This window comes from Sceloporus occidentalis, unplaced genomic scaffold (assembly GCF_023333645.1).
Source record: "Sceloporus occidentalis isolate IW3139 unplaced genomic scaffold, rSceOcc1.0.p SCAF_5, whole genome shotgun sequence".
NCBI lineage: Eukaryota > Metazoa > Chordata > Lepidosauria > Squamata > Phrynosomatidae > Sceloporus > Sceloporus occidentalis.
The window spans coordinates 106,259,374-106,738,066 of NW_028316985.1; the positions used below are offsets into that span (position 1 = coordinate 106,259,374).

The 478,693-nt window shown below is 40.0% G+C and overlaps 2 protein-coding genes across 4 annotated transcripts; one reads left to right on the forward strand and one right to left on the reverse strand.

Moving 5' to 3' along the window:
* The first annotated feature begins 215,473 nt into the window (after window positions 1–215,473).
* On the forward strand, window positions 215,474–350,176 carry LOC149312622 (metabotropic glutamate receptor 3). Of its 3 annotated transcripts, XM_089525019.1 has the most exons (7): window positions 215,475–216,023; window positions 285,673–285,750; window positions 293,476–294,087; window positions 306,289–307,144; window positions 341,541–342,607; window positions 344,396–344,570; window positions 349,680–350,176. In XM_089525019.1, exons 3-7 carry the CDS (start codon window positions 293,578–293,580, stop codon window positions 349,751–349,753), a joined length of 2,682 nt encoding a protein of 893 aa, XP_089381145.1. In that variant the 5' UTR covers window positions 215,475–216,023; window positions 285,673–285,750; window positions 293,476–293,577; the 3' UTR covers window positions 349,754–350,176. The 3 variants fall into 3 exon arrangements, with proteins under 3 accessions (XP_089381146.1, XP_089381145.1, XP_089381144.1); XM_089525020.1 differs by lacking the exons at window positions 285,673–285,750; window positions 349,680–350,176 and adding an exon at window positions 347,705–347,844 and having other exon boundaries at window positions 215,474–216,023; XM_089525018.1 differs by lacking the exon at window positions 285,673–285,750.
* A 5,478-nt stretch (window positions 350,177–355,654) lies between these two features.
* Window positions 355,655–456,779, reverse strand: LOC149312623 (endosome/lysosome-associated apoptosis and autophagy regulator family member 2-like). Its single transcript, XM_089525021.1, has 22 exons — window positions 456,364–456,779; window positions 406,709–406,829; window positions 396,083–396,278; window positions 395,239–395,386; window positions 388,226–388,312; window positions 387,015–387,120; window positions 385,472–385,624; window positions 383,423–383,511; window positions 378,274–378,454; window positions 377,197–377,325; window positions 375,980–376,070; window positions 374,669–374,771; window positions 374,058–374,195; window positions 373,166–373,429; window positions 371,587–371,760; window positions 370,247–370,436; window positions 369,015–369,111; window positions 368,077–368,178; window positions 365,168–365,294; window positions 364,330–364,508; window positions 362,579–362,744; window positions 355,655–361,847 (listed from the first exon to the last, which is right to left on the reverse strand). Exons 1-22 carry the CDS (start codon window positions 456,514–456,516, stop codon window positions 361,788–361,790), a joined length of 3,054 nt encoding a protein of 1,017 aa, XP_089381147.1. The 5' UTR covers window positions 456,517–456,779; the 3' UTR covers window positions 355,655–361,787.
* Window positions 456,780–478,693: the final 21,914 nt, after the last annotated feature.

Sequence of the window (478,693 nt, forward strand, 5' to 3'; positions counted from 1 at the left end):
CATAGAGTAGGCTTAATATTTTTGTTCTAAATGATATGCCCTGGAGAGGTGAATCATGAAATACAACCTAAAATGATGCAGTGCAAAGCATTGTGTAATCACAGCTCCATTCCATCATTTTGTTTTCATTTTGGGCAGCAGTCTAAGGTGAATCAGGAACAAAGAGTCATCATGTGAGGTTAGTAGTCATGGCTGAAGGCTAATTGCACCAGCATTTGCCTGATCCTGCTGACACTAATTTATTATAGTTGGCAGGAGGAAAGAAGGAAACTTGATATGTATCTGACATTTTTGGTGGAGGATGGAAGAGGCCAACTAAAGCAATTTTGTTGGACATGACAGTCTTGAGGAAATAGTATCTTATACCCCCTGTGATTTGATTCAAAAAATATACACCTTGCTTGTATGTTTGCACCCTTAAAAGGTTTATAGTGTGTTTCCAAGAAGAAAAAGTGCATTTTTAAATAATATGAATGACTACACTGTACATATTTGAAGAAGAGTATGAAGAAACACCCTGCCAGATGCTAACATTAATTTATTGTCACATCACTATGACCCATCTCCCTTCAAAATGCCGAGGAAAGGACAGTAAAGAGCCCGAACAGATGGGTCAAAATACAGCTGCTTCCGGTCACTTTGGAGGTAAGCTGTTTAAATGATGGATGCGTCCTAAGAGCCAGAAGCTGCACCAAAGCCATGCTCCGGTCCTAAGGAGTGGCCTCTTAAGATGCATGTGTCATTTAAACAGCATACCTCCAAAGTGACCTGAAGCAGCTGTATTTTGGCCTGCCTGTTCGGGCCCTAAAGATTGCTGTCTCTGCTGATGTTTCAATCACACTTTGTACACATGAATAGAAATGGAATTTTACCATACCATCAGTGCTCTGTGCAGCGTATCTTGGAAAAATTAGACAGCAAATTCTTCCCCTTCTCCCAAAAGTGATATAACCAATAATAGTTATGTGGTGAATAGGACATGTCTTTCCACTTTGTCTTGCCAATATACTTAAGTTATTATTGGCACTTCGTTCAGCAATTGTCAGTTGGACCTTTACTGAGCAGCTTTGGCTTGTAAATCTTATTTGCCAGGGTGGGAAGGATTTTGTAGTGATTTGAGATTGAAATCCTGCTGGGGAATGAACCAAATACTGGGTGGTGTGATTTTGAAAGAAGTGGATGCTACTTCACAGTCAATTCAGATCTGACAGTTTGTTTTTCTCTTCACATCCTCCTCTCCATTATAATTTGAAAATTTAATTAGTGCTTGGATGCTGTGTTTTGTTTTTGAAGGAGAAGGCCAATTATAAAGAAAGCAATCACCTTTCTTTTGGGAACTGGTTCTACTACACTTCTTGCCCAAATGGAACCAAGGAAAAGTACAGTTGCATTCTTTTTCCACTGTTGTGGGAAATGTCTGCCTGCATTCCTACTTAGGAAAGGTCTACAATGACACAGAAGAAAGGAAAGAAATGCCATTAACTCAGAAAGAATGCATAAAATCCCAGGCAAAGGGTAGTCATGACTGCTATCTCTTTTGAGAAATGGCAGAGTGATAGCTAACGTGGTGACTACAGGGCAAAAATACAGGGATATTTGCCTACATTAGGGCTGTCAGCCTCTATGGCATTTTGTAAACTGGTTGAGTGCACACTTATAATTACTGCATCAATTAATTGCTTGTAAATAATCAAAAATGTGACAGCTTTGATGAAGGTGCTTACAGTGGTATCTGAAAAAATGGGGAAAGTTACCTTTAAACAGAATTTTAATTCAATGCTTGCCTGCTCACTTATAACATGTTTACTCCATGGGACAAGGCAGGAGGAATGTCACCAAAAGTAATGAACTGTTCTTTTTCTGTTAGATCACAAAATACTAACAAAAGTATGAGTGAGTGAGGTAGTGCCTGAAAGTTATTATTTCCATATTTGCTGTTATATTGAGAGAGAAAAACTTAACAGTTAATAAATAAAAGCTACTACTTCTTGTACAAACAAATTGAGAATGCAGCATACTCAGCAGGATAAGATGACTTAGGAACAACTAAACAAGTTCAAGACTAAGCACTATTATTGAAAGCTAAATTCAGAAGACACAGAGCTCAATCAGACGGTATTGAATTATCAATAATTAATAATTATGGATTTTTGTTTTGATTGTAAAAATATTGTACAATTCCTGTGTCTTGTACAAACATACGTACAAACCCTGTGTGTTCATGGGTTTGAACCCAGACCTCTCTCTTGAATCGTGCTGCATTTCCTTCCCTCCTTCACTTGTGTTCTTCCCCCCTCCTCCCACAGCATTTCAGAAATTGATTTTCACCAATTTCAACAAAGCTGCTTCTTCCTCTTCCTCCTCCCTTTCCGCCTCTTCTTCTTCTTAAGGAGGTATAAAGTGCTAAAGTGTTTTAGCAGTATATTACTATGTAAGCATTAGCATCATTTTGTTTTATTGTTGACATTCCACTTCCATGCTCTTGATCTTTGTTTTCTGCATTCTGAAAACAATACCCATGAAAACATACAACAAGTAAGTATAAATTTCATTTCTGAAACTACTGAATTAATTTAAACTGACCTGGAGAGTGGGAATAAAATGTCTTTAGTAATGCGGAAAGCTCCCAGGAAATACATGTACTTCTGGATGAGGAAAGCATCACATAGATCTCAAAAATAAAATTAGTTTGTTCTGGAACAAACCTGGGATTTCCAGAGAATTTTTCCCCCATTCTGGAGGCAGATTCAGTCTTTTTAAAAAAATTAACAACAACAGGAGGAGCAGCAGCAACAACAACCACTACCATCTGCATTGTGCAGTTCTTATTACAACACACAATGCAGGAACTGTTACCTCTAAAATTGCTGTTTTTTCAGCTGTAGTGTTGTGCATAAAAATAGAAACTCAGTCCAGAATGAACTAGTGCACCATGGAGGAAGTTAGACTATAAGTCTTTTCAGGGTGCATCTACACTGCAGAATTAATGTAGTTTTACACCGCTCTAACAGCCATGGTTCAATTTGGGATTTGTAGTTCTGTGAGAAATTTAGCTTTCTCAGTCAGAAAGGTCTGGTACCACAACAAATTATACATCCAGTATTCTATAGGAGGAAGGATTTTCAGTGAGAGATAAACCACCTCACTGAACAGTTCAAACAACTGTGTGTGCTTTTTCCCCTTTTTGGAGAGTCATTGAACAGAGGCAAACACATTGACCCAGGTTCTGTTCATTATTTGGCAAGAAAATGGTGCCAATATGATTGGATACAAGTGCCATGACATGTCTTAAAAACTACTGTCACCTATATCCTACCTTTTCTGACATTGCTCCAAGCAGAAAGAGAACTGTAGAAGATATTGTCTGCTGAAGAGAGCAGTGATGCATTTCAAGGTTGCCAAGCAGCACCTGTCAGATTAGCCTTTAAAAGCACACATTTCAAAGAGTGTGACATGACAGGGCTCACTGCAGAGAGGAGCATATTAGCGGGTGGTTTGGCTTCTCAGCCATTGTTATATGTGATTTAGCAGGTGGATTTGGTCCTATTGCCTCTCAGGAAGAAGGAGCTTCAGTATTAGGAAAAGAATTCATGAATATCAGAGGCAAGAAAGCTCTGCCGTTACAATGGTTGAATATGTTATGTTGCTTTTTCCCTCATATGTATGTGACTTTCCAGCTGGGGAACAAGACAATTAATAAAAGTTACTTTGATTTGTACTGGCATTCAGGATTGATTTTTAAATTTAATTTCTCTTTAAGTGATCCCCGTCAATCAAGAAAAATGTGTTGAATTTAATGATGCCACATGTCTATGTAAACAATCAGATTTAGATGTGTGACATTGTTAAATACTCTGCATACTAGCTCCATGAACAATTGTAGTCCATCAGGGAGTCATTTTAAGAGTCAAAGAGTTCTGATTCTCCATCCCTTAGCAATGATCTCCAGAAATATTTCCAATGGTGAAAAGACATTTGATTCTTCTGGAAATTTTTGTGAGGCTGGCCTCTGCCATTTTGACTCAACATTATTCCATACTGTATACATACACTGAAATAAGGAAGCAAAATGACTTTAGGTTTAAACTAGGGTGATAACTTTATTAAACAGCATTAGCAGATCTGTAATGAAATAAGGTCATTAACTATTAGCCATGCTGCCCACTGTACATATAAACACCTGACCTGATAATCATAATTCTCTGAAAAATATTTATAGTTCCTCAACCACACATAATAGGTCTTGGCAGAAAAGGCAAGACATATTAGCCCTGAAAATTGGTCTAGGGATGTCCTTTCCACCTTTGATACCTCAAAGTGTTACCAAACCTCCCCTTTTCTCAGTACTCTGTTAATTTCTTGGTTCCTGCCACCTGTAAACAAGTAATATATGTCTTTACCACACTTATCCTGTGTTGTAATGCCATAACCTAAACCCTACAACACCAGTGATGGAGACTTGTGAACACCCATAATCCTTCACCACAAGCCAGGCTGGTTGGACCTGATGGGAACTGACATCAAACAACATCTGGTGGACCACAAGTTTCCTAGCCCTGCCCTAAAGGGCAGAATGGAAAAGGGAATGGTCCAAGACTACTGTGGGATGAAGCTAAAAATGCATTGCACTGCAGATAGGTCTTTTCTACCTATTTCATCAGTTAGTGCAGATAGGTCTTTTCTACCTATTTCAGCAGTCAGAAGAATATGCACCAAGGTCAAAGCTTCAGTAAGCGACATTAAGATATCAGATATGGAGTTCATGTATTATTAGCTGTCATAAAACCTAAGAAATATGTACCAAATATTTTCACACTGAGAGTGATGGTGGAAAGAAGCAGTTCACTAGATATGGGAATAGATTATATTGTTTGTGGACCTCTGTTTCCAGAATTCCAATTTATGATGTCTATAACTCCACTGGGGGGGAAATGAACAGCTGGAGGTTAGGGCACTTTCAACAAGAGTGAAACTCTGGAAAGGAAATATATGTCATATGTATATGTGTATGTATGTATGCATTGTATTGGAGGTATACCCTTGCCCCTCAGTCAAAAAGGCTTCCAGAATGGTTTACAGGTAAATAATTTGATAGCTCTATGACCTCAGGCTTACAATAGAAAAAGACATGTCACATAAAGAAAAGAGAATGACAGATGCCAAAGTAAGGGCAATTGGTGGGAGAGGCTACCATCAGCTGCTGGGCCAAGACATAATGTAGCTATGTCTGGCTGCTCTTCTCTCTCTCAGAGACCTGAGCAATGGAATCTGGAATGGAGAGAGGGCCTCTCACCAGCCACTGAGCCAAGATATGATGGAGTTGTGCTTGGTGGATCTTCTCCCCCTCAGAACTACTTCTCGATAAAATGAAATGCTTTAGCTAACCATTTCATTGGGCAATTAAAGATTAGTTGAAATTGTTAGAGGCTGAATGCTATTTTGATATATGTTTTGCCAAATGTAATCCCCTGAAGCCTGAATATTAGAGACATAAACATTTTCTTTACAGAATTAAAAGCTAGATGTCTGCATAAGAAATACCAGTTTAGCAGCTACTTCTAGGCAAGTGGCCACCTAAAATAAAATAAAGGAGATATGAGAGAGAAAAGTCTGATGAAGTCTAGAAAAAAATAAAAAAGTGACCAGAGTTTAGAGAAGAAATTGCACAGATAAAAATCATACTGAAGCAGACTGTTTGACTCATACCTGATGCTGCTGGCCTAAAATTACTTGGAAGTTCATTTCTTACATAATACTTGGGCAGAACAGTATCTCCACATTTAACTTTTCCTCTTTGTTTCTAAAAAGGCAGGTTTTGACTGTAAAAAAAATAAGATCTGGCAACTTGGACCAACTAATATGCCAAGGAGGCAGACAATATCACGTCTAGTATTTCCATACAATGGTCAACTGATCATTGTTGGAAAATGAGAAATGTACTCCAATGTTGTTGTGGACAAAATGTTGTTAACCTGTGCTGTTTGATTCAATTTTAGAAACTCCGGTCACAGAAAGAGAAGAGTCTTCCCAAACCATGTCAGCAGGATTTAAAAAAAGGCATAGTTTAACAACAGCATAGTTTAACAGCATTTTGTCCACAACACCAGAGTATATCTCTCATTTTCCAGAAAATCTAAACATTTTTTGCAATTTCTTTTGTGAGACATAGGAGGGTTACATAACTGGGGTGTATGCCTTAATAAGGGAATAAGGGAGAACTACTGCTACTCATACTTTCACGTGGCTAAAAGACTTTTTGACAGTACCTTTTGAATAAAAATGCATACTTGCATTACCCACAGCCATAAATGTTTTCAAATTAAACTTGCAACCAAAATAAATTAAAATAAATGATATTCAGTTATACCTAACAGGCTCATTATGAAACAACTGTATTTACATTTGCATAAAGTTTAGGATGTATTCCAGCTCCCTGTGGAGCACTATTACCATTGCCTCCAATGAACTGAGAGTGTGACCAAATCGCATTTCCCATTGCTGCAAATTGCAAGGGATGAGCATTTTTGAGAGGGAGCACCAAATGGCACCTGCACCCACCCAAATCAGGATATATTATACTGAAAGCTAGGCTCATTTCAGGGCCCTGAGGTGGGCATTCCAACAAGCAACTCTCCATACCCCTGTCAGTAAAATACAATAATAATAAACTCTTTGGTGCTCCTTTATAGCAAGCCAAAATCTGCTGCTGGGGTGGGGTGGGGTTGGGGATGGGGATGGGGGGCTATCTTAACTCTGTCTGATGATAGGAACATCTATGGTTATGGAAAAATTAGTAGTGCCAGATAAGCTGTCTTTCTGAGAAAAATATCTTCACTTAGTTCCAAACACTGCATAAATAATCTAGTTTGAAACTGCTTCAACTGCCCTAGCTGTGTGTTAGGGAATCCTGAGAACTGTAGTTTATTGTGGCACCAGAGCCCTCTGACAGAGAATGCTAAACGTCTCACAAAACTACAATTTCCAGAATTCCCTTAGCCTTGAGCCAGGGCAGTTAAACTGGTCTCTAACTGGATTATTTCTGCAGTGTGTTTTGGACCTTACTGACCAAGAAATATTGCTCAGTTTCCCCATATTCCAGAACATAATTTGAAAACAACACTAGTCCATGTATACATATGTCTACTTTTTGCTTCATACATAAATATGAAAATAAATTACAAAATGCAGAATTGATACCTGTATATATGCACTATTTAACACCTCCGGAATGAGGCACAAAGCGGCAGACCCTTAACTGGACAAGGAGAACCATTAGTCCTCATAATTCAAGATGAGAGATTATTTGACAGAACCAATTGAGTAAAAACATGTACCTGTGCAAGCCATAGCCCAACATTTCACTAGAACCAAGCTTGCACACTAGAATTTTTTTTATAAAGTTTCACTTAACATAACTATTATTTTTAAAAACCTGATATTACATTTGTATAAAGTTTTAAGATGTTTTGCAGTACCACCCAATTACCATTTACAACAATGGACAGAAAGACTGGAATGTTGGAGTTGTAGAAATACTTGTCACAGGAGACATTGCCAGTTACCATAATTCTTTGCCTAACTTAAAGTAGCATGATTATTCTCCAGTACAGCAAATTTTTCCCAACGTTTAGGGGAGGGGAAATAACGATTTCAAGAAAGAATCTTGCATTGTAAATAATGGCCAGGTTATCTGGAACATAAACTAAATATTTTAGGAATGTCTCAAACCATTCAAATTTGGTCCATTTACCCATAAAAGTATCTATACGTGGCAATCAACAAGCAGGCAGATTTCATTTTTCATTTTTCTACTATACATTAAGACATATGACACCCCAAAATATAAATAACAATTTGTTCATAGTAGATTACTGTTTTTCCCTCAGAGAACTCCTTTTTAGGTTTACAAATTAATAAACCGAAGAAGAATGCAAAGCCAGATGGAGGAGTCACATATCCTATTGCTCATATATTCACCAACCACATTTTTAGCCACAACCACATTTTTAGAATGTGAATAAAGATCCTACATGTGTTACAACATACACTTATCATTAGTCACTCTTTTTTCCAGTCCTCCGAAGAATATCTTTGGGAAGGGGGAGGAGATAATGGACAGAAAAGAGGTCTTTCTCCAGATTGAAGTAGCCCACTTCAGCCTCCATCATTTGTTCCCTTCTTCCTCATTTCTCAATAGTAATATTTAAGGGAAGTAAATAATATTTAAAATATTCAGAAAAATGGAAGGGAAATGTCTTATGTTGAGAAACCCTAATGGGAAGAATCCTGGACTAACAAGAACCTTCATAGGACTTAATCTGCGCAAAATTCACATGTGGCTGTTATGCTCAGAAAATAGCATTGTCTTCATGGGGAACAACATTTTCTGCATGGGAAATAATATTTCAACTCATATATATTAATTTCTGTGTAGAAAATACTGTAATTGGGGATTTATTCTGCATAGAATTTGCACATGATTTGCATACAAAACAGCATTTTCTTTACAGAAAGCAACATTTTCTGCATAGAAATTAATATTTTTGCATTGAAATATTTTCCATGCAGAAAATGCTGTTCTCTGCACAGAAAAGGCTGCAATCGGGGATTATCCTGTTTAAAATTGGCACTTGGTTGATTTACAAAGAAAATGGCATTATCTGTGCAGGAATTAATATTTCTGCATTGAAATGCAGAAATTTGGTACAGAAAATGCTGTTTTCTGCACAAAACAACCACATGTGAATTTTTCACAGACTAAGTCCCAAATTGTGAATCACCTTTGAAAACTATGGCTTTCAAATATTTTCTTGCAGCGGGAAAAAATGTTGAAATTATTCATCACTATCTTTGAAAAGAAAGTAAGTGAAGAATTCTATCTCTATAATTTTTCTGTTTTTACGTTGGAAGGAGTGGGTGCTTCCTCCATACTATTTTTCCTAAGCTATCTCAGGAGGGAAATTAACATAATAACTTTGATTGCGGACATATCTTGCTTTGTTCTTCTAGCATACTGTGATAAAGAAAAGCTTAGGGGAAGATGTATAGTTTCCAAATGTGCCTACCCATCACTAAAGCAGAACAAAGCCTTAACAGATATAGTAAATATTCTGTTAGACTTTTATTTCATGCAAGGACTGATAGCATATGCTACCATCAATGACAGCTGCAAAATCAGCACCACCACCACCACCAACAACAACAACATGTTTTTAACTATTCTCAATGACAGTATGAACTTTATTAGCCTATGGGAGGCACAGCAATTTTTTCATACATTCTGAGAGATGTCAGTCATAGAAGCAAAAATAGCATTGCAAACAAGCTTGTAAAATGTGGGTTAGACAAGGTAACTGTTACATGGATTTGTAATTGGTTGACCGGCTGAACCCAAAGGGTGCTCAACAATGGCTCTTTTTCATCCTGGAGAGAAATGACCAGTAGGGTCCCACAGGGCTCTGTCCTGGGGCCAGTGTTATTCAACATCTTTATCGACTTGGATGACAGAATTGGGGGCATACTCATCAAATTTGCATATGACACCAAATTAGGAGGAGAAGCTAAGACCCCAGAGGACAGGATCAAAATTCAAAATGACCTGAATAGATTAGAAAGCTGGGCCAAAGCTAACAAAATGAAATTCAACACAAAGAAATGTAAGATACTGCACTTAGGGCGAAAAAATAAAATGCACAGATATAGGATGGGGAACACCTGGCTGAATGAGACTACATGTGAAAGGGATCTGGGATTCCAAGTAGACCACAAATTGAACATGAATAAACAGTGTGATGCGGCAGCTAAAAAGGCCAATGCAATTTTAGGCTGCATCAATAAAAATAATAGTGTCTAGATCAAGAGAAGTAATAGTCCCACTATATTCTGCTTTGGTCAGGCCCCACCTAGAATATTGTATCCAGTTCTGGGCACCACAATTCAAAAAGGACATTGAGAAACTGGAGTGTGTCCAAAGGAGGGCGACTAAAATGGTGAAAGGTCTGGAAACCATGCCCTATGAGGAACGACTTAGGGAGCTGGGGATGTTTAGCCTGGAGAAAAGAAGGTTAAGAGGTGACATGATAGCCCTGTTTAAATATTTGAAGGGATGTCATATTGAGGAGGGAGCAAGCTTGTTTTCTGCTGTTCCAGAGAACAGGACCCAGAACAATGGATGCAAGCTACAGGAAAAGAGATTCCACCTCAACATTAGGAGGAACTTCCTGACAGTAAGGGCTGTTCGACAGTGGAACAAACTCCCTCGGAGTGTGGTGGAGTCTCCTTTTTTGGAGGAGGCTGGATGGCAATCTGTCAGGGATGCTTTGATTGAGAGTTCCTGCATGGCATGGATGGACTGGATGGCCCTTGTGGTATCTTCCAACTCTACAATTCTATGATTCTATGATTTCTGATATATGAAGCCAATTTTAAAAAGAATCCCAGTTCCTGAAGCCTGTCACAAATCTAGATGAAAAATATGATTCTGCCAGATGTTTCTCAAGCAGAAACCACTGGCTCTGACCCTTTAGAATCAAAATTAAATGCAAGGGAGAGGGTGGATATCCATATTTTTGGAGAAATCATATTATCAGCAGTTGTCCTACTAATGTCTCTAATACAGAACTGTATTCTTTCTTCAAATGTTCCCTGGAAATACAGTTCTATCATTTCTTCTTGTTTTGAAATTGAAAACATTACTACCAAAGACTTCAAGGAAAACTCTCCCCCCCCCCCCCCCACTTTATGTTTATGACTGTGATAATGAATGATCCATCTTAGAAATCTTTAGGTCTAGAATACAGTGAAGGAAAATTATCTTAACAGAAAAGGAGCCTTGGTGAACAGTGCATGAAATGTCCATCTCCAAATCCTCTAATTATAGTGGAAAATTTCCGGTTTAGCTGTGGATCTCATTTTAATGATATTTAATACAGGAGAAAGAATCTTAAAAGTTAGGGCCCAGAATTCTCAGTTAATATACCTAAGGTTAGGGGATTGCAGAGGTGCACAGTCTACGACATCTGGAAGGCCAAATATTTCTGACACTTGATTTAATATATTGTTGACAGAAGCTGTGGATTTGGACCCTAGTCTTTCTCCTCCTCATCTCTGCACCCATTGCTACCTCCATTCACCCACATGAGCTAACAATATTGGTTTATACAGCATTAACAGAGCTATATTTCTGTTATAAAATGGAGACATTTTATAAAAGTTTTCTTTGCTCTGCCACTCATATTGGAGAATTATGCTTTGCTTCTGGGGAGCTTATTGCATGAGGAAAAAAGGAGGAGTTCAGCAACATAGTAGTGCCTTTCTTTGTCCCATGTGACACCAAATTGTCATTCTTCAGTTCTCTTCCCAGGAGATGGTTGTAAACATGAGTCTTTTTCTTTTGCTAGTTGGAAAAAATCTATTCAATAAAAGACTCACTTTTACAATCATCTCCTGCAAGAAGTGAACAGAAGAATTAAGATGTCCTGCGGTAAGGCACATAGAAAGGCACTACTTTCCAGCTGACCTTCTGCTTTCTTTCCTTGTGTGATAAGCTCCTCAGTGAGATATTTCTCTGATTTTTCCATCTGCAAAAATTGTAGAATTTGAAGTCCATTTTTAGTCAGTCTTCATCTGGCACATGGGACAGTTAAGAGGATTCTTCCTTCATGTTCTTTCACTCTTAAGATTTGTAACTAGAATAAAGCTGAAATGCAATCACCATTTCCCTCTTTTGTTCTTTTTACAAGCAGCCATCTCCAAATGTATATTACTTGCTCAGTACTGAGCAAATACTAATCTAATTTTATGTAACAGGGAATACTTATCATCTTCTTTTTTAAAACAACAACAACAAGAAGAAATGATGTCCAACATTTTGGCAGCCAGACTGCATGTGGAAGCCTGCCATTTGTTTGTGATAAAATTTGTTTATTATGTACTGGAGTATTCCATCTAATCTCCTTCCATTCTTACCAGTAATAATCCTTCTATTGCTTTCATTGGCATGAGAAATAAATGGAGATCCATTTTTTCATTCATTTCCCCTCCATGCCCATACAATTCATGTCTGTAAAATTATTTTGTACCATACTCATACTTCAACTCTTTATTGATTTTTTTAAAGAACCCAAACCCTAATCTTTACTATTGTATTATAGAGAAAATGCTTAGCTACTTTCATAGACAATATTTAAGCCTTAGAAAGTGAAATAATAAATGCTTTCTTTTTAAATATATGGAGCTGCCTTTGTTGTATTTTGAGCCACTTCTGAAAACGTAGGCATTGTTCTCACTGAACTGGTAAACCTACACTTGGATTGACCCATTTCAGACTGTAAGTGGGAGCTCAGTGAATGGTCCTCCACTTGATAAAGAAATCCCAAGAAAAATCAATCCCAAACAAACAAACAAACAAACATCAAAAAAGGCTAGCATTCTATCTCTCATCCAGATTTCTGGTTCAAAGCAATATTTTCATTTGGAAGAGCATTTAGTTATACAAACCCATACCTAGGCTGCATCCACACTGCAGAAATAATCCAGTTTGACACCTCCTTAGCTGCCATGGCTCAATGCTATGATATTCCAAGAACTGTAGTTTTGTTACCCTTCTCAAACAGAGAGCTCTGGTGCCACACAACAAGCTAGAGTTCCTAGAATTCCATAGCTTTGAACCATGGCAGTTAAAGTGGTGTCAAACTGGATTATTTCTGCAGTATGGAAGCAGGCTCAGAGTCTAATATGTCACAACCTATTCACTTATTCATGTCCATCTCACCATGTGATAAAAAGGATTTATATTGTCAGCCACTTGATGGATTTGGGGGCCATCATGCTTATTGAGTTAGGGTTATCAGGGGCATTAAAATGTGTGATATGTATAATGTTTACATAGGCCAAGAAGAAATTTTAATCCTCCATGCAATGGAGAGGATTTGGTAAAATAGTAGAAGGATGTTAGCTACAACTGCTGCTGATGTGGCAGCTTCCTTGATCAGAGCAATGATAGCGCATATGCCAACTTCCAGAGTATGCTGGCCAGCCAGCCACTGGCAATTTCTGGCTGAAGTGTTCTGGGAGCTGTAGTTCAAAAAGTAACTTTTCCAGACTCTGCAGCTGGTGGAGACTATTCAATAAATGACATCTCCTCCTCCCTTAATTTAGCTGCCCATAAAATGGATAGAGGATTTTGGGAGTCCACTCAACTCTAAAATTCACATGTTTGAGTGTGTGTGTGTGTGTGTGTGTGTGTGTGCTTAAAAATCCCAGAGTGCAGCATAGAGATGTGTGGACATATGAAAAAGTGACAATGTAAAAAAAGAGATAAACTAATTCACTCATCCATGGCAGCTATGACATTTCTTCTGGTTCTTTCAAAGCCACTTCATTTTTTCAGCATTACATTAATGAGGATTTTATAGATTCTAGGACTGAAAAGGAAGAAATGAATAACTTCTCCTAACTATAATGGATAGCTTTTATATATGAAATTGTAAATTATCTCATGCACGAAAGAAACAATAAACTTCCTCTCCAGTACCCACTAAACCAGTCAGATGTGCATGCATATAGATACAGGTATAGATCTCTGCTGTTGGTAGTTGCAATGAGATTTTTCAGATAATTTCATAGTGGTGGGATTACACAGAATTTAGCATAATGATTAATCCATTCTGATCTTTATATAGACTGAATGTATGCCACCATTCTGTTTTCAAGTTTTGTTTCAGCAATAAAGTGCACCATTCTTCCTTACAGAACAGACTAAATGAGACCTGGGTTGACATTGGCAGGAGGTCCATTCACATTACACAAGTACAATGTCCAATTTTATGTTAACTACCAACATCTTATGGAAAAGTGTGAGGACATGGGGACCTGTGGGGAAGAGAAAGATTCCCACCCTCACCAATCACAGACTAAAGTAATGCCCTCAGTGGAATGACTTAACTACATTTCATCACCCATGTATTGTGGTGATTTTTTTAAACAAAAAACTATCACCTGATTTCTTCACTGGTACTAGTGACATAAAATTGACATTAAACTCCTCATATTTATCTTGTCTGATTTACTTGTACTGAAGCTATCCACAAAATGAAATCAGCTACACTCCTAACAGTTTCTCCTGGTGAAAAAGAGTTGCTACACTGGACATTGCAAGAGTTTGAAATGCAGCTTTCTTATTTCACAGTGATCAAAGTGTGGGGTGTGTGTGGGGGGGGGGTTAGTGTTCAAAATATGAATGTCTAATTCAAGCATGTGGGGATTGGGGAGAGGGGGAAATACTTATGCAAAGACAACTAAGGGCAGTGTTAGAGATCAATTGAATGGATACAATCTGATAGGACAAAAAAGTAATGCTTTTAGAAGAAAGGGGAAATTGCATTTATCAAAGATGCCAGGAATTATTCAGATTTAACAAAAGAGAGAATAAAGGAAAGGCAGTGTAATGTATTCATGATTTCTAAAGCGCTTTGATAAAAACTCTATTAGAGAGACTGGGTAACCATAGAGTGAGAAGTAAGGTCTTGTCAAATTAAAATCCCATCAAGAAGTAAAGCATTAAGAAAGGATAATATCCACCTCCCAGTGATGGTGAAGGCCCACAGTAGAGTGCTCTTCAAGGCTGTTCAGGGTAAGACATCACCTCTGGCTCAACCGTATGCAAGCATCCCTGAAATCAGTTGGTAGTCTTGGAATCAAATCATTAGAAGTCAATCTTAGAAAAATTTGAATAAAGCAGGGAAGTTCTTCTCCTATCTTAGATTCATTCATTTTTGATCTACCAAAGTGAATGCTAGCAAGCTGGTTCCACTTTGCAACCAAAACAATAACCCATGGCCAGTGTAGGAAAAGGTGTGCTTTTAACTTAAAGATTTTCCTCTCCATCTTTTACTTAGAATAGTGATACTCGGAACATTTTAATTTATTGATTTATGAATCACATCCCTTGCTTAACAGATACAATGTACATTTTTAATAGCATAAACACTTACCATAAATGCAAGAAAACAAGGCCCAAAAGCCATTGTTGTTGTTGTGTACCTTCAAGTCATTTCTGTCTTATGGCAACTCTAAGGTGAATATATCATGGGCTTTTCCTGGCAACATTTGTTCAGAGGAGATTTGTCAGTGCCCTCCTCTGAGGCTGAGAGGGTGTGACTCATCCAAGGTTCATTCCCAAGTGGGTTTCACTCTCAAGTGGGAATTTAACCCTGACCTCCAGAGCCACAGTCCAACACTCAAACCACTATGCCATGTATATGATAAAGCCATACCATATGATAAAATCTGAGAACAATTGGACATTGAAAATGAAGAGGGACTTAAAACATTACATAGCATTCAATGCCTGGCAGAAAAGAACCTATCCAAAACAAAATCAGGGGCAGCCAATCTTACTTCACTCAGGCTAGAGCTCCACAGTCAGGCTTTTGTTATTGGGCTTTTTAAAAAAAGTAATGTCCAGAAGGGACAAAGTTTGTCTAGATGAGACAAATTTGCCTTTGCCTTCTTCTGAGGCTAATAGAATGTGATTTGCCCAAGGTCACCCATGGCTGAATTGGAATTCAAACCTTGGTCCCAGCATGCAAACCATTATGCCATACTGGCTTCCTTTTCTCATGTACTCTCTAGCAATAATGGAAGACAGGAAAACAGCACCAAGTCATCAGGAAAAAGAGGACAGGCATCCAGTGTTGAATTAAATTGATTAGAGCCCCACACTGGCTCTCTCTTCCAAGTCTTGCAAAAAAAGAAAAAGAAAGAAATTTTAAAAATAAACCTTGTCTGTAAAAAAATATAGCAAAGAAAGTGCCAGTCTAACCACTTTCAGAAAGAAGTTCCAGAGCCTGAAGAAGGCTCTCTCTAACCATACCTGTGAGGGTGGTGAAACAGAGAGAAGGGCCTCTGCAATGTTTCTCAGAACACAGGCAGGCTCATATGGGAGAATACTTCAGATAACCTGGACCTGAGCCACATAGTGCTTTAAAGATCAGTCCCAGTCCTGGGAAAAGAGCGGGATACAAATAAACAAACAAACAAACAAACAAATAAATAAATAATCAGTACTTTGAACTGTGTCCAGAAATTAACCAGCAGCCAGTAAAGCTGTTGCAACAAGGGAGTTATATGTTCCCTATAGACAGCCCCAGTTTACAATCCGACAGTAGCTTTTTGGACCAACTGAAGTTTCCAAACATTTTTCAAAGGCAGACCCACTTTTTAAACCAGTAATATCACAATTCTCCCACCCCTAGTCATGATGGAACTCTGTCTTGTTTTGGTGTGGGGTTGACCATTTCCTCTACACATTTAGCCAGTCCTTCTCTGGGTTATTAATAAACCAAGGAAGGGAAATGATCTAACATGCATATGGTGGCTCTCCACCCTCCCTGAATCCTGTCCACATCCTTGAGCTATATAAACAGAAAAACATGCATTAACACTGGACAAGCAGGGAACCAAAGTTATATCTACTGGATCTGTATTAGTTATAACATGAAAGTCAGAGCAGATCTGATCAATTTTATCTGCAAAATGCCAGGCAAATTGTTCACAGCAGGCTGTGAATAGAGCTAGATTCTCCTATGGTCCCTTGTGTCAAAGACCACTGACGACACAAAAGAGCTCTGCTGGCTGGCTCTTTGCAGATGCAATGGTGGCACAATGGATATATACAGCCTTGGTATAGGCTATTAAGTAAGCTTTATACTATGTTTTATTGGATTCACTTTGAGACTCCTTCTAACATTGCTCTAGTTGCAATCTCACTTGTTTCCTTGCTGCTAGCTCCCTGGAAAAACACAGGGTTGTTTTGACTCCACTCCATAACAAGAGATCCTCAGAAGAGATCATGTCCACTGCCCTGGCCATTTCCCCATTCCATGTGTTGATCAAGACTTTGACAAAATCACCTGCCAAGGCATCAGGAAACACTGTAAGCACATCAGGAATCCAGATGGATTTATAACCCACCCCTGCAGAGGTTCTGAAACCCAGCAAGTCTGAACTCCACCATGTTGTCCATGACAACAGAATTATAGAGACTGCCTCTAAACTGCTCCCTCCCAGATCACCATAAGCCCATCCTGCCCAGTGGGGAGGTTCCTATGCGATTTTATTACCATGGGACTGAGAACTGAGAGCTGGGGGGGGGGGGGGTCAAAAGTTGTGAATGTGTAAAGTACAGAGCTAAGAAAGGAGCCAATGTAAGGAAGGCTGAGGGTAACAAGATACTGAATGAAGTAAAAAAAAAATCAAATGATTCTGTCTTTTTTATTTTTAATCTCTCTCATTTTCCTGTACAAACAAGAGATTAACTAGATGGAAGTTGAACCTCAGTCCTCAAAGGCATCATGACTCTCTGGGCACCACAGTCATCCTCTCTGCTGTGCATCCTGTTCCTATGACAGCTTATCTGCCATGATGCTATTTAGCTTGTATTTGTGCTTAAGAAAGATCAAAGTGCTTAAGAGAAAAAAAATTACTCAGTGTCCACCTTTTGTCATTCAGTCTGTATCTCACTTTCTTTCCTTTTCTTGTACGTTCACTGATAAGGGACTTTGGTGACTGAAATATAGATCAAAGTGGTGGCCTCAGGCTGATCAGAAGAAAAGAAAGTTTGGTAACAACGAAACAAAAAGACCCCAGTGTCTTTAAACTCAAGGGAGACTCTATCCTTTTTATTTTTTGCTTTAGTTGGAAGAAAGTTTCTTTACATACTGCCTGCTTAAAAAGGGATACTGAAAAGTGAGAAATGGAAAATGAAATTTCAACCAACACAACAGTAGACTGGTTGAGATCATAAATTCTAAACCAGAATTATTATAAATCCACACCTAAAAATTGGAAAAATTACTATTCTGAAAAAATAAAATTCCCTGAATCCTCCACATAGGAGTTTATCATACCTGAGGGCTCCTGCCATGCTCCTATTGCCCCAGTGTCATCCATCCACGATGAGAGCCTCCTGGTGGGATCGCTCCTGGTGCTTTTAAAGGGGAACGCTTCCATTTTCATCATGGAGGCATTCTTGTAATTGTTTTTAAAAGGGGGCTTTTTAAATAATGGATTAAATCAATATTTAAAAAGCCCCCTCTTTTAAACAATTACGAGAACACTTCCATGATGAAAACGGAAGTGTTCACCTTTAATAGCACCAGGAGTGATCCCACCAGGAAGCTCCCGTCGCTGTTTGGTGACATTTGGATAACGGGAGCATGGCAGGACCCCTCAGGTATGAACAAATCCATAGATGTTGTAATCAAAAAGATAACTTTTTACCAAGCTTTGGTCTAAGGTTAGAAGTAATATTTTAAAAATATTCAAAAAATTGTCAGAAAAAATATGTTTCTCAAATATTAGGAAACACTGATGGAGAGAATCCTGGACTAATGGAATTTTTTCATAATTCAGGACTTGTTATGTGCAAAATTTGTTTACTGTTTAATGCAGAAACACTATTTAATGTAGAAAACCAAACTGAATTAGAAGCTGCTGTCTTCTGGGACAGGTAAGATGAATTTTAATCAGATTGAGTTCCAACTACAGGTTTTTTTACACAGAAAACAAGTTTTCTCTACAGAAAATATTATTGATGTGCAAAAATAGTATTTTCTGCCAGAGAATGCTGCTTACTGTGCAAAAAATGTGGTTTCTTGTACCAAACTATAACATGCAAATTTTGAATAGAATGGATCCTGAATGGCGAACACTCTTCAGAAACTACAGCTGTCAAAGTCTTTCATGCAGTAAGAAGAAAATTACTAAAATTATTCATTCTTTCCTTCCAGAATAACATTAGTAAAGAATTACATCTCTACTGGTCTCACCAAAGTAAACTGAGAAATTACTGGGTGACCTTATACATATTCAGATTCAATGATGATTTGCTTCCATAGAGCTGCAATTAGCTCTCTTCAGGAGCAGCTGATAGATCCACAACCATTGCCATCAGCAAATCCACTCTTGTGTTTATTGGTGTTCTTTCTGCAGCTGCTCCAGGTTGAACAGGAATGGTGCCAGTGACAAACATCTCATGGAGTAGAATACTACACCAGAATCCATGAGCTATCTCTGGCTTTCTCTTTTTCTTTTTCTTTTTTCATAGTCAACTGAATGTTGTCAACATAGCCAGGTTAGACGTGATGTACCATCACTGGCCGAAACGTCTAGTTTTTTTTAGAAAGCTTCTCAAGTTGCAATAAAAGAAAAGGATATAGCAACAGAACAGTGGCAACCATGGATTGGGAAGAAAGAAAGCTAAGGCTGAATGTCAGAAGACTCCCTAGCTTGATTGCTGAGACTAAAAGTGCTGGCTTTACTATTTGGCAAAGATACTGAGATATGGTGGGGTAACGCATGTTGAGGGTGAATCAGGAGTGGCAACAAAGTGTTATAAGAGCAGTATAAACTACATGTTCTCCACAGTACCCAATGAACTAATCTGCTCCCCACAGGAAGACACTGTGCAATCGCTAGCATCACTAGTTTTTCAGGTTTTTTCGGGCTATGTGGCCATGTTCTGGAAGAGTTTATTCCTGACATTTTGCCAGCATCTTGGATGGCATCTTCAGAGAATGCTGGTATGGAATACTCTCTTCCATGTTAGCATTCTCTGAAGATGCCAACCACAGATGCTGGCAAAACATCAAGAACAAACTCTTCCAGAACATAGTCACATAGCCCAAAAAATCCACAAAAAACTATGGATGCCAGCCGTGAAAGCCTTCAACTTCACACTTGCTTCACTGTCAGCTTCTGGGTGTGTTATCTTGGCCTATTCTTCAGGCAGGAAAGTATTTTGAGGGTCACATGTGGGTACTGGCCAATGAAGGTCAGGGGACACCAATGACAAAAGGGTTCTTTTCCCATCTATCTCGAACTGATGCAGGAATAACACATTCTTGGGCCTCTCCAAATGTTCTCCACTGTGACATTTATTAGACAGAACTATGTTGGCCAGCCAAATGTTGAAATTGTTTCTTACACCAATATCTCTTCAGACAGACATAACCAAGGAGTACTGGAGTAGGCCATATCAAAGCAACTCCTGCAAGTGTCCTTCAAATATAACACAATCCAAGGATATGGACAAGCTGGAACATGTCTGGAGAAAAACAACCAAAATGGTGAAAGATAAAGAAATCATCTCCTGTGAGGAGCATCTTAAGGAGCTGAGTGTGTTTAACCTGGGGAAGAGAAAGTTGACATGATAGCCATGTTTCAATATTTGAAAGGCACTCAGATATCTAGCTGCAGATGAACTCATTGTATTTTAAAACTACTTTGTGCTGTGTCTCCCTCTCTCTTTCTCCCTCTCTTTTCATATGAATCAGAGTTGCATTTGCTCTTTCAAAATATGCATAAAAGAAGCCAATTAAGGTCTGGTAAAGTGGGTACAAAGGCAAGATCAAAGAACTGATTTTTTAAAAAGTAAATTTATCTGATTTTTCCTCTTTTACAAAAAGCAATGGTTTCACAGATTTGCCACTTCGCATTCTTTTTATGTATATTTCAATACAGTTCTTTCATATAGTTAAGTTCAAACTTGATCTCTTAACTCTTTGGACTTATAGGAAGTGAGTAGAAGAGATGAAATCTAAGAAAGTTAGAAGTATATTATTCACCTCATTTTGACTGCAATAAAAAAAGCCACCAGAAGAACTGCTGAGCTATGGTTTAATACACAATCATCAGTGCGCCACAGAGCAGCAACAAAGCAGAACAAGCTTCATCAACTTTTTGCATTGACATCACGACCTGTCTGTGCCTCCCCAACCCAGGGTCTTCCAGGTGTTGTTGAATTGCAGCTCCTATCAACCTTAGCCAGCATAGTTAGTTTGAGTCTCTAAGTTGGGGGAAAGGTGCGATATAAATGACATCACTATCACTATCTGGGAGCAATTCCAAATGGACTGAAGAAAACATCTGAATGAAATCACCATAGAATGAATGAATGAAACCACCATAGAAAATGGTATTAATTGAAGCACTCCACATTACCATATGATATCTCAATGATCCCTGGATTTTTGGACAGAATCCAAATCAGTGTTGGTCCAAAACTCCTATCAGTAACATCTGGTTGACTATAAAACCAAAAGACAATGGGAATGATGATGGTGGTGGTGTGATGGTGAGAAGTGGTGAGGAATGCTGTGATTTGCAGATCCAGGACATCCAGGGGGCTTCACTTTGCCCATTCCTGCTTTCATGGGTTTGCAATTTTCCATCAGTGTTGCCAATGCATCACTAGGGGGGTGCAGACTGCACCAGGTGACACCCTAAAAGGGGTTGACACCACTGCTCCACAAACATCTGCCTCTGGACAGAAAGGGGCTGTGGCATTCACCTGTATCCCTTTAAAATGCTGAAGAGATAGTGTAATTGGGGTGAGGCTCGGTGGAAGGAGAAAAGAGAGGCCCAATTAAATTTCAAATTTTAAAAAAACTTTAAAAAATAAAGAATTAAGAACATCATATTTTACCAAATTTTCATTTTAAACACATGAAATGTACAGTGTACAGTTGGCCCTTCTGATGTTTTATACACAGATTTAAGCATACACAGTTTGAAAATGTTCAAAAAAGTATAAATTTCAAATATCAAACCTTGATTTTCCATTTTTTTTATAAGGGACACCATTTTCCTATGTCATTATATTTAAACCGACTTGAGCATACACAGATTATGTTATACGCGGGAGATCCTGGAACCAAACCCCAGCGTATAACAAGGGCCCACTGTATCTGTAAAGTGGACCCTTGTTATCCACTGGGGTTTGGTTGCAGGAACCCCCATGGATAACATGATCAGTGGATGCTCCAGTCCCATTAAATACAATGGCATAGAAAAATGGTATCACTCAATGTAAAATGGAAAATGTTTGCTATTTGTTATTTATACTTTTTTGAATATTTTCAAACTATAATAATAATAATAATAATATTTATTTGTATACCGCCCTCTGGCAAACCAATCCGGGCGGTTAACAACAGTAAAATATAAAATATCACAATTAAAAACACTTTATCCCTCCCCCCCTTAAGACAGTATTAAATAGTATAACATATTAAAAATACAATATCAAGGATAAAAACAGCAATTAAAACTAAAAACCCTGATATCCCTCTGTTGATCCTCAACCATCACTAAGATGGGGCCACGGGAGGAATGAGGGAATCAGGGAACCTGGGCCGGGATGGTTAATCTGGAAAGGCCTGCCGGAAGAGATCCGTCTTGACCGCTTTTTTAAAGCTGTCTAATGATGTTATCTGACGGATCTCATCCGGCAGGTCGTTCCAGAGTTTGGGGGCGACAGCAGAGAACGCCCTCTGGGAGGTTGCCGCAAGCCTAGATTTTAGAGGCTGCAGTAAGTTCCTCCCAGAGGACCGGAGAGCGCGGGGAGGATTGTACGGGAGGAGGCGGTCTCTAAGATAGTTTGGACCCAAGCCATTTAGGGCTTTAAAGGTGATAACCAACACCTTGTACTGGGCCCGGAAACTGATAGGCAGCCAGTGGAGGGACCTCAAAACCGGAGTAATGTGGTCCCTCCTAGATGTACCTGACACAAGCCTGGCTGCCATGTTTTGAACCAGCTGTAATTTCCGAGTCAAGCACAGGGGTAGCCCCATGTAGAGTGCATTACAGAAGTCAAGGCGTGAGGTTACCAGTGCGTGCACAACCGTCTCGAGATCCCTTACTTCCAGAAAAGGGCGCAGCTGGCGTATCAGCCGAAGCTGATAACAGGCACTCCTGACCATCGCATTTACCTGATTTGTCATCAGGAGCGACGAGTCAAGGAGCACCCCCAGACTGCGAACACAGTCGCTGGAGGAGAGTGTGACCCCATCCAGGACTGGAGGTTGCAACCCAATTCTTGGTTTCGGGGCCGCTACCATGAGCACCTCCGTCTTGTCTGGATGCTTGGATGCATAGATTAAAAAATCCATAGAGAAGGAGGGCTGACTGTGAATATATTTAGGCTATGTTTATGATATTGTAATTTAAAAGTATAATTTTAATTGTACAAGTTGTTTACATCACAACTATTAAAATCATTGATATATGGGAATTATTAGAAAAAACATTCTCTATGGTTTGGTATAGGAGAAGATCATTTGGGGGAGATACTGCATGTCAACAACTCTGGGTATGCCACTGAGTGTTGTTAAAAATGAAATGCCAGCCTGTGTCCTTGAGTTTAAAATACACCTAATCAGAACAGATAACAACATCATTTGGTTTGTGTTCTGATATGAATTTCCAAAAAATTCCAAATTTCTTTTGCAAATATCTTGGGAGGATATTTTGGTTGCGGGGTATTTTTTTTAACAGAATGGTGATGTAGGTAAAATAAAGAGATTTAAATAGCCAGCAAGATGGCCTTGAATAATGATGTGACTATTCGTCATGGATCACTAAAAAAAAGAATTGCTGATGCCCCTTTAATTGTTTTACCTACGAGCCAGGAAATTTGCCACATGATCACATAGGTATGAGAATTTTCACATGGTTCAATGTGAAATGAAGTAAGTAAAGGGACAGGAAATTTTAAGTTCATTGGTCCAAAATGTTTTATTGTTTTATTGCATCATTGCCATAAATGCTAGAGTGTCACTAGAGTTTTCAGACTCAAGTCACATACAAAGCAGCCTTGCCAATGTTGTTTTTGCAATGACTGGATTCCCATTTGTCAAAGGTGAAACAGAAAATGTCACACAAAGGGAGTAAGGTCTGGTTTCTGAGAGAGAGAAAGGAGCTGCACAAACAGCCCTAAAAGGGTAGCCTCCAGCCACCCCTTTTTCAGCCAGATCAGGGCCATGGGAAGCATATGCCATGGCCCTGATCCAACCTTTCCAGAGCATGAAAAGGATCTGCTGCAGCTCCTTTCTGCACCCTGAAAAGGGCGCAATAGCCGTGGTGCCACAGCTATACAGTGCTCCTTTGGTTCTGCATCGTGTGGATGCAGCGTTGGAAGAGCACCATGATGGCACATCCTGGGGGTGGAGTCAGAGCATGCATCATGTGGACGTAGTGCCCTGACTATGCCCCCATCCTGGCCTTAATGGCTGGTCTGAAGAGTCCCAAAGTAAAGAAGACAAGCTGGGATCGGTTTTGACAACAAGTCCTATAGCTGAAAGGAGGGTTATGGAAGCCATAGTCCAAAGTAATTTTGCCAAACTAATTTTCTTTCTGTACCCTGTTCTCTTCAGCACATACACTGAACTGAACTGAGTTGTGGAGTCTAATTATTGTTAGACTGCAAGGTCCAGCTGTCCCTGGTTGGGGTAGTCAATGCTGAGGAATGCTGGGAGCTTCAGTCCAACAACATCTGGAGCTTGGAAGCTATGCAGAGTCAATCTGCCCTGGTTAGTATTCGGATGGGAGACTGCCAGGGATAACAGTAGGTGTTGTAGGCTAGCTTTCAGAGGAAGGAACGGTCAAAATCACCTTGGAGGATTCCTCACTTAAGAAAACCCTAGGAAATTCACAGGCTCCCCATACATTCGTGGGCTTCTTGAAGGCACATGTGTGTGTGCACATGCACACACTATTATCTCTGCAGCCCCTGTAGCCAGCTATCTGGACCTGTAGCTCCAGAGGGGAAAGGGATGAGTCCTAGAGAGCACTGCTTGCATTTACATAGAATCCTAGAGTTGGAAGTTATCCCCAAGGGCCATCCAATCCAACCGTCTTCTGCCATGCAGAAATACATAGAATCCTACAGTTGGAAGGGATTCCCCAAAGACCATCCAGCATATGTGTGTGGTGTCCGCTCATGCACCTTCAACTACCAAAGTTTCCATGATCCAGATATTGTTGGACTGTAACTCCCAGCATTTCTCAGCATTGGCTACACCAGCTAGGACTTGCAATCTAACAATACCTGGGGAGTACGTGTTGCAATAAGGTCTGTAGCTTCTATTTCCACCCAAATGATACCCATGACTCCTTCCCAAGAATTCTGGTTAAAGTGGCTGCTTTGATTCTGTGTTCCTGCATGATGGGGTGTGTGGACTGGATGGCCCTTGGGGTCTCTTCCAAATCTAGGATTCTATGAAATATACAAATGGATCATTTAGTAAGCAACTCCAAAGCCAATGTTAGTCTTTGGAGCAGAGTTACTTCCAACACAAGCTATTTCTGTGGCACCCATCATCTAACCTTCTTCATATTTTTGGCAAAAAAGTGAAAAGTTGCATCTCCACCAAGGGCTGGAATGTTCTCATAAAACAAGGTCTCTCTCTCTCTCTCTCTCTCCTTCTCATTCACTCACTCATTCATAGAGAAATGTCCCTCCTCCATTCCTTTGTCCAAGGCATCAGTGAAAAGACGACATACCGAGAACAGATGTCTCAGTTCTATGAAGCATCCCAAGGTACTCTTTCTAAATGAATACCAAATTGTTATTTCTCTGATATAAGTGCAGCTTGCATACATAATGTGTGGTACCTGTTTCTTCTAATGCTCATATCTTCAGTTTTCTTGTAAATATGTATATTAAAAGATTTGGGGTTTTTATTTTTTATTTTAAAAAAAAAACACTCACTCACTCACACACATCCTAAATTGGCCAATAAGATTTTTAAAAACCTATTTGGGAAACTGGAAATGACTTTTTCATTGGAAAGGGTAGTCTGGGCAACATGGTCCAGCAGGCTTGAAAACAACTCTTAGTAGTTGCCCATCCTATTTAAACCCCCATCAGTTCCCTCAAAGGCATAAATCTAGCTATTCGAGCTTCTCTCAGTCAGCTGAAAACACTGAGATGTCTATCCCATACATTCTCAACAGAGATGTGATGAAATTCTGCTATTTCCCAAGGTTCTAGATGAGTGGATTGCTTGACATGGCATGACAGCATTTTGAGGATTCTCAACCCCCTAAAATTTAGTCCTCATTTTGTTTTCTACAGCTGTGCAAAAGTCTACTTCACATAAGACCCCCATCTCTGTCCCAAGCTAGTGTTTTTCCTGTCCTAAAAGCTAAGCAAACACACATGGCAAACACAGCAGGGCAGGCTAATTGACCACAAAGACACAACGACACATCAAATGCTACTTCTTTTACTAGGGGCAATAATTATCACATTTTCCCGGTACATTTTTATAGAAATATGTAAAGAGCACTCATGAAAAGGAACAAATTTTATCCAAGACAACCACTAAAAAAACACTTCATTTACCACATGAGGGGGAAACAAATCAGGATTGACATTCCTAAGTGGCAACAATCCTTCTTTTCAGCTACCATCCAATCAAGGGAGGTATATCACAGATCAGTTGAGGTAGTAGCTATTAGTCAACAGTGCCATTAAAGAGATATCTGTAGCTAATAATTATACCGAAATTTAGAAATCATAAGCACCTCAGGAAATAACATTTTAACAGTGTAATATTCACAACTAGATTAGTATTAATGTCTGCAAAATTAATCCTTCCATTATGCCAGAGTTTGACACATTTTAATAAATATATCCATGGTTGATAATGGTACATTTCTCTACTGATTGCCAAATTTTGTTACTAGAATAAAGAACATGACTAGAACAAAGGCCATTAGGCCTTTAGCCTTCTAAGACTCAATTATCACATGCTGTGTTCCTTTAGCCTTTATAAAGAGAACAGAACTATTGGTTTTTCTTCTCTTGGGATATTTATGGAAGCCGTGGATCCAATAATCGCTTTGAACTCATGGAGAATTGGATCTGTATCACAGACAAATATTTCTGATTAACACAATGCTTATGCTTTACTGACCTCAACACAAGATCATAGTTCCTTGCTGTTGTGCCTACAGGAATTCATAATCTGGTGTGGTGATGTGTGAATCCACTACAATTCCTCGTCACTAAGTTTTCCAGGAGGATTCTTCCCCCATTCTCAGCTCTCCATCTGTCTCCTGACATTATCCCAGGCTTGAAACTGTCTCTTTCCTTTTCATTTCCCCATACCCATTTGAACTAAAGTCTGCACAGTCTGCCTGTTGGCTAGCACTGGAATGATGGTTGAAGGAATCCACTCAGTTGTAAGCTACTATGTGGTGCCCCTGCTACCTCAGACTAAGGCAGAGCCATCTGTGTGCAGCCTATGGGTGTATACAGGATCCTTGGAGAGGTGAGAGCCATCACATGCGTACTAGATCCTTCCTGGCTCATTAAACAGAGCAGAGGAGGACTGACTGAGTAGAAGAGAATAGTCAATGCAAGGAGGCACAGGTTTTTTTAGGCCATTGTTGAAAAAGCCACCCCTGAATCCCTCTATAATGCAAATTATTAGCCAGTGTTTAACATACCATTCTTGGATATGGTATTGGAGTGCATGGTAGCCTCCTAGCTCCAGGTCAAAGGCAATCTGCATGACCTAGGCAGGGCTGTTGATGATAAAGTGACTTGGAGGTCTTCCATTCATAGAGTTGCCATACACTGAAGCTGACTTTATGGCAGTTAACAACTACAAACTTGCTCATACCAAGAATTCCATCTTCATTTGCTTCACAAACTAAGGCACGGTACAGACCGCCAAAAAATGGTACCTGTTTTGACGCTGGAGAGAAGCCGCAGCAAACCGCGCGCTTCCCTCCAACGGAAAAAGAACCTGCGAAAAACAGGTTCTTTTTACACTGCAAGGGCAGCGTAACATGTGCACCACTGGTGCAGTCATTATGTAAGTACCGCACGGTGCCATGTGGATGCTGCACGGTGCTTACGTAACAATGGCGGCGTCCATGTATACATTATTATGTCCTCGTCATGTGCTAGAGTTGCAGGGCATGTGGGCACTCCGCCTTGAGGCAACCGTAGCACATAATGAGGGGGTCACTGCGGGCCCATCTGTACCAGGCCCAAGACAGACATCTGCAGTATTATGGTCATAATAGTTAGCTGGCTGCTCCTCTCACATTAATGAAGTACTAGAGATTCCCCCTAGTGATTTAAAGTTCAAATGTTATAACCATCATAAAGTGTATCAATTGACTGTGAATCTTCTACTTTAGATAGTTCTTATACTTCTCCCAGTATGCTTACCCAGATCATGTTGCTAAATGACAACTGTTAGGCCACAGAAACAATTTGGGGTAAGTAGCAGATTCATGTACATGAAGAGTAAAATTTCATGAAGACTTCTTGAATTCCTTGAGCAAATAGAAAAGGCTCAGTGGAGATATGGAACACATGCACAAACCTGATGCACGTGTTCATTGCATCACTCAATCACTTACTGCATCAAAGATGAGGGATGTATGGCCCTCCAAATATTGTTGGACTGAAGTTCTTCACAGAACTAGCCACCACAGCCAATGGAAAGGGATAATGGGAGTTAAAGGCCAACAAATGATACAGGTACTTTAGCTCAAATCTGAGGTACAATCATTCAAGGTTTCTTGAGGTGAGATGTATATATGTAATTCTTCATCAAGTTTATTTTTGAAGGAAGAAATGAACAACTTTAGCAATTTTCTTCCTGCAGTGAGAAAGTGTTTGAAAACCACACAGGAATTATTCTGTGAAAAATTCACACAGGGGTTGTTTTGCACAGAAAACAGCATTTTCTGTACAGAAATATTATATTCTCTCCTGAAAAAAATGTTTCCAGCATATAAAATGCTATTTTATTTGCAGATCAACCATGTGTAAACTTTCTAGAGAATAAGTCTCTAGTTACACAATTTTCAGGGCCTACTTCTTCTCTCTGAGAGCAGAGCATTGTCATTTGGAGTGGCGTGAAGGTCCTTCATTTGCTTGTGGGCCTAGGTTTGGTGAAACTATGCCTACTACTTCTTCTCTCCCTCCAAGTCCAAGGCAGTGGCAGTTGGGATGGAGAGCCAACCATTTGTTTGCTTCTGGGGCTAGGTATGGTGGAGCTGTGCCTACTTCTTATCTTCCTCTGAGGCCAGGGAGTGGCAATTGGGATGGAGGAAGGGTCTTTCATCTGCTTCTGGGCCTGGAGATGTTGGAGGTGTGCCTACTATATCTTCTCTCCCTCTGTGGCCAGGGCAGTAGAAATTGGGGTGGATATATGCATGTATGTATGTATGTATACATGTATGTAAATCTTTTTAGTAAAATCAATGGAAATTCAAAATAATAATTATTGAATCATCCTGAAATCTCTTTAAGCTTCCCATAGTATGCTGCATTGAGGGGCTGAGCCCCAAATTCCAGAACAATTTCTTTCCATCTAGATTTGCAATTGTAGAGAAATGAGCAGTTGCTGGGCATCTGCCAAGCTAGGAACAGACCCTAAATGGCAGTAGTTTTGACAATAAGGGCAGTAGTATGATGGTTAGCTCATTTGCAGGCAGTAATTGGTGTTGTCACTCATGAATGGTTGACAGCTGCTCTTTCGCAAATATGGCTCCCTTTATTTCTTCCTTTTTCATGACTGACTGTGAAATGTCTGTCTTTCACATTTAAAGGTTTATGTGCAATGTTAATGAGACAAATCTGGCAGAAGCAAAACCGGGATACTCTCTCTTCTTATTTTTTAATACAGAGTTACAAAGTCACCTTTGAAAACAATAAGCAAGCTGCATTTGTGGCAATGAAACCCTTGATACTGATTGGCTGAGTCATGTAGAATGGCGTGGAAACTTCTGTTACTCAGGAAGCTATATTTATTTTTAACTCTTCTTTATACACAACTGACAAGGACTAGTTTTTATGTTCTCCCAGTGAGGAGCATACTTCTCAAAGGTGAAGGCTAAGAACATTCCTTTCTGACAATTACTTTGGCCTGCATCAGTGGCTGTCATTGAGTACTCGGACACTGCTTCATGACTTGGCTAGGATGGGCAAAACATGTATTTGCTTTGCTCTTTAATAAAAACTTTCCAAAACTGGCAAATTTTAGAAAGATAGAAAGCCGTGATTTTTTTTCTATTTTTTTAAAAAAAGAATGTGGCATTAACATTGGCCCAGTACAGACCATGGAAATGGGGCGGTCCACGCCAGGGAGAAAGGGGACATGGAGGATTGGGGCCAGGGCAGCCATACCGACAGCCCAGAGCCCCCAATTTGGCACTTTTCCAGGCCATGGAGAACCAGCAAAATGCCGCTTCCCCATGGCCTGGATAAGGATTGTCCTTGAGGCTTCATGTCCCTGGACACCCCGGGAGCCAGTGCCATGGGAGAAAGAGGCTACACAGACCCTTTCTCCCTGGCATCATTCCTACAGCCATTTTGTGGCCAAGGGAACGAGGCGTGCACCCAGAAGGAGCTCCGTTTCAAAGCATGCGTGACATCATAATGGCAGCGCCCATGTACACAGGGCGTGGCCATTATCACGCTGCCAGCATGTATTAGGGTTAGGGAGCATGTACATGGTGTGTGCTCCCTAACCCTAATACCAGTGCTGGTACGCCGCTTGTTGGCAGTCTGTACTGCTCCAATGTTACCCATTTTCCTATCCCTAGTCTTGGCAGATGATGTCATACTTATTTGTTTTACAAATTAGTCCTGTGCATAGGACTTCAAGTTGGTTTGGAGTCATTTGGATCTGGGTCCAGTTCAGATTGGATTGATTGGGACCCCGTCAATTCCAATTCAGATGCAAAATCCATATCAAGGTTTCAAGGTTTGGGAATATAGACTGCCCGATTGACTTGCATTTGAAAACCTAAATGACTATAACTCTCTCTCTCTCTCTCTCTCTCTCTCTCTCTCTCTCTCTCTCTCTCTCACACACACACACACACACACACACACACACACACACACACCTTCATAAAATAAGGTGTCATGACAGACCCCAAAGAGAAAATTAACCTGTTCTGATTTCAGACAGGTAATTCTGGAAGTTTCCTTGCTAGGCACCTGTAAAGGTTCTTGGGGTTTTTAAACATGATCTTACAGAATTTTTTCATTCACTACATGTGCTGTTGTTTAAATTTAGGTTTATGAGACTACAAAATCTTCCCCATCTCTGATAAGTTTGTATGCACAAACTCCAATGACATGCAAGTCACCATACATCCCTGTGCCAAACAAGATCCATGTGCAGATTAAATTTCAGAGCTCTCCAATGGCATGCAAGCCACCAAACACCTCTATGTTGAACAACATGCCATCTGCTACCATTTCTCCTGTGTCAAAGTATCTAAGTAACTTTGTACCTGCTACAGCAAAGCAGTTTTTTTTATTAAACACACATACAAGAGGAATGTGTAAGTATATCTCCAGATGCTTTAGTGTTTGTTTCCAGGTGCCTAGAACATATCACATACTACAGCCTCCACTTTTTCTAGTAGGGGTTTTGTGCTTTCTGGGCCATATTGGAATCAAAATTTGAACTGATTGCTTTCCTGGACAACAACTCCACAGATCATCCTGCCATCGGCCATGTCTACTCATGGCCTGCAGTCCAAAGAAAAGCTTTGTAAACTCCAGTTGATGTTTTAGCTGCCAAGGCTGTAAGAAAGAACAATCTGCAACCCTAACGAACAAACTGAAAATGGGAAGGGATTTTAAACTCTGGCAGAGTAAAATGATGGATTCTGGAGGAACTGTACTTTGTACTACAGTGTACCCATTTCAGTTCTTAAATGTATCACTCATTTATAATGCTTTAACTAAAAGTGAATACCCCACTGGAAATATACTGCAAAGGAATTACAAAACAGAACTGAATAAACTCCATGTTTTCTGGTTGTCCATGAAGCTGAACAGGCTTCCTTTGGGTGGTGGATAAAAATTGCTTTGCAAAGGGTTGCACCTTTGCAGATTTATCATTATCAGCATGTAGCAATGTAGCTTCTAGCTACACACACACACACACACAAATGGAATTTTACACTGCTTGCTTTGGGGCCTGAATATAAAACTGCTCTTTTAGCAGCTTCCCAGTCCTTTGGAATGCAATCACCAAAACTTTCCATTTTCTTACATCCTCTTATTGATTTTCCCGACTCTATGCTGGATGCAGCAGATAGATAGATAGATAGATAGATAGATAGATAGATAGATAGATAGATTTGGAAGAGAACAGGCCTCCAATATCTTTAATAGAAGGAATTTCAGCAGGATAGTTTGTCCCTGCAGAAATCCCTTTTTGTTCAGAATGTGAAGGAGCCTTGTTCTCTTTTTTCATCTGACCAACCTACAATATAGTGAAAAAATACTGCCCATTCACTGAGATCAGAGCCAAGGGAATTGCTTCAACTGCTGATGTGAAATTTTGAGGAAATCCTGAGCTAACAAAATAGGAAAAGACAGATCATTTGACCTTCTCCATGAACTGGACTCATACCAGCATAGCAAAATGATGAGCCATCTGAAAGAAACGAAAACTGCCATTAGAAATGGGTCATGATTACACTGTGGGACGTTATTTTATTTTATTTGCATTTCAATCCGTATTTCAGATCATGTAGCATATTTCATATTGTGTGGCAGAGCTGCATGATTCTGTGATCCACCAAGCTGAATGTAACTCACTATGCAGGTGGTTTGACACTCTGCTCTGGCTGTCCATTTGAACTTCACACATGAAAGCAGGTCTGTTTGCAAGCACTTGAACAGCTAGAAAGAATGGACTAGGTGGACTGCATCCAGGTTGGCGGGCCGTACAAACCTATACTATGGGCAAGTTCATGGATGGTGTAACTGTCCTTGCAAAGACTTTAGTGAATGCTACTGATTCACAATAGTTTTTCCTACTAGTTGAGATGTAAAGAATACTCACAGATTTACTCATTCTTACATATTTTTTCCCTATGCAAAAAGGTTTCTGTACAACTGATTATTTTTTTACAAAAACCCTCCTAAAATGTGAAATTGTAAAAGAAAGTGCAAAACTTTTCTAATCTCATGAAGCAAGAAGAAAATTTATGAAATTAAAAATATTTCTATATCTGCTAACACCTTCACCTTCAAAATATGGGATCAAGTATTCATACAAATGTTAATGCATACACACAATTCCCAGTTACAAATCTTTCCTTGTTGGTTGTCTAAATGCAACTGTTACTTACCATTGGCAAGTGGGTACTTTATATGTGTGATAATTGTAGCTATATCCTTTTCTGTGGAATCTGAGTGAATCCATTTTGCATCACACTATGAAGCAATTCAGTTGTCTACCAAGGCTTGCCAGTATCCTTAGGATTGAAATATCACCATTAAATTGTCTCTGGATAAGAAACCTGAAACTCTACAGCCTAACACCATGGGAATGTGATATTTTTTGTTATGTGGATGATGATGATGATGATGATGATGATGATGATGATGATGATGATGATGATGTTTTTTGCATTACCTCTGCTGGAATGAATGAGGGTTTTTTTAGATCTCGCCAAGTCTTGTTGATTTTCTTACCATTTTTCTTGGCCTCCAAGGTTAAATGTAAATGGTGTGATAGGATAGCCTGAAACTTGAGCTAACAAAAGGGGCAAAAGAGAAGTAATCAAGAATAGGCTTGTACATAGAACAGAACCCAGAGCAAGAGATTCAAACTACAGGAAAAGAGTTTCCACCTAAACATTAGAAAGAACTTTCTGTCAGTAAGAGCTGTTCTACAGTGGAACATGCTCCCTCAGAGTGTGGTGGATTCTCCTTCTTTGGAGGTTTTTAAATAGAGGCTGGATGGCCATCTCTCAGGGGTGCTTTGATTGTGAGTTCCTGCATGGCAGGTGGCTAGACTGGATGGCTCTTGGGGACTCTTCCAACTCTATGATTCTAAGAAACGAAGAAGACAAGAAACAGTCTGTTAGATTATCTTCAGAGCAAGTCATGGTTTGACCAGCAAACCAGAGTTAAAGCATATTGTGTGTTACAATGAATCGCAAACCAGAAACCTCATTGGGTGACTTTGGACCAACCACCATCTAACTTACTTCACACGGATTTTGTGGAGAGGGGTACATATGCCCAACTCCAGAATGTAAATAAATGCAAATACATACATTAAAATATTTTAAAGTGGGGCTGCATTTGCTTTTGCTTTTTAAGATGCAAAATTGTATGTGCCTCTTGGAGATGAATCAACAAAAGAGTTGGAATGAAACTTTCAAGAGCCTAGATCAGCTCTTTCATGCCTCTTAATTTCAAACTGGGCAGAACTGCCAGAATTCAGTGCACAGCAGTCTTAGACAAAGATATCTGCAGAGAAACAATAACTGTTTGAGATGCTATCATTTGGATTAATGCACTCAATTTTAAACTGTGCTGATGGCAGAAAAAGAAAGAAAAGGAAAGAAAGAAAGAGAGAGAGAAAAGAATGAACAAACTCCTGTGGAAAATGTATGACTGATTAGCTAAAAGTGCTCAATAGAGCCCCACACACCTGAATATTCTTATCTAGAACTCATGCTTGTACAAACTCCTTGGTAGTTTGTTTAATCTAGAATCCCAGCATGATGATTTTACTACATGTGCAGTGCAGTCCTAAACACTTACTCTTTTCACATCCAATGACTTGCAAAAAGCAAATATGCAGACTAGCACACCACCAGAGAGAGACTTGTGACCTCTTAAAAACTAACAAAGATATCATGTACAAAACTTTTGGGGGAGTACAGTTTACTTCATTAGATACAGAAAGTGTTATGCCCAATCTGCATACTGACAGATAGATGAGGGAGATTGTCACATTGAATTTAAAGCAACTTATCCCCAATGGGATAAAGTTGCATTTAATTTTAAAAGCAGGTATTATTACATGCAGCTGTGGTCGGGCAAGTGCGTTCTGTCTTCAACCCAAATCCCAGCCATGCTTATCCAGTGGCTTTTCAAAAATGGCAAACTCCCTAATTTTGAAAAGTTACTGGACAAGCACAGCTGGGATCTGGGCAGCATATGGGTTGCATTCACTTGGCCACATCTGTGTGCAATAACATCTACTTTTAAAATTAAATGTGACTGAATCCCGTTGGGGATAAGTCAGTTTAAATACAATGCAATAAGCTCTGAAGGTTGGGGGAGACAGGTTTTGCTACAATAAGAATTCTTCTAGAAGTCATCCTTCACTCTTCCAAATACTGGCTAATGGCAAGTACATTATCTACCATTTATCTGTTCTATAAAATTATGCGGGTCTATAAAATGATGAGGTCTATTGGACTGAAATTAATATAGGTTTTTTCTTGCTTCCTGGAGTGAAACTCATATATTCAAAGTCACAGAAAATATATAAGTATAAAGTGGATATAGAGCTAGTACTTCCCCAGATTGCAAGTGGATATGGAGGTGGTTCTTCTATAAAAGGACAAAACAACTTGAAAATGGTAAAGTACAACATCCAAAATCCATAAAAAAGTTATACCTTTATTTGGCCAATCAAAATGCATTTGAAGCTTTCAATATATATTTTATGCATTTTGGTTGGCTCAATAAAGGTATCACTGTTTTGTGGATTTTGGATGTTACTGCATTGGCCAGCATGGCTACCCATGTATTTTTTTGGAAAATAGTATGAAACTCAATATATTTTGACAGCACTTGGGACATTTCTCAGATAGATATTTCATATCCTGCTCAGCAATCCCTAGGTGGGTGTACACTCACGTGTTCCTCACTGCAGAAGTATTTATGAAAATCAAACCTCATTTCCTTTCCTTTAGTAATTTTTGGCTAAGCTTGTAGCCTAGCCCAAAGCAAAGCTCTTTTGCTGCATAAGCTCATATAGTGCTTTGGCTCATAAGACACTGCTCTTAGCTGGAATCTCTCAAGCACAACTATATTGCTAATATTAGCATACCAACAAACTTGACAGAGCAAACAGAACATTCCACAGACCTTATAAAATGTATGAGAAACAAGGAAGGGTGAAAAATAAATTTCACACCTCAGTGAATTGCTCTTGTATAACTATTTCACAGTTAAAGATGAAAAGCACTGATGTCCTGGGTAGCAGTTGACATTGTGGATTCCACTGAAGATAAAAAGACAAGTAAAACTAGTGAGCTATCTACCTATGGCTTGGGACAGACAGTCCGGAAGTGATGTGCCGTTGCTGATTCTAGGGTTAGGGACCGCACAACGGGCGCCTGCAGACCACCAGATGTGACCAGACTTTGAGAAATTACTGTTAAAAAAACAATTAGTTGTACTTGCAGGACCAAGGACCAAAAAAAAAAAAAATAGTTAACATTATAATTATAATTTCTAGGACAATTCTCCTGCTTCTCAAAATTAAGTAAAATGTTCCATTTTAGTTATTTCAGACTGGATACAGGCTGCCCAAAAAGGGCAGTCTGCCGACACCTCCTTTTCCACCGGCGGGAAGCCGCAGCGGATAAACCATGCAGTTTCCCACCAGCAAAAGAAGAACCCGCAAAAGTGGGTTCTCTTTCTAGCGCACTTGTGACACCCAAGTGCGCCAATGGCTCACTCGGGACGTCACAAGTGCGCCGTGACGTGCAGACACTAAGCGTCCATCATGTCAAAATGGCGGGCCCCGTGTGTACAGAGCACTGCCATTTTGACATACGAAATATGTACTATGGTTGCGGGGCTTCTCTAAGCGACACCCCGAGGCAACCCTAGCACATATTCCTTATGTGCTAAAAGGCCCATCTGTACTGGGCCTTAGAAAAGCAAACACAACAAGCATAAGCCAGACCTCAGATCCTGTGACATTCCTTCTTAACCACAGAAGTCAGACCCCATAACTATAAAAGGAACTAAAAGTTATAATTTGACTCCAAATGAATTTATAATCTATTTAGCAGTGTAACTATTATACCTTTGGTGTGGTACACATGGCACTAAGGTGCCGTGCTTATGCTGTGCTAGGGTTATGGGATCATGTGGCAACCGCCGGGTCCCTAACCCTAGCACGTAATGGTGGTGTGATAATGGCAGCACCCTGTGCACACAGGCGCCGCTATTATGATGTCATGGCCGTGCTGCGTCCAAGTGGTATGAGTGCTGGACTATGGCCCTTAACAGACCGGCAAAAAGTGTGCACATTCAGACGGTTCACACCATGATGACGCTTCTTTGGCGCAGTGCCCAAACAGTGCTGCACCAAAGGGGCATCATCAAGCCGCATGGTGGTGGCTGTGGCACCCCTTCGAGGGCATAAAAAGGAGCCGTTTTCCCAGCTCCTTTTTGTGCTCTATGGCGGCTGGATCAGTGCTGCAGCATGCGGTTGCCACTGCACCAATCCACGGCAGAAAGGGCAGCATCTCAGCGCCCCTTCCTCTCCATCTGTAGAGCCCCTAAGTATCTAGAGACTAGGGTTTGAATCTCTGCTTGGCCATGGAAACCCACTGGGTGACCTGGAGCAAGTCACACTTTCTCCTCAGAGGAGGGTAAAAACAAACTCCCGTTGAGCGTATCTTGCCAAGGAAATCCTGTGATGGAGTTACCTTAGAGTCTTGAAGGCACATAACAACAACATGGTTGTGTATAAGTAATTATTACCAAACCCTAACTGTGGCTAGTCTCACCATCCCCCAGGGTGGCTAATATCTACACATATAAACATTAGCGTATAAACCTGAATTGCACAATTGATGCTCCAAAAAGAGTATAGAGATTATGCATTTCATTTTACATCCCAGGTCCCTTTGGACATACACTGTCCAAAACCTGAACATCACAAAAACAGCAGGGCTGTCAGGGTTGATTGAAGCCTCTATCCTCTGTGTGAACATAAAAATGTCAGCACTGCGCTTTGTGAGCATGAGCATCAACATGATACAGAAGGACTCTGAGAAGGGGGGAAAGATCTTTTCTCAATCTTCTGCCTGTATCTTCCCTCTTTTTGCATCAATGACAAATTTAAATAAGCAAGTTTCCATCCCTGATTCGCAGTAAGTGCTGGTTCTTCAAGAGACTAGAAAAACTACTTAGTCCATGCCTAAGACTTGGTAAGAGATCCCGGACTGGTCATCCCATTACATTACACAGTTTATGAGCAGTCAATGTCTTTCATGTGGAATTGTTTTCAAATAAACAACAACAAAAACCCTGTGCCATCATGTACATTCTGAAATGACACAATCTTGGGTTGGATGAACTGTACCATCTGCCTGCCTGGGATCATTTCAATGTCCGACTTTGGAAAAATTCTATTTCCTTCTAGTACCTTTTAATATTTTAATGCGTCTCCAAATACAAACAGTTGGAGGCGCATTGCCTGATGGGAGTTATAGTCTGGTACATCTGAAAAGTACCATGTTGCAGAATGTTAGTATAAATTGATAACTCCATGTCCATTCATACTGTGCCTTGCCATGATCAATGAAGCTGTTTAAAAGATGCCAGGCAAGATTTATGGCATTTCAGTATATCTTCTCACCTTTATGAAACAGTGCAATGCCTTGAGAGAGTATAGGATATTATAAACTTGGCAGAGGTCAAAGCTTGCAAAGATTTATTTTCAGGGAGAGGGAAGTACAGTATAATGTTTCTCAAAATCTCTTTCTGCCAGACTTAATTAAACACACAGGTTACTTTCATGAAAATGTTCTCATCAAGATTACAGATCATGTTTGATTAAAACACCTTGCCTGGACAAATTGCCAATAAAAATAAAAATGAATGTCTTTGGGAGTATATTTCTAATATGCTTAATGTAGAATTTCATGCAATTCCACAGTAGTGTACTATAACAACAACAACAACAACAACAACAACAACAGTGGTGGCGGCATTTACACTATTTAAATAACTTATTATTATTATTATTATTATTATTACCATTATCATTATTATTATTATTATTATTATTATTATTAGAAACACCTTTTCCCTATCTTGTCACATAATTTTTTTATGAATGTAATATCTGCTTGAAGGGGAAAAAAACACACACATGGTAATTTTTGATGGCATCAAGTGCTTATATAAGTTCTTTTATGCATTCAGCTCCAGCACCTTCTGCCAAAAAATTTTTTAGAAAAATATCTGTCATGTTATATCTCCATAAAAAGAAAGTACAATGGATGCTCCATATCAGTTGGCCTATATCTGCCCTATGGCATACATCCACAGCTCAGTAGTCACTTGAGCAGTGAGCACAAGAGTAAGGTTAAAGCAATCATGTTACAACTCTCTAGTCAACCTGTATTTCTGGTAGGATCCTGCCAAATTTGTGTTGAATAATTAATCATGTCACATTTATCTCCATGCCAGGAATGGTCGCTGACCCTCTTGTCCTTGAAGCTATGGGAAAAGAATCCATGTGTTTGAAACAAAGTCCAAATGTAAAACATCCCCTTCCCACCACATTTTTTAATACTAGTCTATTATTGTCCAACATAGAAATAAACTCAGTGGAGGTACATCAATGGAAAATTGCTGTGAAATGTGGATCTGTCTCCATTTTTAAAATATTGCATCTGAAGGACTATGATTTCTCCAGTTACGATGCCTGATATAACACTTTTACACATGACTTTTTAAGCCCTATTAATGGTGGTACATTGTTAGTAAACAAGCAGAAGTAGTGGGAAGCTGCTTTTAATATTTTAGTTGTGTTTTAATATTATAATTTTTAAAGCCTGTTATAATAATATAAATTATTGTGGAAAGTTGTATCTTTTTTTAAAATCATGTTGTGAGCTGTTCTATGAGTCCCAGCTTTTGGAAAGTGTTGGAACATCAATCAAATCAGTAAATCTCTCTTGTTCAGACTCAGAACTGGACAGGTGCCAGGAATGTAATTCTTCACTAATTTCTTTCTCAACGGAAACAATGATGTTTATCACACTATACTCTTAAAGTGCCACAATTCCAGTTTGACTCCTCTAGCTGCCTCCTGTTGCATTCTGGGATTGGCAGTTTTAAGGAGGGGTATTTAGAATTCTCAGGCAGAGAAGGTCTCTGCCTGAGAATTCTAAATACCCCTCCTTAAAACTGCAAATCCCAGAATGCAACAGGAGGCAGCTAGAGGAGTCAAACTGGAATTGTGGCACTTTAAGGGTATAGTGTGATAAACATCCCAGTGTAATTTGAACAACTTTTTTTTCCTGCTGTGAAAATGTCTTTGAAAGTGGTGCAGTTTTCAAATACTATTCACACTTTGTGATTTATTCTGCACAAAATTCACATTGGAATAAGTTCATAATTTATTTTCATCATGAAGCTTTTGCATAGAAAGCAGTATTTTTGTGAGAGAAATATTCTCTCCAGCCCTGAAAATGCTATTTTCTGCATGGAAGCCCGTGTGCAAATTTTGTGAGAAGTTCTGAACTGCAAAGTTCCAAACTACAAAGATTCTCACTGTCCAGAGTTCTTCTTATCAAGGTTCCCCAACACTCAAAACACATATTTTTGACCATCTTTTGAATATCGTCAAATATTCTTTCCATCTCAAGCTAGTAGAGAATACTTGAGTTTATTCCAAACTAATCCTAAATCAGATTAGATCTTGTCACATCCCAAATGATAGGAGTGCAACAGGTTACCATTCGTCTCACAGTTCACTTCCAGCTCAATCAAGCCAAACAACTTGCTTCACTATGGTTCTCCTTACTACCAAATGATTGGCCTGGCTCGCTATTCTAGGGGCATTTGGAGCAGAGGGACAAAGAAAAACCTTTCCAATTCTACTTTTTTCAACTGGCAGCAGATATTCTGCTGTGGCTGCAAGAATGGCACTGGGAAAACTGTCAAATGGGCTTTTCTCTGTTGGAGTGACAGGTCTCTTAGTATTCCTACTGACTAGCTAAACATATAGAAGCATATGATGGACAAGAGCTGGAGAGGAGGGACAGGCTTCCTCCTTTTCTTCCATTTCACCAATGTCACAGTAGCAAGGAACACACACACACACACACACACACACACATATATATATATATATAGAGAGAGAGAGAGGTGTAGTAGGTTGAGAATTTCTGGTTCGGGCAAAGGGTGCAAGGTGGAGAAGAAAATTTTGATATGCTTCAATGCTCTCCTTGAGGCAAGGATTATGAACAGCTGAGTTTCAAACTTTTAGTTGTTGCTAGGATATTTTAAAATGAAATTGCTTTGGGAAGCTGTACTCAAAAGCCGAGAGTCAGCAGTTGAGGGGAAATGCTTAATTTTTACTGTCATTGCCATTTTAGTACCCCATCCTTCTCAAACACTTTTGTATCCACCAGGGAGGGAAATAGAGCCCAGTTTCTTATTCCTGAAAGATCAAGAAGCAGAGATGGGAAGGAATTTTGCATAGTGGATAAAGGGTTAAGCAGATCTCACCACTGCCATTCCTCCAATCAAATTTAAGCCTCTGGTGGCTGCTCTGGTGGAAAATTAGATTCAGTGAAGGATGAACTCTGAGTTCTATTTAGTAGTAGCTGGCAAAGTACAAGCATTATTTAGAGAATTCTGATAGAAAAATCTCAAAATCAACCTCCCACCACCTCCAGTTTTAAATGGATTTGCAATGTTGGTTACATTTAATTGGGCTGATTTAACTATTCTTTCTTTCTTTCTTTCTTTCTTTCCTTCCTTCCTTCCTTTCTTCTTCTTCTTCTTTTGGTGCACAGTCCTGAGTATTTATCTCAACTGGAAAACAGCTAAGCCAACACTCCAGAGATTAGGGGTTCTGAATTTCTCTGACATATGTAAGGATATGACTATAGGAACTATACATACATACATACATACATGGCACCAGGCAAGCAAATGCTGTCCATCATATGTACCCTACTAATTGCTTTTGGCAACAATTAGATTTACTGAATGACTTGGAAAGAAACTGGACATTTCTATTTGCATTTAAGAGCAGGGATGAAATAGTGCCTGCAAAAAGACTCAGGGAGATCAAAGACCACCGTCACTACCTTGGTGTAATTTCAATTTACTTTTGGAGGAGAAAGGGAGAGATTACAATGAAAGGCTTTCTAAAGGTGCCATTTGTAACACATTGAATTTCTGTGAATGTCCTCTTTTCCCTGCCACATTCATTCTGGGCCTTGTTAAGGAAAGAAATGTTCTTTCCCCTTTCCCCATTTTTAAAATTCAGCATTTGTCTTCAAAATCCCTTCCTGGTACACTCCTAATGAGAATGAGCCCTGTCCTTGTCAGGAGTTACTGATGATTTCCTAAGAGATGTGCACCAATAGCATGGAATTAGTGTTTGGGGGGTATTGCTTCTAAGCCATAATGTTGGCAGGCTCTCCCAAGACAACATAATAAGGACTGCAACTTTGGACCACCCACAGAAGGGCTGGATGTCTATGCTCCAAAACTTGCCTCTAATCACATCTAGAATTAAATTAGGATTGGTTTACTTGCCACACCAGAAATTCATAATATTTGCCATAAACTAACTTGAACCCAATAAATAAAAGAAAACACTGAAGTATTGAATATCCATTTATTAATTTTAAATATTTATGATCTTCCAATCTGCCTGACTATAATCTGAAAATGAAAATATTAGACTTAATAAGATTCTTTGCAGAAGCTATGCTGGTTTATAAAAGCTTTGTGGGGGCAATAATAGTAAATGGCTACTTCGGTGGTTGCTCTTTAATGGCACTATAGCAGACAAATGCCCTCTACCTCTGCTGTTCTACAACTGGGGTGTTCTTATCCTCTAAATTCGGAGTGGGGAACCTGTGTTTCCAGATGTTTGGAAGTACAACGCACATCCTCTTCACCATGCGCAAAACTGCCAGGGACAGAGAAGAAACAGAGTTTGACAACTAGGTGGTACACAAAATCCATAGTTCTGTTCTTGGTGGTATATCACTGTCCTCAAGTGATGGCTTAAGGGGAAAAGCGGGATATAAATAAAATATTGCTGCCACCACCATCATCGTTGTCATTGACCCTGAAATACATGTGTGAGATTTTCTGGCACTTAACTCCACCAATATTTTTCCATCCTAAATCTGAAGTGATGCTTATGTATAGAACTGCAAATGTATAGTTGGTAGGGGAAAGATATTTCAGCAAACAGTTTGCATGTAGAAATGATAGGTATATAAACTCATTCCCAGGTGCCACTTGATCACCTACCTTCTCTTCTTCCCCCATTTCTCTCTTTCTCCCTCTCTTATCATATACATATGATAAGATTTTCTTTTCCCCCAGAGATGAGAAAATATTTCAAAACAAATGTCTCCAGTTCAAAAGTCCAAGAGCCAATGCCAGTCAAACCCAATCTCCTATTTTACCTCAGTGTGATGAACTCATGAACTCAAACCAATATGTGGTCATACTGCATCCATATATTAATCTATAGTTTACACCTCTGGCTATATATTTGCTGTATCTTTTGGACACCCTATTTTTAGAACCCAAGTAGGCACAGAATAGGTTAGATATATACAAATTATATCTTCACCACAAAATCACAGGCATGGGTTTTTGCATTTGTCCCATCCTTTGCCAGCCTTTTCCTCTGCCAGTTTCTCTCCCCTTTCTCACACTTTTGCAAACTTACCCAATTGTAAGGTGGTGGTGAGATGAGGAGAGAAAACAGCTGCCAAGGGTCTTTTCAACAGTTCCTGTACTGCTGACCTGACCTCTGGAAAACACAGGTTGTTGTTTTTTTCCCCTTCCTGACACATTGACTAGGATGAATTTAAATAACAAACACAACCACACATCTCAGAGGCATATTCAGATTCTGCCTTGACATCTCTGGGAAAAGTAGTACTAAAAACTTCTCTTAAACTAACTTATTTGGAAATGTGTTGTTTGCTGTTGTGGTTGTGGTTGTTTTTCAAGTTTCTGAATTCTTATCTATGAGGAAGTATGTTCAGAAGCCTTTGATGCAAAAATGTAGATGTCTTTTATGATTTTTCCCTCCCCACCCACTCCATATTTTACTGTAATTTTTCTAAGAATTGGTTTTTTTTAAAAAAGACATGGAAAACTCCATCCAAATCATATCAAAGCATAGACTACAGCACAGTCCCCAGTAAATATCTTCTATTGCCTCAGTCCCTTAAAAATAGTTATAATTCCCCCTGCATAACACCAATCATACAACTCTTTTTTAAAACAAAGAAAAACAAAACAATTGGCACAAAGCACTGGTGATATGGAGTTTAAGGTAAATAACAACATGGACATTTATATATTATATTTATTTGTATCCCGCTCTTTTCCCAGGACTGGGACTCAGAGCGGCTAATGTATGTAACACTGAATCTATACATGAAACAGAATAAGTAAGAGTTCTGCAATTACAGGGAAGACTAAAAATGCACATGATTTTCATTATAGTTCACTAATCTGCTATGGTACAAGTACTAACACAAGAATTGAGATTCATTCCATTTAGTTCATTTTTCATAAGAATTTACCATGTTCTTTTTGTGCCACACCAACTTCATCATAGTCAAGGGGGTAAAACCCTTGAGATTTTTTTAAAAGTCAAATCTGAAAGAAAGTGTGTACCCAAGCAGATGTGTAGATCCAGAAGTCATTCTTAGCTTCAGAGAAAGTGTCTAAAATAGCATGAAACTGATCTATATAATACAGTGTGCCCATGCCAAGCAAGGGCTTGCCATCTGCAGTTTGAGCGTCCATGGATGGCAAGCCCCGGCTTTCTGAATGGGTGTGTGCACACGCAGCAGTCCAAGTGGAAGTGCACACCCATTGAGAAGAACAGGAATTAAGGGCCCATATTTCTTATTATCCATGGGGGTATCCGGAATGGATCCCCTGCAGATAGCAAAGGTGCACAGTATTCATCTTTAGGATCGCTGAAGGGGTGATCTTAAACTTGGGTCCCCAAATATTATTGGACTTCATCACCCAGAATTAGCCATTGGCTGTGCTGGGTGGAGCTTTTCTAAGCCCAACAACATTAGTGGGATCCAGGTTTGGGAATCACTGGTACAGAGGAAAGATCACATGGTTGTGTTGAATGCAGAAATGTCCTCCTTTGGATCAACCAAGGTATACATTTAGCAATCATGCTTTCAGAGCATGTTCTTGGAAGGAATTATTTAAATACTTGCCCATACTGTATACTGCATTAGTTTCCAGCATGCAGTTACCAGTCACTTGCTGTGATTCAGAATTCAGAGCCTCATCACTGCTATAGACAGTGTGGCATGCAACATAATCCTACTTTATTTATGCACAAGTGTTGGTCATGATATTTGATAGTAATTTAGTGGAGCTCAGCAATATGGATATTTTGCTTTTATTCATTCATGACATAATTCCCTAAATGGCCAATTACCTAATTCTGAAAAGAAGCAACAAAACCCTTTGTTTTTGCAACTTGGCATTAAAAGTGGCTACCAGCAACCAGCAAATTAAATCACAGAGTGTGTTGAGAGATTTCAGTTTGAGGTTTCTTAAACCTAGGAGGTCCCTCCACTCATTTGTTTCTGTGATAGCTATTGGCTTTATGTAAACAAATCCAAGTAAAGGCAAGGAAGAGTTTTAGGAAGATTAAGAAACACAGAGATTGTTTTTGGCTGTAGGACTGCTACCTGCAGATTCTTAATGTAGGTTTTAAAAGCTAAGCACTCTGTCAGAGACTCAGGTCCCATGGATTTTCCTGCCTATTCTATTCCCAACCCTTTTCTTCACTTCCTTCTCCTGACTGTTGTAACAACAGGCACTCCAGATGTGCTGAACAGCAAACAGAAGGCTGGCTAATTGTAGATTTCAAGCTATGATGAGAATCAGCAGGCTGCAAGCAGACAGATGGAGCTAAATCCCAAACCAGGACAACAGCTTCATGGAGTTGCCTCTAAACCGAGTTACAACTGGACCTACTCCTTTAGAACCATTCCACCTTCATACTTCCATACATGATCCTTCCCTGACTCATCCCACACTTCTAGAGCTTGAAAGTGGAAAGTTATAGCAAATATCATACATGTTATCAGGCAGTGACAGGAATATAATTTAAATTTTAAAAGTAACATTATGAATTGAAATGGTGCTACTGAACTATACTGTTAGTCAGTAATGTCTCTAGTTCTTTTTAAAAGTTACCTCCAAATGACATTATCAGCCATTCTTTAAATGTTCTTTAGGAGGAATGTTCCAAGATGTGTGCCCTTCTCTTATCAATCCCTCCCTTCAAAAAATGTAATGAAAGCCAATGCAGAAGTCAGGAGCAATGCCATAAGCAGTATATAAATGCAATTTTCAAAATACTGCAATCAGTAACAGCTGTGAATTATTTTTTAAACTAGGGAAGTATCTACACTGTAGAAATAATCCAGTGCTGTGACTCCATGCTATGGAAACCTAGGATCTGTAATTTTATCCTTCTCTGCTCAAGAGGGCTGGTGCATCACAAAACTAGAAATCCCACGATTCTGTAGGATGGATCCATGGCTGGTAAAGTGGTGTCATACTGAATTATTTCTACAATGTAGATGAACCCATTGTCATAAGCAACAAAGATGAATTACTTTCTGGAACTGATTTCCCCAGTTCTGCCCCTTTGTGAAACAAGGGCATAGGGTAATATTGATCACTTCAGTAAGCCCTTATTTGTATACAAATGCTCAATGTTTAATGGCATGTATAGATGCTGGAAGTCACCAGGACAGGGCTGTGATCAGTGACAGGAGTCTGCCATGAAGCTTTCCTACTGCCTGCTCTCTTTCAGTAAAAGGAGAAAGGGGAAAGCTGGGGTTGTTTTGATCTTGCAGTGAGGGCCCAAGCTATTCTGGATTTGGGTGACTTTTTAAAATCAATTTTTAAAACAACTTCCAATTTATTTTCAGAACATAAAGGAAAGAGAGTAAGTATGATGTCCATCACTACCTTCCATGCAGCATAGTGAAATTACAAATCAACCCTCATCAAATCATCCTCCATCATCTAATCATTATTTTATCTCTAAAAATTGCATGCCAGGGTCATTTGTAACATTATGTTGGGAACTCCAAAAGCTCTGGCAGGTGCCTAAGGGGAAGACTTTTTTTGCATTCTTGGAGACAGGACCTGGTTCTCTTGATACCTCTACATCCTAGCTAGGCTTTCCTTTCATCCTTCCCAGAACAGCAATACACACTTTGCATCAGGTCTAGCTCTGATTTCTGGTACTTGTTATATTATTACAAAATCCATAACACTTATAAGCAATCGTACAGACTCAGTTCAGCATTGGATCAATTTATATACATAATCTTTCACAGGCTGCATGTGCACTGCAGAATTAATACAATTTGACATTGCTTTGACTGCCATGCCTCAATGCTAAGGGATTGTGGGATTTGTAGTTTATTGTGGCATCAGAACTCACTGATGGAGAAAGCTAAATAGCTCACCAAACTAGAAATCCCAGAATTCCATAGCATTGAGCCATGACAGTTAAAACGGCATCAAACCGCATTATTTCTGCATTGTAGCTGCAGTCTTAGTGAGTTGTAGGGAGGAGTGTTTGTCTTCTAATTTCTCCAGAAGCATCTTTGCTGGAGGAACTGCCTCCATTAGCATATTGCATCCTGGGAAATAGAGTTTTGTTCCACTTGTACAGCATCAATCCCACAGAAGAGCCATAGTAGAGTGCTATCTGAAAAACCAGTAGTGGCAGGACAGGAGCTCAGTGGAACAGCATGTGCTTTGGGGATATGTCCCAAGTTCAGTTGCTGGCATGAGAAGCTCCCTCTCCCAACCTGGATGGATGAAAACACACCACTAATAGCATTAGCAAAATATGGTCTACAGAATTGACTCATATAGAGAAAAAGATACTTGCAGAACAACAGTGAGAATTGTTAAAAGATAATTACCCACCAATCATCTCTGTACTAGGAATGCCATGAATTGATGTTCTAACCAAAATGTGAACTTTAAAAGTGAGAACAAAAATATTCATACTACAAGGCTATTTGTTCCCCAAATCAGTTCATTTCTTCTGTTCAGTTTGTATTGCACATCTAAAACAGACTGTGGTTTCATTTTTTTAAAATGACAGATCTAGATTTTATCTCTGCAAATCTTTATGATGAAGAACACTATCACAAAAGAAAACAGATACCCTAGTGATAAAGAGCTTCACATTTGCCACCCATCAAGCATAACTTGCCTCAGACCAAAAATAAGAGATCAAATACCTAGGTTGCTTTGAAATGTGTGCATACCCATTTTTACTGTGGCATAGGTTTGGTCCAAAGCCAAACTGACTAGTCATCATTCTCATTTGTAGCATTTAAAGGGTCAAAGATTTATACAATCTGAAGAGAAACCAGAGTATATAAAAAAGAGCAGTAGAATACTATAGGTAAAAGAGATTGAAGTCACCTGTAGTGTAGTCATTTCTAAAACTTGAAAAGGCTCCAAAGCTATGTACATCCATGTTTTACATCAAAGGGATTTCTACACTGTTGAAAGAGAATGGGCTTATATTAGCCTGCAACTGTGTTAGTAAAAACTTTTGAGTATTTCCATCTTGTGCATTTGTAGCATTTTTAACTAAGTTCCAGAAAGTAATCTAAAATTATGCATATAGTGTTCATCATTGTTCCAAGCAGGAATTCAGACTTTTACTTTTCAGGGTGATTTCTTCAAACTCCTCTTCAGTGGTTGTTCTTGTTGTTGTTGCTCTTGTTGTTCAGTGTTCCATGAGCAAATAATTCCATGGGGTTTGCCCATCTTCTAATCTGACAATTTTCAGAAATTAGGTCTGACCTACAACAGCTCAAAGCCTAACTTTAACATCAGTTTAGCTGAGATTAATTGTTTTAAGTATTTCTTTAGGTTATTTGGACTATGAAATCTCATACTCACCTGCTTTAAGTCAAATTCCATCAGCTCAAACTGAAATAAAATAAGGGCTTAAGCTGATTTGCTGTGATGAAAAACACTCAGTATGCAACCCAGTTATTATAAGTGTAGGTAAAGAAAGTGCAACTTTTGAATGTAAGAAATAGAGATGTAAAGAATAGTCACAATTTTTCTTGTCCTCAACAAGAAAGGGTGTCTCAACACATCAAAACACCCTTCAAAAACTGTCAACTGCCAAGAGATTTTTTCACCCACGCACGAGAGCAAAAAGACCAGAGTTTTTCTTGTAAGCAGCAGCAACTCCAAAATAGCAAATGTATAGAAATGCAAAAATTGTCTCAAAAATGTGCAAAAGCTCTCATGATCCTTTGAGGAGGAAACATTTCAAATGTTTACTCTTGTGTACTGGAAGGAAATAAGCAAAATTGTATATCCTTACAAAGAAATCACTGTAGGTTCTGAATATTTTGCCAGTAAAAGCCTGTGCTGTGTCAGTACTAAAATGTACAATAACAGAAATCATGTAGGGAGAAGTCTCTCTCTCTCTCTCTCTCATTCTCTCTCTGTTTGTACATGTCTGTGTGTATTTACTTAACCTCTATAAATTGGATAGAGAATCTTTCAAGTATATTATTCCTAATGGTATAGTGAAGTTCAATAAACGCTTCCCCATTTGATCCTATAGATTGCCAGGTATATTAATGATAGAGACATGTAAATATCATCAGAAGGAGTAGGTATGAATTGGGCTTCCTTGGGTGTCAGTCTAGCCCTCTAAGCTTCCCCAGTGATGTTTCCTAATTTGTAGGAATCCCAGCTTCTGTAGAGGATTTTCCCCAGTCTATAAAGGATTGAACCTCTAAGGTATTGACAGTAAAAAATTTAAGCTAAAATATGATGGTGTTTTAGTCTCTCCCTTCTGCTTGTCCACAAATGAAACATTCCAAGAACTTCTCTGAAATTGAACTCATCCCTTGAGCTGGAAGAGGTTCCCCACCCATCATGTACTTCATGATTATGGAAAGTTCTGCCAATAGATATTAGCAAGCAGGTCCAAGTCTGTCCAGATCCCTCTTGTTTTTCTTGCTGTTGCTTGACCATTCAATCATGCTTTCTGTCCATCACAGTGGTGGAAAAGGAACGGTGAATGGTAGTCCAAGCAAGGAGAAGCAAGAGCAGGAACAGAAGAAACCAACACTGCTACATACTTGTTCCTCTTTTCCCTCCCTGGGGCACAAAGAGAGTGATTCGATATACAGAGTGCTTTACCTTCTGTGCACTCTGTCAGAGAATGGGTGCACAAAAAATCACACATGACAAAAAGCAGTAGCAGCAGCTACTGACTCCCCACCAGAATCAGTGTACGTAAAGAGTTGATTGCTTCTCTTTTTATTCTGTGTGAGCGTGTGTACGTACAATACTACGAGCAAAAGGCTGGGAGTGAAATGGCAAGCAATTCTAATGAGAAGGATTTGAGGGGGGAAATTCTAGTTAGTTGAAGCTCTGCTCCAATAGTAGACAATACAATGAAAGAATTATGGATTTCATGGCCAGCATCCATACTTTTTTCTGGTTTTGTGGGGGCTATGAGGCTGTGTCCTAAGGAGTTTATTCCTGTTGTTTTGCCAGCAGCTATGGCTGGCATCTTCAGAGAATGCTGGCATGGAAGAGAGTGAGGTAGAAAAAGAAGGAACATGGCCATTCTTGGATGTCCTGGTCATCCGCAAACTGAACCAACTGTTGGGCCACACAGTATACAGAAAACCTACACACAGAGACAGATACCTACATAAGAACTTCAACCATCACCCAGGACAAAATAGAAGCACAATAAAAACACTGGTAGACCAGTCAAAAAGGATCTGTGAACCCCGCTTCCTGGAAGATGAATTGAAGCACCTAGACTGGGCTCTACAGGCTAATATTTACTCCAGCTCAGACATCAGAAGGGTTGCCAGACCCAGAAAAACCCAGAGGAGTGAAGACAAACAACCACCCAAAGGGAAAATATTTTTACCATACATCAAAGGAGTTACAGAAAGAAGAGGAAAACAAATGCTGAACTCAGCAGGACAGGAGATACCCTCTCACAGCCACAGGAGTTTACCTGTGGGCCTCATAGCCAGAAAAAAATTCAAAATGAAAAAAATTTGTCATACATTTCAGTAAACCGCTTCCAATCCACCAACCCAACTATTGTTTCTTGACATACAAATAAGATCTAGTACACTGCTAGAATTAGATACATGATATGTATCAGGATATATACATATAATATTCTCATCTCTGCCTCCCAGGACTTGGAGATTGCATTTAAATATCAGAGATATCAATGACAATCTGACACTGTTACTTTTGCTATGTCTAGAGTGCCATGGTGGATGGTTATCAATGAATTGGTCTGGCAAATTATTCTTTTTAGCAAAATCATAAAGAGATGGACCTAGTTTAGCATTAAAGTTACCCAGTAAAATTATTGTGGAATGAGGATACAGAATTATTAATTCTTCCATTTGAGCTTCAAGAAAAGTCCACAAATTGTTGTTATAGAAAGGGGATGAAATGGGAGGGATATATACAACTACTATTATAACTATAAAATCTTTATGTGTAAATGGCATAACTAAAAAATGGGAGTATTTATCCCCATTATATAATTTCTCCCCATGCCAATGCAATTGGTGTTTGATAAGGCCATCAGAAGCTTTCCCTTTATTTTTTAATTTTGGGGCAAGGGTATCCCAGCATTGGATGCCTGTGAGTTTTAGTGGCTCATCCTCACAAGTTAGCCAAGTTTCTTGGATGGTAACAACATCAAATTTAGAGAGAAACCCCACTATATCAGTATTCACTACATCCTTCCACACAGCAACATTCCATGTGACTATTTGGATACTTTCCCCGATGACAGATTGATCTGGATTTGACAAAGGAGTAGGCTATGACAGTACAGTCAGTCAGCTAGTGTCTATATTTGCAACAATATCATCAGTGCAACCCAAATAAACACAATTATTGTTTGGGTGAACGCCTTTTGGCGACGAAGGAAGAGGTCTTTGTTATTGTTGTACTTTTCTTTCAATCAAACCATGATTCCCTAATATCTTGTCCAGTGAAGAGGCCTGATGTATTACTGCCATCTCTTCTATAACTAAAGGGTACTTGGTGGAGGACTGTTTCTGTTCTTCAAGCCGTTATTCAGGGCTAACATTTTTCAGCTGGTTTAGACCCAATAATGTTATTCTTGAAGATCTATGCGGTGTAGCAACTACAGAGTGTTTCTGTTTTTGCTTCAGAGACAATGCACTAGGGCTGACCCCCTCCTCACACATAGGCATTGGTGCTTGTTCATCCATTACTTGACACACTGGGGACTGCATCTCAATTTCAGGAGCCTCTAGTGGTCCAAAAGGATCACTTCCACTACTTTTTGGAAGTTCATATACTGATGTTCCCTTCATCGGTGTGAGCAGGCCAGCACAGTCTGTATTTAAAGAAAAAAGATCAATTAATGGCTCTGTTGGTGCAATTGTATTCCTTAAGGACCACTTAAGTTTTTCCAGCTTATGTAAAATATTCTCTTGCTCTTCTTTTGGAAGTAAACCAAAGGCATCGACAAAACTATCCTCCATCTGGAGTAGGCTAGATTGACTCTCACGGTCAAGTTTCTTCTGAATCAAAGCAGGAGGGGTTACCACTTTAGAGACTCTTGAATCAGCAAATAAAGGATTGATTCTTTCTTCACAAAGGACTCTGATGGGAAAGATTTGTTACTGGACTAAATAAGCCTTCAACTTAAATAGCATCAATGGGATGGTATCAACAGGATACACATTTGGTTTGGATACCCTGGGAGCCATTGTACAGAGTCTATATCTATCTGCCCTTGTTGACAGTGAAGAAGCTTTCTCAAGGAGATTTTGATTGCTTTTTTGGAGATCCAGCAACCATAATTAAATCTGTTTTTATGTATACTCAAGGCAATCTGTTCTGGTTGAAGTAAACAGCCATGTTTCAGAGAAGTTGGTTTGATAGTTTTTGTGGCATCCTTAGTATAAACACGATCTTCTTGTATTACCTTTCCAGATATTGATTGCATAGTATCTTGGGGCTGCTGACAGGAGGGGCTACTAAGAGGTCTTGTAAATTAGTTTTTTCTCAAAAATCTCCATTTCTCCACTTAACCTATCCAACTTATGTTTTAATTCTGATAACTGTTCAAAAATCAAAATTGCAGTTTGTGCAGTAACCAAGCAATATTTAGTCATAAGTTCTGTTGGGACTTATGTTTGTTGTTCCACTTTCAGGTCCTTATTATGTTTATTGGTTGTCCTACTAATATTAGCCTTTATTTCCGAATCCCTATCAGTGATATCAGGGCTAATAACCTGAACTGACAGTCTATGTGGAGAATATTGATCTTGGTCTCCACCCACCTCTAAACTATAGGGTAGGGAAGAATCCAGGATCTGCTCTGCGCCTATCGCTGGCTGAGAACCAACTCCCAAAGTTTCAAGTCCATTAACAATATGAGTAGGATTTGATTTGCTTGCATTCTGATTTCCTACAAAACACTCATCAATTCTGGACTATTTAGAGTGTTTTGAATGAGGGAGTGAGTTTGGACTCCCACCCAACTGTTTCCTTCGTTTTCTCTTTCCCATGGCTTAGTTTAGGAATTTTCCATAGAATTCAAGAGTTTAAATCAGATATTTATGTTAGGAGTAAATTTTCTGAGCTATTTAGCACTAACAAGAAAGTGAATGATACTAGGGCAACACAGATGGTGATAGAGGTGTTGAAAGGGCAGGGCTTTATAGCCCTCCAGGCAAATTTCCGCATTTGGTTCCGATGCCGGGGGGGGGGGGTTGGAGTGGGGTTGGGCAAGGCCTCAAGCCTTCAATATCTCTCTCCCTCTGCTGCCTTTGCCTCTGGAAGGATGGTGGAGGGGGGGGGTTTATGCTCCAAAGTCACTCTGTCTCTCAGGTGGGCATGAGAGATGCTAGTGCTGCAGCAGCCACTGCTGGAGTGAGCTCCCAAACTTCTTTCCTCCTAGTCCCTTTCGTATTTCTGTGAATTGTCCTTTGCTATTAATCTGGCATTGAATCTCTCCTTCTGCATCTGACTTTGAAGACATTTGCATCCTACAGCCTTCTACCTATTGGCAGTTTTGTGAGTATACTTTGAGGCTGCCAATACTGGATTACTTTACAAAATAGTAGAGATTTAAAGCTAGTGGGACATGGATTAATACTAGGATGGCATGGCTACATGTGGTATAGAAAAGTGAAAGTAAATGCAGAATTTAAAAAGCATATTACAAGGAACTCTCTCACATGAATATGGTAAAAGTATAAAAAGAGACTATGCCCTAAAATCCCAGGGTGGTTATAACCATAAGAGGTATTCTGCAAATGGAAGCTAAGAGATAATAATTGGGTAAGTTAGAGTTTGACACTGCTTTAACTGTAATGGCTCAGTGCTACTTCTTCTTTTATGAGATATTTAGCTTTGCCACAGCAAAGTACAAATTTCAGTATTTCATAGGATAAGCCATGACAGTCAAATCAATGTCAAACTGCATCAGTTCTGAAGTGTGGCAGCAGCTTATGTTGCATTATGGATGTGACTTATCAAGATAGTACTTCACTTCCTCTGTGGTGCAAGTTTAAATATTTAGTAGCATTTTTAGTTACAGGAAAGTGGCCATTGTAGATGGTGGAGTAACAATATCACATAGTTCTAGTGCTGCACTCCATGCTCTATCATATGGGCTGAATAAATGGCGAAGTAGATGAGAAAGAATGGTGTTTTTCCTCCCGTCTATCTCACCACTGACTTGTAGTGTGCAGATTTTTAAAACAGTAATCTTAATTTTAAAAGCAACTATTATCTTTGAGGAATAAGAAAGTCATTAGTGGCTATTTAAAATTCAATGTGACAATAACTAACAATTTTTCTGGGACTAGCACTATTACTGTAATGAATTTCTATTTAAAAGTAACTTCCCCAGTTCTCTGAGTCATAGTTTATTTTTCCTTTTATAGCTGAGAAAAGAGTGCTAGACATGTGCTTGGAACATCTTGTTTTAATCCCTGTTCAGGCAGTAGATAAGCTTAGGCAAATCTCCGTAAAACCTACCTGATAGGTTGTTATGAGGACAAAATGGGATTATCCCCTTTGTAAACATAAGATTTTTGGATTGAAGGGCAGGATGCTGGTGTGATTAACCAATGAACTTCCACTCACATTCTGAGGGCAGAATATGCATTGCTACAGCCCTCTTCTTGATAGTAATGTTGATACTTTCCTCTGCATAATTGCTGCATATCTGATGAAACTGGGTAAATCAAGCAAGCAAAAATCAGATCCAACCTTTATCAAAATATTGCATTTCCTGGGGTGAAATGCTATGATCTAAAGTGTTGCCACTATCCCAAGTGGGATGATTAACATAAATTTGAGTTACATATCTCAAATGAAATAAAATCCTAAATAGGTGGGCAATACCTTTATTAGGATAAAATACAGTTACACAATAATATTGAAGGAAGCTTTTGAATTTGCCACAACACTTCACCAAGCTAGGACAGCATTAGGCCATTGCAGCAAGGGTTTTTCCATACTACAGTGCGACCTTGCTATTCACGGACGATCTGTTCTGAAGCCTCCCCTTACGGATAGCAAAAAACAAGGGACCATAAGTCCCATTCTTTTCAGTGGCTGCACACTCCCGACTGTCGAGCTGAATGCATGCGTGTCCATTGAAAAGTTGGGGCTTGCCATCTGCAGAAGCTCAAACCGCGGATGGCAATCCTGCAGTTGGTCCAGGAGTACTGTACACAGTTATAACCCTGTGATTCCACTCTAACTACCATGGTTTCATCCTCTGGAATCATGGGATTGGGAGTTTAAGGAGAGACATTTAGAATTCTCAGCCAGAGAACTCCTCTAGTGCCTTACGAAACTACAAACCCTGGAATTTCATAGGATGCAACCATGACAAATGAAATGGAAATATGGTGTTATAACTGTGTAATGTGAAAGGGTCCCAGGTCTGAGAAACAATTTCTGCCTAGGAATCTGCTGGGGGCTCTGGAGACATTCTCTCAATGGTGAGGAGGGGGATTTGAAAGTGTCTAGAAGTCCATTTTTGGATTTGTTAAATAGGTAGATTTTTTTTTAAAAAAAAAATAAGAAGTTCAGTGATCCTGCAGTATATTTCAAAGGTAAATTGCCACTGCTGTAGGCATCCAGGGGAGAAATTCATCCTCTTTTAAGCCAAAAATGTCAGCTCAGAGAGAGAGAAAGAAAGAAAGAAAGAAAGAAAGAAAGAAAGAAAGAAAGGCAAGCCCCAACTGAAGTAAAGTGGGACCTCATGCATTATGCCCTTGCACTAAGTAGGAATGTACACTACATTAAATGGGAGGGTGGGAAGAAACACAGAGAAGTTTAAACCTTCAGCAAGATCTTTGCTCCATGAGGTCCACAGTTAAAAGTGCCTAGATGGAGAATGTGGGCTTGGTGGATCACTGGTATCAGACTGCACAATAAAAATAAATTTTATTGAACTCAACAGTCTAGATGAAGGTAGCATTTTGCACCCAGTTTGCACTCCCAAAAAGTGCAAGGAGGAGTGACCTTGCCTCAGGCTTTCACAGAGCTGCCAGGCATACAGAGTATTTCTGACAAATAATGACTGGGTTTTTACGTTGTGTCAGTATAATGTAAATATATCTGCTGCTACATTACGGCTATGCAATTCCCTATACTGAATATCACCACAGTGCAGCATGCAAGAAATGGTGATGGCATATAACTGTCATCTCATTCTGCAATGTTCAATACATTAAAAGTATGCAATGCACAAACACAATGAATATTGTCATACTACTGTAGATGCATTATTTCACATCTGCTGTGATTCTGTATGCAGAACTCTATTCCTGCCCCTATCATCTGGATATGTTCATTCCAGATTGTCCAAAAATCACTTTGCTTGCAGAGCAAAAACTTACACCCGAGTATCTCATTAAAAGAATTCTGGTCACAATGTGCACAAAAGAATACTCATATTTTGAAATGTGGAAAGTTAAAATGTGCATAACTGAAAAATAATGCACATGCCATGCCATACAGCCATGAGCACTTTCCCACTATATTTTCCCTCTGCAGAGTCTGTGCTGTCATAATGGGGGGAAATGACCACAGTTAATTTGAAATCTCCATTAACCAAAGAGGAATAGATAGATGTGAATTCTGTTGATTTAAGTCAGCAAGCAAAACACAGTCTAAAACAGTATTCATTGTACTTTTTCTGTGTTAGCTTGCACTTGGTTGTTATTAATATTATTTTTAATTGTGTGGATCTAACTATGTCTCATAGGATAGACAAATGTCATTTTAGTTGGTCTGCCATAATAAACAAGTCTTATGCAAATTTGTTACATTTGCCAATTCACATCACCAGACATTTATTCAAATTTCTGGTTTCTATCTTTATATTCTAACATCTGTAGAAATGCCCCTGTACATTCACACCACTCTTAGTCAGTGAACAGAGTGTAGAATGCCCTAATGAACTAACTCTGTCACAAAATGAATTATTGCCATCACAAAACCTCCCAGAAGTTTGCAAAGGACCCAGGAAAGAATCTGTAACTTTTCTGACACTCACCATTGTGATAATCAGAAATTAACAGATAAAGCTTTTTGTAACTTGAAAATAAACATTATGCCTGCTGATGCCTACAGACAAAGTTACTGTGACTGGAACACCAGTAGATGTTATCAACCTGAGAATGTAAATACAAAAGGCTGGCCTTTGGTAATGGCACTATAATTTCCCATCCCCTGGTGCAGTTGGACAAAGGGCAGGCATGAGTTCCCTACCAATTCCTCTCTCATTGTTGTTACTCACTGTCTTCTCTGTCTACTAATATGACAAGGACTCGACATGTGTCACACAAGATGCACAAAAGAGGGATGGATGACAAAACTAGGAGAAATGTGGGCAGCAGCAGTAATGACTTTAGGATGCTTGACTTCAAAAGGGGATTAGACAAATTGGTGGTTATGCCAACAATTATTACTCATCCCTGCTGTCACTGATCATCAGTACCTTGAGAAGAAGACGATGAGTCTTTTACTGAATTCAAGTTCCATTTGTGAGCTTTCAACAGGCTTCAGGTTTGGCCAGTGTAAGAATTAAATGATGGATAGGCCTTTGGTCTGATCCAACATGTTTCTTCTTGCTATGGCAGCTGATTGTTTCATGTTACTGAGATGGTGAATTTTAGTCCATATTTTAAGACAGTTATCCAAGGTGTTGAGAGCCAGAGTGGTGTTGTGATTTGAGTGTTGGATTACAACTCTGGAGACCAGGGTTTGAATACTCGCTTAGCCATGGAAATCCACTGTGACCTTGAGCACATCACACACTCTCAGCCTCAGAGGAAAGCAAAAGCAAACCTGCAGCTGCTCCTTTTCGCACTAGATTGAGGCTAGGGCAGCCTCACCGGCAGCCCTGCGGCCCCAATCTGGCATTTTTCCAGGCCACGGAGAAGCAGCGAAATGCCACTTCTCCATGGCCCGAAAAAGAGATGTCCTTGGGGCTTCATACCTCTGGACACCCCGGCCCTACAGACTCCTGACTCCTGGTTGGCTGTCACTACCCTGGCCTAAATTTGCCTCTTCATCATAGGGGCACACAACAACAAACAAAGAATCACACATATCCTGTCCCTGGTTAGGTGGTATGCACCATGTGCCATGCTCTACTTTATGCCCTCCAACCACAATCAGAGGGATTCACATTTCTTTAGGCCATAGTCATGGTTATGTCATAACTATATTTTTGCACTGAACAGATTGATCATTTCACATTCATATGTGTAGAAGAATGCTGTCCATTCCTCAGGATGTGATTTAATGCAGTTCCGGCTGGGGAGTTTCTGATCCTTTAAAAGCTCCAAGGGGGACAGAAATCCTATGGGGTAGTCACAAGGTTGGAATGGATGAAACTGAACCTGTTGAATTTTACACTGTTTTTACACTGTTGGAGTGTGTATGTGAGAGAGGAGGGGTTGAAAAGGTCTATTTTAGAATATGATCCTTACAGGTATGAGTGAAATATAAAATCAATGTACTATGAAATATTATTTAAAGGGATACAAGATATGCTTTGTGCAAATAGGAATATTCTTTTATGCCCCCCCCTCAGGGGTTCCAAGAGAGCTATCAACACCCTGACAGATATATGAAAGGAGAAATCTGTCATTTTGCAAAGATATATTGATCCAGCACAGATCATAGCAAATGAAGCCTGTTTCAGAGGACTAGAGGCATTGCTATGCATGAATAATTTGTACCTTTTGATTTCCTGCCAGACTGAAGAAATGCACAAATAAGAATTCCAATATCTGCAGATCCATACATGTGCCAAAAGTGCACTATGTAATTTATCTTCTCCTCCCACCTATATTAGATGACACAGATTGTAGTTTAAATGTTTAACCATGTTTAATCAGAAGCAAAGCCCATTGATTTCAGTGGAGTTTCTCCCCTACCACAAACAAATTTATAGACTTGGTTCCATGGTCTAGGCATTCCATATAGATGGGAAAGGTGATTTTTTTTTTTATTTGATGGTGTTTGAAAGCAATACAGAAGACCTCGTAAGGGCAATACTTCACTCCGCAAAGTGAAGTTTTCTCCTAGTAAGCTTTCTGTGGTTATAACAGAAACATGTGCACCCACAGAAAAGAGTACTAAACATCTTTTTTTAAATATACAAAGGGCTTGCATAAGGGGAAATACTTTCAGCTTCACATAGCTGCTAGGCAATATTCATCACCTTTGTGACTTCTCACAGCAATCAAGGCTCTCTGAAGATATCCAAAGCAATTAATTAGCTTAACACTCTAAATGGTCTGTGCAATTGCACCTACTGGCAGCTTAAAGCATCCTCAGGGACAAATGCATGGAAGAATCCATACCGTAGGATTGCTATAAGACAGGGGTGAGAGACATGTGGTCCTCCAAATGTTATTGGACTGCAATTTCCAGCATTCCTCACTATTGGATATGCTGGCCTTTGCTAATGGGAGTTGTAGTCCAGCATCATCTGGAGGGCCTCATGACTCTTACTTCTGTTCCAAGGCATTTCAAAGTACTTTTGCATATGTTTCTTGAAATATTAATTTCTCCGTATCTCAAATCAGCAAGGCCAAGACAAAGAGGGATTTACTTCATGCCTTCTGGTGCATGCACAGCTCATGCACGATTTAGACAAAGCCATTACCAGCTCAGTCACCATGCCAGTGGATAGGAACCCCTTTTTTCCCCATCAGGGCACTAAATTCTAACATTCTTGTTGTGGGCAGAGGTAAACACAGTGAGAGATATACTTGAAGCACAGTGCATTGGTCCAGATGTCATTCTTACCAACTGACCATTTTTCCATGTCTAACTCCAGTGTAAAAGTTTATTGGGTTGCATGCAAAAGGTAACGTCCATAGAACTCAGTTCCCTGTCATCTCCAGACTGGATTTTCACCAACCAATTGCTGCATGGCAACTGTAAGCCAGTGCTAAAACACAATCATGTGTATCTTCTTGACTATTCCATCTGCACTTTCAATAAAAGAGGCATTCTCTGGGTGGCTATTCCCCAGCTAAAGGACTCTGGATCTGTAAGCAGCCAAGCATTCATAGTTCTCTGGATGGGACTGGTCACTTTCAATAATATCAGTTATTGAACTACAGTAGGTTTCATTTTAAAACCATGACTTTTTTTGGTGAGTTCTTATGTGAGGATTTGTTTGGACATTATTTGTAGGGTACTAGAAGGGCTGCAAACATTTGTGATGGTTAGATAACTTAAATAAATACACTTAATAACACAAGAATATCTTGTACAAATAATTCTTTAGAACTCCATTATGTGGGAACAGTCTCTTTCTAAAAAGGCTACTATTCATGTCAGCAAAAATGAAGTAATAAGCCCTATTATCATTTAATAGCTGGTAATTTAATGAATTACTACTTGCCATTCGTGACATAATTGCACTAATTTGTTTAGCTGGTGTAAATATTCAACAAGAAAATAGGCTTTTGAAGGTGAGGTGAAGAATGTACTTATCACTTTAGGTCAACATCTCATACATTCAGCAGAATTATTTTGAGTAGGTGGGAATGTGGGATGGTTCATAAAACAGGATTTATGACAATAAATGAAATGTTACAGAATCAGCTACCATTGCACCATTTAAAGATGAATCCCATAGTGCTGGGCATGATATTCTATAAAGAAGAAGATATCCTTTCTAAGGACTTAGAAAAAGTGTCATTGGGGATAGGGAGGTTATCAGATATGAGATGCCCATTTGTGGCTTCCTCACTGATCTTGGGGCAGAAGAAAAAAAAATAATGTTGAGATTGTGGCAAGATGGAGGGAGGAATAAGATTGGCAGCTCCGGCAATATGTAGAGTGAGGGCATGGATCCACTAGATATGTTGTTGTTGTTGTTGTTGTTGTTGTTGTTGTTGTGTGCCTTCAAACAGTTTCCAATGTATGGAAACCCTGAACAAATAAACCACAAATCTATCATGGGGTTTTTATGGCAAGATTTGTTCAGTGGGGTTTTGCTTTTGCCTTCCCCTGAGGCTGGGAAAGTGTGACTCACCCAAGGTCACCCAATGGACATCTATGGCTGAGTGGGGATGCGAATCCTGGTCTCCATGCTCAAACCACTGCACCACATAGGCTATGCATTGGATATACAGCCCTTATATCTCACAAGAGGGGAGCTTTAGGCCAGCCATGGATTGGGTCTAAATGAATTCTCTTCCACTTCAAACAGTGGCAGAGGGCTGCCCTCTGTGTGTGCGCGCGTTTAAGAAAGCTTCACCACCTTCTTCATCAGGCAAAGATTTTTAAAATCAAAAACAGAAGAAAAGTCATAATTTTGAGAATTACATATTCAATGAGATGTTACTCTTGTTGTTAGTTAAGATGGTCTGGAGGGATATCAGTCTAGGCAGAGGCCACTCCTCTTCTTGGCCATATGAGGACTGGGGACAAAGGGCAATAAAATGTCAAATCCATTAGCAGCAGCAAAGTAGCTGCCATTTAGATCCAGGCAAATTCTGTCTCGTGTGAACCTAACTACCCTTCTGTGACACTGCTGGATGCAATGATTAAGACATTTGGAGTAGGTAGCATCAGTATGTTGATGATACTTGTCTATACATATGAATTAGGAGAAGCCATATATGACCTGGCATAGTGCCTGGATGCTGTGATGCAGTGCACCCTAGTAAATTGAAGCTGAATTTTGATATGACAATGGGTGAACATTCCTGAATCCAGAAATGTGCAGAACTGTATAGGGTTGCAGATCTCTGTATAGGGTTGCAGAACTCTAGAAGGAACAGGTTTGCAGTCTGGGATTATTATATCACTGGGTCTACCACTGTTATTGGAAGCCTAAGTGGCCTTTGTAACTAGAAATTCTTACTGTCAGTTTAGATCACTACAACAATAGTACATATTTCTGGAAAGGTACAGCCCACCTACAATGGTACACCCATAATAACAAGACTGGATTAGTGCAATGCCCTCTGCGTGGAGCTGTCCTTAAGGCTGATTCACAAAACAGCAGGTAGTGCAGAATGCATTGGCTAGGGTATTTCTGCTAAGGGATCTACACTAGCTGCTACTTGGCTAGTCATAGAATCATAGAATAAAAGAATCATATAGATGGAAGAGACCTTAAGGGCCATCCAGTCCAACCCCTTGCCATGCAGAAACACAGAATCAAAGCATCTCTGACAGATGACCATCCAGCCGCTGTTTAAAAACTTGCAGAGAAGAAAACTCCAACACACTCCAAGGTATAAAGCCATATATGGCTTGGGCCCAAGTTACTTGAGGGAACGCTTCTCCCTACACAATCCGCCCCACACTCTCAGAACATCAAGGAAGTACATACTTGAGTACCCCAAGGTGAGACTGGAAACAACTCACCAAAGAACATTTACAGCGGTAGCTCCGACATGTTGGAATAAACTTCCGGAAGAGATCCGACTTAGTCCTACTTTAAATGTTTTTAGGAAATCGCTGAAAACCTATCTCTTCCATCTTGCATACCCACCTGACTCTTTTTAGAGAAATCATCCCTTAACAGAAGTTACCTCAAGATGTTTGACCTGTGATTAAGATATTTAAGATTGTTTCTTATGATGTTTTTAAAATGTTTTATACGAATTGTATTTGAGATTTGTAATGCCATTTGATATGTTGTAAACCGCTTTGATCATGTTGGAAGAGCGGTATATAAATAAAGTTTTTATATTATTATTATTATTATTATTATTTTAACAAAATTTGGGTGAAGACAATTCTCAGTATTGTATAGAGATGGAAAGAATATTTCAAAATATTTTTTAAAAATGTAAAGCATGTTTGTTGAGTATTAGGAGATTTTGGTTAGAAGTATCTTGGACTGATGAGAATGTACACAGTTCTGGATTAAACCTATGAAAAATTTGCCTGTGTGTGTGTGTGTGCGTGTGCGTGTGCATCCATGCATGCATATGCACAGATTATAATAAAATATTTCTGCATGTCATATTATTTTGTGTACAGAAAATGCTGTTTCCTACACAAAAAGTGCTGGTCTCTCTGTCTCTCTCTTTATCTCTTCTCCACACTCTTTCTGTGTTTTAAATCAATTTTGTGCAGAATAAATCCCCAACTACAGCATTTTCTGTGCAGGAAACTGCATGATATTCATAGAAGAAAATGTTGTTTCATATGCAAAGGTAATCTTTTCTGCATGAAAATACTATATGCAAATTTTACACAGAATAAGTCCCAAACTGCAAATAATTTTCAAAGAGAGAGGGGAGGATTTCAAAAATTACTTATTGCTGCTTTCAAGAATGAAATTAGCAAAGTATTGCATGCTTTGTATCCGTTCCTTGCTTACTCTTTATTTCTAAACTTAGGCAATAAAATCTTCATCACTAGAACAAACTCAACCGGATTTCTCTCGGTGTTTCTTCTATATATCATTATCCCAATGATACCTCAATATGTTAACCCCTTCTTATCACTGAATCAAAACAAGTTATATGAAATACATTATCATATAAATTTCAACACAATACAGTATTAGATTGTACTAAAAGACAATGGTCAGACATCAAACTACCAGCCTGCAAGCATAACAGGACATGTCACACATTGCTTGTATTGAACAGCTGGCTGCCAAGTGCTAAAAACTGCCTGTTTCCCTTGGTTCAGGAAGGGCTGGAACAGACGGCCTGTTAAAGACACCTTCCAGCTAGGGCTGCTGCACGGGCCAGGAAAGCTGAATCTTTTCCAGTTCAAATAGGAACTGGTCTTTTCCAATCCTACTTGGGCTGGGTTCAAGGCAGATTAGGGAACCCAATCCTAATTCAGCAGGGGCGGCTTCAAGACACCCCTTCTTGCTGATCTGCTCCAGCCCTAAATCAGTCCTCTGTGTCTTTCCTAATGCTGACTAGTCCTTTTTAAGGTAGACATGAGCAAAGCATTACAGATAATGTTGGTGTTGTAGTCGCCTCTTGATTTCAATGCAAATGTTCATCACTGAAAATCTATTAATATATTTCAAGCTTAACTTCCTTGCCCCAGAAATGGTGTTCTGACTGTAACTGAAATTGAACTCATTATGCGTTTTTGTGACTTCTTGTGTGTAGTCTCCTCACATTTACTCCAATGGAAAGGCATCCAAATTACATAATGTAGATGCCCATTATGTACTTTAGAAAAGCAAGCCCTATGAAATGTGACTGTTCAGAAAGTGAAAAGTTGTCTTAGGAGGTGTGGGCCTGGTGAACCATTTCTTGCAAAGTACAACCTAGCTAACTGATTTACAATCTACCCAGGTTGCCACACCTACACCCTGTCTCTTAATTCCTACATGTACAAGGATGTACATAATTCATTGCTGTAATTTAGCTCTGCTTATACCCAGGGAGCACTGGGAAGGAAGGACAGGAGCCACTTCATAGCAACAAGCAGTTTCTCTCTGGTGGCAACTGTCTGGTGTTACCCCTCCTACTATTACTAGCTATCTCTCACTCAGGCCAGTGGTGCAATTTTTGAATGCAGGACTAGGAAACGTGCAGTTCTCCAGATGTTGTTCGACTGCCATGTCCAGAATTCTTATGCTGGTTGGAGCTCTTGGGAGATGTGGTTGAACAACATCTGGAGGGCCACAGGAATTTCATTTTTTCCCAAAAGGCCATTTCACACCATGCAGGTACAGATGTATGATTCCACTTTAACTACTATAGTTCCATCCTATGGAATCCTGGAATTTGTTGTTCAGATAGGATTACTTAGGGCCCTAACAGACAGGCTAAAATAAAGTTGCTTTGGGTCACTTTTGAGGTATGCTGTTTAAATGATGCATGCGTCCTAAGAGGCTAGAACCTGCGTCAAAGCCACGCTCCAGTCCTAAGGACTGGAGCACAGCTTTGGTACAACTTCTGGCCTCTTAAGATGTGTGTGACATATAAACAGCATACCTTCAAAGAAACCCAAAGCAGCTTTATTTTGGCCTGTCTGTTTCAGCTCTTAGAACCATTAGCCATCATATGTTTTCAATGTGGTCCCTAGTGCATCTTCCTTTGCTGGATCCCACTTGCACCTCTGTGATTTCTCTCTCCATATATGAGTGGCGTATGTACTCCATAATTTGGAGCATAATTTTGCTTGCATGGGATATTAGTGCTATAGTCCTTTTGTGTCTTCTTTTTTGTGGATGGAGATATATATCATAGAAACATAGAGTTGAAAGAGACCACAAGGGCTATCCAGTCCAAACCCCCTGCCATGCAGGAACTCTCAATCAAAGCTTACCTAACAGATGACCATCTAACCTCTGTTTAAAGACCTCCAAGGAGGGAGACTCTACCACTCAGCCCTCTCTGTCAGGAACTATACTGATAGTTGTTGGCTCTCTTCTATCCTGTTTGAGATACAGTAACAAAAAATTAAACTCTAGGCGCACCAGAGATGTCGACTTTCAGCAATGTCTGAGGTAATAATCCTCAACAGTAGCTAGCAGTAGCAGAGTGCAGAAGCATCAGCTCAGTTTTCAGTATTTCACAATGCACTGACCACACTTGAATAACTCACAGACACAGTTGATTTCTTCCAAGTCCTTGGAGGCTCTTTACTTCCAATAGTTGCAGTATATATAAGATATTTACAAACACTCCTCTTGATTCTCATTAACTTACTTCTGCTGTACTTCAACAAACCACCAATACTCTTCAACCATTCCACCAACATCAACCCACTATCTTCAACCCACACATGCATTGGTATTAATGCAGTTATATAGAATGCATTTACTAAGAGTTGTCACCTGGTGCTACTTAACATGATGCAATTCCTATTATAAGCCTTTGCATCATTTAAAGTGCTATGACTTAACAATCTCAGCCATTTCAGCCATACAAAATATTTTTATACCCATCTTAAAGGGTATAAAACTATTCCAATAATAGTTTCCAATCTGTTGGTCACCATTTTGTTTTCCATATTTGTTGGCATATTTTAGTTATCATTAGTGTTGATTCTGTCTGTGTGGATTGCAACAATTCTATTGGAATATCATCTCCCCAATATCTCTTATTTCAGCTTCAACTTTGCTCTCTGGGATTTGAGGTTCTTCATTCACTTGATTGGTGGACTTTAAATACGGTTGGTTTCTTATTAAGAACATGGACATCTCTTCTTATTGAGAAACACACTTTCCTATCCTCAAGGTCTATACAGCCATGAACAAGTCGCTTGTGTCATGCTTTCCTGAGTTTGTCTCTATTTCTGTGCCAGCTGGTACACATTCATTTCTCTTTATTTGTCTGCCCATAGCTCTTCTAGTTCTCTGCAAAAGAAAATGAAAGGCAGGCTGTTTCAGAGGGCAACTCTATTCCACATTGACTGGTTCACCCTCACCAAGCTGGATGCTGCTTTTGTTTAACAGAGGGACTTTCTTTAACATTGCCCCCATCAATCATGTTGTGTGTTTTTTTCTAGAATTTCTGCCAGGGGCTGAGCAATGCTGGTGCCTGTTAACTAACACACTCATTCTCAGTTACTGTCTTCCTAAACCCACAGACTGAAACTAGAGGCAAGGAAGTGGCAGAATGTACATTGTTTTATTTTATTTTAGTCACAAATCATCAGTTTTCCAGCTAAATAGAAGAGGGGATGGGGAGAAGAGATCACTTTCCAGAAATAACCCCCTACCTCAGCAGTGTTCATCTGACAACTAGTAAATAGCTGAGCTGCCCCTGAGACTAGCGTAACATTCTTTTTAATTCTAAAAGCATTCTCTTTCCCCATCATATGCTGGGTTCAGTCATTCCTCAACACTACAAGAACAAAAGCCTTCACAAATTCAAAAGAATATTTAAAAAATGCAGGTAGAAAGGAGTGGCTTTGTATGCTGTGGAGTTCAAAGTCCCCCTCCATTGGTGCCTTGCATCCAATCTCTTGGTTAAGTTACTTTCTCCTGCCTTAGTTTGTCATTCTGTGAAATGGCCAAATTATGAGCTCAAATGGTTTTATATTATATATATTATATAATATATTGAGCATATATTTATATTTATATATTGAGCATTAAGACCTGTGCCTGCCTTGCAATAGCTGCTTTGTTCACTTCTCCAAATATGGCTCTACCTATTATTAGTTGCCCTGTATGTTTTGCATAAACAGAATTGAGTGATGTCAGCACAAGGTGGGGTACTACTGGAAAGAAATTCCTGCCCGTCTTCTGCTTAAGTGTGTAAAAGAAAGTGTTCTTCAGTATATTTATCACAATGCTGATCAATCTCATATTGCTTCACTAAGGCGGGTTACAGGCCGCCGCTTTGCAGCGGTCTGCCGCCGCCGCCATTTGCTCCGTGCGGGAGCTGCAGCAGCCACACCGCGCGGCTCCCGCACGGACCGAAAAAGAAGCTCCAAAATGGTCCGTGTGGAACGGCTGCCACCATATTGTACATACAGAATACGTACTAGGGTTAGGGGAGTGCGGAAGCACCGCCCCTTCCTAACCCTAGTACGTATTCATTATGTACTAAATGGCAGTGTGTAACCCGCCCAAGTCTGACCGTGCCAAATGCTAAATCTCATCATTGCAGGCCATTTATGTATGCATGTGTGCGTTTGATGTTATGATCCATTTTCTCATTATATGTGTATAGCCCTCATCACAATGGAGTTCCCCAGTTTATTTCTGAGGCCTCCAAACTACACTGCAGTTTGATGATGATGATGATGAGGAGGAGGAGGAGGAGGAGGAGAAAGGGTGCTCCACAAATCCCAGGGGAACCTCATTATTTTGCAGGATGAGTCAAGAGCAAACTTTTTCTCATATTCTGTTCCCAAACCATTGTATCCTCCACTGTGCAGTGTTCTGAAGCTGCTCAACAATTCATTAGGCGCAATGCTAAATGTTGGAAATGCCTGATGGGATTAACCTTCAAAAACTAATTACTGAAAAGATCAGCCAAAAAAAAAAAAAAAGCAGCCCGCATCACTCCAGCAACGCAACATGTCGTGTCTTGGTGCCATTAGCAGAGGGAGCTTGGAATGAAAGATTTCAACACATAACACCATGTGCATAAATCATGTTATAGTGACACCTGACATGGAACTGAAGGCCTGTTTATTGGAATGAAAACATATTCCCTATAGAGAAAGTTGTTCAAGAAAACTCATTAGCTGGTCACTGGGAATACATGGTATGAAGCAACAAGATATGTAGTGGCTCCTTATAGCTTTATCAATAGAATAACATTGCTCAATACAATAACATTTGACCCTTAGACAACTTGGTCTCTAAACATCTTAGCATAATAGTGAAGGGTGGGGCAATAGAATTCCTCTGTGTTTTATTCTGAACTTTAAGGAGATATACATGGTGCTGAACTTTATGCCCTAAATGACTTCAGAACCTTGGATAGCTCCCTCTGACTAAAATCTGGATTGGGTTAACTGCCAAAGTGACTTGGGGACACCCCCCCTCCACCACCCTCTAGTTTGGAAGTTGTCTTTCTAATGCTGCATCATCATTTCTAAATTGCATTTCCTGAGCCTTTGATTGTCCAAGGAAGGAGACATTGGGACATGGTTGAATGCATAGGATGCTGAAGCTGAAAAGATCTATAGAAATTCTGGAATGCTCCAGTATGGATGGACCAGGAAATGACAACCCCAACCCAAGGTGCTTAAGATTCAAAGCCAACCTGTCATTGTGATACATGAGGCAGACAATTCCAGAAGCAGCTAATAAAAATAAAATAATGGGGAGGGGGGATGAAATAAAAAGGGATAATTTGTTGCCTTTTCGTGGCATCTATGACATGCTTCCTGAAAGAGTGGGTTTAGCCCTGTCAAAATAGGTGTCTCATCCCCAATATAAAGTTCACAATCCTTCGCAGATGGTGATATTGATAGTCATAAGCTTATCAATAACTATCTAAGCTGTTGTGAATCTACAGATATAAAACCTTTATAAATTTTATTCTGTCAGGCAGGAATGAATATTTTTATTCATGCTACAAGATAGTAGTCCAAAATGGTTCAGTCATTCTTTTTATAGAAAAAAATATTTTCTGTACAGAAAACATTGCTGTGCAAAACATGGGGTTTCTGTACATAAAATATAATTTTCTGTGAAGATTTTCCCACAAATCTTCACAGGCATTTTGTGTATAGAGTATATCATGAACTGCAAACATTCTTTCTATCTAAGAGTTTCCTCACCTAGGTTTGCTGACACTTGGGAAACCTATTTTTTCAACATTTTTTTTTTTGGCATACTTGTTTTTGTTTTTTTTTTAAATAATTTTTATTAAATTTTGCCATACAGAAAAAGCAAGTTTGTTCCTGAATACATAGTTACGATGACGTATATTGTCTATACAATTCAGGTTTCAAAATAACAAAGCTTTAATTCCAGCAAATATTCTACTTCCTAGCTTTAAATTCCCCTCTTATGAAGTTTCCTTACTCCTTACACAGTTAGAATGGGAAAAGGTGGTGTCCTTGTTGAACAAAAGGTGGAAATTGGAGGATAATCTGTTCGAAGCTTTCTCATAATGGTTAACCACCAGAAACTCTTCAAAAATAACATCGTTGTGGAAATAAGGTTAATTCTGAACGTCCAGTTCACTTTTCTTTGAACGTTTATATTAGCTAGGGTTGCAATATTTTGGGTATTAAATAATGTTGGAGAAAAACTTATAAATACACCATGGGAAATTTTTTGGCATACTTGTAAACAATTTTTCCATACCTAGGTGGATCTCTACTCATGACGTGCATTTTATTTTAACTGAAATTTCACGTTCCCATAGGCACCCTGGTCAGTTTTCTGCCTTTTTATGTGCCTCCTTTACAAAAGAAAAGAAAAGAAAGGAGATGTCAGTTGTAAGGTGAGTACTATTTGATACCGTCAGACAGGCCCTAAAGGACTGTTCTAAATGATAATGATGATGTAGATAATCAGTGACATAGTGCATTTCATGTGATTGCCACACATTATGTTACTTTCCTTTAACTCTCTTGTTGATAAGGCAGCTACAGTGCCTCCTCATCCTTTTCCTGACTTTCTTTTTTAAAAAAAAAAAATCATCCTCCTTTGCTGCGTTTCAGACCTGATCCCATTTCCAAAATTGCTTCCAAATGTTAACATGCAGAAGTGGAGGGGATTATGTGACCAATGCCCCACTTCAGGTAGTCCTGCACCCTCCAGGCCCTCACTGCATTAAGTGGAAGTTCTACAATGTGCATCTCATAATACACAGAAGCACTTTCCAGTTTACACATGGAAGTCTAGGGTCAGTGTTCCCTCCAACATTTCACAGATTAAAAACTGGGACACATGTGGCCAAGCAACATCATAGTGTGGTCAAGATGGCAAACATTATTAGTGGAGAAGAACCTGTAAGCTAGTAGAGACTGCATTGGTTTGCTTTTGCCTGAGCCTACTGGGAAGGACACAGTTATGCACTCTCCTCTCCTCTCCCCCTGCTTAGGCTGCATCAAGAGGACTGTCGTTCCCCATTCTTGTTTTAGACACTAGGCTCCAAAGATTATCAGCTTTACTGATTTCTCTCTCTTCTCCCCCACTTCTGCTTAAAAAGCAATGGTGGAAGGGGAGAGATAGGGAAAAGGCTCAACATTGATTGAATCAGACTGAAAGCATTTCACTGAAGTTGACCCATGAGCCTCAGTGATAAAAAGTATGGCTGTACAACTTATTGAACTAAATTCTGAAGATGAAGTGAGTTAGGCTGGTTTATACCAGCTCTAGATAGGCTGTCTAACACCACTTTGAAGTGGAAATAGATCCCTGGATTGTCTCTGCCTTCACTGTAGGGAGAAAATAATCAGGGCTAAATTGTCAGGACATTATAGCCCCAATAGCCTGCTCAAACATCATGAGAAAGAAGTGGTCTTGCTCAGAACAGAGACCGAAAAATACCAATGGTCATGCAGTAGGGGAAACGGCTGAAACAAAAGGCAGAAACAAAGTGTGATGAATTTCATGGTGGAGGAAGCAGCTTCAATCTCATCTCCTCCAAAAGAGGCTTGGGCAAGCAACTATCAAAGCTATGGAATAGAGGAAGTATGGATCCTGAGAGAGCTGTTTCTGATACTAGCCAAGATGGGGCCACAAATGATTTCTGTTTTTTACTCTATTTTGGGTAATATTGGTTACTCCACCAATATTCTAGTTGACTCTGTTGATGAACACAGCTTCAAACTACTTATGATATTCTCATGAGGGAACTCTAGTTCTCAGTTCATTTTTCTTACTTGCTGAAATCTATTTGTCTTTTCCCCACTGATTTCCCCACTGTTCCCCAACAGTAAGATCAAGTCCACTGTGAACAGTGTGTGATCTGCTGACTACCTCTAAAATCAAGCATATTGGTTCATATTAGAATCTCCATTTCACAAAGTTCTTTACAACTAAAATGCTGCCAAGCTAGTTTTTGAAGTCTCACAGAATGCTGTGCCCCTTAACACTTACAAAATGGAGGCGAGGGTGACATTTCAATCAAAGTCTCCAGACATTTTAATACAGGACCAGCCATACTATAATACATATGGTGACTGATGGTGGTTTTCTAGCCATTTGTAATGATCACCTGTACTGCCTCCCTCTACTTTGTAAACAAGTAATTTATTTGTCGCAAGGGCACTGGCTGCCAACATAGAAACGACATTTTACAGGAAGACTTTAATATGTTTCAACTTCATAAAAGGAGAAGGGAAAGAACCAACTGAACAGCTAGTCAGAGGGTTATCAATTTCCCCCCACAGCCTAGCTCAACCTCATGGCCATTGATGGGAGGGGTTCAGGTGGAAACAAGAATAGAAAAGGATTTTTCAGACAAGTCTAGGAAGATTATCGCACTGCGTTCTGAGAACGTTCCTATCATCACGTGATGAGAACGTTCCTGGAGCAGATATTACTGCATTAGTAAACTAGAACGTGATCAGAACGTGATCAGAACTGCATTTTACCGCACAGCGATTCCTTTTTCTTGAAACCGTTCTCAGAACGGTTTGCTGTATTACGTTTTGTGGGCTGTGTTCTGATGACGTCGCCACTCAGAGGTTGGACGGCTCGGGAGAGGCGCTGCTCCCAGGAAAGAGGAAAAAGGGAGGCTTGGCTTACTGAAATCCCTCACCTCCCTTCCCCATAGGAATCAATCCAAAAACGGAGGTTAAAAAAGAGCAGAGAGCCCTATGGGTCTTCATCTGAGGAGGCAGAGGTTGCTTGGCTATGGGGATGTCCTGCCATCTCTCCCTCTCCCCTCTTTCCCCATAGAAATCAATCCAAAAACGGAGCTTAAAGAGCAGAGAGCCCTATGGGTCTTCATCTGAGGAGGCAGAGGTTGCTTGGCTATGGGGATGTCCTGCCATCTCTCCCTCTCCCCTCTTTCCCCATAGAAATCAATCCAAAAACGGAGCTTAAAGAGCAGAGAGCCCTATGGGTCTTCATCTGGGGAGGCAGAGCTTGCTTGGCTATGGGGATGTCCTGCCATCTCTCCCTCTCCCCTCTTTCCCCATAGAAATCAATCCAAAAACGGAGCTTAAAGAGCAGAGAGCCCTATGGGTCTTCATCTGGGGAGGCAGAGCTTGCTTGGCTATGGGGATGTCCTGCCATCTCTCCCTCTCCCCTCTTTCCCCATAGAAATCAATCCAAAAACGGAGCTTAAAGAGCAGTGAGCCCTATGGGTCTTCATCTGAGGAGGCAGAGCTTGCTTGGCTATGGGGATGTCCTGCCATCTCTCCCTCTCCCCTCTTTCCCCATAGAAATCAATCCAAAAACGGAGCTTAAAGAGCAGAGAGCCCTATGGGTCTTCATCTGGGGAGGCAGAGCTTGCTTGGCTATGGGGATGTCCTGCCATCTCTCCCTCTCCCCTCTTTCCCCATAGAAATCAATCCAAAAACGGAGCTTAAAGAGCAGAGAGCCCTATGGGTCTTCATCTGGGGAGGCAGAGCTTGCTTGGCTATGGGGATGTCCTGCCATCTCTCCCTCTCCCCTCTTTCCCCATAGAAATCAATCCAAAAACGGAGCTTAAAGAGCAGTGAGCCCTATGGGTCTTCATCTGGGGAGGCAGAGCTTGCTTGGCTATGGGGATGTCCTGCCATCTCTCCCTCTCCCCTCTTTCCCCATAGAAATCAATCCAAAAACGGAGCTTAAAGAGCAGAGAGCCCTATGGGTCTTCATCTGGAGAGGCAGAGGTTGCTTGGCTATGGGGATGTCGTGCCATCTCTCCCTCTCCCCTCTTTCCCCATAGAAATCAATCCAAAAACGGAGCTTAAAGAGCAGAGAGCCCTATGGGTCTTCATCTGGGGAGGCAGAGCTTGCTTGGCTATGGGGATGTCCTGCCATCTCTCCCTCTCCCCTCTTTCCCCATAGAAATCAATCCAAAAACGGAGCTTAAAGAGCAGAGAGCCCTATGGGTCTTCATCTGGAGAGGCAGAGCTTGCTTGGCTATGGGGATGTCCTGCCATCTCTCCCTCTCCCCTCTTTCCCCATAGAAATCAATCCAAAAACGGAGCTTAAAGAGCAGAGAGCCCTATGGGTCTTCATCTGAGGAGGCAGAGGTTGCTTGGCTATGGGGATGTCGTGCCATCTCTCCCTCTCCCCTCTTTCCCCATAGAAATCAATCCAAAAACGGAGCTTAAAGAGCAGAGAGCCCTATGGGTCTTCATCTGAGGAGGCAGAGCTTGCTTGGCTATGGGGATGTCCTGCCATCTCTCCCTCTCCCCTCTTTCCCCATAGAAATCAATCCAAAAACGGAGCTTAAAGAGCAGTGAGCCCTATGGGTCTTCATCTGGGGAGGCAGAGCTTGCTTGGCTATGGGGATGTCCTGCCATCTCTCCCTCTCCCCTCTTTCCCCATAGAAATCAATCCAAAAACGGAGTTTAAAATCTCTCCCAGATGCAGACCCAAAGGGCTTGCCTCTGCTCCTTTTAAACTCAGTTTTTGGATTGATTTCTATGGGGAAGGGAGGTGGGGGATTTCAGTAAGCCTAGGGACTCTGGCCGGGAGAGTGCTTCTCAGCCTCACTGAGAAGTCTTCCCTCCGAAGATTCCCTTGGGAGGGAAGGAAGGCAAGCCCCCCTCCCCAGCTTGTCTTCCCTCCGAAGGGAGTCCGAGGATTCTCTTGGGAGGGAAGGAAGGCAAGCCCCTATAAAACGCTGGGGCTTCATATGCTGGCATATGTTTGAAGAAAATAGGATAAAACTTACGTAACTTGATGGGCCAAGGGCAGAGTCCCCTCCTTGGCAGCCTGGGCTTTAAGGGAGCTCCACGGAGGTCCCTTCAAGCGGAGGGAAAGGGAGGGGACTGGACCAAGGGGAGAGCCCCTGCAGCCATTGCAGCTCTTTAAACCGGTTAGAAAAGAAGAGTCCTCTGCTGTCATCCCATTTCCTCCTGTGTGTGTGCATGTAATGTGTGCCTTCAGGTTGTGAGCTTCCCTCCCCACTTTAACTCTTGTCTGGCTCTTTGCTATGGAATTCTGGGAGTTGTTTGCTTGCTTTTCTGTGGTGCTCCAAACAGAGGAGCTTTTGTGGGTTCCCTCCTGGAGGGAAGGAGGAGAAGGTCCTGGGCATCCCTGCCTCCTGCATTGTGACAGCACAGGAGCCCCACTGGACATGACACTAGAGGCCCCCCGCAGAAGCAGCCAGACCCTCTCCCTCTTGCTCTCTGCTCTGGTCTCTTCTTTCCCTCTCTCTTTCTCTCTCTTTCTCTCTCTTTCCCTGCTTTCCTCTTCTCTTCCTTGTCCCACCTTTCCTCCCTTTTTCCTTCCTTCCCTCCCTCCTTCTTCCCCCCCTCTCTCTCTCTCTCTCTCACACACACACACACCTTCCCTCACTGCAGTCGCTCGCCTGCCTGCCTCCCTGTCTCCCTGCCTGTCATTCTTTCAGCCAATCAGGAAACGGGGGAATGAGAGAACGGATTTGAGAACGGATATGAATACCGCACACACTTCTGTTGGAACGTTCTCATCACGTTTCAGCTCTCTGGGAACACATTCAATCTGTACCCTCCTGGAACACATTTGGAACACATTTAAACGTTCTGAGAACCCGATTGGAACACTTACGTGCGGTATACTCAAATGCGTTCCGTTCTCATCACGTGATGAGAACGTTCTCAGAACCCAGTGTGATAATCTCCTAGGTGATTTCTGCCTCTTCTGAAGATTTATTTATTACATTTATATTCAGCTGTTTTTCTACAAAAATCTGAAAATATCCACTGCGGCTGTGCCTTTAATAGCAGATTGAGCTACAGATCACAACCTTCACACTGGGAAAAGTTTACCCTGCCAGTTTGTACTTTAAATTGATTTTAAAGTTAGAAGTGCAGTTGAAGAGCCATTTAAAAAACTATTTTGTGCTCCAAAGTCTTTCCCTTGGCACAGCAACACAGGAGTCCTGTCACAAAAAAGCTGTGCAACTCTATGCAAGGATAAACTCTGTGAACCACAGTTTTCTATTGCCACAGGAGGTTCTAAATGGGGTCAGACTGTGCATTGCCAGCAGTCCCCAAATATGTATGATTTTTTATTCTCCTTCCCACAGCTTAAGCACTGCCATTAAATTCTGTCTGTGGTGCAGAGGTGTTAAGTCATATCCCAGGGAATGTGTAATAATGTTTAAATGCAGCGGTGGCTGGTACCATTATGGCTGATGTCATTTAGGGCTAAATTTGCAGCAATTAATGGTTAAATTGTTCCTAGAAGCAACACAGATGGCGTGCACACACACACCTTGGCTGACTTCCTGCTATACTGCCATTTGTCAATGTTCCTCATTCTGAGTTGAATCCTAAATTCCAGTTTTGGCTGCCTATTTGGGGACTGCCCCCAACTCAACACCAATACCATTTTACAAATGATAATACAACCCTTTCACACCTGAAGTTGTAGTTCAGCAATTGTATGTGAAAATATGTGGATTGGGGTTGTAATTCCACACTGGGATCACAAGAAGCAATGGAAGAGAGTATGCCTGAGACCTCATAAAAGACATTCACAGATTAACATAAGGGAGAAAAAGCATGAGAGCAGCTCTTTCTGATCTCAGCTGATTATAGTTTGAATGGAGCAGCAAGTATGACTTTACCTCCCAGCATGGATGAATGAGTATTCAAATTATTCATCCAAGTGTCTTGGGTTGCAACATCTTCCTCCCTCCTTTTCTCTGGAAATATGTACCACTTCCAGATGTTGGTTTGCCCTTTTTAAGCCCAAAGGACATTGGAAGGTTGCATGTTCTAGAGCAGCCATGATAGACTAAGATAGATGTCTGCTGTGGGAAACATCCAGCTCTGTGTAAGCTGACATTCTGCTGAATCTTTGTAACACAGCTTTGGCATTTCAGAGACAGAACCTTGACATTTTATTAGATAATGAATAGTTGATAATTCACTTCAACTAATGCCTAGTTATAAACAGGCCTTTGTCCCAAACCATTAAGAGTTTTAAAGGTCGGTATCAAAGACTTGAACTGATGCTGAAGTAAAAAGACAGCAAGCACAGATGATACAAAACTAGTATAACAAAATCTGAAGGTTTTGCACCATTAACATCTATGCTCCAGCATTGTGCATGAGCTGAAACTCTTAAACCAACATACCAATTCATGAAACCCACCAAGTCCATGCTAGTTCTCTATATTCAATTTTTTAGGCAAATTCTTTTCTTAGACCTAGTTGTATCTTGTAAGTGAAAATGTGTAGTAAGCAGCCTGAGGGCTGTCAGTTCAATCAAAAGCTGCTTTTCATCCCCAGGGGAAAAAGCTTTTGGAGAGATGAATTGTCAGCCAAGTATCCTCAAGCTGATGAGATCAAAGTCAAGGCCCTGGAGACTAGATGGGCTGTAGCTCTTACGGATAAGAAAATTAAAGGTGTATACTTTCCACTCAACAGTGTACAGAAGAGGTAAAAAGTCTGAGGGGACTGATGCCAATACCAGAAGCCTTTGTCACACTTAGTCCATAGATGGAATGATAAGAATGTGAGAAAATATGTCCACATTACCAGTGCTGCATAATTTATAAACTAAAAGATGCACAGGGGAATCAGATTGGCATGCTAGTCATATACACTTTCCTGAAAGTGAAAGGCATATACTTGGGGCCTGAATCCTATTTTAGTCCTGATTCTCTGAATCCATTACATTTACCTAAGTATTAGCTCACCATTCAACAACTAAGTAAATATGTCTACTATAGATGGGAATGACCAAAAAAATTCCAGCCACTGAGCGTTTACCATTATTACAAGTTCATGTGTTTCATGAGCCACAGATAGATTACTGGATCCAAGCAAAGCCTGGTCAAATGAAGCCATGGTTGAGGAACATGTGGCCTTTCTGATATGACTAGACTTTAGCTTCCATCAGTTCTAGACAGCACAGCCAATGGTCAGACATCACAGAAGTTGTACTTCAGTAACACCTGGAAGGTCAGTGGTTCCAATCTGTGAATTAATCCTTTGTCTTAGCATAAATGCTATGAGGAAATATACCTGTAACCTACCAAAACACTTTTCTCTTCCTTTGCATCAACTTTCATTATCCCTATGCTGACCTCAACTAAACTGTCTAAGCTGGTAATAGTTATTTAAAAGGCAGCCTGTCACTCATTTAAAGGTGCTCTTGACTTCAGCGAATATTTGATTACAGTCAAATCATGGCCTTTCAATTAGTGACATATAATGAGCCACTTGACCGGGGCAGCAAACCTTGAATTAGCCTCTACAAAGATTTAAACGCCTACAGAAGAAAAGCATTAAAATGATGGCTCAGGCCCTTTTGATGACAGGTTTTGATAACACTCACCCTGATATATATTTAACATTCAAAAACTTTTATGCATGGTACAGCACTCGAGGGCATTCAAAAGAGCATGGCAATTAAACCCAATAAATCTTATAATTATCATTCTATGACACCCATGCATTCCAAAACCATTCAGTGTTCCAGGGTGGGTGGGTCTGGTGGCTTTATTGGACAAGGAAAGAGGAGGAGTCTAGATGCCAGATTATTTGTTAATTTATTTTTCCATCCAATAAAGAAGGATGAATAAATAGCTGGGTCACTTATGTCTCACAACTGATTTTCCCAGTTATTTAGCATTTTTCACCATTTGTATTTCCAATGAATTATCTGTACTTTTAATTTAATTGGTTGTAAGAGGCACTAGATTCCCACTGATCTTGAAACCTAAGCAGGGTCAGTTCTGACTAGCTGTTGGATAGGAGGTTGCCAATGAATATCAGATGCTGTGGGCTATATTTCAGAGGAAGGAACTGGCAAAACCACTTCTGAGTATTCCTTGCCAAAGGAAAACCTATGAAATTCATGGGCCGCCAAAAATTGACAAGTGACTTGAAGGCACACTAACAACCAAGATACCTTGAATCCTGTGCTGGGAGAAAGGCAGGATAACAAACAAACAAATGTTTTCAATTAAATGCATCCTTCTCAAAAACTTTTCATCTGGTGTTAATTGAATTTTATACACTTCCACTGTGTTATCTTTTTTTTTTACTGTTTCCATTATAGTATATGGATTTATTATTATCTGTTATGTCTTCAGTTTAGTTGATTAAAAAGGACAGTTCCCCATCCCCCCACCCATGACGCAGGCATCTTAAGAGGCCAGAAGCTGTGCCAAACCCACACTCCAGTCCTTAGTACTGGAGCGTGGCTTTGGCATGGCTTCCAGCTTCTTAGGACATATGTGTCATTTAAACAGCATATCTCCAAAGTGACCCGAAGCAGCTTTATTTTGGCCTGTCTGTTGGGGCTCACAGTCTGTTTGGTATGGGTTTTACAAAAGCTGTCACTTTGAGGTCACTTTTAACCCACACTTAAAATTCTAATTTTTACCAACATAAATAAAAATTCAAGCTACCTCAGATGGTCCCCAGGATGGGACCATTGCTCTTCTTTGAACAGCAAGCCCCCATTTTTAGAACCCTGAATACTTACTTCACTGGGTTCAAAAGCCTGATATGTGACACTGAAGGTGCATTTACACTGTAGAAATAATGCAGCTTGACACCACTTTAAGCATTGCAACACCATCCTGGGATTTGCAGTTTTACAAGATTTTTAGCCTTCCCCACCAAACAATGCTGGCGCATCACAAAATGACAAATCCCAGAATTCTGTAGGACAGCGGCCCTGACACAGTTGCGGAAGTATCAAACTGCCTTATTTCTACATTGTAGATGCACCCAAAAGAATGATGTTCAAGGGACACAAAAACAGGGTCACCACTTTTAAAAATTGCCAAAACAAAAAGGAGCAGAAAAGAGCATATAAACGTGTGTGATTTGACATTGAAACGGAAAACTATAGAAAAAATTACTATAATGTAAATGCAAACAGAAGACATCTCACCACAATGTGGGTGGGTGACTGACTGCCCGATCAGTGCTGTCCAGTCCTTCAGTGTTGATGGGCTGCTTACAAGGCCACTCTCTCCATTCATCAGATTTTCATTTTAATGAAAATGCATTCAGGAAAGCTGCCTGGATAATGAAATTTATTGTATTCATATCAGATTTTATGTTATGTAGAACTATGAAGGATTTATTTTCACAATTCCCATTCCATTCTTTCCTACCACCTGGAAGGAGGTCCATTTGGACCAAAGCTGATTCCCCTAGGCCTGTTACAGACTGCTAAAATAAAGTTGCTTCGGGTCTCTTTGGAGGTATGCTATTTAAATGATGTATGGGTCCTAAGAGTCCGGAGGTCACACCAAAGCCACACTCCATTCCTAAGCACTGGAGTGCAGCTTTGGTGCAGCTTCCGGATTTTTAGGATGCATGCATCATTTAAACAGCATACCTCCAAAGAGACCCAAAGCAGCTTTATTTTGGCAGTCTGTAACAGGCCCTAGTCTAGTTGCTGCCAAACTCCCAGCAACCCATGCAACAAGAAGTAGCTTCTAACCATTTGGCCAGTGAGTATTTGAGAACAAGTTTTACTTTATATATTATTTTCAATTTTTGTGTCCTCAGTGCAAAGAGTAAAGTGAAGTGTGGATTGTATTTCTGTACTACTGTAAATAAGATGTCGCATCATTTTATGCTAGATAATTTCCTGAACAGTCCAGAAGTGTTAGATGTAACCACTTCATTTCTAATTTTCCTCCTATATATCTCCCAATGAATATTCTTCTCAAGAGTCTGCCTCCATTAGCTACTATACTGTATGACTTTGGTAAATGAACATATCATTCAGTCTTTCACATCCTGAAAACCAATTTTGTCGTAGTCAAAAAGATCAATAAAAGAGATTAGGGCAATGATTAATTGTGAAGAGGGTAACAATCCTATCAGGTAAGCTACTTTTCTTCTCTGTTTCCTTTCTTGACTAGCAGGTTCTGTTTGTTGGTTCTGCTATAAAAGGAAAGGACTTTGATGACATCTTTTTAGAAACCCGGTGTCATCATTTCACATTTCTTTTCTAATGTTTTGCCTGATGTCATTCAGAGCTTGCCCTTTCAGGTTTGTTTTTCTACCATGTTTTTCTTTTTTCTGGTGAGGTGCCTCATACATAATAATCCCCTGCAGTGACTTTCATATAGTAGATGAAGAAGGACACTGTCATAATCTGTAATATAAATAACATTGTAAGTTGTTATTATGTGTCATAGGTTAAATGCTCAACACAAATATTCATTTGTATGTAAGACATGGTTTTACTAGGACATTAGGCATGACTTTCTCCAAATTTTCTGGTTAAACCAGTCACTATCCACTTCTCCTGCCTTTCAGACCCAATTGTGGCCAGTGGATTCCAGGACAGTGGGACTGTAAATCTGCTCTGAGTTCCAGTCCAAACTTTAAAAGGGCTGTACAAGTTGTTGAATCTGACCAGCAAAACAGGTTCATACTCTTAGATAGTTCTGTTAGAAGTTTGGATTAAATCCAAAGCAGATCCATTGCCTCACTAACATGGGGACCACAGGTTGTATATCAGTAATCTCTGCGGAAAAAAGGAAAAATGTAAACTAATTCTAATTCCCTGCTCCCAAAAAATTGCTGTGTGATATTCAAAGAAAACTAGATGGTCTTTGGTGTTATCCATTGAATTAGTTCTTGTGGCTTTTGTTATAAAGTTTTTCAATGCAAGACTGTGAGTTTAAAAGATAGGATCTGTCATGCAAAATCTTCAGTGTCACCTGTTGTTGTTGTTGCTGCTGCTGCTATTTTCATTGTTGTTGTCACCAGTTCTTTCCTATCACAGACACATGGGTTAGAACAATCTAAAATGTCTCAAGTAATGAGCAAATCTTTGAAGTTTCAGATTCTGCACAGACATAACTTCAAATAGTATTTATCCAACTTGGGATATCATGACAAAAACATTTTTTAAAAAAAAAACATCACTGCAGCCCATTCAGAGCTAACATGTGAGCATTTGTATAGCTCCTCTATGTTGTTCCATTGTCTGAAAAGCATGGCAGCATGGTAAATGGTTCTTCAAGCAGCAGAGGAATGAGAAAAGGAAGAATGTGGCAATTGCAAAGGCTGATCAATGGGAGGCTGGGTATACTGTGTATGAAAAGGCAGCCTGAGCCTCAGTGCAAATGTTTTCCAGAGTATGGCACCCACCTCTCATTAACTGTATTTAGTGCAGGATTTGTTGGTTCTATTTAGACAATTGTTTCAAGCTTCTGAAACACTTAATTATTTATATTTGCAAGCCCAAGTTGTTTCCTCCTCATACACATCTCAATATTACAGCTCCCTCTAACAATTTTGAGGTGCACCTGGCCCTCCATATCCACAGATTCTGCATCTATGGATTCTACCACCCATGTCTTTAAAATATTCCAAAAACCAACAAAAATCCAAAAATCAAGCTTGATTTTGACATTTTTAAATGAGGGACACCATTTCACTATGCAATTGTATAGGAGTACAATGTACAGCATTGTATAGGTAAGGCATCCTGGAACCAAATCACAGCAGATACCAAGGGTCCACTGTATTCCTGTCAGATCCTAGGCCAAATTGTCTCCTGTTTTTCTTGCTGCCATGTCTCTCCAGATTGATTCCTGCACTTATTTGGTTGGACTCTGTATCTGTGAGCCTTCCATGAGCCATCGTGGAAAAATAGTCTGGTTGTCTTGATCCAGGTTGTTGCTTCCTCCACCTCTCCATCTAATTCCACTGACTCTTTCATACACATCTGCCTCTTCTGTTTCCCCTTCCTTGTTAATTGGAGAGAGGGCTCTATCCCTCCATGGTATGGCTTATTAAGCACAGTTTAAAACCAAAGTCAAAATATCTATGCCATAATATTTCCAGCTTCTATATATGGTTGTGATAGCTAGACTGTGGAGAAAGCTGATGGGAAGACATTCAACTCATTTGAGTGCTGGAGGAGAGTTCTGCAGCTACCATGATCTATCAAAAAGACAAATGAATATGGCTTATTGTGAATCAAACCTTAACTCTCATAAGAAGCCAACATATACAAACTGACTATTGTACTTTGAACATATCAAAGGTTACGTGACTCACTAGAAAAGATGATGATGCAGTGAAAGGCAAGACAAAAAGAGAGACCACAGCGTGAAACAGACCGCCCCTTTGGAGCAGTGGTCTCCTGCCCCTTTCACTGCCAAACTGAAGCCATGGCAAGCACACACCGATCTCGCATTTTTCTGGCCCCTATAAAAGCACCTTTTGGAGCCAGGAAAAGTGTGCCCTTGCCTCTGCGCAAGCACTTTCCAGTGCTCCTTGTGGTGTTCGTCATCTGGATGCCACACCAAGGGAATGCAGTGATGCCGCATGCCATGTGGGTGGGCGGGTGGGTGGAGTGATGGCAGCTTGGGAGTGGAGTTGGAGCATGCATTGCCCCCACCACAACACCAGCCCTTTTGGCCAGTCTGGTTAGTCCCCACATGGAGCTCTTTCATTCATGGGGTCACCAAAAGTCAAAGCTGATTTGCCAGCAAATAATAACAGCATCCTTGTGTTTTTACCAATTAGCCTTTTCCCACAGATGCTCTCCATTCCTTTTTCTCAGGCCTCTTGCTCAACTAACTGCTCTGGATCTTGCCTTGCCTCACTCTTGAATATGAATATGCAAAGGCATCTTGTAGCACCTTTGTGTGAAAGAAGTTATAACGTAAGCTTTCATAGACAAGGGCCCAAAACACACTGCAGAAATAATGCAGTTTGAGACCGCTTTAATGGGTCAGTGCTAGGGAATCCTGGGAATTGTAGTTTATTGTGGAGCCAGAGCTCTCTGACAGGGAAGGCTAAATGTCTCACAAAACTACAGTTCCCATAATTCCCTAGCGTTGAGCAAGTGCAGTTAAAGCTATCTCAAACTGGATTATTTCTGCAGTGTATTTTGGACCTGGGTCTACTTTCTCCTGCAGGAAAGAGTTCCTCTTGCAGCCATGCTAGTGAATGTGCTATAATTTAACTATGGAAGAAATACTTTAACCAGTCAACAGTCAACTACCACTAGTCTTTATTATATGACCCCAGATTCTAATATTATGAGCAGGGAAGAAAGATTTCCCCCTTTTAGCTCCAGTTCCCAATCTTTTTAAAAAATAAGTCAATGAACAAAGGCAACTGGTACTGCATCATATTTAGTTTCCTCTCTCCAAAACTATTTACATGCTCTTGTTTTTACTCACATAATGTCTATAGGAAACCTTTCCCAAAAGTGGATACCTTTGATATAATTAATTATTGCTTCATTTGACACTGTTGCTTGTTTTCCTTCTGTCTCTTTAATTAACACCTTCCCCCATCCCACTCCATCCCCAGTGCATCACAGAAACTGTTATATTATGCAAGAGTGCCGATGAATAATTATATGTAGCATGCAGGTGCTATCTGAGCTGTGAATAAGCCAGTTATATTATGCTTACAGGTGTGGAAAGTAGTAGAATGCAGTGGAACACCAGAAGAAATGGGGACATGTACAGAAACGCAGTTGCACACATTCAAGTATGGAGAAGCTAATGTGCTTAAAAATATAACAGTGCAGAAATAAAACATAGCAGAGGGAGAGAGAGAGAACCTAATGATGATTCAGAATGCACCGATTTGATGAAGGGAATGGGACACCATTGGCAACTGAACACCAATGTGACAAATCTATCCTTCTGTGAGGTATCTGTTGGTCCAACTGTTTCCAAGCCAGAAGGGGAAATATGAAAGGAAGCAAAGAAAAAAGGATAGGGCCCTGACGCATGCCAGTAGCCTTCTCTGAGGAATAGCTAAGGGCTAAAGATGTAAATCCCTGCTGATCTTTTCTTTGCAAAGGAAAATGAAAAAAGTTGTTATTTTTTCCTTATTCTCCCAGTGAGATTGTGAGAGATCTTCGTGTATCATTGCAGAAGCATTTGTATTCACAAAGCACGGGATGAGTTACAACTATATGTGCTGGGTGAGTTGCTTCTACTTTTACATCAAAACCCCTATTTGGTTGTATCCTCTCATCTCCCCTTCCTCTCTCAGGGCATATGCAAACAGAGCTATATGCTTGTTCTAATTGCAAATGGCTAAGCAACTTATGATGGGGGGGGGGCATGTGTTTTCATGTTAAATCAATGCAGCTATTCACATTACTTTTTAAAAAAAAGATCCCCCTTTTGACCTCTTCTTCACACATTCTTTGTACTGGTTCTATTAAAGTGGGAGTGGTTAGAGAGATGACGATGATATGGGCATGCCAGAATCTCTGACATAAGATAAATCTACACTGTAGAAATAATGCAGTTTGACACCACTTTAACTGTCATGACTCCATCCCACAAAAACCTGGGATTTGTAATTTTGTGAGGCACCAACACGCTTTGGCAGAGAAGGCTAAAGACCTTGTAAAACTACAAATCCCAGGATTACATAGGATGGAACTACAGCATTTAAAGTGGTGTCAAACTTCAGTGTAGATGCACATTATCTTTCTTATTTAGAATAAAATCTGTCTTCTCGCCATTTCCCTGTTATAGTTCTATCCCCTTGAACTTCTGTTATTCAAGAAATGGCTGGTCTGCAAATGCATTGACAACGGGGGAGAAGTGGGACACCTCAATGACGATTAAGTAGTGCAACCCGCTATCCCACCTTCGAGTGTCAGGAACACTTCAGGAAGCTTTTGCTGACATTTTAGCAATAGTAAGTGCCTCCGTGTAAAAGAGTCCCTAGCCTATTAAAGCTTTATGTAATACAATCTAGTATGGGTCTACTCAGAAGTCAGCCACATTGATTTCAGTACAATGTTCTCTCTCCTGCCCTCAGAAGATATCACCTGCATCTTGTGTAGGTACATTCCTATTTTAGCACCAAGCACAAAGCCTAATCGCAATAGTTGATCTGGGAGAAAGAGTGGGTGAGGAGGTGACAATGAGAATTTATTGCTTCTGCTTGATGGCTCCATGGAGCAAGCACCCTTTTTTGGCTAATAGTGTGGCCAGCAGAATGAAAGTAAGCTAGGTCTTGTGGATGAGGCAGGATATTACAAATATGGGCAGGCAGCAAAAAGGAGTGAGGGATTTTGGGATCCCAGAAACCATGCCCCAAAAGAAGCAACTTTAATGTAGTGGATCTTTTTTTTAAAAAAGTCACTAAGAAAAAGATACTGATGCCGATACTAGAGCATGTGGAAGATTGTTTGCATCATATGAATTGCAAATTTAAACCCAAGAACATGAGGCATAGATTTTGTAATTTATGCCCAATTTGGATTCATGTTCTCTCTGTGTATGCTTTATTCGACAAAAGGGAAAGATACTAGTTTGCACAGAGAGATCTCAGTGTCTCAACTGCCGAGACAACCTTTCCTGTTGAAGGCCTTCCTTCCTTTCTTTTTCTTTTTAGCAAATATTATTTACATCCCTGATCTGGATTCTGGACACATCTGAATTAATATGTGGACACCGTTATTCTTCAGACACTTTGCCAAGTTTTGCAGTGTCCCAGAATTTCTTCCTACAGTGTGAAAAATAAGAAATTTGCCTGACAACAACAAAAAAGAATATACTAAGAAATGTTGTATACAAAAATGAGTCCTAAAGCAAACCTGGTGTGCTAACTGATCCAACCAATGAAGAAAATGCAGGATTTTTGACAGAAATAAAACTGATTTTAAAGAATACACTATTTTTTCATCCACATCCTATCAACAAGATAGTTTACCACTATGAGATTTTTCATGATTTTAGACTTTAATGTGAAAATCTTGTTTCTGCATGGAACTGTTGAACAAAACCCATCATATTTGCACAGACAGCAGTGTATTCTGTGCATGGTTTGCCTCCAAAACATTTTGTGTATTTGTGTTAAAGTTGTTTTCATTAATTATTTTTCATGAAAAAATCCTGAAGTACAAAAAAACTGAGAACTGTACAAAAGCTCTTTGATGCCACTTAAACTGCTATGGCCCAGTTCTATAGAATTTGGGGGTTTATAGTTTTGCATAAAGTTTTAGCCTTCATAGTCAAGGAGTTCTGATGTCACAACAAACTACAAATCAAAGAATTCCTTAGCATTGAGCCATGGCAGTTAAAATGCTGTCTAACTGCATTATTTCTGCAGTGCAGATTAGATGGAAGGAGAGGACTTGTAAAAATACTTTGCTCTTAATCATCCTTGCCTTCAAGTATGAACTAGGCTTGAACTTGTTTAGTTTTTGAAATCAGATAAAATGGAAGGTATTGTGGTTATCAAGTTTCCATTTACAGCCCACTTTCCATGGTTTCTCAGCCTTACCCACCAATGCCAGTGTCTCTGGTCCGCCTTGCAAGGTAGTCATAAGCATTATAGAAAAAATGAGAAGTGATTTGAGAAGTTTTCCTAGAAAAGCATTACAAAGATTGAGAGATAAATGCTAACAGTCAGCATGGCGTTTCAGCATTGTACTACAACTCTGGAAACCAGGGTTCATTTCCCCTGGTAACTCGCTGGATGACTTGGGCAGATCACAGACTTTCAGCCCTAGAAAACCCCCATGATAGATTTGCCTATGGGTTACCATAAGTCAGAAATGACTTGAAAACACACCACAACAACAACAACAACAACAAATATTAATCAAATTATCTTTTAAAGGAAAAATAGGCTTCTAGATTATTGACATTTACGTTATTGATTTCACACATTTCCACAACATCTGAGAATGTGAAAAGGTGAGATGATGAAATTTCACTTTCCAAAGTCACTTGGTAGAAAGCTCATTTTGCTTCCAGAAAAGATGAGCATTTTTCTTGTACCATTGCTATGAAATCCAACTCTTTCTTCCATTTAATGCTCTCGCTGGGCCATAGCACCTGATCAGCGTAAGGCCCACAGATGGTCGCCAGATTTATCTGCAAATTTCTTCTGCAGCTGCCAAATCGGCAACTGATCTTGTGGGCTGAAATTCAATCTGCATCATTATCACTGGAAAAACAAAATTGTCTGTACTGATTCCTCATAGCCAGCTGGGCATCTCATTTTCTGATATAGTTCATCTTTATAACCATATGTTTTATCAGCTATCCCAGGCTCAAATAATGACAACAACAAAGAAGAAATCTAAAAATAAAACTTTATGCCATGGAAGATTTTCCATGTACCATCACCAAGAACTATTCTTACCTACTAGATGAATATATGTATTGTCTTCACAACAGAGTCACAAAATTCATAATGCAATCCACAGGAATAGAGGTTTGCTATCTTTATTGTTGCAGTTCTTTTCATTGCAAATTTAATTATTGCTGTCTCATATATATATATATAGCCTACCAATTCACCAAACAGATCAACTTAGTACTGATGGGAAGAGTAGTATTTTTTTCTTCTCACAGCTATATCATTCCTTGGTATTTCCAGTTTCAAAGGAAAACAGAAACAAGTAACACAGAAAAGGGAACCTTAGTTTTCCTGATGTTTTGCAATTCCCAGCATACACCAGACAGCATGTCCAATAGTGACTTTGGAAATTATAGTCCGAAACCAATGAGTGCACAGCAGTTCTGTCCTTCTGAGAAAGCAAGTAATGTCAGCTACTAACAGCCACAAGACACAAAAAACAACAATAGAATAGATGAGGGGAACATTATCTGTTGATGGGAATAAGACCAAGAGAATGCGTCTATAAAAGCATCAGCTATGGTTACTATCATGACCTAAATCCCTTCAATTTGATGTAAGACTTCTTGAAACCAGAGAGTAAATATAGGTATGATTGAGCTATATAAAGATGCTTGCTTGTCAAACACTTTGTGTTAAGCTGGAGAAGACCATAAAATACTGTTGATAAGCACAAGATCAGGTCACAGTAGGCCATACATCCAATTGTTAGTCCCAACAAGAGTAAACTCATTGAATCCTAGAATCTGGTAAGTTAACACTTGCCACTATCTAAATTTGGTTGATTCAATGGATCTGGTCTAGTTGGGACAAACAACTAGATTTAGGGCCAAACAGTGAAAATCCCAAATTGATCTTGATTTATGCCTATTATTATTGATTTTATTGTATGTTATTAACCACCTTAGGCCATTTGTTTTAGGACAGGCAGTGCAATACAATCTCTATGATAAAAATCTATAACATATTGAATATTGCCCTTGCCAGGGAAATTTTTATGGGGATGTATTTAACATTGATCAGAGTGGAGACTCCAATTAAGAAATCAGAAGAAGACTAGGACTGGGAAGGGCAGTGATGAAAGTGCAAAGACATAACACTGAATGCTACAGTTAGGATCATCCAAATCATTATATTCCCCCATCACTATGCATGGCTGTGAGACCAGGACAGTAAAGAAATTTGAGATGTGCTGCTGGAGAAGAGTGCTGAGGATACTGTGGTCAGCCAAAAAGACAAACAAATGGGTTGTAGAACAGATAAAGCCCAAACTCTCCCTGGAAGCCAGGACGATTAAACTGAGATTTTGTACTTTGGACACAACATGTAAAGGAAACACTCATTAGAAAAGACAACGATGCTAGGAAAAGTAGAAGGCAGCAAAAGAGAAGAAGATGGAAAGCCAGATGGCTAGACTCAATCAGGGAGACCACATGCCTAAGCCTGCAGGACCTGAGCAGAGAATGAGATAATAGGGAATCTTGGGAGCTTATCGCACAGGGTTCCAGAAACACTATTGGCACGGGCTGAAAGGGGGCATAATGGGAATGGAATGGGGCTATCATCCATTTTATCGCATGCCAGAATGCCACCACTTCCGCTGCTGGAAATCCCCATTCCATTCCAAATCCGTCCCCTAGAGGCCAATTTTCAGGAACTGTTCAGAACAGTTCCTGAAAATTGGCCTCTCTGGCATGGATTTGGAACAGAACAGGGATTTCCGGGGGGGGGGGGGATTCAGGCATGCAGTAAAATGGATGATAGCCCCATTCTGTTGTTGTTGTAATGTATGAGCTCATACATTACAACAACAACAGAATGGGGCTATCATCCATTTTACTGCACGCCTGAATCCCCCCCCCCCCCGGAAATTCCTATAAAGTCTAAGCCCTTTCTTTTTGTACAAATATGACCAGTCTGCTTTCCATGACCTTTTCAGCACATAATTCTCTCTCCATGCCCAGCTTTCTAGTCTGTTCAGGTCATTTTGAATTTTGATCCTGTCTTAGCTACTCCTCCTAATTTGGTGTCATCTGCAAATCTGATAAGTATACCCCCAATTCAGTCATCCAAGTCATTGATAAAGATGTTGAATAGCATTGAGCCCAGGACAGAATCCTGTGGGACCCCATTGGTCACTTCTCTCCAGGATGAAAAGGAGCCATTGTTGAGCACCCTTTGGGTTTGGCCGGTCAACCAATTACAAATCCATGTAACAGTTACCTTGTCTAGCCCACATTTTACAAGCTTGTTTGCAAGAATGTCATGGGAAATCTTGTCAAAGGCCTTACTGAAATCAAGATATACTATAGCCACAGCATTCCCTTCATCTACCAAGCTGGTAATTTTATCAAAAAAAGAGATCAGATTTGTCTGAAACTCATGTTGACTTTTGTGATTATGACATTGCTTTCTAGATGTCCACAGACTCTCTGTTTAATGATCTGCTCTAGAATATTTCCTGGTATTGATGTCATACTAACTGGATAATAATTGTTCAGATCGTCTTTTTGTCCCTTTTTGAAGATAGGGACAACATTTGCCTTCCTCCAATCTGCTGGGACTTCTGTTCTCTAGGAGTTCTCAAAGTTTATTGCCAATGGCTTCAATATTACATTTGCCAGTTCTTTTAATACCCTTGGATGTAGTTCATCTGGTCCTGGAGACTTATATTCATTTAGATTAACCAAGTATTCCTGTACTATCTCCTTAAAAAGTGAGATTTAAGACAGCAGTAATTCTGGAAGACAGAACATCAGGATTTAAATGGTTGAGCTCACAAGATCTTTTAAGTTCTGATTTTTTAAAAGTGGAGGAAAAACCTGAAAGAAATTGATCTGGATTTTGTATAGCACTGAAATCAGCTAGATCTATGTGTAGGAGAAATATTTTGTGCCAAATCAATGACCACAGTGTTGCTGAACAACTCTGAGACCTTTTCAGTGAATTGGTAAACATTTTCAGGGCTTGTACAATGCCTTAGAACATTTCATTAAAATTTAACTCTAGTTTAAACTCTGCCATTTTTCAATGTTGTGGAATAATGTGCATAGGTCATATATTAGCATATAGTAGGATTTGTATCTGCAGCTCACAAAGCAGCTGCAACATTTAACTTGGTTTTCCTTTGAGAATCATTATCTGCATCTCACTTGCCACAAGTACCGTCTTGGGATTTGCTGGCTTGCAAACTTGGGACAATGAGTCTGCTGACTTCTTTCCTACTTCTCATGAGTGCTTGTCTGTAGGGAAGGAGAAGAGAATGCATGCTTATTGTTTACTTAATTACCTCACTTCTATCCCAGTCTTCCATTAGAGAGCTCAGAGTGGCTTATGGGGAGTTCTCAGTGACATGTGTCAATCAGGCCCATGCCAATTTATCCCCCCTAATGCCACTATAAATGTCAATGTGGCACAGAGAAAAGAGCAGGGATGGGAAATATGTGGCCCTCTAGGTGTTAGTAAGCTTCAACCTCTGTAATCCATCAACACTGGAACAACAGCTGGGGGATCTACAAGTTGTCAACCCCAGAAAAGAATGTATGCTTCAGTTGGGGAGACCTGGGTCCAAATCATCATTTTGATTTGAAACCTACTAGGTTATTCAAAGCTAATCATTCTCTCTCAGCTGAATCTCCTTCACCAGGTTGATGTATGGATGTAAGGAGGCTTGTAACACTAACTGGTTCAATTGATGAGTGAAAAAATAACAAAAAAAAACCCTGATTGAATCACTTTAGCCACTTAGAAAGCTAACCACTGGCATGGCAGTGGGTTGGGTGAGATGGCCCTTGGTCCAGCCATGGGTGTATAGCTGCTGAGGAATGAAGAGTTGCAAGAAAAATCAAAAGTTTCTCACATTTTGAATGTCCATGTTGATATGACTAAGGAGAAGGTACAGAGCATGAAAGAGAAAAGAAACATGGACAGTAAGATATACAGGACCAGCCCTACTATAAGACAGAGTGAGGCAGCTGCCTCAGACAGAAAATTTTGGCATGTCAAAAAATGACAATAAATGGTCAGTTGGTTATTTTATTATTCTGTTTTTACAGGGATGAGGAAAGATGTTTATTGGATTTTCCACCCCATGTATCAAAATAAATAGGTCTGGGCACTATATACTAATAGTCTTAGGCTCAGAGAAGAATAAAAAACTGGATAGATAATAAATATCAATTGTTCTCAGCATGAGCAAATACTCAAACATCTTTCCATTGCTCCTTGTGAATTTGTTGTGAAGAGCACAGAGCAGCTGATATGAAATGCCCAAATTAATGTGGTTTATTAAAACAAGCAAGTAATTTACACAATATCAAAGCAAGACTTTCCACATTTGAGGGAAAGGCTTAGAGAACAGTGAATCTGAGGATTATGCGGCCCTCCATATGTTATTAAATATCAACTTCCATCCACCTTAGCTAGCATAGCCAAAAGGTCAGCTATCCTGGAAAATTTAGTTCATCAATATCTGTAGGGGCAATGATTTGCTCTCCTTGGGACAGAGCAAGCCTTGTTGTTGTTATGTGCCTTTAAGTCATTTCACTTATGGCAACTCTAAGGTGAAACCTATTGTGAAGTTTTCTTGGAAAGTTTTTGGTGGGTTTTTCGGGCTATGTGGCCATGTTCTAGAAGAGTTTCTTCCTGACATTTCACACAGATGCTGGCGAAATGTCAGGAAGAAACTCTTCCAGAACACGGTCACATAGCCCGAAAAACCCACAAAAAACTATGGATGCCGGCCATGAAAGCCTTCGACTTTTCTTGGAAAGATTTGTTCAAAGGGGGTTTCCCTTTGCCTTCTTCTGAGAGGGAAAGAATGTGACCCGTCCAAGGTCACCACCCTTCCAGCTTCTGGAAACACACTCAGCTCACCAACTGAGTGGTCAGTCTTTCCATCACCAATTCTAAAGTCTTCCATCCCCTAGTCTTTCCTTCCCTTGATCTTTTTTCTCTCGTTGCTTAAAGAAAACGAGCTTAAGTGACAGATCTCGCTTTTTGATAAGGGAAGTGTGATCATGAAGCTTAGAGTTGCTGGCAGCTATCTTGGAGGAAGGGAAGCGATATGACAAAGAAGATTATCTGCCTTATGCAGTAGTAGTGATAAGAAACAAGCTGTCTTTGAATGTGAAAATACTTTAATTGGTTGAAATTTGAGATTTAAAAACACCCTCACTCCAACAGCTATTCTTTGGTGGTTTAAACTGGGTGTTTCTAGATTATGATGTTCATAGAATCAAGGCAATGAAAAACAATATGAACTTGGCAGTAAAGACTGGGAAAGAGGGAGGAGGCCCTCTAGAGAGGAAGGAGTAAAGAGAAAGAAATATGGGAGAGAGATGGAAGGGGAGCAAACTACAGAAGCTGAATAAAGACACCTGTACTATGGCGCTTTACAGACTGCTCAAAAATGGTGCTCTGCCGGTGCCGCTGGTTGCTGTGTCAGGGAACCGCAGCGGACAAACCACATGATTCCCGAATGCAACAAAACAGAAGCTTCTTCTTGCAGCGCAGAAATGGCGACGCAAGTCACCAATTGCGCACTCGCGGCATCATTTCTGCCGTGTGATGTCAAAATGGCAGCGCCCATGTAGAACGAGCATTGCCATTTTGTACGCGACAAGCGTGTACTAGGGTTAGGGGCATCTGGAAAGGATGCCCCTTTCTAACCCTAGTACGTGCGCGGTGTGTACTTTCCTCCCGTGCGGAACGGGCCTATGTTTCCTAGGATAAGTCCACCTAAAGCAGTGAGATAGCCAGTATTTTTCAAGCTTTCTGAGAAAATTATTGGGGGAAAGGACAGAAAGAGATATCAGGTTATGGAGTATTAAGACTCTGACTCTTCATTCTCATCACTGGACTGTAACTTTAGCTCTACTGCCACTTCAAACATGATTTGTTAGAAGAAACCCTACAGTATAACAATCCAGGTGGAGGCAACTGATCTCTGGCTTGAAACAAATCTGCTCTGCAGAAAGGGAGATCTAACCTGAAGAGGTGTATATTGACCTTGGCCTTTTCATCTGGGAAAGGGAATCACTGTTATCTCCAATCAATGCCTGGAAATAATGGAGACTTTCTTTCTTGTACTCAGCCAGCACATTCCTCTGCCCTTTTACTTTCATAGTAAAGAGGACAGAGGACAGAAGACTGATCACTTCTTGCCCAGAAGTGTCAAGTAAGAGCCAAAAATGAAATTCTCATACAGAGAAACAGTTTCTGTCCCAAGTGCCATGTGAAAAAACGTCATCCACTACTGGCCAGGAAACCAGTGATTTCAAGGAACATGGCCTTTTTGCTGATGTCTCTTTCCCATAAAAAGGTGTAGGTGTTTGGAATCTAAATTTAGGGCTGAGGCAGACTCCTGTCTGAAAACTGAGTTAGGTGAAGCAATTATCTGGCTGAGAATAAGACAGCTGTTTCTATTCCTTCCTATGCTATGCTGTTATTAGAGTAAGCATTTTTCTGCCTCTTCCTCCTCTACCAAAATCTAGATACACAATAACTGGTAATTCCTTCTATGCCAGGATGCAAAGTACTTGGCATTGGATGTTAGGAAAGGAGTGCAATTCCACAAAGAATTGCAATTTCTTGCCATAGCCCCATACTTTTTCATATCCTGTGAATATATCAGTCGCACTTTCTCCAAATTCTCATCCCCCACTCCTGAAATCACAAGCCCTTCTAATCAGATGTATGAAGAAATTTGTGTATTTTGAACTTTATTAAAAACAAGACAAAGAAATAGTTTTTGTGGGGTTTTTGGGCTATGTGGCCATGTTCTAGCAGAGTTTATTTCTGATGTTTCGCCAGCATCTGTGGCTGGCATCTTCAGATGCTGGTGAAATGTCAGAAATAAACACTGCTAGAACATGGCCATATAGCCCAAAAAACCCACAAAAAACTATGGATGCCGGCCATGAAAGCCTTCGACGAGACAAAGAAAATTCTCAGCTTCATGACAGTCCATATCCAGTACACCAGTTTCCAATGTACAAATGTTGCACTTGTCTGAGCTATAACAGCTAAAGATGATAAACCTATCTGAAAAAAGAGATGCCAGTCACTCTACCCAACTAATTTGGCTGAATAAAAAGACATTTAAAACTCATTAGTGTAATGATGCAATGTATGCACCTTCAAATTACCTGTTTACTTATGGTGAACCTATGAATTTCACAGGGTTTTCTTAGGCAAACTCAGAAACTGGGCCTCAATAGGCTTAGCTTCTAAGATAAGGATGGATCTGATGCCTTTCGCATATTTAGGCATATGTAAATCACATTGAAACAATCCAGCATGGTAATAATGGTTTGACTGTTAGACTATGATTCTGGAAAACAGGGTTTGATTACCAGCTCAGTCCTGCAAACCACTAGGTGGGTTTCACTCTCTTCCACAATTCCAAGTGTGAAAAAATGCAAGCTATTCCTTTGATTACATGAAGTGTGTTTGTGCATTTTGGGAAAAAGTGCTTATCAAGAATTAATCAAATAAAATTCTTATTCATCCCTACTTATTGCACCTTCCAATGGGAGGGAGGATTATTCCAGAAAGGACTGATGGATCATCTGAAAGGAGAAGAAAGACTACTCTTTAGAACTATCAGCTCAATTTGTGAACATGCTTCCTCCATCTCTGAAGGTATATTCTGCTTATTCTTCCCATTGTTATGTGCCTTCAAGTCAACTCCAATTTATGGTGGTCCAATCATGGGTTTTTCTTAGCAAGATTGACTCAGAGATGGTTTGCCATTGCACTCTTGTACTGAGAGACACCACAAAGGATGTGCTACCATGATAAACTGTCTGAAAAACTCTTTCTGGGCATTATATCAGGGTTACCCAATGTACTTCGGTGGCTGAGGTGGAATTTGAATCCTGGTATAATGCCTTGAGTTCAACTAAATGAACACATTTTATGGAGGAAACCAGAAAGAATTTATCAGAAAGATTACCACAGGAGCACATTCTTTGCCAGATCTATCACTTCTATGCACTCTCTAGATTCACCTCTCACTTCCATCACATTTCATTATTGAAAAGCCAAGTACTACATGACCTTGATTCCCACACATTTTCCTGCAGTTGCTTACTTGCCTCCCCTTACACCCAAACCCCAACATGGTTACTGCATGGCTAATCAGGCCTAACTTTGACATGGCAAAGGGGGCCATAATTGGTGATTATGATTTGTCTACAAGAATCATAGGCCTGAATCTGACCAGTCAAATGGAGCTGTTTCCAGCCACTTCATGGGCATGGCGTTTATACAATGCATGCCTATAAAGTGTCCAGAAGTTGCTCTGAGACTGGTCTGAAGCCACTAGCAAAAGAAGATTATATCTGCTCCTGCCAGTGGCCCATTCGGGACTGTGATGGGGACCCACTTCAATAGCATGCCATCTGGTCATTGTGGTTCTGGGCCAATCAAGGCTGGAGCATCCAGAAGCCACTTCTTTGGCCCATAGTCTAACATGCCAATTCTCTGTTCTTCCTACCTATCAGCAATCACAAGGATGGCAATGACAAGCTTTTTTATTATGTTTGGCTTTGGATCTTATCTTTTTTCACAAGCTATACCAGAGCTGGAAGCCTGTTGTTATATCTATCATTTGCAGAGTAGCTCATCCCACTGTTTAAATATTAACCTGTTAGTAGGCAACATTTATTTTGTGGTGAAGTTCGTTATCTTTTAGTAAGCAGAAAAGCAGCTGCCTTCTTTCCACCAGCAACTTAAACTTTATTTTTAACATTTCCATCAACTGTAAAACTGATAAACGGCACAGAACTCTATAGAAATACAATGTACATCTCTCTCTGTGTGTGCACACATGTTTTATCTCAGAGCCCTAATGTCCCATCATAGGATATTCATAAAAAGGGAAAAGATCCTTTTAGAGATGGTAGGAGGATTTCAGATGCCAAATGTACAAGTTCACTATTACCCAAGTAGCAATCATTAAAAAAAAATACTAGGGGACAGGGGAATGTACATATAAATATTTATATTTTATTAAAATATTTATTTAAAAATTAAATTTAGCATGGATAGAAGCTTGTTTGTAAGACAAAGTTGAAAGATGAGTATGGCTAGAACAATGCTATGGAAATGTTTTTCTTTCACAGACAGAATGCCTTCTCTCTGAAGTTCAGAAGCAGTCCAATCATTAGATAAGAGTATAATGGCTGACTTGGGCAATACTTTAATGTACTGTGGAAGGTAGAGATGTGAAGAATATTCAAAAATACTTAAAAAGTGTTTATTGGATGTTGAAGAGACTTTTATAAGAAGAAGCCTGGACTGAGAATAAACAGTTCAGGATTTTTTTTCTGCACAAAATTCACGTGCAGTTTTTGATGGAGAAAATTATTTTCTGTTTTTTAAAAATGTGATTTTTGCACAGAATAAGTCCCCAGTTGTGAACAGGTTTTAAAATCTTTGCAGTTTTCAAAAAACTATCTTACAGTTGGAAGAAAATGGCTAAAATTATTCATTGTTTCCACTGAAAAGAAAATTCGAGAGGAATTAAAAGAAAGGGCAGAAATTTATCTTCTACTTTATTATGGCAAATTTATTGCCAGGGATGGGACAAAGTCCCTGCATGGTTTTCTGCTTCCTATGCCAAAATAGCTTGGCCAGTTCTCAGTTCTGTACACCTGGACTTGGATAAGGAGAGTTAATATTTGCTCCTATATGTCTGTGGCTCAATGCCTTGGGCAGGCCTTGCTAGGGAGGATAAAGACTAATGGAGGTAAAGAACCAGAACATAGCTGCCTAGTTCATATAGTCAGTGTGGCTGACACCATTATAGTATAGTAGGAGGAACAGACCTCTCAGTCTCCCTGTCATCATGCTGATAATGCTTTGTATGAGCCTGTGCTTCCAATCACTTGGAAGTCTATATCTCTTTGTTTTCTATATGAATGGTGATTCCTGTGTTCCTAGATTGTTCTGTAACATTTTTAAAACTTTGATGAAATAGACATTTGTTTTTTTAAAATAGAAGTATCTGAACCAGGCCTTCAGGCAGTTAAGAGAACACCTTTGTCTTATGTGAGATATTACCTGTGTGGTGGAGGGAAGGATGGGAGAGCTACCTGAGGATGATGTGACCTCTAGCAAAAGGGGCAGTTAGGGTGTTGGATGATGACTCTGGAGGCCAGGATTCAATTCCCAGCTCAGCCATAAAACCCACTGGTTGATCTCGGGCAAGTCACATGCTCTCAGCCTCAGGGGAAGGCAATGAAAAACCTCCTTTGAACAAATCTTGCCAAGAAATAATAATAATAATAATAATAATTTTATTTGTATACCATTTTTCCAAAGATCAAAACGGTTTACAGGCTACTAAAACTGTTACAGACCATCTTTATAAAAAATAGATAAAATCCAGTAATACAATTATACAAAACACAATCATTCACAGGGTAAGGCAGAGAATCGAAAGAAAGAAAACCCATGATAGGTTCACCATAAGCCAGAAATGACTTGAAGGCACACAACAACAACAACAGAGAAGTGCAAAGCTACTTCCTTGTTTCTGTGGATATTTCTGCCTTCTCCATGCTGATAATCCATGCTGACACTCTGTGAAAAAGCCCAAATCCTTCTATATGTTTAAACAGAAGCCTAACTAAATTCAATAAAATCAGAGCTTGGAAAAGTGGTTTTTGGAGACAACATCTTGAATCTCCCAGCCAGCATGGCCAGTTGTAGTCCAAGTAATTTTTCCAAGCTCACAGTAGGATTTAATTGAGATGGGTAGAATTTATCTGTAAGTGAAGCAAGGATGTGGAAAAACAAAAGCAAAATGATAAGGAAGGAGGATGGAGTATAACAAAAATGGATGAATGGCAAACTCATAATGAAACCATAATTTAAAAGTTCTCAGTTTGAATGGATCAAAGCTCACAAGCTAAGAAATGCATCAATTGTTAGACTTGTCCCTTGAGACTGAAACAGCTGCTATATTAGTTGACATTTTTCTAAATGGCATGCCATGTACTCTGGAGCTGCTACTTGTGCAGTTTGGAAATAGCACAGAGTTTCAAATATTTTATGACTTTATGTCTGGGTTTCTTTTCTTATTTTAGCCCTGGTGACGTAATTGTTAAATATCTATAGTACAGCCATTCACTCACAAACCATAAAATGGTGAGTTCCATACCAGCCAGGGCTCAGGTTCGACTCAAGCTTGCATCCTTCCAAGGTCACTAAAATGAGTACCCAGCTTGTTGAGGGCAATTAGCTTACAGTTGTAAACTACTTAGAGACTGCTCAGGTGGTTTGAAGCAGTATATAAATGAAGCTGCTATTGCTGCTTTTTGAAGTCAAACAAAATAAAACATTTTTTTAATCTTAATGCAAAAGTAAGCAACCTAAAATGGATGGAATGGAATGGAATGAAACGGAACAGGAGGAAAACATGTGTTACCACATGGGAGAATGCTGAAAATGCTGCCAGGAGTCCCCAAGCCGTTAACCAGCCATTACATGGCAGCCAATTTTGAAGGATGATCTTGAACTGTTCTTCAAAATCGGCTGCCAGGAACAGATGGGGAATGGCTTGGGGACTCCCGGCGGAATCAATGGCGTTCTCCCATGCAGTAACACACGTTTCCCTCCCATTCCATTCCCTTCCATTCCATTCCCATTCCTCCAAGTGCTGTGTGATAAGCTTATCAGTGTCTTCCTCATAAGTGTGTTTAGTATTGCATCTCTGAAGGACGTTTATAATGATGCTATCAGTAGATCTAAACCAATTATCATACTTTCAATTTTCATGTAAAACTGGCATATTAAAATTATGCAAAAATTAGCATATTAAGCAGCTCATTTTGTGAGCCCAAAAATTGAGGGTATTTATATACTTTTCCCTCATCTAAGTTCTAGATATTGATCATAATCCAAACATAGCTGTGCAAAAGCCCCTAGAACATTACAAAACTGTGTAATACCTCAGTGATTCCACAATTCCATAGAGATTAAAGAAGAAGGAAAAAGAACTATCAGTGGCAGCTTTTTTCAGAGGCACAGACACTCTCTGTTTTTCCAGGATGATTGATGGAGTTCTGTTTCTTCCTTCCAAAGATAGAATCCACATGTCAGTTACAAACATAAGACTAAAACCAGAACTGCTCTTGAAATTCTCACATGAGAATTTTTTGCCCTACTTGGGGCTGCTCTACTTGGGCCTACTTATCATTGCAGTGGATTTTTTAAAAAAATCTTTCTTCTTTTAAAACATTGCTACAGCTGTTGGCTACCATCTCTTCCACTCCCCCAGTGACCAAGAAGAATAGCACTTCAGAAGGTAGCATTCATTGTCAGGGAGTTTTTTTGGAAACGACAGCTCCACCATGGGAGGTGGCCCATTTTGAGGGGAAATTCTGCTTTCCCCCCCCCCCCCCCGCATCCTAACCTGAAATTACACTATCAGGAAACCATGCCCTACAAGGAGCCAAGTATGTTTCACCTGGAGAAGAGAGGGTTATGGGGTGATATGACAGCCATGTCTTAATATTTGGAGGGATGGCATATTGAGGATGGAGCAAGTTTGTTTGCTGCTACTCCAGAGAATAGGGCAGAGCTACAGGAAAAGAAAATCCATCTAAACATTAGGAAGATCTTCATGACAATAAGAGCTGTTCAAAGTGGAGCATGCTTCCTCAGAGTGTAGTGGAGTCTCCTTAGAAAGTTTCTAAACCGAGGCTGGATGGCCATCTATTGGGAGTGCTTTGACTGTGTCCTCCTGCATGGCATATGGTTGGACTGGAGGGCCTTGTGGTCTCTTCCAACTCTAGGGTTCTATGATTCTATGACTGTAGGACCTACGATATGGCACAAAAGGTTATTTAGGAATGGAGGGAAGGACGAACAAACTTTGGTTTCAGCAGATATAGAGCCGTGAACCTTTTGGTAAAATTCACAGCTCTCCAAAGAAAGTGAGCAAAATTTGGCTCACAGGTTGCATGCAGCTCTTGAGACCCCAAAATGAAGCTCCTCGTGCCCCCTTAGACAAAGTTCTTAGACAAAAGAAAAATCGTATCAATTACTGGACAATCTTTCATCTGAAAAGCATACCCCAACACCTCAAACTGGCCACAAATGCACCACCCCACAGTTCCCAACCTTCTTAAAAAACAAAAATAATCTGTCAAAATGGACCCAAATGATGGGATATTACATCACTCTCAGCATACCAAAACATGGATGTGCAGCCTACTAAGAGGAATAAGGATGGCATGGCCCCTATTCCCTTTGCAGATATGTGTTCCTGGTTTGGTGGGGCAGTAGAGCATTTTGACACTGAAAGCTAACTATCTCCAAAAAAACCTACAAATCCCAGAATTCATAGCATTGAGTCATGGCAGTTAAAGTGGTGTTAAACTGTTTTATTTTTGCAGTGTGGCAGCAACCAAAACAATATCTCCAAGGTGCTGTTTTGCCCCATTGGAAAATATAAACTGAGCATGGTACCTCAATCAATATGGCTAGTTAGAGAAAATTTAGGACACATGGAAGAAGAGAAATCAACTTGGAAGCAATCGGTCTTCAAGGAGGAAGCTACTGTAGACAGTAGAAAGAGGAAGGGGGGGATTCTGCAGGAAACTCTGCAGACTCTATTGCTCCTGAGTGGCATACAATCACTTGTGTGAGTGTGGTTGCACTTTCTTCACTTCTGAAAAACGACAGGGGCAAAATTACTCTCCAAAAATACAAATAGTTGACCTTGATATGCTTTCAGCCTACTGGCACTGTGATACTTTCCTGAACATTAAAGTCTCTTTCGCACTACACAGTTAGGACACTTTAATGCTACTTTTGTAACCTAAGGAATTCTTAGATTTGTGATTCTTAAGGCATTTAGAACTATCTTCCAGCATTTTAGACCAGCTGAAGTTTCTGAACAGTTTCTAAAGGCAGCCCCACATAGAGCATGTTACAGGTGTCCAGAGGGGATGTAATCAAGGTATTTGTCACCGTAGCCAGATCTAACTCTGGCAGAGAGCTCTTTGTGTGGATGCTGGAGTCCCCCAGTACAACTAGCTGAGGAGACTTCAATATGAAAGCTAAGATCAACTCTGGCAGCTGAGGTAGAGAGATTGTTGAGCAGTTGGATGGGCAATATGCCAACAAAATTCTGCCCCAGCCACCTTTAAATATACACATTCCTTTATATATATATATTTAATCTTTATTAAAGTTTACCATACATATATATAAAAAACATATATGACTACATAAAATATTCATAACAATACCAATATAATTCAATACATACATTCAACATTGACCCCCCCCCTCTAAACAAACCCACCACTACAGATACAATAACAACATTACTACAAGAGACGTCGTTATTGGTTTTTTGAGAAAATATTCTAGGGACCTTCTATTGAAAAGGCATAATGAAACCCCCTTAGAAGCGGACGCATAGATTCTTCAAATTTTCAAGGATGTGCCAGCTAAGGTGCTGAGACAAAGAAAGGAATACCAATTTTTGACCTTACAACTCAGGAAAATTAACATCCCATACAGGTGGACGTTTCCAGAAGGCTTAATTTTTTGGTTTAAGAAAAAACGTTTCGAGGTAAAAACAGTAGAGGACGCAAGAAAGTTGATGCATACTCTCTTTAAAAGTCAGAAAAAGGACTCAAATCAAGAAACATCGGGGACAGATCTTGGAAGGAAAGAGCTGGGAGAATACAATCTGCGATATAATACATGAAAAATCATAGTTGATCATTATAAAAATTTGGCGACAGTAGAGGGTTTGCGAGAAAGCTTTTCTTTGGCTCCTTTAGAATGTGCTTCCGAAGGAGGTGCGTCGCTGGAAGGAAGAATCGATCCTGACCCGAACGAAAAGGAGCCATAAATGGACAAAGATAATGAGGAGAGGAATGATTTGGATTTGTTAAATTTGGAGGGAGTGGATCAATTGGTGGATAATGTTGAGCTAGGAGACAAAGATAACCTTACAAAACCTCATGAGTAAGAGATTAAAAAAAATTTCTTGGAATGTGCAGGGAATTAATAGAGTTGTTAAACGTAAGAAAGTATTTCAATTTGTGTCAAAATCCAAATATGATGTATTATGCTTTCAGGAAACTCTCATAAAGAAGGATGAGATTAATTACTCAAAAAATTATAAATTAGGTCAGCATTTTGCTTCGGCTAATTCGAAAAGGAAAAGAGGAGTAGTCCTCTATATAAATAATAATTGGGATGCAACAGAAATTCTGAATGATACAGAGGGGCACTATGTTGGAGTTATAGTCAATATACAGGATCAAAAAATGTTAATTTTGGGGATTTATTCACCTATTGTTAACAAAGAAGGATTCTATCAAAAGTTGCTAAATAAGATTAAAAAATATTAGTTTTGATGCGGCCATTCTCATGGGAGATTGGAATGCAGTATGTGAACCTCAAATAGATAGGGCCTCTACTCGGGCAATTAAGCCCAAGCAAGGAAAATTACCCAAAGGTTTTTTTGATTTAATGGATTTTTGTGGACTGGTAGATATTTGGAGATTAAGAAACCCTGAGGTTAAAGACTTTACCTTTTATTCCCATGTACACACTTCATGGGCAAGGCTAGATATGTTTATGATTTCATCTAATCTCAGCTCCAAAGTTAAGGAGGTAAACATGTCATCTAATTTTACCTCAGACCATAAGTCAATAAATATGGAATTATCCTTGGGGGTGTGTAAATATAATTGGAGATTAAACAGAAACTTGATTCAGGATGAGAGAATTGTTAAAGAGGCAAAACGTGAGCTTGATTATTATTTTCGAGAAAATGTAGATGGCGAAACAGCAATAGATATCGTTTGGGACGCTTCGAAAGCAGTGTTAAGAGGTTTCTTTATTTAAAAAGGTGCGGAATATAAAAAAACTAGAGACAAGGAATTGTCTGACCTTCAAATGCAATTGCAAATTAAGGAGAAGGAATTGATGAGGGATAAAGGTAACAAATGCATTATAGATGAATTGAAAATAATACGCAAACAGATCTCTATATTACTAACAGAACAAGTTAACAGAAAAATTAGATTTGATAAGCAAAAATTTTTCTACTCAGCGAATAAACCTGGAAAATTCTTAGCGTATAAACTGAGAATGGTACAACGAAGAAGACAAATATTAAAGATAAGATATAAGGATATTGTTTGTACCAAACAAAAAGAGATAGTAAATATACACATTCCAACACACCTTTAAGGACACACATTCAATCCCAGAAAACTGTAAGATGGGGCACCTGATGTGTGAGATGGAACCTCGGTCGACAAAGGGAACTATGCCTCCCCACTCCCACTCCCAGGCCTTGCCTCACAGAAAAACAAGGTAGAAGTTAACCCAGCCAGCTGGGTCTCTGCAACAAAAGCCGCATCAGCAGTCAGAACGAAGATCAAGCCCTGGATCAAAAATGTATTTCCATTTACCAACCTGCATTAAACAGCAGCAGTTTCAGCCCAAGACTATCCAGACTATTTGAGGTGTGGGACAGTTTAGGGGCAACCAGCATTCAGAGATATAAGAAATAAGTGGAACTGTGTTTCAGATGAGTTTTGATAAGAACTGCCTAAAATTAGCACTTTTTTTCTATCTCTCTCTGCATGTTTGAAAGTCATAAAAATGAAAACTAACAGGTTTGTTCATCCAGACCCAGGGCTATGAATTGCATTGCTCTCCTTAATGGGGTTTATGCAACCCTGTTAGTGCTGATTTAGGCATGCCATTTTTTCACAGATCTGAGGCAAGGAAGTGAAGCATAATTTTGGTAGCCAGACTTTGTTTACTTTCAGGGTTTCTTCTTACCTGTAGAAGGTGTCCAGGTGTTTGTGGATTTCAATGGCCTCCCTGTACATTCTAACTTGATAGTTGTTGGCAGCAGCAGAAGAATACCAAACTCTCCAGCAAAACTACTGCTAAGCTATCCACCAGTGCTAAAAGGATTCAGAAGGAGCTAGCCGAAATCACCCTGGATCCAGAATTTCAGTGTTTTCATAAATAGCATAAAACTCTATTCAAAAGTTTAAAAAAAATGTTTGGCTACCAATCCTGAAAAACACTAAAATCAAGACTTCAACACACATGCAAATGAACACCACCCAGGGTCAGGGGGTTTTCCCATAGACAATGGATTGCTAATTAAATAGACACACATATCCTCCCACATATTGTTCCACCCTGAGGCCTTGCCATTCAAAAACAAACCAACACACAGATTAAGATATAAATCACTTCCTCCCAAACAAGGATCACACAGTATGTATACTCCACACACTTCAGTGTCACCACTCTCTGAAGATGCCAGCCACAGATGCGTGTGAAACATCAAGGAGAAATTCTTCCAGAACATGGCCACATAGCCTGAAAAACCCACAAAAAACTAGGAAACATGTCTTCTCTTAAAACCAATGGATGACCAATATTCCAAAAGGGATAGAATTTAGCTTTGTCCAAGTACTCTCTATCTGGGTACAATAAACATGCGAAGCGAGATGGGCAAACTACCCTTGTTCTCCTTGGAATTCCAAATTGTATGGAGAGTCTTGCAGACAAAGGAGACTCTCCTCTTCAGAAATAATCTGCTAAAATTGACCTAAATGGTGGGATATTAAAAGTCATACTCCACTTGTAGAGGGCAATGGAAATGAATACCTAGGAAGATGCAGATAGCACGCTGCTGCTCCTCATGCATTTATTTTTCTCTACTTTCAGACTCCCTGAATAGGGTTTTTCTGTCTGACCAGTAAAAGAGTCTGAACAAGATAGCTTTTTCAGAAGGTCAGTGTTTTTAATCAGAGAATCAACATTACAGAGAAAACATTATGTGTCACAAAATAAATATGCATATGGTGATTTCCATGCATAATAATTTGCATTTACGGTACCTACTATTCTTCATGTTGAGGTTTTGTTTTTGTTTTTTTAATTTTCCTTGATGGACGTGAGGTCGCTTACAGTACTTTTTCATTTTAAATGTCATGTTTGAAGTGAAAAATGTGTTTCAGAAAGAGGATATGCCCACAAAAGTACAGATATGTTCAGTTCTTATATACAGTTGGCCATATGTATCCATGGATTCTGTATTCACGGATTTAACAAACCACAGTTCAAAAATATATCCCCCCCCCCTGAAAAAAATCCAAATAGCAAACCTGGAATACCAGTTTGCTGTGCTGTTGTATATAATGGGACCTCAGCACCCATTGATTTTGGTATCCATGGGAGGCGGTGTCCTGGAACCAAACTCCAGTGGATTCCAAGAGTCCACATTATATGGAGTAAGAGCAAGGTTTAATATATTGCTATATTGAATGAAACATCAATGGTGAACCTTATAATTGTCTACTCAGAATCCCCACTGAATTCCAGGAGAATTACTTCCAGGGTACCATAGGATAATAGCTTAAATGCATTTGGAACATGGTGGCAATTTGCTGACTATCACTGGGGGCAGTGATCACTGGTGTAGTGGAGCCATGGCTCATGAGGCTGGAGGCCAATGGCTACTTATGAGCAGGGATTAGGCTGACATAATTAGGCTTCTCTGTTCTCCCTAAGTTTAGATGTAATCCTCAAAGCAGCATGAGGGCAAACAGATTTTTCCCAGCAATTACATACTTTTTTCAGCTATCTCTTTTATAAAGAAAGGGCTGCATGTGACTCACTTCTACTATACAGATGCTGTTTGGGCTAGTCTTTGTGTGTGTGTGTATGTGCCTGTCAACTTATAGGGACCCCATGCATTTCACATAGTTTTCTTAGGCAAGGAATACTCAGAGGTGGTTTTGCCAGTTTGTTCCTCTGAGATACACCTACAGCCTCTGGTAATAATACTAATACTAATACTACTAATAATATATTGCATTTAATCTCAGGGAATTCAAACGGATTACAGGAGTAAAATATGGTACACTTAAAAGAGATAGATTAAAAATTCCAAAATCCCCTACCCTTCCCCCTCACATAAAAACATAATCAACTGAAAAAAGAGTTAAAATATTAATATATAATACACTAAAATTAGATTAAAATTTAAAGGTGTCTAAGGTGCTCCAGGTAGATAAAGATAAGAGATGGAAGATGAAAGGGGAAAGGGGGAAAGGCAGGTTAGCAAGGTTGTTCTAGTCTGGAAAGGCCTGCTGGAAGAGATCTATCTTAATAGCCTTCTTGAAGGTATCGAAGGTGGTGATCTGACAGATCTCGTTCCAGAGTCTAGGAGCTGCTGATGAAAAGGATCTCTGGGTCACTGCAGTAAGTCCAGTCCTCTTAGGTTGGAGCAGATTCTTCCCAATGGAATGAAGAGTGAGGGGTGGATTATATAGGGAGAAGGTGCTCCCACAAGGAGTCAGGACCCAAGCCATGTAGGGCTTTAAAGGTTAAAACTAACACCTTGTATCTTGCCCGGAAGCTAATAGGCAGCCAGTGAAGGGATTTTAAAACTGGTGTGATATGGGCAGATCTACATGTCCCAATAACCAACCTGGCTGCCATATTCTGTACCAGTTGAAGTTTCCAAATTTGACACAAGGGTAGCCCCATGTAGAGTGCATTACAAAAGTCGAGCCAAGAGGTTACCAGCGCATGTACCGTTTCAAGGTCTTCCTGCTTCAGGAAAGGGTGCAGCTGGCATATCAGCCAAAGCTGATGCTGAGCAAGTGTTCCTGACTGTCACATCCACGTGAGCCATCAGATGAAGGGACGAGTCTAGGAGCAGTCCCAGACTGCAAACAGAGTCCTTCAGGGGAAGTGTGACCCCATCCAGAACTGGCTGGCATAACTCCATTCCTGGATTGGGAGTCCCTATTACAAGAACCTCCATCTTACCTCGATTCAACTTGAGTTTGTTTTCCCTCATCCAATCCATTACCGCATTAAGACAGGCATTCAGAGGAGAGATGCTATCCTTAGTCACTCCATCAGTCTATGACACAGAGAAATATATTTGGGTGTCATCAGCGTACTAATAACACCCCACCCCATGTCTCCAGATGATCTCACCCAGTGGCTTCGTATAAATGTTAAACAGCATTGGGGACAGAATCGCGCCTTGAGGGACACCTGACCTAAACTCCCTCTTGGTCAAATAACTGTCCACAATCGACATCATCTGGAATCTACCCAAGAGGTAGGATCAGAACCACTGCAATGCAGTGCCCCCAATTCCCGACTCTCTCAGGCGTTCCAGAAGGATACCATGGTCAATGGTATTGAAGGTATTCATTGGCTGTTTCCAGTGCAAGTACTAACAAGAAATGACCATGCTTAGCTTTCATGATCAGACAGGAGCTGGCATCTTTAGGGTATTTGAATCCTTTTGGTTGTTGTTGTTGTTGTTGTTGTTGTTGCTGCTGCTGCTGCTGCTGTGTGCTTTCGGGTCATTTCCACCTTATACCAATCCTAAGGCAAACCTATCATGGGGTTTTCTTGGCAAGATTTCTTTGGAGGAGGTTTACCATTGTCTTCCTCTGAGGCTGAGAGACCATGACTTGCCCAAGGTCACCCAATGGGTTTTATGGCTGATCTGGGAATCAAACCCTGGTCTCCAGAATCATAGCCCAACACTCAAACCACTACATCATGCTGGTTCTCCTTTAATTACCCTTGTGGTAATGGAGCAGCTGCCATGTAGCAAGGCATTGCTCATCCCCCCCCCCCCCCAATCCTTATTTAATATTTGGTTGCAATTTCCCCTTCCTTACCTGTTACCATATAAGAAGAAGTAAAGTGCAATCTCCTTACATATCCACCAACATTATTCAGATGGAAGAACGTTTCCTCTATTCACTTCTAATTGGAGCTAATATATTCAATGTATTCAGGAGAAAGAGCAACATCCGGAGAACTTTAGCACTCTATATAAAAGCATAGCAAATTCAAATATTGCCTGTCTGGATGGAGCTCCACAAATAGCAGCAACTTTATTATATCTTACCCTTCCAGCTTACAGGATATGCTACGCATATTTCAAGTTATTGAAATGTTTGAAATTTGTTTCCAAAAAATACCTTGAAGAGTTTCAGAACCCACACCAATGCCATTCTCCTCTTCCTCCTGCTGCTTCTTTTTACCAAAGTAGAATAACTTTTACTGCTGGAGCCTTCAAGGAAAAAGGAAACATGAATCATATCAAGTGAAAAACTTCTATTTGCATTTTTAAAAATGTCCTCCTTTGTATACTTCCCACACTAAATGGCCAGAGTAACATCAAAGCAGTGTTCATGTTCCAGCGGCCCTGTAACATCCAGGTAGGGCATAGGTAGTCAACTTTCTTAAGCCTGTGGTCCTATTTATTTATTTATTTTGAAGTGAAAAGGCATTACTGCTTGTTTTATGTAATTAATTAAGAAGAGAGAAAATGTTGAAGTACATGTCTTGTTTTCTCTTCTGTGTTTCCTAATCTATGTAACTCAAGCTCTTCCGCTTCCTGCCTACAAAAACCACTTCTCCCTTCTCTCCAAAAAGTTAGTATTATTATGATCCTTTGTCTGAGAAGGAAGCATCCCTGAGCCTTCTGCCTCAGGATGGCTCTTACAATCTCACAGGAAAGTCAGCATCAGGGAGTCTTTTACCAATGTATTGATAACTTTTGTTTTGTCTATCTACTTACCTATCTCTGATGGATTTCTTGCAACAATAAATTTAAGATTTACTTTTTAACATTACTAAAGCATCCTGCATGTTTTGATCCTGTTTTATACCAGAAGCCCATGTAGTATTGGGGAATGCGACACTCTATGTAATATAAATATCAGTATTTCCCACAATTTTCATTCCCAGCACCTGCTTGTTGGGGGAGGGTTTCTTGGGAGGGACAAGAAACCTTGTAAAGTGGATCACACAAGCACATGTCATTATTTTTCTTCATCACCTAAGTATCTGAAAATTAGTTGCACGGTAAAAGGATCTTGGGGAGGAGGAGTCCATCTAAGGCTTAGGGTTTGTTGTTGTTGTTGTTGTTTTAAAAATGAAGTAATCAATTTTATTTAGAGCTGACTGTAGGCTGCAGAGCTGCACTGGATCATTAGAAGACTCAATGGTTTTGGTACAGCTAGAACCAAAACTGTTGTTGTTGTTGTTGTTGTTGTTATATTTGTGTCCCACTATTCCCCAAAATTGGGATTTAGATAATTGGGACAATGTCAAAGAACAATGAATTTTAAAAATGCAATTTAAAAACATACAAAAATGTGAATCTTAAAATATAATTTATTTACAGTGTTAAAACAATTCAGCCTCATATTAAAAGAATAAAATAATAAGCTCTCAAAAACCATTCAGTTTAAACTATACAGCACTTTCTAGCCCATTCATTTAAAATGTTATATTTTAAAAGCCTGTCTGAATAAAAATATTTTAGCCTGCCAATAGAAGGAAAGCAAGGAAGGGGTCATTCTGGCCTCCCTAGGATGGGGAATCTAGGGACAGCCATTGAGAAGGCTCTGTCTTGCATATCCACCAACCATGCTTGTGATGGTGAAAAGACTGAGAAAGGGGTTTCTTCTTATGAGCCTGGGCAGGCTCATAAAGGGAGATACAGTCTGCCACGATGCCTGGACCTGAGTCAAGCTCAGACCAAGGAACTACTTTAATTCTTTGTAGCTTGGTGTGGCATTTAGAGGGTACCACGATAGCCTGAGTAGAGAGGGATTGAGAATAAATTACGTTAATTCATTAATGAGGAAGGTCACCCAGATTACTTTGGAAATTGTGGTTCATAGGATTGGAGTAGTGCTCACAAATTCTAAGTACTCCAAGTAACTACCAGTCTCAGGATTTCCTTACAACAGAGCCATGACAGTTAAAGTGGTAGGAAACTGATATAACTGGAAGTCAAAATATGATGGAAAATATGTCCTCACTATTATGCCCATAATTCTTTACAAGAAGCAAACCTGCTTCAGTTCTTTGTCCCTTGATTGTAATGACTGCTGTGACTGACATCAAGTTTTGGAGCCTTAAAAACGGGATCATCGTTTTATTTTTTGCATTATAGACATGGACATTGTATGTAGCTACACTGAATGACATTGCTCTTAAAGGATTAAAGTGACAGCCCTCAATGGTGGAAAGTAGAAGGGGATTGCTGGGGGCATACAGCTGGCTCCATGTTTTGAGATATGGCATGGTCCAGCCTTATATGGAAATCATTTACTGATAGCAGGGCTGACCCAAAATATTTTACAGCTTGAGATAAAGGACAAGACGGTAATATTCTAAGCAGAGACTGGATTGCCATCTGTCATGTATGCTTTGATTGAGAGTTCCTGGATGGCAGGGGGTTGGACTGGATGGCCCTTGTGGAATTTTCCGACTCTGTGATTCTATGATGATTCTATGATTCTAACATTGATGCATACAGAGCAAACTGAATTGATAGTTGAACTTGAGTCTCACTTGCTCAACACTCATATGGGAGCAATGGATTAGTTTAGAGGGCACAAACTAACAGCTCTGCTTCCTGGATGGCAGGGGGTTGGACCCCACCCCACAGATGGCTGAGGGCCTCAGGAGGAATGGCCAGGTCCCTCCTGATAATTATGATGGCTACATGCTAGCTTCAGGATAAGAGACAGCATGCCTCTGAATACCTGAAGCTGGAAATGGGCTATTTTATTTATGTCCTGGTTGTGAAGTTCTCAACGTCTTGTGGTTGACCACCATGACAGACAAGGTTAAATAGACTTCTGGTGGGATCCATCGTAGCTCTTAGTATGTTCTTTAGGGCTGTTATCTGTTAACTCAATTTCTGAATGAATTTCAGAAAGGCAAGGCAAACACTAATAGTGTTTAGATTCACAGACTTTAGGAGAAATATTAGTTTACAACTGGTGACATTCCTCCAGAATTAACCTAGGTCCATTGACTTCAAATTGTTCTTTTTAGTCCTCCTACCTCCCACCTCCTATTTATTCAAAGACGTAACATTCCACTGTCTGATTTCTTTGCTCCACTTTTCAACATTTGGGGCTTCAAGAATCCACAGCTGACCTCATTTTTCACTACTGTCTCTTGTTATTTCATTAGTGCGAAAATTCATTAGAGTTTTAAGCATTTTTTATTTTATTTTTGCTCAGAGGCAAGGCAGCATTACATTAGCCTGGTTACCATAGTAACTGAATTCTTATTCTCAGACTGTGCTGTGCATGTCTCAGACGCTGGGGGTTTGCATTTTTTCAATTTACATGTGGTGATTGTACAAAATACCTGCATTTTATGCCATCCAGTATATTATTGCTTAAATGGATCTTAGAAGTTCTCGCTTGAAATGGAAATCAATGAAAAGAGTTCTTTGTAATCTTACATCTGTTTTCTTAGTTTCTGGAATATTTTTCTTGCCTATTACATTCCAGCTATGCCCATGATGCCTTAGACCTCATTGATCATACCCTTAGGAGCTCCAATACTTACTGCTACTGCTTCTTTCTGAGAATTCTTGATTAAGAGTGCATCTACGCTGTAGAAACAATGCAGTTTGACACCAGTTCTAGCACTATCTTATAAAATCTTGGGATCTGTAACTTTACATGGACTTTAGTTCTCTCTGCCAAAGAGTCCTGGTGCTTCACAAGCTACAAACCTAGGATTCTGTAAGATGAATCCATTACAGTTGAAGTGGTGTCAAACTGCACCTGAAGTCCAATAGGACCTGTTATTCACCACTTTAATAAGTCCCACTCATTTCAATAGTCCAGAACTAGTTCAGACTAAGTCTAAAATTAGGAATCTTTATTATAGAGGTATAAGCATGACATAGCCTAGTATACCTGCCTGTTGTTTGTCTGCCCATCCCAAGGGGTTAACTGCTCTGGCAGCTAGAGCAGCAGAAGTGGAATAGCAGCACTATAAGAGTTCAGTGCAGTAATGTAGTCAGTTGTTTAAAGTGGGATGCAGTTGCTTAGTGGTGAAGATGCCAATTCTGACTGTCAGAAGTTCAGAAGGTTGGTAGTTCAAGACCCAAGGATTGCGTGATAAGGTAAGCTCCCATCACTAGTCCCAGCTTCTGCAAACCTAGCAGTTCAAAATCATGTAAAGATGCAAGTAGATAAATAAGTACCACTTTGGTTGGAAGCTAATAGCATTCTGTTTAGTCATGCTTGCCACATAACCATCGGAGTTGCCTTTGGTCATCGCTGCTTCTTCGGTTTAGTAATGGAGATTAGCACCACCCCCTACAGTAGGTTACAACTAGACATTCATATCAATGGGAAACCTTTACCTTCTTTAAAAAATCTTCCTTCCTGGTCCACATCAAAAAATTAAAACTCCAAGTTCCCATAGTGATTCTCAGTAGTTGCTCCTCAGGTTTGAAATTGTTTTGCTTGAGAGAAGATGGTGCATTGAACGATGAAACAGCATACAATCTCAAAGCTCTTGAGAGAAGGTGAGTAAGGTGAGTCAGGAATTTAGGGCTCCATAGGTCATTTCAACTGATCTGCTAGAAAGTGAAGATTGATAATATACCAGCGTTAAGAGATGCTCCCTTCATTCCTTTCCCATCAAAGATGAACTCCACCTTCAGTATTATGTAGTGGTGTTGCCAAGTATAGTCAAGAAGTGACACAGTTGTTGCCTACTCTTTATTTTCATGAATGGGCATTTGATAGTGAATGAGCTGGTTCATTAGTACTTCAGTCATCTCCTTTCCTACTACTTCACTGAGTACTCTTGCCTAGTGTGTCCAATGGATGCATCTCTGGTCGGGGTAGGGTATTCTTGATTTTCTTCTTCCTAATGGAAGAACATGTCATTGAGGGTTAGACCAATAAAGGCCTAGGATTCAGCCCCTTGGTCATCCAGCATAGGTGAACTCCCCCAGTAATATGCACCTTAGCCCCCTATGCCTATCTAAGGTGAAACCGATCCAAAGGTTCACCAAACTACTCCCCAGAGAGTAAACTACCCAGAACAGAGGATCTATCAAAATTCATATCTCATTTATCTCAGGAAAACAGGACTGAGGTGAAATGCCAAAGAGAAAGAGGAGGGGATTACAGTGATAATAACATGTGTCTTGTCTTTGCAGTAGAGATTCAACAGCAAAAAAAACAAGTGTTCACTGGCAGCTTCCATGTCAGTGGGAGAAATGAATCTATTTCAGGTTTCTTTCTGAACACTGAAGGTGCTACAATATCCAAGACATTGAACCCTATCCACAATACAGATTCAGGACCTTGGATAGTTCCTTTGATTTGAGATTTAAAAGTCATGCAGTTTCACCAGCACAGCTTTGACAATGGCAGGCCCCAGCAAGCATTACATTTTCTGACCACTGAACCCTTGTCAATTTATAACATAGTTCCAGATGAGGTCTGTAAGTAAAGGATCTTGTCTGTATTTATATTTCATTTGTTCCAGCAAAACTTCCCTAGCTTTGCCTTAGTACTCTGATCAGTTCTGAACATGACAGTCGAAGATGATAAATGTGAATTATTATAAGTATAGAGCTGTGTGCTGTTTTACTCAATTTTTTCTTGATGGTTTTCTTGCATTGCAGTTTTTTGGGCCAGCACGAGTATGTTCTGTTTACATTTTGTTGGGTTTTTATTTGGGGCACTGGCTTGTTCGGGAGTGTTTGCTGCTTCTCCAAACAAAAGATAAAGAAAAAAAGACAAAAGACTATCTTTCTACCTTAAATTTCAACTGGCCCCAGCTTCTTTTGCTCCTAACACCACAAGCTTAACTTACAAGTAATTTTTATCCTCATTTCTCTTTTTGCTATTTTAAACATATTCTTTGGGCATGCTTGGATGATTACTTGGTGAAAGGGAAAAAGCTTACATTCCACCCTTTGATGGGAAGGATAACCCTCTAGGGTTTTTATTTGTAGACTGCAAATATTCAATACAGATTAGCTTTCAATTTATGTTAACACTGGTAAGACTGATACCACTTTTCTTGTGACTTCCCTGTTTAATTTCATGAGATACCAAATGCAGTTATTTTACATATGATTGCCATATGCTGGGTATGAAAGCTTCGTTAAATAAAATGTCAACCAGCAAACCAAATTGTCCTCATTATTTTTATTTGGAAATAATTTGAGTTATAATGATTATGCATTCAGGCTTTCAACAGTTTACAAAGCAAAGTTCTTTGTAATTCCAGAATTTTTTTAAAAAATAATCAACTTCCAGTTTCTGTTCCTTACAGACTCCTCACCTGTATGAAGCTGCACTACTAGTAAGTGGCCTATGCATTACCAGTCAGTGGGCCCCACTTCAGAAGATGAAGTTATTACACAATCAAATGGAATAGTGTGTTGAAAGGAATTCAACTGGCAACAAACCACATTTAAAAATATAAGGAACAACAGCAGCATATCTCTGACAGCAGAGATGCTGGTGCTATCTGTAATTAAGCCATTGATTCACTTGTTGAATTCTTGAATCAATAATTTGGAACTGAATGCTGATCTCTTGCTGATTACAAACACTTTGCTATGTTGCAGTCTTCAGTAAACCTGGAAGCAGTTCATAAATTCATGAATTGCTAGGTATAGCAAGATGACATTGTACCATTTGGTCAGTTTTCTTACAGTATCTAAAGAATACAGAAATGCAACAACTCTCATAGCATGTATTCCAACAGCTAAAATTCATTATATTGTTGGTGCTGAACACCTCATCAGCACAAATGCCAGATTGGTGTTCATAACCAGAAATAGACTCTCAGCAGATTCAGAAAATTAATGCCTCTACATTTGCCACCACTGACTGAATGGGATCCAAGATCATCACTGTTTTCCTGTATGAATAAACAATAGCACAGAGCCAAAGACCCAGAAAAAGCAAAACAGCAGGCATGATTTACAGCAGAAATGGGCAATTGTGGAAGACTAGAGGTCACAAATGCTTTCTAGAAAACATGGGAGAATGTTGATCATGTTTTGGGGTCTTCTTGGGCCATTTATATCCAAGACCGACTTTTATTAGCAACAGGATGTGAGGAGAAGTCATTTTGTTTCAAATATAAATCAATATTCCAAATTCCTATTTCAAAAAGGCTTATCCAGAGCATAAATCAGCTCAGGGAGGCAAAATGTAGTGTAAATGCCCCCCCAACACACACACACACACACACACACACACACACACACACTAGAAGGCACATTTGGGCAAAATAATATTCTTTTTAAAAATGAAAAAAAAAAAACCAAGAACTTTTTTTTGCCCCAGGGGGTACACACATGTGGTAAAATACCTTCTATGCCCCATATAAGTCATTTTAGAGCAAATTCAAATTTAATTTAACTCTTGTTTAAATCTGATTTTCCTGCGAGATCTCACTAGTGTGATAAAGCTCATAGTACAATTATGCAGTTTTCTTTTTTGTGTTGTTACAGCTATATAACTGTTTTATGTATAAAACTTTTATTTACAGGATTCAATATAAGGTAGTAAAGGTTTTTTGACTAGCCAGGAGGCTGATCCCAATAATATACAGTCAGTATGCGTTGTAAATACTGAAAGGTGACAGAAGTCATGTTAATTTTCAGCTTTTTAATTTTCCCCCCTTTATTTATTTGTTTTAGGAAGCACCCTTGTGCCTGTTGACTTCCACATTGTGTGGTACAGCACGTGTTATTGTCCTACTGCACAAAATGTGTCCAGCTGCATGTTAGAATAATCCCTGATTTTATGGTTGTCACCATCCAAAGAGTGGTGCTTACTTTATTTTCTGTGTCGCGGTGGTGAGTGAGAAAGTAGTATAATCAGAAATGAGGGTAGGAACTGAGAAGTACTTACTGATTAATAATAGCATGCCTGAAAATTGGGACTACTATCATTAACAAATGAATCTGTACATTCAATCAAAAACACTGGCGGGGAGGTGGTTCAAACACAAAAATTTTAAAATATTTATATAATAATAATATAATATAATATAATATAATATAATATAATATAATAATTCTGTGAAGTATAGCAGAAACAGAACAACAAAAGCCTATAGTCAATACAGTTGACCCTCTATGTCAATGCATTCTGTATTCACAGATTCAACCAACCATAGTTTAAAAATACCCATGGGGGGAGGGGGGGGGAGTCCAGAAACCTATTTGATTTTGCCATTTTATAAAAAGGACATAATTTTTCTACAACACTGTATATAAGGACACTTGAATATCCATGGATTTTAGTATCTATCTGTATAATATAACTGATACCAAACCATACAGTAAAATACGAAATAATACAAAACAGTATAAATGTATGTATGCTATAAGGACAGCTAATGTAATGGACACAAACTAACTGAGGCCAACTGGCAATACGGCATAGCTGAATATAGCAATAGCATTTAGATTTCTATACCGCTTCATAGTGAACTAAGCACACTCTAAGTGGTTTACAGTCCGTAAGCCAATTGCCCCCAACAAGCTGGGTACTCATTTTACTGACCTACAAAAGGATGGAAGGCCGAGTCAACCTGAGCCCTCTGGGATCGAACTCACAATGTTGTGGCTGCAGTACCAGCATTTAACCACTGCACCACCAGTTTATCATTTATAACACAACTCAATATTGTACCATACAGTATAAATGTATATGTGAAACAAGGGAAGCTGCAGTATAGAAAAGCAGTTCAAAACCAAATTTGGAAGTCCATAATGAACAATGGAGTCACTATTTATTGATTGATTTAATATAATTACAAATATTCTGGTTATTTAATTAACATAATTACCAATCTTCTGGTTGAGTTTGAGACATGAAAAGTAAAGAATTGATTTTTAAAATGTGTAACTACATCAGTAACTAACTGTTTTGGAAGAAGGGAGGGGGAAAGGAATGCAGCAGCACCTTTAAGACTAACCTGTTTTTATTTTCGCATGACCTTTCATGGATGTAAACCCACTTCTTCAAATGCTGTACAGCTACCCTTCCCCTTCCTTATTATATAATTACAGTGGAGTTGCGCCTTATGCGAAGGCACACACACCATTCAAATAATAGCAGTGCGGCTTCCTCGTAAACCAGAAGCCACATATGGCGTGCCTGCTTATGGAGCGGGTGCACTGTACTATATTGCTATATTCTTTTAAAACCAAATTTACATTTGAAATCAACTTTTCAAACTCTTGGCTGAAGAACCATGGCTATGGACCCCTGATTGTGAAATGCCCTCCCCTTGGAGGCCCAACTTTCTTTCCACAGCCAGATCAAGACATGCCTTTTTAACTCTTTTATCTTTTGGGGTTCTTTTAATTTGTTTGATTTTTAAAATACATCTCATCAATATTTTCATAAATAAATAAATTCTGGCTGTCCAGGCCTTTGTACAGTATACCCTTTCCTTTTCTTGTACCCTCCTTCCACACCTACATTCCTGGGAACCTTAAATAATAATCCCTCATGACAGTCCTGGTTTACAGTGGAGATATACATTTGTTTCAGAATGTTTTAAAAAATGGCATCCTATTCCGTTTTTATTTGTTGCAAAACAAACTGAAAGAGTAATGAATGGCTACAAATTTGGCTTCCTGCCTCCTGGCAAGTGCCATTTCATTTTGTCTTCTTTATATATTGCATCCTTTTAGGGCTTTATCAGGGAAAATATGCCATTCACCACATAAGAAAACATTTACTTCTCTCAGAAAGGCACCACATTAGAAATATCTCTAGGGGCACAGCTCCAATCAATACCAGAAACAACCAACCAATAAAAGAAGAAATGAACAAGAAAGAATGTTAATAACTAAAGTCATGCAAATACACCAAATAAATCATTAAATTATTGTGATTTTAGCAAATAATTATAGGGCAGCAGAATTAATTATATGCTTCAACTACAAAAGAGTGATGCAAAAATGCTTTTCATGTAAATTTTTAAAAAACTCATAAAAAAGAATATTCTAATCCAATCAAATTGTGTTAGATTTTCTACTTGCTGAAGAAGCACAATGTATTCAGCCATCTCATAATCCGTCATTGCATTCTCATCCTATTCTGTTGCATGTAAGAGTAGAAGCCCTTTCACACTATACAATTATAGCACTGTGATTCCACTTTTACTGCCATGGCAATATCTTATTGACTCCTAGGATTTGTAGTTTCTTATTGTGTGCCTTTACATCAACTCTGACTTATGGAACATTTCAAACATTTAGTTTGGCAAGATATATTCAGAGGAGGTTTGCTATAGCCTCCCCTTAAGGTTGAGAAAGGATGACTTGCTCAAATCCAATGGGTTTCAAAGGCTGAGCACAAATTTGAATCCTGGTCTCCCAGAGTCCTCGTTCAATGTTCAGACTATTACACCATGCTGTCTCTGTTATTTGCAATTTAGGGAAGAGTATTTAGAATTCTTTGCCATAGAGCTCTAGTGCTCATCAAACTACAAACCCTAGGATTTTGTGGCAGTTACATTGGGACCATAGTACTATAAATATGTAGTGTGAAAGGGCTCCAGGACATCCTTTCTAGAGCTTCTGAGAAGGATCCAGAGGTAATGGCTGAAACTACTGAACTCTATTTTACTTATCTTAGGGCCCAAACAGACAGGCTAAAATAAAACTGCTTCAGGTCACTTTGGAGGTATGCTGTTCAAATGACACATGCATCTTAAGAGACCAGAAGCTGCACCAAAGCTGCGCTCTTGTCTTTAGGACTGGAGCATGGCTTTGGCGCAGCTTCCGGCCTCTTAGGACACCTGCAACATTTAAACAGCATATCTTTAAAGTGACCCGAATCAGCTTTATTTTGGCCTGTCTGTTCGGGCCCTTACTTAGCAAATGACCAGCCAACACATTCTATTTGACTATTCTCAACTGTGAATCAATGAAATGAAAGGTATGGAAGATGTTGTGGCAAAATTGTGCAGAGGCCTTCTATGCTGTCCTGCACAATAAACCTGGTATTCATGGCTTACTGTTCATGCAAACCTGAGTGAAACCAAGCACCTATAACAAAGGATTGCTGGAATATGATTAATTAAAGTGCCTTATCTTCAACATAGGGAAATAGCTGCTGGAAGAAAAACAATAGAAGAAAGAGCCACCTTTAAAAAAACAAATTAGGTTGAGGAAATCCATTTAAAAGACTCTAATGTGCATGCTAGATAAAACCATTTAAGAGATATGGGAGTTAGACAAAAGAAGAATGATTATTTTATTTCCCCTTTGTTTTGAAATCACTTGTTAAATAGTCTGTTTGACTTCAAATTGACTTTCATGTTTTAATAAGCCCTAGGTGTGTCTTAATGTCTGAGTTCTCTCCCCCTTGCCCCGGCTACCACCAGAGTTTCAAAGCTGGTAACAGCTGCGCAGTACAAACTGCCAACAAGCAGTGTACAGGGACCAGCATTAGGGTTAGGGAGCATGCACCATGTCCATACTCCCTAACCCTAATACGTCATGGTGACATAACAATGGTGGCACCTTTTATACATGGGTGCCGCAATTGTTATGTAAGCGATGCGCAGCATCTTCACGGTGCCCTGCAGCATTTACATAACCAGTGCACCAGTGGCACACTTGTTACACTACCACCGCAGCATAAAAAGAACCCGCTTTTTGTCTGTTCTTTTTCTGCCAGCAGGAAGCCACATGGTTTGACGGCTGCGGCTTCCCTCCGGTGAAAAAACCACCACCACCAGCCCAGACCTTCAAGAAGGTATGTACCGGGCCAGTATCTCCTTTTTGCTTTTCCACAGCCTTGCCAGGTTGGTAAAGTAATACCTTACATCTCATCCAAGGTTACTTTGCATGATTAAAATTGTTTCACATCTCTTTATTGACTGCACTGGAATATCCTGGAGAGAAATGGTAACAATATAACCTATGTGGCAAAAGGAATCTTTATCCTGAATTGATCACATTGCAATCAGTGGAATAGAAGTGAGGAAACTTTAACTGACTTTTGACGTTTTGAATTTTGGTTCCCAGAAATACCAGACAGACTTCAGTTCCCAAAAACCCCAGACAGCATGCCCAATAGTAATGAACTGTGAGACTTGCAATACAAAACATCTGGGCAATTTCCCACACTCTTGCTGCCATTATTAAAATTATTTGTGGGGTTTGGTGGCTATGTGGCTGTGGTCAGGAAGAGTTTATTCCTCATGTTTCACCAGCATCTGTAGCTGGTATCTTCTCTGAAAATGCCATCCACAGATGCTGGTGAAACATCAGAAATAAGCTCTTCCAGACCACAGGCACATAGCCTGAAAACTCCACAAAAAAACTATGGACACCAGCTGTGAAAGCCTTCGACTTCACATTATTATAATTGTTTTGTTGTTGTTATCTGTGCAAAAATGTAAAAGAGAGAACACCAGAATCTACTCTACTGTATATCTGTAATGAATATAAAGTCTAAACCCCAATAAGAATTAAATCATTACATATATTTATATATAAACAAGGGATTACAAAAATTCAAGCTTTTCCTGTTTATTACTGTAATTCCTTATAAATACTTAAAGATAAATAATTGATACGATACAGTGTTATATACACATGTACTGATTTAGTTGCTACTAAGGTTTAGCTCTTATATTCATTACAGATCTGTGCAAAAATACAAATAATATGCACGGAATAAGGAGATTATTGCACAAAGCTTCTTTTCCAATATAATTGCGTATTTTAAATTACCAAAACAGCAACACCTCTTTTCGCATAACTATGTAATTGCAAATTGATAACAGGTCAGCAATGAATTTTGTTTCACACTTGTCCTTTTCATTATTGCATTGGGATTCACTCGTCAGCTATCCAAGATTGAATTCGCTTGCGTATGCATAGTTTTGCTTGACATGAAATCCAGCAAACCATTTTTTTTCTAGTGCTCCATTTTCTCCATTGAAAAAAAGCTTCCCCTAGTGAGGTAAATTAATTTTTTAAAGAAAGATTCTTGTTTTGCTTCCCTAGACGGCTTAAATATTTTTCACGTCACAGAAATGCATTTTGGTAGTTTGTTAACATTGTGAAATTGTGGCTTTTAAAGAATCAAAAAGAAAAGGAGGCTTAGGAAAGCTGCCTCTCTGAGAAATGGAGAATACATCTTAGCACTGGAAGTAGAATGGATATGGATGTTCAGGAACAGAGAGGGAGAGGGGGGGAGTAATTCCAACTCACACCACATGCAATCATCACTCTCTGAATTACCCCAGAATGACCTATTTCACACTTCCTCAATAACAGGTTAAATACACAATTGACAGCTATTCATAGGATTTTCCTGTTCATTAAAACTTGTGGCAGAATTGCATATTGGCTACAGGATATCTACTGTCTAGTTATGAGGCTGTGCAGTAGGATCCCACCATTAGAGTGAACATCACCCTTCTATTCTACTATTAAAGAACAGTGCGATAATCTGCTAAGTCTCAAACTACATGGGTTTTGAAGCTGGGACTTCATGGTCAAGCAGGAATCTGAGCCCTTGAACTTTATCACACAGGGCTTCAGGCAGGTACAAGAACAGGACAAAAGGAGCCTGAAAGGGAACGGAACGAGTGGGGGACGCATTTTACTGCACACAAAGAAGTCCATCACTCATTCTGTTCCCTGCCCTTCTGTTCCTAATCCGTCCCCAGAGCAGTTCTCAAAAATCGCCCCCTCTGGAACGGATGCGGAACAGATGGGGAATGGAACGGAACGAGTGAGAGACTTTGAAGATTATCGCATGGGGCTTAAACCGTTCCCCAGCGCGTTCTAACGGGGGTGCGCGGGGCGTGCACGAAACGTGATGTGCACGGGATGGGGCCCAGAACGCGACTTTACCACAGAGGGGAACGCCACCGCTGCCGCCGCTCGTTCCCATCGCATTCCAATTCGGTTCCAGAGGGCGCTTTTTCTGGGAACTGTTTCAAAGCGTCCCCAGAAATGGTGCCCTCTGGAACCGAATTGGAACGCGATGGGAACGCGTGGCAGCGGCGTTCCCCGTGAGGTAAAGTTGCATTCTGGGCCCCATCCCGTGCCCATCACGTTCCGTGCGTGCCCCCACACGCCCCCGTTAGAACGCGCTGGGGAACGGTTTAAGCCCCATGCGATAATCTTCTTTGTGTGCAGTAAAATGTGTCCCCCACTCATTCCACACTCGTTCCTGGCCCCTTCCATTCCATTTTCCTTCCATTCCCAGGAGCCCCTGTGTGATAAAGTTCCTTGTCTCCCAGTGGCCTGGTCCAAGGTATCTTTGCTTTATGAAAGAAGGACAGTAAGGAGGAAGCCATTCTTTCCTGCTTAAATAAGATGTTTGAAAGCTTAAGGGCATTCATTGAGAAGACTCTAGCTTGTTTTCCCACCAGTCATGCCTGTGAAAGTTGTGAGTCTGAGGGGCAAAACAGACCGTCCCTTTGGGCTAGCTTCCACATGGATTAAGAGAGCAGCATTTTGATGCTGCATGCGCTGCAGCTGCCCAGAAGCTGGTGTTACACTGCCTACCCATCCACATGTGGTTCCAACTTCAGGGCACTCCAGTAGGGCAGCATTTACATGTCACAATCCATAGAGTGCTGTAAAGTCATGGTGGCAAGGGAAAAGCTGGCTTTTTGCCAGTTCAAAAAGGAGTGGCAATTTGCCACTTCTTTTTGGGCCAGCAAAAAGCCAGACCCAGCTCTATCAGAGGAGGCTTCAACCCGTCATTTCAGGGTGGTCTGTTTTGCTCTGAGGCTGCATCTACACTGGAAAATTAATGTATACTGACAGTACTTTAACTGCTATGGCTCAATGGTATGGGATGTGTAGTTTTGTGAGATATTTAGACCTCTCTGTCAGATCCCTCTTGTGCCACAACAAACTACAAATTCCAGGATTCTATAGGATGGAGCAATGACAGTTAAAACAATGTCAAATTGCATTCTGCAGTGTGGCAGCAGGCTGACAGAATGGCCCAAGAGGGCCCACATGCAGATGTAGGATCTGTCAGATAGTTTGAACATAAGCCTTATAGGTTCTTATAAGTCATAGCCAGCCCTTTGAATTGTATCTGGAAATAGACTTTTTATTATTATTATTATTATTATTATTATTATTATTATTATTATTTTGTTTTATTTATATTCTGCCTCCCTCACTCTCAAATGGGATTTAAGGGAGCTCACAATGAGATTTTTGAAAAGACACAAATAATAAAGTAACAAAAATTTATAATATTAAAACACCATTTATAAATCATCATATTAAAAACAACACAACTAAAGCTCATTGCTCACGTAACTAGAGCATATATTCATTAAAAAATCAAAAACAGCAGGGATGTCTGCAACCCATGCTTACTTAAAGATTTGATTCTATTTATAGCCTGCCTTTCATCAAAATCCCAGGGTGAGTCACAACCATGTTAAAACAACTATAAAATAATCAAATAAAGTAACTGAGCATGTAATAACAACCAATAAACAATCAAACACTCTGCAGCAGTAATCGATGGTAGCAGCAGCTAATCATTTAGAAATGCCTCATGGCATGATCTCAATAAAGTGGAGGCTAGGCAAACTTCTTGAGAAAAGACATTCCAGTATTATGATGATGCTAATGGTGTAAGGAATATTATTAATATTTGTCATACTCAAACAGAGACTAGTTGAGACAGCCTGATGAAAAATCCCAAGGGTAAATAAGAGTTCTCATCCCAGGTACAAAGCCATCATAGCCTAAATCTAACTGTGAGTCCCAAACTTAGTAGACCAATTTTATCAGTGGAACTAATTGGACCAACAATTGGATTTAGATCAAGGAGTGCTTCACTTTCCATAGATGTTGCAAAATTCGTGTAAAAAGCATCTCTGAGTAAGACTGTAGTATCTTTGTATTTTCCTTTTGAGGAGCAAAGTTCAGGATGATTGTGCAAAAAGGCACAAACAACTGTACAGAGACATCTAATTTTTAAAAAGTTGATTCAACGAGGCATTAGCTATCATGCTGTAGCTATCAGAGATGCACAGTTCATGCCACTTGTGCAAAATCATTCTTGCAAATGCAAAACCTATCTTGAAACTAACAGAAAACATGTAAGTTGTCTTACATGGTGATAAGAAAAGGTAAGCCCTTGGTTTCTCATTTTAACATGTGACAATGAAACAAGAAGGAATTATATTCCCAAGCGCTACCATAGAAAAGGCTCTACATTGTACTAACTGATGTGCACCCTGTAATGCTGAGACAGTAAGATGGGCCTTACTCATGAATCCAAGAATGCTGGCAACTGGGTGAGGAAAGAGATCTACAGATGCCTGTGTCCTAAATAATTTTAAAATCAACGCCATTACTGAAATTGGGAATAAAGGAGGTTTACAAATTAAAATAAAGGAAACATACAAAACATGCAATTTCATCTGAAAATGGACAGGCAACCAATAGAACTCTTGCAAGGCTAATGTTACATGTTCCCTGTTGGCTCACCTGGCAGCTGCATTCTACACCTTTTAATATTTCCTGATTATTAGCAAGGGCAGCCCTACAAAAAAGTCCATTGCTACAATGCAAACAAGAAATTACCAGAACATGAGTTGCTGTGGTTCTGTTCATGAACTAAGTTACTGGCACGTCAGTGAAATCTGTGCAAAAGCATTACAAACCACTGAGTCTGCCAGGGCCATCAATAGCAAAGCTGGATCAAGAAATACCTCTTGACTACACATCTCTTCTTTTTTCCCCCCTGTATTGTAATTAATTACAAAGTCTTTTAAAATATATAAAACAAATGTTTTACAACAAAGACATGTATAACTAAATACTCTAAACATACATTCATACAGCTACCTAACATAAAACCTAAAACAAAAGACATACAAATTTTACTTCCTCTCTTATCTGTAATTTCGTATGCCTAGTATAAACTATTTTTGAAATTCTCAAAATATCATTAGCATATGTTATACCATATCAGAGATTATGATTCTTTTTGACCAATAAATCCAGTGTTTACATAAAGCTATACATCTCTAACTCTGTCTTTGATTCCATAATTTCATTATTTGACATATGCATCTATGATGACTCTCTATATAATATGAACAAGTAGCTTATTAAAATGCTTCTGTATTGAAGATTTGTATACATATCTCTTCTTTTTGACAGAGTGTAACACCAGCTAGCGACCAGTTCCCTTATCCCACCTAGCTAGGGGATCTCCATCTTGCTGAGATATAATACCAAACCCAAACCAAAATTAGTCAAGTTCCTGCAAGTGATCCTGGAGTTGCTAGGCCATCACTTGTTGAGAAATATGTCCAAGAAAGGAATACTGCCAATAAAGCTTGTCCTTCTGACACACCTCGAGACACCAGGATATTGTGAGAGGATTCACCAGTCTTTTCACAGCTATTTGTACAACCTCTTTCCTCAAAGGTGTATTAACCATTTCCTAGACCCTGCCAGTCAATTCATCTCCCACCCCTTTTGATATCCACAAACCACAAGAGGCATCATGCCTTGTGATTATGCCTGATCTATCTAACACAAGCAAAAGAACAAAGCTTTATATCATTCTTTCCCCAAGTTTTACATTCCAGCTATGTTGGATCACAACTCATATCAACCTCAGCTAGTTGAGCTACTGAAGTTGATGTTATAGTTCAACTCATCTGAAGGATACCAAATTGAGAAAGGCTGTCCCATATTATATCATTATGAACTCACAAGCCACAGGTTCTATGATCAAGAGTTTATTATCAATTTAATTATTTTATTAATGTGCGTGTGTATCCCACCTTTCTCCCAGCACAAGATGCAAGGCAATGAGATCATACTGATACCAAGGTCATACTGACTCTCAAAGTCCCCTTTGGTTGTTTTAAAGACTCTGTGTATTTCCTCCCCTGTAATGTGAATACAAATATTCTCCTGGTGTCTCTGACATACAATTATTACTTTTTTTCTTAAGTTTTCAAAGTCACTCCTTCAGTTCCTACTATTCTGCTAATGTATGTAAAGCAGCATACCAGTTATATCCCACTGAGCACAATAGGAAATGATAAGCAAATAACTCATTATGCTTAAGGAACCAGTCAGAATAGAATGTGCAGAACACGTTTGAAGCAAAACAGTTTTTAAGCAAACACACACAGGATCACAACAAACCCCATTAGAGTGAAAACAATGCAGATGTTAATAGTACATGGATGACACTGTTTTAAACAACAGACTGTACAATATCAGAAGGTTACTTGTCTCAACACAGTTGTTGGTTTAAGGAGAGTGAATCACTTGAAAGCATCTCTTTGTCAAAGGAAGGGAATTCTGAGAGCTTTCATAAAGATAGCATTGTTACCAAACTGATTTCACCCTCTTATCTACCTGTGTGACCTTTTTTCCTCAGTTTTTCTCTGTCAAACAAGAATAATTTCCTGCAACAAGAAATATCTAATAAACACATATAAACAATATTCAAGTATAAAGAAACATTTCACTATGTGGAAGAGATGTGTTTCACAGTTCAATCCTGAGGAGATCTACTCAGAACTAAGTTCCAAGGAGTGCAATGAGTATTTGTCTTTGGCCTGCATACAACTTGTAGGAGAAAGTCTTTGGCCTGCATACAACTTGTAGGAGCAAGTTTGAACTACAGAATTACATAATTCAATGTATTTCTCAATACAGTTATTTAAATTTAGCTGACTTTTCTGTGTAGCACATTTCATCTCACAAATGGAAAGAAAAAGAAATCCAGAGATCCATATTTTACACTTGAAGCCAAAGATATAGAGGAGCTGCATATGTGAGAGGTGCAACAAAAATATGTGTGACTATTGAAGTTACAAAGTGATGAACAGCCAACAATGCACACTATTTATGGGAGTCTATATGCTCTTCAATGACAAGGGGATATATGTGCCTTTGTTGATGGCTTCCTGTGATAACAAAATTAATGACATAGGCCGTATCTAGGATATTTTGCTGCCTGGAGTGAAAAACAAGATATCCACCATAACCTCCTCCTTTCAGTTGTAGAAGCCAACTGGTTTGGCTGTTGTATCTTATATCAATGTCAGTGATAAGGCAGCACCTTATATATCAGCAGTGGGGAACCAACTACTGTAAGGCATGCAAGGCAGGTTGTTTGGGATGAACAACTTTACCCACCACCAGAGGTAAATCAGAGCAAGGGATGTCCCATTTAAAAAGAAACTAATTCTTTTACTCATTATCCTGATTACCCAGCAAGTCATTACTTGTTATTGAAGTTCAGAAAGGAACATTGCTAAGATACCCATACCTTACCATTATTGTTACTGTTGGGCCCTTGAAAAATACAGCAATATGTTCTTTGGTTCTCTCAAGTGGACAATTCTGATATTGCACCTTGGAAAGTTTGGGAAGAAGGCAAAAGATATCAGAAATCAGTTCTTCACAGTTGCTGCACAAGAAAATCACCCATGTGACCCTTCCTGCTCTTTTTCTCATTATTCAAACTGATGCTGTCATCCAATTAGACACATATTCATGTGTACATCAAGCTATACATGGAGGCCAAAAGAGTCACTATTACACAATGGATGTATCCTGCTGAAGGAGAGTTGCTAGATAGCATGTTCCTCTATCCCTTATCTTTACAAGTTGTGACTGCACATTGTGCAGTGTGTGTTGAAGTTGCACATTGTGCATTGCAACTGTCCACTCTATGTTATACATTCGGGTTATGAATCTTATATTGTGCACTGCAGTTGTGCATTGTCTTTTGTACCTATGCATTGCACAATGGCATCTAGTTGTTAACATGTGTTGGGCAATGTTGCTATTCTTCATAGGGATTGCATAGTGCTAATGTAACATATCTCTGCAAGTGAATATTTATGCTGAGAAGATGTTGGACTGTAGCCTCAGTCAGTATATGCAACCAATAATGAGTCATAGGAAAACAAGCTGTTCCTCTTCTATTAAAAAACAGTGAATTACAACCATGACCATTATAAGGTTGTAATCTTACTCCATTCTAGCATATTACTTCAAAAAGTAACTGCTTGCCAATTATCTCTATACAATATACTGTTTTTCTACTTAAATTGTTAGAAAAAAAGTTACATTCTAAGTCTGAGGTAACTAGAGAGCACTTGCTGAACCCTCCCTGCTGCCTAACAATTGTCATCTGAGGCAACTGACTCAGTCTACTTAATGGTAGGGCCATTGTATAGAGATACGTAGCTTTGAGGATGCTGAATTCCCCCGCCTTTAAAAATATGGTTATTACATGATGGGAACATTGCAGATTTATGGGGCTCCGTCCAATAATCCATGGGCAGATTTGCTCAATGAGATTTCTTCTTCTTCCCATTTTTTTTTACTGCAACTCTGGAACAGATCTGTGGGGAGTAATATGTCAGTGGAAGGGAAGTGGAAATCCAGTCTGCCAGTGGTGTTCCTTTTGCTGGTAAATGAACACAACTGAAGAAAGCATGCAATGTACATGAAGCTGACATCACGTGTGATATGATAAAGCTCATTCTAAATCTGAGAGTTGCCTGGCCTATATTTGTATGAGTTGGTTAATTAAGCTATTAGCATGCTGAACTTTCACGGCATCATCTTGAAAAGAAATGCGAGGGATCTGAAGTTTGACGTATGTCTACTGTACTTACCACAATGATGGTACTAAAGTGTTTCACAGGAAAGGATTTGGGCAGTAAAATAACAACTAAATTTTCTAGAGATTAATCCTTCTTTGATAGTGTGACAGGAACAGGATTATTGTATTTCCTCCCTGCTTCTCTGAATCAAAAATATTTCTGGGAAGAGAATATAATCATGCAAAGAAAACTAAAGTGCAAGACCCTTTCATGTGACAATATATGATCACTATCCCTACGGCAGAAAAACTGTGTGAGCTTGAAAATAAATAGAGGTAACCATTATGATTGGGATGAGTAGACTGGGGCCATTCTGGTAGATTTTCTTTCTTGATCCTCTTGGCTTTACTTCTCTCTCAGAGGACAGATCTGTGGGAGAGACATATTTTGTCCCTAAAGTGGTCTCCTTCCATCAGTTCTGGTAGAAGTCATTTATTGCCAACAATGAAGTGTGTATCATTAGCTTTTGCTCATGGAATAGAAAGGGGTGCCATCTGGTTCTTCATCATGGGCAACAAAATGTCTTGGGTTGACCCTATCCGATCACACATGGCCCATTACACAAGTTGGTTTTATTGACCATTCTGTGGATGATAAGGACTGGTGTCCAAAACATCTGGAGAGTCTCATGTTGAGGGAAGCATATCTAGAGACAGGTATGCTAAATCAAGAGACTTGTATGAACCTTATCTAAGAGGCCATAGTCTTACCTTGTGCAACTTAAAGAAGGTTGCAAAGACTACTGAAGCATGCTATAAGAATGGTTTCTCAGATCACTAGCAATAGCAGCCAGAAAACCTGGGTAGCTAGGGAAGAGAACGTATCATCCTCACTAAGCATTTCTCTCTTACTGATTCCAGAATAGATAAGGAGATAGCAACCTGTGAACTATCTTGCCTGGTGACATGACTTCTTTATCTCAGACTGCTGTGTCCCCTTAAAATGTGGCAAAGCTAGAGCTATTAATCTGGACTATCTTTATTTTTCCCTACTTGATTTTTGCTGTGTGTGTTTGTTTGTTTGTTTTGTGCATCAAGTCTAATTTATCCAATTTCTATATTGAAAATTGTGTCTGAGTTTATTGAATAATGGATTTTTACTTATTTGAATGTAATGAAAATTAAAATTAAAATGCCATGTATTTTGATGGATTAATGCTTATTGTGAACCAATTTGAGCACATTTCACAAATGGGAGAAGGGATATATAAATAAACTTAATTCGAAACTTATATTCGACAGCATAAAAATGGGAAAAACTGGGCCAGAATCTGTTAACAACGTATGCATGCATAAGTGTGGTTTACACATGTGTATGACTAGTTTTGAATAGAATACAAGGTACTATTTTGTAGTTCTTTGCAAAATATTAAGCACTCACTCCTGCAGCTGTCAAGCAATGTATTCCCTAAGAGAGGGATAGGAAGGTGCACTCCATCTTTAAATGTTGTCCTATTTCCTTTGCCCCCACAACTAGGTTAACTGGGACACAGTCATACTACACAATTATAGTGATTTCTCATAACTCCTTCCCAGCCAGCAGACACTACTTTCCAAAATTCCCTCCACCATTCATAGTCACCCTGGCCTTAGGCGACATCTTTCCACCCGCCTTTGTCCCTCAACAGCCATAGTTAAAACTGAACTTGTCACCTCATCACCATAACTGCACATTTTGCATTTCTACAGCTATTTATATAGTCTGACTATAAAGGTTATTCCTGGGCAATAATTCACTCCATGCATCTGAGGAAGCACACCAATTCTATGAAAACTTGTGCTACAGTATTTTCTTGTACAGTTAGGATTTTACTGCATGAGAAAAAAAAGTCAAAACTGATTGAGAGCATAGTGGTTTTCTTTGTGTCATTCTTTATGCCATCACAGCACTTCTTCTTCCCAAGGGGAGACAGTCATCAAAGCATGCCTTTTGCTGAATGGGAAAAATCCATTTAGGCCCGTTACACACGGGCTTAAAAGTACGCACAGAGCGTGTACTAGGGTTAAGACGGGGCGGTGCTTTTGCACCGCCCTAACCCTAGTGCGCGCTGCGCGCACACAAAATGGCGGCGGCCGTTCCACACGGCCGCCGTTATCAATACGTCACGGCCGCGCCGGCTCCAAACGAGGCGGCGCGGTTGTGACGTATTGGGGTCGCGGCAGGGCGCCTAGGGCGCCCTTTCCGCGACCCCGGAAGGAGCTCCGTTTCGGAGCTCCTTCCTGGTTTGGTCCGCTGGGCGCAGCCTTTAGACCGCTGTGCCCAGCAGACCAAAGGAGAAAGGGGCCAATTGCCTGCCTTTTCTCCTGCCGCCAATTGCCACCGGGGCCTTTGGGGGGCAATTGTCTATAGAAGCCTCAGAAACATGCATTTATATTAACATTTTTTTAAAAATCAGCAAATTTTTTCGCGTGTCCTCCATTTTTTTAAAAAAAAGTGTCTTCTATTTGAAAATGTTGTCCTACATTTGTCCTGGTTTATTTATATATTTAATTTTTTAAAAAATTATTTAATTATTCATTTTTTGGCTTCGGCCCCCCAGTTGTCTGAGGGACAGCAACCCGGCCCCCGGCTCAAAAAGGTTGCCTACCCCTGCCCTTGTGCATCATTTTGAAAGAGTTATACACCAAAGGGGTTGGGCATGGAACAGTGTAGGTGCAGCTTTATGCTCCCACCTGCTTGGTGTAAGATTTCATCCACTGTCTCCAATATTTCCTAGTACCCAAAGCAAAGCATTATGGGAATCTGACTGGCCACTCATTTGTGCAGCCCCCTCCATTTAAAAACAAACAAACAAACATTTCTTGGGGTATATCTTCATCTTAAGGCTGAAATCAGTCAAATTCTCTGTCAAATTAGGTTTAACAAATGGTAATTCCTGAACAAAAACTAGAGGAATACACACATGGCCAAAAGAGACATGCTTTTTAAAAAAAAAAAAAAGAGGTGCAAACCCCACCCCCCATCCCTTAGAACTGATTAGTAGTTTGTAATATTTTGGTCGAAAAATATTCATTTTGTAAGCAGCATTATTTTTCTTGAGAGCAGAGCCTACTGAAACTAATGCATCTTACTCAATAGGTATGAATAGGATTGTATGGTTCACCATACTTACCCTTCCCTAGCAAGTACTGAGGTCATCTCAAGTGACACCTTGCAAGTCACAATTGCTGTGGGAGCCCTCTGTTGCATCCAGCAATCAGAGAGCAGAAAACTAGTCCTTTTCAAAAAACCCACTGGGAAGCAGAAGTGGAGTCAGAAGGGGAAGGTGGCCTTCATCTTGATTTCCTAGCAATTCCTAGAGCCTTTTCAGGCTCACATTAGCAAAACTGGCCCTACCATAAGGCAGAGTGAGTGAGCTGCTTCATGTGGTAGGTAAGGGGGGGTGCAGCAGCAAGTTGTTGGATAAGAGAACTGTTCCTCATATGGCCTATGCTACATCTCTTGGAAAAGTAACATTTCCACTGGCTGAGGGATCCTGGAAATTGTCCTTCCCCTCGTTCCTAAATAAAAATCCAAACACTTTTCCAGGCTCTTGGAAAAAACGAACTTGCTACTTTCAGGTGTAGTGAAGGGTCTTGTTCCCTTACATGGCAGTGAAGCTCAGAGCAAAAATATTGCTAAGGCACCAGTGGACACTGAACATTCTGTCAAATATATCCAGTACTACTGCCCAGGGCTGGTGCTGAGGTGAGTGATAGATTTCAGGAGCGATGGGCATTGTGAGGAATATAAGCAGCCATTTCAAAGAAAATGTCTTTAGGCAAGGTTACCTTGTCTTTAGGCAAGGTTAAGTTGTGGACACTGAACTGCTGCTTCCATCTTTGATTTTCTTAAAATAATAAATAAATTGGAGTGGTGAAATCTGGAGTTTTAGTATGTATGATAACACTTAAGTCCATCTGTGTTTGATTCAGATTTCTGGAAAGCCTTCAGATAATTCCATTTTGGAAACTTACCTTGGTATGTAAAGATTTAGTATGAGAAGATGGTGTTGCCAATGTTCCAATTCCTTTTTAATTCAGGCTACCTTTGCACTTTCAATAGATGTGGCAACACTGTGACTTCCATGGTGAACCTAGTCATAAATTGTCAGCGAAACACAAGGGGACCTTTTCTAATGTAAATAAGATACAGCTTGGCTATTTAAAAAAAAAAAAAGCATTAAGAAAACAGAGGCAAGTTTGTATTGGAGTTTTCATCTCAGTTTACTAGGAAAGTGCCTGTGGTTCCCCCTCATTCATGCATATACATTTTTATATCCATATGAATATGCATATCCCTGCTTATTCACTTCACTTGAACAATCACAATTTTCATGAAGTGTGCCATTCAGAGATGGCATTTCCATGGAAGACTGCAAAGTTAAGCACAGTACCACAAGGAAGCCATACTGGCAAGCAAAGGTATTTAACTGCTTGAACAGACTGGCAAGAAAAGCCTTGTGTGGCAACTACACAAAGGCAGCTTTTTGCCATTCTAAAAAAGAGTGGCATTCTGCTGCTTCTTTTTAGAGTGGCAAACTGCTGGATTGGGGCCGTGGTGTGTGGTTGCTCTGGCCCTGATCCAGCACTGAAAGGAGCGGCAGAATGCCGCTCTATCGGGGTGGTCTGTTCAGCCCCTAAATCTGCAACCTGTCTAATCTGTTGAGGCTAGACATGATTTCATGCAACACATAGCTAGGGAGCTTATCTTTTTCTTCCTGAGAGTAATCTGCTTTAAAATAGGTAGTTTATTTTACTGGCTGCAACTATGTTTGAGTATTTCTACTGTTCACCATTTAATGGGATCTCCATGTACATTCTGGCCAAAGTGAAGTATTTCTAAGATTGATTGCTTTCAACAGAAGAGTTAAGAATTCACTTAAGGCTGCAGTCCTTAAAAACAGTGTGACAAGCTCTTTTCAGTGGTGGTGACACTAAGCCCATGGAACAAGGCTTCTCGTTTTGAGCCTTCTTTCTCAGTAATTAGGTATCAAGTGAAAGCAGTCAATTCTATGTAAGTTCATATGCTTTGAACTTTATTTTTTCTTTCACTGTTGTGGCTGATTTTTCTTTAAATGTTTTAAATTATTTTAATTTTTATTTGAAAAAAATTAAGTGATCTGCATTGTGCCCCAATATGGGTTACAAACATGCAGCGTGGAACTGCTTTTGGATCAAGAGATTGTCGTAAAGGGTTTGAGGGCAATCTGGGTAAATAATTGTTGAATTTGGGCAAAAATTCAGTTAACCGGATAAAAAATCCAACTGGAGGTGGGGGACAAAGCATTTCTTCAGTGACTGACTGAATAGCAAAATGCACACAACAGCTGTAGTACCTACTGCCATTCTTGCTAGGACTCACAGCCCAAACAAACAGAAAACAAGGGTGTTTTTCTAGGCCTCATGCTGTGTCTGCTGTTATAGAAGGCTCATTCCCAGTCCTTTGGCTTGCTCACCCCACAGCCATGCCAGTCCCATCAGGTGTACCACTCCACCAGATGTACACCTAGGTGTCACCCAGTACAGTCCATACTTCTTGCATCCCCCTCATGACTGGGTGGACAGCAAAATGTACCTAAGAGTTGTAGAATTTGCTGTCATTCCTGCTAGGACTTGTATCCCAAGAGGATTTACTTTCAACAAACAAGGGAGTTTTTCCAGGCCTCATGCTCCTGGTCTTGTAGAAGGCTGATTCCCAACCTTTGGGAGGTTTTCCCCCACACAGATGCTGTTGTGGTACTGCCAGGGCTTGTGCAAAAAGAAGGCTTCTGAATTGCAATACTGGTGCTCCTCTTTCTACTTTGGTTCCCAGATCTCATGGCCTGGCTCTGAATCTCAAGGCAGTCTCCAGTCCTTAGGGCAGTGGGGAACAATCTCAGTGTGTGTGTGTGTGTGTGTGTGTGTATGAAGGTACACAACAACATCTTCACTGTGCCAAGAAATTTTGTGCCTTGTTTTTCAGATAAGAGCAAATTGTACATGTGGAAAGCAAGGCTGAAATTAATTAATAATTCATAATTATTCATTACCAGGACAAAAATGTGCTTCCCATATATCAGAAAAACTAGTCAGGGAATATAATAGACCAGAGAGAATTTTGCACAATTATCTCCTGGGCTAAGAGTTGTGGAGAAGTTATTCCATGGAGAAAAATATATATCTTTGTACAACCTTACTTTTCTCACTAGAAAATGTATTTGATGCACAGAAAACATTGTTTCCCAAATTTTAAAAAATGCTTTCTGTGCCTAGGATTATGTGCAAAAATGCATGGTTAAGAGTCTGCACTAGAGGCTATGATGTGTAACTTTACAATGACAGAGGTAGGTTGCTAACATGCTATGGAAACATACTATTGAACTGCAGCATTGTATAATGGGACACCATGCAGGATGTCCCTTTGAGCATTGGTGACTCTCATTGTAGAACAGGACAGAATCTGCACTGGGACATGTGGGGCATCAGGATCCATTGCACAACAGCCATGCTGCTAGTTCTACTAAGACAATGTTCCCAAGAGCATAGCTGCATCTCTGCTCCCCTCTTGAAAACAGGACACAATTCATCTTTATGCAATTATAAGTCATGACATAACTCACCAACTTTATGCAGTTATAAGTTACAATGATATAACTTTCCAAAAGAATGCCAGCCAGTGTTTTTCTCTGAATGAATTTTCCATGACACTTGAGAGATTTGGATATGGAGTGAATACCAAAGGGGAATATTCATATTCTGCCACAGTAAGGATAAAATAGTTGAGGATTTACATCCCTTATGCAAAAATACTTGGGTATTCTTTGCTAGCTCTTTGAGTCTCAGAGAATTTTCCTCCCTGAAACTTCACCATAATTCTAGGCAAAAATGACTGCTGTAGAAGAGCCAAGGTACTTCTGCTTTGAGAAGTGAGATGCTCTTTCTTATCTTGAAGGCAAGGATGGATTTGTATGTGGGAACTTATTAATGCTTATCACTCTTCAGATCTAGGCAGTTCAATGACAATTTCAAAAGGATGAACTGATAAATTATTTTCTGGTAGTTTCACACAGTATTCAGTGGCTCCAATAAGCCTCTTTTCAACAAGGAACACAGAGTGTCTTTGGAAGTCTGAATAGATGAATGACAGTCTTAAGCTCCAAAATGCATACTTTTTCCTCTAGCCTTTTATCGACATTCTACCAATCGAACTAATGCTTGAGCTGCTGTCTAAGCAATTTCCTTGTTAATAGAAATGTGTGACTTTTTAAAAAAAAAAAGTGTGCAGATGTGTGATGTTTCATTTTAGATCACCAGTGGTCTTCGAGAATTGGGGGTTCAATTGGCTCAATCTGCCGTAGATTTCATACATTGTCGTGAATGAATTAGGTAGTAGTTGAAAGTCAGCTCCATTTAATTCAATGAATCAGAGTAGACATGTTTAGGATTTTGTTGTTATGTGAGTAAAAGCTGTGGCCTCAGGTTACATAAGATTATAGTTGGAAAGTATTTGACAATTATTGCAATTATTGACAATTATTGCATAGAGCTTTCCTGATTTGCAAACCGCTTCAGTAGGATAATGTGGACGTGACATATTTTCATCCTATGAACAAAGATCACTGTGTATGGCAGGGCTGTACACTGCCATGTGGTGTGGGTATGTAATTTCGAATATTGGGAAACATGTTGCTTTCTGCTCTACTGAGAAGGATTCTATCTATCTATCTATCTATCTATCTATCTCCCTCCCTCCCTCCAGGATTTATATCCTGCTTTTCTCCCACAATGGGATTCAAGGTGGGTTTACAATAGGTTAAAAAGACAAAGCTAAAGCATTCATTAGAAAAGTTAAAAACATTAATTAAATATTACTAACATTAAAACACAAATCAAAACAGCATTGTTTAAAACACCAGTCTGGGAACAGCGACTGAGAAAGTTCTCTCGTGAGTCCTCACCAACTGCACTTATGAAGGTGGTGGGATTGAGAGAAAGCTCTCAGGCTGGCTTTTTCCTTTTCCTACAGAGCATTTATGCAATCAAAGCCTGGAAGAGAGTGCAGTAAAACCTTAGAGGAAAGTAGAACAGCTAGCTTGTATTGAACCACATTGTCATGTCTCAGCAGTTAGCCAGTGCAAGGAATTCCATAGAGAAATAAAGCTACCTTACAAAAGCTTCCAGCTCAGTATTCAAGGGTCTCAGGGTCAAATCCTGCAGTCTGAGTCTGCAGGGGAAGGCAATCATCCTGGGTGTCAAATACAAATCGGTAACAAGGTCAGTCCAAGAAGCAGAGTTCAAAGACCTTGGAATCACACAAGCTGAGAGTCAAGAGCAAAGCATGTTGCAACTTTTAGAAAGGTTGGTTTCAGCAATAACTGCTTACTGAATGAAAACTCTTCCTAGGGTATCCCATTTTTACAAAAATAAAAATTGGGAACAATAGCATGTAATAATTGTGTATATACATCAGGACATCCCTACCAATAGCCAGAGTGAGATGGGCAACTGTGAGAGAGGCAAGTACAGTGGTCTCTTCTTTTACACGGGGGATATATCCCCCCGCCGCATAAAAGAAATTCCGTGTATGCTTGAGCCCCATTAGAAGTAATGGAGCTCATACTCGCAGTGGCGCGCAAACACCACGGGTAAGTGCACCATTATTCCTTCCTGCACACTGTAAAAGGGGTGACAAAATGTCATGGAAAGTGCACTAATTTCACTTATTGCAATTATATTCAGTAGCTGTGTAAGGCATTAATTGCCTAAATAATAATGACACGAAGGTTCATTGTGTACCCTTACTCTGTAGCTAGACAGAAGATGAGACTGCAGACAGTCTGGGAAGCAAATGTGAAGCCCTTTGAGTTCATAGAAAGAGGAGTAGAGCCTATTCATAGGGCTTAGAAAATGCTATTTTTGTACTTCAGTTCTGCTGGCCATGCTGGCTGGGGGATTTTAGGAACTCTAATACAAAATAAAATAAAATAAAATTCTCAAGCCCTGTCTTTAAACCTTCTAGTATTCTCTCCTGCATGATGCATGGAATTCAGAACTAGAAACCATTCCAAATAAATGGCTGTCAAAGATCACAACCAGATGATTCTACAAATGATTTTAGGTCCATACTAACACATTGGTTATGAATTAATTCCAGATGTTAATTAGGGTGGCCCCAGTGTTACTGAAATTGTAGGGGGTCTGGAAGGGGCACCCACTAAGTGTATTCAATGAGAAATTAGTTTAACACAATGAGAGCAGCAAGAAGGCTTTAGGTAACAGAAAGCAGGGACCTTGCCTATGTGTAATGGTTCCAAATCCAGAGAACTCCAGAGGAAATGTTCCAAATTAATATAGTTTATTAAACCAAGGGAGTATACACACACAAACACACACACATTCAACACACACATGCACACAAGAACTAATGAAGCAAAGGTGCAAGGTAATAGTGGGTTATAAGGTTGCTAAGAGTTGATTACTGATCCTGAAGCGTAGCTCTGATTTTGGGACAGCTGGTTTGGAATTGGCTCAGTAGCTGTCGACGGAATGTGGGATGGCTAGGTACTGAGATGCCCAGCTAAAACCGAACAGAGTGTCTGTCTGGTCATAAACTAGACCACTTTACTGGTGCCAAGGCACTTAGATTTATATCCCAATCCAGCTGTATAACCATAGAATCATAGAGTTGGAAGAGACAAGGGCCATCCAGTCCAACCCCCTGCCATGCAGGAAATCTAAATCAAAGCATCCCTGACAGATGTCTGTCACCTTTCCACAGTCTATGGATTATGTTGAGTCTGATCCTGAAAAATCCCATCATGGCTGAGTGCCTTGGGCTTCTCCCATTCTGAGCTATCTGTTTCAACCTGGTAAAACTAGTTTCCTGTGGTGGAGAGCCCCCATTTGGGCTACGTGCGTAAAACAACCCTTTTTGGTATTGATTAGATATCAGGGTCACAGAGAGGTAAAGTTGGGCTGCTTCTTGGGCTACAGTTTACCTAGCAAATTGGGTAACGCTGGTTAATACTTGGATGGTAAACCAGTTAGTAAGATCAAGGATTTCCACATAGGGCTGGAAATAAATCCTACCTACAACAAGATTCCCCTCATACTGAATGTCATGAAGACCAGTTCCAGCTGTGACCTACTACCAGACCAACATTGTTAATACAGCAGTGCCTACTTCCAATGTGGAGCATGGTTTAGCCCGTTAAATAGACTGATGGTCAATTAGACATCATTTTAGGCTGTGCTCACTGTACTGTAAAAAAAATCAGTGAGGGACTAGAATGAGAATGGGCCATGTATTTTGGAAATACCTAATAAAATAAACATTTTCCTGTGCACACATCCCAGTGTGTTTATGGGAAGAGTACTAATTAGCACATTAATGCAAGGCATCACATGTCTTTTTTTTGGCTAAATTGCTTGTGCCACACGTAATGGCATTAGGCAGCCCTATCTGCTATCTATTGCAATGCATCATAAAACTAATGAAGTGTTGTACTTTTATGAGATGCTTCATGGACAATAAGGCTAACCAGGGAAAGGAAGCATTTTAAAAGGTCATCTTTTTCCTATCAAACTATGAAGGACAATTATCAAACTGAGCAATACACTCTTCGTTGCCAACAGTTTCCAACAGTTTGTTAGCCTTCTTAGCTAATGATGTGTGAAATGGTACTTCATACATTAGACTCAAGAAAGACTAGGGGTGGCCAATATTTATTATACCTCTAACTACATCTTTGCTATCAGCAGTTTCATTCTGAAATACATTCATAACTGTTTGGAAATATTGGCCCTGGTCATTTATTCAAAAAGACCAAAAATTTCCTCAGACTGCCATGAAAATGAGGATGTTTTAGATCGTTTTTTCTTCCACAAACCCCAATTCCTCCAAACTCAGGAAGAATTTTTATTCTTGGAGGGAGATCCAGTTTGGGGCTGAAAATTAAAATTGTAAGTGATAAGACATCACTTCCAGTTGCTCCTAATGTATTATTATGCTTACAAAAAATGGATTGGCCTCCACCTCGAGCAAAGTTCCCCACCTGTTGTTTAGATACTGCCCCACAGTATCTAGGAAGCAGGCAACTTTTTCATTCTGTGGCTTCTGCAGTTTCAAACAGCAATGGCTAAGCTAAGATTCAGCTGTGGCATCCCAATCATGAGTTTTCCTATGCATAGGGAGTTTTTGTGCAGGAAAGCATTCCAGTAATTTTCTCCCTTGCAAACATGCCTGCACCTACACACCTATAGTTATCATTGATGTAGTTTAGCAACAGCAGAACCATGTGATTTTATTGCAAGGGTAACTAGGCTATTAGTCTCACTGCGTATATTTTATAAGTTTTGTGAATTTCATTTCTGGGATCCTTAGGTATAAGTTTAATACCTAAGAAGAAATCAAGAAATCAAAGCCTACTTACACAGAGGAAGCAAAAAGAAAAGAGCATTCTTGGAGCATGGACTTCAGTTTTCAACAAAGTACATCTTTTCTGCAGGTTCCCTTGAAAGTGAAACATTCCCTCCTGATTTGTTTTCTCTTTTGTGCCTCTTTCTTACAGTTGATAGAGCAACAATAAAAAACAGTAGCAGTTACTTTAGAAAGAAATTGAAGAAAATGTGTTCCTCTTTCTAAGATGCTTTTACAAGGAAAAAGCAATTAATATCTATAGCAAACCTATATCCCTCCATGAAAAAAAGCTAATGGAACAAAGAAAATGTTTAAAAATGCTCTAAGAGCTGTGAAAATGGAAGGTAGAATTCATGCAAGGTAAAAGTCCTATGCCATAGGTAACTATTGGTCATTTATCCCTTTCATTGAAAGGAATGGCAAAATGTGGCCCCTTAAATGTTTGACATCAGTTTCTGTTATTCCTGGCTAGAACAGCCAGTGGTGAAGGCTGATGGGAATTATTGAATGAGGATAACAGGAGGACCATGTTTCCTCCATACCTTTTATATGTTGATATTAAAAATAGCTCATTGGTTAACACACCTTTTATAGAAAGAGCACATTTCAATCACATCAGCATGGTTTCCACCCCTGTGTCCATGTCCATGTGCCCATTTGTTTGTATTTGTAACCACTAAGTGATATCTATTTCAAAGGAGAAGACTTTCACCATGGCTCAGCCACCCAATTGCTGGACATATCAATTTTTTCAGAAGACATCAGAAGAACCGACAAAAAGGGTTATGCGGGGTAACAATAGATTAGTACTCTAAAAAGTAAATAAAGACTCCCCCCCCAAAAAAAAAAATCTCTTTGTTTTGGTCTACTCATTGGCATACCTACTGAAGTCATGCTTAGGGGTTTATGGTGGCAACAGCGTAGAGATGTAAAGTGGTCCACAAATGGCAAAAGACTGACATGTAAGGTGGGTCTGGCACACCACAAATGAAAGTTGTGCATTGCCAGCTGGGAAAACATTTTTGGACTAGTAGTATTTGGAAACTGGTTTAAAAGATGTGATTCAATATGTTCTTGTGGTCTTCATCTTCATAGGGTAAATCTAACTTATTGTCACTACTTTTGCCAATAGCATTCTGTACAAGGTGACTAGCTGGGGAAAAATACCTGTAGTATTTCCATTGTGTGTTCTGATCTCTTGATGGGAATTTTAAGGGAGCAGTTGCCTTGACAACAACAACAGACTAAAGGGCAGGTGGTTTTCCAGGTGCTTCTCTATCACATGTCAGAACTGCATTCGAAGGCATAACAGGAGAGGCTTAAGAAATTGCTCTGTCTAAATTTCTCCCTGGCCTTACGCCAAATTATCTTATCTTCTTTGCCGAGTTGCACCAATATGTTAGAAAACCCAAACTCTTTTGTTTTTGATATCTGGTGTAAACTCCAAGTGTGCTTTCCCAGTTTTCAGTTAGCACCCCCCACCCACAACATGCAGGTTAGCAAGCCATACAAGCTCATATGCACACTGATGAAATCATAGTATAAAATAGAACTTTGGTGCAATTATGTTGTATGTATGAGCTGATACTTCATTCGTAAAATTATTGGGGAGGTGACAGAAAAGGATATATCTATAACTTACTGGATAGTTTGCTTATTTGATAGTTTGAGAACAGATCCCCACTGTAGACCCGCCTCAATAAATAGGCTTCTGAAAGGAAAATAAGCTATGAGGTGAGGAGCTCAGAACTTAGGGGAAGAAAGGCATGCTGTAATATCATTAGGAGAAGAATAAGGTTCAAACTTAAGTTAATTAGGTCCTGTTTTTGAAACCATATAATTTTACCTACTTAATTCCACACTGGTTTGGGGAGATTAATATATGGTCTATAGGAATCACACAAAGTAAAACAGAACTAAGATGCACATCAGTAATTTTAACAAGTGTTCTCGTGGCTAGATTGTTATGTATTTGGAATTGGAAGATGAATACTATTCTATCAGATAAAGATTGGATTATCGAAGTCTTTGAGTTGTCAGAGATGAACAAATGTTTGGCATTACTGAAGAAGAAATAATTGGTCAACTTTCTAAAAGACTGGGAACCTTTTTTGATTTGCCTGAAGAACAGTAGTAATGAAAGTAGACAGAAGGTGTTGGAGAAGAGTTCTGAAGATACCATGGACAACCAAAAAGACAAACAAATGGGTTCTTGAACAGATCAAGCCATCTCCTTGGAATCAAATGTGAAGGCATGGACCACTAGAAAATACAATAAATAATAATAATAATTATTATTATTATTATTATTATTATTTCCATTCTATCAAGGTGTGCGCTCCTCTTTAATTTACCCAATTTTACACAAATCCCCAGGATGAACAGCTGATTACTACTTGACATTACTGCTTGAAGATGTAGACTCACAAATAACTGAGAACATGGCTCAGTTCTGTGCAGCTGCCATTGCTACACATAGACAAATCACTAAGGACCAGAATTACTGTTAAAAGTTGAAATGAGATGCTAGAAGATAGGTCCCCCCATCCTGGTGTGAGGTGCTACCTGTCTGTATTCACATTTGTATTTTAACCTATTTTATGTAGGTGTACTGGTATATTTGTAAGTTTACTTTTACTGGTTAATTTGTATTTTTGAGATACTTTGATCAAAGATTGATTAAAATTGATTAATTTATTATTATTATTATTATTATTATTATTATTATTATTATTATGCTTTATATAATAATGCTAGGAAAGATGGAGGGTAATAGAAAGAAAGGAAGACTGCATGCCAGATGGATGACCTCAATAAGGAAGGTCATGGGCTTGAATTTGCAGAGCAGTGGAGGATAGGAAATCATGTCTCATCCACAGGGCTGTCATAAGTCAGGGTCGATTTGATGGCAGTAAACAACAACAACAACTATAACAGGCACATTGATAGTGGAAGAAGGTGGAAGTTGTAAAGATATATATCTATATATCTATATCTATAGATAACTTTACAACTTCCACCTTCTTCCACTATCAATGTGCTTGTTGTTGTTGTTATATATAAAAATCATGGCAACATCAAGGAAACTGCAGGAAAAGACCATTACAGAATCAACAGCCAAAAAAGAGGCAGTTCTTAAATTCATTCTTCTCCAATCCTCCCAAATCTAGCTGTTTTCTACTTTTCCCCTTACTTTTCATTCAGGTTTGTATTCTACTTTATTTTATTTGGAGAATTAGATCTGTATGAGTTTAACTTTAGTAAGAGTGTAACCGAAATGTCAGTACAGAATGTGTTACTTAAACACTGAATGGAAAATAGAACTTAAGAGGAAGGACTCAGGCTTGAAGTACTTCTTCAGTTCAAGTGCTCTCCAGATATGTTTTGTGTCGAAAGATTTCAGAGGATTAGGCCATAAACGTGGAGGCAATTTAATCCAGATAGTATGAAAATATGGCATTATTTTAATCAAATGGAATGAAAACTGACCTGGGCATCTTAAATTGAGATATTTCATGCATGTGGATCAGTCATCACCATGGAATAAAATGCCATTATGAAAGTAATTACATGAGAGAAGAGAAAGATTGCAGTAGAAGAGAATTTTTGCACAATAACAGCCAAAGCCTGGAGCAACATTTATTTAACATCCAATTGTAATCTGTCATAGATCAGTGGAATGCAGCAGAGCTGAATTAAGTGAACACTCATTTAATTCCAGAACTCTGAAAAACAGAAGACAAAGCATAATGGCAGCTTGGAAAAATCTGCAGTCTCACAGATGACCAAGGAACAATAACATCAGCATCACTACGGTAGCACATGCTTTATGATGTCTGTTTGTGTTGCTTTATTTTAAGGTGTTTTTATGCACAGCCAGAGTCTATTCACAATAATAATGCAATCATATGCATATCTACTGAGATGTAAGCAAGCCCCAATGAGTTGAGCACGACTTACTCTTTGCTCTACTTCCTCAGATGCATCTGAGGAAGTAGGCCAACAGCCTTGACAGACCAGCCATAAATGCTGGTATCAGGGTGGAGTGGGGACACCCTGACTCCTCCCCCATGCCTCGTACCCTACCACATGACAGGCAGCATCACGCTCCTCTGGCGCTGTGTCCTGTTTACATGAAGTCAGCTACTAACTTTCTTCATGACACCTGCATCTGATTTGGGGTTTCATCTCTCTAACCTGCATTTAAATAATTCATCTTTTGCTCCAGGTTTTCTGCTTTCTTAACAGGACCAACAAGAGCTGTCTTCACTGGTGATCTCAATGTTACAAATCTATGTAAAAACAGGAAAATTCTAAGAATTGAATTCTTTTAAAAAAAACAAAATATAAGCACTGCATGGTCTAAGCAATTCAGTTTCTACAAAAAACAGTGTTTGCAGTGAGAACTTCTCTATTGAAGATACATACAGTCCTGAGTGACTATCTCCACAAGCCTGATCAGGTCACTTTTATTCAGTGTAGCCCAAGTTTTGATGTTAGCTTTCCTTTTAAAAAAGCAAACTCCCTTCTTTATATCTCTCGACCCCTGAAGAAAATGCCTTAGTTCGAAATGCACCGGGATTCAATATTTTCATTAAACAGGCTTTTTCTGTTTGAGGGCTGGAGAAAATCTAGTTTCAAGAGAGTGAGTCATCTGAATTGCTTGCTCTGTAATGACTTTTTGGTAGTGCACCTGCTCACTGACAACCAAGCCAGACATGAGATGGGAGGGCATGATCTAATTGCCCAGGGGCATAGCGCTGAAACAAAGCACATGCTTTATAGTGATAGAGTTGTGAAAGAGTTCCTAGAGAGTTAAACCTTTCATATAGGATAGCTGTTGTTTCTATTTCTCCCTTCTTCCACACATGCAACTTAATGTTGGGAATAGTCATCGTGGTGGAGACACTTGAGTGTTGGACGAGGACTCTGGTTCAAATTTCTGCTCAGCTGTAAAAGCCCGCTGAGTGGCCTTCAGCAAATCACACTCTCTCACCCTAAGAAGGAGATAATAGCAAACCTTCTCTGAACAAATCTTGCAAAGAAAACCTATGATAGGATGGTCATAATTCCCAGTTGACTTGAATGGTGCTTGGAATTGCCATTATAACATGTCATCATCCCTGTTAATATTACCCTTGCCTTCTCCCATCTCTAAAGTTGTTGCAGAAGACAAAAGGCAAGTGCAATGAGTATGAGTTGATTGCACTTAGGTCCACTGAAAATCTTAGTCATGCCTACCATGGATCAGAATACAGACCAATATGAAAAAAACTGTCATTTCATCACATGGCACTAAGAATAACTTTGGGAAGGAAGGTAATGGGGAAATAGAAGTGGGTACCACAGCCCCTCAGCTAGGATTGTAGTACTTTTGAATCACAAAGCTAGGCAGCTAACTTTAATTGTAAGTTTCAAACTATTGTAGTCATGCATATTATTTATTTGCAATCAAATTGTGCAAATTTGCCACATTAATAATTGCAATATTTTTCTGTTGCAATGTATCAGCTTTGGTACCATTTTTGAAAAGAATAATAACTACTCTTCTGAGTGAACTAATACAGAGTAATGTCTAAAATGCTGGCCCTTTTTTCATCACAGAACTTATCACATGACTCTGAGCCATAACTGCTTCTCAGCAAATGTATCTTACAGGGTTGTTGTGAGGAACATCAAGCCAGTAAAATAACCATTCCAGTGGTGGTGGTGGTAACAACAACATTTCATTGTACACATTGCCTGCTGTATTGTCATTGGATCACTACAATATTTTTCCTACCTCCCCCTTATGTAAAACATAAGATCCATGAAAATGCCACAGAAAGCTCCTGAGAAGGCCTCCCATCTGATTCAATGATGAAGAAATACAGAGGAAAGCAAGGACAAACATGCAAACCACATCTCCTTCCCTTGTGCCTTGCCTTGAATCTTCTGCTCTTGCTTGCATTGACTATAAACTGTTCTGCTGGTTTCTGCTGCCATCTTTTTATGTCTTTTAAATAAAGATATAATTCTTCTGCTGCAAAATCAGATTGTCCTTCTACCTCATGTTTACTTGGAGCCATTTTGGTTAATTGTCCATTTTTAAACTTTAAGACTCCAAGAGCTTTCACACCAAAAATGAGCGCACTGCTCTTACTATCTGTCCCTTCCAGCTAACTTCTCCCCTCTCCCTTCACACCTGCTGCTGCATGTCTATCCCTAAGGAGCTTTGCACTGAGATCAAGAGAGTAGACAGGTAAAGGCAGTGGTATCAACACTGCAAGAAAAAGTGTAGAAGGAAAGGGAATTAAAATAAGGTGAGGATGGTAGCAGGAGTGGGAGGGGGGGGAATGAGGTGGTTATAATGAGGATGGCTCTTCCTCCCACATCAAGCAATGGGACAACTCTAACTCTCATAAAATGGAACTTGATTTCCTCCTGCTCCTGATAGTGTACTAAAAGCACATAATAATAGTACATCAAGCAAGCCATAGAAAATAATAGACTCTATGGGACCTTCAATACCAGTCATTGTATTCCACCTTTTACTCTGCTGTTTCATCACTTCTCCTTCACTCCAACAGCTCAGTTGCTTTCTGTGTTATCTTTGCAATGAGCTCTGTAAACAGACTTCCCTTTCCTTTGAAAGCCAGGGTTTCATGTACAGTTCTAACAATGACCCTGAAAATTGGAAACTGGAATTGAGAGAGGATGGCTCACTCATGTCAGGCATATCTATGAGTCTTCACAAAAAACCCGGGATAGACTGGCTTGTTCTAAAAAAAAAAAAAAAATTGCAGTGAGGAGTAACTGCACATTTTGTCCCATATCTCCTCTCCTACAAGAGCTAGCAATGTGATCCTTTAAAAAAAATCTTGGAATCTTGATCACTTAATGATCTGAATGGGCACCAAGTAGCATGCCTAAAAACTTGATTAAGGGTCTGTGCAGACAACTGTTAAGGGGCAGCCTTCAGCCACCATTTTTGCAGCCAGATCAGGGCCGTGGCAGCCACATGCCACAGCCCTGATCTGGCCTTTGCAGGGTGCAACAAGAAGTCACAAAAAGTAGCTCCTTTTTGCACCCTGCAAAGGGCACAATAGCCATGGTGCCACAGCTTTATGGCATTCCTTCAGGGCTGCATTGTATGGATACAGCACCAGAGGAGCACCGTCATGCCACACACTGTGTGGAGCAGTGCACAATATCACGCTGGCCTGGGGGTGGAGCCGGGGCATTCATCATATGGATGCTATGTCCCAACTCCGCCCCTGGGCTGGCTTTTCTTGCTGGTCTGTACAGCCTCTAAGTCTGGTCATCTTGACAGAATGGCTGCCTTATTCACCACCCTGATTCAACCCATCCCCTTTTGCAGTTTTCAGGCAAAGAATTCTAAAAGTGTAGTGGAAAAAGTGATCCAGCTATGGGTTTCCCATGTCTAACTGCTTATTATTATTCAACACTTTTAAATCTTGTTAAAATTTCAATGGGGTAATTGAATTCTTAAATTCTCTTCCATTTAAAGGAAGGATGAGTAAGCTCCAGGAGTTAAGGGGCCAATATTCTCTCCTAGGATTCACTGTGAACAGCATTCCCAAATCCTAAATCTTAATTGTCTGAAATTAAACTTCTGGTGTTATATAAACCTTTTTGGGTACAAAACAAGGCATGAGGGGCTTTACCTTGTTTCAAAGGAGAATCACTGGCCCGGGAAGTTTTAATGAGAATCATTCCCTCCATTTTTTATACTCAGAGAGGGGCCCCATAGGGGCCCAGGCCCCAAAAATAGGCAAAGACTGCCTGCTGTCTGCCATCTGCATATCACCCTCCCATTACAGATCAAGAAGACTGAAGTGTACTTAATTCGGGTTAGATCTTATTCCTCAGTTATTAGTCATTTCAATTGATTAGTCAGTGCTATGTTGCTTTTCACTCCCTCCCTCCACCCCATGGGTCAACTCACATTGAAAAACAGGGCTGTTGCTGCATGAATGAATGCTTTTCAAAGGCCAGTTCCCATCCTTTTTCTTTTTAGTTTGCTTGAATCACTGTCTCATGAGACACTTATAAGAGGGGGAGAGGGGGAGATGGTTCACAATTTGGGAGATAACCTTTGTGTAGCCAATACAAACTTTGAGAGCAATCCTTTTGTAGATATTCCTTTGCCTCTCATTGTTTCTCTATGCCTGCAAGGAAAAGAGGAATGATGAGCCTCAAAGCATTCAGTTCTAGAGTTATCTCAGTTTCTCTCTGGTTTCTTGTCTCAGTGTTTTGACAGGTTTAAACTCCTAAAGCATAGCAACCAATATATGTATGGAGATGCACTGGAAGTCTCTTTGTCTCCCATTGTGGGGGATGACAGATGTCACCTTTCTTTAACTGTTTTGCCATCCAGGTCTTTTTTAAAAATTGAGATTTTTTTAAATCATTTTTATTAAAATTCTACAAACGGTAAAATTTGAATATATCAGACAAAAAAACACATGCTAAACTACATTAAATCAAAATATAAATACAAGAAAGACAGCAGACGTAAAAAGTAACACAAACTATACTACAATACATACTAGAAGAAAAAGAAAATAAGAAAAATTTAAATTCCAGCTATATTTTCTGTGGGGATGAGGTAATTCCTAAACTTCAACCTTCCCTTTTTGTAACCAAAACATTTACACTTCATCTATATATTGAATTCCTATAAATAATCAAAACCATTTTAACACCTTCATTCTTTCTCAAAAAGTCAATTAAGGGTTTCTATTTTTTCAAACAAGAAAAAAAATGGAGTAGTTTTAACTTCCAATGCAATATTCCTCCCATTGCTTTCCTTCAGATGTAAAATGAATTGGAAGGGAAACATTGCAAATAAACCATCCTTATGTTTTTACTTTACCAATCCCTGTATTAGTAGGTTGTGGTGGGATTGTAGGGGTGGAAAAGAATTTAGATGGAGTTGGCTGCAGAAATAATGCAGTACGACACCCTTTTAACTGCCACCACTCCACGGATCCATGGAGTTTCTAAAGTGTTCCTGAAAATCACCTTCTCTGGGACGCATCCGGAACTCGATGGGAACTTCTGGCGGCAGCAGCAGCAGCAGCATTCTCCTGTGGTAAACAGTGTTCTATGCCTCCTTCCATTTCTATCACTTTTGTAATGCGCCAGGCCTGTTCCAGAGGCCTGTGCGATAAAGCCCAATGCTGTGTAAATCTAGGCATTGTAGTTTGCTGTGGCACCAAAGTGAAGCATTATTTCTGTGGCAAGGATGCAGCCTCAGGGAGAGTGTGGCTACCCAACTCACCAGGCCAGCCAATTTGATGCTCGGGGGAGTGCTCGGAGGCTGCTGCAGCTCCCAGCTTCAGCACCCAGCCTGGCACCTTCCCAATAGCCTGCAGAATCATGGATTCCCACCACTGCCAAAGTCACCTTCTGTATCCCACCTGCCTAAATTTGGTGTTGGATTTTTTAATATTTTATTTTAATGTCCCTATAGAGCACCATCAAGCTTTGAGGAGGTGGCTACTACTGGCTACTTTCACCTTTGTGTGTGTGTGTGTGTGTGTGTTTTAAGTAGTTTCACTGTTTTTAGGCCTGTGCAGGGTTTTTTTAAGAACTAGGAAATAATTATACAACTGATCACTTCCGGTTTTGAAAGAAGGCTTGTGCTGGGCGAATAAAGGTTTCTACAGGTTTTAAAACAGTGGAGGGTGGGAAATATGCAAAGACATAGAGCAAGAGTGGGCAACTATGGAGGTAGTGGGAGAAACAGGGTGGGAGCCATTTTCTCTCACCCCACACCCACCTAGCAGCCTGTCCTGTTGCATTTTGTTCACACTGGTTGTGACAAAATGTCACTTTTAAGTGCCATTTTGGCTGATTATCAGATGATGTTTTTTTCTTGTTGTAGTTTGGGGATCTCTGAGGGGTTTAAGTAAACCACATTTTTGGGGCAGTTTGGGGGACTATGGGGTGATTTCCAGGTCACACTTTGGCCAAATATCAGCCTGAAGAAATAAAAAAAAATGGGGCTTTATGGGCTTTGGAGGAGCATAGGGGTTCCCAAGGGACATAAGTAACCCACAGGCTGCATGTACACCATGAAGTGCAGTTTTCCCATTCCTGTCCTAAAGGCTTCAATGGGACTACTGGCAATTTTGATGTAAAAATATCCTCCCCATTTCTGCAAGGGTGGAGGCATGAAGACTCTTGGGGCTGCAAAAATAACTTGTAGGTCCACATGCAGTTCAAGTAACTTGGTCTAGAGCTGTGTTGATGAACCTGTGGGACGTGTGCCCTTTGGCACGCAAAACCATGTCAGAGGACATGTGGTAAGGGAGGCTCGGGCCACAGCAAGGAGGGACAGGGAAGCACACATGGACAGCCCGGCTCCTTGCCATGCCCCAGTTCTTTCCTGTAAAACTGACATGGATGGGCAGTGCACGGTCCTTCTAGGTGGAAGCCCCACCCCTTCTGGCCAGAGGTGCCAGCTCTTCTGGCCAGAAGTCCTGGCCCTTCCAGCTGGATGACCTGGCCCCCCACACTGGGTGACACCAAACCCAGGTATGCCATTGCCTGCAGAGCTTCTTCCAATCCCTCTCCAGGGACATTTGGAAGGAGCTCCGCCCCCTGGCCAAATGCCTAGTTTTTCCAACCTGTCTTTGGCCAGGAGCATCCTCCTCCTCCTGTTGCCCTTCCTCAGGTTCTCCCTCACCGCTGGAGACTTCTCCCAGGAAGGGCAGCAGAAGGGCTGCTCCAAGCCATGGCCAGGAAAAGCCACCACACTCTTATAAGACATGGGACTGGGGTTAGGGTTGTGTGCCTTCAAGTCCTTTGTGACTAGGAGATCCTAAGGTGAACTTATCATGAGTTGGTTTTGACAAGTTTCTTCATAGAGTCTTTGCTATTGCTTTCCCCTGAGGCTGAAAGTGTGTGATTTTCCCTAGGTCTCCCAGTGGATTTCATGGCAAAGCTGGGATTTGAATGAATGAATGAATGAATAAAAGTTTATTTCTAGACCGCTGTTCCTTAGAGATCATAGCGGTTTACAAATTTTAACATCAAAAGACAATACAAAGTGAAAGCCCATAACCCGACAATAAAAAACCCACACGTACTACTTAAAAACAATACAACAATTCTAAAAACATTCTAAATGATCATTCAATATAAAAACCAATTAAAATCCATTAAAACACATATAACAAATTAGCTGGATCAATTAAAATGCATAGAGAGAAAGGGATAACATCAAAGCACATGGGGGAAGGCTTGACGGAAGAAAAAGGTCTTCAGATTCTTCCTAAAAAGATCTAGAGAGGTTGCTGAGCGGAGCTCGTCGGGCAAAGAGTTCCAGGTCTGCAGAGCCACAATGGAGAGCCCTGGTCTGCAGAGTTGTACGCTCAAACTGCTGGCTCTCTTTGTTCTTGTTATTGTGCTGTGCTTGTTGTTGTTGTTTTTGTTGATGTTGTGTGCTTCCAAGTCATTTCCAACTTATGGGCTCAGAGCACCCTCCTTCCCTTCTGAGGTCTGGTTCCTGGAGGTCCTAAGGTGAAACTATCATGGGGCAAGCTTCGTTAGAGGGGGATTTTGATTGCCATCCTCTGGGGCTAAGACAGCATGACGCCTTCAAGCCATTTCTGTGTGTGAGGCTTTCAAGCTATTTCTGACTTATGGCGACCCTAAGATGAAACTATCATAAAGTTTTCTTGGCACATTTGCTAGCCTGAAGCTGAGAGAATGTGCCTTGGATTTCCTCCCAGAAGTCCTGCCCCCAGATGTCCCTCCCCCATAAATCCTATCCCCGGAAGGCAGAAGTCCCCCCAGAGGTCCAGCCCCCTGGCACCAAGTGGCACACGGTGCAGGAACACGACTGAGTTTGGGTACTCAGTCTCTAAAAGGTTTGCCATTACTGGTCTAAAGTAAGATGAAGGTGAATGGCTGAACAGAAAAGAAAATTATTTATTTATGGAAAGGACTGGGAAGATGGATTAAGGAAGACTGACTAGAAAGATAAGGAGTGAGGAAAGACTAAACACAAAAGCCAGCCACAAACAATTGCTCTTCAACATGTTACTGCTGTCAGCTGAGACAAAAATAGCAAAACCAGGCAAGAGCAGCCTTAAGCAAAGGATTTTGTCAGATTGAATTCCTCGCTAGCATATTGATTACAAAGCCTCAGGTAAACTATTCCCTGTTATTATTTCAGATAAGTGTCTAGTGTTCAGAGTTTATATATAACTATTTCATTAATTTATTAATTTGATGGATTTTTCCACAGCAACTTATCCAGAATCTAACTCACCAGATTCCACAATTAACACTGAAATTAAAAATATGCTTTCTAATTTCATAGGGTGACTGTCTCTCCTTCTATCATACTGAAGATTCCTTCAGATGGGGAAAATGTGACTGGAGGTTGTCATGTTTCTTCCTGTAGTTCACGGTGTGTTGTTCTTTAAAGAAAACCTTCCCAGCAAGATTTGTATTTTCTCAGACTATTTTCTGGCAATTCCTGGCATCAACTGCAACATTTTATTCCCATCCTCAAATAGGTTTCTTTATTATTTATTTCTGCTTTTGTATAATTATTTTATTATTATTATGTTTGTTGTGCTACAATTGGTGGGGAGGCTATTTTTTTTGTATTTGATACCTTTCTTTTGTAATTTGTGTTGATTCTGTGAGAAAAAAATGAATATAAATAAATAATTTATTATTATTATTATTATTATTATTATTTTAATTATAAGACATATTTGAACAACAAGAACAAAATATCCTTCCCTTTTCTTCCTTTGTCACTTTTTTAAAGAAGCTATAGCACATCAGTAGATCAGTGAAATGGCACTTTTGAACTATAGTGCTATAATGTTAAAAACAAATCTAAGAGGAGAACAATTGCCCTTCAGATTTTAGGATAGGCTCAGCAGCCTATGCCCCTATTTTAAAAACCTTTTGAAAAGTCCTAGTGCAGATTTTTAAAATGCTACAAAGTGTTTTCCAAAAGAACATAAGAAATGGATTTGGAGGTGACAAAAGCCACCAAAACCTGGCAAAATCTAAAGAGCTACATGTGAGAACTCAAGCTTCTTTAGTCCAGTATGAAAGAGCTCTCAGTAAAACATGAAAATCTGTTACCTCAGGAGAAATATTAGGATTGTGGAAAATATATCATGTGGCTCTGTTCTTAGGCAGGCTAATCTGAAGGGCAGGAGGAATGAATGAATGAATGAATGAATGAATGAATGAATGAATGAATGAATTTTCTGGGGCTTGGGTCAAAGCAGGAAGAAAGACAAGGAATGGCAATGATAAAAATATAATTTCTGTGCAAAACATCACATGCAAATTTTGTACATAACAGACCCCTACTGTGGCATTTTTTGCACAGCAATACTAATTTTTGTGTTGAAAATGCTGTTTGGCATCCTATTATATAGTTATCAGGGTGTAAGCCAAGCTTGCAACCTCATATCTATTTCATGTCCATGCTTATGATTGTGGCGCCATTGCCATGTACAGAGAAACTCCCAACACCCCCTGCCTTTAAAATCCAGGCAGCCTTACAGGGGGATGCCGGTTATTGAATAGTGGTGCACTGGGAAGAAGCAGGGACCCCTATGAGTCCCTTCCTCATCGCACGACTGCTCACTGATGGAAAGAGTGCAAATAAGTAATCTTTCAGTGCCCCATTCAGCAGTCCTGCACAGTTTCATCCCTCTTTACACAACCTGGATTTTGGGTTTCGGAGTCAGGTTGTGAGATGCAGCATAATCACGACATCATATGTCCATGTCTAGTGCAGAATCTTGGCCACTGTTTCCAGTGTAGTTTTCTTAACACATTACCACATGCAAATTTTATCATAAACTGTGAAGATTCTCATCAGTTCAAGATTCTTCACAGGGTTTCCCAACACTTGAGAAGCATTTTTTAACACACACACACACACACACACACGAACATTATTTCTGTCCTTAAACAATAGTCATTATTTTCATCATTATTATCAACAGCAACAGGTCAAATTTACTCTCAGCAGTTAACATGTTATTTTAAACAGAAACTTGTTAGTTGTTATTACTTGGCTGTTTTTTTTAAAGAGTAATATATCTTATACCTACAACATGTTACTCACAAGTAATGTTGGTCTTCACCACTGAAAAGCCATAATAAATGTGCAAATAGTCACAAACAGGCTGTGCAGACCGCCCCTAAGGGGGGGGCAGCAGCCGCTTCCAGCTGCGCCAGATCAGGGCTGTGCCAACTGGATGCTGTGGCCTCGAGCTGGCCTTTACAGGGCACAAAAAGGACCTGCAAAAAGTGGATCCTTTTTGTACCCTGAAAAGGGTGCAAGAGCTACAGTGCTTCAGCTTTAAGGTGCTCCTCTGGTGTTGTGTCATGTAAACACAGCACTAGAGCAGTACCATGATGCAGCACACTGTGTGGAGTGGTGCACAGCATCATACCGCCATGGGGGGCAGAGTTGAGGCATGCATCGTATGGTCACCATGCCCCAACTCTGCCCCCAGGCCAGCCTTAATGACTGGCTGCACAGCCCCATAGATATAAACCAGTGGTGGGGAACAACTCAAGGAAGAGCAATTCCCCCCTTTGCTACTCCAGCAGACCACATCAGCATATCTCTAACAACTTAGAAGTAATGGGAAATCACTCCCATTTTCATTTTGGAGCTTTTTGGGGGAGGGGGAGTGCATTGTTACATTTGGCATAATTGGTACTTTTTAAAATTTATGACATTTTAATGTGATAGCTTGTTTAATAGTGTTCTTTTTTTTGTCATCAGGGTTTTGTTACCTTGTTGTAAGCTACCATAAGTCCCTATCTGTCAACTGGAGAAAAGTATAATATTAATTAATTAATTAATTAATTAATTAAATGTTAAGTCGAAGGCTTTCATGGCCGACATCCATAGTTTTTTGTGGGTTTTTTGGGCCATGTGGCCATGTTCTAGCAGAGTTTCTTCCTGACGTTTCACCAGCATCTGTGGCCAGCAATCAGCACAGAACAATACACATGCAAATCACTCCTGCATTCCCAGGCTCACACAGTATGTGTGTGTGTGTGTGTGTGTGTGTGTGTGTGTGTGTGTGTATACACACACCCAATTTTTCCAGGCAAAGCATTCTCTGAGGATTCCAGCCACAGATGCTGGCGAAACATCAGGAAGAAACTCTCCTAGAACGTGGCCACATAGCTCGAAAAACCCACAAAAAACTATGATTAAATGTTGTCAACCATTAGCCATTTTGAGTGAGGTTATGTGCGTGGGACTTGGGATGTCTAGGACCAAAACTAAACAAACCAGTATTAGTCTGCAGCAATTTGGCCTCTTTGGAGATGACTTTTTTTCTGAGAAATAAATTGAAACTGGGCAAGGAGTCAGACACCTTTATGAGTGATTAGGAGATTTGGGAAGCCACAAAAGTGGGGGGGGGGGGGGATGAGGATTGCATGAAATATGTAGCCTGCATTTTCTCCACTCCTGATGTTGAAAAAGCCAAAAGTACAAGGCAGAGGCACTGAATCCAGGAAATGATTAAGGGAAAAACAGTTTTGTTGCTGGAGTCCTGTCACTACAGTATCATTTTTTTCTGAAACACATCATGCCATAATGTTTGTTGTTCTGTGCCTTTATGTCATTTCTTACCTGGTGATCCTAAGGTGAACCTATCACAGGGTTTTCTGGGGCTGAGAGTGTGTGACTTGCCCAAGATCATCCAGTGGGTTTCCATGAAGAAATCAAACCCTGGTCTCCAGGTCCATCATGCTGTCCATAATACATGCAGAAAATTTTAAGAACCATTTCTTCCTTGATCATTTGCCATACACCTGTTGAAACGATCTTGGCAGCAAACTTTCAGTTTTTTATCACACACACATATATGCATATATATGTCTTCCTTCAATGGGCAAATCTAGAATGGAGGAAATGTAAAGCCTCTGTTTATTTTCCCCAGACACACGAAGAAGCCCAGCCTGATTATTGTTTTGTTGAACCCTTGTTTTATGCTAGCATAGATCCAAGGAGATTTTCAGCAACAAGATGTTTTATTTTTCTAGAAAGAAACAGAGACACAACTTGCCCTTAATGTGAAGTATTACAGTAACACTGGACAGGTGCAAAGTTATTTACTACTTGTATAAGATTCTGTACATTTCTCTCACGACTAAAAAGTATTTCAGAGTGAAAGCTTCTGGAATAAATTGTCTCTCTGATCTTTTAAAAAAACCATTTTAAACCAGCAACAATCAGTTTCCAACTGATTAAAATCTAACATGATACTACAGCTTCTCTTCCCTGTCATCCCAAGTAATTAAAGTGAATTGCATTAGAGTAGTAACCTCCAGCGTCTGTATAGCATTTCTTCAATAAAACTTGGAAATTGAGTGGCAGAAATCTGAAGCATAAAACCTCCCTTGATGTTGGTTTTTAAACCCAAGCTGTTTACTCTGCTTTTTTTTCAGATTCAAATGAGATGTAACCAATCTAATTGTCACTTGTTGAGTGATGATTTCAAATAGGATACAAGCCCTGAGGAGCAGAACATCATCAAGGATCATTTGTGTTACTAAAGGCTGTCCCAGTTGGACATAATCCTTCAACATAGTCTTCCAGATATCTAAGCAGATAGCCTCAGATTCGTACAAACATGCCTATACAAAACATACTTCATTATATCAGTTCAGAAACTAAGCTGTGGTGTCAAAAGTGATATTACCTGAGTACGATGAGACACATACACCCTTCTGGTCAGGCCACTGCTGGTATTAACAGTTCAATTTCTGTTCACTTCTTGACCTGGCTGAGATGAAGACTAAAGGTGCATCTGCACTAAATTATTATAATTTATCCATACCATTTTTATTGTCCTAAGGCAGCGATGTCCAAACTCTGGTCCTCCAAGTGTTTTGGACTTCAGTTCCCAGAAGCTTCAGCTACCTTGGCCAATGGACTGGGATGCTGGGAGGTGAAGTCCAAAACACCTGGAAGGCCACAGTTTGGGCATCACTGTCCTAAGGCATGCTGGGATTTATAGCTTAGAAGAGAGCCAGTGTGGTGTGGTGGAGACCAGGGTTCAAGCCCCCTCTCAGCCATGGAAGCCTATTGTGTGACACTGCGCAAGTCACACTCTTTCAGACAAAGGCAATGGCAAACCTCTGAATAAATCTTATGCAGAAAACACCATGAGAGGGTCACCATAACTCAGAGTTTATTTTAAGGCACATAACAAGAACAATAAGGTGCTCAGAAGGTACCGAGATACCCTGAGAAGAGAGACTGGAGATTCAATCATATTAATTTTATAGTGTAAGTTTAAGTCTGATGAACACTTAATAATTAAATGTAAGTGGTTCTTTTCAAAATATTTCTGCTACTTCTTATGTGTGTGCTTATGTATGAGCCCTGGTAGTGCAGTGGTTAAATGCCTGTACTGCAGCCACTCACTCAAAACCATAAGGTTGTGAGTTCAGTACTAGCCAGGGCTCAAGCTCGACTCAGGCTTGCATCCTTGCGAAGGTCACTAAAATGAGTACCCAGCTTGTTGGGGGCAATTTGCGTACAGTTGTAAACCACTTAGACTATTCTAGTTCAGTATGAAGTAGTATATAAATGAAGCTGTTTGTTTGTTTGCTTGACTTGCATTACATTCTAATCTAGCACTTTTCCCCACTAAAAAGTTTGGTAGTGGTATGCAGAGCAAAGTATCAAAAAATTACTTCAGTAATATATACATTTCAGGGTAGGGAGGGTATAAACCTTAGTGCATACCAAAAAATGTGAAATGCAAATGCAACAAGGGGGAGGGTTGCCAGGTCAGGAGTATCCCATGCCAGGAATGATCCCATGTGATATCACAAGAGGTGGTGGGCCTTATTGATGTTACAAAAAGTAATGTTAAAAGAGAAAACCTTCGATAAGATAAACAAGCATGATGCACTGAGAATCAACCACAGTCGCATAAAATATGCAATTCAAATGAAAAGCATCAGGTCCAACAAATGAGTCATGCACACATATACACTCACAAACACACACACACTTTTTAAACAATACTCTTATCCTGAAATTCTTCATCCTTTTGTAGAAGAGTGGTGCAGTTCTACTTTCTGAGTCTAGATTCTTAGATCTTTTAACCCCAACATGGTGGTGTAAAAGAAATGAAAACATGAGAGCAGTTTCTTTTTCTTTGGGAAACACATCAGCTTCTGAGCTTGGACACATAATATTTTTGGACTCTAGCTCTCAACAGATCTCAATCTGCATAACCAACAGGTATGTGCAGACCAAACCCAGACCAGCTGCAGCTTCCTTAGTTATGTCCATATGAGGAATACTATATTTGAACACAAAAACAATTTTTCTCCTAAACTAGAGTTGTCTGGAACTGTTGGACTGCACATCCATGGTTGGGTATGACTGGAGTTATCATCGTACATAGTCAGAAGTACCAAGTTGGAAAAGGGAGCCCATTTATCCAAAGATGAAAGAATGTAGTCTCCTTAAATTAGAGGAAGGATGCATAATATCCATTTAAGTGGAACAATTACAAAGGGAATGGATAGGGGGAAAGGAGTTTAGGGGAAGCTTGTCAAATAGACACATTTCATAACACAAAATGAAAAAGGGGAAAGGTTAATTCCATAATAACAGATCACACTGCTTGACAAGTAGTAATAACTGTTGCTGAAACTGTTATCTATAAATAGTATTAAGTATGAATGGATACAATTAAAATATATCCTCAAAATGTGAACCAATTAAATCACCTCATTAAATGCAAAAGTTGTCATCACGGGTAAGAAGGTGACATGCTTCTGAGGTTCTCTTTTCAAAAAATTATCTTCTCAATTCCAAATCCCCTAAAGCCCACAGAATTATTTCTTTGGATTTTAACTCTATCCATCCTCCATGTAGCTCAGGTCACTGTATAACATCAGTTGCTTTGTCTTCACAACAACCTTGTGAGGTACATGACTCTAAGATTTGTTCTGTGTTACCCAGGAGGGTTTTTGCTCTAGCTCAGGATCATCCAAGACCCTGACGTTTCAGGGAGAAATTCGGAAACATAACTCCTGGTGATGTCCCAGAGGATGGGCCCTTGTGATGCCATGAAGCACAATATATTAAGGATCAACTACAGTTGCTCAAATAGAAAATGCAAATAACATTTAAATGAAAAAATGAAGAAGAAAAAAGAGGGACTTGTTCTCTGGCTGTTAATTAAGTTGTCCAAGCTCTGCTTTCTGTTGGTGGCACAGTGGTTAAATGTTGGCACTGTAGCCAAAACATTGTGAGTGATCATGCAGGGCTCTAGGTTGACTCAGCCTTCCATCCACTCGTAGATTGGTAAAATGAGTATCCAGCTTGTTGGGGCAATTGGCTAACACATTGTAAACCACTTAGAGAGTGCTTAGCACTATAAGGCAGTATAGAAATGTAAATGATATTGCTATTGCTGTTTCCTCAGCTCTCTTGGTAACCCCACTGCATGCACTGGCCTTAACAATGCAAGGGAATTGTAGTCCACCTAAGAAAAGTTTTGCAACCCTGTCCTTGGTCAGAAAACCCAGGGTCTGTTTTAAACAACTTGAGAAGCACTGGTTTTAATACATGGAAGTTTTCTAAGCACACTCTGCTGCCTGTGAATTGGCTGCATTAGTCAGTACCCTCACTGGCCACATTCCCTGTTTTGCTGTCAGGGAAAGTTTTACTGTGGAATCCTACAGTTAGATATGCTGAAATTCTAACATTTTATATGGTTGATTGTGACATCAAATTTTATTTCCCAGTGTATTATTTTCTGATTGTCTGGACTCAGGGGACCTAAGCCCTTTAGAGATTCAGGCTCTGTAGATTTTGCTCCCCACACTCTCCTCAGCTTCCCCCATGGATAGACTAAAGCAGCAACTCTGAAGCAGCCTGCAGTTTGAGGAGGGGGCAGTGTAAGAAATCCTTTCTTACTGGATCTGCTCTAACACAGGGATCCTCCATTCAGTCTCAGGCCTAAGACACAGGGGCTAGGCCCTGAGATCTGGGAGCCCTATTACCTAGTGTCTGGCTAGTCATGTGAACCTCAGTTGCCTCCAGTTATACTCAGTGACACTCTAACCAAGAGAACACATTGCTGGTGGATACCCCATCTGGTATTTGCAAATAGCCCAGGTATTTCTTGTCACATTATGAATATTTATAGAGATGGTTGCAAATGAAATGTGCAAACAGGTGCTACAGTCCAGACAGAGAGAGCCTTACAGCAAAACACTCTAGTCCTTGTGCATCAAGAGAATTACAGATGCACATCTGATTGCACAGGCTGCAGTACTGATGAGGAGTCCTTTCACATTCTACAATTGTAGCACATGGTTCCATCCTAATGAATCCTGGGATTTGGAGTTTAGGTTATTTAGAATTCTTAGCCAGAGAACTCCTCCAGTGTCTCACCACACTCCAGGATTTCATATGGATTCAATCATGGCAGTTAATGTGGGACGTTAGTGCTATCACTGTGTAGTATGAAAGGTCCTCAAGTCTAAATGAACTTGCTAAACATGTGGTTTGGTACATGGAGCAGGGGGACACATAATCCTTTCCTAAGCTACTAGTTCCACAGGACTAAAGTTGGCTTAGGACCAGAACAAAGCAAGAGGGAAGGAGACCACTGCTTTCATTGATAGCAAAGTTGATTAAATCACATTCTTTAAAAACTCCTATAATATATTAGAGAAACACATTAGAAAAGGTAACATCTTTCCCTCTCTTTCCTTAGGCCAGTGCTTGCATAAAATCTATCAGTGGGTTTAAATGAGCTTTTCATGAATATTTACCACATGGTGAGGGTTTTTTTTTTCCATACAGAAAGAAGAGAAGAAACAGAAAGGTGCTAGGTTGTGTCATGTAGAAGAAACTAATAATTAGCTTCCAAACACACACACACACACACACACACACACACACACACACATATTCTAATGAAGATAAATTCTTCAAAGTTAGGCATTTTCCATTTGCACTAACACTTCACATTCTAATTCATCAGCTGTGACAGTATGATGAATGCATTTCACATTAATGGCCTGTTCTTCACCATTTGAAGAATATCTAGTGACAGGAGAACTACATGGATTCTAGTCCCACAACCTGGTACCAATACAAAATATGTAAATAAGTATGGTTTCCTAACACCAATCAATCACACTTCTCATTTTCTGTTTATTACTTTGGAGGCCATATGGTGACTGATTAATATTTGTGTTTCCATCAGAGTACAGAGAAATGGGCTAACACATTTTTGTTTTGTTCTAATCCATAGAGTCAACTTTGATCAGCAAAGTTAATTATGGTGGTAATTCAGCTAGTAATTTGATGCACTCTTAATCAGTTCGCCAGCAAGGTTATTCCTAGTACAAGGTCTCATCCCAATTGAGACTTCATCCCCTAATGGGATTCCTCAAAAACTGGCTGAGCTGAGGAACTATCTGCAAAAAGGAGTAACTTCACCAATCAGTTCTTCACCTGTGACAGATCTTGGAAATTTATCTTTAAGAAGAAGAATGTAAAATAGAAAATGGAACCATGGGAATGGCACCTCTGAGTATGTGATCCTTTCTCAAACTGACAAATGTATATGGAAGCCAGTAATGTAACTAGCAAACGTCTACATTGGATAAGCACTCTATTGGTCAGGGACTGAATGTGGTGTAACAAGAAATACAATCCCCAGCAGCCTGCAGACCCTTCCCATTCCTGAGACCTTCTCATAGCCATTTAAAGGATACTTCAGTGGTTTCCTGGGGGTGGACAGTTGTGTCATTCTGGAAAACTTGGGGGCAGTACACATGGGCTGCAAAACAGCGCCCCACTTTGCTGCACTGCATTGTCACAGCAACCAAACAGGGCGGCAATGCTACACAGCAAAAAAGGAGCTGCCTAGAGCGGCTCCTTTTTACGGTGCAATAAGGGCTCCTTGTGGTGCTGCTTCCACCCAGAGGCATGTGGGTACCCCAGTGTTCTTACATCACGAGGTTGCACCTTGTATGGACAGGGCTGCAGCCTTGTGACATAATAGCACCAATATTAGGGCTCAGCACATATAGATGCTGCACCATAGCAAGCCCTAATTTTGGCATCAGGGCATCATAAAGTGCCCATGTGTACCGCCCCTTGGACATCAATTTAAAGCCTGTTTTCCTAAATATTATCATTAATATATTTACAACTGCTTTTTAAAAAAATGTTTTATTTTAGTAAATTGGAATTACAGCACAACTTGTTTTAGCCCTGAATAACCTTTTATACAAAGCATGAATTGACCTGTTGTTTTTATTTAAAAATGGGGCAAATGCAGCATGCCAAGACTTTTGAGGGATGAAAATAGGTTAGATACACCCAAGGATTCAACAGCTGCCCACCTCAGTGTAATTTACTGGTATGTGGATAGAAGTAAGGATCCGTGGACATTCGTCATAATTTTTTTCTTCTGTATGATTTTTAACACCTTTGTCTATTGAAGAATCTGGTGGAGCTTCAAAAGCTTGCAACATGTATTTTGTGCATTTAGATCAGCCCAATAAAAGTATCATTGTTTTGTGGAGTTTGGATGTCATTGTACATGATTATTCAATTCACTGGGGGGACAATATTATTATTTTGGCTCCCTGCAGTACAAACATTTGTTATACCAAATATTTTGTCCAAAAATAATTAGAGCCACTTTAAATCCAACTTATTAAAACAAATCAAAAAATTTAAAAGCAGTTTTAAATATATTAATGATAATATTTAGGAAAATATGCTTTATCTTGCTGTCCAAGTTGGCCAGAATTACACAATTGTCCACTCCCAGGTAGTCCCATTCAAGGTCATGAGTCACAAAGCCTCTGATAAAGATTTACAGCTCTTTCCTACAGTTGACTTAGCTTACTGAATTAATGAGATATATATCTGAATTCTCAGTTGTGCAAGTGGGCTTGTATGAGTTTGAATTAATTAGAGTTACCATTAAATTATGCCTACTGAAATTTCAGGTAGTGTTGGATAGCTGTGCTTATGCTATAATCTGCATTTTTTAAAGGAAGGAGGGGCAATTCGGAGAAGCCCAACAAACTGAGGCTTTCTGGGGAGATGACATTGCATATATTCTCCAGGCCAAAATGTGCCTGTGAATTGTGTGCACCCACCATAATTTCCCCCTATTCAGATTGGTCGTTGCACAAATAGAAACACATCCCAGTTTGCTATGAGAATAAGGCACATGGAAGTTGCACTCCTTATTTTAAAGCAGACTCCAGCAAGTCTCCCAGAAATGAATGATCCCTAAGACAAAATGCAAGGTCCTTACAAATCCTATTTTGAAAGGAAATTGTGGTGCTTTTTCTACCATTGTGCTGCTGAAATTCAGCAGCAGAAGAAGGTCGTAGATCCCAGGGGATTGGTGGTGTAATCTGTCTCCCCATCATCAACCACAGGCAGGGAGAGTGAAGAGCAAAATTCAATCTGAAAAATATCTCTAGGCAAATAAAAGAACAGCAATATATTTTGCAAATTTTCTCATAAAAATAGCTCTTAAATAGAATTCTTCTTCTAGCAACATGGAAACAGACCAGCAATTTCATATTAAGCCAGACCTCACTTTCACTTCAAAAGTGAAGTGCTTAATATTTGCTGATATCTCCAGCTATTATATTTGGCCTTATGTCAAATATGAAACCAGATAGGCTATCAGCTGTGAAACATGAAATACCACTGCATGTTATTAAGCAAATTGGAAATTACAGAGCATTTGTTGCAATCTGCCAAACACTATCAAACACCAAACACCAAAACAATGGTGGGTTACAGACCACTGCTTTGCGGCGGTCTGCCACCGCCACCGCTTGCTCCGTGAGGGAGCCGCAGCAGCCACACCGTGCAGCTCCCTCGCGGAGCAAAAAAGAAGCTCCAAAATGGAGCTTCTTCCTGCGGCGCTCTTATGACGCCGCGAGGAGCCAATGGAGCACTCGCGATGTCATAACCGCCGTGCGATGTGCGGACGCACAGCGTCTGATACGTCAATATGGCGGCCCCCATGTGGAAGGGGCACTGCCATATTGTACGTATTCCATACGTACTAGGGTTAGGGGGGTGCGGAAGCACCGCCCCTTCCTAACCCTAATACGTATGGAATACGTATTTTTTGGCGGTGTGTAACCCATCAATGTAAGAATTAAGATACTAAATATACAGATGTCAAATGTTAAGTGAGTATTTGGTAATTATAACAGCAATAGAAAATAAAATAGAAAATATGTCCCACCACCACCACCACAAACATGGAGAGAACTATAGTTTTTGGTAGGTTTTTCAGGCTATGTGTCCATGTTCTAGAAGTGTTTATTCCTGATATTTTGTCAGCATCTGTGGCTGGGATCCAGTCACAGATGCCAGCAAAACATCAGGAATAAACTCTTCTAGAACATGGCCACATAGCCCAAAAAACCCACAAAAAACTATGGATGTCGGCCATGAAAGCCTTCGACTTCACAATGGAGAGAACTGTTTGCACAGACAGGCCTGGAGAGTGCCCAACCCTGCCAAACCATGCAGGACTGGGTCAAGCATTGCAAGCCTTATGGAAGCTGAAATTTCTGGTCTGTGCAGGAGACCAAGGAGTTGTGGCTTACTAATATGACCCATACAACAGGATCTAGACCAGTGGTTCCCAACCTTCCTAATGCCGCAACCCTTTAATACAGCTCCTCATGTTGTGGTGACCCAAACCCATGAAATTATTTCTGTTGCTACTTCATAACTGTAATTAAATAGGTGTTTTCCAATGGTCTTAGGCGACCCCCATGAAAGGGTCATTCAACCCCCAAAGGGGTCCCGACCCACAGGTTGGGAACCACTGATCTAGACTCTCTATGTCAGGACAAGTTTCCATATGGAGAGAAGATAGCCAGTAGACGGATGATAGTAGATAGATAGTATTCATATACACACAGAGACACAAACATACACACACACACATCTGATATGTATTATGCTTATTTTTAAAATCAGATATGTATTTTGTTGATAATCATCTACTTATTTTAGAGTATTGTAAGTATGTGTATCACATACTTACATATAGGCTTTTTCAGAAAAATATCCTGTAAGTAGTCAATAATAAATCTGGAGAAGAAAATTCTTGGGCAAATTCACTACATTGTTGCTTGATTAATTCTTTGTATTCCTATTATTCAGGAAAGCTCCACATCACTGACTTAATCTTTCATCACCTGAATCATCTTAGCTGATTAGTGTCAACTGATATTTACCAGTTTGCATCCTACATTGATGGAATTAAAGATATGAAAATGTAAGATGTGCTATATATATTTTTCCCATTCTTGAGGCCTCATTCTTCTAACATTTTTGTTAAAGTTTTGGAATAGTTAGTTAATAAAAGGGAGAAAGTGGGAGGTCCTCACAATGTGAAAAAATATTTGTTTTCCTTTTTAATCATAACAAATTTCAAATTCAAATTGGTAAGGGATTATCCTACATCACCTAGCACTGACAGGCTGTGAGTGTAAACAGTGATTTCAGTACAGTGCTTTGTTTGTGGAGAGTCACAAGTGGAAACAATTAAAGATTGTTTATTGTTCAAGACAATTGTTTTCAATGCCCCCTTTGTAGTACAAACACACATCGCCGTCATCGCCGTTATCATCATCAAGGGAGCACAATTTCTAAATTTACTGGAATCACCAGGGAACTGAATATCCAAGAATATCTGCCACTGCCAACAAAGTTAACAATGATAGCTGTAACTGTGGAATATTATTTGATATATACCCTGCATGTCCAACAGCTCCCTTTTCAGGATAAATTTAACACAGCACAAGCTGTTGCAGCTTACATACCACTTGTCCAAATTCAAGAAGCAGGAAGTGCCATCAGAAAGGAATGCAAAATACATGTACTCCATAAAGATGGTACAGTGTTGATAAAGTAGTAAAATGAGCATTGGGTAGTGGCACTGAAAATGGAACAGCTGCTGTGGTTGCTCCTCATCTTTGTTGTATACTTCAGACATCCTGTTTGGGACTCAGATAAGTGAAGCTTATGCACATATATGGTTGCAGAGGGCTATTGTCTTTTCATTGCCCTGCACCCAAAAATCTCCATGCCTTTCAGCTATCAATTCCTAAGATGGGGTGATGCTGCTGTTTCTTATCAGAAGGGGGGCATAGGGGTTAGCAATTGAGATAATGTAGATCTGGCTGTTCTGAGCTCTTAGGGGAAGGAAATGGCTGATAGGCCATCTGACAGTACATCCTCATTCCCCTCACCATCATGCTGAAACCAGCTGCTTCTCCAAGTTCTGAATTTCCTCCCTGCTCCCTTTCCCTTAAATGGGCAACAGTGGCGGAAAGCACCAATTTCAGCCAAGCCTACAGTAGGGGCAAAAGTCCAAATGCACTCTCCAATTTGTTCTGCTCCAAATCCACCTAGAGTCACACCACTACCAGTATTTCCACAGGGACATTGAGTAGATGTCTACATATATCCAGATACTGCTTTGGTCTGCCGCCAGGGCCTTTCCTCGTAGTTCCCTAACAGAGTCAGGACAGATCATTGCTTTGTAAATACCCCTTAAGGGGCCGTCTGTAAAGCCCCTAAGTGAGATTTTGCAGGATATGCTGATGTGAGCAGGAATTGGTACAGTTCCTTTTGATAATCAGAAATGCACTGCTGCCTCCCTTAGCAGGGACAGATATGACAGAGTCAGGGAGTCATTTGAGAAGGGTCTTTATACCAGCTTTCTCCAAGACATACTGTTGCTTTTGTTCTTTCAGTGTTGCAAATTTGAAACTGCTATTTATTACATTTATACCACACCTTTCCACTTAAAGCTCAAACCTTTCCACTTAAAGCTCATCATGCTGGCTCCTAATGCTACTAATACTGATATTGTGTAACAATGCTCAGTTATGTCACAAGAATAATAGTTAGCCTGCTTATCCTTATCCAGACAATTATACTTAACAACAACTGTTCTATTCATTTCCAAAATTAAAAGTTTCAGGATAGCTGTGGCATCCTTTGGTACCATCTATTCTTCAGAGGGCCCAGATGGAATACAAAAGCAATGACATATGACTTTTCAGGAGCAATGACATATGACTTTTGACCTTTAAAAAGGAAGCAATGTAGCACTTTGACATGAGTCAGATGCTTCCAGGGAAGAAAATATAATAAAGGTTAAGTTCTCCTTCCAAACACAATGCCTGCAACACAACATCAAAGGTTATGGGGAGCGTGGTTGGGGGTGAGAATTAACCAGTTTTATTCTTTGAAAAGTGACACAAAGCTGCATTGCCCATTCATCAGCTATTTTCTCATTCCAGGCGACAGTGTTTTCTTTGATCAGTTGCATCCATTTGAAACAGGCAACGACATATGCCGGGGATACCCAGATATAGTTCCTATATTTACAATTTTCCAGTCTTCAAAGCAGTTTCATTTTGATCATCTCACTAAAGTAATCCTCCATCATGTGGATTTTTTTCTATTTCAATTTCATTATTATGCATTTAGATCTACCTATCTTAAATTCTTTTTTTAACGTTATGCTATTATTGTTATTCATATGCATTTCTAACATTTGCAAGCGGCACAACTTAACACACACACACACATCGTCTCTCTCTCTCTCTCTCCCTGCTTATTTTCACACAAAATGGGAAACGTTGGTATTAACACTACAACAAAAGGCTCTTCTGTGAAGCTGTCATAACCCTGAATGGACCTGTACAATTGATAAAGAGAACCGAGGGCCCCATTTGCATAATACTGAGCCAGCTCTATTGAGTTCTGTCAGTTTGGGATATAATTCACATTAGCCTAAACATTTTCTGAATGGATAATTGAGGGGAACGGAGGCAGACTAAATGAAATAATATCAAAGCTTTGTAAAAGACCTTTCTCTGGAAAGCTGAATGATCAGCAGCCATGCATGACAATTCTCAAGGCAAGTTGTACATGAGAAGAAAGAAGGGCAAAGTCATCAAATTCTAACCAAATTCAAACAGGTATGGAGTAACTTTCCACCAATTTTGCCTTTCCCTATTAAGAAATGCTATGCCATTCTACAACAAATGTGGTACACTGGATAATGCTAGGTACAGGTCTAGGTTAAATCCGTTCTTGGCTCTGAAGCTCATGACATATGATGAAGTTCCTTATTACTTTTTTTTCTCATCACATGCTGAAGGTAACACTTGACCCAAGAGACAGTGTACTGGTACTGTAGTATACTTGTGGCTGAGAAAATAGCAGCTCCTTTTTGCACCCTCCAAAGGGTGCCATAACTGTGGCAGCACAGGTGTATAGTAACCCTTCAGCGCTGCATCATCTGGATACAACACTGGAGTTATTCCATGTTGCCACATGCCATCTTAAATGGCACATGGCATCATGACACCCTGGGGCAGAGTCAGAGTGTCCAGCATCAGGACACTCTGTACAAGCCCTGAAGAAACAAAAAATGTTTGCTGTCCAAGTTCTGTGGGGGAAGAGAAACTAGTCAGTTTGACTGAGACGGAGACTTCATACAGGTTCCAGGGAAATAATGCTTGGTGAGTATCCCACATCCTCTTGTATGTGAGTCAGAAGCTCACCTCTCCTTATTTTCCAAGGCCTTGGATGACTTTATTTGAAGCTATAATAAGAACAACAACAACAACAACAATTTAAAAAACAGCAGTTTCCTTTAAGGGTTTTCTTTTTAAATTTAGGCAGAATTATATGAAATCTGAAGGCATACTAGGTCCATCTGTAGAGGGGAAGCATGACTAGGAGGTATATGAGTAAAGATGTGTGAATTAACAGACTTTTAAAGGCATATGGAGCAGCTGGATGAGATGCAACCCTTTATTGAAATATATGATAGTAAATATTAACAGAGGTTGTTGCACACAAAAATGGGTTGGATCAAGGTTTAAAAATGCTTATAGTAAACCCCCTTAGATGGCCTAACAATGGTCACTGATTACAGAAATAATGCAGTCTTACACCACTTAAACTTCCATAGGCTCAGTGCTATGGAATGCTGGAATTTGTAGGTTTTTTAGATATTTAGCCTTCTCTGTCAGAGAACTCTGATACCACAATAAACTACAAATCCCCAGATTCCATAGCATTAAGCCATGACAGTTGGAGTAGTGTTGACCTGCATTAATTCCGCAGAGTAGATTATATCAGTGATGCAGCCCTTCAGGTGTTGTTGGGCTACAATTCCCCCCAGCCTAAACCAGCATAGAATATAGTTAGGAATTCTAGATGCTGCAGTCCAGCAGCATCTGGAAGTCCATATGACTCCCACCCATACTTTAGATTAGATTAGTCAACAGGTTACTAAACTTTAAAATATCACTAATAAGACGGTTTATAATGTTTGGAACTTTTTCAGTTTATAAAATTTGGTAATAACTTCAAGAGTTTGGAAGTGCCTTCAGTGGACATCTTAAGAACCAACTTTCATTTCTGATTTGTAGAGTTGCAGAAAAATAGATGATAGGATGGAATTATTTTTATTAAAGCTTCAGAGCAGAATTTTGAAATGGCCTTAATGTGTTACCCATAGGGAGAAAGGGTAGAGGTTTCAGTGCATCACAATATATTTTCTTGGAAATGGTAGAAGATGGATGGCGAGAGTTGGGGAAAATGGATGATTTTGAGAGGGGGTGGATTGAATGATTGATGAAAACCAACAGAGTATTTTACATGCTGCTGACTAAGACTGAAAACTTCAAATAAATCCCTCATTGTTTTTTTCTTCTTTGCCATCATACTGCTGACTAAAAACTCAGAGTTCCAAGCCTTTCTGTCCTAAGTGTTTGCCTGATTTCTTGACTAAAGTTTATTATGGTTACCTCAAGGGTTATACTGAGTTGAAGCCAAATAAGTACTTGAGAAATTAATAGGTATATAATCTGAAAGAAACACTATCTTGTCTCTTAATAACAAAGATACTATTTTTACATGAAACATTCTGAACTAGAGATGGAAAATGTTTTTTAAAATATCTGGAAAATGGTTGAAAAATATGTTTCTTGAGTATTGGGAAACCCTGACAAATATATATAATGGAGAAAAAAATACTTCCTCTAGAGAAAATGATTTCCATGCAAAAAAATATTAATTTCACTCACAAAGTGCCATCTACTATGCATTAAATACTGTTTTCTGTGCAACAAAGAACTCACTTATGAATTTTGTTTAGTTGCAAATCCCCAACTACAGTATTTGATATGCAGAAAATAGTGTGTGCAGAAATATTATCATCAGTGCAAAAATGCTGTTTTCCATATAGAACATACCTCCCCCTCCCCACACACATGAAATTGTCTTTCAATCCTCAAATTTAAGCATTGCAGTAAGTCAAAACTTTAGTTGAACATTTAGAAAGCCAATCAAAAATCCACCAAACAGTGATAACGTTTATTGGCCAACCATTTATTGATTGGCCAATAGATGTATCACTGTTTGGTGGACTTTTAATTGGATTTGCTAAAAGTCCGATTCGGCTACCCCTGGATGTTATTTAGAAATAGAATTTAAGTGTCAAAAGACAAGAGCATAGAAAGTCACCAAGAGAATGTAAACACAGAAAATATAAGAGTTCTACGTGTGAACAGTTTTTAATGTCTCACTCTATGCAATGCTAAAAATTTGGAGTCTGAAGTAAAATTTCATTGGGGGGGATGAAATTCTTATTTGGAGCATTAATGCCCTCATTTTGCCCACCTCCCTGTAGCTACATTGGCCTGTCCCTGAGATTTGGGAGCCACACAAATCAAAGAGCTGGATCTACATATACTATACCTTGAGTCAGTCATTCTCCTTCCATCTGGACCTACTAACAGGGTTCATGTGAAGATAAAGAACAAGGGAGATGGATCATGCATGTTTCATTAGAGGAAAGACAGACTACAAATATAAACACCACCAACAACAATAATAACAACTAATACTAATATTAATTGTATTTAATCTATGTTTTTTATTTACTTATTATCATCCCACCCTATATCCAAAGATCTCGGGATGGAGATAACTTTGTTATTGTTATAATGATACTTTCAGGGCAGAAAAGAAAGTTGTAAACTATCATGTGAAAGTATAGCTTATCCTCTCTCACATACTAACGGTGTGTGTGTGTGTGTGTGTGTCTTTAGGTATAGATATACATAGAGATATGCAGTCCTATTCATATAAGGAGGTTGTTTTGATCCTTTCATATTTTTTTCATGGCCAGTGCACAAATTGCTTAGCAAAGAAGAAATCTGAAGGACCTTAGAGAAGTCACATCGCTGTTGTTGTGTGTCTTCAAGACATTTCTGACCTACGGTGACGCTAAGATGAACCAATTATGGGCTTTTCTTGGCAGGTTTCTTCAGAGGGAAGTTGTCATTGCCACTCTCTGAGGCTAATAGAGTATAACTATCCCAGGGTGTACATGGCTGAGCTGGGATTCAAACCCTGGACTCCATACTCATAGCCCAATGCGTAAACCCCTACAACACTGCCAGATCTGAATCACACAGAACTCCAGAGGCAAATTCAAATATTTTTATTAGAGAAAATAATCAACACATGCAAGCACACATACACTCATGCACACACACAAGAGCTAGGGAAGCAAAGGTGGAAGAAGTGGAATAGGTTTAAGGCCTTACTAATGTTAATACATTACTGACATAGATCTTGATTCCAATTGATGGGAGTCCAAAACATAGAAGATTCAATAGCTTTGGCAAAGGGGAATTAGCTGGCATATTGAGTAGCATAGTCTAGCCAAACTGCCTGCTTGCAAGCTAGACCAAAGAATGGTTGTTTTACTAGTTGTATATATACCACAAATTGTGTCTTGGGAGCAGAAATCAAGGATTGAAAGGATTACAAGCTGGTTTTCTTAGGTGAAAAAGGTCAGCTGTCCATGGTGAGATCAGTGCTAGGTAACCACAGCTTCCTATTTAGTATTATTTCATTTAATATAATAAAAAACAGAAACAGACTACCCATATAACCATTTAAAAAAAAACCTGGTGGCCTATCTTACTCTAGAATTCTTTGCTTTAATCCAGGAGTGGGCAATTTCTGGCCCTTCAGGTGTAGTTGATCTCTCATTAACCTTCATCATCATGTGTGCTAGCAAGAGAGAATGGGATTTGCAGTCCCACATTATCATGAAGGACACTTGTTTCTGCTTACCTAATGCCATATTACATTAGGGATGGAGAACATGTATCCCTCCAGATGTTGTTGGATTTTAATATTGAAATCTCCCATCATTGGCTATGCAGCCCAACAACATCTGGAGGATCACAACATTCCCCACCATGGCCTTAGTTAAAAGATGGTTGCACTATTGCAGTACAATACAATTAGTCAAGACACCGCCAATCTGGTCATTAGCATCATGCATCTCTGATTTTCTAAGGAGCCCTTTCTCTGGACAGGAAAACATGGCCCTGGCCCACAATTTGACTCTTATCTAGCTCTCTTCAAGGCTAGCAGCTGAGGCAGATACTCTTAGCTGCCTGCCCTGTCATTTCTACAGGCATACTGATATTAAGTGACATTTTTTTTTCCTCCATCTTCTGTAGTGGTTAGACACAGAAGTTGCTCCCAATACTAGCAGATCCAAGAGAGCACTGGTCACAAGCAGCCATTGGTCACAAGCGGCCAAAAGCTGAATTTACTTCACACACTGCTAGGTTCTTGTTCAAAGTCCAGCTGGACAGGAGAAAGCTCTGCTCCCCTTCAGCTTTTCACCTTGCAGAGACAAAAGAAGTGGTGAAGAAGAGTCAATACCAACACAAATAAAGTATTATCTACTAAGCCAGGGCAAAATTTGTAGACTCTTGTGAGTAATACTCTGACAGGTACATTCACAGCAAAAGTGAAATGGAGCACTCAGCGAAGTAGCTGGTCATTTGTTTCTGGCAAAGAAAGAGAGGGGCCAGCCCTAGAAATCATGTAGAGGCTGGAATGTTCAGAATCCTCTAGCCAGTGGGAAATCTTGGGAGCTGTAAACCAAAACAAAACTTTTCCAGATTCTGAACCAGAATCATAAAATTCATTGCTTTTATACATCCTTCCTCTTCGTGTCTAATTCCTGACCCTACCACTCAACAGGTCTAAGACTCATTGAGACCTACCACTCAATTCACTATGACCTACCACTCAACAGTATCTGGCTCACTGTGGCTGGTAAAAACATTATTGGTTTTGTATAATGATCTGGATTTACTTGTTACATTTTACTTTTAGAAGGCTAAAATGCTTTTGGAGCAGTATATTGCCCTTATAATGCTGGGAGACCAAGGTTTAATTCTCTGCTCAGCCACATAAAACTCACTGGATGAACTGGACAGGTCACATTTTCTAAAGCTCAGTGGGAAGCAATGGCAAACCTCCTTTGAAAAAAAATCTTGCCAAGGCAATCCTATGATAGGATCATCATAAACTGTACTTGAAGGCTTGTTTCAACAACAACAAAATGCTTGGGGAGGAATCTTAAGGAGGTTTTCATCCAGTTTTAGATCATTGTTTTGGGTTTTTAGATGGATCCCCCCATGCAAGAGAACTAAATAGTAACCAAAAAGTACAGAGTAATGGAAGAATGCAATGATTTATTTAAAAATGAAGCTGTATTGTTAATAATGTCTATGGCCCTGGACAGATGAATGGCAAAATGCCACCCCTCTTTGCTGCGTAGCATTGCCGCAGCAACCAAACGGGGTGGCAATGCTGCACAGCAGAAAAGGAGCCACCTAGAGCAGCTCCTTTTCTGTGCTGTCATAAGGACTGTAATGCAGCCCCTGCCACACACATGCATGTGGGCACTCAGGCTCCTGCATGTCATGGATGCGTGCCCCATGTGGGCGGGGCCACGCAATCATGGCAGCACCCACACGTCATAGGGATCAGGAGTGTGCAGTTGGTGCACGCTCCCGAGCCCTACTATCGCTGCCAGGATTCTGCTTTCTGGTGGTGTGTAATGGCCCATTGTTTTGTAGGAGTTTTGTAATTTGCTGCTTAACTTTTAAAATTCTGACCACTTCACACTTAGGTGATGGATCATATTCCTTTCTTCCATCAGAACAAAACCAAACAGCTCTTCTTTTAAGAAGAAAGCAAGGAATACACTAGAGCAGGCCAGACTACCAAGTATTTTATGACGGTGCTAAATTTTTGGTCCTGTTTGCCAGCGGTGCAGTTTAAATTGGTGAGCATGAAAAATGCATGCTCACTTTCATTCTGAAGTCTATGCAACCACCTAACTCTGCACCAGCTTGATAAAAACTTTATCCCTAAGCTCGCCCTCTTCAGATAAATGAGGGATGTATACCAGCCCAGTGTTATCTTGGAGATCATTAGCTCCTACTGCTATCAGCAAGAAACAAGGAAATAGCAACTTGTAAGTTCAATTCCCCACCAAAAAAATAAAATGAGCCAAGAGAAAGTACAAACTCTTTTCTGTCTGCAAGATCAGTGTAAATGCATTGCCAGAGAATGAAATCAAGATTATAACCAGTCCAACATTTCTTTCCTTATCAGGAGAAACAAATTATAGCTGGCTGGACTATATCCACATTAATCACCTTGCCATATTGCCCTGTAAATTAATGTTTTATCATTCCAGCTGGAGAGAAAGTTAGATAAATGATACTTTTCCTGTTCAGAGACTATATAACTTGCTCACTGTTTGAGGGCTGAGAAATGATACGAGAGGGAGTCAAAACATGAAGCAAGAATGGGAAGTCAGCATAATGCTGGCAAATAATTTGCAATTCTTTCTTGTCTGCCATGTTAAATTTCTGAAGTTCATTCCATTGGTGTAAATACAGTGCTTCCATAGTGGTTGGCTGGAAAGAAAAAGCTGTTCCTGGCTTCTTCTTTCCTCCGGGCCTGAGAAGGGCCAGCTCTACCATTAGGTAACCATCACAAGCAGAAGAGGTTATGGGTGGGTAGCAGAGGCATAGAACCAAAAGTGTGTGCCCACAACTTATTCAGTGCCCTTTTTGCTATCTTGGGTGCAGTAGAGGCTTATGTATTGAAGACAGATTCATCTACTCCAAATGACTTCTGCACATGGAACTTGAGGGCACTATCTTGTCCTTTAACTCAAACAGCAAACTTGGGCCCAACCTTGCCCAGAGCAATTTAATGCAGATTTGACAGCAAATTTAATATTGAAATTGGCCCCATAACCTGTACTTTTCTGTGGATGCATCTCTCATAAACAACAAAACTATTTCATTGCCTGAAACTAAATAGGTTGCTTAGGACAACACTAGGTCTGCCAGACCAGGTCTGTGCTAGGCATATTTGTTCAGGTTCATGTGAGTTTCTTTTAAAAGTACCATTCTCTCCCTCTGAATATGTTTCAAGATTACACCATGTAGCCAAATCAAAATGCAGGCACTGCTTCCTACCCTCAGAAGAAGTGCTAAGGAGAAACGGGTGGGGAGAAAGGAGAATGCTACTGACCAACAGTGGAAGGCACGGCTGCACTATCACAGCAAGTATGAAAAACAGCAAAGAAGGAGTAATGAAAATGAACAAGATGAGAGCTCTTACAGAACTTCAACTCACTGACTCATACACATATGCCGAGTTTCTTCTGAATGGAAACCTTTTCATTTAGAACTATCAGCTCTGGCCTAGGTAAAATTATAACAACAAGGCAAGACCTAAAGTGGTAATAATTGTCCTGGTTTTGCCAGTTTCAATAAAGCTGAGATTAGCCCAGTGTTCAGATTCCCATTTAGTTAAAGCTACCAGAGCAGGAACCTTGTTTGTCATACTGCATCACCTCCAATCTGCACCAGCAACCAATAATTCAAAGCATAAATGCATTATCAGTTAGCTCTTTAAGGATTAGGTAACAGCTCCCTGTTGGAAAGAGCACAGTTGAATTTTTAATGTCTCTATCTATAGATGTCCAAAATGAGCAACAAATTGGCATTACGAAGAGAAGCATGTGTCCTTTTACATTTGTGTGCACACAGAGAGATGTAGATACAAAGAGGTGCCAGAGTCAACCTGAAGCCTTGCTACTTCCATCTTCCTCCTCCACTATAGATAAAGCAATTCAAGTGAGTGAGTGCTTGTTGTTAAGCAAATGCACCCTGTATTTGCCTATAGGCATTTGCCTTCCTATTTCTAGAGCTGAACATTCTTGAACATAATGAAAGAGGATCTGGAGTAGAAGTTGGTGGTAATTATGGTAATACAGTCCGCCCTTCCCATATGTGGAGGATCTGTTTCGGACCCACCCTCCCACCCCTTGTATGGGGAAAAGAGCATATGCTCAAGCCCCATAGAAAATAATGGTGTGTGTGCTTGCAGCAGCACACAGGGCATGAGGCACAAGTAGGCACCCCATTACTTCTGCCGGGACTTGCCTTCCTTGTAAGCTCAAAGCCACGGAAAGCAAGCCCACCTATGGGGAGGGCCTCCTGTAATAATATCTATTCATTGCTGAGGGACTGTGTTGTTGCCTTCTCAGGAACTGCCATCATTCTCCAGCAAATGATAACATTTCTCATAAATCATTCCCTAGGAATAACTGATAAAGCATAAGGGTAGAACTGCATGATGTCAACAAACTGTTGACACTTCACCTGATATCTCAAACTTAGTGGCCTTGCTCACTGGTTCCCTATCAACATTAGACAGCAAGGGACAGAAGGTGGGGCTTTGTGGCCAAAGAGCAGCTTACTATACACTAATCAATCAAGCAACCAACAATTAATATTCACAGGGAAGGTCCAACAAAATGACAAATTGATTATATTCCATCTTGATTGCTAGTAAGGAAAGGTTATGTTTGAATGGTTCTTTGTGTCAATAATACTATAGAAAGCTAGCATATCAGATGGCTTTATTCTAGCTACAATCATGGGTGGGTTATAGACCGCCCATTTGGGGCGGTCTGCACCCGCCCCTTTCCCCGGAGTATCGGGGCCTCAGCGTGCAGAGCAGCAGCCGCTGAGGCCCCGATCCGCCGCTTTTAGGCTGCGGGGAAGCAACAAAACGCCGCTTCCCCGCAGCCTGAAAAGGGGTGTCCCTGGCCCTTCAAGCCCCAAGGACACCCCGCGGCAGCGGGGAGAAGAGAAAGGGGCCTCTTGGCCCCTTTCTCTTTTAGTCCACTGGGCGCAGTCGTCTGAAGGCTGCGCCCAGCAGACTAAACCAGGAAGGAGCTCCGAAACGGAGCTCCTTCCTGCTCCGTGTTCAGGGCGCACTAAGAGCCCTGGCGCGGAGCAAGGACATCACGTCCTCGCCGCCCCGTCTAGAGGCGGCACGGCCGTGACGTTCTCACGGCGGTGGCCATATGGAAGGGCCGCTGCCGTTTAGTGCGTGACGAGCATACACTAGGGTTAGGGCGGTGCGGAAGCACCACCCTTTTGTAACCCTAGTGCGTGCTCGTCACGCACTAAAGTGCCGGTCTGTAACCGGCCATAGAGATGCTTTGTTACTTTTCTGGACTGCAGCTACCAGAATCTTACAGCATGGCCACAGTCTATGCTGTCTAGGGCATTCTGAATGTTGTCCTCTACCTAAATAAGTTTGGCCAAGCTCTGGTAGTTTTCAAATATGGAGCCTGTAATATAGTTGGCCCTCCATACTCTCAGATTCTGCATCCACAAATTCAACCTCCCAAAGCTTGAAAATAATTTTTAAAAAATCCAAAAAGCAAACCTTGATTTTGCCATTTTATATAAAGGACACCATTTATTTATCTAGATGCACTGCAGCAGGCACCTTCAGGGACCTGTGGAAATCTTTGGGACATCCCTGCAGATGATAGTCTTTCAGTGTGTCCAGCTAATGGAAAATAGCTGGCTATGTTGCTGATCTCCCCATTTTCTAAGAACCTAGAAATTGCCATGTTGGAGGAGGCATAAGAAGCTTCCAAGGTGGGGTTTGGTCATGACATTGTCTGAACAGAATTCTGACCTAGATAATGACTAAAAATTAAATTGTTATGGCATGAGTCTGATTTGGGCTATCATAACTTAAGAGCTGTACATACAGCCCCTAAGGGGCGACGGGATGCTGCCCCTTTCCTAGTCGTATCAGGGCTGTGGCAGCCTCATGCCGCAGCCCCCATCTGGTCTTTCAAGGGCGCAAAAAGGTGCGCCAAAAAGCAGCTCCTTTTTGCACCCCTGAAAGGGCACCATAGCCACATTGCCGGGGCTATATGGCACTCCTTCGGCACTGCGTCATATGGACACAGCACCAAAAGAGCGCCATGATGCCACGCACCGTATGGAGGAGCATGCAGCATCAGGGTTCCCTGGAGGGCAGAGTCAGGCATGCATTGTGAGGATGCTATGCCCCAGCTCCACCTCCATGCCGGCCTTAACGGCTGGTGTTTACAGGGCCTTACTAACAGGAACTCAATTCTTATTTTCCTCTTCCTGCCTCCCTTCAGTCATATTGGCTGAACTGCTTACAACATTCCAGTAAATTCCATTGGCTAGAACCTAGAAAGGGGTAGACTTCAATCTTCACACTTCTACTTTTTACCTTCTTGAGCCTCTTTGTTTTCTCTCCCATGCTCCCCCCCCCCACAAGACATTTATTTTAGGGGGGGGGAATCAAACCACAGATGATACTGGATTCTCTGTTTGCATGGGTCTGTTTGTGGTCAGTAATATGTGAACAGCAGAATGCCAGAAAAGTGTGACAAGATACACACACATACATGTGCATCTCAAATTATGAAGAAACTATATTTCTTTATCAGCAGGTGCCCCTTTTAAGCTGCATGTTTAACATTAGCATTCAAATCTCCATAGTTCCTTATCTGCTTTACCTTTGGCTTTTTAGTTCCATAGAAACATGTACCTTTCTAAGGCACAAAAATGCCAGTATGTATAGTTCCCTCAGAAAAAAGGTAAAGCCCCCTGTCAGGCTTTAAAAACATTCAAGTAGCCTTGTGCCAGTACCAATCCTGAATAAGGGTGTGCCTTCCCATTCATGAATTTGGTTGGTTCCATGGCATTAAGGTTAACAGCCATAGGGCAGATAAGGTAAGATACATCTTCCCCAATTTGTGACATGTATCTGAAAGCCACTTGGAACAAATTAGCACATTTGGCTTCTAAGGGCCTGGACAGACTGGCACTTTGTGCTGGCCTTGGCCCGAACTAGGGCTGCAGTTGAGTGGAGCATTCACATGCTCCCAAACTCTACAACACAGTACATGAGGGACATCATAATGCCGCACCATGGCAGTTATGGTGCCCATTTTGTGGCGTAAAAAGAATTGCCTTTTGGGGGCTTCTTTCTGAGCTGCCACAGCCTGATTCCAGGGCAGAATAGGGCGACGTCTTGTGGCCCCTTTCTGCCAAACCTTCCAGCCCCTAAGTCACAGTAAAACATTTCAACATTCAAATGTTACTTCAGCATTAGTCTTGGAAATCACTCCGATGACTGCTGCTCAGGAACTGTGTGGTGGTACCACTGGAGCAGGACTTTGGACCAGAATTCCAAAATGAATATAAAGGCTATTCAGTGTATCACGGCTTGCTTTTGAGTTGAAGTCATACCACTACCCACTGCGATATAAAGAGAGCATTGTGTCCAGCATCTAAACAGGAGTGGGCAAATTGTGGCCCTACAGATGTTGTTGCACTGCAATTCCCATCATCCATCACCTTTACTATGCTTGCTGGGGCTGATGAGAGTTGCAGTCCAACAACATCTGGAGGTCCATAGGTTGCCAGCACCTAATCTAAAATAACCCAACTCTACAACTGAACACATGGCCATCTTCCAACAGACCACACAGAACTTGTTAGTTGCCAAGTGTCTTTCAGAAAATGGTAGACTGGGTAGACTTCAGATACAGCCACAAGGCACTGCTTCTATTGTTAAAGAGAAGTGCATATTCAGAATCACTTAACACGTGTGGCTAATAAGATATATATATATATATTCAAACACATTGATGAAGCATACGGTTCCAATAGCTGAGCATGCAAGACTCAAGTCTGCTTGATCTGCCTCTAGAGAAAAGAGAATGAATGCTTTCTGGATGTCATATTGGTGTTGCTTACTGCTACTCTTCTAAATCATTTGTAACAAATACCTCCTGAAGCTTGCAGCTTTAAGGGATTTCTCCCCTCCTCCCCCTATATATCAGCTTTAATTAGGAAGTCAGGAGTGGTGTCAAGCTTATTTTGGCAAAATAAAGGGAATCATTCAGCTGTTCAACATGATCCCCAAGACTTGGAGGAACAGCAATTAAAAGGGGCTATTATAAAGTAGAACATCTTGAGCTATATGATTTACATAGTTTCTTGGGAATTTTAGCAGTGTGGGGTTTTCCTTGCGCAAAGACTGATTGCGATTGATGGCAGACAGCAGAAGACAGCAGCCAGTTCATTACTTGCTTAAGCCACTTGCTGTAACAGGAAAATAAGAGCTGAAAATAAAGCAGCTGAGAATTCACACACACCACTACTCAGAAGAGTAAGAAGTTCAGAAAGCATCTACCTAGGCCTGCCTGCCTCAGCATGTTTAAAGAGGTCACTAGAGGCATCTTGACAGTCTAGAGTATTAGCATTTATTTACAGACGTACAAATTGTACTTAAATGGAGACACATAGCTAAACCCTCCAACAGGTTGACTGCTCCCACATTCATTTTCTAGAGCAAGGAAGTTAAAGCTGTGCCTACTTAGATTAGTTGGACAACAACTTCCATCAAACCTAGCCCAAATCTGTACTTCTCTGGCACTTTTTGAAAAAATGGGAAACTCCCGTTCTTTCAAAAAGTAACAGAGAAGCATGGATCAGGGATGAGATGCCAAGATTGGGTATGAGATGCCTCCAGACTGGGCATGGAAAAGTGTGAACACACCCATTAAAAAAAATCAAAATTTTCAACCTGCGCTGAGGCTGGGAGGAAAGAAAATGTGCTAATCTGCCAAGACTACAGCTCTTCCTTAAAAGCTGGGATTCCTTCTTTGTCATACAGATGCATTGTTTTTCTAATCAACAGATACTTACCAGAGCAAAGAGATTCCTGCTTTGGATAGACAGCTATTGTTGCTGCTGTAGAGGATGAGTTGGGATGGAGCAGAACTGGTCATCCCTTTGTTTTGTGCCTCTCTGAGTATAAAGGAAGAATCTAGAGGAGTAACACAAAGGAAAAGAAGGCAATGAAGATGGTATCATGTTAACAAAACAAACAAACAAACAAAAATCCCCAAAGCCTCTCTTGCATCAAATCATCAGGATTGGCTTCTAGACTTTCAGCAAGCAGCAAGGACTCTTTTCCATGCATTTGAAGGTACTGCATATATTCCTTTATTATTAGTTACCTTAACTAGGGAACCCCTCCTTCCTTACATTCTTCAAACTGTAAATCCAGGTTGCTACCAGGGATTGAGACAAGATTGTAAGCCTGAGGGCAGGGAACCGTCCAATTAAAAAGATTGTATGTACAGCGCTGTGTAAATTTACAGCGCTTTATAAAGGTTAATAATAATAATAATAAGAGAATGGCTGAATCCCCAGTCACTGTGGGCCAAAACAGACAGCCCTAAAGGGGTGGCATGATTAGCACTGGATTGGGGCCATGGCAGAAAAATCCTGCTCTTTTTTGAGCTGGCAAAAGGGTGCCCTTTCCACCACCGCCACAGCTTTGCAGTGCTCCTGTAGCATCCTGCATATAAATGCCATGCTGCCAGAGCACCACAACACTGCCTGCTGTCTGGTCGGGTGGGCAGTGTGACACCAGTTTAGGGACAGGATTGGTGTCTGCGTCATCTAAACACCATGCCCTCATGCCACCCCCAAGCCAGCGCTTACTGCTAGTCTGTTCTGGTCTTTTATTGGCTACAGACTGAATCCTGAGTGTTCTCTTGCACTGGTATAGCTAGGAATGAGTCAGAATGTCAGCAGCTGATTGGTGGGATTAAACCCTTTTGTGGGTACAGTTTCATCTGCTTCGTACACATTTCAGTTCAGGGTACTGTGCAGTTAATATCTGCTTACTTACAAATATGAGAGCCCAGCATAGTGGAAGCAAGCATACTCCTGTGCAACACAATCCCTAATCCTGCCCACATAGTCTGTACTGTAACATTTAAGAAAAAATAAGTAGTCATTTGTCCCTGAAGAAATATCACCCATTCATACCTGAATAACAACAACAACAACAACAACAACAATAAGGCACTTAAGACGGATCTCTTCCGGCGCGCCTATCCATCGTATCTTCTATAGCTGATTCTAAAGTATACTCCCACTTCTGACTTTGATAGCATGGAAAACAGATGACAATTTGATAGTTTTAATGGTTGGTAGCACTATTGCTGTCAGTTTTTTTATTGTATTTTAGATAATTGTATTTGTAACTTGCACTGTTGATTTTATTTCTGTTGTAATCCCACCTTGATCCGAAGGGAGAGGTGGGAAATATAAATAATATTTATTATTATTATTATTATTATTATTATTAATTTAACTTAACACCCAATAGTCATTATAATAATCTCTTTACATTATTTTTTAAAATAATCTCTTTGCATTAAAATGGATGTTGAAAATCACCTTTACGTGAATGCAACTTGTATAATTATTTTATTGACAAGAAAACTGCAAAAAATATATTCTTTGCTAGGTTTCTTAAAATCACTATTCCTTTTGCAGTGTGAAATAAATAGACTATTTTTCTGCTGTCAGAATTGCTACTCTTACTCCATCTCAGGTAATAAGATTATCTGTCAGTTTACCCATCCTGGCATTTCTGAGTGCTTTAATCAGCTACTATTTCACTTATCAGTACAGTTGTCAGTTTCCAGAGCTGAGCACAAATGACCCACTATCAACAAATTTAAAGAAAGCAATTTGATGGAAAGGTGGCAATTATCCCCAACAAAATTTAACAAGGCACATAATGTTGGTTGACAATGCTTGTAATTTGAGTACGGGAGACCAGAAGTCAGGACCAATAGAATCAGGCTCACCATAGATGGAAACAAATATCACATTTTGTAAAACACACCTAGCACTCAAATCTGGAGCATGATGTATGAAGCATTTTATTTAATTAGTTGTTCACAATTTATTTTACTTTGAGGCATGCTGTTTTTTATCTTATAGACTTCCTTGGAGATTATACACTGAATACAGGTATAACAAGTCAATAAATATTCAAGCACATCAAATAATCTAGCTGGAGTAAAAGAATAATGAAGGAACATCTCTTGGTGATGGCGCTCTTCTGAAATAATTAATAATGGCCAAGGTCAAATGATACGATAAGCCAAGGAATTCATTCCCCTTTGCCTTGTTACCTGGATGCAGTTACAAAGCTCCTGTCACATGGAATCCCGATAATATTGGGTTTCTGTCTATGAGAGTGTGTAACCACATTTATCTGAATATGGCTACAAAACCTTCTTCAGATCATTGCACGCAACATGAGAAAGTCTGGCATATGTCTGGATGCTCAAGGACATTACAGATAGGGTCTTCCCTGGCACCTCACATCCCTGTCCTGCTTCACCTCTACATATTTTCAGCTTAGGTTTGTGGCCATCACCACATCCTATGCTGTAATTTAATTATGTGATGTGTGAAGAAGTCTTTCACAGTGTATCTGTAAAGTGGAAAATACTTGCTGGAGTGCAAATCTCCTGGAGGACTAAAAGTTGGGAACCACTGTTCTAATGATAGAGCGAGGGAGAGACAAAAATAAAACTTCCACTGTCTTCTCAGACTTGAATCAATGTCTTATTACAGATTGCCTCCCTGAGCTGCTGGACTAGACCACAAGGCTGTAGAACCATATTTTATTCTCTGGTTCTGTGCCTTTGCCTACCCACAGGTTCACCTACTTTCTTTCTGTCAACCAAATATCTTTTGATGCCATTCATCATGTGCGATAGGAGTAGGATGCACTGTTCTACAGTGGTTCCACTCCTACCTGGACTGGTACTGAGGAATTCCTGTTCAGCCACATGGTGATAAAGCTGCAGGGTGCCATGAGGTTCCACCCTATCCTAGGAAGTGAAATAGTGTTTACTTTAGAATACAAGACCCAAAGCTGGTGTTATAGAGACAATTATTTTCATGGACTTCTATTTGGCAATTTGGCAATTTGGCCAAGTACTGTTTGTCAGTAATTCATTTTTGCAAAACATTCCTTGTTACTTTCTGTATATGATTACATAATTGTTAGCTATTTTCTGGATTTGTTTTTGTTTTTGTTTTTTGGGTTGTGTAATTTTAGGTGCGGGACAGACCGCCCAAAAAAGATGGCCTGCTAGCATCCTAATTCCTTCCGAAGGGAAGCAGCAGCCGCCAAACCATGCAGCTTCTCTATAGAGGAAAAAGAACCCAGAAAAATTGTGTTCTTTTTGAGCCGCAGGGCCACTGGCACAGCAACTTGACATCTGACTGGAATGTCATATAGACAGTATGAAATGCCAGTCTTCAGTGAATTGTGTTGGCTGTCAATATGTTTCTAGTCTTAATTCAAGGTGCTTGTGGTGACATTACTTCTCCCGACCCATTGGTCTTGGAAGAAAGCTTTGTTGGCCTCTCATTGGAGAGACCAGAAATTTAAAGAAAAGCGGTGCACTCTGATTGGCCATTAGACAGGGAGGGGGCAGAGCTAAGCCTATTTAAAGCTCACCTGCCCTTAACTCCCTGCCAGTTGAAAAATGCTGGCCCACCCTCCTGCCTCAACAACAGTGTGAGATTAATTCTGGTCACCTTGGGGCCAGATAGGAATTTTCTCCCGTTTTTTAGAAGGGTTTTTTTGCCTACCCTGCACTGTTAATTGGGAATCAGACAATTGGCTTTGGGTGTGGTCATAAATAGGTTTCATGGCATAGGCGGGGTTTCGGTGAACACCTCGGCACCCTCTTAAAGGGTGAAGGTGGGTCTCTGGATCTGAGGTTTACGTCTGATAACAAAGGAAAAGAGATTTGCCTTGGGGCTGGCCTGTGTCTGGTCTCATTATTCAATGAGTTGGTCAGGAAATAAAGCCCTCTCCCTATATGTGCCTGCCCAAAGATTAAGATGTGCTAGGATGTGGCTCCCGTGTCCCAGCATTGAGGTCAATATACCACTGGAACATTGGAGAAAGCCTTCTCAAATCTTGGCACTTAATTATGGAATGCTTTCCTCCTGGAGGTCTGATGGTGCCAACACTCTTATCATTTTGGTGCCAAGCTAAAACGTGGCATTTTACCAAATTTACCATTTTCTTTGGGCCTTATTAATTCAACCCAAAGACTATTGCATGTAGATTTAAAACTTTTACATTTTAAAATTTTGTTTGACCTATTATATAGTTTAATATTTACATTATCTCACTAACCTGTTCAACCTGTTTTAATGCTATTTGTAAGCTGTTTTGAGATCTAAGGCGAGGGATAAATATTTTAATAAATGAATGAATATCTCATCCACATTTTTTGCCCCTTAGCTCAGCTCCTCATTTTCATTCATTTCCTTTATTCATCTGCTTGTAGGGAAGGGGTCCACCCCTCCACTTTTAAAACAGGATGTTTCCCTTATTTATGAATATTCCAATAGAGAAGCATCCAGGCTGCCAGGAATCAGTTTTGCTAACCAGCTGGACTGCTATATTGAAGCTAAGATCTTCCCCAGTTCTTGTTGTTATTGTCTTGCTTTGGGAGTGTGTAGGTAGGCTAAAAAATGAAAGCTATTATCTTGCTATTTGAATACCAAGATGAGTGCCATTTCTTTCTTATGTTATTCATTTCTTTGAGATCTCACTGGTCTTTTATAGCATTCTCTCTCTCTCTCTCTCTCTCTCTCTCTCTCTCTGTACACACACAGAGAGAGAGAGAGAGAGAGAGAGATGTTCACTTTGGAATTTGACAAATGCATTTTGGATGACTAAATATGAGTTTACAGTTACTGTGTATATCTTCTGATGCTCCCTCCTCCTAAAAAGTGTTTTCATGGATAATTTTATGATGATATGAAGTAATTTATTGCCCACAAAAACACAACAAGGACATGTTTCTCTAAGCAAAGGGTTTTTCCCCCTTCATTTTAATATTCTTCCTTTTTTCATTTCTTCAGAACTCCCCCAAAATACCACAGTGTCTGGTTTTATTTTATTATTTAATCAAAGAAAGAAAACAGAATTTTCTGAGAAAATATATTCTGCATCCATTGGCTTACGCTTTTTCCAGACCACCTGCAATATAATAAGCCATGCTGCTTACAATTGTTCTGGACACATCTCTACAAACTATGATCACAATGAAACACAAGTGAGGTTTCCCCCCAGCATATAGAACCCCTATTATTTCTTTTTCTTTTTTTTACACTTTTCCACACAGAACAAACATTGTTTCACACTTCACTTTTCTCCCATCACAACCCCTATTATTCTATGCAGATTCACAAATGAACGATCTCTCTTGTTGGCCTCTGTCCCATCTTCATCAAACTTCTCTTTTAAAAATGAATCTGGGAAAAGGTATTTTATTACAGAAGCCATCTTTTGACATTAATGAAACAGGAGCAGCTAATCTCTACTTGTTCATTATGTCCAGTAGGAAAGTAATTCTGCACTAATTTCATTATCAAAGGAAGAAATAAGCATAGTTTTTTCTGGGTTTTTCAGGCTATGTGGCTGTGTTCTGGAAGAATTTATGCCTAATGTTTCCCCTGTATCTGTGGCTGGCATCTTCAGAGAAATTAGCATTTTGTCGATTTTCTTCCCATGGGGGGAAAAAAGTATATGAAAACTGTAATTTTTGAAAAATATAAGCAGTACAGGACTTATGCAATACAAAATTTACGTATGATATTTTTCTATACAAAGCAGAATTTTCTGCATAGGAGACAACTATGTCTGTGCAAACATATATATTATTTCTGTCTGAATGTATTATGTTACACATAGAAACTGTTGCAGCTGGGGACTTATTCTCTGCAGAATTATTTTTTGTACACGGGGGGGGGGGAGCATCTTATGTATAGGATATAGTATTTCCATGCAGGAATGTTATTTTCTGCCCCGAAATATGTACATTTCTTACAGAATAAATCTCAAATTGTAAAGCTTCTCATTAGTCCAATATCTTCCTTCTTCAGGTTTCTGCACCCTCAAAAAATGTTTTTCAACATTTTTTAAAAATCAAATATTAATTCTATCCTTAATGTTCCATGGCAGTGAACAGGTTTATTCTTTCATTTGTTTCTTTTAAAATATATATTCCACATTTTTCTTTCTGAACAACTAAAAAAAGCTATCCTGACAAAATGGTTAACACTAGGTAGAGGGAACTTTTTGCCCTGCAGTTGATTTGATCTGCAGTTCCTATCAACCCAGCCAATGATAAGATATGCTGGGAGTTGTAAGTCAAAGCATCTGAAAGGCCAAATGTTTCCCAGTTCTGATTTACATAACAACTGAGTTATAATAAGATCAGCAAATCATATTGAAACGGCCCGTTTTCATAGCTTGGAAACCCTTCATTCCTAAGTACATCTAGTGAAAAGGGGTCATCACAGAGTTCAATGAGACTTACTCCTAGATGGGTGAATATAATGTTGCAATTTTGAACTTCTGTTTTGTGCTAGGTGTGGAAGTGAACTTCACTGGAGTTGAAATTCTTGATAGAAGGATCCATTGCCTACCTTCTGAAATTCATGTCAGTCCAGAGCTCCTTACTGCAGCTACAGATTTTTCAGCATCTGTCTTTCAGAAAAATGACACACACACAAAACTATGGATACATTTGAAAAATGTGAATGGCTAACAATTGAAAAAGACACAGATTAGCAAAATGCATGCCAATGTCTATACTGTAGGACAAAACAAAGTCTTTCACCCTGATATGAAGAAAGAATGGGGAAAGAATGTGAGTGATACATGGAGAAATGCAGTGAAATTAAGATTGAGACTTCTCTGTTTCACATCTCTGTTCTATATAGATTTACCTGTGAGTAAGACATATTGGAATCAGTGGGGCTTTCGGTTGAGTAGACATGTATAACTGAGTAGAGTCGGCATGTATTTCTAGTCACACTGATTCAGCAGCCCAGTATACACACAGTAGAAAGGATTGGCTCCATTATCATCAATGCTGTCAACCAGTTAAAGCTCTTTAGTAGTCTTGCTTTTAAGAAATTAGCTAACCAATAAAATTAATATTTCAGCCTCTCTCAATATGGGCAACATTTGGGGGATGTTTTGTGATGATAACGCACATTCTTGCCTAAATCAACCAGTCATATTTTTATACTTTGGAAGGTCGCCTGAAACGCATTGCCTGAATCAACAGAGATACATAAATGGCTTAGGATAATGCATTCCATACTAAATAGTATTTAGTCTTTTAGGGGTCAAAAAAGTGTATCTGTTTCAAACACACCCATAACATTCTAGCAATTACATTTCTTTGAGTTGCTTCGCTATGCATCTAATTGCCATTTGGGATGCTGATTTCAGACCTCAGTGAGGTTCTGAAAGGATGTGGCTTTGCTAGAATATCTGCTGCAAGGCACATTCATGCAGCCAGCATACCGGATCATATTATTATTTGGTGTTTTATGAATTGAATTGGTCATACTTATGTGGGTTCATCAAGTAAGGAGGAGCCCTAGCACCAAAGTCTCAAAGTCTTATGATTCTATGAGAAAACAAAGTAAGTGTGAATCATTTATTTATTTCACTTACACATCACTTAATTTATAAAGCCCAAACAAGTGCACAGCAAACAGAGATAAATCTCAGGAGGATAATTCAAGAGATGAATCCCAGGGGAGAAAATTTCATAAGAATTTACCATTCCTACAGTCCTATTAGAGGAAATAAACCTGAGCAAGAGACAGCTATGAACAAATATTTAGGATAAATCCAAATTTTCAAAGATTCTAAACAGGTCACTTTCCATATGTGCTGGATATTCACCACCACTAACCAATGCAGACACATAGGCATTGTAGTCCAGAACATCTGGGAAGAACCAGTTTGGTAAAGGCTGAAACCTCTAGATTGACAACAACCGCAATACAGGTTAAGGATGCATCTACAGTGTAGAAATAATGCAATTTGACACCACTTTAAGTCCTATTGATTCCTGGGATTTGACATTTTACAAGGTCTTTAGTCTTCTTTGCCAAAGAATGCTGGCACCTCACAAAACTATAAATCCCAGAATTCTGTAGGATGGAGCCATGGCAGTTAAATTGGTGTCAAAGTGCATTATTTCTACACTATAGATGTACCCCAGGTTAGTGGGGAATCCTGCTTAGAAAGAAAAAGTAGCCTTCATCTGCAGTTTAGGCTCAGTATAAACTCACTCTGTAGATCTTTGACTGTAAAGAATAAGGGTAATTTTTTAGCCTTAAACTGATGGTGGCTCATAGTGAATCAGCTGCTTGCATTCCCATAAGATTTCAGACTACCTCCTCTCCTGAAACTAGACTAACTACATGAAAAAAAAAATAGTCCCCCTGTACCTCCTGGGTGCAAGAGGGAATTTCAGCAGATAAAGCAAGACAAAACCTGACTCCCACTTTCCCTCATACCCCTTTCAGTCATCTTCCATTTCTTCCCCTGTAAAAATCACCATTTACAGAGGTTCAACTGGGCTGGCTTGCCATTTTTCAAAAAGCTGCTGAGAAGTAACCACCCTTGTTTTTCCAGTGAGTTCTTACAATCTCATTTGTTATGGGAAGTTACTAACTGGCTATTAATTACTTGTGGCAAGTAACCCTGGCCTGTGGCAGTGAGACAGGCTTGTGAGGGAATATGATATGAAAAGGAATAAGGAATAGGCCCATCAGTGAAGTCTCTTGGCTCCAGCACTGAATTGAAAGTAAAGAATTAAAGGTGTCTTTAAGAGAACAGTAGTGATAGAGTTAATGAGTGTTTCAGTGACCTAAAATCTCTTCATGTCTTATCTATCTATCCTATTCACTCTTAGGGCCCAAACAGACTGGTCAGAAAAGCCAGCTTCCGGGTGATTTCGGGATGTGGCGTTTTGATGACACATGTCCCCAGCAGCCCAGAAACCACCCAACCAATCAGTCAGGGGTGGTTTTGACAGCGCATTCAGAAGCCTCCCAGGGGTTGAGCTGGGGCAGCTAAGGAGGCCCAAAACCAGCCCAAAAAGGTGCTGATCTTTTCTGCTCCTATTTGGACCAGCAGTGGAGGGTGCCTTCAGGACTGTGGTGTGTGTTTGCCATGATCCTAAAGGTGTTTTCAGAAGGGGCAGCTCCAAATTACCCCCTTCATGGCTGTCTGTTTTGGCCCTTAGACACATTTGACTCTTAGAGATCACTTCACCTCTTCTGTCTGCCTTCTTTTTTGTTTTGTCATTGATCCAAAAGTGAAAACTAATTTAGGGCTGAATCAAACTGGCCCAAAGGGGCGGCATGACACCACCCTTGAAAGAACTGGTTGGGCACCACAGCAACCGCACACCACAGCAGCACTCTGGCATTTTGCCACTGCAAAAAATAAGCACAAATTGCCATTCCTTTTTGCAGTGGCCCTTTCCACCCCTGCCATGGCTTCTCAGTATTCCTGCAGTGCGGTGAATGTAAATGCTGCACTGCTGGAATGCTGTGATGCCAGTGTACGTGTGGTCAGCCACATGGCTTCCCGGCAGAATGAGGGCATATGCCATCTGAACGCCACACCCCCACACCACTGGGAAGCCAGCTGTTACTATCCATCTGTTTCGGCCCTTAATGTTCTTTCTGTTCTAGTTTAGCTTAGCCTAGCACCCTTAGAAAGTTTTCCTATCTCTTATGGAATCTCTATAATAATAAGTTTATTTTTACATGCAGAGACTATCTACTATGACTGAGGTGCCAATGATCCTCAATCATTGTAGAAAGTCTCTGCATGTAAAAAGAAAGGAATTACAAGTTTATCAAGTTTAATTTAAATGTATGTGGAAAATTGCCAGGTCCAGTGGAGTGACATTTGACTCTGCAAAATGAATGAGCAGACTGAAAGGCAGTTGAAAGGGAAAGTCAAGAGAGTGAAATCTTTCCCAAATACTTGGGGGTCACCAACTTGGTTAACAAGTTGTGTCAAGGACGTTATTAGTGAAAAGAGGGCTTACTTCAACAAAGAAATCTTAAAATTTATTGGAATCAGGAAACCAGCTAGTTAGGCAGTTGGATCACTGTACAATAGCCAACATAATGTAAGGAGTACTTAATGGGGAAGAGAAAGTTACAGAGAAGCTGAATAAACTTTTCACACTGGAGAAGATGAAAGGCACGTACTCATTCAGAAGCTTTTATTTTAAGAGAGGAATTCTGAGGAGATGAAACAAATAGTGACGACAAGAGAGGATGTTATAAACAAATTGCAAACAAACAAACCAACTAGATCCAAATGGTACCCTTTCAAGTTCTGATCAAATATGAAAGTGCTGGTCTTCAAAGAAAAATATATAGCATGGCCCTAATCTACACCAAATGACTGGAAAGAGACAGTTTTACAAAGGGTGACCAAGGACCGAAACAGACAGGCCAAAAGCACCACTTTTGGCCTGATCTGGGGGCATGGTGTTCAGATGACACACACACCTAGATTGGGTCAAAGCCATGGCCTCCTAAGGCAGCCCAAATCCAACACAAAAAGGAGCACAAAAAGGAGCACAAAAAGGCGCTCCTTGCTGGCAGTCCATTGCAGATAGCGGTTGTCACCAGCCTCAGGACCATGACATCCAATTTCCACAGTTCCATGCAGAATAGGAAGCAAAAGGGGTGGGAGCAGCTTCTCGTTGCTCCCTTTGCCGCATCCACTCAAAGCCCAGGAAACCATTTAGGAAATTAAAGATCAGTCATTGCAATATTTACTGGACTGTCAGTGTTTCACTTCATATTCCTGGGCAAACATCACACTCATGGGATAAAGAGGACAGGACCTCTTATGGAGTACTAACTACTTGAAAATAGATTAGGAACATAGTTTTTTGTGGGGTCTTTTGGGCTATGAGGCTGTATTCTAGAAGAGTTTATTCCTGACATTTTGCCATCAGCTTGGCTGACATCTTCAGAGAAAGCTGATATGCAAGAGAGTGGAGTATATGTACTGTTGGTTGAGAGGAAGCAATCTGTATTGTTCTGTTGTTGAATGGCAAGGCCTCAGGGTGTCTATTTAATTAATGATCCATTAACTGCTGGGAACACACACACACACACACACCGATCCTAGGTGGTTTTCATTTGCATTTGCTGGGTCTTTATTCTGCTGTTTTTCACGACTGGTAGCCAAACTTTGTTTACTTTAAGGGTTACTTCTTTCCTGCTGAAGTAGTCCAGGTGTTTATGGATTTTAATGGCTTCTCTGTACATTCTGATCTGATAGTTGTTGGCGTGGTCCAGAATTTTAGTGTTTTCAAGCAGCATTTTATGCCCAGGATGATTTATAATGCGTTCTGGTACTGCTGATTTTTCTGGCTGACCCAGTCTGCAGTGTCTCTCCTGTTCCTCGATTCATGTTTGGACATTGTGTTTGGTGATCCCTATGTAGACTTGTCTACAGTTGCATGGTATGCGGTTAACTCCTGAGGCTGTGAGAGGGTCTCTCCTGTCCTTTGCTGAGTGCAGCATTTGCTGGATTTTCTTGGTAAGTTTATAGATGATTTGGGGGTTGTGTTTCCTCACCAATTTCCCTATTCTGTTTGTGACTCCTTTGATGTATGGTAAAAATTAAGAACAAACAATTAACTTGGAAAGTGGAGGTATGTAAACACTGAGGTCCTTGAAGGACCAGTGATATATTAAAGTGTTCATTAATGATCAGGTGTCTAGAAATAAGCAATGAGATAGCCTGGTTTATTGATAACCTTAAATTATTTAAAGTGGTTAAACAAAAACTTTTTGTGAACAGCTACTAAAGGGTATCTCCAGACTGTTGGAATGGGAATTGTAATGTCAAATGGCAATCATGTAAATCTAATGTGCATGCACACTTGGAACACTTCATATAGTTAAACACTGCAGTCCATAAATTTTGTGACTGAGTTAACACCCAGTGGCTGGCATCCTGCTAAGGACATAAATACACACAATTTTCCCTTCTGCATATGTCTTTTTTGAGGTCGTGTGAAATTTGGTATCCTCTTTCTCCCTCTGCAACACCCAAACCTCCCCTGGAGTGTCCCTAGCCATTATGTATCTTGTGGGGAGAAGACAATTCACGGAAGCAACTAGTTATGTACCCTTAGCCATACAGAAAATTATGTGATCACTCTGAGATCTGCAGGGGTCGTCCAGAGGTTTCAGGCCTGCTATAATAATTTCATTTCATGTCTAACTAAAGGATATAGCCAAATGCTTCTTCAGTCCTACCTGCTCCCTTTGATGCATGCTGGGCTGGGGAGAGGGTTCAGAATCAGTTCAGTGAAGAATGGTATACAACTCAGCCTAATGCAGGTGGGCTCAATACACTGCATATAGGATTGCCATACAGGATTGCCGCCATAGGGTCCCATTTGGGAGAAAGGTGGGATGTAAAACAAACAAATAAATATGATCTGATTCAGGTTCAAGAACTGCAGATATGACAAGTGGCAAACTGAATCAATTTGAATCTTCATGTTCCCTGGTTCTGCATGTTCTCACCAATTAGGTTGACAGCCCCATTAGGTTGTCAAGATCCTGGGTGGGTCACAGTATATGCCATGTGGGTTTAGTGGGTCAGGCATTCTACAAAACATTGATGTACAGTGTGCCCGCGTCACACGTGGATGCACCATACGTGGCTTTCAGCATATGCAAGGGGCGGTGTGTCCCATTAAGAGTGCCACATCCTGTGCCATGCCAAAACCCCATTATTTTCAATGGGGCTCGAGCATACACTTTTTTTTACACAGGGGAGGCATCCGGAATGGATCCCCCACGTAAAAAATGGGTGCACTGTATATGCATTAGAAATGTAAATAATATTTGAAAATATTTGAAAAATAGTCAAAAGTTGTGTGTGTCAAGAGAAGTCCTGATGTGAAGAATCCTGGAATTATGAGAATCTTCATAGTTCAGGGCTCATTCTGCACAAAACAGACACATTTGAGAGACAGAAAACAGCTTTTCCTGCACAGAAAAAAGTGTGGATTTTGCACAAAATAAATCCTGTTCTACAAATAGTCTTTGGAAACTGAATCATTTTTTAAGAGTTTTTATTTCAGCAGGAAGACACTTGCTAAAATGACTTATTGCTTCTTTCAAGAATGTAATTAGCAAAGAATTGTATTCCTAATACATATACATTGCACACATACATTGATGTTTTGTTTTATTTTTTTTAATTTCCCTACTGGATTTTTAAAATATTACTACAAAGAAAATAAAAGGGGAAAAAAGAGCAAAGGAGAAAAGGAATTACATAGGCTCTTAGCAAATACTGGGTATATACACTATTGTAAGTTGGCCATTCTTTCCAAAATGCATTGTGTCTCCAAAATACACATGCACATGTGTTGAGTCCATCTGCTTCTTCAGACATTTTATGAATGGGAAAGATGATGCTGTGAATATGCGACTGCCACGCACTCATTCCTTTCCAATTTGGAAAGGGCTCCTCTCTATACAATTTCCTTTTTTGGGATTCTAATAATAGAGAGTTCCACATACTTTGTTATGAAAATGTTAAGGTTCACTATTCACAGTTTCACCCCACTCACATACACACACACTCACGGCTCCCCATTATCACACATTGTATGAAAGGGGCTTCAATTTTTTGGAGCAGGAGCAAACAAATATATTGCAAGAACACGACAGTAATTGGGATGGGTTCAATAGATTGCTTCACAGTGGCAGGGTTGCCTAATGCAGTAGAGTCTGTTATACTGGCATGAAATATTATGACGACACCAGTCTTGACAGAATTCCGATGAACTGTCAGTGAACCCATCCCTCAAGGAGCAGAAATGAATCGAAAACAGCCCCATCAGGATTCACCGTGCCTCTAAGACTGATGCCTACAGTTTCACAATGATTAAGACAAAGGTCCTTCATGAGAATCTCTATGAAATATTTATTTCTGAAACAGTTAGATATTTGTGATGGTTATCGGGTTGGAGCAGCCCGCAAGGCAAATGCCTCATAAAACACACCTTAGCACATGGAAGGCTGCACCAAGGTTATCACTACAAGAATGTGCAAGGGTCATAAATACAAGCTTAAAAGATCGATAACATGAACAATGCCCTATTTTCTCAGATTTCTCTCACTTGTTATGTCTTGGTTAGTGAAAAGATTATTTTAGTAGGAAGTTACTGCATATTCCAGAATTTTCCGTTTTAGGTTTCATCCTGCTTGTTTGTTATTCCTCTTTTCCTAACCCCCAACACACAGTGCCCTAAACTAATCCATTTTCTTTTGCTTGAACATTGTGGGAAGCCACAGCTGCCCGCTGGTAAATCTGATTACTTTCTGTGTATATGCACCTACAAGTCACCTGTCAACATATGGCAACTCCATGAATTTCATGGGGTTGTCTTAGGCAAGCAGAACTCAGACCAATGCTAAAAATCATTCAATTACAACTTTTTTTTTTCATGGCCAGTCCTGTGAAAGAGATCAATTTAGATTAAAGGTGGGCAGCATCTGTATCTTCAGGGAGCACATAATTCTTCAGTGCAACAGGAGCCAGATGTTTGTTTGTTTGTTTGTTATGTACAATGATTCTACCTCCCCACAGATGGTCAAATTCTTTAATAAAGCTTCTGCCATCTAGCAATACTCATTTCAAAAGTGTACAGCTTTAAATATTGGATCTCCCTCAGTAATCCAGGAATAAAGAGGAGGAGTGAGAAAGTGGAGAAGTAGCTGATGTGCCAAGCCTCCAGTGGTCCAGGCTCTGAGATTTCATGCCTGAGAGCTAGGGATTGTGCCTGGGGTAGGGTGCAAAACAACAAATTTCAACCATATTTGTTCAGAGTATGTCATTCAAATAAAAATAAAGTCTGACAAAGGTAGCAATGGAATACAGGCAGTCTCCATCAATGGGAGTCAGACACACACAGCTGTTCATTTCAGAGCGGTACTCTCACCTTAAGATACTTTTCTTTGTTCTGAGCTCTGGAGAAGTGGCATCAACCTCTGAGATGGGAAACCTGGTTGTCATTTCAAGTTTTAGAATCAAAGAGATCAGAATAGCATAGAAATTTAAAGGTGTGTGTGTGCGCGCGCACGCATGCGTGTGTGTGTGTGTGTGAGAGAGAGAGAGAGAGAGAAATTTTATGTAAGGTAATTTAAAAGTTTATTAACTTCTGAACATCCATGGACAATGTAGCAAAGATATAATTACAACACTATAAAAATACAAAATAATACAAATAAGTTAAAGTTCATTAAAAGTACAATAAGAGGTTATAATTACAATGTAAGAAAGAGAAATTTCAGATATGCAATCAGGTAGAAAGTTCAATACATCTGAAAGGAAACTGATCAAAATATAATTGCAGTACAAGTTTTTGGTAGTGCTAAGAGATTTATTTGACTGATAAACAATGTAAAATAGTGACATACAGTCGGCCCTTCTAACACAGAGATTTTTTATACACGGATTCAAGCATCTACGGTTTGAAAATGTTCAAAAAAGCATAAATTTCAAATATCAAACCTTGATTTTCCATTTTTTTAAAATAAGGGACACCATTTTGCTATGTCATTATATTTAATGATACTTGAGCATCCACGGATTTTGTTATACACGGGAGATCTGGGAACCAAACCCCAGCATATAACAAGGCTCCACTGTACATAAGTGGTTTATGATTGTAATTATGCTTTATCAATTTACTGTTATAATACCAATAAAGATGAATAGAATATATATTTTAATCCAATAGTAAAAAAATTCAAAAAAATTGACTAGCTACCGTTCAGAGATTAAAGAACAAGACAGTTCCTATCCACAGGTTTACCAACTAATAACTGCAATACAAAAGGGAAAAGGCTTGGGCAGTAATAAATTTTTGTACATGAAATGCCTTCTTTTATAAAATCAATATTTGGACAGTAACATTAGAGTAGGAAGCTCACAGACTTTCACTGTCAAGTGATTAGATGCTAAATTTAGAATCAGATCCAACAGCATATGGGTAGTCTAAAGCTAAGCTGACCAGCAGGTGTACTATTAGCACTGACTTAGAAGTTTATCAGAACTGGAAAAATGCCAGTGGCCTGAGCTGGTGTTAAACTATTAACCATATTTTTGTTTTTAAATATATTTATGATGGTGATCGTCATCACCATTATTCCTGGAGAAGAATATTCTATGCATCAGTTACAAGTCACACCTAAAAATACTTCTTTTAATGAATATTTTGAGTGCCCAGGTACAAAAGAGGAGAGTGTTCTTGCCACTTTAATGGTTCTGCAAAATATGGGAGTTCATCCTATCTTCTTCAACACATCTATTTTTGGCAGGAGAAATTCATTGTTATAACCCCAAAATAAGTAATGAGTTAAAAGGAGCTCATACATCACTACTTCTTATCAAGAAAAAAGAAGGGAGGACCAAGCCTATGCAACCCAATCACTATAAAACTATGGTCACACTATTGTTATTAAACATGATTACTGCTTAAATATGAAAGATCCTCTTTGGAAAATATGTCTCTGTAACCATCATAATCATCTTAAAAGTTCAGGTAATCAGTTTATGTTAATATAGCCCTATTTTGTGGTTAAAACAGAGTAACCCCTTTCATTTTATCAGTAACAATGATTACATCAGAAAGAATTTTTTTAAATTATTTGTTCATGGTTGCCTTTATGCAAATCAATGGTGCCAGAACCATCACTTTTAATACCACAAGAGAAGCTCCAAGAATGTAACCACACACCCAAACTCTGTGAAGAAAGATGACTTCTTTTTTGTTATTGTTGTTTCCTCTTTCTTCTTACAGCTGGTTATGGAATGGCAATAACCCCTGTTGCTTGATGCACTAGGAGCAATAAACAGCTTCTGCAACAGATTAGTGTCTCAACTTTGGTTCTGCATTTGATCAGCTGGAGCAGCTGTTTGTTATTGGTGTATTACGAGGCGGCAGAGATTATCACTTAAACAGACATTAAAACTCATGGGGTGATCATGTCACATGTTTTAAAAAACAGATTTATTTTTGCTCTTGAGGGGAAAAAGAAGGGAAAGTGTTTCACTTGTGAGTCAGCTGCTGCTGGATTTAAATATGCCATGAAAGTTACAGCTCTCTCACCTTGGATTTCCTTAGTCGGAAAGGGAGAGAGGCAACAAATGGAGCAACCTGATTTCCACCAAGAGGTGGTAGCTATTGCTTTAATAGAGGCAATTCAAATACCTAGATCAGCCTCCTCTAAGTTGTCAGTTTGCCCTTCATATGTGTTGGATGATATAACTGGCCCTGCCAATGGTGGCTGGAAGAGATGTTTTCCACCAGGTCTGGAAGGCATCAATTTGGAGACAATGGACCATGCCAAATTCATGCTTTTTCCAATTTGGGATGGTGTAGGTGTCTCTCTCTTTGTCCACTATGCAAATAATAACAACCCTATAACAGACATTTCTTTTTGATTCCCTATTCCACTTCCCCCCCCCCTTTTTTTTTTTTTATTACTGGTGAATTTTGCCAAATGATTGGCTTCTGTAGTAGTGTTTTTCACACATCATTATGCACATTTCCATCATAGGTTGGCAAACTGAAACTTGTATTTTGTTGAAAATTGGTACAGAGCTGTTCCTTGAGCTAGTATCCCATTTTTGTAACCACACAGTTGACATTCATCAGATCAGGATGTGAGGACACTAGCCACTATTGATGCATGCCTAGATTTTGAATTGCATGAATTGCTTACTTGGACTCTATGAGAAATTCTGCATCATGTTAGATAACTACAGCTGAATATAGTCCCCACCACTGAAAAGAAAACACCACCTCTATGATCTCTGGGTTTAGCATGAAGAATTATTATTTACTGGATTCAGGCTTTGCTTCTTTGTGAAGAGAAGGACAGTAAAAGAGGCATGGAGCTGAAGCACACTCTTGATTAATGGCAACAACTGCCTATTGTCTGGCACAAGAGACCTAGAAGATTGCCAGTGCACTAGACTTGCTGAGATGACCTTTCTACCCCATTCCAACCACCAGTCAGAAAATGGGCCATCAAGACCCATGTCCACAGCACACAACGTTTTAAGGAATGCAGTGATACCCGCCTGTTCTGCCCATCAGTTCCCAAGTAGCAGTGCAAGATCACTCATGTGCCAAAAGAGTATGAATCAGTTTTGACTTTTCAGGTACCTGGAAAAACTCGTTGTCAGCATCATAAAATATATTTTGAGCTGAAGTGAACTTATCCATTGCTACAAAATATGTTTTGAGCTGAAGTGAACTTGTACATTTCTCATCATGGAAAAGGAGGAGGGATTCAAGCCCCTGCTATCTATTCACCATATGCAACTTATTTCTAACATGGTATTTCACACAATAACTATTAAACAGACACATCAATAGATCTTACTGTATTTTTAAAACATAAAGAATTAGTTTTAGGTGTGATTTTTCCAGTGGTGGTGGTAATGTAATAATGATGATGATGGTGATTATCCAGCCTAACAAAGGCACAGTACAGAGCACCAGAAAGAGGTGACCGGGAGCCGCCTCTCTTTCTCCCGTAGCCGCACCACAGCAACCAAATTGCACAGCGTGGCTATGCTAAAGAAAAAGGAGTGCTAAAACACAAATAGGTGGTGGTGGTGCGAGCATGTTGCTGCTGCACAGCTCCATCTGGACACTGCACAGCAGTGACCTCATCGCTGCATGCACCGTGTATATGGTGCCGCACAGTAATGACATCCTGGTGACCTGCTAGGGTTGCAGGGCCTCTGGACTGGGCCAAAGTTGCAGAACGTCAGTGCATAAAAGCTGCAAACGTTAACATATATTTCTATATGTTCATCCAGAAATTAGTAGTGTTTTTCACTGTAGAGGACAAGCATTTGTGACCTGTGTGCCTGCCCATCCTGCTTCCAGGTGCTCACTATTAGTGGGCACCTTCAAGCCTCATCCCCAAACTGCTCTCCTTTCTTAGTGTGTCTTATTTTAAAACTTGACTTGGGCCTTACAGCTTTTCAAATAGAGGACTGTCCTCTAAATAATAAGTCATACTGTTTGAAACATGCCACAATGTATTAAATATCTACCACATATCATGAAATGTGTACAGTGGGGGCTGGGGTAGCCCATTCATCCAACAAAAAAACCACCATATTCCCAGAAATACACACACACTCACACACACACTGAGGTTCCCAGAGTAAGAACACATCAAAAGTAAAGCTACACAGGAAATGGGTTTGATGTACTTCCATTCTTCATTTTGTATTGTGTCACTTCCAATTTTAAAAAAGCACATTATAACTGTGGGGAGGTAATTGCACCCACCCACAAAATCACACAGAATAGGCTGGTATCTCCTTTTGAGCCTAAAACACATTACAAATGATAGTGTTTTTATTCATGAGGGATTGGTAAATGAAAATGATAAATCCTTCAGGAAATCTCCCCCCCACACACACACACACTTTTTTTTGTAAGCCCACAATATATCTCTGAGAAGATTTTCATGCTGCAGTTCTTGTCAGCACTATTTCACTGACATTCCCCGAACTGAATGCATTCCTCCCCCCATTTCTGTTTGAGCAAGCCCTGCAGAACCTGGAAACATTTGCTTTCATGGCTCAGTAGTGGACAGTGAAAACTTAAGTTTCTTTCTTTAGCTATCATTTGTACAACGTCCCCATCCAAGTCTGTGAGCTTCTGTTTTATTTGGAGAAAATGCTTCCAACCTTTTAAAATTTCCCCAGTACATTTCCTGAAAGGGAATAAAACAGAATCTCTTTCATCCTCTCTCATACGCACACACACATAGACGTCAAGTTATTAAATTTGGATATTCATAGCTGTGTAAGGTCTTCCTTGGGGTGTGCCAGTCTGGAAATCCATCTGTGCTTTATAGATGGCAACAAAGCCCTTGATTGTGTAGATCATGAAAAACTGTGGATCACTCAAAAAGAAGCTGGAGTGTCACAACATTTGATTGTCTCGTTCCAGTATTTTCTACACATTGGCAGCCTCCAGACAGCTAACATACAGTTCTCTTGGTGTAGCAAAGCCTTGTCAGGCCAAACTGCTTCATGACTCTTTGGAAGCCATCAAATCCCAAATGTCTTGCCCTGAAATTTTATCTGGAGTAAGGCATTATGGGTAGAACAGGTGAGGAGATTATCTGTGCCTTGGCAATACAGTTGGTCTATGTGACCATGCATTCTAAGGAAGCATCCCTCAGAACAAGGCATTTGAGCAAAGGGAGCAGGCTGGAGGAAGAACAAGGAAGGTAGAAGCCATGGCACAGTTGACAGGATGGAGAACCAAGGTAGTCAACAGCCATAGCCCATATACTTCTGCCTGAAGTGACCAGATGCTTTGAAGTATTCCTGCTAAATACATCTCATGCACTCATGCTTATAGTTTCCACAATGCCTTGCACTCCAACTTGAAGAAAGAAATGTAACTCAATTAATCATCTGGATTTCTGACAGTTAATCTGGTTTTGAAGCAAGAGGCTTATTTTCTCAGTTTTAAAACGGAACACATGTGTTGTTGCAGGTATCACCTTAGAAGAGGCACATCTTTATGGGTGTGAAAGAAGGGAGGATGCCTTTCTTTACAGTAGTGTTTGCACTTGTGCAGTTTTCATAAACCCTTCTATTTAAAACAAATGATATATTTTCCTTTTTAAAATGTGCAGTTCAATCAATTATCAGGGTCCATTTGTATTTGATTTTCCAATTAATCATTTAAATGTGGCAACTCTACAAGAAAAAAGCACCAAAGCTGCCACCTAGTAGGTGAACTTTAAAGTAAAGCAGCAGCAGCACACCTCCTCTGCACTAAAATCCACCCACCCACACATACACATATACACATCTTATTGCAAACAGGGAAATAAAAGCCTCTCTACCAACTCCAGAGTAGTCTGCCCTGCATGGCTTGAGGCAAACTCTTATTTTTTAAAGAACTTTCCAGTCTTTTAACATAATGTTTCTGTTGGATGGTAGTTGTACAGATTTTTAAAAACTGCTCCATCTCAGAACATTCAGCAGTGTTGACTACCTAGCAGAAATTCACCCTAAGAATTGTATGTGTGGTTTCCTTATTAGTTTGTGCTGGATTTTTTATACCATTTATCAGAAATCCAACCTTTTCCCTACTCCTTCCTAGAACAAGTCTTCAAACAAAAGACACATCTGCAGCATGGTTGGACAAATTGAGGGCCCTGAACCCCATTTTTGAAGCCTTTAATCTCTCCACTAGTTTTTCAAAGTCCCTCAACCCCATTTTTAAAAAAATCATAATGATTTGTGGAGACTTTTGCCCTCCAAACATTGCAGTAAGTTCCCTAAATGTATGAAAGCATATTAAAATACAGGAGCAGAAGGGGTGCTTATCAAATTTGCAGATGACACCAAGTTAGCAGGAGTAGCTAATACTCCAGAAGATAGGATCAAAGTTCAAAATGACCTTAATAGATTAGAAAGCTGGGCCAAAACTAACAAAATGAATTTCAACAGGGAGAAATGTAAGATACTACACTTAAGGTGAAAAAATGAAATGCACAGATATAGATGGGGAAAAATTGGCTTAACTACAGTACATGAAAAAGGATTCCATGAGTCCTGGTAGACAACAAACTGAACATGAGTCAACAGTGTGATGCAGGAGGCAGCTAAAAAGGGCAATGCAATTCTAGGCTGCATCAATAGAAGTGTAGTGTCTAAATCAAAGGAAGTATAGTACCACTCTATTCTGCTTTGGTCAGGCCTACCTGGACTACTGTGTCCAGTTCTGGGCACCACAATTCAAAAAGGATGTTGACAAGCTGGAGCATGTCCAGAGGAGGAAGACTAAAATAGTGAAATGTCTGGAAACCATGCCTTTTGAAGAAAGACTTAGGGAGCTGGGTGTCTTTAGTATAGAAAACAGAAGGTTAAGAGGTATGATAGCCCTGTTTAAATATATGAAAGGATGTCATGTTGAGGATGGAGCAAACTTGTTTTATGCTGCTCCATAGAATCAGATACAGAGCAATGGATGCAAGCTACAGGAAAAGAGATTCTGCTGCCTTGGGTCCCACTTTGGCAGAAAGACAGGATAAAAATAAAAATAAAAATAAAAATAAAAATAAAAATAAAAATAAAAATAAAAATAAAAATAAAAATAAATAAATAAATAAATAAATAAATAAATAAAAATCGTGTTCTTTATTAATTCCATTATTTATAAAGTTATTGTTTTATTTTTAATCCCAGTGCTTCCTCCATGGCATTCAGCAAATTAAAACCTCAATGCCATTAAATATGACACAAAACCTATCAAGCCAAAGATTGCAAACATAAAACAGCAGATATGTAGCAGGCAAAAGTGCTACTGGCCAGAGAAAAACAACCAGGTATGGAGACATCTGTACTTTGCAGAGAAAGATATTTCACAAAATTGGTGCAGCCACTGAAAAGGCCCTTTTCTCTTGTTACAGTGTGGCCTTGGTATCTACTGGGCTTTGGTTCCAGATTCACCCAGCCCCCAGTCACTGTGGATACCAAAATCCATGGACACTTAAGTCCCAGACTCCCGCAAGCAGTATGGCAACTGGCTCTATATCCATCCTAGATGAAACACAGAATAGAAGTTCCTTTTGATCTTAGGGTTATGATGGTACCGTTAAAAAATACTTAACTATGTGATACTTTGCATTGCTGTGGGATACTTTTCAGGTGTCAGATTTAACATGAATAAGTATAAAAATACACGGGGTAGATATATATTTATGATTAGTCTGGTCAGGAACTCTGTGTTAGCCATTAATCATAGAGGCTAGTGTTGTACAGATTAATCTAAAGAAAATAGCAAAGTTTCTTTTTCATAAATGGACCCTTTCATTTTTTGCCTGGGGGAGGGAAGAGGATGGTGACTGGCAGATAGGGGAGGGAAGACATCTGCAGGATGTTTAGACAGTGGTATACAAACAGATGGATTCTCAGTGTGTGAGGAAACTGAAATACATTTGCAGACAAAATAAAAACAGGCTCAAATGGAGTTTTTAGACTTGCAAAAGATGTTGCCTGTAGGCTGCAGATGTTCTTATTTTTGCACACACCCTGGTGTTGCACATTAATAGGGAAACATCACTCTTTTGCCTTGCTTAGCATGTGGTGGGTTACAGATATGATGGAATTACTGAGGAAATGGATCCATGTGTCACTGCCCATGACAACAATCCCCTGAACTTTATGGCATTTTTCTTGCTTTAGGAATCACAAACAGGCCTTGAAATCTAGACTGCCGATGGCTGTTAAGTGGCTCACAGCTTGATAATGTTGCATAACCCCAATAAGCAAAACAGCCTTGTCAATGAATCCGAAAGGAACTTAACAAAAATATGTAAACTAGGTCATCCGTATGGGATGTTTGAGAGACTAGGAAGGGAAAGATGTATAACCAGCTTGCTGTCTGTGTTTATGAGAGAAAGAATGAGAGAATGAAAGAGAAAAGAGAAAGAGAGACAGTCAAAATTCTCACAAAATATCAGTCTACAGCAGCAACCCAAAGCTGACTATAGCCCAAAGCAAAATAGATTGGATGGTATTGGCAATGTAATTATTTAGGAAGAAATTTATAATCCCCATGAGAGCATGAGCAAAGCACTTGCCAAGTTTTGAATGAAACATTTCATAACAGAAACCTGGAGTGTACACTAACTGCAGTCACTAGGTGCAACCAGTAGAGGGAGAGTTTGGATATGTGTGTTCATGTGTACACACTTGTGTATCACTGTTGAACCAGACAGAGTCCGAGGTGAAAATAGGCTTCAGGTAATATGTAAGGAAGAAAATAGACAGAATTAGAGGGTCTTAATATTTTGGCGGGGAGCAGAGCTTATTACGATATGGGTTGTTAATAATTATTTTATTTTATTTTATTGTTTTTATTTTTATTTTTATTATTTTTATGCTGCCTTTCTCCCAGAAATGGACCTAAGGTGGCTCACAATATAAAAACACATGGAAACAAATTTTTAAAAGGCAATTAAAATAACCTAATTAAAACACTAAAAAGTTAAAATTTAAAACATACGAAAGTTTTTTTAAAAAAAATAATCTAAAACAACACCCTTAAATAAAGTCACCTTTGCATGATTTTTAAAAGCCTGCCTGCATAAAAATGTTTTTACCTGTCAGCAAAAGGACAGCAGGGAGAGGGGCAGCCTAGCCTCCCATGGAACGGAGTTCCATAGGGTGGGAGTAGCCACCAAGAAGGCTCTCTCTTGTGTCCTCACAAAGCGAGCCTGGGATGGTGGTGCGACCAAAAGAAATCCTCCTCCTGGGGATCTAAAGGCTCTGGCTAGTTCATATGGGGAGATACAGTCTGGACCTAAGCCATGTAGGGCTTTATAGGTCATGATCAGCACTTTGTATTGTGCGCGGAAACAAACCAGTAGCCTGTGAAGCTGCTTCTATAAGGGAGCTATATGCTCCCGATATATGGCTCCGGTCCATGACAATGTGTTACCATGAGAACGTGTTGGTAGACCAAATCCTCTAACTTGTCCCAGTTTGAGAAGAACTGCCCCAGCTAATCCTATGCCATCCCACTTTCCCAACTACCTTCACAGAGGAAGTGGATATAAACACTGAGTTCATACAGTGAATCTGAGAGAAAGCTGTAATTTTTAATAGGTCTGACGAATATATTTTGATTTTCTTGTAGTCCAGCTCTGATCTTGTCACAGACACTCCTGCTCCCCTGATTCGACCGAGGAATGTAGGGAGGGGACAGCTGAAAATAGAGTTTGGAAGGGTGAAGAAAGACAAGTACCTTCATCCCACTTGACAGAGATTTATAGTACCTTGTTCTGCTCCAAGGTATGTTAAGGATTAAAGTTACAGGAGCCCTACCTATCCTCCATCCAATTTGACAACCCTAAGTTATTAATGGCTTCTACATTGCTCCTTCTAGTCCAATTCATTGCTATGTCATGCATGGAAAGAAGAACAAGGCTGTCCCTTTCAGTCCCCACTAAGTGTCAAGCCAATGCTTCAGAAAGAAAGTATATATGTGTGTGTATGCACTGTAGGAATTCTGATTTCCATGGATTGCTAATTGTAATAAGAGAGCCTAGGGAACATGTCTGCATATAGATTTATTAGTGCCTTACAGATGGATAGAGGAAGTCAGAAGAAGGGACAAGGGGCTTGGTCTTTCCTTATGCCAAGTCCACCACATGTGTACACCAGTATGTAAAAAAAGGCTTCTCAAAGTTTTGTATGCTAAATTGTTTCATTGCACAAACCATACCCCAGGCCCCTTTCACACTACAGAATTAGAACACTATGAGAGCTAGTGTGGCATAGTAATTTGATGTTGGATTATGACTCTGGAGACCGGGGTTCAATTCCCTGCTCAGACATGAAACCCACTGGGTGGCCCTGGGTAGGTCACATGCTCTCACCTCAGGTGAAGGCAATGGCCAACTTTCTCTGAACAAATTTTGCCAAGAAAACCCCTTGATAGGTTCACCTTAAGGGCGCTATATGTCAGAAATGACTTGTAGACACACAGCGATAACAACAAAATGCCACTTGAACTGCCATGGCTGCATCCTATGGAATCCTGGGAACTGCAATGTTAGGAGGGGAATTTAGAATTGTCAGCAAACACCTCACTAAACCACAAACCCCAGGTTTCCATAGGATCTTTTCAAGGCAGTTAAAGGGGAGTCATACTGCTATAACTGTATAATGTGATATGGTCCTATGTTGTTATATAGGGAGGCAAGACAGATGATAAACTGATTTGCTGAAGAAGATCTTGAGATGATACAGCAAGATGTGATACTCTCATAAATGTTAGTCAAATCTGTCCGCCAATTCTGACAGGACGATTACTGGCCAATGGCTCAGTGGCCATGGAAAGGTCTCTTGATAGGAGCCAGTGTTCAGCAAATAGATGGAACATCTTTGATTAACAACTAAAAAAGCATTTTAACACAGATATGGGGATAGAGGAGAATACTGAGTTTTGGAGGACACCTTTTGGAGTGTCTGAGCTGCCCATTTGAAAATACAATGCGTGCAACAGTAGATTTGCTGCTAGAAGATATGTTCATTTTAACACCTCGATCTTTGCATTGCTGGCATGTTTTAAGTAAACTGAAATATTACACAAGTTCCTTAAGTCTCCAATGATCTTTCATTCCAAAGAGAATCAAAATCAAGAAAAACTTGTCCCTGGAGCTTCTGACTGATTCAGGAAACAATAAATTGTTTTCTGGTCTTCACTTTCCCATGTAACAGGACGTTCTGCTGAAGCACGTTATAGACAATTTCATTATAGCTGACTTCCTTCCTTGTGAATTCTTGTCAACATACATGTTGAGCAGCTGGAAAGCAGGCTGGCAGTACTTAATGCAAAATAAAATTATTTTCCTTCTGCCCTCCTTCTTCCAAACGAAACAAAAACAAACAAAAAAGGATTCCTGATATTTCTTACCAGCCCCAACTGAATAATGCCAATTCCTTTCCTCTTCTCTGGTCAAATGCAAAATGACTCTTCCCTTTCCTTCTCCTTGACATATTCTGTCCCCAGACAGAATATAGGTGCCAACGGTCATCCTTACAGATAAGTTCAGCCTGTACTGCTAGCTTGCCATGACTGTCTGTTGATTGGTGTATATTGTTAATGCAAAACAAAAAGCAAGACTTGAATGCAAAAGTTTCGCTCTGAGCAATATCAAGTTTCGGACACAGAACCACTTTAGAAGCCCAAGACCCACAGGAGAGTGGATCTGGGTAAGTTTCCCTTTGGACTACAACTCCCAGAATCACCCAGTCAACATGGACATAGGGATTATAGGAACTGCAGTCCAAAAAGGTAACATTCCCAGGTTCTGTAAAAACATGGTGCAGTAGGGGAAAAAACCCACCCTGCCAAAAGTCTCCTTACCCACTCACCCCATGAAAAAAGTATATGAAGCACTTCTTCACACAACACATATGTTATTTATGGAATGTTCAGGTAGAATTGCCATAGTTAATTGCTGTGTTTGGGCACATGTGTGTTAATACAGGATGATGGGTTGTGTTATCAAATGGTGTTGCTGGGAAAAGAAAAGATTGTGCATCAATTGTGGCCTGGGATAATAAGTAAATGTGTAGAGAGGAAGTATGCACTATAAAGTCCTTCTTATGGGAATGTTGGTGCTCAGCAAAAGGGAAAAAGAAGGTGGAGTGAGACCTGGGAAACCAATATGATTTAAGTGGCTGACAAGCGGAGTAGAAAAGTATTGGATTGTGCTGCTTGGGTATACACTTTACTAGGAAAAAAGTCCCACTGGATTCCATGCACAGTTGGGGGGACATACCTCTAATCGTGGAACAGGGTGAGTGACTTTAGAACTGATTTATATGGTACAAGAGAAAGGAGAATGCATTTCACCAGCACTTATCTATTCTATGCATGAATGGAATCTGTTCAGCTCAGTGGCAATTGATTCTGTTCCAAATAGATATGCATAAGATTATGCTTCAAGGAAGTTAAAGGGTAATTGTAACTAGTACACTATATTTAATTGTGAATATGATGAACTTTTCTTGAAATCTTGATCTAACTTTCTTAAGGATGAGTCACTACACTGTGAGATTACAGTTATTGATTTTGCTCCAGTGGCATGGGAAATTCTATCACTCCACCCACAAACATATATCAGTGGCACAGATCTGAAATGGAAGCATTATAGATGTAATGTACAACACTGATTGGCCATTTCTCTCATTTCACTAACTTGTTTGCAAGCAATAATCCACACTTTAAGAGCTAAAGCAGACATATGAAAGCCTTCTTTTCTATCATGTTCTGTTCTTTAATGAAAAGCAGTAATGAGAGCACCTGTACCAGGAGGAGATGAAAGGTAATGGGTTGGAGTTGCTTAAACATTTTAATTTTTCCTTCTCCTTTTTACTATTACTATCCCTGAATTTCTATCCATGAAAGAAGGCAGATAGACATGCACTTGATTCTGCTGATTGTATTGTTATGGACTGTACACTCTGTGCACGTCGAGAGCTTGAAAAAGTTACATTTGGACTGCAGTTCCCAGAATCCACAGCCAGTGAGGCCAGTTGGAGCCCTGCTGGCTGTGAGAATCTGAGAGTCATAGTTCAAAAAGTCATTTATTCCAAGTTCCACATAGGTTTACCCTCTCCCTCTGTAATTTAAGATTTCAATATGTCAATCAATATCAATAAGATAATAATAATAATAATAATAATAATAATAATAATGTTTTATTTATATGCTGCCTTTCCAATAGGATCAAGGTGGCTCACAGCATTAGATAAAACACAACATACAGTTAAAATATATCCCATTAGTTACCTCCTCCACCCCCCAACATTATCCCACTAAAATATTATTAAACAGTCAACAACTAAAACTGACACAATTAAACATTTAAAATAGATTAATAGACAGTCAGTTAGCGACAAAGACAAAGGGATGGACAGTTTGGGTATTCTTTTGTGATGATTTGTATTCAAGGAAGACCGAGTGGATCATGCAGGGAAGGCCTGTCAGAAGAGATCCATCTTGACAGCCCATTTGAAACTGTCAAGATTTGTGATGTTCCAGATCTCTTCCAACAGCCATTCTATAATTTGGGAGCAGCCGATAAGAAGGTCCTCTGGGAAACCGTCATCAACCTGGTCTTAATTGGTTGAAGAAGGTTTTTCCCAGAGGATCTCAGTGTGCGGGGTGGATTGTATGGAAGGAGGCAATCCTGCAAATAGGTTGGATCCAAGCCATGTAGGGCTTTAAAGGTCATAACCAACACTTTCTACTGTACCCAGAAACTAATTGGTAGCCAGTGCAAAGATTTTAAAATAGGGGTAATGTGGTCACCTCAAGCTGCCAAATTTTGAACAAGTTGAATTTTCCAGACTAGGCACAAGGGTAGCCCCATGTAGAGAGAATTACAGAAATCAAGACGTGAGGTTACAAGCGCATATACTATTGTTTCTAGGTCCCTCTGTTCCAGGAAAGGATGTAGATGGCGTATCAGCCGAAGCTGATAGCAAGCACTCCTGACTGTCGCATTTACCTATTTTGACATCAGAAGCGACGAGTCTTGGAGCACACCCAAACTGCGAACACAGTCCTTTAAGGGGAGTGTGACCCCGGCTTGGACCGGTTGACCTATCCTTATACCTGGGTTAGTGGCTCAACAGCGAGTACCTCCGTCTTATCCGGATTCAGCTTCAGTCTATTTTTCCTCATTCAGTCCATAATGAGTGTCTTAAAGCGGTAGAGTAGAGAGTAGAGATACTGTCTTTGGTCTGAACCGCAGTCCGAGGCATGCAGAAATATATTTGGATGTCATCAGCATACGGATAACACCACGCCCCATGTCTCCGAATGATCTCTTCCAGCAGCTTCATATAGATGTGGAATAGCATTGGGGACAGGATGGCGCCTTGAGGGTCACCAAATTTGAGCTCTCAGTTTGAAGAGCAACTGTTCCCAAGCATCACCCTCTGGAATCTACCTCTCCCAGGTGCTCCAAAAGGATGTCACAATCAACAGTATCAAATGCTGCTGAGAGGTCTAAAAGCACTAGCAAGGTAACACTCTCCGTCAATAGCTATATGAAGATCATCACGACCAACACCAAAAGTACTATGCCACACTAGGTCTCATAATGGTTTAATTCTGTAATGTGAAAGAAAACTGGTGTAAGGTCCCACACTCAAACCACTTCACCATGCTGGCTCCTAGAACTATCAAACACGTCCTGTTCAAAGAAGCTTGGCACACTCACTTAACATGTTGTTGTTGCTGCTGTTGTTGTTTCTGTTGTTGTTGTTGTGTGCCTTTAAACAATGGTGTCATTAGGGTTGGTGTCACCCAGTGCAGTAACTCATGGTGTCATCACCCCCCAACTTCTTCCCATTTCGCACAATACAGAATCCTTAGTAAAAAAAAGAATTGCACTAATGTTACTCGTTAATTGTAATTCCCATATACCACTGAATGTAATGCAAATAGTTGTGATATAAACAACTAGCAAAATTAAAATTATACATTTAAATTACAATATTATATGCACAATCTAAATGTATTTGGGTTAAAATGTGATTTTTTAAAAAAAGAAATGTTTTTAGAATAAAACTTTTTTAAAATTTCAACTGAAAATAATATGATCACAGTGACCACATTCTCACATTTAGTTGTCCATCGTGAAATCACAATTCTTAATTTCAAACAACCATCAGAGTCAGATCAGACCAAAGGCAACCTAGTTCTCACAGTGGCCAGCCAATATCTACATGAAGTATATAATAATCCTGTTACCTCTCCAGCAATAAGAATCCAAAGCCATACTCCATGACCTAGAAGGAATAGGCTGCTGATTCGACTCTGCATTTGTCTAATAGTTGCCAGTACCCCACTGTCTAAAACAAATAGCTATCACTGTTCCCTGTGGACCATATTATACCTTTGTTTCTCTTTCTGCCACTGTCTTAAAATGGACCCTATCGCACATTAAAGACCTGTGGAAAAAAGATCTTAATATTCTTCGCATGGACTTCTTTCAAACCACATGCATAGAACTGAAACAACTTACTTCCTCCCTATGCCCAATGTAACAGCCTGGATTTCTAATCCCAATTGCTTTTGTGATATGTGAAAGCTCTGGGACCATCACTACCAGAATGTGCTGCAAGGGACTGAGCATGTAAATAGCAGAATACCTAGCCTCTGCCTTGGGTACAAGACTATCAGTGTTTGGATTAAGCTTCTTGAAAGACTTGCCTTTTCTATTATATATAGTTTATGCAGCACCAAATAATTTTAAACAGCTTGATAGTAGCTGAGCTTGGAGTTCTACTATATATATATATATATATATATATATATATATATATATATCAGTTTGCTGAGGTTTGTTTTACAGTTCTAGCTGCATAGTGTTTGCAATAAGAGTATCTCCTTATATTTGTATTCCTTTATAGGCATACTTTTTATATATTTAAATTTATATATTTAGATTATCCATGCTTAGAATATGTTACCTACTTCCTATTCCAATAAAAGTTATCTTAAAGAAATAAAAATAAAACAACGCTAATGATGTTAGAATATCACTTTCTGTTCCTTTACTCTTTGAATATATTTTGCTTGTCCAGATTTTTTAAAAATAAAAATAATATGGTCTAATTGTATTGTTAGTCTATAGTAGAGCTATTAAAACATTTACATTTGCCTATTTGTAGACTCACCATTCAACAACTGAATCAGTAGGTCTATTCTAGTTGGAGAGAACCAGTGTGATGTAGGGGTTTGTGTGTTGGACTGCAATTCTGGAGACCAAGTTTCAGTTCCCCACTCAACTATGAGACCCACATGCTCTCAGCCTCAGGATAAGGCAATGGCAAACCTCCTCTGAACAAACCTTGCCAAGAAAATCCCATGATAGGTTCACCTTAGGGTTGCCATAAATCGGTATTGACTTGAAGGCACACAACAAAAACAAATTCTAGCTGGAACCAACCAACAAGATTCCAGCTCTTATGCATGCATTTTATCAACATTGTGTCAAAAAATTAAAAAGCAGTAATAATCAAAGACACCACTACATACCGGTGAGATCTATTATTGTTGTTGTGTGCCTTCAAGCCATTTCTGACTTATGGCAACCCTATCATGAGGCACTCTTGGCAAGTTCTTCAGAGGGGGTTTGCCATTGCCATCCTCTGAGGCTGAAAGTGTGTGACTTGCCCAAGGTCACCCTGTGGGTTTCATGGCCCAGTCGAGATTCAAAACCTGGTCTCCAGAGTAATAGTACAATGCTGAAACCAGTAATGTTTCCCAACTTTGATCCTCCAAGTGTTCGGGACTTCAACTCCCAGAAGCCCCAGCTAGCCTTGCCAACAGTCAGGAATTGTGCCTTATAAGGAAACACTAATGAATCTGGGTATGTTCAGTTTGGAGAAAAGAAGATTAAGAGAAGATATGGTAGCCCAGTTTAAATATTTGACTGGGTGTCATATTGAGGAGGGAGCAAGTTTATTTTCTGCACTTCCATTTAACCCGTATCTTTTTGGGGCTGATTTTTTTCTGCTTTTTTGATAAATCGATTCTGCACCAGTGTGAACCACAAGCGGATTGGGAATTGATTCCAATTTCCCCTTCGGCCGGCTGGAGCTGAATCATTTTTAATCCATTCATTTGTGAACGGGAACCACGAGTGGGTTCTTTTGATGCCAGAATATGCAATCAGGGCAAGTGTAGTGCGAACCATGATCCCATGGTCAAATCGGATCACACTGATTCGGATCGCATGTCGATTTTTCTGTAAGTGGGAATGAGGGCTGGGATTCTAGATTTGGAATGGAAGTCCAAAATATTTGGAGGACACTGCACCACAGGGAATAGTTTGAGAAGGGGCTGCTTATTCAAAGGGAGAGAAGGAGGGAACCTGACAGTCAACCACTCTGGAACGAGGGAGGGAGGGAAAGAGAGAGAGAGAGAGAGAGAAGGAGGGAGGGAGGGAAAGAGAAAGAGAGAGAAAGAGAGATGGGGAGGGAAGGAGCGAGGGAGAGAGAGAGAGAGAGAGAGAAGGGAGAAAGAGAGGGGGAGGGAAGGAGAGAGAAAGAGAGAGGGAGGGAAAGAAAGAGAGAGAGAAGGGAGAAAGAGAGAGGGGGAGGGAGGGAGAATGAAAGGGAGAGGGAGGGGGAGGGAGGGAGGGAGAGAAAGAGAGAGAAAGAGAGAGAGAAGGGAGAAAGAGAGAGGGGAGGGAGGGAGTATGAAAGGGAGAGGGAGGGGGAGGGAGGGAGGGAGAGAAAGAGAGAGAAAGAGAGAGAGAAGGGAGAAAGAGAGAGGGGAGGGAGGGAGAATGAAAGGGAGAGGGAGGGGGAGGGAGGGAGGGAGAGAAAGAGAGTGAGAAGGGAGAAAGAGAGAGGGGAGGGAGGGAGTATGAAAGGGAGAGGGAGGGGGAGGGAGGGAGGGAGGGAGAGAAAGAGAGAGAAAGAGAGAGAGAAGGGAGAAAGAGAGAGGGGGGAGGGAGAATGAAAGGGAGAGGGAGGGGGAGGGGGAGGGAGAGAAAGAGAGGGAAAGAGAGAGAGAAGGGAGAAAGAGAGAGGGGGAGGGAAGGAGGGAGAGAAAGAGAGAGGGAGGGAGAGAAAGAGAGAGAGAGAAGGGAGAAAGAGAGAGGGGGAGGGAGGGAGGGAGAAAGAGAGAGGGAGGGCGAGAGAGAGAGAGAAAGAAAGAAAGAGATAAAAGAGAGAGAGAAGGAAGGAAGGAAGGAAGGAAGGAGGCAAGAGAGGGCGCTGGATCCAAAATTTCTCCCCGGCTGCCCCCCAAAGCCTGGGGGCTCCTGCTTGGAAGTCTGCAAAGCAAAGGCAGCGCTGGGCAGCTTTGGAGGAGTGTGGGGAGGGCGTGGCTCCGACCTCCGCCGCGTCCAATCGGAGCAGCAGCCCGGGAAGATTGACGCGGGGTTGCTAGGAGACCGCATGCTCTCCCTCCTCCCGGAGGGACCAGCGGGCGAAGGGATGCTCTTGCCTGGTCCCTGAGCGGACTTCTCCGCATCCCCAGAGCATCCCAAGGAGTTGGGAGGAAGGGGCGGGCGAAGGGGGTCCTCCTCCTGCCAGCCTTCCCTTGCCAGGTCCCCTTTTTTAGTCGGGGAGGAGAGATCACAGAGAGGGGGCTCCAACTTACAGAAGGAGGGTTCTGCTTTAGCTATGTCCCCGGGAGGAAGAAGGGAAGGTGGAGGAGAAAGGGATCAGCCCAAAGGAGGGGAGCCTGGCTTGGAGGGGAGAGTAAACTTCCAATAGGCCCCCAGCAGAAGCATCCTCCCAGGAGCCAGGAGGAGGAGGAGAGCTTGGGAGGCTCAGTTCCTCTGTCCCCTTCCTCTGCCTCTTGCCCAGCCTGGCACCCCTGGCATTGATGTGCTGCCCCTGGGACCCCCTCCAGAGGGTCAGGGGGCAGGAGGAGGAGAGGGCCATCGTCCCAAAAGGAGGGGCAGCCAATCCCTTTTGGATCTTTCAAGCGCCCAGCCCACATCGTCGAGGGACTGGCAGAGGGCAAGGATGCCCCTCGGAGCAGGAGCCTGGCAGTGCCCACCACGCCAACCCACGGTAAGGACAGCAAGAAGGGAGAAGGTCCTGAGGAGGAAGAAGAGGATGATGATGGTGGTGGTGGTGGTGGTGATGGTGGTGGTGGTGATGATGGTGGTGGTGGTGGTGGTGGTGGTGGTGATGATGATGATGATGATGGAGTTCTCTGTGATGAAGGAAGGGATGATGCCTAGGCATGCCCATCATCATCATCATCAACACCATCATCATCACCATCACCATCATCATCATCATCATCATCATCATCAGATCCAAAGGTAGTCTTGGCAGGGGGGGGGGGAACAAAACCAAAACTCTTGTGATCTGGATCCCTTCTTCTCCTTCAGTCTTTTAGGTTGAATATGGTTATCTGTGTGTGTGTGTCTCCCGTTCTCTTTCTCTTGGGGCATTTTGGAGGAAATAAGCGTACCTCTAGGGAAAGGCCAATTTTTTGTGTGTGTGTTTGTTGTTATTGATGATGTTTCTATATGGAAATGTTTTTGGGGGATGACCCTCTCAAGTCCCTTTCATTCCTCTGTGGTGGGCTGAAGGGCTGGGAGGATGTTTCTGCTGGAGGAGTGTTGGAAGTTTCATTGGCAAGAGTTGTGCTTGTACGGTGGCATGGCAAAATAGTGATAAATCCAATCCTGCCAGTAAAAGAAAGAAAGGAAAGGAAAGGAAAGAAACTTCAGTTCAAGCGCTGGCCAGTGGCAAAGGAGTCAGACTTAGCAGGTATCTGGAGGGAGATGGGACTCCTGCAGCAAGTAGATGTGGGACCCAAGAAAAAGTGGAGTGTAGACTAGGAAGGGATGGGAGTTTGAAAGCCTAGCACTATTATTATTATTATTATTATTATTATTATTATTATTATTGGCTTTGGCCAAACTGCTGCTGCTGCTGCTCTTTGCACAGGAGTACATTCAGTTCTTTCAAAGTGTGTCCCTCCTGTTTCTGTCACCTCTCTGTAGATGTTCAAAGAAAAGGGAGATGGGGTTAGGAAGCTAGGACTGTGATGCATCCTGCACTTGAAAGGGTTTTACATGTTCTTGCTGTTGTTGTTTGTGTGCGGTTCGGACCTCAAATCTGACGGCTGGTAGGAGGAATGTGTGCCTTCTTCACATGATGCACACAGAAACACACACATGAAATTTGAGAGTTGTGATAGCATTGAGATGATCAAACAGGTCGGTCTAATGTGAATATTGGGGGATGCTTCCTATATGCCCAATTGATCATGGCCTTGTTATTTCTGCATTTTAACACACTGGGCCCAATCCCCCCCAAGAAGTTCTCTCAGGGAAGGCCCAGTGCTTTCATGCTGTAAGCATTCACTTCCATGGGACTTTTCCAGGAGCACCTCCAACTACATCAGAGTTCGCAATAGATCCACCCAGTTTAATATCAGATAAGGAGCTAAAACAGATGGGCCCTTGTTCCCATTGTGTTTCCATGAGAAAAAAAGGTTCTAGAAAAACCTAAGCTGCCTCCTTTTGGTTACATGATTAAAAAACCAGCTGTCTTGTACGAGGCATTTCCAGTTTTATGTTCATTACTGTATGTGTTTTGGATATATGCATATGTCAGCAGACATGTCTGCATATAGAACATATACCTGACTTTGTAATGGGAGAGAGAGAGAGAAAATGGGAGGAAGGGAAAGAAGGAGGGAGGGAGGGAGGGAGGGAGGGAGGGAGGGAGGGAGGGAGGGAGATTTACATATATAAATTTAGGACTTGTACATTGTTTTCCATCTTTTTTATTGTAATTTTTAAATCTCTGTTTCAATATTTCAGATTGTATGTATAAATCAGGATAGAAGTGGAAAACCTAGGTCATAGCTTTACAATGTGTTTGCCTAAGGAAAAAACCTATGTTTCTTGATCTTTAGGAAATGTGATGAATTGGTGCACAACTGGTGTGTGTGCATGCATGTCAAATTTTACTTTTCAAGTATCTGCCTTGGCTGGATGGCAAGTCAAACAGCCCGAGGGCACTGCTTCCTTAGCCCAAATTTCCAGTCACACAGATACACTCCCCTGTTTGGTTAAATATTCATGATAACAATTTGCAAGGTGTAGAAATCACCTGATCAAATGCACTGTCAGAGAACAATGGGAACACCTTCCAAATACATGTCTCTGCCTTCTGCATGAATTATATTGCCACCTGAAGGATTTGATCCAAGCAATTACAGTGCTATTTACTGTAGAAAAATTAGATGGCAAAAAAAATGTTTTTTAAAAGATCTAGGCAAATTGGATTCCTCGAAGCAAATTCTTCATGTTTGGGGGCACATGTGAGAATATGGATGTAAAAAGAAATCTTTCTTAACTATTCGATTAGTGAGCAAAACCACACAATTAGTGTGAGATAAGGTGAAATAGTGCAGTCTTTTCTACTCCTTTGTCAAAATATCTTCTAGTACACTGACATCTACTGAACCAATTATCCAGAAACTATGTGATGAAATGTTGCACACAAAGAATAACATATATTATTGTTTTTCAAACACTGTATAATGGAGATTAAAATAACTTTACATTATAAAGTTAAGAATAATCAATAATGTGATACCAAAATCCTATACATCTTTATCTGAAAATGAGACCCATTAAGCATAATGGAACCCATTTCCTTGTTGAAAAGCATAGGATTGCACTGTATGTATATTAAATAAATTGGGCATTTTAAGGCACTGTTGTATGCAAGCATAAATTCAGGACATGAAATGCATAATGCATACATAGATACAGAATATATACATAAATTCCAGATTCTTTTATAAGTGTTTGAGGGGGGAAAGTGTATTCCTTAACATTTATCAATGGTTCATACATACATTTAGGTCAGTTGGTTGCATTGGCGATTAGCAGTTAAATATATGAGGAAACATTAATGTTGTAAACTGTTCTAGATCTGCAGTTGCGAATCATTACTAGATGAAGAACTCAACACAAGATGAGCAAACACATTTGTAGAAGACTTGTGAGATATCCTCTGCTTTTTTATTTTAAGACCCACCAGTCAAAGTCTGGTTCCAAAGTTACATAACATACAGAAATGGAATTAAAGACTGCACTTGTTGAGCTGGGAATCAGTTTTGTGTCTCAGAACTTAAATGAACTCACAAACCTTTCATACAAAATGCTATTCCTTTTTGCTGTATATCAGCAGTCTAGTTTCAGATAGTTGGAAGTTGGTTTTTCTGCTATTGGGAAATTCTTTATTATCTTCTATAAATGTATGAGTAGAGTACAATGTACTTTGACCTATCCCTGCTCTGTGGAGAAGTATGAAGCCATTGTGGCTTTGGATGGATCCAATGCAAACTTACATATGTGGACACAGAAGTAAGTCTCACTGCACTTGTATGCCTCTGACTGAAGCTCAGGTTATATGTGTGGTGTCCAGTCCTATTCCCTGTTTGTTTAAAAGTAAATTGTACTATGTTTGGTGGCTAGGCTGTGTATCGATTTGCCATCTTAGTGGCATGAGGAGAAACTGATGTTTCGGGTGCCAACTTTTCAGCTGGCTTCTGTGGATGTACCATTCATAGCATGTTGATCTGCCGAACTGGCATTGGTGAGGAGTAATATTTATTGCCACACTGTGAAACACTTCACCTGCAGGTTTCTCATCAAGCATCAGTGCAAGAGCAGCAGGCCAAGCTGGTTTTGTTCTGCATTCTCTGGTCAGTTCTCTGGTCCCTAACTGGGAGTATAATGTGAAGTCAGACTCTGCTGATCTTTCCATTTCCAACAGGAGTTACAGACAGTGTGAGAGTAAAAGGGAGAACTGAGCTGTGAACCAGTTCTGCACCAATGAATTTGATTAATCAGCTTTATAAATAATCTACATCTTTTTCCTCTGAAAAGCCTCCAGTAATTAGGAAGAGGGTCCATATCAGCTGCTGAAAATCTTAGGCATAAAGTCGCCACAATTCTTTGCTCAGCAAAAGACTCTGTTAAGTCTTGAATGGAGGCACAATTCACAGCAGCTCAACAAGTGCAGTCTTTTTCTGGTATGGGATTCGGCAACAGAGAAATCTGCACCTAGTGCATTTCTGACTGCTGCTGTGCAGAAGCCAAAACATAAGCACTTTCTATGAAGAGAAAGGAAAGTAAGCACTGGAGAACACAATATCTATCTGAAAACACAAAAATGATGACAAGAAGACAATCAATGTCTGCTGAGGAAGAACTGGAAACTTGCATAAGGGCAATTACAATATGGAATGCAACCTTTAATAGAAGAGAGGGAAGCCAATACTGGATGCTGGGAATCTGCTGTTTTCCCTGTTTAAGCAAATTTCTATTCCTTATGATTGTTTATTTCCTCCCCTCAACTCCCATCTATGCAAGATTCCTACCACACCTTACACTCAAACACTGAACACTGGTGGAGAGCATCGTCTAAGCAATAGAGTGTCAGAAGAATATACATTATCTGTAACACATTCCGCAGTCACTCTTCCTATAGTTATTATTTGCTTCCTTATATCTCATGAGTTGCCATTTTCCAAATCAGTAACAAAATTATTAAAACCATAATCATTAATAGTGCAAAATGAAATCTTCCAGAACCAGCTAAGCAACCAAAAAGCTTTTCACATTTCTCTGATTTCAGAAATGTATTACAGTCACAACATTTATGTATGCATTATTAATTGCGGGAAAGTTTTTGAAACAGTTACTGGTAAGTCTGGAGGCTGCCTTCTGTTCAAAATAAAAACTAGTACTGAGCACAAACTAGCCCTTGGGTGATCTAAGTAGCTCCATAGATCCTGACCTCTCTTTGTATTATCAACATAGAAAGAATATCTATCAATTTTATTCTCTTGAAATGCTCCAAGTCATTTTTAGATCCATGTTCTGGTCTCCCCAGGATTTATTCATATCATTTGTTCAACGGCAGATCAATACTGAATGTAACACAATTTGATTGACTCATATATCGGTTGTCATTATGCCCCATTCCTGAGACATGTGGCACCAATTCATTAGTCATTACAGAAGATGCACCAGCAGCTATGCTAGTGTGGTATTTCATAACAGGACATGGCGTGACAGCAATTTTAAGCACAATGGTGCTTGGAAAGCAGAAAGAAAGCAAGAAAGTAAGCAAGAAAGCAAGCAAGCAAGCAAGATAATAATAATAATAATAATTTATTTTTATCTTGCCTCTCCCACAGGATCAAGGCAGCTTACAACAACAATAAAGTACAACAATACAACAATACAAACTAAACCCCATTGTCCCTTCCTCCAAAAACAACAACATTATAATTCACACATAATAATATTAAAATATCATCTAAGTTATTAAAACATCAGACAGCGATGGAGAGAAAGATTTAGAAATCATGGTATTTTCCCCCAAGGCACTATGCTGAAAAATTGATGCAGGTTCTTAATGGGAAAAACATATATGGATAGATTATAGTGAAGACATAGACATAATATAAAGGGAGATCTTACAAGCGCAACAAGATGAACCGAGATACTTCATTGACCATGAAAAGTAGCAGGTGCACTCAGATCATAATGAGGGTGCATCCAGAGTACCACCACTCCTCTCAAAATGTTATGCCATTCATCCAGAATAACCTACCACTACTTACTCTAAACAAACCCCACTTGTAATCACCAGCATCAAAGAACACAGAAATTCTCCTTTCTCAGTTCATATTTTATCATGTACTCTTCATTATTACTCCATTCCTTCTTATGATATTTCAAATTTTCCATCAAGATGCTGCAAGTCTTATCTGCTACCACTACATACATCCAACAAAAACAAATACCAGTCTCAGTTTGCTTAATGTTACATTGGCCACCTTTCAAAATATGAAAGTCTTTGTTGCAGACACACCCAGCTGTCTGTAGTTTCAAAATAAATATTTTCCCCATCCTGATGGCCCAAACACAGAGAAAGCACAAAACACATTCCCTCCTACTGAACTCTGAAAAACTAGGGGTGTGGGGGCAGGAAGATTCAGCTTTAAGCAGAAATCTTACGGATTCAAAGACATGCAAATAGACCACATGTACTTCCCACAGACTACAAAATGCCCATTTGTGGCCTAGTGGAAATATCCCATCACATGTATGGTCCACATGCAAGATATAGTCCTCTAGCTATTGGACTACAATTCAGTCCTAACCAGCATAGGCAAGGTGGTGGATGATAAGAGTTGCAGTCCAATCCCATCCTAGATATTTTTTGATTGGCAGTTTATGCGCTGCAGTGCCCAGTTGAGTAACACAGGAATATGTTCTCTTTATATATTCCCTTAGAGCCATAGTGGCGAACCTGTGGCACACGTGCTCTCTGTGGCACACCAAGCCATCTCAGAGGGCATGTGGTGGGGGAGGCCTAGGTGAGGAAGCTGGAGATGGCTGAGCCCTTCTTCTTCATCTGTGGATGCTTACTGTATATCCTCATGTATAAGTTTAGAAATTTTAGTCAAAAGAGTGACCCCAAAAACCAAGATCAACTTATCCATGGGTCAATGTAAATACTATACTTTAACTCTTACTAAAAAGGGAACCATCCCCTGGTGAAAGGCAAGAGTGTCCTGGAAGCACTGACCTCCCTCTGCTCTCTCTTCCATCCAGCCTTTAGTGTGAGCCAAAAACGTTATGCCTGCCAGAATTTTGTAGGTTCTTTGGCATTGTTTTCCTTTGCTTCATCATTTAGCTCCTTTGATACACGTCCCTAAGTTTTACCCTTGACTTATCCAAGGATGATATCAAAATCTACAATTTTGGCCCCCAAACCTGCCCTTGACTTATACATGAGGTCAACTTATAGTCAAGTATATATGGTAAGTCTGTTGTCCCCAATGGCGGCGTGTCCCTGAGGCTGCACCATCATTAGAGACAAAGGGATGGGTGGGTGAGCTGTGGAGGGGAACACCTCTCTGCTCCTTTCCAGGTGACGGGGAACCCTGGAAGCCACTTCCTTGCTCCTCCTCACTCTCTGATGGCAGATACCTCCTGGGTCCCCCTCCCGGCAGAGGGCTCCTTGGAAGAGAGGAGGGAAGAAGAAAGGATGTCAGCGCTGCTTGCCATCCTCGCCACTGCCACTGCCACCTCCCTGAGCAACCCCCTTCTCCACCTCCTCCCAATTTGCAACTGTTTTTTTCAGCTGTGCTTCCATTTGCTATGCTTCTAATATAATATCCTGCAAAGATTCACAAGCTGGATGAGTATCCAAAGCGTGTAACTATTTCCTGTGCAAATTCTTCCCTTCAGACAATATAACAAGAGGTCAAACACTTGCAAGCATCAGACTACTGAACAGTTGAGGTAGCTTGTATGCACCAGCATATCAGAAACCATGCCCTGCCTCCATTCACAGGTTTACAAAGGGGCAGGAGGATTTTACTCAAAGCAAAATGTACCCTGCAATTGATTTATTTAAATGAGTTTTAAATGGAAAGTTTGTCCAGTGGGACAATTCCAGGAATAGCAATCAAAAGAGTTACTTTATATCAAATCATAATTTAAGCTGCCTCATTACTGACCTGAAATCCCCACAAACTGAACAAGACATGTCCCAGTAACATTTTATTTACTCTGCCCCTGTTCTGCCCAGAAGTGATCTCCAATTAGTTGTTCAGTTAAACTGAACTTTGCATTCTTGTGAAAAAAATTGAGACAGACTGGGGAATTTGTAAACTCAAATGCAATTGCAGCAATTTTTAAAACTCAGATGGGGGTCAGGGGGAGATGTATCATCTTTTATTCTCTGGGCAAACAAGAGGAGGAGGGAATCAGAAGAAACATAATCCACTGAATATACAGAAAGGTGATTTTAGATTTATTTAAAGTTTCTTTGTGGGGCTATTTAAATGAAATTTGCACTATCAAGACAACTGTTTAGAAGAGGAAACAAAGCCATGGTTTATTGTTTTCTCTTACAGCAGAATTTTACACAGTTCACTGAGAAGGAGGTTGTGTTGTATTCAGTGGGCTTACTCCTGAATAGTTATCATTAGGACTATTGCCTAATTCAATGAAACAGGCTGAATCTGCACTGCAGAAATAATGCTGCTTGACTCTGCTTTAACTGCAGTGACATTTTAGGTTTTGGGGTTTTGTGAGATATTTAGCCTTCTTTCTCAGAGAGGTCTGGTGCCACAACAAACTATAATTCCCAGAATTCCATAGCATGGAGCCATGGCATTTAAAGCAGCATCAAACTGGATTATTTCTGCAGCACACCAGTGGCATCCCTAGGGTTGGTGTCACCTGGTGTGGTAACCGCCCACCCATTGACCTCTTCCTATTTCACACCATACAGAATCCTTAGCAATGCTTTTTTGCACAAATGTTACTTGTAAATCATAATTCCCATATACCACTGAGTGTAATGCAAATAATTGTGACATAAACAACTAGCAAAATTAAAACTATACCTTCAAATTACAATATCATATGCACAACCTAAATGTATTTACATAAGCATAGAGAAGAGCTGGTTAAAATGTGATGTTTTTAAAGAAAATTTAAAAACAATAAAAAATTAAAAATTTCAATATAAATTCTTTAAAACATTACAATTTTGACATTTTAATTTTTAAAAAAGATCCTGGGGCCTCTGCTTTCTCCTCCCAATGAGGTTCACCCCACCCCTACAATCTTTCACATAGCCTTTCATGCTTACTGCTTAAACCAAATCTGTTAATTAAAGAATATACCTCAGCTCCGTCTTCTGTTGTCAGCTAGATCTGCTGAGAAAATCAATATAAGAGAGCAAGCATGGAGAACTAATCTCTGTTTCACTAATTACCCATAATTACCTGTTTCCAAGTCCTATAGATTATCAGATGGGGGGGGACCAGGAGTAAAAGGCATACTCCCGGCAAAGTAGCACAATCATGCTGAAGATTTTCAGATACATTGTGCTTATCCAAGACTAAACCTATGAAGAACCAGCAATGCTCCAGCAACAAACATACATGGGACTTGCCAGTGAATGATTTGTTGCTGGAGCATTGCTGGTTCTTCATGGGCTAAGTCCTGGATAAGCATTCCGGAATCTGAAAATCTTCAGCGTGATCGTGTTACTTTTCCATAACTATGCCCCGCTCCCAATTTCACCCCACCTGGTATTCTCCATAGATTTGTCTCAGTCACGCTCCCATTTTGAATCTAGTGTGGGCAGTTGGAAGATACTGGCCATACTAGATGTGAAGCAAAAGAGAAATGGGGATCTCTTCTAACATCTCACAGTCATTTGTAGCAGATTTTCAAGGGTTTCTGATTCCAAATAATATGAAAAAAAATTCCTTGTATTACACACTGCTTTCTCAGCTTCCATGATCCATATCTGTAAAAGATGTTAACTGGGATTTTGTACATCTCTGTTATCCAATTGTAGAGTTTTGTGCTAGGATCCCATGTCTGTAGTGACTTAAATGTAGATGTGTATTTGTACATACAACTGCAGGGGGTAGCAGTAGATATTTGGTTTTATCTCTCAGTGTTTATTTTGCAAATAGCTCCCTCCCTTCTTCCACTGTTCTCCATTTATCTCTGATTGATGGACTATGATTTCGTTGCGCAGAGGGGCAGGATTATTATAATTATAATTATTATTATTATTATTATTATTATTATTATTATTATTATCCTGCCCCTCTGCGCAACGCAATCATAGTCCATCAATCAGAGATAAATGGAGAACAGTGGAAGAAGGGAGGGAGCCCCATAAGACAATGTGCAAGAGCTATTTAATTTGCTTTACCTTTCTCCACCTTTTACTTGCTTCCCACTTGTGGTATATTGTGATTTGGCTTGTGTAGACCAGAGACAAGCAGACAGAAGTCTTGTGAGATGAGTTTGTTTGTTTGCTTAACTGGGCTAATAATAAATTATTATCATTATCATTATTATTATTATTATTATTTATTAGCCCAGTTAAGCAAACTCATCTCACAAGACTTCTGTCTGCTTGTCCCTGGTCTACACAAGCCAAATCACAATATACTACAAGTGGGAAGCAAGTAAAAGGTGGAGAAAGATAAAGTAAATTAAGTAGCTCTTGCACATTGTCTTATGGGGCTTGTCTACAACTGTGGCAAACCCTGTATTCACCCCATCGTGGCTGCGCCCCAGCACATGATGCTCCTTAGGATTCGCATGGAATGTGGGGCTTTTTTCAAAAAATCCAGAGGATTTTTCCTTTTACCCTGCATTTGCCTGGAAATTTTGGAATAGTGGTGAGGATATGGCCATAGGGCCAGAGGTACTCTGCATTATAGGACATGTAAAAAACATAAGACTGCCCTTTTCTTCTGGATCATTCCATTCCTGCCATGGTGAGTGTGGCATTATAAGAGTCACTACTAACCAGGAAATTGTCGGTATGGCTACAGGGTAAGTACAGGAATGGCCACAAGAAGATCAGGTGGAAAAAAACCCTAGATGTTCTTACATTTCTGAAAACCTTCAGCCCAAGATAGTGACTACATTAAACATAAAATAGGATAAAATAGAGGAGTTTTGCACATTGTGCTATTACATAAGCATACTCTTACCATCTAAAATACAGTTGCAGTTTTACTTCCTCCTAGGAACCACCTTTTTCATGCAGCTCTAATTATAAACTGACCTCCAGGTTAGTTTACACAATCATAGCCAGCACAGTTTCTTTTATCAAAATTGTGCTGAGTCTTGGGGTATTTTTGTATTCAAACCTCCCTGGCCAAAAGTCCTTCCAACCATACTTTTGAGCAGACATTTTGCATTAATCATCTTTGTTTACCTTGTCTTGGCTATTTGGTTGTTCAAAGGCAATGCAGTCTCATCCCACAGAACTGGGGGTGTTTATCTTTTTCTCAGCCACAAGGGATAAATAGTTTTAAAGAATGTCTCCTTATTCTGGAATCTAGCATATTCTGGATTCTTTTTTCATCCCCACCCCCTCTCTCTGACATTAGCTTTTCTCTCTGTATTTACCTCTTTCTGTGTTCCTCTCTCTGTCATCCCTTTTCTCACATGTCTTCTTTTTAAAAAAAAATCTTTATTGGAAATGTGTCATACATCATCTATACAAATTGCTTTGCTTTACAGACAACATCACTCATTGTGTTTAACACGTCAATTGATTCCTCTATCTATATACTGTACATAATGTAGTTAAAGTAAAATAAGGGGAACACGGAATAAGCAAGCAACAAAAGTTTTTCCGTTTCACATGCATGTCTTTTTGCCACTCAATCTCCTTTCTTCTCATCTCATCTTTGGAGATTATTGCACTTCATTTTTTGCCCGATCCAGGCACGGGCTGGAATGAGCTTAAACAGCTGAAAACAGGTGTTATCTCACAGCAAAATGCTATTGATGCCACCAGGAGATTACAAGCCATCCTCCAGCCATGCTTAGTCCACTGATTTTGAAATACAGAAGTACGGAAAGCTTCTCTACTTCAAAATCAGTGGGCTAAGCATGACTGGGGGATGGCTTGTAGTCTACTGGTGGTGTTTTGCTGTGTGATAGCACCCACTTTCACCTGTTCAAGCCCATTCCCAACCTGTGCCCAGATTGGGCAAAAAATGAAATGCAATAACCTCCTTTGTTTCTGTCTCATCACTTCCATATCTCCCCTCCGGTTAAATGAGAATGGAAGCACACATGGGGTAGTTGGAACATTGTAGGGTGGGGTACATTATGTCACTGTGCAAGTGGATCTGAATATTGGGAATGAGTTCAAGGGGGGAGGGGACCCTATGCTCCCATGTGAAGGACAGGACAGAAACTAGAATGTGACTAAACACACATTATGATTGGTTAATGATCTTATAAAGTTACATGCAGCTATGCCAAATTTCATTGTGCTGAGAAGGAAAGAATATATTAATTCTGAAGAAACTCTCAGGAGTGCTGAATGTGGGCCTGGAAATGCTTTTGCTGAGCTGTGCAACCACACTATCCATGGGATGGATACTGAATTCTTGCAGTACTAATTGTGTCATGCTCACTGTGAGTGTTGGCAGGCTGTTTCAAGCATTCATCATGAACAGAAATCTGTGATTAAGCATATTCCCTCCAAAGTTACTAATCTAATTTTTTGGGTGAATATAAGGAGTAGTAATAGATGAACTACTTTTGGCATACTTAAAAACTGGGCTCTGTAAACTGAGCAATCATCCAAAAAACATGAGAGTATACTTTTTTTTCTAGCACTCATTCCCAATATTCAGATCCTCTTGCACAGTGTCTTAATGTACCCCACCCTACAATGTCTCAACCACTCCATGTGTACTTCCATTCCCACTTACTGAGGCCCTTTTCAACTGCGCAATTATAGTGTTATGATTCCACTTCAACTGCCATGGCAACAGCCTATGGGATATTGGAATTTGCAGTGTAGGAAGGGGTGTGTAGGATTTTCAGCTAGAGAGATCTAGTGCTTCGCCAAACTACAAACTACAAATTATTACAATTTGTGCTGTAATTGTGCAGTTTGGAAGGTCCCTTGGTGGTGATGGCAAAAAGAAAAAGGGAAAAAAACGGTCTTACTGGAAGCCTCTTTAAGAAATCTCCACTCCATGCCCTTAGTATTGGAAATGCTGCAGTGGTCATGTTTCTGATTCCATTGATCTGGTAAATATATTTCCCCTTGGTACCTGTATTCTTAATAATTCATTCCCAGGTACCTAACATACTTCCATTGGTACCTTCAGGTACCTAATATACTTCCATTGGTTTTGTTGATGAGTAAATTTGATTTATTTAATGAATATCCTCCCCACCCCTACACATATTTCCTTTAGGATACATGGTCCAACTGTTCCATTTTATCCTCACAACTGCCCTGTGAGGCCATTTAGGCAGGTTAGAGTATCCTTGTTTATAACCATTGAGACTTCTGTGAACCAGCACAATAATCCACCAAACTGTTACATCAAAAATAAGGAGCCCCCCTCATGGTAGAATCAGAGCATTGCTGCCATCTACTGCTATTAACTATCTTACGGTGTTGTCCTCTGCTTCTGGGTTCCTGAGTCGACATTCTTACAGGGTCTGCAACCTGAGATCTTTTAAGCCTGTGGAAACCATTACCCTCCAACTCCAACACATTTTTGACTCCAACTCTCACAAACCCCAGCCAGCAAAAGATCATCGTGGATGATGGAAACTATAGTTTAACAACATATGGAAGACTACAGCTTCCTTTAAGCAGCAGCTCCATGGAACATAGATGAAGCATACAGGAAAAGTCTAGGCCTTTCTACTAATTACTATGACACCTTTCTCTATCACATGATAAAAAATATACGATTTGGATTCATAAGAAAGGAAGCTACTTTAGACCACAATCCTAAACACATTTTATGGAGAGTACACCAAAGGAATTGTTCCATAGGGATTGCTTACAAGCATGGTTGATGGTGTTGGAGAATGGCACATACAGTCCAAAACATCTGGAGTCCACAAGCATGATTCTTGTCCTGCACTATGGATTGCACTACAAACCTGCAACCATCACAACTAACACTCTCCAGGATCTCAGGCAAGCTGTGACACTAAATATCCTGTAAAGTAGTATAGACATAAGTGCTGCACACCTTTGTTATATGAGACAGGAAACATAGTTGGAAAAGTCCAGTAATAAACAATTTGTACCTATCCACACATGTGAAATGAAACTTCTCTCACCCCTCAGCAATGGCAATGTCAGACAGAGCTGATGAGAATGCAGTTAACCACATCTTGTAGGAAGAAAAAAGTTGGCTATCTCTGCTTTAGTCATTCTTATTTAAAGTATAAGGAATTAGGGGCTGGAGAGAAGCATAGAGTGAAAGCCAGACAGCATAGTTGAGGATATTAACTTATTCAAGAGGATATCTCACTTTCTTGCTGTCAGAAGTAAAACATTGAGTGATGGAGGAGAGTGACTTATTTAATGAACGGAGATTGCTGGGTTAGGAAAGTACTTAAATGCCTTTTATTTACATCACAGGGGGGATCATAGCATGGGACTAGTGATTCATGGTTTATAAAAAGGCTTTAAGTTCTTTGGAACGAAAGGAAAGCAGGAAATAGGTCAGATCTTGAAGTCCATTCCCTTCATTGCCATCACTGACATCTTGCCTGAGTAAGGGATTGGCTAAGGAATTAAAACTTGAATTACAGGTATATTCTTTAATTAACATACAGATTTGGTTTAAGCAGCATGCACGAAAGGCCATTGGCAGCAGTGATAAGGGACAGCAATGGATGAAAAAATTAAACGGATTAGCACATTTAGCAGGCATTAGGTTGTCTAATGAATTATTAGCATACTATGTAATCCTCCTCTATCCATATCTCCCTCTTTCCCCAGTACTTATTATACTCCCAAGATAAACAAGGTTGATTCCAGTAGGTTTTTGTTTTCAAGTGGACTGATTCTGTCTTGCAGAAACCTGTGGCCAAAAAAGCTAATGATAAGCAACACAAGCGATATACAAAAGGAAGCTAGGTGCTTTTCTTTTAATGGTGTAGTGGAAGAGTCTTCAGGCTTGTGGGATATATTGTATGCCCCTCTTTTACTAGAACACTCTTTACTAAGAACCATTAGCTAGAACTCTGTGCAAATGACATAGATTCAGAATTCAAAATTCTGATTAAAATCCTATTGCTAGCCCCAAACAAGTAGACCCAATGCATTTACAAGAACTAATATGTATTGACTCAGCATTCAGTAACTGATACAGTGGGTGTACTCTAGTTGAGATTATCAATGGGACACAGGTCTCTATGTCTAGAAGTTTGTTCTGAATGCCAGAGATAAACAGAGGTCACAATACTTCTGTGCAAAAGTCCATTCTTGGTTCTCTCAATCATTCTTCATTTCAGCAGAATAACTGAGGGCAGGAGAAGAGCCATTTTGTTGTTGCTATCATGAAGAAATTCCATATCAGAATTCTCCACCATTCTACTGAGAATTGCCTAGAGATCTGCAAGTGGTCCTGACCTACCTTCTATCTATTCAGATTTTGGAAATGCCCCCAGAGGAATATGGAGTTGCAGTTCAAAAGTAATATGTTTATTTATTTATTTGAGTTATATCCTACTTTTCTTCAAATAATGGACTTTCCCAAACTCTCTTCCCTCACTTCTTCCATGATGGTCTGCCATGGAACTGGATAGTAAATATGGATCGCTTTCTTCAATTTATGGCGATTAATAGCAGCAAAAATAGTGTTTGCTCAAATGTAGAAATGGACTGAAGCGTCAACAATGGAAGAATGGATTGTTAAGGTTGTTGTTTTAGCCCAAATGACCAAATAAAGATGAATACTAAAGGATAAGCCAATTGAAGATTTGTTGAAATAATGGCATCTGTTCATCGAATTATTGCTCCTTAAGGAATCTAACAATGTAATAATCTGTAGCTATGGTTATTAGTAATTGTAGCAGGTTTATTGTTTGTTTTCACTACAGTTAAGAATGGGGGTCAGAGCCCAACTGTGTATTAGGTGTATGTCTTCACCACTTTTTCTTCCATTGTCTCTTTATCCAGTAAATCTCTTATTTTCAAAACTCCTCCCAACCCATAAAAATTGTTGTGTCTCTGAAGTTTTAATTCCTGATGAAAAATCAGATAGATAGGTGTAGAGAGATGATTTATATAACAGCAAGATATGAGCAAGATATAAACAGCAAAAATATGAAATGCTCCAGGTACATTTTATTGCTCATGCATTGCTAAAAACTCCAGATGTTGAAATGAATCTCCAGTCATTCCTGACCACTTGCTCTGCTGATTTGGGCTAATGGAAGTTACAATCCAATGACATTAATGGAATACTACATGTTGCCCAATCCTGGTTTACAAAGTACTTGTGATGTTATACAAGACAGATGACATCTGAAATTATTGTGAGCACTTACTTGATATGAGCAAAGGCGTAATATGTAGTGTTAATTACTGGAATGCGTTGGAGTATCTTATTTTGTTTTGTTTTTTTAAAATAAAAGCATAAGATGATACTGCAATTCAGACCATTCCTCTGGGGCTCTAAATGCTCATGTAAAATGCAAAGCAATTCAGTATTAAGAGATTGTAGAGATTAAGGGGGGAAATTGGTATATAGTTTTTTTTTCTTTTTTGCTTTTAAAAGACAGTGCCTTTTAGTTATTATTACACTAAAAAAGCGAGATGTTTTATTCATGTGTGTGATAACAAAAACAATGGAGGTGAAGTGTTTTGTTACTCCTCCATTATCAAGCTTTTGTCTCTGGGCATAAATCTTGATTTTATTACCACAGGAATTTCAGTACAAAAGACAATCATGAAGATGTTTTATAATACGTCAGATCATTGTCCCACTGTCCATTACCAGATATTCTGAATGGCAGCAGTTCTCCTTGTTCTCTGCCAGAAATTCATTATTAGCCCTGTTGCTTATGAGTCCTTAGCTGGAAAAACCAGGCAGTGACTTTAAAATTGCTGTGACCCACTTTGAACTGGATAGTCCCCTATGTGAAGGGCTATCAGAGAAGTATCCTATGAATGTAACCTCTACATCAGAGATGAAAACTATGCAGTTGTCCAACCATTCCTCCCCACTGACTACAGTGGCCAGTTCTCACCATCCCTCATCATTGGCTACACTGGCTCAAACTGATGGGCACTGCAGTCCAACAGCATCTGTAGAGTTATATATTCCCATATATGTTATATGTTTGGCAAAAGAATTCAGCATCTTGGAGAGATCCTATACAACCTCAATGAAACCCATGATTTATCCCCCTACTGACATGAAGGCCACCAGCTGCTACTGGTCCAGCCAAAGCCTGGTTTAAATGCAGAGAATCATAAGAAGGGAGAGCAAGGTAAATGAAGTTTCCACCAACAGTTAGTGCTTGGACATTAGACTAGAGCAGCAGGTCACAGGGCACTTGAACATAGTCTTCCCCACTATGTTAAGAATGTAAAGTGCTTTGTTTGCATGTATAAATGTAAAGTGTTTTTAAAATATTTTAAAAAAGCTTTCTACATTTCTATATATATATATATATATATATATATATATATATACACATAGGAAAGGCAATCTGTAGGCCTATCAGGGTCCTCTTGTTGACAGTGTATTTCCATTTCTTTCTGTAATGTATAAACAGCCACCCTAACTGACCTGGAAACCTCCTGCATGTAGAATTGTGTTTGGAGTATTATGGGTCAAAAAGGGGGGGTCTTATAAAATCTCCCATCCTCAATCCTCAGCAATCTCCAATTTTCATCATTATATGTCCATGGACTTCTAAAAATAACTGCTACGAAGATCATCACTAAGGAGAAAGAGAGTCCCCCTCTGCCCACCTTGTCATTCAAGCACAACAAAGCAAATATGCCAGTGAGATATGGGACTCTGGAGAACCCATATTACTCTTTTGAAGGCTAGATTGAAGAATATTGATGCAAAAAAGAAGGTGGTTCCAACCTATGGATTTGAGGTTAAGAAGAAACTCTTACTCATTATTCAGCTCTTGCTTGTTTTCCACTGCAAGAAGTGGCAATGGTGGCTGGTGTTGCTGCTGTGGCTAAACAGAGCAGATATGACACATGGCAGGATTGCCTGCTCACAATTATTTTGCTATAACTGACTAGCAACCAGTAGTGAGGATTATAAAGCCAGTATTAAAAAGTGACTATCAGGCAGAGCAAGATAGCCATCTATGAATTTGCTTGCTTTTAGACCTTGAATATGACATCTGCCTATGTTCCTACATCTTATCCCTATGTAATGTGCTCCACTTGCAAAAATGCTATTTTTGATACAACTTTAAGAAGTATACAGCCTTTCCACCCTTCCATCTGGCCACCCCAAAAGAGAGATGTGGGTGGTTGTGGTTGTGGTTGTAAAGCAAGGAATCAGCCTCAGAAGGGCAATTGGACTGGAAGCAAAGGAAAAGTGTTGTGAGACAATTGAAAGTCAATGGCACCTGTCTCACTTGGATAGAAGAGGATGGGTAGAGCTGCTGAAAATTTTTGCCAGCTCCTGCATGAAGTGACCTAATCTCCTCCTTCCAGACTCAAGTTGAGATCAGATGTTATCCACAGCTTTCACACTTCCTGAATGTTCCAACACAATTCTCGCCTCAAAAAAATGTATCAAAATGCATTTAAAGGTGCAAATGTTGTGATAAAATATGCTTAGAAATATCTGCTTTTAGAGAAAATATGTGTTCAGATACTCTATTTATTCTCTTAATTTTGATTTGATTAGTATCCCACCAATCTTCTCATAAGCCAAGAGCTGCTTTTAAAAACTTCCACAAAACACAGTTAAATTATAAATCTTAAATCAGAAATCACAAATAACTGATACAGTATATTCCAGGATGGGACATTTCCCTTCATGGACACATCAAGTGGAAACATGGGAGAGGGCCTTTTCAGAGGATGTTCCCAAGGTCTGGAACTCACTCGCTAAGAAAGGAAGGATGGCTCTTTGTTGTCTTTGCTTTAGCAAGTGGAAACTTTTTTCATTCCAACAGGCTTTCATGACAGGTTTTTATCCAAATATCTTCAGCAACTACCCATCCTCTTCTATAACTGACTGCAAGAACTTTTAATAGGGTTCTGTTTTATTGGCTTTTATTTTTTTCACATATCAATGGATATGTCAGCACCACAAATCAATGGATTATTAATCCATGGATTCAATCACCCACAGCTTGAAAAAATTATATATATATTGCAAAAAGCAAAGCTTGATTTTGCCATTTTATATAAGGGACACCATTATACTATGCCAATGTATTAAATGGGGCTTGAGTATACACTGATTTTGGTATCCACAGGGGTTCCTGGAACTCAACCTCACTGGATACCAAGGGCCATGTATATTTTTTTAAGTGGCTTTGTTTTGAATCCATTATATTATATGGATAATAATTTTGCATCTTTTTATTTATGTTTTTTGTCTACACTTATTTTAAATTTTTAAGACAACTTGAGTCCCCATCTCCAGGAAAATGTAGGGTATGAATGCATGTATCATCTCCAAATTCATATTTTGTTGCTGAACATGCACAAGATTAGGCCTACAAGGCAGACATTCTGTGACATATGCATAGTTATAAACCAGACTTTTTTTCAAAGTCTTGGTGCATGATGATTAAATAGAAATTTTCTGTGGATTTTAAAATACAGTGGGCTCTTGTTATACGCTGGGGTTTGGTTCCAAGATCCCCCATGGATAACAAAATCCGTGGATGCTCAAGTCCCATTAAATATAATGGCATAACAAAATGGTGTCCCTTTTTAAAAATGGAAAATCAAGGTTTGATATTTGAATTGTATACTTTTTAAAATATTTTCAAATCATGGATACTTGAATCCATGTATAAAAAATCTGTGTATAAGAAGGGTTGACAGTATGTACAGTGTGCCCGCATAATACACGGGCGCGCTAAATGAGGGTTTGAGCATACGCTCAAACCTGTGGAGAACTGTGCGGGAGTGATCGGGGCACAAGGGGCGGCGCATCCTATTTGAATGAATGTGGCATGCACCCATGGCGTGCTCCGCCACCACACTGCCACGTGCACGAGCCCCATTCAAGTGAATGGGGCTTGAGCATACACAGTTTTTGGCTTACGCGGGGGGGACCAGTATGGATCCCCCGCGTAAGCCAAGGGCACACTGTATATTTAATAGAAGAATGTGTTAGAGCAGGCTTATGGGAGAGAACACAAGTGAAACTAACTCAGGCTAGAATAGACTGATTTGTCCTTCTGTAAGTATAGGAAGGGGTGGAGTTCAAATCTGTGACCATTATTTGAAAAAGAATGAGTCTTAAGGACAGCTACAAAGAGCTGGAGCAACTGCTATTTATTTGTTGTGGGATGGGTTGGCAAGACATAATATAAGGCATTGATTAATTTCTTCAATGAATGGAATAATTTAATTCATTAATCAAATTAATTAGCAGGCATCTCTCTTTTGGAGCAGAATTTTTTTAAAAATAATCTGAAATGAAGCATTCATATTTTTAGACACAATACTGCTGTGATAATAAATATCTTAGAAGGAATATTGCTGAAAAATAATAGTAGTATAGAAAGGCATTTTGCAATGAGGGCTCCTCGTTTTGTCAGTCCCCACAACTGTGTTCCCAGGAAAGGTCCAAAATGCAGGCAGTGGGAATAGAAAGAATATTTGAAAATATTCTCCAAAATCACCAAAAGCATGTTTTTCAAGTGTCATGAAACTCTGATGAGGAGAATTCTGGACTAACAAAAATCTTCACGCTTCAGGACTTACTCTGCACAAAACGTGTATTGCTTCTTTGCACAGGAAACAATATTTTCTGCTGCATTTTTGAACAGAAAGATTGGCTGGCATCTTGTTGGTGAATTATGCTGGATTTAATAATACAACTCACTTTTAGATCATTGAGGAGGTCAGAATTCTGTTCCTATTGTACAACAACCAAAATTGCCTGAAAATCTACCTCATAAGCAGTAAAGGTACCCCAACACAGCCATTTCCATGTTGTTGGAGAATGGGGGCATCAGCAGAGATACATCCACCAGAAGATAAAGATGTTCTACAAGGAAGCCATCAGCACCTCCTGAGGATCCCCAGAGATTCCCTCAGACGTCTGTCACAGTGCATCCAGTACAGAAATGGCTATGTTGGGAGGAACCTGTGCTGTTTACAAGGTGAGTTTTGGATGGTAGCATTTAGAGATGTAGCTACAAAGACATACATCTTCCAATACAAGAGCTTGATTCAAATTTTATTTGCAGAAAATGCTGTTTCCTGCATTGAAGATTCTGATTTCCATGCAAAAGAACCATATGCAAATTTTGGACAGAATAAGTCCTGAACTGTGAATAGTCTTTGAAAATTACATTGTTTTGAAATACTGTCTCATGGTGGGAACTAAAATACTATAATTACTTGCTTCTTCCTTCAAGAATTGAAATAGTAAAGAATTACATCTCTGAATTATACTGATGAAGATTAAACAAACCATTTTTAGCAGTTTTTGTCTCTATCAGGAGATGGACTTTTGCAGCACTTTGTTGTTATGTGCCTTCCAGTCATTTCTGACTTATGGTGACCCTAAGGTGAACCTATCACAGGGTTTTCTGAGGCTGAGCATATGCAACTTGCCCAAGGTCACCCATCCAATGGGTTTCCATGGCTAAGAAGAAACTTGAACCCTTGTTTCTGGAGTCATAGTCCAGTGCTCAAACCACTACACCATGCTGGCTCTCCTTTGCAACACAAGTGGATCTTTATTGTCCTCAAGACTAAACTACCCCCAAATACTTAGCATTACAACATGAGTTATTTAAAACAAGATGCTGTTGCAGAGAAAATCCGTCTACCACAGCTTCCATGAGAATTTCCACTAAGCAGGAAAGCCAGGAGTAAATGTTGGCACACCATCATTACAGCTGACTGAAACATCCCAGTACCTTAACTCTGCAAATCCAGGATCCACTACACCACTGAAACAAATTCCATGATTTGCTAAAGTGAAAGAAGGGTCACAGTGTGGAAAAAGCCATAGAAGGAGTAGCAAAATGATATTTACTTTAGTTGTTATTATTTACTTTTTATTTTTAGTGCTAGGGATGGGGAGAGGTGCTGATGGAAGTTCTTGCCTCATTTGTAAAAAAAATACCTTCAGTGGTCTTAGGTGCTTGAAGTCTACCTTGCAAACTGTAATGGGTTACCTCAGTGAATTGGCTAGAATATGTCAATGAACATAGCTAACTGCAGTTCATCAAAGGATCAGCGTAATTGCATTCCCAGCTTTTCACATCCTAACACTTCTCCCAGTCGCCCTCGGAGAATTGACTGAAAGCTTCATTAGTCATCATCCAAAGTGATGAAACTACCAAAGAAAGTGTGCCTTCTGTAAGGCCTTTTTAGTATAGGAAATTTTTAAAATCCCTTCAGACTTATATCACCACTGGACTCAATAGAACAAATCTGCCTTTTGTCTGGCTAATAACTTGGGAAGATTCCTTTGTATTTATGGCAGCTGTGGATTACAAATAAACATCCTATGTTCATGTTACATTCTCAGATTCTGGCAAACTCTCTACAAGTCCCAGCATCTCCCTGCCAACATACATGGGGATTTTGGAAGTTGTGACCCAAAAAACCTTTCAAACTCTGTAAATTCTACTGCATTGCAAACTGTTGTTTTTCTAGCCCCAGTATAAAGAGATCTTGCTTGTGCAATGCATACACTGAACACATTGCTTCCCAAACACTATTTAGGAACTGATCAAAAAGGTTGCTGCATTTTCACATCTGTCTCTATGTAGTAGTGACTAATTTATGATGGCTCATCCATGTGTTCAAGGATTGCTTTGATGCCATAGAGAATGAATGTAAGGAAATGTGAGGAATTCAAGTTCTGTTTGAGGTTTCACAGGTTTTTCTTGGTCTGAACTGTCTAGAAAGAAGAATACAATTTTGACTTTGGAATCCTCACTTTGGCAGACATCTGTGAACATGCCTGGAAAAAAATATGCATTCAGCAGTGAATATAAAGCAATGTGCATGGTTCAAATGTACACACAGGCAAACATTTTTTAAACGTTGTAATGAGTGGGGATATATTCAAGCAATATATACATGTTAAAGCTGCCACATAACAGACAGCATATTGCAGGGATGGGAATAAGCAAAGGGAGGGAGGGAGGGATAACAGTTAATAAAATTAGGAAAGTATTATTAGATAGAGACTTGATATGGGAGGATATAAACAGATGCAGATTTTTATCAATATCTTGTTGTATGTCCTCAAGTCATTTCTGACTTACGGCAACCCTGATGCAAATCTATCATGGAGTTTTCTGGGACTGAGAGTGTGTGACTTGACCAACGTCACCCAATGGGCTTCCATGGCCAAACAAGGAATCAAACCCTGATCTCCAGACTCATAGTCCAATGCTCAACCACTACACAATGCTGGCTCATATACATGTTCATATGTGCATGTCCTTTATATATTGTTTTTATTATTTTCAAGCTGTGGATGCTTGAACCCATGGATAAAAAAATCTATGGATACTGATGGCCAGTTGTAGCAACTGTCAGGTTTTTCTGAGGTTTAATCCATGACATCTTCAAGTGGCCTGACAAAGACTGCTGTGTGAAACCTGGCAGCACTGCTTGTCAGTCAGCATAGCCAATACTTAGCTGGATAGAAAACTGGTGTGATCCAGAACAAAGGAGCCTCTTCAGTTTTCTTTGCAAGTATTCAGTCACCTTTGTTGTACTCAGCAGGGAGGGGTGGACCATTTATCCCACAGTTACTTTCAACCATAAAGCCTAAACCAGTTTATAGAACATGTCTCCCTTTATTTCACTTCCCAATTAGATCCTCTATATCACTCAACTTCCCAAATTCTGTATCAGTCACACTTTTCCAATAATAAAAACAATATTAAGTATGACTCTGAGAATGTATGTTGTGTGTTTCCTTCACCACAAATTTACCAACAGCTGAATTTCCACACAAAGCCAACCCTACCATTGGACAGAATGTGATAATCACTGGAAGCAGCAGGTGCTACATGTCATAAAAGGACACGAACTCATATTTACTTTGTTGTTATTGTATTTTGACTGCCGAGAAAGGGAGGAAGTGTTCAAGAAGGATGCTCTGCCTCTTGTGCTAAAATAAATTGGTTGTTTTCAGGCATCTAACTTGACTTGGGTGTGCATTGCCATTTGTACAAGTGGCAAAATATTTTGGGCAGGCTCTACACTCACATATGGTAATGAGAGTAGGGAACTACTGCTGGCATCCTGTTAGCAAGGTTGATGTTGGATGCTTTCAAGTTGTTTCCGACTTAAGGTGAATCTATCACTGAGTTTTCTTGGCAAAATGTATTCAGACAGGATATGTCTTTGCCTTACTCTGAGGCTGAGAGAGTGGACACCCAGGGGGTTTCCATTACCAAGCAGAGATTCAAACCTTGTTCTTCAGAATTACAATCCAGTACTCAAATAACTACACCATGCTGGCTCTGGTGCAGTAGTGTTAGTCCAACTTATACTATCATAACTCCTTTTTTTTTTGGTTGTCACAGAGGTCAGAATTCTAGATCAGCTCCTCAGTGACCCAAATTTTCCCAAAACCCACCTTTTAAACTCCCATGCCCCGGCCATTTCTGTATAACTGGAGAGTGGATAGAAATCTGTACAGCTATTCTTCTGAATACACTGCAAAGAGAACCTCCTGAGAGCCTACAAAGGTCCCTGTAAATGCCTGTTGTGACATGTCCAGGTAGAGGAAAATAGCTAGAGGCATCCCCTTACCCCCATCCCCAGCTTCTGGAATCTTCTAGATTTTATAAAGAAATGTTTGGCTACAATAATATGGATTAGGATGTAGCTATGGGGGGGAGAGAGAGAGATGAGGGCATTGGCTTCTCAACAAGAATTCTGCTCTCCCAATGAATTTTTCCTTTATTCTCCAAATGTAAATTGCAGTAATTGAGAACTTCAGGTGAGAATTTAGAAACAGAGTCTAGGCATCCAAGGTAAAGGTACAGGGAAATTTAACAATGAAATGTAAACACAGCAAATAAAAGAATTCCAGGTGTGAACAGTTTTCAATATCTCTATCCATCTATCTATCCATCTATCCATCTATCCATCTATCTATCTATCTTCACAAATAATAACTAAATTATGCTGGTATTCCAACATGTTAATTAATTTAGTGCAAAATAAGTACAAGTAGTTGGATTTTTCATTTTAAAAAAATCCATTGCTAACTTAATTAATTTTAACTAGTTGCTTCCTATCTCTTGCCCAAATTAACTAGATGATACTTTCCTTGATAAGCAAGTAAAGAATGAGAAAAATTTCCCTGATTGGATAGTTGCTTTTTACACAGGAAAAGAGGAGGAAAGAACCTGGCAACATTTGTCATGAGCATGGCACAATACAGAACCAGGAGAGGTATTTTTAACACAGCTGTTAAAAATATCAGCTTCTGCATGTCCCTAAACATAAGCCAGCAGAGATATGAAGGGGCCATTGTATTTATTGTATACATATATTGGCAAATATCATTTCAAAGATATATGCAGTGTACTGTACAGTACTGAAATGCTAATGGTGAAACTAGCAATAATATCGGTACCAATGAAATCAGTAAAAAGACACAGAACATTGAAATGATAATTGCAGAGTCTTAATTGAAAATAACCACACACACATGCATATACAAAACAGCTAAAGGCTAAGCAATTGGACTCATGGGTTGCTGATGAGTTCTGTTTTAGTTCTAAGATTTGAAACAGCCATTTCCAGCGTGGCACCCTTCAGATATGTTGTGACATGTCTTCCATTATCCAGTTCACATATTGATGTGCTGGCTAAGAATTAAGGAACTTGTTGCTTAACCCATCTGGAGCATGCCAGAGCAGGGAAAGCTAATCTTTACCCATTCCAATACTCTACCAAAGAAGACATCACAGAAACCTGATGATGAATAAGTGTTGGTTTTCTCTCCAAACTTTGTTCTTTTACCCAAAATTTAAATATCAATAAACCTAATCCATTCCTCCTTCTCTTGCTGTCTGTCATTGAGAACAGCTCAAAAGGTCATGGTATTTGTCAAATTAATAGCTGGTTTTCATAACCATTAGTTTCTCTGTATTAGTGACCAATGCTCTCTTCTGCTTGCTTGCTTGCTTGCTTGCTTGCTTGCTTGCTTGCTTGCTTGCTTGCTTGCTTGCTTGCTTGCTCTCATTTCACTCCCTGTATCTTGAGAAAATGTTGTTTTCAGTCTGGAAACAGCAGCAAATCTTGTGCCTATTAATCATTCCTTGTTCTCCGATCCACTTGATGGATTTTTTTGCCAGAGAGCCATCATCCATCCATGTGCAAAATGCTCTTTACAGACACAAATATTGTGCTTCACATATATAAAATATACATGGGGGCTAGGAAGTGACACACATCTCTAATTTGAATCAAACTTGTTTTTCACACTTGACAAATTATTTTTGGTTCATGGGCTGTTTTTCCTTAACTTAAATCAGGTAGAACAAGATGCACTTTGCAAATTTAGCTACATAAGGAGACAGATTGGTTAACATTTCTGTTTGCTTGCAACACCTTTGTATTGTATGCCTGTTGAAGAGGCCGACAGATCCTTATGCAACCAAAACTGATCTAAAGTAGGATTCCAGATGTAGAAGTTTCAAAATTTATGCAGAGCATGGAGAAACTGCTTTTTGGGGCAACAGTTCCCAGAATCCCCTATCCAGACAAGCTAGGCTAGAGAATTCTGGGAGCTGTCCAAAAAGGCAACTTTTCACAGCTTTTTATAGTATAAATACCCACCTCACACAAATTTGCAACTATGGCATATAGATACTAGTGTGAAGATAAGGGGACAAGAAAAGGCTAGCTATCTCATTCCCTATTGTCTTTGTCAATGTTGCTGTTGTTGTTGTTAATAATAATAATACTACCATACATATTTTTCAGCTCTGGGACTCAGGTTGGCTTACAAAAATTAAAACAGATACAAATTGAGTCTGTCTTCTCCAGAATGCAAAAATCCAAAATAATCCAAAATCCAAAATTGTCCACATGGACATATGAAATAGTGATATCTTTGTTTTGTGGTAGTTCAATACACAGGAACTTCATTTCATTCAAAAAATATTTTTAAAATTTTATGTATAAAATTATCTTCAGGTTTGGTGTATGATGTGTATATGAAACCTAAATGAATTTCATGTTTAGACTTGGATCCTATCTCCAGGTTAACACATGTATATGGAAATATTCCAGAATTCCAAAAATCCCTCCAAAATGCTGAATAGTTCTAGTCCCAAACATTTCAGTTAAGGAAGACTTAATTTTACAAGTAAAAATTCACATCACTAAAACACACATAAAGATATCTTGTGTGATTAAAATATTTTTTAAAATAGATCCATAAAAAGCAAAATAAAAAATAAAAAAATCCAGACAATGTAGCACATTAGGTCACAAAGACCTGTTGAAACATCAACAACAAAAACCCTCTTCATCTGCTGCTGAAAGGACTACAAGACAGAAGCCAGTCTAGCTTTTCTAAAAAGAGAGTTGCAGAGCAGCCACCAACAAAGGCCCTTCCTGTGTTTCCACCAGGTGAACCTATGAGAGCAAGGGGACAAAGGCCTGTTACAGACTGCCAAAATAAAACTGCTTCGGGTCTCTTTGGAGGTATGCTGTTTAAATGATGCATGCATCAGAAGAATCCGGAAGCTGAACCAAAGCTGTTCTCCAGTGATTAGGAATGGAGTGTGGCTTTGGTGCGACCTCCGGACTCTTAGGACCCATGCATCATTTAAATAGCATACCTCCAAAGAGACCCGAAGCAGCTTTATTTTGGCAGTCTGTAACAGGCCAAAGAGAAGTTAATTGTTATCTGTTCAGTAAGATGATATTTATTGTACATTAACAGCTCATATAACTCAAAACTGAAAAATAAATTGTTAATAAGAGTCTGCCATGATCAAAAGTTCTTTGGCTTGCAGTGACCATTGTGGGAGGAAAATACAGAGTCTATTAACATGATTCTACTTACCCTTGAGATATTAATCCTGGAATACTGTCTGATTCAACTTCTGTTTTGCTGAACAGATACAAAAATCACCACTATCAATGGCTTTTTGGTTCCATAGTCATTAAACAACTTGTCCTTTCCATGTAAAAATGGGGTGAACTCAGGCTGTTAATACAGAGAAATGAGTTGGGTGTTGATGTGTGAAATCCATATGGTCTGCTTGAAGAATGTTAAATATTTTTGCTTCAGAAAAGTTTATGAGAGAAAAACAACTTAGTCGGTTGCATATCTGTTAAGAACCTGATCACTGAGAATTGGTATTGAATGAATTGTGTAAAAGTCTAAATGTTTCAGGAGTAGAATTTCCAGGAGTTTCCAGGACAATATGTGTGTCTGTGTGTCCCACATTTTTAGCTTCTTTATTTTCATTCTCCTCCTCCTACCATTTTATCTCGTGTTCTCAGTTTACATCAGTTGCTGCAAAATGAGTTCCAAGTGCACAAGTTGTTTCCTCTTTGGAGCTTATCCCATTAACAAATAAGCCTGTTTAACCTCTTATGGCTTGTACACTATTCAGGATCCGGGAAGCCCTGGGATGTTATCATACCTAAATCACTGCCTATCTAGCCAGGTGCCACTGCCTCACTCAGCTAGCACTTTTTTGAATTTGGGGACTTCAAAAATTGGTTGGCTGAGCAAGGCTTTGACCAAGGATGCATCCCACAGTGGCATCCCAGCTAGATAGGCAGCGATTTAGATATAACATCTGGGGATACCCTGGATCCTCAATTCAAGTCAGAAGAGGTAAGTTGGTTTATTTGTTAATGCAGTAACCTCCTCTATTAGCTCAGCAAGAGGGAAAGGAAGGGAGAGCTGGATATCTTGCCTTTCCCAGTACGCTCAGGCAAATGTGAACTACTGCAGCTTCTCTTAGCTTGTCTGTCCTTCCTCATTAATAACCTTTGCCATCTTGACCACACTTTGACATTGCTTGACCACATGTGTCATGGTTTTAATCTGTGAAATGTGAGCAGGTATGAAACAACCTGGGGGTTGCATGAAGCCCCCAGGGCAATGAATGTATGGTTCTCCAGATGGAATGCAAGCTATAACCACCTTCTCCACTGGTTATACTAGCCAAGGCTGACAGGAGCATCAGTCCAATAACATCTGGAAAGCCACACTTTCCCCATTCCTATACTAAAGCATGTTGAAACTCAAGGCCTTCTTGATTTTTCTGGAAATTCAACAGGACCTCAAGACTATGGGCACCCTGCGCTGTCAATCCTTTGCCCTTTCATGTTCAATTTAGGATGGTTGCATATACTTCATGATGGCGGGAGGTTACATAAGTTGTAGGCTGTTAGAGAAATACACCCTGTTTGAAGACTTCTTCTTCAAGAGAGAGAGAGGAACAGGGGCCATCAACAGTAGGGATGGGGAAAATATTCAAAAATATTCAAAAATGGTCAAAAACAAGTTTCTTGGGTGCTAAGTAGTCTTGGTCAGAAAAATACTGAACTGACAAGAATCTTACTTGCATATTGTTGTTTTGCACAGAAAACATTTTTTTATTGGGGGGGTTGCATGGGATGTAGCATATTCTGCATAGACAATATTAGTCATGCAGAGAAAATATAATCTTCTGTATAAAACAACCATGTGCAAATTGTGTGCAAAACAAGACCTGAACTACAAAAAACATTCAAAGAGAAAAAATGGATAAAATTATTTGTTCCTTCCTTTGACACCAAAATTAATAAAGAATAACATCCCTGCTTGACAGCAGTCTGAGCAATCTGGTCACTGGCCTACCCACCATAATGAGAAATATTCATTTCTATAGGCCATCCCAACCACAGCGGCCACTTATGTGTATTATACACATGTGTATCACACACCTATATGTATTGTACACTTCTTGACATTCACTGATGCTTAACAATACTTATTAGAATTCAGAAGAGACCTCAGAGATGTTTAGACATATATATGGTGCAACCTGAGTGGCAGGGCATCAAGAAAATCAAAATTTCCTTGATGTTCAGTATTACACAGAGGAATGACCCAGTTCTCCTGAAACCTTTCTGGAATATATCTTATTCTCTTTCTTCTATTGCCTACCTTTAACATAAATAGCATACACAATAGTAAGTCTTTGATATCTGTCAGTATGGAGGATCCAATGTGTATGGAGCCTCTAGGGCCTAAGCCATGGATAGACAACTTGTAACTGTTCCAGTACTGTTGGCTATAACTTCCATAAGCCTTCACACAGAGTGTCAAGGATGAAAGATGATGGGAATTATGGTCAAAAACATTTGGAGAACTACTTGTTTCCCAGTCCTACTGTAGGTCTTTCTACACATCCAGTAACTTCATTGTGAATCTTCCACAACTCAGAGGTATCCCAGTGATACAAATTCCCCTGGCTTCAAGTTGCCACAAGCTGTTCACCCTGCAGTCAGTCACTGAGGATGGATTTTGCTTGAGTATATTTCCAATATCATTCCACTCCAAAAATGACACACACCCAGATTCACTCTACTACTGCCCTAAGAGAGAAAAACATTTGTCAGTAATGAGAAGAGAATGTTCAATAAATATTTGGAAGTTTGGTTTAAATCTGAAGTTATAAAGTCAAAGAAAAGAAACTCATATGAGAAGCTTTAAGGCAAGGCAAGGCCCAACCTTGATAGTGATAATCAGATACATTTTTAAGATCAACTCCCATCACAATATATACTGAAGTTTGGTGTTTAAGCCAGAGTCAACACTGGTACAATCACATCAAAGCTCCTCTCCTGGCACTGAGCACTATCGTCAACAACAGTTTCAGTTCCTGCCTCTCTTCTGTTTTCCTTGGAGGTCTTCCATCCATGCCCTGACCAAATACAAGCTTTTCAAAATATGACATGATCACAGTACAAGGCAATAAATCACAGTGGCAAGAGGACAATGTGCTGTTGAGTTATTAGTTTAAACAGGGACACTGCCAGATACAGCTATAACCTTCTACAGAGCATTTAATAAGCAGAGTATCCCTAAATGCTCAAATATTACTCCTCATCCACAGCACACTTTTCTAAAGAAGGGAGAAAAACTATGGGAGGAGCTGCCAACTTTTTAGAACCCATTGCTCCTTTTCCTTAACAACAGCTGGATATGCTTAGTCTGAATTAAAGTAGATCCAATGAAACATTTGTTGACTGGTGAGTCGATTCATAGATAAATATCAAGGATACTATGGGTGTACTGTACTCAGTGGTATTTACTTGTGTATTGACTCACCATTAAACAAGGTGAAATATGTGGGTGTTGTTGTGTGGCTTCAAGTTATTTCCAAACTATAGCAACCCTAAGATGAACCTATTATGGGGTTTTCTGGGCAAGATTTGTTCAGATGAGGCTCAGAGGGAGCCCTGTGGCACAGTGTTTAAATGCCAGTACTGCCGCCACAAGGTTGTGAGTTCGATCCTAGGTCTCCAAGGTTGACTAAGCCTTCCATCCTTTTGTAGGTCAGTAAAATGATTACTCTAGCTTGTTGGGGCAATTAGGTCAGTAAAATGAGTAACCAGCTTTTTGAGAGCAATTGGCTTACAGAATGTAAACTGCTTAGTCTGAGTTCACTATTAAGTGGTATAGAAATGTAAATGCTATTGCTGTTGCTGTTGACTTTCTTTGAGGCTGAGAGCATTTGACACCCAACCATGAAATAAAGAGACCAGACACATAAGTCGGATTAATAAATGGCCATTTATTGGACCTATAACCTATTTAACAATAAATTCTTAAACTTCAGAAACTCTTGAGAGAAATCAAGTAAAGGAGAAATTATGGTGCAGGTCCAGCTAAAGCCAGGTGTCAGTCCAAGACTGCCTCTTTAGCCGAGGTAAATCTGATAAGTTGGATTATATCCTCCACCAGTCCTTGGGAGGAAGACATAAGGCACTCTCCCCCAAACTCCCAGGAGTTTATAAGGTTTGAGTAAAAAACCCCATATCTCCCACAAAGGCAGGTTCCTTTACAGTACATAGCCCAGGTCCCTTGACCTGTCAAGGCTATTCCAGAGCCTAAGCTTTCATCACAAGGGGGTGCAAAGGTGTACAACAAACTTTTATTTACCCCCCCCCCCCCATTCCAACCAGTGAAGCCTATTTAGTGATCACCTTAAGCCAATTGCCTCTCCCTACATACACTGTGGGATAGGCAAATAAAAAACTGGAAAAGGAGAGAAAATTCCTACCCTGCCCCATAGTGACCAACAAAGTTCACATTGTGGTTTAGGGCAGGAGGGTGGGCCACATCCGTTGAAAAGAGGAAGGACGGGGAGTGGCCAGGCTTAAAATATCTGTGCTCTCTCCCCCTCTTGGCCAAATGGCCACATTTAGTTTTTCAAACTGGTCTCATTCATGGAGGGCATCAAAATCACACCCTCCCTTAAAGTGGCATTTGCCACTTTGTGTGGTTATTTACAAGGTCACCCATGGCTGAGCAGGGAATCAAACTCTGGTCTCCAGGGTTGGAGACTAAGAAAAGGATATGGGCTAGAAGCAGCTGATAGTGACCATGGCATGAAAACCATCACTTCCAGCTTTTTCTGTAGAACCTGTTGTTTAAGGCACATGATTGCATTTTTTGGGTCAGCTGCTGGGCCATCTCTATTCATAGGCGTTTATCACACTGGGGCTAATTTCATCATTAAAGAGAGGTTAAAGAGCATTCAAAGCATACTGCAAATAAAGTGAAAATGGTAATTTTACGAATGATTATCACATGCAATTACACAAATAAAGAGATATCGGAAATGCATTGTCGCTGAAATCCTGAAAGTAAAAAGATGTGCATTAATGCTTCTTTGTGACCATTTTAATGGCAGGTTTTGTGAGATGTTATGTGAAATCATTTCACATAATCCTGATCTCCTTCATGTGATAAAGTCCTTAGACAGGTAGCAGGGGTTGGGAATTAGCAGTAGCAGCTCCCTGGGTGTTTCTCCTGAGTCTCCTGGTCTTTTCCTTCCTTGTGGGGCCATGCAGATGGAGGACTGCTGTTTTCAGGATCATAGTTCCTGCTGTGCTTGCTCGCCATATATTTTGATATGCAATGCAGGATGATGGAATGTGCTACACAACTGGTGATGCTAGGTGGAAGCATTGTTTATCATTCATGATGCTGGCTAATTAAGCTGAGAAAAATTAAGCTGTGAGCTATCAAGGTCAGCTCTGTGAGAATGCCTGGCACTTAGGGAACAAGGAAGGGTAATCCTGGGGAAAGGAATGTTTTTGTTTGTAGACAAATAGGATGTGACCACGTGAAAAGTCCTTTTTAATATATTGTGTAACCAAAAATGCTTCAGTCCTGACATTGCTCTTCTGTGATCAGCTCAGTATTCTGAATAAAGTTTTCAAACTCTGCTGAGGCTTTGAAGTTATCCATGATGATTATGACTCAGAAGCCATTGCAAAGCATCTTCCTTCTTCTTAAAGAATGTTCTGAGTGAAGAAAAGCAAGAGAAGAAGCAGAGAGAACTATCAGTAGAAGACAATATAGGCCCTGTAAAGCTCAGCAGTTTACGCCAACCAGTATGTGGACTAGGGTTCGGCGACCACATGGCCGAGAACCCTAGTCCACTGCCTGGGCATCATCATGGCACATGCCCATTTACATGAGGTGCACCATGATGATGCACAAACAGTGCTGGCCAGAAGGGGCATCATCATGGCATGCAAGCACACCAATGGCGCCCCTTCCAAGAAGCTGCTCAAAGCAGCTTCTTTGGAGCACGGGATGGTGCCACAGTGTGCTGCTGCTGCAGCACCGATCCGGGGCATACAGGGGTGGCATTTAGCGACCTGTCTATCAAGCCCCATAGTCTGTACCCCTCTTATAATAATAATAATAATTTGTTTTATTTATATACCTCTATTCCAAAGATCATAGCGGTGAACAGCAAGTAAGCTAATTAGCAAGTAAGCTAATTTGCCCCCAACAGTCTGGGTACTCATTTTAGCGACCTCGGAAGGATGCAAGCCTGAGTCGAGCTTGGGCCCTTTTGCTGGTCTTGAACTCGCAACCTTGTGGTCTTGAGTAAATGGCTGCAGTACAGGCATTTAACCACTGCACCACCAGGGCTCCATGAATGAGGCCAAACTACATCTGAACGTTTTAAACTAGCCTGGTATCCTCAAGTGTGGCACAGCAACATGCCGGTGTTGTCCTGAGGTTCATTGTTCAATCCAGCTAGCTCCTGTCCATGAAACTGAAACATTATGTTTGTCCTTTGCCTCAGGCAGCAAAATGTCTCAGGCCAGCCCTAGTGAGTTGGAAACTCTGGCTCTGAATAGAATTGTCACCTTTTTTTAAACTGTCCTACTTAGGCACCTTTAACAGAATCTTACAACACATAATTCAGGTGTGTGACATCCCCCCCACACACACACACACACACACAAACTTAAGGAAAGTTGATAGTTAAACTTTACCAGCTTGATTTCTACTTGATTTCAATTTAATTGCAAGCTGTGGCAGAAACTGGACTAGTAAAAATGGTTGCAATCCTACACTGTTCTATGGTATGGATATTTGCAGGTGTAATGTCTATCCCTGCCTGCTCTTTCAAGATAACTAAAAATGTAGAAGCTATTCGTGAAAGCAAATGATAATAACCTTGAAGAGCTCTCATCTTGTAAGTGGTTAAACATAAGGGAGATTTTTAAAAAAAAAATTGTTCCTTTAAAAAAAGGCATAATAGAAAGTTCCTAATAGGTATGAAAATATAATTCCAGGCCAAGTAGAACAACATAAGAAGGGGAATGCATGTTCAAAGGAAATTTGAAACAGCAAATTTTATAATTTCATGGCATTATCTCTGACTTCTAACTCAGTTTAAAGTGCAATTCATATGGTTAGCTGAATAGAATTGAGGCTATGCACAGTTATATGCCTTTCTGTCCATAAATGTAAGTCAAGGAATGGACATGTGTTTAACATACAAGGAGCCCACTAGGTGTCTGTTTTCTGACCTTCAAACAACAGGGTAAAGCAGAAATAACATTAGTGTCTGCCACTAGACAGTTCAGTGTCCAGATAAGGTAGGAGCACAAAGAGATGACCTTGCAAAACAGCAAAATGAAGAGGTGCACTGAAGTGGACTGGAAATCCAATGGTACAGTAGAGCATTATAGGATTGCCTCTATTCTTACTGCCCTAAGTTCTTTGCCTTAAAACCCAGACTGACATGAAGACATCAGGCTGGTAAATGACTATAAATTGGCCCTCTGTATTCATATTTATTTATTTATGTATTGGATTTGTACCTTGCCTTTCTCCCAGGATGGGATCCAAGGCAGTTTCATTTTCAGAATCAGCAGGATTATGAGCTGTAGTACTAATGCCCCTGATCAAAATTCAACTAGGGGTGGTTAGATCTGCCAGTTTCGCTCTACATCTTTTTTGTTAATATTGGTAATTCCTGATCATTCCCACCCATGATCAGTCCTCATTCTATTTCCTTCCTATAACCAGCAGCTTAAAAGGTCATAGAACCCGTGAGAGTCTCTGATCAATCCCCCCCCCCCAAAAAAAAAAGATGGTGTGAGGAATCAGCTATAAGGACATGAACAAATGTTTGACACCAAGTGTGCATCTACACTGGCCAGAATACTCCAGGCTTCTCCATGAGTATTCTGCTCCCAAAGCTGCCTCAGATTGGCCCTGTTATCTCTGTGCTCTGTAGCAATACTGGTCATACAACCTCTTTGTGACATTAGAGGGAGCAACTTGTGCCAGCAGCAGCAGTAGCAGGCAGCAAAGTGGGACACATGTGTAGACAGCCACCTGGCATTGCTCCAGTGTGCTCCAAGTTTTCCTGCAAAATACAGAGCAAAAAGTAATTCTTTCCAATAAAGTTTAAGGCAGGAATGGCCTGGTCTTGATTTGGAACTGGCCTTCCATCATGAAGGCACTTTGCACTCAAATCAGAGCTTTGGCCTGCATCATGAAGACAGAGCACTGTGAGGGTGGGGAGAAACTGGTTTAAATGGCTTGGTGGGCATGTCCTGAGTGAGGGCAAGGAGGATTCTGCTTATTCCATTCCTCAAGCACCCACTACTACTATCAATACCATTCATGTCATTCCTCTGGTATGGTTCTACCATTATTTACAGTGCAGTGGCCACCTCAAGCAAGCAATTTTTGAATGTCATGAAAGTGCAGTGGATTGATTCTTTATTATTATTATTATTATTATTATTATTATTTATGTGACACAGTGAGAAAGGCTCTTGTGGGATTTTCTGCCTCAGGTTCTTTCAGTACTGTACCTTGGGGATGGGGGTGCCATTTTTTCTTATGTAGCACATGCTTTAGTTGGCTGTGTCCCTCTAATGCCCACGTCAGGCCCCACGTCATTTCTCTGGACAGGATAAGTGCTGGCTGTGCACAGTTGCCACAGATGATGTTTAAGGAGTGTGTTTCTACATTCAGGAGAAACTATGACCACTTGTCACAGTAACCCTTGTGCAGGAAAGGGAGGGGAGAGATAGCATTGCTTCACCCGCCCACCCGCCCTGCCAATACATGGAGATCACATTTACTAAAACTGTTTCTTTCTGAATTTTTTCCACCTCATTTGCTGCAGTTACACCTTGCTTCAAAGGCTGGACTGCTTGTTTCTTTATAATTATTATACATTATCTTCTTGCTGCCACTGTTCTTCCTGCCAGTCAAATAAACTGTTGTAGGCAGGAGGGAAAATGACAAGCCAGTAGTAAATTGCATAAGCTCTCTTCAACATCTCTCCTTGCCCTCTGACTTTAATTATGTTGCATGCTGTTTATTATAATGGGCATGCTATACCTGATGACTACTTATGGCTCACACGACCCATTTCCCATATCAGTCACAAATAATATGTCCGTTCAAATTTGCCAGGTACAGCTGCAAGCTTTGCTGCCTGCTTGGCTGACCTTGTACTCAGCAGGACCCCAAAGTAGAGACCTCTGATTTTGTTACAATGAGTAGTACCATCTCAAGATATTTTGATATTTTGTTGTTACCTATTACATTATTGTGGAATTAAGGTAGGACTATACAGTAATATTGAACATAAGAATGTGTAGCTTCAGAAATAGCTATGCTGTGTTGAAAGGAAGTCAACGTGTTTATGTTAGATTTATTTTAAGGGAAAAGAGAGAAAGGAGGGGGGTGTTAGCTAGTTAGCTAGATAGTTATATTTGTTAGTCGTTGGCAATGTGAATAGATGGAGGTTTTGTGTGAGGAATCAAAACAAAAATTAAAAAGAGATATTTTGTTGCCTAAAGGAACATGCAAGATGGCGATCTCCCCTCCATCTCTTGTCCAGAAACTCACTGTCAGAAGCAAGCCAGTTTAGAGATGCAGACAAGCTGTTTGATACACACATAGCTCCATCATCTAAGAAAGAATGAAGAGCTGGAAGGCTCAAGAGGAACCGCTGGGTGGCTACTAGAGATGCCTCCCCGCACACCACCTACCACCTGACACAGTTGCATGCATACTCCTTCATGGAAGCACCAGTCTTGACACTGAACCTCTTGAGGATGATAAAAGAATTATCCACTAGGGAATGAACCAGCTTAAGGTGGCTTTAAGAAAGGACAAAATAAATTTATGAAGCATAAGTGAATGGTTACCAGGACAGCTATATGCCTAAAGGAAGGAATGTGTCTCTCAGTACTTTGTGTTAAGGACTGAAGAACAATTACTACCATGCCTTTCCTAGAGGTAAATTGACTGCTCTGTGCTAGAAACAGAATGATTGCAAAGACAGTTATTGCATCCCTAAAAAAAAAAATTAAAGTTTCAACTGTTCTAAGAAAGATCATGGTAATACAGATAACTAAACCATTATCAGTCAAAGCTATTTTAAAAACCGAACCTATTGGACCTAGGAAAAAAATGACATTCTCAGAACACATAATATGGTAATACAGCCACACTGTTTACCACATTGATTCACCTACAGTGAACAGCAGTTATTTTTGGTGAGCATCCAGATAGGAAGCAGAATCTGCCACATAGCAATGAACACAGTTTCCCTGTCAGGGAAGACCAGAAAAACATTACTGTGAGGTGGCATTCAATGACAAGAAAAGAAGACATGGATGTGCAGGTGCTACTTCTGCAGCAAGGTGTAGCTTCTGTACTTTGCCTTGCATTCTATTTCATTTGACATACAATTGCACCATTGCTCATTTCTCTCTGTATTTTTGGTTTTGGGAAGTATTTGAAGGCACAAGAAAATTTCAGGAATGGACAGATTCATAGTGGAATATCCATACTAAGATATAAAGATTAGACTGGTGAAGACGGAGGGAAATGTTGGTGGATTTGTTCTGTTTCTTTTTTTAATATTTCACACAACAGCCACATTAATACCACACTTTTGCCAAAGCAAGTACTTTGTGAAGCTTAGAAAGTTATTTTTGAAAAGTAACTTGTTGCTAGTTCTAAGGCCAAAAATGTAGCTCATTAGCACTACAGCTACATTTTTTTTAAAGGTAACATTTTGCGTCCCTGATTCTTAAAGGTAATTAAAATATAGTTACTTCTTCATGAACTTGGGAATGTTCTGACTACTACAAGCCATTGGTACAGCTTCTTCTCATCCCAATCATCATCTCAACACCAACAACACAGCATAAGGCAACAACATGAGGAGGCACTTGACCCATGTGATATTCCTCCTCCACCCTTTAGAGAGACCACATTCCTGTAACTTAAAAAATAACTGAAAAGTTACATACACTGCAAAAGGAATGAAACTATCACTTGTCAAGTTACAATAGCAATGTAGCATAGTAATATCTTAGTTATTACAGAAAGGAATTTCTTATAGCTAGCCACTTCCAATAACCAATGGTTAATAAGTGTGTAACTAGTTGCTTCACACCTTCAATGCTTTTGGTAACCTTGCCCAAATTGGCTACATTAACCTAATTAATTTTTGTGACAATATTCACTCAACAAGTCCCTAAGAAAGAACCATGCAAAACTCCACAGTCAAAGGACTAAGATATGGAAAAATCTCAGTATAGTCAACACAAACATGACATGCTGGCCATTCACACTCACAAGATATGTTTTAAAACCCTAAAATATACAACTGCATAGCTGCCATTCTGTTCATGGTCCACAGCCCAACCTTTTCCTATTCTGCAATCTTCTGGCATCGTCATCATGATGGCAAGAACTGCTTTAGCCTAACCATTTGTTCCTGCAATATATTTTCGGTAGAGTGTTCTTGGTCCTCAGCAGGAGAGGAGATGAAAGCTATGAACACAGAATGAAATTCCATTCCCCTACAAAATAATTTCCCACAAGCTGTGTCAACTATCTCTAATCAAACAAATGCTCTCAAAGATCAACATTTTCCTGTTTGTAAGGAGGAAAAGCAAAACCAGTCACCTGTGGCTTTTCTGTCTTGGGAATCTTAGCCATGAGTCAAAGGAAATGAGTTCTGATCTGTTGTTAACATTACAAGAATGTCCCCAAAACAGGAAAACACCCACACCCTTCACTCTTTCATATATTTGCTCTGGGCTGATAAACTGATGGATGACATTGTGTTTTTCAGCTATGTGGATGGTTCTTTCACTTTGTGGTTCAAACATGTTGGTTAACTATTTTGTACTTGGCCATTGGTGCATAGGTTTGGAAAACAGATTCATGACCTACCCATTATCCTCTCCAAATAACACCCTTGGCCACCCTCATTGCAGGAGGTTGGGAGTGCCACAGTTCCTAGCCTTGTAAACAACCAGATATCTAGTTCAGAAACAGAAGCAGCACTGAGAATAGATTTCTAAGAAAAAGAACAAAAGTTGCATGACAAATAGAGCATAGACCCCAGTGTTCCCTACAGGCTTACTCCAGAGTAAAAAGAATGATGGGTTATTATCCCAGAATGCAGTCCTGAACCTCTCATTTATTCAGTTTCAATAGAACTGAGATGGATTTGCAAGCCTAAAGATCAATACGACTCCAGAATGCCTTTAAACAATACAATCTTCAAATGTCATTCCTAATTTTACAGTAATTTTACAGTGTCCCATTGACCTACAAAACTCTTCCGTCTGCAAAACCCTGGAAAAATATTTCCCTGTAGGCACAAGCCAGGAGCTATTGGAGTGATGCTGACACATAATCACTGAGCAAGAGATCAAAAGTGAGCTTGACAGCTTTACCTCATTGTATTGCTTTCCTCTGACTTCTCTTTTTAAAATGCTGCCTGGTATTTAGGGCATGTTGATTCCAACCCCAGAACTACTTGACTTTGACTTCAGTAGTACTAGTCTCCTGCAATATAAATGAATAATTAATGGGACTGAACCATGGCCAGTGTATAAAATCTACCGGAGTGATAAGTTTTCTCTAGAAATGTAACACTTTAAGCTACAAGTAAGATATCCCTTGTTATGTGTCTGGATGCCATCTCTTAATCTCTTCCCCCTCTCATATACACATCCATCTCTCTCTCTCTCTCTCTCTCTCTCTCTCACACACACACACACACACACACACACCCCTCCCAACTCTGCATACAGTGGAGCCAGTCTTCAAGGGATCAAAATGTTAGAACTTTGTATTAAACAGGGGTGAAGATGTTATCTGTCATCCTCTCTTCTCTCTGAGCTTAACTTGAATATTGAGAGGAAAGTGGATTTTCCCATTCATAATTAATATTATTTATTGTATTTATACCCCACCCTTCAGCCCTAATATATTACTGGAAAAAATCTTCTACTTGTAACCCAGTATAGTTTGGGATGACTTGAGCTTGAATAAGCAATTAAGAGCCCTTGACTTTCCAAAAGACCTGCTCCTGGCAAAAATAGAAGCTTGTTAGTACTGGTTTGTGGCTATGGATCAACGTAGTTGTCTGCATTTTTGGATTTCCTTGGGACATGGCTGTCATGATGAACATCTTCACTGCAAAACTGATCTGCATTACTGCCCTGAACACAAAAAACTAACATATCAGAAGAAGTGGTCATTGTCAGCTGTTCCTACCTGCTCTGCCTGTGTTCATGGATTCTTCCTGAAGAGAAATGAGGTTAACTAAACATCTACTTTCTCACCCACAGCCTGACATGTCATAATCTGGGCAAAGCTTCACAACTTGACTGAGCTGGTTGAATACAAGAGGACTGCTACTGTTTTAAATGGACAGAGTTTTCCAAGGACTCCTGCAGTAATGATGGGAAGTGCTGGGTTAAATATTTATTTGTCTTTAGAGAGTTATTTTTGTGGCACTCTGCTTACCTTGTCAAATAGAATTCACAAAAGGGAGAACCATGCCACTTAGTAAAGATTTGAAGCCAGACCCTTGCCAGCTATGATTCACTGCCAGTGCAATGCACTCCTAGAAATAGGTTTGCATTTGTTGAGGTGAGAAATATGTGAATCCAAATGTGCACATGTTTATTTATTCACCCAAAAGCAAGGGAGCATGGCAAGCACAATTTTCCTCATTTTCTGTCTTGCAGTATGTCTGATGTAGCTCCTTCAGCATTTGAATTTTGGGGAGCTGGTCCCTCTCCTTGCATATAAATGATGCAGTGGATTTGACATCAAACATTTGGAAAGGACTTTGGGAATGGAGGATTGCAGACATACCAAAGGGAAATTGGTGATTTACTCCGCTTTAATCAGTTTAATACAGTTTCATGAATTTTACACCTAAAGGACTGTGATTGCTGTACCAGTTACCTGTGAATAAAAATTTGCTACCGGCAAGTGATAATTAATTCTAAAATCTGAGAAGGCTTTGAGCTTCAGAGACCCCGAGTGCATTTGTATGAAGATTAGACATTGTTTCCTCCCTCCCATTTCCCTTTGATGTCTATTCTTCAAAGATTTCCAGCTCACTGCTCAGACTGCATCCCACCAGTGTTGACACAGGCTGCTTCTTTGCTGTGTGCTCACGCAAGCTTCAGGCATTCAGTCCTTACTTAGCAAGAGCATATATCAGAGCAGCCCCAGCAGAGAGCAAGGAAATCTTCTCGTGCAGCTGGCACAAGGAGGAGACAGGATCATGCCCCGTTGGGTATCTGCTGATGAATTTGCAAAGGCAGAAACATGTGCTCACCATTTAAAAGAGGGTGTTATTGTTAATATTATTCAACTGGATGGATGTGGTTTTATTTTTCATCTTCCCCCACACCCCATCATACAAACATATTTAGTCTAAAAGGAACAGAGAAAGATACCTTATAGAGTCTGAGAGCCTATTTGATGTGGCTTTATTTTGTATCTTCACCATCCAATCATACAATCATATTTGATCTAAAAGGAATACAGAAAGATGCTTTATCTAGTCTGAGAGCCTATTTGATTGATGGAAGAGGTCTGGAAGGATGACTGCTGTCAAGTGGGCAACAGCATTAAGATGCCCTTCAAGAGTATCTCCTTGACCAATCAAAGGCCATTTGGAGCCAGAGAAATGCCGATTTGGCATCCAGCAGCTGTTGTACAAGGAGGTACTGGACAGCTTTGTACAGCATTGGGGGAAAGTACTTATCCTTTTAACCTGCAGTACCACTAATGTAACTCATAAGCCATCAAGATGATTTGAACCCATTGGTCCATCTAGCTCACTGCTGTCAAACCTGGTTGGCAACAGGCTGGTGCTGTCCAAGAGTTCAGGAAAGATTCTTTCTATTGTGCAACACTGATATTCCTTGGTGGCCTGCCATGAGCCTGACCCTCCTTACAGTTGGGGCATTCTGTAGCATTACCATTGTCCAGCCCCTCAAATCTTGGCATGTATCTTCCATATTATACAGATATATATTTTATTATGCATATTGTTAATTTTTATTCTAATTATGCAAATTCAACATATCAATCATTCTACCCCTATCTTTCAGACTAAGAGCCATTTTTATAGTAACTACTCTTCTGAAATAACTAATAGAATAATTTTTAAAATGTGAGAATTTGTACAGAGAGGCTCAAATTGGAATCCTTGTTTGGAAAGCCAACTTTTAAAACTACGTAGATGCAACAAGTCATTTTTAAAAATCTACAGAAACTATCTTCTTGTATCCAGTCCAGGCAAAACATCCATATTCTGGGAAATAGGAATGCCAACTTACAATTCACTTGTCATGCAAAATTAGAAGGCAGTGATAGGGCAAAACTCAAAAATTCTACAGAAGCCATCTTCTTGCACCTGTTCTGGGCAAAGCAGCCATATTGCAGAAAATGGTCCACAAGAACAAATTTCCAAGGATCTACACCCACCCAAATCAGCAGTTACACATGACTAGATGGGAGTGATGCAAAAAGCCACAATTATTCCACAGGAACCACCTCCTAGTGCCTGCTCCAGACGTGGTTCTTTAGAAAGTTGGCAGTCCAGGCCATTTTCCAAAATATACAAATAGGGCAAACAGGCCAGTTCCTGGGCTCTTTCACATGGGGAAGGCAAGCATAATTAAATTGTTATTAAATTGTGCTAAAAGGATGATTGGGGTAAGATTATCCCACCCCCGCGAACTTCTCCCATTTGTGTCCCGTGCGTAAACAGTAAATGAGACATTAGGAATGTGAATACACATTATGTGGACATAACTCAGACATTAGGAATGTGAATACACAAAACCCAGTGGCAGAACATGTTAATCTTCCTGGGCATTTCATCTAAGACCTCAGAAAAGTGGTCCTTGAATAAAAGAACTACAAAAGTAGACTGAAAAGAGAAAAAGCAGAATTAAAATTCATCCATAAACTACAGTCCCTCAGCAATGGATTGAACAAGGATAATGGTTTACTGGCTCACTACACACATTTCACACTATCTGACCCCATCCTCAGGGGGGCATCCTGCACTCAACTATTCTCTTTGCCTACAGGCTAGTTTCCAATGCCAAACTGGCCTCTCTTCTTCATTTCCATACACAAAGGATTTTGAATTTGAATTGACATTCTCACATACCAATGGCATATATATACACACACACACACACACACACACACACACCAGTCTCTGGTTTCCATGCCACTATATGCATCTGAGGAACTAGACTGAAGCTACGAAAGCTCGTGCTGCCAACTTCTTTCAGTTAGTCTCAAAGGTGCTACAAGATCTCTCTACATACTGATTCTACGGCTATATCTTTGAATTCCAACAGTGGAACAGACTGGCTTAGGGTGATGTAGACCCTCCTTCTTTATAGGTCTTTAAACAGAGGGTAGATGGGAATCTTTCAAGAGTGTTTTTTCTATGTATTCCTGCATGGTGGAGGTTGGACTAGATTGGCCTTGTGGTCCCTTACAGTTCTGTGATTCTATGAAAGCAGCCATTATTTGAGGTTTCTTTGAAAGGGCAGCTTGCCAGCTGGAAGGGAGCCACTGGGAAGTTTGTATGTGTGAACATTTTTAAACAACAAGAAACAATGCCAAGAAGAAGAGGAGGAGGAGGAATAATAATAATAATAACAATATCAGAGAGAATGAAGAGAGAGAGAGAAAAAAGAAAAGACAAAGTGCAAATTGAGGGCCTGTTGCCTTTGATTAAGTGGAAATAGGCCCTTGCTGGTTTTTATAAAAGAAACCTGCAGTTAACAAGAACAGCAAGAAAATTAGCATGTTTGGCAGCTACAGACCTGGCACCATTAGAAAGCCCCCCCTCCCCGCTTCTGCCCATCACCTCACTTCATTTCCTTCAGAGGCTGATTCATATGTTTAAACACATTTTCATTAACCACTCAGTAGAACCTGTTGAATGGGCTGTGAAGATGAATGGGATGCATAAATTGCAATGAGACTGAGAAAAATACCTCTAGAGTGCTTTGTTTGGAGTTGTTTCTTTTTAACAAGCAACGTATTAAGAGAACGAGGCACAGCCAAATGAATGGGAGAACGAGCTTCTGCAGTTTTCCACTGAGAAATGTACAGAAAGAAGCTAGAGAGCCTCCCTTTATTTCCCCTTCCTTTCTCTTCAGACTGAGATCTGCCTTTGAACATATCCAGGAAAGCCCACAGAAAAGTCCTTCCTCACAAAACACGCAGTATGTGTAATGGCACTAAATGTGTGCCTCCGAGCTCAGGAAGACAAACCTCAGGGTACATGATACTTGCCTCAAATACAAAGCAACAACTGCAATCCCCAAATTGTTTTTTGAATTTGAATTCAAGGCAAAAAAGAATTCCCTTTTTATTTCCCTTCTAACTAAAGTAATTTGCTGATTTTCCCTCCCACCTACCCCTCTTCCTTCCCATGCATGGCATGCTGTTATGTAGCACAGCAGCTTATAGAATGGGGTTTTAATGTGGGTTTTAATTGTATTTTTATTGAATTTGTAATTGTTGATATGTTGTGCACCGCCCTGATTGTAAGAAGGGCGGTATAAAAATAAAACTATTATTATTATTATTATTATTATTATTATTATTATTATTATTATTGGGAGTCCCCAGGTAATAGTTTTCTCAAATGCTACTGTAATGTCAAGACTTGACAACCACTACACAGAGGGGCAGAAGATACTGTTTGAAAAGAGGCTGGACAGCTGGGGATGCTCTAGCTGGAGAGCCTGCATTAAGCAGGGTATTGGACCTGATGTCCCAAAGGTTCCCTTCCAGCTCGATAATTCTATGAAACTGTTTCCCTCCTACTACTCTTTGCTGCCTATGGCTGAGCACCACTGAGCCACTACCATGCCAGCTTGGCCTGTAAAATGACAGAAGAAGGAGGTTGTAGACTAAGGAATGCAAAGTGACTCAGAAATAAGCAGAACTGTTTCCTACTTTGGAAGCAATAGACTGACCTGTTTCTAAGTGAACATGATGTAAGTTAAAGGAGCTCACCCTTCACTAATGGATGTTAATTGTTCACTAATGGGTGTTAATGTCACAAGCAACAGTGCAGTAGCCATGAGTATATATAGTCGGCCCTTCTTATACATGTTTTTTTTGTACACGGATTAAAGCATACACGATTTGAAAATGTTCAAAATAAGTATAAATTTCAAATCTCAAACCTTGATTTTCAATTTTTTATAAGGGACACCATTTTGCTATGTCGTTATATTTAATGGGACTTGAGCATCCACGGATTTTGTTATACACGGAGGATCTTGGAACCAAACCCCAGCATATAACAAGGGTCCACTGTATCTTTTTTTTTTTAAGTATTGTGCAGATCCATTCTCTCAATGGCTGATAACCATGCCAGCTAAGCAGAATATTTCCTTAGTAGTGGCATTATCACTTGGCTATTAGGAGGTTCCACTATTCGGCTTTCTTCCTCACTGGGACAATAAGGTCCTGGATTACATCCTCACTTTTCTGCCTTTCTAAAATGGCTTTCACATTTGCTATTCCGCTTCAGGCAGGGCTGTAGGATCTCCTGATATTGACTCCGGGGTATCAAATGAGAGGACCCAGTGCAATACTTGGAATCCTTGTGGCACTCCTTAAATTATTGACCAGTAGTCAAACTTAGATTCTTAGCAACAGTTGCCCCTCACTCCTCTAACCACTGCAAATAAAAAACACACGGTATCACGGGCTGTGCCCCGTAAGGGAGAATACAGAATATAATGAGATGTCTTGGTACAGTGACAGAAATTAATGTCCATAGAGATGCTTACCTTCAGTAATTAAAACCTAGGAAACTGTCTCTCAGACAACTTTTGAGTTCAGCATTTGGCACTCCAGCCCTCTGAGTTTGACCTGCTCTATTATATATGCTGTTATATTTTCAGAGGATCCTAACAATTTTTTACTATATAATTTCCATCCAAAGATGAGAGATCTCCTGTTAGGTTGACATCACTGTCAAGAGAGTGTAAGAACATACACAGTCTTCTTAATGGGGAAGACAGTTTCAACTGCTCTTTTTTTCATCATCAGATAATGAGGTTTAGTGTTGGGCTCCAGCCTTCATTTCCCCATCACTGTTGATTCCTATATCCGGATCATTGTGCATGTCTATCTATTTCACATTGTTTTTACAAGTAAAAATAATGGCAAGAGTATTTATTCAGGATTAACAAAAGAAAGAGCCCATTGCCATCCTCTGGGGCTAAGAAAGGAAGAAAAGAGAGAAATTCATTTGGAAAAATAGGCACAAATGCTGAAATATAGCCACAAATGGAAAACGAAAATAAAAAGTTAAGTTGAATTAGTACAACCTAAATCCATGTCTGCACTGGACATGTGTATGGGGTTATTTTAATATATATGCAAATATGAGTCAAAAAGCTCCTTCTTAATTAATTCAAGACTTGAAATGAACACCATAACAATACCCAGGCACCACATCTATTTCTGCATATGTAATCTCACTCTCATGTAATCTCAGTCAAGACCTACAGTCAGACATGAGTTGACAAGCTTGTCAAAGGGGAAACCTTTACCTTTAATCTCAGTAAAAAAAAAATGGGGGAATTATATCATTTTAACATATGATCATACACACTAGGGCTATATTCATGTAGAAAAATGTATAATTTCTGAAGTTCTCCTCATGGATGGACGGGCAGACAGACGATAGATAGATAGATAGATAGATAGATAGATAGATAGATAGATAGATAGATAGATAGATAGATAGATATTGTTGCTGTGTGACTTCAAGTGCTTCCTGACTTACGGCAATCCTAAGGCAAACCGATCATGGTGTTTTCTTGATGCGTTTCTGCAGAGGGGGTGTGCCATTGCCATCTTCTGAGGCTGAGAGCATGTGACTTGCCCAATTCCACCTAATGGGTTTCATGGCCAAGCCAAGATTCAAAACTCTCCAGAGTCATAGTTGCAGTACCGCCCCAAAAGGGCAGACTGGAGGCATCCGTTTTAACTCTGGAGGGATGCCGCAGCAGGGAAACCGCACAGCATCCCTCCACAATAAAAAGAACCTGGAAAGAACAGATTCTTTTTAAGGCACCAGGCACTCATCATGAGTGTGCCATTGGCGCACCGGTGATGTAAGTGACGCACAGCGACTTCTGTATGCTGGACTTTGTTTACATCATCATGTTGACACCCATGTGGATGGGACAAAAAACAATACAACATAACAGTCAAAGATAATTATCAGTTAACATTTCTTTTTTAAAAAGGCTAAAAAATAATCATGTATCTCTGGAGTCCATATGTTCTTTTAGATTTCATGACAAAATTAACAAAATGCAAAAGATAATCTGTGGGCTCAGGACTATCAAATCAATTTCTGTCTGCACTAAGTCAATGGCCATTGCAATTTGTACAGTAATAGTACATGACAAAGGGACACAACCAACATAAATATATACTAGTGCTTGCATGGAAACAATGATATATCAAAAATGCTTCCCCTATACAGATGCAGATATAGACAGATAACCAAAATGCCTGCCAAGTGGTTTTAAAAGTTTTAAGTTTTAAGGATAAAATCAGGATTATGTAGATATCATCATGCTAAGCAATGATACACATAAACCTGGAAGTAAAACAGGATGTTTCCTATTGAAGAGATGCCTGTTTTTACAGATCCATATTTGGAGGGAAATTATTGACAAATAGTGTTCGGTATTATGAATTTTTGCTTTTTTTCATACATTCTGGGCTGATTTCTCATTCCCAATGGCTTACGTAACCTCACTCAAGATTGAACTACATGCAACACTAAAGACATAGGGAACAGTTCAAAGTTTGCTCACTTGCAAGTAGGCATGGTGTGAGGGAATACTTTGGAGAGGCTTAAACATTTCCTCATATGAAAAGCAACCACTTGAGAAGTTCCACCAGGACTTTAACAACTTCTGCCCTTCCATCAACCTGAGCCTGAAACAATCCACACAATAAATTCACTTTCTTCAAAGCACCATAGTCTATAGAAAACCCACTGCTCGCTATACATACTTACGTGCCTCCAGTGTCTACCTAGAACACAGTACCAAATCTATTGCTCTCAGATACAACCACATCAGCTTCACAAGACCCACAAGAAAGAGACTCACAACTCTTGAATTTACAACAGACATTTCTGATACTACAAAACCCACCTAAGCTTGCTGTTGTGTGCTTTCAAATGGTTGCTGACTTGCGGTGACCTAGTCTGGAGTTTTATTGGCAACAATTGTTCAGAGGTTTGCCATGGCCTTCCCCTGAGGCTGAGAGAGTGTGACTTGCCCAAGCTGGGAACTGAACCTTGCCCTCCAGAGTCCTAGTTCAGCACTCAAACCAATAATAATAACAATATAATTATTATTATTATTATTATTATTTATGTTTCCCCGCCTCTCCCAGTGGATCGAAGCGGGGTTACAGACTATTACACCATGCTAGCTCTTAGATCTACGTAAGGGGGTGAAGGAATGGTGGTGGGACAGAATGAAGGGCCTCTCCTGAGGTTCTCAGAGCCTGGGCCAGCTCATACAGGGAGATATTTTCTGCCAAATAGCCTAGACCTGAGCCATATAGGGCTTTATAGGTCATAATCAGCACTTTGAATTGTGCCTGGAAACAAACTGGCAGCCAGTGGAGCTGTTTCATCAGGGACTTTGTGTGGTCTCTGTAACCTGCCCCTGTTAACAGCCTGGATGCAGCTCTTTGAACCAGCTGATATTTCCAAACACTCCTCAAAGGCAAACCCAAGTAGAGTGTGTTACAGTAGTCGAAACAGGGTGTAACCAAGGCATGTATCACTGTGCCCATATCCAACATTTCAAGGAATGAGCGCAGTTGGCACACAAGCTTTAAATGTGCAAAAACACTCCTGGTCACTGCAGAGACCTGAGCCTCCAGGTTCAAAGCTCAGTCCAAGAGTACCCCCAAACTGTGCACCTGCATTTTCAGGGGGAGTGTAACCCCATTAACATGATCTGAATTCCCATTCCCTGATCTGCCTTCTGACTGACCAGGAGCACCTCTGTCTTGCTTGGATTAAATTTCAATTTGTTTGCCCTCATCCAGTTCATTGCTAATGACAGACACTGGTTTGGGACCAGGACAGCCTTCTTGGATTGAGGTGGAAATGAGTAGTAGAGTTGAGTGTCATCTGTATATTGATGGCACCACACCTAAAACTCTGGACAACCTCTCCCAGTGGTTTCATGTAAATGTTAAATAGCATAGGGAACAGCACGGAACCCTTAGGGACCCCACAGGCCAATGGCTAGAGTGTTGAGCAGGGGTTCCCCAGCACCTCCTTCTGAGTTCACCCCTTCAGGAAGGAATAGAGTCACTGTAAAACAGTACCTCCAAGTCTCATCCCAGAGTGGTGGAAATGAAAATGGTGGAAAAGAAATGAGTCCCAGCTTTGGGGAACAAGTGGGGTGAGAATAAAATTATATTACAATGAAATACGGTATGCATTTCAAAAGTTGAATCCTGTTCTGCCTGTTGCTCCTACTAACTTGTGCACTTTTGTGAGTTCAGCCAATAGCAAAGTAGACAGGACGAGAGTATGCTTTGTACCACTGGCCTGTCCCATGTGGCATTTTTAAAAAAGGTACTTTCTGACCAATGGAAAAATAAAGTTGCCAGAATCCTGTTGGTGAATTACAATGGTGTAGGTCAGACTTTATACTATTGCAACTTACTTTTTGGCTATTGCGGTGATCAGAATATGTACTGTGATATTAATGACTATTAATTACTTAGCAAGCTGAGAACTGTATGGGGCATCTACACTGTAGAAATAATGCAGTCTGACACTACGATAATTGCCTTGGCTCTATCCTACAGAATCCTGGGATTTGTAATTTGGTGAGGCTAAATGGCCTTTACAAAGAAGGCTAAAGAACTTGTAAAACTACAAATGTCAGGATTCCATAGGATGGAGCTACAACACATGAACACATGACAACACATGAAGTGGTATCAAACTGCATTATTCGGATAGTGTAGGTGCACCCTACTAATTTAATTGCTGGCTATTATCAATTATAGTGCTTCCTTCTCCTTCTCTGCTGCCAGGCTCCCATCAGTGTTTATAACACACATTCTGAGACATTGGGGTGTTCACAAACATTCTACAGCACCTTAGAGAACAGCACCATTGAGCTTGCAATTCACTGTAGATTTCTACCCCACTAACCTCTCAAGGTATTACAAAAGCATTACTGGACAAAGTTAACCTCATATTGTAATGCCAAACACACTAACTGGAACTAAGTTCCTTAGTTGTCAGTGGTACTTTTGAGTAAAAAATGAAGCATATGGGATTAGACTCAAAATACAAGACTATTTTTAAATGAGATATATTCTCAAAGCAAGCCATCTTTATTGCATCAAAGTGGGTGACTAAGCGATAGCTTGCATATGTCTAGTTCCATTTATTTTGGCAAGTTTATACAAGTGAAAGAAATCATGAAAACAGTCCCTAGAAAATCCCCAGTGAAATCAGACCCAACAAACTGCAGCTCCTGTCTCTCAGTGTATGAATAACTGGCTTTATCTGCATTCACAGTGTGCCATTTGCTATCTATCCACACAGAGATAATAAATATATAGCAGAATAATGATCGGTGAGTGGGGACCAAGTGATTGTTATATTATCTGTGCCAGACTTTATCATCACTGGCAACAAAGAGGCAGCATTTGTGCTGAATTTTGCATATAAATGTGCAACTGATCGTGCATGCATATGAAGTTTTCCATTTTTCTATCCAGAATAATTTCTGATATTCAAGGGGCTGGGATTGAGGACCCAGGTATCAATGTTCACAGATGGGGAGTAGTATGTTAGGCTACAGTGAATGGGAAAGAATAGAAGCTGTATCAAATCCACACTCTGTTATAAAGCTCATTCATAATAGATAAACTTGTTATCTCTAAACCTGCCCTACCTCACAACTTTGTTGTGGCACAAAGGCACATCTCTCAATTCCTTGAAGGATGGATAAATGTCCAAAATGTCAGAAATAGGATCAAAAATGAACCATTAATTTACTGTAACATTAAAATATTATCAGATTGCTTTTATAGCATTAGCAAATAACAAAATCTGTTCATAAACCACTTTGGCATATTGTGATGATTAGAGTTCATCACCAGAGTTTGGAAAAACAGTTCCTGAACTACAATTCCCAGAATCCCCCAGCCATCTTGGGCAGTAGCCATTGGAATTTCTGGGAGTTATACCACCAATACCACCAACAACATCTAAAGTTCCCTAACTTTACACCGAAGTCAAATTATACCTTTGGAGCACATGGGGAAACACTCCTTGTGACAAAAAAATGTTTCCAAAGTAATACTGTGGGTTTCTGTTTCACTGTTTTTAATTACTTAGAAGGGGATAGAAACAAGAACCACAAAAAATGTTCACTGCAGCACAACCCTTGTTCCACTCTCTCTTTTGATATGCGTCTCCTTTTTCAAATTGCTTCTTTTAAAAAAAAATGCTGAGCACATCTCAGAAGGAAGCCACACTGAGTTAAAGTGTGTATGATGCAGCTTTAGTACAGCAGTTAGTACTTTAAAGGAAGGAATTCACAACAATCTCACCCTATTATTTTGAAACAGTGCTTGCCAAGAGAAATGGAGGGGTGATCTCATATGTTATACTAAAGTGTGGCTTCTCTTTCGGCAGACACCATGGTCCTGCTAAAAATGGCTATTTACATCCTGAAAATCAAATCACTCACTCACATACAATACTGCATTACTTCAAGTCTCTGTAATACAAATCCTCCACTATTAAGACAGCTTCATTCTGAATATGCAGACTGAAAGTATAACCAAGACAACTGGGACCCATCTTTATCCGCTTGACTCTTATTCTAAACTTCAAAGTTGCTGTTTGAAGTAATGTGTGTGAAGGGGGTGTAGTTCAATACCTTGGATAGCTCCCTTAAAAATCAAAATCCAACAGGAATTCACTGCACTACTAACATGGAAACAACTGGCTGCCCCTGATTTGTCCAAAATCAGCTTCTAATAATGCAGAGTGTGGAGAGAGAAAACGGAAGAAGGGTTGCATTTCAATGATTGAATGGATATTTTACATTCAGAAAGTCCTAGTTCAATCCCTGGCATTTTCAGGTATGGATGAAGGAATTAAAAAACAATAAAAAATAATGGTTGCAAAACCCTGATAAGGAGAAACGTAAAATGATAAGAATCTTTGCAATTCAAGACTTATTCTTTGCAAAAGTAAAATATGGGTTTGTTTGTTCGTTCATTTATTGCACAGAGAACAGCACTTTCTGTGCAGGATATCACGTTTTCTACACACACAAAAATGCTGTTTTCCACACAAAAAGCCCACATGTAAATTTTGTACCAAATAAGTACTGAACTATGTCTTAGAAAGTACACAGAAGACATTCTGAGAACTAGAAGAAATTTCTAAAATTTCTATGCTTCATTGAAGTATAAAATTAGGAAAGACTTATATCTCTATTTCCAGTCATAGCTAGAAAGGATTCCTCCCTCAGAGTGTGGTGGAGTCTCTTCGGAGGTCTTTCAACAGAGCCTGGATATGTTGGGGATGCTTTGATTGTGAGTCCCTGCATGGCAGAAGGGGGTTGGACTGGATGGCCCTTGAGGTCTCTTCCAATTCTGAGAATCTATGTTTCTATGTTTCTGTCTAAATACCCCAAAGTTGCAGTAAGTCACTAATGAGTTTGTCTAAGAAATGCTGAACTAGACGTAACCAGGGATATGTAATTGCACCCAGTATATTAAGTTCTGCTAGAAAGTCAAACTATCTGAAACACTAGAATATTGTGTGATTTATTGTTGCTCCTCAGTCTGTTTGGGATACATTAAGCTAGCTTTCCCTCCCTCCCAAATAAAAGCTGGATTTCGCTAGCAAGGATATTCCTTGTGTATACTTGTGTATACTTATTAGCTTGATTGTTTGCCCGGACCACACTTGTTTGCTCTGAACTTCCAGCTGTAATTGAAGCCTGTTGAATGTATCCAAGCATGAGAAATCTATCCGAGGGTGGGATGTGAACACTAGCATGTTCTTTGATGCTGTTTCTCATATTTTGAGACTGGGAAATTATTTCTGGAGGCAAGTAGTTCAAAAAGAAGTATATATCTGCCACAATTTGATTTCCTGATCATCTTGAAATCTGTATGCAAGCCTGCTTTTTTTAGCACAATGTTATACAATGAGCATGAATCTACCATTTCAATTTATTTTCACTATGGACAATACTGTGACCAGCCAAGCATAGAAATAAATAAATAGGAGACATTTAAACTGATTGGGTTTATTTATGTTTTGATGCCCTTACTTTGCACAAGTAATTCCTGAGGTCTAGTCATTCTTTATTTCAGGAGAATGAGCATTCCATCTGTGTTAACTGGCTGGTGTCCATGAAATATAGAAATCAAGGCTGGACCTTAGGGTTCAAGTCCATTGGGCTCCACAAACACAGCAAGTTCTTTTTTAAAACACAAAATATAGGCTGGCGTCCTGTTGGTGAATTACAATAATTCAGATGTACCTCATTGCAACTCAATTTTGTAGTCATTGGAGAGGTCAAAATTCTGTTCTAATCACGAAAGGACCAAAATCCTCCCCAAAATCTACCTTGTAAGCAGTGCAGCTCCCCCCTCCCAAACACAGACATATTGTCAAAGGACCCCCCCCCCACACACACACACACCCTTAGAGGTCTCTGCAAATAACTATCACAGCACATCCATATGCAGAAAAATAGTTTGAACCTCCCTACTGATCCCCTCACTCTCTTACAACCCAGAAATAACCATGCAGGAGGGCTGTGCTGCTTACAACATGGGTTTTGCAAACTAGCATGTGAAGGTGTAGCTATATGATATACATGCTTCTCCCAGTGCAGGATCTTGGCCAGTACTTTTACAATAGGTTTTAAAGAAAAAGTTGAGTGCTACCTAGGATGGGCAATGTACAGAACTGAACAGTCTTGGAGTAGAAGTTAGCCTGTGCAAAGGCATATATTGCATGATCAAGAGGATCAGTTCTGATGTGAAATCTCGAAAGTGATTAGCTTCAGCATAAGATAATGCTACTTCAGATAAATCCAGTGAATTTCTGAAAAGGAGAAAGGCGAGATATAAATAAACAGAATGATGACAATGACAATGATGATGAACACATAAAATTGTGAAGAGCCAATAAAGAATGAATGGAGGAACTGCAGGTCAGTCTAGGTGAGACGGTGGTGTTGATGGCCCCATTGTCTTAAGAAGGGATGATCTGACTGCTCCAAATATGGGATATTATTTCTGCTTAAGAAAGAAATTTCGAGTTTATGGATCAAGCAAGTATCATCTATGTATAGGAAAGCCTTTCTGCAATTGTAGTTGCATGGTCAGGTGAGAAAACTAGATAAAAATGGAGATCTGGCTACTGTCACACACTTGCCTATGTAGCCTTTTTGGATAACTGTAACCAAAGTGTGGACCATGGAGCATTGGTATGAAGCACAGAGAAACCCAATAGAAGGACCGGCTATTGCAGTACTCTGCGTGTGGAGAGACGTGTGTGAGGCGAGGGGGTTGAATCAGCCAGATTCTTTAGGGAATAAAGGCATCAAACATATCTGGAGCTTTGCTTCAAAAAACACTTTGACAACAGGTTGATGTTTTTAAAAAAGAAGAGCAGCACCAAGTTGCATGATGGCCAATGCTGCTGTCCAGGGCTGCTCAGATTGCCTGTCACTGCTGCCCAGTTAGTGGGTTGGGAAAGGGTTAGTGGGTTGGGAAAGGGGTCAACAAGGGAAGAGAACAAACATGTCAATTCCCCTTTCTTTTCTTTTTTTCAAGAGGTACAGAGGTTGTTCAACATGTGCCGGAGCTTTGAACAGACTACCTCTGTTTTAAAAAGTGTGGGAAAAGAAAGGGGAGGGGGAGAAGGCTTGTTTTCCTTTTAGTTAGAGCTTGGAAAATCTTTTGGGGTTTTTGTTTATTTGTACTATTTTACAGAGCCTCACAGGCAGTGTGGCCAGTAGCCATACTGGCTGGAGAAGTGTGGGAGTTAATGTCCAAAACATCAAACAGACACACATACACAAAAGGGGAAATATGTTTCCTGCTTCCTGAGGAGAATAAGGAATGGGTGACAAGGATGTCAAGAGGGGAGAGGGAAAGCAAGGCAATGGTGGAAGGAACCAAGAGCATGTGGGAAAGCTCCCGACAGGAATTTTCTCAGGGCCCCTGCAGGATTCAAAAATGCCACTAACTGTCATTTGTTCTACACCGAGCTGCCTTTGAAAGCCACTCAAAAACTTCAGTAGGAGCAAAACGCAGGAAAATTGCTCTTAATCTACAGAAGCCACAGAGAAGGTTTCACGGCAGCACTTCAGTACCTTCAGTGGCTCCCAGTTACAGTTTCAAAGTACAACTCAAAGTAGTAACTCTGTGTAGGGATAGGAAAGGGTTCGTTTCACTTAATTTTTTTATCAGAATGGACTCAAGTTTGCAAAATTCAAATGTGGAAAAAAGTGAAGCTGACAGCTAAACGTGAGGGGAAGCTATGGATCAGTGTTTAAATCAGGAGGAAAGTAATGTTTGAAGCAGAGGAGACCTAAAGAGAAAAGACAGAATCATAGAATCATAGAATCATAGAATTGGAAGAGACCACAGCGGCCATCTAGTCCAACCCCATGCCATGCAGGAACTCTCAGTCAAAGCATCCCTGACAGATGACCATCCAGCCTCTGCTTAAAGACCTCCAAGGAAGGAGACTCCACTACACTCTGAGGGAGTGTGTTCCACTATCGAGCAGTCCTTACTGTCAGGAAGTTCCTCCTAATGTTGAGGTGGAGTCTCTTTTCCTGGAGCTTGCATCCATTGTTCCGGGCCCTGTTCTCTGTAGCAGCAGAAAACAAGCTTCCTCCCTCCTCAATATGACATTCCTTCTAATATTTAAACAGGGCTATCATGTCACCTCTTAACCATCTCTTCTCCAGGCTAAACATAACCAGCTCCCTAAGTCGTTCCTCATAGGGCATGGTTTCCAGACCTTTCACCATTTTAGTCACCCTCCTTTGGACATGCTCCAGTTTCTCAACATCCTGACAGACAGATCTCCTGAGCTAGACTTCTACCTGCCTTGGAAAGGAAGGAAGGAAGGAAGGAAAATATCTACCATTATCATGCTTATTGACATAAGCACTAAAGCACAACTAATATCCTATCCTAATGGCTTTCCAGGATGCTAAATGTAACCAATATGGTAGCTCAGTCTTCCACAGACAGTGCACATGTCAGCTATCCTGCTGTTCATACTGGGCTTCCATTGCACTGTTCTTGCTTGTCTTTATTATAACTCAGCATGTCAAGGGTGGGGACATATCCATGAAATTCAGTCTTGCACCAGCTCAACAACAACACAGGACACAGGGAAAAATCAACTTCCTTCATGAATGTATGCATTCAGAAAGATTGATAGCTTGGCTGACCCCTGAAACTATTATAGGTCCATCTAATCCATCACAGCTACCATTAGATAGACCATATTTACTATCATTTTAATGACTGCACAGGGCATTTCAGCTTCCACAGCACTGTAATGATGTTTGTGAGGTGAATACACTTGGCATCTTTATGAGAAGCATTTTAGGTTTTTTTCCAAATCAGTAGGTCACAAAATGTGCCTCTCCAGCAACTCTCTTGCCCCTCGCTCCTCTGCACATTATGGAAAGAGTTGAAGGAGAAATAAAGTAAAATACTATGTGTCACCATTAGCTATAGGAGAGAGAGAGGAAAATCATATAGAAGTGCAACTTTGGGACAATGTTATTTCTGGCTGGAAGTGGAGTGGGGGATAAATAAATTTCCTCAAATCCATCTTCAAGGTGAGAAGCCAGTAAGAAACTGAAAGTTGAGCAAACGATCCATAAAAAGAAAGAGTAAATGTTAGAAGTGCCAGTGATTTGCTATAGCTCATACATTAACAACTCTGGTTGAGGAGAATAAATAATAACAAAAGTTCACACCTCACCTGTAATTGTAAACTCTGTTGACAATGTATAGGAAATGTTTGTGAAGCAAATTCAATAATGTTAACTTTGGACCCCATCAACTTCTGTTTCTCTTATTGAAAGAGCAGGGATAGCCACTTATAGTCCACAGTCTGTAATGAATTATTTCTAAAGCCCATGCAGGCTCCAGTCTTTATAGGTCTTCACATTATTCTCTACCAATAGTATTCAGTGGTGGAATATGGTTTACTGGATAAGACTGCAGGCACAAAGCCAGTAAGAAACTGAAATGGTGCCAATTTGCCTGACATGCCGACTTCATTAAGCCTCTGAACAAACAGGCTCTTCATTTGTTATCATGAAAACTGATGGGGAGAGAGCCGTATAATTTATTATTGTAATTATCAAAATATTACATGATTTTGGGCAGGTAATTTGCACCCTTGACTACATGGAACCAACAAGTGATCCTACTACCCTCCCCCTTCTATTTCATCTTTTATTTTCCTGTTTTAAAACTGAAAAAGCAATGGGTGTGATCCCAAGATAGCCATGCGACACAGGATTATGAAAAGTACACTTTACTGTTCACTCTTTGCCCCAGTGGCTCTTACGGTCCTCCAATGCACTTGTGCAAAGTGTTCATGCAGGAGGAGCATCCACCACACACACAAGCAGTAGCCCTTGTGCTAACCTCTTCGTTAGGGTTCCTCAGTCCTTAGGAACAGATTTTCAGGGGCTGCCAGGACTGCAATGAGGAGAAAGCAAATTGGCAGCCCTTTCCTGTAAGAACAGAAGTGGTTTCTACATGGACAATGCTACTCCTGGACATAACCTGTGGCCTAGGATCCTACCACTGGGGCAGCCTGTGGGGCAGTTTCTCTTAATTTAATGCAATCTAGGAAGAACAGGTTCCTATATCCTCCTGTCCCCACAAGAAGAAGGAGCAGGGAACTCTATTTCATATTTTACAGGATCTACAGTTTTTCAAGCACAAGTTTGGTTCATTCCATTTCCTGCATTGGTCTGCAGTTTAAAAAAATGTTTGCACAAAAATACATACAAATCTTTGTACAGTTTACCTTCATGTATGGACATCTTGTGAGCAGTTTCTCTTAATGTGTTACTTTTGTTTTCCCTAACATGGGTTCAAAGCACACTGCAGAAATAATCCATCCTGGCATGCACCCATGCGCATCCTGGGCACCATCCTGGCATGCACCCATACAGACGGCAAGTGACATGATGACATCGCTCATGCACAGCACTTACATGGCACTGTGCATGAGGGGCATCATAAGGCTGTGCTGCAGGAAGAGGAACCGTGCTTCATGTCTCCTTTTTTGAGCAGGTTGGGGGTGTGGCATCTGGTTGCCACATCCCCAACCCCGCACTTCCTGGGGCAGCACAGCCATCTGTCGAGCCCCAAAGTTACCAGAAGAAAATTTGCCTCCCCCTCCAACTTCCTGCCCCCTTGAATCTCCCAGATACGATCTCACATTGCTGGAGGGTATCTTTCTCTGCCATTAGAAGGAATTTGGGGAAAGAACACAGGTTGCTGCATGGGGAAGAATAATTTCTTCTATTATACATCTTCTAAGTTAAGTTTTCTGGGCATCCAGGACTTTTATTTCATTTGTAAGATGATTTGTACTGCAGAAATAAAAGATCGGTAAGGAACTGCATCCTCAGGTTATACAGCCATTTCTGTTTAACATGGCCCAGAAGAACCTTGATGGGACTGACTAGGATCCCAACTTTAGACAAATTCTTCCAAAGAACCAAACTATTCCAGTCAATGATAATTTAAGAAGGGTTTTTTTTTAACGAATCATAGTATGTGAGTTTCAAACTTGTCAACCTATTATCTGTCATCAGTTCTGTATCAATGCGTCTGATCTGGCTTTATGATAAATGTAATTGCTATGGTTATGTTTTGCTGCTATTGCAGCCCACAGGCTAGAAATCCTAATATATTTAATTTGATTTTCCACATCTCTGTGTCATTGTAAAAATGTGCAGTCTGTTGACTGCTCTTTTCCTTTCGCTTTCCAGAAATAAGTCTTTTCCTTCTTTACAATTTGAATAAAACCCCGAGGAAAAAACATCTGAACCCAAATTTTAATACAAACTGAGCAAAATGGTCCTATGGATAATTGAGGCATAGACATGAAGAGATACTTACCCATTTCCCCATACATCAACAAAAGAGAAAGAAGAAGAGAAAGAAGATCCTCTCTAAATATTCTAGTTCTGCACTAAAAGCAATATATTATGTCCATAGAATACAAGGGGTGCCATTCAGACTAGCTTCTATCCCCACAGATATGGGACTCAACAGGAAAAGTGTTCATGGCCCTTCATGTAATTGCACCTTATCTAATGTCTGAAGCAGCTATAATATATGTAGGAATATTGATCTGGAGTTCAAATAGGACTGCCTGTTTTACTTGTTATACACCACCAGTTAAGCAACAAAAGCCTCTTTTCTCACTGCTTTTAGATACAATTCATACATTGCTTGGAGAAGTCTGAAGATCTTGGGCTAGCATCCTAGAAATCAGTGCTAAAATCCAACATATTAATTCTGCAATTAGAGTTTGGGTAACATGTGCTGTTTGATTCCATAGCAAACAGTTGAGGACTAGAAGGACCTGGAAATGAGATTTGGAAACAGTAATGGGCCATGGGGATGATTTTATAATTGCATTTGAAAAGGAAATGAGATGGTAGAATCCTAAGGTGGGGAAATGGAGTATACCACTGAGACTAAAAATGAGGACACATTGGTGCCTGATCCACTGTAGTGATAGTGATGATGATTTACTTGTAGCTAGAAAACTAGTGTAGCACAATACTGGCCTGGAACTTTTTTCTTTATGTGCTTTTATTTTTCGTCTTACTGGAAGTTATTTTTTCCACATGGAATGTATTGAAAACTAAAACCCCTCATCTGCGAATTATCTGCAAATCTAAAACCCTTTATCTTCATTCCATCACCTAGGGTACTTACGGACTGCCTCCTCCTTGGCTAGTTTTAAATCTGAACTGAAGGCATTCCTATTTGCTAAAGCATTTGGACAATTTGTTTATAATTATTCTATAGTTTATATTTTATATTTTATCCTTAGATTGCACACCTTTGACAGGATTTAATGTTGGTTTGTTTGTTTGTTTGTTTGTTTGTTTGTTTGTTTTTCTATTGGGCATTGTATAATATTGTACTTTTTAATATTGTTTTATGCTGGTCATCTACCATAATAAAAATTCATTTGAATGTTTTGAACTGATTGTTTCTGTAAAGGGCCATGCAAATTTATGGCCCAATACAAATAAATGATGATGATGATGATGATGATGATGATGATGATGATGATGATGATGATGATAACAACAACAATAATAATAGCTACACTGTGGAAATAATGCAGTTCCACACCACTTTAACTGCTATGGCACCATCCTACAGAATCCTGGGATTTGTTCTTTTTTGAGGCACCAGCATCCTTTGGTGGAGATGGTTAAAGACCTTGCAAAACTACAGATCCCAGTATTCCATAGGATGGATTTACAGCACTTAAAATGGTCCCAAATTGCATTATTTCTACAGTGTATATGCACTCCTTATTCTCCCCAGTATATCCTCAGATATAGTGGAACCATGTTTCACAAAGTTGGAGCGCTGGGACTTTATGATTACCAGGAAACAATGTCATCTTCCTTTGAAGATGTGCTCAGGATGAGTTTAACTGCATTCTTCACGGTAGTTATTGGGTAAGAACAGATGAGGGCAATTTTACCAACAACAATATATTTTAAGGTGGCTTGGTCCTGAATGGGTTTTAACAACAATGAGAAAATGATATAGAGCCATATTGAAGGAAACAGTTTGTTTAGTAAATATTGTAGTGATTTCAAGTTGTTTACACGGGGCGCGCCATGATGATGTGCCTCATGTGCCATGACCAAATGGTGTGACGCATGAGGGATGCCATAGTGCCACACAAGGGTGCTTAAGGCACCTCTGTAGTGGTGGGAAAAGGAGCCGCATTTAGCGGCTCCTTTTTCAAGTGGATTGTTGCCACAATGTGCAGTTGCCACAGCAATGATCCAGGGTAGAAAGGGGCAGCCTCTGTACAGCTCCAAAGTTTTAAGGCTCAGAGTCTAGTCAAAAGTCTTATGTGAAACTGTAACATAGAGACCATTTATAGAATCTAATAAGATAAAATAACAAAATAACATACAATTAAAGAAATACAATTAAAACCCCAAAACCCCATCCCTCCTCCCAATTATAAAAGTATTAATCAACCCCTAAAATGCTATTAAACAACAAGAAATTTTAAAACATTCCAACACAAATACAGTAAAAAAAAAATTCGGGCAGATTCAGGCAAGAAATGGGTCGTTTTCTGAAGGGAGGGGGAGAGCAAAATCTCTTCTGCGGAGATTTTGAAATTAATGTGGGTCAGAATCCTGGGAGGGTCTCAGTATTTTCATAAGTGAACTTATATCTGGAGAATTAGCTATGTAACATCTGTATCCAATAGAGGTTTTCCACTACATTATTCCGTAGCAAAGCCGCCGAAAGTGATCTATGTGCAATGGGACCAATGCACAATGGGATTAATATACAATGGAGTGGGCATCACATTGGTCCTAATGCACATCAGGCACCAAGGCACATCGGGTACAGTTGCTGCTGTCCTGTTATACATTTTTGCAATTCAGTAAAGGAGTTTATTAGCATGTCTGCGACATACCTAAGTATACATAGAGTTACATAATGTACAGGTGATGTACGATTCTGGCGGAAATGTGTAACTAGCTCATCAGATATTTTTGGACTGCAACTCCACCAGACTTAGGAGTTTATCACATGGGACAGATTCTGTGCAGAAACTGAATTAAAACTAGAAAAAAAATCCACAAAATGGTTTCTTTGACACCATTTAAGCTCTAGTGCACTTCAGTTATAGAGAATGACATTACTTTGTCTTTTAATGGGGGGTAGTAATGCCCAGTTAAGTTATGAACCTAGATTACATCTTTGTCAACATCTCCCAAATGATGCCTGTATTGGAATTTTTGCATTTTACTTAATGAATTAATTTAAAAGCAAGTAATTTTAATATGGAGACAACCATCTGTCTTATGCAAGACCACACATGGTGAAATGTCAATTGCCATATCTATAATTTCTTGGCTTCCCTCAAGGTTCTTTAGATGTTTTGCCTGAGGAGGATCCTTCAAATTTGCTTTGAAGTTCACTTTAGGCAAAATTTCAAAGATATCTCTAATACTTGTTCATGCCTACATTTCATCTGCATACAGAAAAGCAAAGAGTGTAATGCAAGTGACATGAGGCTCAACCACAGGTCTGAAATCAACCAAGAAACTGCTGTGTATGGAACTGACCTTTTCTTGCTTGTCTATCTGCATGATATTGGTAGGGAATAAAATGCAAAATAAAAGCTGTCCATAAAGGCTGAAGCCTTCTGAGTAAGCAACTCCCTGCACAACACAGAAAATGTAGCCTGCAGTGGAGTATTTTCCTTTCACTTTTATGAACCTTGAAGTCTGTTTTTTTGACATTCTGATGGATAGGAAGGTGTTGTTCTTCTGAGTTTATAGACATTCAGTTCTTCTCTGTCAAATATTCCTTCATTTCCCTTACAAACAAAGGCAATCTGAAAATTCATTGTGAGTTTCAAATGTGGTTACTTTGAAACTCTTCTAGAACATGAACACTTTTAGAGTCAATAGAACTATATCATAAAACTTTAGCATAGCCCATTCTGGATGCTCATACCCCTGCCAAATTCCTCTGCACAGATGGAGAGAGAGGTGAGTAGGGGTGTGAGTATGGGTATGTGAAAGATGAGGAGGCTATACTTTTATTTTGGGGAAGGATATGCCAGATTCAGCTGCATACACTTCTCGCCCATGTTCTGTCTACTACTAACCCTGGATATGGCCACCATCATTTGACTTCCAAGCTTCCAACCCCAATCCTACTGTTGCATGCACCCCTATTCAAAGAAAAAGTTTTGGGGGTTTTTTAGCATGGAATTACTATAAATCATCCCAGAATCTTCAAGATCAGAGACAATATGCCTCTGAATACCAATGATAGCAAAGCAAGCTGCCTGGTTTTGTTGGAAATAAGATCATAGGCAAGATTGGAGGCTAGAAAGAGTTTCTTTTTTGGACTATGGTTTTCAGAAAATCTCAGCCAGCATGGCCACCATGCTGGTTGGAATAGTTTTGATAGTTGTAGTATTAAAAAGTAAAAAAATTAATAGTCAAGGCTCAGTTGGACCTGTAATCTGATCAAGCAAGTCTGGATGGCATAAGCACCAGACAATGACAAGTGCCTTTTTTTCAATAAAGTTGCAAAGGTGACATAGCTAATATCAATTTTGTAAAGTCATTCATTTATCCTAATAAATTAATATAATAGGCATTAATTTAAAAAGTGTAATTTGTATCGGTAATGAATAGCTTAGGACTCTACATATGCTGTGTTTCCTCTTTTTCCTACTGGGTTGATTGCTCTCATTGTAGAATGCAAGAGGGAATGTCCCAATTTCTTATCCTCCTCAAATGGACCAAATGGCTTATGAGTTTTGGAGTTTTTCTGTGCTCTTGATTGCCTTATTCTAAGTAAAGTGCTTCTGAGTTACACTCAGTTACTTCAGCACATGCTCAGGCATAGACATAAAAGGAAGGATTTTTTTTAAGTATTCAAACATGTCACCTTTGGAAAATATTCAAGGAGCAGGTTATTAATGCTATTTCAGATGGGAAACATGATGGTAATTGCAAAATTGGGAGTGGATTCTGTAATTTGGGCCTTCATACAATTACCAGACTCTAACAAAATCCATCACAGACTGTAACCTGGGTTAATTTAACATTGGTCCAGGACTGCATTTGCCCAGGAGCTGAAAGGAAAACTTGAAAGTCTTAAATTTTTGGATTCCAACTCCTAGAAATCCCCAGCCAGCCTCTGGGTTTGCTGAGTGGGAATTCTGGGAGTTATGATCCAACAGGTAACTTTTCCAAGCTTTGGGGGAGAGTGTGCAGAACTTGAGAAACTGGCCTGATCAGATGCTGAATTCTCTGTAACTGGGGAAAAAAATCTATAGGATGATTTGTAGCTGAGGGCAATTTTTGTTGCCAGCCAGTTTCTGTGACATTAACAATTAAAACATACAAGCAACTGTGATCCACAATCAATTATGCTTTATTAATTTTTTGTTTAATACGTGCCACAATCCAGCTATCATCAGGCTGTTTCTCTACACAGCTGTGACAAAAATCAAGCTAATAGCATGCTGTAATTTGCCGCAGCTTCTGCTCACTTGCAAAACACTTGCTCTGCTAATTGTGATTTCACACACCACTGACCACTGTGGCCTGAAGGTAACATTCATGCACCGGAACAGTTACCATTCAGCAGTGCCTCAGTATATGTGTTAACTTTTAAGACAGGCTGCTGAAGTTAATGCTCTCAAGCTCTGCAGATTTTTTTTAAAAACCAATTCAGTCAACTAGTAAAAACTTTCACTCTTTGATTAAAGCAGCCATGTTATATTCCTGCATGTGGAAGTTAAGCCTACTGGATTCACAGGGTCCTTACTTTTAAGCAAAGAATTGCATGACACTTCTTTTGTTTTGAGCAAAATTCTCCTTCTATTTTTATACCTGTCCACAGATGGCTCACACTGATGGGAGCTGCAGTGAAATAATATTTGTTGGGCCACATGGTTCCTGCAATATTTGTAGCCACTACATATACTTACTTTCCATCCAGCTTTCCTGACCTTCTAGCAGGTGAGGCAGAGATATATTCTACCCATATAAAATTACAGGATAGCTAAGGAAATCATTCATAGCATCCTGAGCATCACTGTTACTGCACTGGCAGTTAATGGCTCTCTTGTCACTGGGGTGATAATACATGCTTTTCTTTAGGAGCTATCCATGGTGCTGAACATATTTGGGACATTGGCTCACGACTTCTGGCAGCTCCTTTAAAGAGCAGAGTGGATTCACCACTCTATCAGTATCAAAGCCACCAGACACCACTCTATTGCTGCCAAGTCCTGAATTATAAGGAATGTTATGATATCTCCCTTCAAGCACAGCACTGTCCACTGAATTCCTGGCTCATTTCATAACAGGAAGAGGAGGTTTTTTAGCACCTTGTTAAACAGTGCTTTGATATTTTCATTTATTTTTATTGGGATTTGTGACTCTACCCCTTTTGAATTGGGAATTCATATAAAATACTTTCAGCATACTGACAGCTTACAGAAAAAGCCATCAAAGGTATAAATCACAGCCTTTGCCTGCCAAAGCATAAAATACAACTGTAACCTTTCCCAGTCATTGCTCGTAGGTCTTTTGCAGACAAAAGTGACAACATATGTTCATGAGGGGCATATAACCTTTTCAACTGCAAGGCTGGGGAGTGCCCTACATACACACACAAACATGCAGCAATGGTGTGGAAGGCACTCCCAGCTTCTCCTGGGACAGAATGTAACTTGGATGACCTGCTATATATCCAGCTAGCTTGGCAGAGTTGTAAGGAAACCTGTCATGTTCCACAATTGCTCTTTGAACAGTGCTATGAATATGCAATGTTCCTTGTCTGTGGAAATTTCACAGCCAAGGTACAGAGCTCCAGGACAGGGCAGATGTTTTTGAGATATTGTCTTTAAGAAAATGGAAACACCTCAGAAATATAATAAAGACTGAATTGTTCAATTTATAAAAGTGTTTGGTGCAGGCATGGTTTCCCACCAATATCTCTTTTATCTGAAGGATTGAGAATTCTTTGTCATTTTGTCAGTTAGCCAATATCTATCTGCAGTTTCCTATTATTCAATCTTCTAGTCACCGACACTTCCAGCATATGAACAACAATACTTCTCAAACAGGCAGGCTTACATCAACTCTCCATTGAATCACCTCTTAAACATCAGAATTCATGGAAATTTTAAGATAGGCGGATAAGTATGTAATTTTGTAGGTGTTTAGGCCATCTTATTTAGATAACCAATTTCAAATATGCAATACTCCACTCTGCATGGGAGCATTATATATAACATAGACATTGTCTAGGCATATAAATATAATCACCTTCTTCACCTCAGTCTTTTCTCAAAAGGAAAGGGGTGTTCACTCTGAAAAAAATGGAGCAGAGGGTGCAGTAGGGGAAATGCAAAATAAATGAATTATTTCCAGGAACTACATCCAAGGATATTAAAAGAACTGTTCAAAAAGGGAACAAAAGAAGACCCAAACAATTACCTTCCTGTTAGCCTGATATCAGTACCATGAGAGATTCTAGAGCATATCATTAAACAGATAGTCTGTACGCATTTAGAAAGAAATGGCATAATCACAAAAAGTCAACAGAGAACAGGATCAAAATTCAAAAAATTACTTGAATAGATTAGAAAGCTGGGCCAAAACTAACAAAATGAAATTTTATAGGGAGAAATTAAACTTGCTGAGTGATCAGACAAACTTTGAACATAATTCTTCTCTATAAAATCAACTATCAGAACCCTACAGTTGCATATCTTCTTGACTAGTATACATATCCAGTTTCATAATTTGCTTCCAATAACACACTTCAAGACCTTAAATTTTGCAGAGTGTGTGTGTGTGTGTGTGTGTGTGTGTGTGTGTGTGTGTGTGTAAAATAATGTCTGTCTTATATCAAGAGATGTAATGACTTAAGATCCCACCTTGTCTGCTAAGAAATTGCCCTTCTCCTCATGAATCCCCACCTCCCCTACAAGAAGCAAACATTTTCCTTTTGGTCAAGGTTTCTGCAATTTCTGCTGGAATGTCAATGTGAAATACTACCATCTTTCCTCTCTGTGAAGCAATGTATGCACACACATGAAAACACACAGACGGCAAGCACAAAAGGATTGGCTGATTGCTTAAAATGATAACAAACAGCTCATCCAGTGCTTCTGATCTGTAAAAATTGATGTAACAAGACCACGGTTATCATAGTTTAGCAATGCAATTTGCTCATTTCATTCAGTCTGTGCAAATATCATTTCCAGAAATACAAAAACATTCTGGAGACTAACAAAAAATCTTGCCCGTCTTGTCTGGCCTTTGTTTAAGTGTTGCCTTCTTTTTACCAGTAGTCTTTAATCTTCTATCAGTGGAAAGATCCATACCAAATGGACCTTCACGTTTATTGAAACATTAGTGTTACGGAACAGTATAGGTTATGTATTTGGTCTAGATTAATGACTGCTTATGTGAATTTACTAGAAACTGAACTTTTTAGTTTATTGATGTTGCGCACACACAAATTTTACTTATTCCTGACTCAGTTGGTAATTATCAAAGCCCCCATGGCACAAACCTTATGAAGTGCTTTTCAACTGCCAGGCCACTGTGCTCACTAATCACAGGATGAGGAACAAGTAGCATACATTCATCATGTGTGAACTAGCTCCAATTGTGATTCACATGTGGTGAAGTTGAGGGGGTTAGAGAAAGAAGTACATTGTGAATGGTGCTATCAAACTTTTAGTGGTGTCAAGGGACTTTATCTCACTGCCCTTTCCCATCCTTTCCTCCCAAGCTAGGTATGGAATGAAAACTTTTAAATATGGATTTTATCACCTGCCTCTGTGCCCAGGCAAGAGGCACCCTGTAACCAATCCAGACTTCTCCTGCACCTTGCAAAGAATGGAAAAAGTGCCAGAGAGGTCTGGATTGGGTACGGGAAGCCTCCTTCCTGGGCATGGAGGTTTATGATAAAATCTGCATGTTGGATTTTTCATCCCACGCCTAGCTCAGGAGGAAAGGATGGGAAAAGGCAGTGTGATAAACTCCAAGAATTATATAAATGAACAGGTTATATTATATTGTCACAAAGCCTATGATCCTCGTGATCTTCAAAACATGTGCACAGTTTAGGGTTATGAAGGGGGGTTATCCCACTGGAAACAAAGAGCAGATTATAGGTTGAACAATGTGTGTGTGCATGCATGCTTGTGTGCCTTCAAGTCATTTCGGATTTATGGCAACCCTAAGGTAAATCTATCACAAGGTTTTTTTGGCAAGATTTGTTCAAAGGAGGTTTATCATTGCCTTCCCTTGAGACTGAGAGCATGTGACTTGCCCAAGGTCACCCAATGGGTTTCATGGCCAAGCAGGGAATCGGACCTTGGTGTCCAGAGTCACAGTCCTACATTCAAACCACTGTAACACATGTGACCTACAAATAGGTGCTAATTTGAGGAACCATTTCTTCAGTCTGTATGAAATTTGGTCTCATGACAAGTTGGAAACCTGGGAGGGGGCGTTACAGGCTACAGAATAGTAGTCAAGTCCCCCACTGAAATCAACAATAACACATGAAAACACAGAAATGAATAGAGAAAATGAAAAGAATGTGCTCTTTCTAGTAAATAGAAAATACAACAAGTGAAAATGTTAGAAATGAAAAGAAATGAAGGAATGAAATTATTTTTTTCTTTTCTTGTACACTTCTATAAATCTGTCCTTTATATAATGCATACCACAATAAATAGGCTCTTTTGGGACAATCTCTCATCAAACAGGTCTTCAGACAATCAATGGCAACTTTGTGGTTTCCATGTCAGTGGGGTGGATAATCTGCCCCAGATTTTAGTCCTATTTTAAAGGACTAAATTCAAACCCTGAACTCTGTCCCACAAGCAGGTTGGCACCTTGCATAGCTCCATTAAAGTCTGGACCAAAATCTGGAATTCATTCACTGCTCCATTTGACATGTAAGCCACAGCAGATAATAAAGGCATTTTAAAACTTCAGGAAGAGAATTCCTCCCACACATGTAAAAACAATTCTCCCTAGCCATCTTGCTAAAGTGCTGGTTTTCTACATGCAGCAATTTATTTTCCATGTGGGAGCATTCAAGATGCATTTCCTTGCCTGCAGTGTCAAAAGCTACAGGCTAGGAATATTACCATCCAAGGAGCACTTTATCTTGAAAGACTGTAAACCCACAGTTTTAAAAATACTGACAATAAGTAGCATTGTTTGCTCTTTAAGGCCACGTTGAACATTTAACATGTAATAATACCTTTCCCTGCAGAAACTAGGTCTGCCATACTGGACTTTTACGTGACCTATCTTTTGCTATGTTTGTTTTCTTTCATGTGTTCTTATTGAACAGCTGTGCCATGATATTGGGCAGAACAAGCTGATCAACTGAAATAGAAACATTCTGGATTGTGCAGTCTTCTCATTACGGGTGTGTCCTATTTTTAAATATTCCTCCATGTAAAATAATTTCCTATGGTAAAGCATCTGGGAAAGAACTATGCTAACTGTATCATCCCCTCCTTCTAGTGTACTTCAGATGGGAAAAGGTTGTTTTAAAAATAAAAATCACACAACCTGGTCTATGTATCCAGAGAAAGCCATGTTGGCCATATAGCAAAGTACAATAACATCCAAAATTCATAGAACAATGATACCTTTCATCAGCCAACTCAAATATACAGTATACATGTTGCAAGCTTTTGAAGCTCCACTGGCTTCTTCATCAGGCAAAGGTATTAAAAATCCTACAAGAGGGGTGAAATGACGATATTAGTCAAGACATTGTTGCTGTTGTTCTTAGTTAAGATGACATGGGGAGGTATCCATGCAGGCGGGCACCTCCTCCTTCTGGCTATGTGGATATTAGGAAGTCCAGGAAATAAATTTTAAATTCCATTAGCAACAAAAAAATATACAGACTAGTCTGCATTTTAATTCTCAACGGCTAGGAGGAATAGTTTCATTCCTTACATTTCATTTAGTACTGGCGCTGAGCAACGAAATGAGGCCATTTTGAGGACACTTTGAGGTGTGGTAAAATGCATTTTTTCTCAGATTCGAGCGGCCCCTTCCCATGCCCATAACAGGGGGAAATGGGTGCAATAAGGTTCTGGGAGACCACAGTTCAGATCTTGGTTCTGAGTCATTATCTCAGCCTTAGGCAATGACAAACATCCTCTAAAGAAATCTTGCCAATGATACTCTCACCATAAGTTGACGTTGACCTGAAAGCACATAAAACAAAATAAATGTCCAGCTTATGTCTGCATATGCCTCTTTTCTTTTCTCTTTTCTTTTCTTCTTTTCTTTTCTTTTGTCACAGAGGCCAGGATTATCTATAGTTATTTATGGTTATTGGTTGTTTGGTTATTGTCAAACACACTATATTCTGACAGCACAGAGATACACTGTGTTCTGGGAGACATTTTTCTAAACTGCAATACACTGGCATTTTCCCTGCAACTGGCAAATACCCCATGTACAAACAGTACATTTGTTGTTAACCGCCCTCAAGTTGACCTCGACTCATGGTGACCCTATGGATGAGATATCTCCAAGACCCTCTGTCCTCCACTGCTCTGCTTATTTCCTACAACCCCATTAAACTTGTGACCTTCTTAAAAGAGTCCATCCATTTGGCATGTGACCTTCCTCTCTTCCTACTTCCCTCTATCTTTCCCAGCATAATTGTCTTTTCCAATGAGTCTTTCCTTCTCATGATGTGTCTGAAGTACGACAACCTCAGTTTGGTCATCTTGGCTTCCAGAGAGTTTTCTGGCTTGATCTGTTCTAGGACCCATTTGTTTGTCCTTTTGGCTGTTCATGGGATCCTCAACACTCTTCTCCAGCACCACATATCAAATGAATGTATTGTCTTCCTATCATCTCTCTTAACTGTCTAGTTCTCACATCCATACATGGTAATAGGAAATATGCTTGTATGATTTTCATTTTCTTTTTCCTTTCTTTCTTTTTCTTTTTTGTCCTAGTGCTTGAGTTAAATTATATTTCAGGTATTTCATCACTTAGCCTACTGCTTTATCCTGCAAGGGAAGTCCCTTTCCTCGGCAGTTTCTCAAGTGATCTGGATGTCTTGCATAGAGTTTCCCATCTCCTGCTGCTGCACTTCTATCATTTTACTTCAGGCTTTTATACTTCAAAGTCTGTCAAATCAGTAATAATTAGATCCTAGGAGAGCAAGTCATGCTGCAAATGGATAGAAATGGCTCCAGATCAACTGCAAAATCAATTTCCAGCACTGATGAGGCTATCCCAGCAGCAAGGCAAGGAAAGCTCCTGCTGAAAACAGGAAACCTCCTTTCCTAGGTTTGAAAGTGAGCACTTAGTCAAGAGTATATGGAAACATCTAGGTTTATGAGATTGTGGGAAGAATTATTTGAACAATACACAGTGTTTTCATGTTTCTTTTTTTTAAAAAAAATATAGTGCAAAATAAATATATGGAAGTGAGCAATTTGTATAAATCATTCCAGCTATGGAGTGTTGTTGCATAAGCCCAGTACATGGATTTCACACCCTATTCCCATTTTTCCATTCTCATCTCCCTTCCCATTTCACTCCCCTTCCTCATTCTATCTGGAAGCAACCAAAGACACATTTTCTAACCCAATGTAACTGCCATGGCTCAGTGCTACTGGATCATGGGAACTGTAGTTTGTTGCGGCACAAGAGCTCTCTGTCAGAGAAGGCTAAATGTCTCACAAAACTACTATTCCCAGAATTCCATAGCATGGACCTATGGCAGTTAAGGTGATGTCAACCTGAATTATTTCTACTGTGTTGAAGCAGCCCAGGATGACTATTGTTGTTATCATTTATTTATTTATTTAGTGCCATCAGTACATGACACTTCACAAAATAAAACAATAAAAGTGACAGACAGCCCTGCCAAAAGCATATAATCTATTTTTAAATGAACTTTTTCACCCCAATTTACAGCCCTCCCTTACTTTCCTAGTTTCTTCCAGGTTTTTACCCAAGACAAACTATTCAGGAAAACAGACAGGAATAGCTTCACAATGCCTTATAAATCTGAATGGTAGAAGCCCTCTGTCTGGAAGCAACCAAAGGCATATCTACTACAGAGTAACTCCCACTGAAATCAATGAGCACAAAGCTAAAGATCACACTCACAATTACAAAGATTCTGTTCATTTCAATGTAGGAGTTTAGTACGGCACTGGACTGTAATCTTTTTTTTCACATTATTTAGAGTTGCAGCACAGTCCAAATTTAACACTTTTAATTCCCACAAATTTCTCAGAATTTAAATATAACAGTTATATTTAGAGCAGTGTTTGGTTGTAAATATGGAATTGCTAGCTCTCTATTTGCATCAACGTAGAAAGTGCTAGGAAAAAAGACTGAGCAAGACATAGGATTTTTAATCACAGATGGCCCTGCTATTAGGCAGAGTGAAACATCTGTTGGATCTAAGGAGAGGTGCCTTTAAGGTTCTGTGGTCTAATCTGCACTGCACAAATAATCCAGGTTGGCACCACTTCAACTGCCATGGCTCCATCATGATATAGCAGTCTAGGATTTGTAGTTTTGTGAGCCTTCTCTGTCAGAGCACCATGGTGCCACAACAAATTACAAATCCCAGGATTCCATAGAATTAAGCCATGGCTGTTAAAGTGGTATCAAACTGATTTTTTTCCCTGCAGTGCAGATCTGACTTCTCACTTATGTGCCAGGCTATTCTGGTAGCCTGGCACATGACTTTAAGCATTATGATCCTTGAGCAGGAGCTGTTCTGTCTCAGGCAGCAAAATGCTTAACCTGCTCCTTTCCAGACTCCAGCCAGTTTTTGCTAGTGGTAACAGACCTGTCTCCCCCATTGATGCTTCTTCCCTGTAAATCCAACCCTCTCATTGCCTCTAACAAAGTTTCAAGAATCTTTACACTGTATGGCAAGCAAACACAAAAGGGATGGGCTGTTAAACTCTTAGGCATTAGTGTTCACACCAAACTATTGTATAGCCTAGGGGAAAACTGTTTTAGGCAGTAGACATATTGGCTGGAGGGTTCTAGGAACTGTAGACACAAATGTAGATTTTTCAGACTCTGAATTAGGTGAAGAGGACAGAAAGGGACAGAGTCTTGCCATTCCCAGTAATCTCAGGGAAGAGCACACTGCTACAGACTCTCCATGCTTATCTGTTCTTCTTCTCTAATAACTTTTGCTCTGATGTTGCACATGTCTTAGTTTTGGTCTGTGAAATGATGGAGGGTACACAGTACTCATCTGTTTTTGTGATGAGCCCTTGAAATGTATATCCATACCCAGCTGTCTGGATCTCACATCTCATACAGGTGTGCCCAAGCTGGTGCCTTCCAAGCATTCATAAACTACAACTCCAACATGACCAACAAACATACTGCCTGAGCTTTGTAGGCAAAACACATCTGTAGGGTGTCAGCTTGTAGAAGGCTGCCTTAGAAATTGGAGTTCTCATTCACCTGGGGGTTGTTTACTTGAAGTGTGGTTAAATAATCAAACAAATGCATTGGATCAGCAAAATAGATTGCCTGTAAAGAGGAGTAAAGATGATGTAGTGATGCTGTTTGCAGCCGAGGTATCATTTACCATTCATGAAGACAAGACTCTGACTGCTTAGATGAGTTGCATTTGAGGCTGTTCATCAACATTTCTATGTTTTAAGCATCTGAGTTCTTGACAGGGGTTTCTGCCAATTTAAAACCTGCAGATCATTCTCCAAGGTTTCCTAATTGCGTGGGCATGGGATACAGGTGTTGAGGAGAAAGCTACAGAAGCAAACAACCTTGTTTCTCCTCCTTTTGGTGTTAAATTTTAATTTTCTCTCCTTTAAATTTCTTAGCACTCTCTTTTAAATAATGCTAAGTGTTTCTAAATTATACATAGGCCTGCAAGCTTCATCATTATAAATTCTGCTTTAAGGAGAAAAGGTAAGTACAGTCATAAATTATTGAAGTGCTCTATATAAATATTACCATACTTGATTTACTTTGAGGGCTAAGACTCCAAATGTACAATTTAAAGAAACAGGATCAAGGACAAAACTAAAAAACCAAAACATGACCTGGAATTATGATCACATCAACAAGGAGAAACTTTCCATTAGATTTGCTCTAGTTCAATGTATTCAAGGGGCATGATGATGCTGTGTGAGTCTATGGGGTGGCTATCAGGGCAGCTATATGCTGAGGAAATGACATCACTGTCTACCTGATAGGAAGAGAATGAGTAACATTGAAAATTAACATATGAGAAAATACAATCTGGATCAGCTCCAATGTTCAACTAATGTAATAGCCTGTTTCCAACTGTTAGCCAGATACTCCAAGAAAATTACAGATGAATCCAGAGCTTGGAAAAGGCTATTACAGTCAGCCCTCAGTTTTCACGGGGAATCCATTCTGGAACACACACCCCCGGTGAAAATGGAGACTCACAGATATTCAAGCCCCATAGGCTTAAATGGGGTGCATGTCCGCAAGCGCGCATGAGGCATGAGCCATGGGAGGGGGTTCCCCATTGAAAATAACAGAGGTCGCCCCTCCATGAATATTCAAGACCGCGGATCTCAAGTCCACGAGAAAGGAGGGGCAACCGTAGTTACATTGGTTGGAAGATTTGGGGGAATTGTAGTCCTAGACAAGTAACTTTCCCAACCTCTTAACAAGACACGAAGGCAATCATTCCCATTCTTTGTCGCCATCACCTGATATTCAGAAGTATATTGTATCTGTAGACCCACGTTGCTACTGTGCCTTATTGACATTGATATTCACTTATCTTGCATGGAATTGACCTATCTTGCATGGAATTTTGTAAGCTTTTCCCATTCTCAAAGATAGCTGGTAGCTATCACCATATCCCAGGGCCAGGGATTCCCAAGACATTTGTTGCCTGAAGCAGAGCAGCAAATGGTGCACCTCACCTCTGAAAGAAAAGTACCCATACCTCAAGAAGTTACTTTGGCACCTGTGGCAAAATCCCACAGCCACCTTTCTCCTTCCAACTCAGCAAAAATTCAGCAACAGTAAATGAAATAACTAATAATCCAATGACCAGGGCTAGCCCAGGATATTTGCTGCCTGAAGTGAAGCAGCTGGACTGCAGCTGCTCCTAACAAGGAATTCACCTTAAATGATATGTGGTATGAACCAATATTTTCTCCTTCCTGTTCTGAATCTGTTACTGATCAACTTTATGAAACAACTCCAACTTTGAGTATTATCAGAAACAGAGATTTTAAAAGATCATTCTATTTTTCCATATTATTAGGAATTGTATAGATGTCCCTGCATCATCATATTTTTAAAAAAAACTCAAAAGGTCCCAATGCAGTGCTCAGAGGTGAGCTGGGCAAAAGATATTTAGACCATTAGCCTTTTAAGAAAATTCCTTTGGCTACTAATTTAGAATGCTCTGGGAGCAACATGATCTGAATCAGACTAATGAAAAGATCAGGAGCTTGACTCTTGTCCATCTTGGCTAGTAAAATCCAGAAGAGAAGTAGGCAACATTTTTCCTCTCTGTACCTGCCCAGAGGCATTGTTGTTAACTACCCTCAAGTCAACCCTGACTCATGGTGATCCTGTGGATGAGACATCTGCACCAACACATTTCAGGATTCCCAAAGTGAAGTGACATCACTTCCGATCACCATTTAGGGCATTCTTTTTTCTTGTCTTGTCTTTTTTTTCCAGTTCTTTGGAAGGCATGTTTTGGGGAGGTTTGGGGGGCTTTGGGGGGCAGGGGAGCATATCTGCTGCAATTTTAGGGGAGGTGGGTTATTTTGGCCACATCAGGAGCAAAAGTTACCCCAAAATTGGAGTGAATTTTTAAAAAGTGGCAGGGGGATCTTGGGTTTTGGGAGTGCCTCTGAGGTCCCAAGGACAGCATGTGATGTCTGCAGGCCACACTTTGTCGAGTCCTGAATGAACTCTGTCAGGGTAAAGTGCCTAGTGCTTCCAAAGAGGGTCTCTCTGGGCACAGAGATATGTAAGAACTAGCACCCTATTGCTAATAGGGTGCTTAAGTACAAGATGGCTAGGCAACTTCAGACCTATTTCCATGTGATTTCAGGTTACAGGATTTCAGGTTAAGGCATAGTTCTGAAACAAGCTGATCAAAACCTACTCCAGCAGAAAAACGGGGGTTCTTCCATTTGATCTCCCTGGAGTTCTTAGTAGCTTTAATTGCAATTGGACTTGGTACTCTATTGAACTAGTTCTGAATGATAGGAGTAGGATGCATATTTTAATGGGGTCCTTCTCCTGTTTATAAGACTTATTCCAAAGAGGAACATGGCTATTAAGCTGTGGGGTGCCACAGGGCTCTATCTTGTCTCCTATGCTGTTTAATATTTATATAAGAAGCTGCTGAGTAAAGCCATTAAGAGTTTGGGGTGAGTGCCATCAGTGTGCTGTTTGAAGGAACAAGTGCACAGCTTTGCTTAATGACACTATTTTGGGAAGCCCAGGTGGACTCCATAGTTTGGAAATGCTTCAGTCTTTCCTTTACAGGTACAAGCAGGATACTGGATATAACTTCCTAGTTAGACTACTACAATGCACTTTATGTGGGGCTGCCCTGAACATCACATGGAAGCTACAGCTAGTGCAACACACAGCAGACACAATATCTGGTAGAAACTACAGAGATTGTTGCACCCAGAAATCCTGCTGGTATAGATGTGGAATTGAAAAGTCAAAGCCAGGTGTTATCTCATGCAGCCGCAACCAGGCGAGTGCAACCCATCTGCAGCCCAGACCACAGCAGCTTTTCAAAAATGGCAAGCTCCTGTTTTTGAAAGCCACTGGATAAATGCGCTGGGGTCTTGGCTGCATATGGGTTGAACTCATCCACCACAGCTACATGAGATAACACCTGGTTTTAATTTTTAAATTCCATGTCTATCCCTCCAGGATGTGACAATCTCCTACATGATATTGGTTTTAAAGGAATTACACTGGCTGACACCAATAAACTTCAACAATATACCAATTCAGTGTATAGGTAATAGCATTTGGAGACCTGAATTGCCTAGGATCTCAATCCCCAACTCACTATGTTTTGAATGAAGAAAAAGATATACTATGTTTTGTTTCAGCCTTTTTCTTATCCTTTTCATCTTTTTAGGTACTTGACTAACAGGTCTGGACAGCTTTTTCTTCTCTTGTTGGTGGGATGGCACTTCCCACTGTGAGATGGTAGGCTAGAAGGAATGAAGGCCTCTAGCAGATGTTCCTACAAATGTTCCTTCAAGCTGCCAGAAGAGGACCAGTGAAGATGTTTGCAAAGCTCCAGGTGCTTGTGCTGGCTTTGTTTTCCAAAGGAGTCTTCCTTACTCTTGGTGACCATAACTTTATAAGGAAAGAAGTTAAATTTGAAGGAGACCTGGTTTTTGGTGGTCTGTTCCCAATTAAGGAAAAGGGCAGTGGCACAGATGAATGTGGAAGGATCAATGAAGACCGAGGCATTCAGCGTCTGGAGGCAATGTTGTTTGCAATTGATGAGATCAACAAAGACAGCTACTTGCTCCCAGGAATTAAACTTGGAGTACACATTTTGGATACTTGCTCACGGGACACATATGCATTAGAGCAGTCACTGGAGTTTGTCAAGGCTTCTTTGACTAAAGTAGATGAAGCAGAGTACATGTGTCCTGATGGGTCATATGCAATTCAAGAAAACATCCCATTACTCATCGTAGGTGTTATTGGAGGTTCTTATAGCAGTGTCTCCATACAGGTGAGAAATTTTAGTTCTTAAAAAACCAAAATGCTACCAGAAATCTATTTACGAAATATGACAAACAAAATCTCTGACAAGCAATGTAAAACAATACTATATTTAATAACAACTGACACTTATAGCACAAAAATAGAAAACAAAGGAAATACCACAAATAGATGAATGGTTATTAAAGTCTCTAGATAACATAGAACTAGATAGAATTACGAGTATGATAGAAAATAGATCACTAAGATCATTCAATGCAGACTGGGAAATTCTATTAAAGTTCTGTAAAAAAAAAAAAATGATGGACATGACTCACCAGGTACAGTTCAAATTAGTATAAAGCTTTTGGATAAGTTGAAGTGGGAAAAAATATATACAATATGTGTGTGAGTGTATATGTATGTTTTTGTGTGTGTACACACACAGAGAGATATATACAGTAAAAGGGGACTCTGTATGCTGTTATTAACACTTGACTAACCACGTAGATCGAGAGGAAATTACAATGGAAAGATAAAGGATTTTGATAAACTTTAATTTGCTATCAATTATAAAAATGAAACAACAAAACAAAATGTAATAATTTACATTCTTGAAATATGATTTTTCCCTCTTTTATCTGTATTTAGTATTGTATTTGAACTTCATAAACTTTAATTTAAAAAAAAGACATCGGCCCTTGTAGGAGAAGAAGGCACATGAACTTGTGAGGCCCTCATAGAAGAACCACAAGAAAGCATATCCACCTGTAGTTTAAACCAAAAAGTGATGAAGAGTATGCACCCCTGGTTGTGTGTGTGTGTGTGTGTGTGTGTGTGTGTGTGTGTGGAAACAACCAAAAAAGAGAAAGAGCGAGTGAGAATAGTCAGTGTTAACCAAGAGGGAAGAAGAAGGGTAAATTATGCTTCATATTCCTCACTTGTCCTTTAGATGGACTGAGAGCACTCTCAGCTAAGAACCCAATTCCATTGGATTAATATAGGCCACCTTCAGTCACAATGAGTTTGAGAAATGAAGGCTGCTTATAGAATACCAGAATTGAATTGTGGCATAGCTCACTAGTGGAACTAATTAAAAAAAACAGCTTAGAAACTATGTAATTGCAGTAAGGAATGAAAAATTGAGGTCAAGGATTTAATTTACCTTCTCCCATAATAGGAATTTTATGACCAATGCACCGTCTAGTAGGTTGTCCACTCTTAAATTCGTAGACTTTCCTTCAAGACTGGAAATCTGAGATGTACTAATAATGCATTTTGTCCCTGTTGCCTGTGTTTACAAGTGTCTTACTTAGTGCTTACTTAGCCGGGGAAGGGGAGCAGAAGAGAGATCTGAATCAATGAATTCCCAATTCTCAAAGTCTTTTGGGCACTGTTCTACAATATTGCTCTCATTTACACAGTTCTCTGAAAAGTGAGCTATCAATAGATTATGCATCTTAAATGTACTCTTCCAAATTAAGACTGATGCTTACCATATGTGCAAAATATCATTAAAGCATTGATTCAAGGGAGGGGAGCTGTGCCAATCTCTTGCAACAGTAACAACAGCAAAGGTTCTTGGATAACCTTAAGGACTATCTTTGGCACAATTTCTGTGAAGTCCACTTCTCTTGGGAAATGTAAGAAGTACTAGTGGATCTCTAAGCAGAACAATTGATTGGAAGGCAGGAGAACAATGATCAGTTTAGTAGATAAATAAAATAATCCTTGTCTTCTTTGTAAAATATATAAAAATAGCTTAACTCACTTGAGGATAGGGTCAATATAGGTCCGCTTTCTTAAAGGAAATTGTAAAAAAGTAAAGTTGCTACATGGAAAGCATGGAGCATCTCATATGGAGGAGCGAGAGAAAGAAAAAATGTGAAGGGAGAACTGAAGCTCAGAGAAGAAAGGAAACCTCCATGATGCAGGGAGAGAGTATGTATGGATAAATAGGCAACAGGAATTTATCCTAGATAATATGCTGTGCCTAATCTCCTATAGACTAACATGCATATAGTATATAAAAGGTGCCAAGCATCAATACCTTTATCAGATGCAACTGAATTAGTGACACTGGAAACACAGCTGAAAGTAAATTTGAAACTAGATGCACAACAAAAAACAAAAAATATCAGCCAGAATCCTCTAACAATTTCAAATACATAATCTACAGTTAAGCACTTGCACTATTATGTATTTATTCACAATCCCTACATACCCACTAATTCAGGGGCAATATAGGGACTGTGAAAATCCCCAGGTCCCAGTTGCCAAACAACAACTGCTACGATTGACAGGGGTCTGTTCACTTGCCAATTGTGAAGCAGCTGATTTCGGTTCTTACTCCATCACACAAGTAAATTCCACCCCCAGGGAAAATTGGGAAAGAAATCACTCATGCAAGGGATGAAAATGGCAGTCAGCTTCTTCCTGAGTGATAGGGGAGTAGACCCACTCCCAATTGTTTGCAGTGTCTCCCTCCCAATAAGTGGAGACAGGGACAGGTCAGTTAGGATTTACTACATAGCACTATAACTACATTGCTTACATAGATGTAAAAGTCTCTATTGCCTTCCTTTAAAGCATAAAATATGCTACAAAATATTAAAGCAAGAATCCTGCCAGTTCAAACAGCATTCTCTTTACTGTGACTGCTGTATTGTAGTTATGCCAAACAGATGAAATAGTAATATCCACCTTCATTATTATGCAACTAATCATTAGTGTGGGAATTTGATGGCTAAGTAGTTAAGACACCAACTCTGATGATCGGAAGATCAGAAGGTTGGCAGTTGAAGACCCGAGCGCTGCATGATAGGGTGAGCTCCTGTCACTAGTCCTGGCTTCTGCCAACCTAACAGTTCAAAAGCATGCAATATTGTGGTTAATATAATTAACTGAGGCAAACAGTGTCTTCTAATTTTTCCCCTGACTCTTATTTATGTACTAGCTGTAATCACATTTTACTTACAGTATTTATATTTACAAATCCCAGTGGATAATGCCTTGATGATCGTTAGGTTAGATTCCTATATGGGATGCAATGATTTAGTGGTTAAGACACCAATTCTGATGATCAGGAGATCGGAAGGTTGGCAGTTTGAGTCCTGAGTGCTGCATGATGGGGTGAGCTCCTGTCACTAGTTTCAGCTTCTGCCAACCTAGCAGTTCAAAAGCATGCAAATGCAAGTAGATAAATAGATACAATTTTGGTGGAAAGGTAACAGCATTCAGGGCAGTCATGCAGGTCACATGACCACCAGAGCAGTCCTCAGACAACGCTAGCTCTTTGGCTTAGAAACAAAGATAACAAATCTAGGTTCACCTGGTCCAGTCCATTACTGACACTAGACACTGGTTTAGAACCTTAAAAGCTTCATCAGATTTAGGAAAAATCCAGAAATATTTGGGTGTCATCAGCATATTGGTAGCACCACTCCTCAAATCTCTGGATGGCCTTTTCCAGTAAGGGACACCAAAAGCCAGTGGACAGGGGGTCAGGCATGAACCTATCCTTCCATAAGGACCCAAATCACTGTAGTAAAGTGCCTCCAGGTCCTATCTCAAAGACAATTCAGGGAGCTGTAATCCAAAAAAGCAAAAACTTCAAAATTCTAGGTATAGGAGAAAAAAACTTATCACATTGAAAGCTTCCAACGGCTGGGTCAGACCAATAGTTTATCAAGCCTGGCATTCTACTGACTACAGTAGCCTTGCACATTATAAAGCCAAAAGAGACTTTTCCCATTCATTCTAAAATTCTTTAGCTCCAGATACAGGCACTGAAACTTGGATCTTATGCATGCAAAATATGTACTCTAGCGTTAAATAGTTGATTGTCTCCGCATGTTTTCCTAAACATGCAGATATACTCTGAGGGACCCTGCTTTCACAAATTACTGGAGCCAGCAAAGAATGTGCACTGTTGATTGTTATCACTGTTGTCTTCAAGATGACTGTCAAAGGGAATTAAGGGCATAAGTAGCATCGCATCATTCTTCAAATATGGGAAGTGCATTTGAAACCATCACAGAGCTTGGCAAATTTAATTTCTTAGACTATGCTTTCTAGAATCCCTCACCAGGATGGGGAATAGAAGCTTTGACAATCAACAGAATAATCCCCCTGAAAATTCATAAGAAAATTCACAGTATTAAGACTCACAGCTGATACTCACTGCACACACGATTTCCAGTTTCATTGTAAATATTCTCTGTAAAAGCCAAGATATAATTTGGAGTAAACTGGGTGTTTAAAATTGTATTAATCTGAGATATACCCCACCTTTCTCCCAAGAATAAGACTCAACATGGTTTGTTGAAATTTGCAGCAATACTGTATTTACAATATCCTGTGGCTTCTATCTGGACAGCTGTTAGTATGATCAGTATGGTTATTTCTTCGTGCTTTCAGATGCAAAGTCTTCTTCCCATCTCCCATCCCGAAAGAAAATGAGCAATAAACATTACCTTTCTCTCACAGAGAGAGAGAGAGAGAGTCAATGAAGAAATCCACAGAGAAGAACCTAGTCTCTGTGCAATTAAAATCATGTAAATCTAACATGTTCATTGCAGACTTGCGGGGGGGTTATCAGCAACAACTTGCACTAGTTGGGAAAAAGCAACTATGTGCACTTAGCACTGTTGGAAAATGAGGATTTTTTAAAAAAAATCTTATGATTTATTAGTTGCAAACTGTATCCCACTTTGAAGGTGGTGTATATGACTCTTATCCTCCTTGTTCATCCCCATAACAATCTCCTGAGATAGATCAGGTTGAGATTTGCCAAAGGTCCAATGAATTTCATGGTTCAGTGTGGCCTTGAATATGAATCTCCTAAATCATAAGCTAAAATTCTAAGCATTGTAACCAATACTCCACTCTAATGCTGCTTATTTATCATGTACTGTTTATTTATCTAAATTAATTTATACTTCGCCACATCACCTGATAAAGGCAAGCAACATGGGTAATAATCCATGATTTTTAAAAAAAATAAAAACACCATACTTATTCATAGTGAACTTGCATCTCTGAATTCCAGTGGTTATTTAGCCAAACCAGAAATATCCACTCACAAGGAGGGGGAGTGTCAGCATGGGAAATCATAAGATTTGTAGAAGCACTTGGTGGGAGGCTAGAAAATACCTTGGACTGTCCAGAAAAAAGCCAGTCAGTACTGTGTATACTCCGTGGGAACAGAATATTAGCTGACAGCTGAGTCAGGAAATAGAAATACAAGGAAGGGAAATATGGAATTGGATGGTTAGAAATCTGAAGACGTAAGACTTTAATGTGCCAGCATTTTGTTTCAGAGCTAGCTTGGAGTCAGCTACACTGAATCTAATAAAACCAACAAAATCATGACACAGAGAAGCAATGTAGAAATAAGCCACAGCAGAATAAAATTTGCAACTCTCATTTCTTTTAAGAGCTCTCTAGATCAGGGACTTTAAAAATCAATTTCTTCTGAAGGAAGTGGTAGCAAACAAATGACTTTGAGAAAGGAGTTCCAACCAAGGGGCTACCACTGAAAATGACCTATTCTTGATTAATATTAACCTGGCCTCAGAAGGGGTCAGCACAAAGAGTCCTCAGTTGGTGACCTCAGTGAGTCCAGGCCACAGATCATTTCAGGAATAGATGGTTCACTAAATGCTATTGAAATGCTGCTCTCACCAGTCTTGGTCCATAATGCCAATGGTGAAAGACAATGGAAATAAGAGTCCTGCAACATTTAGAGGGCTACAACATCCTTGTTCCTTTGAAGGTCAAGACCAGAACCTTTTAAAATGCCCAGAAAAAGAACTAGGAACCAATAAGACTAAGATTATATGCATATTTTCCTAGAAGTAACTCCCATTAAATTGAGTGAATCTGAAAAGACTGTTACAAGATTGGGATTAACCTAAGGGTTGGTGGGCAGCAGTCAGCATCTTTTGGATGAACAGTAGTTTCCAAAAGGCTATCGGGGCAGTCACTTATAAAGCACATTAAAGGTAAAAGATGAAGGTAGTCCCTTGACTCAGTCATAACTGACTGTACTGGGCAGTGTTCATCTCTGTTACTAAGCCAAAGAGCCAGCATTGTCCGGAGACTGCTCTGGTGGTCATGTGGGCAGCATGACTACATTGAACATTGTTACCTGCCCACTGAAGTGGTACCTATGTATCTACTTGCATTTGCATGCTTTCGAACTGCTAGTTTGGCAGATGCTGGGACTAGTGACAGGAGCTCGCCCCATCATGCAGCACTCAGGCCTCAAACTGCCCACCTTCCAGTCTTCTTATCATCAGAATTGGCATTTAAACCACTAAACCATTGCATCCCATATAGGAATCTAATCTAACAGTCACCAATGCATTATCCACTGGGAGTTGTAAATATAAATACTCTAAGCAAATGTGATTACAGCTAGTACATAAATAAGAGTCAGGGGAAAAATTAGAAGACACAGTTTTCCTCAGTTAATTATATTGCTCACAACTTCTACAAAAAGCACCACAGATGTTTAAGGTGTGTGTAAGGATAGTGTGTGATTTTTACATGTTTTGGGGAAGATCTTCCAGAAGATTATCAGAACAAGAAGTAAGCAAAATGATACCTTTTATAAATAGTATTTTTAAATACTGGGACAGTGTTTTAACTGCAAGGTATTGATGTACTTGATTATCTACATGGTTGAGTAGATTTCGCTGATACTCAGTTAAAATGAAATATATTATTTAGGTAATGTTTAAAAACTGGGATAGATGAGGAGTGAAACCAAATCAATATTCAAATTTGAAATAAGAGAGCAGGGCTGGGGAGCCGTGGGGGGTGTATCTGCATCAGCTAGAGTGGTGTAATGGTCTCCTTGTTGGACTTTCATTCTAGGAGACCATTTGCTCTGGGTTGGGGGCAGGGCAGCCTCACCGGCAGCCCTGTGGCCCCAATCCAGAGTTTTTCTGGACCACAGAGAAGCAGCAAAGTGCCACTTCTCCATGGCATGGAAAAGGGGTGTCCTTGGGGCCTCATGCCCCTGGACACTCTGGGAGCCAGAGGCATAGGAAAAAAGGGCCTCTTGGCCCCTTTCTACCCGGCGTCGTTCCATCAGATGTTTGGTGGCTGCGGGACCAAGGCACACACCCAGAAGGAGCTCCGTTTCAGAGCTTCTTCTCGCACCATAGCCAGGCCACCATAAATGTGTGTGATGTCATCATGGCGGCCCCTATGTGGACGGGAGGACCGCCACATAGTAGGGTTGCGGGGCATGTGGTCACTACAGCCCTGGGCAACCCTACTATGGGTCCAGGCCGGCTAAAACCACTGGTTTCGATCATGCCCTTGCTACACACATGCACATACAAACAGGTTGAGGTTAATAGTACCAAAAAATGTTCACATTACTTTGGCATGTAAGGAAGAAACCTCAATAAATGCCACCCTCTGGAAGTTAAAACAATGGCAAGAGGCATTGTTGGGGGATGGTGGCATTTATTCAGTAGTCATGTTAAATCAGACTGACAGTGATAAAAAGGTGATGTAAACTGGATAAAGATCTGTTTCTTCTTTTTGAAAGAAAGTGCCTGAACTCCCACTGTTCTGCTTTGCTAATGAAGTCATAAGGCTCTTTAAGGTATTGCCTTCCTAGGGAGTTATGATAGCAGATAATGAATATTTAGCAAGATTTTTACAGTTTAATTTCCAAGATGGCTGGCAGGCAATAACTTTAAATGGGCACTGTTTCATTTTTCATGGCTATTTTTTTCTTAATCATTTTCCCTGTGGGCACAAATGTTGTTAGAGAATATGTGTTAAGGGAACACAATAAAATCTTCATATAACATCCTACTGATGCAATTAAAGGATTTAATACTCTCAAATTCCACTGTACTTATCTGAATATCTATGAATCCTGGCCAGGTAAATAATGGAGTGATTTCTCAATCTAGCATCTTGCGCATCTTCATGAATAAAATGTCGTTGTCATCATCATTCAAAACATTAAAATGCAATAATATCTAATGTCCACAAAATAGTGATACTTTTATTGGGCCAACCAAAAATCATGCAAGCTTTTGAAATTCCACTGGCTTCTTCATCAGAAAGGGGTATTAAAATACAGGAGGAGATGAAATGATTTTGTAAAAGTCATGGCCCTACAGTTTGTCAAGATGTTGTTAGTTGAGATGGTCTCTAGAGGTATATCAGTATATCAGTACAGGCAGAGGATGCTCCTCTCTTTGGCCATGTCGGCCCTGAGAAACATGTAAAATCCAGGAAATAAAATTTAAGCTCTATTGTTTTTAACCACCTTTGAGTTGATCCAGACTCATGGTAATCATGTGGATAAGACAACTCCAAACTGCTTAGGTACTGCAAATTCATCCCCGTAACCTCCTTAATACAGTCCATCCATCTAGTATGTGGTCTTCCTCTCTTTCTACATCCTGCGACCTTTCCTAGCATTATTGTATTTTCCAAGGCGGCATGCCTTCTCATGAAGTGGCGAAATACAACAACTTGAACTTTGTCATCTTGTCTTCCAGAGAGATTTCAGTTGTGATCTGTTCTAGGACTCATTTGTTTATCTTTATAACTGTCCAAAGTATACCCAGCACTCTTTTCCAGCACCACATTTCAAAAGAATTAGTTTTCCTCTTATCTGCTTTTCTCACTGTCTAGCGCTCACATCGATACATGGCAATGGAGAATACAATGGCTTGTACAATACTAACTTTCAGGCTGAGTTGTATATTTTTATACGTCAGAATCTTTTCTAGTTCTTTCATTGCTGCTTTTCCCATTCCCAATCTTCTGATTTCCCGACTGTAGTCCCCATTCTGATCAATGTTAGATCCAAGGTATGGGAACTTTTTCCTATTTCGATTTCCTTATTGTCTAGGTTGAATTTGTGTAGATCCTCCATGGTCATTATTTTTGTTTTCTTTATGTTGAGCAGAAAGCCTGCCTTTAACTTTCTACTTCAACCTTCCTTAGTAGTTGTTCTAGGTCTGTGATGTTTTCTGCTAGTAGTATGGTGTCGTCTGCATATCTTAGCTTGTTGATATTAATTCATCCTTTCTTCATTCCTCCGTATTCTGCATCCAAGTCTGCTCTTCATATGATATTTTCTGCCTACCCATTGAACAGGTAGGGTAGAATGCATCCTTGCCTGACTTTTTTGCCAATTGGGAACCATTCTATTTCTCCATATTCTGTTCTAACAGTAGCCTCTTGTCCTAAGTATTGATTTCTCATCAGAACTATCAGAGGTCATGGCATTCCCATTTCTTTGAGAACATTCCATAGCTTTGCTCCTTTAGATCCATTAGCAACAGAAAAAAACAACTTCCCTTAAGATCCAGGCTGTTTCTACCCACCCTTTTCTTAGGCAGAGAACACTAAATTTCTCAAGACGTCAAGGCACTGGAAATTAACTCTTTGTGGTGTCTGTCTCAAACAAAAGCAAAGCTTTTTTTGCTGGGACTGCATTTGGCAGGTTTTACCTATACAGCACCCAAACGTTTTTCCAGATGCAACAGTACAGAAGCTTTGATTATTATTTGGTTCATTAGTATTGGTTGAGAGCAACAAATCTGGCATCCCAGTCTGAATATAATACTAAAGTTTATGTTCCTGTTGAATTCCTGGTTATTTATTGTACCTGTTCCGGATAAGGAAATAATGTAGTGGGCGCACTTGTGAATGATGTAATACAGAACACTGTAATTTTGCTTGATCATGTTGGGCAGATAGTACCTAAAAATGGTTGACACTCACACATATATTTAGATGTTTGTTGCCTACCATAGCTAAACATTCCACACTATTTATTTATTTATTTTAAATATATGAACTGGCATATTTTAATTACTCACTTCATGTACACTGGACTATGAAATTTCTTTTAGTTTTCAGCAATGACAAGTTTAGACAGTCTGTCTGAAACCATTCTCCAGTGTGTTCGATGTGTATTTTCATTATTCATTTTAAATGTACTATTTTTAGCTCCACTGATAATTCCTATCTGGCAATCATTTTTTGTATGTCTCTTTTAATATGAATCTAAGTACCTCCACATATATAAATAATCTGCTTCTGCTAATCCATGGTCTCAGCATGCTTCTTATAGAATTGATGTATTTTCCTCAGATATACATTTGGTTTTTCTTTTCTAAATAAATATAAAAACCAGCTGTAAAGTTAAAATTGTCTGCAACCTTGGTGAAGCACACTGATTTTTTTATTGCTGTAAAAAGAGAAAGAAATTAAGCAGTGATTATATTAACAGAGCTGGAGATAATGAAAATAATTTTGAGATTATAGCTGGTCTCTTTCCCAACTGATCAAGGCTCTGAAGAAACAGTCTTGCTTTCTCTTCCTTTCTTCTTTTTCGTTATTTATCACCTTTGTTCAGACAAGAAATCACTAGAACTGAACTTGCAGCAGGGTATGAACTGGTGGCCTTAGACATGTTAAATTTAAATTTACATACTACCATCCAGCTCAGCTAAACCAGTGATTCCCAAATCTCAACCTTTTCTATGCCCCACAACCTTAGGAAATGTTTGATTAATGTTTGCAACCCCTTTAAAAAAGTAGTGTAACATTTGAAGAGGAAGAAGTTTAATTTTGAATTTTTGAATCACAAACTGAACCACATGCAATACTGCAGGTGAACAAATTGAACTTAAAAAATAAGCTTTTAGCTTAGTGCATAAAATGCAATCTCAATTGAGCAATTAGATTCTAATTTATTCAGAAAAAAATGTGTGATTCATTGCTCATGAACACAAGCCACTCTTTGTTGCACCCTCTGAAACTCCACCTTGCATCCCTTGGAAGTGCAAGAACCCCTGGACTAAATAAGAGAATAGCAGCAGGCCCAGACACAGGCTAGAGCCATTCAAGTGATACCTTCTCTGTAAGAGATAATGAATCAGACATAATATTAATCTAGATTATATCTATATCACATTTTGCATCTCAAGTAGTGAAACACTTCTAGTGAAAGATGTCTGTTTGTCATAGAATATGATTTCCTTCACCTCCTCATTTTGCATTCAGTGTGCACTATTTTGTGAGGTCGAAAGGTAAGCATGAACTTCATTTGCAGGTCTATTCACTGAAGTACATATCTCTGAGGGAATCTCATTATAGAAGGGGGAACAGATTATTTTAGTAAACAGACATTTTACTTCATATCCAGTTGGGTCTTCAGTCAAACCAGGGCAACCAGGAGGCCACTTCCTACTGACATCTCCTGCATCTGTCCTAAAATTAATCTTGTATTTCCATGGTGCCTAAGAATGGGGCTTAATTCAGTTGTGATTAACAACTTCCAATTTTTTTAATAGATCTGCTCTAGATAGATGAAGTTTCAATTTAATCCATAGTTTACAAGTGTTCTATTTTGGTCTTTTCTAACCTTTTCTAACCTGAAGGTACACATGCATCTTCATTAAAAGTTGCAGGTATCGTATATCTATTGTAAAAGTTACAGGTATCCCATATTATTGTAGTACACAAATTGGGGCAGTGATGGCCAGACTGATATATCATTACATAGATATCATTACATACATAAGCTACTCACCTTCCTTTCCAGTCAGTTACATTACATTTTAGTGGAGAATGGATGAAGATGGAATAATGTGCTTCAGATACTCAGAAAACCAAGATTTGGGTTACAGATACATCGGCGGGTTACATACCGCCATTTGGGACATCCCCAGGATGTCCCAGTTTAAAAAAGGGGCGTCTCTTTTAGACGCCCCTACTCCTGTTACGGACTCTGTCCATAACAAATGGCCGCCGCCATCTTGACGTAGTGGACGCTGTGCATCCACACGTCACGCGGTGCTTATGACGTCGTGAGTGCACCATTGGCGCCTCGCGGCGTCATAACCGCCCCGCAGGAAGAAGCTCCATTTTGGAGCTTCTTTTTTGCTCTGCGAGGGAGTCGCACGGTTTGGCTGCAGCGGCTCCCTCGCTGAGCAAACAGCAGCACCGGCAGGTCTGTAACGCTCCATCATGAACATGATGATACACATCATTTGAGCCATTGTAGGAAACTTTATTAACTCTTAGCCCACTATGTTCTCTTGCCACCAGCAAGTATATTTGCCTTATATGTTCACTTTATATTTCCAGGGCAGACCATTGTAAAACAGCCATGACACATTTGGTTCCAGGTCACCATTGGTTTATATAAATAGCTATTTATCTTCTTCTTTTTTAGGTTGCAAATTTGCTTAGACTCTTCCAAATTCCTCAGATAAGTTATGCCTCCACCAGCGCCAAGCTGAGTGACAAGTCTCGGTATGACTATTTTGCACGGACTGTGCCACCAGACTTCTATCAAGCAAAAGCAATGGCTGAAATCCTGCGGTTCTTTAACTGGACCTATGTGTCAACTGTCGCCTCAGAAGGAGACTATGGAGAAACAGGGATTGAAGCCTTTGAACAAGAGGCTCGTCTCCGGAACATATGCATTGCCACCTCTGAGAAAGTTGGCCGTTCCAATATTCGAAAATCTTATGATAGTGTTATCAAAGAGCTACTCCAGAAACCCAACGCAAAAGTTGTTGTCCTCTTCATGCGCAGTGATGACTCTCGGGAGCTCATTGCTGCAGCCAACCGGTTTAATGTTTCATTTACATGGGTTGCCAGTGATGGGTGGGGGGCCCAGGAGAGTGTTGTGAAGGGCAATGAGCATGTGGCATATGGGGCCATAACCCTAGAACTTGCTTCCCATCCAGTGAAAGAATTTGACCGATATTTCCAAAGCCTCACCCCAGATACTAACCATCGCAATCCCTGGTTCAAGGATTTTTGGGAGCAGAAATTTCAGTGCAGCCTTCCAAGCAGAAAATCCCACAGAAAACTTTGTGACAAAAGCTTATCTATTGACAGCTCCAACTATGAACAAGAGTCTAAGATCATGTTTGTTGTGAATGCAGTATACGCAATGGCCCATGCCTTGCATAAAATGCAAAGGACAATGTGCCCAAACACTACTAAACTCTGTGATGCCATGAAGCATTTGGATGGCAAGAAGCTCTACAAAGACTACCTACTGAAAGTCAACTTTACAGGTAAAATCATTATATTTTCTTTGTATGCCTGCACTATAACAATTTGCTTCAGTGAGAAAGCCTTTTTCTTGTTGCCTGAAGTGGAAAACTTAGCAGAGCAAAGGGAAATCCAAGAGGAAGTGGAGGGTAGAAGGAACGCCATTTTGGGTCATAGACATTAAATGAAAAGTTTATGTTCTATGATTAACCTGTTTTTCTTCACACAATGCAATTTCCTCAGAAGTACATCGGGGAGGAAAGGGATTCTGAGCCTTTTAATCAAAAAAAGTAATTTTTGCAAGCCCTGGTATCTATTTAATGTCTTGTTTGGACACCCTATTCCCATACCATCACGTTTGCACACAATGTACCATGTGATATAGCTTCCAACTGAAATAACCAACTTACATTAATGCCTTTTTTACTGTCCTCAAGCCAGGAAATCGTGGGCTGCATCTACATTGCAGAATTAATGCAGTTTGACACCATATTAACTGCCATATCTCAAGGCAATTAAATTATGAGATTTGTTGTTTTGTGAGATATTTAGCTTTCTCTGTCAGAGAGTTCTGGTGCCACAACAAACTACAGATTCCAGGACTGCTTAAAATGGAGCCATGGCAGTTAAAGTGGTGTCAAACTGCATTAATTCTACAGTGTGGTAGCAGCTCCTGACACTCTTTCTTTCTTCTCCTTCAGAAATCAGTCTCTACCTAACATTAATGAAAAACATGTGGAGGGAGATCAGGTCATATACTTTGGTCCCATCCCCATGTCACTACCCAGTGGCACCAGCAGGGAGTGCTGGGGATGTGGCCTGCACCAGGTGACACCTAAGAAGAACAGTGAGACATGATCAGGCCCTCCTCCCATTGTGAGTAAGAAGGGGCAAGTATGGCCTCCACCGCCGCCACCCCCCAGCTTCACTACAGTGGCACCTCCTTCTGAGGATGAAGCCATCTTCACAGCAAAAGAGGACCCCCTTCAGCAACCCCCACACAGTGGGTGACACCAGGCTTGGGGAAGACACTGTCACCACCCCTTCTGGTTTTACCCCAAACCTCTACAGATGTGACAGATGTTGGAAGGGGAAACCTATGTATATTCAGCGGAGCATTTGTAAGCTCTTCCATGCAACCACAAGCTTTGCCTGATCAGGGCTTTTTATATAATGTAGGAGCCTGTGCATATTCGGCCAGTTTGCTAAGCCCCATGACACATACTGCTCAAACTCATGCAGCCTAATTTTTGAGGAACTTGTCTTCTTTCTAGGTCCCATGATTGTGACAGCCACTCCTAGAATTCAATGCTTTATGAAGACAGCAAACACTGATATCATAGCACTGGCAATTTAGAGAATTAGTTTTGCCATTCTCTCATGACAATGTATTTTAAGTGTTCCTTTGAGGTTAAAGGTCTTTAGGAAGTATTGAATCCATTGTCTTTGCCTAGAAGAAGTACCTCTTCTAGCCACTGGTCCACAAATCCACATTCCAGCTCACCATTGATGTACTGGGTTAAAAAAATTGCAAGGATTTTTTATTATTTATTTATTTACAAAAATGTAATGACAACTTGAGACCATCTCTGGTGATGGAGAGCAACAGGGACTCTCCTTGGTGACCTCATACTAACTTCAAAAAGGAGTAGAAAGTAGCTAGCCATCTCACTCCTCACTAAGCCTCCCTCAGGCTCACTGAAAAAGAAGTAAGTCCCTGCCTCATGTTCAACTAGGATTTTATCACACAGGGGAAAAATCTGGGGTTTAACAAGGCATTCTCCCAGGACAGTTGTGTGATCGTGACAAAGATTTTCCCACACATCATGCTTAGAGAGGTCTTATCCTGGGAAGAACCACGAATGCTCCAACAACAAATCATTAATAGTATTTCCCTATGAATGATTTGTTGCTGAAGCATTCCTGGTTCTTCCCAATATAAGTCCTCTCTAATTACATCATCATGGGAAACTCTTTGCCACAATCGCACAACTGTCCCAGGAAAATGCCTTGTTAAATCCCCAATTTCCCCTATGTGATAAAAAGCGGTTGCCCGACTCGGCGGGCTGACCGCTTTGCCGCTAGACGCAGCGAACGACTACAAGCCCCAGAGTGCTCTGGGGCTTGCCCCAGCTCCCTATTGGTGCGCAGGGTGAAAGGGAGTCCCTTCCGCCCCGCGACGCTCTGGGAGCTGGGCTCGGTGATCGGGAGTTCCGGTCCTCCAGGGCAGATGATTGGTTCAGCTGCCCTGGAGGAGGAGTCTCCTGGTCAGGTGGTACTGAGGGCGGGGCTTAGGCCTATATAGGCCGTGCTGCCAGCCCCGGCCCTCAGTCGGCGCTTGGCTCCGGATGGTTAGGAGCCAAGCAGGAAGGGAGGAGGAGCTGAGCCTTCTCCCACCCACCCACCGCTTGGGTTTGGGTTTTTTGTCACAACTTTGGGGCGGCAGCATAGGCCAGGATCTGCACGGTGTGGTACCAGGGCTACGGAGCTCTGGTTTGGGAGTCAGTCGGGACCCGGGGGCGAATAGGGCAGGCGTATGGCCATTGCGGGGGCCATAACGCGAGAGCGCCTCCCGGTGACTAGGGGCTTAGCAAATATGTGAACGCATGGCAGAGATGCGGTCATACGGTGTTCATTAGCCCCTAGGTCATCCCAATGCCTGGTGGGTGCCAGGTTGTGGTTAATCAGACAAACGTGGGGTTGTTTGATTTCGCAGATCCTGACCTCATGCTTTGTGCCAACCCTACCAATGGTTTGCTTAATAAAGTTGTGGCCTTTCCTCCAACACGGTCTCCTGTGGTTATTCGGCAGCAGCATCTGAGGCAAAGTCCATAGGGGCAGCCAGACGTCTGCAGCACTCTCCAGTCCACACTATGATGTCACCCAGAGGCCCTTTCACACTACACAGTTATAGTGCTATGATTCAACTTTAACTCTTAGGGCAACATCTTTTGGAATTCTGGGGGTTTTAGTTTTACATACCTTCCAGCTGTCCCAATTGGCAAGGACAAACCTGATATTAATCCTCTGTAGTACTGGTTTTCATCTGCTTTTAAAGTTCTCCTCCTCCCACTTTCCTCCTTTGTCTACAGTTTACTTCAGTCACTGCACACTAATTGACTCAGCAAGGAGGAGAGCAGAGGGAGAGGCAAAACCTTGCCCCTGCCAGTAGGCTCAGGCAAAAGCAAACTAACATGGCCTCTTTTAGCTTGTGGGTTCTTTCCCATTAATAACTTTCACCATCTTGATCGCACTCTGATGTTGCTTGGCCACATGTGTTTCACCAGTCAATGTTGGAGGGTATGAAACAGCCTCGGAACTGCATGAGACCCCAGGATGACATTTTGCCCACCCTGGAAAGCTTAGTCCAATACAGCACCTAAAAACTAAAGACCTTCCTTAACAGGAAGGTTTGAAGTCTGTGACAATTGCATTACTCCTGAAACTTCTCTACATGGCTTCTCTAGCTCCCCAATCCAAGTGCAATGCATGTTTCTCTTTCTTATTGCTTGGTTTTATTATTCTGCCCACAAATTGTATAGCTGGTCTATGGCTGTCTAGTGTCTCACTGGGGAGCAATTTTGTTGTCCTGGCAAATGAGAGTAATGAATTATTCAACAAAATAGGTCCCAACAAATCTGCATAATAGGGGGATTCAGGTGTTGGATTAACTAGCTTGGACAATTTATTACAGATCATTTTTGCCACTTGATTCGGTGTTGCTAAGGTAATCAATATTTCACAACACAGGGCAACCTGCAGGGCAGACTGCAATGATGAGTTCTATTGATTCACTCTGCTGACAACATTTGACATTATCTTTACTTTTGATGATGAATTGGTTCTAGTCAGTTCTATGACCTAATCCTGCTCCCTGTTACACATGCAGAAGTTCCATCAGTCTTAAAGAATCTTACATATTCTTTGAGTACATGTGTATATACCATTTCCATAGAAGTATACATACTTGGTACAGGAAGGCAATTTTCTATGGCAATGTTATCTTTCCATACTGTAGTATAAAATATACATGAAATATAGCATGGATGTCTCTGGATTTCTCACTAGCAATATAATCACAATCCAATCTTGTAAAATATATACTGCTTGTAAATGACAACACTTCTGTACTGAGCAAAAACAATTTCCAAGCAGTCAGATCATAAAGCATTACTCAAGATGGCTGATTTTAACCACAAATAAACAACCAAGGTATGTGTTGTCCTATTTTCTATGTGCTATTTTCCTTCATATTTTGTAAGGACCACTAGATTAAAGTCAAGGCCTACTATATGCACAAGAATTTCAATGAACCTAATATTCAGAAGACTGTTGTTGTCTATACCATGCCTTTCATAACTCAGAAATGACTCATATGTTTTTGGTCAATAGCCAGCCAGGGACAGTCTTTGACCAGCAATTTATGTGGATATTCTTAAACCATTCTTACTATATTTAATGTTTGTACATGAAAAGGTAAAGTCAGAACAATAAAGGGTTGATTATGAAATATTAATGCATTGGACTATGACTCTAGAGACCAGGGCCTGAATCCCTCCTCAGCCAGGAAAACCTGCCGGATGACCTTGGGCAAATTTCACTCTCAGTCTCAGAGGACGAAAAAGGCAAAACCCTCCCTGAACAATTTTTGCCAAGAAAACCACAGGTTTAGGGTTGGCTTAGGGTCACCATAAGTTGGAAATGTCTTGAAGGCACACAACAACAACAACAACAACAACAACAATAACAACAACAACAACAATTTAACAGCAGCAGCAACATAACATCTTAATGATTTTTATTATGCATAGGTTTAGACTATGATAAGAAGTGGAAACTTGCAACAAGATATTGCCATCTAGCAAGAACATTTTTAAAGATGGGGGAATGAGTCATTTTCTAGTCCATGTCAGTTTCACATGCATTCAGTCTTAAGTTCCATTTCATTACTGCTTCAGACAGATAGTCAATTTATTTTGGTATGCAGTTTCTCCAAAAGTACTTGTATTTGAATGCAGTTCCCCCCAAAACACATATGTTGTACATTTTCCCCTGAAAAGTCTGCATTTCCAAGGGAAAAATTGTAAGCATCTATTTGGAATTGCACAGTTCAGGGAGAAATGTGCAATCAAAAGTTTCCAATTCCAATCATTATTTACTCCAAGAAAAGCAGTTTAAGAGTCCACTTTAACTTCCTTGGCTTGGTCCCAGGGACCTCTATCAAAAAGCTCTGGTGCCACAATAAACTACGGTGCGTTACAGACGGCCCAGAAGGGGCAGTCTCGCGCCGCTGCTGGTTGCTGAGTCTGGGAACCGCAGCATCCAAACTGCGCGGTTCCTGGACACAGCAAAGAAAGAGCGCAAAAATTGCGCTCCTTCCTGGGCCCCAGAAGAGACACCGCGAGGCGCTAGTCGCGCACTCGCTGTGTCACTTCCACTGCGCGACGTGTGGACGCAGAGCGTCCGCTACGTCAAAATGGCGGCGGCGGCATTTTGATGTAGTCATTTCGCGCGAGGGGCAAGGCGCGTCAGGAAGCGCCGCCCCTCGTGCATAATGACGGCGCCTCATGGGCCCGTCTGTAACGTGCCTACATTTCCCAGGATTCCCTAGTACTGAGCCAGGGCAGTTAAAGCAGTCTCAAACTGGATTATTTCTGCAGTTTGTTTTGGACATAAGTTACTTTCCCTTAAAACGTATCACAAATAAAATTCTCCCTCTTCTCCAGAAGCTCCCTGCATTTTAGTCACAGGACATCCAGCCCTTGAATAAAAGCCTCCCCTCCTAGATAGTAGGGATGGGATGGGGATTCTTCAGCTTCTCAGTGGGGGTCAAATTTGAAGTCCCTACCCCATTTAGAAACTTTTATTGGAAGAAAAATAGTGTTTTGAAAGTTCCCACAACTTTGCAGGAACTTTTGTTTTTGTTCCCTGCATCACAGAAACTGTTCAGTTTTTGAAAACTGCTTAGGCCTTTGAGAAGCTATACAGCTTTATAGTAAATACCTATGTTCACAGTCTTATCACTATGCACAGAAAACTGGGCAGCTTTCTGAGAAGGAATAACCCACCTGCTTACATTGTTTTTTGTTTGTTTGTTTTCAAACAGCAAAACTAAATTGCACACTATATCTCTATATAAACAATGTGGTGAGTGGTTCAACATCATGGCTGCAGCCTTTGCTGGTTTGAATGTTGCACGACCCAAACGTGTGTGTGTGTGTGTGTGTGTGTGTGTGTGTGTGTACACAGAGAGAGATAAAATGGTCACAGACCAGCATAAGAACAACAAAATACAGCATAGAACATACTATACACAATTAAAAAAACTCATAAAAGAAGTAGAAATGCATTAAATGTTTCTAAAAAATAGAAATACAGATAATCATCCGTCAGAAGACAGAGTCCAGCTAATTCTGTCAAAGTCCAACTAGAAGTTCAATTACTAATTCATAGTCTGAGTCTTCACCCGATGCATTTTAATTGCTGCTGCACAAAATTTAGCAGCTTTGTGTAGGATTGGTGTCTGAAAGCAACAAGGACACAAAATACTATTCTGAACATCCTGGATGTTTGTGGAGTATTAGCAAAATAAGCTCAGTACACAGATCTCTATAGTACAGACACTGAAAAAGCATATGTTCCACTGATTTTATTTGACCAGAATCACAAGGGCAGTGTCTTTCCAGATATGGGATCTTCCTATAGTGTCCTTCAAGGACAGCTGAAGGAAAAACATGGCATGAAGCCAAGATGAAGGCATTACAGTGTTTGGACACTTCTAGATTATTTATATATGCTATAGGAACTGTAAGGTATCTACTGTTCTCATTGGCAATAAAGGAAGGAGACCTAGGCACTCATCTATGTGACTAGGCATCCATGTGGCACTCTGTATCAGTGATACATTGTTTAATATCTATTTTAGCCTGATCATATCCCTTGCTAAGCAGAAAGTTGGGAGAGAGGCCCAAGGATAGAATTTTAGCTTATCACACAGCTTTAAAAAGCATCTTCCCATTGCTGAATTGAATTTTAATTTGAGTTGCATCCAGATACTATCACACACATTTTTGCCACCGACACTGCCAGGCGGGTGCATCCCAGGTACCTTCCAGCTAGAATATGAGTTCAGCCAGCTGATTTGCAAAGAAGGGAGCTTCCCGGCTTTGCAAATCAGCTGGCTAAACTCAGATTCTAGGTGGAAGTTACCTGGGAAGTACCTGGCCAGCAGCAGTAACGGCAAAGACACATGTGATAGTGTCCAGATGCAGCCCAAATTAGAATTCAATTCAACAGTGGTAAGATGCTTTTTTAAGCTGTGCAATGAGCTCCTTTGTTATAACTACCGTACTTGATTCCATTCACAAACTAGGTGTTACGTGGTAGGAAAAGAAACTTGGGCTGACTGAAGCTGCAGCCTTTGTCAGTTTGCATGTTTTACAATTCTATTTTCATGCTTAAAGGTGTAAAGTTTTCGGGAGGAAGTTACATGGTTGCTGAAAAACTAATGTTTTCTGGGCAAGCTGCATAGCTTTTTTTTTTATGAAATCTGCACTTCATTGCAGGACGGAGGAGTGTGTGTGTTCCAAGTGTCCTGAAGCTGTAGAAAGAAAAACTGTTTCATTGTTCTCAACATCTGTTAGAAATTAGAAAAACTGATATTTATCATCCCTACAAGAAAGCAGAAAGGGGTTACATAGGCCTTCCCCATTTTAGATTGTTTTGTATAGTGACTCTGTCTCTTATTGTTCATAACCTAGCCTCCATACCTGGGAAAACCTCCAAGCCTAAAAAACTACTGTCTTATCTGGGAATAACTGCATTTTTCTGCCCAGTTGATTTCAGTTCTTGCATTCTGAAAGAAATTATTCTTTTGTTTGTTTGTTTGTTTGCATACTGATATGCCCACATCATTCCATTACATGCCAGTGTGAGGAAGTAGCAGAACCCAGGATGGAAGGATACCAATAGAAAGTAGCTTATTTTCAGCAGCTGCACACAGTCATTGGACACAGAAGACAAGCATCTCTTCCTCCATTAGCAATGGAGGCTGATGGCTCCCACATCAATGGGGCAGTGAAACTGCACTTTTAACTCTGAAGGAACTGCCCCAGGGGCACCTTGAATAACTCCATGAAATTTCTGACTAAATCCCAGAGTGGATTGACAATCCCATTGATGTAGAAGATACTAGCAGCCACTGCCCTCCACCAGTAATTAAACTGAATGTGCCTCTTTATTTTCTTACTTTAGAGAGGCAATGGTTATCATTCATTTCTATGGTTCTATTGATGCAGAAAGAGCAGAGTCTGAACTAAAATGCCTGGTATCCTCAACCAGCATGACTAAGGGACATGTGGCTGAGGATTATGAGTCCTACACATCCGGAGAGTACCAAGTTTCTGAATGTTGCTGTATACTGTGTACGAGCCAATGTAGCATAGTGATCCAAGTGAGGAGTCCCAGGTTTAAAAATCTATTCACCCATAAACCTCAGTGGGGCAATCTTGTAGCACTCACTTGTTCTTTCTCTTAACTACCTCCCAGGTTTTTGGAAAGAGCTCTGATGGCACAGTGGTTAAATGCCAGTACTGCAGCCAGTATTGCAGCTACAAGGTTGTGAGTTTGATTCCAGGGCTCCAAGGTTGACTCGGCCTTGCATCCTCAAACATTGTCTCATTAGTTTCACTACCAGGATAGACTCCAGATAGATCTTATCGTGTTCACCCATTGCCAGGCAGTATGCAGCCCATATGCAACCCAGGCTTCTCTCACAGCTTTTCAAGTACAGGATTTTCCCATTCTTAAAAAGATGCTGGACAAGCTGGGAGAAACCTGGGTTGTGGTAACATCTGGCTTAAGAAAGTTACATCCTGGGTCTATCCCGGCAGCAAAGCTAATGCAATAATCTCCCTTATTCAGGTCAGTAAAATGAGTACCCAGCATGATGGAGGCAATTAGTTTACAGATTGTAAACTGCTTAGAAACTACTTAGTTCAGTATGAAGTGGGATAGAAATGCAAATGCTATTGCTATATGTGGCCCTGTATTCCTTAGAAGAAATCAAATATATAGCTGTGTTAGTCTGTAGAATCACTATGTAGAGAGATCTTGTAGCACTTTTGAGACTAACTGAAAGAAAGAAGTTGGCAGCATGAGTTTTTGTAGACTTCAGTCTACTTCGTCAGATGCAAAAAGCTCATGCTGCCAACTTCTTTCTTTCAGTTAGTTTCAAAGGTGCTACAAGATCTCTACATCCATAAAAGAAAGACGGGTTATGAAGGTAATAGTGCTTATCTATTTTTTTTAAAAAAAAAGTTTGCAGTCTAAACTCCATATGATTTATTGACAACATTTTCTGTAACAGTTGATAACTCAGCTTGAAGCATCTTGATAGCAAGGCATGTTCTACTCCCCATGTTTTTCTGAGTATGGATCACATTCATAAAATGCTGCAGAAGGCATGGATCTAGAGTAGTTTAATATAACTCCCACCAAATGCACCCTAGCAAGATGAACAATAATGTAGCGCACATAAGACATCATTTTCCCTGACCTCTGGGCCTCTACTGACAGAGATGAAGTTGCTTTCAAGTTCTGCATGTCTCTCAGCATCCTTTCTGTTCAGAATCAGGTGAGAGAGGAAAGAAAGGTGACACACAAACCCCACAGGCACAGAGCAATGCTGAATATTTCAAAGCTGTGAGAGAGAATGCTACCTTGCCATCTGTGTAGAGAGAGGGGAGGACAGATGGACAAGGCTGGCAAGAAAAGAATAGCATGGCAATTATCTTTGTTTGCTGCTATACCTGTCAATGCTCAAGTGAGTACTGTTATGTGCCAAAACCTCCAGGTGAATCTCAGTCTTAGTGGAAAGAAGGAACCTTACAAAATTTGACCAGTATTCCCAGGATCATGCCTTTTCTCATTTCTAAACAAAACAACGTCTTCCCACACAGAGAGACAGAGAGGAAAAAGAAAACATTCACTATTATCTCTTTGATGGCTCACAGTTCTACCTGTCCTTTCTAATGTTGACTGCTTCATGGCTAGCCAACATCTGAGTTTGTTTTCCTGACATTTCCTTGGATTTTAGTTGCACTTCTGGTTGTCTCTTGATTTATATTGCTAGATTTAAAACGAGCACCAAAGGCATTTGCAGTTATTTGTCTTTGTAACTCTGTCAACAGAGATGGTTAGCTTAACCCAGGATGTTCAATCATCAAGACACTACTCTTCTGCACTGGGATGCTTTTTTATTTTCTCATATATATATATATATATATACATATATATACACACACACACACACACACACACACACACACACACGGGTTTGTTTTGGGTTGTTGTTAAAACAGGTCATTAATTATTTAACTTCTTAAGTGCAAAAATCTGTTAACAAGTGACTATATTAAAACTATTTCCAGAAAATTATTCAGAGTAGAAGAAAGAACTTATAAAACACAGTTTTTGTGGGGGGTTTGGGCTATGTGGCCATGTTCTGGAAGAGTTTATTCCTGATGTTTCATCAGCATCTGTGGCTGGCATCTGTGGCTGTGCACCGCCCTGATTGGAAGAAGGGCGGTATACAAATAAAGCATTTATTATTATTTATTATTCTAGAACATGGTCACATGGCCCAAAAAACTCACAAAAAACCTATAAAACAACTTTATGAATGCAAACAGATTTCAGTTTGTCAAAATATACACAGAACCAGCTATTGTTTCTACATTTCCTGAACCAGGATCAGAGCTGTTGCCCAACCTATTAAAAAATAGCATCTGACAGCCTGTTCCGTAGATACAAGATCATAAGCCAGATATACCATTCTATAACTGATGGCATTCATGTTTGCAGTCATTAACAACGGAAATTGATCCCAAAAGCCTAACTTTTCAGACAGGGTGTTTCAAAGAAAGAGTTTATGAAGCACTGCAGGCTGGAGCACTGGGAAATAATATCCACAGTGGTTGCAGGTCACATTGAGAGAAGCAGTTGTGGGAGGATGCCAAGGATCTCTCCAGTTCTTTCCCAATGCCCTGCAACAAGAATAACCCCAATCTGCAATACCTCAGAAACCTTTTGGGTAGGGCCATGCCTGCCTGAAAAGATAGGATTTGTAGAGATGGATCATCATTAGATTTAACTACAATGACATTATCTCGTATACTGCAGGATCTAAAGTAGCAGGTTACCAGTGAGTTCAAGGATCACTTTTGGGCACCATGTTTGCCTCTTTCAAAAGAGCTGTGCCCACTGCAAGAAGAGCTGATCTGCAGCATAATTGTTTCCTCTCTTTCCAAGTGGATTGCAAAGACAGACAGAGGCATCATGCTAAGGGTTTATACTGCAGAGGGCCTTCTTTGAAATGGGAGTTCTGAAATGAGAGATAATTTTTCTAAAGAGAGAAAAATATTACCTATTACTGACATGGTACCTGAAAAGTCACTGTGGCCTCAAATGGTTCCCCACTCAGCCCCAACTGCCTCATGGGTGATCAGCTTCTTCAAAACAGGGTGGCTGTTGACACATGTAATGTTCCCTCCTGCTGTCTTATATCTGATGCAGCTAGGCTTTGAGCTGCATGTTTGCACTCATTAATAATCCCTTCAATAGCGATATGTTTGCCAGTGAGAATAAAGTGTTTTGAAAGACAGTCAGTAGTGAGTTAAATCCACCTTATATGGCTCTTTTAAAAAAGTTTTTAATATCAACTTGTGGCATGTTTTTCTTTCTCTGTGCATACACTGCCCATACTCTGCTTTTTTAAAAACAAAACAAAACCGCCTTCCCTTCCACTGGTGAGATTTGTTGGACTTCAAGAGGTGAAGAAACATGCCTTGAGAGCCCATATCCATGGTAACCAGGTTAGAAAGCAAATAGAAGTCAGTGGCATGTAAGACATATCACTCTTCCCTTGCTTCTGAGTACACTGAAAAACTTTCTTTGCCATCTACACAAGTTTACTTCTGCTGAATTTGCACTAGGCATTTTTGGGATTTTTGGTAATACATTACCAGAAAAAGCAAAGTGTGAAACAAAATTAAGGACTAAACCACAAAACACACAAGATGCCACCTGACTTCTGGCTCTACGCTGGAGCATTGTGCAACCAGCAAAGTTACTTAGCCACAAAACACATAATCTTCCTCTTAAAGGTGTGTTAAAACAGTGCTACCCAAAGTGGTGGTCAATAGACCAGTGCTGGTCTGCAAGCTATTGACTGCCATTCTACAGCAAGGTTCCAGGAAAGAAAGAAACAGATGTAGCCAATGGGCACAAATATAGTACAGGCCCCCAGCACATTGGAGGGAAATCCCTACTGGTCAGATAGTTTAAGAAGCACCATATCATGGCATGCGTTTTGCATACAGAATATCCCAGGTTCATTACCTGCATGCTTAAACTCTGGACAGTGCTGCTACTTTGATGTAGACCAGAGAGAAGAGTACAATAGAGCAGTGGGTTAAACAACTGGGAGGGAAAGTTCAAGTTTTGCCCCTGCAACACAGTTCTGCAGGCCTCATCAATGTGCCCACGCCCCAGTTTTGTCACTACTGTTTGCAATTTTTGATCAATTTCTGGGCCTTTTTTCTTCTTTTTTGAAAGGGTGGGGTTTCCAAGAATGGGTGAGGTAAAGTGTTGTCTGGGGGTAGGGATCTAAATCCTCAACATTACAAATTACAGTAATTTCCACACCACTGTATGGGGGGGGGGGGGGATGAATATTCCTCTGCACTATTCTCCTCATATTCAAATGTGTTTTCTGTGATTGAAACCCATTTGCTGTGCAGAAAATTCTCATTGGTCTATTATTCTTCCCAATGGGATTTTCTGATAGTCTGTAGACAACTTTGTTTTCTTTTTTTTAAAAAAGAATCGTGATTAATAATTATGAGTATCCTTTCCATCCTCATCTGGAGGCATTTGTGGACCCCCCCAAAAAAACTTTCAAGGGGGATAGTTGATTCCAGGAGTCTCCAGGGGTTTTAGAAGTGGAGTTTGTGCAGCATGTGTGGCCCACAAGCACCATTTTTCCCATTCCTGATGTAGAGAATGTTGGCCTAATTGGGCTGGTGTCACATGCTTTGCCTCCTGAATTGCTTTAACATGCTAATTCCATTGATTGATTGATTGATTGATTGATTGATTGATTGATTGAAAGAGGGATGTAGCATAAAACAGGCTTGGCATGAAAAATATCCCAAGTTCTATCCCTGACATCTCCAGGGAGATCTGGGAAATTTAAACAACACCAACCTAGATGGATCAATGGCCTGATGCAAGTTAAAGCAGCTTCGTATGTCTGTATTTGCATGAACATCCTTAAATATGGGTAGTTGCTGTGGGAGAGAGATCTAGGACAGGACAGATTTCCAAATGGTATGGAGAGATTTGTCCATGGTGAGCTAGGGATGGAAAGAATATTTAGAAATATTTGGAAAATTGTTAAAAACAAACAAATTTTTCAAACATTTAGAAATCCTGATGTGAAGAATACGAAACTTACAATAATTTTGTTGGAACTTATTTTGCGCACAATTTGCACACTGTTGTTCTGTCTTCTGAACTAAAAATACTGCTTTGTGTACAAAACAACCATGGGTGTATTTTGTACAGAATAAATCCCAAACTACAAACAGGCATCAAATATGGTGTAGTTTTCAAAGACTTGTTCAGAGTAGGAAAAAAAAACTGCTAAAATTACTCATTGCTTCATTAGAGATGAAAATTAGTGGCGAAGTCCAACCCTGGAGTGACCTTTCTGGGGACAGTTGAAAACTTATGGTACCTAAGTGCCTTTTGAGCTCAAAGTGTGACAAACTCACAGAGAGGCCTTTGTTCTTTCACAGCTCACATTCAATAATGTTCTTGTGTGTAAATGTGTGTGTTCATGTGTCACAGAGAGAGACAGAAGCAGACAGACCTTCAAAATTTTTTTGCTGTTTTTCATCCAAGTCTAGGTCACAAAACCCTCAAAAGAGCATTGCAGAAATTCCAAGCCTCAAGGAATTCATTTTTTAAAAAGGCCCATCTGATCGTCTGCATCAAAGGAGGATAAAACATAACAAAAACAGTGGATGTGTGATTTGCATATCTACTTGACAAAACAATTCTCATCTGCTGAATAGCATCAGTGTGGTTCAAACAGAAAAACAAATAAGTATTGTTCCTCAGAAATCAGAGGTTCACTGTCAAATGGGGAGATTTCAGTATGAAATGTTCCAAAATCCAGTTTAGAAATGCAAATCTTAGATCCAGAGGTACCAGTAAAATGCATAATCTCACAAACGGCCCATAAACTCTAGCAATATTGGTTGGAAAAAATGAAAAATTCTGACCTATCTTCTGCCCTGTGGAAATCTGGGAAGATTATAGACAGTGGTTGTTGAGTTGTTCAGTCCCACTGCTGCCACTCCACTCCCTGCCCAAGGTTAAGACTGCTGTTGGCAGTGTGAAAATATTGTTGTGACCCTTTGTAAACGTAAAAGTTTGAGTACAACCCATGGGAAGTATGGGAATCTTGGGACATTTGGCTCAGCAACCCCAAAGCAACACGTTTTGTTCTAATCCTGGACCCAAAAAGAGCAAGTGGATAATTCCACACACATTTACAACATGAAGAGGAATGTTGGAAAAAGACATTGAAAACATTTCATTTTAGAGGTCCTAGGCCCTGTCTACACAGGACAAATAAAATGGTCTTCCTCGCATTCTCTTGGCAAGGACACTAGATGACGCATGGCCCAAACCCTGATTCTGGTGTGAACAAAGCAGACAATGACTAGCCCATTCAGCACCAGAACTGGGCTATACCATGGCTCTTAAAATTAATCCCCAGTTGCCTCAGATTTTCTTGGAAGATCTGGAACCCTCCATTGTGGTGTGGAGTGTTTGAAACATGTCCTACTGAGGTGCCCAACACATCCACCACTGCTGCCGGTCACTCAAGGTCAGAACAAGGTGCTCAGCCATCTGAACAACACTGGATACCTAATTCTGACATCAGAGGAAAGCAATCTGCAGCAGCAGTGGATGCAACCAGCCTGGCATTGGAACAGAGGGCCTTTACAATGGTGGTGGGAGCAGGTACAGGGCCCAGATACTATGGGGTGCCCTGCACCAGTGCAAACAGATGCCCAGCCATACCCAGCCATGCTAAGTCTAGCTGAAACAAAAAATCCACATAGAGTAAACATAAACAGAATCTGTATCAGTTTACTTTTACTTACATAGGCTGGCATCCTGTTGATAGTCACAACTAAAGTAGACATGTTCAATCAATCGCTGAATGGTGAGTCAGCATGTAGGTAATCCTATAGATTCAATGGGTCTACTCTAGTTAGGATTAACAACAGAATTTATTGTTTAGAATTTTATTTTGGAAAACAGTTGGAAAGACAGGTAACAGAAAAGTAAGAATGCCACATAACAACACAAAAGGGAGACTAATGAAGAAGGAAAAGGAACATAAAGTGCAACTACAACTCAGAAGAAAGCATCACTGGCTTCAGGTGGCTTATTTTGAGATAAGTATGTATAGAATTGCAGCCTTATAAGTTAACTTTGTAGGACAATTAAGCAGCCTATTAAGAAATTCACTAAGAAGGTTTGGATGTGCAGGTTAAGTAGGTGAATCATGGTCAGAAAAAAATATGTCCCTCTCAGTTTGACTGGAGTGTAATCAAAAGCCTGAAAGGTGTCTACAAATTAGGTACATGGAAATCATGATATCATAATTTTAAACAAAACAAAACAAGAGTCTGTGGCTGAAAGTTACCACAGTAGGAATGGGAAGTGGTACAGTACCATTTTTCAGAACTGAATTATTCTTAGTACAAATGACAGTAAATGTGAGCCTAGGGTCAGTGTTTCCACTCATGAAACAAGCATGTATCCAATTTGATTTTGCAGGTTGGAGAGCTCAGCCTACTTTAAGTATTACTATTCTTTGTTAAGTTGAAGCTTTCATGGCCAGAATCCATAGTTTTTTGTGGGTGTTCTTCTTGTCGTCGTCATCATCATCATCATCATCATCATCATCATCATCATTCTTATTCTTATTATTGTCTCCTGCACTGTTAGTATCAGAGGTTTTAGAAGCTGGATGTTATGTCTACAATATTTACTACTGAATAATATTCCTTTGGATGGCTGCCAAGTGAATAGCATATAAAGGTATCATATTACGTTGTATAAATGTTGTAGCATTTTCTCTCTCTCTCTCTCTCTCTCTCTTTTTTTTTTTTTTTTTTTTTAAATTTTCAATGGGCAGACTTGTGCCAGAGATTGCAGCAAAGTCTCTAGACTGCAGATCCTCATTGGACTGGAAATGGCCTCTGGGCCCACATAGGCATCGTTCAGATCTTGTTGAGGAACAGCACTGCAGTGAAGTACAGCAGCATCACAGGAGCAAGTTCTATAGCAAACTGTTCGATAGTAATAAAATTTAACAGCAGAGCTCCCTTTTACTGTTATTTTAGGCAGGGAGTCAACCTGATCCAAAACCAGAGCCATGCCTTCATTTATTTATTCCTGTAAAAACAACACAGTCTGAAACAAAATTTGAAACTCTCCACTATCAATCAATGAGAACTACCCATTCCCTTCAAATGTTTAAATGCAATTTAAAGCTAATATCTGGCAAGGTACTGAACAATGTGGGATTTAGCTTGGCTTCTGTCTTAAAAGAGCTAGGAAGCAAGAAAGTAATCTACTGCAGTCAGGAGCCCAGGAAAGTGCCATCCCAGGCCAGCCCTACCAGCAGGCCAGCCATCTCAGGTAGCAAGAGCTCCAGAATGCAGAATGGATAGAGATATGTATACTAAAGGACCTGCTCTGAACACTCAAACCTCCCTCACTGTCCTCAGGTGTAGTGAAGGATCCTGTCCTGCTGCTTGCCAGGGAATAAGATTCACTCAGCAATCCTAGTAAACTTTGGTACATGGAGGGGACCCATTGGGAGAGGAATCAGCTTCAGGCAGCAAAATGTTGGGGGTGGTCCTGCTGCCATAGACCATTGAGATGTCTAGTTTAGGATTTAACTTTTTAAAAATATTTTACAAACTTAATATTCAGGTTGCACACCTACATTAGTTTTCTTGGGAGTAAAACAATATCCTCAATGAAATTCTATTTTGAGAAGACATGTATTCAGACTACAGAGTAAGGGGCTGTACAGGCCACCCATTTTAGTTCCAGATCAGGCACTGATCTGTACAGCACCAAAGACTCGAGCTAAGGCCTGAGACAGATGGGCTGAAAGGGCATGGTGGCAGTGATACTAGGGTTAGGGACCACGCACCAACCGCACAGTCCATAACCTTAGCATGGCATGGTGACGCCCTGATGGCATGGTGAAGCCCATACAGGTGCCACCATCTTGACATAAGCGACACACAGCATATACACATTGCCGCGTGTCACTTATATCACAAGTGTTCCATTGGCACCATAAGAAGTTTTTCCAGGTTCTTTTTACTCCGGAGGGACACCAGGTAGTTTGACGGCTGCGGCATCACTCCAGAAGGAAACAGGTCACCGTCAGCCTGTCCTTTTGGGGCAGTATGTCCTGGGCCTAAGGTAAATAAATCAGTCAGTCATAAAGTTTCCACAAGGATCCTTTATTGTTTATTTATTTAAATTCACAGGAAGTTTTTATTATTGCTAAAAAATGTTTTTAAAATGTAACCTCCAACACTTGCTTTTAAAGTGATTACAAACTAAAATTTAGTCAGTTCCTGAGGCAACATTGGCATGATGGCAAAGCATAAAATGAAGTCAGGTTTCTTTGGGGCTTTATTGCAAGGGCTTCTACATGTCTACCAAAAAATAAAAAGGGGGCTGTATCTGCACTGTAGAATTAATGGGTTTGACACCACTTATCTACCATGTCCAATGCTATAAAATTCTGGGATTTGTATTTTTGTGAGATATTTAGCCACCTCTTGCAGAGAGCTCTGGTGACACAATAAACTAGAAATCCTAGGATTCCATAAGATGGAGCCAGGACAGTTAAAGTGGTGTCAAACTGCATTAATTCTGGCAGCAAATTTAATTCCTGCAGTTCCAGGAAACCAGCTTAATTTACAGATGTGTAGACTGCCATGGGTATTCTCTGGGCTCTCCATGAGTCTTTTTGATAGCTGAACAGTCATCCCAGGTTTCACATTAGAGCAGTTCAAGAGACCCAAGACTCTCCAGTATATTACTAGTTTTCTATGACTTCCGTAGTGCTTGTTTTATTATTGCATTTATGTTGTAATCATCTCATCATATCATCTTTTTGTTTCGCTGTCAAATGTAGTTTCAAGTGCAAACATAATCCAAAGCCACAGACAGAAAGAGTTTCCCAAATTGCACTTTAATTAAGGTTTTGAACTGTGCTCTTGGCCATGCACTGAAAAATGCCACAGGTTGGGGGGGAGGGAATGAGAGCAATATATTCAATGAATTTTAAGCTGGTGTCACTATTGACCTTTTTTTTGGGGGGGGGGTGGAATTTCTGCAGCTGATTTTCACCTTCACTTTGTCCTTGGGTCTGTTCTCCTGCTTTTAAGCAAAGAAATTATACACCAACAGTACTTTTCTTTCTCCTTCTGAGGTAGCATGATTGTTCCTGAACTGATTCAGTGGAGCAATGTATTGGGAAGAAAAATAATGTGCTGCAGTGGTCCTTGACCTCTCTCCTTGAAGGCAAAGGGATTTGCAAGTGTGTGAGAGGGCATATAGTTGAAATGCTGTAGTACAGGAGTAAGCCAGTATCAAGCCTGTATGATCTGTTTTTGTTTTATAGGCAAACCCCAAGAGGTCCACCAAGTGGCTACAGTTGCCAAATGCTGGCTCACTCAGCTCAATGTATGCTAAGAGTCACAGAACAGCATCTCTCTAAGCTCATGCTGAACCCAGAAAATAATCATCACCACCAGAACCAAGCTCAAAACTATTTTACACAGACAACAACATAAGGCACTCCTATATGTGCCCCAAACATTCACTTTTAGTAACCAAAGACATCCCCGCCCCCTGTGGTTTTAATATAATTGCTACTGTTAGGATCAAATGCAATAATACAGGGCTCGAACAGACAGGCCAAAATAAAACTGCTTTGGGTCACTTTGGAGGTATGTGTTCAAATGACATACGCATCTTAAGAGGCCAGAAGCTTCTCCAAAGCATAGCTTTGGCACAGTTTCTGGCCTCTTAGGGCACATGCATCATACCTCCAAAGTGACCCGAAGCAGCTTTATTTTGGCTTGTCTGTTCAGGTCCACACTTAGCACATTTTAGAAGAAGTGCTCCTTCAGGTGATGAAAGTTGTCATAATGTTCCTTTCCTGACCTATGTATCTTGCATTTAACATGCTTTGTTTTGTCACTGCTCATCAGAACATAAGCATGGGCTTAATTTGCAAATTTGATTGCTGAAGCATGCATCTCTAAACAAATCTTTTTGCTAGAGGGAGAACAGATAATCCTTGAAGTTATATAACTAGCTAGATAACTAAAAGTCAGAATTTTTTGCCAACCTATTGCAAATTACCTATTTACTGGTAGATATCTATTAATCCACCTACCTTCTCTTGGAGCTGGGGAAAAGTTTGGTCTGTTTTCGTTTTAAAATAATAAATTCAATTGGCGCATCTTGAATCAATAATGTAATAATTCTTCAAGAATCACACTTCTCAGAATTTTGCAAAGCAATTCTTCCACTAAAAAGTGCACACACAAATGTGTATCTGTGGGTGGGGGGGGGGGGGGACAAAAACATGTATATTAGTGAAAAGTTATACAAAGGAGCTTTGTCAGAGAAAACTGCTTTCAAAAATTGTTCATATTGAGAGAAATGTATACAAAATGTATATATTAGGAGAAATGTTGCCCATGAACATGTGCAGAGGATTGGGGGGAAATGAGAAATTGTATTGTTTAGATCCAGGCAGCATCTGAGAAGCACATTGAGCAGTGAATTTTGGGCAGCAATTGTGGCAGCAGTGGAAAACTTGGCTGCCACCACAAAATCTCAAGAAACACAAGGGGCAACTTGATAGAAATGAATCCTTAGTTGGATCCAGGGAAATCCAATGTATATGTTTAATCCCAGGAAGTTGCACATCCCTATTTTAAAACTGGAGGCCTCTCTTTGGGATGGCCTGCCTCACATAGAATTTGCTAATGACTGAGGATATCCATAGCATATCACATCAGTCATTACACCTTGACTTTAAGTCCTGTGTCCTCCAGGCAAAGGTGCAGAGAGAAGAGAAAATGAGTATGTGAAAGTGTATTTGAGCCTCTTCCTGTACATGAACCCATGTTCTGGCTGAGGAAGTGAGGAATGGAGGTGGTTACTGTCAAATCTTATGCCGGTCCTCATAAACAGCTAACTCACAGGCTCCATGTCTAGACTATGCCTTAGGAAAAAGTCAAATATTCCTTTGAATGTGGGGAAAGAAAGTTGTGTTGTCATTCACTAATCTTGCTGCCATACCTCCAAAATGTGTCTTTAATACTTACACAGCAGTTCATGCAGCAATCACACTGCTACTTTCCCAGGTAGAAAACATTGTGTTATGGATGATCAAAATGAGTACTAGCCGAACAACAGCAATGACATTTCTGGAGGAGGCTTTGTTGTTTCTGGCCCTTGTTTCCTTACATGACTTCTGTTTAGAAGAAGCATAATAAGTGGGATAAAGGCCACTGCTTCTGAAGTCACCCAGAAGTGCCTTTAGTGTGAAGATGTAATTGGACAAATGAACCATGTGCACACCACATTTACATTCCCCCAGTGAATTTGATGAGCAACTTGAAAGCAGTGTTTAAGTGTGCTGTACAAAATGCAAAGTTGGTTCAAATGTCGTCTCACCTCAGCCATGAAGTTCACAAATTCACTAGGCAAATCTCAGGCAGACAGCAAGATTTCTTACAAATCTGATCAATTTACCATAAATCAGTGAGGATTCTTGACTTCTAACAACGGCAAGGCAAAATTATTCCCTTATCTTCATTCTAAAATATACTGCTCAGGTGAAGAAGGCTTGGAAAAACCAGGAATAGTGTGTGTGTGTGTGTGTGTGTGTGTGTGTGTGTGTGGAAGAACAAGGAGGTTAATTTAGTTCAGAGCATATTCAGGCCCCTGATGGTGTAGTAGTTAAATGCTAGTACTGCAGCCACAACATTGTAAGTTTAATCCTAGAGGAGGGCTCCAAGGTCAGCTTTCCACATTGTAAACCACTTAGGGACTGCTAGTTCACTGATAAGCGGTATAGAAATGTACTTCCTATTGCTATTGCTATATTCTTGGGCTCAGGATTCTTTCATTCCTAACCCTGTTTTAGCAGACTCCTCAGTTATGCTGGAGAGATCTACACACATTCAGGCCAACTTGATCAGAACTCTCTTTCAGACCTTGCTGTTCAGTAAGGTCTGAACTGAAGAGGGAAGAGACAGCACACAGATAGACAGAGGAGACTATCACATGGAGGAGGCAAGTGACCTCCTCCCGTCATTAAATTGTCATTAAATCCTGTTAATTGTGCGATCAGGGGGAAGATTATCACATACCCCAGGTGCTTCTCTATTCTTGTCCTGTCTGTAAAGAGTAATGGAGGCATCATTTGGTATTAATGGAAAATTAATTTTCCATTACTCTTTACAGTCCATAGAGGGTGGGCACATGCACAGGCCCCACAACTTACAACAATATCACACTACACTGTTATAGCATTATTGTTCCACTTTAACTGCTATGGCTGCCTCCTTTGGAACATGGGGTTTGCCGCTGAGGGAGGAACATTTAGAATTCTCAGTCAGAGTGCTCTTAGTGACCTCACTATACTGCAAATCCCAGAATTCCACAGAAGGCAGCCATAGCAGTCAAAGTGGAATAATAGCACTATAACAGTGTAGTGTGATGTTGACCTTAGTCATATGCAAAGGATGCATCTGGACAGTAGTTCTTAGCCTTTCTTTCTCCAGATGTTCTGGACTTTGGGTCCCAAAAATTCCAGCCACCGTTCCTAATGGTGAGGGACTCTGAGAGTTCATGTCCAAAACTCACAAAGACCAAAGGTTGCAAACCATTTCTCTAGTGGATGGAGCTTGTAATTCTAATAGAAAACAAACTAGATGCTGAAAGCCTGAAGTTTGACCACCCTTTGTGTAAGGGATTACCAAAATAACTGAAGAAAAGGCAGGATATACTGTAAATTTGTCAGATACATAAATAAATAAGACATGCAAAGTGCTTGCTTTGAAAGTGCCAACTGCAGATTTGATCGTTTTTAAGAATAAAGTACCTCTTCTCTCAGTGAATACATGAGATATTAGTTTCTTTATGCTTCACCAACTTTCATCAAGTGGAAGTAAAACAATTATACATTGGCCGGGTACATACCTGGGGTTTTGTCTGGGCTGGCGGCAGCCTTTTTTCCGCCAGCAGGAAGCCACAGCCACCAAAACATGTGGCTCCCCGCCGGCAGGAAAAGAACCTGCAAAAAGCATACTGGGCCATTGTTTCACATATATACCTGAGATGTTGAAATGTAACATGCAAGTGTCTCATCTGTACATTGCACAACTCTGTTTGTCACTACTGTTGAGCTGTGGTCTTAGTGGGAGGTGAGACCTCAGCCCAAAGTGACAGGCTGAGGTATCCCAGTTCTCAGACCACAATCTCCCTGTTAGGTATGCACCTGGTGGGAAACCTAAAGTAGACTCTATAATACAAAGAGATGGCCTTACAATAAAAAGGGATCTGGATGAGGAGCACCCCATCAGAATTATCTTTTTAAATTCTATCATTTGTACTAAATACCATGTTCAAATAAGACCCAGTTGGACCAGATTTTATCTAGACAGACTATCATTAAACTAGAAACTGGAACACAGGTTTAAAGCTGTTTAGTGGGAAGGCTTTTATTTTGGGGTTAGCTCCCTAATTTAAAGTAGAACTTAGTGGGGAGAAATTGTAGACACATTACTTTCTTCCAACCCAACCTGCTATAGACAGAATGCTCAAAAACACTGAATCCAATGAGTAAAGCCATTAATCAATGATAATTTAGTAAGTCAACACCTATTCAAGTGTTATTGATTTAACAGATCTACTCTAGTTCAGACTAACAATTGGATTAAGGCATGAATTCAGTTCCCTTCAGCACAGAGTTTGAGATGAGTACTTTTCTTCCCTTGCTCTGAGGCTTGTCTTGTCAACATGTGACGCTGTAGTGTATGAAGTGGATCTTTAAACATTCCTCAGTTCAAGAAACTTCCTTTTTAGAAGAGAAGGGGTCTGAACAGATAGGCCAAAATAAAGTGGCTAAGAGGCCAGAAGCTGCGCCAAAGCTGTGCTCCAGTCCTTAGGTGCGGCTTCCAGCCTCTTAAGATGCATGTGTCATTTAAACAGCATACCTCCAAAGTGACCCAAAGCAGTTTTATTTTGACCTGTTTGTTTGGGCCCAAGAAGAGCAAGATTGAACTTTGCCAAAATACAGACTAAATATTGTCCTGCTTATTCTCCCTATGGGGTATTAAATGTGTGTACGTGTGTGTATGCACACACATAGATGTATGTAGTGTTGACAACCAAAAGGTAAAGAAATAAACAAACTGGTTGAAGTAGAATCATTATGTTTTCAGATCCTTCCAAGACAGGAGTGAGCAAACAGTAAAGCTTGAATAATTCACCAAGTCCCTTTTCAGTTCCCACAATAACTCCTGAGTCTTGTTTTAATGTTTGTTAGAGAGCATAGATTGATCTTCTCTATATTATTTGGTGCCACCTTCAGGCTTGATAGAGATTTACATTCACAGTTTTTCAAATTCACTTGTTGCAGTTTCTGTCCAAAGGAGTAGTCCAGGCAGACTACTTTGTGTCTTCTGACATACGTTCCTTGGGACTTTCTGTCCTAACTCAGTTGTTCATCTGTATGGTTATATCCTCATAATTCCTTATCAGAAGAGCTCTGTTGGATCAGACTGTGGCTCCATTTTTGTTCAGCCAGATGCCTCCAAGATCCCACAAGCTGTGCAAGAGGGCTGTTACTTGTCTCTAGCACTGGTATTAAGAAAAGCATATTGTCTCTAGAGATGAAAGCTGCACTGAACTGTCATACCTAACAGCAGTTGATAGACCTTTCTTCCATCAGATTATCAATCATCTTCTTAAAAAACATTCTGTGTACCAAAGGTAAGCACCATTATAATCAGACAGCATAGCTATTGCTCAAGGAATGTGAGTGTTGTTCAAACCATTTGGAGGCTACTAGCTCCCCTATTCCTATTTGGCCCTAACTAAAGTTAATGCTACAACCTCTTTTGCTCTGTTAGTCTCAAAGTTGTTACAAGATCCCTTTGCATTGTGGTAGCAATGTCACTAACATTTCTCACCTCTGTGCTGACTGCCAGAAAGGTGATAGGACTGCAGATAGGAGAGTCCGATTAGACACTGAGGTGAATGCATTGAGGTGAATAGAGATTGATGCATTGAGATCAACTGGACTCAGGGTCCAATTGAGTGGAATGCATATTCCATGCTATTTTCTCCTCTCAAAACAGGGGTTCCTCATTGATATATGCATCCACAATAAGATTCTCAAATTTGTTTACCATCAATTATAAAACAAAGCATAGTAAATACAAGATGTGTAGGCGAGGAAACTCCTATGCCATGACAAATAGGTATCTTTCTCCATTTAAGGGAACACTTCTAAAAATGTGCTGAACATACCATTTAGTTTTGCCTTGCAGTCCAGGTCAGGGATGGAATTCAGATTGGGCTCAAACTACTTAGTCATCATCTTGGAGTCTATTCAACCTACAAAAATCTTCACCCTGCTGGCAAAATCCAGGCACCCAAATTTCATTCCCTTCCTCACCTTGGGCTTTGCTTTCCCTGAAAGAAAGTATTTTCAAGAAAGGGAGATTGCCTGGAAGACAGAATCAATTTGTTAATAATTTTTTATTATGTTTGTTAACATTCAGTTCTGTCTAGAGGTTGGAATTATTACAGATGTGGGAATCAGGAATTCCACATCCCATTATCTGAGGATATATCCACTCTGCAGAAATAAAGCAATTTGATACCATTTCAACTGCTATGACTCTATCCTACAGAATCCTGGGATTTGTAGTTTGGTGCGATATTCAGTCTGATCTGTCAGAAAGTTCTGATGCCTCATCAAACTACAAATCCCAAGATTCTGTAGGATACAGTCATGGCAGTTGAAATGGTATCATACTGATTCATTTCTTTGGTATGGATACAGCCTGAGCCTCTTCTATTTTCCCAGCATGCTCACCTTTGGAATAGAAGGATTGGAAAAGCAAATGGGACCTAGGAGGAAAATGGCTTTGGGTCTAGGAGATTTGTTTCTCTTATGTACTTTCCAGTTGCGGGTTAGAAGGCTTCAGTCAAGGGAGCCTGAAATTAGTCACAAGTAGATTTAAAACATTTTTAAAAGCCACCAAAGACTTGATGGAAGGTCTAGTTATAAAGAATGGGAGAGTGGGAGGCCTGAAATTCTTGTAAAGCAACAATATTAGGACTGATTATGGATCACATCAGATACTTTTATAAAGATTCACATTTACTTTCCTATCTGCATGGATTTGCCTCCTCATCACCATAAAACACTTTCTTGCATTTTAAAATCACTCTTGGCATGAGTGTTTCCACAGTAGTGTTTCTGGAGGCAAAATTGTTCAGGAAATGAATAGCTTGGGCATGTTCAATAGGTCCTGATAATCCTGCCTCTGGATTTTTCTTGCTTAATTCCTTGGCCAAATACACATGTGAAATTAAAGTTTAGCTCGGGGCTTCTTGGTTGACTCTACTTGACTGATCAGCTGCTCTATTTGTGTTTTACCTTAGTTCTCTTTCCACAAGTCAATCGGTTCTCTGTGGACAAAATTTGTATTCTCACTAGGTAAGGTACTCCATCTGTGAAAAGGTAATTCATTTTCTATGATAGCTTAGAATTTTTTTTCTGATTTGATAAAGACTTAGGGGCTGTGCAGACTGCCCATAAGGGGCATCCTGCAGCTGCCTTCAGGTGCACCAGATCAGGGCCATGGCAACTGTATGCCATGGCCCCGATCCAGCCTTTTCAGGGTGCAAAAAGGAGCTGCAAAAAGCAGCTCCTTTTTGCGCGATCTAGAGAGCACAATAGCCATGGCACTGTGGCTTTAAAGCACTCCTTTGGCATTGTGTCGTGTGGACACAGCACCAGAGGAGCACTGTGATGTCGCGCACTGTGTGGAGCGGTGTGTGTAATCACAGCACCCTGGGGGTAGAGTCAGGGCATGCATCCTGTGGACACCATGGCCCGACTCCACCCCCAGGCCAGCCTTAATGGTCGGACTGCACAGGGCCTTAATGTCTCAGTAGAGTGCTGCATATAGGAACATGATGTGTTTTGTGACTTAATGGGTAGTTTGTGGATGTAACCTTGTGCTTGAGTTATTGGCACTATACATCATTTTAGTCCTTCTGTTGTGTTTGTACCCAATTTTGTCCCAATTTACTAATTAAATTTATATATTTATATCATTCCAGGGAGGTGAAGACAGCTTGCACAGCTCTTCTCCATATATTATCCTCACAACAACCTAGTAGAGTAGAGGAGACTGAGGCCCCATTCACACTACAAAAATAAGCCAGGGTGAACCCGGGTTATTTTCTTGGTGTTCACACTTCCCCACTTTGGGGGGGGAGGGGGGGGTACCCAAAAATCCACTTAACTCGGGATATTGATATATATATATATATATTGTTTCGTTTTGTTTGTTTCTGCATCTTCGACAGTATGAATATGCTACTGAATTGATCCAGATAGCCCAGCCAAACCCACTCTGCCCCAAGCCCCTCTGAGCCTTTTCCAGGGGGAAAGGAGGAGGAAGGGGAGGAGGACTGGAAAGGTCCCCCAAAGCTGCCAGTCGCTCTCTGGCCAGGATGGGTCAGAAGATACTGGCAATTGCCATGGCAAGGGGGGGGGGGGCTGCCCAGGCATGTGTGAATAACACACAGAGTTCAAATGCCTTGGAGAGATTCACAAATCCAAAATGTAATGGGAACAACAATCTGGTATTGCATCAGCGCAGCAATCCAAATCTACTCGGGGCAAAAAAGTGAGTCTGGGTTTACCCTAAGAGAAAATGATGGGCCAAAGATCATCTACTGAGTTTCTTTACACCAGGTAGACTTGCATTTGGATCTCCAAAGCTCCATTTTGAATTCTGTTCTAACCACTACACCACACTAGACTGCGGTAACCACAAAATCTTGTGAGACTAACCTCCTCCTCCAGTTAGAATTCCACCCAAAACTCATCTCACAGCCTGCAAACAAATACAGCTGCCATGCCTTCTTGATGTGGATTACCCAAATCCACATGGAATACTCTTCTGAATTGTGACTTTTTTTTTGGGGGGGGGGGGCAGGGGGGAGGAACTGACATAAAATGATATTGTTTTGTCCAATACTGTCCTCAAAGGAGAAAATGACAAATAAATATATGCAAAAACAAGGACAAATTTGTTAACAGGCTGTGTTTCTTATCCCTTTCTCTGGGTTGTCTTAGTCCAAATCTTAATGTATTTAAAGTACTAAGCCTGACTTGGAAAAAAGAAATAAGAATGTTACAGACTATAATTTTCTCTGATAGCAAAACTGTAGTTGACTGATCAACTGTCATTTAAACAAATTAATTAAATTAAACATATCTGTTTGAAAACTCTGCAATAATGGGGGGGGGGGCGGGAGTGATGACAAATGGGGACTGGTCTGCAATATGACTTTCATTGTTTAATTTTTCAGATTGGCAGCTCAGTATGTGAACTGATGAGACCATGGTTTTGAAGGAAACATATTTAGTGAAAGTTCTATCTATAGCATTAGACATTGTCTGCCTTAATAATCGGTAGTATACCCAAGAGGCAGATCAGACATTTGGATTAGCAGTAATATTCATGGTGTGGAGAAGGGGCCTAGGAAATGCATATAGATCCCTTAAAATGATGGCTGAACGACAGAGTTCCACATGCTAATGTATGTGCAACGCACTTGATGACCATGATCTTTCTACCCTATCTGGCAATGGGGAATATTTGTTGGTAATGTTCATTAATAATAGGTGAGAATGTCCAGCTCATGGAGAGCATCCTTCATATTGTTCATATGCTGGGTGCATATGCATGTTCAAATTGGGCCGGAGATGTGTGTGGAGTTTCAGCACCTTGGAAAATTTCCATAGTCTCAGAAGCTCTCAGCTGCCACTGTTCTCCACTACACAAAAAATGTTACTGTGAAGAGAAAGGACCAAACCAACTCCAGGTTTCAGCCAGCCAATAGACATTTCTCAGACCATAGACAAAAACACATGGTGAAAGGGAAGTGAAACCACACGTGCATTTCTCAGAGTTTTAACACCTATGGGCTGAGTGGTGGCAGGCACTTTAGCAATGCCATACATGAATCTTCACAATGGAACCATGTTTTCATGCCATTGAAGTTTGCCCCTCTAAACATATCAGTAAGCCTGTGCACTCCATCTGCTTAAATAGCATGTGCATTAGAGGAACTTTTTAAGAATCACCTTTTGATGATTCTAAAAGGCCCAAAGGTGGAGTGAGGCTGTGGGAGTGGGGACTTTTAATTTTCTTTCTAATTAGAATTTGATTGCTAGTATAAATTAGTTTGCAATGCTTGCTGCCTTTCATGCAAACTATTTCCCAAAGTGAATAACTTGAAATTAAATGACTCTTATCAACCCCAAGGCATCAGTGCTTAAAATCTCAGTGTAAGTTCTTGGGACTTGGGAATTATAAATTAAACAGAATTATATTTCTTTAAAAAAAACTCAGTTAAGTTTTTATTTCTGTTTTTAACTTTTTAATTATATTGTTCAGTGGGAGGGAGAGATGTGTGAAGGAAATGGAAATAAATGACAATGAGATACAAATTTAAGGTTACCTGACTTGTCAGGATTATATTGCATTGATCAGAATTGAAGATGTTTGTGTTACAGGGGAAAGTGTTAGCCCAGATCCTATACACTTTGAACATAATGTAAATGTCCACTAACCTGATTGTGCTGCATTCCACAGCTCTACGATAGGAGCCTTGAGCTCACCTGTTGCGCATTACTTACCCACACATCTACATAATTATAATGCTATTATTCCATTTTAACTACTTTGGCTGCATGCCATTGAATTCTGAAGTTTGTAAAGCAATAAAACTCTCTGTGGTAATGGCAGGAGCAGACCAAACAAACAGGACAGAATTTTAATAGTAAAGGTGGAATTATTGCACTATAATTCTGCAATGTGAATTGGCCCCTGAGGTTTGTAGGCACTAAAAGATTCCATGGCTGAGATTCCTAAACAACCTACCCGCAAATCCCAGAATTCCATAGGGTGGCACCATGGCACCCATTATTGTAAATCTGTGTGGCATGAAAGGGCTCCAAGTCAAGAGAGGGCTGTATTGATTTCTGCCTGCAGGTTTGGTTGCTCTAGGAGCTGCACTTACACAAACTCTGAGCAATCTCAACTGTTTGTGCAATTATTTTTATGCTAGTATAGTGCTCCAACAGGATTCTGAATATAATGTGACATGTTACACTCACATATAACACATATAAATGCTAGAATCATGGGAAATCCAAGACATGCAAGTATGTACACTCACCCCCTATGTAGAAAGCAAGAGCAACCCATTGTGGGCAATGGATCTACCCAGCAGCCCTTAAACTAAGCATGGAGGGGCATATCATGGGGGGGTGTCTTATGCCACAGTGGTGGGCTCTCTTTCTGCCAGGACTACAATCCCCTGGAACACCCGTATTTTCTCTCATTTGGAATGTTTATCAAGTCATATGTGCAGTAAAGGTAAAAGGTAAAGGTACTCTCTTGACATGAATTTCTAGTTGGAACCGACTGTAGGGTGTGTGTGTGTGTGTGTGCTCATCTCTGTTACTAAGCCGAAGAGCCAGCCTTGTCCAAGGACTGCTCTGGTGGTCATGTGGCCAGCATGACTGCAGCTAACACTGTTACTTTCCCACTGAAATGGTACCTATTTTTCTACTTGCATTTGCATGCTTTCAAACTGCTAGGTTGGCAGAAGCTGGGACTAATGACAGGAGCTCACCCCATCATGCAACACCTGGGCCTCTAACTGCCAACCTTCTGATCTTCCAGTCATCAGAATTGGCATCTTAACCACTAAGCCACTGCATCCCTATCTGCGGTAGTGATCTATGTATAAGAATCCTGGCAAAATCCACCATGGAATCTGATGGATCCTGAATTTCTCCTTGTTCCAAAGAAGGAGCACCCCCAGAATGCCAAATTCCTTTAATCCAATAGAATCTGTTGCCATGCAGGAAGGATCCCTAGCTCTCAAAATGTGTGGAGATATTTATGAATATGCCTTTGGAAAATGCTGGGTTTTTTTTAATTTAAAAAACCTGATGGATGATGATGAAAGAGATTCAAATGAAAAAGGAGGGAGAAGAAGCACATTTTTAGCATACAAATGTGTACAAATGGCTTTATATTAGCATACCTTTTAGAAAAATAATTACTGTGGGCCCTTGGTATACACTGGGGTTTGGTTCAAGACCCCCCCCCCCCAGGAATACCACATCTGTTGATGCTCAAGTCCCATTATATACAATAGCATAATAAAATGGCACCCCTTATATTAAATGGCAAAATGACATGTAGCACTGAGGCAATTTTTGTTTTTAATTTAATGGTGTACCCCTGGATGAAGCAATCATTAACACTTTCTCTATGGAAGCTTTTCTCTCCATATGAGAAAAGTGGGACAGCCAATAACTGGAGAGGGAAAATGAAGAATGTGAAGTGAGTTGCCAAGCCAGTCAATGACTATACAAGGAATGGAGGAGGGACCATTTTTTTCAGTTGCTTCAAGCAGCAAAATGACTTGGCTCTACTCTGAGGCTTCCTGTGATACATCATTGTCCTTGAATACATAGAAGATGTCAAAGGCAGTAAACACAAGCAGAGCATGGAAACTTCAGCATTAGTCCCAATGTGTTAACACTGAAATACTGGAGAAAAAATGATTAAGATTAATTGGTAGTCTTAATTATTAAGGCAACTGTTGGTCATTAAAAACTGCTGTTTTTGTGGTGTGCCTTCAAATTGTTTCTGACTTGTGATGATCCTAAAGAGAACCTATCAGGGCAAATTGTTCAGAGGATGTTTGCTTTTGCTTTTGCCTTTGCCTTCTTCTGAGGCTTAGAGAATGTGACTTGCCCATGGTCACCCAGTGGGCTTCCATAGTCGAGTGAGGATTTAAACCCTGGTCTACAGAGTCATAGCCCAATGCTCAAATCACTACATATAAATCAAAATCAATTCTAGCTCTGTATTTCTGTTCGGAGCTGTTTGCAAAAAAATGAAAAGCATGCTGATTATACAATACATACAATATTGTTATTGCTGTTGTTATTGACGTGCAACCTTAATTTGTTTCTGACTTTATGACAATCTTAATTCCAATTTAATGGAACTTTCTTGACAAGATTTGTTCAAAGTGGGTTTGTCATTGCCTTCCTCTCAAGCTGAGAAAGTGTGATTTGCCCAAGGTCACCCAGTGGGTTTCCATGTCCAAACAAGTATTTGCTCCCCTAGAGCCCTAGTCAAGCATTCAAACCACTACACCATATTGGTTGATTCGGATTTTTATATCATTGTGTTAATGAAGAAATTATTTTTAGAAAATAAATAAAAGAGATGATCAAGAATGGACATAAATAGCCCCAAGCACTCAAATTATCTTACCCAAAATATCAAATTGAAATACATTAATAATTACTGAAAAATTTAATTCTGTTATATTTAGCCATTAAAACTAAAAATAGATTTATTGTTTAAAATAAATCTATGAATATAATGTTAAAATTATTGTCAAAATAAGTTACTTCCATGCTCTGGACCTGTGTCACTATTCTTCCTTGGCAGTGTTTTGATTGTATGATGCTTTCAATTTCTAAAAAAGCACTTTGCTTTGCTTTTGAAAGAAGCAGTTCCAGACTAGAGCAAAGAAGGAATAGACAGAGCAGGTTCCAAGGAAGGAATATCCTTCCCAACCTAACAATAGTAAATGCCTGTTTCTTTCCTGATATTTTAATAGTGACCTCCATTTGTGTTTCAGGGTTACAGAAATAACCCCGCATGGTCCTGCATGACAAACACAATGATGTATTTCTTTTCGCAATAGGCTGCAACAAATTGCTATCATATGCAAAACTAAAGGCAGGGAATTAATGAGGTGACTGAGGAATGATTGATTGTGACAGAAACAACCTTGAGAGGACACTGCTAAAACTGTTACTCCATTCCTCCAAATAACTCTTACAGTCAACAGGTTGGCCAGCTACTTGAAGAAAGAGATTTTATTGTGCGATTACCCTGCCTCATTACAAAATTTGACCAACGGTAAGGGTAGGGAGGTCCAGAAAATGCCATCATCTGTGTCCACCACTTTTTACATATCTTTTTTTTTTAAATATAAAATCACAAGCATTATATAAAAAAAGGAAAGACAGACCAGGTGCATGAGCCTTTTTGACTGATAGCACTAGGAATCATCTATTTGAAAGCACTGTTACACTGGATCTCACTGAAGTATTCTATTTTTGTCTGTCTTGTATTAGAACCAGATGTCTGGAAAAAGCAAATGCTATCCATTCAAAGCTCCCAGCCTTAAGACAACCCCCTACCCTTCTCCACGCACCGTTAATCAAAAAGCACCTCTCATTGAACTGACTACTGTCAGCCCTTGTTCAAACCTGACATTACATTTAGATGTTTTCTTGATATCTTTGTGGCATGAAACCATCTTTCATAGATGCAGTGCTTATAACTTTGGAAACAGGAACGGTGAAGGGCAAAGGCAATGACATTAGTATTCCCCTTGCTGGGGCTACCTGGTGGCTATTATAGAGAATTGGAGACTTATTACCTGTTTCTGGAGCATGCTTTAGAGAGCATGGCCTTGCATGCTACCGTTTTCCTTCTTGAGGAAATACTTTTTTCCCCCCATATGCTGAAACCATACTTATACACATATACCTGCCCTCCCTACATATGTCAGAAAACAAACAATTTTGTAGCAGTGAAATTTGTATGGATCATGGCTCAGACATTTGTTGGATGGCATCTATAGAGCATTCTCTGAGAGGCCTCCATTGGAGTTATAAATTTATTCATTGACAGATAAATGTACCAGATCTGCCACTGGTAAAAGAACAGAGTTTGGGGGAGTTACTTTGTTGTACTACAGCTCACAGAATCCCCCAGCCAGTATGATTTCTTCAGTAGTCCAAAAAAGTAACTTCTTCAAGCTCTTTAAAGGTGAGCTCTGTTCTTTCTCAAGTATGTCTTTATTGTCACAAAGAATGCATCGTGGAAAGCATAGACTGTGGGAATACTGTAGTAGTGACTGGTGTCTCCCATATCTCTCAACCTCAGAGGAAGGCAAACCTCTCTGGAAAATCTTAACAAGAAAAACCCTGGATAGGGACAGCTATTAGTGTCAGAAAATTCTTCCTAATGTTGAGGTGGAATCTCTTTTCCTCTAGTGTGAATTCATTGCTCCAGGTCCTAGTCTCTGGGGCAGCAGAAAACAAGCTTGCTCCATCCTCAATATGACACCCCTTCAAATATTTAAACAAGGCTATCATATCATCTTTTAACCTCCTCTTCTCCAGACGAAACATACCCAGCTCCCTAAGCCTCTCTTCATAGGTAATGGTGTTCAGACCCTTTATCATTTTGGCATCCTCCTCTGGACACACTTGAGCTTCCTATGTTCCCAATAACATGATTAAGGATGTGACAGTCATTGGCATTACTCCTATTGCTACAGCCTCCACATCTTCCACACTCCAATTTGAGCAAAGTCACCCAGCCTTTTCCCCAAAAGGGGGACTCTAAGCACCTTGCAAAAGACAAAGAGATATCAGTAAAAGCAGATAGCTAAAATGTACAAAAGATTATATAAAAACAGGCTTCCATGCCAATGTGGCAGTGTATCTGCTCCTGATTTTAATCTGAACTTTAAAGCAGCTATCCAAAGTGCTTGACTCCTGTCCCCCAGATAGGTTTGGCACTTTGGACAGTCCCTTTAAAGTTCAGGCTAAACCCAGGAATGAGTTCACCAACCTAGGAAAACAGGAGCTACCATTTGTAGAAACAAATGCTACCATGAGCATACCAAACAACATCACAGGTGCTAGGACTCTTTGGGCATGCTTTCCAGGTTGATGGATATCTCTACCGTTTCCTGTTTTTATGTTTATTGAAATTAATATGATTGTCTATGCAAAAGAAGTGCATTTACATAGAATCATTATTTCTTTCTTATTTCTGACAGCTCCATTCAGTTCTTCCAAATCAGCAGACAACACTGTCAAATTTGATGTTTATGGAGATGGAATAGGCCGCTACAATGTCTTCAATTTCCAACACAATGGAGGCAAATTCTCCTACTTGAAAGTAGGCCAATGGGCAGAAACTTTGACCCTCGATGTAGATGCCATTCACTGGTCCCGAGGCCTTATCCCCATTGCCCAGTGCAGTGATCCCTGTGCACCCAACGAGATGAAGAACATGCAACCAGGAGATGTCTGCTGTTGGATCTGCATTCCCTGCGAGTCATATGAGTACTTAGCTGATGAGTTCACCTGTACAGACTGTGGGCCTGGGAGATGGCCCACCGCTGATCTTTCTAACTGTTATGACCTACCTGAAGATTACATCAAGTGGGAAGATGCTTGGGCAATAGGTCCAGTGACCATTGCATGTTTGGGATTCATTTGTACTTTCCTAGTTGTGGGGGTCTTTGTAAAGCATAACAACACTCCCTTGGTCAAAGCCTCAAGTCGAGAGCTGTGCTATATCCTCCTCTTTGGAGTCTTCCTCTCTTACAGCATGACATTCTGTTTCATTGCCAAGCCCTCGCCCATCATTTGCACCATCCGTCGTCTAGGCCTAGGCACCTCCTTTGCCATTTGTTATTCTGCCCTCCTGACAAAAACAAACTGTATTGCCAGAATATTTAATGGCGTGAAAAATGGGGCTCAGAAGCCTAAATTTATTAGCCCACGTTCTCAGGTTCTCATCTGCCTGAGCCTCATCATGGTGCAGATTGTGATGGTGTCCGTGTGGCTCATTTTGGAGGCTCCGGGCACACGTCGGTATACCCTTCCAGAGAAAAGGCAGACTGTCATACTTAAGTGCAATGTCAAGGATTCCAGTATGTTGATCTCTTTAACATATGATGTCATCCTTGTAGTTTTATGCACTGTGTATGCCTTCAAAACAAGGAAGTGCCCAGAAAACTTCAACGAAGCCAAATTTATTGGTTTTACAATGTATACAACGTGCATTATTTGGCTGGCTTTCCTGCCAATCTTTTATGTGACATCGAGTGACTACAGGGTAAGTGTTCCACCACCATTTCAAGCAGGTTCCTTGTGAAATTACATAGTCTTTGGGTTTTTTTAAAAAAGGAGGGTGGGGGATTATTTTTACCAGTGCACCCTGCTTTAGAAGGCACAGCAAACTATTGAAAAGTAAGGAAATGCAGCATAATTTCTATACAGCATCCAATGAAGGACCTTCAGCCCTGTGAAGTGCAAGGTGGTTAATCTTGTTGATACTGGCAGTTTGCATTTGCATAGTAGAAAATGGTGGGGAGAGTGACAGACCAATGGATCATAGAGTGGGTGGAGCCAAACCCTCAAACTTTGTGGAACATGCCTTCTCCCACAAACACTATTCATATACACATAAGCATGTTTATACACCACACTTTCTACCATTCACTCTCCCATTCATTCTCCTTCTCACACACATCTTCTACCTACCCTTTCACACAAAAATTCACATACACAGGCACACCCTCTACTGTCTTATCTCCTCCCTAGTGCTGGCACTCTGCACTCTCAGTTACTCTGCCTAGACTGTTTCTGTACCCTCACCCCCTTTGCACTTGTGCTTTCATTGCAATGCAAAACAGAAAAGTCCGCTCTATATGCATGCACTGTGGCTAGGACATAGGCAGCTAGGCAGGCATACAAGCAAAACACAGAGTGTGGTCACTTAGAATGCCATAGGAATGGCACTTCAGGCACCACACTCTGTGGTGATGTCACACTTCCTTTCTGGCTCTTCTGTTTCTTCTCATAGCAGTATAAAGGTACTGGGAGATGATGGAAGGAGAAGAAGGTCAAGATTTATATGTGGTACATACATAAGTCATCCACCAGTGATGTACTGGAAAAGACGACTACTAGATTGCACATGACTTGTAATGTTTCTCTTCAAAGTTTGGACTTTGGGGTCAGACAGACAATTTAACTGTTCTGTCTTCTCATCTGCTGTGGTCTTGAAATCATCACCAAAGGAGGTGGTTTCCTTTCCATGCTCACACCAGCACTGGGGAACAATTTTTGTTAGGATTTTAATAAATGGAAAAGGCTTGAATTTCCTGTACCCACAGTTTGCAGCTTGATCAAGCACTCCTGCAGTGCTAACATTTTAAAAACATCAAGAGAGGTTGAGCCCATAGCAAGAGTAGGAGACTCACGTATGGTTTTTTTTCCCTGAGAAGTGCTGGAGGGTATGAATTGAATATTTGAGGTGTTATCTCTGTAGAGGGATGAGTTTGGGAAAAGATTGCTTTGGAGAGCTTCAACTCCCAGAATTATCCTGCCGCCAAATCAAGTGTAGTTCAAAAAGTAGTTTTTCCAAGGTCTAGCAAGGTATACATCAGTGCTTAAGCAAACACCTGAATGATGCCATTCATGTGCAGAAACAGCATGTCTCTGACTATCAGAGGGCCATGGCCTCCAGAAGACAAGGCATGAAGACTTCTGCTTGGCTGTAGCTGGAAACATGATCCTGGGCTAAATGGATCATATCATGGAAATAAATCATGACTAGGAGGGTTTTCCTTTTAAGGACTCTATATTATAACAAGAGCACATGGCCTTCCAGCTGTAATTGGACTCCAAACCCTGTGAGCTGCAGCATAACAACAGTTGCAACATGATGGGGTTTGTAGTCTAAAAGCATCTGAAGGGTGATATCTTCTCCATCCTAGTTTCTTTCCCTGTTAGAAGTTCTTCTTTTTGTTGATACTTTGCAGCTTCTGAAATAGGAGGGATGGGGACAGGGGGCCTCTTGAATTTCTCCACTGATTTTGCAGCAGTTTTCTCCATTCAGGTTCAGACCACGACCATGTGCATCTCCGTAAGTCTGAGTGGCTTCGTTGTCTTGGGATGTTTGTTTGCCCCCAAAGTGCATATAGTCCTCTTCCAGCCACAGAAGAATGTTGTCACACACAGGCTGCATCTCAACAGGTTCAGCGTCAGTGGAACAGGAACCACTTATTCCCAAGGTAATAAATAAAGAGCATGCTTCCCTTTTCTCCTAAGAGAGTCAGTCCTGCACCCCTCATCCCTCCACTGATCCTTTCTCTATCATGTTTCAATGAGATGGGCATGCTCCAGAGCTCAGGTGGCAGTACCACCCGATTTTGGCCAGCTCTGAAGGGGAAAATTGTGATGCTGTTTCTACAAAGCAATTTACAACAGCAATAAAACATGACAATTATCACTTAATATAAGTGTTTTTTTTCCAGTTAGTTATGAAATGAAGCACAGTATTTTTAAAAAGTGACAATTAATATAACCAGTACTGGAAGCAAACAATAAAAATCAAACAAAATACATTAAAGACCAAGGCAAACCCTCAGATATATCTAAATACTAAAAATGCTAAGAGTTCCAGGGTAAATTTTTAAAAAACAGAGAAAGAGAGAAAGCTAGAAAAGGGCAATTGCTCATAGGCAGAAATACAAGGGGTGTTGTTTCGCTCAGGCATTGATATGAACCATTGTGGGAAAACTTGCTGAATTTCTGCCTGCCCTGCAGCTGTTAACAGCACCAGAAACATCAGATAGTTATTTCAGTGGAAAGATATATGGATCATACGAGAGCAAAGAAGGATGTTCAATGTTTCCTCTCTTTTTTCCCCCTTTTAATCTTCAAATATGATGAATGCAACACAACTTAATAAAAACACTTCTTAATCATTTTTAATGTTCAGAATCAAAGCCAGCATGATCCAACAGGTAAAATACAAGTTGTAGAATTAATTGCTTGGACTTCTAATCGCTATTCCTCCAAGAACACAGAATGCCTTCAGGCAAGCTTTAGTCTCAGTTTATATCTGTGAAAGCTGGGTCTGCAAAGGTTACATTAGCAGAGCATCAATTCAAGTGTTAGTTGATTGAAGGTGAAATATTATACACAATTACAAGAGTCAGCCAGACTAAAGCTTAAAAGGAACTACAGGTTGAGTTTCCCTGGTTCAAAATGCTTGGGACCAGGAATATTTTGGATTTTGGACTTTTGCAGAATTTGGGATAATTGCACATATCGAGTGAGATATCTTGGCAATGTGATCCAATATCCCCTCCTAACTCATGGATCTGAGATCTGTGACTTCGATTATGCATGGGCATCCATTATTTCTAATGGTGTGTACACATTGGGGTGCGCAAGCCTCTGATTTTTTTTTGGGGGGGGGGCGGGGGGGGGGTCTGGATTCCCATGCAAATGGAGGGCTAACTGTACACAATATTTTTAATAATTTTTGTGCACACTGAACAATCATAAAACAAAGGTCACTATTCCAGCCACCCATGTGAACAATTATGTATTTTGGAACATTTCAAATTTTGGCATTCTGGATAAGGGAGCCTCAACCTGTAGCTATTGTTTATAAACAACTAGTTCCTTTTGGTTGAATCCTTTTCCCAGTAAAAAAGGCTGAGCTGCTTTATGTTATTATTGTAACTTAACAAAGGATAACTTAGCTCCTTTTGCAGTGTAAGTAAAACTTTTTAGTTTCTTCTATAGCAGCAGAGGAACTGATTCATTAAACAGTGGAGAAGAGCTATTACACAGTTCAAGTGCTGTTACTGTCTTATGAGTGCTGTAAGCCAACAGCAAAGAGGGATGGGAAGAGTGTGTGTCTTATGCCACAGGTGAGCAGCTTTTAGCATGCAGATAGCAGTTTTTTAGGTAACCAAAAATTCTGCTGCCACACTGCAGAAATAAAGCAGTTTGACATCACTTTAACGTTCATAGCTCATTGCTGTGGAAGTCTGGGGTGTTTAATGTGGTGGGGCACCTGAGCTCTCTGAGAGGGAAGACTAAATATCTCACAAAACTACACATCTCAGAATTCCAAAGTACTGAGTCGTAGCAGTTAGCGTCAAACTGCTTTATTTCTGCAAACCCTATGAAAGTCTTCTGAGTTTAAAGATCTTCAGGAGAAGGTTGCCTCCTGGTCCTCCCACCATCACAGGTATGTTTGGTGAAGGAGCTGCTTTTTCCACTAAAAGCAAAATGCTGAAGTAGTTTAAAAGACATTTCAACATTATAAAAAAGAGAAAAGCCTAGCACGTCCCATTAAAAGACCCTTCTGCCACAAAGGCCTGAATGAATAAAAGGATCTTTGCCTGCCATCAGAAGGAAAGCAGAGATGGAAGGAGAACCAAATCTCCCATGTGAGAAAGTTCCAAAGCCTGGGAGCAGCCATTGAGAAGGCTTTCTCCCATATGCTCAACAAGTAGGTGGTGATGGCCCTCCCCCAAAACTAATCAGACTCATATAGGGAAATAGGACCTTTTACTCTCAGCCTAAGTCAGGCAGCACTTTAAAGGTCACCAATGGCACTTTGAATTCTGCCCAGAAACAGGTCAGTATCCAGTGAAGCTGTTCCAACTAACAGTCCTGACCAGCAGCCTGGCTGCAGGATTTTGGTCCTGCTAAAATTTCTAAATAGTTTCCAAAGGCAGCCCCACACAGAGTGCATTGCAGAAATAAAAGTAGGATGTAATCAAAGCATGTGCCACTATAGCCAGGACATCTCCAGGAACAGGTAGAGTTGGAGCACCAGCTTCAGCTGTGTAAGTGCATTCCTAGCCACCGCCACCAAAGCCTGAGCCAGAAAAACACCCAGGAGGTCTAGTAGTTTTGAAAACAGTTTAAACTTGTACCCAAGTTGTACCATGTGTTTCTACTTCATTGTCTAATTGTAAGATATTCAGTTTTATTCCTCATGATTTCAAGGCAAAGAAAAACACATCCATGTGTAACTGAGGACATTATCACACCAGTCTTGTGTCTCGTGGCAATCACATTATGAATGAAAACATGAACGTACCACTTTGAAAATATTCCTTATCACGCCTCTTTTCTTTTGGGCAATGGCACTGCTGTGAATGTCATCCCCCCGGGTGCGATAAGTCTCTTCACTGCAATTCCAGCATTACAGCCATCAGTGCCCTGAGGAGAACTGATTCTTCTCCTCTTCACCTCCTCCCACTTACTATTCTAAAGCAGACTAACTCCAAGCCTGCTGGTTTATTTATTCTTAATTTTGCTGTGTTTGCATAATTCTGGCAAAAATGAATAAAAATGATTAAAATTATTTTTTTTATTATTATTATTTTGTCGTAAGTATGGAAAGTGCAAAGGTAGACTTAATGCTGAACATAAAGAAAACAAAAAATAATGACCACAGAGGACCTACATACATTCAGCCTAGACAATGAAGAAATTGGAATTGTAAAAGCATTCCCATACTTTGGCTCAAACACTTATCAGGTAGGAGACTGCAGTCAAGAAATCAGAAGACTAGGAATGGGAAGGGCAACTATGGTGGTGATGGCCACTATACCATCTTTTCTTATGTGTCCCAAACCTAAAAGACTTTTCTTAATGTTGGTAGCATTTTAAAGTACTTATGAAATCACTCCAGACAGCTGCTTGTTGAAACAAAATAATAGATTTATTTGCAAGTCATGCTGAATACAGTATCCCTTTTAGTGGATGGTGTTCACAATATATACCATGTTTAAATGCTTTATTAGATAGTTTGACAGTTTCCTTATTTTGTTTTTGTAATTGTTTCTTTATAACTTTATTTATGTTCCCTTACAAACTAAGGGGCAAAACAGACCACCCCATAGGAGCAGCTCCATGCCACCCCTTTTAGCACTGGATCAGGGAAGCAGCAACTGTACACCACAGCCCTGATCTGGTGCTTTGCTGGCTCTAAAAGAAACAGCAAAATGCAGCTCCTTTTAGAGCCAGCAAATTTCCGACACTCCTTTTGGAGTACTTCATCTAAACACCACATGAAAGAAATGTTGTGACATTGCCCACCATGTGGGTGGGCAGGCAGCATGATGCCAGTGTGGAGGAGGCATCAGGGAATGTGTTATCCAAATCCCATGGCCACATGCTGGCCCGCACCAGCACTTCAAGCTGGTCTGTTAAGCCCCTAAGCCTCTCAGAACCTTTATTAATCTTTGGTTTCTTTTAACCCTTCCAGTGAACTGTGACTTCAATAGTCACCAAGCACTATATCTCCCACAGGACACTATAATAACTTTATTAAGGACACTCTTTGTCCCTTTCCTGGGTGTCCAAAACTCTTCCTAATTGCTCCTCACAGCAGCCTATCCTAGGCTCAATGGCTCTTCGCTGCTCAGGGCACACTAAATTTTAAAACCTCAACCCTAACCAACCCAAACACTGCTCTGTCCTTCTTTTTATACTCACTCCTGGGAGCAGCCCCCACCTTTGCTCCCATTGGCTGCCTCCAAGGCTCTGTTGTCTCCACAGCAGCTATGAAATAACTGGACAAGATCCTAAGGAGCAAAGCTGGGCACTAAAGTCAGAATAGTACAAACCATAGTATTCTCCAACAGATGCAAGATTAGATAGTGAAGAAATCTGATGAGAAGAAAATTAACTCATTTGAGATGTGGTGCTGGAGAAAAGTGCTGAGGATACCCTGGACAGCCAAAAAGACAAACAAATGGGTCAGTGAACAGATTAAGCCTGAACTCTCCCTGGAGGTCAAGATGATCAAATTGAAACTGTCATACTTTGGCCACATCATGAGAAGGAAAAAGACTAGGAAAGGTGGTGGGAAGTAGAAAGAGAGGAAGATTGCATGCCAGATAGAGGTTATAGGTATGAATTTATAAGGCCTAAGCGGAGCAGTGCAGGACACAAAGTCTTGGAGATGTCTCATCCACAGGGTGACCATGAGTCGGGGTCAACTCAACAAATGCAAATACAGAAAAGAAAAAAAAACTTACAGACATGGAGTTAGACTGCTTTGGAATAATAAGTGTGAGGGGGAAAGAGGGGGAGAATATGGCCCCATGCTGCCACGTGTCTGTTGTAATGCCAGAATTGAAGTAAAAAAGGCTTTTCACACCCATGCAGCTGTTCTATAATAGCGACATTTACAACCTATTGATGGGGTTTGCCCATTGACAAAAAGATGCACTACAGTAACAAATGGAAAGCAAGGTGACAGCAGGACTGACATGATTTCATATGTTAACTGCCAGCCAAAAATGTTTTTATCCTTCTAAAATTCCACTTTTTTTGTAATAATGCCTTTTTGCTTCTTTCAGCCTCAGCCAATGTATATGTTCCAACCGTCTGCAATGGAAGAGAAGTTGTGGATTCCACCACTTCATCTCTGTGATCATCCAGCCGGTTCTCATATTCCTAGACTGTTAGGAAGTATTGCACATTTCCTGTGCACTCTGGAAAAAGAACATTTTAAAAGGACTAGCTTTTTTTTTCTAGAAATGGTGTAATAAATTATTTTTGAGGACTGTACAGTACATAGTGATGTTCTTATTAGGACAGCTTTAAGACCCCTCTGTGATTAACAGTTCTAAGGGATGTGTAAACAACCACCACTTCCAGTGCCATCATGTTGACTCAGCAGCAAGGGAAGGATCAGTTGCCATGTTAGGTGGCTTTCTTACTAATGAGATTTTTTTGTAATTTCTTGTTGTAATTTACTTAGATTGCATTTCTATGTTGTATATTATGGTTACATTCTGTGCAACAGATGGTTTTCACAGCAGTATTAATTAAAGTAAAGATGTCAGTAATAAAATCTGAAAACTTTTCCATCAAGTTTGCCCTTTTCTTTTCTTTTTCTTCGGGATTCAAATTCTCCAGAGATCAAGGACTGGAAACGATAGTCAAACTGTCAAAGAGGGAACAAGGCAAATAGTATAAGGAACAAAAAGTGGGAGGGAAATACTTTACACAAGCTGCCGGGGAGGAGGATCCATGGTTTTCGATGTCTTTACACCAATGCACAGAGCATGGGAAATAAACAAGATCTATTTGAACTCCTGGCACAACAAAAGAAATATAATAGGCATCACTGAAACCTGATGGGATGAGTCTCATGATTGGTATGTAGGAATAGAGGGGTATAACATTTTTAAGAGAAACAGGCTAAACAGGAAAGGAGGAATAGCATTATATGCCAGGGGTATACCTGTGAAGACATCCAGGACTTTAATCCTGGAAGCCAGGGGGAGAGCATCTGGATAAAAAAATTAAATGGGAGGGAAACAACAGGGATATATATACCAACTCTCTTCCATGATTTTAATAAACTTAGGGAAATACTGGGGGTAATCCCATTTTCAGGAATACAAAAAGAGAAGGGAGTTCAGGACAGATAGAAGTTTCTCAAAAGGGAGATACTGAAGGCACAATTTCAAACAGTTCCAATGAGGATGAGAAAATGGGAGGTGTCTCAAGAAACCAGGATGGATGACTAAAGACCTTTCAGCTGAGCTAAGTTTTAAATGGAACATGCATAAGAAATGGAACAAAAGGGGAAATATCAAAGAGGAATTCAAACAAATAGCTAGCAGATGTTGGTGTAAAGTCAGAAAAGCAAAAGTGCAGAATGAGCTCTGGCTTGCTAGAGAGGTTAATAACAATAAGAAGGGTTGTTGTTTTGTTACTATGTCCATAGCAAAAGGAAGAGGGAAATGGAGAAGATGGCAAAATGCTAACAGAGGACAGGGAAAAGGCAGAACTAATCAACATCTTTTTTTTTGCCCCTGTCTTCTCACAAAAGGAAAAGGGTGCTTGAGCTGAAGAAAATGGAGCAGAGGACACAACAGAAGAAATGCAGCACAGAATAAGTAAAGAGAAAGTACAGGAATACCTGGTTAATCTAATGAATTTAAGTCTCCAGTATTAGATGAACTACATCCAAGAGTATTAAAAGAACTGGCAAAGGAAATCTCAGAGCCATTGCCAATAATCTTTGAAAACTCCTGCTTTGGTGCATCTGACAACACATCAGTTATGGAACACAAACAATCAGAAAAGGGAAAGAGCTGAGCGATATGTTAGGTTCATAAATTCTGTAAAAAAAAACAACGCAAAAAAAAAACCCCGAGCAGTAGTTTAAAGGCTCCACTGGTGGGAAATTGGAAATCTCTCTGCCAGCAACTAGGACAAGCACAAAAAATGGTGCTTGTCATCTGGGGACCTTCAATAAAAGTGAAAATAATTTCTTCACCGGGGTACCTTTGGGGCCCGAGAAAGTTATCTCCAGCCCTAGTACATTCGGAAACTGTCAAAAATATCCAAATCAAGGGTCACTCCCAGAATGGTGAAAAAATTCCCATACCCAGGTACCTTTGGGAACAGTAAAAAAAAAACCTCCATTTTCTCACCGGGGTACCTTCGGGACCCGGGAAAGTAATTCCCAGCCCTAGTAAATTCTATCAAAAATATCCAAATCGAGGGTCGCTTCCAGAACGGTAAAAAAAATTCCCAAACCCACGGACCTTCGGTAAAAGTGAAAAAATTCCCATATCCAGGGACCTTTGGGAAAGGTGAAAATGATTTCCTCACCGGGGTACCTTTGGGACCTGGGAAACTTTCCCAAATTCCCCAAATACGGGAATTTTTTCAGTTTTCCCAATGGTCACCGGGCATGGGAATTTTTTCACCTTTATGGCAGCAATCCTCGATTTGGATATTTTTGACAGTTTCCGAATGTAGTAGGACTGGGGATTACGTTAATGGGTCCAAAGGGTACCTCAGTGAGGAAGTTATTTTCACTTTTTCCAAAGTCCCCAGGTATGGGATTTTTTTTTTACTTTTCCTGAAGATCCCCAGGTATGGGAATCTTTCACCGTTCCAGATGGAACCCTGGATATGGACATTTTTGACAGTTTCTGAATGTCCTAGGGCTGGGGATTACTTTCCTGCTTCCTAAAGATACCTCAGTGAGAAAATTATTTTCACCGTTCCCTAATGTTCCCAGGTATGGGAATTTTTTCACTTTTCCCAAAGGTCACTGTGTATGGGAATTTTTGCACCATTACCATAGCAACCCTCGATTTGGATATTTTTGAGTTTCCAAATGTACTCGGGCTGGGAATTAACTTTCCCGGGTACCAAGTGAATCCTGGTGAAGAAGTTATTTTCACCTTTCCCGAAGGTCCCTGGTTATGGGAATTTTTTCACTTTTCCTGAAGGTCATTCACTCCACACCCTACGATGGGATGGGCACATTTTACCCCTCTCCTCACCCTATGTGCATTAATCCCTTCTCTTCAGGATGCCCCAAATGGGAATCGGGAGCAAGTTCCCATTGGGGCTGGAAGACCTAATAAAACCCGGGTCAGGGAAAAACCGGTATCGGGAAAAGCCATGCTATTGGGGATTTGACACAGGCCCTCCCCTAATCAGGTCAGGAAAACCCAATTTAAGTGTAATGAACTCATGTTTAAACCAGTTTGCAAACGGATGATCCTCTTTTAAACCAGTTTGCAACCTGGGTTATAACGTAGTAGTGTGAACAACACCCTTATGAGGAAAGACTTTGGGAGCTGGGAATGTTTAGCCTGTGTCCTGCTTTACCTTATCTAGCTGACTGAAAAAGGCAGGAATCCAGAGTCAGTGACCAGACTGCAAAGCCTTGGCAAGTATCAATTAAACAACAAAAAGGATTAAGCATAAACATAGCCTAAAGTCATTTCTGAGAGTCCAGAGTCCAATTCAGGGTATCAAAGATCAGAGCAACGATGAAACCTTCAGGACGGGTTGTCAGTCACAAGGGAGTGAGGCATCTAGCTCCTTTTAAAGAGCTTCAACATGCCTCAGTTGTTGCCTATTAGCTCTCCTCTTGGCCTCCAGCTTGGGAGGAGCATCTTAATGATTCTTTGGCTTGTAGTCCCTCAGAGATTTCTTGGATTGGCATGGTAGGATCTGTTGCTTCCTCTTCAGAGTCCTGCTTGTCCTGGTTGACTGCAGGGAGGTCCCCCAGCCCAAGGACTGTCTCTGCTTCAGATTCAGAGTCCTCAGAGTTCCTCCCCTCCTCAGACCCAGGACAGCCCATGACAGCCTAGAGAAGAGACACTTCAGAGGTGATATGATAGCCCTGTTTAAATATTTGAAGGTATGTCATATTGAGGATGGAGCAGAGGATCAAGCAAGCTTTTTTTCTGCTGCTCCAGTGAATAGGAATGGAACAATGGATGCAAGCTACAGAAAATGAGATTCCACCTCAACATTAGGAGGAACTTCCTGACAGTAACAGCTGTTTGCTAGTGGAACACACTCCCTCAGAAAGTGGTGGAGTCTCCTTCTTTGGAGGTCTTTAAGCAGAGGCTGGATGGCCACCTGTTGGGGATGCTTTGATTGAGAGTTCCTGCATGGCAGGGGGTTGAACTGGACAGCCCTTTGGTCTCTTCTGTTTCTATGATTCTACGATTCTTTGGGATGGAGCGCTAGAGCAGCAGATGCCATGCTAGATGGGTCCGTTGTTATCTTTTAAATTTTACTCATTTGAGTGGTCCCACTACAGGTAGATTTAATATCTATGTTAAGCAGAGAGCAGCAGGGCCAGTGCAATGTAGGGTTGTGGTAGAGACAGCAGTAAACTGCTTAGGAAAAAAGAAAATTTATGTTTATTGTCTCAGAAAATCCGTTTTAGGAAAGGAAACATAGTGGCTATCCAGACTGGCCTGAAAGACTGGCTTGTGGTGGAGTCAGGGTGCAGCATCCTGATGGTGCAAGCCCTAACTCTGCCTCAGGGCACCGTGATGGTGCACACCACTCCAGACGGGGTGTGCCATCATGACGCACCTCCAGTGTTGCATCCAGATGACGCAGCACCGAAAGGGCACCATTGAGCCACGCCGCCACGACTATGAAGGGTGCAAAAAGGAGCTCCTTTTTGTAGCTCCTTTTTGTGCCCATCACAGGCCGAATTGGGGCTACAGTGTGAGGTTGCCACAGCCCCAATCTGGCCAGGAAAGGGGCAGTTGCAGGCTGCCCTTTTGGGATAGTCTGTATAGCCCCATAGACAAAAAATTGACTTACCTAGGTTGTGTCTCCCTTATCTGAAATGCATGGAACCAAAAGTGGTTTGAATTTTCTATTTTTGTTTGGATTTTGGAATATTTGTATGTACATAATGAGATATCTTGGAGACGGGATCCAAGTTTAAACATTAAATTCATTTATGTTTCTTATACAATGTATACAGATAGCATGGTGATAATTGTATATATAGTATTTTTTAATAATTTTGTACATGAAACAAAGTTTGTGTACATTGAACCACCAGAAACCAAAATGTCACTACCTCAGACACCCATCTGGACAATTTTGGATTTTCCAGTATTTTGAATTTTGGAATTCTAAATAAGGGACATTTGGTTACAAAACTCCCTCAAAGCTGTCATGTGTGGGTGTAAGCTAGTAGCTATCACTGGGGTTGCAGTCTCATGGATGGTCCCAGTCAAAGGGAACAAAGTGACTAATTAACTTCCTGAAATTGGGGGAAGGTAAGAATCAAGCAAAGAGCCAAAGAAAGCTACAGAGAGCTGAAATACAGACTTGGAAGTGTTTCATTCATAGGCTCACCATGAGCCAAAGTCAACTTGATGGCAGTTAAGTGGAACCTGTTAGGGAGAACTGGGCCTGCATGCCTGTTAAGAGACCTTGTGGGTGAAGGCCTCTGGGAATATACCTAGCCTGATGTCTTGTCAGTAGGCAGTGGCTTGGGTACATACCTATCATTCCATGAATGGGCATGTGATAGGAATATTTGCATCAGTCAGCAGGCAGATACTTCTCAGGACACTTGCCATTACAACATTCCGGGCAATATGCAATTTTGTTATAGGTCCCTACAATTTCCAGTACCACCCTGAAGTTCCTTTGGACTGGAAATCAAAAACACAATTATTATCAATACTATTTATATTTGGGCATCAATGTGCAAGACATTTTACAGAGTAACATAAGCCAAGGGCAGGTGACTCCCCCAACACATATGCAGTGTACAAATTCAATTTTCACTTTTCCAAAGTTGGGTATCACATCTGTAAATGTTGAAGGTGACATGGGTTGGTCCACTATGTATACATAATAATAATAATAATAATAGTAATAATAATAATAATAATAATAATAATAATAATAATATATCCCACCCCTCTACAAGATGCAAAGATTCCAAAACATGCAATCCAAATCCCTCAACCCCCCCCCTTGCGAGACTAATAGGAGCTGATTAGAAAAATCACACGATTTCAGGTAAATTTGCTTAATAAAGACATTTATTAGTTAAAATAAAGAGTTTTTACACTTCCATTCCCAAATAAACTAAAACAGTAGCAGCAGTTTAATAACCAATATGGCTACACATAAACAATAGAGATTCCAGCTTGTGCAATCAAAAGGAAGTTTGGAAGCATGTCAGACTAAACTTTTGGAGAAACTTCTAAGTGAGTGTTCTGAAACCACTCCAAAGACAAGAGCAAGTTTATCACCAGGTTCTTAGAATTTGCCCTTTCATGCTCACAATTTCACCAGCTGCAATATGAAGGTAGGTGTTTCTTTCTTCATGTGAGAGAGTGGTATGTAAATGTGCTCTACATTTCACCTAATAAAATGAATAAAATTTGTTCTCTGATAGTGTTACAGTGGGAACAGCCTATGGTAGCCTGAAGATTCTGTCTACCCTTGACATCGATCCACCTCTAAAATATCCTTCCCAAAAACTTCTTCAAAAAATATAAGCAATTTATTTCTCTCTCTTATCTGAAATTTCAGGGAAGCATTGTTGTTCTTATGTGCCTTTAAGTCAACATTGTGGTGACTCTGTTCCCAGTGTTCTGTTGGCAAGATTTATTCAAGGGAGAGTTGTTGTTGCCATTGCCTTCCTCTTGAGGCTGATATTTCCCATAATTTTAGACCAGCGCTCAAACCACTACACCATGATGGTTCTCTACTGATTAGACATGTATAGCTGGAATTCTCTTGGTAACGCCTACCGGCATAAGAAGGGTCTAAGATTATGGGAGATCAGGGTACTTTAAAGCAATTGTGCAAGGAAGCTTCTAGTATTTTTCCTCCAGCTGTGTAAAAGCAAGTATAAGGCATCTGGGTGCAGGTCTGTCACCCACCCCCCTGCCACTGACTGATTGCAGGTATGCACCCAAGACCACCTGACTTGTCTTATGGGAAAAGCAACAAAAAGAGGACAAAGGCTGCCCTTTTCCACAGCTGTGCAATGAAAGCCAGATGGCACATGGGTCCCATTGGGGGTAAAAAAAAAAAAAGAGTCAACACACAAACGTTAGTGATGCCAACCTTTTCATGCTTCTGTTGAGAATTAGTTCCTAACCAAGACACCATGCATATTTTTCTGTTTCGCAAAACTGTAATAGAGGTGACAATAACTCTTATCAAACTTTAAAACATTTTTAATAATTGAAAGATTAAATTGGCTGTCCCAAATGTGAAAGAAAATCAATAGAAATGCAAGAGTCAGGTGATGCAATTTCTTATATAAAAGACTGTTGCACATTACTATGTACTGTGGCAGGGGGGTGCACAGGAGATAGACCTGTGAATCCTAAATAAGGCATAGCTGGAAAATTGGAACACTGCACATATATCACAGTGTAATATAATGTTGCAACTCTCCCCTTATTCACTTCTAAGAGGGAAAAATTAGAGAAAATCCCACTGTGGATGGGAACAGCACTGAATCATGGTGCAGGAGACTGAACATGTAGCTTGTTTTGGAATGTGAAAGGGGGCCCTTTATGGATCAAGCTAACCTGGAGGAAGGTGGTAAATACAATGAAAAGTCAAAGTAAGAACAGTGACATTTTTGGGGTTCTGACCCTTTTGTTGGTCACAGGATCTTTACAAAGGCCCAGTCTAGCTGCCCTCCAAAAATGTCTCTAACAGCTCCTTGGTAACGGTGGAGCACACAGTAAAATCAGATTACAGTATTTCATAAGGTTACTGTGCATTTGCTCATGGGGAAAATATTACAATACAACAACCCACTGGGGCAGCCATGAAGTACTGCTTTGAAAAAAAAACCTATTCTTTCAAATTCAAGGCACTGGGACACATCAGGGCTGTTAATCCAGTAGAGGAAGGAAAGAACTGTCTTTCAGTAACATCCCAGGCATGAGGAATGTTTGGGAAAGTAATGGCAAATTGATGGTCTATGTTGTATGTTGAAAATTACCAGATCTTTACCAAACATCATCTCAAATAAAATATGGCATCTAGAAAACAAAAGCAAAAGACTAATAGACACATATTTCTGTGGAATGCAGTTATTTCTGTATCTTCATTCATCATTCAAGAAGAGTCCCAAATTCTACTGCTTCAAGAAAGGAAGAATATTTGTAAATGCATATTAGGGTGACAGATAAGACAATGTTTTTAAAATGAAGATTTACACATTAAGTTCCAAGAGCTGCAGTAAAGTTGAGTTCCAGAGGGCATGACTTGCAAACAAGATCCCAATTTCCATCACCAGTACCTCAGTAATATGGGTTGGGATAGATGCCAGGCTGAGATCTTGATGAGTTACAATCTGAGGAATAGAAAATACTGGGCTAGAGTACATGCCCCTCTGGGCTGACTCAGTATGAGAATAGTGCATGTTTTCATACAGAAAATAGGCCTTGCCCAATGCGTCAAGTACAGCCTTCTCCTATCTAGGGTCCTACTAGCACCTACAAGTCTTGACAATTAACATGGCCAATGATGAGAGATGAAGTTGTAGGCAGCAGCTCTAAGGACCCACATTGAAGAAGACTGATTTAAAACTCTGGTGAACCTCTGGACCCAAAGCCAAATATGACCCATCAATGCTCCATTTTCTTTGCTCTGCCTACTTGTTTTTAACCTTACCCATCAACTGTAAAATGTCACTGCCTCACATTGAAATTTGGTCCTTAGGTTGACAGAAGCAATTGCAATTACCAGCAATGATTTCCAAGAAGACAGTAATCATTTCAGCTGATGCTGTCATGGAAAGACCACCAAAACAGTTTGCACAGTTCACACTGTTTCCCATATTAATTTTGCCCTCTATATATTCTGCATAGAAATAATAGTGACTGTGGTCAGGGGTACTGACTATAACAATTCATATATAGTGAGGAGAAACAACTGCTAAAAATAACCATAGCATATACAATGTGCAAATCATGAAGAGCAATAATACAAAATGTACAAAAAAGGACACAGTTCCAATCCTGTGCATGGTTACTGGGGAGTAAGGCCCATTGAAATAAGTGCAATTTACTACTGAGTAAAAATGCAAAGGATTATGTCATTAGACATTCAGTTGTAGAAAAGTGTGCTGTGAACACCCAAAAACCTCTTTTATATATATGTTTCAATAACAAAACAAAATAAAAAGCCCTGCATGCACTCTCTGAAATACTTGTAAGATACACTAACAAAACAGGGGGTGATCTATTCATTCTGCAACTGAAGGTGCATCTTTCATTACTATAGGAATAAAGCCATTTGACACCACTTTAAGTGCTGGAGCTCCATCCTGTGGAATCCTGGAATTTGTACTATTGCAATGTCTTTAGACTTCTCTGCCAAAGAGTACTGGTGCCTTACAAAACTACAAATCCAAGGATTGTGTAGGTTGGAATTATGACAGTTTAAGTGGTGTCGAACTGCATTATTTCTACCATGTAGATGTACCCTGAGTAAAGGAAGCCAGATGAAATAGCCTACTCAGATAAAAGTGAGGAAAATTAACCAATTTTTCCTTTGCCTATATTTGGACTATAACATACTGTAATTACTCAAAATGCAAGTGGTTTTTGATTTGGTTTCATTTAAAAGGCAGGTTATTAGTCAAAATATTTCTCTAAAATTACATCCATTCAATATTTTGTACTAAAAGCATCGCTACTGCCACCAAATAACCTTAAGTGCTCTGTAATGTAGAACCATACTCTCATATTTTAAATGTACCATAAAAATACTTTCCAATATACATTACCTTTCATAACTTAGGTAAATATTTGTTTCTAAAACAAAAAAATTCTCATCAAGAGTATTTATCCCAACATCTTTATCATCAGTAAGTATTTATTTCCCTCAGATAAAGCTTAACTCATTTAAAAAATCTGGGAAATCTAAAGTCATGAGACATTCTTATGGCTGATTCCTCATCTTAGTTACTACAGAATACAAGGCCCAATGGACAATTGGGCCTGCCAAAACTTCTCCACTCCAACATGCACAGACCTGTGCAACTATTCTGTGGCCAGTCATCTGGCAGGCAAGTAATCCTGGGGAAGAAGAAAGTTTTTATGAAGACAACAATCTATAGCACCTTGCCCTACTGCAGGTCATTTCTCTTAGGATTATTTTGTTACACAACACATGTGCTGGTACAAGAAGTTCCTCATGGTGGTTATGGCTCAGTTGGGGGGCTCATCTGCTTCAAAACTGCAGACTGATCTGAATGGAAATGTCCCCTTGCATCAGTTCCTGCATCTTAAACCCCCCAGAAAATCATGCAGAGGACAGTAATTGTGAAAATGTAATGATTATGCAAGTACAAAGGGGCAATCACAATCTCTCTCTGAGAATGAACTGCTACACATTTGCATGGATAGCATTCCCCTCTTCAGGAAGGACTTACAGAAGTACTCTTTATTGTACAAGTATACCATGAGAAATGGCTGGCCTCTTACATTTTTAATATCCAAATATTAAGGTTTCATTAAAGGCCAATTCTTTTATGTAGGTAAGGATATTCAAAAATATTTGGGAAATGGTTACAAATATGTTTCTTCAGTGCGAGGAACCCCTGGTTTATTTGTACTTTATTTCTTGACAGATGAGAATCTTTGCCATTTGGGACTTATTTTGCACCAAGTTTGTACATAGTTGCATGTGTGTGTTCACATGTACAGAAAACAAATCATTCTGTGCAGAAAACAGCATTTGCTTCGTAGAAAATGGTATTTCTGTCCAGAAAATGCAGAAGTACTAAATTTGTAGAAATGCAATTTTCCATAAAGAAAATGCTGTTTCCGGCACAGAACAATCTGTTTTCTGTAAAATAATAAAAAAGAACAATCTGTTTTCTGGACTGGAAAAAAAAACCATGTGAAATTTGTGCAGAATAAGCTCAGAACTGCAAATAATCTCTGAAAACTGCATAGTTTTCAAAGCCCTTCTCACAGCAGCAAGAAAATTGCTTATTGTTCCCTTTGAGAATAAAAATAACAAAGAATTCCATCTCCACATGCAAGTCATTGTGTGGTTGCCGTTTGATCTGTGACAACACTGTATTGAGGCAGTGCCTTTTGACCATCCCATCTGTGATTGCGGCATAAGTCTGCCATAACTTTGAGAAGGTATGCTTTATTTGAAAGGGTTTGCGTGGCAAGTTGCCCCTATGTGACTGCAATCAGATGGGTGGCACAGTTTGTATGGGTCCAGTAGGCAGAACAAAATTCTTAGGGCTTAGGCTGTCATGCTAAATACACAGACTAGGAGGCAAGCCCCACCTGAAAGCAGTAGGACTTACTCCGCAGTAAACTCATATCGGTCAACATTTTTAGCCTTCAGATGATATGCTCAGGTCAGTTTTAGGTCTTTGCACCTAAAGAAGCTGATTGTGCAGGTGCAAAACTGGATCCTCAATATTAGACAGAATACCCCAGATTTTCATGGCAAGCATTCTCCTTTCTGAAGATTTTTGTTTAAATCCATAGTTCCTCAGTTTAAAATATTGCCTGCTGTTTGATTTCAAGAGAAACTCGTCTCTGCAACTTCAGCACATCTTCCGGTTCCTATAGTGGCTTTCAGAGAATCTCCTATTATTTCTAAAAGCCTGGCTGTGACAGGAAAGATGAGAGCTAAAGAAGTACAAATAAATTAATCATTTGATATGCCAAAACCACACAGAGATCAATGTAAACCTCATATCAGATGCACCCTCTCTCAGTATAGAGAGAAACAGCCCACCTCACAAAGACAACATCTGAGCAGAGAGCATTAAAGGGCAGCACAACTGTCAAATTATTTAATTCCTTGCTATCTTTTTACTATTCCAGGAGGTGCTGTTGAGATTACCAGCCTCAGACAGCTCAACATCCTAGACAATCTCTGCTCATGCTTCCTTTGTCCCTGAGTTGAACATCCATCCTTGGTTTACAACACAGTCTGCTTGATTTCTCTCTTTTTTTGGCAAATTACTCAGTCACAGATAAGGCAAATTCCCCTCTTGCTCTTCTCTGCTGTTTTCTTTTTTCCTCTTAGGTTGTTCAGTTCTCCTCACAGGAGACCACCCTTCAGAAGTATGTCAGAACATGTTGAAAATGAAGTCCTCTATAAATAGAAATTATGTTCACTGGTCCATAGGTGGAGTTAAGACTTCATATATTTTGAGATCTTGAGGATTTCAGTTGAACAGATTCAAATCGGGCTTCCTTTTCCTGCATTCCAAAGCATAATAGTTAGATAACAAAAACACATATAGGCTGGTCTCTAGTGACACGGTAGACCAAACTTACCAGTGCCCCAATGTCTATTTAGCAATTCTAAGTATTTCCCTCAAATCTCCAAAGCCACCAGAATGCAGACTTTTGGAGAGAAATACTCCAACCCAACCCAACTTCTTAGTTAGTCTTCTAAAATCCACTCCCCCCACCCCCAATGCCACAAAACTATCACCCCTAATGAACTAGCTGAAAACCAGCCACAGACCCAGAAAGTGCAAAACAGAAGGAGAGTTCTGGTAATCCCTGGGTTACTACAGACATGCAAGAGTGAAAAACTGGCCACTACAGTTGTCCACCCTTGGTGTTCTATGTGTAAAGACCTTAAAATAGCATATATTTTTATGACTCAGGATCCATGTGTGCCGCAGACTATTGGGTTTTTTTGCATGACAAGTGCAGTCCCGAGAATAAAGAGTTGGACTTGAATTTCACATTGCACTTCCACAAGAGCATATGGAATGTAATAGACAGATGGACAGTTTCTCTCCAGCTCCTGTTTTCTCTCTCTCTCAACCATACATGCACATGCATGCCCATACACATACACAAAGCAATGTTTTGAGAGTAAAACCAAAAAACATATATATTACCAAAAGGTCTTAAACATTTTCCAAAATACTCTCTAACAGACATACAGTGGCAATCATACTAACAGCAGTACTCACCTTTGTTGCTAATGATTTGAGTTTTCCTAATAATGACTGTTTATTTGAATATACTATTTCCTCTTCATTATCCTCCCCTTCCATGATAGCACAGCTGTCAGCAGCTGGAAGCTCACATTCCTTTGAATTTGCTGTCATCACCAATTTGGAATATTTATACTCTAGCCTAAAGGAATAAATCAAGATAGTGGCAACTTTTTGCCAACATGTACATACAATAACTAACACATCAAAAACTGTGATAAAACTTGTTATAATGAGCCATTGTATTCCCCATTACCAAGTACAGATGTGAGAGCTGGGCAGTGAAAAAACTGATAGGAAGAAAATTAATTCATTTGAGATGTGGCGTTGGAGAAGTGCTGAGGATACCATGGATGGCCAAAAAGACAAACAACTGGGTGCTAAAACAATAAAGCCTGAACTCTCCCTGGAATCCAAGATCACCAAATTGAGGCTGTTGGACTTTGGCCACATCATGAGAAGGCACTACTCCTTAAAAAAGAAAATGATGCTGGCAAAGGTAGGGGCAGTAGAAAGAGAGAAAGACCACATCCAACATGGATAGATTCAGGGAGGCCACAGATTTGAGCCTACAGAACCTGAGCAGAGAGGGAAAGGATAGGGGGGCTTATAGATGTCTCATTTATAGGATTTACATGAATCAAAGTTGGAAGCTAACAACAATAAACAACAATGAGCTATTATTTTCAATTTATTGTATTTATCGTTATTATAGATTTGAAAGCTACAGTTTTGAACTATGGAATAAACTAACACAAGTATAACCACATATCAGGAGCTGCTATGGCTTGAACTGGAAACCCATGACTCTGTTTGTAGCTACATGGTGTAGGAAGCCACAAGAGCTGTAGCTTGGAGCATTTATTGGCCAATGAAATATTCCAAATCAATTTCAACCACCCATGCAGGAGAGGGTATGAACATCTTCCCAGAGCTTGCAAATATTAGTGTTAAAATTAAGATGTTTTTGTTAGTGATTAGTTGCATAAAAATTCATTAAGTTTCTCAATTTTAGTGAAGGGTATAAAATTAATCTATGATCTTGTAAGTGATGTGTTTGCTTTTTTAGCTGTCACATCACATTGTTGTCTCATGTTCAACCTGTGGTTCACTAGGACTCCTAGATCCCTTTCATATGTAGTCTTGCTAAGCCAAATGTCTCCCATCCTGTATCTATGCATTTCATTTTTTTTCCTGCCTACGTGCAGTACCTTACATTTCTCCCTGCTGAAATTCATTTTGTTAATTTTGGCCCAGCTTTCTAATCTATTAAGGTCATTTTTAATTTCAATCCTGTCCTCTGGGGTATTAGCTACTCCTCCTAATTTGGTGTCATCTGCAAATTTGATAAGCATACCTTCTTTCATCCAAGTCACTCATAAAGATATTGAATAGCACTGGACAGAACCCTATGGCACCTCAGTGGTCACCTCTCTCCATGATGAAGATGAAGTCTCACAAAATTAATAGTTACTCATAGTTAAACCTGTTATCATTCAAAAATGTTAAAACAATGACTACTTGAATTGTTTAAGAATTATAAAAAATTATGGGCAACATATTATGGGTCTCTGCACTTGGTCTGGAATTTTGCATGAGCAAGAATGGTCTTCCTGGATCTGGGGTCTTTCAACTTGATGCTATGGCTCTGACTTCCTAGTGCAACCTCTGTCTCCCCTGTGACAGTCCTAGTCAAGTAGCCACACAGATAATGTCGGAATACTTACTTCTGATTCTTCTTCCAGAAATAGCAGGTTAAAGCAATCAGCAAGACACCCGTGAAAGCACCCACACCTGCTCCAACTTTCAGCCAGAAATCTACTGTTTCACAGATGACGATCTTTTTTTCCGGCAAAGAAACTCCTTTTATACACAGTTTTGGTTCATTCCATACATATAAGGTTTCCTAAGATGCAGACAATCAAAATAAATATATTTTATTTTATTTTATATCCTGCCCTGTGACTCATCCAGTGTGGGAGCATAAGACAGTGTCCCACTGAAATATATTATATTTACTATATCCAACCCTATCCTATTATCAGAGCACCTGATAGTCAACAGCATTCATCTGTATTCCCAGAAGTTTCAGTTCACATGATACCAGCCTACATTATATGTAGTTAGTGGGTGGCAAAGTACCTCCTATTTTCCCCTTAAGCTATATAGTTTTCATGCAAGAAATTTTGAAGGAAGGTAGTTTAAGTGCATGGTGATATTGTCCTCATGTTCTGCCTGTTTGCTGTCATAGGCACCTAATTGGTTAAAGGGGGGAAAGAATGCTAGACAAAAGGATCCTTTGGTCTGATCCAAGGCAGCTTTCTCCTCTCCTCTCCTCCTCTGGCCCCAGTGTTGCAAACAGGCTAAAGTAGATTCTGATGAGTTATATAAATAAAAACCAAAGTGGATTTTTGCCAGGGAGACATCTTAGAAATAACATAAGGATGATACTCAACACCATCAAATACTATCACTTAAATAAGAACAAAAAGGCAGCTATAATATTGTTGGACGCCAATCTGATGTTTTTCAGCCCATAGTATTAGTGTGCAACAAGTTCATTACCTGATGTCCTTTTTTACAAGCTCCTTCAATTTCATGGTAGTCCTGCTCTGTACACATGGGACAGGCGTCTGCACTTTCCCACAAGAAGTAGAAGTTACATCCATCACAGGTACCTGCAGAGCAAGAACTGTAAAAACGTTTTTTTTTTATAAAAAGCTGAATGGGTTCCTGTTATGAATTCAAAACAACGTAGCTGAATTCACTCTGAAATAATGATTTCCAAAAATGGGATGACATTCTGCAGCAATGCACATGGATATATATACACACACTACACAGCGTTAGTTTGATATTTCAGTAGATTCTGTGGATGCAAATGAATGAATGAATGAAATCAGAAGCTTGAGAAAAAGTTATTTGACCATGCTGATCAGTGGATGCTGAATGTTACAATTTAAAAAATGTAACTTTTCCATGCTTTGGTCTAACCACATGCAGATCAATGCACCAGAAAACTTCACCAGAGTAGAACAACCAGGAAATGTCATCATTTGGAAGTTGAATCCTCTCATAACTTATTATATACAGGTCTTATTTAGACAGACAGTTTCTTGTATTGCAGTGTTCAACTTTACAACATTGGACTTAACAGTTAAATGTGTGAATTGTTTCCTCAAAAACAATGTATGAGATGGCAGTATGTGATGGCAATATGAATATCTGGGGGCATTTGATCTGTGTTTAAAAGCTTCACGCTTGCAAGCCATTGCTCAGTGTTGTGGTCATAAAAACAATGCTGGCTAAAATAATGTTAGAGGGGTTTTTGGATTATATGTGTCAATTGTTCCATCCTGCTGACCACTTTGCTATTATTTCTCAGAACCCTATGAAACATTGGCCTCAGCTAAATGTAAGCTTATATTATTTTGGATCTTACTTATAGTTATCTTAACATTAAGGTTGGTACATCCTTGAAGGAAAGGGAGATATCAGTACCAGCTATTTTTGTAGCAATCACCATAGAAAGTTGATGATTAGGGCAGCTACTGTGAAGTCGAAGGCTTTCATGGTTGGCATCCATAGTTTTCTGTGAGTTTTCCAGCTGTGTCTTAGACGAATTTATTCTTGATGTTTCATCTGCATCTGTGGCTGGCATCTTCAGAGAGTGGTGGCATGGAAGCATGTGGGGTGTATATATTATGTGACTCTTGGTTGGGAGGAAGTGATTTACATGTTTGAATGGCAAGGCCTCAGCATGGGAGGATATGTGGGAAGATATGTATGTCTATATAATTAGCAATCCATTGTCTGTGGGGAAACCCCGCCCCTGGTTTGTGTTCATTTGCATGTATTGAGTCTTGATTTTGGTGTTTTTCACGTCCTGTAGCCAAACTTTGTTTACTTTCAGTGTTTCTTCTTTCCATTAAATACAGCATTCAAACATGAATCAAAGAACATGGGAGAAACTGCAGACTGAGCCCACCAAAAAATTGGCAGTAGCAGAACATGTCCTAAACCAACTTGGGTATAGAATGCTATTTGAAAATACTGAAAATCTTGACCAAACCAACATCTACTAGATCAGAATACATAGGGAGGTGACTGAAATCCACAAACATCTGGACAACTTCAACAGTACAGAAGAAACACTGAAAGTAACTGAAATTTGGCTACCAGTCCTGAAAAACACCAAAAGCAAGACTCAATACATGCAAATGAACATCGCTCAGGGCCAGGGAGTCTTGTAACAGAGATTTTGTCTGCTACATTAATAAAGTTGTTAAAATGTCATCACTGGCATTTTCACTGTCTCTCTATCAAAAATAATTGTGTGCTCTTGGCAAAACATATGTATATGTATGAAAGGCTTCACAGACTTCATTTCACAACACTGGTTTAACCAATAGGTGGGTTGTGAGCCTGTATTTTTTGTAACAAGGCTAGCTGCATCAACTATTGGGGCTCCAGAGTCATGGAGCCATCCCTAACTTTTTGCAGGAGACTTTTTCTCTCTTGGCAAGACAGAAAAACTTGAGCAACCTTTAAGAGCCTTAAAGTATGAGGGCCGATACATCTGATAGGCATTAAGTTGGATACAGTTATTGTATCATGAAAGCTGTCATTCCTTCTGTCATCTTTTTTTGTCTCTGGCGTAACAACTAGGAGAATGCAAGCAGCAAACACTCAGAGAATCCACGTTTCACTTGGAGACTGCCAATTGCCTTATTTTTCTCCTTTAGCTTTGCAGATATATTAAGAGAAAAATGACGTGAAGTGAAAAAGGTGCATTTCAATTTGAGAAATTCTGCAGTAAACAGTCAATGTCAACTACTGGTTGACACTTATTACCATAGCCAAAACTTCACTGAAAGTGAAAACTAAAATTCAGTGATTCCCTCCAGGCAAAAACATTTCTGTGAGGAAGTCCAAATGGTGGTGATACTTCACTCTGTGAGATTGCTGGTCATGGGACAATACATTTTACTACAAGGTGATCCAAATGACATGCATGATGTCCTGTAGTGCCCTGGTATATTTCCCACTTTTTCCTGGATTATTTTACTCCAGATATAATCCTGCAAGAAGGTCTGTTGCAGGATAGTCCAATTCCCCATTTTCAGATATGGATTTACTACCTGCTAGGTTTCACTGTGTTGCACTGCTGACTGTATGTGTGGTGATCTCTGTAATGACAGCAAAGCTGTGGGGATATCCTCAAATAACTGTGCCGTATTCCTCCTGACGTTCTAGCACTAAATCTTCATATCAGTTCCCCCAGACAGCAAAGAGAGTTTGGATTCTATCTGTTTTATTGACCAGATGTCCTCACAGGATTGTTCTCTCTATATTCACCATGTCAGCAATATATATATATATATATATATATATATGCACACGCATTTAGCAAAATTTCTCAGAAGAGGAGAATGTCACACATCATTGTTTACATGACTATTTGTAACACATACCTGGGAACTGAAATTTCTCCTTGGTCAGGTTTTGCAGGGTTACACCGCATTGTCACCACAGAAGCACGCCCATTTTCACAAATTGCTGTAGCTCCTGAAGACCTACATAGAAATGAGAACATATATGCAACAAGGTTATGACCCTCACCATTATTTCTATGCTTAAGAGCATGTCTTAGAGTACATCAAAACTTTCACCTTCCCAGGCATATATGGGGCCTTCTTATGCCATCACATCTTTTGTCTCCTTGTCCTACAGTTTTCTGATTTTCTCAGTTGCAAGTGTAGTTTCTACTGATATTTTAAAATAGTTTTTAATGTTTGTCTTTACATTTACTGTGAGTAAACAGCCTGGGGTTTCAGCAATAAGGCAGGCTATAAATATGGATATAAACAGAAATAAAATTGGAACCTCAAAGAAAGCTGAAGAATAGGATGTCCTAGGTATATTTTACTCTATCTGTCAGTCACCTCAGTACTAGGATGTCATTCATGTGACATTTGTGTTCCTTAATCAACTTACAGACATTCATGAGGGATAACTAGATATTAGAGTAGCTGAGTGGTCACAACAGCTAATTTTGACTGACAAAAAACAAGAGACAGAGGTTATCATCACCATTTTTACAGTGATTTTCAATGTTCAAAGTACTACATGTATATTATCTGTACATATATAATATGGGAAGGTAGAGAATAAATCAAACAAATAAATAAGCATCTACTAACCACCACCACCACCACCCCAAAAAAAAAAGCTCCATTGCTGTATACATTTGCCTAGGAGTAACTCTCACTGAATTCAATAATGCTTACTTCTGGATGGACAGAAATATGAAGAATACTTTCAGGATACAGGTGAGAGTACTAGATTATTAGTTTGTGGCAGGATGTGCTATAGGGAGAAAGTATAACCTTTCTAAAAACCATCTACCTACTTGTAATAAAAATGCACATCAGGGATCTTGTTTTCAGGTTGCTCAAACATTTCTGACTTAACGGTTATATACCCCAGTTTTGTTTCAATTGTAGCTCCTGAAATGAAAAAAAAGACTAATTATAACCCAAAAGAATCAACACTAACATTTTTGTGGGCATTCTTATTGAGTATAAATAAAAAAGGCAATCAGACAATGTTTGATTTGCGACCAAATATTCTGCCCTGTGTTGTACAAAGACATTTCAAGTATATACGAAACTTCTAGTTTCCTGGGAAATTCAAATGATTACATATTTTCTCCATATAATATTATGTACTGTTTGTTTTTCTATTCATGTTCATTGAAAGAATGAAAAAATGTCATGACACTGAAATTGAACAAACACAAAACTAAATGTAATATTTTGGGGATAGTGGTATTGTGTGTTTGCCAAAAACATGGATGGGTAACTGTGGGAAGCAAGGACCAATTTCTCCCAGATGCCCTAGTGGGCATACAAGATATTTATATCTCACAAAATCAAGTGCACTGTGTTTTCTTTCCTTCTAAAAATCATAACCCCCCAAAAGGCATAAGACTTTTAAGAAAGCCAAAGGAATTATTTTTGAGATCCTATTTCTTTGTGTGTGGACTGGTCAGAATACCTACAACCATGAACTATCAGGTATTGCTTACTTGTAACACAAAGAAACCATCACAAAATATTATGGTCAGCAGATGGGCCCAGTCCTGTCACAAGATGATCCGTTGTGTAAAAGGAGAAGTCTGCAAATTTGTTGTCATATTGGTCTAGTTGACAACTCTGATGAGACTGTCAGGAGTCCATGACATTTCAATGGGCACCAAGGTTTTAAAAAGACTGGGTAATGCTATCCTACCAAGCCCTGTCTTGAGGTAGCTTCCCAATCCTGTCTGCCTAACTAGCTTCAATCGCACATGGCGATAATAGGTTGGTCCCTCTTCTGTTGTGTCTTAAGAAACAGCATGTGATGGAAGCCATGTCACTCGCCCTGCCAAAGAACCTATTCTACACAAAGTTTAAAATTGTTTGTGTTTGACAGACATAATGCCAAAAGAAGAATCATGACAGAACGTTCAGGACTTTGTTGTTAGAAAAACAGATCCCCAAAAATATCCACATCAGCCCCCCCCCCCCCCCTATAGCAACTGTGAAGTTTTCAAAATGAAGTCACTGGATTAGGCCATGTCATCATCTTCATCTCACTTACCAAGAAAAGTGTCAGCAAGGCTGTTGGACTGAAGTGCCAGAGCAGTTCGGAATCCCTTGCTGTCAGGTGGTATGATAGTTGACTGGCAAACAAAAGCTCTCACAACATTGGAATAATCTTCTGATTCAGCTACCATATCCTTTAGTGTAATATCTGTTATGTTGTCTGCACAAATTGCTACCTTTTCCCCCTGTGGATGTCAAATTGAAAGAAAGTAAAGTAAAGGTATGGATATTATGAAGGATGTCCTAACATCTGGCAAAAAAGAGGTCATTTGCTGCTTGCCATGATCTAAAGGTATTAATGGTAATTTAATATCAAATTAAGACAACGATCTACAAAAGATGTAGTGTACTGCCATGCAAGAACTATTTGTTTAAAAAAAACCTTTACAAATGATCAGTCACCCCAAATCCCTACCCCATGTTTAATGAGAACTGGTTCTGGAAAACAGAACTTTATTTTAAAAAAACTATCAAGGAACCATGCAGCATTCTTGCACAGTATAATAAATTAGCTTGTAACTTGAATGTATTTAGGCCTTTAGTTAATTATACCCTACCTCACTTAAAAGTTAATGCAAGAACTGGGAGATTGAAAGGAGTGCTTGCAATGTACAGCACTGAAAGAATGGGTGGCATAGTTCAACATGTAAGGTGTTTAATTATAATCCTCATTAGTATTCCAAATATATGGGTGTGAAAATCCATGTTCTGTCTCTTACTCAAGTATGACAAAAGCTTAATCCAGTTTGCAGATACCCAGTTGAGATGTAGCATTTCATAACAGTGACAATACAATTTAATGCAACTCTAATGAGGCTGCAAAGAATATTCTCCATGGTTGGTTTTCAAGTTGAAAATATTGTGATCAGGTAAATATAATTCCCCCTTCAAAACAGTCTGTAAAAATAATCACATTTTAAAATACTTTTTGGTGCTGTTTCTTCCTATTTTTTTAACCAGCTTCCATCTCCTATCCACCACTCTGCATTATTCATCTCAGACCATATATCTTGTGGCACAAGAGATCACACAATGAAAGACATTATTGTGCTACAAAGCCAGTTGGAGCTGACTGACAATGTTGAAGATGAACAAGAACAATTTAAAATAGATGCAGTTCTTCCAGCGTCTGTCATATGGGTGATTCCAACTGATGAGCAACAGCTACCAATTTTCAGCGCAAGTAGGGAAACTAACATGATGATATGTTATAAGTGATCCTAACTGTGACAAAGAAGCTTGCAACTTGAATTGCAACAGGAGATGCCACATTTTGGTGGCAGCCTCATATCACGCACCATATTTAACTCTGGATTTAAATGGGCAAGAATCTACCTGGTTTCCACAGAGGCTGATATTGAAGAAATGGAAGAATTTTGTTCCTCTTGCTGTAAAGCTAGGTCCATTCATTAATGAGCCTACTCTACTGAGGCTGCTAAAATCATAGCTCAGGCTCTGATTATCCTTGGTGTAGGCAAACAGGCAATCACTAAAGCAAGCAGAATGGTCCTTTGAGAGAAAAGCAAAACAGATGTGAATTGTTAGAAGTAATGAAATTATCATCAAGGTTCAGGGAAAGCTAAGAAAGAAAAACACATAAATGTGACCTGGGTTAGAAGTGTCCAAATATCAGAACCATCATCAAGTCCATTGCATGTGCAGTGAAAGAAAGGATTCACCTAAGCTCTGGCATGAAGCTGTTCAAAGCATCTGGATGGAACTAATACTCCACCAAATTTTTTTCTTTCCATTTAATTTCAAGCATTCATTGGGACACATATGAAAAAGGAATTTCACTCAACAATTGTGAGGAAGGGTGAGATTTTTCTGAGAACCTTCTCAGAGTGCAAGGTTGTTGGGGCTTCTGCCCCTTATTGTAACAAGGTGTGTTTGTCGGCTCTTTATTTTGCAATTCCTGTGCTTTGTCCAGGAGGACTTCACCTTATGATCCTCAGAGCGTTCCAATGCTGCCACCTGTTGATTACCTGAAAATTAGGTGAGGGTCTTGTTATTTATGGGTGTTAACATGACTTTTTGGTGGTCTTTGTTATTATTTTTAGCACCAGTTGCAACAACTGTTCAGCAAGAAGCAAAACTGAAAAGCCCCAAGAAAAAAGCCATAGTGAGTCCTTTAGGGTACAGCTGCTCAAAGTAGAGGTCCATAGAGAGGTGCCAATTCCAGAGACACTGGCTGCCAAATCATTGTAAGCTTCCAGGAAAGGAAAACAGTAATAGCCAATTGGCACAAATATGGCAACAGCCCATGGTACTGGGGCAGGGGGACTGCTGCTCCCTTACATCAGATAGCTTGAGACACACTGCTATGCCGGGCTTTCTGCAATGCATAAGTGAATTGGAAGGCTGCTAAACACAGAGATATGCTGCAAAGTTTTTTAAAATAAAGAGCACAGTTTCGTCAGCCAACTTTTTTAGGTAAGATAAGCACTGAAGCCCTGGAGTGACACATTCAGTTTCTCTGAAAGTCTCAGCTTGCTTTAAAAACAGGTATAAATGGAATGCCAAGAGCTTGGGAAAAGTCATGTAGTGTTTTTGGCACACTACCAGAGGGAAGCAGACTTTGAGGCACTGTACATAAGAGATATTTTATTCTAAATGCCTGTCTAAGGTTTTGCTCTGGCAAGCAAAAACACACTTCATTGGTTGAGGTAGTTGTGACATCAGCAGTATTCAACTCTCTATTCTCTCCTGGTGTATATAAATAAGAATGACTGGTTTTAAGCCTAGTATATAGCTTGTTATGTGCTGATTTCATTAACATTACTGCTTATGTGTTTCCTGTGAGAGTGTGATGGGACACTTTTGGAAGATGAGTGTTGGATTCAATGGATCATTAATATGTCCAGACCAGTCGTATGCTTATTTGTTTTCAAACCTCAAGATGGATTTTCCCTACCTTGGTGCTTTGGCTGCCAGGGCCACAAGGGATACATGCTTCTTGACCATACCCTTGATGAATGGACAGGTATGTATTGGGAGGACATTCCCTGCACTGGTTGGTTTCCTTTTCTATATAGTGCCCAGCTGGACAGGGAATGCAGGAGGAACCAGACTGTTCAGAACCAACAGCACAGGCCCGACAAGATGAGGCAGCACCATCAACTGCATTGGTTACAGTGATTGAATAGATCTTTGCCACATCATTGATGAGCTTCCTGCTCTGTAAAGAAACAAGAGGGAAAACAACTTTTGTCACATGCTCCAAACACTTCATCAAAGTCATAGATCTTACTCCTTATTGTTGAACCTAGCTTTTCAAATCAGTATGGACTATCTATTAGGCATAGTGGAAAGCAAGGCTAGAAAAGCAGCTTCTGGGAAGTAAAGTAGAATGAATCCAATATCATTAGGCATCCAAAAATAATCGGCGTAAGGCCCATTAAACAATTTTGAGGGTTCACAAACTAATCTATAATATTGGATTTTTAACCCTAAAACCTCTAGCACCGATTGGTTGAGCTGATGGTGGATGGCAAGGAATTTCAATTGCCTAGAAAATATAGCTGCCAGCACATTTATAGTTCCGATTCTGTTAGAGAATGAACAATTGTCAGTTTAGCATCACATAGGTCCCAAGCATAAACATAGCTGAAGTAAACGTAGAGGTAACAAATAGAGGGTATACTGTACATTTTGCTTTCATCCAAGCAATGAATGTCTGAGTTGCAGAATATTAATATTCTGTCAGCAACAGCACATCTGTCCCCTGTGGTTTCAGGGTTGTTGTTGTTGTTTTTTAAAGGTTTATATGGGATATTTATTTGCACTGAAATACTTGCAATACTCACATCTTGGCCTTGACTTGTTCTCTGGAAAGCCCACGTAAATGTAAAAGAAGCATTTTTTGTTATTATATGTGTATACGATTGCTTTTCCTTAATTCCACTCCATGATTCTACTACATTTGTGTTCTTTTTATTAATGTCCTGGAAACAAATAACATTGAATAGATAATATTAGTTTGCTGAACTGAGGTTGTCAAACAACGCAGGCATATAAATTTTCCTCTTTAAGAGGAAAAAGAGGCACAGACGTCCCAGGTGTGGCCACTACTTTGGTCACATAAAGAAGCATCTGTAAGTGGTACCCTGTTACTTATTGACTCAAGCCTGAGAACAGTTTTTGAACTTATATTTCAATAGCTAATTGCAAAATCAGAGGACATGAGATTTACTCCCAAGCAAGGCAAGAGAAGGTACACATGAGAATGTACTGCTGCGGGAGCTCTATTCCTTCTGTACATCCTCATACGTGTACACAGGGGTGGGAAGTAATTGCTTCTTTGTCCTCAGATTTGCTGTACCTAAGTTTGCAGAATGAAGACTAGGCTACAAGTGAGTGTAGATCTAGGAAAGTCAAACATATTTGTTTTATCAGCCTTGACTGTGATGTTGCTTACCGCCATGAAATACAGCACACAATCTGCTGAACAGATGGTCTCAAACACAAAAGTGATCCGTCCAAGTTCTGAACCAGTCACCCCAGTTACTGATGTTGGAGGCCTATCCAAGAGAGGAAATTAATTACAAGATACTTCAAAATATATATGTTACTCAGTGACATCAGTATTTCAGTTAATACAACTGTGCAAAAAAAATTGAAAGAAAAAATCTACCAAATTGTTTTCCAGTATTACCATTTTATTTGAAAACTGTTTAGTGCATTTCCTACAGAAATAGATGATAGATCTCAGCCTTGTGTATCCTGTTATTTTTATTTTTTATTAAATTTCCTATGGTCTACTAATGTTTTTAAAAATCAGGAAACAGGAGGCCACACTTAAAAATTAAGGCATAACTATTCTGTGTAAGGAAATTTTGTTTAAGAACAGAAGTAGCGCCCTGAAAAATCAAATCAACGTCTATATAAATCTAGTGTTTCAGTCAAGATCCCAGTAATCATCAGGACATTAAGTACAAAGTTGGGAACCCTTAGCATTTCCAGTTCCACTAGTCCAGAAACAGACTACTGGAGTCTATTCAGATCCAGTGGGGCTATTGGAACCAAAAGAGTGATGGGCTCCATTTTAATCAGTCTAGGTCAACAATCTGGCCATAGCTTTTTGGTTCATCTTAAATTTCCAAACACTTTCCAGAGGAAATCCATCTTAGAGCATTGTTACAATAATCTAAATAGGATGTAAAAGAAGAATGTATTGCCATAGTCAGATCAGACATCTGCAGGAATTGGCACAGTTAGTTCATTTCCAGCCACTACAGGAGCCTGAGCATCCAGAACCAGGGTTGAAAAAGGTTGATCCAAACTACAGTCTTCAGAGTCTGCATCTTCAGAGATGGTTGTAGCCCCATCGAGCACAGGCTCAATCTCTCTTCTTTAATCTGTCTTTTGACTTGTATTTTCTTATAGATAAATGTCAGTAAAATACTGCAGAGGGAGGCACATTGGATTATATCCTACATGAAATTAAAAGTCTTGCATTTGAGTAAGACATTAAGAGTGCATTTTAGTAAGACATTAAGAGTGCATTTGAGTAAGGTATCAACATTTATCCGTAACTGCGAATAGCAGTTTCCAGTGCTGTTTTGCTGGCCCAGACAGATCTATTTCTTCTGCATTTCCAAATGATGAGACTTGTCTATAATTTTCTTCCTCCTACCAGCTATGCTATAGTTATTGTCAGACAGGGCTCAACATGAAAGACACGATATTAGAAATATCATAGAAATTTGTAAATTAAACTATTCCTTACTTAAATCCTGGTATGTGAAGATTCACAATGAGGTAATCATTATCTGTTCCCCCTGCCCCACTCCGGATGTGGTCACCAGCTACTTCCCAACCTGAAAAAGGAATCCCATTGAAAAAGCAAAATAACATGTAATCTCAGAAATACATTTTTAAACACATTAAAGAAAATCAGTGGACAAAATACAGCAAGATCCATCAACCTATTCAGAGCAATTATAGTATGTCTCCTCTGAATGAATGCCTGGAGGAGGTAATGGGTTGAATGATGAAAAACAAACTGAAGGTGAATCCAGGCAAGACAGAGGTGTTTACTGTCAAGAGTCCTAACTTGGGTTTGGTGATGCATCAACCAGTCCTGGATAGGGTTACAGTCCCTCTGAAAGACTATGTTTGTAACTTGGGGGTGTTTCTAGATTGGTTGCTCCAATTGAAATCTCAGATAGATGTGATGGCCAAGAGTACTTATTATTAACTTTGGCTGTTACACCAGCTGTTCCCCCTACCTAGAGCTGGAGGACCTAAAGATGGTAGTTCACATGAGTGTAACCTCAAGGCTAGGCTTTGCACTGCACTATACACTGGGCTAGATTGGCTAAGTCCGGAAACTGCAGTTACTTCCTAGCATGGCAGCCAGATTGGTTACTGGGACATCCAGGAGTGATCAAATCACATGAATATTAAAATTGCTCCACTGGCTGCTGATTAGCCTCAATTAGCAAGGTACAAGGTGTTGGCTATTACCTTTAAAGCCCTACATGGCTTGGGTCCAGGTTACCTACAGGATCACCTTTTCCCATATAATTCGCTCTCTACACTCAGGACATTTACTCCAATCAGCCAGGACTAAGGTGACAATTGTCAACCAGAGTACTTTTTCTTCAGCTGTTCCTAGACTGTGGGACTGTCTGTTGGAAGAGATTTGACAGCTGAATACGCTGTCTGAATTTAAAACAGCACTGAAGACCAGTCTCTTCTTTCAGACCTTTCCAGATAATTTTAAATTGTGGATTTAGATGTTGAATTTTAATTGTGGACTGTTTGAAAATGTATATGTCTTATTTCTCTTTTCCACTGTTGCATGTTTTAATTAATGTGTTTTAATTGGTGTTGTTCAGTGTTGATTTGTTGTTGTTCCCTGTCTTGATCCATAAGGAGAGAAGAAAATTATTATTATTATTATTATTATTATTATTATTATTATTATTAACACTAGCTCACCATTCATCCCATCACATTTTGAATTTCCCACATTGAAACAAGAAGTCTTCATATTAAAAGGTAGTACGTTCCACCATTTGTATTCCAATCCTAGAGCTGGTTCAGTACCAGCAGGGCATGACTTGCACTCTGCAACAAGAAATAGACTAGAATTAAAAGATATTTAAAAAAATAAACTAATATCAAAATGAAATGAAATACCTTTCTAGGTATGTAACAAAAATATAAGAAGTCACTGTTGTTGGATGTTTCTTTGTGTGTTTTATAAGTATGTGCTCAGAACCGTAACATTGTTTTCCATTAGAAATTTTGATATGAATCAAAAAGAAAAACCTTATTAAGTATGGTAATAATAACAAGAATTCACTGTTCTTGGATGCTGCTTTGTGGGTTTTATTAGTATGTGAATTCGGCCAAAATTCTCAGGACTGTAACATGTTTTTCATTAAAAATTTTGATATACGTGACCTGCAAGAAGGCATCATAACTGGAGAACCTTTGAGAGACAGACACAGCAAGGAGGACAAACTGACAGCAGAAAGATCCTGGATGAGAATTTGATATTATTCTATGTTTGGTTGCTTTCACAAGTATATAATAACTAAAGACATTTCTACATAGCTAGAAAAATTAAGGAAAACATAAAGCGAAGTACTGTAAAATTAAAACATGCCAATAAAAGGAGCTCTTTGGAAGGTAGCTACAAATATTGCAATAGCTACTCATACAGGGCTGAATACAGACAGTAGTTATTTTATTTTATGTTTTAAAGAATTATCTTTTAAGTAAACTAAAAGCAGACCAATAGAAGAATCATTGTACTTGAATAGCTGTGCATATGAATTTTAATCCCACATCAACTTTGATGAAATGGGTTTTGCAAATTTTTTAAAATGGTAGAAAATCATGGAAGATCTGTTTATCACAAGATAGTAGTGAGACAAGCATGTAACATTGTGAGCAATAGTGCCTGTATACCTAAGTTTGGAATACTAGAGAAAAGTTATTGTCTGTCCCCAGCTCTAGAAGGCAACCAATATCCAAAACAGAGTCTTTAATCAGGTCTGATTCTCTTACCTCTTGTTCCATCAGAAAACATTCCCGGAGGACAAGGAGCACAGAAAGATGAGCCATTGTTATAGAAACCAGGGTTACAAGGTGGACATTCTCTCCTCTCTCCTGAAGGAGGCAGTTTCACTGCTTCAGGTACATCCTCCCTACATATCTTGGGCTCCACCCATTTGTACATGAGCTGAGTCTGAAATTATAGAGAAACATGATAAAAACAGAGGCATATTTTGATTAAGGCTTGATAGAGAGTGCATGCATGCAACAGCTAGCTATTACGATTAAGGACCACAGGCAACATGGTCTATAGAAAACGGACTAAACTTTTATTATAGAAACTCCAGTAAAGATAGGAAAACTCTCTAAGGATGCTAGGCTAAGTTAAGGTAGTACAGGAAGAGGACTAAAATGGTTTTTCATGTGAAGCACTGAAAGGGAGGGGGAAGCAGAGAGAAAAGGTGGAGCAATCCCTAAAAATATCAGTCTAAGGTCCAAAACTCACTGCAGAAATAATCCAATTTGAGACCGCTTTAACTGCCCTGCCTCAATGCTTGGGAATTCTGGGAACTGTAATTTTGTGAGACATTTAGCCTTTTCTTTAAACTACAATTCCCAGGATTCCTGAACACTGAGCCAGAGCAGTTAAAGCAGTCTCAAACTGGATAACTTCTGCAGTGTGTTTTGGACCTAAAAGAGCATAGGATAGGTAGATTTTATACAAAGAGGTTTTAGGTCACTGAAACATTCATAAACCCTATCATTCCTGCTTCCTCTAAGACACATTTAGCTCTAAACACTAACTCTAAACACATTGTTGCATTTGAACAAGGCTAAAGCTGCTCACAAGCTGCATGTGGCCCCAAACCTGTGGCCCCTGAAACTAGTAGTTCCCTGGGCTCCTGGGAACATTTTTTTAATAATAATAAATAGTGGGTTTATTAGATAAGTAAATATGGAAAGTGAATCCCTTTGTAGGTCTTTCTCTGTATGAACTCATTGGCTGGTATCTGCTTAGTGGCATACACAGGCGTAAGTCAACCTAACACTTGCAGATGTCTTTTTTTTTTTCCAAATCAGTGAGCAAGTTGGTATTCCCTTCCACCAACTATAGCCCCCTTGTCTTACTGTGGAGCTTTTGCAGCCCCCCCACCCACAACCATAATGCATTTATGCATGGTGGGGTCGGGGAGGAATGGAGAAGTTTCTGGCTAAGGAGTTTATCATACACCTGGACTTCCGTTATCCTCCCATCGCCCAAACGCCACCAATCTGTGATGGGAGCTATTAAAGTGGAACGCTTCCATTTTTGTCATAGAAATGTTATCGTAATTGTTAGGGAAAGGTCCCTTTTTTAATAACGAAGGGCTCTTTTCCTAACAATTATGATAATGCTTGATATAACTTTATACAGCTCAATCTGAAATTCATTCAATTTTTTCAATGTTTTTCATTAACCATTGTGCAATTACTCATTTGTACAAATGGTGTATATGTTAACACCATGGAAAAAGAAAACACATTTAGGAAGAGTTTTGTATCTAAGAAAAAAGGAAGAACACTACTTAACTGCTTAGAGAGCAGCTGCAGGGGCTTGCAGTTGCTCAGAATAGCCAATTATCCTGTTAAATTTCGCATCTAATTGAGTCCCTTTTTCTGTAAAAAATGAGACTTCTTCTATATATTCGTTCTATGTTTTGATAGAATAATTTCACTCTAGTTTGAGAGGAACAGCAGTAAAAAGCAGACGCATGGGATTGTGAACCTAATCAAAACAGAACACGAGAGCCCTGGGGAGGGACTTAGATTTCACACAGCTCAATTACACCACACTCTGCAATTACAGCAGGCCATTTTCAAGTTCAGTTGGAAATTGTCTTAATTCACAAGGTGGCTACAAAGAAATCAGGCACCACTTTATCATCTAACCTTGAACATGTCTTATAAATTTGATAAGTTCAAACTGTTTGTTAGCTTACAAACATTCCTATCCAAGTACGTTACAAATGCTTATCTTGTGAGCAGCTGGCAGACAACAAGAAGCTTTAAGAGCCAAGGATCTAAAGATTGCTCCCCACAATGACAGGCATCCAATTTCAAGACAATATTATAAAGCCACAGGGAGGAGATGAATCATAGAATCATAAGAGTTGGAAGAGACCACAAGGGCCATCCAGTCCAACTCCCTGCCATGAGGAAATACACAAAATACTCCCAACAGATGGACTGGATAAAAATCTCCAAAGGAGTACCATACTCTGGGCAGCATATTTCATTATCAAACAACTCTTACCATCAAGAAGTCCTTCCTAATATTTAGGTGGAAAATAACTCCTGGATATAAGAACAGTGGAAGTCGAATGGGCACTGATTCATCTTAGGCTATGGCTTCTCACAACAAAACTACTTTTCAATGCCAGGGAGGAAGGGGGAATTATTGCTTTTCTTTCTTAGTTTGCATGTATAAAGGATATACCTTCTTTGCTTTAGTCTGTCACCCCAGCTCTACTCACTACTGCACCTTCTGCCCCCACCAACCAGAATACGAATCAAACCCTGCTGTTTGATGAAGGACACATCTACAATATATGTTTTTCACTGGCTATATCTGATGAAACATTGGATAATTCTTATAAAACAGCTGACAAAGTCTGTATGTTCTCCCAGGTCCAAACCTGATTAACATTCATTTTCTAATTTTAATGCTTAAGATCTATTCAGAATTGTACTGCCTGAGTAGGTTAAACTGGTGAGGAATGGGTGCATGCTAGCCCTGCCCATCTCTTCTTGTATTTCCATTGTCCATTGTGGGCAACAAGCTGAAGAGGAGAACCTCTGCCAAGAAAGGAAGCTCTTCTATTTGCACAGTTGGTTTCCATGTGAGAGAGTAACAGCAACTCGGGAGGAGGGTCAAAGGTAGTACACTCCCCTCCTCATATTTGTAGGCCACACAGGTAATGAATGTTTTAGTACTGGCACATTATAACATTCAGCAAGGTAAATGTCAGCAAACCCAAGGAACTGCAACCATAAGCAGTCCACTGGTCAATATACGATATGCACTTTTCCAAATACTTTTCACATATTCAAATGCTACAGTTTTGGGACATAGGAGAAAAAATATATGTGATATCAGTTAATATGAAGTTGTGCTAGCTTTGCATTTAGGCAATTGAAATGTCACAGGTCCCCTTCCATCAAGAAGGGTGTTATGGTACCTTCATTTTATTTAAGAAACAGTGCTATGGAGCCCTGGTGGCGCAGTGGTTAAATGCCTGTACTGCAGCCATTCACTCAAAACCACAAGGTTGCGAGTTCAAGACCAGAAAAAGGGCCCAAGCTCGACTCAGGCTTGCATCCTTCTGAGGTCGCTAAAATGAGTACCCACTGTTGGAGGCAAAATTAGCTTACTTGCTAATTAGCTTACTTGCTGTTCACCGCTATGATCTTTGGAATAGCGGTATATAAATAAAACAAATTATTATTAATTAAATTATGTCACCCAAAGTGGTACATGTTGCCATGTCTACTTGTCTAAAAGGCAACATGGTGGCCACCCAATCATCTGTGTACCAGAATTAAGGATAGAGAATGCTGTACATTTTAACCTGCTTCAGACAGAATGAATCACAGGAACTAGTGTGTAGTCTTAAGGGTAGTGAGAATTCTTTATAAAATAGTCCAGATCCTTTGAAGAATCATAATTCCTATAATTTATTTTATCAAAAACATCACAACTGATCTGAAAGTGATTTGGAATTAATTTAAATTTATTCACCTCCCATTATTGTCCTGTGTGGACATGTGCATTACAAATTTCAGAACTGAAATTAAATTTTGTACAGTTTTCAAAACTTGTAGTTCTGCTTTTGAAAACATTTTTAATCTCAAAAGGCAACATTCAGATTTTACAACTTAATAGTGAAGTTAAAAAAAATTATCCACATTGATTGGGAACACAAATGATTATAATGTTGAAAAAATGCTACTGTAAATCAATTTCCAGATGGTATCAAATATCAAGTGTTATTGCAACAATCTCTGAATGCCAAATACTGAATGTATGGTTAATATTTATCAAGTATCTGCACATTCATTTAATATGTGGCAGCAAATTTGCATATGAAAAATCTAAGTATCTTTCTGGGGAAAAATACACAAAAAGTAGCATAGGAAAGATGAGAGGGGACCAGCTAATTTGTAGACAGATGCTGCATATTTCATATTCCTGTGCAAAGAAATCAGAAAGAGTCAGCCAAGTGTAACAAGGGTTTGTAGAAGGCAAAACAGTGGAGAGTTGGACAGCTCCTAACACCATCTATCAATCAAAAGGCTCTGTGCACAGCTATTCTGTCTCTTTCTTCACTGAAAGAGCGTAGCCATCATGCTGCTTACTGGCAATTCCCTGAGGTAAAGTGATCACTGGTTCTGCTGAAAGAATGAAACAGTTTCCAGGTGGAGCACTCCTAATCAAAAAGCATGGTGCAGCCTTTATTTCCATGAAATCCGATATTGTCTGGAACTCACAGAAAATTCCATGGTTAGGACAGGCACAATGGAAGCACTCCCAACCACATCTTTGCACAAAGAATATTATACTTCTGTAACCAAGGGCCGGAACAGACAAGCATAAAAAGCTGACTTCCAGCCGGCTTGGGGGATGTGACGTGCATACGACACATGCCCCCAAGATGTGGGGAAAACGGTTTCATGACACCTGGCTACCCACACATGGACTGACTTTTGGGCTCTCTAGCAGTGCAGTGTTTGGATGCCGCATGCAGTCAGAGCCCCTTAAAGTCAGCTTCCAGATGTGGCAGGGCCAAAAATCTGGCTTTTTGCCAGTGCAAAAAGGAGCGGCTGTTTGCGGCTTCTTTTTCGGCCAGCAAAAGGGCAGATTGCAGCCACAGCAAGCGGGTGCCATGGCCCAAATCCAGATTTGTCAGCAGTAACTTGGAGCCTCCCCTTTAAGGCAGTGTTTTTGCCCCAACTATATTTTAAAGCTTATTAGGTCTGGAAGGACAGATTTAGCGATATACAAAAGCGATGCAATTCAGAACTGTCTAGCTTAGACTCTCTAGGTGAAAACTGCTAGGTCTCCCAACAGTCAATACTGTAAAGACTCCTCTATAGAACAGTTGCAGGATGGCTTGCCACTCACCTTTCCATCCTGATCACATGGTGTGTGGATCTGAAAAAAGTCTCTGCTTGAGCATGGAAGACGTTCCATACACTGGCTTGAACCTTCATCTAAAAGCAAAAATGCAATGATAAAACAAAACGAAATCCAGTTAATTTGAGGAAAATTATCTGACTTAGCCAGATTTCAATGTTCCATTTGTATCTATTTGTTCATATTACCAGGAAATTACTTTTAAATTGTGTATCTCAACATTTCACTGTAGCTGCAGCCTGGTAAAACTCTCCCTTTCAGGGAACCAGTAGTTGCATGGTTTTGATTCAGAAGTCAAGTAAAAACCCAGAAAACATTTTTGAACCTCCTTTCTGTCCTGTTAATTTTGTATTGAATTTTTATTGATAAGATGGATTTCAGTTACTTGCACCAATTTAAAATTGTTTTCACAAGTAGTTAGGGGTATAGGAACTGTGAAGTTTTTGCTATAAAATTTGAATTGAAATGAAAAGATGGATGGGGGATAAATGGACAGACTGACCAATTGACAGACAGAACTGGCCAAAATCCTCCCAAACCCTCTCCAAGTGGCCCTCTAGAGAAATAATTTGCTATTAAACAATTCCTTTTAAAAACTCTCTACACCATTCCATACCATTTGCAGTGGAACCTTTCCCACCATCCTCTGAGCGAGCAAGATTACTGGATGCTCTCATCTCTGACACATTTGGGAAAACAAATAATTCAACAGTCTACACATATCTACAGACTCTTGCTCTGACTGACTTCTTCGAGCTGCTCCCAGTATCAAGCATCCTGGGATTTAAGATCAGCTGGCAAGCCTTTGCTTATGGTGCAATTGATGGTTGTGGTCTCTTAGGAAACCACACATGGAAGGGCCATCTTAGTAGAAGCTGTGGAAATCCCTCCTGGCGGAAATCTCTACTTCCTGTTGTAATTTAACCACCCGATTAAAATGTATTTATTTGTGCTATTGAGATTTAAGTTTTTAAAAAAAAAGAAAAAAGGGGAAGGGGAATAAAGGCAATCAGGCTGCTTGGGAATAGTAAAGGGCAGGGAGGACATGGGGAGAGGTGGAGATATTGACACCACCAGACTGCCAATATCACAACTGCCCCGGCAGCAACATTTTGCACCTGGGGGCTAGCATGATTGAGAGTCCTCATCAAAGAAAATTGGTGCCCTAACTATGCTTCAGGGGCACAGCAGCTATGGGTTGGAAGCACCATTGTGTGATAAGTATTGTGAAAGGAATTTTTTCCAGCTCTATTCACAGTTTAAAAGCCACATGTGATAATGTCCTATAACAACAAAAATACAGACACAAATACAAATACAATAAAACAAAACAAAAAAGGAAAGAAGGAACCAAAACTTAATAGGGTCGCCATAAATCAAAAATGACTTGAAGGCACACAACAACAACAGCACATGAATAAGATTTCAATGAAACTTTGGCAAATAAAATAAGAACAATGTTCAAGATGAAAACTGTAAATTCATGAAGCTAATCATTCCTTACCAAATGCTTCTCCAGAATATAGATTGAGTCTTCAATGAATCCTCAGATTCCCTATGTTCATTAATATATTAGATAAAACTAGTCGGGTTTCCCAGAATCCTTCCTTCCTTCCTATTATTTGTATGACTCTAAATGTACTAGTTAGTTTTTCCATTAAAACTATGTGCTACACCTTACTCTACTAGCTCAGGACATTTAGGCTTTTAAAGTCTTTCTGGTTAAGTTGTTTTTCCTCAATAACAGTTTTTTTATTGATTTTATTATCTGTTCATGATTGTATTATCTATTCATGACCTGAGAATTATGATTTCAATAGCATTTGTGTGTCATACTGTGTTTTCTAAGTTCTTAGTCACACTTGATAGTTGTGACATACATATTAATGAAGCATATTAAATATATAATCAGAATAACTGTCAGAATTAACATTATTAGTTTAATTGGCTGGAAGAGGTTCACAGTAACACCAGACGTCAAAGCAGAGGTTTGAGCCAAACACTGTCCTTCAGTTCTCTTTGCTTCAAAAATAGTACCTGCATAATGTGTTTCTTCATCACACTTAGTGCATTCCTTAGCACCCTTTTCAGAGTAAGTATTTCTAGGACAGAGTTGGCATGTAGAAGAGCCTGGCATGTTGCTAAATGTACCAGGTTTGCAAGGAAAACATTCAGATGTATAAGCCACCCCTGTAAAACAAAAATATAAATTTAACAGTTCAGAAAATATATAAGCATGAGAGCTGATGCAGCTTAGTGGTTTGAGCACCGGACTATGACTCTGGAGATCAAGGTTCAAATCTCTGCTCAGCCATGGAAACCCACAGGTGAGCTTGTGGAGGTCACACACTCTCAGCCTCAGATGAGGCAAAGGGACCCCTAACAAATTTTGTCAAGAATATCCCATGATAGGGTCACCTTAGAGTTGCCATAAGTCGGGAAGGAGGCATACAACAAGAAATATATAAGCAAGTATTTGGCAGCTATAATGGGAAGCTAGTGGTGTGTGGTAGTAGACAATGTTGGACTTGGACCAAAAGACTTGGGTTCAATTCCCTATTCGACTATGACGTTCACAGGATTACTATGAGTTATTCAATATGTTTTAGGCTAATAGGACTAACATAGAAAGCTGCCTGATACTCAGAGCAGACTGTTTCTCTGTCTACCCCAGTATCATCTACTCTTGCTAAGGATGTAAAGAATACCCTTAAGCTTTCTTGTCCCTGACACAACAAGGCACAAAGTGACACATTACTGTCACATTAGTGTGTCACAAATGCTTAACATACGGTATTTCAAATAATAAGCATAAAGCAATGGCAATAAGCTACAATTTTTATTTTAAAATGATTTTAATAAACCATTTTAAACAAAATTCTAGATTCTGACTAGATATATATTTCTTGAAGGTCATTTTTTTTCAAAATGTTTCCCCAGGGCATAATTTTAAAAGCATATTTCCTTTTCACCAGGACAGAGTCTAAAATAAGTACTGAAAGCACAGTATTTCAGGTGCAGGCCTTTGAATACAAATCTAAATATATTGGTCTTTCTGCAAATTCAGTTAATACCAGCAGATGTCACCATTCAACCTGTAACTGAAGCAAAAGGAAAATTCAACACATGGTACTACCTTGGATTGCAGGATTGGATTGGATTGCAGGAAGGTGAAGGGGGGAAAGTAAGTAGAAAGATGATAATTAAAAATGTACATGTTCTGACAGAACAAGCAAGTTGCTTGTGAAAACAGCAGTCATGTAGAGAAGGATTTATGGATAGGATCAAGGAATTATCCCTCTTTGTTTTTCAGAAAAGGTTGCATAGTGGTCCTCTTTCGTTTGGATGTTGTTGGCATAGCAGATTTTACTTAAGGCTTGCTTGGTGATGGGAAATAGATATTATTATAATTATTTATTGAATATGGGTCTTGTTTTATTTTGGTTGAATTGTTTTGAAAATGCAGGATAGAGAGCTCCATCCAAAAATGAAATATATCTGACACCACTGAACTGCAACAATGCTGTCTGCAAATGAAAAATCATAATAAAATTACAGTTAAATCTACCATGTTGTATACCTTCAATCGTAACGTTTTTCACAAGTACAGGTTTCACCACCTGTGAACCCATCAGGATCCCTGTTGTCCTCCAGTATAATATATTAGTGCCTGATTTCAGTGTTACCTTTAAGAGGAGGAAGAGATGAAAGAACCATTAAACAAAATCTCATCTTGACACAAGTGATTATGAAACAGGCTACAGCTCTATTCAAATATTTTCTTTTTTAACATAAGTAAACACGTGAGGAGCTGAGAGTATTAACCCCCATCTCTGTCATTAGTAATCCAAAAAAGTACAATTTTAAAGCTCCTGGGTTTTACACCTATCCTTCTTGCAAAATTCTCACATACCCCCAGTTGCTACTTAATTAATGGCAATAAAATGCACTCTTGCTGCACAAGCCAGCAAGGAGTGATGCATAATCCTCTGAGTAAAGGTCCAGGAAAAAAAATGGGATAACACACCCTGCTTTATTGAATTAGCTTGAAGGAAGTACTAAACAAATAGTTCAGCCAAACACACTGAAATATCAATTTAAAAAAAAACAACACTCACATTATTCCCCCCCCCCAATATAAAAATCTAACAACTGAAAGAAACTATCCCACAGGAAAGCCTCGCCCTATTTACTTAGCTAACACATTTAACCAGGAATTTTCAAAAAGTGAGATAAGGCATTTGTCTGCAAATAAAAAGGGCAGCTCTAACCCAGACAAACATGTATCTCACACTGTAGTATATTTTTTATTTCTGAAAATTGCCTCTGGCTCATACTCAAAAATCTTGACTGTAAACCTGTTAAACCTACTCTTTGGTATTTTGCATTATGCAAGCACAAAGAAGGGTGAAAGTAGTTTCATTCAAGCACTGCCATAGCACATGTACTTCAGTACATTCTGAGCTGTTTGTGATCAATAAAGACTTGGGGGGGGGGGTAGATAAGCAAAATAAGAAAGGACAGGAGTCCAACAGTCAACAATCCTAAATCCTTTTTAGAATGACAAAAGGGTAAAGCATTCCAGCTTTCACATCTGTCTGTGGGTCCATGACAGAAGCATTTGAGATTATCAGAAGGTGCTATGGGTCCAGACTCAATTTAATAACAGTTTCAGGAATCCAGGCTGAAGAAAGAATGGGGAAAGTCTTGCATTGCTAGCATTACTTGCAGTCTTAAGATTGTCAGTCCTCTAATCTATTCATTAATTAAGCCATCCAAGTTTATACTCACAGAATGAGAGCCCCATTCACCATTATCTGTTAATTTCACCCATTTATCACTTGTAGTATCCATTTCTTGGCACTGGTCATTTTGAATCTGTGGGTTTAATAAAATATGGGGGAATCATTAGGTTAACTTGCTGTGAACACAAGCAACAAAGTAAATTTTAAAAATCCATTCGCGGCATAGCCTAGTGTATCTCAGTAATCCTTATACTATCCTTGCAAAATACAGTGATATCCTCTGATCACAGAGAGCATAGGGTTGGATATGTAGTTGAGAGAAAAATGAGTTGGCCTAAGATGATTTACAGTGCAATCTGGCCCATCTCTAGTGAGAAGAATGTGTCACTGGGTTATACTTGTTCTCAAATACATATATAAAACAGGAACTGGGGACCATATTGGTCTCTGGGCCCAAATAGCCCCCCAGGACCAATGTGGCAGGAAGTAGACCTAAAACCCCTGCTTGACTTCATCAAGTTCCTCTCCAAAAGTCTCTCTTTAAAAAAAAAAAATAGCAGAGAGGCACATGGGATTACATACCTCTGCATAGAGAAAGGCACTCAGCTGGTGCCTGTAAGAAGGGCTCCTTGAGGCTGGACTGTACATCTGCTTTATGTTATGCTCATTGACCCAGTCAGCCAGTGCTTGAGGGAGCACCTCCTAGTGCCAGCTGTACTGCATGCTGGCTTCTCACACTGTCATCTTGATCAATGCAATCACATAAGTGCTGGAAAAAGTTTGTGCTGGAAGAGGAAGAACAACCTGAAGAGGGGAGCTTCACAGACCAGGGTCTCTCCATCCCTGGTGAAGTGGGCTACTCAGAGTTCAGTCCTGCTGAGTTCAGAGGGGCTTGCTCTTAGAAGACTATGCCTAAGATTGCAGGTTCAGTGAATTTACACTTTACACAGCTACTGAATCAGGAAAATTCCTAGTTTATTCTTCTACACACTGCACTCTGCCAATTCTCAGGAGCCTATAACATTCCAGGATGCCAGCACTGGGCAAATGTGGCCTTCCAAATGTTTGTGGACTCCTTTATTCACCATCATTTATGCTAGCTGGGATTGAGGGGAGTTGTAGGCCAAATAAGTATATGGCTGGTGAGTTAACCTTAGCACTCTAAGGATTCATTTTTAGCACACAAAAATACACTTGGTCACTAATCATATAATGTCAATCAAAGCATTATATCATACAATACTTAATTAAGTCATTGATTCCTGCCATAATGTGTAATAAAAGTAACTAACTTAGAAATCTTGAGTGGGGATGGGGGGTGGATTTATTTGTTATAGGTCCCTTGAAAGCTATCACCTACAGCAGGGAAAAGGAAACCTCTATTGCGAGAGGTAAGACATTTCTGATTGATAGCTATTGGAAACAAACAATTGGGATTGGTACCAACTTTATGATCTGTGTGGGATGTTAGATAGGAACATAGAAAGTTTCTTTTATACTGAGTCAAGACACTAATCCATGTAGCTCAGTACTGTAAACTCTGACTGGCATTAAGTGCTGTGATAGATGTCTGCCAGAGACCCAGGACAGCCACTGCCAGACAGAATAAAATAACAAAATTGTGCCATATAAATTAACTTCAAATGTTCTTAACCAGCCACCTGCCAACATTTCACAGATAAACACTGGGGCAAGTATGGCTAAGCAACATCAGACTGTGGGCAAGATGGGGAAAAGTATTAATGAGTAAGAACAGATATGCAGGGAGAGGCTGCAGCAGTTTGATTTTGCTTCACCCTACTGAGAATGGGTAAGATTCCACCACCTCTTTTTCTCCCATCCCTGCTGAGTTAATTGAGTGCAAACTACTTTTGCACTTTGAGCTCAGTTTGCACCAATAAAAGCAAGCCAACAACAAAAGGGAAAAGTGGGAGAGAAAAACTGGAACATTTTAAAAGCTGCTGAACAAGTGGGACTATAGAGGACGATTCAAGACTGTCCCTGCCAAATCAGAACAGCAGGTGAGTATATGAACTGGCTGGGCACTGTCAGAAACAGGATACTGGATTGAGATCATCTTTGACTGGATCCAACAAGGAAGTTTCATATCTGTACAACATGCTTTGGAAAGCAGCTATAAGGAATATATGAAGACAATAGAGAAATTTGACTGATTTAATTCAGTTTGATATATTCCCTCATGCATACCAACACCCTGGCAAACACAGCTACAGTTAAGTGAACATTTGTTATTTTTCCATGACTGTATCTGAAGTGGATTGCAACCCTACAGGGCAATTTTGCACTGCTCACGAGCAAATCACTGTTCAGGAAAATAGCAAAATTGTTCAACAGCAGTGCAGACAAAAATGACTGGCTATTTTGTAACAGCAGGAATTTAAAGAAAGTGATAATAATATGCTAGTCTCTCTACAGCAATGATGTAGGAGGCCTCTCTGAGGTAACCCTCATATAAATAGCCAAAGCTTAATATTTCAAGCATATCTGTGGCACCTAAACTAAAGCAGAGGAAAGAAAGAAATGGAAAATAAAGAGAGAGGGAGAGAGAGAATTTTATAGACAGTACAAAATGTTGGATACCTTTCTCTAAAGTAGGCATGGATACAGTATCATCAAGACTGTTTCTGAGGCCCCAACCCTCTCAAACTCCCTAGAGCACCAATTTTGTGGCCATAAAAATGGTTCCATCCAGAAGTTCATCTTTTAAGCAAGTAGAATCCTACACACACACTCCACCACCTACACATTCTGATTTACATTAAAAAATACCAATATGGTATTTCAAAACAAAGTAGAATGCAACTTCTATTTTTTATTATTTTTAAAACATTTTTAGCCATCCATGTTGCTCCCCTGAAAGTTCTAGTGGCATAAAATTAGCCCACAGATCAGTTCCAGTTGCCTATCCCTGCTCTAAGGAAACATCAGATGACATTCCTATGGATTAAAAGTCCATCCGTGCAATTGGGACTTTGTGTTCCCATTCCCTGCAAGCCACTGTGCACTCCCAAATCTGCTCCCTCACTTTCCAAAGCAAATTCTGAGAGTGTTTAGAGGGCTTTGAGGAAATGAAGAATAACCCCTTTTCATTCCACTAGCTAAAGCAGTGCAGCAAGCAGGAAGGAGGGAACCTAATAGAACTGCACCTATAGAACAAAACCAACAAGAGAAGTTTTCCGGTAGCAGTTCCTACATATGTGAATGTGCTGGAGAATTATTTTTTTTAAAATGTTCCATATCTTAAAATAATTGGGCCTCACTTATTGGTTATCTGAAAATATTTAAGCCATTAAAAGTAGGTAGTACATTTTTTGTGATTAAAAACTCTTTCTGATGTTTTATATCCAAAACATATATTTCTGCACTTTAAGGAGCTTTTATTAATATTCTTGGCACTTTCAGGTACATGTTTTGGTTAGGTTGAAATGTGCCTGAATAAATAATTGCATCTCATATATGTTGTTTGAAGACATTACCACATGCTATGTAACCGGTTTAAAAAAAAAAAAAAAGATGGAAATGCACTATCAATTTTTGTATAAACGTGTACAAATGATTAAATATGGTGTAGCCATCTATTACTACAGTACTACACATTACAGTTGTCACATGGACACTGGTTAGTTGCTCAACATGAGATGCATTATCATAGGGGCATGTTTTCTCCATGAAGTACTCCTTTTTGCACCAACTTGGTGGAGGGAAAACCTTGCTTCATAAAATACCTGATTTTTAACATATGCCTCCTTCTACCCATGAACAGCTCACAATATGAAAGCTTTAGTCATATGGTGTGAAATAAAACATTCTATCAATGAACCAGTTCTCAGTTAACATGGCACTGTAAAAGCACTTAATAATTATAAAGTATATATGAATGTTCAAGACATTTACGATGCATTATCATACAACATTCTGGTGAAACAGATTATCCCACATGGGGTTCCCAGTTATTGAAATAAGAAAAAACAGCCTACTGCAAGAGTGAGCAAAGTGAGGCATGCAGGTCACAGACAGCAATGCAGATTATTTCCCTCACCCTAGAGAGCCATTTTTCCCCAGATGGTTTGTTTTAAAATATTTTCTCAGAAAAGGGAGGACTGCATCTTTTGAAAATGCGATTCTTCTCTAAAATATGTCTTTTGGGGGCAAAAAAACCCCAGATATTTTTCCCCAAGCCAGAAGTTACTTGTGAGCCACTTCCAGATCTTGTGGTGGCACAAATGTGGGCCAGGAAGAATCCTGAGCCTGGAGAGATAACATCTGAGCCCTGTCAAGCTCCTGTCCCAAATTGTAAAATATTTCCCTATCTTTCTATCTTTACTCTTACTAGTTCATGACTTACTCATCCCTAGCTCTAACCACTCCTGCTTAAGAGGTTCTAATGATATGCCTGGAAGTGCAGAAAAGCTGGCCAGGATGTTTTGATCATAGTAAATTACAGGCCAGGAGTGACTGTCGAGCCCAATACTTCAGCGGTCAATGCTTTTGGTTTTCCATCAGAGAAAAATCAATTGGTGCCTAGCCAAGCATCAAAAACATATACGTAACTGAAAGGAAATTCATGTCATTGCACAAGAATCACCTGTGGCTTCCTCCACAGGAATCCAACAAGCAAGTATGGTTGTTGTAGGAGGAGGAAATAAAACCCATATCCTATTAGAGCAGGTACTGTCTTTTTAGCAAAGTCTGATAGATAGTATTGAATTAATAGAAGGAAGTGCTGGGAGCCAGCATAATAGTTTTGCTACTGTTTTCATGCCTTGGGATCATTACAAAGCTTCACGAGGAGTGCAGTTTTTCATCTCATTGTCTGCAAACAGTCTTTAATGCTAATTAAGGCTGAAGCTCCTACATCGCAGCAGCCATTCTGGATTTCACAGACTGCAAGAAAGGGTGATTCATTCCTCAAATAAAAGAAGAGAGCCAGTGAGGACAAGATGAAAAAATTCCATTATCCACTTATTTTGAGCTACCTATGGAAGTAGGCTTGCTAGAGAGATTAAGAACAATAAAAAGGGCTTTTTTGGATATGTCCACAGCAAAAGGAAGAAAAAGGAAATGGTAGAGCCACTGCATGGAGAAGATGGCAAAATGCTAACAGAAGACAGAGAAAAGGCAGAATTACTCAACACCTTCTTTGCCTCAGTCGTCTCAGAAAAGGAAAAAGATGCTCAACCTAAGGAAAATGGAGCAGAGAATAGGGGAATTTCAGCACAGAATAAGCAAAGAAATAGTACAGGAATACCTTGTTAATCTAAATGAATATAAGTCACTAGGACCAGATGAACTACATCCAAGGGTACTAAAAGAACTGGCAAATGTACTATTGGAGCCATTGGCAATAATCTTTGAAAACTCCTGGAGAACAGGAGAAGTCCCAGCAAACTGGAGGAGGGCAAACGTTGTCCCCATCTTCAAAAAGGGGAAAAAGAGGATCCCAACAATTATCATCCAGTTAGTCTGACATCAATAGCAGGAAAGATTCTAGAGCAGGTCATTAAACAGTCTGTGAACATCTAGAAGGCAATTCCATAATCACAAAAAGTCAACATGGGTTTCAGAGAAACAAGTCATACCAGACAAATCTTATCTCTTATAAAATTACCAGCTTGGTAGATGAAGGGAATGCTGTGGCTATAGTATATCTTGATTTCAGTAAGGCCTTTGACAAGATTTCCTATGGCATTCTTGTAAAATGCAAACAATCTTGTAAAATGTGGGCTAGACAAGGTAACTGTTACATGGATTTTTAATTGGTTGACCAGCCGAACCCAAAGGGTGCTCAACATTGGCTCCTTTTCATCCTGGAGAGAAGTGACCGGTGGGGTCCCACAGGGCTCTGTCCTGGGCCCAGTGTCATTCAACATCTTTATCAATGACTTGGATGACAGCATTTGGAGCATACTTATCAAATTTGCAGATGACACCAAATTAGGAGCAGCTAATACTCCAAAGGACAGGATCAAAATTCTGCTTTGGGTCTAACAGGGAGTGAAGAACATGCATGGAAAAGTATATGGATGCAATCTTCAAAGCTGCTGTGATGTCATATAGCTTCGACACCACCCATCCCATGTTCTTCAGCTCAACAACACCCAGCATGGAGGAGCCCATAGGAACACATTCATCCCACCTGACATGCAGCAATGCAAGAAAGCAAATACAGTCAAAACCAAAAAAACAGCCAGAATTTAATGGAGGAATGAGTATTATGAATTGGCATGGGTGGTGGGGTCAACACAGCCACAATCAGGATGATCCACTGTCAAGCTCTGTGAACTGCTGGATGGCTCACAGAGGTGCCAGTTACTACAATCAGAATGTCTATGGAATCTCAGCTGAGTTAGAAGCTTTCTGGTCATCCCACTCTGCTGCTCACCTGCTGGCAGTTCTTTAAGCATATTGATTAAGCCACTCAAATTACTTTACTCAAGTCATTGGTCTAATCTGCAGAAATAATACAGGTTGACACCATTTTAAATGTCATGGCTCAGTGCTATGGAATTCTGGGATTTATAGTTTATTGTGGTGCCATAGCTCTTTAGCAGAGATGGCTAAATATCTCACAAAACTACAAATGCTAGATTTCCATAGCACTGAGCTATGGCAGATAAAGCAGTGTCAAACTGCATTATTTCTGCAGTGCAGATTAGACCATTGTGAATGTATCTCAGTAGGTTTAAATGTAAACCATTTGAATTAACCTGGTTATAAGATGAGACTACTAAGCATCTAAAAGCTTTGTACATGTTTGCTTTGTACATGTCTCATTCATGAAGGTGAATAGGACTTCATCTGGCAAAGCTTATAGGACTTGGAGATCTTGGGGGATTGCTATCAAAACTGAGATGACAGTACTGGGTTAGCAGAAATCAATGGTCTGTCTCAGTAATATAAGGCAGATTCATATTTTCAGACTCCTTGTGGTAGGAAAGACACTCAGAATGCCAATAAAAATACTCAAAATTATGCTATATAAGCTCTTTTTGGAACAAATTGGCTGTAATGTACATTTAGTGCTCAAATTTGCCTTACAAAAAACTCAAAGAAGATGTTGTTGTCAATATACTGGTATTCAAAGATGACAGAACCAGACTTCTTCAGGTGCACGGTGTAGATCAAGGAGACAGTGCAGTCATCCCTATTTGACTCGATATAATTCCCACGAGGCGTCCATGAAGATCTGAACAAAAATTAATAGAAACAAGCCTTGTTTTATAAGACAAGAACCTTGAGGTGTCTAACCCCAATTTAGTATGCTGCTAGGAATTTTTAAAAACTCCGGGAAATAAAGGACAGAAAATAAAAGCATTTCACATTAATCTTATCTTTGTCTAGAACAAGATTGACATTACTACAATTTCAGTTCCATAACGATATGCAAGCATCCACTGATATATGGGAGACAGCATAGTTTAATGGTTTGAGTTTTGGACTAAGATTTCAGGAAACCTGAGTTTGAATCTCCTATTCAGTCATGGAAACCCACAGGGTGGCTTTGGGCAAGTTACACTCTCTCAGCCTAAGAGGAATGCAATGACAAACTTCCTTGAAATAAATCATGGCAAAAAAACAGACCTATAATGCAACAAAACATATCCAGGGGCAGCTATGTTGGCCATATAGCAAAGTACAGTATCATCCAAAATCCACAAAACAGTTGGATTGGATGCAAAACCAGAAGAAGAACCTCTCACAACCTGGTGCCTTCCAGATGTTTTGGACTACCATTTATGCCATCCTTAGCCAGCATGGACACTGGGATAGGCTGTGCTAGAAGATCCATGCAGATCTCTAAGTGCAGTTGTACCTCCAGTAAAATGATACATTTTGTTTTAAGACAGCGCAAACCATGGAGGGAAACCCATAAGGTTCTTACTTGCCACAATTATCTGCTTTCCTCTCAGCTGAGCCAATGGCTGTGTCCATGTAAGTTGCGACATTGGAGAATCCAGCAGGAAGGTCATCCCATTCATCAAACTTGATTCCACTTCCCAAGGAGTAAGTGCCTTCATCACATTTACTGCACACCTGGTTTTTCATTTCTAGATATTCCCCAGATGCACATGAAAAAGCTTAGAAGACAAACATTTGCAACTGATTAGTGGCACCGATAATTCATCCATAAGAGGTTCTAACTAATATTTTTTTACAGAAAACATTGAATACAAAAAGTTAAGCAGCTCATGGTGGCAAGATTTCTAGCAAGGTATAGGACACACCATTCTGATCTGTCCACCCTCTCATGCATTTATACTCACTGCTTCCAATCCCTACGGAGGGAAAACAAGGGTGTTACTTTTTGCAAACAACCACAATCACAGTATTTTTCAAGAGGTTGCCAATTCTGCATTATACAGTGTCCAAATACTTCAGCTACCTTGGAGAAGGAAGGGATCTACCCATGCTTTGCCTTTCTACTCACAATGGACCTTATGGCAATCTTATGCAATATGTTGGCTGCACATTCCTTACAGGGTTCATTTAATCTCTGAAGAATCACTTGGCCTCATAGCAGAGGGAATACTTTATTCTTAGTACTTGAGAACTACAGCTTATCTGGATATACAAACCAAACCTGACTATCAAGTTTGAGCCATGAATGCAGTATATGGCACACACATCATTATATGTGAGCATTCATCCTTGAGGTAAAGTTGTAAAAGCACAGGTCCAAAACATACTGCAGAAATAATCCAGTTTGAGACCAGAGAGCTCTAGTGCCACAATAAACTACAATTCCCAGGATTCCCTAGCACTGAGCCAGGGCAGTTAAACTGATCTCAAACTGGATTATTTCTGCAATGTGTTTTGGACTACAGTCAGTTTACAGGTGGTGTAAGTCATCCACACTATGAAACAAATATTGTATTACGATGGCTATGCTATAAAGGAGAGCCTAGCCTGGCACATCATCATGGCCCTTTAGCATCAAAGGCAAAATTCATTGCTGCTTCATTACCAGCTTTCTATAAGTTGGCCAATGATTTCCATATTCTACAGGCTGTTGCTCTATCGCCCATCACAATGCATATCTCCATGAGCAAAAGTAGCTCTCAGCATGCCAGCTGCTTGCATGGTTCAATCTAAGGCCGAGTGTGGCTAAAGGCAAAATGAATCACTTTCAACATCCAGGACTGCTTGGCAACTTGATCTTTTTTATGTATAAGCAGCTACATTCTGTATCATCAGTGAACTCTTTCCATACTGGTTTCTCTGTCAAGAAGCCCTTTGTGCAATGAGATTTCTTCACGTTGGGAAGCATACTGGCCATGTTCCTAGCTGTCTCATAGCTGTTTGTAGAGAGATGTGCTGAGGAACACGCTTCAATGATCCTTTCCCAGTTTACATGATAGGAGAAACTTGACAATGATGGGCAAGCTGTCCCAACCTAATAGATTGTGTGCTGAAATGACTTCTCTTTCCTCTGAATTACTCAGAAGAACAGTTTGAAATAAGAGACTGGGTGGCTGAATAATCTGGTATTTTGTTCTTTAACCACAAAGTGTGCTACACTAAGCAAAATTCTGCACTGTGAATAGTAGAATTTGTAACTATTGATTATGCAACATATGCAAATATTGTGGTTTGTTCTATTTCATTTGGTTTTGAGGTAGGGCAAAGAAGAGCTGGTTCCATCCCAGACCAATGAGAACTTACTGGGGTACTTGTCTGGCTTTTACGGTTTCACTGTTCAAAGATATTTCCTATTCAAACCTATTTAATAGAAGTGGACAGTGGCTGCTGCATCTGCACTGCAGAAATAATTAAGTTTGACACTGCTTCAACTGCCATGGCTCCATCCCATGGAATCCTGGGATTAGTTTTTGTGACACCAGAGCCAGCCAGCCAGAGAAAACTAAAGACCTCACAAAACTACAAATCCCAGAATCCATAGCATTGCACCATGACAGCTAAAGCAGTATCAAACTGCATTATTTCTGCAGTAGAGATTTGGTCAGTGTCAAGATACTTAATATTTTCCCCAATACTAAATTCCATGTTTTCTTTATCTAGTGTCATAGAATTTAAATAGAATTTAAATACTATGGTGTAAGTCACTAGGGCTGCATCTGCACTTAAAATTAAGCTTTAATTTGTTTGCCTTCATGCAGTCCATCACAGCTGCCAGACACCAGTTTAGGACAGGAACAACTTCCTTGGAATTGGGTGGAAAGGAGTGATAGAGCTGGATATCATCAGCATACTGGTGACAGCATACTTCAAACCTTTGGACAATCTCTCCCAGCAGTTTCATGCAAATGCTAAATAGCATAGGGGACAATAGTATCCTTCTGGAACTGACCATGGTATCCTTCTGGAATGCCTGAGGGAGTTAGGAATTGGAGGCACTGCGCTCCAGTGGCTCCATTCCTACCTCTTGGGCAGATTTCAGATGGTGATGCTGGGGGACAGCTGCTCTTCTAAAAGAGAGTTGACATCTGGTGTCCCTCAGGGTGCCATTCTTTCCCCCATGCTGTTCAACATTTACATGAAGCCGCTGGGTGAGATAATCCAGAGTCATGGGCGCACGGTGTTATCAGTCCGCTGATGACACCCAAATCTATTTCTCTATGTCTCCTACTGTTGCAGGGACTAAGGATGACATCCCTCCTCTGGATGCCTGCCTCGGGTCAGTAATGGGCTGGATGAGGGAAAACAAACTCAAACTGAATCCAGAGAAAATGGAGGTACCCGCAATAGGTACCCAAAGACTGGGAACGGAGATTTGTCAACCAGGAGCTTTCCCCTAAAGGATGAAGTTCACAGTTTGGGAGTACTCCTGGATTCGTCGCTACAATTGACATCTCAAGTAGATGCGGCAGCCAACAGTGCTTGGTACTAACTTCAGTTGATATGCCAACTGCACCTCTACATGGACCAAAAGGATCTGGAAGGAATGGTACATGCACTGGTAATCTCTCATCTTGATTTCTATAATGCGTTCTGCATGGGGCTACCCTTGGACCAAGTTTGGAAGCTTCAATTGGTTCAAAATGCGGCAGTCAGATTGGTCACCAGTTCATCCAGGTTTGACCATATCCCACCTGTTCTAAAATCGCTTCAGTGGCTGCCGATCAGCTTCTGGGCACAATACAAGGTGTTGGTTAGTACCTTTAAAGCCCTACATGGCTTGGGCCTGAGTTACTTGCGGGAAGGCCTCTCCCTACATAATCTGCCCCACACTCTCAGAATAACTGGGAAGAACATAGTAGAACACCAGTGAACTAGGCTTACAATGACTTCCCAAGGAGCCTTCACAGCAGCTGCTCCAAAATTGTGGAATGGTCTTCCGCAGGAGATCCGTCTTATTGCCTCCTTGTTGGCATTTAAGAGGGTACTTGAGACAGATCTCTTCCAGCGAGCTTACCCACCTCACCTTGTGTAAGAGATATTCCCCATCTTTCTGACCGTTGCATAACTCTATCATATTTCCACCAGATGATGAGCTAGTTTTAATTAATTGTTATTCTATTTTATTGATGTGTTTTTATGTGTATTTTACTGAGTTGTAATCCCACCTCATTCCATTTGGGAGAGGTGGGAAAATATAAACTATATTATTATTATTATTATTATTATTATTATTATTATTATTATTATTGGATCCCACAAGCTAATGGCCAAGGAGTCAAGCAGGAAACCCCCAAACACCACCTCTGAGAATGTTCCTCCAGGAAAGAATGGAGTCATTGTAGAATAGTACCTCCAAACCCCATCCCAGAGACTCAGAAGGATACCATGGTCAATGGTATTGAAAGCCACTGAGAGGTCCAGCAGAACCCAAAAGGCACACTCCCCCTGTCTTGTTCACTGCATAAGTCATCCCCCAAGGTGACCAATGCTGTTTCTGTCCATAACCAGGCCTGACATGGATCTAGATAATCCATTTCATCCAGGAACCCCTGGAGTTGAGAAGCCACCACATGCTCCCCCATCTTGCCCAAAAATAGAAGGTTGGAGACTGACCTATAATATTGGCGTACAGTCCAATCACCTGCCATTCAGGAATACACAACTAAAGCTCTCCTAAATATGACCATCTGACATACATTTAAAGGCTTCCAAAGATTAAAAATCCACCACCTTCTCAGGAAATCTAGTCCACTGTCAAACAATTCTGACAGTAAAGAATGTTCCTATGGAGTCATGACTGAAGTCAAGACTAGGGCTTGGAAGGACAGCTATTGAACAAACTAGACATGATCCTGAAGTGCAAAGATAGATCACTGAATACTAATCATGGTGGTTGAATTTAAAGACATAGCTGTGTTAGTCTGGAAAACAGTACATAAAGGGACATTCGAGCACTTTTGAGACTACCTGAAAGAAAGAAGCTGGTGGCACAAGCTTTTGTAGAATTGAGCCTACTTCCTCATCCATCTGAGGAAGTGGGCTCATGCAACCAGCTTCTTTCTTTCCACTAGTCTTATAAAACATAACCAACTTTTTTGTTAATTAATAGGACAAAACCAACCTGCCTAATACTCTTAAGTGAATGAGACCAATGTTCATTCGATTCCCAGTGAACTTTAAATATAAGGGAAGCACTGAGTCCATTGTTAATAAGCATGTGCACAAAGAATATTCTGCAACATTGTAAAAAGCAAATAATGTTTTCTGCGAAAACAACAGACAGTTCAAAAACCCTTTATCCTGTGATCATTATTGCTTTGAGCTAAAATAAAATCTTTGAAATCTACTAGAAGCATCTAATTGGAAGCAGTATTTAAACATGACATATTGTTCATATAACCTAGCATTTTGCTTCTTGATCTCACACTTCCAGTCAGAATCATGCATATAGTGCTTCTGTAGTAGAGTATTATTATTCATGGTCATTTTACTTATTTCATTAAAGCAGCCTTACTATATTGTCTGTCTCAATTGAATTTTAATTTTTAATAGGACTCTGACAAATCAGTTTAGGCCCCAAAGGAAATCACTTAGAAATACAGGAAGACATGTGTACTTAGACTTTCAAAAGCTTTTGATGAGGCTTTTCACCAAGGTCTACTGAGGAAATGAAGAAATCAGGTCCTGGTAAGAGAACATGGACATTAGGGCATGTTCCTCACACAGATTGATAAGAGAATAGGAAACTAAAAGAAAAAGAAAAAAGAAAGAAAAGAAAAAAAGAAACAGCTAGCAATGATTTATCACACAGTTTTGGCAGAGAACTCAGTGAAAACAATAATCCAGAATTGGGCAATTATAAAAAAGGTGAGCTCCAGGGTGCATCTGCAGTACAGAAATAATGCAGTTTGACAGCACTTTAACTGCCATGGCTCTGTTCTGAAGGATTCTGGGATATATAATTTGGTGAGGCAACAGCACTTTTTGGCAGAGAAGGCTAAAGACCTTGTAAATCTACAGATCCCAGATTTACATAGGAAGGAGCTACAGCATTTAGAAACTAGTGTCAAACTGCATTATTTCCTCCAGTTGGGAGGAAAAGATGGGGTAACAGTCGTCGTTGTCGTCATCATCATCATCACCATCATCATCATCATCACCATCATCATCATCATCATGTTAGGAATAATTAGGAAAGGTTTTTTTAAAAAAAAAACTACCAATATTATAATGCATTTCTTCAAATGTATTGAGTGAACACACTAGGAACAGTATGTACACTTCTGTTGCTGGACTTCAAGTATGGCATACAAGTGAAAGACAAGAAAAGAGCAACCCAAATTATCAGAGAGCTGGACAAACTTCTCTACAAGCAAAGGTTAGTCCAGGACATCTGGTTAGGGAAAAGATAGAAGTGTCATGACAGAGGTTTATATATTTATAAGTGTCAGGAAGAATGTGGATATAGAGATATTTATATTGCTCTCTTTTTGTACTTGAACCCAAGGTTCTCAGAGCTGAATTGTGAGAAATCCAGGACATAAAAAGATGTCTTTCTTACATTTTATATACTAACTATGCAGCTCACTCACTTGAGATATAGTGAGGGCCAGAAGCTAAGACAATTTTAAAAGGGAAATAACCTCAGGGAGAACAAGATTATGAGTGACTACTACTCATGTCTGAATGCCAAAGTGGGGAACATGGGGCCTTACAGGTGCTTTTGGACTGCAGCTCCCAACATCCCTCACCATTGGCTATGTTGGCAAGAGCTGATGGGAGTCACAATCCAACAATATTGATAGAGCTGCAGTTTGCCTGCCCCTGCTGTATTCTGTCATGTCCTCTGTCCTCATATCTCTCTCTGGCTCAGAGAAGGACTCAGAAAGCAAGCAGGCATCATCCACTGAAGTACTGGCCACTAGGTCAGTACATCCTAAGCCAGATTGCTCAATGCAGCCTACAACACAGAATCCAGAAGTTCAGGTTCTGGCAATGGCTCTTTTAAGAAAAACCTAAAGTTCCATAAAGGATATGTGTTTAGGGCAGTGGTTCTGAAGCTTTTTGCCTTTTTGACCCCTTGTGAGTACACAAACTAAACAAACAAAATATTTTTGTTCATATACTACACTGAATGTGTGGGGGGGGGATCCACATGTAGATGTAAATGCAGACATTGTTTATTAGTGTGTGTATATTCATTCACACATTTGTGTGTATTCATACTTTAACACTGTATAAGGAAATAACATTGTTCAAATGAGAACAGATCTATTTAAGTACATTTGCTAAGGAGGAGGAGGAGAGAGCAGGAATTCCAAGGATCAGAAAGCATCAGGGCCTCCAAGTCTCATGCCCCCCTTGAGCAACTCTTGTGCCCTCTTGGGGGTCCCACCCCACCATTTGAATACCACTGGTTTAGGGGGAGGGCCAGGTCAGCAACTGTTCAGAAGACTGTCATATTGCTGAGAAAACAGCTCTCCTTTAGTGATTATAGTTAGCTGTGGCTGCAGTGATCTGTCCAAGGTCCTGAAAGCCCCTGTGTGGTTTGATCCAACTCTGCAGTTTCCAACTTGGCCTTTCCAGTACGTCAGTGCCACCACTTTAGAACTGGTTTTCCCTGCATGAGCAGTTGGTGGCTGTGTTGTCACTTGGCTAGTGAATCCACTCTGGGTTTTAGTCAGAACTTTAGAAGATTAAACAAATTTGGGGGTTAGGATTGGATAGTTCTGGAAAGTTCAAATTAATTCCCAGAGCAGACTCACCATCCACTGTAGCTATCAGCTGCCAGTATTGTCCTGAAGTTTTGAGCTGAGGCATGATAGGACAAATGCTGCCCCCAAGACCAGAGGCATCATACCTGTGAGTACCAGTCACTAGATATGCAGGATAATAGTGAGAAAGGGCTGTCACTGTCAGTGATCCACACTACATATCCAGGGCCATGCTGGCCATTTAGCAAAGTACAATAACATACAAAATCCACAGAACAGGGATACCTTTATTGGACAACCAAAATGTGCAAAATACAGGTTGCAAGCTTTCAGAGCTCCACTGGCTTCTTCATCAGGCAAAGATGTTAAAAATGATATGGGGATAATTATTAAAATTAATCACAAGCTTGTTCATGATCTTCTTATAGACATCTGGCTGGCTAATGTGGAAAATAGGATACTAAACTGGACAGGGATGTTTTGATCCAGTAGACTTCTTATTATGATCCAGTTCAGTACTAAATGATTTTAAATAGCCATACATCTGGATTGCAAGATTATAAAAATACATGTATCTGCTGACCTATGGTAAACATGGTCACTCCTCATCATCCCTGTTAGAATAAAGAAAATACGTTGTAGTCTTGGTTATGCAAAAAGACAGTGGTTTGAGTTACAGGATTGGTGGAGAAGGATGCTAAGAGCTTGTCTACAACAATGCTTCTTAGGCTAATTGAGGTGGGGGACTGGTAACTATTTTTTCCCCAGTGTGCCAGGGACTGGCACTATATTTGTGCCCATTGACTACAATTGTTTCTTCCTTTTCCGGAAACTTGCCAGGGAACACCATTTTGAGCAGCACTGACTTAAGAAATCAGGAGTAAAGCTTCTTTACTAAACTGAAACTCCTGTCACAATGCCACAGAAAAACCAAACAGACTTTTTCTTACCCTGGGTATTCTAACACATGACAGAGCCCCACACTGTGCTACATCCAGCATTGAAGTGTTTTTTCAGTGTACTACATTCTGCAAACATTATCTTTGGCAGCTGACACAATCCACACAGTGGATTGAACCGACAGTGAAAGCTGCACAAATTGTTCAGCACCATCAACACCAGAAATAACCCTGATGACTTGACCACTTAATGGTTCTATAGCTGAGAACCTTACTTTAAAAATGTATACAGGCCAGTTCAATTACACAAATTATGTCAATTGAATAAGCAAATGCAAACACAGACACTGGTTTTGGATTTTCAGAACAAAACGGTTGTTCACCTGTGTAACAGGAGAATAAAGATTTTAATACAGTAACAGTATCAATTGTTTAATGCTGAATCCTAACCACGAAGGACAAAGAAAATATTGGACAAAATTTCTTCGCCTCATAGAGAACCTGTGCATCTTGCTCTCCTAAGACATTAGTACCAAAAGATACATGAATATCAAATGTATCTGGAATCCTGTCAACCATACTGTGTAAACTTTTTATTTCAAAATAGATATTCTTTCTAACCTTTGTCTAATAGAGAGTTAACATCCCAATTAAAGAATAAGAGTAATAAAAGTATCTTAATAAAATCAAATATAGCTATCACATCTAATTTGTTTGTTTTTTTAAATTACAATCCAACAGTTATCCATATAAAACAAAAAGGACAGCAGATACCATATAAAAGCAAATAAAATGTATTAAGAGCTTCAGATAACTCTATTAAGCACATGATAATCTGAAGTGTGACATTTTAACAGCACATTTGGACTCTGGATTTTAACTGATTATAGCTATATTAGAACAATATGAAACTATTGTTGATAAAGTATTGCTTTTCTTTTTACTGTATACTTCTAAAAACTAAAAGAAAAAAAATCCAAGGAAACTTGTTCTGGTTCCTTGATATAGCAACAGAGGAGCTAAATACACATAACTTAGGGAGAGAAAGCCATAATTTTGCCACTGAGAAGATCTTGTTTCTGCTGGTTGCCTTATTAATCTCAAATTTTTAATTGGTGGGTCATTTATATGAAAAAAAATGTTCATTTATTCAGAATATTAGGACTTTAAAGACCAAAAACCCCCACAATTTCTAGGATATACCCATAAGCATCTCCGTATTTAAATATTGTTAATATATGACTAGAACAAATGTGTTTTAAAAGCTTTCCATTACACAGTTATTTATAAAGGCCATTTCATGGCATTATAGAGGTACATTAAAGAAAACGTCACACACTATATTTACATTTTTCCACTTTGTGAATGACACATACAGAAGTGTAATTTCAGAGGTAACCATGACTGACTGCAGGTCTTTGTCATATGCAGTGGCAAAAACAGATTTACTTGTCTTCCAGATGTGAAATGGTCCTTGTCAGGGATTAGCTCTTTTATGTGAAGCACAAATTGCCCTTGAGCATCTTGTTACTCATGTGAATGCACAACTTAATGGAGAACAGAAAGTGAAATAAAGACATTTGAAATGTCAGTGAGCAAACAAACATGTTAGCTCCATATTTGCATTAATATGCTGACTTTTTTTTAAAAAAAGCATCACGCTTTGTGTAAGAAAACACTACTGATTAGTCTATGTTTGGTGGCAATGTGAGGAGTATCTCTCAGAAAACAAAATGTTAGAGCAGATATGACCTCTGTCAGCTTCCTCCTGATGAGCAACTAGAGATAAGAATCTTCCCTTCCTACCATTCGCATTATAGTGAAGCTTTTAAGCAGTCTACTTTGGTGTCAGTGGAAGCTTTTAACAGCCTGTTTGCAGCATGGGGGACATTTTCTGGAACATTGCTCCTATATTCATATCTCAGAATATGACCCCCTCAAATGCTTTCTCTCCCCCTCTTTCAACTGCAGTTAGCCTCTGTTGGTGGCCAAGGGAGGCTTTAAAAAACCCTAAATGTAGCATGTAGCCATACTTCTGGAGAGGACAGGAAAAATCACTCCTCCCTCTCTACTATGAGGCTGTATTGTTCTTAATGAAATACATTAAATTGATTGCAGGCTGAGAAGGTGATACCTGTGCGAGATAGACAGAAAGAGAGAATAGTATCTAGGCCACTGTAGGCAAGAGACCCTTACATACATTCCTAGAACCAGTTTGGATCTTGGACTGAAACAGGTGGCCTACCTCTAGTGGAAAGAAAGTTGAAACATTGAAGAATAACATACTGAGCAAGTTATCTTTGAAGGGCAGAAAGGGCAAACCAATGACACCTATAGATATCAACATGCTTATCATGATTAACAGTACAAACCTACTCATGTTTCCTGAGAGATAAGCCACAATGAGTTTAGTTAAACTTACTCTCAAATATATGAGCCTAAGATTGCAGTATAAATCATACTTAAATACATGAAGGACAAAACAAAGTCAAGTAGCATATAATGTACATAATAAAATAAAATGAAAAGACATACTGCATTCCTTTCCTTTGACAGGATCAGGTAAACCAGAACATTCCACTTCTGGATTTGGGACTGCTACCCTCCATCTGGATCCGCTGCTGTCACACTCTGTGTATTCAAAGTGGTACTCTGCCTGCAAGAAATTTTTAAACAAAATTACATTAGTCCCATCATAACTACACTTTTTATTTAATTGTAATAACAAAGCAAAGCATCTTCATACCAAATACTAAACTAACAGGTCCTGGCTGGACAGTCTTAAAAGACTCAGCCCAAAAGTCAGGACTTAAATGAAACTGCACAATTTGTAAATGTATGGAATGTAAGGGTTGGGTCGAAACAGAATCTACATTTCTACAACTGTTGGATACCTTTGGCTTCAACTGCTGCCAACATGAAGCAAAACAAGAATTTCTAAAAGAAAGGGGCAGGGTTTGAAATCAAATGTTGATGGCTGGAAGTTAGTTTAGAAGGTGGAGAGCAGGGTAAATTTATTCGTTGTTGGTTCAAAAATGCACTTGCTCAGGAAATGGTATTTATAATACTGATCATATATGACATCATTCCATAACTATATTCCTCAAAAATAGCCATATATCACACATGACTGCATACATAAGTTATTAAAACAGTTGAATGAGCCCATGAGAACAGTGTAGAAATATTCACATTTTCTACAAAAAAAAGCTCCCATAAATAGAGATTGCCTTACACTAGAGCCTTCTGTTGTCAAGCTTACAATATACAAATCAGGTTATGCTTTTCTAAAAGCAACCTCTTAATATCAAAGGTTTGAGCAATAGCAAAGTTTGTGTTGGAACCCCCATAAGATGTACAGCAAAAATGGAAAACACAGTATTTTTAGTATTTTTAAAATTTGTAAATTGTAAAAGTCACTTCCTTCAAGAGAGTTTATCTCAAAACACATGAAAATAAGGCTATTGGGTGTGTGTGTGGGGGGGGGGGGGGGATATACACTGCTGTTTTCCTGCACATGTTTACCAATCTTTGATGCCTCTTTGGGTTTCAGCTGAAGCTGATGTCTAGCCCAGATCCAGAGTGAAATGAAACTTGGGGAAAACCAATGTACGTGATCAGATGCAAATAATTTTGCATATTGTCACAGCTTCAGTATAAATGCTTTGTTGTAACTATTAAAGGAGAAATTCTAAGTTCCCACAGAAGCACCTGTAGTGCTTTTAGATGTTGTGGAGTTTCATCTCAAATGGCAAAGTAGGTCTACTGTAAGAAATGTCTTGCACTTTCACTTCTTCAGAGTCACTACTCCAACAGTGATAGGGGATAAAAAGAGGCATGTTGGAGCAGGCTTTGGATCCATAGGAACCCAAACTGCCATGCCCCAACATACCCCTGACAACACAGGAATTACACTAGCCTGCATTCAATGTAGTTATTTTTCATCCTTCTCAAACAAATGGAAGAAGTGTGTTTCTTTTTCTTTTAAAAATACTGCCCCCTTAAAACAAAACAGAGAAGAAAATTTGAAAGCTGGTTCTCTATCTACCCTGCCCAGCACAAGCCCAACAGAACTTAATAAGTGGCTATTCCAACACCTCACATTCTCTCCCACCTGACGTCCATATGTAAGCCCTGGAAAATCAACATGGCTTTTGTTTAACAAACTGGAATTAATTAGTCATTTGGAGATTATCGCATTGGCTTTGCTGCTAGGATAGACCCAGAATGTAACTTTCCTAAAGTGGATTTTATCACATTCACTCATCGCCAGGCAGTATGCAGTGCATATGCAACCTGGACTTCTCTCACAACTTTTTAAAAATGGGATTTTCTCATTCTTGAAAAGATGTGGGACAAGCCCAGAGAAGCCCAGGTTGTATACAGGCTGCATACTCCCTGGCAATGGGTGAATGCAATAAGATCCACCTTAAGAAAGTTACATCCCGGGTCTATCCTGGAAGTGAAGCTAATGCAATAATCTCCATTGCAGGAAGAAAATGTATGTATATCATATACTATTTTCTCAATAATAATAATAATAAATTTATTTTAGCCCACCTTTTCCTGTAGATCAAGGTGGGTTACAACATAAGCAATAACAATAAAATACATATAATTATAAAACTACAAAATTACAATCCCCTACCCCTCCCTCCCTCCCAGGCTTAAAACAGAATTAAACAATCAAACCAATTATAAAATCAGATTAAAAATCAAGTACAATAACGAAACCATCAAGCTAGAGGCAGGGCATCTTCTTAGTGGAGTGGAAAGTCAGTCTGTCGGAAGAGATCTGTCCTGACAGCCTTTTTGAAGGTATTAAGAGTAGTTATTTGACAGATCTCTTCCGGCAGGCCATTGCAGAGTTTAGGAGTGGCAGATGAAAAGGCCCTCTGGGTAACCGTAGCCAGTCTGGTTTTCTTAGGCTGCAGCAGATTCATCCCAGAGGACCTAAGTGTGCGAGGTGGATTATATGAAAGAAAGTGTTCCCGCAAGTAAGCTGGACCTAAGCCTCGTAGGGCTTTAAAGGTTATAACCAACACCTTGTACTGCACCCGGAAACTAATTGGCAGCCAGTGTAAAGATTTTAAAGTCGGTGTAATATATTCAGCCCTAGATGTGCCAGTGATCAATCTGGCTCCCATATTTTGTACTAATTGAAGTTTCCAAATTTGGCACAAGGGTAGCCCCAAGTAGAGCATGTTGCAATGAGTTGGTTCCAGAGTTAGTTATATGCTGACCTGCTGAAATCATTGAGATTTGACTCAGTTAGGTCTAACAAAACTCCCACTGGTTGCAAAAGATCTACTCTAAGTATGAATGAATGAATGAATGAATGAATGAATGAAATTTTATTTCTAGACCGCTATTCCTTGTAGATCACAGCGGTTTACAAAAACACCATCAAAACCAATACATAGTGCAACAATAAAAAAACCCACCCATACAATTTAAAAACAATACAAGGGAGGGCTTGTCTTCTTCAGGCAGGCAGTTGGAGCTGTGACTACAACCTGTGAAAATAACATTAGGCCACAAAAACACTTCAAAAATAAAATAGCATGATGTTAATTCTCAGCTGCATAGAACTACTAAATTAAGTGAAATTGTCCCCAAAGCTTTGTGTTTATGTATGTTTGGATTTATGGCTTTCTGGCAAAATCCAAGCAGAAATTAAGAGCTCCAAGAGTGATGATCTCTGGTGACAACTTGTGTTGTAAGTACTGCTACTAAAACATGTTCTAATGGTGCTCCTTTCTCTAGATAGATAGATAGATAGATAGATAGATAGATAGATAGATAGGTGTTGATGTTTTTCTATATGGTAACTTTATCTATTCCTCTTTTTAATTGTTATTATCTTAGAGTGTACGCCTTGGGCAGGCTTTTATATACTTTTTAAGTTTACCAACTTTGTACAGTGCTGTGTATAATTACAGCGCTTTAGAAATAAAGTGTAATAATAATAATAATAATAATAATAATAGACAGACAGACAGACAGACAGACAGACAGACAGACAGACTGACTGACTACATATAACATTTTGGGTTGCTGCTGTTTTTTTCAGTTGTTGTTCCCAAGTAAACAACCCTCTGGTTCACTTTAGATCATGGGCAGTGGATTGCAATCAGAGCTTGGAAAAGTTGCTTTCATGAACTGTAACTCCTCTCTCTCTCTCTCTCTCTCTCTCTCTCTCTCTCTCTCTCTCTCTCACACACACACACACATGCACACACACAGCCAACATGGTTGCTGGCTAGGGGACTGTAAGAACTGCAATGTAAAACAATAACTTTTTCAAGCTCATTTTTACTTATCATGGTGTGCCAGAGGTGGGAGAGGACAGGTTTTGTATGGCTGTATAGAAGAGAGATTGGCAAGAAATGCATATACCTCTTTATCTTATAGTGTAACAAAACAAAGGTATAAGATTATTCTGAGTTGTGCATTTTCTAGCTTTTGCATTTTTGCAAGAAATGTGGTCATCTTGAGGCTCTCTGTTAAGATCTCAAGGGAAATACTTCTTTTGCAAACCCAACCAAGGGGTTATCCTGTATAATTTTCTTAATGGAAGGCTGAAATATTTCCAAGGATTCCAGGAAGCAAACCAAAATCAATTTCTAAGGTTCAGCTGAAAAGGTTGAAAGTAACATGGAGGACGATGCCAAAAATAGATGTGCATTTTTTTACACTCTGCAGCTTTCTCTGAGCTTTGCCTTGTTCTGTTCTGACAGAGAAAATGTAACTACACTTTTAAGGATGCTGTAAGAATTTTTCAAGCACAGGCTTGAGCCATACTAGGCACTGGCCTAAAGAAATGTTGCAGCTCTAGTACTAATTGTAGCAGTATTAGGATTTGAAGCAGATTCACCATCCAATGGCATGGAGGCAACCGGTTACTATTGCTTATTCTGCTTCCAACACTTGTTCCACATTGCTTCCCAACAGCAACAGTTATCTATGCTTCCTCACCTCTTTCCCCCTTAAACCAAAACATGGGCTGATCTCTGTGCTTCTTTATTTTCCAAAGCCCATGCCTTCCCTATGTCTCTCTGTGTGTATGTGACTTCAAGTTGCCTGTCCACTTAGGGTGAGCTCATGAATTTCTTAGGATTTTCTTAAGCAAGGAATATTTAGAGGTGGTTTTGCCAGTTCCTTCCTCTAAAACAGAGCCCACAGCACCTGGTATTCATTTATAGTGTCCCACCCAAGTGCTAACCTACCCAGTAGTAAATCCCACTGAATCCCTTTGTAATTCTTCAGTGTGTTTATTAGTGTTCAGACAGTGCTCGACACTTGAAAAATTTTCTTCAGCCTCCATTTGTTTCTAAATAGATATGGAGAGGGCATGGTTTAGAAAATGAATATTTAGGCTGCAAAATATAATCCACAATCTCACTACATCTTCTTGTTTTTTCCTTCCCTTTTGCTTTTCTCTTTTTCCCTCCCATTCTGTTATTCAACAACCCCCCTTTTCAAGGCATCATATATTAAGAATGATTTCTTTGCGGCCAAAGTCACAGATAACTCAGTTCACACCCTCCCACCCGTCGCTATGTTTTTCTTTTCTTTTTGTAAAGAAACCTTCTCAGACGTAAGTTGCATCGAGTTTAACAAAAAAAAGTGCTTTGCTACTGAACCTTCTCTAGATCATACTTCTTGATAGTTTGTTGGAAGGCAGAGAACATGCAGTGATTCAGCTATCAACATTTAAAACAATGACCTGCGTATGTTCAGAAGCATTTAAAAATCTGAATAAGGATTCTCTACTCTTGATTCACTGACTGGCCTTGGTAAACAATATCTTCTTGCTGACTCCTCTAAATAAAATTAACACATTACTAACCTCCAACATAGGGTTGGGAATCTTGTGAGCCTCCAGATGTGGTTGAACTACTAGTTGCAGTTCAACAACATCTGGAGGGCTGCATAATTCCCACCCCCAGCATTAACATCACTCCTTAGTATCCTTTAGTAAACCATGTGTTGGAAAAGCAAGCAAAGAACAGATATAGAATAGTGAGACAACTCAATTGAACAGGCTGAAAGAAAAGATCTCTTACATTAGGTCAAGATTTCCCAACTTGACAGTTTCCATATATGCTGAAGTTCCCCCAATCTCCTGCAAGAATGATAGTACAGGCTTTGTAATTCATTGGGGGGGGGGGGATACCAGGTTTGAGGAAAGCAACCTTAGAATGAGTAAAAGAGGATTTTTGAAGAGACCAGCAATAAAATGTGACCTCTAGGAACAACAACAACAACATGCCATTTTCTTCAACATGCTTCATGTTTGCAGCATCCCATGGAGGCTAGCTAATTAAGCATACTATTAATTAATGATGATTCCATAAATTGAACATATTTGAACATTAATTTTGATGGCAGTGGATTATTTTTCCAATCTATAATGATAAGCATTATCAAATTAATTTTCAGATCCAACATTCTAAGCTCTGCCTTTTGTTTTGACACATCAATATATCCATTCATTGTACCACAACAGCTGCATAACACTAAGGACCTGTCTAAATGTTGTATGATAGAACATGAGCACCCAAGAGCATATCCTATTCAAAGTCACGCTGTGCAAGTGAAAAGTATCTTCTGCTCCACATCCTCAACTTATCTCAGCTGTGGCTGTGATGTTGGATCAGGATGAAAGTGTTACTATACTGTATGAACAGGCAAAGAATAGTGCAGTGTGACAAAGCAGGAAGCATTGCCTAGTTGTCTTGGCAAAGGGGATGCACCCCTTCTTCCAACACCCTATCAAAGTACGGGCAATGAGACAAAATCATTCCAAATCTAACATCAGCGCATCCTCTGAAAGATCCCAAATGCAGCAAGCAATAATATAGTCTTTTGTAAGTAGAAAGAAAGCTATCACAGAGCACAGTAAATGTTGCCTGGGGAGATGTAGACAAAAAGACTGGAAGTAGAAGAGAGGCACACCTTTTGCTTCTCTCAAAACAGCAATTTTCACAGCAAAAACTAAATTTTATGGAAATTCACCAGGCAGTAATAATTTCCCTCCAACAAAAAAGAACAAGGGAGACATCAACAGGCAAAACTAGACAGAATCATAAATAATCTGTATATCCTTTCCTCACATCCTAATATCAAGGCAAGCTGTTTCAGTTTTCATTGACTGCTAAGAGGCAGCCATACATATTCTCAAGGACACTCATCACAAAGTGGGTGCAATATGCAGCCAGGTTCTGAAACACTGATGCTGCCATCAATGTGCCATAGCAGTAATCACACAAGTTTTATGCTAACGTTGTAATCCCTATGCACACACACCTATTAATAACAGCAAGACGCCCTTCTGAATAAAATAGCATGCAGTCAAACAGCATAATTTATTATGCTGGAGTTATGAATGGGCAAAGACATGAACACAGGATAGCATGTTGTTGCAACAGCAAACATGGGTGTACATTGTGGTTTAAAAACAGGATGTGTTAATGATTCTTAAAAAAAACCCAAACCTATCCTGTACTAAGATGCATCAGTCCAAAAGAGACATCTCATAGCCTCCATGTATTTACCTCCAGGAGCATGTACAGTAACATTCCCCAGCCTAGTGGAGCCCTGGTGGCGCAGTGGTTAAATGCCTGTACTGCAGCCATTCACTCGAAAGCACAAGGTTGCGAGTTCAAGACCAGCAAAAGGGCCCAAGCTCGACTCAGGCTTGCATCCTTCCAAGGTTGCTAAAATGAGTACCCAGACTGTTGGGGGCAAATTAGCTTACTTGCTAATTAGCTTACTTGCTGTTCACCACTATGATCTTTGGAATAGCGGTATTTAAATAAAACAAATTATTATTATTATTATTATTATTATTATTATTATTATTATTAGTGCTTTCCACATGCATTCAACTCATCATCATCAGAAACCACAGATAATAGTCATGCTGGCTGAGGCTGATGGGAGTTAGAATTATAGAGCTGAAAGAGGCCACAAGGGCTATCCAGTTCAACCCCCCTGTCATGCAGGAATACACTGAAAATACTATTTTCTACACAGAAAAGTGCTGCTTCCTATTCAGAAAAATTATGTTCTCTGCGCAAATAATGTGTGCATTTTGCACAGAATAATTCCAAAACTGTGGATAGCCTTTGAAAACTGAACATTGGCAATGCATTGGATATGAAAACTGAGTTCAAAGACTTTCTTGAGGCAGAAAAAAATCCTAAAATTACTTGTTGCTTTCTTTGAGAAGAAAATTAGAGAAGAATTACATCCCTATTGTACACCAGCTGATTTTGGAATTCTCCAAGATAACAAGGGGAGTGGGGTAAAAGACCTTCCAGCAGTTCCATTTACCTAAAGTATTTTGCATGCCTTCTAGCTCTCCCCCATGACTAGCATAAGCAGAAAAATTAAATAAAATTGCAAATGGAAGAATAAATTATGCATACCAAGTTCTGCAAGCCTACTTGGTTTGCATAATTCATGGTGGCACCAGAATTCCTTTTTCCTGGACACTGAATCTAGGTTACATTGGCAATGCATTTTGATTCATGTACCCAACACAAAGGGTCCTGGCTATATGTAGAAAATTGATCCTTATAGTTTATTTTACAGCTGTTACTGCTAGTAACCAAGCCTTTGGAGAGACGTGTCAAACATAAGAATGCTGTCCAACCCAGAAGGCTGGATTCAGTAGCAGGTCCTGCAATTCCAGTATTTCCATTGATGATCTCCCAGGTGTGTGGATCTTGCACCCCCATTTTGCTCTAAAAGCTGGACCCCAGTCTCTACATGTGCATCTGATTGCAAAACCAGCTTTGAGCAAATGGCATTGCTGCTGCTCACGTGTCCAGTTTAGCTCTCATTACTACAAGTCATGAATTTCTGGATAATCAAATCATGAGAGATAAAGTTATGAAAATGGACAGATTCACATGTATGTGTCAACCAGAGAATAATTGGAGTGAGATATGTGAGTCAAATTTTTTTATTCCATTTTTTTTAATTCCCATAGTGGGAAACACTAAGAATCAAACCTCCTAGCTACATTGTGTGTGCATGTGTGTGTGTGTGCGTGCGCACGCACACGCGCACCTTCAAGTCACCTGTTGATCCCATAAATTTCATAGGGGTTTCTTAGTCAAGGAATACTCAGTGGTGGTTTAGCCATTTTCTTCATCTGGAATATAGCCTACAGCATCTGGTATTCTCAGAAGAAGGAGAAGTGAAGATAGAAGGAAAGAACATCAGCAATCTAAGATATGCAGATGACACCATAATACAGGAGTAGGCAACCTACGGTCCGCGGGCCAGATCCGGCCCGGCGAGGCCTTGGGACCAGCCCCAGCTCGGTCCTGCCACTGATTGCCGCCGGGGCCTTTGGCCTCTCATGCGAGGGCGCAGGGCCTTTAGCCTATCAGGAGGAGACGGGCAAGTGGCGGGCAAGGGGGGCAATTGTCTAAAGAAGCCTCAGAAACATCCATTTATATTAACATTTTTTAAAAAATCAGCAATTTTTTTCGCGTGTCCTCCATTTTTTAAAAAAAAGTGTCCTCCATTTGAAAAATTTCTCCTACATTTGACCTGGTTTATTTATTTATATAATTTTTTTAAATTATTAAATTATTTATTTTTTGGCTTCGGCCCCCCAGTTGTCTGAGGGACAGCAACCCGGCCCCGGGTCAAAAAGGTTGCCTACCCCTGCCATAATGCTAGTGGAAAACATCATAGTCTTGGAACAATCACTAACGAAAATTAAACAACAAAATGCAAAGGCAGATTATACTGAACATAAAACAAAAATAATGACCACAGAGGATCTATATAAATTCAACCTACATAACAAAGAAATTGAAATAGTAAACACTTTCCGTACCTTGGAACAAATAATGATCAAAGCAGACACTGAAGTCAAGAAATCAGAAGAAGACTAGGAATGGGAAGGGCAACTATGAAGAACTAGATAAGATCTTAATGTGCAAATGAGTACTAAAATTAGAATTGCCCAAGGCACTGTATTTTCCATTACCATGTATGGACATGAGAGCTGGACAGTGAAGAAAGCGGATAAGAAGAAAATCAAATCATGAAATGTGGTGCTGGAAAAGAATGCTGAGAATACCATGGACAGCCAAGGAGCCAAACAAATGAATCCTAGAACAGATCAAGCCTGAACTCTCAGTGGAAGCCAAAATGACAAACTGAGGTTGTTGTACTTTGGCCACATCACGACAAGTCATGACTCACTGAAAAAGACAATAATGCTCGGGGAAAGTTGAAGGTAGTAGAAAGAGAAGACCACATGCCAGATGGATGGCCTCAATTAGAGAGGTCACAGGCCTGAGTCTGAAGGACCTAAGCACAGGAGTGGAGGATAAGGGGTCTCGGAGATGTCTCATCCATAGGGTCACCATGAGTCAAGGTCAGCCTGAAGGCAGTTAACAGCAACAATAGACATGATATTCATTGGCAGTCTCCCACCCAAGTACTAAACAGGGCTGACCCTGCTTAGCTTCCAAGATCAGACAGGATCTGTTGCATTTAGGGTATTTAAGTTCTTATGTACACCATACCACGTCCTTATCGTTTCCAAGGCTTTAAACTGGGTTGTACTTCTTGTTTACAGTTTAGTTTGATGGAACCTTGGGAAATGGTTTTGGTTACAGAAACAGAAGATATTTTAACTAAACTATCTTTTGACCATGAACACTAGGAACCAAAACAAGGCAGTTATCTTGCCTCTTGCTGCATGAATAATTGTTGCAAGCAGACAATCCCTGCCCCCTCTGCCTTTTCCTTTAAGACTTCATCAGCCTTACCCAACACTATACCCTCCAGATTTTTTGGATTATAATTCCCATTGTCTCCATGCAACTCTCCTGTCATTCCCAGACAGGACACTGCCTGGGGATTATAGGAGCAATAGTACAAAACAACTGGAGGGCACCAGGCTGGGGAAAGTCTGTGTTATAGCTTCCATGATGTTTTTTTCCCCCAACTTAACCCGATTAACAGCTTGCAGGGCTATTAAAAGAGATCCTTTGCTAAAAGGGGCTTCCATAATCTTTAGAGATCCATGTGCTATCTATTTTTATATGTGGAGAGGAATTAGATGTGCCTTTAAAAAGGAAAGCCTAAAGCTTATTTAAGAAAAGAACAAAGGGAGGATTAGGAAGACAGGGTGAGGGAGAGAGAAAATCTGACCCAGTCAAATGCTCCAATGATCTTTTCGAACTAATTAGGCTGATGCTGAGAAAACACTCTCTCTTTCTTTATTCTCACAGCAGTGATGCTGCCTCACAGAAGCAAGGAGACAAACCAACCACGTGAGGATGAGTTCATCACTTGCTTATAAAATCAGCACAGTTTTCTGAGTATATTTCACACATGTATAGACACCAATGAGATCTGCATGGAGGATGGGTCCACCTGTGACTATTAACTAAAATGGGAAATTCATCAAGATAAGCACTACACCTCTGCTAGCCAGAGGTAAGGAACAGCAACAATAGCTCTGCTATCTGAAGTGAATAAGATGACCCCCTCCTCTCACTACCTAACTGTAGTTTTGGAAGGTGGCAAGAACTGCTAAATGACAGGATACTATCCTCTGCTACATCTGAGCACCACGGCTGGGTAGGATGGAGCAGAGCAGGCTACCAGTAACAAAAAAGTTATAACTCTCTCCTCAACATTTTGCTAATTTTCTCTACTCCCAACCACCCTCATTTGCTACCTGAGACTGCCACCTCAGTGGGATAACAACCCCTGCTCTTGTTTCTTTATGCCTGTGTTTCAAAGCTAACTACATTTACTATTGTTGCTGCCATGACACTTTCAATACCCATCATTAAGGTCATCCCCTAATAGCTAACCATGTGTAGCATCAAATGTGATTCATTCCCTTTAGATTTGTCATATTGATATTTGTTTAAAATGGCTACATTTAATAAAGTGAGTGTTGGTGGTTTAAATTAGGGCTAGGATGGATTCTTGAATGGAACAGAGCTCCACATATCAGTATATATGAAGTCTGATCTAATTGTATTGTGTTGTGAGTTGAAAGGCAGATTAAGGAATAGGGATACAGCCTGGGCTGGATAGGCTGACATTCCCTCTGAAGACACAGGCCTGTTACAGACTGCCAAAATAAAGCTGCTTCGAGTCTCTTTGGAGGTATGCTATTTAAATGATGCATGGGTCCTAAGAGTCCGGAGGTCGCACCAAAGCCACACTCCATTCCTAAGCACCAGAATGCAGCTTTTGGTGCAGCTTCCAGATTCTTAGGATGCATGCATCATTTAAATAGCGTACCTCCAAAGAGACCCGAAGCAGCTTTATTTTGGCAGTCTGTAACAGGCCACTGGTTCACAGTTTCGGTGTACTCCCAGATTCACCTCTGAACCTGGAGGCCCAGGTTTCTGCAGTGGCCAGGAGTGCTTTTGCACATTTAAAGCTTGTGTGCCAACTGCACCTATTCCTCGAGATACCTGATCTGCTCATGACAACACATGCTTTGGTTGCATTCTGTTCACATTACTGTAATGTGATCTACATGGGGTGTTTGGAAACTTCAGTTGGTACAAACAGCTGCAACTAGAGTGCTAACTGGGGCTGGTTATAGGAATCATTTATCCCTCTGCTCCAACAGTTCCACCGGCTACAGACAATTTCCAGGCACAATTCAAAGCTCTAAACATCTTAGGTCTAGGCTATCTGACAAACTGTATCTCCCCTGCCAGGAAAATGAGATCTACAGGAGAAGCCTTTCTTTTAGTTCCACTACCTTCACAAGTATGGTTGCTGGGAACCTGACATGAGGCTCTTTAAATGGCAGCCCCCAGGCTCTGGAAATCCCTCCCAAGGGAGACTAAGGAGTTTATCAAATGGGAGGGAAGGCTCTCAATTTCGAAAGAGAGGATAGTGAGGTCAATTCAAAAATTCACACAATTGCGTGATTACTTATCACACCTTAAATTCACTGTAATGGCCCCCGAACGCGTCCCAGATTCTGTGCAACGTAAGCCATCACATCAGTGGGTTCCTAATTGTGAATTGGCACCCTTGCGCATGCTCAGTGAGACTCCAGATGAGTGGAGCATAGCATATTTAAGCGAGTGAGAGAGAGGAACGAAGGAACCCCACAATTTACAAAAGAGGTTGGAAGGGGGGCAGAAAGAATGGATGAAAGAACATGCTCTATTCACGTTAAAATGAGCATATATTCACTCTTGTCACATTAAAATATGAATATAATGGTTATCCAATATATTCCCTGTCCATGCCTCTTAATTAGCAGGCAGCAGCAATGCTGAAGGACAAGCAGAAGCAAAATGGAAGCAGAATTGTAGCGTGGCTTCATGGGAACCCCCCTTATAGATTTGGGGGGGGGGGGTGAGGACCAGGGCCAAAGGAGACATGTACATCACACCAAACAACAGCGCACTGAGTGCGAAGTTGCCTAGTAAAAGGATTTGTGACTTCGCTAGTTCACCGAATTTACTTAACTGTGGATTGACACGTGATTGCGTTCGGAGTGTGTTCGGACTGCCAGCGATTGTGTATAGTAACCTTTCGCACAATAACATGAATACGCATGATTGCATTCAGGATGACACTGGATTATACTTCCAGTTTCAGTCGTGTGATATCCTCCTAGGATGGGCTCCTACTTGTAGTCCTTCGGTCAGCAGACAAAGACTTTTTTTTTATTCAGAATGACTTTTAGAATTAAAGGCTTTTAACAAAGGGGCTGTAAGCACTGCATTGTTTTAATGGTATTGTTTAACTTTTAAAAATAGGTTTTTTAGAGTGTATGTTTTTAATATGGGTAACAGCTTAATTTGCTGTTAATATTGACTTTTTGCTTGTTTCTAATTGTAATCTTTTCAATGTGTAAGCTGTCTTGAGCCCCAATGGGGAAAAGGCAGGATATAAATAAAGTTAACAACAAGATGTTTTAGGACTGAACCTCCCACAGTAAGTTACCAACATGAGAGTGAATAACACAGAAAGAAACAGTTGCCATCCAGTTGTTTTAGAAGGAAATTCCCATTATCCCCGATTATTGGGGATGCTGGCTGGGGCTTATGGGAGCTGTAGGCCAAAACATCTGGAGGACACTAGGTTGCCTAACCCTGTTCTAAACAAATGTCTTTCAGTGGGAGGTGAATGAGCAATTAAATTACTTTAACCAGCTAGTGATTATTTATGCCTAATCTTGTATGCTACAGAGGTTCCTAAGACAGCTCATAGATAATGTTCCATTATGTTTTGATCCTAGTTATATCCAAGTGATTTGTATATTACATTCTCCTTTATGCAATGGAGCTTGAAACAACAAATCTAAGGGTATAAATAAAATAAAGCCAGCTCTAGCTGTAAACTACAAATCAGACAAAACATCCCCAGCTGAAGTCATTTCTAGCTCTTTGTGGCTTTAAATCAGCATAAATTCAAGTTCTTTGAAATTAAGTGGGGAATGAGATGTTATCTTTGACATACAGCTGATACCAAAAATGTAGGCCTGAGTTGAATTCCCCCACCTCTCCCTATAATACTTACAAACACCATGTATAAAGCCTGGGAAAGTTATTTCTGTCAAACCTTCCATCAGTTCTAAGATGGCATGGCCAATGGTTGTAGCCACAAATATTTCCCCCCAAAATTTTGACCATATCACTGAATCACAACTTTAGCACACCTGTAATTTCCCCAGCCTTTAAGCCATATTATTGGTGTTTACTAAGTGTGGGTAAAAGTTAGACATAACACAGAAAAATGTGCCTGGATATTAAAGAGAAATGTGCAGAAATTCATTACCAAAGGAGACTAGTATCATCCATGTGAGGGAAGTAGTGCATCTACTCCATGATTGAGTCTATAAAGGAACTATCCAAGGTGCTGAAATCTATACCCAAAACAGGGACAGCACAACAGCTGCTATTTGGAGCAGTATCCCCATGACACATCTAACTGGCATCATCCTAACAGGTTCATGGATTCAGGGTAAGGAATCTTGCATCAGTCTAGCTCTGTGATTATGTTCTTGCTGTAGGATGGGAGCTCAGGATGGTGCAACCAGGCACAAGTAAAGAGAAGGAAAGGGTGATGGGGGCACTACAAATAGGACTGGAACCCCTCTGGCTTCCCTTCATCTCAACCATGATAAAGGCTCCCCACTTTCCCCAAATGATGTTATCCACAATCCATTGCCACTTTACTTCTGTCACAAGACTTCAAACTACTTCACACCACGTCTCTGCCATAAAATGACTGAAAATTCTGCACAGTGCAGTAATCAGTCATTTCTATATCCAAGCCAAGCTCCTCATTCTCCACCTCTAATCCTCCACCTGACATCACACATATTTTTAAAAAGTAAATAAACACTTGGGAGCGTCAAATGGGTCAAATAGATAACATTTTCTATTTCCAATCACATCCAGGGGCAGATTCTCCCTTTCTCCCCAACCTTTGTTACACCACACATTTCATATTCTAATAGGTGCAAAAACATTATATAGTCAGAAATCTTACTGTCAGTGCAACCAGGAAAGATTCAGGAGAGCCATAATCAGCTCTTCCATTGTTTTCACTTTTACCTAAAAGCAACATTAGGAATACAGCCAGCATGGTACAGTGGTTTGAGCATTGGACTACAACTCTGGAGATGAAGGTCTGAATCCCTGCTCAGTAATGGAAACCCACTGGGTGACCTTGGGCAGGTCACATTTTCTCAGCCTCAGAGGAGGGCAAAGGCGAAGTCCTTCTGAATAAATCGTAGCAAGAAAAACTGTGATAGGTTTGCCTTAGGGTCACCATAAATCAGAAATGACTTGAAGGCACACAACAACAAGCAGCAGGAATAGGGTTCATCGACTCCCCTAGTTGCACTGACTTGACCCATCCCTCTCCCTCTCCTACCACTGGTAGCTGTAAATAGCTTTGCTGGGAAATAACACTGGTTCCTGTATTTTTCTGTTGTGGGATGAGATTCAGACCAGGAATAGAAACAACAATAGCAACAGCATTTACATTTCTATGCCGTTTAATAGTGAACTAGCACTCTCTAAGGGGTTTACAATCTGTAAGCCAATTGCCTCCAACAAGCTAGGTACTCATTTTACCAATTTACAAAAGAATGGAAGGCTGAGTCAACCTGAGAGCCCTGAAATCGAACTCACAACCTTGTAGCTGCAGTACTGGCGTTTAACCACTGTGCCACCAGGGCTCCCTTGCAGCAAGAAAGTAGCAGAGGGCAGAATGTACAATCTTTTCGGCCCTGAGGACCGTACAGTGATGCCTGCTCGGGATCAAGAGTCATGTTGATCCTCTTTCTCTTCTTTTGAGCCTTTTCTCTTCCCCAGCAGTCCTGATACAAACTGCTCTTTCATTGCTGGCAGCTGGCAAACTCAGGAAAGAGCAATGTACATGAAATTAGGGGGATGCTGGTGGGAGAGAAGAGATTCTGCAGCACAATGAGAGCCAAGGTTCCTTTAGGGGACACACTTAAGACCCTGTAGGCCTGCAGGTTATGTACCATCCCTCAGTGACACTGAATCAATTAAAATCTATAGATCCTTGCAAGCTGGTTTGAATTTTTAAAAAATCTCAGAATAACACTTTAAGGGAGTCTCTAAAAGGAACCCCACAGCCTGCATCAAATGCAGAGCATGCACTCAAAGGATTTGACTCACAGATGAGCCAACATGGTGTAGTGGTTTGAGTGTTGGACTACAACTCTGGAGACCAGGGTTCAATTCCCAGCTCAGCCACGAAATCCACTGGGTGACCTTGTGCAAGTCACATGCTCTTAGCTTCAGAGGAAGGCAATGGCAAACCCCCTTTGAACAAATCTTGCCATAGGTTTGCCTTCGGGTCACCATAAGTCGAAAACAACTTGAAGGCACACAACAATGGCATGCAGGGTGCTCGTAATGGAAGTATTTCTTCTTCCCTTTTTAAGTCTCTTCAAGGGAACTGAATTAAGGGCAAAACAAGGCGGAGGCTTTGAGTCCTCCTGCCACAAAACTAGGCCTGATTCAGATATGCTTCCCAGGTGCTTGCTTTCAAGAAAGAATAAAGGAAAGTTTAGCTTCAAGTAATACATAGTTGCTGTAGTTTAACACTGAAAATCAACAGAATCTATATGATACATCCCACAAAAGACTGTCTCCTACTTCTTCAATTATTGCTCCTTTCAAATGACCACCCATTTAGGGTAACAAATGTTCAGACTCAAGGACAAGAAGAAATTAATGAGGGCCAGCTCACAGCACTCCATGCATGTGGAAAAGGAGAACGAACATCTACACTGTTGCCTAGGAGACAGCAGATGAGGTGGGTGGCATGAACACCTTCTGAGCTCCTCAGGAGACCATGTTAGAAGAAGCAACAGCACCATGGCAATATAATGAATTAGATGGTTCCAATTAAATCTCCTTTCTTGGGATATTTATATACTGCCTTTTAAGGTTGCCTTCAGATTATAATTCTTATGGGTTTTGGCTGAACAAAGTTCTAAGTGTGTGTGGGTGTGCGCGCGCGCGTGCATGCACGTGTGCGCACATATGCATGTGTGAATAAATAAATGTTTCACAAACACATCCCAGCCATAACAGGCAAAAACAACACCATATGAACATATGTTTGTTATGAACACCAAGTTAGCTGAAATTTGGCCACCACCCTCCCACTGAAGTTGCCCTCTACATGTGGAATGTGCTAGAAATCATGACAGAGAAGAAAAGGCTAATAGATTTTGCTTCCTGGTCTGTTTGCTTGCCACAAAAACACAATGGTTCAACAGAGTTTCAGTCTCACATAAATCATCTTAACATTCAGATCATCTAAGGCTAATGACTGGTCAGTCTGAACCCCTCTCTCTCTTTCTCTCTCTCTCTGAAAGATGTTTCCCTCTTGAGGTATATACCTTAGGCAATAAACAATACTTCCTTTATTTTCACGGGAGCCATGGAGAGATAAGACTGATTTAAAACCCCAGCTTTTTACTGGGCTTCTGAAAAGTTCAGTTAGGGAATGATTCCCTCCCTATCCCTTTCGAAGTGTTGTTTTTCTTCTTTCCAACAATCTATCCTCTTGCACTGTAACATTTAGATTCTAAATGTCTTGGTGCCTTTTTCAGAGAAGGTTGAAAAGAGCATTTTAAAAAACTTTAAATAAATAGACATCAGCTGCCCTATATAAAGAGCAAGATAAGCTGTTATGTTTTTACAGCATCGTCTTATTATGATTTTATTACTTCATTCTGGTTTTATTTCTATGAATAAAAGGAGGATGCAAAGAATTATAACTAATTAATTAATATGACAAGAAGCATTCAGATTTCTCAGCATGGGAACAAGACAAACAATTATTTCTGTATTCATTCCTTTTATTAAAAAAAAACCCTGTAGCTCCAAAAACTGAATTCCATTTGTTATGAAACAGAAATGCAAGATTAAATCCCAATTTATTCCAAATCAGTATGGCAACTAAGCATTACAATCAGTTTGCCAGGCACACACTAGTGGTGAAATGCACTTTATAAAAGTGACATTTTATCACTATTTGATCTGGCCCTTTACCATTATATCACCATGTTAGCTAACACTTTACCACTACATATATAATTCAATAGAATATGAGCCAAGATATCGCTGTTTCTCTGACTAGCAATGAAACATGATCTGGGACCAAGTGATGCTGAGTCCATTGTTTCCACCTATGGAACTGAGACTTTCTCTCCCCGTCCACAACTTTCAGTGGTGCCAAAAATCTACTCTAAGAGAGTTCCCAGCATGGAGGTTTTCATTTCCATGAAGTCCACTTCCCTCCACCAAAAACAGAGAAAATAGTGGAAATACGCCATTGGATAATGGACTACTCAAAGAGATTAATTTGCCTTATCTATATCTTTTACCCAGACTGCCACCGCCACTCTTTGTCCTTGTAGGATAGAGTGGCAGAGCCCCCACTATTAGATCTGCCATGAGCCCCATAATCTGTCTGGACAACTATGCTGGGCTTATGACTTTTATCTACAGAGGGTATGTCCAAAAATCTGTATCTTTCCATCAATGGTCTTTCTTCACAGATAAATACAAGTTTCAAATGATGAAACTTCTTTATATGCCTTGCAACACTCCTCTCAAGGAAGGCCAAATTAGGTGTGATACTGAAAAAAAAAATTATTTGAAGTGCCATGTTTCTATTGTTAAGAGCAATCACTGGAAGTCCTTCATCAGGCACACAGGGAACTATATCTTTTTTTCCCTTATCACAGTTCCAGTGAAAATCATCAAGTCCTATGGCAACCATTGACTTCACATGGCAAGCTCCCATAAATGTCTAAAGGAGGGTTGTTCTCCATATGCTGCCTATAGAAAAATGTTCCTTCTGTCACTGTGGAAACTAACCATTAAACATCGTAGCACTTCCGAGAGCTCCCATGGGCTCTGCATAAAGTCTACTTTGGCCTTTAGCAAGCAAACATGGGGGTATAGGCAGTACTGAAAGAATGAACTCTGCTTAGCTCAAATCACAAGTAGATTTGATCCTGGGACTTCATGAGCTTGCTCAGGATTGACTCTCCCTCATGCAGTAGTGTTTGGATGTTATGAATGTGCACTAAATTGCTTTGTGGGTTTCTGCTTTGTTTTGACATTTTGTGTGTGTGTGTGTGTGTAATTTTGATTATAGTTGGCTCTCCACATTTGCAGCTTTGACTTTTGCAGACGTGATTACTCAGAGATTTGATTAATCTGTTCTCTCTAGGAACATCCAGCATGACTCTATTATTTATTATTTATTTATTTATTTATAGTATTTATACCCTACCAGAGTTGTGCTGTTAGACTATATGAAGAGGTGTGAACAGTTGTTGTTCTTCTGCTTGCAAATACTAATTACTCTGCTTGTGAAATACACTAATATCTCTAATATTCCCCCCAAACCACTGTTGCACTGGCCCATTACCCTTATCTCGGTATTTGCACTCGCACTTTACCATTGTATTGTTCAAAGCTGACCAGCATAGTACAGCACAGAAATATTTGTCAAATATCCAGCAATATCTCGTTGCTATTCCCTTGTGGTGAATTTTAAAAGCCAGTTAATAAATGACTACAAGTAGCTTCTGCTGTACAGGAAAGAGTTCTTTCTGTTTTTAAGTCAGAATTCTATCCTTCTTGCTCCAAGAAAGGGACCATGAGAATGGGAATTTTGCAGAATTGCAAAGGCTGGAGAACAGCACACCTTTACTCTCCAGTGACATGGCAATGTGACTACCATAAGAAGTGAAATACTTTGCTGGAGAGTTTGGAAAGGTTCCTTTTGGGGCACTCATGGAAACCCCCAGCTAGCTGTTTGAAAAAATAGATGGAAAATGCATATCAATGGCCTGTTACAGACAGCCAAAATAAAGCTGCTTCGAGTCACAGTGGAGGTATGGTGTTTCAATGATGCATGCGTCCTAAGAGTCCAGAAGTTGCACCAAAGCCACACTCCAGCCCTAAAGACTGGAGCGTGGCTTTGGTGAGGCTTCTGGACTCTTAGGACACATGCATCATTGAAACACCATACCTCCACTGTGACTCGAAGCAGCTTTATTTTGGCTGTCTGTAACAGGCCAATATATAGTAAAGCCACACTTTCTGTGTACATACAAGCAAAATTCCCAATATCGAGCTCGAAATAGTTAGTTTGAGTGAATTGGAATGCAGACCATGGCACCATGCTGAGGGCAAGAGGTGTCATCTATCTTATTCTAGTCAGCACTAGGGAGCCAGCACAAGGTTAATATAGTCTAGACTGGAAAGAAAAACAACATGAAAAAAAGCAAGTGCACATACCAAAGAAACGATTACTAACAGTTGCAGCTTAATGCATGAATACCAATGCTTTTAATGGAATCTTCCCTCATCTTACCTCACTTATCCATTAAAGACATGAGCATGTTCCACAAATATGTACTAAAGCTATGCCAGTAACTGCACTGACATTTTGCCAAAATATTTATTACTCTATTAATTTTTTTAATGCTCCACAATTCCACCCTGAAAGCTCAGATTAGAGTGTGGTTTATTGAACACACTTTTCCTCCTTCCTACAAAAAGCTCAAGGTGACATGTATGGGAATTATCTCATTGAAGCTTCACCACAACTCTATGAGAAATGGTGAGAGTGACTGATCCAAGGTGATCTACTACATTTCAAAGGTAAGATGCTTTTTGAATCGAGTCTTCCCTGGCCACCTCAGTAGCATACAGCATACCATATTTTAACATTTACAGAAAGCCTTTAAAAAAAGGATTATTTGAGGCAAATACCAGCATTCCCCTCTCTGCAAGTCAATGATAGCAGAAATAATATCTGTCAAAAACATTTTCAGGTATCAACATTCAAGAAATCCTGACCCCTTTTGAATCTGACAGCCTGTATTTTATATATTTTAATTCTTGTAAGATGTCTTGAGTCTTTTTTTTCTTCAGAAAAATGATGTCTAATAAATGTAAATAATAAAAGTGATGATAAAAATAAGTAGCTATAATAGCAATGAAAACAATAACCACTTCTAGGTGCTCCCAACAACAGCCTTCTGTTTAGAATGTTCTCACTCTAGAGTTTGGAAACAACAGCTTTACTGAAATAACCAATTCCTATGCAACTATTATAGTACTGATATTGGGAGGAAAAGCACAAAGAAAGGCAGGGTATATGGTTTAAATAAATTAAATCAGACACAACATAATGTAACATAACACATGGCAGACTGGATTTTTAAGATCAGCTGCACTGATGTCGTAGCAGAAATTTCAGCTATAGCTAGAATAGCAAGGCTGTAACATGGACAAGTCCCTCTTTATGACAGCTTATCACAAAAGGGGCTCTGTCTCTACAGGCCAAATAAAACATCCTCCCCTGTCCTCTGGGTATGGTGGTGCTTGTTGTCCAGACAATGCAGGGTCCATTCCCTAAGTCTGGTGCAAGCAGTCGGAAATGATGCCCTGCCAGTTCTTCACCAAACCTGGGGTATAATACCCTTGTACATAATGAATGTTAAAAACTCACTGTTTGGTCCATATCTTCCCAGAAAATCTGGAGCCTCCATTGCAACCCCAGGCAGCTGTTCACACATCTATCCAGGACCACCTATGAGGTCAGGATGAGGTGACTGGCCACGCAATTGATGCTGGGCACCTGGTTCTGACCTCAGAGTGACCAATATCTCACAGAGGTAGCTGCACCAGGCAGCACAGAAGGATGCACATTCCAGGGCCAAAATACTCCAGGCTGTTTTCAGAATATATGCAGACACAACACAGTGAAAGAAGTGGCAGCTGAAATTTCTCCTGCCCTACTTTTCCCTTTTTTTTTTTTTTTTTTTTTTTTTTTTTTTTTTTGGCACCTTTCATATCTGTTATGGGACAACATGAGAGTCTCATTAGCTCCATGAGGTGGGGGAGAAGATGTGGCATTGGGACAAGGAAAGCAGCAGGGTCAGAGAAGCCTCCACTGCTTTTTCATTTGAGCCAAAATGTATCACAAAGAAGCATGCTATTTGGACTGCAGCCTAGCAGCTCTGTTTAATACATACAAGCCCTCCCGTCCAAAAAACATCAAGTTACCTGTCCAGAGTCATGACTCTAAAGTGAAGAGACATTTCTATCAAGAGTATGGGCTTAAGAAAGCATCTGTTCATTTCACTTCGTGCAAATAACTGTATTCAGATGAGCCATTCAGAGGAACTTCAAATATGTAAGCTGCTACATATATGACAGGTGTTTTAGAAACACCATAAAGAACAATGTGGCTTGCCTTTTGACTTGTTTTTTGTATTTTTTCCCATAACAAGTGGCTACAAAAGAGAGCAAAGCATTAGGAACCAATAAAAGCAACTACTAAATCAATGTAACCTTAATTATATATACAGCTGTCAATCACTGCTGAACGTCTTCAAAGGATGCCCATAAGGGAGAAGTGGGTGAGATGCAATTTAACCTTCACCGTGCTGCCATCGCAAGTGAATGATTAGCTGTCAATCAACTCCACCCATGCTAAAGCTATTTTTTTCATTACCCATTACATGAATTTCTATGAACCTGAGGTTAGTTCCACCACTTGGTGCAGCAGCCTGGGCTCCAACTCTGATTCTAACTGGAAAGAACTAATCCTACCACATCAGTCTAGTAGTGGTATCATAAGACAATCCAAGGTACATCACCATTATGAGGCAGTACACACCTGTTCCTCCTCTTCCCGGCCATCCCAGGCCTTCAGATGTCTCCAACCCTCACACACACACACCCAAGATCTTCAGCTTCCTTTGGACTAGGAGGGCAGCGGGAAGAAGTCCCACCCCTGGAAGGTGTAAGCTAAGTCCGGTCCCCCTGAAAGTCCCATCCCTGGCACCGGGTGTTACTGGTGTTACACAGTGACAGAACTCCTTTTAGTTTGGGAACTCAGTTCCCTAAAAGGTTCACCATCACTGCTCCAAGGGGTATAGGATTATTTTCACCATATTTGAAGTTTCAAAAAGGCCTCTCTTGGGCCAAAATTGTGGACCTGCAAAATGTGGTGAAATGCACCCCACATCCCTAGTGGACATTTTGGAGAATTTGGCAGCAATTTTTTTAAGTTTACAAAAATTGTTTTTTACATATGCGAAGCAAGGGGGGCTCCAAATGTGGTGGAAATGCCCTCCACAACCCACAGAGTGCATTAGAGGATGTTCTCCAAGGCCGAGGTGTCCCTTGAAGTCCTTCTATTCCTAAAAGCAAGGCAGAGCCTGAGAGGTGTGATCTAGCCCATAATTGTTAACACTAACTTGGCTTCACTTAGTGGCAAATAAGAGACATCTAAAACACTATTAGACCTGCTTAAATTTGCAAACTCCATGTCATGGTTTCCTTTACTACACCTGTAATGCATTCTTTCTCTTTTCCTACTACCTTGTGCTTAATCAAGCATTACTATCGCTTCCAGTGAGTCACATCATCTGATAATGTATCCAAAGTATGACAGCCTCATTTTGGCTTCTAATCTCACTTCAAACTTGATTTGCTCTCAAGCCTAGCCCCAGACATATAAAAGGCTTCAGTTCATTTTCTTATTTTGTTGTATCAAGTTACTCAATGGAATATTTCCCTGCTGCCTTGTCTACTAGTCTCCTTTTTAAAACAATGTCAGCATACTTAAATGGGCAATTGTCAAGACAACTGGAAATTTTGGAAATTGTGGGTTCATGAAGGGAATGAAGGTTTCACACTTTATCATCAGTAGCTTCACCAAAGAAAATTCACAGATTTGAGTCACACATGAACATATTTAGCTGACTAACTGGTGACTATACACAGTGCATGACAGGAATTAATGCATTAATTGAATCTGCCCGAAAGCAAAACCTTGAGGTACCATGAGGAGAGGAAACTGTAAACATATTTTTTATCTTGAAATTACATGTTGGCCATTATGTTTCTTAAAGTGTTGAACATGCATGTGCGAAGCATTCCTACATTTAAAAAAAAATCAATTTGCTCCCCCTTACTCTGTCTCACATGCAGCTATATACAATTTTTAAACAACATACTTACACAATATTTCTAAACAAATTGATACCTTGCTCTGCAATAGCTGCTTGGAAACCCCTTGGCTTAGATCTATGACCTTTGTTACAAGAAACGGAAATCAAAGATATTTTATCTTAGCTTTTCTTTGTAATTCCAGTGTCTGGAAATATATAATGAACATTTTGGGTACATGTTCTGATTGCAATTATTACAATTCAAGGTTGAAGAAGCACTTCACCTCAAGACAAGAGTGAATAGCAATTCTGTATCTATTATCCTGTTAAGCCTTTAACAAATTCTTGCCTGACAGATATGCAGACATACAGAATTGCTCAAGTACCACTAAAGAGAGGGAAGCTGAAACTGGATATCAAACCAAATCTAAGAGCATCATTTGCCCCATGAACTAAACACCCAGGCTCAAGCATACGCTAAGGAAGCTCTACTGTATATGCCAGCAGCTGTTGCCATTAAACTGCTTCTACAAGGAAGAAGATTTATTGCATACCCTCCAACATTTCTCAGATGAAAACTGGGAAATGTGTAGCCAAGCAAGCTCTGAGTGTGGTCAAAATAGCAAAAGTTATTTATGAGAAATAACACACAAGCTAGAAGAGGCTGCATTACCCAGCAGACTGAGGATGTTTTGGCCTCAGCCTGCTGGGAAATGCAAGATTCCTTCCTCTCTTTTCCTTTCCCCTCGCCACCCGTAAATTAGTTGAGTGCAAGCTACTTTTTGCAGCAATTTAAGTAAGCAGATGACAAGGAAATTGGGAGGAAGAGGGGAAAAACTGGAACATTTTAAAAGTAACTGAAGAAGTGTGACAGCAGATGATTAGTCAAGACGGTCCTTGCCAAATCAGTCTCATGGGTTCAGACTTCTCAGACACTCTTTCTGGAACTTTGGACAATCCACTGCTTTGTTAGTTCTGATTTTCTTAGGGGGTGAAGATAGATCTGTCTGAGGGTGTTTTTGGAAAACAGGTATAGAACTGGACTTCCATTAATAAAGTTGGATTATCTGCTTCCTGATTTTTCATCTGGTTTTCAGCCAGCTGAAAAGGGAGAAGGACAAACTTTCCAGGAAGTGTGGCTTTACATCTGAGATGTTATTTCACCCATTTTATTTTTTAAAAGGTGCACATTTCCAGAGTCTTTGAGGGATGTGGGGACCACATGTGGCCCAAAGCCTTCCCACTTCCCCACCTTACTCTTCCACCTTGCTATATCAGAACCACAGGTTGTTAAGATGGGCAGTGTCCAAGACAGACAGCAGAAATATGAGAAAAGAGTTTTTTTCTGTATTACCCCAAAAATGTGGGATAGAGCCACATCAGCCAACAAAACTTACAGATCCTGCATCAGCAGCACAATGAGAAGAATAAAGGTTTTGTACAAATTTTCTAAGTGGTTAAATGTGTTTATATCCATCTCATCCTCCTACACATTTGTACAGCAGGTAGCATTAAGCAGTTCAGTCTAAGGTTGAAATGTACTTTTCAGAGCTGTCATATTAGGATAAGTAAAGGAATTAACAAGCCAGAAAATCAGTCTCAAAAGCTTCTCTTTTGCTATCAGTTCCTTGCTGCTGAGATAGCTTTCGTCCTTTTCTTTATTCCTGTTGTGTTTTTTAAAACACAGAAATATTATACAAATCCATCCTCCACTTTTCTTGAATCTCCTCTTTATTTTGCTTTAATCTTACCAGCAGTGACAACTTAAGATGACAGCAGGCAGCACAGTATGACTTTCACCAGAAAACATAAAAGAATATTCTGTCATTTGCCACCACAGAACTCAAGAGTTCTCCCCTGCCCAGAGGAACCACCCTTTCTACAAAATAGTTATTATTATTTTCAAATCATGGCTTTCCTTAAACAGTAGCCCGGCAAATCCATCTTGGCACTATCTTTCTATAACGCTGAAACAGTGTGCTCCAGTGAAATAAAAAGCTATGTTGACAGTAGCACTGTTGCTGGTAGGGTGTTTCAAGTCAGGCTTTTGCTGAGGAGCCAAGCAACATGTGCCAAACAGCTGCTGGGCAGCAGCAGCAGCAGTGGCGGGGTTGCACTGGCAGAATATCTCTCAGAGGTAAAGGCAGTGACACCACAGCTAACTCTAAAGGTCCTTGCACGGTGCAGAAGAAAGCAATGGAGCCTTTTACCATGAAAACCCTATGATAAAACAATCCCAAATGAAATAATAGGTTTCAAGATGAGACTCCCAGATTAGAAGGCACTCAATAACAACCTTGATGGTCTCTCATTTACAGAGTTGTTATCAAAGCTGACTTGATGGCGATAACAATAACCCATGCAAAAAAGCATTCCATTTCACAAAAGGATAAAAGTGTATGCTAAACATATAACAAAGTGAAGAGGGAGGGACCTATAGAAGTACTATTACAAATTGTGTTTAGAAAGAATGAACATTTTTAAAACAATTAGTTTATTTCTCTAACTTTCTGGTCACAAAATACTCAAAACTAGTTACTTTATTCAACAGTTTAATGATCAAATGAATACTGTAGATTAAAATATGGGACATGTACCTAGGCATATTTATCTATGTTAAGAACTAGATGGGTGGGAGGTAACTCAGGGCCTTCTAAATGTTTTGGGGCTGCAATTTCAAGAGGTCCTAGCCAGCATATTCAAAAGTGAAGAATGATGGTAGCTGCAGTCCAACAAGCTATTATCCCCCAGCTGTAAACTAAACCATAATAATTTATTATGTTGGACATCTGTGGCATACAGCCACTCAGAACAAAATTGGGGGGGATCCTACCCTTTAAATTAGTTTTCCTTCCAAGTAATCTAGAATGAGGAGTCGAAGGCTTTCATGGCCGGAATCCATAGTTTTTTGTGGGGTCATGCTCTAGAAGAGTTTTCTTCCTGACGTTTCGCCAGCATTTGTGACTGGCATCTTGAGAGAATTCTTGCCTGGAAAAGACTTGGGTATATATATATACTGTGTCACCCTGGGAAAAGAGGAGTGATTTCCATGTATTCTCTGAAGATGCCAGCCACAGATGCGGGCGAAACATCAGGAAGAAAGCTCTTCTAGAACATGGCCACATAGACCAAAAACTCCACAAAAAAACAATCAGTTTTATTCACCATAAATGAAAAGAAATATGCACCACCAAATATTAAGTCCAGCTCCTTAAGTGTGAACCCTACTCATGTGATGCTGCTAGTTTCCTTCCATATCCTTCCATTATGCTGCCTCTGACAAGCAAAATAATCCCCATCCAGATAATCATTCCAGAAATCCTTATGATCTTTTGGCACAATGTGCATTCTTCAGAAATGGCAGGTTTTACCCTTTATCCTAGAAAAGTCTTAGAAAAATGAGGTAAGAGTATTCACTAAAACCATATACTGAATAATGTAAAATGAGCATTGCACATACTTTTCATTTTCCTTTCAAAAAGGAGTACTCTGTTTCCAAATATAAGCTAAAGGGCCAAACCACACTGACTACATCAGACTAAGCTGTGAATAACTACAAGAATAGAAAATGTGGAGATTTACACCAGCCGAATCCAGCACACAGTGCGTCTCATTAGATTGCAGCAGTCTTTCTCCTTAATTTTCTAACAGATGGCTAACTGCATTTTGGCTTTTCCCACTTGCCCCAATGTTCTGCAAACTGTCTCTCATGTACATTTAATTCCATGCTTGCTTCATAAAACAGAGGGCTAGATTTGAAAAGGAGGGAGGGATTTTGAAAATGTTTTAGTATCTCTTGTTTAATACAAGCCTCTTCATGGAAGCCATTCTAATTTTAACTGAAGCAGCAACTTTGTACAGTATACGTGCAGTTCAGAAAAGTAGCCCATAACTGCTGATAAAGGATACCAGCAGGAACAGCACTGTAGGATACAAAGCACACAACAGCCTGATTCTTTTTTGCTAGTCCTGACTAAAGTTGACCCATTGTGTTTGCACAGTGCAGAAAGAAAAGCACAGGTATATTGATTCCCCTTCCCTCATACAGTGGCACAAACTGGTAATCCACTAGTGAGAAGAGATGGACAAAGCAGTCAGTTTCTGATCTGTGTCACTTCCACATATGTTTACTCACAGGTCCACTCCAAACCAGGTCTTTTTCCCCCCCTCAAACCCCAAAATTATCTTTAAATGCTTCACTTTTAGCTATTCCACCTTAGAAAGAACTATCATCACAATCAGGCCTTTCAGCATTCCTGAGAATCTTACACTGAGATCTGAAAATGCTTGTTCTGGTTCACTGAATATATAGGTGTGGAGGAAGTACTGTATTCTATATTGTACTGAGACCTCAAAGTCCAAGTGCCCACAGCATTTTGATAAGCAGACAAAATAATTCCACCAACTCCAGTCAGCCATTCTTAGTCTCTCTATATATCAGCACAGAATGACATGCATCACTTTTCACCACTTTCTTTCCATTGATTTAAACCTCAGCAACATAAATTGCAGTACTTGGATCTATGCCCAAATTTATTCCAATAAATCTAACTGGTAGCTTTTTGTGGGTTTTTCGGGCTATGTGACCATGTTCTAGCAGAGTTTCTTCTTGACGTTTCGCTAGCATCGTGGCTGGCATCTTCAGTCCTTCGTTGTGATGCAAATGGATGTTAAATTTCCTGGACTCTTGAGAATCTCCCAGTTGCCACGTGGCCAGAAGGAGGAGGTGTCAGCCTGAAAGATATGCCCCTCCATACCATCTTAACTAAAAAAAGAGACAGCAAGATGCAAGCATAAGGCTTACATCTTCAATTTTTTTTCCTCCTGTTTGGTTTGTAACACCTTGCTTGATGAAGAAGCCAATGAAGCTTTGAAAGCTTGCAACATATATATTGTGCATTTTGGTTTCCCAATAAAGATATCACTGTCTGGTGGATTTTTGACCGGATTTGCTATATGGCTAATATGGCTACCCCTTGGTGGTTTTTTTCTATTTACAATCACCCACCATTTGTATGGGATGAGATGGGGAATGTTTTTCACACTTCCCTGAGGAAAAAATGTCTCTTTCTATAAGGGACAGCAGATTAGCTGGATGTAATATGATCCATCACTAATGAGACACATTAAGAAAAAGTGAGCTCTCATTACCCTTTAGAGATAATTGGAATGGAAATGGTCATTAGCAGAAAGGATCATTTCCTCTTGACATTGGTAATTAAGTAAAATCTATTTCTCATTAATAACAAATAAGCCACAGATGCTGGTGTTTTTGTATGGCAGGAGTGAAAATGAAAGACATTTTTTCCTGTGCCTATGAAGCATGAAAACTGTCTGTCTTTTCTGCAGTATCCCTAACCAAGTGCTACGGCTTTGTTGTTCTGGAAGTATTTCACTTTTTTAGCTTGTCCATCATTCTGTTTGCCCTTATGAAATATTATGCAGAAAAATTATCTTCCTGTGACATTGTCTTTTAGTACAACAGCTCGCATGAACAACAGAATACAGATTCAAATCTTTGTTCAATGAATAATTCCTCATCTATTGTTTTTTATATTTGCTCTAAACTGCATGTGCATGCAGAAACACATGTACATACACACACTCTATTCAAGGTGTAACCTAGACATGTAAAAAAGAAAGAGTTGATTGCACACTTGATCATGGTTAAACTTTCCAATTAAAACTTTCCAATCATGATTAAACTTTCCAATCAAAGGCAATTTGCAGTGCATTGCACATTTTGCTAAAGCTGGAGAGCAACAGTTTCCTTCCCATGCAGAAAATATAAGGGGAACTTGACCCAACCCTGAGCCCAGAGAGTTCACTACTTGCCTCTGCCCCCCTGGCCACACATTTTCAATGAAAATGGACTCCCTCCCCAAAGCTCCAAGACTGAATATATGAGCTAGCTGAATGTGGAGAGGTTATTGTGTCTACCGGTGAATTCAGTAAGCTAGAGCTGCAAATCTAGGGAATCTCCTTTTGCCTTCTTGTTACTCCCAGATACATGCCAATTACTGCATCCTTCCTTTTCCTTGCTGTGTCACCCTGATACTCATTTGCCAGATCAACAGTGCAACATGGAATGAGGAATCTCCTGCAGCCAATCTGGGTAACAAACAAAAAAATTCAGCTCGGATCATTACAATGCCAACTTCTGCTTGTATTATGTCCCAGTTCCTACTCTCAAGCCCATGCTTGCTGATTTATTAGTTATTAGCTACATTAGCAGCTTCCCTCCAGGATGTAATACCATTGTTAGCAATTTATTTTTTACCTTTTGCAAACTGGACAAAGGTTTGAAGGGCCGGTAATTTTGACATTTACTTATCAACTCATTCCTGCATATGCTAAGACACAACCAAAGTCCCTTTCAGACACACACACATACATTCAGAAAACATTGGATAATTCAGTATTGTCTACACATTGACAGGTAGAGGCTGTTCAAGCTGCAGGTAAGAATTTTTCCTAGCTCCACTGGGAGACACCAAGGATTGAACCTTGGACCTTTGTATGCAAAGCATGCATACTACCATTGAGTTATGACTCACATTCACACACCTCAATGACAGAGCAAACAAGGCTATAAGTGGGAGTAAACGGTATAATAATAGAAAGTCTCTGCCAAAACATCTGCTATGGTCATATATCATGTAGGTATGTGTTAACCAGACCTTTACTGTATCACAACTTGTGCTGTACAAAACAATAGAGGTGTATAATACACTCATAGCAGGGTTTCCTAGGAGTGAAACATAGTGAAGAGACATGGGTTATTTACAGTAAATAAATTTGCACAATGTTAGACTGCAAATATAATTTTAAGATTTTCTTTCACCCCTTATTTAGGGTATCACCCTAGTACCAGTTAAAGATAGCATCACAAACAAGTATGGTTGAAACCATTTATCCCGCCAATTTCATTTGGCCCCAATGGTTAGTCAGCTCAAACTATTTATCTTTCAAAAGCTTGTAGTCATCTACATAATTGTATGAAAATGGCCTCTTTTCTGCTTGCAAACTCTGAAAAGCAAAAATAAATAAATATCAGTAAGAGAAGCAAAATTTCTCAGGAATATTTTCTGGTATTTAATTATCATATGCAAGGATAAATAATTATAGTAGTTTTCTCCATGATGCAAGAATAAACAAATATTTCTTCACAGTGTTCATCCCATATTCAAACACCCCAGAAGTATAGGACTTATTCTATGGAGAGAGAGAAATATATATGGTGGGGGGTGCACACACAAACACACACAACCAATTTTACACACATGAAACCCACATTTTTTTTCTTTGCAGAATCGTTCTTCAGCAACATTTTGAAACCTTGAAACACAAGGAGAAAATTGCACAAAATTCACAATGGTCTATTCCTCTTCTTGACAGCTTTCTAAGCTGTCAGAAGACCCATTTTTCAAACTGGGTATGAATAACTGCAAATATTCTTTCTATTCCTACTCAGAAGGCCTCCACGTCTCTTCAAGTGAGCTTCATCAGTTCTTGGATAGAGGGCCCACAAAAACGCCATAGAAATAGCCCTGGATTTTCTAAGTGTAGAATACACATAAATTACTGGTATCCAGTCTCTCTAATAGCACTAATCATGTCCCACTGATTATTCTGGTAGTACTCTGTTATTCATTAATTTATGTACTAAGTGTTGTTAACAATTCCTGTCTTTCTCAAAAGCGCTCTTATTCCTTCATCACCAAAGCTCAACACATTTTTTACAAGTTCAACAAAATTCTTACATAGGAAAGGGTTTTTTAAACACAAAATCCAGCTATTTATGATAATATATTTCAAGTGCTGGTGATTCCACTATGAGTTCCAATTGTATAAAATACTGCACAAAACAAATTCTCAGGAGATGAAGAAAAAGCTTTTCTTGAAAACAGCTTTCTGTTTAAAAGCATTCTTCCAAAAAAGAAAAGTATTTGGCTTTTTGCCATTTTTTTATGTTAACAGAAAAGAAAGACGATTAAAGATGTAAGCAAATCTCAGATCTGGGGAAAAAAGATTGCTAAATGTTTCTTCATGTCTTCTTTCTGGCCAGTGCCTGCTGTGGAACTGAGGTCATGAATCTAAATGCTTGTGACCTCTGTTGGTTCTATAGTCAGGCATTTATCTTGGACTAAGTGAAATTTATGTCCCTCTGCTAAGCAAAGGCAGAGAGCTGCCCTTTGTGCTCTACCACTTGGTCAGCAGTCAATTCATAAATCTAATGGTATTATTTTGTAAACTGTTAGAATAGCTTACATTGAGCCCTGGTCTTCCTTAGTAAGAGACTGTGTATTACCTGCTTTCCATACTGAGGTCACTGTAAGTACTAAATTGTTGGAAAATATGACATTTTCCCAGACCTATGGAGATGAAAAAAACACTTTTTTGGAATACAGTTGCCAGAATGCTCCAGCTGGCATAGCTAGCAGGTAAGCTAGTTAAGAGATTCTGCAATTCCAAAAGTTACTTTTTAAAGCTTTGTCTATAATTTTTCTTTTTTTTATTTCTAACACAAGCATGGCTAAGCATCAGCAGAGATGTGACACTGCATGAACCAATCAAAGTAAAGGAAACACAGGTTAAATGACCAATAGCAGTTGTTTCAGTGGTCCATCTTCAGATAATGCTTTCAACTGTGACATTTTCCACAAGGAGCCCCTATGGCAGTGATGGTGAACCTTTTAGAAACCAAGTGCCCAAACTCAAAGGTGTTTTTGTACCAGGTGTTACCTGGTGCCAGGGGTGGGACATCTGGGGTCAAGACTTGCACCTTCTGGGGGCAGAACTTCTGCCTTCTGGGGGTGGGACTTCCCCAGAGACAGCGGAAGACTGGGTAGGGGAGAGGAAGAGGAGGAACAAGCCTGCACCTGTTCCTCCTCTTCCTCCACCCTCCCATCTCTCTGTGTTACCTCAGAAATGGTTTCGTGTGCCAGAGAGGGCACACGTGCCATAGGTTCGCCACCACATCCCTATGGGATGGAGAAAATATTGGACCATAGCCAAGGATGGACATACAAGCCCATCAAGTTTCACCACTGCCCTGAATACTCCAGCCTTGCTGTTGTACAGAGAATGGGAAGATTTGTGTTGGTAGGCAAGCTGTCTATCCTCCAAAGAAGCTTATCTTTCACTACAAATCCTCATAGATTCTAGAGCAGTGATGATGAACCTTTTACAGACCGAGTGCCCAAACTGCAACCCAAAACCCACTTGTTTGTCACAAAGTGCCAAGTTCCTCTGGTTTTCTAGTAACAAACTCTGGCAAACTCTGTGCTGGGGTAACAGAGGAGTTTATCAAACGGGAGGAATTTCTTTTAAATTTGAATGAAAAGAAAGTGGGGCCAGAACACATTCACTTAAAGTCGCTAGTTTAGCGCAATTACGTGAATGCACATTGCGTTCGAACTGGCTTCCCATTGCCTGAAAATAGCATGCCATTGCCTGAACTTGCATGTGGCAGTCTATCACGCAATAACGTGAAACTACATGATTGCATTCGGACTGACCTCCCATTGCCTGAATTTGTGTGTAGTGTGTTATCACGCAATAATGTTAAACCCCATGATTGCGTTCAGATAACCATCAGATTATACTTCCAATTCCCCTTGTCTGATATACTCCATAGTGTGTGCCCACAGAGAGGGCTCTGAGTGCCACCTCTGGCACACATGCCATAGGTTCGCCACCACTGTTCTAGAGGGAACCTCTGAGAAGCTTTGTGAAGTTTCTAAAATGTTATCTGAAATTAATCAGCCTTAATTAATTCCTGTTGCAACACTGATAATAATCTAAGGTTTATATATACTATAAGCCAGGCTGTGCTCTTAATGAAAATCACTTCATACAGAATAGATCAATGTGCAATCAGTAGAGACACATCACCTTATTCATTGGGATGGGCAACTCACAAACCCTGAAGAGGTCTCCTAGTGACTGTGGAACTGGTTTTCCCCATCCGAAAATGGAATGTAATTTGAGGCATGCTAAATACAGGTTTTGGGGTATTTTTCATATGATGCTGTTAGTGGGCTCAACTCTTCTTTGCTGCTGTTGGCATTGCTTTGTTATTAGCTTTTCCCTGTGGAGCCAACGGGCAATACTTTGCAAAGAGAGAGAGAGTGAGAGAGAGAAGGACAAATTGTGCAGAAGTTATTCTCCCTGTTTCTCTCACTGCTAACTTGGAAACAAGAGGTGAAAAGGGAGGGACAGCAAAAAGTAAGGTGAGATATTCACCCACCAATAAGTAATATTAATGGGTCACCTTCAAAAAGCAATAGTCAATTAGTCAAATATTTTTTTTTAATAAATAGCATTCCAAAATATGTATATTTCAGGAATGGAAAATGCCTACCAAATCCTACTTGCTTCAGTGTCACCAGTCACCTTTTTCAACCTCAAACCAGTTCTGCAAAACAACAGATGACTGCAAAATCATTGTAAAATTTCTCCCATCTACTCTCTTCCATTTGCCCTGAACTTCCTACAGTTTGGGAAATGAGGATCATAAAAGAATGTGTCAGTTCCAAGACAGTAATTTCTTTATATGGCCAGGAAGTAAGACATGTTGAATGCCAGCAGAATGAGAGACAAACAGATATGCCCCATGGAATACTCTTATTCATTTCAGTGAGGTTTGGACAGGCAATCTTCTCTGTTTATGAGGTCCCATGTTAATTTGCAAGAGGCAGGATGAGCACCCAAATGTCAGACAGGGCTCCAGAACAATCAGCTGCCACATGAGATGGCTGAGAGGTGAAAGTTGAGAAAATCTGTCAATAAAACTCTTTATACTAATATTTCGTAAAAGCTCCCCTTTTCACCTCCTTGTCCCCTCCCCCCTCTAATAGTCATTAAGTATTAAAGCTTTTTAGGAGATTTAGGTTCTTAAAGGAATTACTTCCACTACCTAAAATTAACTGGAACAGGAGCACAAGATTCTGTCTTAACATTTGAGACTTCATGGCCTTAATTTGGTATTATTATCCCATTTTTATGCAGCCTTGTTCTTGCTAAAGCTCCACTTCTGCACTGGTTTTGTAACTCTTCAGTGGTCCTAGTAAAAAGTATTACAGATCTCAAGATTTTTTGTTTCAGCTGAGATAGTTAACCAGTGTTTGGGCCAAATATTCTTCATCTCAAATCTACACATTTCAAATTGCTAATTTTGTCTGGGGGAGTATTTGATCATTTAGGCCCTCACTTGCAGTCTGAAGTAACAAAGCCCAAGTACATGTTTGCCACATATTAGTGAATATTAGGCTTTCACTGTCATTAAACAAATAATAACCACATATGAAAATTCAAGCACTAGTACGGGAGTGTGGATAAGGTGTTTGGTAGGAAAGAGAGGATGGGGTGACTGAAGAAGCTTTGCAAGAAATCTTTCTAACACAAATTATCACACTAGTCTACTCAGTGCCTGCTCTCCCTATGACCAAAATGGCATCTCTGCTTGGGCCATAATATTCTAAAACTTCTGTTGTCTTTTAAAAACAAAACTCTTGCATACCTATCTATTGATTGCAAAAAGAAAAGCTACACAGATAAGACAACCATATAAGTATTATAGCTCCCTTTAGAAGCCTCTTTGTGGTCACTTCAGTCAAGATAAGTGATTGCAATGCCTGTAAGGTTTGAGGGTGAACGAATGGCAATATTTTCAGTGCCATTTGCTTTGCAGAGACAAAACTACCATGCACTGGAGAGAAAGTAAAATGAATATTTTAGGCCACATGTCAGCAGCTGGCTACCAATGCAGGCTCAGGACAAAAACCTAAAAGGTGCAATTAGATCCTAAGCTACCAACAGTGTTCTTACATTTGCCTTAGAGAAAGTTCACAAGGAAGAAAATATTGATGGAACATGGATGAGCATTTACAGGAATCTTTTGCTTTTCTTTCCCAGAGCTGTGCGGAAGGTCAGGCAGAATGGAAGAAGGTTGAGAATGTGGATCAGTTCCTGGATTTTACAACAGGTGCAGAACGTAACATTGTAAGTCTTGCCCGTTCAGGATGACCCATCAGCCACAACAGTTTTCATTCCTGATACAAGACCATACACCTTAATTAACTTCTGTCATCTAGTGGGTTCCCTACTAGATTAAGCAGAGCCTTTCTTTCTGTATATTACCCAAGTAGTCATTTGGTCTGAAAGACCATGTATTGTCAATGTGGGTAAGAAATATAATGCCATGAACATACATTGCCAGTGATTTGCAAATATACAAAGGTAACACTGCCATCTAAAGAATGAAAGAGGCTGTCCTTTCCAAAGCCAGATTGGGACGAGAGGGAGGGAGGGAGGGAGGGAGAGAGGGAGGGAGGGACAATGGGACAAGTCCTCCCTTCCTCCTTTCATCCTTCCTTCCTTACTTCCTTCCTCCCTGTGCGAGGTGGCTGTCCTGGGCTTAGTTTGGGGGCAGAGGTTGGAGCCTCATTGGCTGCAGGGAGCCAGCACAGGGTCTTGGGTCTTGGAGCTTCTGCCCCCAACCCTCTTCGCTGGTGGCTCCCTGCGGCCAATGGGGCTGAGGACAGAGGCCTCGGACCAGGAACGTAGCTAGGATTTTAGGAAGGGGGGGTCCAGACTAAGTGCCACCATTATAATGGGGCTTGAGTGCGGCAGCGCAGCAGCACACACCATTCATTTTTCTCATGGAAGGGGGGGTCTGGACCCCAAGAACCCCCCCCCCTTGGCTACGTCCCTGCTCGGACAGGGGAAGAAGGAGGTAAAGGAGGAGAAAGGAAGGACTTGTCCCATTGTCCTCAATGAAGGCACAGCTCATGCACGTGTCACCATTGGGGACAGTACAGGCTTACCATCTGCGAATGATCAAAACCGCAAATGGCAAGTCCGTGGATACTGAGGGATAGCTGTATTTATTTCTGTGCAGAAAATGACATTTTCTATGCCAATCGACCATGTTCCAATTATAATCCCCCAATTACAGCATTTAATGTGCAACAATTAGTATTTCTGCATGTAAATATTATTTTCCGTGCAGAAAATACTGTTTTCTATGCCAAATATGGAGATTTTGGGGCAAAACAACCACATGTGAATTTTGGACAAAATAAGGCCTGATTCTAGTTAGTCCAGAATTATTCTCATCGGGGTTTCGCGACATACAAAAACATTTTAAAACCAATAATCAATTTTTAAAAATATTTTCCTGTCGCTATATTTAAGGTATTTCTTTAAATCTCTTGACCCACCAGGTTCCATGAGGTAATCTACAAAGCCCTGGAGGAAATGTACAGGTGATTTTCTAAATATGCACATATGAAAAGAGTCACTAAAAAGAGTCTATCAGAATTGAAATCATATATGTACATCCTACTATAAACCTGACTATTACCTACTTTGTGACTCTGTATTTTTCTTCACGGCCTTTTAAACTTGAAATATGACTGCTTTTAGGCCATGTTACACTGTTAGCCAAATTTGTAGATGCCAGTAAATACCATCCTGCCCACCTAAAGTAATCCACTGAATACAGCCAAGCCATGTTTTACAACAATGCCTGAATCTGGACAAGAGTCATGCAGCCCTCTAAGTGTTACTGACTACAAGTCCTAGTAATCCTTATTCAGCATAATTAATAATAATAATAATAAATAAATTGTTCATTTATTAACCGCTTTTCCTACGATCAAAGCGGTGTACAGAAATCATTAAAAACAGACAATAAAAACAATAAGAAAACCACATCTTAAAAATACATAATTAAAACGAATTAAATGCAACAAAAATTTTAAAACATCCAATAATACTATAAAATCAATTAAAGGTGATGGATTCTGCGAAATGCAATCCAACAACCTCTATAAGGCCACATGATTCCCATCTATGGTCCAAATCTAATTCTTGGGTCCAACTAGGATAGATCCACTGAATCAATGAAATTTTCATAGGAAAGGACTTACCACACTATACTGACTAACAATTGCTAGCTCCATATATGCAAGAATCTGCTTAATTATGATGAACAAAATGAGCTTTCCTTGATCTTAAATCCAATTCTAATTTTAATAGTGATTAAGCAGATTTCAAGAGCCATATGAACACTTCAGGTTTGATTACTATTGCAAAGCAATCAGCACAAAGAACAAGTCTGACTACCTCTAGTAATCATTTGCAGATCCCAACTTGAGGCTTTCCACCAAATCATAATGGGCTAATCCTGATTCTCATAAATGAACCTCCATTCAGAAATACAACTGGATAGAAATAAATATTTCTGGATGGCCAACCCCCTCACCTTAAACACTATGGACAAAAAGCCCTCAGTAGATTCAAAGTTAGAGACTGGACCTTGCAACATACCCAAATGTCAACTGTGCCCCTTCATTAGTGATGTGATTGCTTATCACAATGGAGTAATCCATCACATTATCCAGGCTAATTAGAGTAGTATGTCAAATAATGCTTTAATACCCAATACTGTGTATTAAGTGTTCTCTCAAATTGTCTATAAGACAAATGAGCTTGACTTTCAAGACAGAGGCTGAATAGCTACAGATAAGAAATAAAGACCAAAACATTAGGAAGCCTGTCAGTGATCATTTTAAATTCCTTGAGTACACACTCATAGTCAGGATCGCCATTCTACAGATCAATTCAGGACAAATGGAACATGACGCCATGGAACCAGCCTGCTTGCATGAACCTCACTTTTAGCAAACACTACACATTTTAGGGGCTTTTTGATGAAGACATAGGGCTCCCCTAGATTGATCTAAAAATCATGAGTTCTCAAGATATAGCTCCTTGGGTTTTGTCAAGTTTTGCCAGCTATTGTTGCCTCCACAGTCACTTGTTCCATCCTTTTGGGAGGCTATTTGCAGAGATTTCTTGGATCTGCTCTAGAGCTATTCCAAAGGTGTTGATGTGTGTGTGTGTAAGCAGGATAAGTTTTGTTGAGTTGCCTTATGATTTGAATGGCAATTTTTTAAAATTAGAATTATATAATCATAGAATCTTAGAGTTGGAGGGGACCATAGAGGCCAACAACTCTGCATGCAGGAACTAAAGTACTTCTGAATCATGGTCATCCAACCTCTGTTTACAGACCTCCAAAGAAGGTGAGTCCACCACTACTGTCATCCTAAGATTCCTCTGGCTCACTCTGATTCCCCTCGACAACCGGAGAAAAGGGGCCACAACATGAGATCTGGGAACCCCACTCCCAAATTTTCTATATATTCCAGAAGATTCAGGACAGACACAAGGTCAGTGGCAAATACACAACCCCAGCTCAAATTAAGCTGGGGGAAAGGGCTGATCTTTCATATGCTGGATCAGGAAGAGAGTTTTGTGTGTGTGTGTTGTGTGCCTTCAAGTCATTTCCAGCTTATGGAAACCCTAAGGTGAGCCTATCACTGGGGAGAGGGGGTGGCAAGTTTTTTTAAAGGGGGGTTGTCATTGCCATCCTCTGAGGCTGAGAGAATATGACTTCCTCAAGTTCACCCCACCTTAAAGCCTGACCTGTCCACAAAGTTTTTCTACACATCAAGTTCAAAGTGGTGGCAGATTCAACAACAATAAAAAATGATGTTTGTTGGCCCTGGATCATTACAGAAATCACCAAGAAAACATGGCAAACTAACAAGACTTGCCACAAATTACAAAGCAGCTGTTCAGCAAGACTTGAGGCTCCATTGCTCCCAGTATAGTAGCAAATGAGGATTTACATGCTTATTTACATTTATGCAAATCCAACATTAATCACTTCCTAGGCACCAAATACTGTTTTTCCCACAAGTCGACCAAATAAAATTGCTGCCTTAACAAGCAGGCCCACAAAACAAAAGAGACAGATGGTAACCCCGTCACACCTCTGATTATTTTTACCAGATATATTACAAGAGATTTCTAGGGGGAAGCAAAGATTAAAGAGGTAAAAAATCCACCTGCTCCAGCGTTTCAAAGCATTGTTAATCACCTCAAGCTTTGGGGCAAGGAAGAGAGAGGAAAAAATCTAGATTACTGCATATAAAAACTAGAATGTGATCTAAATGATGTAAAAACCAGTTGGGCAAAATAATTCAGTAATTACTGAACTTCAAGGAATAAACAAAAGTCATTTACATGAGATGTGCAAGATTGTCCTCTTGCTTATAATTACAAAGATTAACACACTTTGCTGTTTCAAGATTTTTCCAACTTATCGTTTTCTCTTTGGCCAAAGGGGTCAGGGGAAAGACTTCTAATAACAACTGAGCAGATGAACAAAAAAGCACTAAAGACTTCATACAGAGAAAGCAGATGCCATGAGATTTAAAAGAACTCTTGAGCAATCTAAATCTTAACATTGTTAGCCTTCAGTGACATTCTAAAATTTTCATAAATTAAAGTTGCCAGCTTGAATTCCTAGCCCTAAATCCAACTGTTAGTTCCAGCTAGAGTTGATCCATTTCACCAATGGGAACTTGGTAAATCAAGACTTATAGAAGTTCCTATATTTAATTTCCTATTTCTGTTATAGCTAGAGCGAACAATTAGATTTTGTTCTTTAATTCTGACAATTGAGGGAGACCTAGAGACAGAGATGGCTTAGAGTTTTGGAAGTGGATCTGAAAGAGGGAGCTCAGCAGTTTCTAGGGCTGCCAAGTGGAATATGGGATGAGACTCCCGTAGTTTTACTTATTAGTAAATTCTGTATCAGGAAGAGGGGCTGTAAAGTTACAGTAAGGCATGAAGAACTGCCCAGTTTACCTAAAGCCTGAATCTAGCAGAAAACATGATCTTATTTCTTGTTTTTTTTGGATAACATACATATCAGGGCAAATCTTTCTAATCAGTCAACTACCATATTTCATGTTTATTTTTGAAATCTAGCTGATTGTGGGGATCAAATGCATTCACAGAGGCTGAGAGATTGTGACTTGCCCAAGGTCATTCACTGGGTTCCCATGGCTGAGTGGAGGATTCAAATCCTGGTCTCCAGTTATAGTCCAACACTCAAACCACGACATCATACTGATTCAAGGCTTACAGTATTCAATATTTTTCTATCAGTAGCAATGGAGCTGTGGCAAGATATGCTATAAGTGAGCCTCATAGCCCACTTATAGCATATCTATAAGTTTTTTTCTTATCGTTGAAGCTAAGCAGGGTCAGCCCTGGTGAGTACTTGGATCACAGACTGCTAAGGCATACCAGGTGCTGTAGACTATCTTTCAAACAAAGGCAATGGAAACTACCTCTGAATATGCCTTGCCTTAAAAAAAAACCTATGAAACTCATGGGGTTTCCATAAGCCAACAGGTGACTTGAAGACACATATGCATGCTATAAATGGGAATCCTTTTTGCATTTACTTTTCTCAGTTTGTGTTTTGATTTCATCGGTACTCCTGAAATCTGTTTTGCCATCCTTCCCTCTACTATTTCCAGACTTTCATCTCAGTTAAACCATAGGATGGAACCCCATTAGCACTGGCTCAGTCAGCTTCCTCCTTGTCATTTATTTTTATTTGTTTAAAGGCGCACATTAATGCCACCTGCCAAAGAAAGAAAGTTTCCCAGCTCCATGCCCCCTAATACATTCATGCCACACAGTTTTAAAAACTAATGAGCTTATGTGCTCCTGTGACCATTCTTGGAAGACTTATTCCCATTTGTATTATTCAGGGCATTGGGAAATTCCCCCCGCCCCATGTCTGTTGCTAAAGTTATGTATTCTGCAGGATCTCTTTTCTTTCCATTTCTTTGCCCCTTTCTTACCTAGTAACAATTATCATGTAGCACCTGGAATGTCATGCATTCTATCTGCCTTGCCAGAAACTATTCAAGTTTCACATATACATTGTAGTGCATCTTTCCTATCAGTCCTGTTTCAGTCATGTCATAATCTGTTGCTAATGAACTACTCATAAAGCCATCAGGCACCACTCTTTATCTTTCAGATTCTAAATCTTTCTTTCCTCAAGTAAAGGTAAAGAGGAGGCAGCACTTCTTAAATTATTATTATTATTATTATTATTATTATTATTATTATTATTATTATTATTATTGGCAATTCCAGGACTTGGGCAATTACTTTTAAAAGTAACTCACTAGAGTTGCCAAATAAGAATTATTGACTGTTAAAGTTTTATTAAAAATGTTGTTACTTCCCCATTATTAAAAGTAACAAAAATACAGTAATTACCATTTAGTTAAAGAAATGCAATGCAATACACATTTAAGTAGTGATGGTGCACACACACACACACACACACACACACACTAATTATGCAAATAGTGAAAACAGTTACAATTAAAGCACAGAGGTGTGAAGTTATTCTTTATGACTTTATAATTGTAATGCCACTCAGTTATGCTTTAGCCATTACTAGAGGGGAGTAATTACAAATATCATCATTTGTAACAATTGTCTTTCCTGGTTATTGTGCTAGGGGAAAATGCATTGCCCAACAAATCATCTTATTTCCAATTGCTCAGCATCAAGGCAAAACACAAGAGCTGGAAGCTGCTCTGTTCAAATGCACATTAGCTGTTAAAATGGATGATGAATCTTATGATATCTTCCATCTATTTTCTCATAAGCCTGATTTTTAAATAATAGATTGCTTTGAGCATATTGACAACCCTAGCTGTCTATGGCACATTATGTTGCCTTATATATGTGTACCCTTAGTGATGAGTAGGAGTTCTGCTGTCAAAACAGATTCAGTCCACCCACTCTTCCATACAAAAAGGGGGGGAATGACAGAGAGTACTTGTATAAAGCAAAGGCATGTGTTACATAAGGATAAAATAATGATAGTGTTATCCCCCCAGTTGAAAGTATATTTGTTAATTAAATTTTCCCTACATTTACTCTGAGCTAATTCACTATATGTTGCTCTTATATTATACTTCTATTGCATGGAATACTTTACCGTGGCTGATTTTCATGTTATTTACCCTTATTTTTCATTTTAAAGAGCTTTAAATATCGTATATTTACTGGAAGAGTAAGCAAAAGTGACTTGAGCTTGCAACCAGATGACAACTGGTGCATTTGACAGCCAGCTTTATGCAAATAGGAGATTGGTTACGTTTGTCCAAGGCCCAGGTTCTCATTCAGAAATGCAGCTCACTGCATGATCATTCACTATACATTCGCCCCCTCCTTTTTTACGGGGATCCATTCCAGACCCCCTCGCAAAAATGGAGTTTTGCCTGGATTCAAGCCCCATTGGTGTGCCCCATTCATTCTCCCTCCATTTGTCCCTCGCACATAAGCGAGGGATGCGGGTCTGAAGACCATGAAAATGAAGGGAGGACTGTATATCAACAACCATCCTAGTTTAGGTTGTTGTTGAACTATCCCCCCCAAGGAAAGATAAGACCAACTTTCTTTGGTTAGAGATCCTCTGCCCCACTCCAAAAGTAATCTTCAACTCCAGTGACTAGTTGTCTTCTGCACAGCAGAAGACAAACACACTTGGGCCATATCAATTGACAAGAAGACTAAAAGCCAGAGATTGGAGACCTTCAGTTTTTGGACTACAACCCCTAGAATTTCCCAACCAGTAGGGTTGAGTGTATAGGTTTTTATTATAAGCTACTAGAAGATGCCATGAGTATCATTTGATAGCAAGAGAATTCTAAATTAACTGATAAGTGAATTCTGAATGAGTTATGAAAATGGGATGTGTTGAAAAAGCAGGATCCTCCTCCAACTCCTTAGATAAACTCAGGGCCAGGAAACATGCTGCACATATAGGTAAAGTCCAAAAGCACACTAAAGTAAATACAGGAAATAGCAGGAAATTGTTCCAAAACATGATCTGTTGTATCCTATCTGTAAATATTTACCAGTTTTTATTACTACTGATTCACTAAATGAACAAATTACATATTTAAATGTTTCGGACATGGGTCTAAACATTTGGGTAACAACATGGTTGCTCCTCAGTCTATTGAACAGTCTCTGAATTAGGCAAAATTCATACCCTCCAACTGCCCCAATTTGGAAGTCAAGGTCCTGGTTAATCCCATGTCACCCCACTTTGTCAGCTGCTTTTAAAATGTCCCACTTTTTCTCTCCTCCTCCTACTTTCCTCCTTTGTCCTCAGTTTATTTCAGTGGTTTCAAACTGACAGGCTGTGCAGAGCACCCCTAAGGGGTGGCCAGCCGCTGCTTCCAGCTGCACCAGATTAGGGCCGTGGCAACCACACACCACAGCCCCAATCTGGCATTTCCAAGGCTCAAAAAGGAGCCGCAAAAAGCACAACAGCCATGGCACCAACGCTTTAATGTGCTCCTTTGGCACTGCGTCATGTGGATGCAGTGCCAGAGGAGCGCTATCATTCCATGTGCCGTGTGGAGTGTCCCGCCACTGGTGGAGTCAGGGCATGCATTGTATGGACATCACAACCCGACTCTGACCCGAAGCAGCTTTATTTTAGCCTGTCTGTATGGGGCCTTAGTACATTATTATAATTTGCTTTTAATTTATTTTTATCTGTTGTACATTATTTTGGAGTCCTTGATGGGCTGAGAGATGGTATGTAAGTATTTTAAACACATAAATACTAAATTGAAAGTCAGACCCTCAAAATATATGGTTTTATATATAATTATTATTTTAAAGTATTTTAACCCTCATTTGATCATCTCTCACAATAGCCATTTTTCATATGCTCTTCAGCGCTCCTTTTTTTTTAGAGAGAGAGACTGGAAAAATAGGCCAGGAAAAGAATAGCTTAATCACCTGCACATACATACGCAGGAATGTTACATAAATGTGTCCTGTTAAGAAAGTGAACCAAAAGGCAGGATTTTAAACATGCTGTGTGAGATTTTACAAAACAACAACTGAAGATCGGAGAGAGAAAGGCAGGAGACTGATTCACCTCAACACAGGCAGGGCATAGTTTTTTGTGGGTTTTTTTGGAATATGTAGCCATTTCTGTAACAGTTTATTCCTGACATTTCGCCAGCATCTGTGGCTGGCATCCAGGTGGCTGGGGAAACGTCAGCAATAAACCATTATAGAACATGGCCACATAGCCCAAAAAAACCACAATAAACTATGGATGCTGGCCATGAAAGACTTCTACTTCACAGGCAGGGCAGCTCAGATTCTCAGATAGCCACAGGATAAAGCAGAACCATGAAGCATGGATGGATCAAGACTTTGGTGACCACAGGGGAAAGAGAACAGGGCTCTTCTAACTTTAATAGTCGTATTGACGGGGGAATTTCAGCAGGAACTTCCTACACACAATAATTAAAGGAGCCCAATCTTCTTTTGTGTGTGGTCACCTGCCTCTTCTTTTGCTTCTGCCTAAAAGAGTGAAGTTTACTCTTGCCTGGAAGATAAGTGAACATTGCAAACCACCAACTATGGAAACCCATACAACTGAAGAATCCTTGAACATGCAAAGCTGCATTATACAAAATCAGTATTCTTCATCCTGGCTGGCAGTGTTTCTATAAGGAGAGAGATTTCCTGGACCTTCTCCATTTTAACTCGCAATGCCATAGAGTGAAGTGAGGGTTTTCGAGATGCGAAATCTGTCCTGCTCCTAAGCTATGCCCACTCACTTTTCAAATTGAACTTGAAATCAGTGACAGCACAACTATGCCTGGAATCTAGTGGTGTGGATATTATGTGAGCTGAATTTATCAATGTCTGCTGTTAAGCAGGTGCAACCAACATGTGGATTAACCAAATCTACATCAAATTAAAATATACATTTAAGTCTTCAGCATAACAGTCACCGGAAAATTAGCAGCAATTAAAACTATTGGTTCTTTCCCCTTTCGATGTTTTTCTACTCCTATCATTAATTTTCACAAGTCTTAGCAGCAGTAACCATAAACCATGAGATCTGGCTATTCAAGCTCTGTTCCACTTGCCAACAGCTTGGAGAAACAGGTCTCTTACCATCTGAAGACAAATTTATTTAACAGCAAATAAAAATGATAAAACCTCCAGAAGAGGGGTGTTGACGCATAAATCTCAACCCCAGTTTTCTAGCATCTTTTGCTATTAATTGCTGAAACTTTACATCATTTTCAAAGCACTTCAGAGTAGTCCTGGCCTTCAAAGCACTAGCCTTGAAAGCCGCAGATGGGTGTAGAAAGGTTCCAACATTTCTGCCCAACTGTTTCATTTCAGAAAGATGCTAAGTTCAGCAGCCATGTCAGCCAGACCTCAAAACCTTGAGCTTCACTGAATGCCAGACCAAAAAAACAAATTGCTTGTTATGGCTGTGTGGATAACCAGTTATTAAGAAACACAAAGAACTGCTTGGAAAAGGGCAAGGGGATCAACCTCAGAACCTCAGGACTGTCTGAAGAATTCTTAAAAGGAGAAAACACAATAGGCAACATGGTTGGCTTGCTAATTTGTTTGTTTGCTTGCCTGCAAAATATCTATGGATAGAAAGGATGTGTGAGGCAGGATCAATGGAGAGTGGTCTTTGCAAGACTCTGGTAATATGTTATGTCTGAAAGCCTCTTCATTTTCTAAAACTGACGTGAATAGAAACAACAGAAAATCTAGCTTAGAGGAAGGGACTGTGTGGCTTATCAGACAGCATACATCAGGCCTAGCCAACATAGCCAGTGTGGAGGGATGATGGAAGTTTGGAAGCCTACCTATTCCACAGCCTTCAATATCCCTACTCCTTTCCCAGCACAGGGCTGAGAGTGAACAGTATCTGAACCCACCCAAAACATTCCATGAACTTTAAAAGGAGGAAAGAAAAGATGAGAAAATGAAAAAGAAATGTGGCAGCAACTTTAAGACTAACTGGATTTTATTTTTGTGTGAGCTTTTGTGGCTATAAACCCACTTTTTGGGATGCAGTACCAAGTATACTGCATCCAAAGAAATGGGTTTATATCCATAAATGCACATGCAAAAATAAATAAATAAATAAACATTTTTAAAAACAATTAGTTTTAAAAGTGTTGCAACATTTCTTTTTTTTCCCTCCGTCTTCTTTTCTCCATTTCATGCTGTGAGAAACTAACACGGCTACTTCTTTGAAAACTATCTCAGTGAATATGGAAAGAGAACTTGTAGCACCTTTGAGAAAGAAGTTGGTCGCATGAGCTTTTATAGACTTGAGCCTACTGTACTACCTCAGACGCATGTGGAAATAGGCTGCGAAAGCTAGCGCTACCAAGATCTTTCATTCAGTTAGCCTCAATGGTGCTAAAAGATCTCTTGCATTACTGATTTTACAGACTAACACAGCTATATCTTTGAGTTCTATCTCAGTGAACCTTATAGTTGAGCAGGAGTTGAATCTAGAAGCATTTTCACACTATTTCACACTATGCAGTTAGAGCAATACGAGTCAAGTTTAACTGATTTGGCAATATCATAGGGAATCCTGGGATTTGCAGTTTAGGGAGAAGCACTTAGCATTCTCAGCCAGAGAGTGGCAGTGCCAAACTACAAACCCCAGGATTTCATAGGATGCAGCCATGGCAGTTAGTGAAATCGAAGATCTATAACTATGTAGTATGAAAGACCTCATAGTTTCATCTTGCTTTTTGCTTCTCAGGGTGCAACTGCCATGGATCAATCCTACAGGAACCTAGGATTTAGAGTTTTGTCAGGGAGAGAAGGCTAAAGACCTTGTCAAACTACAAATCCCAGTGGTGTCAAACCGCATTATTTCTACAATGGAGAGGCACCCTCGGTCACGCCAAAACATTTGGAAGGACTCAATAGCTTATTTCCATATAAAGAGATCAAAATATAGAAACCAAACATCTCAAAACATCTTCAAGGTTTCCCCAAATCAAAGTAACAAGAAGATCCCTTTAACCAAAAAAAGCAAAACACGGTCCTAATAAGTAAAATGTCAACATAAATAACAAAAATGAAAGCTTCCATTCCATTCGTTTAAGAAGAGAAGTAACCAAGGTAAAATAAGAATGCTGTAGTTTTCTCCAGAATATAAAGGGCAAAAAAAGTAAGTAGATTTCCTTAGGGATGATATTCATAAAAACAGCACAAAAAGACAGCATCTGAACATCATAGAATCATAGAATCATAGAGTTGGAAGATGCCCCAAGGGCCATCCAGTCCAACCCCTGCCATGCAGGAACTCTCAATCAAAGCATCCCCGACAGATGGCCATCCAGCCTCTGTTTAAAGACCTCTAAGGAAGGAGACTCCACTACACTCCAGGGAGTTTGTTCCACTGTCGAACAGCCCTTACTGTCGGGAAGGTCTTCCTAATGTTGAGGTGGAATCTCTTTTCCTGGAGCTTGCATCCATTGTTCTGGGTCCTAGTCTCTGGAGCAGCAGAAAACAAGCTTGCTCCCTCCTCAATATGACATCCCTTCAAATGTTTAAACAGGGCTATCATATCACCTCTTAACCTTCTCTTCTCCAGGCTAAACATCCCCAGTTCCCTAAGTCATTCCTGGACATGGTTTCCAGACCCTTCACCATTTGGACACGCTCCAATTTCTCTTGAATTGTGGTGCCCAGAACTAGACATAGTATTCCAGGTGGGGTCTGACCAGAGCAGGATAGAGTGGCACTATTACTTCTCTTGATCTAGACACTATACTTTTATTGATGCAGACTAAAATCGCATTGGCCTTTTTAGCTGCTGCATCACACTGTTGACTCATGTTCAACTTGTGGTCTACTTGGACTCCCAGATCCCTTTCACACGTAGTTTCATTCATCCTATATCTGTGCATTTCGTTTTTCCGCCCTTACATTTCTCTGTGTTGAACTTCATTTTGTTAGCTTTGGCCCAGCTTTCTAGCCTATTCAGGTGGATCATGCAGCAAAACCTTCCAGATATTTTCAGTTAAGATGAAAATTTAACACATTGTCTTATATCAGGCCACATTAAAAGGCATAGCCTTATCTCAGACAACTAAAAACAGCTAACCAGGAAGGAAAGGATCCACACACTGAGCCTGGAATCTTCTTCATGCAAAAGTATTCTACTACTGAGATATGGGTTTGTGCTGTTCTTAAAAGAAAGCCATTGAGTTCTTCTGTCTGTTGTTCCATCTGTACTGAAACGGGCCAAAGGATAAAAAGAGTTGTAGCCTCATATAGGTAAAGTGACTTAATATGGTGCACACTTTTTGAATGGAACAGTTTACATCCTCAGGTCTGCGAAGGAGACTGAGCAGATAGTATGTCATGCATTTAAGTTATCGGTACATAGGTTTATGGGTACTTTTACAGCCAATGTGGTGTAGCAATCGATGGAGTAGTGGACTGGGGCCAGGAGATCTGGTTTCGGATTCTGTCAATCATAGCATGGCAGTCGAAGTCTAAGGCAGGAAAATCTCAGCCTAACCCATAATAAAGGATAGAGGATGGAATAAAATGCAGTAAGAGGCTGATGACCATCAGTTCCTGGGAGGAGCTGAAGGCAAAGTTTCAATGCAACCACAAAGTACGCAGGCGACCATGACTGCACAATATTTCAGAATGGTGCCGAGTCCCATTCAATGCCAGGTGTTAAATTCTGCATTGCATACAAGCATGTCTAGTGAAGCTCGGAATAACCCTCAGACAAAGGGTTAAAGCGGGGCCAACGCGGGTTATCTCTGCAGTGTGGATGCTGTGGCACAGGGCCCAGGTGAGCCCACGACAGGGAGGAGAGTGCCAGGTGGCTGGCATCCTCCATTTCAACACACAGACACACACACAGGGCCAAGCACCCTCTCACCTCCTGGCACTGAGGCAGCGGCAGCCTGGGCGAAGAGGAAGGAGAAGACGACGAAGCCAGGGAGCCCACACTCCTCGGGGCCCAGGGGCACCAGCAGCACCACAGCAGTGCCCAGCTGGCAAGGCCACGCCGCCCCCGACCCCAAGGCGCCATCCGGAGCAGGACCAGGGCTTCCCCGGAGTCTTCTCCCTGGATAAGGGAACCCTCTTCCTCCTCTCTTTTTTTCTCTTCTCCTCTTCCTCTCTTTTTCTTCCTCTCTTCTCTTCTTCTTCTTCCTCCCCTCCTCCTCTTTTTCCTCTCTTCCTCTTCCTTTCCTCTCCTTCCTCTCCTCTACCTCCTTCCTTCTCTTCCGCTTCTTTTCCTCCTTTTCTTCTCCCCTCTTCCTCCCTCCTTCTCCTCCTCCTCCTCCTCCTTTCCTTCTTTTCCTCCTCTTCCTCCCTCCTTCTCCTCCTCCTCCTCCTCCTCCTCCTTTCCTTCTTTTCCTCCTCTTCCTCCCTCCTTCTCCTCCTCCTCCTCCTCCTTTCCTTCTTTTCCTCCTCTTCCTCCCTCCTTCTCCTCCTCCTCCTTTCCTTCTTTTCCTCCTCTTTCTCCCTCCTCCTCCTCCTCCTCCTCCTCCTTTCCTTCTTTTCCTCCTCTTCCTCCCTCCTTCTCTTCCTCCTCCTCTTCCTTCTTTCCTTCTCTTTTCCTCCTCTTCCTCCCCTCCTCCTCTTTCCCTCCTTCTCCTCTCCTGTCCTCTCCTCCTCTCTTCTTCCTCCTCTCCTCCTCCTTCCTCTTCTCTGTCTCCCTGCCCTTAGCCCCTGCCTCCCTCTGCCTCCCTCCTTGGCCCTGGCTGGCAACCTGGCCTTTCCGGACCAGGGCTCTGGGCTGCAGCTGAGCTCCTTCTCCTCCTTCTCCTTTTCCTTGGGTCCCTTGGAGTCCAACGGCGGAGGAGGCGAGGCTGCCTCCACCTGCGCTTGCTTCCCGAGACCAAGGACTGATGACACAAAGCCAAGGGAAGGAGGAGGAGAAGGATGGCAGGCAGGGAGAGGGGCAGCCGAGTGCGCAGGCGCCAAGGGAGAGCAGTTCCACTCCCTTCAGGGCTTGCCTCTCCAGCATCTCCTGCAGAGACAGCAGCATCAGGCAGCATCCCTGGAGCTGGAGGGGGGCCTGGGATCTCTCTTTGGGAGAAGCTGGCAAGGGTTGCATCCAGACTGCAGACATGATCCAAAGCTCCATGCTTTGGAATTCTGGGAATGGTAGTTTGGTTGTGGCACCAGAGTGTATTTTTTGCATTTTCCCTGATGAAGAGCCCAGTGTAGCTTAGGAAGCTTACAGTGAAGTCCAAGGCTTTCATGGCCGGCATCTATAGTTTTTGTGGGTTTTTCAGGCTATGTGGCCATGTTCTGGAAGAGTTTCTTCCTGACGTTTCACCAGCATCTGTGGCTGGCATCTTCAGAGAACTCAGAGTGTTTTTTGCATTTTCCCTGATGAAGAGCCCAGTGTAGCTTAGGAAGCTTACAGTGAAGTCCAAGGCTTTCATGGCCGGCATCTATAGTTTTTGTGGGTTTTTCAGGCTATGTGGCCATGTTCTGGAAGAGTTTCTTCCTGACGTTTCGCCAGCATCTGTGGCTGGCATCTTCAGAGAACTCAGAGTGGTTTTTGCATTTTCCCTGATGAAGGGCCTAGTGTAGCTTAGCAGCTCCAGATGAGGACTACTGTTCTGGTTTACCCTGGATCCTATTATAAGTCCCAACCAGAGTAGAGCCAATAAGCCAGTTATACTTCTCTACATAATAGTGACTCATCATCATTCAACAATTGGTTCAGCCGGACAACTCTAACTGGGACTAACCAGTAGGATCCAGGCCACAATAAGCTAAATGAATTATCTTATCCTTTCCAGTTGTCATGTGAAAGTGCTTTTCCATACTCCCCGGCTTCTGGAAAACAATTAGCTTCCATTTTCCGTTCCTTCTCTGACACTCAAGCTTCAAATGTTATTCAAGAGGAAATTATTAACTTTCTTTTAGCCAATGCGTAACATCAAAACAGGCAGTTGGGAGGGAATGGGAAGCAGGTGGCTGGAGGGAAAGCGAGAACCTATAATTAAATTTGTTGTAAAAAAATAACCTTGAGAAATAAGATTTCTCAAAATTAAAAAAAAAGTAACACTAATGCGTTTCGTATGACAGAAGTTTTCCCAGACTTTTATCCACTTAATCAGATGCATGAAATGTTATGCTCAGTTGATAGGGCAGAGGCAGAGAAAATGTAATCAGATGGGATCAAAGGACAATGAAATGCAAAAACTGCAATCCGTAATAGCTCAATCCAACCTAAAAGATGGAAAATAAAACAATTACCATTCATAACAGCAGTCATTGGTGATAACATAGTCACCCTAGCATTGCTAAGTTAATTTAGCACTTGTAGTTGAACAGGAAACTATTGACTCTGTTCATGCGCAAACAAATAGAACCAAAGTGCTTGATAAATCCTAATTCGGACTTTTCCTTGAAAGTCCTGCCTTTTAGCTAAACCCATTGAGGTGGCAATCACAAGCGTAAGGCGCATCAATGCCTATTGACTTCAAATTTGGATAGGACTGAGCTGCTGATATTACAGCATTAGTAAACAAAGCACTCTGCTCCTGATATTATTTGGCATGGGATTAAATGCTTGTTTTCTTATTCAGCTCCCATGAGATTTTAACAATGATGTAACGTTTAGCAGTAGATGTTGAAGGGAACCTGGTGGCTGTTTTTACAGTCTGGCCTGTTTTGAAAAGGCATGCTGCTGACTGCTGTTGTGTTGTTGTGTTAAAACTCCTGGAAGGTACTCAGAGCCTTGACAGCTTCTGTATTAATCTTTCACACCTTTTGAGTCAGTCTGCTTCATAGTTAATCACAACTTGTTTTTCCTCCTCAAATAAACACACACACACCTGTTTTCTTTTACCAGTGTGGCTGCTTCTCTTATCCTGCAGATGCTTCTGTATTGCTGTGAGGAAAGTCAGCCTATGCACTGCCAACATTTTACTTGACTCTGCTCTCATGCATTTTAAAGGCTTAAAGGATCAAGATGAAGGGGAGCATAGTCAAGTAAAACATTGGCAGCAGTTAAAGCAGTTCTAATCTCCCTGATCTTTAGTCAAAATACTCCCAAAGTAACTAACAAAGATAAGCAGTATGACAATCCTTGCCCCCTAGATTGAATTTTAAAAATGATGATATACAAGGAGTAAAGGAGGGGAAGGAGGAAGAGAGGGGAGGAAGTGTGGTTCGCTTCATGCTTAGCTGAACAGAAGTGGTTCACATACTGGAGTGGCTTTTTTTCTCTCCCTTTGTGGTACAAGATGCTGTCAGGTAACCAAAGGCAGCTAGAGGTGATGGAGTATCCATGCTTCCCTCCTGTCCTTCTCCTCTGCAACCTAATAGAATAAATGGCTGCTGCTAAGTAACCAAAGTGGCTGTACAGACAATTAGAAGGCATACAGTGCTTATCTCTGTGCCCTGAAATGCTTCACCTACCAATGGTATAGATCGGCCTGCTGCTAAAGGCCACAAAGCCATGAAAAGCAGTATTTAACTTCTGTTAGAAAGCTGAATTCTTGCTATATCTGAAAATCTAACCATTAAAAATACTTAGCCCTCAGCTCTGGTTGCTGGCTATGTAGAGATATAATCTGCTCAATGAATATAGGCCTGCTGACACTTTATGTCCTGCTGATTGTCCCTAGATACTCCTGTATGGCGTATGATTATCAGCTTTGTATACTGTGACTGGATAAGTAATCTTTCAAGAAGGAGGGAACTTTTTCATGTTCATGTCCGTGGTAACATGAGATTTCAGAGTTGCATTTTCTGTTCTTCTGTGTACTAGAAACCTAGAAGACATAATGTTAGACAAAAACACCCTTGACTATCTAATACACATTTACTGAAACTACTACTTCTGGGATATCACTGATAAATATCATCATTTCCTCATCTCCCATATTTGCCCTCTTTATCCTGTCATTCCATCTCTCCTCATCAGTCTTTCATTGTTAAAAGAGAGAGAGAGAGAAAGAGAGAGAAATAAAATGAGGCACAAAGGTAAAGACATTTTTTCCTGATCAGTTGGCAATCCTGACCATAGACTGCTGTGATGTCACAGACTACAGCTACTCAGGCAACAGCATAGCCCACTGGGCACTGCATGACTGACATGGTTGCTAACCAGGGGCACTTTCACACTACACAATTTTAATCCTATGATCACCATTCCTCTGGTCAGGAAGCTTCTGGAAGAGACACTTTAACTTTTTTGCCAGAGAAAAGGCAGTCTGCACAATCAAGCATACACATATGGCCCCAAGACCACATTTTGCCAACCCCCATTGTAAATACTTTGTGACTGGGATGCTGATAAGAGAACTTTTAGAAGAGAACTTTTAGAAGCCAAATCAGAAATCACTTTAAAGTGCAAGTGGGAATGGGCCCTGAGTGAAGGTGTAGGAGATCTTCTTCCTGCAGACCATCTTTCTTCTGGGGAAAGTGGCTGCGGATTTCATACCAACCATAATCAGAGTCAAAATCTACACAAAGATGTAAGCATCCTCCACTTAACAAAGATGTGTCCCTGCGCATTACTTCTTTAACAGAAAATTTTATACTAGAGGCAGAAAATAAAGAATACAAATAGATGCCTAAAAAGAACACGAAGAGCAGTTCAACATTTTTCAGCAAAACTTTTTATACAGGACTAGCAATATTTAGATATAAAACGAAACACTCAAGTGGGGATCCTTACATAAATAAAGAAAAAATATTTTGAAATGTCTATAGACCACTTGAAAGTATTTTCCAAAATTTATTGAGGAATATTTTTTTTTAATTTCATCAGCCTCCACTCCACTTTTATGAATGAATGGACTCATGGGTGCTGTAGTTATTCATTTAAATAAACAGAGCATGTTTACAAATGAAGTATAACATGACTGTGTATGTGTATGCCTTCAAGTCATCTATCAAGTTATGGTGACTATGAATTTCATAGTGTTTTCATGGGCAAAGGGATAATCAGATTGATTTTGTCAGTCCCTTCCTCTGAAATACAGCCTACAATACCTGGTATGCATTGGCAGTCTCCCATCCAAGTACGAGCTAGGGCTGAACCTGCTTAACTTTCAAGATCAGATGGGATCGGTGCCTTATTTAGGAGTGAATATTCATCACCAAACATCAGTTTAAATAAAACTCTCTGAACTCTCTCTACCTTATGCATGTGCCTGTGCTTTCCAGTCACCTGTTGACTTATGGCATGGGATTTTCTTAGGCAAGGAATACTCAGAGGTTGTTTTGCCAGTCCCATCCTATGAAATGTAGCCCATAGCATTATTGTCCACAAGGTTTAGTGTAATTTACCAGTTTTGGTATGATCCATACAATGGGGAGCGATTATATTACACAAAGTCCCAGTTTCTGTGCCAAAAAAATGCCTGATGTTTGTCTCCAGTCTCTCCCCCACCTTCTCCACAGTGCACACTAAATCAGTCTTTACTGCCATTTCTCAGTTTCATGTTTGTATTCTCCCTTCCCTTTCCTCAAGAAAGAATGTAGACCTTACCCTTGTCTGAAACCAATTCTTGCATACCACAGGACTCAGGTAAGTGGCTGTTTGTGGACCTGGCCTTGCAATGCATCCAATGCAGGAGCTACATTTTTCACACATACTATATCACTTTTGTTCCTTTGCTGTCAACTGATACAAGCTTAGCCACAAAGAAAAGCAAAATGAAAACATCCTCAAGCGGTGCACAAAAACAGGTTAAAAACAGGTCGTGCCACACAACAACGGTGGGGGAAGGAATGATTTAAAGTGGAACAGATTCCTGTATGCTTTTGCTTTAAAAAAAAACCCACACACACCATCATCATCCCCTCATTTCTCTCATCCAGTGTTACTTCTATTTTGGGGGTCTTGCCAGAAGAAATTTGAAGAGAAGAGGGCATGGGGCAAAGGTGACAGCCAAAAGATGTATCCATCTTCTGAATGCCATTTTTAAACTTCAAATTATTATTCTGCTGTCTACTAACTAACACCCATCTGCAGCTTGATAAAGAAGGCCACAGCATCTTCATTAACACTGTGGCACCAAGCTAAGACCATCCTCTTCCAAGAGGCATTCAGTCCTCAGTGTATGCCTATCTCTTTCTTTTTCATTTTTATTGCTGGCTCACAACATTCTAACATTTAAACATTTTCAGCTCTGTTGTCACTTATTCATTTGTTCTTATCGTACATTTGGGGGGATTGTTTTAGCTTTTGTATATTTAAACTTCCCTGAGGGCATTTTCAGATCAGAGAAATTGTTACTTGCAAAGTTCCGCGGGTCCCACAACTGGTGTCTTACACAGTCCGACACAATGGGCAGTCTTATGGAGACTAAAAAGGGCATTTCTTTAAAAGGGCCACAGAGAAATAAATGCCAGTGAACTAGGCTACAACAGAACTATAGCAAAAAGCTAGTTATATCATATGCCTCTAATAAGATGTTATTAATCATCACTGCTAAAAAAAAAGGCAGTTTTAAACAGATGTCTTCGTCTAGTTAGAATACAACAATTAGCAGATGCCCTCAGGATTAGCTTGCTCTTGCTAACTTGGCATTATGGTGCATTAGCTGAAAAAACAGCGTGAGAGAAGCCATTAACCTTTTGCTATTAACCCTATCATCCAATTGAAAATAAAAAAATCATTGCGCTTTCCAGAGACATTTTATTTTTGACATTTAGCAAGGAATTAACTCAGTGAACACAGACATCAAAAGTATCAAAATGTAGTTGAGACAAAAAGGCGTATGAGATGATGTGGAGTAGGCTATTCAGGTTATAATATATAACTGGACAGGAGTGGCCCACCCACATACAGATCAGACACCTGTAACATGCCCATCGCTCCTTTATTGTGCCACTATGGACACTATTATATCTTTCCTTTAGCCAAAGAAAGAGACTGAAAAACAGAGGATTTGACATGCAGTGTGGTGTTTTGCTTTTTCAAAGCCACTCTAGCTCTCTTTTCAAAATGATTGAAATTATGCCAAGGATCCTTCTCTAGCTGGCAATCAGCATTTTGTGGTAATATTCAATTAAACCCTTTTCTCATCCACTGCTGCTGAAATCAACATCATCAGTGAAAACCTCCCATCCATAGTAACAGTATGGCAGTAATTTGGGTCAGGTCAATCTTATTCTATGCTGTGTGATGTTGAAGGCCATATTTGCATGTACCACATCTGTGTATCCTTCTTCCAGTTCTCTTCCATTACAAGCATTAATGCCATTAAGGATACAGAATGAGGGAATTTTCCCCAGTTCCTCTCAAGTACATAAGGTTGCCAATATTTTGCTATTAATGCTTTATAGTACAGAAAAGACTTCATGCTTCAAAAAGCCAATATGCTAAGTCAATATGATTATTTCCATACTGAACGAGCATACTGAAGCAAGAAGGCTGCTTTTAGACATAGGTAAGAACTGAGTTTTAGTTTGATTTGATAAGAATTTTCCAAGAAGAAGAAGTGAGGAGAGGAACTCTTCACATTTGTCATAGAAAATTTTTTTTATAAAATATATATATTAAAAAGTTGGAGAAACTGCAATTGACATATTTGATCCTCCAGACCCAGAATTTTGAGTTATTAGTTCTTAAAAGTCTGGGTTTGATTCCTATGTATATTCAGCTATGCTGCTGAACTAGGGTTGCAGCTTCTTTTTCCCTAGAAGTGCCTCATCTTTAATACATGTATTGTAGTCAGGTGCAAAATAGTTTTCTCTGTGCTGGGAATAGCTTATACGAGTATGTTTCAGTTTCCAAAATTTGCAGGCATCATATTCAGTATGGAAACAGCTTGTGACTTTAAAAAATTCAGAAATGGGAGAAAATGATACAAGTGTTTCTTTCATTAGCTGATGCATCCTACCTAATGATTTCATGGTGGAGGAATTGCTGGTTCATATTAGAGTCCTTGTGCTAGAACAAAACTCTCACCTGGCTATGCTTTGCAGGCCTGAAAGCTATTGCATTCGCCTTACTTGTTCAATACCTAGGTGAGAATGCCCTTATACTAGATCTCTAATGGACTTATTGTTTGTAATGCAAGAGAACTGAAAGGAGCAAATGTACATAATGAGGAAATGTCCACGTTTGCAAACTCTACAGAAAGAAATCACACGAGGACTATGAGGAAAAATACACTTGGAGGCAAAACAGAGAGATGGACAAACTGAGATCTCCATAACAGCTGATAAAATTTGTGCTAATGTTCTAGAGAGATTTTTTTTTCAAGTGAGATTTTAAAATATCTAATGGAGGCGAGAGATGTTTTCTCTTGAGGTGTATTACTCAATGGAGGAAATGAAGCAGCGTCAGGAGGTGTGCTGTAATACCCAAAGAGGTAAGGGCTTGAAAAGCCTCACCAGAAATACCAGTATCTCCTTTCATAAGTTGGGGAATATTATTTAGCTCAAAGGCTTACAAAAGACTGGGTAACTTTTGCTAAAATCTTTATGCCTTTTTAAACCAAAAATAACCATGACAGAAATCCAGTTTCAAATAACAAAGACGTTTTTATTTAGAAATCTGAAAGAGTTGCACATTCACACACTCAAGAGCAGAGCAAAACATCCAAGATTCACTCAAGGCTACAGAAAAATAGGCTTGGAAAGTTTGGATAGAGACAATTCAGGGGTTAAATGGGGAATAGTTACCAGTCTAGCAGAGGGACTCTATTCATAGAAAGCTACTGACATTCAGGCAAGGGGGCAATCAGCTGGTTGTGACACTGATGATAAAAGGCACATGAAAGCAAAAGCTGTGACAGAGTTTCAGCTACTGAAATATTTCATATCAAAATGCTATTGCAAGACAAATGCATGAATATTATTTGTCTGCTGCAAACATTTTGTCTTTAGCTGTTCAAATTAGAGAGTGTGAATTATCAAAAAGGGGGCAGACTAATGGCGACATACCTAGATCTATAATCATATGACCCGAATAATCTCCAGTGCCGTAACCCAATCTGATAATTTAATTTTATATAAACTTCCTGTATCTTTTATGTAACCTTTATATGTAATCCTTCTATTTTATATGATTTTATGTTGCATTATGTCTTGCCAGGTCTATTAGCTGTAAATAAAGACTGAATTGAATTGATTCAGGTAAGGGTCCATCAATAAAAAGAAATGTTGAGAAAAGGTAAAAACTCAAGCAGCTCATTTAATGCCAAAGGAGAAGGGGGTGGAGATGAAAAAAGCAAGAATGCAAGAGGCTTGGACAGTGATTCAGGATTGCACCCCAAAAGAACTGGACTTAAGAGTTTTTTTGGCCGTTTCAACATATGCACCTTCCTCAGTTGACATAAAGTATACATTTCAGCTTAGAATTAACTCCAGCAGTCCAAATGCAGGATGCAGTTTTCAGTCCTATAAATCTTTCTGAATACATGGAAATAACAACATAAATTCCAATAGGTCTTTGTTTAAAGAAGAAAAAATATTTTTACCATATACCAAGTCAAAACGGCTAAAAAAAAACCTCTGGAGGTAGTCATCTTGCTTGCTACCTCAAAGATTTGCTACCTAAAAGATTGCTCGTGCTGGTAAATCATCATTGAGATGGCAACTTCACTTTTGCTTGTTATCTGCAAGAATTGTTACTTGAAAGAGTGCCTCTTACTGGTAAATCATCATTAAGATAACAACTTCATCTTTGAAAGACAGTCACTCTCTTGCAATTCATCATTGAGATAATAACTTTACTATGAAGATTTAACACAGCATTTGTGGTATTGATTCTACTAACCTCTCTTATTACTACTACATGTTTTCTACGAGAGAGGCCAGAAGGACCGGGAATACGACTGCACTTTTTCTGAGTAACAAAGGCGGGATACAGACCAACCAAAAAGAGCAGCCTTCCACTGCCCTGGTTTGCTCCGCGAGGGAGCCGCAGTGGACAAACCGCGCAGCTCTGTCACAGAACAAAAAGAACCCGCAAAAAGCGGGTTCTTCTTGTGGCACCTTTGTGATGCTGCAATGCGCCAATGGTGCACTTGCGGTGTCACAAAGGCGCTGAGACATGTGGACGCTAAGCCTCCGTCGCGTCAAAATGGCGGCACCCATGTGTACAGGGCGCCACCATTTTGACACCCTCGTCACATGCTAGGGTGAGACCAATATGGACGGTGCATCCTCAGCCAATCCCTAGCACGTGACGGGGGCGCCGCAAAGGCCCGTCTAAATCGGGCCAAAGTTGTGTTTACTATAGTACGGATTATAGATGGTTTCCACTGTTAACCACAGGTGTTATTGTATAATAGAATTTTAGTATCCCGTCTAAGGAGTTGTATCATTTGTTGGGATATATTGTATGTGGGAATACTCATTACCTTGGTACTGTGTTTAGTTTCTCCTTTCTATTCGATAATACCTCTACCTTTCCTCCATCCATCTCCCTTTCTCCTCTGCTCTTCTTTATAGTCTGAAATGTTGGCCTCTCATCTCACCCCACTCTCCTTCCAGTACCATGCCACCTCTTTCATCCCACCTAGCTCTCTTGTCAGCTCCCAATGGTCTGGCTTGACCTGCCTTCTTCTTCTTAACCTCACACAGCCACCCCATCCCTCTCAGTGTCTGGGTTTCTTGGGATGCAGTATGTGGCTTCTGGGGGCTTCTCATCATAGGGCCAACTCTGATATGCATGGGCTGGTAGGATAGATAGCACTGGGCACCCTGACATTTCCCTCGGCCAACCACACTGTTTTGCAATTTAAGTTTTTTTAAAGAAAAGAAATGAAAAGAAATAAGGGGGGGGGGGATAAAGGGAATCAACCTGCTTGGGAATAAAAAGGGTGGGAGAAGGTACAGGGGGAGCGACACTGACACCACATGACTGCCAATATTGCAACTGCCCCAGCAGCAATGTTTTGCACCTAGGAACTAATGCAATTGAGAGCTCATTGATCAGTTTTCCCCATCATTCGAAAAGGGATGCCTAGCTGAGCTTCGGGACACAGCAGCTATGGGTCAGAGGCTTTTCTCCAAAGTTGCTTTTTTCCAGCTCTTGTCATGATTTTAAAACCACGTGTGATAAAGTGCTTTGTTTGCATCTCAGAAATAAAAGCATATAACAATGAAGTACAACAGTGAAAACCACCACATCCCCTGTATTATTGCCAGAATTTCTTTAGGTCATCTGAGCACTAACTACATATATGGAGCTATAAGCCAGCTGTGAGATGCAGTCTTCCAGGACTGATTGCTTCATTATCCCAAGTCCAGGTGACATTGTTGCACAGAGGATATGATTTTGTATAAGATACAACTATTAGGCCATTCAGCAGACAGGGACGTAGCCAAGGGGGGGGGTTCTTGGGGTCCGGACCCCCCCTTCCATTAGAAAAATGAATGGTGTGTGCTGCTGCGCCGCCGCACTCAAGCCCCATTATAATGGTGGCACTTAGTCTGAACCCCCCCCCTTCCTAAAATCCTAGCTATGTCCCTGCAGCAGAAGTTCGTACTTCTGGCAGTAGAAAACTTGATGCACTGGCTGAGATTACTTTTGCTTTAAAATTGTTGACATCTCCCATAATTTGCTTGATACGTTAACAAGGAAAGCATAAAAATAAACCACCTACCTTTTTATAGACATATACCTGCTGCCAGACCAATAAAAACAGCAAGATCTTTTAATTAAATGGACTTCATTTTCCACACTCCATCATAGTGAAGCTTGAGCTTCATGAAAATGGAGACATGCTCAGTCCCTGCAAAAATAATACATTTGTGGGCAATTTTGGGTTTAGCTGTGACCCCTGTGACTTAGAAACAAAGTGATGGGGAAGCTATTTTGATATAACAGAAGGAAATTGAATATTTAATTTGTTCACAGAGGACCAGAGTGTGGTTGACAGAAAGGAATTTAGAAAGGTAGACTCTGCCCAGAAGTCATGGTTATTTTGCATGAGATTCGGAAAATGAAGACTAATGTGAGAAAAGACATAATGGAGATGTATAAAAGTATGTTTGATGAGGAGAAAGGAAAAAGGTTTTCTCCCCTTCTCATAATGTGAGTTCTCAGAGTGATCCAATGAAGATGTCTGGTGGGTGATGCAGGATATATAAAAGAAATAACTTTTTTGCACATATAGTTAAACTCTCAAATTTGCTACCACAGTTTGTGGCAATAGCTGACAACCTGAATGGCTTTCTGTGAGGACTGGAAGATAAGGCTATCTATGGTTACCAGTCATAATGGAAATATATTCCTCACAATATATACCTCTTTGCATCAGTTGCTAGTGAACACAAGTAGGTGAATGCTATTGCATTAATATTTTGCTTGTGGGCTTCCCAGAGTGAATTTGCCACTCTGTGAACAAAATGGTGGACTAGACAACCCTTTTCTCTATTCTAACATGGCTTTTCTTAGGTCAAATTCCAAGGAGTTTCAATCCATAATCTATGGACTGAAGACAATTGAATTGGAATGCAGCTAAGTTGCTTTATAGGTTATATGTAAAGTTCCACGTGTATAACAGAAATGCTGAATGTTCTAAAGCTCTGCGGAAAGATATTCCAAAGAGGTAGAGACAGAAACTCTATTGCCATTTGTCATTAGGAATGCACTTCAGACATCTAGTAAATGTCACATTGATCAGAGAGAGAAGAGTACCAGCCTTATATCAAGATGCCAGAGTCTTAAACCAACAGGTTTGCAAAGTGCAGCCCGTGGAGCCCTAGTGGCACAATGTTTGTTTGTTTGTTTGTGGTATTTATAACACACTCTTTAGCCCTAAAAGCTCTCAGAGTGGCTTACAAATATTATTATTTTTAATTAGATGGTTCCCTGCCCTCAGGCTTACAATCTAAAAAAACATGACACAGAAGACGGGAATGATGGTGGGGAAGGCGATCAAGTCCAGTGGTCCTTCTCTCCCTCTGAGGCCTGGACCGTGGCAGATGGACTGAAGGGAGGGCCCTTCTTCTTGCTCTAGCTAACCCTGATGGAGTTGTGTCTGCCTTTTCACTCCCTCCCAGGCCAGATCATGTCATATGTCATGGAGGGAGGGCTTTTCTTCTTCAGCCTAGGCCAGATAGAGTTGGGCCTGCCTTTTCCACTGATTAAATGCCAGTACTGCAGCCATTCACAGCCACAAGGTTGTGAGTTCAATCCCAGGGATTCCAGGGTACACTCAGTCTTGCATCCTTCCATAGGTTGCTAAAACGAGTACCCGGCTTGTTGGGGGCAATTAGCTTACACATTGTAAACTGCTTAGGGAGTGCTTACGTTCCCTGATAAGCAGTATAGAAATGTACTTGCTATTGCTTTTGCCATCGTCTGTACCCAGCCCCCTATCGCCCTTGTTGAAGCCTGAAATATATACACAGATGCCCCCTAGGTGAAAAGTTGGATGAATGTTCAGGGATGAGGAGAGTGAGATGGACGAGTATCTTTCTGAGTGTGCAAATCAGGACTCCTTGGATTTGGCAGATCAGGACTCCTTGGATTTTTTGCTTTAAACGGGCTAATCAAAATGGTTTTCCTTTTTGCAAAACTGTCGGAAACTGGTCTTCTTTTTTTCCATCCACAGAAAATAGCAGTTCTTTCATCTCTTGTTTTTCCAAGATAGTTAAAGAATAATGGGATGAAACTGTAGGGTATAAAAAGGACATCCAGTGCTCCCCCTCCCCTTTTCTGTGCTATTATGCTTTCATTCACATATATAGATCTGCCCAGCTACACTGAAAGCCTTTAATTAAACAATGGCTGCACAAGAGAAAACAAAGCTGTTTTTAGTAACTTTATAGAAGCACCATAAACAATGACACAGTATATCCATATAAACATATATTGGAGTAATAGTAAGGCACAATATAAACTCAGAATATTTGTTGAGAGATATTCTGCACCTACTCATCATGCTTCAAATTTCATTTGTCTCCCCTCTTTATCACACCATGGTGACTCAAGACAGATTACAAATTAAAATAAATGCAATACCAGTTAAAACACACAAAAGATCAACATTAAAACAAAATTAAATTATTAAAAACATTAAAAACAATTAAAAGCAGTAATGTATCTCTCTAACCTTTGTTCTTACAGTACTGAGTTGGAGGAGAGAACACTTATGTTAGGAAAATTTATAGCCATCTTTCCTTTCACTTAATAAGGTCTTGCATATATTTTCCCCTTGCTTGATATATTAATTTTATGCTTTAATCAGTTTTGTAATATTTTGACATTGCATCACATTGTTAACTGCTTTAGTTGGATGACAACAGCGACAATGATGATGATGATGATGATGATGATAATTCTTTTAATACACTGTTTTCTGCCTTTTCAATGAAAGCCAGTGTTGTGTAGTGGTTTGTGTGTTGAACTGCAACTTTGGAGACCAGGGTTCGATTCCCTGCTTGGTCATAAAAGTCACTTGGGAAACTCACACTCTCTCAGCCTCAGGGAAGGCCAATGGCAAACCTCCTCTGAGTAAATCTTGCCAAGAAAATTACATGATAGGTTCACCGTAGGATCCCCATAAGTTGGAAATGACTTGAAGGCACACAACATTTTCAATATTTTTGTCTAACAATGCTCATGTGCATTCATAGTCATCTCTCTGTTACTAGGAATCACCGACCCTTTAAATATAAATCCAGGGTTTCTGAAAAGTGTCCATCTCACACTGGTCTGGAGCATCTTTTTGTACTTATGCCTAATAATCCAGATGAATCTTCTGCTGGAGGACAAAAATCCAAAATCCATCTAAGGCAATTATCGCACTGAGTCTGCCAGATTCTGCATGAATTGTAGCTGCCCAGGTATTGTCCACCACTACTGATCTTCTCAGCCAGACACCCATGGTCAGCTTCCAAAGCTACCCTTTGGAGAGACCATTGTGTGAAAAATGAATACTATCCAATACTCAGTCTACCAATATATTAGTACGCTGATGTTGCAAGGATGCAAATTTAGCCAACCCATGGAGCAAGAGAAGGCTTCGTTGTTTTCCTTCTAGTCATATTTCTACTTAAAATCTCCCGTCCTTGTTATTTTCCTAGGGTTTGTGTGCACACAGATAAATATTTAAACATAAAATAGTCCATTTGATTATAAAACTGCAGAAAGAATTCAGTATCTTCAAATTCTTTATTTGGAACTCTGTTTTTAAAGAACAAGGAAATAACAACAACATCTTGTATGATTAATCATCCCCTTTATTTTACATGTGTGCATAACCCAGATGACTTCAGATGTGCAGCAGACATTGGAGAATCTGTAGCAAACAAGTTTGGAAAACTACTTTTTAATTCCTACTCATCAGCAGCTTTGTTTGAGAAGCCTTTAATTAGATTGTGTTTCCTTTAGAAAGCCTGTTCCATTTAAATTCCTTTTCTGCCTGTCAATCCTGACCGTATGTAAACCATTTCCCCCAATGAACACAGATTTAAAGAAGATTCCAGTGGGTCTTTTTAGAGCCACATCAGGTAAATAAAAGTGAATTTCCTTAATATACAAGTCAACTGGCTGCTAGAAACAAACTTAGCAAACTTTTAAAATTAATAATCACTGACTTCAGTGGATAAAACTATCTGATGCAATCTAACACTTTAGATTACCTAAGGCATTTCTTTTTTTATGAAAAGGCATTCAAACTCTCACTGGTTAGCCCAAGGTAGTCAATACAGAAACTGGCAGGTAATGCTTAAAACTGAATCATCCAGGATTCAGACACACAACCACTCTGTTTTAGGAAAGTTGTGGCAAAGAAGTCAAGCAGTACAAAGGAATATTACAGATCCACAAGATCTTCCACCTTTTAAAAAAATTACATCCAGGTGATTTGTCACAAGTGCAAATCATGCTTTGATAGATACAGCTCAAGCTTGTTGTGCTTGTTGTGGATGACAAATCAAATGTGACTTGTTTATCTCTTTCCTTCCTTCTCTCTTTCTCTGTCTCTCACACACATACACATATATATCAGCCTGGAACAAAAATAAACCCAAGAATATCTGGCTAATATCTGGTATTGGGCGAGAGGCAGGGTGACCAGATGTGCTCCTTTTCCAGGATGTGTCCTCAATTTTGAGCATGACTAAGAAGCATGAATTTACCTTTATATGAATATTTTTAGCTTTTATTTTGTAATGTCCTACATTTTGTGGATCCTTGCCCTCCTTTGTGGTTATGACATTTGGTCACCCTGGGGAGGGGGGATATGTAGGGCATGTCCAAGATTTTTGCTGACTGAAGCAAAGGCCAAAATGGTGCCGCCAATTCATATTCCTTGCACACTGAAATGTAAGGTAGCTGAATCATACTTCAACCTGATCTAGACCTGTGAAAATGTAGCTTTATCCTCCAAAGGCTCCTCACTGTCAATTCTTAGCTCTCACCATCTGCTGTCTGAGGCAGGGTGAAGGAGGGAAGCAGATCGGGGTCTAGGACGCAGGGGATGATGGGATCAGCGGCAGGGTGAAGGAAGGGAGCAGATTGGGGTCTAGGAGGATGCAGGGGATGATGGGATCGGTGGCAGGTTGGCAGAGAGGAGGAGATGGCATGAAGGAGGAGGAGGGGAATGATGGAGCAGGACGCAGGGGGCCAAAGGGGGTGACATTGGAGTGGTTTCCCACACCAGATCGATTCAAAGTGCAATCGAAGTGAGCTTGGAAGCGAATTCTGTGGTCACTTTTTTTCCCATTTTTACCAAAATGAGGGGTCTCTTTGAAATCACTGCGGAAGCACCTCGCAAGGAGCTCCATAGAAAGGAATGGCATCTGATAACACATTCACTTTACAAGGTGAATGTGCATCGTTGGGAGCGCAGTCACGTTGGAACTGAGCTGGAAAATCTCCAAAAAGCTCCGTGTGATACACTCTAATTATTTTTTGGTTGATTCCTGCCATCTAGATTGACAGTGCCACGTGTAGGGAAGATGAATTGAATATATGGAGAGCACTGTGTAGTAATATTATTAGAAAAGGGATGAGTAGATATGTTTTTGGATGAGAACTCCTTAATCCCTCATCATTGGTTATGCTAGCTAGGGCTGACGACAGGTTAATGAAAAAAATAATCTGACCTTTTCAACCTCCTGCTGTCAAAAAAAACCCTTGACAAAGATGGTGGCAATGCAAGATTGTTTATTTTTTAAAAAAATCTCTTAAGAAGCAAGCAGCAAGGAAAAAAAACTTAAAATATTCACCATGTGGTCTTCTGCATTTAAATGTTAATCTTGATTTATCTCAAGGAGCACACTTGTAATGGCAGAAAGGAGAAAAAATGAGGTCAAAGTAATGTGGAAAAGATAGGCTGTCACTCCTCTGAATCGTGTTATTTAACCTTGCTGCCCTTTTCTGCCACCCTGCCACTCACCCTGCCATGAAACTGATAATCTGTGCATCCTATTTAGTCTTTCCTCACTTTGTGTTGCAGATTCAGGCTGTACTTCAATCATGCCCTTTGTAACACCACACAAATCTTTTCGAGATAGCAGTCCTAACGTCCTTGCATGGCTCCTTAACTTCTCCACTGTGCCTCTGACTACAAGAGGAATCCTCAGAGATCTGAAAACAATAAGATGGCATTCATGAGAAGCATAAGTCAAACTTGCTCCAGCTTTCACTTAGTTTTCTGATGAATTGGTCTCTAGTAAATGAAATCTTATATCATAATAAATGTATGGATCTTTATGAGATCACATAACTTTTTTTAACCGAGTACCTGTTGATCATGTAACTTAACCCGCACCCATTGCTGGGGTGTGTAATGAATCAATGTGTGCACAGACAAGGCGTCACTGCTAGAAATTTTGGCTAATGCTACTTGTGTTCACATCTCACTTTGACACTTCATTTCTCTTCAGAGATTATCACACCAGGGCCAATAACACAACAACAGTGTGCCCACGCAATGCACGGATGCATTTTATATGGCTTCCACATAAGGAGAGGACCCACTGTATATATCATGTATATGCCACCTTTCTCCCAAAAGGGACCCAAGGTGGGTCACAGATTTTAAAAAACCATTACAATAAAATTTAAAACAGTTAAAATCACCTGAAACAATATAAAATTACATTAAAAATATAATGAAACCCTAAGGCAAACCTAATCTCTACTCAAAGACATAGCTGTGTTAGTCTGGAAAATCAGTATGCAAAGAGATCTTGCTGCACCTTTGAGACTACCTGAAAGAGGGAAGTCTATAGCATGAGGTTTTGTCGACTTGGGCCTACTTATATAGTAGTCTATGTGTAAGAACGTCCACAGAAATGCAAAACTTTGCGGGTGTGGAGATGAGGTGACAGATTCAATTTAACAATGGTTGTTGAGGGACAAGGCAAAGCTTTTGTCTACAGTCAAGATTAGTAGATAACCATATGAATGAGTATTGGGTTGTAGTGCGGGACCCAAAAAGAAGGTGTGAGGAGTATGAAGCTGGGAGGAGAGTGTTAGCTACTGTTCAACTTGAACAGAGACAACGGTTTCCTGGCACACTACATACATTACAACACAAGCTAACTCTTCAGCCTTATGGGAACTCTTTCAGCTTGTTCATCATATTAACTTTTTGGCTCCCACACTACAACCCAATACTCATTCATAGAGTTATCTACTAACCTTGGCTTTAGGCAACATCCTTACCTTGTCCCCCAATGGCCATAATTACAATTGAACCTGTTTTTGAGGTTCAATTTTGAGAGCGTAACTTATGAAATTATGTATGGTAGGAGTGACTAACTTTGCTTTGAAGCCTTTGAAAAATCATTTTTATGTATCATTAGCCCCATTGATTCAAATAAGCATGTCAGTCCTTTTATTAAGTTCTTGCTTTTGTTTCCATATTATACGCCCACAATATAAACCTATTATTATTATTAGTGTTTATTAATATAGCGCTGTACGTTTTGCACAGCACTTTACAGAGTTATCAAAATAATATAAAACCTGCCAAAGGCTTATAGTCTAAAATCACAAAATACAAAAATAGTAAATAAACAATTTACCCAATTAAAATAACTAGAGACAATAAAACAATAAATAAAGAATAAACAAAAACTTAACATAAAGTTTATTAGAATGAAAGCCTGTTACAATTCTAGAGCAGTGATTTAAAACTTTTCTATCTTTATACGCTGGCTTGTCATCAAAGGAGCCCCTGTATCTGACACAAAACCCTAAATGTTGCAAAGGACCCTTGGCACAATGAAGGTACAATGCAAGCTTAGGACACATAAGTTGTTTTCCAGCCCTGAAGGTACACATGAACTGAAATGGCACCTGTGACTGTTGCTCTGCATTATAATGAACCATCAGTAACACTAGGCAAGTTTGTTTTGCCAGAAAAACATGGCCACCTCTGTTGATCTTCTCACTGATGGCCCTTGATAGTCACAGGTTGGGAACCTATGGAGAACAATGGCTTTCTCCTTTAAGGAACACTTTCCACAAAACTGCTGAACAATGTCAGACATTGAATTTCATCAGGGCAGAGCAAGGCACAAACATGAACAACAGAGACATCTGGCGGCTGTAAAGAACCAAACAGGAAATACTGCTAAAAATGTATTGAAATATCAATGGTTCAAATACTGTAGTCATATGGAAGGGTTGCAGTTGTATGCATACTTTTAATTATTATTATTGCGATCCAATAACATCTGGAAGCCACATGTTCTCTCAGCACTTTTAATGTGGGCTGGATCTCATAATCCAAGTAGTGTGAAAGAAAATGGTACAAATATTTGTCTGTTTCTGACCACAAAACAATTAAAACTGAAAATTCGACAAATATAAATTATTAAATCCAGCACTTCAGAAAACAGCCATGCACATGTTGTTGTTGTTCTGTGCTATAGAAAACCACTGGCTAGCCTTGGACAAGTCACACTCTCTCAGCCTCAGATGAAGACACCCAGGCAAACACCCTCTGAACAAATATTTCCATGAAGACCCTGTGATGGGTTTGCCTAGTTAGAAACAACTTGAACACAAACAACAACAACAACAACAACAAATAGACTGTGTATGACAGCCAAACAACATTTACCATGGAAAATATGCAAATACGCAGGAAGGGGAGATAGGGCCTGTGCAGACCGGCCATTAAGGCCAGCCTGGGGGCAGAGTCAGGGCATGGCATTTACACGACACACACCCCAACTCCACTCCCATGGCAGTGTGATGCTGCGTGCTGCACCACATGGCACGTGACATCACAGCGTTCCTCTGGCGCTGCATTTAGATGATGCAGCGCCAAAGGAGGTCTGTAAAGCCACATGAGCTCTGTAAAGCTGTAACAGATCTAAGTCATTTAGCAACAGTAAGAGCACAGAGGATCCGATCACATTGCCCATAATATAATTCAAAATAGCATCTGGGTCTTCAAATGTCCAAGCTTTTTTTTTAAGATGGCAGTATCTTACGGGGCCTAAATGCCCTAAAAGCACCAGATACCTTTTGATTTGGAAGCTAAGCAGTCAGCCCTGGTTAATACTTGGGTAGGAGTCCACCAATGACTACCAGGTGCTGTAGGCTATGTTTTACTTGCCTGAAAACACACACACACACACACAGTGAAACCTGTAGGGATGCTGTAATTGTAAGCCAACAGGCAACTAGAAGGCACCTACATACACAGTATCTAAAGCAGCGGTTCTCAACCTGTGAGTTGCAACCCCTTTGGGGGTCGAACAACCCTTTCACAGGGGTTGCCTAATACCATCAGAAAACACATATTTCTGATGGTAGCAAGTAAAATAAAATTTATGGTTGGGGGTCACCACAACATGAGGGACTGTATTAAAGGGTTGCGGCATTAGGAAGGTTGAGAACCAGTGATCTAAAGGGATAACTTCCTTCCTTTTGCTATGCAACCATAACACATCCTAGCTACTTTCACAGTTGTGGTATAAAGTTATGGTATAGTTATAATAGGCTTTCTACTAAACCCTGCTTTGGGGCTCTGCTGGCATATCCTCTGGCAAAACTTGTCCTTAGATCAAATGGTGCCGGTGCAGGCAAAAGTGGCTTGCACTGAGAACAGGCTGGATGGGAGACAGGGGCAGAAACATGGAGGAATACTGCCAGGGTCACAGTTTTCTCTATTTCAGGAGTTCAAGCAAAGAGGAGGAGGAGATAAAGAATCCTGGGAAGATCAGAAAGAGCAGAAGGGGCAAAAGCAAGGAATGGTGAGGGGTGATTTTAATGCAGTTCATCAGAAACATATGGTCAAATACATAATAAAATGCAGTATATGTAATAGAGCTGTAACCATCTGAAAGGAACTTATATTAGTGTTTTTAGCTTTTATTTGGTAATGGCCGACATTTTTATTGAACGTCCTACACTTGGCATTGCCTTATCCCCCTTTGTGCTTATGACATCCAGTCACCCTGGTGGCAATGTCTAAAAATAATGGTCTATAGCCATTATATTATATATTATAATTATATTAATGTTTTTAGCTTTTATTTGGTTATGGCCGACATTTTTATGGTTATGACATTTGGTCACCCTGGTTGCGATGTCTAAAAATAATGGTTTAAATCCATATATCAATTTATATTTTGCGTGTGTGTGTATACACAGATATGTATATATACACATATGAGAGCCAACGAGGCTCAGTGGTTTCTGTGCTGGAGTAAGACTCTGGAGATCAGGGTTCAGTTCCCAGATCAGCCATGGAAACCCACTGGGTGGCCTTGGGCAAGTCACACCCTCTCAGCCCCAGAGGAAGGCAATGAGAAACCTCCTGAACAAATCTTGCCAAGGTAACCCCATGAGGGAAAACCCCATAAGGGTTGCCTTAGGGTCGCCCTAAGTCCAGAAGGACTTGAAGGCATACAATACAATGTGTGTATACATATAGATTTGTGTATGTATGTATATAGAAGTGCGTGTGTATTTATATAGATACATGTGTATGTATGTACATAGATATAATGTGTGTGTTTGTGTATATATATATAGATATGTGTGTGTGTATATAGATATGTGTGTAGATGTGTGTGTATAAATGTATGTATATAGATATGTGTATGTGTATATATATATATAGATAGATATGTGTATGTATGTATATAAATGTGTGTGTATGTATGTATATAGATATGTGTGTATGTATATATATACATGTGTATGTATGTATATGTGTGTGTGTGTATGTGTAGAGATATGTTCGTATGTATGTATGTAGATATGTGTGTATATGTACAGATGTGTGTGTCTGTATAGATACAATGTGTATGTATGTATATAGATTTGTATGTATATGTGCGTATGT

What these genes read in the sequence shown, in the direction of transcription:
- LOC149312622 (XM_089525019.1), top strand. Translation starts at nt 293,578, where the DNA reads ATGTTCCTACAAATGTTCCTTCAAGCTGCCAGAAGAGGACCAGTGAAG. An exon ending in ATAGCAGTGTCTCCATACAG is followed by an intron (nt 294,088 to 306,288) that starts GTGAGAAATTTT and finishes CTTCTTTTTTAG; the next exon opens with GTTGCAAATTTGCTTAGACT. An exon ending in TGACATCGAGTGACTACAGG is followed by an intron (nt 342,608 to 344,395) that starts GTAAGTGTTCCA and finishes TTCTCCATTCAG; the next exon opens with GTTCAGACCACGACCATGTG.
- LOC149312623 (XM_089525021.1), bottom strand. Translation starts at nt 456,516, where the DNA reads ATGGCGCCTTGGGGTCGGGGGCGGCGTGGCCTTGCCAGCTGGGCACTG. An exon ending in GTTTTCTGATGGAACAAGAG is followed by an intron (nt 377,326 to 378,273) that starts GTAAGAGAATCA and finishes TTCTTGTTGCAG; the next exon opens with AGTGCAAGTCATGCCCTGCT. An exon ending in GTGTGCTGTATTTCATGGCG is followed by an intron (nt 374,196 to 374,668) that starts GTAAGCAACATC and finishes ATTTGTTTCCAG; the next exon opens with GACATTAATAAAAAGAACAC.